At 45.9% G+C, this 536561-nt stretch overlaps 15 protein-coding genes, 5 long non-coding RNA genes and 2 other non-coding genes across 42 annotated transcripts; 10 read left to right on the top strand and 12 right to left on the bottom strand.

Moving 5' to 3' along the window:
- The first annotated feature begins 1468 nt into the window (after positions 1 to 1468).
- LOC135394189 (N(4)-(Beta-N-acetylglucosaminyl)-L-asparaginase-like) lies at positions 1469 to 7027 on the top strand. The gene is made up of 8 exons (XM_064624791.1): positions 1469 to 2047; positions 3354 to 3510; positions 3757 to 3869; positions 3934 to 4046; positions 4791 to 4972; positions 5025 to 5132; positions 6324 to 6457; positions 6608 to 7027. Exons 1-8 carry the CDS (start codon positions 1924 to 1926, stop codon positions 6700 to 6702), a joined length of 1026 nt encoding a protein of 341 aa, XP_064480861.1. The 5' UTR covers positions 1469 to 1923; the 3' UTR covers positions 6703 to 7027.
- On the bottom strand, positions 6864 to 8251 carry LOC135394190 (putative transferase CAF17 homolog, mitochondrial). The gene has a single exon (XM_064624792.1). It carries the CDS (start codon positions 8055 to 8057, stop codon positions 7050 to 7052), a length of 1008 nt encoding a protein of 335 aa, XP_064480862.1. The 5' UTR covers positions 8058 to 8251; the 3' UTR covers positions 6864 to 7049.
- Positions 8075 to 14743, top strand: LOC135394191 (uncharacterized). Its single transcript, XM_064624793.1, has 9 exons — positions 8075 to 8278; positions 8771 to 8857; positions 8919 to 9024; positions 9078 to 9234; positions 9318 to 9402; positions 9467 to 9663; positions 13929 to 13959; positions 14353 to 14448; positions 14532 to 14743. Exons 2-9 carry the CDS (start codon positions 8773 to 8775, stop codon positions 14561 to 14563), a joined length of 789 nt encoding a protein of 262 aa, XP_064480863.1. The 5' UTR covers positions 8075 to 8278; positions 8771 to 8772; the 3' UTR covers positions 14564 to 14743.
- A 906-nt stretch (positions 14744 to 15649) lies between these two features.
- Positions 15650 to 17370, top strand: LOC135395629 (histone-lysine N-methyltransferase SETMAR-like). Its single transcript, XM_064626727.1, has 4 exons — positions 15650 to 15664; positions 15837 to 16010; positions 16113 to 16307; positions 17341 to 17370. The coding sequence occupies exons 1-4, from the start codon at positions 15650 to 15652 to the stop codon at positions 17368 to 17370; spliced, it is 414 nt and encodes a 137-aa protein (XP_064482797.1).
- A 462-nt stretch (positions 17371 to 17832) lies between these two features.
- On the top strand, positions 17833 to 34693 carry LOC135394188 (tudor domain-containing protein 7-like). Of its 3 annotated transcripts, none has more exons than XM_064624790.1 (20): positions 17833 to 17988; positions 18292 to 18384; positions 18447 to 18552; positions 18604 to 18709; positions 21752 to 21937; positions 22663 to 23296; positions 28339 to 28566; positions 28626 to 28702; positions 28761 to 28891; positions 28955 to 29006; positions 29071 to 29184; positions 29245 to 29400; positions 29465 to 29560; positions 29618 to 29730; positions 29878 to 30100; positions 32425 to 32544; positions 32596 to 32700; positions 32760 to 32867; positions 34314 to 34417; positions 34471 to 34693. In XM_064624790.1, the coding sequence occupies exons 2-20, from the start codon at positions 18294 to 18296 to the stop codon at positions 34487 to 34489; spliced, it is 2769 nt and encodes a 922-aa protein (XP_064480860.1). In that variant the 5' UTR covers positions 17833 to 17988; positions 18292 to 18293; the 3' UTR covers positions 34490 to 34693. The 3 variants fall into 3 exon arrangements, with proteins under 3 accessions (XP_064480860.1, XP_064480859.1, XP_064480858.1); XM_064624789.1 differs by having other exon boundaries at positions 17834 to 17988; positions 18288 to 18384; positions 28955 to 29015; XM_064624788.1 differs by having other exon boundaries at positions 17835 to 17988; positions 28955 to 29015.
- Positions 34694 to 57869: 23176 nt separating this feature from the next.
- Positions 57870 to 92249, top strand: LOC135394187 (tudor domain-containing protein 7-like). 5 transcript variants are annotated; one of them, XM_064624787.1, is made up of 23 exons: positions 57871 to 58212; positions 58901 to 58996; positions 68909 to 69014; positions 73627 to 73735; positions 73788 to 73994; positions 74078 to 74234; positions 76110 to 76355; positions 76581 to 76657; positions 76851 to 76981; positions 82389 to 82449; positions 82498 to 82641; positions 82703 to 82852; positions 82906 to 83001; positions 83060 to 83172; positions 83314 to 83542; positions 86073 to 86192; positions 86249 to 86353; positions 86407 to 86514; positions 86575 to 86675; positions 87556 to 87642; positions 90631 to 90856; positions 91172 to 91436; positions 91489 to 92249. In XM_064624787.1, the coding sequence occupies exons 2-23, from the start codon at positions 58909 to 58911 to the stop codon at positions 91719 to 91721; spliced, it is 3159 nt and encodes a 1052-aa protein (XP_064480857.1). In that variant the 5' UTR covers positions 57871 to 58212; positions 58901 to 58908; the 3' UTR covers positions 91722 to 92249. The 5 variants fall into 5 exon arrangements, with proteins under 5 accessions (XP_064480855.1, XP_064480853.1, XP_064480857.1 ...); XM_064624785.1 differs by having other exon boundaries at positions 57870 to 58198; positions 82389 to 82641; XM_064624783.1 differs by having other exon boundaries at positions 57870 to 58212; positions 82389 to 82641.
- Trnaa-ggc (transfer RNA alanine (anticodon GGC)) lies at positions 70984 to 71056 on the bottom strand. The gene has a single exon. It is a non-coding gene; the product is annotated as a tRNA-Ala (tRNA).
- A 3840-nt stretch (positions 92250 to 96089) lies between the features above and the next one.
- Positions 96090 to 100702, bottom strand: LOC135394186 (uncharacterized). 2 transcript variants are annotated; one of them, XR_010422780.1, is made up of 5 exons: positions 97896 to 100689; positions 97753 to 97816; positions 97212 to 97676; positions 96324 to 96410; positions 96090 to 96220 (listed from the first exon to the last, which is right to left on the bottom strand). It is a non-coding gene; the product is annotated as an uncharacterized LOC135394186 (long non-coding RNA). The 2 variants fall into 2 exon arrangements; XR_010422779.1 differs by having other exon boundaries at positions 96324 to 97676; positions 97896 to 100702.
- A 4917-nt stretch (positions 100703 to 105619) lies between these two features.
- LOC135394185 (sorting nexin-17-like) lies at positions 105620 to 118278 on the top strand. The gene is made up of 12 exons (XM_064624782.1): positions 105620 to 105929; positions 106379 to 106453; positions 106747 to 106864; positions 107213 to 107388; positions 107450 to 107537; positions 108261 to 108345; positions 108404 to 108566; positions 108624 to 108764; positions 108820 to 108882; positions 108958 to 109062; positions 113824 to 114018; positions 114084 to 118278. The coding sequence occupies exons 1-12, from the start codon at positions 105870 to 105872 to the stop codon at positions 114219 to 114221; spliced, it is 1407 nt and encodes a 468-aa protein (XP_064480852.1). The 5' UTR covers positions 105620 to 105869; the 3' UTR covers positions 114222 to 118278.
- LOC135394184 (MFS-type transporter SLC18B1-like) lies at positions 118113 to 124625 on the bottom strand. Of its 2 annotated transcripts, none has more exons than XM_064624780.1 (14): positions 124400 to 124625; positions 122422 to 122843; positions 121789 to 121884; positions 121598 to 121671; positions 121392 to 121539; positions 121198 to 121266; positions 121041 to 121131; positions 120826 to 120965; positions 119744 to 119845; positions 119590 to 119681; positions 119283 to 119378; positions 119138 to 119212; positions 118991 to 119084; positions 118113 to 118916 (listed from the first exon to the last, which is right to left on the bottom strand). In XM_064624780.1, exons 2-14 carry the CDS (start codon positions 122824 to 122826, stop codon positions 118734 to 118736), a joined length of 1665 nt encoding a protein of 554 aa, XP_064480850.1. In that variant the 5' UTR covers positions 122827 to 122843; positions 124400 to 124625; the 3' UTR covers positions 118113 to 118733. The 2 variants fall into 2 exon arrangements, with proteins under 2 accessions (XP_064480850.1, XP_064480851.1); XM_064624781.1 differs by lacking the exon at positions 124400 to 124625 and adding an exon at positions 123640 to 123814.
- On the top strand, positions 123972 to 152062 carry LOC135394183 (formin-binding protein 4-like). Of its 3 annotated transcripts, none has more exons than XM_064624777.1 (16): positions 123972 to 124049; positions 125109 to 125178; positions 125501 to 125575; positions 125627 to 125697; positions 125763 to 125886; positions 127733 to 127970; positions 128276 to 128586; positions 130801 to 131030; positions 132924 to 133331; positions 139745 to 139829; positions 139888 to 139952; positions 140013 to 140117; positions 140181 to 140317; positions 145730 to 145887; positions 146841 to 147016; positions 151786 to 152062. In XM_064624777.1, the coding sequence occupies exons 1-16, from the start codon at positions 123993 to 123995 to the stop codon at positions 151897 to 151899; spliced, it is 2424 nt and encodes an 807-aa protein (XP_064480847.1). In that variant the 5' UTR covers positions 123972 to 123992; the 3' UTR covers positions 151900 to 152062. The 3 variants fall into 3 exon arrangements, with proteins under 3 accessions (XP_064480847.1, XP_064480848.1, XP_064480849.1); XM_064624778.1 differs by lacking the exon at positions 123972 to 124049 and adding an exon at positions 124695 to 124945; XM_064624779.1 differs by lacking the exon at positions 123972 to 124049 and adding an exon at positions 124934 to 125014.
- A 1790-nt stretch (positions 152063 to 153852) lies between these two features.
- LOC135394180 (uncharacterized) lies at positions 153853 to 156966 on the bottom strand. Of its 2 annotated transcripts, XM_064624772.1 has the most exons (5): positions 156532 to 156966; positions 156392 to 156478; positions 155893 to 155976; positions 155707 to 155835; positions 153853 to 154138 (listed from the first exon to the last, which is right to left on the bottom strand). In XM_064624772.1, exons 1-5 carry the CDS (start codon positions 156655 to 156657, stop codon positions 153941 to 153943), a joined length of 624 nt encoding a protein of 207 aa, XP_064480842.1. In that variant the 5' UTR covers positions 156658 to 156966; the 3' UTR covers positions 153853 to 153940. The 2 variants fall into 2 exon arrangements, with proteins under 2 accessions (XP_064480842.1, XP_064480843.1); XM_064624773.1 differs by lacking the exon at positions 155893 to 155976.
- LOC135394182 (uncharacterized) lies at positions 156945 to 440220 on the top strand. The gene is made up of 4 exons (XM_064624776.1): positions 156945 to 157048; positions 428080 to 428174; positions 428733 to 428816; positions 439000 to 440220. Exons 2-4 carry the CDS (start codon positions 428095 to 428097, stop codon positions 439133 to 439135), a joined length of 300 nt encoding a protein of 99 aa, XP_064480846.1. The 5' UTR covers positions 156945 to 157048; positions 428080 to 428094; the 3' UTR covers positions 439136 to 440220.
- Positions 183390 to 184726, bottom strand: LOC135395375 (uncharacterized). Its single transcript, XR_010423046.1, has 3 exons — positions 184438 to 184726; positions 183875 to 183962; positions 183390 to 183457 (listed from the first exon to the last, which is right to left on the bottom strand). It is a non-coding gene; the product is annotated as an uncharacterized LOC135395375 (long non-coding RNA).
- LOC135395374 (uncharacterized) lies at positions 184887 to 186437 on the top strand. The gene is made up of 3 exons (XR_010423045.1): positions 184887 to 184980; positions 185273 to 185388; positions 185975 to 186437. It is a non-coding gene; the product is annotated as an uncharacterized LOC135395374 (long non-coding RNA).
- LOC135394181 (uncharacterized) lies at positions 187113 to 233838 on the bottom strand. Of its 3 annotated transcripts, none has more exons than XR_010422778.1 (5): positions 233763 to 233838; positions 214193 to 214301; positions 193890 to 193976; positions 187433 to 187726; positions 187113 to 187202 (listed from the first exon to the last, which is right to left on the bottom strand). XR_010422778.1 is itself a non-coding variant. In XM_064624775.1 (5 exons), the coding sequence occupies exons 1-5, from the start codon at positions 233788 to 233790 to the stop codon at positions 189991 to 189993; spliced, it is 360 nt and encodes a 119-aa protein (XP_064480845.1). In that variant the 5' UTR covers positions 233791 to 233826; the 3' UTR covers positions 189917 to 189990. The 3 variants fall into 3 exon arrangements, 2 of the variants coding, with proteins under 2 accessions (XP_064480844.1, XP_064480845.1); XM_064624775.1 differs by lacking the exons at positions 187113 to 187202; positions 187433 to 187726 and adding exons at positions 189917 to 190001; positions 192126 to 192250 and having other exon boundaries at positions 233763 to 233826; XM_064624774.1 differs by having other exon boundaries at positions 187113 to 187726.
- Trnat-ggu (transfer RNA threonine (anticodon GGU)) lies at positions 271594 to 271666 on the bottom strand. The gene has a single exon. It is a non-coding gene; the product is annotated as a tRNA-Thr (tRNA).
- On the bottom strand, positions 277242 to 278884 carry LOC135395373 (uncharacterized). Its single transcript, XR_010423044.1, has 3 exons — positions 278247 to 278884; positions 277681 to 277771; positions 277242 to 277311 (listed from the first exon to the last, which is right to left on the bottom strand). It is a non-coding gene; the product is annotated as an uncharacterized LOC135395373 (long non-coding RNA).
- Positions 362853 to 364703, top strand: LOC135395149 (uncharacterized protein K02A2.6-like). The gene has a single exon (XM_064626395.1). It carries the CDS (start codon positions 362853 to 362855, stop codon positions 364701 to 364703), a length of 1851 nt encoding a protein of 616 aa, XP_064482465.1.
- A 29700-nt stretch (positions 440221 to 469920) lies between the features above and the next one.
- On the bottom strand, positions 469921 to 498732 carry LOC135394178 (acid phosphatase type 7-like). The gene is made up of 12 exons (XM_064624771.1): positions 498551 to 498732; positions 481573 to 481758; positions 481076 to 481255; positions 479219 to 479244; positions 477613 to 477710; positions 474183 to 474254; positions 474015 to 474129; positions 473165 to 473278; positions 471876 to 472004; positions 471673 to 471744; positions 470223 to 470360; positions 469921 to 470094 (listed from the first exon to the last, which is right to left on the bottom strand). Exons 1-12 carry the CDS (start codon positions 498657 to 498659, stop codon positions 469972 to 469974), a joined length of 1362 nt encoding a protein of 453 aa, XP_064480841.1. The 5' UTR covers positions 498660 to 498732; the 3' UTR covers positions 469921 to 469971.
- On the bottom strand, positions 481768 to 496703 carry LOC135394179 (uncharacterized). Its single transcript, XR_010422777.1, has 3 exons — positions 495324 to 496703; positions 487554 to 487685; positions 481768 to 487473 (listed from the first exon to the last, which is right to left on the bottom strand). It is a non-coding gene; the product is annotated as an uncharacterized LOC135394179 (long non-coding RNA).
- A 6488-nt stretch (positions 498733 to 505220) lies between the features above and the next one.
- LOC135394177 (uncharacterized) lies at positions 505221 to 535954 on the bottom strand. Of its 8 annotated transcripts, none has more exons than XM_064624763.1 (11): positions 535812 to 535954; positions 534265 to 534405; positions 533190 to 533351; positions 533051 to 533126; positions 532306 to 532533; positions 530580 to 530678; positions 530461 to 530502; positions 529747 to 529896; positions 514002 to 514315; positions 506533 to 506722; positions 505221 to 505614 (listed from the first exon to the last, which is right to left on the bottom strand). In XM_064624763.1, exons 2-11 carry the CDS (start codon positions 534387 to 534389, stop codon positions 505573 to 505575), a joined length of 1428 nt encoding a protein of 475 aa, XP_064480833.1. In that variant the 5' UTR covers positions 534390 to 534405; positions 535812 to 535954; the 3' UTR covers positions 505221 to 505572. The 8 variants fall into 8 exon arrangements, with proteins under 8 accessions (XP_064480833.1, XP_064480835.1, XP_064480837.1 ...); XM_064624765.1 differs by having other exon boundaries at positions 505221 to 505602; XM_064624767.1 differs by having other exon boundaries at positions 506581 to 506722; positions 535812 to 535953.
- Positions 535955 to 536561: the final 607 nt, after the last annotated feature.

Here is a 536561-nt window from a genome sequence, read left to right as displayed (position 1 = left end):
AATGACTGGCTACTTCCCAGGCTTGGTTCTACACAGGCCCTGTGTTGGCTCCATGTCTTATAGGTCGCTCTGCTACATTGGCCCAAGGTTGGTGGTATTGAGTCGGGCCGTGCAAGGCCAATGTCACTCCCCAAGCTTGGCCCAACCTATTTTTGCACGCAGTTTTTAGGTTGGAAGCATACGTCAGCCCGACATTTTGCTGACGTTGTGTTTCGCCTTGTAGTTTTCAACATGGACTCCGACCAACGTTCAAGTTTCTTGACTATGTCCCCGCTCGCGTTAGGCGGTGCATTAGACAATTAGACTTTCAGATTTGTCCGATGAATGGGGAGAGAAACACACACGAAATGTGGACAAGATGGACTCGTCTAACAAGGCAGTCGTCGAAAAAGCCAGACTGTGGCGGGATTTGAACCACATATCTCTATCTCGATTACCGGTTGAGCGCCTTGACCAATTCGACACCAATCGCTCGACCGGCAATCGAGAGCCACGTGGTTCAAATCCAGCCGCTGTCTGACTTTTTCCTGCTCTCTGTGCATGCTCTGCGCCGCCCTGGGCCAACACCACCTAGATAAAGAAAGCCTATGCGCTCGTCGACTTGACGTAACAATTAAAAGAGACAGCCAATCAGGATCATGTTTTCAACGGCCATACAGCCAATCACAAACGTGCTTTCAGCGGTCGTGGCCATTAAGAATAACCACCGTCGTCAGCGAGTTGTGATTGAACGTCCCCGCGTACTAAATGGGAAAACTTGGAAATAAAGCGCAAAGCGGCCTCTTTCTTAAAACTGATTTTCTGGAAAGTATCTTGGACTTTTGTCTAAATATTTAGGTCTGCAGGTTCCTGGTGAGCTGCAATCATTTGTGGGATCTTGAATTCGCAGAACGATGAATTGCAGTAGCAGGCGAATTCTGACTATACGTGTCCACGTAGCGAAGGAGGGAAAGGAGGCAATACGCAGGCTTTCGCTATCTAGGTGGTGTTGCCTGGACCCTGCGGCCCCTGCCCTACCCACGTCCATCGCTCTCTTTCTTACTTCGCTTTCAAGGAGAGGAGGTGGCGATTGGGCCTGCCTGCTCATTGCCTCCTCTCCCTCCTTCGATTAAGAGTCAGAATTCGTCTGCTGCTGCGATTCACCGTTCTGCGAATTCAAGAACCCGCAAATGACTGCAGCTCACCTGGAACTGCAGACCTAAATATTCAGACAAAAAGTGCAAGACGCTTTCCAGAAAATAAGAAAGATTGAGACCTTTTTGCGCTTTATTTCCAAGATTTTCTATGTAGTACGAGGGGACGTTCAATCACAACTCGCAGACGACCCAGGTGATGGTGGCTTCGTCTTCATGGCCGCGACCGCTGAAAGCACGTTCGTGATTGGCTACGGCCGTTGAAAACACGATCCTCATTGGCTGACCCTTAAACACAGGCTTGGCTTGGTTAGCTTGGGGCGGCTTCTACGTCACTACCACGGGTTTACTGTTCAGTGGCAACGTCAGTAAGCGCATTCTTTTCACTTGCACTGGACTGCACTACCTTGGATTCCACGCAAGACGGGTTTTCGGGAGGTGCACTTTCCAGCTGAAGGGAACTTTATTAGTAATGCCTTTCTTTTCAACAGGAAAGCGCAGCACGCAAATAACCCAGTTCAGATCTGGTGCAGGAGGTGCAAGCGAAGAGAATGCACCTAGTGATCACTACGATCCGGCGCAATAAATAAATTGAATAATTTTCCATCGCGGCATATTATTTACCCAAAATATTTTATAGCCGTTGTATCCTTCATTCCATGGCACACGACAACTATCAGAGCTGGCACTTTATCTCGTCAGAAGAATGCCAGATAAGATCGATAAGATAGGACATAGATAAGCGAACGAGCGAACATCCAAAGTATACGGAACATCTTTCAGCGTGAGAATGAACGCTCGTTTACTAACGTTGTCAACAGTAGCAGTTTTCTGCTTCGTCAACGCCTGGGCATCACCACGCAACTGGCCTGTAGTCGTAAACACATGGGACTTTATCAACGCAACTAGGAGAGGTATAAAGAACGTCTCACACCATTAATATTTGTAACTGTTTTCCGTTCAGCAGTCACATATCTCTAATGTTGCTGCAGGGCTCTACACTTGTTGTTTGTTTGTTGGTTTGTTTGGTATGCCTCTTAACCTTTAAGAAATGTAGTTTCCTTTTAGTTGAAAACCACCTGTCTCCTTTTGCTTCCTCTCTGTGCCCTTTCCAAGGTTGAATCATATAAATACCTCAGTGCTTTCCTGTCTGATGGTTTAGCTTGGAATCAGCATGTTGATTTCATCGTATAGGTAATGCAAAACACCCTCTTTGCTATATTGAGCATAACCTTTTTGTTTGATAATTGACATATTTATTTTCCAAGTGCCCATGGACGATGTGAGTCTGGGTAACACTGGGTAATAATAATACTGTTGGTCCTTGGCGGGACCATAACAGAAGTAGGTATATACACAAACGAGCTAGCAAAAAGCACTGAAACAAACGCAAGCAAGCTGGTGATCATTTCCTTGAGCTTGAGGTCTGTCCACCTCTAAGCTCAAGGAAATGATACCATCAACATTGTCGATAAAAGATGATACCGTAGTAAAAGGGGAAAACAGTGCAGTCACGGAACCTGATCTTAATTATTCTTTCGCACTACCTTGTAAGAACAGGAGACATAACGATTGATGCATCATTCAACTAGAGCTTCAAAATAACTCCACAAAACATCTGGCCCATTCTTAGCTTCTTGAACATATGACTGAAATTGATCAAATGAGTTAGATAATTGTTCGATAATACTGCTATCATCTGCTCTGTCAAAAATCCACATTTTATTTCAAGATAGCAATTTAGGATGGGATAATGCAAAGTTTACTTTTACTGCACAATGGTCAGATACTATTCACTATGTCGACTTCTTAACCACATTGAAAAACGGGATTCACCTTCCTGGCCTCGACAAATGCCACCTTTTTTCACGTGTTTCCGCAAACGATCATTCTTGGACACCCAATTTGATCATCGTTTTAAAGTTTTCATTGCTGTACCGATGCTCTTTCAAAAACCTTTTTTTCTTGAAGACGGTCGTTGATTAGAATGGTCTTTCTTCACAGATAGCAGATATCGTGGATCATCATACATTCACCAGATAGGTGCTGATAACAAATAAAGAGCTTCTAGAAGTGTTCCTGCTGAATTGTGCATTTTATATGTCATTTGCTCGTGTCTTGTCTTTGACGTGCTACCTAATATCTCCAGTTTCTTGACCGTATATCCCCTGTGCAAGGACCTCTGGGGTACATAGAGAACGAGACTTGTTTTCTTTCTAGCCTGGTCTGTTGTAACAACTGAAAATGGTACTGCACTCGACGCAGTGGAGCAGGGATGCTCACTGTGCGAGGTTGACCAGTGCGACGGTACTGTTGGATACGGAGGTAGCCCCGATGAGTCCGGAGAGACTACGCTCGATGCACTTATTATTGATGGGCAAGTACACAATTTCTGTTGACAAGTTTACGAGTCTTGATGGGACCAGGCAACCCACACACCCAATGAACAACCTCATGCGTCTGTTCCACTATGTTCCACTTACTGAGCTGCTCTTTCGAGACCTAGTTTGGGCCATCAAATTAGAGTTCCAGCAAGCATGAGAACACCTTGCACACTGGAGCTAAAATTCAATCTATGATGATGATGATGGGATGCTCTTTGTCTATGCCGTTTTATCTGCAGGACGAGTTACTCGATGGGAGCCGTGGGGGACCTTCGCAGAGTAAAGCAGGCAATTTCAGTCGCGAGAAAGGTTATGGAACACACAAGACACACATTTTTAGTCGGAGACCAAGGTAAAAGGCCTGCTTGGCATGAAAGTCTGGTGAAAGAGCCTAGCTCTTTGTTTTACACTTTCAGCTACAGCATTTGCTGTGAGTATGGGCTTCAAGGAAGTGTCTCTCTCCACCAATCATTCGAAGCAAATGTGGACCGACTGGAGGAGAGGCCACTGCCAGCCTAATTACTGGAAGGTCTTACAGGTTTTCTTTTCATCGTGTAACACACCTTTTGAACGTGCCAAAATGACATAGATAATGCACACATACCACGCTTGATCAATTCTCAAAGGAACAGAACGTAGTCCTTCTGTTACCTTCAAAAAGTGGTGGGACTCTTTGAAGCACCAGTGTATGCACATACCATGATGTGTTTCCGCTGCGGAGTGCGACGTGTTGAGCACATCCTGCATGTTTGACAAAGAGCGATGATCACACATTGCTTAGGACGCAACAACCTTAAATAGAAGGCACGGGAATTGGAAGCGACCTGTCAAATAAGAGTTTCTCAGAACACTCTGAGGAACATCCATTCTTTCCTTCTTATTTCACTTTGTCGAGTATTCACAAAAAGTGCGGTAAATTTTTTCACACCACCCAGCACAAGTTTAGTATTTGCTTTTGAGGATATTGAGTAACTCTGTTCATAAAGGTGGAATGCAATGTAATTCCACTACATCACAATTCATATTTTATAAAAGTGTCGAGAAAAATAAGCAGCGCACAAGTGTAGATGATGCACTAACGTCTTGGGGAATTTATGTGACCAAAATGGTGGAGCCGGTGGTCTGATTGGAACTGGCAATGTCGTCACCTGTCCTAAGGTGTGCAACAGGTTCTCTGGCACAGCAAAGGTGCTGCTTATGTGTAGAAATGCAGAATATCGTTTGAGCCATTTAGTACTTTCCACGTGCACTGCATACAAAGAAATTGTTCCAGAACGTGCTTCCAGACCCGAAAACGTCCTGTGGGCCGTACAAACCAATACCTCCAAAACGAACAACACGGTCGACGTCTGCAAGTGCAGACAACCACGACACTATAGGAATGATTGTCATTGACACTGAAGGTCGTTTGGCAGCTGGAACGTCCACCAATGGCATGAATCACAAGATCCCTGGGTAGGTTTCTTATTATTGGCAGTTTTTAAAATAATTGCTAAATATATTGCAGCAGGGTAGGGGATTCTCCTATTCCCGGAGCAGGTGCTTATGCAGACAGGGATGTGGGAGGTGCGGCAGGCACTGGAGATGGAGACATTCTCATGAGGTTTCTACCCAGGTGAAATGCACCATTATTCTCAATTATTAATTTCTCAATGCATTTTTAGTCTCGCATATACTGTATTTTACCGCATATAATAAGGTCATTTTCACTGTCCCACGGGAGAATAGCTACTGCCAAACTGCGAATAATACGGCGCAGGATTTTTGCATTCCCCTACAAGAATAGTTACACAAGTGGATCGGATGCCAACATTTTACGGATGTTTTACTGAGCAAAGACGTCATGCTCTGCACAGCTTACATGTTCTCAACATCGCTATTGCTTGTCTGATGAGGAAAGCCGTGGCAAGGCGAGTTTGTGCCCAGGGCAGGGTAAACGCCAAGTGCCCCCTCTCGCTGCCGCCAAGACCACTGTAAACAAAGTAAAAAAAATAATACTAATTCGCGCTGCTGAGATCGTAAATTCAAATTTTCTTCATTCCTGCTTTATTCTGTACAAACATCCTGCCAGGGCCTCGCTCCTCCCATCGCTACGCCTCTGCTGACAAGCATCGTCAAGTATCTGATGAAGATTGATCTTTGGATAAACTTCATACTTGGGACCGTGAAAGGCGTTCCACGTAGACACACGGAAGTACAGCTACGTCCGTACTTAACGCCAACGACGAACTCGTTCACGACAAATTTGCACGATGTCGACATACTTATTATTGGATGCCAGCTCGAAATACAGTTTGCCTTTCGAATTTCGTAGTGTAGACAGCATCTTCAAGTCACTTTCAGTTTTGTGAATGCACATGTCCAAAGCAGCAGAGCACCCACGCACGTGATAGAGCTTTCCTTTCGCCCTCCTTGAGTACTTGCGTTATCACATGACGCCACTGTAGACGAGTCACAGTGGTGGAGGGCAAGAGGCTTGTGATAGGTAGTGCAGCGCCTAGGAGTACCTCATATGATGCGGGCCCACTTTTAAGGGCTCATTTTCGAGGTAAAAAACCTCGCATTATACGCGGTCAGATACCGAAAGTACAATAATTATTGCACTAGATGACAGGCATATTTTGGAACGGTCCAAAATATTGACTAACACTGTAGGTTTCAGCTTGGGTAGTTGCTAAGATAATATAACTACATCTTGGACATGGCTGAAAGAAGGCTTCATTCACTACACCCATGAAGTGATTGTGGCCTGCAAATGATGCTGAGTAGGCCTTGCCTTAGAGATGCCTTCCTTATCTAATTACAGCTACCAGGCAGTAGAATGCATGCGAAGAGGCCTGTCTCCCACAGATGCGTGCAGAGAGGCTCTTTCTCGTATCGTACGCCACCATCCCAACTTTGTGGGTGCCCTCGTGGCCGTCAACATCAATGGGACATACGGTAAGCCGTCCCATTGTTGTCTTTTGAAAAGCCAACGGAGATTGAGTTTTGTTGCATTCCCGGCCAACTGGCTGTGTGTGCCGGTGATGACAAAAAAATGGATCCACGCCGCATGTTTTGTACGTATATTCTGAGCAAGCTGTCTTTCAGGTGCCGCCTGCCATGGCATAGAAGAGTTCCCATTTTCCGTGGCTGACTCGCATCATGGAACTGCTGTCACCAAGAAAATCTGCCGTGTCGACTGAGCACTCCAAATGCACGAGATAACGTTTTGCATATTTTGTGGTACATTTTGAGGCACATTTAATTGCTGACTAGTATCATGCTTCAAACTGGGTATTTAACATGTGGGAGCTCCATACACCATTTCTGCATCTCCAGAGGAAAGAGATTTCAGACAACCATAAGGGGGAGCAGAACTGTTTGTATTTAAGGTTTCATGAAATGTCAATAAAATTGCAAACAAGCGGGTTTCATTGAAAATTTGCAGATGTAAGGACAGTGGAAATACTGTTTGTGAATGCTGGATTTGATTCTTGTGCAAAATGAAATACATTTGACCATTGTGGAGCGTCGTACATACACAACTATATTAGCCTTGGTGTTGCTTCCTCGGCCACCAACCTGGTCTTGCCGTACTCACCCGGACAGAATTTACGGTCAACACTTGGGCCTTTACGGATTCTTCCACCCTGAGTAATCCGAGCCCACACTGGCCCAGTCCTGCTCTGTATTTCCCGACTGTGTGTCCTCCTTGATCCTTGACGGGTGCATCACAAGGCACGTCACTCAATACGTAGTCCAAGGAAACGATGGGCATTATCCGTTTTCGAACTACACCCGTGTGATGAGTGCGCGCTGTGAGCTCTTGTCCGACGTAACAACCTTTGTGGAAGCTGACACCACTCATGTAGTCTGCATTGCACTCGAGCGGAAAACAGTTTCCAGGTGGGTGTTCTTCTACTCCTTCGCTTACTCCAAGCCGGTACCTGAGTTGTGTGTACTCTTTTGTGCTACTATGCCTCAAGTGTGTGTTTTCCTTTGCAATGTCGCACTTGGAATGAGCAAGAACACGTTGCCCCAAGAGATCGAGTCTCGGGTCTCGATGGTTCACCCTAATGTCTCCTTCAACTGGGATAACGGCCGGCGAATGGTTGGGATGAAAGACGGCCCACACGTTGGTGTCGTCGCAAAGGTGGATTTTCACGTCTTTGCGAAGTTTGTAAATGCTTAAAAGCTTCATTATTTCGGATCTTGCCTTTTCATCGCATTCCAGAAGCAGTTTATTTTCATTTGTGGGATCGACCTTGTACAAGATCAAATCGTATAACACGCGACCGAGATTGTTCAACATCATTGAATACATACAAGTCATTCTCACACTGGCGGCTGGGTCGTTCGCAAGATGCCTCGTGTCGTTGGTTAGTATGCCTTGTAGAAAGGGAAGCGTGTCTTTGCCTTCAAGAAGGATCAGCTTTCTGTGTGCGAGTCTTTCGCAGTACACGGTCGCTTTGCTACAGAACCATCGTGGAAGAAATCGTCGTCCTAAGAACTTTTGCATCTTTACATTTACTGGAAAATGACGATAACCGTGAATCATGCTGGCAAAACAGTTTCATTCACGTCGAGCAGACGACTTGCGTCCCGAGGAAATCGAGAAAGCCTTCGAAACTTGGAAAGCAGCTAGAGGCTGCAAAAGGCAAAGCCAAAGCCATTGCCCATCGGGAACGAGATTGGCAGGATTAGCAGGAAGTGACGTCACAAAGAGGTCCTCGGTTCCTGGTGCTCCTCGGTGCCTCGGGCCTCGGTCATCAGATTTTTGTTGGTACCCTTTCATACGGGTGAACACAGGGTGAACCATTTTCGGCTTGTTTGCCCGGCAGTTTCAAACAGTTGCAGAGGTAACTAATTCCAGAATAATGGCGCTTACCGTGGTCTGCCGTTCTAAAATTCATAGCTGCAGAGGCAGGCAAGCTGGTGGACGAAATTCATTGAAGATGAAGCCAGCGGTTTGAACATGGGTTTGAGCACAAGGGGTGTCGCAAAAAGAAATAAAAAAAGAAAAGGGAGGTCATTTTTGCTGTTATGTTGCGACACCTTTGCATATCATTGTCAGCACACGTCTAAATGACTTCGGGGGGTGTGAAGGGGGTGTGAAGGGGGTGCGGAGGTCTGGATAAATCACAGACCCTGACTTTGCGCGGGCATGGAGGAACAAAAGACAAACACTGAGCAGTGGAATGAAGCTCAGGTGACATCTCTAACGGGTTCCACGATTATTGCCTTCAAAGACAACGATCACTTTTTTCGCAGCTATGACTGATACAGAGGAAGTTGAAACTGTTCTACGGTCAGTGCTCTCAACTGTGCAAAATGGAATGCAGCTTCCCCAACTTGACAGTGAGTTCATGGAGGACCACCGATTATATGCTTTAACATCCTAGATGTTTTTATGCAACAGTGGAGTATCAAGACATGGTTGGTCACACAATTCCCTTCAGGAGGTTAGGATTCGGCTCACTGCAAGCATACATCAGAAGCATTCCACATGTAGTCCAAGTAAAAGTGTGAGTATCTAATATTTCATTTACCCGCAAGTTGCAGGGGGCATGTCTTGCAGAAATCGCAACGGACAGCTGACGGCTTCCGCAGTGAGCAATGCTTCGACGGCGCATATCACCAAAATGGTCTCTAAGCAGAAGCGAGGCCCACAGAAAAAATATCGTTACTCTCCCTATGAAGTATCACGAAAGTGGCAGACGTCGCCTCGGAGTGTGGTAAGTCTGTTTTCTCGTAATGTTGTGTCGTAATCGTTTGTGCAATCTAAGGAATTATTTCGTTTATTTTAACTGCTTACCAGAAGCGTGATGAATGGAAGACACCATACAGGCGATATCCTAGTGGACCAAAGCTGAACCAAGAAGTTGGTGATGGTGATGTAGACAGTACGTTGACTTCTTAACAACCAGAAAACTCTACTGATGACTATACTTAGATGTTTGTGTCCAGGTGTGTGGCACAATTTCCTCAGAGAAGCTGGCCTCATGAACAGTTTTGTTGAAAAGTACTCGTCATTGTTCTACAACCTGAACCTGACGCCCGAAGACTTAAGGGTCTGCACAGCATTCGATCTCGAGAAGCTGGGTGTCAAGGAATATTTGAACGTCGATCTTATCCTTGATCATGCTTTCCGACCAAACAGGGTGGTAAGTTTGGCTTTGAGCAAACCTTTGTGGTAAGCACGGTTTGTCTCTATGTATTATGTATGTTTCAAGAGTCGACTCTATAGGTGGGCAAAAATGCTCTCGTGACATCGTCCACGTGACAGTGACTCCCGTTCTACAGGGTTAGTCTGGCAAACGTTGCATAGTATTTCAATCGCATCGTAAAAATAGAAGACGGGCTTAGCCTTCCCCAAACTTTGAAGACTGATAGTCATTTGTCTGAAGTTTTATTGGAATTTTTTTGTAAGCACTATGGCCATGTAGAAAGAAAATTAAAAATCGAGCAAAATTTTGCCCCATGCATTTTTAATGGCCTATCTCATGCAAACACTGCTATTTTTTCTTGTGCCTGCTTCACTTTCACATCACCTCACACAAGCGGCGCTGCCTACAACGATGTCACATGTCCATTCTGATGTTATGCAGCAATCCTCTTCTTCAGTATATGTTGGCGCCACCTGTGTGTGATGAAATGAAATTGAAGCGCGCACAGGAGAAAGTGGCGGCTTTTGAGTGAGATAGGCCATAGAAAATGCATAACGTGAGATTTTTCTTGCTTTTAAATTTTTCTTCTACAGGACTATAACGCTCACAAAAAATTGCAACAGATCTTCCGACAAATGGTTATCAGTCTGCAAAGTTTGGGGTTGGTTAAACCCCGTCTTCTATTTTTACGATGCAGCGGAAATGTGTAATGTTTGCTAGACTAACCCTGTGAAATACGAGAATTCAACACTAGAGATGCTCGAGCACTGGGAGTTGGCTACTGTGCTCTGCCTTGTCGGGGATGGAGGAATATAGTCACATGAGGTTAACTCATAAAAAAAAAAAAAAAGAAACTGGAGAAAATCACAGGGGACAGCCCTGCCTGAATTTGAATGCCTTGGTTTTCCAAAGAATTGAGGTATTATTTGCACAAAAATTGCATTATTATTTAATTTATAAACTGCATGGGAGTGACTATTATTAACCGTGTTATGCACTGTGCAGAGCTCTTGTCAAGAAATTACTTTGTGCTGAGAAACAATCGCATACAAGGTATGTTGAATTCGGTCTGACAAACGGGCCAAGGAAGTATTGGTTATTTGTGAAATCCCGTCGTGACAATAATCATTGTGGTTCACAAGAGTGGTGTAATGTACACCTCTCAGAAGACATGTATGTTCAATTTTCAAAACATTTTGCCTCTTCATTTTCTTCAATTGGCAACTTGACAGGTAGTGCCAGGATTTTTAGGCACGAAAAATCCTTGTTTCAGGCCTGTCCTGGCAATATCCTGATTTCGGCACTAACGAAGGCATTATAGGCACTATAAATTGTTTATTTTTTTCACCTGAAGCTCTGAAAGTGCAAAAACAAGGTGAATAAATGAGTTCCATCTGCATGAACAACACCTTAAACAGGCAAAATGACTGTTTTTCTGATCTTTTTGCTGCATGAAATGCAGGCCGGTAGCGAGCTGGGTTGTCCTTACCCAGTGTCACAACGATGTGGGCTGTGCAGCATGATGAGAACATAGTCTCAGATCTGACAATGGGCATAGGAAATTCATAGTCTCTGATAATGCAAATACCTGACTGAACTGGACCTAATGTAGCGTAACTTAACAAAATTATTTGGCACAGCATGATCCTTGTTATCCTTGCGCCAGTAAGGTCAAATCAAATCAAGCATGAAATGCAAAAATTATCCATCCTGGTACGCTCACAAGGCTTCTAGCTTCAATGCCACCGGTTCCATGACACTTCTCAGAAGGGACAGTTGAAATACGGCAGTCGGCAACTGTTCATGTCCCCATGCAACTTGAGGCTTGTGTTGTGTTTGTCCCTTTGTATGTTCGAGCAACAGACAGTTACTCCCCATGTGTTCTCAGAAGGACTTGTCGCGAGCAGCGTACTGGAGACATGCGAGATGGGCTTCGAGCATAGGAGGCTGTAGTCTTACGAGCAAATTTTTGGTCCTCGAATGTTTTAAGCTTCGCCTTCTGGGTTGAGTTTTCGGCATTACTACAAGGCTCGCAATCATAGGCGAATACTGGGGGATCATCTCTGCTCACACTGTACGGTGAAGACGGCAGCTTCCTAAGGTTGCAAAACTAAGGATTTGACCGGAATCTCGTCCTCAGAATTTTACCATGTGTCAAATTTGTTGTAAAAAACAAAAGATGAAATGAAAAAGATGATAAACCTTTGGGGACTCTTTTAGATGTAAACAGGCAATAGTGCTGTGAGTTATAGATTGCGACAAAACCATTACAAAACTCCCTGTATTTTAAAATAACAACCCACAAAACATCAAATTGTTGGAAAGGAGAGAAAGGACAAGACAGGCGCATGCAACTGAAACGCTGTCTCGTGAGCACAGTTTCAATCGCACACTGGTGGCACATCGCGGGCAACAGGAGGAGTTGGCATCATTCCGCAACATAGCACTGCTATTCCGGCAGCCTATCTTAAACTGGCCTTCCCTGGCAGTGACGGTGGGAGGTTACGGTCACCTGACTGAACAACGGAGCATTGCTCGAAGCCAAACAATGGGAATGTGGGACAGAGGGGCTACAGCAAAGCTTTGTCAAATCCATACTATTCTGTTACGTATTAAAGGGGATTGCTAGTCATTCTTCTGTTATCATGGGCAGGCGGCAATAAATAGTCTAGAGATAGGTTTTTTTCATGCAAGGCGGATTTGATAAATGCCTACTTATGCAGTTGATGCACCTGTACATTTATACATCGCTATCTAAGAATCAAGCATTATGTAAATTGAAAACATGAGGACCAGGCACATTGTTTTCACAATTACTATTCCCACCATAATTATTCTCGTTATTGTTTTCTATAAACCTCCAGTCTGTGCCGTCATGCGTTCCAGAAAGAGTGGTGCCAGCTGGCGTGGGAGTAAAAAATAGTCGTGTGCACGCCGATGATACCTCTAGGCTGTGCTTGTCAATACGGTTAAATGAAGTATAAGTAATTATGAAAGATGAATTTGGTAGGCTAGGCAGTGAATCAGGTAGCTCACAGGGCATCTTCCCCCCCCCCCCCCCCCTTCTAGCAGGGGCAAATTTAGGGGAGGAGGGCCTCCCCCCCCCCCCCCCCCCCCCCTACCCTCTCTACCTCTAGACATACCTCTACCCCCCATTCCGGCAGATTTTCCTGCCGCACAGCAAATTTTCCTGCTACATGGCGACCCCCCCCCCCGAGGATCTTCCCTGGATCCGCCCCTGCCTTCTAGCCTCTTACTGGAATACCACAAGGGACTAATCTGGGTCCCCTCTTGCTTTTGGTGTTTGTTAGTGACAACTCCTGTTATGAAGCATTCACAAGTGCTGCAGCTTGCTGATGACCTGAAGCTGTTCTGATGTATTCCTTCTGCCGATGGTAGCAAACTTCTCCAGAGAGACATTAGAGAGACATTGATGCTGTCTGTGACTGGTGTTCTGTCAACTGTTAATGCCAGAAAGACCTGAATTATGTCACTTTGTAGAAACCTGTTTGTTACTAATTTTCACTATATTGTTTCTTGGGTAGATTTTGAACATGTGAATTATGGGCTTATCCATTTCTAATTGATGTATTATGTGTTGTTCATTTCAAGTGTACCACAGTTTAGGCTGCTAGCTGTTAATGGGCACTGGAAAATAAATATTAGTATTATTATATCATTATCATTAAAACAGCTGCTAGTGGCACTTGTTCTGTCTCAGTTTTGTTGGCCCTGTTTTGTGACTCCACTGCAGTGCCTACGTTTTGAATTATGAGGAGAAAAGAATTATATTTCTACGTGTTCTAGTTGTCGAGCAGCAAGAGCAAGGGCTACGTATCTTCCCGTTGGTACTTGTGACACTCACTGGCGGATGCTGTGATGTCAGAGCCGGATTTCTTCCTGTCTATTGCCCCTTTTGCTGTAAAACGTTGAGTACAGGTTCCCCTTGATGCAAATAAGTACGTTTTATAGCTGTCCAGTGTAACTCTGGGCTCGAAAACTAGCTCGAAAATGCCACGATTGCAAAATCTCCCTGTCATGATTGTGAGTCCATTAATTTAAGAATAAGAGGGGTGCCTCACTTTCTTGCTCAAGAAAGTTTATGTGAGGGATGTCTAAAAATTTTGAGCTCTCTAATCTGCTGTATGTGGTGGATATTACAAAGACGGTTGTGCTGCATGCTGCTCCTTGAAATTGACGACTAGGACTTTTATATGCTCGACTCTTGTGGGCTTTACATAGAACTTTAATTTCTGTTTCAGGAAAGTACGAGTGGCAACTTTCAGGTTTCAGGTGTGTACACTTTTCATCCTCTAATAGGGGGTCGTTAATGTGACTTGCTTCAAATTTCCTAGACAAGCATTTAGTGCATTTCGTACACAGGAAACCCAAGAATGAACCATGTTTCTAGTAATCTATGACACCTTGTCAGCGCTTGTGACATTTATTCAGAGCTGTGCGTTGGAGTCAGTGTGATTCATTGTGTGCTACGCTAACCGGTGATTTGGCCTTTGACGGATAGTTATCGCAAAGGCGGGGTGTTTCTCTTTTATATTTTTCCCCCCTTTGGGGGGAGGGGGGGTCTGTTTATGGGAGTAGCCGAATATGTAGTGTGACGAATTCAATCTCTTCCTATTTTTTTTTTTTCATCAACATCAACTATTGAGTACATTCTTCTTATTACAGGGTACAAACCTCACCTTCCAGAGAAAACTGTGTCGTGGAAAGTGGGAAGGCTACAAGTGACAATCACCAACGACATGTACTATGGCCACTCTGCAGGTATCTTTCTCTTTGATCCTTCTCAAACAGAATGTGGAAATTAATGTGGGAAGATTTACGTTGTTATTTTTATCTACTTTTAGGTACTCTGCAGGAGGATGAAATGGACTATTAGTCCTATTAGTGCCTTTTTAGACTCATCTGACCTATGCATGTTTCCTGAAGCCACAACACCTGCAATCGTTGCAGGTACTTCATTGGCATGCCTCTGGTTTTGTATTTACGTCGTGCCCATGACTGTAAAGTCACTGAAGTTTTAGAAGAGAAACCTATATAATAAATATGTTTGTGAAAACGCTTGTCCTTTGATATACAGCAGCCTACGGGGACTTTTTTTTTTTTTTGTTCTTCTTTTTATTTCAGTGGCAGATAAAATGGGGAGGACATTCACTTCCAAAGTATTGGTTTAAACATTAGGTTTCTTCCTTCCCTTCACTATGCACTTTGAGAACGAAACTTCTCCACAAAATTAGGGTCTCGATCATTCCGTTTTATTTCGCCAATAACACATTGCACTCCTCAAATGTCCAACAGATGTCTGGGGGACTCAAACACACTGGCTGCATGTGTGGAAGAAAGCTGCCCTCTTAAAAAATTTAAACAAATTAGGAATCGAAACATTGCAGGCATTTTTTTTTACCCTTGCTTGGCTTGATTTTACCCTTGCTGTCGCTGTCCATGTAGGCAGCACATACGCATGTGAGAGCTTGCTGTGATTCACGAACCCCAGCAGGTTCCAATCGTGGCATCTTAGCCTTTGTACGCGCTTTGGTAAACTAACGCTCTAACTAATGTGAGGATAGGCTCATCTAAATTGTTACACTATACTTACAAGTTGTAGAAGCAGTAGAGTTCTCTCCGGACGTCAGGGGAGCAGAGAGAAAAAAAAAATGGATGGGCCATTGTAGTCGATTTTTTTAAGTTTTTGATGTTTCTCACTTTTCTATTTCTTTTTTGAAGTTGAAAATGGTGGCAATGGCAACAATGCAGCATGTAAACTGGATACAATTTCAGTGCTCCTCAACATTGTCATAATTGTTTGTGAGCTACGAGGGGTGTTCAAGTCAAACTGGGACTTTCTGTCTCCTGAGTGTGCAAATGGCTCGCACTACTACTTTTTCGTCATTTTCACGTGCTACAGGCCTCCGCGTTCACCACGTGGTGGTCCAAACTTTGTGCAAAAAGACACGTGCTGGACAAGATGGCCGACAACGAGGTGAGCGCGCACGTCACCGAATTGTCATGAAGTTTTTCGTGAATAAATGCGTAAACTCATCTGAAATTCACAGAAGACTTCAGGTTCAGTATGGCCACGATACACTTAGCCGCAGCAGAGCGTTTGAGTGGTGCACCATTTCACTCCTGAGTCTAAACGCGCATCAAAACAGTGGAAGCATCCGGACTCGCCAGCTCCAAAGAAGTTCCGAAGCACCCTGTCTGCGGGTAAGGTCATGGCCACGGTTTTCTGGTACAAGGCTGGCGCTGTTCATGTTGACTTTCTGCCCAGTGGTACTGCCATCGATAGTGCATATTACTGCCAGGTTCTCAGGGATCTGCATAAGGCACTGAAGCAAAAGTGACCGGTCCTCTTCACCAAAGGAGTCCTCCTCCTACAGGACAATGCACGCCTGCATACCGCGCATCTCACGACACGCACCTTACAGGAACTTGGCTGGGAGTTGCTGCCACATCCCCCTTACAGTCCAGACCTCGCCCCCAGCAGGTTCCATCTCTTTGAGCCACTGAAGGCGTTCCTTGGGGGCCGCCACTTCAGCTGCGACGACGAGGTCAAGAATGCGATCCGATCATGGCTGCTATGCGTCGGTCAGGATTTCTACGCTGCTGGCATCGAAGCCCTCGTGAAACGCTGGGACAAGTGCATTAGTGCAGCTGGAGATTACGTCGAAAAATAAAACTAATTTCTCGCCTGTAAGTTCATTTTACTTTTGCGAAAAATGAAAAGTCCCGGTTTGACTTGAACGCCCCTCGTATATCAAAAGTACATATTTGTCTTGAATCGTCTTTCATTTTTTGATAACACGATTTGGAAAGGTAGCTTGAGAAAGAAGAAGAGTAATTGTTAATGAACGTGAAAGCATCCCTTGTGATTAGTAGAGCCTGAAGTTTTGGGGAAATATATTTTTTCTAAATTCGGGGGGGGGGGGGGGGGGGGGTAAAAATCGGGTAAATAAACTTGCTCTAAATTCATGTGAATTCGGGCAAAAAAAATTTCCAGTATGCTAAATTGAAATCAGGCTCAGTTACTCAAACTAACTGTACTGGTTTTGTACAAACAGTGATGTAACTGCATTTGCTGCCAAACAAGTTAGACTGCATTCCTACAGATGTCTCAACGACATATGTCTCAGTGACAGCAATTTGCTGGGTAAAAATTGGGTTTCACCCTAAAGGGGAACCTTCAATTTGGAGTGCAAATTTGGGGAAGAACCGGGATAAACCCCAAAAACTTCAGGATCTATAGTGATTAGGCGTGTGTGGGGAAATTTGCTTGCAGCCACCGTTGTAGGTAGGGGATGTATGTCATGTAACACTAACATGTTTATGGAGAAGGCCTCGTTAGAAACTTTCGTGCACTGTGAGTCACAAATGTTGATTTAGTTCTGTACTTTGGGCTTTATTAATAGCAAAATTTGCTGGGATTAGTTGTAATAGTGCGGACGAGTTGTGTCGAAAAGAACTCTTTGCATGATGCCAGTGCACACCTGTATTGTGTGGTGTGTAGGTTTGTCCAATCATTAGTATTGTTTGATAGTCTGAATTTCCGAAACAGACATTTCTTTCGTTTATGAGTGTTTTAAGCCTTCGATTAAACAAAGGGGCATTGTCGTTAGTTCTGATTTGGACAGTTGGAATAAAATAATCTATTTGCAGGAGTTTGTCCTTGAAGAACAGAATGACTAGCAGAATACTTCAAGATTGTGCAGTCTCAAAGTCGACACTTTTGTAAAGCTTAACGGCCTTCGATTAAAGGGACGGTCAATCCGTTCTAGTCGATTTCGAAACTATAGTCAGTATAGCCAGTTTTCGGACAGTTTTTCGTGCCATGCGGTTCACCCTTAATTCCTCGGGGACCACCGACCACGGTATCTAAAATTCCACTCGGAATACTGGTGTAGTTTCACCACCGCCACATATACGCCAGTGAATTTGAAAAGGGCGTCGGTTCGAGATTTTGACGCAGGCATGCGCATGTGCCGTCTGCTATCGTGCTGTATGGTAAACTTGTCACGCGTATGTCCCCTGTCACCTCCAATTCCTTTGAAACCTACACGATTTATGGCCTACCGCAAAACAAAGAGTGCACTATGGTTCACAAGATTGTTTATTCGTAATTTTTCATAAGCGAATAAAAAAAGTTCTGGTCTATAATGTCGCCAGTGCTGTACTGTTGTCACGTGACGCCATGTTTAAAACCTGCCCATTTTTTCACGTAGAGCGGGTTGTCCCGCGCACATTGCTCACGAGGCAGCATACGATGTGAAAAAAATTACCTCGTCAATAGGTCACAAAGAATTGAAGGTAAATATTTTCAATAAATTGCTTTCTCCTTCAAACAGTGCAATGTTTTTGTAGCATTTGCTTTCAACCGTAGCGTTCCGAAAGTTTTCCCGCGTTTGTGTCAATGTCGGTCTCGTCTTCGAAGCTTTGCACTGTATCTGAGTTGGTCAGTGTTCCACTGTACTAGCAAGATAAGGCTCGGGTTAAACGCAGAATGATCGGTTCATTGCCTTGTCGATCGAATTTTATATTTGAAGAATTTGGAAACAGTTAGGGTAGCATATTTGTGTGTACCTCATTACGTTACTTTCGAAACCGAGAAAGGTATGGCGAGCACATTGAGAGAAGAAGTCGCAACTATGCTGCGTTCTGTGCTGAGCAGTGAAAAGAATGGAGTGCCTGTTGTATCACTGGAAAGTAAGTGGACATCGTGCAATCAAGTTGTTCTGCTAATAAAAGTAACCATTAATTTTTTGCAGAGGAATATAGGCTTCTTATAGGACACCGAATTCCCTATCGCAACCTAGGATTTAATTCTCTCCAGTCATTTCTTGAGAGCCTCCCTGATGTAGTCAGGCTCTGCAGGTGAGCAAAGTGCTGAATTGAGGCAAGCTGACTAAATACTTCCACTTCCAGGGGCCCCACAGGGGATATGATAGCCAAAGCTGTAGTCACAGAGTCAACCCTACATGTAGCACAAATGGTTGCTGGGCAAAAGTCCACAAAGTCAAAACCCATAATGGTAAGATTGCTCTTAACTGGATTAGTTATTGATCATTTGGGGGCTAAAAGTCGCATTGTTTTTAATAATCCGTAGTTTTATCTATGTTGTACGTTTAATGGCAAATTCTGCTGGACGTTGTAGTGCAGGAAAGGTTGCACTGGCTCAAGTGTGCATGCCACACAGCAGCGTCAATCCAATGTGTGTCTCGTTTCGTTGGCCCTTCCATTTGCCCTTTGCTCGTTTCTAGGCTGAACTCACACCGGCACACAAAGTGCTGCACAAAAACTACCAGTGGAATAGGCCAGCATTGCATCAGGCTTTTCCTACAACGAGCGTATATATGTGTATATATATATATATATAAACGCTGTGTTTAGAGGCCCGTTGGACAGACCCCATTTTTTATGTGGCAGGGTCCGTCAGATGGTCCATGGTACGAGGAACGCGGCAGGGCATGAAGGCGGCACCATCCAGAAGGTGTGCATGGAGGCGAATTAAAAAATCAGGTCGTCCGACGGACCTTTCCTTGTCTCTAGGGGTCCGTCGGATAGACCTGGTTATTTATGCAGCTGGGTCAGTCGGATGAGGACTCTGTTTCCTAAACTAACCAGACTAAACTTAAACTACTAGTTAAATTAACCCTAGAGTTGCATAAAGCTAACTTGCACCTGGAAAGCACTATTGCTAATAGGGATTATCAGTTGCTCTTCTGCTGGGTACCCAGTCATGTTGGGGCAATGAAGGAGCTGATCATGCTTCTATGGCTGAGTTAATAAGTGAAATAACCCCTTTCGAAATACCATATCAAGACATCAAATTATGTATAAAAAGATGCATCAGTATTGACTGGCAGACATCTTGGGACAGGCAAATCGATAATAAATTACATAGTATCAAGCCCTACGTTGGCACCAGTTAACCAGTCCAATCGACTACATAAAGTGTTATACTCCCGCCTTCGTCTGGGACACACTTGTCACATGCCTGCAGGCAGGTCTCGATATGGAAGGCCCTACAAACCTAGAAGACCCTTGGGTCTGTAATTCAGTAGGTAGGGATGTAGTGGCACCCGATACTGCATGTAGAGGGTTGGGTTGGTAACAGGATAGAGGAGCGCCACAAAAGATTCTCAATGGTGCCGTGGCAGAGTTTGCTTTCCCTCTCCTCCGTGGCTGCACACCAAGCTGTCACGGCAACTCCGCAATCAACTCAGGAGAGATCTCAAACTGATTTCACCTTTGCAGCTTTACACAATCAAAGCGCACTGCATTGGGGGATACTACTGTACGTGACTGTACAGTTATCTCTGCGTGCTGAATCTGCATTTGTAGATTCCATGTGCTAGCAATTAAGGAAGTTTGTTATTTTCTGAGGTACCTTGGCTTCGCTTGTTCTGTGATTTAAAAAGAGTGCATCTTTGCTGTCGTCAACATTTCAACAGTCTGAAATTAATGTGTGTTGTATAGTTCACCGTAGTTGTTGTCCTCGAGATCTGTAATGTCGATGTTGATTCGGTATTCTTCTGACCACACGTCACAAGTCATATCACAGGAGGTGACATTCCTTGAGATTGAGGGGAAATGACGAAGAACAAGAAGCTTCTTGGTCGTCATTGTCTTCCCTCAATCTCAAGGAACGTCATCTCCAGATTATCACCAGCTCGCTTGCATCTTAATTTTATGTTCAGCTGTAACAGTTTTAATGGACATATGAAAAAAAAAAAAAAAACTAAATATAATGAGGTGTTTCTTGCATATTTAATTGCTATTCTTATGAAGTAGTCAGGTCATTTGTGAAAAATATTTCTTTGACTCTTCTACTTGAAAATGGATAAATTACTCTTTTTCTACATCTCGGACACAGCACCTGGTAATTGCAAAAGCCTTCTACCGTTACTGTTGCAAGGAAGCATTGATTTTAGAGAGCAGCTTTTTCACCCAAGTTGTTTGCTAACATTAGAGTTGAACTGCAGCTGCAGCAGGCTACCATGGGACAGCTGTTGTTATGGTCAGATGGAACAACATTGAATGGTGGTAGTTTGAATATTCGAATTCTCGAAGTCGCCAATCGCTCTAACTTCGTGCATACGGCAAGCGACTGCGAACACATGAAAGTATGAAAGGAAGGAAAAAGGAAAACAAAACAAAGATCGTGAAACATACTGCGATAAGAGCCCATCTTGCGTTGAACTGCAACATCCAGATATCACCATAGACGATGATGTGCCAGTCATTGGAACTCGGTTATTGGGTTTGATATGGTGTATCTTTGTGCTTGTGATAACAGACAGGGGCCGTCTTCGAAAAAAAAAAAAAATCTTAAATTGAGGGTCGACGTCGGCAGGTCTTGGATTTCGAAGTTGGAGCGGTGTGATGTGCTTTGAAGTCGTGTGATCAATTTTTAGGTCGAGTAACGAGTTTGATTTCGAGTGACGGATATTGGAATGAAGTGATGGGGGTTATGTTTATTCAAAAAAAAAAAAGGAAAAGAAATGCGTAATGGGTTTTGAATTCGAAGGACTGAATTTAAAGGCAAGCTTGAGTGTAGTCCATCTTGCGTTGAAATGCAGCATCCAGATATCACCATAGACAATGATGTGCGAGCTGTGGCTAATTAGCAATAAGTGCTAAGCGAATAGTGTAGATAAACTGAAGCCGGGAAATACCCGATTGTTGTGTTGCGTGGAATAAGAGACAGGTTGGCAACATCTCGAGTGCATCGAGGCGTAGCCATGGGGAAATCTTGTTAACCTGACTAGAATAAACTAACCTAACACTAACCTAAACTAACTTGATCTAACACGACATGATGTTGAAAAGTGAGTGTGCCCGACTCACACCGATGTATAAACAACCTGGTCCGTCCGACGAACCTCTAGACACTCCCTATGAAAAATGTTTTGTACACAGAATAAATGATGGTATGGTAGGATGATCAATTTAGTTGGAGAAGCAATTTTTCCCCATTTTTTGGTTCTTTGGCTCTCTTCTCAGCAATGGATTTATCCGTAATTTTTTCCAGACGCTACTCTTAATACTTTGTGTCTGAACCCATTTTCAGAGGTCAACCTACAGGCATCCGACATCCAAGCGACGTCCAGGTTACCGTCCCATAAACTTTGGCCATAGAGCTTACAAGTACGAAGAACCTTTGGAATCTTACTCTTCACGCAGCTCTGGTTCCAGAGGAGTGCACCAGCCTCGTCGGTCATCCTTCGCTCGCCAAGATTCTCCTGTAGTCAACAAGGCAAGAGAACAATTTCTGACGTACTAGATTATAGCGACCATACCATAACCGAGGAGCCTGTCCGCACGATCTGCTAGGGGGAGCTACTCGTCGGCCTGCGAGATCTGCATCATGATTGGACGATGTAAATTTGAATTTTGAACGCGCAGAAGTGGACGCACGATTACCGTAGCAGACGACAGCAACAGTTTCAACAGTAAAGGAGAAAAATTGCTCGTTTAAAATTTTTGTTTTGGATATTTAAGGGCAATATCAGATTAGACTCCGGATCGTTTCTTCTTGCCTTGCAAGCGCGTTCCTCATGTCATCATCATCGTTACTCCTTTAAGCCGTTATTTGCTCGTACGAATATTTTTAAAATCTTGTTTTTTGTGAAAACGATACTTGAATGGAACTCGTTGTCTTTTGATGTTGCGAACTGTACAATTAACCAATTTGAGGACGCTGTTTCCGTGTTGTGTGATTAACAACAGTAGTTTTGTATATTCTTGTTATTCCCTTCCTGCTTGGGCAATGCCCGCAGTATCATGAAATAAATAAATAAAGTACAAAGTACTGTAGAAATTGAGGGAGCAATAACCGGGCGGACGAGTACTGCCACCGCTACCCTCCAAATGCGGCGCTGGTAAGGGGTTCGTATGACATGGTCGCTATAATCTAGTAGGTCGTGTTCTCGCTCGTGTGATCATATTGTAGATTTTTGAGAATTTGACGTTTCCGAACAGCCAGCTGAGAGCAGCGCCACCGTCCGCCGTTCCTCGTTTGAAGTCCCACCACGTTTCCGCAAGTCTTTGCACGACGACAGGTCTTCGCCCGATTGGACAACCAAGGGGAGCACAGCCGGTCGCGACGCTGGCCGGAGGCCCTCCCCAAAGGTTGCTAGCGAAGATGCCGAGTGGGGGACAGATCAAGATGACACCTGGGGCGCCCTTAAAGAAGACGGGGATGCGAATGGTTGGGGATCGTCAAACAGTGAAGGTGGTGAAAATAGAACTGCGACAAATGATGTATCTCATTGGGCTGGGTGGGACTCTGAGAAGCCCCCGTGTGACATTAGACCGACGGTCACCTCGAGCGGTGGTCGCGACGGAGGTGTAGAGAAGGTTATTTCTATAGAGCCCAGCCAGCCGAGGTTTGATCCTTTCAGGGAAGGTATTAGGCTTCCAAAGAAGCTCCAAAAAACAAGCTCTGAATCCCAACATGTCTCTCCACGTGTGCTTTCGGAGCCTCCCATAGAGACAGACGTGACGTCACCCTGTGATATTGCTTCAACACCAGTACAGACTAAAGACTCAGCACCCTGTGATATCGTTTCAACACCAGCACAGACTCAAGGCACGGCACCGGCTGTAGTCTCAGGTTAGTGAGTGTGTGAAAACCAGTGATGGCCAGTAGTTAAACTACTATTTTGAGTGGTTAACTACAGTAGTTAGGTTACTGAAGGAGCCAACTACTTCAGATTTTGCCACAAGCTTTATGACACGATTGTGCTTCCGATTTTTATGTTGAGCTACTTGTTAGATGAGAATGGAGGTGCAGAGCAATTGTGCCGTGCATGTGTACTAAATCTTCACTTTTAATGGTTGCATAGTGAAGCCTCATTTACATGAATTTGCATTGAAACTGCATAGGATGGTTACATGATCGATCATCATGGCTAAGCGAAAATATTTTACGGTCCACAGTGGCGCAATCAGCACCCACCACAATATTTGTGCGTGGTACACTGATCTCTGACGAAGGAGCCGGAGTGTAAATCTCGTACGTGGTCTGTCTTACGTACCTTCATAGTGGAAGCTTTCACTCCATAGAAAATATTTCTGCAGCAAGCTCTTTTGTCAGCCCATAATATACAAGAGACAGGCAGTGGATTTTACGACAGCATGTGAATTAAGCGACGTAGGCACAAGAGTATATTTGAAATATCATTATCACTGCTTGTGATACTACAAGGGATTGGTGTTGATGGACAACGTTATGTAGTTATATAGATGTAGTTAAAATGCATCGCAGTAGGGTAGTTTCATTTCAAATCGAACAAGCCATGACACTTTGCATTTCCGATAACGGCGAAAAAAATTGATGTTGTAGCTATTGGCGAGCAAAGAAGAAAGAAGGCATTTCGGAGTTTCTATGTCGCGCGGTTCGTCAATGAGGAGCGACGGAAGATTGAGCCTTCGAAATTGAACGTTCGTTTGGCGCGAGTTTGAACGCCGCTACCGTTGGCGTACTGTGACCTACCACGGTCAAACTTTTTTTACTCGTTCTCTGGGTCGTCCGCAACTAACGTTCATACTGTCATTGCCATGTAAAATTTAGTTCATGCGTGAAAAATTGGCAAAGTTGGCTCTTTGCGCGAAAATCACTTAAGTTCAGCGCTAGATCAAAAATCATCCGCGACAGCGAGAAAGGCGAGCTGCACACCATTTTATTGCTCGTTATAAGACCTTTCTAATGGTACCAAGCTCTTTATTGTATCGTTCGCAGAACGGAAAGGGCCGGGGGGGACAATTAAACCATACCCCTGAAAAATGGAGCATTTCGCACCCCTGTAGTCAAAAAACCCCACCCGAAACATGCCCTCATATTTTTATAGTTTGCAAGTGTATCCTCGGACAGTCCGCAGAAAAAAAATTGGGATTCGACTTTCAGGTGGAGAGCCGCTGGGAATTTTTACGTGGGGTGTGTTATCTCACCAACTGCTGACAACCACACTCGTTACAAAAGAGTCTTTAACGTCTCAACGCTTCATCCCCGGCTTCCGAATGCCACTTCCTTCTGTTTGTTCCAAACCTTGCCCAGGCTACATGTCTGGCGCCTAGCCGAGGTGTCCTTCGCTCTCGGCTAAAACAACGGAGTCAAAGGTGGGGGCTCAAATCGGATTACAGCACGTCATGTTTCCTTGGTTCCCGCCGTCTCCCACCCAGCTTGCTGTTCATTCTGAAGCTTCGACTTCCGCCGACGACTTCGAAGCCGACAGGCGATTTTCATTCTGCCATTGCTTGACCTAGAGAACTTTTCGTTGGTATGCAGCAGTGAGTTGTGCACCATGGCATCTTTGTTATACAGCAAAGATCGTGTTTACTGTCCAGACTATCGTGTCCACAAGAAGCAAATTCTCCGCACGAAGGATTTCCGCTGTGTTACAGACATCGGCGTCGAAGCTGTAAAGGCTCTTCTTCCCTCCGAAAACGCCAGGAAAGTGAAAGAGACTGATTACATCTGCAGAGCTTGTTTTAGGTACTTTAGTGAGAAAGTGAGCGACCCTGGACCAGTGGATTTGTCGCCGACAACCGAAAGAAGCTCGGAAAATGACCAGTACGTTCCTCAACCGGATGCTGTCGATGACATCAATGAGTACTTAATGTCGGTAGGAATTGATGTGACTCCAGTGAGATCGAAAAGACGGTCGGTCCAAGCATATGCGAAGCGAAAATGCGTGGAAATACAGGAAGCTCTCGGCAAAAAGGCCAGCCGCAAAACTGAAACCGCCTTCGGTGTCCCAGTTCCCGGGACCTCCAAGAGTGAAGGGTGTCAGTCGTGCAGCGAATGGATCGCTAATATGAGAACCGCGTACAACATGAGTGCGTCGTTACATGAACGTTGTCGACTGCTCACCTTGATTCCTGCGTCGTGGCCAGAAAGCAAGATCTTGGAAGCAATTCCGGAGGCTACCCGTTATATGATACGGAAGTCGAGACAGATATGCAAAGACAAGGATGTGTGGGCTGCCCCTGATCCATATCAGGGCCATCCGCTGAGCGAGGAACATGTAAACGCTGCTCTTCAATTCTTCACCAGCGACAAACTTGACTGCTCAGTGCAAAGCCCTCGGCCCAGAGACGTGATTCAAGTCCAGGAAGGAGGGGTAAAAGTAAGCCGAAGTGGTACATGACCCGTTCCATCCGTGAAACTTATCAACTGTTTAGTACTGCTCATCCCAACATCAAACTGAACCTGACGAAATTCTACAGCGTGAGGCCGAAATGGGTCAGTATCAGCCCATGTAGGGAAGAATGCGTTTGTGTCTATTGTGCAAACTTTGAACTCTGTGCTATCGCGATTAACAATGCTACCGCAACTAATAAACCGTTGCTTGTGTCCGAAGCGTCAGGAAGCTTGTTTTCTTGGCGAGTGTCGCGCATGTCCTGGCAGAGAGGCTTTAACCCCAGAAAGCCTACAGATTTCGGAGGATGTTGAGGCATTGGACATGGCCCTTTGGGAGCACGGAGGTCTTGTGAAAAAAATATTGCCTCTTCAGAGCTTCCTCGATGTCATCAGGCACTGGGTAGTCAGCTACATCAGCCACGATTACACAAGAAATGCACAACGCCAGGCCATTCGACAGGAAAAGCAGAATGTGGTGCCAGGAACTGTAGTGTTCCACTTTGATTTTGCAGAGAACTGGACGGTCATTCTACCTAATGAGATCCAGAGTTATCACTGGAAGAAAACGCAGATTTCTATATTTACATGAGCGGTCACGACAGCAAAAGGTGGCACGCGCAGCTACGCCGTGGTCGGCGATGACACGCGACACGACACCGCCGCAGCGCTCCTTGCCATTCAGAAAATCGACGACGACATCGATGAAAACGGTCCTATTTATGGCACCGCTATCTACATCTCCGACGGAGCAAGCGCACATTTTAAAAATCTGTTTCAGTTCTACGAAATGAGGAAAATAGTGCACTGAAGAAATGGGTTTTTTCAGCTCCTGGCCACGGAAAGAACGCCTGTGATGGCATTGGAGGCGTTGTGAAGCACGCAGCTACAGTTCACAACCTTCGCTCCCCAGCAGTTCATGCCATTCAAAACGCCAGTGAGCTTGTCCGTGCCCTGTCAGGAAAGCTGCAAAAAGTGACCGTTGTTCGCCTGCCACGAGAGGAGCTACAAAGTTTCCGGCAGTTGAAACAGGAGACGTGGAAGTCTATACCTTCCGTGCAAGGCCTTCGCTCAAAATTAGTGTGGGAGAAATGCCAACAGGACCAGCCATCAGAGATCACATTGCGCAAAATCGTTCGCGACGACCCAGGAAATGTGTGAGCGCTGAGATAGGGCTGTGCCAGTGCATTCAGGACTCATGGGGGACATTGCAGGGCGTTAAAGTATAGGTACCTACCAGAACGCACAATATTCAGCTGTTTTAAGTGGCATAATAAAATGTTATAGGCATGTGAAAATGCGCTCGTACGCTGTTCCAGCTTACTGACTGGTGGGCAGATAGCAGCAATGGGTAGCTATGAATGTTTTCTTAACCAAAATTTGTATTATGCATAATTAAATATTGTTCATAGGCGGTCCCTGAAGGGAACCGCGGTAAGGCGGACCCTGCCTTGGGGCCATTGGTGGCATGCTGTACCGAGGGCGACAAAAAAATTCCGAGCGGCTCTCCGCCTGAAAGTCGAATCCCAATTTTTTTTCTGCGGACTGTCCGAGGATACACTTGCAAAATATAAAAATATGAGGGCATGTTTCGGGTGGGGTTTTTTGACTACAGGGGTGCGAAATGCTCCATTTTTCAGGGGTATGGTTTAGAGCACTGCACGGGCCCCCGACCCGGCCCGACCCGGCCCGCGGGCCGGGCTGGGCTTGTTATTGGCTGTGTGCTCCGGGCCGGGCCGAGCCCGGGCCGACAAAATACGCCAGCACCGCGGGCCGGGCCGGGCCCGGGCCGTTAAAATACGCCACCACCGCGGGCCGGGCCGGGCCCGGGCCCGGGAACGATACAATAAAGAGCTTGGTACCATTAGAAAGGTCTTATAACGAGCAATAAAATGGTGTGCAGCTCGCCTTTCTCGCTGTCGCGGATGATTTTTGATCTAGCGCTGAACTTAAGTGATTTTCGCGCAAAGAGCCAACTTTGCCAATTTTTCACGTATGAACTAAATTTTGCATGGCAATGACAGTATGAACGTTAGTTGCGGACGACCCAGAGAACGAGTAAAAAAAGTTTGACCGTGGTAGGTCACAGTATGCCAACGGTAGCGGCGTTCAAACTCGCGCCAAACGAACGTTCAATTTCGAAGGCTCAATCTTCCGTCGCTCCTCATTGACGAACCGCGCGACATAGAAACTCCGAAATGCCTTCTTTCTTCTTTGCTCGGCAATAGCTACAACATCAATTTTTTTCGCCGTTATCGGAAATGCAAAGTGTCACGGCTTGTTTGATTTGAAATGAAACTACCCAGTAGTTAAAATACTCCCCTGAAAAGTTGTTGAACTAATAGTTAAACTACTCCATCGCGAAGTAGTTATAGTTAGACTACTGTAGAAGTAGTTAGTAATTTAATGATTGGTGGTTTACGTCGCGAGACAACTGAGAGAAGTAGTTAGTGGCCGTCACTGGTAAAAACTACCGCCTTGCGTCTACTTGGGGCTTTTTTCTTTTTCTTTTTCAGACTGCCCCTTCATGCAACTGGTTGCCAATCATGCCTATAGACATGGTCTGACGGCTGTGTACACAACCTGCAGTAGCCGTAGCTGTAAACGAGGGCCTCTTGTGTGGCTGGCAACGCTGAAATTGGATGGCCGTACCTACAACTCATATCCCAATGAGAGGGAGACCGAGGTTGCAGCGAAAGAAGAGGCTGCTAAGAAGGCTGTGGTCACGCTCAGGCTAAGCAAAGGCAAATAACTTTTATCATTCGCTCGAATGAATTGACCGGGCGTACCGTTATTGTGGCAGGTACGGACACTGCCTTTCCTGTGACAGCAGCTGGCACGGCTCAGGAAATCCTTGCTCTGGAGAAAAGAATAGCAGAGGTGGGAATGAAGTTAATGAGCGTCTCCCATTAGGTGCTTTGAAAACTGTGAATTTCAGCTGGTAGCAGCCAAACCCTGTGGCCTGCTCAACACTTCAGTGCCTGACCTGTACAAAGAACGTTTCTGCGAGAGCCTGCCAGAAAATTGGCTGGACCATATGGTTGTCTCTAGTCACGTCAGCCTTTCTGGGTAAGTCGAGGGCAGTTTTTGTTTAGAAAGAGAGACGATGATGATGGTGCTCCATTCATGTAGGGTTGACGGAAACAGGTGCATCCTGTACGCTCGGGGAACATTACCGCCACGGGTGAATATGGTATACGTGAATGGCCAGCGAAAATTTTCTTGCAATGAGAAATTTGTTTCTGTAGAATGGACAAACTCCTGCTGAAGCAGAAGGTTCCCAAGTGGACGACTACATAGACGTGTTCATCACGTGTGTCACGGGTACCGATAACGTTTGCTTTCGCTTCATCGAATATGCGGTGAGCATTTCCAGTACTGTTCCGCGGGGATGTGGGTAAAAGCGGGTTGGGGTTTTTCAGGATGAATATGATGAGCTCATGGAAAAGATGAACTGCTTGTACAGCAGTGGGAACAGACGTCCCGCACAAAACGTTGCGGAGGAAGAGTTGTATGCCATTTGTGCAGGTGGAGAGTGGCTCAGGGTTCAGACAGTATGTCCGGTGAAAAATGGCCAGGTGCGCACTTGTGGAGACCTTGTCCAACATTTTCACGTGTCCTTTTCTTTTTTTTTTCTTTCAGGTGCAAGTGACTTTTGTTGACCGTGGGGACACTGTGACTGTAAAGGCTGCAGATCTGTACAACCTCGAACCAGAGTTTGCAGTGTTCCCATTGCAGGTTAGACAACTGCCCGCGGTAGAGCCCTGTTGATAAAATGCCTTTTATGCCCGGCAGGCTATCAGGTGCCAGTTGGGTGGGCTTGTGGAGTACTCCTTGTGTGACAATGCCAGTGACATCCTGGTTGAAATGTTGCTCGGCAAAACACTCGTCGCTGAGATTGTCCAGAAGTAAGTTAATTTTGGGAATGTATTATCGAGCACATTTCATTAATGGATCAGACTTGTTGTGTGCATGTGTGGTCCTCTGATTTGGATCAAAGAGCATTATTTTTGTGAAACTGTCTCCGCTACAAAATGAGTGTTGTGCCATTGAAGGGAGGAGCCTGTCATAGTGGTACTGTATGACACCTGGTCGGACGAGGACCTGAATCTCAACTTGGAAATGGCCATCCGGCTGGCAGAACCCCGACTGCCCGGATGCATTGGCCGGGCACAGCTCACTCATGTGGATACTTCTGGTGACATTTACCTTCAAGTCTTGGGTCCAGGATTGGAGTCTCTGGTTCATGCCATGGATATTATAAACCTGTGTTACGAGGTGCGCAGCTTGACTCGTAAGACATCTCCTTTAACCAGTGATGGCCAGTAGTTAACTACATGTAGTTAAACTACTTGATTGTAGTTAAAAAGTAGTTATCAACTACTTTCAGAAATGTAGTGGCAACTACAAGTTAAACTATTATCACGGTCCCTTGATAGCTTCCTGGTCACGCAGCTTCTCCGTAACTCTATGGGGAAGTTTTGCCCAGGGACCGGAGCGCCCGCGTGGTGGCGCTGCCATAGGAACCCGGGAGGGAAACGCCTGGCGTCTCTCATTGCAGTGCACGTGTTTCGGCTGTTATCGCGTGATAACTGTGTGCTAGCAGCATGCCAGAAACACGCTGTGTTACGAAATGTCGCTCTGGGTATCAGGGAGGTGGCAAGGTATCCATGTTCGCATTTCCTGGGGATCCTGACAAAGCGTGAGAAGTGGAAACGTGCCATTCCTCGCATTGAAGGTGGCCGCTTCAGTTTTGACTCTCGTCACACACGTGTCTGCGAGAAGCACTTAGACCACAGCGACGTCGTGTGGCACGAGGAACTCGTCATCAACGGTGATAAAGTGCTGCACAAGCGTGGAAAGCAGGCTTCGAGAAGATGCAGTGCCGCGCATATGACGGCTGCCGCCCTATCTGACCACGCCGAAACTGCGAAGCAGTTCCGTGAGACGAGCCCAGGGAAACTGCCTCGTAAAAAGAAAGCGTGCGCCATTGACACCACCAACAATCTCAGTGCTTTTATGGATGGAATCTTTGCTCAGAAAAATTGCTCAGGCAACTGGGGCTTTTGAGCTGATTTGGCTCCCAGGGATGTTAACTGGTGCAATAATCCTGTAATCGCGACCGACCGATCGCGTCAAATACTAAGCGGTCATGCAACTGTCTGCGATTAACTGTAGAAAGTCCTCTACGCACTAAATAAAGTACGCATTATTAAAGTTGTTTTGCATGGCAGGATAAAAATGCTGCTCGAGATTGATTCACGGAAGCATGTCGAACACATGGCGGTTCCTTTCAGTATCGGAAAAGAAATAAGGTAGACACGAGATGACTAAAACAAGAGATGAACGACAAGGACACAGCGGCTAAATTTCGTGACATGTCTGAGTCAGTCGAGATCTTTTTATAAACCATACTTTTGTCTTCATTAGCTTCGCGGCAACAACTGAGAGTAAGTCATCTGGTACCACGTAAAAGAGACTGGTGTGATTGCGATCTGCCGATCGCGTCAATTAGTACGCCGTCATGGGTGCAGCAACTGTCTGCGATTAACTGCAGAAGGTCCTCTACGCGCTAAATAAAGTACGGATCATCTTACCACCGTGCCCTATGCACAAAAACGGCGCTTGAATCTCCGGTTGAGGGTTTGAAGATATGAGACTCGCGACAATACATCCGTGCGAGTCAGAGTGATCGGCAGCAGCTTTCCGCATAAAACAAAGCTGAACAGAAAACGATTATTAATAATAATGACTTTCACATGCTTTTTTTTCACATGATTTTTTCACATGATTTCACTTTTTCACATGATTCACATTACAGCTGCTGCAATGGTAGCAGAAAGCCATCGCAACAAATAATTTTCTTGTAGGATGTTTGGAAAAGCGCAAAAACAACACTGCGTCTGCCGTTCCCATGGCTGGCCCGAGCGGAAGATTCTACCGGGTTCCGATCGCGGCGCCGCCACGCGGCTCCCGTTGTCCCTAGGCCAACTTTTTGACGGAGCTGCATGACCAGAAAGCTATCAAGGGACTGTGCTATTATTTTGAGTAGTTAACTACAGTAGTTAGGTTACTGCAGGCGCCAACTACTTCTGATTTTGCCGCAAGCTTTACGGCACGATTGTGCTTCCGACTTTTACCTTGAGCTACTTGTTTGATGAGAACGGAGGTGCAGAGCAATTGTGTTGTGCATGTGCGCTAAATCTTCACTTTTAATGCTTGCGTAGTGAAGCCTCATTTGCTTCGAAATAATTCTGCAACTTAGTTTATCGCGTAGGCACAGAAAGAATCCCGCCGCAAGCTTTGTATTTGACAATCGTAGCAATGGCTTGAGCCAAAGTTTATCATTGCTTGTGATTCATATTTAGGTGTCCAAGAACACAAGGGATTGGGGTTGATGGACAGCGTTAAGTAGTTATAGATGTAGTTAAACTACATTGCAGTAGTTAAAGAAGTAGTTTTAACTACTCCCTTGAAAAGTAGTTGAACTACTAGTTAAACTACTCAATCTCAAAGTAGTTAGTAGTTATAGTTAAACTACTCTAGGAGTAGTTAGTGGCCATCACTGCCTATGCATCAACTATGCGGCCCGTGTGTTCCAGAACAACAACGACCTGGTGACAACTTTGGTGGCAGGCAAGCTCTACGCGTGTAGATTTGGCAACGACCGGACTTTCTACAGGGCAACACTTCTGTCCTCTGAGCCAGAGCTGTCTGGGAAGGTACGTTCGCATAGACAGCGTCTTCCAGATAATGGTGACGCCAAATTTCAGTTCCCAGTCCAGTACGTGGACTTTGGCAACAAAGACTCGACTTTTGTGGCGGACCTGCGTGAGCTGGATGTCTTTGGAAGCTTTGTCGTGAGACTGCCACACCAAGTAATTAATCGAGTAAGTAATTGGAAGCTTCGATGGTGACACCCTTGGTGGCGGTGCAGGCGGTACGTTGTCGACTGGACGGACTCCCAGAGGACCAACCGTGGACGGAGCTTTGCACTAACAAGCTGTGGGAGGCAGTTGTTGGGAGTACGGAGCTGCTGGTCAAAGTATGTTGCATTTTGGTTGGGTTACTCCACTGTTAGGTACCATATTTATTCGATGCTAGGCCCATACTTTTTTCAAAATTTCTGGGTACAAAACTACGAGTTCAGCTCAGATTCGAGGACGCGGTCAGCGCGACTCCGTTCGGTTCTATCCGGCTCTGCCATCTCCACGTGCAGCACACGTCGCCAGGCACTATGCAACGTGCAACGTGTTCGCGATGGAATGGCGCCAGTCACGCGAGGCCACAACACTGCGGCGTTCAAACGCAAAGTCATTCTCACTGCCGAGCAAACGTCATACCTCCAGCCGCAGCGAGAATTCGTCATCGGTGAAAAGACCATGTGGCGCTGGAGGAAACAACGCACTGCTTAGCTAACGTGCAAACTGGATAGCGGCAGCTTGGCATCGGACTCCCGCAGTGCATTTTTGAAGTGTTCAATTTACAACGCGTTGGACAGATCCCAAGACAGTGCGCTGTGCGAGGAGGACAGCAATAAGGAGTCTAGTGACTATAACAGTGATGACAATGATGAGTGACATGCTGAGTATCGATAATTAAGGCCCCTGGTATTCTGCTGTGGCAAATTCAAAATTCTGTGGAGCCGACTCGTAAATTCCGCAGTATTCCAAAGCAAGGAGTCAACTGCTGCTTGGTTTTCAGCTGTGTGCCCCTGCGATTTCAGCTTTAGAAACGTGTGTCTAATGATATGTTAATGTATAATGACGTAACTATAATAATGACACCCCCCCACACACGCACACACACACAAATTTTTTCCAACACCTTGCTTGGGATTCTGGATAAACCACTGGTATCTTGTGTTCTCCTTTGGCAAAGAATGAAAATCCCCCAGTGTTGCCGCCGCTAAACTGCCCAAGGCAGGGACACTGCCCCTTTGTCAGGTGAAGTATGCACAATAAACTTGGGCTAACATTATCTTCAGCTAAACTACGATTTGTCTGTGTTGATCCTTGATCGTGCAGCTTGGGCAATTTTGTAAAGCTGGCTTCGTCAGTTGAAGCCCACTTTCGGGAGGTGTCGTTTATATTCGCCGCGTAGTGAAATATTCGCAAACCTGAATATTGGGAATTCAATTCGAGAATTGCGTATCGATTCACGAATCGAATAGTTCGAGTGATTGATATTCGATTCGAATTCGTGAACTCGAATATCCTCTCGCTCCCTAAAAATAAGGGATTCCGTGCCAAAGTAACGATTCCGCGATGAATACCGGATTCCGCAAAATTCCACGGAATCACGGAAAACCTGGTGCCTTATCAATAATAAATGTTTGTTTGCGTTTGTTCGTGACTTTGTGCGGATCGATTCGCATTTGAGGGAGTTTTTTTTCTTTCTTTTGGCGGATTTTCCGGGGCTCAGCCTAGAATTGGGACCAGCCTAGATTCGAGTAAATACTCTAACTGGGGTGTATACCACCGTGGAACAGGTGATGCGGCCAGCAAGTGGAAAGGAACCAGCATCTGTGGCTCTCTTTCGCCGAATGGAGTCCAACAAGGAGCTAGTTTCAATAAATGTGGCCCTGCACACCAGGTGAGTGGCAAAAGATATTTCTGTGCAGTTGTAATATACTACTGCTTTCATAGTTCCAGGGAAGACAGCTGAGTGCACCTTCCAACATCTAGAGGACATTTTATGCGTTTGTGGCACAGTGCGCCATTCCTCTTGTTTCTATGGCATGTGGCCACTCGATAGACGTTGTTAATAGTAAATATTTGGGGATTTTAGTGCAGAACGATGGCACCAGAGCAGTTTGAAATTTGAATGTTTGGATGACATACGCAAGCTAATAAAAATGTAATAGTTGTAGCCATTTTTTGCAGCAAGTTAGTTGCACTGCACAGTTCATTAGTGCTAGTTAGTACGTTACTTGTCTCACTGCCCCCTGATAATGTAGTGACTGCTAGACACAGTGACGGAAAAGCTGCAATTCTGCAGCTTTTCTGAGCCTCCAGGATGGTCCATCTGCAAACATTCTATTAGGATTCACATATTCTGTCTGTAGCAGGTGTATCGTCAAAATCCCCCCATGAATAATTCAGCAGTGGCTGAAGCTATCGAATAAACTTTAAAATTCAGTTTGGATGCTTTTGGTAATAGTGCCATAGCAGTCGGGACATTCAGCGAAAAATGTTCCATAAAAAAAGCCTGCTTCGACACTTGTGGCAAATACAGGATACAGCGTGTATGTGAAAAAGGTCCATTGACGTCATTTCCTGGCAGCTCCCTTTGCCAGATTTTGAGCCATTTTCTCTGTCGCAACATGGCAATCGAGTGTGTTCGTGCCTCATCCCGATACAACCCAACAGAGCCGGCCCAAGGCGAACATCTGCGTGGTGCAGGACAAGCGAGAAGCGCCCCTGCCTTGCCCCCGCTTTCCAGGGCCATGGCCTAAAAAATGTTAAAATAATAGTCCTGAATTTTTTTTTTTTTTTTTTCTTCAGCAGCTCTAAAGATACCTTGGGGCTTGCTTTATTGCCCTACTTAGCTCCTGGGATCTGGCGCCCACTTTGGGGAAGGGCGCCCTCCCCTGGAACGGCTCTGCAGCCCAACTATATCCGGTGTTGTCACATCCACATTGCGAGGGCCCCGGGGCAATCAAAGGGGCTGTGACACTCTGTCTCGAGATATGCCGGATAAATGTAAAATGCATTTATTTGTGAAGCTGCATTCCAAGCTTCAGAGCGAAGGAGGCAATAGACATAGCGTAGAAACCGAAACTCATGAAGACCAATGGGAATGGCCATGACGTCTAAGCTTGACTGGTATATGTGTTTATATCTCGCCGACTATTGCACATTCTACAAACGTCACAGAGATGGCTCGAAGGCTGTGTTTGGATATTCGCTCAGGGGGTGAATGCCAATAGTGATGGGTCATACGTGTCAGCACAGTGTGCGTCTGATGTGGGGTGGTTCCACTTAAAATTTAAGCAGGCCGGTGCGGGCGTGGTCTCAAATTTTGCTTGAAAAATTGTTGTTGGCTGATATCTCTGTGACGTAGCCGTTCGTTTCAAGTCTCGAGTGCCTTTGAGCCACAGTATTCCAGTGAGCACTCTGAGCCAGAGTTTGGTTACTGGGAGGAGCTTAATATGCATGACGCAAAATGTGTCACTCTGCTCTCTCCTCCTCCTGTGCGCGCTGCCGTCTTTACACGGTTGCCTGAGGGCTGTCGGTGACACCTGTGTTTACACACTAGCATGGGGCATCATTGGCTTACACCAACAGAAATAACCATATTATGCGATGCGAATAATCTAACACATTTCAGTGACAACAACAACAACTTTATGGTAAGATGATGGGCGACGATGACGACGTTCTTCATGACGACTCAAAACAACAAATTTTTCTTCAGAGATGGGCCATCTCGGAATCAGTTTTTTTATAATGTTGTTTTGACTCGTCATGAAGAATGTTTGTGAGTAATATGAAAGTTGTCGCGAGTGGGAATATATCCCAAGCAACAAAGAAAGGTTGGGTCAAGCTAGGCTATAGTTAGGCTGGCCTACCTGGCCTTGCTTGGTACATCATCGGCCAACAAGCTTGTTTCTTGATACGGATCTGTACCTTGGCCAATGATTTGCCAAGGATTGGCCAGCCTACGTTGTGCCAAGCTTGTGTCAAGATACAGACAAAAGCATACCTGCGGCGTCACTCATTTTCAGACTCAATTGTCGCGTGGCGTAAGGTAACGATATATCATTATTTGTTTGTTGCTCGTATTTCCTACAACGGACAGTTAGCACGACGCTTGAAAATGCAAAAAAGTGAGGTGTTTGAAGGTGTAAGAGACCACAATACGACCACACTCACAATGGCGTTTCCTGAGGAAAAACAGATACTACATACATAGCTTGTCTCGCGAGCTTCTGCAAATTCGAGAGTCCTGTTCGCGTGTGTGTCAAAATGAAGGGTGAGGTGTAGTTTAATTTGGCTCGTACACAAACGACACGGAAATGCATGTCGTAAACTCGCCATGAAGGTAATGCTTCTGTTTCTTACTGCTTTAGTCTTGAGAAATTCCTTTGGTCCATCGAAAGTCGAACTTACCCATTCTACGTTACCCTCTCCCCCCAGGCGAGATTGATCAAAGCTTTGGCAAGTGCTTGGCCAACGAGCTCTTTTCTTGATACGGATCTGTACCCTAGCCGATGGCTTTCCAATCCTCGCTCTGCCTATCACTATGCAATCGTTGCGCCAACGTTGGATGGCCGAAAGAGTCGTTGGCCAACTGTCATCCGACCGTGTGCCAATCGTCAGCCATCGGCCATTGCTTGCTTGGGATGGGATGAGCGCTGTTGAATTTACGCATTTTCGGTAGACACACCTCACAAAAAGACTGTTGGGTGCGTTACCCTAAGTCAAACTACGCTGTACTTGCTATGAGAAGAAAGGGCATTTCGAGAAGAACACAATGATGTAGATTACTTTTGGGTAGCAGAGTTGGGAGACTAGTGGGTTCCCAAAACGTGCCGTATTTTACAAATGAAGCAACTATGTGATTTTTTTTTCTGGACAAACGCAAACCTTCAAAACTTAGGATCCAATGCGACCCACTCCTGAGAATATCTCTGAAAAAATCAGCTGAATATGCTGAATAGTGGCAGGCATCAAACTACGTATGAAGCGCAGTGGTTGAAACGTCCACATCTGAATGATAATTAATTAAAAAAAATAACCAACTATTTTCACCACCAATATGCTTCCTAGGGACGAGACTTTGATATATATTTGAAAGAGGAGATGGAGATAGGAAAGTTCGACCGGACTACCGTGCCCGATTCACCTGCCAGCGTGAAATCACCCGTTCATCCCACGAACGAGTGGACCGAAATAACATTCCAGTATTCATTTTTAACATTGTATTATTCTTAAAAATATATTTTTTATATTTTTGTTTTCCTGTAATTTTTCTCTCATATTTTCCAATGCTCTTTAAAAAAATTAATATTAATTGGATTTGTTATTTCAGCAGATGGTAGCAAAGGTCACTCCGTTTATTTTAGTTACTCAGTAATTCAATTGTTTCCATTGAATTACTTGAAAAAAAAATCGACACGGTCGTACGGCACAGCGTCCGATGTAAAATTCAAAAGTTAGGACTTTTATGTAATTAGTGAACCTATGCAAATGAGCCACTTTATTGGTGAGCTCGATGTCTCGAGTACGTTCACCAGTTGTTAGATAACTTCAGCCGTTTCCGAATTATTCAGCTGAGGGGTATCCGTGAGACACCCAGTAGAGCTGTTCAAATGAAGCAATTGGATGAATGCTGTGGTAATTAAAGGCGCTATCTCCTCTGGAAACGTATGTATGAGATTGATACAACAATGTTTGGCGCACCAATAGGAGCGCACCGCAGGCGATTATCTCCGAGCTCTTCTGCATCACGTTCGCATCGTAAAGAACTACGTGAAAGTTCCGTTGTAAATACGCCAATTTTCGCTCATAAGTGCGAGCTGCCGCGACCACGTCGTATGGAACACGATATTACCTTCCTGGCTGTACGAACACGTCCCTGCGTTAACCCAGAAACGACATTCCACAGGGTAACTTGTTGGCTTGTTGAGCTCAAGATCGCGGGTTCAAACTCGGCCGAGGACGGTGGCAATGTGGGCAGGGGCGCATCCAGGATTTTTTCCGAGGAAAGGGGGTCCAGCCAGGGACATATGCTAGACACGCGATCTAGTGTCAACCAAACGGTATGTGAAGATAGAAATTGAGGGGGTCAGGACATTCGGACCCCCTTCTCTCTCTCTAGATCCGCCCCTGAATGGGGGGGGGGGGGGAGATAAACATTGCTTCCAGCACCGTGTGTCTGAGATTTTCGACGCACGTCAAAAGAACCCCCCAGGTGGTCGAAATTACACGCAGGCCTACGGCACGTGCAACATGTCTCCATACTATAGGCAGACAACCCCTTACGTGTAACATCGCGGTACCATTATTATTCCACAAGCCACCATCCCGCGCCCGCCAAAGGGCGCTCCCTTATTGGACTTGTCCGTGTGACGTCACAATCCGGAGTCTGCTCTTGCCGTGCATTGCACCGGGAGAGCGGCTGACCTGCTTTTTCGTACACAACGGTACAGGGGCGGTTGGGCGATCGCCCCCCACCTTCCTCCCCGACAAAAAAAAAAAAGCATTAGTTTGTACATTGGGTTTTCCCCCTCCCCAGCAATCACCAACCAACCAAAATTTGATTATACAATCCAGATCTTCCTTCTTCTTTTCTTGGGACCACAGCCAACATCACCTGGTGTTTTCAACGGTCGTAGCCAAGCACGAACGTGCTTTCAGCGGTCGTGCTCATGAAGATGAACCACCGTCGTCTGCGAGTTGCGTCCCCGCGCGTACTAAGTGGGAAAACTTGCAAATAAAGCGCAAAAAAGGTCTGAATCTTTCTCAAAACTGATTTTCTGGAAAGCGTCTTGCGCTTTTTGTCTAAATATTTAGGTCTGCAGGTTCCCGGTGAGCTGCAATGATTTGTGGGTTCTTGAATTCGCTGAACGGTGAATTCATATTTTCGAGTAAATATAGTATAGGTGGAGCAGAATTTTGAGCTGATTTTGCAGATAGTTACAAGATGATATACACAGGGCGATTTGTATTCGTTACCGAATTTTTATTTAAAAAACAGCAGAGCGAAATAGATACCTTTTTTGCAACTGAGCTATATGGCCAGGCGAATTTTCTCTTTGAGAAAGTATAACTACAAGATTACTAATTACCTAAAATTCATGAATTAACTCTTTAATCAGGGGATTTGGCGCAAAAGCGAGATAACAGAACTGGAGATATTCCTCGTCCGAAAGCCATTCCATGTTTAAAAAACCCGCGCGGACGTGTGTTGAAATATCCGTCTCAGCGATGGGCATTTACACACTTGTGCGCTGTGCAAATGAGTCGAAACAAGAACGACGCACTTTCGGGCGCAGAAAGAGAGAGTGGTAATCCACGGGAGAAGGCCACGTGCTTTGGAGCGATGGAGCTGATTGGTGTAGGAGCTAATCTGTTTGCTAGATATGGCTCTTTCCGACCCAGATGAGGCGAAGGTTGCGTCATTTCTGCGCATCGGAAAGTGCGTAGTTCTCCTTTCGGCTCATTTGCATAGCGAAATTCAGCGATGGATATCTTGAGCAAGGAATATTTCCCGTTCTACTATGTCGCTGTTGCTCGAAATCCCCTAACTATTGAGTTAATTAACTTTAGGTAATTAGTGATCTTGTAGTCACATACTTTCTTCGAGAGAATGTTCGCCTGCCCATATAGCTCAACTGCAAAAGCGGCATCTATTTTGCTCGCTAGTTTCTTAATTAAAAATTCTGTAAAACAAAGCACCCACTATACTCACAGAATGAAATTAAATTAGTTTATGAAAAGTTCCTCGCTTCGCTGTTCCAAGCTGGGCATAGAAGTCATAATCACCTCTCCTTACGATTTCTATGAAGCTGGGGTTCCAAACAACACCTGCAACAACAATACCTCCATGGAGAAATTTTGGTGTCACTTGGTGCCAGGAATGGTTGGACGCTCCTACTGGTTCGTGAGTGTGGCGTTACTTTGCGTCAATCCCGGGGTTGGACTTGGACCGTCGCGCGATAAATACAGTGTGCTCGTCCCCGTTCGCAGTGCTCTTGACATGACGTTTGGAGTGAAATGAACAGTGGTTTTCATTCATTATGCCATTACTTGGTCCTGTTCAGTATCTTCATTCACCAACAGGCATCCCAACAAATTTAAACTAAAAATTGAGTGTAAACTTATGCTGGAAATGGGGATTGACACACCTGTTTGTAAACAAATGACGTCATAATGTTCGACAGCGCCATGAGTTTGGTAGAGTTGAACTACGTTCAACTGGCGAACATGGTCGCGCCCGAAAGCCACAGTCTTGAGGGGATTACGACGGTCTCTGAAAAACGACGCGACCTTCGGTCCTACTTTTCTTTCAATACGAGGCAAGAACAATCGCCCATTCGTGGAACCCAGCTCTCCCCTTCCTATGTGTTTTGGTTTCGGTGTGTCTACCAACGTCATGATGACGTTTCTCTGGCAGATGTTTATTGAGTCAAACTTATTTCTGGAAAAGGGAATTGATACACTTCTTTTCTGTTCACTTTGTCCTACATTTTCCTTCACTCTTCCTGATCTCTGTCACCGTGTTCGTTGTACATGCCCTTGCCCTGATCAGGGGCGGATCCAGACCCTCAGTTTGGGGGGGGGGGGGGCGGTTCCTTTGTCAAAGCTCGTAGTGAGGGAAGGGAGAGGGGGAACAATGTATAAACTGACGTTTTGGGGGCGATCGCCCCCCCCCCCCGGGTCCGCCACTGGCCCTGATGTGCCTTGTCTATAACGGTGTTCCCAGCGTCCGTACAGCGCTAACGAATGCGACGCGTCCACGGAGCGCACGGAGCCGGTAGTGCCCCGTGCGCTTTACGAAAATTCTAACACGATGTAAACATGAGTGTCAAGCTTCCTCACACATTTACTGTCCACGTTTCTTGTAAAATTGCAGCCGAACTATTGAAGAAGACGTGTTTACAAGTGGGGCGATTGATATGGGATTGATATATTAACGTGTGGACGTATACAACGCTTGGGAGTTCTCACATCCGTGTTTCCAGAGGCTTAGTCTTCTCGCGTAGCGTTGCAAAGCGGTAATCTCTCAAGCCCATGTGCCAATTTTGATAAATTCCGAAAATCCTTTTTGTGCTCTACTTGCACGGCTCACGCACTACGCCAGAAACAGCAAACAACCTCCTACGGCTTCACCGTGACGTCACACTCACGAACCAATAGGAGCATCTAACCATTCCTGGCGCCAAGTCCTCGTGTCATAGCAGCCTCAATAGAAAACAGCAACCAATGAAATGCGCTCAAGATTGATTGACAGGTCGAGCCTCTTCTTCTTTTTAGACTTCTCGTAATGGCCAGACTCCATTCCCTCCTTTTCTGTGTCCCTTTTCCTCAATGGGCCTGTAGCTCTCGGCCAGGCGGCGTTGCGATCAGCGGAAGACAGCGCCGCATGTGGATCCAAATCGAAACAATGGTCCGCACTCAAGAGAGTTTCGGTTTCGCGGGTTTCGCTCTGGCGCAAGCAAGTAATGTATCGCATCCTGCGTGGGTTTGAAAAGCTGGAGGCTATTGACGATTTTTTCAGAGAATCACACCTTTCGAAGGGCCAGTTACTAGCTAATGTTTTCGGCGTCGACGAGGCATCGGACGGTAACGAAATCGTCGTTAAAGCGAAGTGCATTTCGGAATAAGTGAAGGACAGCGTGGTTTATAACGTACGTCCGGTTCGAGGTGAGTCGGCGTGATCGTACGTAATATTTGTTCACTCTACATCAAAATGATATACCTGATCAGAAAAACATTGAATGCACATTTTACCCGCACTGAAAGTTGATTTAACTCGATTTCGGTACCTCTCCATCACAGGTGTCCAAGTGCCCGTGAATAGTTTGTTGCGTCGTGTACCTGTAAAGCGGGAATTGCGGGAAAATGTAAGCACGCGGCAGCAGTCTGCTGCTACCTGAACAAGGAAGAAGACGCGACATGTACGGGGCAGCCACAAAAGAGGGGCAAGCCAAGCTCAAAGCCGCAGGCGTGACTTGACAAAGGGTATCGCCGACTTATTTCCGAGTACGTATGTATAATGTGGAGAGTGTGCTTTCCTTTAGACAGGAGCTCGGGTGCAGACCTTTCATATTGTATTTTTAGAGCTGATGAGGCTACAGTCATCTCTGCTGCATCGTTGATCATTTGCCAATGATCTTTCTGTAGTGAATGCTGCTGCTGTACCCTGCTGCATCGTTGATCGTTGGCTGTTCTGTTAATGGTAATTCTTCAGCATTTTATATGTTTCATCAACCAGTATTGTACCGTGTACCTAGTACGGTGCCTCAAAACAATGCTTTATTGCTCTTCGGGTAATAAACAGCTTGCATCTGATATATTTCTCCTTGTTTGTGTAGTGTTTACCTGTACAGGTATATCAACCAAATGTCTCCCCTCTGCAAAAAGAAAACCGCCTGGAGTCTGAACAGAGGGGGACTGTAAAGAGGTTCTGAACGGCATTTTCGACAATGTAGTAACGGGAGAGCAAGCGGAGAATCTATTTGATCTCCTAAAGGTCATGAGAGGGACACGCACGGTGTTCCATTATAGCATTCTGTAGATAATTTCACTCACGATTGTCTAGATCGAAACCGCACGTCTGGTCGGGAGCATCTTTATTGTCAGACTGCTTCTCCTCTTTCGAGGATGTACATGGTATTGGCTTACATAAACATCTATCGGGGTTGGGGGGCCTCTGGCCTCGTCTGAACCACGTGGCGGATTAGAGCCGTGCTTTTGTCTTGTCTTCGACTCGAAGTGCTCGAGTTTCGCACGTTTACACTCGGCCATCCTGCCATGCTCTCGTCCCGAGAGCACAATACAGAACGCAACACAAAACTCAACTACATTACAGTTCATGAGTATCACAGAACGCAAAATCAATCAGAATCAAACAGAAAATCAAACAAACTTCGCAAAATATGCAACAAAATCAAATCAATCAGTCACAAAATACGATATATGAAACTAAACTTCACTGTCGCTGAGGACGTCGTCGCAGTCCTCCTTAGTGAGCTTAAACAATTTCATTTGACTTGCATGAGCAGTCGTGTTTAAGTCGGACGTGTCGACTTTGCCGGAACACGAAGATTGGTTACACGGTAGGTGTCTGCTGAGAGGACTTCTATAACAATGAATGGTCCGCGGTATTTTGGTTGTGTCTTTGTCGGTTGTCCCGTGTGTGTTGGGAGTCGCTTTATTACTACGACGTCACCGACCTTATAGCTCGGTGCAGTGATGCGATGTTTGTCGTACCCCTCCTTACTCTTTTCCTTCTGCGCCTTCATGGCTTCGATGGCCTCTGCTCTTAGTTCAGCTGGTCTAACCATCGTGCTACTTGTGGGCCACAGCGGTACAGTCTGTCACGATTGTGAAATTAATTCCAAGGAGGAACGGGCGCAGTCTCCCTACGGACCACACAACGGCCAAGAGTTCCAGATGAGTAGAGTGGTATTTCTCCTCTGCCACGTTGGTGCGCCGGCTGACGCAGTACACGAGATGCCATTTACCTTCCGTATCCCTTTGTAGAAGGAGGCCCGCGAGGCCTTGTTGGCTGGCGTCTGTGTGCAATTCTGTCTCTGCTGTTGGGTCATACAGCCGTAAGACCGGCTTTTGCACCAGGAGTTCTCGGAGCTTCTCAAAGGCCTCGTTGGCTGTCGATGTCCACTCAAAGTCGCTACCAGAGTTCTGAAGTCTGTGTAGCGGAGCTGCAATGCTTGCATAACGCGGTATGAACTTTCTGAAGAATCCCGTCAGTCCAAGGAATCGCCTCACCTCCAAGGCTGTCTCTGGCGTCTTGAACTTTGAAATCGCAGATAACTTGTTTGTACCAGGACGTATCCCTTCTGGTGTCAGCACAAATCCCAGGTACTCCACGCGGTCAGCCGCAAAAACGCACTTTTGCAGGCGCAACGTCAGGTTTGCTTTTCTTGTGGCTTCAAGAACCTTCTCTAGCTTTTGAAGCATCTCCGTCCAGTCGCGCGCGGCCACAATAATATCATCCAAGTAGCAAGACGCAGTGGTCCAGATTAATTGGCCCAAGTGCTTGCGTGATCATTCTCTGATACACTGGTGGTCCGTTGGCCAGACCGAAAACCATGCGCGTTGGTTCGAAATGGCCATCTGGTGTGGTGAATGCTGCCTTTCCCCGCGATTCTTCTGCCAAAGGAATCTGGAAATACCCGTTTGCCATGTCGAGCACAGTGAACATGGTGTGTCCGGAAAGGCGGTCCAATATGTCATCTATAACTGGGAGTGGAAATCGATCTTTCACTGTCTGCTTATTCAAACGGCGATAGTCAATGACCATTCGGTTCCATTCTTTTTCTTCACAAGCAGTACAGGGTTACTGTACTCGGACTTACTATCACGCACAAGGCCACATGCCTTCAATTCTCAACGATATCGCGTATAATTGCTCGCTCATGATGGGAGGCGCGGTAGGGAGGACGAGAAACAGCCTTACTTCCAGGTATCTCCGTTATGGTCCTCTCCGCTACAGTGGTACACCCAAGCTCTTGCATGTTCAAAGCAAAGCAGTCTCGGTAGTGATTGAGAAGGTTGCAGAGTTCTTTCCTCTCGCCGGGATTAACGTTTGGTCCCACGCTAACGTCTTTTGCGTAGATGGGTTCTTTGTGAGCACCTTCGTTGACGATGCACACATCAGCATGGGGAGACACTTCTTCCACTTCCGGTTTACGCAAAAGTACCTGTCCCGCTTTTAGGGCTAGCGTTGCGTGCCCGTGGTTTGCCACTGGTATAAGCTGTTCTTCCGTATGTCCAGTAGATACAGCTGACACGAACTGCACCGTCAGGGGCGGTATCTCAACTGATTCTTGAGCACATATGGTGCCTCGACGTATGGTCAAGTCTTCCAAAACCCTCTCAAATTCTGGGGACTGTGTCTTGTTGATTAGGAGCGAGTGTCCTCCGTCTCGGATTAGCACTAGATTTGGGGAGTCGATAACGTCTGTGCCCACGATCACATCAGGGCCAGGCAAGCAGCTGTCTTCCACGATGAAGAAGCGAACTTCAGGAATGTCTATATGTTGTCTACGCAAAGATCCGCAATGATCTCACCGAGGGAAGTCTGGCTTCCACCCACACCACGTATGGGGGCGCCTGGTTGAGCAATGAGCTGTTTGTTCAACTTGGCAGCGAAACTAAGCTTTATGAGACTGATGTCAGCCCCGGTATCCAAGAGTGCGATGACTTCTCGGCCGCACACTATGGCGTTCTTGTATATCATTTTGCACCTCTCGTTCTCTGTTGCCCGTATAACTGTCTTGGGGGCTGTCTGGGAAGTGCAGTTCCTCGATCCGTGACCCTCTTGGTTACGTTTCGAGCAGCGTTGTGGTCTCTTAGGTTCAGGACAAGCGCTCGCATAATGCCCATATCCTTGACAGTTGTAGCACTTCGTCTTGGACTGATCGTTGCCCTTTTTGCTTGTACTGGGTGCAGAGTCGTTCGACGCCGTTTTCACCATAGTCCCAGCAGTTCCAGTCGTTTTCGCTGGCGTACTTGTACGGCGAGTTGTGCTCGCTGGAAACTGACTTTCTCGTGCCTTTCGGAAAGCTTCATACCCTCTGATGGCGCGAAGCAGATCATCGACAGTTCCATATTCCTTGTCTCGCAAGGAGTAGCTCATTTTTGTCGAGTGGAGAGTTCGAATTATCTCACTAATTGTGTCACTCACACTCAGCTTCAACTTGACGCAAAGACTCTCTTTCTCACGGACATATTTTAGTATGTCCTCGCATTCCTGTTGCACTCGTTGCGACATTCGGCGCCAAAGATACGATTGACTCACGGTGTGCGCAAACGCAGATTCTAAGGCAGTCTCAAGCGCATCCCACGTTGTGCATCTACTGGCAATTGAGCCTAACCAGGTTCTCGCAATGCCCTTCATTTTCAATCGAGCCACATTCAGCTTCTGCTCTTCGCTCCATCCCGCAAATCCCGCCGTTTGTTGGAATTCGGTTAACCATTCCTTTGCTCCAATAACATCGTCCGTACCGCAAAAATCTTGAATGGCACTAGATGGATCGGGGTGAGCACACATCGCTCGAGGTACCCCGTCGGACGGTGTCTGTGCAGGAAAGCGTTGTAGCAATTGCGCGAAGGTGTCCATCATACGCAGCAGAGTAACTTCAGTGACATTTGAAGTAGAAGTGGTCCCACCTGTGTTGACAAATCCTTCTTGAGTCTCAGTTGAACGCGATGCAGGAGGCACTGCAGCAGCACCCTCAGTGATGCCTGGTTGTCCATTCAGTTGGTCAATCCCTCGTTGCAGTTGTTGCCGTTGGTCCAACCTTTCCCTCAAGTGCTCGGGTGACTGGTCCTCGTGACCACCCACGTCCTGATTCTCGTCGACCCAGTCATCCGGGGTGATGGACGGGGTGATGTCAGAATCGGTGCTGAGCGCTGGCACGGCACTCTTCTTGTTCTCGACGGATGTGCTTGACGGTACTGACGTCTTCGATGCAACCCGCTTTCGAAGCATTGTACACCGTTGTCAAGTCCCGCCACAAACTCACAATAAAATTCAAAGCCCAAGAATCCGTCGTATCCCACTTCTGAGTGTAGACAATTTCACTCACGATTGTCTAGATCGAAACCGCACGTCTGGTCGGGAGCATCTTTATTGTCCGACTGCTTCTCCTCTTTCGAGGATGTGCATGGTATTGGCTTACATAAACATCTATCGGGGTTGGGGGGCCTCTGGCCTCGTCTGAATCACGTGGCGGATTGGAGCCGTGCTTTTGTCTTGTCTTCGACTCGAAGTGCTCGAGTTTCGCACGTTTACAATTCCAACAAAAATACCAGGGGGTAGCTTCATAGTGGGTCTCTTGGATAACATAAGTAATAAGTAAGTAAGGTCACTGCTTTTTTCGAAGTAAACATCACACTGCACGAAGACCCTCGAACATAGCAGTAGAACAACCGGCGCGAGTCGATGCCCACAGTAAGCCTTTCATATTTCCCTCTAATCTGCATGCGGTATGTTAGAAAGTAATAGCGGTTTGGCAGAATTTGTGATATATCCAAGTAAATTTCTACCGCAAGTTGTTCAGGTATAACTCTACATTATCTCCAGGTGGAATGCAGAGCGGGAACTTCGCGGCGTTTTTACGGTGTACAGACTCAATTAACGCATCCGCCTTTCTGTCTCCCAAAGTTTTTCGAGGAAGCGATAAAACGCTAGTTTTTGACGTTTTGGAATCTGTTATGGTAGCCAACAACGCAACAGTACTGTGTTCCCGATTTGTGTTGTGGTTTGCCGTGCGTTGGCAATCTGAAAGGCGGCAACCACGATACCATACATGCTTGGCTGCCTGGCTGTGCGGACCAGTCACTGCTCCCGCTTGGGTCCCGATACCCAGTGACGATACCCAGCGAGATTCCCGGCGACGCTCGCGTCGCCGGGCAAACTTGAGCGCATCAGGCCTATGGGGCGAAGGCTCGTTGCCCTCGCCTTGTTGTTGGAGATGTTGGATGTTGGTTGAAGATGGCTTGGGGATGAGCTGGGATGAGGCAACAGATGACAGCATCCGTGAAGGGTTCTTGTACTTTTGGTTTCCCTTGCACCCTGTCCGCATGCAGAAGTCGTTTAATTTGGTCGTCTGGTCAAAAGGTGCAAGCGGCAGTGCAAAGGAATTCAAACGAAGTACACGGCAGCTACTGCCCTCAGACCAATAAATCTCAATCTAATAGAAAAGTGTAAGCATCAGATCATTTCTCACAGCCGTCCGCACTGCATCGCAACCTTTCCGCGATTGTTCCGTATTATTCGATTCGAGGAGTAAAAGCAGGGCTCATCTAATAAAATAAATAAATAAAAAAGGTCAAGTCAACACGAGCTATGATGGAAGTTGATGTTCTGAGGCTGGAACACAGAAGAAAGGACGAATACACAAAGCCTCAAGTGCCTAAGAACAGTGAATGAAGAAGGAAGGAAGTCACTGAAAAGGTTAGCCAGCTGTAGGGCTCGAACCCACATCTTACCGCGTCCTCGGTAACTCAAGATCGCGGGTTCGATCCCGGCCGAGTGCGGTAGCAATGTGGGGGAGGTGAACATTGCTTTGACAGAATGGCGTAAATGCAGGCTAGCTGGTGGATAAATTCCATGATAGGCAAGCCTGAGCGATGGGCAGGACACGTAAACAGACACAAACACGAAGGCCTTCGTGTTTGTGTCTGTTTACGTGTCCTGCCCATCACTCAGGCTTGCTTATCATGGTAAACATTGCATCAAGCACCGTGTATCGGACATTTCCGGCGCACGTCAAAAGAACCCCAGATGGTCCAAATTATCCGCAGTACCCTGCGGCACGTGCAACATGTCGCCACACTGCGCAGACAAACCGACAAACCTTACGTGTATCACGGTACCATTACCATTTTACCCACATCATCTCGATTGTAGTGATTCTACAGGTTTTCCCACTCATTTTAATCCATTGGTCACTCAATTTAATCCAAGCGCTACCCAATTTAATCCAGTGGTGAACCAAATTAATCCAGACACCAACCAATTTAATCCAAGCGCTGCCCAATTTAATCCAACCAACACTTGTAAATGTATTCCGTATGTATTCAGTCATGTCATGACTGAGACTTTCATGATTTCGCCAATGTGTCATGAGTTTATGAGTACCGCTTCAGCAACCCCTGGATTTCGCAGTGTCATGGGGTGTTTTATGACTTCTTTTTGTCATTATGATATTTCATGACTATTTTCAGGTTGTGCGCGATTAATCAATTTTATGGGACTGCCACTGCTTCAAACAGTGCCATACAGTGTTTTATAACTACCGATGGTCATTATGACATTCCATGACTATTTTCATGACTTGTGCCATGAATAGCTTTTATGGGACTACTGCTGCTTGAAGCAGTGTCGTGCAGTGTTTTATGACCACCTACGGTCATTATGATATTCCATGACTATTTTCATGACAAGTACCATGAATCGATTTCATGGGACTACTGCTGCTTCAAACAGTATCATACAATGTTTTATAACTACCGATGGTCATTATGACATGCCATGACTATTTTCATGATATGTGCCATAATCGATTTTACGGGACTACTGCTGCTTCAAACAGCATCATACAACGTTTTATAACTACCGATGGTCATTATGACATTCCATGACTATTTTCATGACATGTGCCATGAATCGATTTTATGGGACTACTGCTGCTTCAAACAGTATCATACAACGTTTTATAACTGCCGATGGTCATTATGACATGCCATGACTATTTTCATGATATGCGCCATGAATCGATTTTATGGGACTACTGCTGCTTCAAACAGCATCGTACAACGTTTTATAACTACCGATGGTCATTATGACATGCCATGACTATTTTCATGATATGTGCCATCAATCGATTTTATGGGACTACCGCTGCTTCAAACAGTGTCATGCAGTGTTTTATGACCACCAACGGTCATTAGGACATTCCATGACTATTTTCACGATATGTGCCATGAATCAGCTTCAAGGAACTACCACTGCTTCAAACAGTGTCACACAGTCTTTTATGACTACCGGCGGTCATTATGACATTCCATGGCTATTTTTATGATATGTGCCATGAGCTTCAAACATTGTCATGCAATGTTTTATATCCACCGATGGTCATTATGACCTTTCATGAGTATCCTCATGATATGTGACATGAACCGATTTTATGGGACTACTGCTGCTTGAAACAATGTCCTACAATGCATTACGACTACCGCGGTCATTATGACATTCCACGACTGTTTTTATATTACGTGCCATGAACCGATTTTAGCAACTATTCCACAGACCGACCGCTGTGGCGTCGCTCATGATCTCAGCTATCACGCGATGTAAACCCCCAGTTATTATTATTAATATGATCATTATTAATGCTGCTAGAAAGGGTGCCATATAATGCCTCTAACTACCGAGGGCCGTTACGATATTCTATGACTATTTTCATGATATGTGCTATGAATCGATGTTATCTGACTAAGGTTGCTTCAAACAGTATCATATGGTATTTTATGACATTATGGCATTCCATCTGCTATTGCTAGTGCAATTTTCTACAAAGTATTCGTGGCTGCTGCTTGTCATTGTGACATTTCATGACTATTTTGCATATACGAGTCAAACTTTCAGCTACTGCAGCTGGTTCAAACGGTGCCAGGTGATGATTCATGACTACTGCTTAGTTATGTCTTTGATGTACGTACTCAAGTTCATGAAACGTTCATTCTGTAGGCGCAGCCAAGTCATTTTCAACTTTATAACATGAGATACCAGCAGCTGAACCTACAGGAAGTATGACAATACCGCTAAGTTTTCTTGAAGCGGTGTTCTATGAACAAAGAGAACAAAAGCGGAATCCTTGCACTTTTTCTTAATTCCTACATGTCAGCGCCTTGGAGAACTTGCTCAATATAGCTGAAGTGATTTCTGTTATGCGATGCACAATCCATGCGGTGTTTGCACTGCATGGCGTGCTGCGCCGCATCGAGCAAAATAGCGCGGCGGTGCTCAGGAAAACACGAATTTCAAGCTTTAATTCGGATAAGATTTCCTCAATCTGACTGAAAAAGGTGCTATACGGTGGCAGAAATTTCACGCAATGTTCATCACAGTGTGTTGCTTGATGTGCTTGCTTGTGCAGAGGGGCATTATTCATTGCCAATACTGCCACGACCAGCTCCCGTGGCGTAGTGGTGCCTTCTACGCCGGGATTAGGAAGTGACACGGGTTCGAATCCTGTCACCGGCTGTGCTGTCTGAGGTTTTCCCTTGCTTTTCCGCAGACTTTCCAGACGAATGTCGGCACAGTTCCCCCAGAAGTCGGCCCAGGACGCACACTAACCGCCCCTGTCCCCCACTTCTTCCTGCTGTCCTCTCTCAATCTGTCCACGTTGTACGCCGCTCATAGCCACAGTTGCTTCGCGGCGCTAACACGAAATTTAAAAAAATACGGCCACGAGACCATATACTAGGTATTGCACTAGGTGAGTCCTCCATTTTAGCAAATTTGTGAAGAAAACGCTGCATCAGTTCTATAGCCGTGTCTCTTTCACGGAGTGTCGTCTGCTGCTCTTTTGTCGGCTTTGGGCGGAGCTTCAAAACACCACCAAACAACTTAGCAGACCACGGCGTCGCACGCCATGTAGTCTGCTAGGCTGTCGTCTGCTAAGTTGTTCGGTGGTGTTCTGACGCTCAGCTAAAATGGAACTCGTGGAGAGCTCACCTGGCGCGAGAAGAGAAAATCAAGTGGAATGCGAGCGGCGGCGACCAGGGCGTCCACGAAAAGAACCCGGCGAACCTCTGCGGCGATACGCAAGATTATCGCAACAAGATGTTGAGAAAACAAGTGCAGATGGCCAAAAGGCCATGCATGTTGAGTGGACGCTCCCTTTCAAGGAACCCCACTGTGAGCTACGGCGACGGTCGTCCTCGGCTGTAACCTGAGCCGACCCAGAGCAATGTCTTTTCTCCTCTCACGCTTTCCCGCTTTTTCCCGGTTTCTCTGTAAATAAAGTTAGTTGCATTTTTGTTCTCGAACTGACTGCCTCGTCGCCTTCTTTCTTCGAGTTTTCAGCCGAACCCATCGAACGTTTAACTTGTAGAGAGGGAGATCTTCAGTTTGTGCTACTTTCTCCTAATTTCTACTACATTTTGGTGCCGAAACCCGGGAAGCTGGAACTCTAACTGTGAACTGCGTCGACAGTCCTACGTGAATGCAACGAACATGGATCGCCTGAAAGTGAAACGTGCCAGCCGTCGTACACAAACAACGAAACTCATCAACGACGCCACGGCTGCGCTGAACGATGGATCTTCCAGATTGGATGTGATCAACAGCATACTGGAACGACTCACAGTAAGTCACAGTGACTTGACTACTCTCAACAAAGAGATAGAACCGCATGTGCGAGAGGAGGAACTCGAAAGCGAGTACGTCACTGTGATGGACTATGAAGACAGAGCGACGGAAACGATTGCCAACCTGCGTTGGAGACTGTCGCAATCTCAGACGTCGCCGTCTCCACCGCAGCTTTTGAACGTACAGACAGACGTATCAAGAACGCCGCATGCCCCACGTCCTGGAGTGAAACTTCCTAAGCTTAGCCTTCAGCAATTTCGTGGAGACCTCTCCGATTGGCAAGGGTTCTGGGAACAGTTCAGAACAACGATTCACGACAACGAGGGGCTAAGCAAGATCGAAAAGTTTCATTATCTCCGTTCTCTACTCCATGGTCCAGCCGCTGGAGCTATCGCCGGCTTGCAGACGTCGGAGGCATCTTACGACGACGCTGTGGAAATCCTTTCTCAGCGTTTTGGTGACCGCGGGCGGATAGAAAAACAATACCTCGCTAAACTCCGCAACCTACCGGCCGTCACATCATCGGATGATATACATGGACTTCGTAAACTATACGACAACGTACAGATGAACATCCGTGGTCTCCGGTCCCTGGGAGTTTCCAGCGCAAACTATTCTGCTATGCTGTCTGAAATCCTATTGTCGTCACTCCCTACGGATATTGTAGTGGAATACCATCGCTCTACAAATCGTAAACCACAGCAAGACGAGGACGGCTCTGAATCGACCTCAACGCACGGTGCTTCGGACACATCGAAGGACGCCACATCCGACGCAACGAAAGAACTAAGCAACATACTTCGATTCTTTCGTATCGAGGTAGAAAGTCGAGAACGCAGCGAACTGATTCAAGACAGAAAGAAACCTTCCGTGGCGCCTGAGCTACGGCATGCCTTCAACCAATGCAGTACACCCTCGGCCGCGGTACTCTACAGCGCGTCAGTTCCTAAGTGCGGCTGCCTCTTTTGTTCGGATACTGCGCACACAACGGACAACTGTGCTGGACCACTTCCATTGGATCGGCGGAAGAAGAGGTTGGCTGATGATCGACGCTGTTTCCGGTGTACTAAGCGAGGTCACAATGCCAAAGAATGCCGAGGAAAAATGCGTTGTCCGAAATGCGGTGGGAGGCATGCCGTGGCGATGTGCGACCCGTCCTGGACGCCCCCGAAGAAAAACGCTGACGGTGCAACAGCTACTATGCTGGCAGCTGAAGACACCCCTGCGGAGAGTAACACTGTGCTGCTGCAAACTTTCCGCAGTTGGGTCATGGGCGACCATAAATGCACGTATATACAGGGCGTAATTGATGGAGGCAGTCAGCAGACCTTTATCCGAAAAGATGTGGCCGACAAACTTCGCCTCAATGTGCTAGGCAACATCACGATGAGCCTTAACACTTTTGGCAGTACTACCACCACCCAACGACGACAACGATGCAATGTAGTGGAAGTCCGGTTGCGGAGTCAGTTCGCACCAACGGAATTTACTGTGCAAGCTGTCACCGTACCCTTCATCTGCCGTGACATTTGCAAAACTACAGTGGAAGACGAACTCGCTCGGGCCATACGTGCGGATGGTGGCTACATAGCTGACGAACTGCTGTTCCCTGACATACCTGCTGAGTCCGGTGTTTCTCTGCTGTTGGGTTGCGATCAACTCTGGAATCTCACTACCGGAAAAATTAAACGCAGCGCATTCACCCGAGGACTGGTTGCCATCGAGACAAGGCTGGGCTGGACTTTCCAGGGTCCCATGTCTACATATAGCTGCACATCAGACTCGAACGCTATGATTTGTGTGTTGAAGGCAGGAGTCCACCTACAAGAGGAAACAGCCACTTCGCTTCGCACCTTGTGGGAGGTGAAGAGCATCGTCGATTCGACGAACAGGATAATGAACGCATCTGGAATGGAACTTAGAAAATTGGCCTCGAACTTGACCGAACTACAAAACTGCTTCCATGACGATTTTTCGGAGGTCTCAGAAACACATCGGGCCATGACAACAGAAGAGGTAACGAGAGTGCTGGGAATTACCTGGGATAGAACGGGCGACATGCTCAGCACCCTTACCCCATTGAAACAGACTTTGAAGGGGGATAAACAATTATCTCCTTTCGGGGGGGAGGATGTTGAGAAAACAAGTGCAGATGGCCAAAAGGCCATGCATGTTGAGTGGACGCTCCCTTTCAAGGAACCCCACTGTGAGCTACGGCGACGGTCGTCCTCGGCTGTAACCTGAGCCGACCCAGAGCAATGTCTTTTCTCCTCTCACGCTTTCCCGCTTTTTCCCGGTTTCTCTGTAAATAAAGTTAGTTGCATTTTTGTTCTCGAACTGACTGCCTCGTCGCCTTCTTTCTTCGAGTTTTCAGCCGAACCCATCGAACGTTTAACTTGTAGAGAGGGAGATCTTCAGTTTGTGCTACTTTCTCCTAATTTCTACTACAAAGATAGAGATCGCTTGCTGGATTGTCACAGGCGCGGTGGCGATCTCGTTTCGCTGTCTGCCACCTTGGGGATCAACATTAAAACTGCACGTTCTATAGTGCGTAGCGACAGAGACGTGCCTAAGCGAAGAGGAGGGTCATCAAAAACAATGGCAAATGGCACGGACGTCGTCCAAATATTGACCTCGCTGGTTGACGCTCATCCCGACTATACCTTAACTCAACTGAAGTGCGTGCTCACCGAGCGTGTGCCAAATATCCAAATTAGCTTGTCGTCGATCGACCGCTTGCTGGATGGGCACTGCTACAGCTTGAAACAGCTGACTTTACAGCCTGCGGACCGCAACAGGGAAGACGTCAAGTCAGTGCGAAGGAATTATGCATTGTGGCTGCAGTCTGAAGGACCACAAACATTGCGGTATTACATAGACGAAACCAATTTCAATATCTGGTGCAGCCGTAGATATGACGAGCAAAAAAGGGCACTGCAGCCGTTAGGAAGACTAAAGCAGCAAAGGCCCCAACATCAACGTAGTGGCGTGCATATCGGGAAACGGCCTCCAGCGCTGAAGTACATTGGAAAGGGTGACACACCTCACCTTTAATGAATTTGTGGAGGAGGTATCGCGCTCCATTGCGGTCTCAGAGCCGGACCAAGAGGCCGTATTGATAATGGATAACGCCCCTGAACACAAGCGAGCACATCAAGCAACCCTCTGTGAGGGACACACTATTAAATTTCTGCCGCCGTATAGCCCTTTTTTCAATCCTATCGAGGAGATATTCTCCAAATTTAAGCTTGAAGTTCGTGCTTTCCTGAGGGAAAAAGGAGACGAAATATTAGGACACCCAAATGGCCTAACGATCCGGGAGCACCGCCGTGCTATTTTGCTTGACGCGGCGCAGCACGCCATGAAGAGAATCCACCGCGTGGATTGCTCGTCATATGATAGAAATCACTACCGCTATATTGAGCAAGCTCTCCAAGGCGCTGACATGTAGGAATTGAGCAAAAGTGTAGCGCCGGCCGCGCTTGTTGTTCTCATTTCCCATCAATGTTTCGCGACATTGTCATATTTTCTGCAGTTTCCGCTGTATCTGATGTAATAAAGTTGACAAGGACGTGGTTCCACTTCGACTCACTTTCTTATCAAGTTCATTACAGTATAACACATGTACATGAAACACATAATGGAATGTACGGTTGATCGATCAAAGCATAGGGCTACTGAAACTTCATGTCATGAATAAAGAGAGGTAGGAAGGGGAGCTATACTTATAAATTGGTGGATGACATAGTTTGAACCAGGTGCAGTCGGGCAAAGTCTAGTTATGACCCCTATACCAAAAATAGTCATGAAATGCCAAAATGACAAGCAGTAGTCATGAATCATCGCTAGACACCGTTAGAAACAGTGATAGCCCCACAAAATCAATTCATGGCACATATCATGAAAATAGTCATGGAATGTCATAATGACCGTTATTTGTCATAAAACACTGCATGACACTGTTTGAAGCAGCGGTAGTCCCATAAAATTGCTTCATGTCACATATCATGAAAATAGTCATGGCATGTCATAATGACCATCGGTAGTTATAAAACTTTATATGATGCTGTTTGTAGCAGCAGTAGTCCCATAAAATCGATTCATGACACATGTTGAAAAAATAGTCATGGAATGTCATAATGACCGTAGGTAGTCATAAAACACTGCATGACACTGTTTGAAGCAGAGATATCTCAGAAAATTCATTCATATCACATATCATGAAAATTGTCATGGAACGTCATAATGACCATCGGTAGTTATAAAATATTGTATGATCTGTTTGAAGCAGCAGTAGTCCCATAAAATCGCTTCACGGCACATATCGTGAAAATAGTCAAGGCATGTCATAATGACCTTCGGTAGTTAGAAAACGTTTGTTTGAAGCAGCAGTAGTCCCATAAATCCATTCATGGCACATGTCATGAAAATAGTCATGGAATGCCATATTGACCGTAGGTGGTCATAAAATACTGCATGACACTGTTTGAAGCAGCAGTAGTCCCATAAAATTGCTTCACGGCACATATCATGAAAATAGTCATGGCATGTCATAATGACCATCGGTAGTTATAAAACGTTGTATGATGCTGTTTGAAGCAGCAGTAGTCCCATAAAATTGATTCATAGCACATATCATGAAAATAGTCATGGCATGTCATAATGACCATCGGCAGTTATAAAACGTTGATGATACTGTTTGAAGCAGCAGTAGTCTCATAAAATCGATTCATGGCACATGTCATGAAAATAGTCATGGAATGTCATTATGAGCGTAGATGATCATAAAACACTGCATGACAGTTTGAAGCAGCGGTAATCCCAGAAAATTCATTCATGTCACATATCATGAAAATAGTCACGGAATGTCATAATGACCATCGGCAGTTATAAAACACTGTATGACACTGTTTGAGGCAGTGACAGTCCCATAAAATTGATTCATGGCACACAGCATGAAAATAGTCATGAAATATCATAATGACAAAAAGGAGTCATAAAACACCCTATGACACTGCAAAATCCAGGGGTTGTTGAATCAGAACTCATAAACTCATGACACATTGGCGAAATCATGAAAGTCTCAGTCATGACATGACTGAATATGTACGGAATACATTTACAAGTGTTGCTTGGATTAAATTGGGTAGCGCTTGGATTAAATTGAGTGACCAATGGATTAAAATGAGCGGGAAAACCTGTAGATCACCAGCTAGCTTGCCTACTCCTACTATGTTCTTCACATTCTTGACTGTTGAATCCTAGGAGGGGTGTCATGAATTGTGGCTTACAAGGCTGCATGGTTTGGAGCACGACCTGCTAGTTTGGAGGTTGCGTTTTCCAGTCCGAATATTTGATGCATGATTCATAATTCGATGTAGCCGCTAGCCGCTTCCTAGTCAGGAGGGATGGATCCGACTAAGACTTTCCGACTAAAGAGGTCGCTTGTGTCGCACGGTCACAGTTGGTCACAGTTGTCTTCTTCCGGCACCTCCCGGCGTATGCAGTCTATATGTCATACGTATGTAAGATCTGTGCAAAAAAAGAACAGTGTTCACTTTTCTGGCGGTGTGGACTTCAGCCACTTGATACTAAATGGCATGTGCTCTATGTATTTCGGTGATGTGCTGAGAAAGGTGCTTCGGAGCTGGTAACTGTAACGAAATGTCGTCTGCTACGAACATTAATGTGTTTTTACCATTGTGAAATGCCATACATTTCAATTGCAATGTGTTTTATGAACACATCTGACAATACCCAAGAAGTGCACAGTATGTCTGTGCAGTAGCGATCTGAGTAAGTCTTCTGGGGTAAGCTATTTTCTGCCCATTTGGGAATTCACTTTTCTAGTTGTATTTCCGTTATAACAGTTGTACTAAAACGCTTTCATGCAAACCTTGTAACTTGTAACATTTTGTATACTTTCGGAATGCGGTCTTGGACGTTGTTCCTAACTGAATATGTGTGTCTTGTTGTTCCTTGTCGTTGTGCGCTTTGCAGATTGATTTGAACCAGTACCTATAAGCAAAATTTATGTTGTTTTCTTACTGTCTGTGTTCCATTACTTTCGGTTTGTGTCTTGTGCAGAGCGATTTCGCACTGGCTTCACCCGTGTTCGAAATTTATTGGACGCGTCGTGTTGACATACGGATTGAAACGACGACGAAGCAGTTGTGGTAAAACACCTTGTAAGCCTAAGGAAGCACTTTTGAGTTATGTTTCGCAGGAACTTGGTCCGTAAGTGACAAAGTATGCACATTTCTGCTACTGTACGGTGTCAAATTTTGTACCTTAAAGCGTTCGCCGCGCGGAATCGCGACGTATTTCTTCGACCTTTTCACGCGGGATGCACGTTCATTCCGTTTGATATGTCCAAGAATATGCACGCCGCTCAGCACAATCGACAGCCTATTTAGGAATATTCCCTGGGTTAGGTGTGGAATTGCAACTTGAAGGATTGTTTCTCAACATTTGCTGTTTGTCTGCATGGTTGATCAGGGGTGAACATGACTGAAACGGTGCAAGATGTTGCCAGCATGCTGCACTCGGTGGTCAGCTGCGAAAAAGACGGTATCCCCCTGCAACGCCTCGAACGTGAGTTCCTGCAGTGCTGACGCAATAGTGAAATTGGCAGTTATTTGCCACAAAATCTGCATTCAGTGTCGGATAAGCTGCTTGGCAGTTACTCAGTTACTTGTGGCAGTGAAAGAGTATGCATTGCCAATTTAAATTTTTCCAGAATAGCCTGTCAATTAGGCATTCTGTAGCATCATTAATGTCCCAACTAATGTATATGGGGTTTCCAGTGGACAACTTCTCATAGAATTGGTCCCATGACTGACTATAAAATCTGTGTGGTTGATTGCTTCTCATCTGTCACATGGCCATCCCAACGATTGTTAAAACCAATGGCCATTGAACGTCTCGAGCACCATTGCACAACATGCCACACGGCCCAATCCAGTGGTCCTTGAGATGTTATCAGGTTGTATGCCATTTTTAAATACCCTGCTCAAGTTACTCTATTTTAAATATTTTGGGGAGAATTGCCTTTTTTTTTTCAGGAGACAGGGGCGCTATAACAAGTGCAAGCAAGTTTTGTCCCAGATATCGCAGGATTCACCGGCGTAGCCTGCAAAAGCGTGCAGTCCCTTACTGTTTCATTCATTTGTGAAATACTACAGATCCAGATATGGGTCCAAGTTGGAGGGGCACTGAAAGCTGTCATTAAATCTACACTGAACAAGAAACACACAGCACAGAACACAATGTCTATCATTAGCGGGACAGTAAAATTGGCATTCAGATTCAGATCTACATTGAATGAGAGGCAACAGGCAAAACATGTCCTTGAGACTGTTCGTAAATGCTGTTAGAAACTGGTAGGGGACACGGATCAACATGCAATTTTTCATAATTCTTTGAAAAAATGAGTATTTCAAGCAATCAGTCATGCACTGGAGTTTCCTGTACAGTGATGGCTTGAACGCGAGGACCTAGGTATGTGTGAAGTAGAGTCCTGCACGGATGAGATTTTTTGCATCCGCCTCCTACCTGCCTCCGCGCACACGTTATCCGCGTCCGATCTGCATCCGCAGCATACACAACAGTTTACATTCACATCCGATCCGCTGAGCAAAACGCACCATCCACATCCGATCTGCAAAATCCGCACGTTTCGTAGGGCGCATAAAGACCGCAGGAACCATATGTTGGTATAATTTTGGATGCCTCCATGCTGTCACGGAAGGACTCACGGCGACAAGCAAAGGTACACCTTTCAACAAACGCGATATGGAGGGACTTCTACAACGCGTGGAGCGCTACCTCGCCGGTGCTCGCATGGTTCGAGATGCCAGAATGCCTCATCTCCCGTCTTGGCTGTGCATGGTCAAAGGTGAACCCGAGCATGCGCTTGCTGTTGGCGCGTAATACAAATAAATTGCTGGTGGAAAAATGACAGCACGCGGTATATCCGCATCCGATCCGCTACCGCTCCGCTGCTTTCACATCCGCGTCCGATCCGCATCTGACCTCGAGTCGTCCGCATCCGACCGCACACCGCAGGAAGTGCTAAATTTTCATCTGAATCCGCAAATATCTTGCGGATATCCGCGGATGGTGCAGGGCTCTAGTGTGAAGTAATATAGCTTAGGTTTATACAGAGTTTAATTAAATTCCTTTCTTTGGTAAGTTGTAACTCGTTACTTTTGTGCCGTGTTAACTTTCAGAGGAACTCGTTTCTTTTTCATGAACTTTACCAAAGTAACTTAAGCTGAGTTCCAAGTTACTTTTAATGCTCTTTTCACTCATGTCCGCATATTTTCTTGATTTTCTTGCTTTCTCTCCGGTGATGCTTAATCAAAACGTGATATTCAATCAATGACAGTATTCGATTCAGGAAGTAAGAACCGCTGCAATTGAAGTGAAGCTGAACCATTGTGTGCCCACAGGGAGTAAGGTGTAAAGCGTTTGCATTGTTGGACATAAATGAAATTTATCGAAGTGTGTTGCACTCCTCTGCAGACAACTAACCCTGTATTCACACGAGTCAGTTTTCTGCCGGCTGACGCTCAGGCGGCAGGAAATGTCATCGCTCTCTGGTGCCACGTGACCGGCGCTCTTCCCCACGTCACCACTTTCTGATCTCCGGAGCGGCAGTCGGAGGCAGCCGGATATCTTGTCCTCCCGGCACAGATTCTGACGACCGACGGCGTCTGCTGCCGGCAGAAGGAGAAGGTGACTCAACGGATAGTTATCGCGCTTGCTTTATATTTCATCAGGAATGCTCTGCGTGTGTCCCATACAACGGCGCTCACTGTACTATGGCCAATTCTGAATTGGAACGCCAACAATAGTTGGCTTTACCGCGAAAGTGGTGCAACGACACACCGGCGCAGCAGAGTCGGAACAATTATGCAATGCATAGATGAATGCCTACAATGTAGTGTACACAAAGGAAGCTTTTTCTCTACATGAGGCGAAACAGACACGGAATACAAAGCATGAATTTTATAAACGCGGGTATTTCTTTCGCTGGACAAATGTTGACTACACATAATATTTTGCTTGCACATTTCCAATACATGTACAAAAACGTAATAATTGGAAGCTACCTGTCCTACCGAAAGGAAAATAAAATTTTATTTTATTTTATTTCATTTAATTAATTATTGACTACCTGTAGCTCGACATCACAGCGTCATCGCCAGTCGATCACTTGTTAGGGACGCTATGGCGCGTATATTGGTGCTCAGCATCGAGATACGCTTCATTTGTGGAAAATAAAATCGAATGTGACAACGTCTCTTCTCAAAATACTCCGACAGGCGTTTGGGTCGTCCACACGGAGATTTGGGTTAATACTGTACATTCCATAGTGCTTTTTCGGAACCTATTCTTTGGCACATATCTCTGTGCCGTTTCTCATGTGAATGCACTCTGCATCATCCACAAGGAGCGCAAGTGCAATGAGTTTTTTCTTTCATTGGTCAATCCTACGCTAGACACAGACGAAATGCAAGCGCGAATACAGAAGGGATCGGAAAACTGACAGCCGCCGGGAAACTGACTCGTGTGAATGCTAGAGAATGAGCGGGCGTCTTCAGACGCGTAGTGACCTTGTTTATCTCGGATATCCTCTCACTCCTTCCCAACTTGCTGCCGGCAGAAAACTGACTCGTGTGAATACAGGGTAAAGGTCGGTCGGTTATGCTCACGCGCGCACCTCTGTAGTGCTATTTTGTATCCGAATTAACTTTAAAGTAACTTGTTCTTTTTTTCAGTAACTCCGTAACTGCAAGTTATATTTCAGGCTGATGAACTTTGTTATGAACTTACTTACATTTTTCACAGGGTAACTTAGCTCGTAACGAGTTCTTTTTGACATGTAACTTCTCAATCTATGGGTTTATATGGTTAACCTGACGGATGTAGTGGATATGATGTTGGCCTGAAGGACATGTTAGTGAACGATCTGTTGAAGCCAGGGAAGACTAAGAGTGTTTCATAGAGTAATAGCAAGCAAGGAAGGCTATAAATGTTAATACTTGAAATTAACATTTCATGCAAAACAATAGGTGTAGTTTTAAGGTGACATTTGCTTCTGTGGCTCTTCCTTCTCTGAGCACAGCATTGGGTGTCCATAGTAACGTTTATCGGAACGTATATGAAGATGATGTATTGCAGGAAAACGAGAGCATCTGTTTTTGTCTTCACTTTGTTTGTATATGTTTGGCAGCAAATTTCACAAATTGTAACTTGTAATACTATCTTGAAAGTAAAGAGCTACTTTTGTGATATTTAGTATTCTGCTCCAATACTTTTCAAATATTTAATGCACCATTCGGTGACATTTTTGCATGGTACTCAGTAAATTAACTTAGAATACTTTTTTTTGTATGTAACATATGTTCATTATATGTAAATACTTATTTTGTATACATTTTTGTGCATGGTGACAAAAGTAGAAAGTAGATTTTGCGAATGAAGCCACATGTAATAACTCTTTCATTTCCTTGAAGGCCCATTATAGGGCATTACATAAGGGGGGAACAAAGTTATGAACACTTGCATAAACTTTGATAACAAAAACAGTCAAACCAGGTTCACAGGCAAGTTCGATCAGCTTGTGTGGCAACGACAGACTGAATACTATTCCATAAAGAAATGCCTTGCTGAAGGGGAGAAAACTTAAAGGGGTTGCAACAGGTCATCCCACGTTAACCTTCGTTGAAAGTTTCACAGTGAATTAAGAGTGTAATAGAAGCGAAGAAAATGTTCTCATGCGTCTCTGACATCACAACCCTCAAAATCATGTATGTAGAATAAAAAGAAGAGAGGACTCAGAATGGAGCCCTGTAGAACACCGGTTACTTTTGACAGTGTGCCTACCGAATTACCCCACTTCACAAATTGGATTCTGGATTGGGATACCCATACAACGACCAGAATGCAATTTACTAAGCAGGCAATGATGAGTTATGAGTTATCAAATGTATTTTTAAAATCAGCATCCACGGCATCCACTTGAGAACCGTAATTTCTTATCTTGAAGAAATCAGTTATCAATACAAAAAGCTGCGTTTCACAAGAAAAGTTTTTCTGAACCCGTGCTGTTGACTAAATAAAAATGCCATACTTATCAAGATGTTCCATGATATGAGCATGCAAGATACGCTACAATATCTTGCTGCAAACACACGTTAGAGGGATTGGCATATAATGATATGCTTCAATAGGCTTTTCAGGATAGACCTGATTATAGCACGTTTCTAATCAGCTGGGACTACTCCATCATCAAGGGATTGCTGAAATATGATTGCTAGGATTTTACTGGACACATCTTTTGTCAATTTTGGTAATTTAGGAGTGATATCAGAATATCAGAAACAAGGGAAAGGCCAGCTGGTATAGATCGATGAAGAAGACTGAGGGACACAGAAGATGACAGACGTGTCTTCTGAGACGAAGACGACTCAGTCTGAGAACTTGCTTGTGTCGTCTTCTGTGTCCGTGTCTCTCAGTCTTCTTCATGGATATTGTTAGAGCCTGGTGATGAAATAGATATTGGCTCACTATCAGAAGCATTTGGGTAGGACTGGGACTCTGGGTAGGGCAAGACCTCTTGTGTGAACACTGTTGATGAAAGGAATTCATGGCGTTCTTATGGCGGCAAGCTTGGCGGTAGGCTCTTTTCTTTTTATTACGGAGTCGTTTCAACTGAACGGTGTGCCGTGGACTTTTTGGGTCCGTTTGAATTTTTAACACACAGTTTGTGTTATCCTCAGGTTTCACGACCCTTCATTAAATTTGTTTGTTTTCTTTTGCACTTTTGTTCAGTGCTTAGCTGCTCACTGGGAACGAGGCTACCAGCGGCACTTTTCTAGGACCCGGGCCTGCCACAATGGCATTTCGCGAACGTCCATTGAGTCATTTGTGTCAGTTGGCAGTTGAAAATGGCAGTATAGCAGTTGCGACTTATCATTCAGTTCAATCATAATTCATTTCAATGGCCATTGAGATGTCCGTGTGACAGCAGTATAAAGAAGGGTAACGTAGGGTGCTATTTGAGGTGAAATGGACCATTTCCACATTCGCGTCGCCCCTGTAGCGGAATGTCGAACGTCGTGTTTTTCCCCAGTAATCATGGCAGCGCTCATCGGGGCTGGCATGTCGCATTGGAAGGCAGCTAGAGAAGAATGCATTTTAGTGATTAAGAGTACAAAGCGACGTCTAGTCTAGGCCTCAAGCATCCACATAACCTTGAAGCCAATGATCTCCTCCACCAACCAACATGGTGGCTGTGCATGTGCTTACTTGTATTCGGAAAAGGTCCATTTAACCCTCATTCGTGTGCTATAGGACAAAAATAAGAAAATAGATTGTTCAATGTGGTGCCGGGCCACAATAAGCCCACGTTAGAGTGTACTAGAAGAGGGAGAGTGAGCCGACCCGCTGGCTCACCCCATGCATTCCGGTGACCATCACCATGGGATGACCATGACCATGACCATTATAGGACCATTACATTGTCCGCGATTATGTGCCCCTAATAAATGGCAATGAAGTGAGAATACTACTCGGAGTGCTGTGTGCAAAAAAAATATAAAGAAATGAAACATTATTAATCAAGTAAATTAATTAACCTATTAAACTAAAACTAATTAATCTATTAAACTAAGTAACTAATTAATTGAACTAAATAATCTAACTGTATTAGTTTAACCAATTAATTAAATAATGCAATTAGATTGATTTTGTTAATTAATTAAAGTGTAATTAATTATAAACGTAAACTAAGTGTGTAATTATGTATATAAATTAACGTTTTGAGTCCCCATCTCTTGCTTTGTAGTGGCAGTGATAGTGGTAGCATGTTGTAGATGTGGTGTAAAATACTTTGTAGTGTAAAATACACTACAAAGAAACTGGTTTGCGGACGTTACGGTACAGGACCTTTCGGAACAGGACGTTTCAGTGCGGACATTTTGGTGCACGGACATTTTGGTGCACGGACATATCGGTACAAGGACGTTTCGCTAAGGCTGTCTACACGTTGTCATGTCGCTTCCATGGTAGTGATAAATTGATGAGATGCTATCCCCTCTTCGGACGCTTCGGTACAAGTCGCTGGCAACATTTAGACCCACTACGCTTGTCGATGTTTTTGTACCACTGTTACAGTTCGCGTTTTCTTGGAGGAATTGCTGCATGCTGTGGTCACGGACTGGCGAAAGTGTGCTGGTTCATGAGGGCAGATAAGTTCAATGACATAAAGAAAAGAAAAAGAGAAGGTGGAAATATCGGCCACTAAAAACGGCTTGCTGTTCCCAAGAAAAGGAAAGAAACGAGAGGAAAATGTAGCAAAAGAGAAAAAAATACAAATAAGCAGAAAGAAATGCAGCAAGACAGACGAGTTTATTCAATCAATACACCACACTTTTTCTATCATTACACAGCAATTTACTTTGCGAGAACATTCATCCGCAAAATGTTTTAGTGTGAGAACTCCGAGACAAAGAAAAATCAGCAGGTAAATATACGTGTAATGTGCCACCATTCTACCCAGGCAGACAGCTCATCTACCCAACGTAGAGCAGACAATTCATAAACAATGGACATTCAAGTGGACAATCTCATTATTTATCTTCCGCACTATATCACATGGTTCAAATCAGCCGCCGGCATTGAAGATTTTGAGGAAAGGGTGTGGACATCAAAAAAGGATCGCCTGCTTCCTGAAATTTTATTTTTTGTCATCAAAAGCTTTGATGAAAAAGTCGACTGATAAATTATAATCAATTAGTGTTCGAATTAGAACAAAAAAAAAATCGTGGGGGAAATATGTGTATTAAAAAAAAGAAAGGAAAGGTCAGCCAGATGGAGGTCTGCTTGCTATTAAGAAAAAAGGAAAATGGGGGAAGAAAAGAAAAGGAAAGAAAAAGAAGAAAAGAAAAGGGGAGGACAAAGAAGAAGAAAAACAAAAAGGAAAAGAAGAAAAGAAAAGGGGAAGACAAAGAAGAGAAGAAAAGAAAAGGAAAAGACAAAGAAAAGAAAACTAAAACTGAAAAGTCACACACAACGGTCACGCAATCACAAGGCGTGGGATTTCCACCAGGGCATGCGAAAACCGCATCCAAGTACAGCTCGTGTAGCTTTATCATTAAGGGGGCCATAAACAGGCCACCAAACATTTCTGAAATAATGATACCCCATGAAAGCATGCAGATCATAATACCCAAATATATATTTCGTTTGGCTCGTGCCAGCTCATTGACCCATATAACTGCTTTCAAAGATGAGTAACCAGCGAGACACTCTCCACCACGCATACGTCACATGGCTTCGTAGCGTTTTGCCGTCCAATCGGGGGGCCGAGCTGCGCACATGACGTTTCAAATTACCAGCCAATAAACATACTTCGTTATCAGCTGTGAGTCGGAGCGCTCAGCTTGTTTGTGTGAAACGACGTTTTACGCTCCGTGGTTGCGAAATTCAACGCCATGACATCTTCAACATCTCCAGCTGGCGCAAACGTCAACAGGGCTGCTATCACATGACACGATTCGAACCCGGGTTCCTCCCAGTCACGACGTGACATGGCCAGCACGCTATCCACTGTACCACGCGAGCTGGTGATGCGATGCTGCGTGGCTCAAACCAAAGTACGGCAGCCCAGTTGTCGGAACCATTCAAAGATGACGAAGATGTTCCATCGCGCACCTACCTAAGATTCCGGAACTGTAGTCCCGGATATTCATTCGCGCTCGTGGTATGCTGCATGCTACTGCCCAGAAAAATGTAGTGCGCGTATATGATACCTAAATTAAACGCATTTCTTTTTCAGTTTGAGGCTGTAACTGTTCAGATTTTGAATAGAAGAGGATTCACATTCTTCTAGTACAATTCCGAATTTGAAATAAAATCATACGTGGAACACTCTATCGTAATTGGTGAGGAAAACGCTACGTCAAAATGACGTAAAGTTAGAGCGCAGGGCGGAGCTAAAATGCGAAAGAGTGCAGTGAATATTTCATCTGTATCCAAGCGCCTTTTGTTTTTGAGCGTTAGTAATTGCAAGGAGTTTTCACTTTCTAAGTTTTGAAATGTGCACCTTTTGTACCTGTTTACGGCCCCTTTAATTCACGATGATATACGAATGCATTATTCATCAATATCCCACTAACTGGCAACAACAACAACAAATAAGTTAATGATAATGAATGGGGAAATTCGCCACGTAAGGTGCGGCCCCCAACCTCAAGGCACAATGGGGCAGGATGAGATGTGTCCTGATGATGAGGTGATGAACGATGCTAAATAGGGTCGATAGTCACTGGAGTCAGTAAGACATCAGAATGGTCGGCAAAACCACAGCACACAAAAACACACTCTGGCAATATTGTTGAGTATATATATAAAATATAGGCTCCGAAGAGGCGATAGCAGATCAATTTATCACTACGTGACAACATATGTACAGCCCTAGCGAAACGTCCTTTTACCGAAATGTCCGTGCACTGAAATGTCCGTACCGAAACGTCCTGTACCGGAATTCCTAGAGCCAAAGAAACTAGCTGGTGTAAACGGAATATTAAGCAGATATCGTTATATCTTACCAGAAAAACAAACAAGTTGTGGTACAACTACTACTGGATATATAAATGAAATGTAAGCTGTACAAAAGAGAGCCTTGAGAGAGGTTGCTGGCATCGGTTCTTTACGTAATAATAACGCAAGCTTCCTAAAATTGCGTAATTTCAATAAACGAGTGTCTGCTTATTCGTTTTGTAGTGAGCAGTGGTGTGCACCTGTATGTAGAACTAACTACGACAAACAATTAGTACAATACATGTTCGCTTCAATCTCTAACAAACATGTTAGAATTACACCGGATCCTTTATTAATGACCAAAAAGAACCTCACTAGCTTCATCCTACATATGGACTAATCACTTTATTCTCACTGTGCATTTAAGTTCGTTACTTTTCCATTTTGCAATTTGTTACTTTGTCATTTTGTAGTGCTGCTGCACGGTGTACATTGGGAGAGGAGCCTTCATCAAGCCTCCTAGGCTTTTTGCTTCCCCTCCAAACGGAAAGGAAAATAAATATTGAATTGAGTTGAGTGTTTCCCACGGCAGCTTCCAGCACAAAAGCCGAAATCCGTGGGGTTTCCACGTGCGCAACCGCCCGAGCATGCGGCTGGCCCAAGCCAGTTCGCTCGCAGCGCCCTCGATGCTTTCCACACGCGGCGCTTCAGGGAGAACGCTTCGGTCGGCTCACTCTCCTCCTTCTTGTACACTCTACCCACGTAGGAAAACGATTGTTTCGTGCTAAGGCTGCGGATGCAGAAGGTGCTGCAGCTGTTTATTCTTTTCTTGTACTTGGGGTTGCATCCTACGCAAATACTGCGAAAAATTTTGACCAAAGAGGTACAGAGTGGGGGGAACGTCATGAACACACAGTGGAAGGAAGAAAAGTACAGTAATTTTTGCCCTTTCAGAAGAATACCAGACCCTGGTTGGAGCCTCCATTCCATTTCGCAATTTGGGTCACAGTACTCTGGAAGGTTTCATCAGGAGCATCTCTGATGTTGTTGCCATTGAAAAGTGGGTATCTCCCGTTCAGTGTCACTACTTGTGCACAAGGCTTCTACACAAGCATTTGAGCAAGTTGCATTTATGTACACGTGTCACTTGTTCACAGACTAACCAGACCAGAAGCCAGGAATCGTGTTTAATAGAAGGAGAACACTGGCTTACATAACAGAGAGTAACAAAATCGGTGCATTCAAACCTACTCATACTTTGCACACGTTGCTTTCCCGCCCTAAAGGACTATGTGCCCCATTTGTATCAATCGGGTGTTGTTTACCGGATAGATTGTAACGATTGTGGTACACCATACGTGAGTGAAACGGGAAGAAAGCTGGCCACACGGTTGAAAGAACACGAATCTCTGATAAAGAAGCCGCCAGCTGACAATCGTCGCACAGAGCTCGTGGAGCATGCAATAAAAAAACAGCATACTGTCAACTTTGACAGTGCCACTACAATGTTACGTGAGCAGAGATGGGGAGTGAGAAGATTCCTTGAGTCATGGCACATACATCATGAAAAGAATTCCTGCAACAACCACAAGGGGCCACTGCAAGACTGTTATAAGACCTAAGGAGTCGCACGCAGTGCTTTCTTTTGCTGATGATGACGCGTCCATGTAGACGTCAAAACATCCAAAACTTTTGTTACTCTTTGTTATGTAAGCCAGTGTTCTCCTTCTATTAAACATGTTCACTACTGATTTGTGTCATTTTTGCGAGCCTGTAAGTGTATAAGGTGTACATGTTTTATGGCCATTCTTGACCAAGATTTACTGACAGTCTGGAGCTGATTTTGAGATTAAAGTTGCATTTGACCGCACGTTATGTGCAGATGGCAAAATTTCATAGAGCAGTGTGTTCTGCTTTCTTGGTGAGATAAGAGTGAGCTGGCGCACCTTTTACAGCCGACCACAAGGGTGGGATAACAGTGATGGAGGGCTGTTTTGGGATAAAATTAAATGTAACTGGCAAGTTTTGTGTGGAGTCAGTTGGCTTTGATGCTCGGCAGAACAGAAACTGCTGAAAAGCTACTGCCAGCGATGTGACAGTAGCGAAAGCGCTGGCTGTGGAATTGAATGTTATTGGAAATAGTTTGCATTCTGGTGACGTGAGCATAAGAAAGCATCATCTGGTTAGGTAATTCATTCCGTATTGTTGCTTTAAAGGAGCAGGAACAAAAAGAGTGTATTCTTGGAATGCTTCATCAACTCCTTTGCACAGCGGACAAAATGTAATTTCTCATGTTGCTGGTCATAGTTACCCACGTGCCAGAACATCTCATTTCATGGAGATTGCTTCGTGCAGAACGTTACACCAGGCTGAATGTTGTGAGTGAGTTAACTGCTCTTTTGAACTGCTGAGCCCATAGGACTGCTCGCTTCATGCGTACATAGCGTACTCCATGAGCACATAGGGATAAGGTATTGCTGCAAATTTCACTTCAGAACTGCGATTTTTTTTATTCAGGTGTGCGCATATTGCACCATAGAGGCAGTTTTGTGGATGGGGGTAAAAAGATTTTGGCCACTTGCGTACCAATGCCAAAATTTGCTTGCCTTCTTTTTCTAGACTTAATTCCAGAACTGCCTTTCTAAAGTGACAAAATTCACTCGCAGGAGATGCTAGCTTTCTCCCAGCGTTGTTGTCCAGTCGCTCAAGAAGCATCTCGGGGTTGGTTGTTCCTTACTAGGAGAGCTACAATTAGCTTCATGAATACCATTCTTTCCTGGCAGGTAGGAAGAGAAGCAAGATTTGAACCTAGTTTAAGTTTGATTTCTCTGGTGTGCCGAAAGAAAAGGTGCCGTATGGTGTTTACAACTGCCGGTTTCTAGTGAGAAAGCATGTCATGTTGTAGAAAGGAAGAAGGTGGTGCAACTCCTGGCCGGACACTCAACAGCAAAGGAGTCCAAAGGACTTTGCAAAGCAGATATACTGCTCTGGAACCTAACACCTGAAAGATGAAAGTCACTGAAAAGGTTAGCTAGCTGTAGGACTTGAACCCACATCTTCTGGATTGCCGGTCCAGGGCTCTACCAATTGAGCTAAGCTAACACGCCTTCTCAGCGACTTCCAGGGTGCGTCATCTGAAGGGACAAACCAGCCACTCTCTCTCACTCATTCTCCTTTCACTCTTACATTTTTGCTCACTCATACACACATTCATACGACAGGATCGACGCAGGCGGCAACTGTTGAACATGAAAGAACTGATGTTCTGAGGCTGGAACAACATAGAAGGGACAAATACATACAACGCCTCAATTTGCCTAAGAAATTAACGATGAAAGATGAAAGTCACTGAATAGGTTAGCCAGCTGTAGGAGTCGAACCCACATCTTCTGGATTGCCCCTTCAGATGACGCACCCTGGAAGTCGCTGAGAAGGCGTGTTAGCTTAGCTCAATTGGTAGAGCCCTGGACCGGCAATCCAGAAGATGTGGGTTTGAGCCCTGCAGCTAGCTAACCTTTTCAGTGACTTTCATCTTTCATCGTTAATTTCTTAGGCAACTTGAGGCGTTGTATGTATTTGTCCCTTCTATGTTGTTCCAGCCTGAGAACATCAGTTCTTTCATGTTCAACCTGATGGAACTTTTTGCCGAAAAAGGACGAGCAAGTAGATGTCAGTGAGACGAAAAATATATTAAGGGTGCTAGGAGGAGGCTAAAAATGAGATCAGTGTCCATCGATGAAGTAACCGATGCAAGCAAATGATGGTAAATTTCGTCACCGTAACAGTGAAAACGATGATGATTGGAGTTTTTATGGCGCACAAGCAACTGAGGCCATAGTGCACAAAGACAGTGGCAGTTAATGAGTAGCTAAAGCAACGGTGGAAGTTGAAAAGTTGGGAAACTGATGTCTTTGAGAAAGTAACCTTTGTGGTCTGGTAATATTCAGTACGAGAAGGTTCTGTTGTTCCTAACAGATGGAGCACTTTCCATGTGCAAAATGGTTCACGTGACACTCTACTCTTGCCATGCACCTCGTTGCTCAAGAAAATCGTCTGGCTTTCAAAATTTGTTGGGGTAAAGAATGTCTGCTTTCTGAGGGGCTACACCTGACGTCCTTTTGTGTGCCTTTTCTGACACGACGCGGAAGAGGGATAAGTGCAGCAATAGATTATTTTCAGCAATTTAGCATAATGAAATCAGTCCTGAGATGTGTGATTATGATTCCATGTTTCTTTAGGAACTGACAGACGGTGCTGCAGTCATGAAGGTAGCAAACGAGTCGTTCAACAAAACAGATGTAATAATAAGACATCTTGCAAACATCAGAGCTAATTTCTGTGCGCCAACTACAAGCACGAGAAAGTTAGACAGAATTCTGTTCAAAAAAAGAGACAGTGCATGGGGAAACACTTGGAGAGCACTTGGAAAAGGAAAAGGTTTCATGAAGATGGAGGGACTGTTAGAAAAAAATTGAGGGCTTTCAATTCTCTTGAAGATGAGAGATGTGCTAAATGGAGAAGAGTTGCATCTTCCAGAAGGAGCACGTTTGATGCTATGAATTTAAGGCTCCGCTTAAGGACGCCCTGGGCTAAGGCGTTCGCTCGTTGGTGGTAACCAAGGTCGTGCTGTAGACTGGGAGGTGGTGGGTTTGAATCCTACCACCGACTGGGCTGTCTGATGTTTTCCCTAGGTTTTCTGAGTACTTTCCAGACGAATGTCTGCGCAGTTCCCCCTGAAGCCTGCCCAGGACGCATACTAATCCCTCTGTCCCCCACTCCTTCCTGGTGTCCTCTCTCCATCTGTCCACATCTGTACGCCGCTCATAGACACAGTTGCTTCACGGCGCTAACACGCAGTAAAAAAAAAAAAAAAAAATCCCCCCCCCCCCCCCCCCCGTTACATCGTGTGACATCATACAAAGTGCTTCAAAACACAAAGCAATCTTCATGGAATAAAGAAGAAACTACAAGTTCGAAACCTCCAAAACGTTGTTCATTATGGCCTGTGGGTAAAGTATTGTTCCCCAAACTCTGCCCCCTGCATTTATTGTGGCACAAGTTTTAGTTTGTGTGGTTCCATCGTTTTTAAATGAGCATAGGTATTCCAGCATCTGATATTGCAAAAGCACTTTTCAAAGAGGTCATTAATGTTGAATTCAATTTGTAAAAATGTGGGAATACCGCCTAACCTGGCACCTGCGCCAGGTCACGTGACAGTTGTCACCTGAACATGGGTGCCCAGAAGTTAGCTGCTTTAGTCGCTTGGGTCATGGTAGAGACATCATGATTGTTTGTTTTGTGGTTCTGTCGCCTGTCAGCCCATGTGTAGGCCCGTGTTCAGCTTGACGTATGGGCCGGTGTGGGCCCTCGCAGTGCAGATGTCACAACATCGGATATAGTTGGGCATCCTGCTGTATCGATAGGCTTGGTGAAAAATGTGCTAACTGGAGAATTCCTGATGCTAGGAAAGTGTACATGTTTCGACCATGAGAATGCTCAGAATCTGGCAAAGAAAGCTGCCATGAACAGTCCATGCGAATTAATCTATAAAAGTGAGATTTATTGAATGACTTTCTTTGGCCTAGAGATAACACCCCCTGGGATCTTGCTTACCCTGTGCCATCGTAGGGACCAGACAAAGCTTGCCTCAGTAATGTACCCTTCGCTTTTAGGTCTCCGGATGGCCAAGTCATCGTCCATGCCGTCGTGAAGCCCTCGACGGCGCACGTTGCTCGACTGGTAGGGGAGCAGAAGACTGCAACAAGGCCTAGAACGGCTTTGGTAAGTTGCCATGGAAACGAGGACATGATCTAATCTGGTCCCATTTTTACAGCGTCCTAGCAGACACCCGAGGACTGGCCCTAGCATTCGCTTTGCCTCTTGTCAGGCCATAGTGAACAATGGAGGGATCCCTTCAATGGTCCATTCAATGGTTCAGCCAACAGTCCCCATGAAGCAAACGCTGCTTCAGCTGAACCCATTGACTGCAGCTCGCAGGGCCATGAGACCACGCACTGGGCTTGGCATTCTTCCTCAGCTGGTGCGGGATTCTTCTGTGTCTGTGTTGCCCCCTGCAGTGAATTGGTTTCCTAACTTCCTACAATATTCTGCTAAATGTTGCAGAGAAAAGTGGGACAACAAGAGCTGAGGGGCCACAACGAAATGCCTCCTGTACCCAACAACAGTCTAACGGGCATAGACACCGCAGAGCCCGTTGCTCCCTCCTATTGGAACCCTCCTCGCCACTATCCAGTCTCGCCTGCACCAGTCACTCCACAAGGTACAACCAGTTCATTTGGTTCATTATTAGGGCCCGGAAATTTAGGCACTAAAAGCGATGGAAATAGGTAGGCCATTAGGCCCTAAAAAACAGCAAAATAGGCAATCAAATAAAAAAGTAGGCACGTTAATCAGGTACACTCTTTGGCTTTGTTGGTGCTTCAGAATGCTCCATCCGGGAAAAATGGTTACAGTACCGTGCAAAGCTTTGCTGAGGCGGCCTAGACCATGCGATACTGACTCCTACTTCATTTCTCCGTCCTCGAAGACCTTGAAAGGCCAAGAAAGGCCAAATCGTTTGATCAAATATACATGAACACCTCCTACCAAACCAAGGTAATGAGTAGGGGTGTGCGAATATTCGAATTCTCGAATCGAATCGAATATCAAACGCTCGAACTATTCGATTCGCGAATCGAATATTCAATATTCGATTTTTCGAATATTCGACTATTCCACGAATATGAACGACACAACCCGAAAGTGGGCTTCACCTGATGCTTCTGTGCATGAGGTGAAGCCTCCTTTACAAAATTGCCCTTGCTGCAGGACCAACACAGGCTGGACGGCGTTTAGTTTAAGATAACGTTATCCAAAGTTAGTTTTGAAGACATCGTCTGTGAAAGGGGCGGCGCCCCTCCCACATGCAGTTTAGCGGTGCCGAGGAGGGACTTTGATTTGATGTCTGTGAGGTTGCCTTTAAAAAGTTAGTACTCTCGAATAATGACTACAGCCCATGAACAAGAAGGGTGTCTTAAAGATGTCCTTTACATCTAAAATTTCAGTAGTGCAACTTCCTAGGACGAGTGCAAAGAAACTAAAGGGTGTTCACGGCAAAGCTGAGGCAGGATGCCAATTCATTTGTTTCACAAATGGTCTGTGGTTGTCTGAAACAATTACAGCCTCATCCATATAACATGCTACTGCCTGACATAAAATTTTGAAATGAAGGTAAGCACTCCAGTACTCCAGTAAGTGTAGGCTCATCTGAAAAGCAGGAAGCACTCTCATGTAAAATCAAAGAGTAGGGGCTTTAAACAGAAGAATTGCATGTCTCTCTGATAGTGACAGTTAATGCCGGAAAAATTACACTAAAGCCATGGGCTACAAAATGAAAACTCTTAGTGCGAAAGTCGCATATTGTAAATTTTGCACAAATATTCTATATTCGATTCGGTATTCGGAATTTTGTTCCCCCATTTGATTCGATATTCGATTCGACTTAAAATATTCGGATTCGCACACCCCTAGTACTGAGGGAAATCAAACGCGAAAAAGAAAAAGAACAAAAGGTGGAAACATGCACAAACGAAAAGCAAAATGCAGCACCCAGCATGAGCCTCAAAGCCGCACTCGCGCCTCTAAAAAAAGACTGTTATGGCATCTGAAAATGTTCAAAGAAGGCCTAGAGTTCAGTAGAGTCCATAAATAGGCAGGCAATCACCAAAATGTTGCAGTTAGGCGTTCACAGATATTTATAGGCAAATGCCTAAAATTCCGGGCTCTTTTCATTATCCATGTTTTGCGTTTCACTGTAATTCAACAATTCATGTAATTCACAATTAATGAGTGGATGGCGTTGTTCCTCGCGCTTCCTTTGAGTCCCTTCCTCGCCCTTTTCTATTGGGCCGTCATCAGAAAGACAGCTTAATCACATCCACTGCAAGGGTTTCTTCCCTAAACATCACTCTGCCTTATCACTCTGTCATTGTCTAGAGTGGGATCGTCAATCATCGCTGTCATCACCCAAGAGCTGTCCTTACACTCATACAAAAAAGGGTCCCCCAAAATACGCGAGGAGCCTCTATGGTGGCACCATGTGGGAATGGGTTGAAACTAAATGTGTTGAACTTGTCTTGGATCTTGTTGTGTGCAGTTGCGGAGGAGTACAAAGGAAAGAGTTACAGAGACCTGGTTGAAGAGTATGCAGTCCAGTGTAACCAGCAACTATCCTACAATACTCTCTCGAGCAGAAGCAGCAAACGGGGTCCCCTCATGTGGCTTTCCACCCTGAAGCTCAACAACCGCACCTTCAATTCTTACCCCATTGAGAAACCGACCAGGATGGAGGCTGAAGAGGAGGCTGCTCGCAGGGCCGTTGAAGCTCTTAAAATACAGGGAGGTATATAGGACTCTTTTTAAAAGACAACTTTGACGAGCTCAATTTGCATTTGCTTCAGTTTGGAAATTTTGCGATGTAGAAATGAAAAATGCTTAAAGTGGTAAACAGTGTTCAAATGTCCCACCATAGTTTGTATGTGACCCAGTAAGGCCCAGCAAAATTGGGTAAATTGGCTGCATGCAATACGGTTCCTTTCTTGGGGGTAAAAATAAGTATTTGACACAGGTATCTCCGCTGAGTTGGCTGTGACCCCGGTTTCAACACTGCAGGAAGTACAGGCATTTGTTGAAAGGATCAATGAGGTAAAGTCTCTTATCATTTGGTACTTTTGTCGGGAACACCTAGTCTCGATCGAACAGTCTGAGAAAAGATCCCTGACCATTGACTAGTTTACTTCTAAATGACAGTCCCGTAAAATACCTTTTTAAATAGTAATTGACCAATTTGTTGATGACATGATAACCATAGCTGCACCCAAACAATTTTGCTCATCAGCTGGTGTCTGGTAAACCAAATGGGCTGTGGAACACAGTGATTCCGGATGTGTACCGGGACGAGTACAGGGAGAGAATTCCGGAAGGATGGTTGGATGTGGTGCGTCGAGCGAGTGCCATTTGCATCTCTGAGTAAGTTGATAAACTTTAGTCTCATGATGTAAGTTGCAGATGTTGCTCACCAACGCACAATCAAAGGAACTAAAAGATGGCAGTTGGCAAAAGAAGTTTGTGATAAGCTCCATGATAAACCATGGGGGGGCATCATTTTCTTTTGTATTGTGTCAAGTAGGCCATTTGAAAAAGATGGAAGGGCATGCCAGGAAATGCTGTGTAAAACGACTGCGATGGTGCATACAGCAGTACGACGACGACGATCGGAGATGATAGCAAATCGCTGTCGTTTTCCACAGCATTTCCCAGCACGCCCTGCCAGGGCGCGCTGCTCCCTGGAACTTTTGCAAATGGCCTGTTGCATTTCTCTGAAACAGGAAATCCTCAGTTGTGACACCCATGTGGCCACATGGGCGACTACCCAGCTCATACCAAGACAACTCGTACCTGGACAACATATTCAAAGATAACTCATAGCACACTCAACTCAACACCACACTCATACCGGGACAACTCATGCTGGGACAGCTCATAAAAAGACAACCCATACCAGCTCATATCACACTCAACTCATACCGGGACAGCCCATACCAAGACAACCCATACCACACTCAACTCATACCACCCTCAAATGATACCAGGACAGCTAATACTGGGCCAACTCATACCAGGACAACTCATACCAGACAAGTCATAGCAAGACAACTGATACCGGGACAGCTCATACCAGGACAACTAATTCTACGAGAACTCATACCATACTCAACTGATACCAGGACAGCTCATACCAGGACAACTCATACCAAGACAACTCATACCACACTCAACTGATATTGGGCCAGCTCATACCAGGACAACTCATACCACATACTCTGATACCACATTCAACTCATACCGGGACAGCTCATACCAAGACATCCCATACCAGACAACTCATTCCAGCAGAACTCATAGCAAGACAACTCATACCACAGTCAACTGATACTGGGAAAGCTCACAGTGGGACAACTCATACCAGACAACTCATTCCACAAGAACTCATACTACACTCAACTGATACCAGGACAGCTCATACCGGGACAACACATACCAGACAACACATACCAGACAACACATACCAGACAACACATACCAGACAACACATACCAGACAACCCATACCAGACAATTCACACCAGACAACCCATACCAGACAACCCATACCAGACAATTCATACCAGACAATTCATACCAGACAACTCATACCAGACAACTCATACCAGACAACTCATACCTGGACAACTCATTCCAACACAACTGATACCACATTCAACTGATACCATACTCAACTCATACCGGGACAACCCATACCAAGACAACCTATACCAGACAACTCATTCCAACAGAGCTCATAGTAAGAGAACTCATACCACACTCAACTCATACCGGGGCAGCTCGTACCAGACAACTAACTCCACACCCAACCACTCAATGGATACCGGGACAGCTCCAGACAACTCATTCCGAGAGCATAGCAAGACATCTGATACCACACTCAGCTGATATCAGGACAGCTCATACCAGACAACTCATTCCAAGAGAACTCGTAGCAAGACAACTGATACCACATTCAACTGATACCGGGACAGCTCATGCCGGGACAACTCGTACCAAGTGAACTCATACCACACTCAGTATTTTTTTAGGATGGGGTGTTGTTTTTGGGAGTAGGTTTTAAAACTCAAGACTCAAGTCATGCCTGGAAAGGCCATATCAGGAAAAAATGTCAAAGAATTTCTCGTACACTGAAGGAAATGTAAGTGTTCTGCAAATGACATTTACGGAAGTGCACTCAAGGATAGTTAAACCACACTACAACGGTTATTAGAAATAGGGAATTTTGAAAAGAAATCAAATCAAGTCTCACATTTTCGTCGTCGTGCCAAACTCATGAGTTTTTCAGAGTACGGCTAGCTGCTTGCAAGAATAGGAGGCTTTATGCGTCAATGACCTTAAAGGGGCAATAAACAGGTATACGAGGTGCACTTTTTAAAAATACATTTTGATACGTTGCCGACGGTGAACGTTTTAAAAAAAATGTCGCGAAAAAGTAAATAATGGCTCATAATAATAATAAGTAATGACTCATCACCCCTTCACCCACAACCCCTTACGATCAGCTGAAGAAAGCGCTGCTCCAGCGAACCACGGCTTCTGACCGATCTCGCATCCAGCAACTTCTATCTGCTGAGGAGCTGGGGGATCGTCGTCCAACACAGCTTTTAAGGCGCATGCGTCAGCTGTTGGGTTCCCAGCCGACAGCGACCGACGACACCTTCTTCCGTGAACTATTTTTGCAGCGCTTGCCGCAGAATGTGCAGATGGTTCTAGCCACTGCCTCTGACATGTCCCTGGACAAACTTGCCACCCTGGCTGACGCTGTGTTTGAGGTCGCCAACCCCGCGGTTTCTGCAGTCATCCCCGCCACCTCTGCACAGCCGTCGCCATTACCACCGACGCGGCCGCCGCATTCCTCTGACGTTGCGGAACTTTGCCGCGAGGTCAAGAACTTAACCGCACTTATTGTGCCGTCCCACGAATTCGTCCAGTAGTGCACGTCATCCACGGCCGCTCTCGCTCTCTCCCTCCGGTATAGACGTGATTCTTCCATCTTTCTTATCGCCGCTCCGCGTCTGAGGGGGGAGCCCTGTAGCGGGCCGTGGACAACGACGAAGATGGCCACGCGCCTGGAGCACCTGCCTCAGTTCCACCGGCGCGGCCATGGAGATAGGCCACCGTCATCGCCTCTCCGTGGCATACCATCAATGGCTCCAAACCGACTGAATCTTCACTGCACTCTTTCGCCCTCATGCCCCGCCCTGCGATGTCCTGGCGACAATAGCGACACGTCATTTTGACGTTGCGCATCATCAGCCATTTAGAATGCGGGACGCTTATACATTAATTTTGTTGTCATATCGAGAAGTGAGGTCAACTCTAAACATATTCTTACTTGTCCAATCCAAGGTAGCCAGTTCAAACTGTACCAAAAACCCTCAATATTCTATTTCACATGCGCACTATGTTTTGTGTGCTGTATTGCTCCGCGAGGTCACCACGATGTTCCGGCAAACCAGTGCCCCAGCGAGCTGCAGCTAGTCTCAGTGGGGTCCGTCATTCGCTAGGAGAGCGAAATCTCCCCCACCTCCAGCGCCTAGAATTCGGTGTTGCTATATGCTGGAATATAGTGACGTGACCCGGTTCCAAGGATAAGGAGAGGCTCGCGCGGATTATGCTCTTTGAATGGCATTGTTTCGTGTTAAAGACGCTCGCTAGAAGCAAAAGAATTTCATATTTGGATATAGTAAGCTACGTTCTTTCATTGGACGAAATAATTGGAAAATGTTCGTCGACCTGTTTTGTGCCCCTTTAATTGTGGCCAGGCTGAGAAACCGTTCAGGAGAATCGGACCAATCCACTCGACGTAGAGGCTGTTGTTTAGTTCTTCCCGCCATTCTACTAAAGTTCTACTAAGTCTGTCTGGCCGTCATGAAGTATGGGTTGCTAGTCCCTTGCTGGCACCTGCCTTACTAAAGCATCATGAAAACAATGCCTGGAGAAGCGTGCCAATGAACACCCTGTGAATATTATTGTAATGGGCTGGAATACGGATTGATCCCATTGATCACCTATTCGAAGGATTAGTGTTTCTGTTCCATTTGACGATGAAAATGTGGGACATTTTCGATTAGTTTCTTTAAACATTTCCCCATTTCCCATTACAATTGCAGTGCGCTTTAACTGTCCTTCAGAATAAATCGACAAAAGTCATCTGTGGGATTTGTACATTTCCTTCGTATAAGTCATGTGGCGACGTACAGATGCCAGTCATCGTCAGCGCGTCAGCATCGCGCCGTCATCGTCAGCATCGATGCGCGGCTTATCGCGACAGAGATATCATGTGGCGCGCCAGGTGCAGTGGGCGTGTACCGAGTTGTGGTGGAACGCTGTATTTTGAAAATTGTTGTCAGTAAAGGTTCACGTCTCAACAGAGCTGTTTGAATGAGCCTCACTCCTACTTACCTACCTACAGTCACATTCTGTGACATTTTTTTCCTGATATAGCCTTTCCCAGTGTGACTTGAATTTGAATGGTACAAAGAAAGTAAAAAGCCTAGTGTGGTATGAGTAGGGTTCTTCGTTTTCATGTTAAACCCGATTTTTCACAATAGTTCCCCCCCCCCGAACACGTTTTCAAGAATTTGGGTAAAAACCGCTATCTACCTGAAATCTTTGCGGTCCTTCAACTTGCCGTTCTAGGTAAACCATGGGAAAAGTGAATCATATTATCGGCAAGGATAGTTATTTGTGATAACGGTCAAACGTCCCAATGGCGTGGCTCGACCATCACAGATTTTCGTGAAAAAAATGTGTCCTTCTCACTGACGTACATACGTTCTGTGTGAAAGATTTCTTTTGGGATCCGCACGGAATCGCCGCTAGGGGGCTTCAAACTCTGAATCCAAAACCGTAATGCGTTTGAGCAGGCACAGAGGGTGAACGGCTTTGCGTATCTGAAAAATTAAAATGGGACGTGCTTCCGAAAAGTTCAAACTAGTTATCATCGGATTTGCAGTCGCCTTGAGTGGAGAAATAGCAAGCTACGCTTCCGCGAAAGAGGCGCAAAATTGAATGAATTTAACATTAAAAAAAAAATCATGAGCAGAAATTGCTAAGTTATATTTTTTATTTGTAGGGGCCTACTAGTAAATTTACCAAAAAAGTTTGACGGCAGAAAATTAAACTGTTAGGCTGTAACAAAATGCGAAAGTCGGTAGTTTTAGGAAAAATTGAAAACTTCGCCGAAGAAAAAGTGGTATTGGCGGATCTGCTAAATGAACGAAATTTCCGCACAAATGTAGCATAGTTTCCCGGTTATAAGTACAAAAAATTTCTCCAGGGTGTTTTTTGTTATACGACCACGACGAATGGTTCACCCGCGAGTTCACCCTGGTGGTCCAAAAAGGACCCTAGGTACGAGTTGTTTTGGTATAAGCTGGGGTAGAGCCGCCACATGGATATTCCTTCATGGATTGCTGGGCATAGTGAGGGGAGAGAAATATAATAGAAGGAAATTCCTGTAGATTGAATTACACGAATTATGCAAAGTCCCAGAGACTGCAAGCTGAACAGGCCAAGAGTGTGAATTCAGCATTATCCCCTCCCTTCACTACCTTCTTTGCCCGCCCGTGCATGAAATTAAATTTTCTCGCATTTTCTTCCACGCACGCTCATATGGACACACAGATAGCAACATAAATTGCTGATGCTGAAAAAATCAATTAATGCAAACACAACATTGCTTGTGCATTGGCGCACACCTGAAACGGCAATCAGAGAGGTTTGAATCCCGCCACGAGCACTCCCTTAGTATCTTTTTGTTCTAGCTGGAAGGAGGGCAGGTGTATCTTGTACCCGCAACCTGCAGGAATAGGTGTATCATCTCAGGTAAGCGATTTTATTTCCAATTTCTCTCTCTTGAAATGGAATTTGCAGGGTGATGCCGCAAGCTCCGACAGCGAAACTGGTTCAGTCGTTTTCCCCGAACCTATAGCCCTACCCGAAAGGGATTATTGGGACGTGTTTGTAACCTCGGCCCCGAGCACGGATTTGGTGTCCTTCCGCCTTGTCGACTACTCAGTAAGTGCTGCGGATCACGTGTCCTATTGACCCACAGCATCTATGCTTCGTTGCCCATCAGGAGCAGTACGAGGAGTTGGCGAATGAAATGGACCAATATTACTCTGAGGCCATGCCAATGGTGATAGACCCGACAGAAGGCGGTTTGTATGCCCTGCGTTCTGAAGACAGCTGGCTGAGGGTACAGCTGGTGGAACTGATGGGCTCACAGGTATGCAAGAGAACAACTTGGAAAAAGTCTGTTATATGGAGTCCATTATCCAGGCTGAATGCTACTTCGTAGACCATGGTGACATGGACGCCGTCGATTCGTCCAAGCTCAGAGAGTTGGAGGGCAGGTTTCTCAACCTGCCATTTCAGGTGTGGATTTTCAAAATAATTTTTGCAGAATGGGGATTTAGTGTGTGGCTTTGTGTAGGCTGTGCAGTGTCAGCTGGAGGGCCTTGCAGAGTTTGCGGAAGAAAAGCTCGCCGCCCAACTCCTGGCCAAAATGGTATTTGGGAAGGTGTTGGTAGCCGAGGTGTGCAGCAGGTAGGTGACGGCAGGCAGGTTAGTTAATCGGACATCCGCGTGTCCCTGATGAAAAACGGTAGCATAGCATCTTGGCAGTGCACCAGGGTTAGAGAGCTATTTCTTTTGAGACACCAAAAATTGTACCCATAAAAATTTCAGGGAGGACCCCATAAGAGCTGTATTGTACGACACGGCGACAGCAGAGGATGTGAACCTCAACTCGACAATACTGAAGGAAATGCTGACCCCTCGATTTCCTGGCTGTGGAGAGATAGTGAAAGCTAACTTGTGTCACGTGACTCCCACGGGCGACCTGAGCGTTCGACTTGAAGGCCCCAGCACTCGCACCCTGTACCGTTACATGGAGGCCCTTGGGAAGCACCTTGAGGTGAGGCGCTGCTCAAGCATAGAACAACCCATCTTTTAAAGGAGCATTAAAGTGGTACTAACATGGCCAAAAACTGCGGTCATCTTGTAAAGCAATATGTGAAAAGCATTCCCACAAAATATTTGTCCAAAGTTGTTTCACCACGGTGCAATTGATTTGGAAAATCGCTGCCGCAGTGACAGGCCGGAGCGCTCCAACTGCCGACCACACCCTGTGACGTCTTACTGTGACGTTGGTTGTAGAGAGCCCCTCATTCGTTCGTAGGAAAAACCGTCTGCCACGAACATTGCGAGCTGTTTCTTGTTGACTTCTATTCTTTATATGATTTATATCACGTTTTCTAAAAAAAACAAAGCATATATGCAGCCTGAGAAAATAAGATTACGATCACAATATATCCGCGGCTTCTCTGCAATCTCATAATTCACAGTAGCAGAAAGTAAGCGATGGCGGCGGTATTGTGGCGCCACCTGTTAGCCACTGAACCAACTGCGCGGTGAAAACTGTCGGACAGGCTGCACACTGTCGGGGAGCACGGGGTTTTCGCTGTACAAGCGCAGTTAATTTCGGGCTGCACCACTCGTTCTTCCCGTGGTGTCTGCGGTCCCAAAAAATCGTGGTTGTGTCGTGGACAGCCTTCAAGCCTTCCATTTCGGACATCACGTAGCCGGAGAACGCATGGCGTCTCCGAAGCGGTAGCAGACGCTCCAGCCTGTGCGAGGTTGCTCACCTCGATCATGTGATCCCAGGTCCAATGAGGAGCGTCCTCACCACTTGCGTCACACGCGCGTGGTGGCACTCATCACGTGCCTATCGTGAAGGCGAAGGAGGGTGTTTCGCGCACGGGAGGTTCGGGGAGCCATTGCAGGCGTCCCAATTTCGCTCTGGTTGCACTAATTGTGGGAAAACTGTTTTCGGCTGCCCAACATTCCATACTGACCAAAAACAGAAACAAAGTTGTGGCCTCTAGACTGCTCCTTTAAAGATCTGTGTACTTTGCACATGCATTACAGAAATGTGAATAGTAACAGCTATGTGAATTGTAAAATGTAATTACAATGTTACAAATTACAACATATATTGTATACCAGATGCTGCTTGAACCTGTGTTTTTGTAATACTATCTGTTAAAAAAATCCATCCTTTGTGCCCATAGTCCATCCTGCATCTAGGGACAAAAAACCATTGTTCTGTGCATAAACTATAAGTAGAGCTTGAAGTCTTAGGGTTTAACCAGATTATTCCCTGAATTTGCACCCCGAATTGAATTTGCCTCTTTTGCGTGAAACCCGATTTTTACCCGGCAAATTACTATCACTGAGATGTCTTCAGGAATGCACATTAACCTGTTTGGCAGCAAATGCTGTTACATCACATTTTGTACCAAACCAGTACAGTTCGAGTAGCCGAGTTTGATTTCTCTCCGAATTTAGCATACTGGAAGTTCGCATGAATTTAGAGCACATGTGTATTTACACGATTTTCACCCCCTGAACTTAGAAAAAAATATTTCCCGAGAGCTTATTGCTTATAAGCTTATAAGGTGTACGATGATCCGCAATGCGAAAATCTGTGGTAAAAGTTTCTGGGTGATTACCTAGTATCATGAAGAAATATCTTTTTAAGCAGCTTTAGCTTGAAGAAAATACTATTTGCCTCTCCAACTAGCTATAGAGGCGCTCATGTTATCCTCAAGATGGCGGAGGAAAGAATGATTGCCGATGAACAAATCGCTCTACTTCATGCCTTCTTCCACGAGACATGCTTCAATACTTTCTGGTTTCCTGCTGTCTTCATTGTTTTCGTTCATGCCACTGCTGTTGTAGTATCTTTTTCTTCATCCCCTCCTCGACATTGAATATTCTTCTCCGCAGTAGTTTTGCACTGCAGAATTGAGCAGTGCTGTTACTGTTTGAGTTCTGTAAGCCGGGAAACTGCATCGCACATGAAGGGAAGTTGCGGCAGTCTCAGGTCAACACGAAATATACCTGTCATCTGCTGTTACTATCATTCATTGAGTGCTTCTGCAGGGGTCCGCTAGGTGGTGAGCAGCCAGCTGGAGAGGCGAATAGTACTTATATTTTGCATTTGTTGGACTGGAGAATCAAAGCTGTACTCAGGCGCCTCTTTTTGCATGCGGTGAATAACAAAGATTACTAGATAGATGTGGGGGTCCACACCAGGGTGCAGTAGTGTACACTACACATGGTGTCTTATGGACCAGCCTGATCATTGTCTGTCACCACTGAATTACATGTCATTTGTCTGTTGCTCATACTTATTCAGGAAGCTTTTTCTGCCATGGACCAGCCTGATCATTGTCTGTCACCACTGAATTACATGTCATTTGTCTGTTGCTCATACTTATTCAGCAAGCTTTTTCTGGCATGGACCAGCCTGATCATTGTCTGTCACCACTGAATTACATGTCATTTGTCTGTTGCTCATACTTATTCAGCAAGCTTTTTCTGCTAAGGGCAGAAATTTTGTGGCACCTCATCCCTCCTTCATTGATTAACTGTATTGACAGACAAATCGACAGCCAGTAAAGAACCTTTCACTGCAGAAGATATATGCCTGCAGAGACAGTGTCACAGGCAAATTTGAAAGGGTAGTCGTGGTCTCCACCGGCGATGAGATAACTGGCAAGGTGCGTCTGCATGTTGTGCACATTATTTCAAGGGCTAACACGGTGTTGTTCCGCAGGTTCAAGTGCGCTTCGTAGATTGTGGCAGGAGCGCGTTTATTCTGCAATCTGAGCTTAACGAGCTGGATAGCTTTGAAGAACCTTTAATACGTCTGCCTTACCAGGTGGGGGCACACATCAACGTTGATGGTGAATTTATGTGAGGGGCACATTTCAGGCCCTCGGGTGTCGCCTCAGTGGTGTGCTCGACGGTGAATCTTGGAACGAGAAGGCCGCTGCACGCCTGCAGGAGCTGGCACCGCAGAACCTAGAGCTCCTCCTCAAGGTAGGTTCAGGCAAGGCGACGAGACGCAATTACTACAATTTATTATTCTCATTGTCATAGGTCACAGACAGCAGCAGCCAGACTGTTGAACTCTTCAAGAGAATAGAACCCAATAATGAACTTGTTTCGATCAATGCCTCGCTGGCTGTGGCATTCTCCAGGTATGAAATTTTGCTTCCTATATACAGGGTGTCCTACCGAAAAAAAGCCAGGGACTAAAAAAACTGAGTGCTCTACACAAATGGAACCAACTGTACATGCTTGGCAGTTGTGTGGTCTATCCAAAAATATTTTTCCATCGCCCCTTGTCAATTAATTAGCGGTAATTAATTTCCTAACTTTTTAATTATCGGCTTTAGCTCTCAGATGTCAATGATGAAGTTGTAGTACATGTCGAAAAGACTCAAGTGAAGTGGTTCGAGGTTGCTATGACTTGTGGTTTCATTTTTTCCCTGGTTTAAAAGTTGGTTTCAGAAGCCGCGCGCACCACAGAGTGCTCCCCATAATTCGGCGCCTGCACGCGACGACTGCATTGCACTCTGATAAGTGAGCCGTGAAACAGGTGAAATATCTTCCTCTTGTGTGACATGGCCCAAGGATGGTCTCCAAGCGCTAATCTTAAGGTCACTGTACGCTGGAGGGCGCTGGAATCGTCACGCGCGGGTGCCGGATTGTGGGCAGCAATCTGCGGTCCACCCGGCATCTGAAACCAACTTTTAAACCCGGGAAAAAATGACACCACAAGCCATAGCGACCTCGAACCACTTCAGTTGTGTCATTTTTGACATGTACTACAACATCCTCATTGACATCTGAGAGCTAAAACTGATAATTAAAAAGTTTGAAAATTAATTACCGCTAATTAATTGACAAGGGGCAATGAAAAATATTTTTGGATAGGCCACACAACTGCCAAGCATGTACAGTTGGTTCTATTTGTGTAGCGCACTCAGTTTTTTTCCGTTTTCCGGTGGGACACCCTGTATTGTCCTAGCTGGAGGGGAATGAGATTGAATGCTGGATTCTACTTGGATGCTTTAGACTGGAGGACAAGTTGGAGAAACAGACAAAGACAAGGAAGGTTCCCAGAATGGCCTCCTTTGAAAGAAGAATCAGCGACCCGGGACGGTTTGTAACATTTTCAGTTACATTCTTTGTGCTGTCCTATTTGATACGATACCATTAATTTGGAATCACTTAATTCCAACTGGTACTCTGGTCCTGTCAAAGCCGTCTGTAGTCCAATGGGGGGAAATGCCCAGTAACCTGAACACATGAATGTGCACAACAGTTTATTCAGACGAAATTGCCTAGCTGTGCTAGACTATACACATCGGCTCAGAAGCACTGCTGCCGTGTGAAGTGTTGAGGCGAGTACCCTCGTAGTACCCTCGTGGGAATTGGGGAGCCCACTCCTGTAGATTGAAAACTCTGTCTATGCACAATGGACAAACGTGCAAGCTGCTCGTGAAAATAGAAGCTGACTGCTACCAAGCATGCAGAGGATGATGGAAATCGTGAATCAATCAACAAACTGTTCAGAGAGATCCTCCGACAGCTGGGTGAATGGGGGCGACCGGTGGTACAAAACAGTTGTAGGAATCACCTTCCATAACCGCGCAGGCATTTCCTGCCAGCCCGTCCAGTGGGCCCCATGAACACGGGTACAACAAAGATATAGCGATATATGACGCTTTATTGCTTACATGGAAAAAGACTGGTGACAATTCGTAATTTCCTGCGTTCTCCCTGCGTCTTGTAATGAACGACTCGCGGAAAGCCAGGAGGACAAGGGACCCCTGTGCCTTCCTCTGCATAAACTTAAATAGCACTCGGTGAAAGAGACAGCCAACTCTCCCTCTGCCAGCAAGACAGCGGTGCTGTCTTATTGGTGGTGGCACCGCGCCACAGAGTGGATTGCTCAGACGTGGAACATGATAGTACCTCCTGACATCATAATGAAAAGTTCCAGAGTAACTGGTATTTTGTCAATGCTTGATGGAACGGAAGGCAATTTGGTGTGGGACAATCTCGATGTTGGATTCCGTGGAGATCGACGAGGATATCTCGGAATAAAACAGTTTAAGTGTACTTTAAAAGGCAAAGGCTTCGCAAGGATTCGAAAAAAATTAGGTGAGTGAGCATCATACCGAACACGAACCACCCCATCGATACTGAATACAACATGCGCATTCATTTTGCACGAGTAATTATTTTGTGAATCATGACAATAGCAAACCAAAACCGAAATGCGAAATGCGAAGAGCAGAAAACAGCTCCATGCTATACCATGATGTCACCCAGCATTGTTGTCTGCTTCGCAATTCATTCTGCAATCCATTCTCTCTTACCGGATGATGTCTGCAGTGTGTTGCTTTCAGAGCCCTCTCGCTTCACAGAGGCGAAGTGCTCGCTTCGTAGTAAATTCGTTTTGTCACATGTTCCTGACATCTTAAAGGTTATGAGTATACCGCCTTTGTGGTGATTTTGTTGTGGATGGCATGTGCCATGTGATGCTGTTGCTGCAGGGGGATTGCTTTCAGGCTTCCTGCAGCTCTGAATCAAAATAGCAAAGAAACTCGATGTAGAGCAGTACTTCTAAGTAATGCATCAACTGACACGTGTCGTCATGAATGTTCAGTTGCTTTTTGATGTAGGAAAATGTGCTGTGCTATTTGTTTGCTATTAACTCTTTCCTTGGCGTGGCAAAAATGACCATTTTGGGGTGGCTTGACAAATATATTTTTTGTGGCTGACTGTATCACTTCAAAGTATGTTGCTATATAGGAAAATGTAGCCAAATGAATGCCCTATCAAATGATGTAAGTTTCAGAAACAAAGCTATCCATGTATTTCCAATTTTGGAACACAGATATGCCTATATTTTGAACAAAAATATCAATCTACAAGTTCCAAAATATACCGCAATTTCACGCGTATAAGCCGCACCGCAGATAAGCCGCACGACCGGTTTTTAGGAATGCTTTGAAAATTTTCGGGCAGATAAGCCGCTCTCGCAGACAAGCCGCAGGAAATACGACGAGACTGATTTGTGTGACAAAGGAGGCCATAGAGAAGGCCATAAACCGCTGTGGTCTATGCTCGCCGGTCGGCATCGTGTAGAACAACCACCTTTTGCTAATTCACCACTTTTCTATTCCTCCCGGTCAGTTTTGAGATAAGAACAGCAATAACATGTCAGTTATACATATCCGCACAGTCGGGACAAAAATCTGATTACCTAACACCTTCAGAGTTGTTAATTTGGGTTCTAAGAAACAAAATTGGATCCTAAAATATGCAAGCATCGCGCATTCACGAAAGAGGTCCGTCGCAGGAACGCGACACTGCGACCAAGATAAAATCTCCACACTGTCTTCTTCGAGAAGAGCCAGCTTCTTAAATCACCACTCGGCACCACTAGGAAAAGCTAAAAGTGAAAACGAAACTCATTCTGTAGTGTTTATAGTATCCACCAAATGTCACCACTTGTCCATATCTGCTTTTTTTTTGGGTTCGAGTAGCGCGGCTCTGAAACCGTCAATCACCGGTGGTTGACTCCCTATGGGGCACAATCAGGAACTTGACTTCTGAAAGGAATTTTTATTTGTTATATCTACTCACAAAGTATTTTGCAAAAATTTCACAACATTGTAAATACGACGACGGCTGTAGCGCACTGCTACGACATGCATAAATTACTATTACTTTTTTTTAATTTAGTGATTATTGCGATCACATACAGTTGTTAGTTGATGTTTACTTAGTTGCTGTAAGCTTTTTCTCAGCTAGAGGACTCATGCCATGTTGGTACATCAGGCATTGACCAAAGATATGACATCCATATTTCTTCACCCCCACCATCTACACGTATCATAAATCTGTTAGTGGTAGCAGGAGAGTAACATTGTCATCTGCTGGGATGAATGTTTTCGTGCCTCAGGGAGGAATTCTGTCTCGTCATAGCCTGCGTTCTTTGGTTGTCCTGCACAGTTGTTTAATGTCTGGACAGATGTGGCCAGCACTTTTGATGGTGCCAGTGTTTGTCGGTCAGAATTTATGAAAGCAAATTGTGTTGTCCCAGAACATGTTGTGATCCATTCACTGATATAGCAGGTCAATGAGCACAAGCTGCTCAACTCCGAGTCCTCGGAATTCTGTGACAACACCGGAAGCAACGGATGAAGAATCGAGTCGTCTGCCACCACTGCCGGCACCCGAGCTCCCTGGTGTTGGGCAGTACCTGGACATCAATGTGACAGTAGCTGCCAATCCACTCAACTTTGTCTGTCAGCCCTGGAGTAACGGAGCTCTACTCAGTGAATTGATGACGGATATGCAGGCTAGTGATGTGACCTCTTTTGCAAAGCTGCTTATCTTTGAATGTCCTATCCCAAGCACCACAACATCTTGGCCTAATATTGGATCAATATTGCCAATGCCGGCCCAATACTGAACCAAGATTGGGCCAGTATTACCAATATCGATCCAATATTGGGCCAAGATGTTGTGCTGCTTGGGATGCGAGATTGACATATTTGATCAACACTACTGTTATATTCCAAAGCATTCGAGCAGGCGTTATTTATGCGAGTAAATAGGCCTTGGGTGGGAGAGGACAAAGAGATTCCTATAAAAAAAAAAACGTTTCTTGCAGGCATTCTACAAGAGTACGGAAGGAAGGAGTGCATTTCCCGAGGGACTGCCCGACGAGTTGCTGAGAGAGGGCGAGTTCTACGCAGGCCACCACTCTGATGACCTCTGGTACCGAGTACTGGTGCGCCAAGTGCAACACGAGCAGTTGGCAAGTGTGTACTTTGTCGACTACGGGGACTACGGCATGCTGTCTTCGACCGAGCTGCAGCCCCTGTGGAGACGATATCGCAGGTTGCCAGTGCAAGCGGTGCACGCCCAGCTTTCGAGTAAGGCTTCGGGAATCGCACAAACACTTTGGTAACTGTTGAAATCTTGCAGATGTTGCTCCTATTGGTGGAGATTGGAACCCCGTTGACTGCCTCAGCTTCCGAAACATAGTTGAGAACAAACAGTTTGTCGCTGTCATCACATCAAAAGAGGTTGACAGTACAACTGGAATTGCCGGCGCACAACGACTGCGGCTAAGGTTAATTGACACTTCGACGGACGTCGACATTCAGATCGACCGGCTACTTGCAAAAAAGGGGGTAGTGAGGCTTGTTATTGAATGATGCAACATTTGTAAGGGGAATTTGAGCAAGCTTTAATGTGTTCCTAAACCAGAAGTGTGGGCTTAGTGGGTTTTTGTCGCAACTAGGTGTGCAAGTGTTTTATTGAAACATCTAATACTCTTGTGTTTTTTTCGGTGAGTAATTTTTTTCCCTAGACTATTCACTGACTATGTGGATACGGGCGTGCATGAATCTTAATATTGTTCTATGCCATAACTTATTTTAATTAAACTTTGGTTTGTTGCTGTTCGTGTCGAACCTTGGTTGAATGTGCACCCGAGTGGAGTTGATGGTACCGGTAGCAAGAATGTCAAGTGAGATGGCCCAGTTTCCTTGCTATTGAACCAGTTATGTAATGCTCACTGATAGAAATTACTTCAACCTGCTAAAATATTGTAGAGTGGCTCCTCTAGCCAGAGGGGTTGCTGCAGAGATACAGCACAGCTGCTTATTTTATGTTCTGGAGACCGTAAGTGTGTTTATAACCAAGTGTCATTCCAACTCGAAATAAAATGTGATTTGCAGTCATTGCATGTTCACCAGTATCCTTTTAAACAATATTTAACTCATTTTTGTCAAATAGACAACAGAGGACTTTCATGAAGTGAAGTGAATATAGCAACCTCGTGAAGCACTGAAGATATGAGGGGGGCGGGGGCATGAAATCACATAAACGTGCAAACAGCAGACATTTGCATTTCGCTCGACCGTTCTATTAGAAAAAGTGAAGCAAAAGTTAATGACGAAAATGGTGCACTTCCGTAGTCATTTCGTGGAACAGACTCAGGTAATCCATTCTTCAAAAGTATACAATCGTCTGCCTTTGCTCCTCGACACCTGTGTAGAAGGGCGCAGACTAGCCTGTCTCGGGTCTTCTTAGGGCTGAAACGCATGGGACCAATGGTTTATCCAGAATCGCTAGCACGGAGGGGTGTTGGGAAAAATTGGGGTGGGGGTGGGGTGTTATTATAGTTACGTCATTGCAGCTTAACATATCATTGCTGACATCTGTCTAAAGCTGAAATTGCAAAGGCACCCCCTGTAAGGGGTCCACACGCGAAAAAGTTACGGGGGGTGTCACCTGAACATTTGGAGGGATGTAGGGGAGGGGGGGGGGGGGGTCTGGATAAATCACTGCATGGGACGTTTTCCCAGCCTGAAAACGTTGCGCGCACGCCGTGGCCTTCTACGCGCGACGAATAACCACAAAAAAGAGGAAGCATTTCTATTTTAAAACATTTGTCAGAACTGGTAATTGGTCGTGGGCACAGCTTTTTCTTGGGAAGTCTAGGGACCTAGGGACCACCACCACCTAGGGAAATCTGGGGAAACTGATCGTCCAATCCGGGGAAAAATTGCGAATGTAGGTTGGCAACACCAACACCAACACCAACATCGGTATGGCGGGCTAGAATGAATGGTGTGCTGAGCGAAGGATGAAGTCGGGTCGGGACGACGGGCCTGCCGACAGGTGGCTACCACGGGCTGCTTGCGCTGTCGTTTCCGGCGCCCTCTCTCTCACGTGATAGGGTATGTGAACAGCATCTGAGCGCGCTCCGGAGTGCAGCGTATGAGAAAAATAGATGGAATCTACCGAAAATACAAAATAAATAAAAGCGAAGCGTGCGCGTGCTCATAGCTGTCTTATACGCACGTGCTGTCGGTCTCGGCAGCTGCAACAAATGCACTCTCAAAGACAAATCGTGTTTCCTTCAACATGTATATGGCAAACATAAACAGAAACGGTAATGTGCGAACATCATTTGCACGACCGGTGAAGCACACAAATAGAAACCTTAGACTGCCGCACGGCTTTTTACACATAAAAAATTATGCGGCGTATCAATTAAGTGAGTTAGTATCGATGTGTACTGTGATGGGCGGTCTTGCATTTGCAGCTGAGGCAAAGGTGCGTATCCCAAATAAAAAGTCATCATGAGGCATATTGTTGCCTGTTTCGAACACAGTTTTGGTAGAGCATATTGGTGGATGACGAAACCAACGCGAGCTGCCAAACTACTGGGCATAGCTGGGCGTCCTCACTCATGAGGACCCTCATGAAGATGCCTCACCCTCACCTCACGACAATGAGGTGAGGGTGAGCGAGGCCAGACTACGCTGAACGTTCCTCACGAGGACAGTCGTGAGGCATTGTCCTTCATGAGGTCCACCGTGAGGGCCCTCATGAGGCCAGTCGTCGTGAGGCCATCAATACGTGAGGGTACAATGTATTCCGTGAGGAGCCTCACGGATGAGGCTGCGAGGCCTTTCGTGATGAACCACACGGATGCGGCCGTATAAGGCCTTTCGTGAGGGATCTCACGAATGAGGCCATGAGGCCTTTCGTGAGGGGCTTCACGGATGAGGTGATGGGTTCGGGCTCCTCTTTGCTGATGCCAAACACTAACGCTAAACCTCACTGTGACAATAACAACTGTTACCAAATTTATCCAAGCACAGCACGAAACCCTATAAACAGTTTAATGCTGGGCAGTATCATTAGTACCAACTACCGACGCAGTAGTTCAACGCCGACGTGTCATGTGAAGATGACGGAAAGTTCTTTGGAGGAAAGTTCTTTTGAGGCTCATGTGCCTCCTAGTGACTTGAAGAAACGTCAGGCCATGAGGGCTCGTGAGGATGAGGGGTCGTGAGGCCATGAAGGTTCTCATGAGAAGAAGGTATGTGAGGCCATGAGGACCCTCATGAGGTGAGGACACGTGAGGATGATGATGGTGAGGCCCCTCGGGATCCCGATGCCCTGAGGTGAGGTTTGTGAGGGCAAAATTTAAAATGGAATGTGAGGGTGAGGACGACTGAGGTTTAGTTACTGGTGAAGAAAATTTGGTGAGGGTGAGTGAGTCAAATGAAGTATGTGCTTCGTGAGGTGAGGATGAGTGAGGCCGCAGGAAAATGCCCACCGATGCTACTGTGTAATGAAATGTGTCCCATGCAGTACATCTCAAAGCGTACGAAAGGAAACGGTTCGTGTAGAGCTGTCACAAAAAAGCACGATTTGATTTCTCCATCAAAGGAGATTGAGGGTGACGAAAAATAACAATGTCTTGGCCTAATGCGCCCAGTGACAGTACAGATCGTGTGTGTGTTACTCATACAGGTTACTGCACTATTTCAGATATTGTTTTAGTATATTCAGTAGCATATTCAAAGTTGCGGAAGAGAGCTTCTTCTCTCCGCACTCTGAGAAAAAAGGGAGTCAAAAACACTCCTTTGTCGGGGCAAAAAGCTGTAACTCCCAGGTGCAAAATTTTAGGCTTCTGAGGAGTTACCTTAACTCCAGGACAAGAGGGAGTAAGGTTAAAAACCCACAGCGGAGTTCCGTTAACCCCCTGTTGCGGAGTATATTAAGCACCTCTGAGGGAGTTGAGCTAAACCCTGTCACAGAGTATAATAAACACCCCCCATGGTGTAGGGTTCAACCTGTGACAGAGTATACTGAACACCTCTGACAGAGTTGGGTTAATCCATATGCTGGAGTATGATGGACCCCTCCAATGGTGTTGGGTTAACCCTTGTCACAGAGTATATTAAACACCTCTGATGGACTCAGGTTAAACCATGTGATGGAGTACACTAAACACCTTCAATGGAGTTAGGCTAACTCCCATGGAAGAGCATACTAAAAGCCTGTGAGGGAGCTTATCAAACACTTGTGGGGGAGTATATGAAATGCCAGTGAGGGAGTATAGTAAGCTCTGATGATGGAGTTATGTTAACCCCGATAGTGGAGTCCAACTAACCCCCAATAGACGATATGCATAAATCCCAGGCGCCAGTGCGATGCAGTGTCTTGGGAGCCTGTTCATTCCCTGGCGCTTCCTTCTCCTTCCTGATGGCATCAGGTTCGGAATGAGGGAGAGAAGGATGGTGCCAAAGGAACGAACAGGCTCACAAGATGTACCGCATTGCACTGGCATCTGGGATTTATGCATATCGTCTATTACAGGGTGAAAATAAACCTCTAATGACGACTAGCTTCCTCAAATTCTTCCAGGACGCACAGCATGACCCTACAGTGCACTCAAAAGCACCACCGCAGTCTTTAATTTTGAAAGAACGTTCCCAAGCAGCACAAAGGACCGGGGCGAAGCCGGTCCAGCATCGGGAAAGAATCCTACAAAGTCGGGGGCATGCCACCAGCCGATACCGGTCCTTCCTCCAGTTTGCAACACCGGGATGATTAAGGACCGACATCGGCAGCAAGTATTCGGTCCCAGCAGGTCCCCGGCGGATCCCCGATAATGCTGGCAGGGGCTCCCCCCATGCATATTTACCCCCCCCATGCATATTTTGGCATTAATATGCTTATTTTTAATAATTACAATAATTTTGAGTGTAAACAGTGTGTGTAGAGCCCAACATTTTATTTTCGGAGAGGAAATAGACTGACACAACACTTGGAGCACCTCAATAGACTAAACGACGAGTGGTGTACACTAAGCAGTCTGCCTGCATCATCCAATGCATGCCAATTGTGTCTGAAATGAAAAACAAAAAAAGAGGGGTATACAGAAATATGCAGCATGTCCGCATAACTACTGTCATTGCCAATGTAGCCTGAAAAGGGTGGAAATGGTCTACCGTAATATCCAGCCTGCCTGCGTAACCACTGGCCCTTCAATGGTGTCTCAAAAGGGGGGGGGGAACGTACACAGTAAGAGGTGGTCTCTGAAAGGAAACAAAAAAGGTATGCAGTAGTAGGCAGTCTGCCTAACCACTTGCACTTCGGCAATGGCCCTGGAAGAAATGAACGGCTTGTAGCATTAATATTAGACGTAACGGTAAAATTGCTGCATGGTGGGAAATGGTATACAGTAATATGCAGCCTGCCTGCGTAACCACTCGCACGTCAACATTGTCTCAAAAGAAAGAAAAAGTATACAGCAAGAGGCGGTCTGCCTGTCCAAGTGGTGGTGCCTCAAAGAAAACGAAGTTATGCAGTAATAGGCAGTCTGCCTATCTGCTCACGCTTCAGTACTGCCCAGACACAAAAATGAATGGCATGTAACATTAGACGTAACGAAACAATTGCTGCACTTCAGCACAAAATAGTATGTGCACGGTACGTGGAATGAGCTTTATCAAAAATGGTAAAATGCACAGCGTAGGGATTACGAAACTCAAGAGTTACCAAGAGAAAATTTAAATTATGAAAAAATGACAAAGCCAACGACTGGGAGAAATGCAAGTCCAGGAAAGAGAAAATAGTTCACATCCAGCGCCTTTGGTGCAAATGACTAGCAATTACTACAACGAAAACTGTAAAAAATGACAGCTGACCGGGACTAGAGCTGACAGTCAATGGTGTGCGCATATTCAGCGTTCCTTCACAAAAACGTCAATAAGCAAAAAAAAAACATGGTCAAGGAGAAGCATCCCTATTGAAAAAAAAAGCGACATCAGGTCTGATGTTAACATCACAGCTGCTCTGATGATGTTAACATCAGAGCTGCGCTGGCTGATGCTCACATCAGAGCTGTCTTGATGCTGATGTTGACATGAGAGCTGCATTGATGCTGGTTATGGCAATCTTGAAAATGCTGCAGTCTTGGTTTACTGAAATGTTCTGCAAAGAAAGCCCCTCATGCCTGCGGTATATGAGTACCGACAAGAACCCTCACGAAACAGGAGATAGCAGCAACGAATCACTTCACCAGAACAATTCACCACTCCGGAGTACGTACCTTTTAACGCATATCCATTTATCATCAACATACCTAAGCGTTGAACTCACGGGGGCACAAAAACTGGTAATGATCGAACGGTGAACAACAGCGCAAAAGAGCACACCTAGGTCCTCATTTCCGGTCCAACTTGTCCTTCTTCCGAAAAAGCACTTCTAAGCGTTATCATGGCCAGCAAGAGTCCCCACTGCATTTGAACACGGTGCTTGAGTTTCTCTTGCTGAAGGCCGCTGCGTCATACACGCTGAACCTGCAAGAAATATCGTTCCAGAAAATACGATGGCAGGACACCTATATGTAGAGCAGTGTAGAGACATATGACATACCGTCTGCACAAAGTACACAGTCGACTTCACTTGGCGTTCTATCTCCCTGTCGTTGCGCAGATCCCTGCAAATAGAGTAAAACGAACAATGAGAATGCATGGCGCAGTCGAACATATTACTTCAGAGTTATATTAATTACACACCTGAAACGGCAATAATCCTGAAGGCGAAGAACGATTTGGCTTCACATGCAAGGTAGCGTCTTCACTCTTTGACATGTCAAACGAGACCGACTGGTTTGCTCGCGGTTAGAAGAAACGCTTCCACTTACAGACAGTTGCAATATCAGACGGGTTGCAAGAACGACAGCACCAGGTGAGAACAACAATACAAAGCCTCTAAAACGCTTTAGACTTGCTGGAACGCTCGCAATTACGCGAACTACACGCGGCGACGAGAAACGACCGTTACAGCAGCCAAAGCGAAGCCAACAAGAACAGCGCATGCGCGACAGGCAGCGCGCAGCGCTGGCTGGTGGCATGGAAGACAAGCGACGACGCGCGAGCGAGCGCGGGTGAGCCTGTGTTGAAATGGGCATGGAGCCAACATCTCCGCGCAATGGCTTGGCGGACGAAATATGACGACGGGTAGAATCGTACTACCTCTTGAGATTGTGGCCGTTCCAGGATCTTTCAGAAATGCTGCTGTTTTCATAAGAATCCCTGAATGTTGTGTTTGAAGCAAAATTGCAACATGAGATTGGCCAAAGCTAAGGTATTAGTTAGTTATGATTGTGAACAGATCGGCAGTGCAACCTGACAGTGAGAGATCAATAGAATCAAAAACAACAAAACACTCACTGTTTTGCCGACCCTTTCTCTAGTGTTCTTTCTTTCTTTCTTTTTTTTTGTTTGTTATAATGAAGGAAAGCAAGGTTAAATGCTACATTTTTCTTGACTGTGTGCGATGGTGTACATCGCAGGTTCCTCATGTGCCATGAATCTACTTAAAAGCTGCTGATGGTGGCAGGGATTCACATTTATAACAGTGACCAGAATGCGGCAGGAGTACTTTTGAGGCACTCTGGCCACGTTGACCACAAAACGGCGTTCCATACTCCCTCCGAACCAAACTTTGCAAAACTTGTTGCTCAGAAACATTAAGAACACACACGCCGGCCATTTGCACCCAGCAATGACAACCAAAACAAAGATGATGGCGATGGCAGTCGCGGTAGCCCAAATGCAGGGAGCTCCAGCGTAGTCTTTGCGGGTTTCGGTGCAGCGGTTTTCGTCCGATCAGTTCGACTTGCTAAAGCTCTCTTCGTTTCGTTTCACGTGAGTTTTTCGATTCGGGAGATTCGGTCGTTTCGTTCGGGCGTGGCCGACTCTTCCCGAGTATCTTGTACTTGCGTGCTTTGCAGTGAGGCTCCATTAATACTTCTGTTCAGGGTGCTGCGTGTGCATGTTTTCCGTCATACAACACAACACAACACAACACATGAAGTGAACTGCAGCCCAATGTTTGAAAGAGTTACCTCATACCAGACAGCCAAATTCCTTCCTGAAGGGATGCTTCACTGTCTCGTACAGCTTGGGACAAAAGTTTCTGAAACACGGGTGTTTTGTATTTCACTTCTCTACGCCTCCCCTGCGGCCTAAGGGGAACACTTGTTGAACAGAATCCCCAAGGATTCTGCTCAACAAGCATTTCCCAAAGGTGGCTGGGAAAAGTCCAATACAGAAAACCCGTGTTTCAGAAACTTTGTCTCGAGCTGTACCATCCGATCACGTGTTACCGAATCTGCATAAACATCGGGAGACGAGCGGGAAGAAATACTTAGCCAGTACACCACAGCAGATCGGGACGTTAACGGGGATCCATCGGGAAAGAATCCTGGCCGGGACGCAAACGGGAATCTATCGGGAAAGAATTCTGACCGGGACACGAACGGGGATCTATCGGGAAATAATTTTATGTAGTTTCCCTCTCCCTCAATTCTTCCCCCTCACATAGTCGGGAAGCAGTCGGGCTCGTGACGGCGATATCGGCCACCTCGAACCCATCATCCCCGTTACGTTCCCAGCCGAATCCCAGTCCTTTGTGCTGCTTGGGTTTATTTAGTAGCCTCACCGTGAGGAAAATATCACAAGACAGCAGATACAGGTCTCAAACTCACTCGTATGGTATACATATCAAATGACCTACTTTCCTTCCACTTGGTTCATGCATGCTACAGATGCACAGAACAGACAAGAGGTCACATTTTGGGAAAATTGTTTGAAGTACGAGACAAACACGAAATGCTGCTATTATGTTGAGCCAAGGAATTTTCTTTTCGTCTACTCTCCTTTGCACACTTCCCATTTGAATTTTTTCAATTTGAACCCTGTCCCAGGGAAAGTAATAAGCTTCACATTGAACAGCCAGAGCAGAGGTACTTGCAGTAAGTCAAACCTGGTTCGCGCCATTCTCGTCCATTCTCAGGATTGGCGGCAACCCGAATTCTGGGAACGGGGACAAAATCTCGTCGGCGTAATATCGAAACCTTTATGTCATATGCAAGACAGCGACACAGTAATCGTGAAACAGGTTGCGCACCTTGCTAAAAGGCACTGCACTGAAAATCACGACAGAGCACAGTTTCGGTTTCTTTCTCATAGGCTACCATGTATAATTTTTTATTCGCCAGGGGAACAACAGAGATTAGAGGTAGGTGTGTGCTCCGTATTTTATTAAGTAAGTTACACGTCGAGGTAACCGAATCTGCTTGCGCACTTGCAAAAATTCTAACCGCTTTTCGCGAAAACGCGTTGTTAAGGAGCATTGCAGGGGAAGCACGCTTCCAGGCGAAATTGGCCGCCGATCCTGCTCGTTTATTATACTCTCATGACGGAGTACAGAAAGGGTCGAAGGAGTTACGATAACAGCAAGACGGAGTAACCGCGAGCGTGGGACTTTTCAATGGAGTTATCTTGACCCGGTGGGAGTAAAATAAACTTTTACTCCTGCTTAACTCCAGCTTGACTCCCTTTTTTCTCAGAGTGCGCGACGAACACTTTTAATAGCAATTGACTGCGAAAAGCTACACGAACTGCCTGTGGCCTTTAACCACAGCGCAATGAAATAAGCTGCGCCTCTACGATTTCACGGCTAAGCAGCATGGTTAGGCTGTATATGCCCTGACAAGTGCGGTTTCGGAAACGATATTGTCAAACGCAACCTCTTCGAGTGCAACAGGGGAAAGTGGTACGGGGCTGAAACCCTGTGATCATTTTACATATACATACTTGAGGCATTTTTTATATCATTTTGATATCAGTGACGTAGCATGAACTCATCAACGTACACCAGCGTTTGGGAGTCATGGTTGAGTGGCAATTCAAAGTTGAGGAACCTTTAAAGTATTAAGCGACGCTTACGAAAGACCATTCACGAGGACCGAAAAAATGATCGCACATAGCACCTCTATGGGCCGTATTCCCAAACCACCCGCAACTTTGAGAGCAGAAGCCCGAAAGTCGCAAAGCATAGTTTTCATGTGCTCCCACAGGACCTTCGGAGCCGTGCAAGAGCGAAAGCACAACTCAGCGGGCATAAAGCTTGCATCTCAAACGCTGTGCATTACGCGCGCCGTAGTAGATTTCCTAGCATTCGACCTCTGAGGGGGGTTGGGAGGGCGTCAGGGGGGAAGCAAGCCCCCCCCCCCCTGGCCCTAGGCTTCCTGGCCCATCTAACATGGTCGTTTGAACACAATCACGTTTTCTCTCTTTTCTTTTTTTTTACGTGGTTAGCTTGGTGCAGTGCGTAACGAACTTTCTGTTCATCGTTAATGTGACTGGCTTTTCATGTAAGCAGTTACAGGTGACTGGCATGGCCTGCTGTACATTATGCTGACTGAGGATATTTATTTTCCTGAATACGCCTTATCCAGTATTCCTATCCAATTAGTAAAAGGTTTAGCCTCCTTGTCTATTGTCTCTTCAGACGCTATGTTCGTCTCGGATTGTTATTACGATTCCGGCCTCCAAGGACACACCAGATAAATCCTGTCGTGGGAACGCCGATTTCTAATTTGCCAGACAGCGTAAACACGGGTCAGCACATTGCAAACAAAGCATTTTAGCCCTTATTCCCCAACAGATTTAACGACGATGAACAATGTCCATCTGGGGTCAGCTCGTATTGGGAGCAGCACACTTTTCTTTCATGGTGTTTGCCTGCTACAAGATGTATCGTGGAACAGTTTTTCAGCACCCTGCACTGTGAAAAAAAAAGGTGGCGTCACGGCTCCCTTCAGGGAGTAAATGGCTTGTCCCAAGGAACACTCCCTTTTGTAGTAAAAGTTACACCTCATAAGGGGAGTAACATGCTGCTCCATTCGTGGGGTGTAACCGTGACACCCATTGCAGTAGCTGTACCAACACCACCAGGGGGGTCAGGCCAGCACCTGCAGGTGTTGTCCTGACGACCTCCTTCGATATGGTCCAAAGGGAGTGAGCACACTCTGAGAAACAATGGTGTCGTCTCAACTCCTCTATGGGAGTAAATGGTTTGTCCCGTAGAACACTCCCTTTTCGAGTAAAACTTAAAGGTACTGTAAAGCAGCACCGATCAAATGTCATTTAGTGTGGCTATTCGATAGTCCAAGCCACCAGGACAAAAACTGTGCAAGTTTCATTCCAATCGACAGTGCAGTTAATTAGAAAATTACGATTAAAGATTACGGGCAACACTGTACAAGGTATTCGAAATGAATCCGTACTTCTGACACATATGGCGGCAACCACATTGCATGCGTATAACACTGGGCCCGACATAACAATCCACCACAATCCAACATAAAATCCGCCCCTGCAATCCACACAACGATCCACATCTGAGGATAAACGGATAACTGAAAACTGAAATGAAATGCTGAGCCGTTGAAAAAAATGTGTCAGACGTTCAAGAAGCCAGACAGCGTCGAGACTTCTTTGTTCACAGAGGTTCACAGAGAGAGTTTGTTCGTTCGAAAGAGGCCGCGAACAAAAGGAGCGCGCAGGCGCAGAAGAGAAGTAGGGAGAGCCCCCATCGAACAGCGGCCAGCACTGGGTTACTTCGCAAAAACAGGGGTTAACAGGTTAAACTGTTAACAGGTATTTCGGAATGCATAGGTAAACAGGAAAACTAATAATATGGTTACTAAAATAACGAAGTTCCGATGTCATAGTGTGTAATACCAATTTTCAGTGTTGCCCGCTGTACAGGGGGTTGTTTGACACCAGGCGTCGCACCGCTCCACTACGCCGCATCTTTCATGGCAAATTAAAAATATTTATAGCGCGTTGTCGGTCGTATGGTTCCGCATATGGTATTTAGAAGCAACAAAGTCTCTAGTCACATCACCGGCATATCATGCTTGTCTACTGCTTTACAGTACCTTTAAACCCTCCATCTGCTTTGGAATCATCTGTGAAATTTCTTATTTCAGAATTTATTTTTGTGCATCAGCTTATAAGCAACTCGCCATAGTACATACTCGATGGGGATGGGAAAAGTTGTGCATAAAAGAGGAAGGGAAGGGTTATGACAGTGTACAAAACGTAGGGGGGAGGGGGTGATATCTCCATCTAAATTCGGTAGTCCCACGGAGTAACTTACTAGAAAAAACATCCAAGCTTCCCTCAGTAACTTTCATTGGGAAATACTCTCGAATGCCGTCAACTCCGGGATAAGTATTCGACGTAATTAGTGTGTCAGAAGGTCACATTTCACGATGGGCTCTCACTTAACGGTGAGAACTTCACCAACTGAGAACCTTAGTGCAAAACCATGGAATATATAACAAAAATGATGCGATTATATGGATGGTTGCGCTGTAGTACACAAGTTTATAACTCGAAAGTCACTGTACGAGGAGGAGGGTGGTGTCACACATCACTTATCCATTAAACTTTGGCCGGCAAGAGGGAGTACCTATTTGCAGCGATGGAGTTACATGGTAAACGCAGGAAGAAAGAGGGAGTAAGCGACTGACAGGTGCAGTGGAAATTGAGTAATTTTTTATAATTTTTTATGTGTGTATGTATTTGTATGTAAATTTATTATTATTTATAAATGTGGGAAGTTACTCCCTCGTTACTCCTTTTTTTCTGAGAGTGCAGCAGTGACACTACCCTGCACTCGCATTACATCTGTGTTCGTTTAGAAATTAAACTGATATCAGGCCAAAGGACTAATAATTGCTCGTAATGGAATTTGCTGCCTACAGGGACTGTTTTCTTTCGACACCAGTCGACAGGGTGCCAACTACACATTTTGCCCTGCAGGTTATCTCACGTAATGTCCATAGCAAATATTATTCACGATTGCGAGATGACACACTTCAGGATGAAGAACAAATACCCGTCCAGCCTCTGGCTTACGTTTCGGCAATGTTTGTAGACTGGTTTCTGCTATTTCCCTCATTACACTGGCCCCACTCTCACCCCAGACAGGGCTTGTTGCCCCTGAAAAAAATCCTTGCGGATCCCATGGAAAACTTGAAGCAAAGTGTCTCCGCAACCACAGGCATTGTTAAGCATTGTCTGGACGGAGTAAGCAGTTTACAATCGGAGTACAGGGGAGTGGGAATATAGTGCATGGGAGTGACTTTCAAGTGGGGAGGGTAACAGGAACCAAATGGAGTAGCCAACTTATAGGGGGAGTAAGAATTCTAGGCAAAGGAGTAAGTTCTAAGTGTGGAGAGTAACATAGCAAAATGGAGTAAGAGGTGGGAGTAAGAATTCTGGGCGACGGAGTAAATTTCAAATGTTGGGAGTAACAGAAATTAAATGGAGTAACTTATAGGGAAGGGGAAGTAAAAGTGAGCAGTTGCTCCCCCGTTACTCCCTTTCTTCTTCTTTTTTTTCAGAGTGTGCGGAGGGTAAGAACCTGGCTTCGTTCCACAATGACTGAGGACCGGCTAAACGCGCTGTGTATGATGAACGGTTCATCGCGAAAAAGTGGGTGGCGACAACACATTTGTGGAAAGAGCTGTCAACTCTTTTGCGCGAGAAAAGCAAAGGCGCCTACAGTTTCTGTTTAAAGAGTGAGGGACTTAAGGAGTGAGGATAGGGAATTATTGTCTATACTGATACTGATGTCCATATCTGCTGAAAATAAACCACCACTTGATATTGTCAACTTGTCACAAGTAGACACTGCTGTTTCACCGTGTGTTCTCGTTTTTGCGAAATCAACAGAAATGAGATAATCGCTGACGGAAAGGGCAGCAGGAGTGGCGACGGCAAACGTAGTATGAAACAGAAAATCAGGAGCGAGCCTTTGCACGGACAAGGGATTGCGTTGCCGAGAAACGGCAAAACGTAAAAATTCCGAACCATAGGGTTACTGAGCCAAAACAACATAGTTGCGGGCGCATTCGACACCCAGAACTAAAGGAATATCCCGTACCTTGAGCACCAGCCCGAACACCTCCGCTCCTGCCCTGCACTCGCGGCACCCATAACGACCCCCCCCCCCCACCCACCACCTCGGTCGGCATTGGTTTGCCCTCCCCCTTCCCCCATCTGGAGAAAATCCTAGCGGCGCCCATACCAGGGGGTGTTTATTAATTATGTCTGTGGGTGTATGCATTGGTAGCTAGCCGACCCGTATTGGGCATTCCCAAAAATTTCACGTTTCACAGTGTTGCTACTGCGGCAAACGAATATTTGCTTTAATGCGTCTCATCTCACAGAATGCCTTACGCAGCAATCGTTCAACGTCCCGGACTAGCTATATTTGCACATGAAAACTAAATAAACAACCACAGAGAAGACCTTGCGCGAGCGCTCGCGACTTTTGGCGCAGATGGGCTGTACAACTTTTCAGCCGGCGCGAACCTGTGCTGCAGGAACAGCACGTGGTCGCCTCGCAACAGAAGAGCGTTTGTGAGCCCCACAAAAATGTGTCGTTCCGCGTGGCGCGCTGCGAGCGACAGCGCAAAAGCTCGTGCAATTCGCCGCCATCTTGTCCACGGCCGTGACCACGCGCTCCCCATGCATTAGATTAGGCGCTCGGCACACCAGTCCTTCTAGCCCGCCATAACATCGGCTCATCTGTTGTTAGTCGTGGATGGCTCGATGATGTGACGATATTTTCTGTTCTACGATTTTTCCGTGTCGTGCGTGTTTAACGCTTATGCACAAAGCATGCATTTCTCAATCCCGGACACGCAAGATATGAAAGATGACAGCGGATCGTCCTACGTTGTAAGCTACAATAATTTTGAGTAAACTTGTCGTGAACAGCCGAGTGACTCGTACAGATACACAGCAGGTGCGGACCAGCCGTGTATGCCAATGATTTGACAAATACTTTCGTTTCTAAATTGAATTTCGCGAGCAGGCATGTGTCATTCGCTCCATAAAGGTGTAACCGACCCGGAAATAGCTGAGAAAATTTGCTCCTAATTTCTTACAGTGGCAACGAGGTGCACAAAGGTGAACCAACATATAAAAAAAATAAAAGTTTTAAATATACGTACATTAGGGTCACCAAATAAGCTAGGTGTGACAGAAACATAGTTTCTGTCTGTGACAAGGCTCTAGACGAGGAGCCATATGAGTCGATAATGTTTTTTAAGTGGTGCCAATTTCTTATCGTCGAAAGGAGAATTATTCATTGAACAAAGTAAGTGTAAAATGTTTCATTTTACCAGGCATACAATATCCACATCAATGGGTGCTTCCATTGCACAGTTCGTTACAAGCAGCTCCACAACTTGCACGATCAGGTATGACGTTCCTGTATACAAAATGACAACCACTTTTGAACATGAAAGAACTGATGTTCTCTCGTTCATCTTTCAACCACTTTTATTCCATTGCCTACCAGTAGTAGATATTTGGGCATTTATAAAACTCCCGTACTGTTCCTGGGCTTTAGTACAGGTCAAAGCAACCTGTAAATTACAGTTTATGCCCACATTTATGGCACTCATTCGTGTTTTAAGCAATTGAGGAAAGAGTCTAGTTTTGAGTTTAATCTGTCGAGTTACTGCAACTGAGGAAGATAAGCCCTTTTCAGCTGAAAAAAGCGTATGGATCCACTGCCTTGCCTCTATTTCCTCCCAAGAAGCTGTTACCATTAACATCCACACAGACGGAAGAACGAAGGAGTGTTTTGGAGAAATACATTCAACGTGGTAAGCATTGTTGTTGTGTTGTGCTTCTGCTGAGAATTATGTTCGATGTATGCACACAAAATTATGTTTGAGTGAATATAAATGAAAATATTACAGCCGACGTAAAGTAATATGAAATATAATATAAAAGTGGTACTTGCGTACAGTGTGCAACAGAAGGGACGACTTTCAGCAAAATGAATGTGACATGCCCAAAATTAGATGCACAAAATCTGTGGTGAGGGGGTGATTTTCTCCACATTTATTTCCTCGTTTTGTAATATTTTGGGATTTTGGCATCATTTTTGGTGCAAATCAGAAGTCTGATTACTAATGAGCGTGTAATTCACTGTGCCAAATGTTTTTCAGTAAGCCAAGATGCACGAATCCTGTCAGACGACATCTTCACGGGGTTTCTGCTTTCCGCACAACAGGAGTCCCAGAATGTATCTTCGCAGGAGGTGGACTTTGATGTTTTTCTCGTGAATTGGCAGAAGGTGATGATCCGCATTGTGTCAACGGATCCAACGGATGTTGTCCTAGACGTGAGTCTTCTGCACCTCCATTTGGTGCGATCTGCTCAGTTTGTGCGTCTACTCTTTGCAGGCGGTAGCAAGGGCCATCGGTCTGCCCGCAGATCTTGTCTGCTATTTCACGTTGTTTCTCGTTAAGAAGGTTGGAACGGATATCATTAGTGAGTGTTGCAGCCCATGATCTGCAAAATCACTTGAATATATAACTAGCAGAATTGCTTGCTTCGTCAAAGGAACACACACCATTCCTTATTTATTGTATATAGCTATTGAATAATTGTTTTCATGTGCTTAGGGTTCTTCGTTTTTGGGTTTTACGATTTTTCAAATTCTGGAGGGAAAAGTCGGGTGCTATTTACGCACGAGAATACGGGGAGAAATCGGGCGCTACGATCTCTGTTTGATATGGCATCGGGGAATTTTCGGGTGAAACGTAAAGCATATGAAACAAGCCACTGCTGTGACACTGGGACGAGAAACAAGAATCTCTATATTTCGGCTCGGAACTGGAGCAGTGAATGACAGCGCTATTGAAACACTTGCCCGAGTTCCATAAAAGCTCGTCTTTGACTCTTGCAGGAGGGGATTATACAAGGAGGACAAATAGGTTGTCACAAATAGCTGTCTTCGCTGATATTATGATTCACTTTTCCAACGGTTTACCTAGAACGGCAATTTGAAGGACCTCAGGGATTTCAGGTAGAAGGTTTTTACCCGAATTCTTGAAAACTTATTCGGGGGAAGGGGGACAATCGTGAAAAATCGGGTTTAACCCGAAAACGAAGAACCCTACACATGCTGTCTGTAATATTGCACCCAGTATGCATGCAGCCGTGACAAGAAAAGGTGATAAAATGCATAACATGGCAGAAAAATGTTTGCAGTTAAAAAACGGATGGAAAACTTCGAGGCGCCGTATCTCTCGCAGGTGGTGGCAGGTCCCAACCACTGTGTCATCATCCGCAAGAGGTCCGTACACAGTGTAATAACACTCAGCTTTTTACCGTCTGCCACGCTTCCCTCGCAGTTACTGGGACAGTGGCTTTGACCAGGACCTGTTGGAAGACGCGGTTTCGTTGAACCTGCTCTACGTGCAGGCACTGAGTGATCTGGAACGTGGCTGGGTCGTTGCTGCCAAGGAAACTCATCGACAGCTTTCGAGTCTTCAGGCAAAAGGCTCCAAGAAAGAGGTTCAAAATTGACGACTAGTGGCATTGCGTCGATTATAATATTTACTCGAATTTCAGTACCTGCACCTGGCACGAACACTCAAGTATTACGGGTACATTCAGTTTTCCCCCTGCGTGTGCGACTACCCTCGTCCCAACACAAGGGCCCTGATTAGCGCCGGTGGGAGGGAACTCAACTTTCGGCTCCAAGTGTCCCAGGTGTGTTTTTAGCATCCGGAAATTCTCTGCATTAATTTTCTCTGCATTTCATCAGGGTGAAGTAAAAGAAGTCAGTTTTCGTGTAACAAGGATACGCTGCTGGAGGATTATAACGTCGGTAAGACACCCTTAAGTGGAAAAAAAAAAAAACTTGTGTGATTCGTGAACAACTAACGTTAGTGTATGTTTTTAGGTTGGTGAAGAAGAAGAGCCAAAGGCAGACAAACGTCTAGAATTATCGTTTGAATACCTTGTAAGCAAGACTGCACTTCAGTGGATTACGGTGGTCAGCGACCAGGTGAGACCCAACTTATTTGATCAGCGTTGATATCCTTTGTTTATTGTGACACATTCACCTATGTAACATCCACAGAAGGTAAATAATTAATTTGTCTATTAACCTTTTGGGAGAAATCATGTTCAAAGATGTGGGCATCCTGAACATGCCAGTACTATTCTGCAAACAATGCGACCATGAGAGGGCTCATAATAGCTTTGACTTTTATTACAAGGACAGCATGGACAAGTCAGGATTCATGTATCGAATACAGTTGCAGACCGATGTTTGGACGCTGATTTTTCCAACGTGCTCTATTATTCAAACGCTATCACGGGATAGTCACTCACTCCATAGAGCTAATTTATAACAGTGCATGAAATTTTGGATGCCGCTTTATTTTTTGGACTTTATGTTTCGATCCTTCAATGGTATCCTCAATACCATCTCAAAGTGCATCCTGCACTATAGAACTGCTGGCTTGACGGTATCCATAGGCTGCGCGTTCAGTCCTGCTGCCGCAGCAGGAAAGCAGGACTGACCGAGGACAATGTGCTGTTGGAAGTGGTGCTTTCAACTTTTTTAGTGATAACTTTCGTCAGTGTAACGAAATGTCCCTTGGTGAAGTACAAGCGGTCGTTATCGCATGGAAATGGAGAGCATTTAACAACAAAACATATAGACAAGATTTTCCAGCCACTGAGCTGAATAATGTAGTTCTTTCTGTCGTTTTTATGTACTGGTCGATTACTTTGACTTTTGTGCGATCCCTTTCAAAGCGAAAAAATCAGGTGGCAACTGTATATGGACGACAAACAATGCGTTTAAATAACCACGTTACAGATCGAAATTTCTGACTCCTAGTTGTCATTATATGGGAGTTGCCCTAGAGGAATGTGATTCCTTACATTGTTACTGCACTATTTATTGATAGTGAGACGCACATATTAACAGCACCCGAAGTTGTCATAGACCAGGTATAGGTAAAAGGGCCGTGAGAATACTAGTGAAATTTCCAGATCAAATATATGAATATCTCACAGACACTGCAAATTGAATTTGAATTGCTTATTTCAATTTTGAATCAAATTTTAATGTTCCCAAGAAGCCCAATTTGAATATTTTGAACATCTAGCTTTGGAAAATTTTGTAGCTTTGTGCCTATTTGGAGAACTGTTGCTCGTAATGAGGGAGCCTACGATTTTTGAGTCTGAATAAAATATCATAAAAAGAAGCCCATTTACTTGGCATATTGGAACACACATTACACTGTTGAGATTTGCATCCTGTAGTTTAGTTTATTTTTTTTTGCATCTGTACTCTCTGTACTTTTTACCAACTGCAAATATTTCCAAATTATTTACAAATATTTACTGTATGCAACTCTGCATTTTGTGGATACATTTATTAGTACCTATAATACACATTGTACAGTAGGAGCTATAGTTTAGGATAATGTAGGTTGTAGAAAAGCACATGTGGGAGAGTTCCCTGGGTGGACCTGTACGGGAACGTATTATGTGCACGACTACACGTTGTCACGCAGAAAATTGGCTGATTGAAGCGCAAATGAACAGTATTTCCCGATAAGGAGTCGACACTTGACATTGACGTGTGTGACGTGAAAGAGATGCTTTCCATCTCGTGATTTCTTCCTTCGCCTCGGTATACCAACCCAGGTGAGGGCTGTTCTTGAGGGTAGGTTGAAATCCGGGACGGCCATTAGTTGATGAAATTCGCGACCTTCATGTTTGATAGCAATCATTTTTTCAACCACCTCGACTGTGGCGCCAACTGCGGTGGCCTTTCTGCACATAGGAGTCAACCTTGGCACAGTTTTGGTTATTTCAGGCGGACTTCTGTGCACTTGGAAGTAGCCCATGCAATGTCCTGTACCAACAGCGCATTGGGTGCGCTATATAGGCGCCTGCCTTTTTGGTGCACTCACACCGGGAGACACCCGCAGTGGTCACTAAACAGATTTGTCACTTTATCAGAGCAGCGTCGGAGTGTGGCTTCGCCCTCGTCAGCTGGCGCCTATATAACTACCGTATTTACTTGCATAATTTGTGCACTTTTTCTCCCGAAAAATGTCGGAAATGTTGGCAGTGCACAAGCTGCGCGGGAACGTTGGTTACGATATTCAAACGACGCAAAATTTCAAAATTTTAGTATGCGGGTCATATAGGCTCTTGGTAGATCAGATATTGACGTCATCACTGCATTGTTCAAGTGCGAACGAAGTATCCAGATACCGCTCAAACGCTGATGGTCGGGAGGCAAAATGCCGGCCCACTACCGCTTGTATATTGATGAAATACGTCTAGACGCTGCTGGAAAATGCCGCTAGTCGCACTTGACATCCGAAAGCACGCTATGCTCACCAGCTTTGTCATGTTGTGTTGTAAGGTTTGTCATAGCGTATTTGTGTTTCTTTCTGCACGTCGTAGTTCGAGTGACAGTACTGTCAATCGCATCAGTGGACCATCACCCGAAAGTGTGCGCAATCAAACAAAAGCACAGCAATAACTTCGGTAGCACAGACGGCGTTGGGAAAAGCAATCGCCACAGTCGCTGAGACGCGCGTGCCAGATATTCGGGCTTGGAAACGCGGGTGCGCAAATTTCGCGATTTTTTTGTTGTCATGTCATTTGTAGTGAAAAACTAGGGATGCGCAAATTATGAGATGGCACAATGCAAATAAATATGGTATGTGGTACGACATCGTGGCTGCTGGATTTAGTTGACATTAAAGGGACCATGAAATGATTTTTGCGAATTACGAGTACTCTGCCAGAAATGGTTCTCGTGATTCCTCACTATCATACACACGTCGACTTTTAACTGCATTGAGTGCGCCGGGGTGCAGGTACCACACAAAAATAGCAGGGCGTGACCGCCAGATACATCCCTTCGAAACGGACTTAGTACGTCGTCCACGTCCAGTCCTCTCAGCCAGTTGTGGACGACCGGGAGCGCACACCCCGCGGGACCAGGTGTTTGCATGGTTTTGGTTTGCACAGCAACAACGTCGTATATCTGCCGTCGAAATCAGTAGAAGTATTGTCAGTGATGAAGGCAGCGTCTAGGTTGCACATGCAGCAGCTCCCAAAAGGCCACTGACAGACATTTTCTGACTAAGAAGAGCAGCCGCTCAGAGAGGAAAACATGCTCCGGTAACCATGCTGACAATCGATGGCTGCATTACACTTCTGGTCGGCTGTGTCAACGATTAGATATGATCTTAGCTCCAGGTGAAATTAAAACAAAGTGACATCGGAGCAACACTGCTTGATGGGTTGTTCACCGCATGGAGCTGGTGCCAGTGAACAACTGCCATCAAAACGCACATGGCTGCGTGAACTGCGTCTCGCAGTTCGATAAACTCGCAGGCCGATGAGTAGCGCACATACCGGATCGTGCGGACTGGCTCCTCATAGGGGTTGCCGATTATGACATGGTCGTTATAATCTAGTAGGTCGTGGTTTAATGATAAAATGTTGCGACAAAAGCTTCGTATTGCATCATGAAATCATTGTCTGTGTACAGAACTGTGCCCTAAAGCATAAACAAATGTTTGCCATGGAAGATTCAGGTACGCATTACCGGATTGGATTAGTCGAAGCATGGCACACATTAGGTGCATTTTTTTTACTAAACCCGAGTAATGCGGGAGTAGCTTTCGCTGGGTAAAAAAATAGAGGTTGTCGGGAAATGATGTCATAACCCGCAGTCGAAAATTCAACTCCCCATCGTCCGAGGGTTGCAGGAGTACCCACTCTCCGCAACCCAGCTCTGCAGGTGGGTAGGCGAGGGCTTTGACTTTGTTGTGGCAAGCAGAGTTCGCTGTGGCGCATACCGAGGGTACTCAAACATTGCCCTGTGGTCTGTAAATTTATTGTATGTCGTAATGCATCTATTTGATACTTATTTGCAGAAACATACACAAATTAGTTCAGGTAACTGTTTGTAAATAATGCTGCGCATATTAAGGCATACTGTACTATGCAGGTCATAGTTACGTCATGTCACCATTGTTATTTCTTACCAGAGAGTTAAACCTATAAAAAAACAAGCGTTTGTATGCACTATTGCAGAAACATTTGTCGTCCACTGCAGCTGATGCAGCAACCATGTTGAAAACCGGTCGGGGGGTCTCACTGGCCAAAAATTCCTGTTGGGGGTAGCTACTCTCAAATGACGAGATGTCATTCCCCAACCCAAGGGTTAACCAGATAGGAAACAAAAAAGACAAAAAGGCATTGAAATTGAAAATCTGCCAAATTTAACCTGTAGAAACCGGAACTGCTAGATGTGCATTAAAGTAGGAGAGTGATGATTTGAGTATATTCTAGGTATTGGATCAAAGCTTGTTGGATTGGAATATGCAGTACATTGAATATTTGCACAGCCCTAATAGGGCCAATAAGGCCATATAGGGCCCTGTGTTTTAGGGTAAAATCCGTTTCTACCCCTTTCCACCCCCCACCCCCCCCCAAAAAAGAAAAAAAAAAGCTAGACGCACTGTTCTTTTATATTTTCCACCCGAAAATCTGCTTTTCCACTCGATGTTGCCTGATTTTACCCTGTTTTACGGCCGCCAAAATAGCACTCGATCTTTACCCCCGATTTTCAAAAAAACATAAAACCCGAAAACATGGGGCCAGAGGTATAGAGTATGTCCACATTGGACCAGTAGGAACCCGAAATGACCATCTGGTGATACCACGAACACAGCCATGAATTTGTAAGCGAATGAGCAAAAAGCATGTGCTGTCACAGGCCATCCTACTAAGCATGTGTCTGCAAGGGATGGTTGGAGAGCTGCTGCTGAAGAAAAATGGATCCACTAAACCCGCTGAGATGCAGCGAAGCAAAGGAAGACGCGGCTCTTGGAGTTTCATGAAACGGGATGGGAGTAGCTACCAGATTTCTGTGAGCCGTTCAGCCTCCAGTGACGGCATTCTTCAAGACACGGTATGCAGCATTTCTGAAACCTATGTAGGTACAGCCTTGCAATGTAGCGTGACTTTGTTTTGCAGAGAGAAGACACAAAGAAGGAAAGAAGTGTTCAGGATAAGACTTGTTCAATGAGTCTGCCAAGAGATGCCAAGAGGCCTTCACCCAAGGCCACGGTGGAAAACGACGCCTTTGAAGGCATCGGTGACGACGACCTCTGAGATGACACGAAAGACACTTTTTGATAACCATTTTAGTACTCGATTGTGATTTTAAAGATGCATGTCTTTGTAATTGTGTGCTTGGAGCTAAATGTAATTCCCGAAGCATAATATCGAAAGCTACGCTGATGACTGGCCACAAAATACCTGATGTGTGAGTGCAGACTCCTTTAAATTTCAGGCAGACTTTTTGTTGCACTTAAAAATCTTACATTGCAAATTTTGTTGTGCCCTTGGCAAATATTTGTTTGGAATCCCCTTTTTTGCCAGGTTGTTGCACACTGTCCACTGGTTTTCTTCGAAGGGACGGTCGCATCAGTTCCAGTCAATTTCAAAACTACAGTGTCATTTTATTCCTCGTGGACCATTGACCACGGTGTCGAAAATCCCACGCAAAAGTGTGCCGTAGTTGGACTGTTATTCGATGGAAAACGCAACAGGAGCATATGCCGGAAATCCCTCTCTGAGAAAATGAGAAAACGTCACTCCCTAAGGACCAATGAGGGCGCGTCGTTGGGGAAAGGAATGCCGCGGCTGTGCGGGTGTCTGAGAGCTACGGGGCTTCTGGACGGCGCCTTTCTCCTCTGAGAACCACCAACACCATCTAGATAGAGAAAGCCTGTGCATTGGCTCCTCTCCCTCTTTCAATTAAGAGTGAGAATTTGTCTGCTACCGCGATTCACCGTTCTGCAAATTCAAGGACCCGCAAATGATTGCAGCTCACCCGGAACCTGCAGACCTAAATATTTAGACAAAAAGTGCAAGATGCTTTCCAGAAAATCAGTTCTGAGAAAAATTGCGACCGTTTTGGTGAAAGCAAGTTTGTGATTGGCTACGGCCATTGAAAACACGATCCTCATTCGCTGGCTCTTCATTGTTACGTCACGTCGACGAGCGCGCAGGCTTTCTGTATCTAGGTGGTGTGGGCACCACCCTCTCTCTCCTCTGCTGTGCGGGTGACAACACGCCGCCGGAGCCTCTGCAGCTGCGGGAGCGGCGCGCATCTTTAAAATTAGTTCATTTAATATCTAAGCTCTTCTCGGACAAAAAAACTTAGCCAAGTAGATTGTCGGCTGATGCTGAGCGTAGTGGTATCGGTTTCATAGATCGGTTTCCGGAAGCGATCGTCCCTTTAAGCAGACAATAGAGAGTGAAGCCATATCCAGGTGTATTCTACATTGTTTGGGGGAGTTTTTCCCTAGAAACTGCCAGTACCCTGTGCCCCATATATCATTGCTGGGGGCACTTAAGATCACTTAGTTGGGCAACTCGAATCATGAAACAGCACATTCAGAAAGGAATGTCAACGGTGGACTTTCATCAAAGGGACACTAAAGTGCAAAAAAAAAAAAAGTTCGCTTCAAATTACGTTACACGTTATGTTAATTTCACACTTGTTGTCATAATTCAAAACTTTGATTCCGTTACGAAGCTGCAATCTGTGAATCAATGCGCATGTATGGAACGCTACGACCGGCCCCCGTTCCAAATCCACGACTCACACGATAGGCATGCGCGCGCTTCTCCTGCTGTCTCATTGAATGCCTCCAACCTTTGCTTCTGAGGATCCCATTGGTTGCTGGCACAGATGGCTCTGTTTTCATTGAACTTTTCTTCTAAACGGTAGCGCTGTGTGAACTAATTTTGCTTGCACTATACTAATTGAAACACACACTTTCATTTGAAAACAAGTTCTTTTTGCATTTTAGCGACCCTTTAATACATACCCGCTTTTGGAATTATCTGAATCATGCCTGTTTCCTTTGATGATGCTCAACTGTGCGAGTGGTGGCATCAAGAGATTAGGGGATAGAGCAGTTTTTTCGTCTTCTCACTAAAATGGAGTGCTCTTGGTTGACGCGACACTGTGGGATATTCCCTTGGTCACTTTCGGTGAGTGGACCTGTAGTTCCGTGCATTTCGATGCTCCTGGTGATAATTACGTTCTGCTTTTAATGCTCTTTTTTTATGATCCAAGCAGCGACGAAGGTGAAAATAGCGAACGAAAAATGAGAAGCTGTGTTTTGGACGCCTCCATCTCATTGGCTGAGAGAATATCGGTCTCTCGGCCACTCTCGTGAACGTCGCGAAGAAAACTTGGCATGTCAAATCTTTTGGCTTTCCCTGCCCGACATCATCAAGTAGGACGTTAGAGAAAGAAAACGGTCAAGCTTGACGTGGTCTTTATGAGTCCAAGTTTGCTTGTGTCTCATCAGGGATCCAGAGGGAGTGACAAGACTCCTGATCTGTAGACATTTCTTCTGCAATGTATGTGTTTGCACAGGACCAATTGTCCAACTACGTCTGCAGAAATGTATTGGTGCTAGCCTTCAAGCTCGAAGCGAAAAATCGAATCAACGGAAGTCTACGGGAAACATTGGCAATTTTAAGAAATTTCCATTCCATGCTCATAAGATGCCCCAAATGGTGTTACACATTTTGTGTGGTGTAATGTTCAATATTCCACTGTACATGCATATATAGCGTCAAAGATATGTATCTCTCTCTTTTTTAACATTCCCTCCGTCCACAAATTCTTTTTTTGGTGTCTTACTTCTGGTAAAATACTGTACTGCATACTTAAACAAATGCCAAACTGTGTTCGATGGAAATACTCCTTCACAGGGTGCAGAGAAAATGTATGACCATTAAATGTGTACATAGGGCCTCACATCCCGTGGAAAACCCAATTTGTTGCCTCCAAGGGACTTGCGGTTTCAAACCTATTTTTTACCCCACCTAACACTTTTAGTTTTGTAGCTTATAAAATTGACGACTTTTTACCATTTAAATCCAGGATACACGCATCACATTTCGTGAGACAATATTAAAGGCCCTGTGTGTGCACATAGATAGTGGAACCCATAGTTGAAGACGATGGCATTGCGGTAGATGTTTGTGTTAAATGTGGGCGGCATGTTGTAATATATATATACATGTACAAATTTGCATATATTTTTTGTACGGACAGAACTACGTGTGTGGATGTGAAAATGTTGAGGACATTGGAAAAGGTTTTGCAAAATAGCTTTGTGGATGTAAGAGCTGTTTAAAAGTTTTTTATGTGGTGTGATTTTTATAGTGGGAAACAATTTATCAGCATTAAATGCTTTTACCTTTTTACTCAACTGTTTGAAATAACCAGAAAGGTGATATATTATGCTTTGATGGCTCTGTCAGCTCTATCTGTAATTATGTGACTCTTAAGTTGTTATTAACCTGTCAGTAATTTCTGCATGGCAGTGCGTTCCAGTTAAATTGTTTCAACGTTCGTCATGCCTAACTTCTACACTACTTGGCTAATGCCACATAATCCTGTATACGTGCACGCATTTTTATGTGTGACAAGAAATACATTAAGGACCTGACTGCCACGAAGGAGAATGTCTTTTGGATGAGCCCATTAGCAGTGAGAGCCGTTCCGACGGGGGGCAAGGGGGGCAAGAGGGGCAGGTTCCAGGAACTAGGTTGGACAACAAGACGAGAATCAAGAGAATTTTGAGCTCAGAACTACCTATGAGCTTCTTCTTTTTCTTTCACGTAATCGTGCCTCAGGCGGAAGGGGGACGGCTCTGGAGTTACATCATGACTAAACATGTCAAACTTTTTCTCCTTTAAGTGTCTTACAGAAAGCAATGCGAGAGAAATTGCTGTAGCACATTTAATGTGCTCAGCAGAGGCCAGTACGCAGTTGCTCTATGAAGCAGAAATAGTCTGTAAATTGTTACCTTTTACACTGGTGGCAAAATTTCTGGCACATAAGGCGCAGCTACTACACCGGAGATACATAGAGAGATAGAGGGGTGCCTCAAGTTGGACAGGGTATGTGTTGCATCGCAGTACTTTGCATTACTTATTATTTGCTGATGAAGAGCGAGACATTATTTCTCATCAAGATGTACTTTTTTTTTTAATACAACTTCTGACAACAGTGTAAAGGAGATGTTAACAAAAATAAGGAATGTATACATGAAACATCATGTAACATTCCATCAGCTGGTTGTTTTGTGTGGCAACTAACATTTTATCAAGTTTATAAAACATGCTTTAACTAGGACTATGTCATGATTGCATTTCTGAGACAAATACTTTGACTGCTTTCTCTGTCACTTGCTGATAGAAATGCTGGCTATGAAGGTTTATCAATGAAAACGTACTATCAACTTAAGTATGTACAATGTTTCTATAGAAAATACAATGAGCAGAAAGAATCAGACAAATGAAAAGCACTCAACCCAAGATGTCTGAATGGAATCAAATTAGTTTCCTCATCCGATAGTCTGTATCATCAGAAGTAGTCTTCTTTGTAATTTATAGCAAACACCACACATGCCATAAAAAAGCCCATCAGTTATTAAAAAACAGCTAAAACTTTGAATTTAAACTAATCCGCATAAAGTATGGAGTTTTGTTCACCGACTATGAAATTTTTGTTCCAAGTAATTTCGTGTGGTGCACCTAAATTTAAAAACAGTTTGGAACTGTGTAATCCAGTGCATAAACTTCCTAATTTCACAGCGAGTTGTACTTGACCTGTTGCTCAGAGCTTGCCAGAAGTGCTGTAGTTTCTCCAGCTGGTTCAGATTCAATGCTGGCGTCGTCACCAATGCCACTGTCAGAAATGCCATTGGTGTACCAGAAGGATTCCGTATCTGTCTTCTTTGCACAGAACCAGTAAATGATTCCCATCATTGCCTACAAACAAACATTTCTGTTAAGTCACCTTCTAATTAAAAGGAGTTCTATGAGGTTTCAAAATGGTGGCATACTGTGCACAGGGATACGCCTGATATGATGGTGCTGGCCCAAGGAAAGCCGACCACGTCTAAGAACACTCCACCAATAGAAGGTCCCAGGACTTCTCTGAAGAGATATTCAACAACTAGATGAAAGCTGATTAATTTTGAGCAACTCACCCTAAGGAGTACATCGACGACCACAAGCCGGACACGAGGCCATAGGTTGCCACGTCGTCTTGCATTCCACCAGCACTGCCACACAAAGTTTCAGTTTAGAATGATGATGCTATGTAGCTTGTAGGGAAGCTAGTTTTCAACTCACACAGCAGCATGAATTATGCTCTCCATGGTTGGCACGTACGCAATGGCAAAGGAAGACCCCAAGAGTGCCACTGTGACCAGGGTCATCCACATATTGCTGGAAAAGGGGATCTTGACAGGCATTGAGCAATATGTGCGGCTCACTTGTGTTCGAAGTGCAATTTTGTAATTATGCACCAATTTAGGATTACAATGGCTAGCTTCGTTAGGCAGTGGATTTTTTTTTTTTTTTTTACATTGTACCATGAGAAAAGTACTCTTCAATTAGAGGGCGGGAACGCTTGCAACAATGTGTACGGAAAACATACCTCGGTATACCCAAGAAAGGTGCTGGTCCCATGAAAAGCTGAGTCCCAGACATCAAAACTAGCCCTACAACCATCATTGGTATTCGCTGCTCCTATCGATACAAGTGAATTCAGTGTGAGAGAAATTTGTTGAAAGGAATAGTGAGAAACGTACGGTTTTCATACAAATCCACCCAACAATTGGTGAACTGATAGAGAATGTTGCAGCCAGGATGAGAAAAAAGACGCCCACAATATCAGCTTCGGCGCCAAATTCCTAAACGAGAGAAAGCAAGCTTAGATGTATTTCACAAAAATTTGTTGGGCGTAAAAAAAATTGGTTTGAAAAAACAAAAAAATTTCAATCTATACAAAATGGACATTGCTTAGAGCGGTCATTAGATTTCACCCATTCTCGTATTTCCAAATACCGTTAGGCCCTAAAGCATATGTGCCCGTGCGGAAAAATGTTTTTCATTCAGATACAGTTCTGCAACTCGCAGCTTTGTACGGTGATAGTAGGACCTGCCTAAAATATAGTCAATGTACATGTGTTGAAGGAGGGAAGGTTTTAGGCATGCTGCAGTTGCAATGGTGTAAAAATCTGTGTTTTTACCCTGTCAGGTCCTACTTATCAGAAATAGGAAGAGCAGCTTAGTATTGGCCCACAAAACCTGTATGTCCTGGAAAAATATGAAAGTGATTGGACTGATGTGTGTTTGTGTGGTGAGCGAGTGTGCAAACAAGCGTGCGTGTGTGTGCGCGCGCATGCATGTGTTTATGTCACAGTTGGTTTTGTGCAACGGGCACAGCATCCTCCTGACAGCTACCGCTGTAAAAAATATATTTTGTTTTTCTCGTTAACAACAGCCATGCAATCAAAGCAACCATGTGAAATCAATGGTAAAACCTGGAGCATAGCGTGTTGCTTGAACTCTATGTGAAAAAAAAAAAAAAAACAACTGAAAGGGTACAAATATACTGCATGTTCGTTTTGTACTTATAGTGTTGGCGAGAAAGCACAGGCAGAGATTTTTCAATCTTCCTCCTGGCACTGATGATACAAGCAACCCCCCCCCCCCCCAAAAAACAAAACAAAACAAAAAAAAACAACACACATCCATCTGTAGTGTCAGTAGGGTAGACTTCTCCGAGGGGCCCCTCTGCAGACGGCACCTATGCACGCAAGTCTGTCGCAGGCACACAAAAAGTTCTAAAGGTGCATTTTGCAGGCTGCTATTGGCTTGGGTTGTTTACCTTGCGCATGTGCGGCTCTAATGTAGGTTCCACAAAACCCTGTGACTGTGAACCCACAACAAGAATGATGCAGACAACAATGACTTGAGGCACTCTGAGCAAAGTCAAGTAGGATTCCTGCCTAGTTGCGGTAGACTGCACTGAAATTGATTGGGCATAGCAACGGGATAAAAGCACGTTACACACGTGAGTCTGGTCCCGTGTCATATTATTACCTGTGATATGTCTCATTAACATCCAGCTGACTGGAAGCGTTGTGAGGACACAGCTGCCAAGGATGTAGAACGGAAGCCCAAATCCACCAGCCTACGTGAGTGAAAAAGAACATGAAGAGTAACATTTCCTCTGAGCAAGCTGGTTTCCATCACTCACACTGTAGAGCACTCCGCCGATAGCAGGGCCCAGGCTCATCCCTATGCCCACACATGTTTCAATAATACCCTGGAAATGAATTCACACGATTTTTTTTTCTCATTGGATTTTTCTCTACTTGTACTCTATTTCTATCACATTCTATCGTAAAGACAGATTTTGCTTATCAGATATTAACACATTAGAAACCTTACAAAAACTGTACTGATGTGGTCTGGATATAAATTAAGAACAATGGTGTACGATGCAGTTCCAAATGCTGCTGCTCCGACGGCTTCGAAAATCCGAACAACAAACGAAAGAACCGTAAACAACAATGTGTCGTCCACCATATTAAGAAGCCTGCAAGAAAAGAACGATTTTAGTGTGCCACAATGTTGACAGCTACCTACAAACCTACCCAAACATAGTGTTAGCGGCTCCGGCAAAAAATATTCCACCATAGAATATGGTTTTGGTTCCAACCAGAGGCACCTAAATCACGGTAATGGAGTCGTCTCAGGTCATTCACATACAATATGGAAAAAGTTTTCTTGTAACTTTAGTTATATAACAATATTATGAGAGAACAGTTTTAATGAGGCTACCTACCAACTTGCCAAAGATGGGTGAAAAAGCCATCATCGTCAGAGCATAGACGCTGAAAACAAACCCAGATGTAGCTTCTCTCATACCTTTTAATGATGCCTAGATAAAAATAAAAAAAAGCTTTGTTTACAACAAAGCACCCAAAAAGTGTACTTTCTCGAAATTGAAGATTTGAAACGCTCTTTCTTCTGCTCAACGTTTTATTAAAGGCTTTCGAGGATGCTCTACAAGACTGTGGCATGTCCCGCACGTGTTTTCCCACTTGCAACTCCAATAGATTGGCTAAAATTTCCCCTTGGTAAATGTCTCACTGCTATAGAGTTGATGCGAAAATCTTCGAGGAGCGTCGAAATGCCCCTTCATAAGCTTTTAGTGTTTGACCATGTCAGGGTTCCTGCTGCTCCCCATGCAAGTCAGCTCATGTCATGCTCCCCACGGACGTTTTTGTAAATTCCATCGCGCGGTCACAATACACTACATTATCGTAATGTACATTGTGGAGGCTGAATGAACAACAATTAGGGCAACACAACATTAGAGCCTCACCAATAGCAAAACACTTGGGTAGAATATCCCCGATAAGACTGCCCAATGAAGGGCAGGTTAAACGTCACTTCCTTCTGAACGCACACTGACCTCTTGCGGATAAAATGGTGCAATCACAGAGTAACTGAGGTAGCTCGTAAAGTTGACCAAGCAAAGACAGAAGAGCGTAGTCTTTTGAAGCTTCGTCCACCTTATTTTCTCCGTCCCACGATTCGATATTAACGACACCACAGAGAGAGTTCTCGACATCATCACTGGGCCATGTTTCTTATTGGACATCTGGACTGCGGCGGAGTACATTGGAGGCGGACCGTCCGTGATGTCTTCCGAAAAGCATGCTTCTAAGTCCATCCCCTTAATGGGCGTGGAACTCCTCGAATTGGCGGCGCTTGTCGACCTTGGTGATGTGACATCAGACGAGATAGGTTGAAACGTGACGTCTCTGTTGCCCTGAGGTTTCCTAGGAGGGTCTTCTGAGGGCGATTGTTTCTCCATTCTCGAGAACTGTTCATCTGCAAAATAACGTAAAACAATTATTACGATGCCACACTTTTTTTCAGTGTTAGCAACTGTGGCGACTTGAGGAGCTGTCTGGAAAGTCTCCTCCTTCAGCATGGCCTGCAATTGGAGTAACCACACAGAAAATACTATTACCCAGATAAGTTGTAAGAAATTGTTTCTAATATCTGGGTATGTTACTGGTATTCTGTGTGTAATTAATACAGTGGTCGGTCTGTGCATATTGAGGGCTGGAACCAGAGACACGTAAGAGAGAGATAAATTTCTTCTGTCTCCGTTTCGAGCCCTCTTTAACGTGCACGTGACACATTGCGAAAGAGGGCGTATTTAAGCAACTTGTTTGATGCTACTTTGGGATAAGTAAGCGGACCAATTGATTCAGGCTTTTAATACACGTACAAAGCGATTTTTAATTTTTATTGAATTTCCAAGCTCTTCTTCCTCGGCCTACAAGTTAACTGACAGTCTGGCGTTGTTCCTGTGTCCAGGAAAGACAAACCTTGTGAAAACACACACAAAGGGCTTGGTTTTGCAATCTTATCAGTTACTGGAGAACCCTACAGAGTTATCTTTTCCAGGCCTGTGACTATATAGGTGCATGTGTACCTATCCCGTTTGCTGACTAAATAACGGATGAGATTAGGGCGTACTCCATTCAGAATTTTCTGTGAGACGATATACTTTCTGTTACACAGTTAGACTATATATGATTACAAAGTTCAGTAGTTAGGTATACACTATAAACACTTGAAACTATTCAATATTTCCTGACAAAGTCTGCCAACTTACCTTTACCTTACCTCATGCTGCATTTAGGTCAAGTGGGATGCACTATTCAACATTACTGTAACTATAACTATAACTATACGAGCACAGAAAAACTTAACGAATAGCAGTGATTGGTGCACCTCCAGTGCATACGAACCACGGTAATATAGGTTGTTCTCTGACGGGACTGTTTGTGCAGATAACGGTGGCGCATAGTGTATTGTGTCAATTCTGACGCATTTCACTTCATGATATGGTTTCTATTGTTACACAGGGGTCCGACAAATATGATAATGAGCTGATGTGGGCTAATTTATACCACTTGAATAAATTTGTCACGTTTGTTGTGCTGCGCTTGCTCTGTAAAAATTAAAATGCTGAGAAAGACGAGGAAATGGGACGTTTGTCTGTTGCGGCTCGAATGTCTACAGGTAGGTTGCAGGTACATTGCAGGATTTGCGCAAGAAAAATACTTTTCTTTCATCCTTCATATCCATTTTGCAGACATTATGTGTTTTATGAGAATGGTCGGCGGCGTTACAAATAACTACGTGTTTTCATGTATTTCCTCAAGATTTTTGTCTCGGTGCTGGGGGTCCCGTAGCATCCGTAGGTCGATCGGGTGTGTGGCTTTTCTGGCAGGTATTTTGGCGGGGGTGCTGCAAGAGTGTTTGGGTAGCATTAGGGCAGGGGTGTGGGGAAAAATCCCTGGGTGCTCGGATGTCAGCAGAACAAACGTCCATCTATGGAAGTAGGATATCGATGTTGTGGAAGCACTCACCTCAAACAGAGACCGTTTTTGTGTGTCCTCCGTGAGTGGTCGCCCACTCGTTTATGAACATTACTCAGTAAGGTGCGGATGATGCGGATAGCATAGCCTTGTAGCGGTGCCGAGAGATGCAATTGTTGCTTTTCGTCCTTTCACGTGTGCGCAATGTAACTCCAAAACGAAACTGTATGAGCCTCCTCCGTATGTATAGACAAATATAACACGCTGCCGCAGTTGCCATGGCAGCGGATACGAGGTATACTGTGGCGCCCTCTTGACCGTGAAAATGAGGACTGCGTGAAATAATAATACTTAGGAGTAGAGTCAGTAGAGTTTCGCGAAAGTTGTGCATTCCCGTGATTGTTTCAGTGTGTAAGAACTCAACGCTCTATTATCTGTGACATAAGAGACAGTGTGTGGCTCATACAAGAGGGGTAAAGTGGCGTTTCCGACGTTGAGTGCATCCACGGAGTTGTGTTGTGTCCTGCATGAAGTCGAATCTCAAGTCGAAGTCGTCTTCATGCCCTAATGAAATGCTGCCGTCAACTTGGAATCGAAGTATGTTCCTAGGCACATGACGACTTATGTTGATTTCACATACATAAGTCGTACTGTGCAGCTGCATCGGTATAATCATTGCTCTCATTGGAATGTTTGCTGCAGCAGCCCTCTTTGGCAAAGCAGATACGGACCCTAAAGTTGTGCGTTGTTGATATTGTAGGTCTCTAAAATGGTAAAGCGTAAGGAACGAGGAGGTCGGAGGCAGGTATTGCAACTTGAGGAGGAACAGAGTGAGTAGCCACAATTGCTCTCAGGGGTTACAGCCATGTATAATTTTCCACAGGGCAGGTTTTTGTTCCATTAGGTAATCAGTAAAGTCAGTTAATCAGTTAAATTAGTATACTTGGGCTGCCCTACCCATCGTTGCACTAGCAGTGGTTTTACTACTCACTAAAGAGAGAATAATCCTTAAAAAAACGGAAATGAATGGCTCACAAAGCGGAAAACTGCCGGTTTTCTTTTTAGCGGGGATTTTTGAAGTGAACTGTAAGCTGATCTTATCTGTTAGAACAGTTGAGTGGTCATTACAGCAAATTTTATTTGTTTTTACAGAACCAAGCAATGTGCAACAGCATTGTTTGACACAAATTACTTACAGCGATAGCAGCGAAGAATCTGACGAAGAAGGTTCGTTAGAACTCGTCTTCGGTAGCGACTGCTAAACGATTTCAGTTTCAGGTACTTGCAGTCAGGACATCACCAATAAAGGGAAAGATGTCATAGATGAACAAGTGGCAGATTTTCTAAAAGTGAGTACATTTGGTTGTTCTGTTGTTTTGTTGTGCATGGTTCATGCACTGGTCTTCTATTGAAGGAAATTGATGCCATATCAACACCCATTGAAGCAGAGGTGACAAATGACATTGCTGAAGCTTCTACTGCTGCAACCTCTGTTGAGGTTGATGCTGTTGACAAAGAGGACCAAGAGACAAATGGAGGCATGTAGCTTATTTAACTGTGTCCTACAAATTCTCAGACTTTGTTCGCTTTGTGTGCATAGCAAGGAGGAAACCATATTCACCCTGAGAGTGCTAAAAACTGAACAACATGGATTAAGCTAACACTTCACATTGGGGGGTCTTTTCATGATGCAAGAATCCATACTTGAGGGAACACTGAGGGATAGTTTTCGACTGCTGCGTGCTGTACAACCAATAAAAATAATATTGTGCGAAAGAACGGTTTTGCACAAATTAAAAAAAAAACACCCGAAAGGGGCATGTCAGATAACGAGGGGAAGAGGAGAGTATATAGTGATATTAACTGTCCCTCTAGCAGGCCCAGTCCATGTCACTTGTGATGTAGATCAGCGAAGCAGAAGCAGGTATAAGAACATGAGCTGAGAAGGAAGCCAACATCACGGGAGAGGATTCATCCAAGGCTGCTCTCTCGGAGTATTTTCATAAACTTAACTGTGCCTTAACAACACAGCACCCAGCAAAAATATTTTGCATGATGGGTGCTGATGGAAGCCTTGACAAATGCTCCATGTTACATGTCACTTCATTGCTCCTTTAATGTATTCTTCACAGTATAAATGATAAAGCCTGCATATAATGACATGTCACTTTACAATACATAGATCTTACAATGATCATTTTTTATTTCTATGTTAGCTATCAAAGAGGTTACCAATAACGACATTGCTTGCGAAGATCGCAAAATTGGCAGGAACATGATAACGCCATCTTGCGAAAGTTTCACCACCCACGTTCACACGCTGATTCTTTTTGCGCAGTTGATGCTCTGAAGGACATCGTAGCGGATGGTGTTGCATCTTCTCAGTGTAGGGTCTGAATGTTGTCACCCTTATGAGCAATCCAGGCCAGTCTAAATACATGCATTGCCTGGAAACACTGTGCAGTTTTACCTGAACCGGCTGATAATGATATTACCGATTACATTTGTGATAACCATCAATGTTGTCATACAATGGGGATTCTGCGAGCATCCTCCCTGTTCTGATCAGAAAGGGAACAATCAATGAAATCAGACCATGCACGAGAAGGGGTTATGAACAGCATGTGACAGGAAGCATTACTCTTCCACTGGTTCGTAACTGATCTTAAACTCTGGCCGGTGGTAGCTGTGCTCGTTACAGCTTACGTGCAAAGGTGCATTGTACGGATATCATTATGCACACTCTGTAACGCTAGACGCGCTTGTACGCCTTGCCCATTGCGATCAGCTTCTTTGGTACTTGTTCCACGGTGCAGAATGGCGTATGGGCGGCGAACTTGGGCGTATGTAACTGCCGCGTAGTTAAATTGTCATTACTGAATGTGCTTCCGTCCATGATTTTAAGCAGAGGTGAACAAAGTACTTGTTCTAAACTTGTTTCTAAAAATTACTGCGTGTTTGATTTTAGTGTGTTTGGTTGTTGTATTGATTGATGTTGCAAATTTTGTGCCTGCGACATGTCGGGGGATTCAGTCCCTTTTGTTGAGGCGCAAGAATAAATAACTCGAAATAGATTACCTTCTGCGGAACCTCTCACGAGACATCCCTGGAAACCATGGCAACCCTGTCCTGCAGGATAAGTTACACGAAGCTGTGTCACCTACGTGTATTTTATGATACTGTCTTCCCAGACAGGAAACAATGCCTAGGCATCCCATGGAAAGCAAAGTAAAATGTAGGACAAGCAGCTTTGTGGTGTGTCCTCTTGTCCTTCATTTTGCTTCACTCGAATGTTTCTTTGGATCATCACCAACTACCCCCCTTAGATTTCGTAGATGGGTGCCATTTGGAGGTTCTTTAGCACTTTCTTTTTTTCCCTTGCAGACAACTTGTGTGACGATGACATTACTTGTCCTTGGCAGCAATGCCAGGACGAGTCAACGGGCTATGCCTACTACTGGAACGTGGAAACCAACCAAGTGACTTGGGAATGTCCTGCGGAATACTTGGCCTACTGGACCAAACTCAATGCTAGCACACAGCAGCCTCAAGCGGTAACGTCAGAGGCGGCTGCAAGCAGTACAACACCAACAGTACAGCCTAAGGAAGAGTCATGCGAAGGGTGTGCAGTTCATTCCATGTCAACTTTTTCTGCTGAATACTTGTTAAAAATAATTGAAACTTGCTAATGAAAGTAATAACGATAAAACAAGGAGAGCGTGTTGGTGATGACTGGACATGATGACGAACGCGTGGAGACACGGACAAAACAACAGACGCGGCCCAGCGCTTGACTGTGTCTGTCGTTTTTTCCGTCTCTCCCCGCATTCATCATCATGTTCATGAAAGTAATGTTCCAGGAAGACATCTGTATCGTACAACTAACCTATTCATCTGCCTCTGAAGCTACAAAACTTGCATTTTCAGAAAAATTATACCTATTACATCGTACGGCTCCTCTGAGGAAAGCTCTGGCGAAGATGATCCACCCAGACCGACCTCCAAGCAGTCGATTGGCACCAGTAGTTTGTGCGAGTACGGTCCGCAGCTTCCTGCGGAGCAGTCTTCTCCCAAAAGTACATCAGTCGAAGGTTGCCAACCCGTAGATGAAAGGCCTAGAGAGGGCCTTCTGCTTGAAGCCGAGACCATCAGACTACCAGTCGAGGACAGCTGTTCTGTGGAAGAGGGGATGCCACAACCTTGTTCCCTTCCCTCTGACTTGGGTCTGCCAAACGAAGGTAAGACTGCCTCGTAATTGCAGCAATCCTTGTTGAAGATTGGGCCTGCAGTGCTACTTGGCTGTTAAACTGGCTTGCACAGCCAGTGGTACAAACAGCAGCCTTTAATGCCAGTATGAGAGCTTCCAAAGAACCTCTTGGTCATAGAACAAACTGACTAGTAAAAATGGAATGACATGTGTCTGTATGCATCAGTATGTATCAGCACTTCACATCAGCTTAAACGTGGCACATTAGTTGTCCATGTCTTTTGGTGGACACTTAATAGACCTCTTCCTGTTCGCAAACAGATAAAGTCGAATGGTACAGCAGCATCGCCAACTTGGTACACTGGAGCTACTACAGTAAAACTCGCAGATAGCGATATTGCTTATAACGATATCCCTCGTAAAACGATGGTTCATGATTTTACCGTCAAAATATACATTGTTTCTGTGGGGAAATGACCCACGTATAGCGATGGACACCGCAGTTCCGAGTACTCGTATAACGATGTTGGGCGCTGTCCCGTGCGCGTAACCTCGCAGCGAAAATCGCCGCGATAAGAGACAGTAGAAATCAGATTATACGAATCTCACTGGGTAGCGGAAAAAATTCGTATCATCCGAAATTCCCATCAAAAGAATTAAACCGAAATAAAAATTGAGGCAAGAAAAATGACAGCGACTGTTCATTTTCCAATACTGTCAGTGAAAGAGGTAGGTGGTAACGCTTTTGTGTCTCCGTATTTGACCAATGCTGCTCAAATTCGCGAGATGATTCAAAAAGCCTAGCACGTGCTCTCCGCCCGCGAGTCGCGCGACAGTGTTCTAAAGCGAGCTTCTCCTAAAGCACGCAGACGTTAGGTGAAGCCGACTTGCGGAATGGTGGCGTGTAGTGTTGCCAGAAGTTGCCCTGCTATGTTCCTTGTTTCCCTCCACGAGTTCTGTTCCCAAGCCAGTGCGATGTCACACAGCTTCGCATTTTTTTTAGCATCTGTTTCTTCTTTTTTTTTTTTTGGCTACGCGCGGTGGATGTCCCACGAGAGATGCTTCCTTTTAAAGTTGATTATCCTCATCATTCCACACGTTTTCATAGAATCTGTTGCTGTCGTCTGGTACGTTAATCGTGTGTCTGCTTCTGCGCGTTCAAAATTCAAATTTCCATCGTCCAATCATGATGCAGATCTCGCAGGCCGATGAGTAACGCCTCTAGGGGATCGTGCGGACGGGCTCCTCATCGAGTTTGCCGATTACGACATGGCCGCTATAATCTAGCAGGTCGTGGTAAAAACTCCACTAGTGGCAAGAAAGCCACAACAAACATATCAGTTGCATGACCTTGTTCTGCTGGAGGATTAAGAAGATTGCACCTTCTGCACACTTAGGGCCTTGTGTTCTCAGATTTTATGTTTTTTGAAAATCGGGGGGGGGGGGGGGCGGTAAAAATCGGGTATTATTTCAGAAGCTATAAAACAGGGTAAAATCGGGCAATATCGGGTGGAAAGTAGATTTTCAGGTGGAAAACAAAAAGAGTGCTTCTTGCACTCTAGGTGTACAGGAAGTGCGGAACAGCCGTACTGACTGTGCAGTGCTTAGTGTTCCCCAGTGCTCATGTTGGTGGCTGAGTTGGCCAGGCTAATTTTCAGGGTTTTTAATGCAAATTGGGAAGGGGGGGTAAAAATGTTTTTTTCCTGGTTTAACCGCAACACACAAGGCCCTATACATGCCTTATGGTAAATTTGTGTGGTCATTTTGTGGCAACATTTTTTTGCCAGATCACGAGCAGTGATGTTCGCTTGATCAAAGCACAGCAATGTCGCATGTTCGCGTGGCGCTTTCTGAGCGGCAGGAGTTTGCCAGCTAGCACTTTTTTTGTCTGTCCTCGATACAACCAGCGGGAGCGGGTTGCACAACTATATCCGGTGTCGTCACATCCCCACTGTGAGGATGGCCGCACGTCCAAGTTCACATGGGTTAGCAGATGAAGAAACGTGAAAGTGAGCATTCACAATGCCCCAAGCATGATCCAAGTATTTAAAAGCACTAGATCCTTGGCACTGATGTTCGGGTGGCGACATGAACGACATGGCAACTTCACATGATCCAGCGCAAGCTCCGGACTAGCAATTTCCTAACGCTATGCTGTGTTGCTACGAAACGATCACCCGAATTTGCCATTTGATCCCACTTATTTCCGTGCTTTCGGAAGATTGATGAAGCCAATATTTTTAAGGAGAAGGGGTCACAAAGGCACCTGGAGCATTACTAGACTACCCAAGCTCCCCAGCCAGTGAAGATGTTGAAGATGACCACACAACAGGTTCGACGAGTAGTGCATCTTCGGTGGGGAATCTCACGATGGTGAGGGCGCAGTTTGCACCCCCAGTTGAATTGAGCGGGACAGAAGGAACAGAACGAGATAGGACCTCCCAAGGAGCATCCGATGCTGCAAGCAGAACTCAGGTAGGTAGCATGTATGCCCTGCATGAGACAGATGAGTGTGAAATATGGTTGTGGCCATGGTAGTAACATGCTGGCCTCGTTATGGTTGCATAATGACAGTTAAGGCCCCAGGTTTTCCACGATTCAACGAAATTTCGCAGAATCCGGAATTGATCGCGGAATCCTCCGTTTGGCACGGAATATCGCAGAATCCCTTATTTTACTCTGGTGGCTTTTTGTGCGGAATCTCGCGGAAATCCGATTGGGTCAAAGGACGCGATTGGCGCGATGTAGACTGTTACAATGACGTGCAGCATTTCAGGCGAAGTATTGCACGCTTGTGCAAAAGATTGTCTGATAAAAGTGCGTACTGCGCATGCTCCCAACTGCTCCAAGGTATATGTGAACCTTCGACCGTATTTATTCGCATATTTTGTGCCATCGCATCATTTTTGAGCACCCCTAGTTTAGCGCTAAAAATGACAAGAAAACAAAAAAATTGTGTAATTTGAACACACGTGTTTTCGCACGTGGATATCTGGCACGCGTGTCTCAGCGACTGTGGCAATGGCTTTTCGCAACGCCATCAGTACTACCGAAGTTATTGCTATGCTTTTGTCTGATTTGCGGAGACTTGGTGGTGGTCCACTGTCGCGATGGACGATAGTGTCACTGGAACTAATGCTGGCGAACGCTGGACAAACACGCTGTGGCAAGTCTTACAGCACAACATAACAAAGTTGGCGAACATAGCATGCGTTCGGTTGTCCAGTGCGACTATAGCGGCGTCTTCCAGCAACGTCTTTATGAGTTTCACCGGTATATGAGCGGTAGTGGGCCGGCATTTTGCCTCCCGACTGTCTGCAGCTGCGCAGCATTTGGGGTACTTCTTTTGCCACTCGCACAGTGCAGTGATAACGTCAATATCGACTCTACTGAGAGCCTATATGACCGGCGTACTAAAATTTTGAAATTCTGCGTCGTTTGAATATAGGAAGTTCCCGTGCAATTTGCGCACCCCCAAATTTTCAGACCTTTTTTGGAGAACAAGTAACAAAATTTTGTGAGTAAAAACAATTGGGTCTTGGAACGGAATGAGGGTGCTTGCTCCAAACTTAACGTCTGTTGCAATCAAGTATTTGTCAATTCCTATAAGCTTTTTGTATCTTGAAAGATCCTTCAGCAGGTATAAAATTATTGTAGGCGATGGACAGCATTCGCTGTCAGAGGAGAACGCAAGATATCATGTAATGCTGAGTCACAACAGTGCTTTGAATCTAGGTTTATGAAATATTTTTTGTTCCCACATTATTCGAGAAAATAAAGTGTTTCCCGTTTCAAGCAGCCATTGACTCCTTGCCGCGGAATATTGCAGAATTTACAAGTCGGTGCTGCAGAATTTTGAATTGCCGCAGCAGAAAACCAGGGACTTTAGTCGAATCGTTAGTCCTTGCCGCACGTATGCGGTCACGCGATGGAGGAAATATAAAAGGCTCGCTCTTTCCAGAATATTTACTTGCAGGCGAGCACACGCATAAAAGGCTTGCTTCACGGTGCTAACGCAGAATTTTAAAACCGAGCGTCAATTGGAATTTTCTGGAATTTCGAATTAACGGGATTACACTGTATGGGATTTGGATACTTAGCTTGAAGTTATCCTGGGTCAAAAAGCAGTTATTAACAGCAACGTGAGCCTGCACCCGTCAAGTTTTACCACAAAATGGGGAAAGAGAATACTGAAAGTCACAAAGAAATGCAGCGAGCGGTCAAATGGCTATGTCAGAGTTCGACGTGGAAGTTTGTATCTCGATGACACGTAGAAGGGGGCGTAGTTATTTTTCTTTCAATACCTGTGGTGCGGCGAGAATTTGAGAATCCAGTCTTCTCAAGATGTCGCATGTGATGCCTTTGCAGGCCTCGCTCCTAGTGGCGTACGGAGAATCCGACAGCGAAGACGATTCAGACACAAGCGAGCCAGTCACATCGTTGAGCCATGACGTAGATTCCAACGGTGCCAAGCAGCCACAGGTGGAGGCGGGAAAATGCTTTGTCGACGCAATCACGTCGGCTGACACGCCCAGCGACGAACGTCGAGGTTTCGACTTTTGCGAGGCCAAAGATTCCGAGCCCACCAATAAAATTGTGGCACGGAAAAAGCGTCTGATGAGCGTCAGGTTTGTTAAGTCAGACGAGGTGTTGTACCCGAGTGGAACTACGGACAATGACAGCGACAAAGAGGTGTCAGAACGAATTGAGGGCCCAGAGGAAGACAGTGATTTTGATGATGTTCTTCAGGCACTGGATGATGCTCTTATGGAATCGGTAAGGAATGGAATTGCTGTGGGTGTGTGTATTGCTTTTGCGAAAAAAGAGAAACTTGTAATGTGCTCATCAGAAATCCGCCGTGTGGCAATCCTTAACAGGTGACATTAAACCCGGTTCACACTGTTACATTTAGAGCCTGAAGTTTTTGGGAAATATTTATTTCTAAATTCGGGGGGTAAGAATAGGGTAAATAAACATGAGCACTAAATTCATGCGAATTCGGGTGAAAAAAAACTTCCAGTACACTAAATTTGGGGACAAAATCGGGCTCTATTACAAACGAACTGTACTGGTTTGGTACAAACGGTGATGTAACTGCATTTGCTGCCAAACAAGTAAGTTATTTATTTATGTTACTCTCAAGGTATACACTACAGAGGGGAGTGGGTTATAATACAATAGGAGCGCACTACTTGTACACGTACATAAGCAAAACAAATCGAAATAGAACTAAAGATGATTATGCAAGGTAAGCGAGATGATCCGTTTGTGCGACATGGAACTGCGTGATGGAAGTAATGTTACAGACTGTTGAGGGAAGGTGATTCCAAGCAGCTGATGAGCGGGGGATAAATGAATTGGCGAACGTGTTCGTCACAGCAGACGGGACAAGGACTTTATGCAGATGAATCTAATCTAGCTGATGTGTGATGCGGGGGAGTTATTAATTCACGTTTAAGTGCAAGGTTGTGAAAGTAGATCTTGTGAAACATTGCGAAAGTGGCGATTTTTCGTCGTGTTTCAAGCTTCAATAGCGATAAATTTTGTTTCATTAATGCAACACTCGACGTGCGATGGAAGGTACTTAGTATGAAACGTGCAGCCCTGTTCTGTATTTGTTCCAGTGATTTGGTGAGCGAGGAAAAATGAGGGTGCCACAGTACAGAGGCATATTCAAGTTGGGGTCTAACTAGAGACGTATAGAGAGTTAGTTTAAGGTGGCTAGGGACGCGGGCAAAGTTATGCTTCAAGTAGCCAAGTGTCCAATTAGCTTCGTTAGTAATGTATACTCGACATGCGTTTTCCATGATAAGTTGCCTGTTAAAATTACTCCAAGGTATTTATAAGATGTTACTTGCTCTAACGGTATGATGTTAAGATAATATGGTGTGGACAACCGCTGAGTGCGTGTAAATCTCAAGTGTTTAAATTTGTTAATATTGAGAGCCATTGACCACTTCTGACACCATTGCAATTGCATTCCTACAGACGTCCCAGTGAAGGCAATTTGCCGGGTAAAAATAGGATTTTCACCCTAAAGTGTCAACCTTCAATTCGGGGAAGAATCGGGTAAAACCCTAAAACTTCAGGCTCTAGTTACATTGAATGCGTGCCGGTTGCCAGGCTGTGGTAGAAGAAGAATGTCAACGCATACGCACACGTTGGAACGCAATAGAGTGAACCAGACTTTATTTTTCAACATCAAATTATGCATGGTACTCTCTTAAAATGACAGTATTCACCTTATTTCAAAAAGATGTTACCTATAATGGTAATGGTAAAATATATGGTAATGGTTACCTATAATGGTAAATTGTAGACATGACCCTGAGTTTGGGGTAGGACGACACAGGGACAGCACAAGTTAACAGGACTAGATTCAAACCAGGAATGAGTTTATTCACAACCACAACATTTGCTGTGTTCTTCTGTCCTCCTTGGGACTACCCGGTCTTGAAAGTTCTATGTAGTACTCTCTTCCTCTGCCTTCGATAACAAGGTGTTAGACGCAGTATCAACTGTCCTCCACCCTTTCGAGGGCAACCTTGCAGCCTCAAAGGGAGCTGTACTTGCCCTATTGTATTCAAGTTATTTCCGTCCACCTACCATTAGTGCTGTTTATCGCACAAAACTGGGCACCTTTTCAGTCAAATTCATTGTTAAGGAACACAAGCCCTTGCACCCCCTGAGAGTTATAGTCAATGAGAATGGCACGTGGCAAAGAATCGTTCCTAGCTACATCCAGTGCTTCATTGCATGCATTTTTCTCCCTTCATCCCTTGCCCTCACCAACTTCTTGACAACTTCTTGACATTATTTCACCTTTCCATGGACATGACATAAACTGTTTCTCATTGGACATCAAGGTCTCGTATTTCACCCTGGATATCAAGACACTCCTCTGCATATTTTAAGCACACCACTGAGAGGGATCTAACAACCTTCCAAACCAATGCAGGTATTCCCTCTTCCACGTTTCTTGGCTTGTTTCATTCTACCCTGCTTCCACAGTCGTTACTTTCAATGGCAGTCATTATACCCAGAAAAATGGCATACGTATTGGTTCGTCCGTTGCCCTCAAGCTTTGCGAAATCTGTCTTGAAACTCTAGATGAATCGCTTCCCTCTTTCGTGGCCCAGTCCATTGGTAGCACAATTGTTAGTAGGTATGGTGACGATATTTTCGTCCTGAGTTCCGACCCCTCCCATTTTCAGCAGTTTCACTTGGTCGCCCAATCAACTGCTCCTGAACTTCTTTTCACTACCGACTTACACTTACTGACTGCTTGGATCTTACCTTCCATATTGACAATGGGTTCTGTTGGCAATATGGATGCTCCGACCTGAAACCCTGCTCTTCTGTAATAGTTGTCAGCCTAAATCTGTTATATATCTCCTCATAGTCAAATCATATTATAGTCAAGTCAAGCCTCACATATATGCTTTGAAACGGTCTTCCCAAATAGAACGACTTCTCCATGCTGGTTACCATCTCTACACTATCCACAGGTACATCTGGTATTTCCTTGCCCTGCAGAATTGCCTTCCCTCCCCTAACCATCATGGGTGGTCCCTCATAATTCCCTTTTTCCTCTCATTTCATGGGCAAGCTTGCGGCCCCTCGTGGCATCAAGGAATTGTCTTCAACGTTCCGCTCAAACTCTCAGTTCTTACACCATTTTTTGCGTCCCAAATCTCTGCACCACTGGCCATGTCCACTCATACGTGCCTTGCCTGAAAAACTCAGTGTATCATATACCTCTCAGTTGTGGTGTCTCTTATATAGGCCAAACTAAAAGGTGTCTCAACCATACCCTCAGAGAGCATGCAAATAATGCAAAACACAAGTCCGTTGTCCGTGCACAAACACATTGCTCAATGTAGTTGCTACACCCTCCTTGACAGATCATCTTCAATTATCTCTGCCTATTGACGCACAACCCGAAACAGTTTTGTAACATAGTCAACAAACAAGTTTGCATGCCCATGTCACTAGTTAATAGTGAACGCAGGCCAATTCCACGCAATCACTTTGCTGACATTTTCAAAGAATTTTTGCCAGTGTCTTTTCGCCTGTCAGCAGGAGCTACACATTCTCTCCATCTCCATGTTCGAGTACCTAGGTGTCCACACATCATCTAACCTGTCATGAAAAACCCACATAACCCATATATGCGGTCAGGCAACTCATCTCTTTGTTTCATTCGCCTCTTGTTTCATCAGGCTCCTACCTACGTTTCCCTGAATCTTCATTTGTATGGATCACTCGTTCGGCCCAAACTCGAATGGGGCATCAGTGTGGGACCTGGCTACTGATAACCTACTGAAAATGACCGAATCAGTATAGAATCGAGCTGTGTGCTTTATCCTATCAAATTACAGCCGCACATCAAGTGTAACACACGTGAAATAATGTTTACACTTATCACCTCTCACACATCGCCGAAAAGTGGCCTGTCTCATCTTATTCCAAAAAATATACTACCACGATGGTCCCGTTCTTTCGTCTTACCTATCTTCTCCACTGCACTTTTCACGACGAGTCGATTACGCACGTAAAGCCCTCGTACACCTTTGCCACACTAATTCTTTCTCTGACTCGTTTTTCATCCGCACATCTTGTGAATGGAATTGTCTACCGTGGAACGTTGCTGATATCCGCGACACATCCACCTTCAAGGACACACTCTAAGATTTACCTCACCACCAACCCCTTAACATTGCGCAGTGTCAGTGTCCATATTACTTTTAACTGTATTACTTGTATTGCTATTGTTTTCTGTTACGTTTGTATTTGCAGAGCTTTATCTTTTGTTATATGCTTGTCTGTTTGCACCTTCCCTCTGCAATGCCTCACGACCCTGAGGATACGTACTATAAATAAATAAAATATCCTGTAATGACTAACTCTCCCATACCCATCTTCCATATGCCAGGCTGTGTGAGCAAGCCCTCCATTGTCATCAGTTCATCCATCGCTGACCTCATTAACTCGATGTATTAGGTTCCTCCATATTCTCGTTCCTAGCTTCTTTTGTATCTCTGTAAGTGCCTGGTTGTTGTCCTATGTGCTCTCGTGTCTGGTGGTGAGTAAACCCATTGCTAGTTTGAGTCTCACCCTGTTAACTTGTGCTGTCTCCATGTCATGCTACCTCAAACTGAGCTGATTGTCTACAATAACTAAAGTACACCAAATCAGTAAAATTCAAAGCCTATTGTTAGATGTTTTGGTTCATTGGAATTTATTTTTACAGAAATGTGGCTGGTGTTTATCGGCATCCATTTGATACAGAAAAATCAGTTGTTTAGACTAAAAACAAGCACTCAAATTCAGGTCGTCACACTAATTATTAGAAAAATTAATGAGTTGGCCTTTTTAGGTGAACCGCAGAACATAAATGAACAAAAAATAACGGAGTATATGTGCACTGCGGAATATGTGCACTTGTGCATGTCCTCTTGCACCGTAAAGGGAATGCACCATCTAGTTGTAGTTTAAGCAAGGCTTGCCAAGTGAGAGAAGATCTCTATGCTGAGATTGTTGCAAGGTGTTGCAGGTGGTCGCCTGGTATGTGAACATGGATACGACTATTCGTATGAAGCTGCGCTGAATGTGTTGTGTACCATCTCGTGTGGTGTTTTAGCCCTATGTGTACAGATACGAAAATATTTGAATATATTCAGTTTAAAAGATGTACATATGATTCAATCCGAATATAGGATTCCAATTTCGATTTGGAATTTGAATGGAATACACAGTCATTCCCTTTGGTAGTAGAAAAATTATAAATATTTGCGCAGCCCTCCCATATTTGAAACAGCAAATGCGTAGAACTCGCTGTGGTACGCACAGCTATTGACCATGATGGCAGTACGCGCTTTCTAGTTGACAGCATGCAGCTTGGAGAATGAGCACTCTACATTTGCAGTAGAATTGTCCCCCTCCCAAAAAAACAACAATAACATTCGATTAACCATTAATTTTCCCCCTCCCATACCCAGTTACATGCTTCGATAGCTACACCAAGTGAGGGTCTGTATCTGCCCCTGCTCCTGATGAATTTCCTATGCGAAGAGAGAAGACAACCGAAGTGCCAGTGCCATCTACTCAAGAAATTGCCAAACTATCTTAGAGATGAAGGTAGTCACTCTCAAAGCAGACAAGGTAGAGCACGCCCTAGCCGCTGCAGACGATGTTCATGACGCACGCGTTGTAAAGAGGGGGAATGATGTTTGGGGAAGGTGCTGCTCAGCCTGCTCAGGGGTGGTGTCTCGGTGCACCCAGGGGAGGGGAAGAGGGAAAGATGATGGTGGTACAGGAGAGGAAACGATGTGTAGTCCCTCTTGCTCTGGGAATTGGGAAGTCGCGGACAACTACCCAGCACAGAAAACACACGAGCATCCCTCAGTAGCCTTTATTGGGATGCTTTCTGTACCACGATAACCGCCACGATAATTGATACTCCACCCGTTCGTTGTGGTGGAACGACAAAAAGAAGTGGACTACAAGGATGTCCACACCTTCACCGTTCTGCTATAGAATAGGCTGAGATCCTCTAACGGCAAGATCAAGAGGTTCCTTTTAGCCAAACTCTCCAATTACTCTGCGAGCATCACCTTTGTAGAAAACTTCAAGCAACGCAAAATGTTCACGATTGTCATGGGAGACTTCAATATGAGCATAAGAAGGTCCCAGAGCAGCTGGTTCGCGGACTTTATGAAGGAAGCCTACGATTTGCATCTAGCCAGTGACGATGAAATTCCCACAACCCGTACGGGAAGTGCTATAGATTGCTAGTGGTTGTGAAGTACGTCAGCTACTTCAATTTCCACAGGCCCCTACTGTCCATCGTCGGAGAATGCCCGTGATTAGCTCTTAAATGCTATCACATTTCAATGACAATCTGCACAGCGATTGCAGCTGCAGTTTTTGTTGTTGCATAGTGCTTTTTTTTACCTGTTTGTGCTTTTCTGACCTGTATCGCAGGTCATGTACAATTCGAGATAGTGCTGGTAGGTGTACTACTTCGTGGTAAGGCATTAACGTGTGCAGTTTTCTATCCCTCAAGGTAACTAAGCAATTGGTAGAGTTCGGTTAATTTCTAATAGCATCTCTTATGCCATCTTGGAAGCTTTCCTTTGCAGCCAATAGTTCAAATTTTTATGTGTGACTGCAATCTTTTTACGTAGAAAAACAAAGCTGTGAAAGAGAACAACAAAGATCTCCAGGGAATGTCACAGGACAATGTCGACAGTGTCACTCAAGAGTCTTCAGGTACACCTATTTTTTGCATCATACACAAATAATGATGCATTGAAAACATCAATTACAGATGGCTCACCCAGATCTGATCAGGACATGATGGTGGACTCTCCTGCAGTCGTCCGGGACTATTCCGTAAGTGAAGGTTGATGCATTTAGGAAGATTGGACTGACCATGTATTTCATGTTCTTCAGGATGAGATTGAAGCCTCCCTGGTTACCATAATGGCAAAGCTGGCACACTTTATTGCTGCAAGCAGCATGAGTGACACTATCCACGACCTTGCAGTTCAAGTCCAGGTATAACACTTTGTTTGAGGTCAAGTTTGTTTGATCACCTAATTACTTGGTGCATGATTTCAGACCCGACTGCAGGACTGGCGTGCTGGAGCCCTGGATCCCAAATACTTTTGGACAAAGCTGCAGGAAGTACACGATGCCTTGCAACTGAGAGAAGCAAGCATGAGCCTGCCTTGTGACTGGAGCTGTCATTGGGACAGGTATGACATCAACGACCTCTACTCCCATTCTGCTCGGATGTTCTGGAGTGTCTGTCTTTTGGAGACACTGGGGACACTGTGTTTGCTCATACCATCTGGATTAGATCAAGAGTCATCACTTGTTGTACTCGTTGCTTTAAAAAAAAATTGGTCATCGTGCTTCCCTCCTGGCATCGCAAGGTGTTTCAAGTATGGATGACAACCTTCACTGGTGAGTTAGGTTTTTATTGTTTCAAAATATTGGTGGTAATCAGCACTGAATAGATAAGTGCTGTCAGAAAAGAACGGTTTTTATCCACCCCTAATGATGTCTGCCACTTCACTGAGAAGGGGTGCATTTTGCGAACGAAAACAAACTCGAGTAGCAGTAAATTGGTTAGGCAGTTGACGTGATGTCACAAGATCCCTTTTGCAAATTGTCCATGCTCTGCCATGGTGTGCTCGAACGTAAAATAAATTGTTGCGTTATTAGTAGGGTTCCGGGTTTTCGGATTTATAAAAAAAAAATCTGAAAAACACACACCGGCGAAATTTGAAGCAATTCGGATTTATCCGAAAAGCTCCGCATTTGTGGATTCCGGTAATTGAGAACGGAGCACGAAAAGCCAGGCCTTGATGACTGGATGGTGTCCTTTGGTGTCAAGACAAGGAAGAGTGGCTCCAAATCCACTGTGCGACTGTCTTTCACGAAGCATCCGTGTAATGCGCTGAACTCCTTCCTTGCCTAGAAGTAATTTGCCATTGGAGTCACTGAGTAGGGTACCTTATTTAGTTACAATATTGGACATGAGGGCATTTTGAGTCCATTTCAGCCACTTCCCAGGGCTGCTTGGAAAACATCCACTAACTAGGTTTTTCTTTCCTTTTTTTCTGTCAATCGTGCTTTCCCCACAAAGTAGACCAGAAAACACATTTTGTCTTCATGAAAGGGCAGCTTGATGTTGCAACACTAACAGCATGATCGGACGCAAGCGAAGGCTGTCTAACGATTACGTAGAGGTATACCAGGATTCTGAGGTGTTCACGTCGCCAGGTGATCGTGGCATAGGTGTCGTCGTCTGCAGGCTCTCCGGCATGACAGTGAGGGCTCTGGGGAGGCAGCATCTCATCCTTTTTGTGAACATGTCGTTTCACAGCTGTAGCTTTTTTGCCGTGCTTCGGAGAGTAATGTAGATACGATAAATAAGAGACGAAAAACTCTGAATCCCCTGAACGTAACAAACTCAAAAAAAAAAAAAAAATCCTCCAAAATAAACTGAGAAAAATAAACTAAGAAAACCCGGAACCCTAGTTATTAGTGACGTTGAAGTAAGCAAACAGTTGTCTTCCCCCTTGGCAATAATACTGTATGTAATGGGCTAAATTAACATTGAATGGTGACGATCCTTCGTTAGGTCCCTCAAGCCGCTCTTCGTATCTCAACTAGTGGCTTCCAGTGGGCTTCCATCAGTATCTGGATTGCAAGTAGGTGGGATTTCCATCCTTCTCCATCCTTTGTGTATAAGCGTAGAAGAGACTTAAAGGAGCACTGAGATGAACCCCCTCCCCCCTTTTTTTTTTTCTTTCTGCAGCATGTTTTGCAATAAATAAAATAAACGCGCGAGACCCGTGTTCCGCGCACCTTTAAAAAATCACCCACTCTTGGTCTGTGCGAATTGAAGATTGGGGGAAGGAGGAGTGTAAAGTCGTGTCCTTGCAGCCTATTCCCCTGGCATGTGACTCCTGACATGCAGCTCAAGTGGGTATAAGCAGCTCAGACATGAGAATATCGTATCCTGTCTGTTTTCGTATATTTGATTGTGCGGTGACATACCATGAAAATAATTTTTGCATGGTGACTCCTGATGGATGACATGACACATGAGACAGGGTTTTGAGCCCAGGTTTTTAAATGTCACCTCATTGCTCCTTTAACAATGAGCACCAAGATTGAGTATGCAAATATTCTAGGCTGAATTTTGTCTCATCTAGAGGGGTTGTGACAGTTTGATATGCCTCGTACCTGTAGCTCGTTACTATGGACAGAAAAAACGGACCATAAAGCGATTCGTCCGTATTACCGAGTATTAGAGAACAACTGAAAAAATGAATTTGTTGAAGAAGGAAAGCAGTAACGAAAGGGTTTGTTCGCACGCATAACGATGTGCAACGTGGAGGGTGTGGTGCTGGTCGTCATTGTCCTTAGAAAAATTAAGCACCTCATGAGCCATGACAGCTGTGAGCCTGTGCACTCACTGTAGGTCATTTAATAGTCAGTTCTTCAGACAAATTGAGTGGCCATCTCTGTGACTGGAACATCCCGTTCAGAGCGTGCCTTTTTGTTTTGTTCTCACAAGTTGTTCCTGTGGTGTTGCATGCACGTGGTTCCCACTGATCCTTGAAGCCCTCAAATACCCTGGAATTTGAAAATGCCATTTTCAAGGTCTGGAAAATACTGGAATTTTTCGGTCCTTGAAAGCCCTCAATTTTGCAACATTTTCTCGTTCTCGTGGAGCTGCTGGTGCAAATGCCGCTTACCCCAACGCAGAACTACAGGTTTGAAACCACAAGGGTTAGCACTCTTTGCAGTGGGAATCAGCATCAAGAAAATAGCATCGACATCTGTTATATTAATAAGTATTCCTTTCTGTCCTATGACATTCAGAAGTCGTCAGTCACATTTGTGAACAGATCACTATTGTGCAGTCCCCACGTATTTATTGTCTCACGTGATACCTGTAGCTTCTAAATATTTTGTGAAACCCTGGCTATAAACTGAGTTTTACATCTCAGACATTTTTATTCCGATTGAGTAGGAACCACAGCGCAGCAAAACCAATGCTGTTCGTGATAACGAGACATTAGATACGTAACAACTTTATAGGTTTGCACGTCCACTGTCTGAAAAGCAGGGAAGGGTAACGAACGTATTTTCGTTACTGCTATATTTTTGTTTCCATTATCCGTTTCTGATACCAGCCTTTCAATTTCGGCTCCGTTATCGTTACCATCTCCCATTTCGGTAATATACCGTTTCTGTTTTCGTTACCATTACCGTTACCTTTCCCTACTGAAAAGTGAGCTTCCACTCAGTGAGCGAGGGGATAAATCCACTGAAAAAGTCTGGTCCGCATAAAAATGGTCTACATTTTGAGTTGCCACAGTACGTATTGCGGAAAAAATTATTCTCCTACATGTGGTAGTCTAGCCTTGATGTTAGAGGAGTCATTCCTATTGGTGGCCTCACTGGGTTCGGTCTCCTCTGGTGTCAAACATGAATACTAATATCGGACTTTGTTAACTAACATAACTTGTTGTGTCACAACCCCTTTAAGGCTGTCTTGGTTTAGCAGCCTTTGGTGCTAGGATAAGGTTAGTGTAATATGTTGTGATGTATTTTACTCGCATAATCACCAGACTTCAGCCCTTGCAGCAGGTGCCAACATCGACCGCCAGCCAAGTGGACCAGCCAAGCATTACGTGGTGTCCTTCTTTGCAGCTGTCATAAAAAGCTGCAAGGCGTTCATGCCTTGAGGGATTTGTATTCAGCTGTTCTTGCAGGTGCTGACGGTCATGGGCGATCGCAGGATTTTTTCCAGGGGAGGGCGAAGAGCTTTCATACGGGGGTGGGGTGGAGGGTGGCAAAGCATGCAACCAATGGGCAATAGAATGACGACGATCGAAACCTGATATACAGATGACTCAGTGGATACGATTCAGATTATAGTGACGACATTGAGTATGAATCATGACGCCGTGTGAGTGAAGAGCGCATAATTTCCAGGGTGTCCCACCCCACCCCTCCTTGGAACACCCATGCTAATGGTGCTTCCATGTATCGCATTATGAGGCTGTAAAGAATAGAAATCCTGCTATGACTTGATAGCGCATGAGTTGCATTTTTGTTGGTGGTTTTGCCTGGTAGAGATTTTAGAAGACAGGTGCCATTGTGTGAGGCGTTCTCTACAGCATTTTGCTTCAAAAGTACTGGGTAAAGTGGCAGCTTCAAAAATTTTCTCGCTAATTTTCGAACATATATAATATATATATATATATATAATAAACTTGGTTGCTGCATTATTTTTGCGAGCCATGAATATGAATAACCACAGTTACTGTATATTAACATCCTGTTTAGAAAATAGGGCTACACTGGGGTTGCCACTCCGGGCTGATGCCATCTCCGTAGCTTGTTATAGGATGCTATAGCAGCTGCATTGTAGTGTAAGAACAGTTTTTCTAATTGAAAAGTTTTCTCAAACTACAATGTAAAAAGTATGGTATAAAATTTTGACAGCAATCATTGTGTCACACTACTTAATGGTAACGCACATACTTCCAAGTTGCAAAGCTTAAAAATAAATGCAAAAAGTAGTGAAATGAAAAGATCGGCATACAAAAAGTACTGCATCTAAATGAAGAAAATGTAGTCGATTGTGAAGTCATTGTTAGAGATGAGTGTGGGTATGAAAATTCGTACCCTTACCCACACCGCACCCGCGGGCGCACGGCCCGCACCCGCAGCAGTGTCATTGGTGCAACCCGCACATCCCAACGTGTGCCCGCATACCCGCAGCCCACTGCTTACGCAGCTTTCAGTTAGGCCACGTGATCGTCACAGCACGAAATGATTTATTGATGCTGTCGACATTGTCCGGTAGCAAGGTACTTTTCCAACGCACCAGACGCTGTGGCCACTGCTGACATGGTTTCCAGCTGTGGCGGATCTAGAGGGGGAGGGGGTGGATGTCCTGATCCCCTCCTCAATCTTTAATTGACCCTAGATTGTGTGTCTAGCATGCTGTCTGTGGCTGGACCCCCATCAGAAAAATCCTGGATTCCACCCCTGGTTGCCAGCTTAATAACACACAGCGTGCCAGTTGCGATTCTGAAAGCCAAAATTAGCCCCATTCGTCAAACATAGTCTGAGAGTAAACATAGAACGCGGTGCCAGTAAATGACAGAGCTGTCATCATCTCACACACTACGGAAGGTCTGGATATGGGGAGAAAGCGAAGAACGTCTTGGGAGGTATTTTGGACCGAATAATCACGATGAATTGGGTCGTGCACAAAAAGCCGACAGGGGCTGGTTTTGCGCCTGCGGGTGTCGCAGGTACATCCACGGGTGATCCGCGGAGGCAGTACAGGTCTACCTGTGCCTTACGCACCCCCTGCGATGACACCCTGCAAATAACAAACTTGCGTGGGTATCCGCTGGTATGTATACCCGCACTCATCTTTGGTCATTGCTGAGAGCCACAAATATTGCTCTTGCAGTGGTACATCACAAAACATGCACACTTCCATGTAAGCTACCATGTCCTAACACAATGTACATCCCTAATGATTCCACACCAATAAATGTTCACATTAAGCTCTATTTGTTTCGCTACTTGAGCTGCTCCTCTCTGGTTTGTTTTTGCTGTTGTAGTGGAACGATGCGGTACTTCTACACGGATAACGCTACGGGGCACTCTCATTGGGAACTTCCGTGCAACACCCAAAGTCCCAAAGAGACGTCCGAGGAAAATTTGGGACAGGCATCCTCTACGGTGGAAAACTCTGCAGAACCATCTGGCATCTCATCTGGTATGTAACGTATTGCAGTGTCCATCACATGCTGTTGGCGTTGAACAACCTTCTGTGGGTTGTGTTGGTACTGAACTCTGCACTCTTACATAGCATGATCCTAGCAAACTGTCATCCTCAATAACATGGCCTGCTCCCATGATTTACTGAAGACAAGGGGTGTATGCCTTTTTGTGACACTTATGCAGTTGTAATAATTGTCATAAACAGGTGTACGCTTTCCACAAATCATTCTGCGCAATGGTTGGCCTTCAGTGTGCTATGTGGTCAAGTTCTGCTTTAAGAGTGTCTAATATCCTGCTATCTAGGGCATATCGATGCAAATGCAAACGTTTTGTTGCACTTTTTGATGTGGCACAAAAAACTTTTAGTGTCAGAAATTCAAAGTAGCATACATTTTTACTCTGGACTAACTTGACTGAGCCAGCAAGACTAGAGCAGTGGGCTTAAACCCTGACCGTCCTTTATTTTCGTGAAAAGGGTTTGTCCCGCCCACGAACTTCCACCACAGTGTGCAGTGCCAGAACCAGACAGGCCTGTTCATTTCACGAGTCTGCTTAAGTAGAAAAGAAGCTATGTGCCCCACAGCTGTCACCAGACGAAGACCGTTGGCGCGGAAAAACAAACCCTAATCTCTAACAAGATTCGTCTTGCACAAGTTTAATCTCCAGCCACGAAAATATGATCGCAGTAGAAAAGTCTCAGTCTTCGGAAGGAGACAATACCGCAAATAACAATTTACAACAGACAGTAACAGTCTCTTGAATACAAGTTAGAGACAAAATTTAACTAAATTAAATTTTGGCTTACTTGACAGCTCTTAGAGCTGCACAGAACACGGATGACGTGACTTTTAAATTTTCCTCTCTCTTTTTGGCGCACCAAAAATCTGTACCTCTGGTCTCGGTTTCTTTCCGGGGGTTCTACTCAGGAGTTGATTGATTAAAATGCAGTTGCCTCACTGAGCCCTTCAGTTAGCAGAGGTGAAGAGAGTGTGGAGGAGTTCCCCAGTGGAGAGCCAGTGACCGCTCCTGTAACGGACACGCAACCACCACAACCGGCTGACTCCAAACGGGAACTTAGCAGGTGTTCCGACGAACTGGTGGTGGGCCCCTCAAAGCGAAGAAAGGTACGTACGTCTAACTGTGGAGAAAAACATATGTCGTTATTTTACTGTCCCTCTTTTACTAGTAGTCATTGAGCATTTGGTGTGACATTTGCACCAGCAAACTGTACACTCTTAAAAATGAACTTCACCACATAGCCCACTTCTCACCAATCATCATCCCAAATGACAACGTTCTTGCCCCTGATTTGTTGAAAACGGGAGGCGGAGCCTATTTTGTGCCATTATGCACGGCACAAAATAGGCTCCGCCTCTCGTTTTCAACAAATCAGGGTCGAGAACGTTGTCATTCGGGATGATGGTTGGCGAGGAGCGTGCTGTGTGGTGAAGTTCATTTCTTAGAGTGTATAATACTAGGTCCAGAGTTTTTCGCGATTCCGCGAAATTTAACGGAATCCGGAATCCATCGCAGAATCCTTCGTTTGGTACGGAATTTTGCGGAATCCCTTATTTTGCTAGAAATTTCGCGCCATTTTGTATGGAAATTCGCGGGAATCCGATTGGGAGGTTGAAGGACTCGACTGGTGCGATGTGGACAGTTACAACGACTTGCAGCGTCGCAGGAGAAGTATTCACGTTCCTGAGAAATAGTGTCACGTAAGAGCACGTGCTGCGCACACTTCCAACTGCTCCAAGGTACACGGACTCTTCGACATATACTTACTCGCGTATTTTGTGCCTTGCATATTCTTTTTAGTCTAGCTCGAAAAATGACAAGAATACAAAAAATCGCAAAATATGCACGCTCACGTTTTCGTGCGCGGATACCTGGCACGTGCGTCTCAGCGACCGTGGTGATTGCTTTTCGAAACTCCATCAGTGCTGCGGAAGTTATATTGCGGGCTCTTGTTTGATTTGCGCGCACTTTCGAGTGATGATCCACTTACGCAGTGGACGAAACTGTCACAGCTACGAAACGTGGAAAGAAACGCTGGACAAACCATACAGCACAACATGACAATGTTGGCGAACATAGAGCGTGCTTTCGGTTATCAAGTGCGGACTAGTGGCTTCTTCCATCAGCGTATCGACATATTTCACCGAAACATGAGCAGTACTGGGCCACTGTTTTGCCTCCTGACCGTCGGTGGTTGCGCAGTATTTGGGTGCCTCTTTCACGCTTGCGCAATGCAGTGATAATGTAGATATCGGTTCAGCCGAGAGCCTATATGATTTTGCATATCACGACGCAAAATTTTGAAATTTTGCGTCGTTTGAATATCGTAACATATCGTTCCTGTGCAATTTGTGCACCCCTAAATTTTCCGACTTTTTTAGGGAGAAAAACTGCGCACATTATGCGAGCAAATACAGTAATTGGGTTTTTGACCGGAATTAGGGTGAATTTAGGGGTGAGTTTAGCGTCTATTTTGGTCAAGTATTTGTTCATTCCTATACACTTGGCAGATGCTGAAATACCTTTCAGCAGGTATAAAATTATTGTAACCGACAACGGCATTCGCTGTCAGAGAAGAACTCAAGATATCATGTAATGCTGAGGTGTATAAAATATTTTTTGTACCCACATTACCCACGAAAATAGTGTTTCCCGCTTCAAGCAACCGTTGGCTCCTTGCCGTGGAAAATCGCGGAATTTACAAGTCGATGCCACGGAATTTTGAATTTGCCGCAGCAGCAGACAACCAGGGGCCTTAGTAGTGTGTGGGGCATGCTGTAATCATATGAAGACAGAGAAAAAAACAGGTTCCTCTTGTGCAGCCTTGACTGATAATGTTGTCAGTAAAACAAGATTCCTCCAGATGGCGTCGCAGTAGAGCAGCCATCTTGCCACTGAGAAAAAGCTCGCAAAAAGTGGTCGAATGAGGGTTTAACTTTATTTGTGTGTGCAAACGTCAAGTACAGCTTCCGTACATCATATTACGCCTTTTGTCTCTTGACACCATTGTAGGGGGAGGATAGAGAGGTAGCAAGCGAGCTGGTGGTATAGATCCATAACTTGAAAACCCGAGACTAGGGGACAAAAAAACAACCTTGTCTGTGTTGTCGTTTTTTTGTCCCCTAGTCTCGGGTTTTTAAGTTATGGACCATTGTAGTAGCCACACTACTTTGCCCGGAGTACTGTCGCATCCTCATTAACACATAATAGTAGTGTAAAATACTCAGTATAAAGCACACCACAAAAGCCCATTTAGCGAATTGGGAGTTCTAGCAAAAACATTCTTCTGCCAAGCGCAGAATTTGACAAAGGTGCCATGTGGAGTCCACCCTCTGCTTTTTATATTTGTTAGAACTGCCACCGGACTGTCGTTCAAATTTAAATGCAAAAAGTTAAATTAAAGGCTCAAATTTATGCTTAAATAACTTCCTAGCAACGAAGCCGGCAACAAAATAAAGTTACTCCAGCACTATGGTCATGAACTGGGAAGCAATGCTTACACTGTCCTATTCGGTGAGAGATTCTTGATGGTGACTGTTCTTTTGGAGCAAGTATGGCCTTAAAGCTGTTGAGACCACAGTAGGGTTACTCTGGTTACTTCCTAACCTAGGAGGCTTCACAAGTTTGTACATTGACAACACACAATAGAGTTGAAGGGCATGGATGGGTGGCCATTTTGGCGGCCAGCTTGTCGTGTCAAACGAAAGAAGCTTTCAATCGAATCTTGGAACTGCGTAAAAGTATCAGCAAATTTGTCAAAAGGTCGATGGTGGAGATCATACGAGTTTGATTGATTGAAAAAATAAAGTGGTGATGTGAGTGAACATATCTTACCGGCCTTCCTTGTTTTTGTTTGTTTGTCTTCCTCGTGACATTAAAGCCTAGGTGAAGATAACAGGCAGTCACTTAATGACGCTACATGCTGCATGTAGAACTTCAAGCCATGCACAAATGTGTGGCGCCTTCATTTTTCCTGCGTTGCTCTAATATTCTTAAGATTACCTTCTCGTCAACAAATCCAAATTTGGTCCCCAGGCTTGAGCATGTGGTGGAACTTTTCGTCCCCATCAGTGAAGCTGGGTCGGATGGCACTTTAAAAAGATTCATCTTCTCTCTGCATAATTGTTATTCATGCCTTCAGGAACGTAAGTGAATACCGTACGTGTAAGCAAACCTTGGCGAGCCGTAATGATGTCTCTCTGCAGAGGCATTCGTTTTCACTATGACAGTTTTTGATTCAATTGAAAAGACCTTGCTGGGAACAGTGAAAACATGTATATGGGTCGTTTTTAAATATTGTGTGACCATAGGTTCCAGTTGGCAGTCAAGAAAATGCAAAAGTGGTGTTTTCCGCAAAAAGGGAACAAGTCGAAGGGGCTCATTATTTCATTCCCCACATCACCACCAGCAATGGGGTAGAGTATCGCCCTTGGCGATGAAACTTCCCATTCACCATCTCATAATAAAGTTGTTGTTGTTGTTGAACAAGTCAAAGCAGAAGGCTATGCTCTTTGCGAGCGCCACTGGTGAGAACATTATCAGTCAAGCGAACGGGAAGCTTTCTCCTTCAAACGAACCAGCGGGAGATGCAGCGGTAGATTCATTGCCCTTTGTCATCTGTCCACAGACGAGAGGACACAAGGAAAACATGTTTGAACCCACGGCACTGGTGGGTTCAAGCCCACCAGCTTGGTTGCATGTAGTCCCTCTGTCTTAAAGGAGCATTAAAGTGGTATCTAACATGGCCAAAAACTGCTGTCATCTTGTAAAGCAGTATGTGAAAAGTATTCCCACAAAATATTTCTGTCCAAAGTTGTTTCACCACGGTGCAATTAATTTGGAAAATCGCTGCCATGGTGACAGGCCGGAGCGCTCCAACTGCAGACCACACCCACTCTACTGTGACGTTGGTGGTAGAGAGCCCCTCATTCGTTCGTAGGAAAACCGTCTGCTACGAACATTGTCAGCTGTTTCTTGTTGACTTCTATTCTTTATATGATTTATATCACGTTTTCTGAAAAAAACAAAGCATATATGCAGCCTGAGAAAATAAGATTACGATCACAAGAGTAATATATCCGTGGCTTCCGTGCAATCTCAGAATTCACAGTAGCAGAAAGCAAGCGATAACGGCGGTATTGTGGCGCCACCTGTTAGCCACTGAACCAACTGCGCGTTGAAAACGGTCGGACAGGCTGCACACTGTCGGGAAGCACGGGGTTTTCGCTGTACAAGTGCAGTTAATTTCGGGCTGCACCACTCGTTCTTCCCGTGATGTCTGCGGTCCCAAAAAATCGTGGTTGTGTCGTGGACAGCCTTTCAAACCCTCCATTTCGGACATCACGTAGCCGGAGAACGCATGGCGTCTCCGAAGCGGTAGCAGACGCTCCGGCCTGCGTGATGTTGCTCACCTCGATCATGTGATCCCAGGTCCAATGAGGAGCGTCCTCACCACTTGCGTCACATAGTGATGCACATGGTGGCTCTCATCACATGCCTATCATGAAGGCGAAGCAGGGTGTTTCGCGCACGGAAGTTCGGGGAGCTATTGCAGGCGTCCCAATTTCGCTACGGTTGCACTAATTGTGGGAAAACTGTTTTCGGCGGCCTAACATTCCATACTGACCAAAAACAGAAACAATGTTGTGGGCCTCTAGACTGCTCATTTAAGAAATTTTACTCATAGTCCGATTGTGACGTAAAATCCTATTAATGCTTAATCGCAACGTTTTAAATTCATATTATAGAGCTGAATGTGACACTTGTGAGCAAATAGAGCATTTCCTGTACAGCGTATGGAGGGAACGCTAGTGGATGTCACGTTACCCTGTTATGCTGTTGTTGTCAATAATCGATTGTGTGGCGTTCTTTGTAGACAAAGCTGTCATCAGGATTAGCACTCCGCAAGAAAAACATCCCATCATTACTTGAGAAGTGGGAGAAAATCAAGAAAGAGCAGCAACGAGAAAATTCGAAACAAAATATATAGAAATGCAATCACCCATCATAAGGCTGCATCCGTGGTGACCTTCACAGTAGGAAGTCATAATGTGAGACTGCATTGCCTTCTGTTTGGTCCTCATATTGCAGCGCACATCGTCATTTTAGTACATGTTTTGCAGTGAATTGTGAATAAAAGACTTAAGGCCGAATTGTTTTTCAATGAGCCCTTTACAACTACAGTTGAACCTCTATATAACGAATTTGTAAATGCTGGCTCTTTATTTCGTTAAATCGAGATATTCGTTAAATGGAACACGCCAAGTTAAACAAAGATGGCCGCCGCACTACCAGCGCCGCGCGTACCGCAAAACGTCATTTGTCATAAAACAGGTACTAAGGTAAGAAGGGCACAAAATATCAAGCTTTATTCATTACATAACGCTAGGTAACGCGTAATTTGTGCACAATATCGTTCTGAGCATTCATAACCTTCGTAACTCCGGATGACCTCGACTGCTTTCTCCTACGCGATCGCGTATCGAAGTTTCTTGGTTGGTTCACTTGCACTCGTGACGTCCGGAAAGAACAACCGTACACCGCCGAAAAGAACGAGAAACGGGTACATGTCACGTAGACGTCTGCGCAGATGGAACCTTGAACGGCAGCGGCATCATGCCCATTTTACCACCGTCAGCATCAGCGGCGCGAACAAAAACAAGTAATGAAAAGGCACAAAACCGCAACGTACTGTCGTCTTCATCAACACAAGCAAATTAGACTTCGCGAGATGTCAGCAACGCGTGTTTTCTTGTCCGAAAACAGGTGCGAAGAGACCCTCGCGCCGGTTTCGAAACAGCGTCGGCGCAACCATTACCGGCGGCGGAGACGCATATGTCGGCACGCTCGTGCCTACAGCACGTGACAACCGAAGTAACCAACGAAAACTCGCGTAAGGACAACAGAGAGGGAAGGTTTCTCCTCCTTTTCTTCGTGGTGAAGGGGAAAGACACGCGCAGAAGAGCCCAGAGATTTCGTTAAATAGAGGTGACCAAACGAATGTATTTCGTTAAATCGAACGCAAAAATACATTGGCGTCTATAGGGATGCGTTCGTGCAACGGAAATTTTTCGTTAAACAGAGGATTTCGTTAAATCGACGTTCGTTATTGAGAGGTTCAACTGTACTCTCAAAATGTCGAAGCAAACTCCATTTTCTGCAATCAGTTGAAGGTGTGACGTCTTCCGGTAAAGAGATTCCCTAAAATAATGGGTTGTCATCTCTTAGCGCGAACGTGCTGAGGCAATGCGGCAATTGTCAGAACTCGAAAGATCAAGTTTCTTTTTGTGATAGTGATTCATTGTACACTGTTAGCTAGAATTTACAGAAGACTACATGAAGTGGCTCCAACAAAATGCAGCCTCTACCTGGTAGTGTATGACAAGTAGTGTTCACCATAATTTCATGCGTATAAGCCGCAGGACCTGTTTTTAGGAACGTTTTTGAAAAATTTCGGGCAGATAAACCACAGGCAATACGGCACGACTGATTTGTGTGACAAATGAGACCATAGAGAGGGCCATACACACTGTGGTTCATACACCAGGGTCGGCATAGTGTGCAACAGAGGAGGTCAGTTCTAGTGTTCTACCATGATCTGTCTGTGCCCTTGTTGTGTGGTTTTCATGGTTCGACGGGTCAGTGGCCTTCCAGAAGATATGAATCACCAGGAACGCCAGTCTACTCCAAGTTGGACGCACCCCTGTTATGCTCTGTTCGTGCACTGGCAGGGCGGTGCTTTTCCAGATACACTGTTGGCCCCTTCGTTAAATCCGAGGTATGGGCAAAATACCTGGGCAAAATAGTCATCAGATGAGCCGCACCGGTGGATAAGCCGCAGAGTGACCATGAGAAAAAAAAAAATTGCGCATAAGCCACAGCTAATACGCGTGAAATTGCGGTAGTTTCAGAAATAAGCATCATTACAGCTGCACATTTATTACACAGTTTCAGGTAACTCTGACCATAATGTAGGTTACACTAAGATGCTTCATCTTGAAGAGATGTACTGAAATATTGTGCGTCGAGATTTAACTTGGCTGTTGTGAGGCTGAATCATTGAGAACTGTATCCATGGCCTTTCCAACTTGAGCGACAAACTGAGAAAACATCGGGTCTTGGAGGCAGAGTCTGACAAATTCCTCTAATGTCTCCTGCATTTCAAAAGATTGGGCGTACATCTGGTCGTAAATGTTGTTTTTGCTCATGGATGGCTGGGTCGTCAGCACCTGGATTGCATTGGGAAAATTGTAGATTCATTCAAAAATATATTTCACATTTCAGTGTAGAGCGTGTCCCAGAAAATGTGTCGTTGAATTACAATTAGGCCTCCGACTTTTCGGATTTATCTGACAAACTCCAATAAGCTCCTTCCGATTTTTTTGTGTGCAAAAAATCAGATTTATTCGAGAAACTCGAATTTTTCCAAGGCCCACGTGGCGACCTTACGGTTTTTCCCGTTTCCTTCTTCCTTTGTCCCCCTTCTTACACACCTACTTTTTGACTTCAAACTGATACACAACCACACACAAAAAAACAAAAGGGGACAGAAATGGTTGGTAGCCTCCTTGAGGGTCGCCTGATGCATGAATGCCCAACAAAGGAGGATAGTGCGCACACTTGTCCCATCTGTTCTATGCATCTTCAACCCTCGTGACTTTACTTGACCCTGGCCACTGGGTTAGTTCGGCACAGAACAGTTCTGTGTTTGTCACAGCTGCTACTCATTTTAGCCTGGGCACCATTCACAATTTGTGCAAATACGCTTGTGTGTACTTCAATAGCCCTGGGTAGAAAAACATCCGTGCGCTATATCGTGTGGTCTCAGTCACTCTTGCACTTAATTCCTTGCATTGTCTCTGCGATGACTACACCGAAATCGGCGCCGTTCATTTTTCAGACTTTTTATTTCTCCGAGAAACTCCGAACTTTGGAAAAGCTAACTCCGATAAACAGCCTCCGAATTTTCAAAAATGAAAACTTCAAAAACTTTACACCCTAATTATAATAAACCTAAAACCATGAGGTCAACAGTATTTATTCTTACCTAGTTTTTGCCTATATCTACCTATACCTCTGCTCGTTCATCTTTACTCAAGTTCACAATAACTGACAGGGATATTGAGGAGCTATCTCATTGAAAAAAAAAAAAAACACAAGCTGAACATCATGCTCTACGGAGCACTAAAAGCCAGGCGGTCAACGTCTTTTTGAGTGCCCTTGTTGTCGGTTTGACGAAAGGTGGTTGCTAAACCCAGCCCACAGAGGGATAGTAGAAAAAGTGACAGTTCTTGAAATTGGGAGAGGGAAGGCATGATCCCAGCAGAAGCTGGATGCAATAAGCCATGCCTGTCTTATCCGCTACTACTATCCCTGGGTGGGCTGAGTTTTGCAGCCTCCTTTTGTTGGACTGACAACGAGAGCGCGCAGAAAGTTGTCGAGCGCTAGACTGTTTGCGCTCCGAAATGCATGACGTTCGTCTATTTTTTTTCCAATGGGATAGCTCCTCAATATCCGTGTCAGTTATCATGAACTTGAGTAAATTCAGCATGCGCTTCACATTGGTGGGGTACAAAGACGACCTTTACTTCGCAAATTTTCGACATCAGTTCGTAAAAATTGACATAATAAAACTTAAGTTAGATGGCAATCATATCAGGAGGCAGAAAAGAACAAATGCCTTTGAGCGCATTTTTCTCGTGGTGTGTATATGTATAAAATTTATAATTCAGTCACAGGTTTTTGGGTATTAGTGGAAATATAACATTTACAGAACGCATGGGGCATATATACTTGCCGTCATCTCTGATGGATCCCGGAAAGGAAAATGCTCACACAACATGTTGACGCATCGTTGGCACTGCTCTGAGGCAGACTTGTCGCCAAACTTTTCAAACTGTATCCTAAACCTCCTCTCCTTATCTTCCTGTAAATGGAACCATGAGATTGTGGACAGTGTAACTGAAGACTACGCTGTACTCACATTGAATCTGCAGACAATTAGGAAGCTATCACCTTTGTGAAAGCCTCGTATCCACTCCTTAGAGTTGATCAAGAATATGCATTCCTGCCAAATTTAGATTAAGCATGTGGTAATTATACACGTGGTGATGGCGGGATTAGGAGACACAAGATTTTGCTCAGAGTAGGCTCAGAGTAGGCTCAAATGGGTTGACCTCTGACCAGGGGATGATGCAGACCCTCACTTTGGAGGGGGCAGTTTCTTTGTCCAAGTGCGTAGTAAAGGAGGGGGAAGTTGAACCTAGTGATTTCGGGTGGCCTTCGGGGATTCAACCCCCTCGAAATTTGGATAGGGAAAACGAGGGTGAAGTCCTGTGCCCCATGTAAAGATCACGTAGAAACCCTCCCAAAATAATTTTCGGGTTCTTGCCAGTGTGTCATGCATGTTTACATTGGTCAACCAACTTCCTTTTCTTTTCCCACCTAGCTCCCACCACAGATTGGAGGCATTTAGCACTTACGTATGTCTCATTTCCTTGATGAATGAGCACCATGTCGTTCTCTGCGAGGGACAAGCACAGTGGATTGTCATCCGTGCTGGTTATGACCTATAAATAATATTATCGGGGAATAAATTGCTTAAAAAATTATTCAGTCGTACTTTCCAGTCTCCAGTGCATGGTGCAGAGGCTGTAGCGTTGTTCTCCGTTTGGACGAGTTGGGCGTATCTTTTGAGTGGGAATTTTCGAGCAATATGTATTCCACGCATTGCCATTTCAGTGAACATGTGTCATTAATCCTTATACAGCACTGGCAATGCACGGTAACTACCGCTGAATTTTCGCAAAAAGTTAATGTTAGCGCCTGTTTGCGGAGTTTGTGTCGTGTCAGGCGAATGTGTGGTATTCAGCATTGCGCGGATCGTCTGCAAAGGTTCCTTGTCGTCTGCGTCTCCCAAAGTTGCTTGACCTGCTGCTGTGCCTAGTAGCGCGTGTTCGTGTGGCCACCTTTATTCATATAAAGGCTAGTCGAGACCAGTCGAGACCGTGCACCGATGCCATCTACAAGAAGATATGTACCGTACCTACACATGTACCAATGAAGGAATCGTCGTCATTCTTTGGTGTTCAAGACCCGCGCAAGCAGCTTCAGCTAACAGTATTTTCGTCTTTCGTGAGGTGAGTTCCTTTTAGTCTTTGTTTTTAATTCTTGCTATTTCAGCTGTAATGACATGTCGGTAGGCAACAATGCCCCCATCCACCTGCCTGCTCTTCGTTTTGAGGGCGAGAGCACTACTATTTTCATGGAGGAGAGCACTACTATTTCCTTCCTCCATGACTATTTTGAAGCGTGGTGTGGGCAAGCATTGCGCTTGTCGCCTAGTACAGTTTGCAGAACAAACATTGCTTGACACCAAGACTTTGCCAATAAACGATACGATATAGCATGGAGGAAGGAAACACAGGAGCGGCCGTTTCGAGCAGATTTCCGTGGGACCCCTCTGGCGGTCGCCCCTGTCAAAACCGCCATTACTTCCTGTCCACCACGTGATCCTCTCTAAAGTTTCGGTTTGGCAACGCTTTGTTGCTCGCGCTGCATTTCGTGCCTTTATGCTTTTCCAAAGTCACTTATTCTTAAAATGTGAGCACCACTGCGGAAACAACGTTTTGTTAACGTGTTCTTACCGCGGTTGCGGCTGTCGTTCAACAGAAAACAGCTCTGTCACGGGAATAACGTTTTCTTCGTAAGCACGTACTTGACCGGTTGTTTCGTACCCCTGTCTGTGAGAGAGTCATCTTGAATCGTTCCTTTGTAAGCTGGCGCTGTGCTACAGCTGCAGATTCAATTGATTCCCTCCATCGTTGTACAAATTTGACTACAGGCATGCTTTACCACTTCAGCAACAAACACACAAAACGCGGCCACGTCGTCACACAAACATCGCTGCCGCGAATGATGTTTCTAGTCCTGCGTGGTTGTCCTGCAGACCCTGACCGGTCTCGTAGAAGAAGGGTAAACCAAGAGTAAACCTCCGAACACACACAAATAAAGCTGGACGCGCGGCGTTCATCACAATGCAGATATCTGAACTGCAAGACAATCACGGCTCCCGTCGTCTGCTTTGGGAGCTGGCCTGCGCATGCACTTCGGGTCACGTGAGCGGTCACATGGTAGACAGGAGCATCCCAGAATGCAGTGCGAAGCTGGCACGCCCGTCCCAATGGCAGAAAGTTGGAAGGGCCGCTCCTGTGTTTCCTTCCTCCATGGCTTAAAGGTACTGTAAAGCAGCACCGATCAAATGTCATTTAGTATGGCTATTCGATAGTCTAAGCCACCAGGACAAAAACTGCGCAAGTTTCATTCCAATCGACGATGCAGTTAATTAGAAAATTACAATTAAAGATTACGGGCAACACTGTACTAGGTATTCGAAATTAATTAACCGTGCTCTTCTAGTAACATTAGGCGATCTGTTGTTTTTTTGGCTAGGAAGCGCGTGGTCAAACGCGCTATCCGCCCGATACAAAGGGTATAGCGTATAGCCCCCACTATCATCATCATCAATGATTCCGTACTCCTGCCACATACGGTGGAACCACATTGCATGCGTGTAACACTGGACCCGACATAACAATGCACCATAAAATCCATCCCTGCAATTCACACAACGGTCCACATCTGAGGATAAACGGATAAGCGAACTGAAATGAAATACTGAGACGTTGAAAAAAAAATGTGTCAGACGTTCAAGAAGCCAGACAGCGTCGAGACTTGTTTGTTCACAGAGAGAGTTTGTTCGTTCGAAAGAGAGGGGTTCGTTCGAAGGGAAGGAGCGCGCAGGCGCAGTAGAGAAGTAGGGAGAGCCTCGAGCCTCCTTCGAACAGTGGCCAGCGCTGGGTTACTTCGCAAAAAACACTGTTAACAGGGGTTTCAGAATGCATAGGTAAACAGGGAAACTAATAATATGGTTACTAAAATAACGAAGCTCCGATGTAATAGTGTGTAATACAAATTTTCAGTGTTGCTCGCTGTACAGGGGGTTGTTTGACACCAGGCGTCGCACCGCTCCACTACGCCGCAGAGCCGTATATCTGCTACGCCGCATTTTTCATGGCAAATTAAAAATACTTATAGCGCGTTGTCGGTCGTATGGTTACGCATATGGTATTTAGAAGCAACAGAGTCTCTAGTCACATCACCGGCATATCATGCTTGTCTAGTGCTTTACAGTTTAAAGATGGCATATGAAGTTTATTTTTTCATTTGTATGGCCACGTTCAGAACACGCGTTTCACTTACTGGCAATACTAAAGTACTTTAAAGAGTACCTTAACTACCACTTAGAGGATTTAGTACTCTACTCAAATTACTTTCAGTTCTGAGCAGGGTGTCGAATCGAACTCGAACCGAAAACCGTACCCGATCCGTAATGTTTGCACGAACCGAGCCCGAACCGAAATTTACATGACACTGTTGAACCCGTACCGGAGCAGAACTGGAAAAAAATAATAGCGGTAACCGGTTCGCAACAATGCGGCGGACATAAAAGAAGTCAGCATTAGGGTTGCCACCTTTTCCGTCAGCCAATACCGAACACGGGGAGGGGGGGAGGGGGGGGCTGCAAGCGCAACGCAGTGGGCTCTGTGTGCATAGACGTTTGAACCAATACGATATATGATTTTTTTAAAACCAAACGTTTCTTTATTTATCTCAGGCTACAAATAACTGGGCGTCAGGCGGAAAACCACTGGTAGATAATAACTTGAGGTCCCGGAACTAGCATTAACTATGGGACCTTTTTCTGTACAAACTGACCCAAACTTTGTACCCCTGAACGAGTAAATAAATAGCCTGGTCGCGCTGAAAGGAGAGACAAGCAGGAAGGCCCCTAATAGAACTCTACCCGAGAAACGTCATCATGACGTTGGTAGTCAGACTGAAACCGAAACAACTCGGATGGGGAGGGCTGGGTTCCACGAATGGGCACTTGTTCGCTGTCTCCTACTGAAAGAAAAGTAGGACCGAATGTCGCGTCCCTTTCAGGGACCATCGTAATCCCCTCAAGACCGTGGCTTTCGGGCGCGACCTTGTTCGCCACTAGCATCGAGCGTAGTTCAACTCTACCAAATTGGTGGCGCTGTGGAACACTATGACGTCATTTGTTTGCAAACATGGAGAGGTCTATTGGCCGGCTGGAATGCATAACGTTGCATTTTTATTGGTGCAGTCAATTTCATTTGCATTGTGCCCAGTGCTGTGTGAACTGTCTCAAACTGCGCATTCCGTGGGGAGCTGTTACTGCCACACCGTCCTCCACTTTTTGCCCCGTCTTGGATTGGACGAAGTGGGTTGTAAAGGACCGTATCAAATTCTCGAATCTTGAAAGCTGAGCACTGGGCACAGAGGGTTCTAATGATAAGTTCTCTACATTATCTTCGTGTGGATCAACGTAGCTTTGATTGCTCATTTCAGCTATCCCTCAACCCCTGGTGACGATGACGCAAACGAGTCGTAAGGTTTTTACTATGAAAAGTCGTAGTCGTAGATGACGCAAAAGTCGTAAGGTTTTTACTATGACCTGGTCAATTCCCGAACATTTTATGTCCGGATTACACCTTCACCCGGAAATCGAACGCAAGCCTTGAATTTCCGAACTGTTCGGGAATTCGGGTGAAATCGGGACAGGAGGCAACCCTAGTCAGCATAAAAGTTCATATGCCTCTCAGTCCTCGAATGAGGACACATTGGACTCGCAAATTGTCACCTAGCAGTCAAACGAGGACGTATAGTAAGTACGCTTTCAGCGTCTTTTTAACACGTTGAAGCGCAGTTGTGCCTGTGAGCGCCGCGGCTAGCGCCCCACCCACGCCCTGCCACGCGGACGAATGAAGCAGGAATGGAGTAGGCGAGTTGTGTAGCTCTTTTGGACGAATATGCGATGAAGCAAGCGCCCAACATTTCCCTTTACACGTGAGCAGTAAAAATTAAACAAGTCAGAAACATGAGAAGTGGAGAAGGAGTACACGCAGAACGGTGCTTGTATTAAAAGTAAATGTAGTCCTGCTTGCTTGTAATACAGTTGTGCCGTGACGCATTGCTTTGTGTTGTGGAAGCTGTGAGCTCGGACAGAGCAAGGCTGCCAGACTTATTTCAGTACGGTTTTTGGATCGATTCATGCTGCGAACGCAGTGTGCCGGCAATTACAGTCGTCTATGTAAAATGCTGTCCATCTTATTAGACTTCCTTTAAGTGTATCCTTTAAGTGTACTGTAACAAACAAACAAATACACAAACAAACAAAGACATTTTTGGAATAGGAAGTAGCAGGGCTACTTGCTACTAGAGAACGAAAAACCAAAAGGGCTGCCAGGCACACGTACACACAGAGAAAAAAAAAAATTCACATTCCGTCCTTCTAGTCTGAAGAAGAGCCTTCGCCCGAAACGTCACCCCCCCATTTCTTTGCTCCCCTCTTCGGTACACCAGTTCCCCACTTTTTTTTCTCTCTACTTGCTACTACACAGCTACACTACACTATACTGCTGCTTACTACACTGCTTCATCACCATGGACGCTTATTTGCAAGTGTTCATCCCTTTCTCCTTCCTTTCGCTCAAGAGAGAACCTGGCAGCTAAAAACGTGAATGCAGACAACAGCAGTAAGCTATTAGTCGCGAATTTCCTGATAAAAGCAGTTTGATGAGATGTATAAAAATGGAAGCTTTGAACCGGTACGGGAACCGGTTCGATTTCTGGCATGACCGAATCGGAACTGAACCCGAACGAAATCCCAGCAACGCGAACCCGAACCGAACTCGTATTTTTTTGCGGTTCGACACCTTGGTTTTAAGTATTTCGTAGTCTATTTTGAATGTTTTTTACATGGAGTATTTAGTATCTTATTTTAAATACTTTTGCGCATTATTTTGGAACTGTCCTTGCGTCATAAGTAACGTTATTGAAAAAAAAAAAAAAAAAAAAAAAGGTGCAACACCCTCCTGGCCCAATGGCATTCGTCATGCATTTTTCAGACCGCATAACTCCGCAAGGAATTGCTCAATTTGCATAAAATAGGTCTTGAATTGAAGATCTCAATGGGTTCTAGTACTTAATGGTGCCAGAAATTAATCTTTATGTTGGACATTTTTTCGCAGACGTCAGAAATTGCATTTCGCGCTTCCTTCAAATTTTTGGCTGGTCACAAAATAAATAGACCTAAAGTGAGAATTTTAATCCCATTAAGTACTAGAAAAATATGTCTAAAACCAATCTGTCCCGAAAGAATTTGTGTATGTCGAAGCATAGAGTTGCTACACGGATTCTTGTGAGCAGTGGTTAGCGACTGCTGACCCGCTGGGATTTTGGCTGTGCGCAGTGGTGCCATCTATCTGCATGCCACAGAAATCTGCAGAAGTGGGAAAAACCGGATGAATTGTCACACTCTGTCTTTTCGCATGTGATAATAAATGGAGTGTGGACGCGCAGCTGTCGCTCATTATCTCGAAATACTTCGTTCTGTGCACTCTTAGAAATGAACTTCACCACATAGCACGCTCCTAGCCAACCGTCATCCCGAATGACAACGTTCTCGCCCCTGATTTGTTGAAAACGGGAGGAGGAGCCTATTTTGTGTCCATTATGCACGACACAAAATAGGCTCCTCCTCCCGTTCTCAACAAATCTAGAGCGAGAACGTTGTCATTCGGGGTGATGGTTGGCTAGGAGCATGCTATGTGGTGAAGTTCATTTTTCAGAGTGTGGTTGTACTGTGCCTGCCAGTCACGGTTTTTCGCATAGCAGGAAACCTGTCTGCGGAAAACGGAAGAGACGCAAAGAACAAGCCCTGAAATTCTACAAGAGAAGGCATCTGGATAATCTTTAAGTAGTACCAGACTCTCACGAATCAAGCAATCTTTCATCGAGAGCTAGCGGAAGCGACAGTACGCAAGACGTGTCGGCAGGAACGTCCGGAAACGGACCCTGTGTTGAAGGGCGAAGCAGGACAACATGCACTTGTTCAACTAGTTTCAAGCTCCGAGAATCCACAGCCCATTCAACTGCACACTTGCTGTCATGAAGATAACGTCAGAGAACAGAAATGGATTGCGGAGCAAAATTACGCTGCAATGCAAAATGTGCTTGCTGAAGGCCGTTACAGCTACTGAGGGCCTACCAGATAGCATGTCAGATCGTATGGACGTGAATAGAGTAGCTATACCCAATGTGCTATCCACTGGGGCTGGGTATACTGTGAGCGGCCGTATAATGATTAGCAGTGATGGCCACTAACTACTTCTACAGTAGTTTAACTATAACTACTAACTACTTTGGGATTGAGTAGTTTAACTAGTAGTTCAACTACTTTTCAGGGGAGTAGTGAAAACTACTTTTTTAACTACTGCAATGTAGTTTAACTACATCTATAACTACTTAACGTTGTCCACCAACACCAATCCCTTGTGGTGTTCTTGGGTACCTAAATATGAATCACAAGCGATAATAAACTTTGGCTCAAGCCATTGCTACGATCGTCAAATACAAAGCTTGCGGCGGGATTCTTTCTGTGCCTACGCGATAAACTAAGTTGCAGAATTATTTCACAGCATATGAGACTTCACTAGACAAGCATTAAAAGTAGAGTTGTGCCAATAATCAAAATTTTGAATACGAATCGAATATTTGCGATATTCGATTCGTATTCGTATTCGAAAATTTAATATTCGAAGTTTTCGAATATTCGATTTCTTTTCGCATTTCACAGCAGCTTATTCCGAAGCTGTTGCGGGCTGCGCACTGGAATTTGTACGTTGTGGCGACGAACATGCATAGTAGAACAGCTGCAAAGCTACGCGTGGAGCTTCCGAGGTACGCTCGTTTGCGAATGCGTCGCTATACGTTCGGTAACCGAAACCGAAACTAGTACGCAATTGTGTGCGTCCGCCACTTTAGAGTCCGCCCCAGCGAAACCCGTGACCGCGGTACGTTTAATACATCGTCAGCACTGTCGTGGCTTTAGTGGATTGCTAGCGAACTTTGAACATTCGTATGAGGCCTACAGTTCGGTGAAATTACGGTTAAATATCGAAATTTTGTTGACGTTGAGCTGAACACCGCTGTTCAGCGTCCCATCGAATGCACAGCCAGAACTTGCGTCTCGAATGCGTCTTTTTCGGTTTCGATTTGTGGTTGTCAGCGATATATGATACAATTATGGTCGCGTTCGATGACGGCGATAATCAACGAGTGCGACGTGTTGATATTTCGACATAGTTTCTCCAACTCCGGCGCTCTGCGACCGTATGAAAGCGCCAACTAGGACAACAGTAATGCTGCAGTAATTTGAAACTGCGCTAACTGTTGTTACAGATGATAGCAAGACGCATATATAGCCTTAAGCCCAACCTTCATGGATCGATTTTGCTCGCGACTCACGCGCGTCGCCGCCGGCGCGACAAAGTTTGAGGTCCGCGCGCTGATTTCCGCTGTGAAATGAAACGAGCGCTGAACACGAACGTCGCGGAAACAATCACGCGTGATAGAGTCATACAACATCGTCGAGGATCGCAGTTTTACCACGCTATAATGCATGAGGCCGTTCCAAACTATGCATTACCATCAGTAACGATGGTCTCACGCGTGACGTCACGCGTGAGAACAGTGAAACCGTGCAGTTTCTAGCCTTCACGACAAATGCGGAAGGCATTGTCAATGCAAGAAGAGACCACTTGCCACCATCATTTTCATTCTGAGGTGCTGATCACTAAATCATCCCACACTCTGAATATGTCATTGCTCTTTACTTCCATTCTATCTGTTTCACCAGCACTTTACAATGCCAACACAAGTGTTCACTGTTCATGAAAGATTTTTGAAATGAAAGTTTTTGCTTGCGGTTTTCAGCTTGCCTCATGAGAACAGCACACTGTTTCATTGTAAAAATAATTTTACTGTACATGTGCATATAAGCATGTATGCTCTATGCTAAGCCAATACATTAATACATATTCCTCCTTAGCACTTGGGACATTTTTCTAAGGATCAGCAGAACACAACTGTGACGACGCTTTTTTCCAGGGCTTAATTAACTTAATTAACTCTTAGAAGCCGTTATCCTGTGACGTGATATTCGACATTCGAAGGACAATTTTGTCGATATTCGTATTCGATTCGTATTCGAAAATTTCAATATTCGCACACCTCTAATTAAAAGTGAAGATTTAGTACACGTGCACCACACAATTGCTCTGCACCTCCGTTCTCATCAAACAAGTAGCTCAAGGCAAAAGTCGGAAGCACAATCGTGCCGTAAAGCTTGCGGCAAAATTGGAAGTAGTTGACGCCTTCAGTAACTTAACTACTGTAGTTAACTACTTAAAATAGTAGTTTAACTAGTAGTTGCCACTACATTTCTACAAGTAGTTGATAACTACTTTTTAACTACAATGAGGTAGTTTAACTAGTAGTTTAACTACATGTAGTTAACTACTGGCCATCACTGATGATTAGCTCCACTCGGAGCTTGTTGACCCACGCATACCACGCAGTAGGCCGATCAGGGACCCTGACTACAAGAAGAAATACAACACGCAGGAGAGGTCTTCGTAGTGCAACCATTTCGTCAGACTGTGTATATTCATACTGTTGTGCATGGTATATGCTCTACAATTTCCTTTCCGTCACACAGCTCTGCATTGCTGTGCTTGCAGTTGACCCCAATGTGGCCTTCATCTAATCCAAGTTATCGGACCAAAGCCTCTGCTCCGCCTGCGGTGTCATGGCGAACATCAGCGCATTCCCGTGGAGCGTGGACAGCGTCACAGAGGGACACTGTACCATAGCTGACTTATCATTATCACAGGAAGCTTAATTCATGTATGTTTGTGTGTCCGTGGTGCTCCTGGTGTCCATTGGGTACTGTTTATTGTGGAAGCTTATCTCTTGTATTCATCTTTTAGACTGCCCTCAGAACCCTTGTGCGAACAAACTCAGTTCAGCCACAGGTGTCTCCGATTCTCATAATCAGCTGTTCGTTTTCTATCTACACATATTTGAGCTATTCTTAGTCGGTATGCCGCTTAACTGAAATATGCGCATCCTGCACAACACTGTAGTTGGTCAGGTTACTTGCCCAATCCCATTTGTGTGCGGCAGTCGCATCCTATTATAGACAACACTCAAACGTTACGTTGTCTTGAACTGTCCTTGTGGATTAGGACGTGCTGTATGAATGACGCGTGAGTTTCAGTGGAATAACACAGCGTTCACGTGCCTGCTTAGTTTTCATTTCATGTGGTAGAATACTACAGGCAACGGTAACACTAATGTGCCACATGTGACAGTTCTACAATTTCGATGTTATGCATTCTGTGTACTAAAACATCTGGCAGCGAACAGTTTGGCTGACATCTGACAGTTAAAACATTGGTGTAGAACGTGGCCTAAAACTTGGTATAGAACTTCGCGTACGCCAGATCGCCCTTCTCCAGGTGAGGGACTTGTTGCAAGCACGATGGCCGATGGTCAGCGTCCGCATCTCATTGGTCACAATTTGTGCACTGAGCTCGCCTTAGAAATTCCAGTGCACAACTGTTGATGCATGCTACCTCGTTACAAAAGCATCTGGCTATCAAGTCATCCGAGTTTTACAGCCTACCCTTGATGCTCACCAATGGCGACCAGCAACCTGCCCAACGCCCCCGCACGCTGTACAATCCACCACAAGCACTGTACCGCTGGCACTGTGCTCGTGAAGATAACTGCCGCCGCTGTCATATGCAGCTTCATTCCCTTCTTTTTAGACTTTGTGTACAAATATGAGTGTCGAACTTGTGGCGTCGGCGTAAATGAGTCGACAACAGCACTGTCAACTACACTGAGACACCCATCACTGTTCAGGTGATCAGATGCCGTCAAAGCTGAGAATGAACGCCATGCAAGACCGCACTGCTGACTACACAACTTGGTTCGTCTTTACCGATCACACTGAACCAAAAATACAGCATTTTATGTGCCAGTGTCAAAGCACCGTGATATCGCAGAACAGTCCACAATAATTTTACAGGACAGTGCACTGATAATCTGGGGCTGGCGATGGTGCGGTAATTTTGCTGTTCACGAAATTGATCCCGACGATTCCGAATACACAGAAGCACATGTGAGCTTGCCATGAAGTCATTGGAGCACCCTCAAGCCATACCACTCCATTGCTTTCTCAATAGGCCAGCAACTGTTTTTCAAATTAATGTAGAAGGTCTGGGCAATCAGCTACTGTTCTTTCTCCTTCTTCTCTTTTTCTTGTTTCTCCGCGGTTCCACAACGAGTGTTGGAAACATTTGGTGTGTTCGCGAGGTTCTGTTGTATGAAATTGTCGATCCGTCTGCTATCACACGCACAAATAACAGATAACACGCGGACGCTGTTCTCAAGGTGATAAAGGCAAGCTAGAGGTAGAAGATAAAAGAAGACAAAGCAAGACGAAGAGAGTGCCTTGTAATCCTTTCCGCTGATATGGTGGATCAGTCGCGTAATGTAACATGTAACCATCTGGCGCCGTAGTACCAGGAGCCTCCGCAGTGAACGCTAGAATTAGATCGTCCTGTGCTCCATCTATTGAGCGGAATTGACGAAACGCGGAGGGCGTTGCACCCCCTTAAGGTACACTTGATCTCAGTGGTTTAAAGCTAATCGGCGTTGGTTAAACCGGGCCTCATGCGAAGTAAGGCGTGTCTGTCTGTTTTTTGCGTGTGTGCCTCAGGTTTTCAATGTCCACATGTAATACACTTCTCCAAGGATCGTTCAAGGTTGCCCGACACTTTTGCTTCAGAAAAATCAATGAGTAAATGTAATAGACCTCTCCATGTTTGTAAACAAATGACATCGTAGTGTTCGACAGCGCCACCAATTTGGTAGAGTTGAACAACGCTAGAAGTTAGGGTGAACAAGATCGCGCCAGAAGCCACGGTCTTGAAGGGATTACGATGGTCCCTGAAAGGGAGGTGACCTTCGGTCCTATTTTTCTTTCAGTAGTCCTTTACCCGAGAAACGTCATCATGACGTTGGTAGACAGACTGAAATCGAAACAAATCGGAAGGGGAGGGCTGTGTTCCACAAATGGGCACTTGTTCGCTGCCTGCTATCGAAAGACCAGCTCCGGTGGCGCAGCGGTAACGCGTGCGCTTGGAGACTGGGAGGTCCGCGGTTCGAATCCGCGGGCCGGCTGTGCCGTCTGGGGTTTTACCTGGGTTCCCTCAGATGTGTAATAGGCGTATGCCGGCACAGTTCCCCCGAAGTCGGCCCATGGACGCAGCTATCCTCCCCCCGAGCGGATTCCGCTCGGTCTTCCACTTCACCCTTTCCTCTCCTCCTCTCCACCACCTTTCCCTTCCCGAGAAACATGCCGCCTAATCAGGCAGGCAGACCTCTCGGGTTCCTTCCAACGACACTCCTCCTCCTCCTCCTCCTGCTATCGAAAGAAAAGTAGGACCGAAGGTCGCGTCCCTTTCACGGACCATCGTAAACCCATCAAGAACGTGGCTTTCGGCCACAACCTTGTTCGCCCCTAGCTTCCAGCGTAGATCAACTATACCAAATTGGTGGCGCTGTCGAACACTATGACGTCATTTGTTTACAAACAGGGAGACCTCTATAGGAGGCAGTGAACAAGTGCCCATTCGTAGAACCCAGCCCTCCCCTTCCGATGTGTTTCGCTCTCAGTCTGTTTACCAACTGTAGAGGACGATGGTCTTCCTCTACATGAGCCCCGACCGGCGATGATGGTATGCCACGGAGAGGCGATGACGGTGGCCTGTCTCCATGGCCGCGCCGGTGGAACTGAAGCCGGTGCTCCACGCGCGTGGCCATCGTTGTCGTCGTCGTCGTCGCCCGCTACACCAACGTCATTATGACGTTGGTAAACAGACTGAGACCGACTGAAACCGACCTGACCGACAGACTGAAACCGAAACAAATCATGACAAACAAACCGAAACATACACTCGCTTTCCGCATGCTGCGAAATACCTCTCGTTAATTAATTCATTAATTAGCATTAATTCATCGAATGTGACTCGGTGTGGCTCTTAATTACAGCTCAGTGGCGTTACCGCTTGAGGCTTGAGAAAAGTTGACTCTCCCAGGTGCTGTCACTGCGGTGCCGTAGAAGATCTAGAGCACATTCTTCTTCAATGCCCACACTACCAACCTTCCCGACCCGCACGCTCCGGGTCTCTTAAGAAGCTGGGCTCCCCCCCCCCCTTTCTCAAAATTGCGTGGTCCCTGGCCACATCCAGCCCACCAACGCTCTGCTCTCAAAGCTCTTTTGACATTTTTGGACACCACTGGACTTCGAACTGTATTGTGAAGGGGCTCATTATTTCATTCCCCGCAGCACCATCAGCGATGGGGTATAGAGTGTCGCCCCTGGCGATGAAACTCCCCATTCATCAGCTTAAAAATAAAGTTACTGTCGTTTTTCAATTAACAAATAATGTAATAAAAAAAACACGAACTTCAATACAGTAGCATTTTAGGTAGCAGGGCGAGTGAATTATGGTAGCGTATTATCTGTACAAAAGTTAAAGTTAACTGTAAATCTGTAAACTGTTAATCTGTGAAAGTTAACTAAATCTAGGGATAATAGGTAGCAAACGAATTGGTGGTATATAGATCCATAACTTAAAAACCCCAGACATTGTCTGTGTTGTCATTTTTTTTTTGTCCCCCAGCCTCGGGTTTTTAAGTTATGGATAAATCTAGGTGTCATCACTCGTAAAGCCGCTTCTCTTAAAAAAAAAAAGAAATAAGAAATAAAAGAAAAAGACAAATTCTTCATTGTGACTATCACGTCGGCACTCAAATTCTAGAAAAGGTAGATAGTTGTATGTACCTCGGCCTTACTATTGCAAAAACTTTCAGTTGGCATCCGCACGTTGATAGCATTGTCCGTAAGGCTTCAAACAAACTATGGTTTTTAGAGCGAAATTTGAAGAATGCTACTTGGCAAACTCAACTCGCAGCTTTTAAGACGTATGTGAGACCAATATGAGAATACGCGAATGTCGTTTGGGATGTATCCTCCCGCACGAACATAGATAAACCTGAATCCGTGCAGAAAAAGTCTCTCCGTTTTATATAAAGAAAATTTATTACATTAACCTGATGATATGTACAGTGCAAGCAGTGAATAACAGTGGTATATACAGTGAAATCGGTTAATAACATACAACGAATGACAGTGGTATATACAGAGAAACCAGTTGATAACATAGAATGAATAACAGTGGTATATACAGAGAAACCAGTTAATAACATACAATGAATAACAGTGGTAGATAAAAAGAGACAGCGAAGAACAGTGCATACAATGAAACAGTGAAGAACATTACATACAATGAACCAGTGAAACTATGAGGAAGAAAACCTATACAGTGCTAAAATGGTAAAGAGAGAGAACTAAGAAGGAAAGATAAGACCAGCTTTCATTTGATGTTCTAACACTGTATGGAGGTGTCTGGTAAGACGACTCAACAGTGCGTGAAAACTATTAAGGAATTTTTCACGGTGAAAACGTTCGTAGCTAGCCACGTCAATGAGAAAGCAGAGAGGTCCAAGTGGTACAACTCACGGGTCAAGAAGTTTCGCACCTCACCACGAAGGGATGCTATACTGCTGCCAGGACCGGAAGGAGCCTCGCACGTCTCACCACCGCCCTGTTACGGGCCCTCCAGAGAACATGAAGCCCTAAAAACGTAATCAAGCGGCATAGCCGATGCGTTACCGATCGCGGTGCGACACCGAGGGCACCCCACTCTAACAGGCACCGCAACGAGAAACAACGCGCAGTTCGCGACCAGAGACATTTTGAAACCCGGCATTCGTAAAATATGTGGTGTAAGGTTTCTTCTTCATTACAGAAGCAACAAGAGGAGTTTCTTGTTACACCCATCCGAGAGAGGCGCCCGAGGGTAGGCAGGGCATCCCACCAGGTTTGCCACATAAAGTCACGTGACGGACCTGGGAGGTCCTTAAACATGCGACTTCGGAAGGGAAGAGCAGGTTACGAAGGCGGGCACGAGCCTCGTCCGCCGTCAGTGCTAGGCGCTCAGAAATCCGGACAGCAGGCACTTCCAAGACATCCCTGTCCCGCAAGTGCTGCTGTATCCGACAGTAGTAGTCCACCAACGAGCCATGCAGCTGAAGAGGTGCTTCAGCGCTTACTTGACTGTCCAGTGGAGGAAGACCTGGCAGAAAGCGCGTCTGTTGAGAACAAAAGTACACTGCCAGTGGGTGTGCTGCACACATGACATCTCGAAGTACCCTTAACAGAACCTTAAGCGCCAGACATTGACAGATAACCGAGATGTTTGGTATATTCGAGCTGCCCAAAGAAACTGGAAGCATCAACGTTGGGCGGTTAACCATTGCTTGCCTTCCAGACCAAAAGAACGAAAACAAGATGACATTCAAGGGAATGACAATCCGAGGAGGAGGAGGCAAAATCTGCCCCAAGTGCCACAAACGAGCGCAAAGGAGAGAGCGAATGAAATAACTCCGCTCAGCGAAGTTGAAAGAGAAGCATTGCGCCGATCGCACTTTCGCATTGACAGCGGTAATAGCCGGGTCCCAGTTTGCAGCTTGGATCCCTCGCCTGTCAAAAAGGATCCCCAGAACCCTCAGCACCGTACACTGACCGAACGGAACCACGGCTGGCACAGAGAAAGAACCCAATACCATGATCTTGCTCTTTGATGTAGTAGTAGTACTAATTAACTGAAAAAAAAGAAAACTAAAAAAAAAATGGGGGAAAGACTTGGAGCAGGGTGGACGCCATAAGGGCGCCTGCAGCTCCATCTCATTTAGATGGTTTTGAGGTTTATGATATGTGGCTGCTAGTAGCGGCCCCACCGCCGGGTATCGGGAGACCCCGAATGCTTGGATGGGCGAGAACGTGTCGGACAAAAATGTCCAACGTGAGAACAAAAAACAAGGGTGACATAGGGCACCCTTGTCGGACGCCGCAGGCTACTCTGAAAGGAGGGCCTTCTCGTCCATTGAAGAACAGGCTGCTGGTGTGGGACTCATAAATATTTTGTATTACAGAGCAAAACTCACGGGGAAAACCATATTTGTGAAGGACGCAAAATAAGAACTAATGCAGGACCCTGTCGAAAGCCTTACTCTGGTCTAACGAGAGGACACAACCGCTGCCATTGCTCCGACCAGTATACTCCCAGCAAATCGCGAATGCCTGACAAGGCTGGATACATTCCCCGGCCTTGGACTGCACAGCCTTGAGCTTCATGAATAATGCTCGTGGAAACGGCACAAAGGCGCCGGCTCAACACCGACATGAAGAGCTTGTAGTCAGTGTTCAGCAAGGTGATCGGACGCCACGAGCCCGGGTTCGACACATCAACGCCTTTCTTGGGAACAAGGATAACACGACCGAACGTGAAGAACGTCGGAATTCTCGTACTAGTCATCATGGATGTGAATAACTCATAGAGAAAAGGTCGCAAATCTCTCCAGAAGGTTCGATAAGACTCGACTGGCAAACCGTCAGGACCTGGGGCTGTACCGCGACGCATATGGTTTAGAGCTTCAAGTTCCTCAGCTGATAGAGGAGCGCGAAGCATCTCTTGGTCCACGCTGTCTAACCGAGGAAGTATGTCACAAAAGGGATCGTCACTATTGAATTGAGGACAGCCTGCAGAAAGGTCACGTGAGTAGAAGTCGTTAAATGTCTGGAAGACCGTTGAAGGATCAGTGGTCACAGAACCGTTCGGTAACAGGCAAGAGGTAAGAATACTCGTCTTATGCATTTTCCGTTCCTGCAGGAAGCGGTACATCTGAACTCCTGACACTGAGCGGCTGCGTACCCGTTCCATCTGAGCGGCAGTCGAAGTGGATCTCAACAGAAGATCGCGTTTAGCGATCAGGCCGTCGAGATAATCCTGAGACTGCATGGTGAGAGGAACACCCCTCCGAACGACCCGTATTTTGTCGCACACACGGTTAAACTCCCGCGTTCGCTCTCTTGAACGGCGCTTTACCCACTCAGTAAAAAGGGTACGCAGATGGCGTTTACGTCTTTGCCAGTGACGCAAAAGGGGTGAGACAGGAACAGACAGCAATGTGCGGACCGCACTCACTGCATCACTATCAGACAGCAGTGTTCGATCTAAACGCCAAAAAGGACGATGCAGAGCAGGAGGATGGTCCAGATCAAGGGCAGGAGGACTGCCGAGTGGTCAAACTTGTATCTAGCAATCGAAGGAATGCTATGATGGTCACAAGATATTATCTTGTCGCGTAAACTATCGGGAATATAAATGCGGTCTAAGCGCGAGCCAGACATGCCACGCCGCCAAGTGGCGCTGACAAGTTGTGGCCCATTAACCACTCTCCAGGTGTCAACAAGTTGAAACTGTTCCACAAGCCGAACTAATTCCCGAGCATTCCATACAGGTCGCCCCTGACCTTGGCCTATGACATCTACCTTCGAGTCGATAACACAATTAAAGTCGCCCGCAAGAATGACGTTTCTTGTGGACAATAAGGTCGCGTCGAGCGAAGAAAAAAAACTGTTTATGTGAGTAGCCCGTGCAGGGGCATACAGGTTAACAATCCGATACTTTACTTATAAAAGATATACGCGTCTTAGTTCTGTCTCTGGTGTTTATGAAAAAGCAGGTCAACATTGGAGAAAAGGTGCCGAGTAACAAGATAAAAAACATTGTACAAGGTGTTAAATGGCGAATTCAACATAGACACAAGCCCAGTGGCGTCGCTGGGGTACGCGTCAACCGGTGCGGGAGCTCTTTGCGTCACCCCTACCCCACACCACCCCACCCCATTCCCCCATTAACGGATACCTTTCCGTACCAGGCGATTCGCAATAAATAAACGTATTACACCACACTTAGAAAAAAAAAAGTGCCTCGCAGAAGGCTCCTTATGTTGTTTTTTGCATCATCGTGCCGCAGAGAACGGCAGGAAACGGCAGTATTGGCGCGACGAGTCACCCCTTCCGTCGCATCAACCGGTGCGGCCCACACCCGCCGCACCCCCCTAGTGACGCCACTGCACAAGCCGTTACATTTCTACGTGTGACAGACGTCCCACACGTAATATTAATAAGTTCTATATTGGCCGGTTTCACGTCACTTCAGGCAGAAAGGTCCCATCGACCTCCTGGATTTTCATTATTTTTTAATATTTCGAACCTCATCGTACATGATGACCAACAGCGGTAAAATGAATAATTTCTACGGAATAGTCTTCGTGCAAAAAAAATCGAGAAAATCCGGACCTGAATTCTAGTGTTTCAGTTTTGCCGTGCTTGCACGCGTATATCTCCGGAGTCTTAAAAGTTACTGAAGTGAAATTTTTTTATGTTTTCGTATGCCTACAGGCGTGCAGTCCGAGCGCAAATTTTGGCGCGCAGGAGCAGCGCTGTGTGATACAAAAAATGGCGAACATGCTCTCTCGCGCAGTTTTGTTCCAAATTCGACGCGTGCTTCTCTGGCTGTAGATATTCCTCACTACCATATTTGGTATCACTGCACTCAGCTTTTAATGCTCTTTCATCTGATATCGGACGTATACCCGGGTATCTCCTGAAGCAGGCAAATGTTAAGCAGGGTGTCGAACCGAACCCGAACCGAAAACCGCACCCGAACCGTTATTTTTGCCGGAACCGAACCCGAACCCGAACCGAAATTTTCATGACACTGTTGAACCCGAACCGGAGCAGAACCGTAAAAAATAATAGCGGTAACCGGTTCGCAACAAAACGGTTCGGACATAAAAGAAGTCAGCATAAGAGTACCTCTCTATCCCCGAACGAAGACACATTCGTATCATCATCACGCGCCTATATCATGGATTTCAGAAATTTTCACCTAGCAGTGAGACGACGACGTATAGTAAGTATACTTTCAGCGTCTTTTTAACATGTTGAAGCGCAGTTGTCCTTGTGAGCGCCGCGGCTAGCGCCCCACGCACGCGGTGCGGCATCTACTCTTCAGAGACGAGCTGCCACGCGGACGAAGGAAACAGGATTGGAGTAGGCCAGTTATGTAGCTCTACAGGACGAATATGCGCTCAAATAAGCGCCCAAGATTTCCCTTTACACGTGAGCAGTACAAATTAAACAAGTCAGAAACATGAGAAGTGGAGAAGGAGCGTACGCAGAACGGTGCCTGTTTGATTGGTCGTTGGTTGAAAAGTAAATGTAGTTCTGCTTATTGGTAGTGCAGTTGTGTCGTGACATATTGCCTTTGTGTTGTGGATTAACTAGTACACTGCTGTGAGCTCGGACAGAGTAAGGCTGGCAGGCTTATTTTCGACATGCTTCAGTACGGTTTCAGATCGATTCACGTTGCGAAGGCAGTGTGACGGCTAGTACTGTCGTCTATATTACGCTGTCCATCTTATTAGGCTTCCTTTAAGTGTATCTTGCTGGCACTGTGCGTGTGAAAAAAGAGATTTTGGGAACAGAAAGTAGCAGGACTACACCGCTTCAACAGCGTGGACTCTATTTGCAATAAGTGTTCATCCATTCCTCATTTCTCTCGCTAAAGGGCTACCTCACCGCTAGAGATGTCAATGCAGACAACAGCAGTAAGCTATTAGCCACGCATTTCCTGATAAAAGCAGTTTTATGGAACATATAAAACGGAAGCGTTGAACCGGTTCGCGAACCGGTTCGGGGCTGCGAACCGGTTTGCGAACCGGTTCGATTCTTGGTGTGGCCGAACCGGAACCAAACCGGAACGAAATCAAAACAACGCGAACCCGAACCGAACCCGTATTTTTTGCGGTTCGACACCCTGATGTTAAGGTATATTTCGAAAATACAAGGATTTTGAGCGTCTGTTTCTCGAAAAGGCCCCTTTTTATTTCATTTATATTTTGCCAGGACATGCCCCGATGTTAGACCTTTCATCTTACTTAAAAAAATTCTGCTTCAAAAGGCGTACACTGGCGATTAGCGCGTTAAAACGTGGGCCTATAGTCTGCGTGCGTATACGTGTCGGAGTCCGGCTGCCGGTACCGCGGGATGGCGGGCCTCGTGTTGATGCTCCCTTTGTTTGGGCAAGCTGAGCTATTCGTCGGCAAAACTTTTGACGTCCTGCTGAAGAAACAATTCACGCCTGGAAGTTAGTTGTTTCCAACAAAGCATGTGAATGAAATCCTACGTTGCCGTAAAGCCGTATTTCAACTGCTCGGTCAAACTCAATGGTCAGCGAAGGTAAAACCTCACTCTTGCAAGCTCCGTATATGGTGATACCAATACTGTACAAATAAATATCGAGTTAGGAATTGCTTTTTCCAGGGTTCCCGCAAGATCCTGCGAAGCTTGCTTTACTTCATTTTACGATATTTTTAAGTTATGCAGAGGGCTTTTAGCACAAAACGCGTGTTCTGTGCTGCAGCAGTACATTTCTTCTCAGAGCTAGGGAAGTGGGCAGGTTCTCGCATTTGTCATAGTTACATTAGAGACGTCGAGAGCAGAGCCATACGGGAGACGCACGTAATGCACTCCGATTTCGCTCACAACTGGACAGTAGCCATGCCTAGCGAAATACAAGCGTGCCACTGGGGAAAACAGATTTCCATATTCACATGTGCGGTAACAGCTGGCACGGAAACGCACAGTTTTGGTGTGGTGAGCGAAGACTGGTGTCACGATTCAGCACAGTCACTGTTAGCTTCCATAGCTATTGAAGAATGGCTTGACGAGAACGCTCCTCTTGCAGCTAATGATTTACGTGTCAGATGGAGCGGCGAGACATTTTAAAAATTGGCATAGACTCTGTGAGCTCTCCAAATCTACTTGTGCGAGCGCGACATGGCTGTTCAGGAACAGGCCACGACAAAATTGCGTGTGACAGGATCGGTGGAATAATCAAGCACCATGCTACGACAGCCAACTTGCGTTCACTCGAGCAAGACGTCATCTTAGAGTCGCAAGATATGATAACGTGCTTGCCAAAATACCTAACGCGCGTCCATTTACTGCATGTATACGTGCTGAGGACGTGGCTTCTTTTAGCATGCAAACGAAAAAGGAATGGGTAAACGTATACCGCATCAAAGTGGCATACAAGGTTCGAATGCGTGGCAAAGCAAGACATCTGAAAGTCGTGGCCGAGAAACATTCATAGCAAGTACCGTGGACAGTGAATATAGAAGAGTGATGGTTTCATAGAAAGTGAGTGAAATCATTTGTTGCTGTCATTGCAAAATACTGCTTCTTCGCAGTCTTGTAAATATATCGACATAAGCTACCACTTTTGATTACACAAAGTTGTCACTTTCTTGTACGACATCGACAGGAGGCCCGCCATCCCGCGGTACCGGCAGCCGGGCTCCGACACGCAGACTAGGGCCTTGTTTTAACACGCTAATCGCCAGTGTACGCCTTTTGAAGCTGAATTTTTTTTACGTAAGATGAAAGGCCTAACATCGGGTCATGTCCTGGCAAAATATAGATGAAATAAAAAGGGGCCTTTTCGAGAAACAGACGCTCAAAATCCTTGTTTTTTTTCGAAGTATACCTTAACATTTGCGCGTTTCAGCAGATACCTGTAGGGGGTATACGCGCCATATATATACCGGGTGTTTCAGTTAAATCCCCGGGCTAAATAATTCGCGAACGGGTGCACCAATCCACGAACTTTCTTTTTTACAAGCATCTGTCCGATACCACCTCCAAGCTGCACACTGTGTGAATGAGTGGGAGGCGCTCATTATTAAAATAAAAATGCAAATGAGTTTCGTCAAAAAGCGTATCTTCTAAAGCAGGGCGCTGTCGGCATTAAAATGGGTACTACCCCTTTTGGGACCTTCAGTGGACACCTTTTAGAGAAAAATCTGCCACCGAAGCGGGTCATTTGTTGCAGTAATTAATTGGTTTCGGTTTACGTATTTTTGTCGCGGCTGGTCGCGGCGAAGCGCAAAAGGGCGTATTTCATTGGTGTAATTCATTGGTGTAATTCATTAATGTAAGGACGTAATTTATTGATGGATAAGGGAGTGAAAGAGCGTCCTTTTGCGCTGCGCCGCGACCAGCCGCGACAAAAATACGTAAACCGAAACCAATTAATTACTGCAACAAATGACCCGCTTCGGTGGCAGATTTTTCTCTAAAAGGTGGCCATTGAAGGTCTCAAAAGGGGTAGTACCCATTTTAATGCCGACAGCGCCCTGCTTCAGAAGTTACGCTTTTTTACGAAACTCATTTGCATTTTTATTTTAATAATGAGCGCCTCCCACTCATTCAAACGGTGTGCAGCTTGTAGGTGGTATCGGACAGATGCTTGTAAAAAAGAAAGTTCGTGGATTGGTGCACCCGTTCGCGAATTATTGAGCCCGGGGATTTAACTGAAACACCCGGTACATATATATATATATATAGATATATATATATATATATATATGAGATGAAAGAACATTAAAAGCTGAGTGAAGTGATACCAAATATGGCAGTGAGGAATATTTACAGTCAGAGAAATCATGCGTCGAAGTTTGAACAAAGCTGCACGAGAGAGCATGTTCACCATTTTTTATACCACAGGGCGTTGCACCTGTGCGCCAAAATTTGCGCTCGGACTGCTGGCCTGTAGACATACTAAAACGTAAAAAAAATTCACTGCAGTATCTTTTAAGACTCGGGAGATATACGCGTGCAAACACGGCTAAACTGAAACACTCGAATTCAGGGCCGGATTTTCTCGATTTTTTTTTTTGCGCGAAAACTATTCCATAGAAATTATTCATTTTACCGCTGTTGGTCATCATGTACGATGGGCTTCTAAATACAAAAAAAAAAGAAAGAAAATTCAGGAGGTCGATGGGACCTCCCTGCATGAACTGACGTGAAACCGGCCTATTATGCCTTACAGGTGCAGGGTATACTCGTTTAGTTTTTCTTTTTTTCCACGTACAATCAGGGATTGGAATAGCCTACCGGACAATGTCGTGTCGGCTAAAAGCTTTGACGCATTTGTTTCAAGGGTTCAGGACCACCTAGCATCATTGTGAGTCCGGTTATGTCATTGTATATTTCGTTATTATCTTGCTTGCTACACGTGTGCATTGTGTCCTTTGTCATGATTGTATATAATTACTGCATTCTCATCATTTGCCATTTGTATCTACTGTGTCACCTGCTATGTTCCAATAATTATCCTCCATTGTTTCATGTTTGTATTATTTTTCTTTCTTTTCTTGTATCGATGTACCGCCACTCCTACTTGAGCCTCCAGAAGGAGGCCAGTAATATCAATAAATAACAATAATAATTCTGAGGTGAAGACTCCTCCTGAATTTGCGCTGTTTATTATATCAGTACGTGTCTCCAAGCAAAACCCTCCTACGTGGCGACTAACGTGCACGAGCTTTCCTCTCTGGATGACATACATGTTTTTGTGAATATGAGCTTTGAGTATACGTACATGTATGTGCAATTAAGGGACTTTGGCGAGAGTATAAAATTAATTAGAATATCAGCAATGTATTGCAAATTAATGGCGTTATCAGTTACACGTACAATGCGCATTGTATAACTAACAATTCCCTTTCATCGCAATTCCTCGTTATCCTTAATTGTGGATTTTTTTTACATGACGTATATGACTTTTGAGAATATGTACGCAAGCAGGGCAAGGTGAGGCAAGATGAGACAGAAATTTGCCATTGAGTATGAAATTTGATTTTCCGTGTTTTTCACAAAAGAAAAAAAGAAAGAAAAAGCTAGCCATAGGCACATTCTCAGGGGTTTAGATCTTCTCACCTGTAAATGCAGAACGGACGTAGCCGGCCTAAGATAAGCACAGAACAAAAAATTCAAAAACACAGATTGTCCCATCTTGCCCCAACCCTCGGGGCATAGGCGCCGACTGCGGGCGTGCTTGGAGGCCAAGCGGGACGAATTTTTACAATCAACGGTCACATGTAATGAAACCCGAATGCATCATTTTACCCCAGAGACAAAAAGAAGTAGCATGAAATAGCGACATACAAGGCTTCCCCGCCGCCAAAGAAAAGCAAGATGGAGCAGTCCGCTGGGAAGTCCATGGGAATTGTCTTCTGGGGCATGCGGGGCGTCAGCCATGTGGACCCCTCGGCGGAGCAAGGGGTTACGATTCATTGCCATTGATATGCCCTACACGTTGATAACGGGTGCCGTGCGAAAACACAATTCGCAAGAAAAGGCCCGGGATGTTGTCCCGAAGGGACATTCTCCTTTATGACAATGCCCCGCCTCATACGGCGAATTTGACGGTATAGCAATCCTGGCCGAAATGTGCTGGGAGGTTTTGCACCACGCCCTTTAGAGCCTAAAATTTAGCCCCAAGCGATTACCATTCGTTTGGGACCCTTAAAGGGTACCTTGGAGGAAAGACGTTCCACACAGACGAAGCCCTCCAGAAGCCCTTCGACGCCAAAGGCATCAAAGAGTTGACGCAGCGATGGCGGCCGTGTCTGGATGCGCACAGTGTATACCTTGCAAAGTTTGGTGCAACGCTGTAGTGGATGAGGCAGTTGACAAAGACGGACAAACACAGCACAAGCCTCACAACACCTCAGTTTCATACTTCAGTTCAGCTGCCAGCATTCAACTGTAGCTTGGTGCTTCCAGCATTTTTCATTGTATATAAAGAAACAAAAGTATCGGTCCACCTTGAACAATCCCTTGTACGTTAAAGTTTGCTTTATTGTACTAGTGTATTACTACAGCTAATTTCAAAATGGACTTTGAAGAAAAAAGGAGGATCGGATGTGTCTTCTTCGCCCCGGCCCTCAACACCTTGTGGTGGGCGTCCCACGAGAGATTGCAGCACTTAACCACAGACTCGTGCCCAGCGAGAACCAATGGGGACGATTTTGTGCTTTGTTTCCAGTGTTGCCAACTCTAGTGAAATGTCCCTAGATCTAGGGGATTTGAAGTCTGTCTAGGCAAAAAGAATTCCTTCGAAATGTAGGGAATTTTACTGCCGTGACACTTGTTCCGAAAATTTCGTGACATACAATTTTCCCTGGCTCAAGCAAAGGAAAAAACGCAATCAGAGAAGGACTTGGGCTGTTCGCTGATCTCACTCCGTACCGTAATTTTCTCAAGCACCGACGGCAGGTACTTCAAGACTGACGCGCCCATGTGCTCCGCACATCCACTCTCGGAGAGGGAACCGCGGTTTTGTTTTCCTTTCCACTTGCCGCCGCCCACCAAGTCGCCCTTGGCATCTCATATTTGTTTGTTATGGGAGAGAAACTCTTATGAAATGTCGAGTGTACTGCTTGCGACACGGCTGTCTGAAATCGGCACCCTGTGGTTTATCCCATCTCAAAGTTCGAGGTGTTGCAAGATCATCTATTTCGTGTAAGAAACACGTGCAACATGTAATCTCTCTTTGAATACAATATTCGAACAACATTTTCGAGGGCACTCAAGGAAATATGAGCTGCAGAACAACTGACAGGCGATTTCAGACAACCGTGTCGCGAGCAGTACCGTGAAATCATGACGCAAATACAACTTTCTCACTCATTTATTCGTGTTCTCCTACTGGCTTGTTACCACAGGTCAAGGTTGCGTAGTTCAATGAGTATATATGAGCTGCCGCCGGACAAACTCGCAGTCTATATGGAAATCTGGGGACGAAGGAAGTAAGGACTCCTATCTGCAAGTATTTAGATACGGGTGTAATGGACTTTTTTCCGATACGCGTCATATCCTAGCGGCACTCCAGCGAACCACGCTCGGAGCGCGTCAAAACAAATCCAGGTGGATAGCACAAAGGACCAAAACCGGTCCGGAGTGGGACTGACGAGCTCGCCCCGTTCGTGCGATCTCCCCGCTGGTCCCCGCTTCTGTCGTCCCTATACTGCGCCATCTAATGAAGACGGAGATAACCCTCTCCGGCGCCTAAAGGTCCCGCGCATGCGCAGAAGACGCCGTGAAAAAGTCCATAGGTGTAATACTGTTCTTTTACGTTTTATTGTTGAATATTTCTCCATGACGTTTGCAGGGTTAATACAAAAACGCTTTTTCTTTTTTCGGATACGGGCGAGTAGACGTATCACGCCTCGTGCAGACAGAGCCGTTTAAATGGCTCTGCGTGCAGAGCGCTTCTCGCGCCGCTCTGCGTCAAGCAGGGAAAGTTCTTCCGGGGCTCCGTAACGCGCGACGCCCAGCGTGTTGATGTTTTGTGTTTGCTGCACGCCGTATGGCGGCAAAGAAGACGGAAAACAATTGTTGCGTGGTGAAATGTGCACTCACCTATAAAAGTGCACCGCCTGGAACGAAAGTTTATTCGTTTCCTGCGAAGCCTTGTGGAAAGGAGAGAAGATGAAGTGGTTCGCTGGCAGTAAAACGGACAGTAAAACGCTCCACTGAAACATGTTCGCTTTGAGTGATGTTAACCACTGTCGGGAAGCTAAGCAAACTTCGTTCATTGCTTGTTTTAGTAAAGACAGCTTGTCGTGCATGCCCACCAATAACACTGTCATATATGTTATCGCCATATTGCCGACGCGGTGCTAAGTCAAATGATCCAAGAAGTACTTCGTATGTTCAGCCTATTTTTCCTTCCGCTTACAAGGGAAGCACTCCCCTTCAAAATCAAGCTCCCCGCAAAAGCCAATAATTAAGAACAACCATTCACTCACTACACTTACTCACTAAGAGCAAGATACCGTGTGGCTGAGGTGTCAGAATTTGACGCAACCTGTCGTACATTCCCAACATAAGCGTGCTCTTCATTTGATGTACCATCAGGGTTGCGGGATCTATATCATCTTGATTTTAATTGCTGGTGGTAATATTGATTTAAAGGATTTTATTGTTTTTACCAAATAATTTTCCTTGGAAAGAGGATTGCTTCGTGACATTCAACGGGGTTCCACAAGTAAAATCTCAGCTTGTATTCATCATCGAGGAAACCTACGTGTCGTGGGGAGTAAATTTAATGCTATGTACGAATTACTTATTACCACGTCGTCGCACTGCACGATTATGAGGAAAATGGTCAGTTAAGATTGTATCTCATTACGGCCGAAGTCTCATTACGGCCGATGTCTCAATACGGCCGAAAGTCTCAATACGGCCGATAATCCTTTAATCCCCAAGTGTCTCATTACGGCCAAAGTCTCAATACGGCCGAAGGCAGTCTCATTACGGCAAAATGTGAAAATGTGTATTGTAACCTGCATTGATATGCAATGTCACAGCCAGGTATGGATATATATTCAGCAGGGTATAAGGCATGCACTGTGCCCTTAGGGCCCTTATCACATTTATATACACATATTGCGAGACAAACGATATGTTATCATACCACAGCACAATGCAACATATTGTGTAATGTGTACTCCCACAAGGTAGTGTTGATGTTGCTGTGAAGCAGGCTACTATGTGGAGTTAGCTACTTGTAGAGAGCTAGATGAATATTGGCTTTGTTGTGACGCTTTTGGAGCCATCCTACAGTCACTGGCCAAGACGGAACACCTATCTCAGTCGATGTCAGTTTATTTCCATTCGCCTTACAATTGTACAATTCTTGCTTCTGGAATGAATAAACCTGCAAGAAGCAAAGAGCAACCATGAATAGGCTAGAATATATAAAAAAAACAAGCATTTGTCTCTACATGGCTGGTTTTAATGTGCACAAGCTGCACATGTGTTGATACGTGTCTGTTATTTCATACAAGGTTAACATAAATCTTCATCTAGACAAAAGAATGACAAGCCTTAAAAATGTGACTTCCAGGTAAACACAGAGCATGACCATTATATGAATATAGGTTCAGTAGTTCATTCCCTTAATGGAAACATGTGAATATCAAATAGTGATACATTACAATTCATGAAATGATGCATGCATAACTTTCCATTTCTGGTTTCTTTTTTATAAAGGTAGTGCTCGAATTAACATTCGTGCACTACTACAAAATTTCTCACTTCACAACAGAACCTTATGATGATTTTAACAGCTCACCTCTTCGGCCAGGACTCCCTGGGCAGCAACATCCTATTAGCCATGTTGTTTTCCTTTTCGGAATCCTCCGTGCAGCCACATACCATGCCTGGAATGGAAAACCAGCTATAAATAACAATGTATTTGAATGACTTCCTCTTGAAGTATTTATTCTAATCAGATATGCTTTTGTGCCTAGTATGGTGCGCGAAGGCACATAAGTACAATATTTGCAGACGTTCGACGTAAGCAGTTCAAGGAGATCAATTCAAGTACGCCAACTTGCGCTTTTATTTTTGAAGAAATACGACGACAAATTTTAACAAATTAAATATGGCTCACAATGATACGAGTAAATGCTGCTGTACGGTGATGCACTGTCGGTATCTTATCGTCTTCGAATAAATTTGTTGTTCCTAAACGCGCAACCAACTAGAAACAACGCAATCCTACGAACAGATACCGAGTTACATCTATTACAGGCACTTCGGCTGTTTTGATTCATTTAAATTACTCGTATGAGAATCCAACGATGTGTGGACAGCACACTACTAATCCAGACAATCTACGAAAGCATTACTCACCAGAATTCCTGCTGGACTTGGTCAACACTGCGCGATATACGTACGTTGGGGCTGTGGCGATTCATTCAACTCGATTTGTACCGGAACAACAGGCGCTGCTCGAAAGACAACGACGGAAAATAGAGAGCCGCTATAAAGTCCGCTAATTTGCACATTACAGCACTACAAATCGATATATGAACACGTCGTAAACAGCAACCACTCGCTCACACAAGAAACGAGGTACCCAACGTTGCTAGACACCATCCGAACTCCAAAGTGAGAGTAGCAAAACAACAAGATATCAAAACACGAAAGAAAGAGTATTGATCCCCCCTCCCTTCTATAGCATGCAAAACGTGATTTGCGCTGAGATGAACATATATGTTCATGACGCAAGTAATTTTCACTCTGCACTGATCCAAAGGAGGTCACGTGGGATTGCTTGACGGTTACGAAATTAACAGCAATGAAAATGGCGAAACGAAACTTGTGAATCGTGCATTTGCTCTTCATGGTAGCTGCCAGAAAATCGAATCAAACTTATGGGACACTGGATTACAGGTATGTTGGCATCTTTTTCACTCCTGCATATCATTTCACATTACACTATACGTGAATACATGGTGTCATGTCTCAGGATGCTGGGGAAGTAGTTGCATGGGGAAGTGTGCATGGTTGTAGACTTTTAATTTTTGATCGCGTAATCGAAATATGGGCACCTTTCGCATTGTGACTTGCATGTGACCAACCAAGTGCTGTTCCCTTATTAGCGCTTCCTGCAAACGACAAAACGAAACATGTGGGAATGTATATTTTTGATTACTCATAAAGCAAGAAAATGTATCGTTTTCAGGTTGCTGCCACTACTCCATGTGCCCGCAATTGTCTTGCGTGTATGATTACACTAACGACGTCGCCCACCACGGCGGAAGTGTTTTGCGTACACGCGTTTCAGCATGAAGCCTGCAGGTAACATCTGATGCTTACCCTTCGGGTATTCTGAATTTACATATTGTAGCTTAGAGGAATTCCGAATGCCCAGAGTGACACACACTTATAACATTGTGACATCAGTGCAGTGGCATAAGCCCTAATGTAGTGCCCCACGAAAATGAACGAGGGGCAGTGGTTTATTCAGAATCCCAAGCACGAGAGGGGTGTTGGAAAAAATTGTGGGGGGAGGTCATCATTATAGTTACGTCATTACAGCTTAACATATCATTACAGACGTATCTGAAGCTGAAATCACAAGGGCACCCCCTGTAGGGGGTGCACAGGCAAAAAAGTTAGGGGGGTGTAGGGGGGGTCTGGGTAAAGCACTGACGAGGGGGACTCCTCCACCCCATGTCAAGCCTCATAAAGCACCTCCTGAAATATTTTCCTGGCTATGCAGCTGCATCATTATGACGTAATTGTCATTGTTGTCCATAATTCTTGAATATGTTTCGAATATATGGAAAAAAAGTCTGCTTGACAGCATATGTCTCATGGTCATCATCAAAGGAAAGCATATGTCATTTTGTTCTGTGCCTTATGTACTTTTTTTAAATTTCAGGTGGACGTAAATTGTAGAAGGCAGCTAGTGGGGGAGAAGATCATGGTCATAGGTCATGTGGCTCCTGGAGCTCCCAGTGGGCTCCCTTGTGGAGTACTTTTCAGAACACGCACACAGTTCGCTCACAGAACCAACGAGTAGGATGTTGCTTGAATACTGAGAGAAAATGGCGTAACACATACAAATATCGTGTGACACATATGACAATAAAACCATTTTTCACGAGGGATGCATGAAACACTGTCGCAATATTGTGTGCATGAACCATTGTGTGTGACACAAGCCGTGGGGGCACACCGCCTCGGACACATTTTGGGAAGCATAAAACACAGTATATACACAGCTAATATGGTGGATGCTTCTTTTTTCTTTTTGGCCGTTATGAGACATCTTCGGCCGTAATGAGACTACCTTCGGCCGTATTGAGACTTTGGCCGTAACGAGACACTTGGGGATTAAAGGATTTTCGGCCGTAATGAGACTTTCGGCCGTAATGAGACTTCGGCCGTAATGAGACTCGGGCCGTAATGAGATGTTACCGTCAGTTAAGAGGGAGACTTAAAGGAATTGATTAAATGAAATGAATCCCATTTATTTTTTTATCGCGATTTTTTGCAACCCTGCGTATACCATGCAGTCATGTTACACTCTCGAATAAAGTTAGGAACCTCGCATCATATTTTTAATTCCTACAATATAAAATAAATACTAAACACGTAATTATTAATTACAAAACCTTCGCAGCAGTTTCCACGGTCTTCAGATCACTGCAATATATCACAAAGCAACACTGCACTGTGTATATAAAATGCAACAGGCACTTTTAAAAACACAGCAGTAGTCTTAGTTTCATAGCGGATTCGCTAAGGACGTGGCATTAGGTAGTTATGCACCAACATCCCAGGCACTTGTTTAACTTTAGTCGTTGATGCAAAAGCTGTCTTTTATTTCTTTGTAAGACAGATGTAGTAGCAGTGTCTGTTCCCTGCCTCTGGAGACAGCGGTCACCTCCACTGGGAAGGTCACGTGATGGGTCCGCGGGATATTTTCGCTGCTCTCTGTTTTTTGATTTCGTTTTATTAATTTTTTTTGCAAACAGTTATCAACGACTAGGAGGAAGAACACGAGAGTCGAGACGTGAAAACGAAAAATAGGCTTTATTGCGCAGACGACAAGGGAAGGAAGAAGCCGGAGTGGAGTGGACGGGAGTTGAGGAAGTTGACAGATACTGGAAAAGTACAAATTCTCGCCATACTCCATTTAGAAATTGCCATTCCCAACACATTCTAGAATAGCAGACCTTAGCCATTAACATATTGCGAAGTTGCTTTTTGTTAGTAGACGACCAACGGACATTTGGTGCGCGATGTCATCTTGGAGACGACAGTCGTTTGGCAGCGATCAAAGAGGTGTGTATTCTAGAGTGTTGGGACCATGGTTGCGTAATCGTCAGCTTACCGTGCAGCTATGGCGACCGCGCATATAATATACTTTGTACATCGCCGGTGGCTGTTGTGGCTACGAGAAAGCTTCTAGAAAGAGACGACTCATTTGGCCTTTTGTTGCTGGAGAGATGCGTGCATTCTGCGAGCGACAGGGACAGCCGTCGGGCCCTGGGAGTCCAGAGACGACCTTTTCCTGCGTCCGGGTGAGTCCTTGGACTTCCAGAACTTGTTCTCTTCCACGGCGTCCAGGATGTCCTTGTAGTCGCAGCCCCGATTCAAACCAGCATCGATGTGGCAAGAACGTTTACTGAAAAAAATAAATTGTGTTTCCGATTACACCGTGTTTGTGCCGGAAAAAATCTGCCATGAATCGTGATCAAGAAATCTCTACAAGACAGCAGACGGTACACATTTTACTGAAAGCATGAAGCACACGGAAACCAGCTTTGGAGTGTGTAAATACAACGAATGTATTAGCTCAGAGTATTTCCACGGAACGTTTTTATCGAAGAAAGGCTGAGCTCACAAAGAGCTTTTTGTTTCGCATTCATTACTACTTCGGTCAAGTGATTTTCCAAGGCTACGAAACCGCGCCTCACAACTCAATTAAAACTGGTCGCGTCGGTGAACACTGAAGTTCTCGGGTGATATCGGTCAGTTTGTTTAGGCATGTAAGTGTTATGGTTGTTACACGGCCCTTGCCAATAATAATAACCGATTATCCGGGTCTCCATTTGTACGAAGGAATAAGGACCTACATATGGAAGAATGGTTTTCAGTTATTTGTATGTTGATGTTGGCTGCAGTACTAAGTTGTAAAGTTAAAAGGACGAAAAATGGGTGTTAGAAATTGGGTTTGTACCCGGTCAGACCCTATTTGCATGTTTATCTATCGTAACAAAAATGAGGTTAATACAAAATATGACTGAATGATCGGTGGGCAACATTGCGTCGACAAAGACAACATGGAAGTCAACACAGAAGTGGACATGAAAGACGGAAAGACTCATTGGAAGCGAGACATGGGACAACAGTTTGCGTGTCACTGTGTCTACGTACGTCCTTCAGGGTCTTGTCTTTCGTTGTCTCCGTCACGTGATCGTCGTTCTTCTCATGTTCTGTTCATGTTCTGTACTGTTCAAATGGCCTGCAAAATATTGTTTCTCCTGGTGGAATTTTGACCCTCCCATCAATTGGCCACTTATTTCCAATAGCATTGATAGCACGCGAATCGGCAATTAGCATCGTTTTAGAATGCTAACCAATAGAAAAATTACGGCAGAAGTCGCTGTGCGGATTGTCATTGAGATGCGGTAGCATTTATGAGCTCATTGCGGGCATTTTCCGACGATGAACAGTAGAGGCATGTGGAGACTGAAGTAGCTGACGTACATTGGCAGTCACTTGCTTGTCTATGCTCCTGACGAAGACACGATCTATAACGTTTCCCGTACGGGTTGTGGGAATTTTAGCATCACTGGCTAGATGCAAATCCAAGACTTCCTCCATAAAGACCGCGAACCAGTTGTTCTGAGCCTTCTTAATGTCCGTATCGAAGTCTCCCATGACAATCATAGACTGGTTGTGTTCCTTCAAGTTTTCTACGAAGATAATTGAAGAGCTTGGCTAGCAGGAGCCTCTTGATCTTGCCTTTCGAAGATCTCGGTGTAATGTACAGCAGCGCGACGAGGGTGGCGGCCTCCTTGTAGTCCACTTCTACGACGCATGGTTGCTGGGGTACGACGCTGGGGTAACTTCGAGTAACTTCAGTGCTACGACGTACTAACTACGTGCTAACTAACAGTGCTAGCCATGGGTACGACGCTGGGTAACTCCGCCCAATCACCCTGGCGGTTACTGTGGTACAGAGAGCATCCACTACTAGGGGATGCTCGTGTATTTTTTTGTGTGTGTGTGTGTGGTGGGTATTTTCTGTCCGACTCCCTCTGCTGTACCATCATCGCCTTTCCCCTCTTTCTTTCACCCTTCCCTCGCTGTCGACCTGATACGTCGTACTCTGCGAGCAAAATGAATGGGCGATTTTCCAAGGAAAATAGGCTACGTCCACAGTTCTATCAGGTTTTCCTGCTAACACGGAAAAAATGTGCTGCGCCACCTAGGTGTGGTGGTACAAAGACAAAGAAAAACGTCGTTTGACTTCAATTTCCGCGCCACGATGGGCGAACGCGACGATCAAGAGCAAAATAAAGACGGACAGGATGTGAAGAGAAAACCACAATCAGGTCTTATCGACAGGAACGGCAACAGAACTTTCTCCAGTGTACACGATTTAGAAGACACCGGCTTTTTATCCGACACTTGGTAAGGAAATTTCGGAGTCATTCACCTGAAATGGTTTTCTCTTGACATCTAGTTTAAACTGGGCTGCTTTGTTCATCCACGATTCACTCCATGTTGTTACCGGGATATTGTACAGATAATGAAAAACACAGTGAACAAGTGTGACCAATTTGAATATCGTCTGACACGACAAAAATCCTTTCTTTATGGCTCGTTTATTGAAGGCCGTCACCATCGTACATTGGAAGTGGGAAGCGGTGCTTGCATTACCTACGGCGATCCTGAAAAATAACCGAAAAACCGTGATTCTGATACCCTCGAGCGACGACAGATAATCAGAAACGGCCTTGCGGTCGTGTTTTAGAGGTCTCTTTATTCTGTGTCGTAGGAAGATAAGGGCTAAAAACACCAACACATAAAGGTATGGATAGAATCCATTAGCAAGGTCGCCAGAGAAGCCCACCACCTGAGTTGCAATCCGCTCCTCTCCCCTTTTTCCAAGTGAACACTCTCCCATCTTGGACGATAATTTGAGGGGAAGAGTAAAAAACGGAACCAAATTTTAGAGCAAAATAGAAAATGGCTGTGACACGTGTGGGATTCGGTTTTGTGGGGTTGCTGATAGATGCCGCGTTTTGCTTGCCGGTAGATTAGGGGGTCGATTAGTGTAGATACTGGAAGAGCGGGGTATTTAAGGTGTGTTGGCGGGCCTGAGAACACGCTCTTTTCCTTGGGGAAAGTCTGCGACCTACGGCCGTTGGAAGGTATGAAATAACCATTCTGTTGATTGTTCGAACTTGTGTCTGCGTTCCTTGCGCGGGTCGGATGGACGGGCCTGGTCCCGGTGGTGGGTAAACAGGAAGGTTCTCACAGCTGGCGCCCAACGTGTGGCCCGAACCCACGACCCTGAGATTAAGAGTCTCGTGCTCTACCGACTGCGCTAGCCGGGCACGCGGGCGGGACCCAGAACGAGCGGTACCGTACGCCCCTTATTGGCACGGGAGGAACCATGAGGCCATTGCGTACAAAACACCATGGGTTTCCTGTTATGCTGTCCTCACGACAGCCATACCGACCGCCCCGTCCCGGGACAACAGCACGAGACTCTTAATCTCGGGGTCGTGGGCTCGGGCCCCACGTTGGGCGCCAGCTGTGGGAACCCTCCCTGTTTACCCACATGTAACCTTTAAGACATGTACCACCTTCCGCGTATTGTCCAGTTTTGGGAGGGTGGAAGTGTGGGGTTTGGTTTTGTGGGATTGCTGATAGATGGCGCGTTTTGCTTGCCGGTATATTAGAGGGCGGATACTGGAAGAACGGGGTATTTGAAGGGACTATGACATCCAGATAGGTGTATATGAGACACGGTAGATATACGGTAATGTTCGGCACGGTTTCACCAGTCTACTTGGCCAAGTTTCTCTTTCGAATACCAGCTTACTTATTAAATAAAGGAGTTTTAAAGATTCGCACTCCCTCTGCAGCTAAGTCAGAACGACGTAAGCCGGGCACACGAATGGGAGCGCAGCGCAGGTGATTGTCCCCGAGGTCGTCTGCTTCGCGTTCGCACGGCAATATAATAAGTGAAAAGACATAGGTAAATACGCCGGCTTTCGTTTATCAGTGTGAGCGCTGACTGACGTAACCATATGTTCCGCGAGACACGGTGTTACAATCTTGACTGTACAAACACGTACGCTAACCAGAAACAGCATTCAACGAGCCGACCTCAGACTTGTCCGCGACCTACAGACGCCAGCCATCACTTCCGCTCGGCGATCGGACGCGAAGGTCTCTTTCTCTGCCGCTCCCTGATTGGCGTTGTCCGCGCCAAAGGGTACTTACTGATTGGCCTTGTCCAAGTGACGTTTTCAGAGAGGAATTCCGGAATGCCCTCAAGATCCGTCGTCTGCTGTTGCCATGCGTTACATCAAATTGCACAGAAACAGCTCTACTAATTTGCGACGTCACTATGGGTGACCGGTAAAATGGCAGTGTAGTTTTGGAACCGACCTCGATGGATGCCATAGTCCCTTTAAGGTATGATGGCGGGCCGGGTGACACGCTCTTTTCCTTGCGGAAAGTCTGAGACCTAAACGACCGTTGGAAGGTATGATCTAAACATTTTGTTGATTGTTCGAACTTGCGTTTGCGTTCCTGGCGCGCTGCTAGAGATGCTGTTTTATTTTGTCACCGCGCGATTAAAAAAAAAAAAAAGGAGTCTCTGTTTCATGCGTTCACCATCGAAACTATAAATACAGACTGATTACCGTGGTTGCTATTGAACGTTTTGCTCGCCACAAGATTTTTTGGATCGTACAAGAAACGGGTTTTGAGCTAAGTCACCCCCCCCCCTTTTTTTTAGAGAGAGAGAGAGGAGCGGATTGTAGGGATGTAGAACATACGTCGTTTTCTGCCGGGCAGAATCCCACTCTCAATGAAACTGGAATCTTCGTTGCCGCCAGCTATGTGTCCGACGGCGCAGTCCTGACCAGGGAGCAAGCCAGGAGGACAAAACGAGGAACGCTTGCTGAAATGCATGCATGCCACTTTAAACTCATGGAGAGAATCTAAAACACATGCTATAATATCATATATTCTCAGATGCGGACCGCACGAGCGATGCCTTTTCATCGTCTGGGCCAACAAAAGAAGGACGTCTTTCAACTCGAGATTTAATTTGAGCTTCGTCTTAGAGTACCGGCTCTCCAGGAACAGGCAAACCGAGCATTAAAGGGACCCCCGGTTTCATGGATAGTGGTATTTCTTTGGGAAATGAACGTAAATTTCGAGGACTGTTTCCTGTCTGCGCCGTCGCGAAGGTAACTCGTGAACGAGAATGTCGGATGGCCTTTTTTAAGCACTCGGTCGGTTCAATTGACTGGAAATTCTGAAGAGCGTACTCTACGCAATTTGACCAAGTACCGGAGGCCCAATGATGATGATAATAATAGTGGTACAAACCAGACCTTTGAATGCACAACATCATTATGGAGGGAATCAATATTTGGTATCGTCAATAACAGGTTGCATTGAAATGGAGGAAGAGCACAGCATAGTTATTAAGAAGCAGTTGTCGAAGCTGTCGCGAAGGGTCACACATAGAGCTTTGTGCACCGTCGTTTGCGTAACGTGGACATATACGGTATAGAGGCTGAGAATACTAAAAGGAAAGGCCTTGTGTAATCTCAATCGGGATAGCTTTCGTCGTGGGTACGTTGTTATCAGCTTTCATTTGGCCGCCGCAGTCATAGTCATGTTAGGCGTGGAAACATATCCGTTCGTAAACAACGAGAATTAGCAGAGGCGCGCCACGAATAAACACGTAAGCCTCCAACGCCCAGGATAAACGAAATCCTAAGGAAAAAGGTGCTGACGTCAGGATTCGAACCCGTACGTCCTAATTTCCGGTCAGATATGTTACCGTTACACCACGACCCTGACGACTTTCTCCTGAGGCACTCGAACTCAGGAGAAAGTCCTGCTGGCTGTCGCGGTAGCATATCTGACAGGAAATCAGGAGATACAGATTCGAGTTCTGGTGTCAGCACCTTTTTTCTGAATTGTTTGATTTCATATCCGTTCTTTCTCAAAAACGTGCCGCGTATGTTGGCAGTTGAATTAGAAAGCCCCTTACACGTTACAGCACAAACTTTCTCAGGGCCAAGTTTCTTTCTTCTTGAACGTATCCTCAGCGAACCACTCGATAGCCATTGGATAGCGTCCCTCGCGACTCTGTGGGCCATAGAAGGGGACACTTTTCCGGAGTGCAGATGCGGGACAAGGCTCTTCTTTTCTTTTTTTTTTTCTTTCTGACAAATATGCTTCCCTACATATGAAAGAAGTGAACAATAGGCGGTGGGGCAAATGTCTGGAGGGATGTATTGATTCGGGTGCTTTGTCGTAGCTACGTCCAGTGGATGGATAGGTATAAAAAATGGGGGTCGTATCTATGAAAAACGCGCTCCTTTTTGCAGGTTCCTGCTGGCTGCAAAATGTCTATCAAGTGCGTTTGCCTGAGTTCTTTGAAGCTCTCCTAGTAACCTCACCGTTGATCAAATTTATGTTGCAATTATTCGTCGCATGGTAGAATGCGACCCGCTGAACGTATTCCGTAAGCAAGTGTACATGAAAGACGTATTGAAACGTGATCATTCCACGGAACTTACTGCAGGGAAGTAAGTTGTCGGTGCAGATCGTCGACGATTTCTCGTACCAGTTCAAGATTTCTTCGTCTGTTCGTGATCTTCTGAATGCTGCAAAGAAAATACTGGAGTCACTCACAATGTATCGTACCTTAATTAAGTAACCGGGGGGGGGGGTATATATAAGTTTAATGAACAGAAGGTGGCGTCCAGGCAGGGAGAGGTCAGCCAGACCTATGTCGGCTTGCTACGCCCTGGTGGAGCAAAAAAGAAAAAGATAAAACCCGGCCGGCTTCGTCGCAGTGGAGGCGAGCGCCCAAGGCCGCGGTTCTCAGTTTACAACGTAACACTCAGCTGGGTGTCCTGTAGGTATTGCAGGAGACCCCTAGTAACGGCTCCCTGCTGTTGGCGTGCGATGGGGCCGAGAAGCACGGCCAGTGAGAGCGAACCGTAAGTAACCGGCAGTTTTTACTATAGGGTCTCTTTTTCTATTGGCGACCGACAATGTTCTTCTTCGTTGCTCAGAGCTCCAGTGTTGGCCTCGTAACGTCCGGAAGAAGACTGGGACCCTTCGTATGTTCAATAAGTGAATCACCTCATCCCGTCGTCATTTATGTATAATTGTTGTTCAATCAATGCGGATAAAATGTGTCCTCCTACACTGCATTCTTGTTTACGTCCTTCACTTAATATACCATAGGCTCAACGAAGACACTCACAAAAAGTATTTAAGTTAAGTTACTGAGTAGCGGGCAAAGAAGTAACTGAGTACATGCGAAATACCTAATCTTGTAAAGTATTTAAGATAGAGTATAAAATACTCTTGAAACTAACTCGTTATTTTCAAGATACTTTGATGTCACAGTTTGAATGCGCTATCAAAGACATACGAAGAGCATCATGTTCAAAAAGCATAACCAAATAGCTGACAAAAAGTATTTAAAGAACGTCACTTAAATACCGTACTGAAGTTACTGTACAAGTTTGCTTTACCGTAACTTTTCTCCGAGAGGAAGCTGTTGTTTAAATTCTCGGAGTGAACCTGCAGCGTTTGTTAAAGTTGAAGTTGTGTGTTGTGTTGTTTGTTAAGGCGTAAGCCGGCAAAGTATTCCTACGCCGGCCTTATATTTCGCGTCTCCATTCTGATACGTTGGGTTTCAGCCAACTAACTGGCGTAATTACAAATTAATGCTTACGAATCACATCACGACGGAATGGCAAAGAACGGCGGTGACGCTACTGAAAGACACCGCTCAATGCAGTGCGGGAATTGTTTTCAAAGGTACATGATAGCAACGCGCAAGGCGATCGACATAGAGCATGAAACGGCTGGAGTCTCAAAATGGCCGACATGTAAGCAGAAGTCAATGTTGCCTTCTTAGTTCACAATTGTAAAGGCCTCGCCTTTTGTGATATGTGTGTATGCGACTTCTTCGTTCCAAATATTTTCCACGTTGCATTGTGTAATAGAGGGAAAACATCCAATACATTTTGTTATTTTAATGGATACTTTACAATACCACCGTATACCGTATACGTTTCGCAGCATTAACCCGCACGAGGCGCTTATCCAAAGTGTAGCCAACTGTGAAAGTGTACCCCCAGGAGAGTTTGGTAATGATTAATAACACGGACTCGCTGGAGCCTTTATGAATAGTACAGTCCGACGTCGTTAAAGATGTATCTCAGCTGTTAGGAAGGACTCCTCGGGAACAGTCATCGGGAAGATGCAGTACAAATAAGCCTATATAGCCTTCACACTGTAGGTACACGAAGGTGAAATATACACGCGTTTGTTGACATTCTTGCGCTTTCTGGCAACTGTGTCTCGATCCTTTCACGAAAGAGGAAGCACTCTGAAACGGACGCTCGCTATAATCCTTGCCTTCTAATAGAGCGTTACGAGGTGAACGCCATGAATGACGCCGGTATCATATCTACATAAAGACTTCTGGCGAGATTTCATGCCCATAAATCTGGCGCCATATTATGCGGAAAGACGTTATGCGATCCCATTTCAATTTTCTTTGCCTCCCTTAGTTTAGCCGTCACAGTCTCTTGGCGTGCGAATGGCAACCATGGCCGCAACCTTAAAACTGGCGCTCTTTGGAGCCGTTAATTTAGATGACGTCATGACGGAGGATTCGAGATGGATAGTCGGTTACAACCATTCGGAATTTTCAGTTTGGTTCTTCATGCATTCAAAGTGCCCACCGAGTGCTATTGATTCACTCCTGCTGCTGCTGACAAACCTGTCATCAGCTTTTACGATGACGACACTCACAACGCGATCCAAATGTATTGCAATCTGGTCCCAGCGCCTTCGATAACGAATCCACAGTGGAGGCGGGGGGGGGGGGGGGGGGGGGCGTATGTTGGCATCGAAGCCACCCTCGGCTCTTTGGTGATTTCAGACTGGTGTTATGTAAAAGTCGCGTTATGAACGACTCTGTTGACGTTAACACGCCTTGAACAGCTCGCCGCGCGAAATGAAAGCAGGAGAAGCAACTCCTTCATCCATAGGGCCAATGAGGAGAAGAAAAAGGACGTGCATTCCATTTACTCCCATCTGCTCCAATTTCTCTGCACTTAACCAAAACGTGTCTTCGTAAAAGAACGGACCCGTTATGATGTCAACATGGATTTCCTCAAGGTATGTCTCCTTTGCTGTCGTCTGAGCTACGATGGCTTCTAACAATCTGACGGCCGTTAAGAGGGAATATCAGCTCCCTCTTCCACGTCCATTTTCTATGGTGCGCGATTTGATGCTTTTTCTCGGCAATCAAAAGGTCAAATTTTGATACCTGCGGTATCGTTGGAAAGAGGACGACGAGATCTGGGGCGTGTAAGGCCCCGAATTTTAGAATTTGTCTTAGGCTTCTTTTGGATGCCCTTCAAACTTTGATCGTAAGATAACTGAGAACAATTTCAAAATTCCGAGCCCCACATGTTACGGATCTTGTCGTCCTCTTTCCAGTAAGACCACTCGCACTAAAATCTGACCGCTGGTTACGGAGAAAATGCTTCAAATAAGCGCCATACAGAATGCACGTGGGGAGAGGGAGCTGGGTTGCCCTCTTAAAGGAGTACAAGGGCCATCCAAAAAAATTTTAGATTAAGACGTCTGATGAAAGTGTGTGTGTCATTTTACCGAATAGCCCGAACGGTTTTGATGTGTGCAATTTGTTTCCAAGAAAAAAACTCCCATAAACATGGCTCTGCGGTATGATGTGATGCCACGTCACCCATGACGTTACAGGGAAAACTCGTTCTGGTTCGCCGGTCAGTGGGGGACCAGCTCCGGTGGCGCAGCGGTAACGCGTGCGCTTGGAGACTGGGAGGTCCGCGGTTCGAATCCGCGGGCCGGCTGTGCCGTCTGGGGTTTTTCCTGGGTTTCCCTCAGATGTGTAATAGGCGTATGCCGGCACAGTTCCCCTGAAGTCGGCCCATGGACGCAGCTATCCTCCCCCCGAGCGGATTCCGCTCGGTCTTCCACTTCACCCTTTCCTCTCCCCCTCTCCACCACCTTTCCCTTCCCGAGAAACATGCCGCCTAATCAGGCAGGCAGACCTCTCGGGTTCCTCCCAACGACACTCCTCCTCCTCCTCCTCCTCGTCAGTGGGGGTCAGCGCCTTGTCCCTTTGCCGCGGTAAACCAGTTTTGCCAGTTACCACGGAGAGTTGGGGATAGAAGGAGCGGCCGAATCATGACCGAGCCAGGAGCAGTGCTTTTTCAGAACCCCGAACAGCCGAGTAGCAGAGAACATTTCTCTGGACCAATCAGCGAGCGTGATTCCTGTAGCGTCAGCGCGAGGTCACAGGCTGGTTCTGCTCTCCACCACCGTTGCGCACGGTCGTTTTTTGTGCCGTACTTTAAATTCAATTTCTGCGATAATTATGACTCTGTGGTGTGAATTACTTCGCATGGTGCATCTTTCTGGCATACTTAACAGTTTTATAGGAAGAAAACGGTGTAAAAAATGACTTCTGTGCTGCTTTAAGACTTGGATAGTGGAAAAGACAACTTTATTTTATGATGATGATTGGGAATTAGAAAAATACATTGCAAACCACGTATTCCGCTTCACTGCTGCAATTTGTAGTCTTATATATAATATAGTCTTATATTGGCGTTCAAGTCAAACCTGGACTTTTCATTTTTCGCAAAAGTAAAATGAACTTACAGGAGAAATTAGTTTTATTTTTCAACGTGATCTCCAGTTGCACTAATGCACTTGTCCCAGCGTTTCACGAGGGCTTGGATGCCAGCAGCGTAGAAATCCTTACCGGCGCGTAGCAGCCATGATCGGACCGCATTTTTGACCTCGTCGTCGCAGCTGAAGTGGCGGCTCCCAAGGAACGCATGAGGCCCGGCCGCTTTTGCTTCAGCGCCTCATGCACATCCCTTAGAACCTGGCAGTAATATGCACTATTGATCGCACTATATGCACAATTGATATCGAGACATGGTATCCGTCGGTCCTTGAGGATCAGGCGCTCCACAAGTTGGATGTTCTCAAGAACTCTGAGCCTGGCTATGGCTCAGGCTCTGAGCCACCCCGGCCGGGATCGCCCAGCACTGATGTACGGCCGTCTCGGAACCGTTTGCACCACTCATACGCTTCGCTGCGGCTAAGTGTATCGTGGCCATACCGAGCCTGAAGTCTTCTACGAATTTCAGAAGATTTTACGCCTTCATTCACTAGAAACTTCATGACAATTCGCTGTTCGATGTGCGCGCTCACCTCGTTGTCGGCCATCTTGTCCAGCACGTGTCTTCTGTTTTGCACAAACTTTGGACTACCACGTGGTGAACGCGGAGGCCTGTCGCGTGTGAAAATGACGAAAAAGAAATAGCGCGAGCCATTTCTACACTCAGGAGACAGAAAGTCCCGGTTTGACATGAACACCTTTCGTAACTAATAATAATAATAAAAAAAACATATCTTTTCGGGTGACCAGTCTTTGTGTCTCATTTTGTATCGTGTTCGCCTGTTCCCAAAGTTGCAGGTTCGAGCCTGGCCGAGGACGCGAGCAGCTTGGTGGCAGTGTACAAGTTGCTTTGATACGCCGTCTTCCGCGAGGGAAGTTAAATACCGTGTGTCGCGACGTTAAAGAACTCCCAGGTGGGCAAAATTAATCCGCAGTTGTCTCGCGACGTAAATCCACGTGAGTGTACGGAATGATTTAACGTTTGGAAATTCGTTACACCAGCAGAGTTATAACGAAAGCACGATAAATTATCCGCAACTTATTCATAATGCACATTCGTAGTTGAGTAGATAGGATTTCTAGGGGTGCCTTTCATGAGTGTTCTGCTTTGCGTGAACGCTTTTGTCAATTATTAAACGGCTTATTTGCTGTAACGTTTTTCTCCATGTGCCGGTTTATACAGGGGAGAACGAAGCCTCCAAAGGTACGACATACTGTTGACCTGGGTCCTGAATGAAACGGGGCCGTCGCAGTTGCTAATGGTTATCCTTGAACGACAGGACGTGTAATTGGATTCTGTACGGAAGAAATAGATTCTGCCGCCTTTATCTGTATAAAAATTGCAAATGTAAATTTGTCCACGCTTTCGTTCGGAAGGTGATGGTGATGTGATAAAGAGAGAGAAAAAAAGGAGGGGATATGTTTATTAAGAAGAAAAGAAAGGAAAGGTCAGCCAAACATAAGTCGGCTTCAGAAGAAAAGAAAATGGAAAGAAAAAGAATGGGAACGTCCGGAAGGCTTGTGAGCAAACACGGCCCTTCTTAAGAGTTTTCTCAAAAGACCTTTAGAATGAATTTGTAGTTGGACATGAAACATGGATTGTGAGTCACATCACTGATGACGTCAAACCTTCATGCGAGGGTCGTTAAACGTGCATCTGGCAAGGCCTATCTGACATATACGGGCCTCACAAACGTCATAATCGGTCGCACGCAAAATTCCATGTCAAATCCGTACGAAACCAGCTGCTGTAATTGCGCGTTATCAGATGCTCGTTTCGTAATCTATATTTTATTTCACAAATAACGCGAGCGGATTCAGTATTCCTGATAGCTTCAGTGATAGGCAGTGGAGGCTCTCTGGCTTTTAGGGGGGATATTTCTGTCATATATATCTAGTACAGTTCCTTTTAATAGCGGTGATAACACGGCATTCTTCTTCTGCATCGCACCTTAGGTGTTTTGCGAGGCGGCTCGTAATAACAGTGTTATCGAGTGAACAAGATACTAGCACGGACATCCGCTTAGTTGTCCCCCTTGCAGAGCAGTATAAGTGTAATGAGATGCCTAAAAGGGAAAAGCTGGCGTTTTTACAACAGCCGAATTGTATGATGGGGATTAATTACTCTCTTATAAAAACCCTTAATTATGCGAGCAATTTTAACGCTGAGTAGTCAGGATCTAATGAAGTCATTTAAGAAGCGAAGGGACTCAGCGATAAAATAGTGTTCGCTGTGCACCTTGTCTTGACCATGTCTAGTGGATATTTTTTTTCAAGAAAGGTGAAATCATTATGCCAATTAAATGGAGAATAAAAAGGAAATGAGCCAACTCCACTTTAAATATTGCTGTAGTTGCAGTGTGTGACAAATCTTGTTTTACGGCTCTGTGATCGTATAAACATTTTTTATATGAATGTATCGAGCTACGTGACTTGGACATTACCATGAGTGTCTTCACCACAGACTCAGGGTAATGTCGCAGTCACATAGCTTATACCTAGGGCCCTGTGTTTCTGGGTTCTATATTTTCTCAAAATCGGGGGTAAACATCGGGTTTTATCCTGGAAGCTATACAGCGGGTGAAATCGGGCCATATCGGGTGAAAACCCAGGATTTTGGGTGATAAAAAAGAAAGACATATTAAATGCCGCATTTTGCATGAACACGAGATGCCCAGCGACTGTGCTGAGTGGGAAATGAAATGAAATTTTGAAATGAAATGAAATTTATTTTATCTTTCGAATGGAAAAGGAACAAAAAGCCTAGTGGCCTCGTGGCCAAGTATTGTATGTATGGGTACCGTAATTGAATCTTCAGCGATTCTCGTTTTCGGGGGTTTTCGGGTTTCACGCTAATTGACGATGGTGCCAATCGGGGGGTAAAAACGGGTTTTACCGGGTTTAACTCTAAAACACGAGGCCCTACTTATACCTGCTCTCTTGCATTCCTTCCCGTTCAGAGATAAAAGCACACATTCTGCGAAAGTGGTAGGCAAATGTTGCAATCTCTCTCCGGGTATCGACGACTTGTTATTTCTGTCATAGCGGATGGTTGTGAAACGGTTCACCTTCTTTTTGTTTGACGGTAACCGTTTCGAATTCGGGGAACTTGTACGAAAACAACGCTCACTTTTCAAACGCGGCCCCATGCGGTGAGCGAGTGTTTCAGCTCCCTATGTAGAAGAAAAGAAAAAACAATCAGTAACATAGGCTGCGCTCAGAAGCCGATTGTTGCCCTCATTTGTAACGCAACGGGGTTACGACGTCGAGAAGTTTACGAAACTAGTTGTAGCACAACCTACACGAAGAACGAGCTAAAAACGAGGGGAAGATGCGCCTAAATATGGCAGTCTTTGCTACAAGTTGGTCTTCCCCGCTGAATGTCTCTTTCTGCGGTGAAGCACGCTTTCCGTAATTTAGACGCTCTGCTAAGCACACTCTTAAAAATGAACTTCACCGCATAGCACGCTCTTAGCCAACCATCATCTCGAATGATATCGTTATCAGCCCTGATTTGTTGATCAAACCATGATATTTGATATCATTTAAGACAATGATATCATTTGATATCATTCAAGATAATGGTTGATTGGAGGTGCTATGCGGTGAAGTTCATTTTTAAGAGTGCAGGGGCTGGTTGCTACTCGAACACCATCCGTACACGCTTAAAAATGGGCTTCACCGCATAGTGCGCTCCTAGCCAAACATAATCTCGAATAATATCGTTATCTGCCCTGATTGGTTGAACACTGGAGGCGTACGCCTTTTTTGTGACACTTATGCTGTTCATATATAATTGTCGCAAAAAAGGCGTACGCCTCCCGTTTTCAGACGGGCAGACAACGATATCGTTCGAGATTATGGTTGGCTAGGAGCGTGCTATACGGTGAAGCTCATTTTTAAGAGTGTAGCTTCTGTTGATGACACCGTGACCGACCTTCTTGTCGTGTAAGCAACGATTTCAATTTGAACCTTTCCCCCCTTTTGGAAAACACGTATTCTTCTTCTATTCGAGTGAACGTGGCGCTAAATACGCTAATCGGTGTGACGAAAAAAAAAATAACTTTCTTCATTTCCATGCACTTTAGCAGCAGGTACACAGTGAGGGCCATTGAAGACTCCAGTAAACTGGCTTCGGTTGTCCTGTATCCCACCTTAGATGTTTTGCGAAGCGGCTCGTAATAACAGCGTTATCGAGTGAACAAGATACTAGCACGGACATGTGCTTATAGTTGTCCCCCTCACAATGATGATAGCCTAAAGCCAATAAGACGTCGTTATCCTCAACTGACGGGGATGGCCCGCAGTAATGACGCCTAAAATAGGATAAACAAGATGTGTCGCGAGAAGCAGCTGAATAAACACTATTCACACCACGTCGGAGGCAATAATTAGCTGACCTTCGTCGACTAAAAATACGCCATATTAGAGGCTACATTACTTCCCGGTGAACTCGTTGGGGCGCCATGTTTTCGTAGTTTGTATTTTTATGGTTAGCAAGGTTAGGAAGGATATGCAAATAGAAATGTTTGCTTGGTTCCTTGCACCGAGGTTTCGCGCCCCACCACACTCTTGAAAAGAAAAAAAAAGAAGAAGAAAGAAAGGAAGAAGATATCAAAAGGTGGTAACCGGCTCTCTTACCACCACGGCTGCAGCGTCCCGTTGCAGAAAAGTATAACGGGACTGTTTACTTCCTCGATTGCGGCGCCATCTTTCGGTCGACAACATACGCACTAACTAACTAACGCAGGGTGGTAAACCCAGCTCATTTACCACCCAGGCTACGCAAGTGTGTTACATGTCACAACGATGATTTCTCGAAGAAACGGTATTGTCGTATTTGAGGAGTGATTTAAGTAAAAAAAAAGAAAAAAGAAGTTCAGCAACACGGTTGTATTTTAGTCCGAAATGTTGTCTCTTGTGGCGACAGACTTTCCGTTACTACAATGAGGACATCTCCGAACCCTCACTTGCAAAGTCGCATGTCAAACGAAGAGGGTCTCAGAATTTGCGAAGTCGCGTCCTATTAATGGTATCTATTCTCCGGCAAATTGCTCCCACATTTGTGATTATATGGCGGGAACCTGCACGACGTCTCAGCCTAACCCGTGCTTTGCGCGTGTGGCCTTGCGTGCGAAGTTTGCGTGTTTGTAGGCGCGTTTAATTTTTGTTTGCGTCTTTCCCTTGGTGATCCGTCGATGAAGATAACTTTATGATTTCCCGTTTTATGATCCGTAATAACCTGTAAACCAAATTTCATTCAGAAGTTACGACAGCTATAGAGATCGAAATAAAAAAAGAAGAAGAAAAATCGTGAATTTGGTATGCATGTATCACGCTAAAAACGTAAGAACAAACAAGCAAATAAGACAACAGCAACAAAACATACTCGATTATAATATTTCGAGGAAGTCGTACTGTTCACAGCTCAAACGCTATAGGCCCTTGCACAATCCATTTGTATACTTGATGGGTGTAAATTTTACACCCATGCCGGTAAATTTGGGACCCACGTCCAGGGTTGAACAGTACCACCCTGCCAAAGGGATTAATCTTGACACATTTGTGGTCTAACATTTGTGACAAGCCATTGGCACCCTAAAAGGTATAACGTTGACCACCTTTTTTTTTTAGAGCGACAAAACTGTCAACTGTCCCGTTCTCTGTCCCGTTCTCTGTCCCTTGATTATTATTATTATTATCTCTTTCTCTCTTTCCCGTCCCCGCGAAGATTTGAGAGAAAAGTATGTTTGGCCGCCGTTACTTCCCGGGTTACTTACGTCACTCAAAAACTGCGGACCGTCGTACGAGGCATTTCGATCCTTTTCCTCTCCACTGAAACGGACAACGCTGTTGTATATTTCACTAGTCGGCACGGGGGGAGGGATATATTTATTAGAACGAAGGAAAAAAAAAAGGGTTCATATATCTAGTCGGCTATTCCCAAAGTTTGCTTCGCGCAGCCACGTAGAGAAGACAGCCGCTCGAAATCACTCGCTCCAAAGTTAGGGCTCATCTATCTTTTCCACGTAGCGTGAACACTGTCGGCCGCCGTTTGACATGGAAGTGGAAGGAATAACCATGAGAGATAAATGAGTCACCAAAAGTTGCTCTACATGAAAGTGATCTTTTGCAGTTGAGTGCGCCCAACTTGCTGGTATTCTCGACTGGAATAGAACGATTTGTTGTAGTACCACGGGTGCTTGTTGCCTGGAAAGAACCCTCGTGTGGGCAGAATTACGAGCCGAACAAGTTGTTACATACTGCAAAAAAAGTTTTTGTCATCATCGTTTCGCTGGCTGGTTGGCCAGGTCAAGTCTATGCTTTCACGGAGAACGTCTGGGGTAAAGCGATGGCGTTAAAGGGGCTATGAACTCTACACTGTTAAAATAGAGGGGGGGGGGTCGAGGTAGCTTGCCGTTGGATTGCTTGGTACACTGTTAAAACAGATGGTGGTGGTGGGTGGTGGTGATGGTGAAAGGGCTTGCTGTTAAAACAGAACTTCACCACATAGCACGCTCCTAGCCAACCATCATTCCGAATGATACCATCCTGTGTCCTGATTTGTTCAAAACAGGGGGGAGGCGCCTACCTGGGACAAGCACAATGTGTCTCAGATAGGCGCCTCCTCCCATTTTCAACAAATCAATGCACAGAATGATATCATTCGGAATGTTCGGAATGATGGTTGACTACACTGTTAAAACAGATGGTGGTGGTGGGTGGTTGATGATGGTGAAAGGGCTTGCTGTTAAAACAGAACTTCACAACATAGCACGCTCCTAACCAACCATCATACCGAATGATATCATTCTGTGTCATGATTTGTTCAAAACAGGGGGGGGGGGGAGGCGCCTATCTGGGACAAGATAATCTGTCCCAGATAGGCGCCTCCCGCCTGTTTTGAACAAATCATGACACAGAATGATATCATTCGGTATGATGGTTGGTTAGGAGCGTGCGATGTGGTGAAGTTCTGTTTTAACAGTGTAGGAGCATGCTATGTGGTGAAGTTCCGTTTTAATAGTGCACCAAGCTATAGCCCGCCGACTATGTCGACTCCGAACGGCGAATTTAACTTGTTGGCTGTGACACCTTTGTATAGATGACATTCTCAGGTAAACATAAACAAGCCCTGTCACAACTTCCGTTGTCACAAAGACTTCCGGTCCTTCCGCGACGAAGGGCGCTCGGAACCAGCCACTGTGCAGAATGATATCTTTCACTTTCCTGATATGTTGAAGATGGGAGGCGTACGCCTCTTTGTGGCAATTTGAACTGACATAAAAAGGCGTATAATGCCCTCTCTCTCCCCAAATCAGAAGCGATAACTGCATCAATCGGCACAGTGGTTGGCGCAGAGCGTGTTCGCTGCGAAACCGGATGTCATTTTGGCAACAAACCGGAAGCGGTGTAGAAAGGCATGTATAGATGAATCTGCTAGGTCCGTATCTTCACCACATATAACAGGCTGCTAGCCAACCATCATCCCCAATGATAACGTTCTCGCTCCTTATTTGTTGATACCGGGAGGTGGGGCTTATTATCTAACTATTATGATACGGCATTATGGCTACAAAATAGGCTCCGCCTCCCCTTTTCAACAAATCAGGGATGAGAACGTTGTCATTCGGGATGATAGTTGGTTACACTCTTAAGAATGAACTTCACCACATAGCACGCTCCTAGCCAACCATCACCCCGAATGACAACGTTCTCGCTCTAGATTTGTTGAAAACGGGAGGAGGAGCCTATTTTGTGCCATGCATAATGACACAAAATAGGCTCCTCCTCCCGTTTTCAACAAATCAGGGGCGAGAACGTTGTCATTCGGGATGATGGTTGGCTAGGAGCGTGCTATGTGGTGAAGTTCATTTCTAAGAGTGTAGGAGCGTGCTATGTCGTGAAGTTAATTTTTAAGAGTGTAGAGCAGAATGTTATGTGTACCTCCGCGTTGGCGTCTGATTGGGTGCTACAATTCTTCAAATGACGTAACGATGGATAGAGGTATTTGGATGGCGCTACACGTTTACTCGCCCATATCCGAAAAAAAAAGTGCGTTTTTGTACGCTGCACACGTTATGAAGGAGAAGTATTGAGCAATAAATTGTAAATAGAACACTTATATTAAAATAATATTACACCTATTACACCCGTCACTGCAGATAGGAGTTTTTACCCCCTTTAAAAGTTCCGCCAGTTATAAACACTATCCGGTAACGTAGTTTAGGATCGATACTCAAAGAAAGGATGCAAACCCTGTTGGTGTCTCCAATTGTGAGCCATTAGAACCCCCAAAGTGTAGGTGTAAAGTAGGCTCGACTGTGATTGGTCTGCCGGCGTCTACCACTTTGCTATACGACACCGAGGGGGATTAAGGCACATCTTGATGCTCCCTAAATCCCCTATCTGCTTTGCAAATCAGCCGGAATGGAGGGACGGGACGGAAAGAATATTATTTCACTTACTTTCAAGGTTGTCTCACCGTGGTTATGATGGTATCACCACATGTGTACATTCGCATGTTTTCAACTTGGCTCGTCAAGATGGGAATGCAAAACACTCGGTGACAGCTGTAGGCGACCCTCTGTTTAAAAACATGCGACGTCACGATAAGATTGGTTTGAGGTTATATCTTGCTGTGGTTGGCAAGAAGCGGGAAAAACGCGTCTGCTGATAGGTCGAAAAGGCTGATAAGGTTGATAGTAGGTGCCCACTAGCATATGCTTTGCGCGGCGGCGAAACGTAAGCGATGACGTAGGGGTGCAGGACGTCTATATCCGAGGGCTCAACTGCACACCGTCCAAGTTGCTTGCAATTTGCTTGCAGGAGTGTTGGGAATCTCGTGTCATTTTTTTGACTCCCTGGATTTCGGGATCTGAGATAAAACAGCGCGGCATACGCAACATTTGTGCATTAGCTCTGATGGAAAATTGGAACCCGAGAAAGGGACAGAGGAGGGATGAAAACGGGAGGCGTACGCCTTTTTTGTGACACTTATGCTGTTCATAAGTGTCACAAAAAAGGCGTACGCCTCCCGTTTTCAACAAATCAGGACAGATAACGATATCATTTCAGATGATGGTTGGCTAGGAGCGTGCTATGCGGTGAAGTTCATTTTTAAGAGTGCTTTCTCGGGTTCCAATTTTTCACCATGTACCAGCTGGCCTGCACCCTTTCGCTTTTGCCATTAGCTCTGACGTTTCCTGTATATGTGTGTGTCTCCTCAACGTTCTGTCAATCAAAATATTCGTCATAACTCATAACCTAATGCTTTCCATTGCATTTCAGTATGTGATTTATAAAAAAAAAAAGAAAAAAACCTGGCCTTTGTTATGCGTACACTCTTAAAAATGAACTTCATCGCATAGCACGCTCCTAGCCAACCATCATCTCGACTGATATCGTTATCTGCCCTGATTTGTTGGAAACGGGGGGCGTATGCCTTTTTTGTGACACTTATGCTGTTCATAATTGCCACAAAAAAGGCGTACGCTGTCAAGTTCATTTTTAAGAGTGTACTCCTCAAATAAGAGGCTCAGTAGTTTCATGCGCAGTCCTCACGTGTATACACTCGATGTATTTGATACTGGGCGAAACCATCTTACAAAAATATATAATCTGAGAAGCAATGGGAAACAGACTGGTTAATGTTGAAGAAACTTCACACTCTTAAAAATGAACTTCACCGCATAGCACGCTCTTAGCCAACCGTCATGTCGATTGATATCGTTATCTGCCCTGATTTGTTGGAAACGGGGGGCGTATGCTTTTTTTGTGACACTTATGCTGTTCATAATTGCCACAAAAAAGGCGTACGCTGTCAAGTTCATTTTTAAGAGTGTACTCCTCAAATAAGAGGCTCAGTAGTTTCATGCGCAGTCCTCACGTGTATACACTCGATGTATTTGATACTGGGCGAAACCATCTTACAAAAATATATAATCTGAGAAGCAATGGGAAACAGACTGGTTAATGTTGAAGAAACTTCACACTCTTAAAAATGAACTTCACCGCATAGCACGCTCTTAGCCAACCGTCATGTCGATTGATATCGTTATCTGCCCTGATTTGTTGAAAACGGGAGGCGTACGCCTTTTTTGTGACACTTATGCTGTTCATAATTCTCACAAAAAAGGCGTACGCCTCCCGTTTTCAACAAACCAAGCCAGATAACGATATCATTCGAGATGATGGTTGGCTAGGAACGTGCTATGAGATGAAGTTCATTTTTAAGAGTGCAGTTCTTGGGTTTCTTGTATCGTAGGCGTCTATTCCGCCTCAGAAAAGCTACTTTCTATCCGGATGGTACATTTGCGAAGTGAGTGCTTCATGTTACGTTTAGGAGACATGTTTGTTAACACCTTTCGCAGGGGCTCCAAAAAGTACTTTGCATCTTCTGCACTTGCAAGTAATGAAATAAGTAAAAGCACACGCTGGTTGAATCGTCTGACTTCTGCGGGAAGTCGCTGTTCTTCATTTCCGTGCTCATCATACACGTTCAACCCACATGCGATCACCAGACTGTCTTTTTTTATTTTCTTTTTTCTGTTCAGGAGCGCGGCGCCACGCACGCCATCCCCAAGAGCGCAGCAATGCGCGAAGTTCCGGCGCGTGTGTCACAGGCGTGAACTATCGAAGCCCCCTCACCTCACCGCGCAACGATGAAAATATGCGTACGCTATGGACATCGGAGGCAGGTAAGGACGAAAGTACTGTCGATCATCCAAACCTGTGCTAGCTATTAAACAACTCGTAAATATTTCACAGTTCTGCACCGCGATTCCACCCACTTTGCGTAGCTTTGCAGTATTCCACACGATGAGTCCTGAGATGCCGGAATTAAACCGTATCGGATGACACGAGTATTGCAAATATGTAATGAAAAAAAAAATAAAAAAGAAAAGAGAAGAAAAAAATATCTCGAAATCAGAGGATTTCAACACTACCTTGGGACCAGAAAGAACGAACACGCTTTGGGAGCCTCACATTATACATATATAAGCGAGAAACAAAAGTGAATGCAATAACTTGACTCTTTTGATGCCATATTATAAAGCTTTAATTGTAGCACATGCAATCGCCTTAGGTAATAAGACGTAACGCGGGCGAGGACACCGCCATTGGAAGATAGAGACACTGCGCAGGCTTTGTACGCAAAGTGACGGATGAGGAGGTGTCCATCCGCTATTTCCTCGCAACGCTTTCGCCAGTACTAAAAGTCTCGTGTACATGCATTTGCGTGAAAATTATTTCAAGAATGAAGAGCTCGCATTCCAAATATTACGCAGTGGGAATGTGAAATTTCTTTTATTTTTTTTTATTTTTTGCTTTTTGGAACCTGCATCTGTTTCTTTCTCTCACCTGCACGTGATCTCGCATATGTTACGCTGGACGGATGTTTTATTATTATTATATTTAGAAAGGTTGAGTGCGCATATTGTTTAGGAATAAGGTAGGCTCTTAATGCGATGCAAGGCCACAAAACAGTCTCTTTGCCTAATGACCGCGCAGTTTGGTACACTCTTAGAAATGAACTTCACCGCATAGCACGCTTTTAGCCAACCATCGTCCCCGTTGATATCGTTATCTGCCCTGATTTATCGAAAACGGGGGCGTACGCCTTTTTTGTGAAACTGATGCTGTTCATAACTGTCACAAAAAAGGCGTACGCCTCCCGTTTTGAACAAATCAGGGCAGATAGCGATATCATTCAAGATAATGGTTGGCTAGGAGCATCCTATGCGGTGAAGTTCATTTTTAAGAGTGCAGTTCTTGGGTTTCTTGTATCGTAGGCGTCTATTCCGCCTCAGAATTCCGCCTCCTGATTTGTTCAAAGCAGGGGGGAGGCGCCTATCTGGGACAAGATAATCTGTCCCAGATAGGCGCCTCCTGCCTGTTTTGAACAAATCAATGCACATAATGATATAATTCGGAATGATGGTTGGCTAGGAGCGTGCTATGCGGTGAAGTTCTCTTTTAACAGTGTACGAGAGATGTGATCATTTCCTTGAGTATGAAGAGGACAGAGACAGAGCAACTTGTACGTTATGGTGAAATATATCGTTGAATGTCGTGCATTGGTGGCCAACTGACTTCGCCTCCCGTTCCCGCAGTATAATGGCACCGGCAGTCACTTTGGGTCATTGCACAGCGCAAAAGACGTGTCATCGGTCGATAATATATCAATTTCGTGAAAAGCGAGACTTTTGAGATTTTTTTTCCCCTCTGAAATTCGACAACTAAACTGGCTCGACGTGCGAACGTGGTATCCGTCAAAGATGAGTGGAAAAACACAAAGGTGGGGAGACGGTCAACATCGAGATTGCACGAAAGACGGAAATCGATGGGTTCCGGAGTTTTCGCTACCGGAGGTCAAGCATCAAATGTCGTAGAGCAATTCGTCCTCAGAAGAGAAACCGCTTTATTGCGCACCATTTTCGAGCTTTTCTCTGTACCTCAATTTCTGCGCTGAAATTTTCGTAAATGGCTTAAGGAGAAATCTCCGATTTCGGCACTCCAACGTTGCACAACCGAAGACATATACTGACGTTGTCAACATATGTATCCTGGTACTAGGCTGGTACAGTCAAACTCCTTTACAACGAAACTCAGGGGACAGCAAAAAAAGTTTGCAGTAAAGGTATTTTCGTTAAAAAAGATGTTCATTATTGGTACTGTAGGGCTCCAGCGGGATCGCAAAAAAATTTGCTGTAGTGGTATTTTCGTTAAAACGATGTTCGCTATAAAGGAGTTTGACTGTACTGGCACTAGGCATCTCCGTAGGACACTTTGTTACTTTTGGCGCAAAATATCTAGACATGCGGGGGGAAAAAATGCGGCAATCACGTTGGAGCTGAACAAGACACTGTAGGTTCATCTTACTCGATACTTTCTTTCGATGAACGCAATGAAAAAAAGTTTCTGCTTATTCTGGCACCACATTGAGCGTGGCATTAATTCACCTAATTTCAGTAATCGAAAATTAGCAATTGGACCTGGTAACTCTTTTCCCGAGGAAACCTTTAAACCAGACTTTCCCCACGAATGAATTTGCACGAAAACCAAAAGCATAACTAGCAGTTGCTTATGCGCCATTAAAATTGTATCATCATCATTATCAGCTCCTCACAAAGATGCGCCGTCTTGATGACAGCTTCATGATGCGGGGTAGTGCCCCGCACGTTTCTTTTTTGCATGCGCGAATAGTTATTTTCAACCGAAGCGAATGCACATGCAGCACATGTGCTGATATCAACATGGGTATACACGATGTATTCAATTCATACGGATCACAATATGGAGCAGAGCCCACTTTGTTTTATGCCCTTTTCGGAACCATTTCAATGTATTCCGTTTGAAAGAAACATCGATTCGGTACGATATTCGAATACTATACAACGAATACTATTACAATATACAATAAATACTATTCGATTCGGAAATGGACTCGGGTACAGAATTAGTCGTCTCGGTATTGGAAAAATCGGAATGTTCGCAAAGGCTTATTATTTTACGAGTCAGTGTTTCCTCCCCAATCACCACCATTAAAATTAAGCTTTTCTTTTTTCTTTTCCAAAATATATAATGTTGGGGCTTTGTTCAATGAATAGTAGACTGGGCCATCGCGCAGGTTTTCTTTTTAATCCTCGTTAGTTCCGCGAAGCAACTGTGGCTGTGAGTAGTGTAGTACAGACAGACAGATTGTCTCATAAGAAGCTGCCAGTCTTTGAGCGGCATATCCCTGATTCGTCTCAATTTTTTTCCGGGACTCCTGATTAGTGATGAATGGCCGCTCAGGACGTCATTGATTTGTTGGAAGACTTTTATACCCTAGTCAGATGGCAAACTTAAGGCCGTTAGCGGAACGGCCGTCACTTGACCTGGAGTCCAACCATAAATTCGTATGACATGGTTCTCTGCCTCGATTTGTTGAAAATGGGAGGCGTACGCCTTTTTTGTGGCAATTATGAATTGCATAATTGTCACAAAAAAAGGTGTATACGCCTTCTATTTTCAAGAAATCGGGGCAGAGAACGATATCATTGGAAACGATGGTTGGACTACAGGTGAAGTAACGGCCGTTCCGCTAACGGCTTAGTTTGCCTTGTGACTATAGGGTATTAGAAACACTTTGCTGCCCACGACTGCAGAATGATGTCTAAGAACGGTTTGTCCGCTTCCTGGGGAGGGGAGATATGTTTAATGATAACAAAGAAGAGGAACGAGTGAAAGGTCATCCGCTTCCTGGATATCTTCAAGTGTTTGTCCTTAAGCAGTTTCACTTGATACACGGCGATGTATAGTTACGCTGAGCGCTGCGTGGAAAACATGTATCGGGCTCCGTCAGCTGTTTTAATTTGATGAATTTTTTATTCGGTAGAAGGTCTTCGCGTTGCGGAGCGCATGAAGGAGCTCAGCGACCGCTTGTGAGTGCGAGTTTTTGGGAAACTCAGAATAAAGCAAATTGCTTCAATAGAAGAATGGAAATCTGTTGTGACTGCAGAGCATCGGTAGGGACATTCCTCCACGGTTCTTACGCGAAGTAGCGAACCATATATTCCTCCCTTCTGTGGAAAATTAAAGGACGGTGACGGTGATGTTTATTATTATTATTATTATTTATTATTTATTGGTCCATCAAGGGGCCTTTAGGCCATTACATGAGGGAGTGAGCACGTATGCAACACACTGGCACTGTACATCAAACAATAAACATAGAAAAAAAAAACAAGGAAACAGAAACAAAAATACAGCAGACAGAAAAAGATTATAAAAAGATGAAAAGCAAATAATATATCTACATTAGAGAGCAATGATGTGCGTGTACATGGAGCGACAATGGTCAAGTGAACTCGGCGATTAATGCGTTGGTAAATTGGATATGATCCGTGAGTTCTGCTATATGCCGTGGGAGTTTATTCCAATCTGATGATGTTCGTTGAAAGAAGGATGCCCCGAATGATGTTGCACGTGACCGAGTTAGTGGTACCTTATGTTGATGGTCAACGCGGCAGGAAAGGTAAGAAGGGGAGCGGATGTAAGTACTGCGGAGCGCGGGAGAGTGATAGAACTTGTGAAATAATGACAGCCGTTGAATCATGCGACGTGTTTTAAGGTCGGTGAGCTCAGCTTGGACCTTGAGTGAGGTTACGCTGGTGTAAGGTGAGTATTGTTTGAAAAAGAACCGGGCAGCCCGATTCTGCAAGGCTTCGATATTATTCGAAAGATAAGTTTGGTGGGGATCCCATATGGCACTGGCATATTCGATCTTCGGGCGGACAAACGTGAGGTATGCCAGCCGTTTGAGGTGTGGAGGTGCGTGAGTAATGTGTCGCCGAAGATACCCAAGACTACGATTTGCATTAGAAAGAATGTTCGAGATGTGTATGTTCCATGTTAGATCAGATGAGAAGTACACTCCAAGATATTTGTAATTAGTAACGGTTTCTACAGGTGATCCACTTATGTAGTGGGACACGATCGTTGTTTGATGATGTGATAAAGAAAGAAATGGGGAAGACAGGAAGTTCTGGTCCTGGGGAAAGTCAATTAAACAGAAGGATTGGTTATCTCTTAGAGTGGGAATTAAAATGATGTTTACCAGATTGAGAAACCCCCTTCTGTAAGCATGGTATTTCTCACTGAGAACATTTCATCGCTACTGTCCCGTCCTTCCTTTTATTTACGTCCCCCAATGGCTCCATACCCAGTGTAACGGCTGTAAAAGTTGACAGTGGCTAACTAACGTCTGGGTGACGCAGGCTCGAGCCCGACCTAGGAGCGGCAACGTACGGGCCCACGATGTCAAAACCGAGCCCGGCCCATGCCCGCAAAAAGAATTCTTTACGGGCTTTCGGATAAGCCCCGCAGTGCACCATAAGGTAGGCCTCTTGATTTCCGCAGTGATTTTGCTCGCGATATTTTGCCCTGCGTCCATTATAATGCGTTGTGTTGCCATAAGGATGGTCATCATGACTCTGACCCTTCACACATATATTGTCCAATCCTCTTTGACTATTTCGAGACAATGAATATTTTGAATAGCAACCTCGCTGTTGAGGTGGATAGATCTTTTGTTGGAAGCACTTGAATAAAGGATGAAAGAAAGCTTACTCTTCGGTTAAGTCGGCGTCCACCCAGAACGAGGCGATGCACGTGATGGCGATGAAGCCCAAGACAGCAACAGTGGACGACGACATGAGTGCTTGCGTTCGATTATCACCTGCGCGGAGAACGTATTGAAAAACTCTGCTCCACCACTCCCCATAAATATCCCACTTTCCTTCTTTCCCCGCGTTCAACAAGACGCCGGATTCGTTCACGCCGCGAGACGTCACAGCGAACGGGCCAATCACGTTTCGAGTCGGGGTTGACTGGACCGCTTCGATTGCTCCAGAGGATAGAGGGGAAATAAAGGCAACTTTCTGCAAGTTTTCTCCCGTCGGAGTTTGGGACGATATTTTGCCGCCTAACATTCGTCGGCGCCTGTCCTGGGCCGGCTTCATTCCGATTGACATACCACGATTTGGTGAAACCTATTTTTCCTCACGCTTTACTCGTTATATATATATATATATATATATAAAGAAACTGCTCCAACCAGGAATGGATGGAGAGGACCCATTTCAGCTAGTAACGTATTTCAATCATTGATCGATTGAAAAAAAGAAAATTATCGAGCGTCCTAGTTGTACTGGATGAGTGGATAGGATATTTATATGTACGCAAATGAAACATGAGTTGCGAGGACAAAGCTACTACGCAACTAAGCATCCGAATACATTTCACATAACAGATAATAAATCTTAAAACCTGCAAGTTTATTATATCGTCGCAGACACTGTTTATGTTTTCGCAAACAAAAAATAAATTTCTCAAAACATGGATCACTTTTGACACCGTCACCTCCTTTTGTATATATCATCTGAAATTCTGTTACAATTACTTTTGTACGTTGTTGTCTTGTTGCGGAATTATACACGTATGCAGTGTTGCACAAATAAATGAATACAAGCACGCGCCATGATACTATATTTACGGTAATAAGTCCAAGGAGCAAAAACACTCACCTATACAGGAATAGTGAGTTTTACTCCTATTTCGTTGCACAACTACGAAGCTTCCATTCATGTTAGTCGCATGCTAAGAACGTTCCCGATTCTTCAAAATGATTGCGTCAACAAAAATGGGATAACTTAATTATTCGGGGCAGTGGTTGAGGTTCTGTAGGATTATCGCCACTCAATGTCCCTGAGTGTGTTCTCAGGTTGCGCCCTAAAAACAATTTTCGTGACTCTTTATATTCGTGCTTTACAGCCTTCGTTCGGTCTCTCGGAGATAATGAAAAAGTTTGAAATATTGTCACAAAAAAGTACATTCATGTCGTTATCCACCGAAACTCGTTCTGTGAGTCAGTGTTGTGGACTTCGTTTGGATTTGCCTTCGCGACTAACTATGGGTACAGGATGGGTAGCAAAGGGATTTTCACATAGATTGATGATGATGGTGACAGCAGGAGAAAAAATATGAAGATGTGAGCCCGATCGCTGCGAGACAAGCTACTCCAGACCTAGTAGAGGAGAAAAAAAAAACTTTAAAAAGCCGAGAGATCTGCTATGCTTTTAACGAGGGTGATGATTGAGCGCTGCGCAACTCTGATGATGAATTGCGTGCCATTTGCCCAGCACATTCACGGCGTCAAAGAGTCGGCTATCAAGACGGTCCAGGGATCTTTGAAGTTGCAAACGTGCAGTTCGAAACCACGTACATTCGAGAAGAATATGTTCCGAATCTTGACACTCACCACACGTTGAACACAGCGACGAAGGTTGCGAGCGCCTACCTTCAAGAGAAATGCGTTGGCCAATGGGACATTGAGTCGAAGTCTGTGAAGCAAAATTTCGAGCGACCAGGACGTCCGCCGAGGGATTCAGTAAGAATGGTTCGGGTCAATTCTGCGCAGCCGACGTTGGCTCTGCGGAACTCAACCACTGGCTCCGAACTGAACCACACTGGATGATGCACAACATACGTTTAGCTTCCTCAGAAGTGAAATATATCCTTACGCGCGACCGCGTTGGTGAGCATCACGTACTCTGTCAGCAGCATCATTCCCAGCAATGCCGATATGACCGGAGATCCACTGGAGCTCGATTGTGTGCTCTTTTGCGACAGCGGCATTGTACGATAGTATGGTGATGTCGTACACAAGACCACTGAAGGCCACAAGTGCGCATAGTACTTCAAGGCCGCTCTTGGAATCAGAAGGATTGACCAGTCACTGGGTGTTGCTTGGTTGGCAATGTACTGGACGGCAATGAGAACAGCGTACAGCTCTGAAGCTATAGAAGACGCCTGGTACAATAACCGCAGACCATGATGGACACTGGAACTCTGGATAACGAACGCACAAGAGAGAGAGATATATATACATGATGGCGATGATATGGGGATGACTTCCGCTCACTGAGCAGAATGCTATGTACGAGAAGCCAGTATGTACGAGAAGCCAATAGGAGAACGTTTCCTGGTAAAAGACGTAAAAGGAACGATGCTAAAGAGCATAGGACTCAATGCTCCACCCTGAGGCACTGCAGAAGTAAGGCTGTTATAGTTGCTTGGGCGCTACCGCTAGTCCGCATAAATACCAACCTGCCCGTTAAATAATCCACGACCCATGGTAGTATGCGACCGCGAATTCCCTTATGGTATAGAGAGCGTATGTGACATGAATATGACTTACGCTCTCATATCCCTATCCCCTTCTGGTATCTAGAAATACAGCCACTGTCAACAGTCCGTATGCCTTCTGCACTTCGATCAACAACAGCAACAAAAAACGATGGAAAAGTGTTGATGACATGGGATGGAGCGGTACCAAGTCCAGGATAGAGTCCATTGTATTTTAGGTTCTTCTCAACACTGTCATGACTGGAGGAAGGATATTTCTTGTTTCCAAAGACCACTGCAGCCGGTTTAAAACAAGCCGTTCGATAATTTTGCACAAACAGCTGCTAAGACTTACGGGACGAGAGAAATCAATTGAACGAGGGGATTTCCCGGGCTTCAGAACGGGACAACCACGGACACTTTTCACGAAGAGGGGACCACACAGTTGGTCCAGGGCCTGTTAATGAGGCCCAGCAAGGTAGCAGTGGCATTTGGGCCTAGGTTCTGAAAAGTCCTGTAGGATATGCCGCCAACGCCTTGGGCTGAGAGATGCCGATAGCTATGGAGGGTCGAACGCCGTTCTTGTAGTGTGAAGTCCACGTTCATCTTTTCATTTTCGGCTGGGACACTGAGATCTATGGCTGGAGTAGCCGGATCAACGGAACGTTTGTATATTTCCGTGGAAGATGCGTCAGACAGGTTACGGAGCAGCAAGCAAAAGTCATCCCCTAACATATCTGCCTGAACCCCAGAGTAAAGGGCCAGCCCCGAAAGGGGCTCTGCTGGATGACCGGGGAGCTGCAGAGGCTCTTGACAGTCTTCCAGATATGCTCAGTACGGCGAAAGAGATGCCCAGAAAGTTTGTGTTCCGGCGGGCGCAAATCGATGCTGGTCTCACCTAGGCACTGGTGTCTGCTTAGGGATTTTGGTTTGAAATTAAAACCTTTTCAGCAGACACACGGTCTGAGTTTAGTTACTTTTCACACGTGAATTTGAATTGCATGCCTTCTATCCGTATTATTCAAAGTCCATTGTTCGCCCTAGTTCGCCCCTCGACCCCGGCAGCCGCATATGGGATGTACAGCTGTGTGTCACGAACAGAGCTCTGAAATAATTAGTTACAGCTACTCTAATTAATTACTTCTAGAGTATAATTACTGCACTTAACTGTAGCTGTAATTTAACTACATTTTGCCTGTAACTTGTACTCGAGGCAAAAGAACTTCCTGCAGTATTTAAACAAGTTAGTTTTAAGTTTGTCCAATATTGTCTGTTCGCTTTGAAAAGCTGTGGATTTTTCTACCGCCGTTTCCCAGTTTTCTTCTGGCTACTAGTCTGCGCGGGTTTTCGAGTTCAAAAACACTGAAACAGGTTTGTAACTATCCGTTCGCGCACATCTCAGCTAGTTAACAATATATACTCATATATTTACTTTCTGTTTTCAAAAATTTAATTTATCGTGTGTGTATAGTGATAGATTGAGACAAATTTACGTGGTCTAAATATTGGACTTCCTGCAAGACATGGGGCTTTTCCCACTACCCGTGTCCAGTCGTATTTCGTGACCCTATGGGGAAAAGCAAAGAAGGTCCGCCTGCCGTATAACCCGCGCGAAAAAGCGCCATTTGTGCTGCAATAAAAACAAACACCCTGCATACCACATTTTCCGGAGCACTTAAGAGCTTCCGCGTTGTTCGTTCCACATTTTAAATAACATCTCAGGCTATACAACACCTTTAGATATTCGTAAGATACCGGTTATGTTCAAAGGGTGGGCGCGGATAACATTAGTGAGTTTTAGCATATCGTACGCTGTCACCTTTGCGTATACGTAAAGGATAGCGTGGTGTTTCTGTGCAATGCGCAAAGCTCTGTTAATGCCTCGCGCGTGCGCAGAATCACCAATGCTACGTACGCAAAGGCGACCGTGTACGATATACTAAATCTCACTATTGACAGTATCGCTATCCATACAACCGCGGTCGTGGTATTTGGAAGAAAAAACCCACATGATTCCAAACGTTTTCACTTTTCAGCATACAGACAAGAATTATTCAACAAAATGCAGCTAAAGGCATATTTTGAATTCATTGCAATTATGAGTCCTGCACTTCGATGACGTTGGCAGAGATGCTTATTTGCAGATAAAATGCCGGGCATATCCGCAAGCCAGGATGTATCTCTCCGTGTTGACCATTCTCTGAGCTCTGAGTGCGAGTTATATCGCCGCTATTATCCGATAATAGTGGCGGATCCTATTAACAACAACAACAAATAAGTTAATGATAATGAATGGGGAAATTCGCCATGTAAGGTGCGGCCCACTACCCCAAGGCACAATGGGGCAGGATGAGATGTGTGCTGATGATGAGGTGATGAACGATGCTAAATAGGGTCGATAGTCAGTGGAGTCAGTAAGACATCAGAACGGTAGGCAAACCCACAGCACACAAAAACACACACACAGCACACAGGTACGCAGGCAGATCATAGGGTAGAGAGGAGACCACTGTCCCGGAGAAAAATCTTGAAATACTCAAGAGCTTGGCGATGGTCAATCTGGTTAGACCAAGGGCCGAGAATGGTTGCCAATGTGAATGGTGCGGCCGTGATCGACTGCAGGCGACACTGTAGAGCTGCTCTTTGGGAGGTGTAAGGATGGCAGTCGAGGAGCACATGCTTGGTATCCGCCAAAACAGCACAGCGAGAGCAGAGCATCGAGTCGGAGCGGCCGATCAGATGCTTGAAATGGGGGGTGAATGCAACCCCAAGACGAAACCTGTGTATCAGCGACGCAAAATTGCGAGGCACACGAGAAGGCATGATGAAGCCAAAGTCAGGGTCCACTTCACGCACCAGAACTCTTGATGGAACGTCCCGAGACCATTGCGCATGTGCGAGAGGCCTCACCACATCATTTAGGAAGGGTCGCCTGTCGCCTTTGGGGAGGGTAATCCGCACGCTTGATCGGGAATGATACGCAGCTGCTGCTGCCTCGTCAGCCTCTTCATTGCCGCGGATGCCGCAGTGTGCAGGAACCCACTGGAAGTAGATAGAGTGCCCGCTGGTCTCGAGACGGCTTAGTTCCTCCAGTATGTCCACCACCACAGGCGCAAGTGATCCACGAATACCCATGTTCGCTATTCACTGGAGAGCTGCCTTGGAGTCGCCGTATATCACCCAGCTGCTGATAGCGGCGGATGCAATGTGCTTGAGGAAGAACAAAATGGCATGCAACTCTGCAGACGTGGATGAGGTGCGGGGCGAGAGACGGTATGCGTGGCACGAGACATAGTCGGGATTGTAAAGGCAGCAGTGGAACAGTGTAAGTTGGTCTACCCATCTGTGAATACTGCAGTGTGCGAAGGGTAGCGGCACTGCGTCATATCTAGCGCAAGTTGTTTCAACACGGGTGCTGCCACGTGATCCCTCTTGCTTTCGAGTCCAGGAATGGTAGAGGAGATCGAAGGTATTGAAAAGACCCACGGAGGGGACCTGGGGACGATTGATCTTCCAACAAAAGCCGGTAGCAAGGGCTTTACAGCAGCGATGCAGTGAGAAATGTTGCTCTGCCTCCGCCTTTTGAGCTTCGAAACCAAGGGGTGACGACGGTGTTCCGCAACGAGGCGTAGATAATGGCGCACAGTTTCTCTGAGACGTAAGACCTCTACTGGCAGCTCGCGGGCCTCTGCCACCACCATGCGCGTTTCAGCGGCGCTGGGTACACCGAGGCAGATCCTCAAGCTTCTGGCCAACATACACCGAAGTCTCTGTTCAGGTGTTCTTGAGATGCCGTGAAAGACCGGGAGGCTGTAGAGAATGGTTCCCCGAACCAATGCCCCATGAATCGATAAGAGCGCTTCCTGATCAATCCCCCATGCAGCGCCAGCGAAGTGAGAAATGACATTGGTCCAGCGTTGAACTTTCGCTTCCAGGTACCTGATATGGGCGCTCCACGAGAGATTGGCATCCAAGATAACACCCAGGAATTTGTGGCACTTCACTTGGCTGAGTGTATTATTGCCTAGCGAAAGAGGGAAGGCGCTCATGCGTTTCCGCGTGAACGGGAGCACAACTGTCTTCTCAGCCGAGATGTCCATGCCAGCCTTGGTGAAGTAATGCTGAACAGCATCCAACGAGTTTTGAAGGCGGCGTTGAATCGCTGGCCTTGATTTACCGGTGGTCCAAACGCACACATCGTCTGCATATACAGAGAGCTGAACTTTGCGATGAACGCAACGCTTGATATCCGCCATAACCAAATTGAAGAGGATGGGGCTTAATACACTTCCTTGAGGAGCGCCTTGGGTCAAAACTTTTTTGCGTGTCACCGTCCCGAGTGCGGACGAAAATGGTTCTGTTGGACAAGAAGTCAGCCACCCAGACAAAAAGCCTGCGAGACACTCTAGCCCGGAGGAGGGTGCGCAATACGTAAGTGTGACTGACCGTATCATAGGCACGTTTGACATCAAGGAAAACAGCCTCGACAATCCTCTTGCAGCTCTTGGCGACTTCAACAGCAGTCACAAGGTCCATAAGGGAGTCAACTGAGCTACGGTGCCGACGGAAGCCTGCCATCTCATCAGGGAAAACGTGATTCCTTTCCAACCACCATTCCAGCCTTACCAACACAACTGGTAAGGCTAACTGGACGGAAAGAGGACAGGTGCGACGGATGCTTGCCAGGCTTCAGCAATGGGACCACCATGGCTTCCTTCCAGCTTGCGGGTAGAGCCCTGCGCGGATGAGATTTTTGGCATCCGCATCCGACCCGCATCCGCGCACACGTTATCCGCATCCGATCCGCATCCGCACCGTACACAACAGTTTACATCCGCATCCGATCCGCTGAGCAAAAAGCACCATCCGCATCCGATCTGCAAAATCCGCACGTTTCGAAAGACGCGTAAAGACCGCCGGAAGCATGTTGGTATAATTTCGGATGCCTCCATGCTGTCACGGAAGGACTCAGTCATGACGACAAGCAAAGGTAAACCTTTCAACAAACGCGATATGGAGAGACTTCTGGAACGCGTGGAACGCTACCTCGTCGGTGCTCGCGCGGTTCGAGACGCCAGAATGCCTCCTCTCCCGTCTTGCCGCCGTGCATGGTCAAAGGTGAACCCGAGCATGCGCTCGCTGTCGGCTGTCGGCGAGCAATACAAATAAATTGCTGGTGGAAAAATGACAGCACGCGGTATATCCGCATCCGATCCGCTACCGATCCGCTGCCTTCGTATCCGCATCCGAACCGCATCCGACCTTGCGCCATCCGCATCCGATCCGCACACCGCAGAAAGTGCTAAATTTTCATCCGAATCCTCAAGTATCTTGCGGATATCCGCGGATATCCGCTTCCATCCGCGGATGGTGCAGGGCTCTACTTGCGGGTACCTGGCCCGATCTCCATGAGCTGTTGCAACAGCAAGGTACGAAGGCCCTCAACGCCAAGATTTCGAAGAGCTGAATAGGTGATCCCGTATGCACCAGGGGACAATTTGGGTCGGGACAAACGAAGGGCAGTTTTAAGCTCTGGCAGAGAAAAATCCGCATCCAGCTGTGCGTTCGACGGGAGCGTTATACGGTCAAGATCCTCGCGAAGTTCAACCATGTAGGTATGAAACGTTGCAGTTCCCGCAGCTTCCGCAGCCGCCGCCACAGTTCCGCAGAAGTCCAGAGCTACGTCTACCTCAGACTTGTTGAGGATCAGAGCAAGTGACCCCAGTGGATTGGTGCGTGGAAGGCCATCGCGCAGGCTACGCGCAACTTGCCAAATTCCTATTGCCTATTAAACTCATTGACGCTATTCCTATAAGTTGATGTGTTTCAGGCAGGCTGGCACAATATACTCGAAACTAGTATTTAAGCTAAGTTACTGAATACCAGGCACGAAAGTAACTGAGTAGAGTAGTAAATACTCAATCTTGAAAATATTGATTGATTTTGAAGATTTTTGAGATGTAAATCTTTGTAGATCTTTGTAAATCTTTGATGTAGAACTTTGTAAAAGATAAAATTTAGAAGATCTTTAAAAGATTTAGTGTTAGAACACTAAATACTCGCAAAGTAACACGTTACTTCAATATACTATCGAGTTACAAATTGAGGACTTTACTGTCAAAGGAATACGAACAAAGTGAGTATAAAAACGGAATCGTTCGGATACTCTGGTTTTCCCACGATAGCTTCTTGGTACATGCTCTCCTCCTGGACGCCCGATAAACCGCGAACATACCCGATAGAGGAGGGGGAGGAGGAAGAGCCACGTAAAACGAAGGGAAGCGAGGACCCACTGTTTTACTAAGCTGTTTATTTCAAGTATTAACATTTATAACCGTCCTTGCATCAAATACCGTTCCTCTTCCCTGGATATACGAACCCCGAACATTGTTCACTAAACCTCTTGCGCCGCAGAGTGACCCCGGAATATCTGAGATGCCCAAACAAAACAGAGGACATTCCTGTTTAATGAAACATTAAGCGAAAGGGAGTAACTTAAAAAGAATGAGTACAAGTCAATGCCAAAATGTATTGAAGTTAAGTTACTAAATACTGACTGTTATAAGTATTTGGAAGATACTAAGTTGTTTTTAAAGGTATTTGAGATGTAAGTTACGTACAAGTCTGGTTTCAGGAAGTGCATCAATTTGGTAGCGAATTTGATAAATCCAGCTTTAAATCCGTACTCGAGTTTGAAAATGTAAATATGGGTTTAAAATGATTTGAGTTGTCGACACAAGTTTAAATCCAGACTTTGAATTGGATTTATGGGTCTCGGTAAAATGGCGATATGATTTGTATCCTATTTGTGTCGTCAGGTCCATATTTGGCGAAAAAAAAAAAAGTCCCTGTAAAGGCCGGTTGGTATCTGAGAAGGCCATTTTTACAGACACATCCATTCAGAAACTGCCATTTTATGAGGTCTGGTGGCGCATAATTGACGCTGAGTCATCCTCACGGGAAGTTATATACTGTATGTGACTGCGTTATATATCGATCCCTATCGGTGGACCCATTTTGAAGGGTTGCCCACAAAAAGCTTTCACGTGTTTCCACATGAGACCGACTGGATAGTCACTTACTTGCTTTCAATATAGGTATACATCTGGTGCAGATAAACTAATTACGTAAAAGAATTTTCGAGCGGTGCAGGGGGCACGTAGCGTTCCCTTTACGTCACCTCCTAAAATCACCATTTCATTGGACTTTCGTTTAACACACTGTAAAAGTAACGGTTTCGAAAACCGTGTAAACAGTTTTTACGATCCAGATTTAAAAAAAAGAAAAAGGAAACAGTGTGAATAGGAAGGCCCTTGGGAATGAAAATGGGCGGGGACCTCCTCAATCGGTGAACGACCCAAACAGCTTGACTCGTTTTCTCAATACCATTTTCATTTCGCCGCAGTAATGAAGTCTTGCTCTTCAAGACAGAAACGCAGAAAGCATAAAAGTACATGTTACGCGTCAAAATTGGGAAACAACAAGAAAATGTACGGTGACATTGTGTTGGCGATGCTATGGTACTAACCCGCATGCACACTAAGCTTAACCGGTGGTATATTCTCAACGCTGTTTTGTTTCCCTGTGTTTATATAATTTTTCGAGGGACAACTTAGCCAAGTGGAAAATTTCTTAAAGGTTGTAATCGTCCTCCGAAGCACGATACGTCGTTTCGTAAGATGAGTGGGACACCCTGTATAGATCCACAGTAGATTACATTTGTCTGAGAAATTTCTTCGATTGGGCTTTAACCACCCGTGATGTTTTCATTTCTCTATCTCGCTTTTCTGTAATTGGTTTTGCCTCCATTTGTTGCGAGATCATTAGGGAGGTCTGGAAAAGACTTTCACCTGGGTCACAATGCCGCTAAATTAGCGCGGTAGTTTTGGAAACCAGATAATGCGTTTGAGAAAAGTACACTTTTCCAAGAGAGAAACTGATGTTCTGAGGCTGCAACAACATAGAAGGGACAGATACAAACAATGCCTTTTACTTTGAGCGGCGAAGTCAGGTGACTTGGCCACCTGAAATAAAAGTAAGTTTTCTTCTAGCGCAATATTTCTCCCTACAACTTGGACATCACCTGCGTGATGCTGTCGCACTGTTGATGTTTGCTTCACAAGTAGGAATACAGCCTCGTACGTGGAATCATTCACATGGGGGGCAGGGGGGAATACACAATAAATACGGAAATAGAGTTTCCGTCGATTGCGTCGTTGTTTAAAAGAAAGCCACACATCTGAACTCAATGTCATTGAACTCCTTTCCCCATTCATCACCATTAAATAATCTGTTGTCGTTGTTGCCATTGATCACCACGGAAACCGTTGTCCCTAAGAGGTCCTACACTCTTAGAAATGAACTTCACCGCACAGCACGCTCCTAGCCAACCATAATCTCGAATGATATCATTATCTGCCCTGATTTGTTGAAAGCGGGAAGCGTACGACTTTTTCATGACAATTGTAAGCAGCATAAGTGTCACAAAAGAGGCGTACGCCTCCCGTTTTCAATAAATCCGGGCAGATAACGACATCATTCGAGATGATGGTTGGCTAGGAGCGCACTGTGCGGTGAAGTTCATTTCTAAGGGTGTCTGCAGAGTTTCTTGCATTGGGGTCTTCCTCTTAATACCATGAAAAAGTTTTGTCTCGCGTCGCAGATTAACTACAAACTACGAGCAAATTGAGTTTCCACCAACCTAATTATTGGGTGCGGCCCACAAAAAGGATAAACTCCCAACCGTCGCCCGAAATTCCAACGCGAAGCGAAACGAACGGAGATTTTCAAGTGTGTATCAACATTTCGCTTTATGAAAAGTAGCCTTCTGACAAGAAGTCGTCACACGCAACGATAGCAAGCACATATGCTCCGTATACCTTAGCGGCCGCGAAGTTAACACGTTTTCCTTCGCATGGAGGGATTCCAAGTGCAATTGGATTGGGAAGCGAGCCCTGTTGCATGTTAATGGCGTTTATTAGGAAGGGCGCCGGCGGGACCAGGGCTCCTGACGCCAGCCAACCCCCTGGTGGACACTCTCAAGAGATGAGCTTTCCTTAGGAGGCTCGTCTTGGCATGGCTTTTGTCACGCCTCCTTCTCGTCGATAGTCAGCTAAACTTAAAATCGCCAAAAGTCTGCCATATCTGGGCAAGCTAAAGAGTCTCACGCTCGTATGACTAAAGAATCGACACAGCTGCCATAGAGACGACTCGTATAATAAATGGCATACGGATGATGTATGTATGTATTGAGTTGGAAGGGCCTTTTCATAAAAGTTTCACACAACTAAAATATGTTGACAAACATTATGCTCCTATGCGTTTGGTAAATCACTTGTTTCCTGGAGGAATCCGTATTTAAGTAACCCCGCGCAATATGTTGACGTTATGTAAGTCCCTCTTCTCTAGTGTTCACCCTATTTCTCACGGTCTATTTTGGATCCATTGTAATTGTTATTGTACGTAATTGATATACGTAAATGAGAGTAGTATTCCAGATTCTGCCAAACTTAAACAGTTTGCTGACGACTTTTTAGTTTACGTGTGTAATAAGTGCCACATGAATATTAATTATAGTAAGAGTTGAGTATGGCAGATTACATTAAACGAACGAATAAAAATGATTCCATTTCGTTACGGTACCTAATCATATTGCTTTAAACAATGTCCTAACTTTCAAGTGCTTGGGGATAACGATTAATTGGGTTGGGTTGTGATATCAGTAATGTCTGTTCATCAGCAGTGCGTAAACCATGCATGCGAAAACTTAACAATGCCCCAGTTAATGCCAAATTATTAGCTTACAAATCCATAATAAAGCCAACCCTGGAATATGAATGTGATGTACGGGATCCCCACAAAAACGTCCACATTGGTAAAACTGAAAGGGCACAAAATTGGGTTCTAAGATTAATATGTTATGCGTACAATAAGAAAGTATCAGTTACTGAATTAAGGTAGAAACGAAATTATATACATTAGAAAAACGCAGGACGATGGATCGGTGAAAACGTTTCACAAAATTTATAATGGTCAGTTGGGCATCGACGCAGAATTTGCATGACTGGTACTTTTCCAGAACACTATACATGCAATACACCAAGCTTCCATTTTTTGTAAAACACTAGAGAAATGGAACGGCTCATTTATTTCTTAATCTTCCTTCTTTTCCAAAGGCGCTTGAAGACCGGATTTGAACTTATACGCAGTAAATCAGTTTACATATTTTTTGAAGCACACGCTTGTCCCGTGGCACGCTACACTCTAAAAACAGAACTTCACCGCATAGCACGCCGTGCTCCAACCGTTGCCAAGAATGATAGTGTTATCGCTTCTGATTCGAAGGGAGGGGGGGGGGGGCGTACACCTTTTCGTGGCAATTGTCATATAACCAAATTGCCACAAAAAGGCGTACGCCCACCTCTCTCTTCGAATCAGAAGCGATAACCGTATCATTCGCGGCAGTGGTTGGCGCACAGCGTGCGATGTGGTGAAGTTCTGTTTCTAGGGTGTACTCTTTTTACTGTTGAACATAACAGTAGAATGCAAGCGAGCTGGTGATAATATGAAGCTGATGACATTCTTTGAGAGTGAGGGAAGACACAGGGACGAAGTAGAAGTAACACACTCTAAGAAAAAAGGGTGTGATAGGTCAACATAGCGTCTGATTAAGGGTGTGAAAGGGTGGTAAAAGCAATTATCATATACCGAAATTGCCACAAAAAGGCGTACGCCCCCCCTCGCTCACTGAATCAGAAGGGGTAACTCTATTATTTGTGGCAGAGAGTGTGGTAGTAGGTAGAACTTTGCAACCTTTTAGGCACAACATGTGCGACAACTATTACTTCCTAAAAGGTGTAACTACACTGTTAAAACAGAACTTCACCACATAGCACGCTCCTAACCAACCAGCATACCAAATGATATCATTCTGTGTCATGATTTGTTCAAAACAGGGGGGAGGCGCCTATCTGGGACAAGATAATCTGTCCCAGATAGGCGCCTCCTCTCATTTTCAACAAATCAATGCACAGAATGATATCATTCGGAATGATGGTTGGCTAGGAGCGTGCTATGTGGTGAAGTTCTGTTTTAACAGTGTACACTCTTAAAAATGAACTTCACCGCATAGCACGTTCCTAGCCAACCATCATCTCGAATGATATCGTTATCTGCCCTGGTTTGTTGAAAACGGGAGGCGTACGCCTTTTTTGTGACACCTATGCTGTTCATAATTGCCACAAAAATGGCGTACGCCCCCTTTTTCATCAAATCAAGGGAGAGAATCTTGTCATTCGGTATGATGATTGGCTAGGAGCGTGGTATGCGGTGAAGCTCTGTTTTTAGAGTGTACTTCACCCTTTTTTCCAAGAGTGCAGGACAAGGTCATATGAGATTTGTCCTGTTACTTCTCCTGCCCTGTTACTTCTCATTCGTTATAATTGAGAGTAGATTCACACGTAGTGTGAGTCGGCCTGTTTGCGTGGCGACATGTTGCACGTGCCGCAGGTACCCACTTAGAAATGAACTTCACCGCATAGCACGCTCCTAGCCAACCATAATCTCGAATGATATCGTTATCTGCCCTGATTTGTTGAAAACTTCTTGGCGTACGGCTCTTTTGTGACAATTATGAAGTGTCACAAAAAAGGCGTACGCCAACCGTTTTCAACAAATCAGGGCAGATAACGATATCATTCGAGACGATGGTTGGCTAGGAGCGTGCTATGTGGTGAAGTTCATTTTTAAGCGTGTAGGACTGCGGATAATTTGGACCAGCTGAGGTTCTGCTTACGTGCGCAGGAAATCTCCGACACACGGTGCTGGAAGCAACGTTTATCTCCCACACATCGCAACACGATTTGCTGTGTATGCCACGCGAGCTGTTTTTTTTCCTTCTATTGTATCATTCCAAGGTGTATAGTATCGAACCTACCTTTGCTGGTGGCTTGAGGAACGACCCGAAAAAATGTCGCTTCCGGACACTTTTTACCAAGTGTCCGTATGCATGACACATTATGAACAATGACAGAAACTTTCTAACGGCTAAGAAATGTATTTTTCTCGTACAAAGAATGTCTTGCATGTGGCTACTATCGCAACCAAGCTTTGTGTGGGGCTTCCCCGCTCCGTAGTTTTTGATTTTCAGCATTTAACTGGGTCACAGTTCGATAGTTCCCTTTATATGCATGTACCGTCGGTATTCAATGTTCTTTTTCCTTAGCCCGTTTACAGCGAGAAAAATTTCCCTCGGGTGAATCTGTAGGAGACGCTTCGGAAAGGCTTCACTTCTTGGGTCCCCTGTACCAAGTCAGCATTCGAGGCAGGTCGGAGAAAATGATATCATCCACAGTGTTATTTTCTTTTCTTCGACGAGAGCAAAAATTTGCGCGGGAAGATCTGCATAATCTCCCTCATTTCCACTTTGTGCACTTTTTTTCCCCATTTTCTGGCATTTCCGATGAGGTTCTTCAATATTCCGTTCGCATCAACTGTATAGGGAGAGAATTGGGAAATGCGACTCCCTCTGTAGGTGATTCCACATCCTTCCAACGTGAAACAGGGAAAGTGTAACCACATCTCGTCGAGAAATTTTCTTCCCGTGGCGGCCATACTATAGTGGTTAGGATAATCGCCTTCCTCGACGAGACTGGGATTGGGCAGGGATAGGAATCCCGACACCGGCTGTGCTGTCTCAGGTTTTCCCTGGGCTTTCCCGCAGATTGCCAGACGAATGTCGGCACAGAAGTCGGCCCTGGATGCATACTAACCCCCCGGAACACCCGCTTCTTCCTGCTGTCCTGTCTTAAAGGGAAACTAAAACGCAAAAACAAGTTAACTCCAAATTACGTTGAACGCTATGTTAGTTTCGTAATTGTTATCATGATTCAAAACTTCGATTCCGTTACGGAGCTGCAATCGAAATTTTGCCGGATTCTTTCGTGCTTCGGCGCTAAGCAGTGCACGTCGTTTCAGCTCGTGCATCGGTGTTCTTAGTCCACACTGCGCGTGCAGGCCCGCATTTTTTTCCTGTATTTTTTTCATAATTTTCTGTGTCTCTGCTGCTTTTATCTTCTTTTGTTTGTTTGTTAGCTTTTGGGAATAGCAAGCCGACATCATGGCTAACCTTTCCCTTCTCTTATTTTTATTTGCATTAAACATACCCCCCCCCCCACCCCCCTGTGCTTTCCGACACAGTCAAATATTTCAGCGTACATTACGACAGCAACTGAAATTGGAAAACCCATATGAATTATTTGTTTAAAAAATTACGAACCATAACTGCTTACATTTATAAGCTTGGTCGCTATGCAGGTTCGCCTATCAAATATCGTGTCTATCAATTACTTGGAGAGAGTATTTTGACTTTTGGTATTACACTTTTTGGTAACTGTTCAATGTACCAAACCAGATGGACTGACAGAGTTATTAAAAACATATGTAAGCAAATAAATAAGTAACGTTATAATATGTTTTCTTTCAAGAGCCTTCGTGACTATACTGTTATTGCTAAATATCACTTCAGTGGGGACTTTGAGGAAACACAGGATTGCTCGCGATCGGCACGTACATCACCTTCCAACCTATATGGTAAAGAGAATAAGAACAGAGTACGACAGATATCAAAGATATAGTACTACGTACCAAAATTTTTTAATGCGCTACCTATACGTACTTGCAAAAAAAAAAAGAAAAAAAAAGAACACAACAAAACGTGGTGCGAAGAAACTAATCAGAAAATGGTTGTTTCTGAAAGGTTGATCAGTAGTACTGACATGCATTAATAATATACTATGTACAGTGCTGGCCAAAAGTTTTACGGAACACGCTCCCGCGCATACCTTCCTCAGAGTGACGCGCTAGCAGCGAATGGTACCGTACGGACTTCCAAACAGGTGACTGGGTTAGTTATAGGCACTTGTCTGTAAGCTCGTACGGTTCCATTATTTGCTGGCGTTTCACTCTAAGGAAGGAATGCGCCGGAGCGCGCTCCGTAAAACTTTTGGCCAGCACTGTACGTTGCATTTCTATCTTGTATTGTTTTGTTATGACTGTGTATTTGCACTAATTGTATCGTTCTTTGGTACACATATCACCGTAAAGGGTTCTTTTTTGTTCCTTACTTGTTATTTTTTCTCTCGCTTTTTCTTTTCTTTTCAAAGCTACGTATATAAATACTGGTATTAGTGACTGTCTACCATCTAGCAAGACGGCCCACATGCCAAATGTCATATGCCGTCCTTTTTTTTTAATGTGTAACACCAGTCAAATGAAGTTATTACTATTATGATGATGATGATGGGGTAGTTAAAGAACGGGGCCCATTTTGACATACCCGATAATAACAGCCACACGATGATGGGAATAAACCACATCAACAAGGACGTCACACCACGTCAACATTACCAGGCCCTCGTCACGTGACTCACGAACAATGTGCTGGAAGGGCGGAATCTAGAATCTAGACGTTTTATTAGCCGTTTTATCTGCTCCGTCACTGACGGTCTCTTTTTGAAATGTAACTATACTTCCAGCTATAGCTAGATCGCGTTAAAATGGTCATTTCTGGCAGCTTTCTTTGCGGCTTGGTCAAAACGTCTTCTCGTGGCGCTTTCCTATAGCGAGAAGAATTCAATTCGCCATCTAGCACTTTTTTTTCGCCCTGCATGCCTCGATATATCTCGCAGCCCAACTATATGCGGTGTCGTCCAAGCTACACAAGCTGTCCAAGCGACACACATGTTCGGATCATAACTGTCACGTGGCCTGGCGCGGTCGAGCAATTCACTCTAAAAACAGAACTTCAACGCATAGCACGCTGTGCGCCAACCATTGCACGATTGACGTGTCACGATTGTCACGACGTGTTGCCACATTTCCACCGTTACTTTCCCCATTCCCCATTAGTTACTTTACAGTTACCTTTACGCTCTAACAAGCTGTATACGCTCTCACCTCTCAGAAACTTTATCTTATCTAATGTTCCACACGGAAGACCCCTTGCCTCCAGCCCAGACTTGTACGTATTTGGAGTATTGTATTTTAAATTATTAAAATATTAAAATATTGTATTAAAATACTGTATTTTAAATACAATTTGCGGTATTTCGGTACTCTACTCAATACATTTTGTTTTGTGTATTTGTACCTCATTTAAAATACATTTTACGGTATTTTCTACTCAATACTCTAATTACATATTTTGGATCTGCCTCTCAAACTACGCTGTGTCTCGTCTTTCCATGATCTTGCTTGTTCAGTGAACATTCCTTGAGTCCCTCGGACTTGACCCGGACATTGGCCCTTCTTGAAAGACTCCATTTAGAGATCTTGCCCGGTGTGTAGACTAATTCTTGGCGAGTGAGGGTTCTACGTATTATATGTGCCCTGACCCGGTGACGCAGAATTCTGACCTCGCCGAGCAGGGACCTGCTAGAAGTTTGCTTTGTTCTGGGTTTTCTCTTGCTTTGTTATGTAGTATCTCTTTGTCGTCAATTTGAGAATTGTGTTCAGATGGGAAAGGTGTCAGGCGACCATTTTGAAATGCAATTGCTACTGCGGGCAAAAAAAGTGTACGCTTACAACGCAAGACTGCCTTATTTGCGACAGGTACTCTAGTATCTTCATTATATTTCAAATACTTTTTGAAGTATTTAGTACTCTATCTTAATTACATTCTAGCGTTAGTATTTATTATCTTATCTTAAATACATTTTTGAGTATCTTGTACATGTCTGCTCCAGCCTAGAACACTGGAACGTAACTCTATTGTTCCTTCGCAACCTCTTCCTCTTCCTCTTCTGCCCGCTACATCTTATAGCAACGTTATAGTGGATGAGGCAATTAAACACAAGCCTCACAACGCGAATTGAATAATGGCAGCAGCAGGGTGGGTGACTTGATATAGGTTGAAGAGGGGGTAGCTATATAGCATGGTGCCATCAAAGGGTGTGGGTTCGAGAGACAGAGAGAGAGAGAGAGATACATGATGACAATGATATGGGTATGTGTGTGTTCGAATCCCACTGCTGGTGCCTTTTCCTGAACTGCCATCATTCCATTTGTTTTACCAGTTGTACTATACAAACATAGTTATGTTCGCTAACTTCTGGAATGACACTTTCGTTAATGGATTATGAATATTGGATAACTTAGTTTTGAAATTCTCAATAAGGCTCTTTTATGAGGGGGGGAATATATTTATTAGACGAAAGGAAAAAAAAAACAAAACAAAAACAGGGGAACTTTATGAGGGTTTAGTCAACAAAGCACTGTTGTCAAAGCCACCAACACGCTGTCCCGCGTATCCGCACTAAACCTCCCGCGTCTGCAAGCTACCCCTTTCCACAAAAGGAGGGGGGGACCATCACGTGCAAGTAACATAGCGCCCAGCGCAGACGTTCATCTTTTTCTCGACCTTCCCGAAAAAAAAAAAATCAATGATAGCAAGTATTTTAACGAGTGTGATGATGTGATGTGATGTGATAAAGAAAAAAAATGGGGATGTGAGTCCCGACGAAGTCGAACTGGCTACCTCAGTACGCTTCCACACATAAAGTACAAACAGATGAGCGAGTTGAAATGATGGAGTTCAACATGTAGATCAAAAGTTTCAAAAAAGTGAGAGTAAAATGTCGGAATCACTGGGGGCATACACAGCACACATTCAGCGAGTCATAGAATGTGCATAAATTTTAAGGAGTAAACTAGGATATTGGCATTCAAGTTGGATAGGAAATACTGACCCTTAAAAATATCTGTAAGTTATCAAGTTACTCTCAAAGCATTTAAGGTAGGGTAAATTGAGTTCGAGTCTGCTTTGACTGTGTCCAACAGCGGGATAAATGACGTTGTTCAGTCGTGCCTGAATCATCATCATCAGGCCCATATTGCAGCTACAACAGCTGCTAATACGCGCAGAAATACACACAGTGTAACTCCCTATAATTGTCGTGGCTTTAAAAAGAAGTGGAAATAATGGCTGCAAAGGAGCGGAAACCAGGATAGTACTCACCCAAGTAATGAGTCAGTTGTGTGGACATGAAGCGAGGCAACGTTATTATATATACAACTAGTAGCGCCAGGTGGGTTTAATAAACTCCCCAGCACTTTATCCATGATAATGCTACGAATGCGGATGTGTGAGAAGAGCACGCACTTGACCTTCTTAATAACTCCAGCTAATGTGGGATCTTTGCTCATATGATATGACGTCACGCTGCATGCAAATAATTTCCTTTTCTGGATGCTTTTGAAATGTGTGGACCCTTCTACCTAAACGAGACTTTTTTTCTTTTCAATTAGCACCTTCTAGCTAGCAGTCGAGACACTTCTTTGTTTGGAGGAATCCTCTCTTCATCACCCTTTTTTCTTAGAGTGTGGTCCTCTACAAGAGTCACAGCGATTTTGACAACAATGGTTCACAGAACATACATTTTCCCACAATTTTAACGCGGTAGTGATCAATGCGAGCAGTGCCTTTTAACATCAATAGAACATTAGTATAATGATTCCAATAGTTTTCTCTTAATTGATTAAGCAACAGAGGGCAAGGTATCTACATACTGTAACTCTTCCGCCAGCTAGTGTTCTTTTGTATACAGGAAATGTTAGAAAGGATGTAAACAAGGGGCTTATAGTATTGCAAAAATTTGGTAACAAATAGTCAGTCGCCTGCATGACATATCATGCAGTCGCCTCATCTCAGTCTCCTGCATGGATTACGCAGGGCAAACATAGAATAAAAAAAAAAATGAAAAGAATTACAACATTTCCGGTTCTGCATACTAGGAAATGCAGACCAGGCCGGAAAAACGTTCTCAGTGACCGCAGAAAATATTTCAATAACGCCAGTTATTGATAGGGTGAAATTTGATAGCCAGCATTTTGGTTGCTGTGACATCACTGTGAGCAACTTGTGGTTTTATGCTCCGCAAAACGCTCTGAGATAAAGCTCTGAGCCACCTAGTAAATAACTGCCTCCTCTCTGTCGCCCTGGATATGGAAGCCAGGGAATGCGTTTTTATGGATCAGAGCTTGAGAGGTCATTTCGCTCGTTCGGTTTCTCTCGTATTTTGTTGTCCCTGGTTCGCTTTGCTGAGTTCGCATCATTTCAACCTCAGTTTTTCTTCCTCTATACCGTTGTAGCGTGGAAGGAACTAAAAAAATATATATTAGGAGGAAATAGAAATTAGGACAAGGAGGGGGATATAAAGGGTGCGCTGCGTGTAGTATAGATAGTGGGACATAGCGGAAAAATCCTATTTGCGTCTTGTTGGTGGAGTCATCATCACCCACACTCTACAAACAGAACTTCACCGCATAGCACACTGTGCGCCAACCATTGCCACGAATGGTAGGGTTATCGTTCCTGACTCGAGGAGAGAGCAGGGCGTACGCCTTTTTGTGACAATTCGGATATATGATAATTGCCACAAAAAGGCGTACGCCCTCCTCTCTCCTGGTATCATGAGCGATAACGCTATCATTCGTGGCGATGGTTGGCGCACAGCGTGCTATGCAGTGAAATTCTGTTTTTAGAGTGCATGCGGAATCTTCGTCGAGCACAGTCTTAGAAATGAACTTCACCGCATAGCACGCTCCCTGCCAACCATCATCTCGAGTGATATCGTTATCTTCCCCGATTTGTTGAAAACTGGAGGCGTACGCCTTTTTTGTGACTATTATCACAAAAAAAGGCGTTTGCGGCTATTTTGTCTATTTTGTCATAAAAAAGGCGTGCGCCCCGTTTTCAACAAATCAGGGCAAATAACGATATCATTCGAGATTATGCTTGGCTAGGAGCGCGCTATATGCGGCGAAGTTCATTTTTAAGAGTGCAGGACTATAGGCGTGTGGACGAAATTTCATGCCGGTGCACGGAGGTGTTGGATATTACTAAGTAAATAACGTTTTTCACTGCTGTCACTAAAATGGGGCATAATCACATAAAATCTGCACGTCATGAAACAAATCATAGTTGCGCCGAATTATGACTTGGTAACTTGAAGCATTGGCTACGCTGGAAAGATATAACGGCAGGAATTCTCACTTTCGCAGTTGTATCGAACATGGAGTACTTTTTATTGATAGACAACAAGGGAGGGGCAAAGTGAAAAGGGGCAAAGTGGAAAGTCATCACTGTTTTTGTTCCCGCTAACTCTGGCTAGATATCTAAACTAAAATGACTATTTATTCCTGACGTGCCCCTGTATATGAGAAATGGCTTCGAACCTGGACGGTGGCGTCCAAGACAACAACATTTTATGGCTTATCATTATGCGGTGCTTTTCAAATAAAGTGTTCGTTCTCTCTGTAAGAGAGTACACACAATTTTAACTTTGCCCCTCAATGTTTTCCGCTTTGCCCTCCTCATGGGGCAAACTGCGAAATTTTTGTTACTTTGCCAACATATTATTTTAAACAAAATATATCTCTCATAACCGGCACTATTGACACTAATGGCTGATGGCATCATTTCCTTGTGCTTGAGGCGGTGGTAGGGGCAGGAACACAGAACTCAATGAAGAGGGCTTTGGGCTGGATGGATGAAAAACGGAATGAAGGTGCTTGCATAGCTTCGTTACACCAACCTGCTTTGCGTTTTAATGCTTTTTTTCACACTAATGGTGTTTTTCCAAACGACCAAAGTACCTTTTAAGTGCAGAAATTTGCATGCATATGCCATTAACACGCTCAAAAAAATTATTGAACGTCAGTATAACCGCTTTGCCCCACCTTCAACTACCTACTGGCGGTATGGCCTACTTCGACGTCATATCGTTTTACCAGCCAGCGTCGGCCTTTCATAATTAATTTCGTTAACGAATATAAATGGGTCGGTTGTTTAACTTGGAATGTTGTAGAGTAGAGCCCTGACGGCTCCAACCCGCAAAACGGGAAACCGCATATGGTGCACTGTGGGAGATGGGAAAAATGCAAAACATTCCTGCGTCAGACTGCAAAGTTTCATATTAGGCGCGGCCGCTTTGTGTCTCTGTCTCAGCTGTGTTCAGTTCCTGTCGTTCCGCGATGCGTTATGTTACCCTCGCTTTGCGACGTAATAAATGAAAAGTAATCTTCGTTGTGGTACACAGAACTTCCAGTCTATAAACTAGGCTGGAAGAAAGTAAGCTTGCAAATTTAGGGCGAATTCCATAGAGATGGTGCGGGTGGTCGCCCAGCTCTTGAGTACTTCAAGATTTTTCTTCGGGACACTGGTCTCCTCTCTATCCTATGATGTGCCTGCGTATTTGTGTGATGTGTGTGAGTTTTTGTGTGCTGTGGTTTTGCCTACCGTTCTGATGTCTCACTGACTCCACTGACTATCGACCCCTATTTAGCATCGTTCATCACCTAATCATCAGGACACATATCATCCTGCCCATTGTGCCTTGGGGTAGTGGGCCGCACCTTATGTGGCGAATTTCCCCATTCATTATCATTAATTTATTTTTTGTTGTTGTTGTTGGTGTGCGTGTGAAACAGATTTGCCATATAAGTGGAATGCCCACCCCAGGATTCCTTCTTTACATTGTAGTTCTTGGAGTTGGAGTTGGACGGACTAAAAATAATACGGAGAGGTTGAACTTGTCACCTGAGTTGTTCACCATTGTAGTTCTTGTTTGTTAGTGCAGCGATAAGAAACGTTGAAAAAAGTGTCCGACACATCCCGTTCCGCTCTTCTTGCCCCATGTGAGTTTTGCCTCGGTTCCCGCCACCCCTGATTCTGCCAAAAGCACACTTTTTCACCTTCCAAAATTCGAACCCAGCTCTACCAATGGCTATACGTAATATATGTAATTAATTTTCTCAGTGAAGTCGCACTCGACAGAGAAACTTTCCGACGGTTCATATGGCGTTGTACAGAATATATGCCGTGTATGCTCCTTTAAATGCCCAACAGGGGTGTCGTTTTATTTTGAAATTGTTTTGTTCCTAACAAGTGGGTGGATTTCCCCTTTAAAGTGTTTTTCTTTGCCGTCCCCAAGCATATGGGCGACGAGTTATGAGTTGGCCTATTGTTTGAGCAGCACTCGACGGAAGCTGTTTACCTCGACACTTCCTGCTTTCAATAGCCCCACTCGGTGGCCTCTCACGCACTTATGCAAATGCGAAATAGCGCAAGGAACGAGCACTGTCTTAAATCATTCCTTAATTTCCTACTCTGAATATCGCTCTTCCTGTGGTAGGAACTTTATTGGAGGTGAAATAGAGTCTTAACATCTATCCAGAGACGATCGAAACAAAAGCTCCTGTTGCAGGCCCCGTGTCTTTCATTATACACTCTAAAACCTGAACTTTACCGCATAGCACGCTTTGCGCCAACCATTGCCACGAATGATACGGCTGTCGCTTCTGATTCGAAGAGAGAGAGAGAGAGAGGGGGGGAGGCGTACGCCTTTTGGTGTCAAGTTGGATGTATGATAATTGCTACAAAAAGGCGTACGCCTCCCTCTCTCCTCGAATCAGAAGCGATAGCCCTAGTTTCATTTTAAATCGAACAACGTGTGAAAGTCATATTTTTTAATTCGCCTGGAAAAAATGTATGTTAGATGACAGCTCAAACGACGCAAATCGCGCCACATGCGACGCTCGTGCGTGGAGTAGTTTCCGCGTGGGAGAGGAGGAAAGTCTGAGCCTGCTTGAGCGCGCTTTCTTCTGGACCGACTTTGACGGGATCTAGCACCGCTGATTTTTTGCCTAGGAACTGGAGTTTTTTTGTGATTGTAGGCTGCACCATAGACACTGTCGACAGCCACCCACATAATTCTGAGGGCCACAGATTTTCTGTTAAAAAATGTCAAACTTGGCGTAAACGTTCAAAAAGGCCAAACTTTGTTACCAATTTGCTTCATGGCGGAACGTCTGAGAACATCGAGCTTAGTGCCATTCGATAGGACGTTGAAAGAACTTTCGTGCTGTGTAAAGTTCATTTTTCTCAGTCCAGTGCTTTCTATGTTATTAGCTTGAGAATCGCACCTGGTAGGCGAAAATTGCCAATGTTGCATCTAAATTTTCTCAAAAATGCCATCTTCGATTTCCATCATTATTTTTGAAAAGGTGGCGTCATGTCTCTACTTTAGACCCCAAGTGAGACAATCTTTTATTTTTACCTGAGAGACGCGTAGCGATTTTTTTCGTCAGGCATGGTCCACGAGACTGCAGCCTTGCGTGCCCCATCCACGAGCACGCGACCCTCAACCTCTTCTTTGCTACAGGTCTCCCGCTGACGGAGTAATCAATGACCGCAGTTCGTGAGCTTGTTGTAGTACCCTCAGAGCATTACTTTACGTTTACCCAATGGTCTCCCAATTCCGTCAAGCTCATTCAAACAGTGGGAGAGTACATGAGTTGCCTGTGCGCCCTTGACGAGAAGCCCCAGTCCGCGAACATACCGACAAAGTAGTGAGAAGAAACGAACCGCTTCGTAAAGATCTTTATCCAGTGGTAATATAGTAGCTTTTGTTTCAGGTTGCCGCCAGTCCCCCAGGCAGTGTGAAATTCACATCCTTTCCATTGGTAAAAGAACGTTGTGGAAGTTTCGAAAAACGTAAAATATGCCCATTGCGAGACCCCTGCAGATGATGGCTGCCACCATTGGATTAGTATCATCCGAAAGCTTTACAGGATCTTTCACATGATATAAAGTGACTGGGTTCAAGCGCATTTTTCGTCCGGTTAGTGTCGCAAAACCATGAGTGGTACGCGAAAATGTTGCATGTTCGATCTTAATTATTTCTAAATCGCCAGAATATTTTCACGATTTATTCCACAGAGGCAGAATTATGCCTGTACTTTGCGCTGCTGGTAAGGTAGGTGGCTTTTCTCTTTTTGATTGAGACGCTGGGCTACCTTTCCGTGGAGCGATTTTTCCACACACAGGCGCTCCGCGTATGTTTACCAGCGCGCTTTGCTTTGTATTCTTTGCTTTGTAATTTATTGCCCAACAACTACAACAACTTTATTTTGTCTTTGGGGAGTGGGGAGGTTCATCGCCACAGGCGATGCACTACCCCATTGCTGGTGGGAATATGGGGAATAAAATAACGAGCCCCTTCACAATAACGATCGAAGGTGGTGTGCAGACCAATGGTGTGCAGAAGCGTCAGAAGAGCTTTGAGCGCAGAGCGTTGCTGGGCTGGATTAGGCCAGGGACCATGCAATTTCGATAGGGAGAAAGGGCGAGAGTCCAGCTGACGAAGAGACTCGGAGAGTGTGGTTCGGGAAGGTTGGTAGTGGGAGCAATGAAGAAGAATATGCTCCAGATCCTCAAGCACACCACAGTGGCAGCAGATGGGATAGTCAACTTGTCTCAAGCGGTAATGCCACTGAGCTGTAAAGGCCACATCGCGGCGCATTTGGTGGATTACTGCAGCATCTTGACGAGATTTGTTTCGTGGCATACGGAAAGCGTGCGTTGGATCAACTCTGCTCAACATAGAGGGGGGAAGAATGTCGGTTGTCCATTGGCGGGAAGCCAGGGGTGTCAATGTTGCATTCTGTACTTATTTTGCAGTTATGGTACGTATGTTTATGTTTTCCTTTGGAGACGCAAGGCAATACTTTCGTGGGCGCCTTGAACTTGCTATTACGCACTTTCATGGGAGTCGCACGCACGACGTGTGCGAATGCACGTGCGCATACTCACTATTCTCCCGCACACGTGCTTGAGGCAATGCACATACGCACGCTATGAGGCTGTCGTGCGAGTTAATATTAGGAAGGCAGAACTACGGCCACAGGGGACAGAAAGTTACAACATGTGAGAATACAAATTTGTGGCCGCCTGGGTTGCATCCGTCTCTTAGCTTGGGCGCAATAAGTGATAGTTCCGAAGCTGTGTATGCTACCTTTGATTAGTTTTATGCCCCGTAGCATTATTTCGGAACCACGACGAGTACTATATACAAAGCCCGCAAGACCGCTGTGATGACAGTATGTTGCTGCTATCAAGTATAACACGTTCGCCCTCCAGGAGCTGTGTCAGTGCCACCGTGGGAATCAAAATTTCCGACAAAACAACGCACAACTAAAATCACTCGTTTCCGGTAGCCGTAGGTACCATAAACCCTCGGTGAGGTCTTCAGTAATCCTTTTGGCATCCGTGCGCTTAAACCCAGTCACTTATACTATGTGAAAGGTCATATCTAAACCTATCGGATGATGCTAATCCAATGGTTGCATCCATCACCTACAGGGGTCTCGCAATGGACACATTTTACGTTTTGCGAAACTTCCACAACGTTCTGTTACCAATGAAACGGATGTGACTTTCACACTGCTTGGGGGACTGGTGGCAACCTGAAACAAAAGCTACGATGTTACCACTGGATAAAGATCTTTACGAAGCTCTTCGTTTCTTCTCACTACTTTGCCGGTATGTTCGAGGACTGGGGCTTCTCGTCAAGGGCGCACTGGCAACTCATGCGTACTCTCCCACGGTTTGAATGAGCCTGACGGAACTGGGAGACCATTGGGTAAACGTAAAGTGATGCTCTGCGGACACTACAACGAGCTCACTCAGTGTGGCCATTCATTTCTCCGTCAGCGGGAGACCTGTAGCAAAGAAGAGGTTGAAGGTCGCGTGCTCGTAGGTGGGACGCGCAAGGCCGCAGCATCGTGGACCCTGCCTGACAAAAAAAATCGCTGTGCGTCTCTCGAGTAAAAATAAAAGATTGTCTCACTTGGCGTCTAAAATAGAGGCATGACGCCATCTTTTCAAAAATAATCAAGGAAATCGAAGATGGCATTTTTGAGAAAATTGAGATGCAACATTGGCAATTTTCGCCTACAATGTGCGATTCTCAAGCTAATAACACAGAAAGCTCTGGACTGAGAAAAATGAACTTTATACAGCACGAAAGGTCTTTCAACGTCCTATCGAAGGGCACTAAACTTGATGTCCTCAGACGTTCCGTGATGAAGCAAATTGGTAACAAGGTTTGGCCTTTTTGAACGTTTACGCAAAGTTTGCCATTTTTTAACAGAAAATCTGTGGCCCTCAGGATTCTGTGGGTGGCTATCGACAGTGTCTATGGTGCAGCCTATAATCACAAAAAACCTCCAGTTCCTAGGCATAAAATCAGCGGTGCTAGATCCCGTCAAAGTCGGTCCAGAAGAAAGCGCGCTCAAGCAGCCTCAGACTTTCCTCCTCTTCCTCGCGGAAACTACCCCACGTACGAGCCTCGCACGTGCTGCGATTTGCTTCGTTTGAGCTGTCCTCTAACATATATTTTTTCTGGGCGAATTAAAAAACACGACTTTCATCCGTTGTTCGATTTAAAATGAAACTACCCTCGTGTCAATGGTTGGCACAGAGCGTGCTACCCGGTGAAGTTCTGTGTTCAGAGTGTAACAACATTTTTATCATCCCACCTTGATGAGGTAATTTCGCCAATAATCCTCGCGGTTACCGCGGTACGGGGAGCATCCCAATGAAGAATATTGAGGGATGCTTGCACGTTTTCTGTGGTGAGTGGTCCTCTCATGGACTACCCAAATCCCAGAGCAAGATGGTTAGCACACAATCCCCCCTCACCAATGTGACACCATCATCTCTCCCCTCCCTCTTTCACCCTTCCCTCTTCCCCTCACCTGGGTGCTCCGAGTAGCCACTTCAGAGCAGGCTGACCGCACCTCCCCCCTCCTCCCACACACACACTCTCATTGTGGTTGGCTAGGAGCGTGCTGTGTGGTGTAGTTAATTTCGGCTGTCATCATTCCTTCATCTGTTATCACACCATCTCATCTCATCCTGGCTACAGTCGTGACGCAGCTCACATACGTGAGGCCAACAACGGCAAGCCGGCCACCACCACCCTAATTTTTAAGAGGACAGCGGCGAGCCCTTTCACCACCACCACCATCACCACCGCCATTTTTAAGAGTGTGCCCCACTAGTTCACAGCGCTCGCGGCGCATTCATCATCATCCATGATAAGAGCACGCTATCTCACCTACGGAACAACAGAACCGCCAGCGCTGTTTACCAGTCGCTTTAAGAAGGAATACCAAAGCGTCTCTAGCGGCTGTTCCTAATCTTCCGTCGCCCCCGTGCGTGAAACAGACGGACGAACACGAAATTGACATCCGGATACTTGATCCATACTTGATCCAAAGAGCGCATTGGTACACTGCTCCGCGTAAGAAATATGTAAACCGAAACCGATTAATTACTTGGAAAAATCACTAAGTGTCGACGCGGCTTTTTCTTGCAATATTTATCGCTGAAGGTCCCGATGCGTAAAACAGAGATCCCGTAAGCGTGCGAAGTCAAATTTAAAAGTTAGGATGATTATTTAATTAACGAGCGTATGTAAATGAGCCCAAACTCACATCTCAGACAATCAAGTTTTGCTCTGTTCAAAATTTTAAAAATCTCACCGTTTGACCAACTTTATTGGGAAAGATGTGTTTTTCTTGTAAGAAAGTGCGTTTTCAACAATGAACTTCCCAGGCAGCACACTGTCCTGGTCCATTATTGCCGAGACACTGTAACTACCGGTCCACGTTTACCATTATGCTTCCAATAATCGTTGCTGCATGGGAACGTTAGTCCAAGGTTGCCATCAACCGGTCAATATTCGCTGGTCACTGGAAATATATGGTCGCCATATAGCCATGAAACCGGCGATATTCGCTGAATACGGGCAATGTGGTCTATATATTGCCGAGGAGCAAGCCATGTCGGATGGAAGCGGGCAATGCGGTTCGAATATAGCTGGTGACCAAACGACATTGGCTCAAAGTGGCCAATGTTGTCTGCATATAGCCATCAGTCAAACAATATCCCGTGAAAGTTGGAAATATGGTCAACATATTGCCGGCGACCGAACAGTATTGGATGAAAATGGGCAATATGGTCTACATATAACCATCGGCCTAGGAATATTGCCCGAAAGCTGACAATATTGTTTACATATAGCCGTCGGCCAAACAATATTCCACAAAATTTGGAAATATCGTGTACATATTGCCGTCGACCTACGAATTTTGGCTGAAAACTGCTAATATGGTCTATAACTTAAAAACCCGAGACTAGGGGACAAAAAAACGACAAACACAGACAAGGTCTAGGTCTAGTTACCGACCAAATAATATTGGATGTAACTGAGCAATATAGTCTTCATTTTGCCGTAGAACAAATAATACTGGACGAAAGTGGGCAATATGGTCTACATATATAGACGTCGACCAACGAATATTGACCGAAAACTGCTAACAGTGTTTACATATAGCCGTCGACCAAATAATATTCCAGGCAGCACACAAATTGGGCTCATATTTGCTGAGCATTGGTGATACGCGTCCAATATGGGACCGTTTTGCCATGACCTTCCCCATATTGGCTCAAACTTGGCAATATGGGTCCATATAGCAAGTTTGAGCCAATATGAGGATAATGACGGCAATATGGGCCCCATATTGCCCATGTGCACCCCATATTGGCTGGAAATGCGGAAAATGGGACGAATCCGTATTGGGTACATGTACCAAATGCCAAGGAGCTCGGCAATATTGGACGTCGAAGCGTGTGAAATGCCCTACTCAATACGTCATTACATCCAAGAACTTCCCGCAGACGATACACATTCTTCGAAACAGTCAACGTCTAGCAATCCCACTGTTACATGCACTATAACTCAGCTGGTATAGCTAGCACGGCTGATACAAATAGCCGTCATCTCGCTTCGCGATACCAATCGGGCGTAGCTGTGGAATAAAGGGAAACGACTCAGAGCGTGTGGTCGCCTCAGCGAAATCGCACGTCCTACAACTCGTAATGCGCATGCGCGATACTCGGATCGGTCTTTCATTTGAGCGGAAATGTCGGTGGTTATAGTCTCTAATTACAATGGAAGCTGCAGGTTAAGCAAAAAACTGAATGTCTGATAGAAAGGGATATCCGTTCTGTAACGCTATAGGTGCCTTGAAGTTACTGCAGACACGATGCGAGATGCTGAGCCGTATGTCCGTCACCGCCACGAAAGTGTTTCGCTCCTTTGTACTCTAGGAGCGGGTTGGGGAACTACTTGACATCTACAATAACGTATGGGAAAAAGGATACTTGCCCAAGGGATGGAAAATGGCTCAGGTCGTACCAATCCTCAAACCAAACACCCACAGATATTCAATCCTATCGACCTATCAGCCTCACCAGCTGTATAGGCAAGGTGATGGAACGTATGGTACTTTGCAGGCCACACTGGTGGCTGGAGAAGCACAATGTCTTTCCGGGCGAGCTCACAGGTTTCAGAAAAGGCCGCTGCTCAACGGACTCCGTTATGGATCTCGTCTCGGAGGTTGAACACAGCATGGGCTTGTCTTATATAACAGTGGCAGTTTTCCTGGATCTCAAACGAGCCGTTGATACGATCAGCCATCCACATATGCGTCAGGGACTCTTAAACGCTGACATCGGAGGCCGTGAATACGACTGGATATCTGACTACCTCACTGAATGGACTATAGAAATGGTTACAACAGAAGGAAAAACAAGTGCGGTTACAATAAGTCATGGAGTACCACAAGGAGGTGTCATCAGCCCCATTCTCTTCAACCTCGTCACGTATGAGTGGGTAAAGCTTCTTCCTAAACGTGTTAAAATCACCATGTATGCAGATGATCTATATGGGTCTCAGGACGGTACATCAGTTATATCAAGACAACCCTCGAACATGCTTTGGAAACCATCGCTTGTTTCCTAGAAGAAAGTGCAATGGACCTCTGTCCAGAAAAGACAGTTCATATTGCCTTCACCCGTAAGAAACTAAGGGACTTCAGTCTGGAAATAAGACGCGAACAAATCAAGAGGACACGTAGTCACAGATTTCTGAGAATAGCCCTACATCAAAACCTTTCTTGGACCCCAGAAATAAATAAACTACAACGAAATACTAAGGCATAACTCAAATGTCATGAGGATGCTGGCAGGCATGAAACCAGGAAACCGAAAAGCCATCCGAAACGTTCATCAGGCCGTGATAAAACAAACACTCCCGCATCCCGCATCTTCATGGCATAACTCCTAAGCAAGAAACTAAGCTTAACAACTTACTGGGAAAAAGCCTCAGGATTTGTCTCGGGCTACCAAGAACAGCCAAAACGACAATAGTCCTAGTAGAAGCACGCGAAACTCCAGTTGAAGCACTACGGCATCAAGAGACACGACGGCACATTATCCGGCTACTTACCAGGCACACGGATCATCAACTACCTAAAAAAATACAAGCCCGTTACAAAAGCCGAGCAGCAAAGACACTTCTCGAGTTAAACACAACCCTTCCCAAGAAGAGAGTCCACACTCTGCGACAAGAACACCCACCATGGCTCCTCCTGCAACCGAAAATCTGCACACAGATCCCAGGAATAACTACAAAGGCAGAAACAGATGCCTCTGTGTTAAGAACACTTTCGCTCACCCACCTGCAAGACAACTTCCCTATGGAGACAGTGATCTACACTGATGGCTCAGTTGCTGCAGGAAAATCAGCAAGTGCCTTCGTCGCTGAAAACACAGTCAAAGGATACAGGCTCTCACACGACACATCCTCCACCACAGCGAAGCTTCACAGTATACTGAAGGCACTCCGTTTTATCAAGAGATCCGTACACAAAAGTTAGCTAATATGCACCGACTCCAAATCAGCCCTACAGGCAATCACCAAACAGTGTGACAACAACTTTTTGGTTTATAAAATTCTTGTCATCTTCTAAGAGGTCATACAAAATGGACACGATCTAACTCTACAGTGGATCCCCTCCCACTGCGGAATTCCAGGCAACGAAGTTGCCGACAAGGCAGCAAAAGCAGCATTGCAGAAAACCAAGCTTAGTGCCATACCCTTCTCAAAGGCCGACAGCAAAATCCACCTGAAGAACACAATTCAACAACTCACTAGAAACCTCTGGAAGGCATCTCTACGGCCCGCAGATTACCTCTCTACAATAGATCCAGGTCTGACAACAAATATCCCTGTCAGCCTAGACAGAACTATTCAAACAGCTATTCACAGGACCCGACTGGGACAATTATATACAAGAAAAACCCTTCACAAAATGAAGCTAGCAAACTCTCCCCACTCTGCAGAACTTGCAACGTCCCTGAAGATACGCACCACGAAACGTAGAAGAACACTTCAAACGACACTGGAAAAACTTGACAACCGTCCATTCAGCTTCTACAAGATTCTAGGACCTTGGTCCCGTCCTCAACAACAAGACAAGGCGATGAAAGCATTATGTGCATTCTTGAAGAATAGCGACATATCGAACCGCTACTAAAGAACAAGTGTAAACAAAATACAATAGTACATGTGATGCTCACCACAGAGTGTCACGTATGATAGTCACTGCCATATTGGCGAAACTCACAAGAAATGGAGCTGCAGGCGCCCTTTTGGACAGCCACCAAGTTCCAACTCCCGCTCAGTTAGTGAAGAAGAGTTTTTGGGTCATATAGTACTGAGATCCCAATGAAGTTTCCTGAGGGATGTGTCGTATGGATAAGAAGCGGGCTTAATGTTTAGGGAACGTTTAGGAATATGAGTACACAATCTTCTGTGGCTCATCTCATAGAGTCAACAATACAATGTTTCGTATAGGTGGTTCTCTGGGACTACCTGGACAGGCACTGCACCTGTTCTTCGTTTTTACGATGATGTTTGTAACGCGACGCAACGTGGATCAGTTAGACATGCATAAAAAAAGTCAACGAAGTAATATCACTTGTAGTGCTAGATACTATACCAGATAATGCATTATTATTGCACGGACGCATCATCGGCATTATCACGGAAGAATTCTCACAATTCGGGGGACCAATATTGGCAGCCCATATGTTCCCGATATTGGCGAACTCGGCAGCCCACATTGGGTCTGTATTGGTGTGCTGCCTGGGATATGTTCCACTTTTAAATGCAATATCGGCACTACACTTTCAGGCGCGACGAAAGTATAAATATGGGCTGCGGAACTGCTGACAAGCGATTCGAGACAACCGTGCCATGAGCAGGGCCTTGATTGGGCATATATTGAACTCTGCATTTACCCAATATGGGACCAATGTGAGGCCAATATTCAGATGATACCTGGGCAATATGGGGTGTACATTGGCAATACTGGAGCTGAATATCGGCTGCCCATATTAAGCCTTGCTTGGGCAGGGTTCCAATTGTAAAATTGGGCCAACATTGAGAGTCCGAGATAACCTTGCCCAGACAGGGACCCACATTGGGGTGCTGCCTGGGTTGATGGCGTACAATTCGCGACGGACCGGCGTGCAGCACAAGACTCGCCGATAACAAGGCGGGTGACATTCCACCATACGTTGATAACCGGCAAACAAAAATGATTCCGCCTCTTTTTTTCCCGCCCTGTTTTTTTTCTCGACCTTCTATCTTTCATGGGGGCAGGAGCATGTCCTCCTCTCCACGAATCTTTGCGTCTGATTTGGTGCGCCGTTTAATACCCGAAACTTTGAAGCCTCCATTTCGGGTCTTTTTTTTGGGCAGTTCCATTTGCAATATCGAGCGGATTTCTTGGTGGATCTGACTAAGTTCGCTACGGGCTCTCTAATTCTGTAAAAAAAAAAACAAAAAAAAAACACGTTAGGTTGACTCGGGAAATTTTGAAGTTCAATTAAAGAAATTCAATTTATTTTAATTAAAATCAAATGAAAATATTTTCGCAAGATGGCAAATTCAGTTGCCACACAAGTGCCGTTTACCCCGTATTTTTCCGTCGGCCCGTTTTTTTTATAAAGCCCGAATGACACGTTTTTTGAAATACCTGTGAAAACACCTTTGAAACACAACCTGTGTAAGCTTAGGAAATTCTATTTCGTCCGCAATGCGTCACCCCAGGCACAAAGCCTTAAAGAAAAGTTGACTGTACGTTTGGAGTGCAACAAATTGTTAGGGGTATCTTATTGTGTTTCCGATATATTTTACATTCCTGTTCCAACAGAGACGACGCTTTGTTTATCTGCTCCGAACAATGAAGCTGCAAAACACATTTTTAGATGTGCTATCAACACGCTCACATAGTTTTGGAACTGATTGTATGACGGAAACTAGCTGCGTAGCCAATATTATGCAGTATGTTATACATTCCTCTGTGTGTTTCGCAAATATGACCTAAAGCGTTAGAAAATGCACAGAATAACACAAATTATATTACTGACTATTCAATTGTGCTTAGATATAAAAGTTAGCAATCCAGGAATGAAGAAGCTTTTCCCTCTACTTTTCTTTTTTGTTGTCCCCGCCTCTCTATTTTCACGTGACCACTTCACATCGCATACAGAGATGTCAGCTCAATATCAATTTTGTACCTGACGAAATGGAGACTACTGCAAGAAAGCTTGTACGTTATTAAGCAGTAGTTTCAGATTGATTGATTGATTTTTAAAAGAAAAAATGGAGATGTTAGTCTCGAGTCACTCGGGACTGACTACTCCAGGACGCGTTATTAAGAAAGGGAAAGAAAGGGGAATTACACAAAACTCGACGCTTTGCAACGGAATGGAAACAGAATAAATGAGAACATCACCACCTGTGCATAATGTAAAAACCCCCGAGACTAGGGAACACGAAGGGACAGACACAACACGAAGTCTAAACCTAGTCCCGGGGTCTTTACATTATGCATCATCTTCACCAGCTCGCTTGCTTCCTAGCCATTTTTTCATCACCACCTAGCTTGGCACCAAAAGCGAAATCTCAATGCACAAAAACAAAGAGCGTCACAATCTGTCAGAGAGGTCCGTCGAGACGAGAAATTGCACAAGGGCGCGCATGGCAGGTATGAGCTGATTTGCTGGCCAGCATCCAAGAACCTTTTCGGTGGAGTATGGCCGATTATCCAGGCGGGACAGGGATGACACAAGGGTACAACGGTGTGCACTGTACCTCGGGCAGTCTTGGAGTATATGATCCACGTCCTCAACTAGATCACACAGACCGCAGTTGGGGGACGGGACCATGCCAAGCTTAAACAAAAGTCGTCCACTGTATGGCACGTTGAGGCGAAGCCTGTAGATGAGCGACGTGATGGGTCGAGGAAGCGCTGACGGCATATAAAAACGGAGATCTGGGTCCACCTTGCGCAGGAACGACGTAGAAGGGACACTGCTGCGCCAGTGTTCGCTGGTACACCACGGTACACCACGTGCCACATGAGCCCGTCTCGCAAGTAATTCGGCAGCCTCATTCCCAGGGACGCCACAATGACCTGGGATCCACTGCAAGGTGATGTTATGTGTCTGTGTGACAGCACACGAATACTCCCTGAGGACGTCACACACCAGTGGAGCGAGGGAGCTCGAGCTCATCGAGTTTCAGAGTTTATCTTTTTATGACTTATACAAGTGAACTTGAGGAAGATCGTCGCACCGCTCTGTCTGATTAACAAGTAACTAAAATAAACGGCAAGAAGAAATTCTTGTTAATCGTTATCTCACGTTTTCTCTCTTGTTGCACGTCTTCCATATTATGAAAAGTAGCGGAGAAAGAGTTCGCCGCTACTCGTATTTGTAGCGGAAATGCGTTTTCCGTTACCAATTTAAAATGTAGGGCGATCGCTAGTCCGGTAGTGAAAAAGTAGCGAATACGGTTGTATGTACGGTAGTATGTTGTATATAGCGGCGCTACTAGTAGCGCCGCTATATACAACACTGGGAATACGTAAAAGGCTCTCCTAACTTAACCTCGGAGGGTGCATATTGTACATGAACTGACACACTCCACAACGTGTGAAATACGTAAAAGGTTCTCCCGACCTAACCTTGGTCAGTCTCGACAGGTGCCGAAAGTCCATTATCCTCCTCAGCCAACTCAAAGAATGAATTGATTGACCTGTCCTACTGATTTTTGTTAGTGCCCGAGAATGCAAGAAATAAAGCAGTTGCAAAAGAAGAGGCAAGTAAAGCGGTGAACTTTCGTCCGCGTCCCCACTAGCACGTGGTATTATCCGTATGGAATTTTTACAGTGTTTATGTTGCATATGTTGGCAACAGAAAAATTAAAAAAAAAATAAGTACATGGAGCCCTATACGTAGTTTTGCGAGGAATGAATTGCTTTAAATATTTATTTATTTGAGTACCCTGCAACGCCGCTATAGGCAACGTTCAGTTGGTAATCAGGAGCACCCTTACAGAATTTATTTGGAGAAAATACAGCGAAGCAGCGAGTGAAGACGAGAGCTGCCGATATTCTTCTGGGTACCGTCCTCATCATTGGCATCCTTGGATGCATTGGTATTATAGGTCAATAGCATGCCGCAAGGTAATAATAATGGTACCGTAATGTTCCACGTAAGGTTTGCCTGCGCAGTGTGGCGACATGTTGCACGTGCCGCAAGGAATGCATGCTGTTCACCTCAGTTGTAGAAGCCTAGTTGGATTTTCCCATCCACGCATGCTGTTGACGTTCACTCCGAGCCCTCTCAATGACTTCCTCGCGGATCGTTCCCTCTTTGTCCGCACTGCTGACGGAGATACCGCATTGTATCCCGTTCACCGAGGCGTCTCGCAGGGAAGCGTACTCAACCCCCTCTTGCGGAGCCGTAGCGAGGCAAGTTCGCGCCCACGGCAGGCCGCACCCCTCCCCACTCCGTCAGAAGCCCTGTAAACAAAGAATTAATGAAAACGCTTATTTGCACTGCCGAGATCGTAAATTCGAATTTTCTTCGTTTCTGCTTTATCCTGTCCAACCAACCGGCCAGGGCCTGCCATTCGGCGCCCGGGCCGGCTGCCCCTCTCGCATCCCCCCCCCCCCCTTTGTCGCTACGGCTCTGCCCTCTTGTTCAACATCATTATGGCCTCCCTCCCTGCACAGCTGCCAAGCCACACCCACATCACAATCTGTGCAGATGTCATTTGTATTTGGATCGCTGCTCTTCGTCGTGATGCGATCCAACGTCGTCTACAACGCTCCTTGGACACAATCACCCGCTATCTTGCCGACTGTGGCCTAGCCATCTCACCCGCCAAGACTGTAGGCGTGGCCTTTTCACGGAGATCATTCCACAAATATGCATTCTCATGGACGGTTCGCCCCTAATTTTTGTCAAAACCTGCCGTTACCTGAGCCTCACAGTTGACCGAGGCCTCACATGGTCCTCTCACGTGAAGACGCTTGTTACGAAAGCCTCCAACCAGGTCAATGTTCCCAAACGTATCGCATGTGCGTCCTTGGCCCGTGCTGCCATGACCTCCACCGGGATCATACGGCTCTTCTTTTGGGCGCACTGCGATACAGCCGCCCGATCCTTCATGCCCTCAGCTGCACCCAAGAACGGGAGCTACTGAACCTCCAAGCCCGCAGTCTCCGTGTCTGTCTAGGAGTCCCTCAGACAACTGAGGCATATTCCGTACTCGCCTAAGCTCGGGAGCCTCCTATCCCCATTCTGTGGGACTCAGCCACCCTCCGCGTCTACGCCCACTGTCGCAACCTTCTCATCCCCTTCGCCGTATCGCCGTGAGCTGCTCTGCGCCCGCTTTTACCAATGCAGTTGCCCGCTTACGAGACCATCTCCCGTCCTCCACATCTGCCCTTCCCTTTGTGCCAGCAATGTGGACCTTAGAACGGGCTCGCGTTCAGGCTACCATATCGGACCTTCCCCGAAAACAGGCAATCAGCCCTTTGGTAGCCCAACAACTCGCTTTGGCCCACCTTACTTCTACTCGTCCCCATTGCCGACAAATCTCACCGACGCCTCCGTAATGCCTCACACATCGAGCGCGGCCTTTTACGTCACCGATACAAACCATGAACAGGCCTACAAACTGCCCTAACATATGTCGTCCGCCGTGGCTGAACTCTTCGGCATCCTTTCCGCCCTGGAATACATTTCTGACTTGCCACCTAGGAAATGGGTGGTCCTCACCGACAGCAAGGCGTCCCTTCTCCGCTTAGTGTCGTCCGCAGGATATACCCAGCGTGATCATGCAGACGTACAACAGGCTCCGCGCTAATGGTCATGTTTTGTCCCTTCATTGGGCGCCCGGTCACATGGGCCTGACGGTAAAGCACGCGCAAACCCGGCTGCAAGACGAGCTGCTACAGTTGCGACTCCTGCCACTGCACGTGTGCCCGTTACATTTTTCGGCATGCCGTTTATCTATTCGCGGCCGGTGTGCTTCCCGTGCTCAAGCATTTAGCTGAGGCCGCCGCCTACAGCAGTCACATGCAATCCATCGACCCCTGTTTGCCTTCTTCGTTGCGTGTCGCTGCAGTCGTCAGGAGGAATCACTGCTGCACCACCTCCGTCTCAACGTTGCCCGCACCCATTGCTTCTTTACAAAATGGGTCAATCCAGCGTCCCCTTGTGTTCCAGCTGTGACGAGGTGGCCGACATTCCTTATCTTCTGCACTGCCAGCAGCACGTTCCCCAACGGCAAGCCCTCCGTCGCCGTGTAATGTACCTTGGGTGCAACGCAATGTCCATGGCCACCCTCCTCGGTCCCGTCCCTCGGCCTACCCAGTGGGCCAACCACAGCCCTGATCCGCTTCCTGAAAGACTCGGGCCCTGCGCCTGCCCTCTGACTGGGCTTTCTTGTGCCATGTCGTGCGTTGCTGCACTAACTGTTTTTCTTTCTTTTATTTCCTTACTTTTTCCTTTCTTTTTCTATTTTGTTTATTTTGAGTTCCTTTCTTTTTTGGAATAGCAAGCCGGCATTAGCCTTGCTGACTTTTTCATTTTGCCTTTCTCTTCATTCTATTAAACATATTCCCCATCTCAATGACGAGGAGCATGATGACGTCGGCGGCTCTCGTCCTCAAGTTCTTCCTGTAACATCAATTTACTTTCTTTTAAGTCTTTCCGTGTTGCATTCACGTATACGAATTGTCCTTCGATATGTTCTACACGTTGGTACTCGTAATGCAATATTATTCTCAGCTTTCGTGTTTACTCTTACTGAGGCATGGAAAATGAATCTATGCATAATTTACGACCTTGCAATCTACCCGATCTCGTCGTGGGCGGGCCACGAATAAATACCACAAAAATTTCTGCCTATACCAATGATAAACTTGTCATGTGTGGTGGGTTGGTCAAGGGCTGCTCAGAGTCGGGCTCTTCTGGAATCACATCTTACACGCAGAATGAATGGAGCGACAGTAGTAGTGAGTGGAGGAGCATATCCTGCTCACTCAATCTGGAGGAGCGTATGCAGCTCCCTTTAATCTGGAGAAGCATATCCTACTGCCTTTAATCTGGAGGAACACATCTTGCCTCCTCAAACCGGAGGAGTATATCCTGCTCCCTTTAATCTGGAGGAGCATATCCTGCTTCCTTTAATCTGGAGAACTATATTATTCTTCCCAAACTAGAGGAGCATATCTTGCCCCCTCGATCTGGAGGAGCATATCCTCTCTCCTCAGTCTGGAGGATGGAGGAGCTCACCCTACACCTCTCAAGCTGGAGGGGTATATATCCAGCTCCCTCAGTCTGAGGGAGGAACATCCTGCTCCATCAATCTGGAGGAGCACATCCTGCTCCCTTCAATATGGAAGGGCATATCTTGCTCATTTTAATCTGGATAAGCATATCCTTCCCCCCAATTGAAGTAGCATATCCTGCTCCCCTCGTTCTGGAAGAGCATATCCTGCCCCCTAAATCTGGAGGATGGAGGAGCATATCCTACCCCCTCAATCTAGGGAACCCTATCTTATTCTTTCAACCGGAGGAGTATATCCTGCGTTCCTTCCCACCTGGATGAGCATGTCCTGCCGCCCTCTTTTGCGCGGACCTCTTTTATCTGGAGGACCATATCCTACTTCCTCAGTCTTGAGAAGCGTATCCTTTACCCCACAATTTAAAGGAGCATATCCTGCCACTCAATCTGGAGGCTGGAAGAAGGCATATCCTGCCCTCTCAATCTCTTTTTTATTATTCCGTGTTAGTGCCGCGAAGCAACTGTGGCTATGAGTGGCATACAGGTGTGGACAGATGGAGAGAGGACAGGTGAAAGGAGTGGGGGACAGGGGTGCCAGTATGCATCCTGGGCCGACTTCAGGGGGAGCTGTACCGACATTCGTCTGGAAAGTCTTCGGGAAAACCCAAGGAAAACCTCAGACGGCACAGCCGGTGGTAGGATTTGAGCCCACCACCTCCCAGTCTTCAGCACGACCTCGTCTAGCACGCCTTAACCCGCTCTGCCATGCCGCTGGTGCCTCTCAATGTGGGGGAACATATCCGGCATCCGTTCATATGGAGTAGCATACCCTGCCCTCCTCAATCTGGAGAAGCGAATCCTACCCTGTGGAGAGATGCCCTATATACCCCAGGTCAACTCTCACGTTCCCCTCTCTTGTGCACCCAGGCATGCATCGACCTGAGCAGAAGAGACATACGCAGAAGATACACTTAAAAAATATTTTTTGTTGAACTGATTATCAACAACAATTTTATTTTGTGATTATTATTGACGCATTTCATTGCCGGGGGCAATACTCTACCCCATTGTTGGTAGTAATGTGGTGAAATGGAAGAATGGGTCATTTCACAGTGAGGACCAAAAATTATATTGCCAATGGACCTTTTTCGTGTGGTATCCTTGCCACTCTCCAACGCTCCACGCTCGGCGCGAGCCAAAACAAATCCACGTGTGTAGCACAAAGGATCAAAACCGGTTAGGAGTGGGGTCGATGACATTGCGCCGTTCGTGAGGTCTCCCCACTGGTCCCCACTTCCGTCTTCCCCATACTGCTCCATCAAGTGAAGACGGAGATAACCCTCTCCGGCGCCTCAAGGTCATGCGCATGCGCATAGATCGTTGTGAAAAAGGTCCATTGTGGTGCTGAAAAGAGGACCAATTACGGTTGCGTTTTTTATAGACAACATGAAGCATCTGGGTCATTCCATGCCAAACGTACCAGAAGTGACGCTCGACCATCGTTGATTTAGTTGTAAAAAATCGCACGAATTTATTACTTGTAGAAAACCGCTAAAACAAAGGTTCGCCAAATAGTTGTTCCTAAGTGTCTGTTTAAAGTTATGGGTTTAGCGACTGACCACCCCTGCAGTCTACGCATGCGGCCGCCAAAATTATGCAGATTCGGCAACTGTTTTCGTGCCGCGGTAAGGGAGAAGTGTTCGTCTACCTATATGAGTGTCGCAAATATGCTGGCTACTGTTATGACTTGGCGACTGGCGCCATACCGGACGACCCCAGATCAGCTGCATACGCGAAAACACGCTGCAGCGAAACCAGAGATCCACTTGAGATCCACCAGTACCTTCGCCGTCAAAGATCAATTGTCTGCCGCCAGTTGAAGATGAAAGGAACCGAACTGTGCGGTGCGTCAGAACCACGTCGACCTTGCGCGCCAAATACTTTATATAGCATTCGGCACTACAGCCCATTTCTCTCTTTTTCTACTCTGACATCATGTGAATAAACTGCTACGTCTCTATCTTCCCTCGCTGAGTCTCCTTCGGCCTGCTACCACACCCGGAGTCGTAACACTACTCGCCATATGTGTCCTGAACGTGCGCAGATTGCTTCGAGATGCAAAGTTTTCAATTTTTTTCAGGGCTACATCGCTGGAAGTAAAGAAAAACAAAACTATTTTTAACATTCAGCTAGGAATGGGAACTGTGAGCCCAAAACGTCTTGTTGAGAGGCTAAACAAAATGATAGCAGAACAGAATACGCAAAGATGTGACTCTGGCGAAAATACGGCAACTTTAACCGTAATTAACAACAGAGGTGGAGCGCCGAAAGAAGTACAGTGAAAGTTAGTATCATGCCCCAGGAATACAAGGAGTGTGTTTAAAAAAGTATATTTTTAAAGTGGATAAAAAATTCTTCAAGTCGCCCCCCCCCCCCCCCCCCCCCCGGTAAAGACAGCGCGCGCGGCTGTCACTATAGGCTCTCATGCTTTCCGCTGTAGCCCATCCAAACTGCACCAGGTGCACACCTTCTGACCTGATTGATTTGACCTTATTGACCTGATCTCAGATATAACTTCTGTGACTTGGCACTTTTTTGTAACCTTTCTTGGTAAAGAACCCTGTGATGGCATCGGGGTCGGACGCAGAAGGCTATGCTACACATATTAGAGGTCCGAAGATTAACATAACACACACAAGACACAGTATACTCTCCAAGGCAACGCAGTAAGACGCAGCCCATTCATCCGCAAGTCTTGGTGCACTGTCACGCACCCCATCTGCCCCAGACGGTATCATTCCCAGCATTTGTTACTCAAATGCGAACCCTTCTCTTTTTTGTAGTGTACGTGGTAACGCTGCAATGCTGAAGTCCAACGAATTAGCTTCGAATGATGAGGTACACTTTCCGTTAAACAACAAAGCGGATTGTGATCAGAGACTGCAAAGACCTCGGAATCAAACAACCGGTTACTGAAACGTTTGAGTCAACTAATTATTCCGTAAGCGTCTTGTTCGATGGTCAAGTGGCAAATAAGATTGGCGACTCTAGCTTGCCAATACCCACGGCGAAGCTCTAAAAGCGTTATAAAATTCACATACCCTACTTATGTGAATTTAACTCTCTAGTAGTAACTCCTTAGGGAGAGGGAGGGTGTCTTCTTTGGCTACTTCATTCATGGTATATGATAATCTACACGCATGCGTATCCCTACGTCTTTCTTTGCGACGGACACGATAGGATGTGCTCCCTAACTTGCTACTGGGTATACCAGTTCTTGAGCCAAAAGTTCGTCCACTTGTCGAGAAACTTGGTCCTTTAAGGTTTGTGGTACGTGATAGCAGCTCGGGCGCTAAGGTGCCTGTCAATGTGACGCTCGTTGTGGTGCGCCCATTCCACCCCTTTGCCCGAGGAAAAGTTGTGTGAGAAATTTTGTGCGTGTGTGTTGCATCTTTTTCCCTGTCACAGGTTTCGTCTTCTTCGTAGGAAAAGTGGTCCAGCTTTTCTTGCATCGGGTCACTGGTTCCTTTGTGCTCTTCGGAAACCGTCGATGCACATCTGATTTCGCCAAACTTTTTTTCGCCCTCAAAGACCACACCAACGCCCCTTACCCGACTGTGGTATGGTCGTAGCCTGTTCGGCGCTTGCCCAATGTACCTTCTATAATCTAATTGCTGCCGTTCTCGTGACAAAAATGTGGGCGGGCCACTCCAGCGCGGGTGCATCTTGGTTAGTGGGACTCAAGACGTGGGTTGGCATCGTGGAGGAGCACCAGCTGGCCTTCTGAGAACTGTTTATCTTTAGCGACCCGGTTATGCTGTACTGCATAACGACTTTGATGTGTGTCTCACGTGGCACGATAGAATGAAAAGTCCGGCACGCTGTGGCAACCAGACCACAAGCGCGGTTTCTAACCAAATACAAAGCCAAGCCAGATCACGCGGAGAATGTACACCTGCAATATGACAGTGCCCCGCATTATCAGAATGCATAACTACATAAACCTGCACACATTACCCTTAGATATCACTAGCATTCACTATACCCTCCTTTCTCAGGGGATCTTTACGGTACAAGATCAGTCTAGTCGAAGGCTTGACACGTTGGTCTGACCGAGGCACTTGAACGGTCAAATCTTTTGCCATCCTTACTCTTTATGACGCGGACTTTGATGTTGACGCCGGCTCCGTCCAAGTCAGTTCTTGTGGAGTCCCTGCGCGATGACTCAGTGATGAATCAATTGATGTGGCTCCACCCCATTCATATTCTATCCTAAAGGCCACAGGGCTCGACGACATAGTACACTCCCAGGTCGATCCCTCTGGCCCTGGGCAGTCCTGGCCAAGTCCTGCGAGGGACTAAACGGTACGAGGTGTCGACAATTGCGCTGGGAGACCCCATTTGGGGTCTCAGTCATGTATGGGCACGGTTGTTTTGCCGGGCTTGAGACTTTTGCCTTACACGGGATATCTTGTACCGACACGTCTTTTCCTCGAGTGGAGATTACCTGAGGCGTGTCGCTGTTAACTGCGGAGTGTGCAGTCCTTTTTCCTGAAGTCATCCATCTACCGCTATTGCCCAGCTTGGTCACTCGGGGCGCTGCCATAGCGATTTTTTCAATAGCGATTTTTTTCGCCGCATAACATCTTCGCGATCTTGGTCACCCCCACCGGCCACCTGCGAGCCCCCGCGCGTCCCCGCGAGACGTCAATCACCCCGGGACCTGTCGTATTTCCCCGAAACGATCATATTTATTAAAGAACTACAAGTTCACACATGCAAAGAATAGACATACACAGTTTTACATTTCGATATTTTTTATTATCCTAAATCAATATGCAACCAACACAGAAACTTGCACCAGTTTTCGCCTCACTGGTATTGAAGGAGTGCTCGCAAAAGCGCTGATGGGGGGGAGAGGGGATATGTTTATTGAGAAAAAAAAAAGAACAAGGAAAGGCGCTGATGCTTATCTCCATCTCTACTGTCACCCTGAAGTCACTGTGAGTTACTCGTAACAAGGGTACTGGTTACAGCTTTCACCGGGCTGAGACCCGCGTGTTTTTGTGGCGCCACCTACATGCTTAAAGTCGCGAGTCGGAGATACCGCTTCACTGATATCTCCTCTTAACGATGTATGACATGAACATAGCGTGTGATTATGACGTTGCTTGCCTATCCCTGTGATACATGGAGGAAGGAAACACAGGAGCTACCCGTGCTCGCAGCCGGCGCGTAGGATTGTGGGGTAGTCCTGTCTACCATGTGATCGCACACGTGACCCAAATAACATAGCGGCATCCATGGATGAAATAGGATCTAAGCATCGATACGGGTGAATCAGGTGTTTTTCGAAAGTCAACATAGGATAATACGCGTGTAAAAGGGTGGCATAGAATTAATTATGACGACACCGATGCACATAACAAGGCGATACAAGTCGCGTGGTGGACAGGAAGTTTTTGACTCGAACGACCGCTAGAGGGATCCTATACACACAGCTGTTGGAAACGGGTATAAAATTTGTAATGTTGACCCTAAACCCTATAAGAGTTTATTCACATGACGTCATTTGCAGGAGTGCGCCACTGTGTTTGCAGACTTGCCACCATAATGTAGGCCCTCAAGTTTTGACTGTCCACGACTTCACCTACATCGCATTCACCGTGAATATTATTTGTCCCATATCCCAGTAATTTCCATGTCTTCAAAGTTAATAATCCTCTAAATAGCATATGGCGGCGAAGGAAAACTGGAACCAAACTTGGAGGCACCTACATCATGGCGGCGATTTCCCCTTTTCGAAGCTAGTGCCCTCTGGAGGGGTGACGTCAGTGAATAAACTCTATTGTTAGTTTTATTTATCGCTATGAATGGCAGATAGTTTGCGCCTGAATATCGCTGGCTTTGATTCTGCTCCTCTATTCAGCTGTGCTTTGTCCCTCTCTTAGTGTAAGACTTGGTGAGTGCAGTGTTCACTCTGATCCTGTCTTCAGTTGATAGAATCGTATTGTTAGCTTTAAATGATTTCAATTAATATGAACATATAATAATTAATGGTCGCTCGTCGCTACACCGATCTGTAGTGACTGGAAACCGTTCGCTACTACTTATTCTTTACATCTATCTGTGTTGATTGCATAAGTTGGTTGAGTTAGGATAATAAAAACATATCGAATGTTTGTTTGTTTGTAAGGAGAAAAACTGTGTAAAACTGTAAAACTGTGTGCGAATGTAAAACTGTGTATGTCTATTCTTTGCACGTGTTGGCTTGAAGTTATTTAATAAATATAACTTTTTGGGGGAAATGCGATGGGTCTCGGGTGACTGATGCCTAGCGGGGTCGCGTGGGGTTAGATAACGGCGCGCGGGAAATCGCAAGTGGCCGTTGGGGGTGACATAGATCCCGCGGCTGTTATGCGGTAAAAATCGCTATGGTATCGCCCCTAGCGGCAATCTGTGAAACTCTCATATGTCCTATACTACTCACATGAGATGACTGTTTGCGAAAATTTGTTCCCCTCAGATTGAAACAGGTTCAGCAGTTGCTCAGAGGCAGAGCCCTATACACGGCTCGGCTCAGAGGCTGCCATGCGCGCTCCCTTCTGGTCACAAGTGAGGTGTCGGGGAACCTCTGTTGCACAGACTTGTAGCGCGTCACTAGGGGTGCGGTCCGTACCGGGTTGCGCGACAGAAGGGTGTGACACTTCCTCCCTTTCTCTGCTGCGCAGTGACGCAAAAAACAACGTCAGGAGCCCTCTGCGAGCCCGTGATTTATTTACTTTTTTTTTCTGTAGGAGGTGTAATATTGTTATTCGTCGTGTATCGGCCTGGTACGGAAATGAATCCGTTAATGGGGGATGACGTGTAGTTGACAGAGGGCAGGTTGGTACAGTTTCCTAAATGAAACGACACCCCCAAACAACACAGATACCACTTTCAACTACTGCTTAACGCATACGTCAAATAGAACACTGATACCGTATTCCCGACCTAGTTTCTTCCTCTCCCCTTCAGCTAAACCACGTACTGGCACTATCTAGTAGTTTTTCCTTTTTTTTAACAACTTGGTTGTACAGATTTTGCGGAGCAGTATATAAGTGCGCGTGAGTGATTCTCTCCACACTGCCGACAGTAATATTACGCTCGCTTAGAGTAGGAAAGAAAGTTTTTTTCCTCGTCTCCGGTAAAACATCCCAAAATTTCCTGGGACAAGATTCAAAAATGTAAATTTTCGTGGCTTTGATGCGTTCCAACCCGCCAACAGTGCTTTATGTGTCTCTAATCCGCCAACAACATAGTGCTCCGTCTGGCCGCTCCAAGCGATGTCATCGCATTCGCATAATGTCGGAGTTCTGGTCGGAGTGGACGGGTTGTTTTAATTACCTATCGCTGAGTTGACAGCACTCTCATGGGATGCTCTGCTCTGCATTTATGCCTCGAGGATGAACACTACGAAAGCTTCTAGCTCATTGTATGCTGTGGTTTGTCCGGCAATGCTTCGACTCAGCGGTAACCACATTTGTTTCCATTGTTTCCAATTTTTCGGGAAAAAACCCGAAAGAAACGTTTTTTTTTTTTTTTGAGCGATTCAAAATTTCCGGAAATTTTGCATCTCTACGCTCGCTACAGTGCCCACGACTGTTACTCGCCGGTTCTCGAGGATGGCTTACTCAACGCCTGCGATGTTCACTGCCGTGAACCAACGTGCAATCGGACGAATGTGTCCATGTGGTTCATTCGTCACCATATCCTGTCCTTCACCAAACTGTCTGCACCATTCGTACACTCTTCCCCTTCACATCGTTTGTTCCCCATACTGTGCCTTTAACCTTCGCAAAATCTCAGCTGGTTTGACGTTCTCCTTCATAAGGAACTTGATTATGCATCGCTGTTCCACAGCTACAGGCACACTGCTCGCCGCCAAGGTATAGCTGCCGCTGCTGCACGTGCCGCTGACCCGAGATTGATTGCACTTGGTCCTCCGAAAGTTTTATGCAATTACATTTACTGTTTTTTCTCGATCAACCGTCTGTGTCAACCTTGAACGACCCCTCTACTTTAGCCGGCACAATGCGTCCCAGGATATATTTTCAATAGAATGTAGAATGTGGCGTTCACTCCTCATCATTTGGTTGATTCGGGTGAAATGTACGCACCTCCATGCGCGCACACCAATTGGTGGGACGAATGACACCGCTGGACTAATCTATTTCCCTCTTCACGGATGACGAGGAATCAGGACTCTCCTTGGTACACTACGCGAGAACGGCTTAAGCTCCAGGTGGAAGCCGGATCACGTATCATTTCACTTGTCCCAAACCATCGAACAGCATTTTCCTCAAAGTTTCCGTGGATTCTGACAGGTTGTCCACGAAATGCATCACGCCAAGCCGAGGTAAGGAGGGTCCTGTGACAGGCTTGCATACCTTGGCAAAAGCCACTCATGAGCATGGTCATTCATGCTCACTGTGGCGAAGGAGCTGAGTATGGGTGATCAAACAGAGAGCTGAGCAGACAGTGAGTGAGCACGAGTGAGCTAATGAGGGGCTGAGCAGGAGATAAGTGAGAAAACGAGAATATGAGCTTGAGCAACACTCACTCATGAGAATGGTCATTCAGGCTCAGTGTGGCGAATGAGCTAAGCATGAACTAGCTGAAATGCTCAAATTGGGTGAGTTGAGCATGAACGAACTTGAGTAACCCTCACGCCCCGTACTTGCGATTCCAGGTAAACCACTGCATTACACATTACATCACAAAAACCTACATGGATTCACTTTCACTTTATCTTGCTCCCCTCTCATAACCCCATTTGACCCGCACCGTAATCCCCTCTCATGAGCTCAACTCTCCCGATATCATCCTCTTCACCCTGTTGACAACCTAGGGATCGAGGATCGGAGGCAACTCTGCGCGCGCGTGCGTGAGCACCCAAATATAGCTCAGCCAGAGACAGGAAGCCGAGTTGAGGATGAGTGAGCAAACAGTGAAATGAGCGCGAGTGAGCAAACAGAGCTGAGTGGAGATGAGTGAGCAAACCGAAGAGCTGAGCATGGCGTGAGTGCGCAAGCGGAGAGCTGAACCCGAAGTGGGTGAGCATGAGTGAGCGAGTGGCGACCTCTGGTCCAGGATCTGTTTGTAGGACTGGCCAGGGAAGGAAACGAGAATGAGTATGCCACAGCTGGAGGGCCACATCTGGTGGTTCAAAAGACGTGGTCCTTCATCTCTGGCATTCTCTGCTTGTTTCCTTCCGAACGAAATAAAAAAAGGCTATTCGATAAGATGGCTGTCACTGATTCGTTGAAACGGGGTTCGATGAAATGTCCCGGAACCGGGACATTTCCGGGACATTCCGGGACGGCATTCTGTGAGGCCGACAACGGCGAGCTCTTTCGTTAGCACCACCACCACTACTAGACGGCATGTTTCTGCCCTGTTATAGTTGCATTAAGTCTATGATCCATGTGACAGTACGTATATATCGAGTTGTGCGACAGAAAGGATTTTTGAGTTGCAATACCCGTGTCAACACCACACTTGGTGGTTCATAATAATCCGCCAGGAGATTACCGCCTTTGGAAAGCCTTTGGCCAACACGAAGGGATTAGAACTTTGAGAGAACCTTCGGCTCCCGAAATGCTAAAGATCCTGCGTGACCTCATTGTATATAGGAATGTGGGTTTCGTGTCCACTCGATATTAAACCTCGTTATTTACCGCCACCAAAAAAGCGAAACAGTGCCGTAGCTCTTTTGTAAAAATTCGTCAATTTAGCTTTGTGACGTTATTCCTCTCATCATGATGTATAGGTCCGGCCAAGTTTTGTTTCCTTCGCTGTTAGAAGACTGTCAACGTGGAAAAGACATATGTTGAAGAAAGGACCGAGAGACACTTTCTCATAACTTTATCCTCGTCAGTGTAGCAACGGATGCCCCAGAACATGACCTACTACTACACTGGAATAGAAGTAGGTCATGCCCCAGAAAGCCTTACCCAACAGTGGCGTTCCGCGCGTTATAAAGGACACATCTTTTTCGCTTGCTTGTGCTCGTCTTCTACGAATATGATAGATGTAAAAAGAGACTAAGTCAATCCCAACAACATGAACGGTGAATGCGATTAGGGTGGCATCAAATCCCACTGCGAGGGAGAATTTATTGATTGTGGATTGCTACCGAGTAGGATATAGCGAGGCTAAATAAATAGGAAATATCGCAAGTGTCACACCGTCTATCAATTTCCTCAGAGGGGTCAGTTGTTTCTTGTGCTTCCGAGATACCGAATTTGTAATAACTGGAAATGAATGAAACACCACAACCGAGAATAAAGAAACGGCTACTCTAGCCCCAGAGAGCCTGCGTCTGCGGCTGAATCCGTGTAGGTGGGTTCAACCACAAGATAGAGAACCTCACACCTCTTATTCTGGTCCCCAACATTGGTCACCTTCGTTGTCAACTTTCTTATGACATTTATTTTGCTGGTGTGTTACAACTTTCGAGTATAACCTTTCTTTGTATCACGTGCATATACCCAACTGTGTGCCAATAAGTTAATGTCAAAGTAATTTCCCGAAAGGTACCAACGGTGGAGAAGAGTTCTTTTTTTTTCTTTTCATTTACGGCAAGAAATCTGTAAGATGAAAAACTTGTCTCGTACTGTTGCTTACACCACTGACGTGATATTATGTTTACTTTACTTATGTCTGTTACTTATCTTTGCAACGAGAGTTTCCATCTGAACGGATTTTCTCGGAAAATGTAGTTCATCTGAGATATTTCCAAGAAGTTTATAACCATTGATTTGCCAATGAGGTCCCGAGTATTTGGATTCATCCCAAAATGGCTTTCGAGATGTTTGTGCCATCTGTCGGCCGTACACGGAAGTGAGGTGCGCAATCGATAAACTAGCTTCCTTGGCATTACATTGATGTCGCTGCGAGCTTCGAGATGCAAATTGTCCGGAGATTTTGAAAAGAACAAGGTTTTTTTTTTCATGTTCTTTTGGGAAAAACTAAAAAACTAAATTTTCTGTCTGACACGGCTTAGATTGATTAGCATACATATGAGAAAGAATTGTAGAGAAACTACACGTTCACTGAAAAGGTTAGCCAGCTGTAGGACTCGAACCCACATCTTCTGGATTACCGGTCCAGGGCTCTCAGAACATCAATTGTCTTATGGCTTATACTTGCGATGGAATTGATGTTCTGAGGTTGGTTGTCTTGCTTATCCGGACGCCTCTGTACCCTGAAAGAAGGAAATTACGGAAAAGGCCCCCATGGTCCATATCACGACCGGATACGCGAACTAAGTGCGGTGATGCGTGCAGTTCTTTGTTCCAGCACTAGACTTGTACATGTTACCAGAGCGTCGAACCGAAACGTTTTTCGGTTTCTTTCGGGTTCGGGTTCGGCCATAAAGCTTCGGTTCCGGTTCAACTCCGGAGTTCACATATATCGGTTCGATTAGCCGGTTCAGAGGCTGTAAACCGGTTCGGAAGCGGTTCGTGGTTCTAATATATATATAACGGATTGCAAATCAGAATAATATATAACGGAAGGACTAAACTGCTGTGACAGGCGTATCGCGGTACACTTGCAGCAGCAGTGCAGTGCAGTGCGGCCTTATTATACACATAGTGGTTCTTTGGCTGCGTTTTTAATGTTGCACATGATGCTGTTACAATGCATTGCTGCTGCAAACTTTCGGAGGTACGAATGACAAAACATTTTTCTATAAGCTGCGGCAAGGGCATAACTTCCTTCACCCTTAGCCATGTATGTTCCACGCTACCGAATGAACCGCCAGATCTCGACTAATGTATCTCACATAGAACGGATGTCGCCACCAGACGATGGGATAGATAAGAGACGGCACACACCAACCCGAACCGAACCGGTAACCGAAATTTTTAGATCGGTTCGGTTCCGGTTCAGCACCAGGGTGGCAGCTAGTAATTACGGTTCAGGTCCGGTTCAGTTCCAGCTAAAAATTACGGTTAATGCCGTGTTTGTCTTGTTCCGGTTCAGTTCAGTTCGGTTCGAGGCACCGCACGTTACAAAAAAAAAAAAAAAAAAGAACAGGAACTAAATACGTTTCCAAAGTACCAAAAGGAACGCGTTTCCGTATTACCCGGCAGTAACGAGTTACTCTTACGTTACCATGGTATTACAGAGCCAGGATTGACACCTGCTTTATTTGGACCGACGAGGAATTCGCTTTCAACGCTAGCCGGAACTCGACATGAGCATCGATTATTTTTGGTGCGTTTTCTCGCGAGAGCCTCTGTGGCAGGACTCAACAATTGCTTGGAAATATACGGCTGCGTCAAATACAGCCATCTTTGTTGGATGCATGGACGGCAAATAGGATGTGCCTGATTAATAAGGAGGTTGCTTTTCCCTTTTTTCTCTAAATTCGAAGTCAACAGCTGCTTTTAGTTCTTTTTATTTTTGCACCACTGGCGGAAAGACACGACATCATCGGGAGCGCTCTTAATTCAACTGATAGACGCTAGACAAACATCCACAAGCAGTCTTAAGCCATAGAATCGGCCAAAACATTTCCGGCTACCGCCTCACAATCCGGCACTCGCTCCACAATGTCTTCGAGTGATTAGTGAAAAGCAGCGCCCCTAACTCGTATGGTCATCGACACGTTAACTGCCACAGCCAACAAAAATATTTATTACGCTTATTTGAACATGCTTCTTCAAATTCGAGTACGCCGTCTCGGCCGGATAAAGACATTTTGTTTTGGGAAGGCAAAGAACGAAAATAACATTTCCGTCACTTTTGTCGTATTTACTTTGAACATCTCGTCCAACGCGGGTCACGCTGACGCGGTTGTCATCTGCGATATCTTACTAACCCACAAGGAGTGATTCTCACTGGATCCTGCTACACTCTAAGAAAAACAGATAGAAATTCCTACCCAAAGTTGCAGCAGGACGGTACTTCTACCATTTCGTGCCAATCCACACGTGACTTCTCCCCCTCGGGTATAAGCGGCGGCGTCCCTTTCCCTTGCTCCTCTCTCTCACGTTTGCTCTAAGAGAAAATGGTAGAATTTCCTACCCAAGCTGGTAGAACGACAGATTCTACTCTGTAGTTTGTTTCTACACTCCATTTATACCCAAAAGGTAAAACTGGTTGGAGTAGAAATGTGGTTGCAATGCAGCTCTACCGAAATGGGTAGAAAATCACACCTTCTTTTCGTAGAGGGTACGAGCTCTTCAAGCCCTCATCATCTTTTTAGCAGCAACAGGGCTCCTGCGTGAACTCTGAACATTCATCGTCATTCACCATCTTTTCCTCCTCAAGCAATGGGATAGGGTGTGCCGCCTTAGCGGCTAAACATCCCACACTCTACGAAAAAAAAAAAAAAAAAAGGCGTGAAAAGGTGGCAACTTCTATAGTTACCACCTAGGTCAATATGGCGTCTGTTAAAGGTGTAAAAGTGCGGTAAAAGCAATTATGATCTATCCAAATTGCTACAAAAAAGCGTACACCCCCCTCGCTCACCGAATCAGAAGCGGTAACCCTATCATTCATGGCAATGGTTGGCGGTCAACGTGGTATGTGGTGAAGTTCTGTGGTGCAAGCCGGTTTTCGTCACCACCACCACCACCACCTATATTGAGGAGAGTGAGGTAGCAGGTAGAACTTTGCAACCTTTTAGGCACAACATATGCGACAACTATTGCCTCCAAAAAGGTGTAACTGCTCCACCCTCTTTTCTAAGAGTGCAGTACACCATCATTACTTATTTGTTGTTGTTGTTGTTGTTGTTGGAGCAGACAAGTGTGCAGATGGGAGGGAAAATAGACGGACTAAGGCTTTTTCCGGGGACACACTGCGCGGTGAATGACATGTACACTCTTAAAAATGAACTTCACCGCATAGCATGCTCCTAGCCAACCATCAACTCGAATGATATCGCTATGTGCCCTGATTTGTTCAAAACGGTAGGCGTACGCCTTTTTTGTGACACTTATGCTGTTCATAATTGTCACAAAAATGGCGTACGCCCCCAGTTTTCAGCAAATCAGGGCAGATAACGATATCATTCGAGATGATAGTTGGCTAGGAGCGTGCTATGTGGTGAAGTTCATTTTTAAGAGTGTACGGGCTGCATATGATGAACCCAGGACCTCGTCATTAAGGTCAAGTGAACACATTTTACAACATCACGGCGAATGACATTTTCATCCCAGGATCCGATCGAGTTTCGTGACTCTAGTTTACTCACTGGCAGAAGATGCCAGATAAAAAAGAAAAAAAGGTCCCCAGGGTCTTTTCCAAGAATGCTTTACACGGCCAATGACACGACCTGATAGCGTAGCGGTGCCGGTCACGTTAGGACGCAAGATAAGAATGACTATCGACCACAGGCTCCCAGGTGCTGAACGTTCAGTCAGGTCACCACGTCTTAGAGAGCCTACGGGAATTCCACTAATAGACCTCTACTCGAGAAACGTCATCATGACGTTGGTAGACAGACTGAAACCGAAACAAATCGGAATGGGAGGGCTGTGTTCCACGAATGGACACTTGTTCGCTGTCTCCTATGAAAGAAAAGTAGGGCCGAATGTCGCGTCCCTTTCAGGGACCATCGTAACACCCCCCCCCCCCCTCCCCCGAGTCCGTGCCTTTCGAACGCGACCTTGTTGGCCCTTCCAGCGTTGTTTAACTGTATCACAAATTGGTGGCGCTGTCGAACACTATGACGTCATTTGTTTACAAACAGGGAGAGGTCTATTGCCAATGTCGTCCATGTTGAGGCCAATTGTAAGTGAACGAAAAAAACGAAAGAGAAACGTAGGTGACCACTGATTTTTGTAACTGAATGCGTTATTAGTCCCAATTTTTTGCAAAGTAACTAAGTCGTTACTTCGTTACCAAGTAAGTAAGTGTTTATTGGGTAACAAGTGCCGTACAGCTCTACAGCTACAGTACATCTTAGATCGCAGATGTTTTCAACGTGAACGCCTGGTGGTCCACCAGCCTACATGCCTGAAGCATAGAGTTAATATAGGAAGACTCTAGAGAACGTACTTGGCGCGGGCGCGCCGTCAATGGGATTCTCCTACCCCCGAGCGTGACCGCCCGGGCGCAGCCATCCGTTGGTCATGGACAGTGTTAGTGGACGAATTTCAGCCCCCTAACTACAGCGGAGCTGCTCTGCTTGTTGCCGACCCTGTGCAGTCACGTGGGATGACAAACGGGGGAACGAGCCGATGGAGGCAACGGCGTCCACCGTAAGAAGCGAGGCCAGCCGTGTACTTGCCTTGAGTTCGCACGAATCTTCGGGATATGTGCAGAATTGAGTAGTGCCATCGGAATCGCAAGGTAAACGTTGCCATATCAAACGTGAATCATATCTTATCTATGACATTACCTGCGACACCGCCAACATTTTGCTTTCCGCCGACACGGATGAAGATGTTCACCGCCTATGATGACTTGTTGAAGTGGCGTTTGTATGCTTTGCGAGTTGCGAGCGAAATCAATAAATCGTTACCCATCTAACAAATTTAGGCATGTATTTCCGAAGGCAACAGAATTCCAAAGATGAATACACACAGTAAACCGCCCCCCCCTGTCCCCCACTCCTTCCTGCTATCCTCTCTCCACCTGTCCACGTCTGTACGCCGCTCATAGCCACAGTTGCTTCGCGGCGCTATCACGGAATTAAAAAAAAAAAAAACAGTAAACCGCCATTTTTATGCTGCTCTCCGAACCAACGGGAACCGGAAATGGCGAAAACGAAACCACGCGCCATTCCATGCTCTGGTCTGTCGAGTTTCGTGATAATAGTGGCGAACGAACGGCAGCACACGAGCAAGTGATGTAGTGGGAAAATATTCACTGCTTATTTGTTGAACGAATACATATGAGGTACGCCCATAGTACGCCGAATTTAGATAGCAAGTGATGAATTTAGGAAAGCGAGCACGTCAAGTTTAGCGGAATGAAGCAGCCAACGGAAGGCAACACCTTCCATGACCAACGGATGGCACCTCCCGTGTGGTCACGCTCTTTTGAGCGAGTCCGACCCCCCTGGCCTGAAGACTTTTCGCAGGGTTTGGAAAGCCGACGCCCGCACATGAACTTTTTGTGGCTCTTGCACTTCTTGGGAGCCGTCACTGATGTCTGTTCATGCAGTGGTTTATCCAGAATCCCATAAAATTCGGGGAGCGGGTTATTATTACAGTTACATCATAATAGCTTAACCTAGAATTACCGACATGCGTCTAAAGCTGAAAGAGCAAGGACCCTCCTGTAGGGGATGCATGCACAGGTAAGAAAGCTAAGGGGGTGTTGCCGAACATTTGAGAGTGGGGTGTTGGGGGCCTGGATAAATCATGGTGTCTATATCAGCCTCAAGTGAGTGTCCTTTGACCGAAAAAGTGCGAACAGAAAGAGACGTTCCTCGGGGTCAAGAGACCAATGCCAGGAATGGAAACCGCGTTTCCGAATGGCAGTCAGAACGACACTGCTTCGAGAACTTTCGGACAAGGATAACGAATTTCGGATAAGGCAGTGGATCGCAAGCGTTGCTACCCTGTGACTCATCAGAACAACAAGATATCGCGTCGCGACACCCCCTGATTTCGCGAAGCTGTTCGATTTTCGCGCGTGAATAGTAATACACAAAACCGACGCTGAAATTTAATTTGACGGTTGATATCGTCACACGCAGTAAGTAGGGCTAGAAGCCATCGCAGACACAAAAATAAACGCATCGCAGCAGGGATGACTGTTCCTGTACACTATACACTAAGGCCTGGTTCAAACTGCTGCTTCTCTCCGTTGCGGTTACGGTACGGATCCAGTGTGGAGGCGGTTTCGTACGACACGCTGTTCAGACACCCCATGGAGAAAAACAACGTCGGCAAAATGCCGGGCCGACGTGTGCTTCCGACCTAAAAGTCGTTGGGCCGTCCTTGCAGAAAAAGGTTGGGCCAAGCTTGGGGATTGACATTGGCCTTACTCGGCCCGACTTAATACTGCCAACGTTGGGCCAATGTAGCAGACAGACCTATAAGACATGGGGCCAACACAGGGCCAGTGTAGAGCCAAGTCTGGGCAATAGCCGGCTAGATAGCGGCCCACCAATTAACAGCAACGATGGGCCAACTATGCCCAAGCAACAAAGGTTGGGCCAAGCTTGGCAATAGCTAGGCTAGCCTACCCGACTTTGGTTGGTGTATTATCGGCCAACGAGCTTGTTTCTTGATACAGATCTGTACCCTGGCCAATGACTTGCTAAGCATTGGCCAGCCTGCATTGTGCCAAAGCAGTCCTGAGGCATCGCTCGTATTCATACTCAATTGTCTCGCGGCGTAGGGGAGAGTCATAAAAGCTCGCAATATGCCCGAGACCACTAGAATCAAACAGCTCTTTGTTTCCTGAGGAAGAATCGATGCTATGAAAGGTTGCCAGCTGTAGGACTCGAACCCACGTCTTCTGGATTACCGGTCCAGGGCTCTACCAATTGAGCTAAGCTAACAGACCTCCCCAGCGATTTCGCTGTTGGATCTTGGCATTTCTTCAGGAGGTACGCTACATCATTCTGTAAGTTCACCCTCTCAAGCACGGAATGCGACGTAGAATCTCCTTGGTATCGTGTTCTTGAACTGTTAATTATTAGTCCAACTGACTATTGAGCGCAGTCAGTACAGTTGTTGGCAGTAAGTGACAATTGGAATGTAGTTTTATTCCAAACGTAACATCACAGTGATTTTTTTTACTCCCTTCCCCGTGTGGAAAGGGTGTACTATGGGGACACACCCGAATTACACTTATACTACACTCCCCTAAGCACCAGTGTTTATGTAAAAGGGCTTTGTATGTATTTGCCCTTTCTATGTTGTTCCAGCCTCAGAACCTCAGTTCTTTCATGTTCAACAGATAATATACAGTAATGACATTAGAAGATCAGTACTGCGAGCTGAATCTTAACGATACTGCAAGTGTTTATTTGCAAGTGTGTGGAAATTCATTATATGACAACACTATGTTGTAACAACGAGATATATTTTATTCTGTGCCGATTGAGTGCGTCACCGTTCATAGTGGGCGTTAGAATTTGAACTCGTCAGTCGCCATCGCCAACTCTGCTTCTGCCAAGTGCCAACACAGAACATACACTCGATTCTTTTGTAAAAAGTAATGAGTAATGTCATTAAAATTACTGCCCAAATGTAATTAAATTCCATTATAAATTACATAGTGTCAAAAGTAATGCATTACATTACAAATTACCCGAAAAAGTAGTTCATTACTGTAATTTCATTACAGTAAAGACATTACTCCCCAGGTATGGTTGCGACCCACAGTTTGGGAAACACTGGTCTACGCTGTAACTCCGCGGCTCTCCACGGCGTTTACGTTGCCAGATGACGTGGACGACATCAAGTGAGACGCGTTGTGTCACTAAGCGACTATCGGCATGGCCGAGTGGGTAAGGGCGTTGCTGATAGCAAAAGGTCGTGCATAGGATTATGAGGTACTGGTACGTTTAAATCCTATCACCAACGGTCTATGGCTTCCCCTGGTTTGGGGGGGGGGGGGGGGGCAGAATTTGTCGCGTCTGCGGCTTTTTCTCACAGCCTCCATGACAGTCTGTCCATCTGTGGAAAACAATAAATAAAAAAAAATCGATCGAATATTGGCACAGTTCTCCCTGAAATCATTCTAGGGCCCACACCCACCCTCTATGCCCCAATCCATCCAGCTTTTTCTTGCTTTCATTCATGTTATTCTTCTTTCTTCATCTTCATTCTTCTTCTTTTCTTTTTTATTTATTTTATTCTTCTTTCTTCAGCTTCATTCCTCTTCTTTTCTTTTTTATTTATTTCATTCTTGTTTCTTCAGCTTCATTAATTTTCGTTTTGTTGCGGAATAGCAAGCCGACGTCCCGTTTGGCTGACCTTTTTTTTTCCTTTCGTCTAATAAATATATCCCCCCCCCCCCCCCGTTCCAGCTGTCCTCTCTCCATCTGTCCAAAATTGTACGCCGCTCACATCCACGGCGTGGCGCTAATACGCAATCACAAAGAAACATTACGGAGCTTTGCACATCGGGGGGGGGGGGGGGGGGATATGTAGTTATTGAATGCACATCGGACTCGCTTTAGGAAAAGGCAAACTGGAATCTGTCATTCTCAACATCAGCGCAACTTCATGCAATCCTCTACAAAAGAATCAGGTGCTTATATTTTCCGCTGCTGAGGTGTTCAGGTGTGTTGAGGTGTCATATTTTCGGAACCGTTATCGCAAAAACCTTCCGATCTGCCCCCTAAATCTCTTCTAGTCCTTCAAAATCTCCCCACTGAACCGGTACCGCGATAAAGAAACGAACGACGAGGAGATAGCGCATCACGAGAATGAAAGGTCCCCTCTCGACTGACGCTACACTTACCAAGTTCGTTCCCGATCACGGATATGGGCACGGTTTTCCGGTTTAATTGAGTTCTGAGTGAGGTTATAGGAGGTAAGAACTCCTATCTGCAGGTATTTAGTTACGGTGTAATAGGTGTAATATTTTTCTTCTACGCTTCTAACTCTATTTACAATTTATTGTTCAATGCTTCTCCTTCGTAACGCGTGCAGCGTTGATACAAAAACGCACTTTTTTTTTCCGATACTGGCGAGTAGACGTACCGGCATCCAGATATCTCTATCGATTGTCATCTGAAGAAATGTAGTACCTGATCAAACGCCAACGCGGAGGTACACATAACGTTCTGCTCTACACTCTTAAAAATGAACTTCGCACCATTGCACGCTCCTGGCCAACCATCATCCCGAATGACAACGTTCTCGTCCCTGGTTTGTTGAAAACTGGAGGCGGTGCCCATTTTGTAGCCACAGTGCCGTACATAATGGTTGCATAATAGGCTCCGCCTCCCGTTATCAACAAATCAGGAGCGAGAACGTAGTCACTGGCGACGATGACTATCTAACAGCCTGCTATATGTGGTGAAGATACGGACCTATCAGATTCATCTATACAAAAAGTGTCACAACAAACAAACCGCCGTTTGGAGCCGGCACAGTCGGCGGGCTAGCTTCGTAGAGTTCATAGCCCCTTTAGGTGCCCTGTACACATCGCCTTTGCGTATACGTAAGGGACAGCGTTGGTGCTTCTGCTCACGGACAAAACATGAAGAAAGCTTCGCGCAGTGCGCACAACCACCATGCTATCCCTTATGTACGCAAGGACGATAGCGTACGATGCACTAACGTTGAAGTTTCATGATAATTAACGTTTCCAAAAACATGATAAGCCGGTTGCCCGATTCCTTTGGACGTTGCTGATATCTGATTGACTCACAGCGATACGGGGTCGGAATCGAAAGGCCGCTTCCGTTTCTCTAAAACTCCCTCAGCACACAAGAAACCTATCGAGTTTAGGTCGATGTCGACTAGCCAACGCATGTAGTTGCTATTTCCAGTAATTTTTAAATTTTATTTTATTTATGTGTTTGTTGATGGCAGTAAACATCAGGTTTCAGGAGGGACTGCAAGGCGAAGCCAGAGACGCAGTTCCTTCTTACACAAAATTTACATAGAATAGAACAAAATAGAAATAGAAAAAAAAAGATATGGAAACGAAGGTCGCACTAGTGCGACCAGCTGTTCCATGACGCTTGATGTGTGTAAGCATTGAGTGATTTAAAAGATAATTTACATAGATAACATGGTAGATAGTCCTGCGGGTAATGAACAAGTGCAGTTAATAAGCTTACTAACACACACAGCAGCAAACAACTCAATGTCTTGAACATGTTGTAGCTAAGTACAACACTGATAACTTATATTACAACTGTGGATTACTGTAGTATAAATAGCGCTCTAGCAAACACTGGTACGTACAATAATGAACAGCCCAGCAACTTCTAGACACTCACTTATTACGTGATAAGCCAGCACTATTGCAAAAGTGGAGTGTATGGAAGAAACATACAAAGGAACAACAACAACAACAAAAAAAAAAAAAAAAAACTCACAGTACAAAGCTACAAAAAATGATACATAACAAAATCATATCAAAACATACCGAAAGTGGTTTGTGATATCTATCAATTCTACGTACCTCACAGTACATTCCCTGCAGATGTTGTGAGCCATAAAAGACTTTTACTGAACAAATGGAATGAAGGCCGTTCTGCATAGGGGTATAATTATAAAGAGTGTTCCATCCTCCCATCCTCCCGAGTGTTATGAGGATGATATCGTTCTTAAGTGAGACAAAACGTAATGTGATGTATGAATATTATAACTCGTGAATCAGGATTGCTACCTGAGGGCCGTATTCCCAACCAACCCTGAGGACTCCCTATGTAAGCGCCAGCTCTGAGGGAGGTGAATTTCGTTAGAGCGCCTGTATACAGAAGGGGCGCCCTAAGGGCGCGCGCTGCCAAGTGAGCTAGGCAGCTCCCTGTACGCTCCCTGAGGGCCGCTCGACGCTCCTTTCTTTGAGTGTGACCTGAGCCTGACATCCCTCTCCCCACATGGATTCTGCATGGCGCATATTTGTAGTTTGTCTCCGTAACCAGCGGTGAGATTTTAATGCGAGTGGTCTTACTGGACAAGATCTGTAACTTGGGGGCGATTATTTTGTGATCAAAGTTTGGAGGGTATCTACAAGAAGCCTAAGAGAAATTCTAAAATTCCGGGGCCTCCACGCCCCAGATCTTGACCTCCTCTTTCCACCGATACCACAGGTATCAAAATTTGACCGCTGATTGTTGAGAAACACATGAAATCCCGCGCCGTACAAAATGCACGTGGAAGATGGAGCTGGTATTCCCGGCCGTCACATTGTTAGAAGCCATCGTAGCTCATAATCCAACCGCGCGCCATAATGCACGTCTCCAATGGATTTCGCGAATTCAAGTTCCCTCGAACCACTTTTCGGGGCAATCATGAACGGCTGCGCACGATTTAAGCCAGCCACAGGTGACGTAAAAGAACACCCCTAGAAGGCAGGCTCGGTCGGTTCCGGACTGCAACGGATATTTTTCACTGAGGTCGGTAGGATATCTGCTTTCCACATATTCCACCGGCCATTCGTTGTGAAGGAGGAGGAAATTTATCTCGAAGCCCCGGGATTTGGCGACATGAAAATATCCGAACCCTAGCTCGGACTTGATGGGATGAGGGTTGTCAGGTATTTGCTAAAATCATCGACGGACCTAAGAAATTGCCGCGTCTTCTTTCTTTATTTCCATTACGCATTCAAAAGAGAGACCGAGAAAATTAAACTATATAAATCAAATGAAATACTTGATCCGCTCGAAAAGCGATGATAACAAAACACAAAATTGAACTATTTCTCATCTTATTTACTGCGTAATTACCATGCTGTTCGCGCGGTTAACTCGAGCGACAAAAACATTTTGAGCGTCGTTAAATGAACGTTCCCAGGCTTCTTTCTAAATGAACAACCATCCATTGGGACGTTAGATAACCTTCAGTTGTGTGCTGCTATATTTCCTGTAAAACTGGAGCTAACATCAAGATTGGTTAAGAAAGAAAATTCTAGTGTAAGCACCACGAAGCAACTGTGGCTATTAACAGAGAGGACTCCCAGTCTTGTATCTCATTACGGCCGAAGTCTCATTACGGCCGATGTCTCAATACGGCCGAAAGTCTCAATACGGCCGATAATCCTTTAATCCCCAAGTGTCTCATTACGGCCAAAGTCTCAATACGGCCGAAGGCAGTCTCATTACGGCCGAAGATGTCTCATAACGGCCAAATGTGAAAATGTGTATTGTAACCTGCATTGATATGCAATGTCGCAGCCAGGTATGGATATATATTCAGCAGGTTATAAGCTATGCACTGTGCCCTTATCATATTTATATATACATATTGCGCGACAAATGGTATGTTATCATACCACAGCAAAATGCAACATATTATGTAATGTGTACTCCCACAAGGTAGTGTTGATGTTGCTATGAAGCAGGCTACTATGTGGAGTTAGCTACTTGTAGAGAGCTAGATGAATATCGGCTTTGTTGTGACACTTTTGGAGCCATCCCACAGTCACTGGCCATGACAGAACACCTATCTCAGTCGATGTCAGTTTATTTCCATTCGCCTTACAATGATACAATTCTTGCTTCTGGAATGAGTAAACCTGCAAGAAGTGAAGAGCAACCATGAATAGGCTAGAATATTTAAAAAAAAACAAGCATTTGTCTCTACATGGCTGGTTTTAATATGCTGCAAGCAGATGAATGAACAAAAGAATGACAAGCCTTAAAAATGTGACTTCCAGGTAAACACAGAGCATGACCATGATATGAATATAGGTTCAGTAGTTCATTCCCTTAATGGAAACATGTGAATATCAAATAGTAATACATTACAATTCATGAAATGATGCATGCATAACTTTCCATTTCTGGTTTCTTTGTTATAAAAGTAGTGCACGAATTAACATTCGTGCACTACTACAAAATTTCTCACTTCACAACAGAACCTTATGATGATCTTAACAGCTCACCTCTTCGCCAGGACTCCCTGGGCAGCAACATCCTATTAGCCATGTTGTTGTTTTTCTTTTTCGGAATCCTCCGTGCAGCCACATATCATGCCTGGAATGGAAAACCAGCTATAAATAACAGTGTATTTGAATGACTTCCTCTTGAAGTATCTATTCTAATCAGATATGCTTTTGTGCCTAGTATTGTGCGCGAAAGCACATAAGTACAACATTTGCAGACGTTCGACGTAAGCAGTTCAAGGAGATCAATTAGAGTACGCCGACTTGCGCTTTTATTTTTGAAGAAATACGACGACGAATTTTAACAAATTAAATATGGCTCACAATGATACGAGTAAATGCTGCTGTACGGTGATGCATTATCGGTATCTTATCGTCTTCGAATAAATTTGTTGTTCCTAAACGCGCAACAAACTAGAAACGGCGCAAACCTACGAACGAATACCGAGTTCCATCTATTACAGGCACTTCGGCTGTTTTGATTAATTTAAATTACTCGTATGAGAATCCAACTATGTGTGGACAGCACACTACTAAGACAGACAATCTACGAAAGCATTACTCACCAGAATTCCTGCTTGACTTGGTCTTGGTCAACACTGCGCGATATACGTTGGGGCTGTGGCGATTCATTCAACTCGATTTTTACCGCAACAACAGGCGCTGCTCGAAAGACAACGACGGAAAATAGAGAGCCGCTATAAAGTCCGCTAATTTGCACATTACAGCGCTACAAATCGAGATATGAACACGTCGTAAACAGCAACCACTTGCTCACACAAGAAACGAGGTACCCAACGTTGCTAGACACCATCCGAACTCCGAAGTGAGAGTAGCAAAACAACAAGATATCAAAACACGAAAGGAAGAGTATTGATCCCCCTTCCTGCTATAGCATGCAAAACGTGATTTGCGCTGAGATGAACATATATGTTCACGACGCGAGTAATTTTCACTTTTCACTGATCCAAAGGAGGTCACGTGGGATCTTGCGAAATTAACAGCAATGAAAATGGCGAAACGAAACTTGTGAATCGTGCATTTGCTCTTCATGGTAGCTGCCAGAAAATCGAATCAAACTTACGGGACACTGGATTACAGGTATGTTGGCATCTTTTTCATTCCTGCATATCATTTCACATTACACTATACGTGAATACGTGGTGTCATGACTCACGATGCTGGGGAAGTAGTTGCATGGGGAAGTGTGCATGGTTCTAGACTTTTAATTTTTGATCGCGTAATCGAAATATCGGCACCTCTCGCATTGTGGCTTGCATGTGACCAACCAAATGCTGTTCCCTTACTAGCGCTTCCTACAAACGACAAAACGAAACATGTGAGAATGTATATTTTTGATTACTCATATATAACAAGAAAATGTATCGTTTTCAGGTTGCTGCCACTACTCCATGTGCCCGCAATTGTCTTGCGTGTATGATTACACTTATGTCGTCGCCCACCACGGTGGAAGTGTTTTGCGTACACGCGTTTCAGCATGAAGGTAACATCTGATGTTTACCCTTCGGATATTCTGAATTTACATATTGTAGCTTAGAGGAATTCCGAATGCATAGAGTGACACACACTTTTAACATTGTGACATCAGTGCCGTGGCATAAGTTCTAATGTAGTGCCCCAGGAAAATGAACAAGGGGCAGTGGTTTATCCAGAATCCCAAGCACGAGAAGGGTGTTGGAAAAAATTGTTGGAATAGTTACGTCATTACAGCTTAACATATCATTAAAGACGTATCTGAAGCTGAAATCGCGAAATTGCAAAAAATTTAGGGGGGTCTGGATAAAGCACTGACGAGGGGGACTCCTCCACCCCATGTCAAGCCTCATAAAACACCTCCTGAAATAGTTTCCTGGCTATGCAGCTGCATTATTATGACGTAATTGTCATTGTTGTCCATAATTCTTGAATATGTTTTGAATATATGAAAAAAAAAAGTCTGCTTGACAGCATATGTCATTTTGTTCAGTGGCTTATGTACTTTTTTGTAAATTTCAGGTGGACGTAAATTGTAGAAGGCAGCTAGTGGGGGAGAAGATCATGGTCATAGGTCATGTGACTCCTGGAGCTCCCAGTGGGCTCCCTTGTGGAGTACTTTTCAGAACACACACACACACACAGTTTGCTCACAGAACCAACGAGTAGGATGTTGCTCGAATACTGAGAGAAAATGGCGTAACACATACAAATATCGTGTGACACATATGACAATAAAAACATTTTTCACGAGGGATGCATGAAACACTGTCGCAATATTGTGTGCATGAACCATTGTGTGTGACACAAGCCGTGGGGGCACACCGCCTCGGACACATTTTGGGAAGCATAAAACACAGTATATACAGAGCTACTATGGTGGATGCTTCTTTTTTCTTTTTGGCCGTTATGAGACATCTTCGGCCGTAATGAGACTACCTTCGGCCGTATTGAGACTTTGGCCGTAACGAGACACTTGGGGATTAAAGGATTTTCGGCCGTAATGAGACTTTCGGCCGTAATGAGACTTCGGCCGTAATGAGACTCGGGCCGTAATGAGATGTTACCGAACCCGGAAGTGGCAATCTAGCAACTAGAAAGTATTCACTGGCGACAGCTATACTAAAGGTTATTTCAGTTAGGGAAGTTGCCTTCAATGAACAATGCTAAGAAGGTGAATCTCTCTGTAGCTCAAAAAGCCAACGTTCGCTTTTCTTTATTTCAAGTTTTCGTACGAACATTTCAAGGTCTCGGACAACACAACGCCAATCGCGATACAAAATTTACGTCTATTTGTGTTCGATGAAGGTGTTCCTGCGAACAGTTTTGGGATCCACCCTAAGAATTATTTTACCATATGTTCCTAATAAGTCTTCTTCGTGACCACAGCAACGAGCACTTGGTATAATGTAAGCTATAGATAAGGTAATCGCTTACCGGACGTTCAGCTCCCGTGTTTGGACCATGCCGGAAACCTATCTCTTGACGGCTCCGTTTTGAAGTTACGTCATAAAGAGCTTTCCTTTCGGCTTCCGTGCTTCCATGGCTGCTATATTTACCAACAAGCTGGTGGTTTATTTCTCTTTTCAACACCGCAGGCGACAGTATTTCATATCCTGTTTGCGCTCTCCTGTTTGACTGCGGTGCCGGTGCCTATAAGAAAATAACATTTGGTAATAAAAAGGAGGCGGCTAATAACGGTGAAAGTCGAAGCGGGTCCGCACGCCGGCGTCAGTGACCCCCAGGGAGGTTTCTTGGCCACGCGTATATACCGTGATCGGCAGTTGCGCACTCGTGCGCCAAATGACCAATGAGGCCAACAGAAATATGTTGTGTTGTCTTCCCGAGTTGGGAAGAAGCGTAGAGGGCGCCGCGGAGACAGTGACCGGCGGGGGACAGTGACCGCGGACAACAGTGTTGCGGCGCGCGGGAAGTCCTGTCTACTGATGAACCCTGTCTGTCGGGAATTGCAGAAGCCAAGATAGTGGACATGGGTTGGACGTCCGTAACGTTCGGGAGCTGTGACTTGTCGAGGACATCGGAGATGATTGCTGCTGCTTGATGGTTGCAACCATATGGGCACGGCAACCTCCATGATTTTGTCAGCATGGGCACCAAGTTGAGTGATGGAGAGGCTCGAAGCGGGAACAAACAGAATCCGTGGGAGCACGAGTCCTTTCAATAGAAGTTCGTCGACTGATACCGCGCGGTCTCCCAAAAAGTGTTTGCATTTGCGACGGTCATCCGTTGCCGAGGTCTTCCGCAGACAGCAGCTGCTGAAGGGGTTTGAGTACAGGAACCATTGTTCTTTCGACAATCGCTGCTTTCAGCAGATCGTAGCGCGGAAGGGGCCGGCGCACAGATAATGACAGCATGTTCTGCTGCAATCTCCGGTGACAAAACGGAGAGGACGTGGTAATATCGGGTGAATGGCGAAGTGAGCAGGAGCCTGGCGAGCAGGAGCCGACATTCGACTTGGGAAAACCGCGCTCTTGGATTTGCATGCCAGAACGGCTGGAGCGCCAATCCGCGCTGTCTCCTCGCGATGCGTTCGGGTCACGAGTTGTGCGGTCCTCGCGTAAACTTGTTGGTCAGAAAGGAGGTGTGACAGAGAAACGCGCTGCAAACTTTATCGGCGGCGGCTGCCACCGCTAAAGACAGTGGGGAGCTGTCGAACCAGGAGACGCGTTTTGAAGGGCCGATGGTAGTGGGACGTGTACGTGGCTCACTGCAGGCTGCAATGGAGTCTGTGTATGCAGTAACGGCGGGGTTCTCGATGTAAGCGGGCTTGAGTCGGTCGACGATGTCCTCCTACCGTTGATGGAGATACTGTAGTTTTTTCCTGAGCGGCCGAGGACGGGATGAGGGCCTGAGTAGGGGAAACTGAGTGACTTCTTGGCGCCGCCGGGTCGGAGGAATACGAAGGTGGCCGATGGAAGGTCTTGTTGAATATGACATGGGCGGGAAGAGGAAACACGTGTGAGAATGGTACGGAGACGGTCGAAAAAGATGTGCAAGTGCTCCAAGTAGTCAGAGGGCGCCGTATGCGACAAGGAGTAAGGAGATCGGCGGGAAGGCGGAGTGTGAAGCCGTACACGAGTTCGGCGGAGCTGTAACCTCAGTTGAGTTTAAAGGAGCTATGAACTGTACCAAGCAGCGCGCCGACTGTGTCGGTTCCAAACGGCGATTTCAACGTTTTGTCTGTGACACCTTTTGTATAGGTGAACTTGATCGGTGCGTATCTTCATCACATAGCATGCTCCTAGCCAACCATCTTCCCGAATGACAACGTTCTCGCCCATGATTTGTTGATAACGAGAGGCGAAGCCTATTTTGGATCTATTATGCGCGGCCACAACATGGGCTACGCCACCCGTTTTCAACAAATCAGAGGCTAAAACGTTGTCATTGGGGATGATGGTTGGCTAGGCACGTGCCATGTAGTGAAGTTCATCTTGAAGAGGGTAAAGCAGAACGTTATGTGTACCTCCGCGTTGGTGTCTGATTTGGTGCTACAATTCTTCAGATGACGTAAAGATGGATAGAGGTATCTGGACGGCGGTGCGTGTACTCGCCCGAATGCGAAAGAGAGTGCGTTTTTGTTTTAACGCTGCACAAGTTATGAAGGAGAAGAATTGAACAACAGATTGTAAATAGAATTACGAAGCGTAGAATAACAATATTATATCTATTAAACCCGTAACTAAATACATGCAGATAGGAGTTCTTACCTCCTTTAAGAGCTGCACGGATGCCGAGGAGCACGAGTGGAAGATGGTCGATCCAATGAATGCGATCTTCGTGGGCGATGAGACTGGTCTTTAGGTGCCTGTGGAGTCGCTGAACGAGGCCATTGGACGCAGATAGTGCGAAGACGGGAATGTCCAAGGAGGTCAGTAAAGGTGGATCTCAAACTGGTGTCCCCGATCAGTAGGACTCCAAAAGCGGGAGATGCATGACGCCAGGAAGGCGGAAGCAACGGTCTCGGCGGACAGCTTTTGGCCAAAGCAGACGACCAGAAGAAGAGATGTGCTCTACTTGTTGGACGACGGCTGGCGCAGTCGTGCGCCGTCGTCCCGCCACGTTTCGTTCCATACTGCCGAACTATACAAACCGAACGACAGCCGCTGGCGTTGCGCAGCGCCCGCCGCGCGCGCGGTTCCGCCCAGATCCGTCGGACTGTATACCAGCCTTTATTTATTAAGATACACCCTACTGTTCCGCGGAAGTGGCAGTGCGTAGGGGGGAGGAAAATTACGTTGCAGTCAACAGTCCAACCAAGGAGATAGAGATGGGTTGGAGTTCTTTGTGAGTGACTTTGATGTTTCTTTCTTTTCTTTTTTCATATCTTTCATGTTGATGAGTCTCCTGTCTTGATGTGTCTTCATCAAAGTCACTCACAAAGAAGCGTACACAACCTGTTTGAAAAGATAACACTGGAAGAAGAGAGTACAAGGTGATTTGTTGAAAACTGGAGGCGTAACGCCTTTTTTGTGACACTTATGCTCTTCATAATTGTCACAAAAAAGGCGTACGCCTCCTGTTTTCAACAAATCGGGGCAGATAACGATATCATTCGAGATCATGGTTGGCTAGGAGCGTGCCATGCGGTGAAGTTCATTTCTAAGAGTGTACCTGCATCCTTTCACTCGGAGAACTACGCTCTTAAAAATGAACTTCACCGCATCGCACACTCCTAGCCAACCATCACCTCTAACGATATCGTTATCTGCCATGATTTGTTGAAAGCGGGAGGCGTACGCCTTTTTTGTGACACTCATGTTGTTCATAATTGTCACAAAGAAGATGTACGCCTCCCGTTTCCAAGAAATCAGGGCAGACAACGATATCATTAGAGATGACTTAGGGCCCGGATTTTTAGGCACTAACAGGGGGCGCTCTTGACCGCATAGCACGCAGTACGCCAATCATCATCGCGGATGATATCGCTCTGTCTCCCGATGAGCTGAAAAAGGGGTGCGCACCGTTCTATGTATCAACATTCACTCCAATCGGAAGATAAAACAATACGGTTCTGAAGGTTTGTTGGCCTAGAATGATCTATCCAACGAAGACAACAACAACAACAACATAGATGAATGGATGATGATGATGTGGGATGTTTCCCTGCGTTGAGTGCAGGACCCTACCCCATTCCAAAAAGGTTCACATGAAAGGATGACGAGGGAAGGAAATCCCTACAGTTCGTGAAGGAGGCCGGTGGCCCTCAGAAAGGAAAGCAGAGCGCCAAGTGCACGGCACTGGTGTCCAGGGTTACTCCATGGGCCGAGAACTTTGCAGATCTTGAATGGCCTCTGATCCAGCATTTCAAGTTGAGATTTAAAGGCCCGTCGCTCGCGTACGTACTGGCTGCAGTCTTCGAGAATGTGTCGGATTGTTGCCGGTAAACCACAAGTTGTACACAGCGCCGTGGTGCTGTGGCCCAGCCTATACCGGAGTGCAGGGGTGAATGCGACGCTAAGTCGTAGACGACGCACTAGAGACGTAAAGAGGCGAGGGAAACCGCTTGGCATGTCAAATGAAAGCGTTGGGTCAACAGCATACAGAAGCGACCACCGGGTGATGTCATGACACCATTCCTGATGGGCCCAGGGCGACGTCAAAGCGGACAAGACGGAGCGCCTATCTCCATTCGAAAGTATGATGGAGACTGCTGAGCGGCGATGGTGAGCTGCAGCAGCTGCCCGATCCGCTACCTCATTGCCTCTTATTCCAATGTGGCTAGGGACCCATTGGAGGGTGAGCCGGTGGCCCCTGTCTTCTAAAACCTTGAGTGTCGTTAAGATGTTCACTACCACCGGAGCCAAGGAGCCACGGATGCCCATGCTGTCTATGCACTGCAGCGCTGCCCGCGAATCTGTGTAAACCACCCAGAGGCGGGGGTGGTGATCCAAAATAGACCTTAGGAATAGCAGGATGGCATACAACTCCGCAGAGGTGGCCGAGGTGCGGTGCGATAGGCGGAACCCACGTGAAATTGACTCGTCTGGGATTACAAATGCCGCAGATGAGCCGCCGGTAGTGGAGGAACCGTCCGTATATACAGCGGTTTGGTTTCCGTATGCAGCGTCCATCCACTCCAGAGTAGCCTGCTTTGAGGACTGGAGCAGGGGTTTGGCTCTTCGGCCCCTTGATCCCCGGGATGTGAGACAAGATGGATGGTTTCGGCAGTGTCCATGGCGCTACTGAAGAAGCGGATGGGGCAACAGTGAAGGCAGGTATATATGGTCCGTTAGTTCTTGCGCACACTGCGCGATTTTGCTGCGGTTTCGCTTACGAAGCTTCTGTACCAGTGGGTGACGGCGATGGTGAGCGCGCAATCGCAAGTAGTGGCGGAAAGTTTCTCTCTTGCGGAGGACGCCAATTGGGAGTTCCCTGGCCTCGGCTACCACCATCCTCGTCTCAGCGCAACGCGGAACGCCAAGACAGGTCCGCAAGCTGCGCGCCAAGACGCAACGGAGCTTGTGTTCGGACGTCCGTGATAGTCCGTGCAACACAGGAAGGCTGTAGACTACTGAGCCACGAACAAGCGCTTTGTGGAGTGCAAGAAGGTCCCGCTCAGTACATCCCCAGCGCAAGCCGGCAAAGTGACGTATCACATTTCCCCAACGTTGCGCCTTTGAAGAGAGATAGTCAATGTGTCTTGCCCACGACAGGTTGCGGTCCAACACAACACCGAGGAACCTGTGGTGCCTGACCAGCCTTAACGGGGACCCCCCGGTGTGTACTTGGAACCGGCGCATCTCTTTCCGGGTAAACGGAAGGGTAGCACTTTTCTCAGTGGAGATGGCCATCCCTGCGTTCAGGAAGTAGGCATGTATGGCATCAAGTGAGCTCTGGAGCCGACACTGAATTGCAGGGCGGGACTTGCCAACAGTCCAGACGCAAATATCATCAGCATAGATGGACAGATGCACCCTCCGAGGAAGGCACTCCTTGAGGCCCATCAAGACAATGTTGAATAACAGGGGGCTAAGGACACTTCCCTGAGGAACTCCCTGTGGCACAGTGATCTTTTCCGTGTCCCCTCGCCTGTAGTGACGAAAATCTTCCGTTGACGGAGGAAGTCGGGCCTGCAACAACCCATGAATAACACAGGGATGGCTTACGGAATCGTACGCCTGTTTGATGTCCAGGAAGACAGCCATCGCTATTTTCCTTCGCGCCTTCGCTTCTTCGACCGAAGAGTCTAAATCGAGCACCGAATCCATGGAGTTACGGTGTCTGCGGAAACCCGCCATTCCCTGAGGAAAAACAGGTCTTCACTCCAGCCACCACTCGAGCCTGTGCAGTATCATACGTTCAAGGACCTTGCCTAAGCAGCTGGTGAGGCTCACGGGTCGGAAAGACGCCAGATCGGAGGGTTGTTTCCCCGGTTTCAGGATGGGGACTACCAGTGCCTCCTTCCACGCGGCAGGGACCTGCCCATCCCTCCATGACGTGTTGTGCATCTGCAAGTTGGCCGGATCGCCGAGCCTTCCGCTCTGCCCGTCTTCGAATGGCACGCAAACGCTCCACCTCCGGATCCGTACCTGCGTGACCAACGCTGATCTTTGCAGTCGTGGTGGCAGACGTCAGAGAGTTCACAATATGGCCGGTAAATTCGCCTGCGGTCATTCCCACGCGCACGTCCTTTTTGCACAGTTCACGAAAGGACTGCCAATTTGTTAGACGTACGGTTCTGCGGTCTGCCCCGGATGCGTACTTGGAGCAGGACACCAATATAGGAACGTGGTCACTACCTCTTCCGCCCAGGTCTGTGGACCACGTCAGGTAGGAAAAACGTCCCTCGAACACAGCGAAATGTCTAATACGTCTGTTGAGTAGTCCCGACGGAGGAATGTTGGAGACCCGTCATTTAGGACACAAAGATCCAGGTCCAACGAAGAGCGCTACCTGTTAGTGCCTAAAAATGCGGGCCCTACTGACTCTTAAAAATGGTGGTGGTGGTGGTGGTGATAGGGCTTGCCGTTCTCACTTAAAAATGAACTTCACCGCATAGCACGCTCCTAGCCAACCATCAACCGAAATGTCATCGTTCTCCCCCCTGATTTGCTGAAAACGGGAGGCGTACGCCTTTTTGTGACACTTATGCAGAAATGTTAATTGGCACAAAAAGGAGTACGCCCCGCGTTATCCACAAATCAAGAGTGATAGACGTATCACTCTGTACAGTGGTTGGCCTTTAGTGTGCTATGTGGCGAAGTTCATTTTCAAGAATGCACGCGTCGAACGCACCCAACTACTGAGTGCTAAAACTGACTGTTTTAAATTTAAGTGTTAATGTTAAATTTAATGTTAAAAATTAAATTTCCATTTTTCCCGCGAAAAATAGCGGAATGGAATGCGCTCTCTTCATATGTAGTTAATGCTGGTACAGTAGAGTAATTTGTGTCGAAACTGTCAGCTCATGTATAGACATACAACAACAACAACAACAACAATAAATGATATTTTATTGTTGTTCTCTCTCACATTGTACTCCCACTCCTACTTAGGCATCCTTAGGCAAGTGGCAAGTGTAAAATAAAATAAATAAATGTCTTCTCATACACACACATATGTATACAACACAAGTACGAGGCAGCGACATTTGATTAACACAGTCGAAAGAAAAACAGACAAACATAACACAACAATATGAACAGTAGAAACATGGCCTTCGTCGAAAAACACAGACAGCGTCGAGATTTAGACCCAAGCAGCTCTAATTGATTGCCGGTCAAGTGCCCTACCAATTGCACTCGTCACGAGGAATTGCTCCTTCACCGCCTCCGTCTAAACGTCTCCTGCACACCACTGCATCTGTTCAAAATGGGTCAATCTATCACTCCCCCTCCACTCTGCACTACCTGTGGCGTGGTGGGTGGCATTCCCCACTGCATCCTACACTGCAGGCAACACCTTCTGCACCGTGACGCCCTCTGTCGTCGTGTATCCCAACTTTGCTACGGTACTGTATAACACTGGATACCTTACTGGGTCCCGTTCTTGAGCCGACCCAGTGTGCAGTCACCACTGCGCTCCTCCGCGTTCTCCACGCTTCGAACCTTGCCAACGCCTCGTGATTGTGTGACCGTGTATGTGATTTCTCAGTTTTAGTTTTGTGTGTTTTTGTTTTTCTTTTCTTTCCTTTCTTCTTTTTATTTTCCTCTCTCCTCTTCCTATTCTTCTTCTGCTTTTCCTTTTTTGAATAGCAAGCCAACCTCGGTCTGGCTGACCTTTCCTTTCTTATTTTCTTAATAAACATATCCCCCCCCCACCGCCACCAATTACAGGTCTCGTTGGAATCCTACAGGTCCACCTCGTTGGATCCTACAGGTCTCGTTGGAAATAAATAAGCATCTGCTTATTTATTTATTTTTTAAGACCTTTAATGAACAGAATTGGGGCATGCAGACATGCTTTCAGACGACTTGCAATGTGATGTTTTTCTGTTTCACTTCTAAAGTGAAAAGGTATTTCGAGAAGAAGCTTCACTCGCACCGAAATTGGGGACTACACGCTGATTTTTACTTCTTTAAATGTACAATACAATGAGGATGAAAAGTGACGTCTCTGCAGTTTGGCCGTGTTTGAGTGTTGCTGCTACAATACCTGGATCATGAACTAATTGGCTGTAAAATCTGTGCAAATGACAGCTAGTGATTGGCCACACTTTTGACAGTGATGCAACGTGAGAGGCACCATTTATTTATTTTGTGTGATGGCTGAATCCTTGGAGTCGCTGTTATGTAACATAATACAAATCCAATTGAGAACGTATAAATATCGCGGACTAAGTTAGTAGCCTAAAGGGACGTTTCCACCATGTCTTCTCAGCAGAGTTGTGCCTAACTCGTTACAAGTAACTCGTTACTTGGTAACGGTTACTTTTTTTGGTAACGAAGTAACGATTCAGTTACTTTTTAAGAAATGGTAATAGTAACGGAATCAGTTACAAAAATTGGTAACTCGTTACTGACGTTACTCGTTCCTTTTCTTCAGCGCGGGGGAGCACATTTCGGCACTCCGTGTGGCGCAATGCGAGGACCTGCGTGACCCACGACCACGTGTGACTCAAAGTGTTATTGCAGTCCCTCGTTGGATGTGTTGTTGACGTGCTGAATCGCCAGGCCCTTGTCCTTTCTCTTGTTTCCGTACTCTCCAACTATCACTCCTTCCCAAGGATGGGTACCAATTGTGCTATGGCTACAAAAAACGCGTTTCGACTTCTAGCCTTTTCTTGTCTTCGCTAAGCTTCTCAGCGCCCTAAATTATGACGCAGTCCCTCGTCTGTTTTTGGGAACCGTTGGTGATCGGTGGCACGAAAACCGGTGTCTTTTCTTGTGTTTTCATAACCTCCGATCACCCCCACTTCGGCAGCAGATGTCATCACACGAAAGAGAACGAAGATCACTGATGTAAATTTCCAGTATCAGCTTCTTGTGAAGTGCAATTTCTCATTAATAATGAGTTGAAGGCAAGTGACGGCATGTTTGTTGGTTCCTTTAACTATGCGGCGGTAACGAAAAAGTAACTCGTTACCTGTGAGTAACGAGAACTCGTTACTTTTGTATGTTGGTAACGAGTAACGTATTTAGTTACTTTTTTCTGAAGTAACGGGTAACGGTATTTAGTTCCTATTTTTTGGTAACGGGCACAAGTCTGCTTCTCAGACACTCATTTGAGGAACGAAATCTAGTAAGCATACAAAGAAGCATCGTCCAGAGACAGATTTATTTAGATCGAGCACGTGACCTGCATCTTGCGACCAGTTGCGGATACATTACGGGAACGGCGATTCTTCTTACAGCTGTAGCTGTTAATGCAACACTTCGCCTTCACGTGTCCGCATCGACGTTGACGCAAAACCCTCCCCCGTCCTCTCTGCGTTCGTGCGTATAGTGTGGTCTTTCTCTTCTTCTGCTTGTGGAATGTGTTGTCTTGCGCCAAAATTATTTAGTCAGGATGGGACGTCCCAAGGCGTCACCTGCACAACAAGGTACCTCCAAAGAACGGCGCCGAGCCAAGCAACGAGAATGGATGCAACGAACTCTGTTGTATGCTACGCATCACACGGCCCAAGTACGTACAAGTGAAGCGAACACAACGTACTCACCCCGAAGCAATACATCGATACAAACCAATTATTCTGCTGGGTGATTTCAATTATTGTATGGCACCGTAAGGTTTGTCTGCGCAGCGTGGCGACATGTTGCACGTGCCGCAGGGTAGGACTGCAGATAATTTGGACCACCTGGGGTTCTTTCGACGTGCGCCGGAAATCTCCGATAGGCGGTGCTGGAAGCTATGTTTACCTCACTGATCTCTATGTATAAAGGCTGGATCGCGCATAGGCGAGGGGCGCGTGGGAGAGATGTGCGGCAACCGGCCGCCATGTTGGAGGGCCCACTGGCGCCGCACTCTTAAAAATGAACTTCACCACATAGCACGCTCCTAGCCAACCATCACCCCGAATCATAGGCGCCGACTACGGGGGGGCGCGAGGGCCCTTGCCCCCCCGGAATATGAACTAGGGGGGGCGCCGCCTCCCCCGGGAAGTCCCGCTAAGAGACTGACACCAACCTTTGGGGCTCGGCGCGCCAGGGTCAAAAGAGCGAAGAGGCACCAACCCCAAAAATGCATCTTGCAATTTGTAAAATATGTATTCGCCCACCATACTCATTATCACAGTAGAAGGTGAGGCGAAGAAACACAGAGGATGACACAACACATAGACTGAATTTCGCCCAAAGCAAACAGGTCAATGAAACGAAGCAGTCGAAAAGGTACGTACCAGCAGCTGCGAGGTGTAACGGTAGGATCTTGGGAACGCATATCCGTTGGGAGCGGGTTCAACTCCCGCTGCTCCATTTCGTTGACCATATTCATTATATTGCGCGCATTTCGGGTCAAACACCGAGGATTCAATGCATTTTGTTCCTTTTGCACTCAGTTTTCAAAGGCGTAATGCCTTCAGTTGTGCACATGTTCACTGTTTACGTTCTCTCTGTTTTTCGTTTTGTTTTGTTTTTTCTGTTCTTCCTTCCTCTTATTTCTATACCAGTTCTGCATACATCATAGGATCCCGCCGGAGTGTGTGATTCTTCAACATTAGTTTTGTGTTCATTTTTCTTTTCCTTTTCTTTCCTTCTTTTTGTTTTCTTTTGCTTTCTTCTTTTCTTTGCCTTTTTCTTCCCCCTTTCACTTTTTTGTTGGAATAACAAGCCGACATCCATCTGGCTTTCTTTTCCTTCCTTTTTTTTTGCTTAATAAACATATCCCCCCCCCCCCCCCGCCCGAGTACGTACTTCGCGCCCTTGCCCCCCCTGGGAAAATGAAAACTCTCCGCCTCTGCCCCGAATGACAACGTTCTCGCCCCTGATTTGTTGAAAACGGGAGGAGGAGCCTATTTTGTGGCCATTATGCACGGCACAAAATAGGCTCCTCCTCCCGTTTTCAACAAATCAGGGGCGAGAACGTTGTCATTCGGGATAGTGGTTGGCTAGGAGCGTGCTATGTGGTGAAGTTCATTTTTAAGAGTGCGGCTGCCCCCATTGGAAACAATGGGAAGCGATTTGATTTGGATTACTTATTGCGCTCTAACCGCTCCTCATTGCTGATTAGCACGGATCTTTCTTAGGAATCAGTGTGCTGATGTATTCCAAACTTGCTTCAGCCGTGTTCATGTACTTTTTAATGGTAATTGCCATCTTTTTCTTCTCCGCTGCCTGTATTCCGAATAGGGGGGTCGTAAGTGTCGTGCACAGGGAACGTATGCATGAAGGTGAATTCGGTGAGTGTCAACCTGTAAAATAAATTCGTTTTGCTCAGAAAGGTTTCACACTGTTTGTTATTGTAAGGAACTTCCGTTTTTATATTTTTTGTTTGTTTTCGTTTGTTGTTCGATTTTCGTGCGGTGTTCGACGGTTCTCGTTCGTTATTGTGTGGTTTGGTGTTGTATGGTTCTCTTTTGACTTTTTCCATTATCGTATTATGTTCTACGAGTGTCTGTGTGTGTTCTACAATAAGACCTCGATCCTTATTGTGAAGGGGCTCATTATTTTAATCACCACCAGACCACCAGCGATGGGGCGGAGTATAGCCCCTGGCGATGAAACTCCCCATTCCTCATCCTAAAATAACGTTATTGTCACGAGTGCGTTGCATTTGTTCAGCTGTCAGCGTATTTCATTACAGAAATTCGGAGCGCTGTGCGCACGAAGAGCACGCATGTGAATGTCTTATCACACACGCTGTAGGAGCGACTGCACATACGAGGTTAACACAGCAGTTTATTTACTTCCACCGTAGCTCACAAATTAAAAGAACAGTGGAACAAATGGGCATATTGGCGCATGTTCTGCATCCGCTTCTTCGGCGCAGCTGAGCGACTGTGAGGGGAACCTGCAAGCACAAGCGCATTGTTTATAGAAAATACATGGTTTTGAGATTGATAGGAGCAGCCACACATACTTTCTTAGTACGTAACGGCACCAGCGAAGTAGCAATGCAAGCAAGTCGATCCAAGTTGTCAGATGCATGCGATACGAAAACAGATTTTTCCTCAAATAAAGAGCTTACCTGTGAAAAATTACCCATCTTTCTCTGTCCGTGTGAAGTGTACTCATCACGAAAGCTGCAACAAACTGGCGTGACATGCCCTTTAATTTAAAGGAAATTTAAAAAAATACGGGCAGCCCCGCATCAACTAAATGCTGACGACAGGATGCGTTGGGCCCACCAATATGGCGGCCGGTGACCACGCTGTGGAGCACCCTATGCGCGATCCAGCCTATACTATTGAGATCAGTGGTTCACCTCCCCCCACATTGCTTCCGCCCTCGGCCGGGAACGAACCCGCGATTTCAACGTATGATTTCATCGTGATTGATGATTTCATGCGTCCTGCATGATGATTTCATCGTGATTTCAACGTGAATGCACCAGCGGTCCCGCTCGTTGGTGGCAGCCAAGGTTTTGCTGAAGACGGGGAGACGGTGGGTTCGAATCCTACCATTGGCTGTGCTGTCCGAGGTTTCCCCTGGGTTTTCCGAAGGTTTTCCAGACGGATGTCGGCACAGTTCCCCCTGAAGTCGGCCCAGGAAGTATACTAACCTCCTCCTGTCCCCCACTCCTTCCTGCTGTCCCGTCTCCACCTGTCCACATCTGTACGCCGCTCACACGGAAACACGGAATAAAAAATATTCAACGTGGATACTAATAAGACCACCATTCCCAACCGAGCTCGCCAACCAGATGGCGTTATATCTGTGCAACAAACTGACAGAACCCGGCACCAACTACAATTCGTGCATCGACCTGGTATTCGAGAATCGAACATTGGTGCAAGGACTGTCAACTCTCACGGCGCATTTCTCAGATCATAAAGCTCTCATCGTCACGCTACGCGAGGGACAATGAAATAAGATACACTCAATAGAAGCTCTGTTGCAAAATTCCTTTAGTCACCATTTGTGAACAATGTAACGACGAAAGTGTCTATACACCACCGTCTGCAGATGCCGCTGCTAATTCGTGTTAAATCCAAGCGTTAACCGTTCCTCAATTTTTACCTCGTGTTAGTAAAGTATCGCTGCATAAACACGTCGCGTACACCAACGTACTATTTTTTACTATGTGGCCAACACGAAACTGTACGGGAAGTGTTCCGGAAAACCGGGTTGTGGCGTTGTCTGCATAATAAACGTGCTACGAGCATACAGACGGGACAGGGAGAGGAGGCACACACACCAAGCACAATCTCAAGCAGCATAATGTACGTCGGGTGCAATAGGGGTGGACGGTATGTTTTATCAATGTTCTTTAGCTTCATGAGTCTGTTCAAGGCCTTCCACCTACCCGTCCACCTGTATTGCACTCGACTTTAGTACATTTATTAAAATACGTAGGCCACACCGGCAGCACAACAGGATAAAAACAACTTAAAATATGCACTAAGTGTTAACGTTTCGTGGCCTATTCAGGCCCCATCTTCAGAATGAGGTCTGTCCGTCACGCGTCAGCTATTTAAACAGGGGGGCGTACCTATCTGGAAGCGGACCCGGATGTTTGTTAATGCAATTTGGACTGGTTTTGATGTACCAGGATTCTAATTTTTTTCTTACTCCCCAGCGACCTTCACGAGCTAGAATATCGGGGGTATCTAGGTTAACCGCATGGCCGGTCTTTTCAACATGCTCGCATAGCTCTGTTCGTTTGTTCGCGTTTCTTTCTATGTCATATTTATGCTCCTTCATTCTTGTTTTTACCTTTCGACCTGTTTCCCCTATATACGTTGCGGTGCAATCCCGGCATGCAATACGGTAAACAACGCCGCGCTTATCGGGCAAGTCCACACTATCTTTTGGGTGACTTAACAAACTCTTAAGAGTAATCTTGGGTTTGAATGCTGTTTTTATGTTTACCGCAGCAAGTATCCGTCTTATTGGCTCTGAAACGCCCTTTATGTACGGGAGGGTAACAAACGGATTTCCACTTTCCTCTTTTTCTTCCTTTAGCGTTTTCTTTTTTATCTGGTTGTGCACGTCATTCAAGAATGGTTCGGGGTATGACCTGTGCTTCAGATTCTCCATTACCACTTCCATCTCGGCCCGCATTGCAGTCGGGTTCGAGGGGATATTACATGACCTCGAAATTAACGAACGGGCAGTTGCCCTTTTATGTTCTAGTGGGTGCGCAGACTCAAAGTGCAATGCCAAACCGGTATCACATTTTTTCCTGTAAACTGTAGTGATTGCCTGACCCGAATCTCCCCTCCTGACGAGCACGTCCAGAAAAGGCAGCTTGCCGTCACACTCCTTCTCACAAGTAAATTGAATGTTCGGATGAACGTCATTCAGATTTCCCAAGAAAGCATCCACATGGCCTGAATCTACAACGGCAAAGGTGTCGTCTACAAAACGTTTGTAAAAAGTCACATGCGAGCCCATCTTACTGAGGGCGATATTCTCCACATGCTCCATTACTATATTGGCAACCGCCATAGACACGGGGCTGCCCATCGGGCAACCATCAACCTGCTTAAAAATCTGTTTCTTAAATTGAAAAAACGACTGGTCTAAGCACATCTTCAGCAAGGTTATGACATTTTCAACAGATAATGCGGTCCGTTCATCAAAGGAAGCGTCGTGTTCTAACATATCCCGTGCAACTGTTATAGCCAAGTCGAGGGGGACGTTCGTGAACAATGCAATCACATCAAATGATACCATAACCTTATCTTTCCCTACGACACACTTCCGAACCAAATCACAGAATTCATACGAGTTCCTAACCGAACACTTGTTCTTATACATAGCAGGTGTAATCAAGTCGGCGAGAAACTTCGATAAATTATACGACGGTGCATCAATGAACGAGACAATAGGTCGTAGTGGAACGCCAGGCTTATGGATCTTTGGAAGGCCATAGATCCTAGGTGTTGCCCCATCGGAGGAAAATAACAGTACATTCCCGCGTTCCTTTTATTTCTTAGTAACGAGTAATGGACTTAGTTACTTTTTTTCTGAAGGAACGAGTAACGTATTCAGTTACTTTTTTGGGGTAACGTGTACAGCTCTGCGCATATTACAGCACAGCATTAGTTGCTTTACGGTAACATGCCACTCTATCGCGTGCACTTCGGTGACAGTTGCTGATCAAAAAAATATGCTCGTATTATAAATTCTGATGTTATTGTTCCGTGGCACTGCAAAGATTCCACAGAGCCAGCGAGAGGAATAAGGAGAAAAATATTATGGAGATTTTGACGTCCACAAAACAAAACCGCACTGACGGCATGGCGATGTTCATTTTGGTATCGAACTCAAAGCACCGTACACGCATGTTCTTATTGAAAGCGTGAAGGCAGTAGAAAACAAGCACCATTTCAGCGCGTTCCGGGGTGAAATTCTGTCGCCTGTCACTACCAATCGTCCTGCGTAGCGAAAACGACCTCCACGCAAACGACGTCCACCGATTTGACGATGCATGCCGGTGCCAACACAGGTACTCGTGAGCGATACCGTCGGAAGCAGAGGAGGATAATCTATTTTTTATAATAACATTTTTGACAGTAACAACACACAACATACGACGCACCCGAGACACTACCATACAACATGCAGTTACAAACATAGAGACAATATTATGTACATTCGTTTCAGAAAATATTTACACCCAACAACATCACACGACACACCCTAAGAAACTTGGCGTCAACTTGGAGTCAGGCAGTGACGATAGTTACAATATGTACAGGTTATATATCTACAGTCAGAATTATGTACATTCATTCCGGTAAGTTTTTACATATGAAAGGATGAAGAAAGATGACGAAGGTGGTGGTGGGATGACGCTAATGAAATCCATGGAGGGAAACCGACGATGCTCATGCACAGTTCCTCGCCTCACAATAAGGGAAGGATGATCTCGCCACCTGCGCGAGAACTCGGCCTCTCCAATAGTGAAAAGTTCTCGTTGGAGTTCGCTCGCCAGAAGAACGCGCACGTTCCTCACCAATAATAATCTACTTTCTGACACAGGGGGAGATATTTGCATGACGTAGCACGGGGAAGCGTGTCCTCGTTTTTTTTTTATGCAAAAACTATGAAATGAACATGAACCAGCCAGTACAGTGCCCATTTAGGCACTTATCTGCACCTATTTTTGTAAAGAAAAGCACTAATCGCAAAAAAAAAGAAAGAAAGAAGAGAGGCAGGAAACGCATTAACATTAGGGTACCACTGGGACCCCTTCGACGTAATTTGTGCTTAGAACATCACGAGGCATCACCTTTTTGCCAGGACTCCCACCTAAAATGCATATGCCTGGAAATCCGCTGTCTAGAGATAACATACTCCAATGGAAAACATAAGTGATGACACAGGCGGAAAAATTTCTATGATTGGAATGAAAATTCAAGTTCCTTGTCCGTCAGAAAAATGGAAGCTTCAGTAACACAACTAGGTCCATTTCTTCTTATCTCAGCCACTTCGACCATCTCTCTTTCGAGTTGACATTTGGCTTTTTCTATTACACGAATTCCGTCAAAAGCCGGGTTGCACTGACAGCTCCTATAGTGCATAAGAAAAGTTTGAAGTTTCATTCATTTCAAGTTTCATTTCAAAAGTTTTATTCATTCATTCATTTGTTCGTTCATTCATTGAAGTTAGTTGTAAGTAGCGCTTGATGTGTGTGCCTCCTCTCCCTGTACTGTCTGTATGCGCGTATTCCTTTTGTAGTATGTGCCAGCTAGCCAAAATCTCCGCAATTCACAATCAAGATGATTCTGTTGTTGTTGTTGTTGTGGTTGGTTAAATAACAAGGGGAGGTTGAATTCGAGCAAGCCAATTCTGCTACCCGCCCAAAAAACAGTAACAGAAAAACAGAAAACAAAAACAAACAAAAAGTAAAAGAATAAGAAAAAAAAGAAAAGAGAAGGTGCGAGCGCACCGCAAAAGTTCACCGGGGCGAGCGTCACGATCGCGACCACGCAGGACCGAGCGCGCCGTTCACATCAAAGGATCATAGTAATGTCCACGCACCGTCTAGTATAGGGTTTCTAGTCCAAGATGATTCTCTTTTCCGACGACTGCCGTACTTCGATGATTCCCTATGAATGGATAATATAATGTGCTCTTATGTTAACATAAGACGCTTGCATGAAATATAATTTTTTTTCTTTCCAGATAGATGTCCGTTGTGATGTCACACAAACCATCAGTGAGCTAAGCCATTCTGAGCTAAGCCAGTTCCTGGGCATAACATGAAAAGGGCGTCACGCTAAACCACTGACAAGCACTTTCTCGGTGACGGATCCATCTTGATTTCCTCTTTGACCAGTATCAGTTTCCCAGGGACAGAACACGGCGTCCATCCTATGGTGAAGTCCAGGGGTGAGCAGTAATACTTTTTTTTGTGTGTATTATGATACTAATATACATAATACTCCACAAAAGTACGTATTATAATACTAATACATAATACTCCACAAAAGCACGTATTATAATACTAATACCACCACCATCTCCATATTTTTCTTTTTATTCCAACCAACCAACCAACGAACTCCTTTTGAAAATGTGTATTATAATACATAATACTAATAAATGCATAACTTTTTTAGAAGCCTAGGGCGTACACAACATATATTTCACAATTTACAGTGCCTGTAGTATGACACAACACACGCGATACTGGCTATTTGGTTTCAGCAATAACATTTTCTCGAAAATTCAGTCTTCGAGTGCTCTCCTGCATGGTCGAAGCGAAGAACGTCTTGTGGCATATTTGGCATTACAAGTTCACGTGGAGTTACAGATAGGGTGATAGCCTTCCACGTCGAGACTAGTGGGTGGCGCTTGTTTGAATCCGGGTCTAAGGTTTTCCCTGGGTTTTCCGAAGACTTTTCAGACAAATGTCGGCAAACATCCACCTTACCTGGCCCACGACACGTACAAACCCTCTCTCCCCCCTCCCCCTCGCCTGCCACTCCTTCCCGCTGTCCTATCTCCATCTTTCCATGTCTGTACGCCGTTCATAGCCACAGTTGCTTCGCAACACTAACAGGAAGCTTGTCAGGAAAGAAACATGACAGTCGACGTCGCAAGCCGTGCCCCGGCTACTCGTGAACCACCACGAAAAATTTACCATTCAGAATGGTGCGACTTTCCATGGCAGAAGTGACGGCAAAATGAGGTATTCGACGAGCAGGTCACTCATGGCAAGTTTTGAGACGTTCACAAATGACATATGTGAGACCCCTGACGAGGTACTTATCTCCCTGTCAAATAGTGTGCCAATGTTCGAAAAGGCGGAGGGGGAAAATGTATAGTGCGAAGGTGCAATGACATGGACCCATTTTTCCAGAGCATGGTACGTTGTCATCAGCGCATACTATGGCTGGGTCATACAGGGGCATTGGCTAGTGTCCACTGGGAAGGCGGAAAAGTATTACTGTCTCAACAAGAAATACAATAATACGTGTGATGCAGATTTTGGCGTAGTATAATACTAATACAAATACTTTTCGAAAATGTGTATTATAATACATAATAATAATGCAGAATGTATTACACTATAATACTATTATGATACAATGTTATGTTTGAGTCCGTCATCCATGGCCAGCGACTCAACGTCCCGTTCGCAGCAGCATTCCTTCATAAGATAGGTGTCGTTGGATCGCCGAGCTGTTCAACCTGTGGGACCGTGGACCACGTAGCACCACGGAGCACGTGCTGGTCACCTGTCGATGCTTCGACTATAGTCGGCGAACACTGAAGAACGCCCTCGCGAAACTTGACAACCGACGTTTTAGTGCTGAGAAGGTACTGGGGAGCTGGCCAAGGCAGCACCAGCAACCTGCGCTGTGTGTACTGATGAACTACCTCAAGGATATACGTGCTGAAATCTTTTAAATCATTTAGTGCTTTCGCACGTCAAGCGTCCTGGAATAGCTGGTCCCACCAGTGTAGACCTACGTTTCCATTTTTTTCTTTCTATTTCTATTCTATTCTATTCTGATACAATATATTATAATACGTGCCAACCCCTGGTGAAGGCACCGTACACGCTGTCCAGGAAATTCCGACGTATAATTTACGCTTGTAATGCCGAAGGCTTAGTTTGCGTAATGTAATGTGGTTTTTAGACGCATCCGTAAAGCGTGCTTTGCCTGCCAAGCACAGTGTCTTAGATGGGAAGCCTGAAACTGAATGTAGACCTATATACTTCAAATGGGCGTCAAAGCGGCACACGCAGGGCTATCTTTGCAAAGAATGCGACCTCGATAATCATGCAAGTTTAGGTTTTTGTAAATGTAAAAATGCAAATTCTCTTATATGAGTGGATAACACAAGCCGCGAATTACCCGCCGGTCGTCTGGAAGTTTGTACCAGAACACGTGAAATCATGTGTTACAGTCTGTCTGCCAATGATAGACTTAATTCGCCAGGAAATCTTTACATTTTATATTGCACAAAAACAATGAACCCGAATGTCCGTTTAATCCGTTAATTGCTGTATCGGACCATCCCTCCCTTTTGTGTGTGACCCTCCATTTCTCACGTAAATGAAATGAATGCAAAATACGAATCTCAAACATTTCCAAATTAGATTGGAACAACTGTGCATACAGATACAAAGAACACGTAAAAAAAAAAAGAAAAAAAAAGAGCGAAAACTGGACTGGAGAAACCCGCGATAGTTCGCTCCTTTTAAACGAAAACCAATGTGTCAATTAGGCATAATGCTCGTGGGACAACATCCTTTTTCTGCGCCAAATGAGCATTTGTACGGATAGAAACTCGTTGAATTAATAGTTAACCATGAAAACGATACTTTTAAAAGAGACTAAGCAACCGGTCCCTAAGCCGGCAGTTCTTCTACAAACTAAGCCTAGACTAATGTCGGTCTTGTAATGAGCCTCCAAAACACGACGCATTACAAAGCAACTCTAATTAGGGAGGCATCTAATACGGTTTACGTGGAACGCGTCTACCGAATGAATCCCTTCTCAATTCGGGGCACAGAAGTTGTGAGCCAACCACTTTCTTCGACGTTATCGCACCAAACGGTCATTAGAGCTCTAATACCCTGCCTTCTAAGCAAAAGGAACCGTCGAGTGTCCTGCAAACATAATTCCCAACATGTGTTCTATAACTGCTACTTGGCCTTCCCTCCCTTTTTCTCTTTCTGCACTTGGTTCTCTCCCAAGGCTGACCCACGTGGTTTCGTGTCGTCATAGCGAGAGCGATTCGCAATTGGCGGGAAGCGGAGGAAAGCGCGCTTAAAAGGGGACTCGTCTGAGTTTTGCGGGAGTTTTCGGGAGCAAAAAAGTTGGGCACGCCAGCCAACTTTCCAGGAGTGCGGGTTTTAAGGTGAGTTTTCAGTGCTTTACGAGCGTATAGAAGTTCCCGTTGTATCTGCTCACGCTGACGCTGGATTGTTTGGTCAAGCACGGACCTGCCGTTTGAACACGGGGCAAATAACGGTCGTTCCACGTCGTTTCTGACTTTCCTAGTTGTGAAGTTCGTTCGGTTTTACTACCGATCGGCCCTCGGTTCACAGGACCAGCACAGTAAAACGGTCATAATTGACGTACTTTGTTATCAGACGCCGCACAATGAAAACTGATTAAAAACGGCTTGTGCAAAGTGTTTGAAAAGACGTATTGAACAACCGTGCCCCGTTAGCTTCGCTTTTCTCCGGCGGCTCTTTCCGCAGTTCTTTGTTAATGTACCTCGTTAAAGTTGTACTTTAGGCTGACGTCAGTGAGATTTCTCGTCGAAAGTCTTTCTAGTTCTTCTGGCGTTCTTATCACTGGAAAGGCGTTCGCTGTCATTCAGTGGTATGCAAGTAACTAATACACTTTGAATCATTCTGTGATTGCCCTTAAGCCTGTTTTGCGGTCAAGTGTATGGTGCTGATGCTGATGCCGATGATAGGGAAAAAAAAATGGAGACGTGAGCCCACTCACTGCAGGACAAGCTACTCCAGGGTAGTAAAAGCGTAGTCCCACCATTCCTCGTTACTGGAAATAAGTTAGCATACAATTTTTCAATGCAAAGCGGCCGCTTCTGGTTGGGCGAATTTCCATTTCACGCTCGGTTCGGAGACTTGATTCTTTTCGATTTGCAGCAGTGGACCTCAACCGGGATTGCGATAACCCTTGGCTGTTTCTAGAACCGCGTTGTTCCATCAGTGAAAGTTGTTACATCCAAGATGATGGCACTTTTTTTGGTCTTCTATATTGAAACAAAAAAGAAGACTCAGACAATCCCAAACGAACAAATTATGTAAAATTCGTTAGATGCAGGGCAGTTGCCAATGTAAAATTGGGTAACATACGCTGTGGAAATCCGACATTAGATTACGTACCTTGCGGCGCTCTTTTTCAAATTATCCGTTGTGATAGCTTACGAACGCGTTGTGTGTTCAAGCAAAATTGTAGTCATTTTTGTGGACTATGTGCGTTGCCATCTTTTCCGGACGAATTGGACTATGAAAGGTCTATGTGCAATGTTGGGGAGTAAATTACACGGTCAATGGACTAAAGCATGGAGTATCCAGAGGAATATAATCTGTAGTTTGCTCCCCAATTTGCTCGTTCTTTTTACTTTTTTTTTTCTTCTTAGAGTGCGGTAGCGACGCCCTATCCTTTGGAGGATACTAGACGAGTGTTGTCAGAGTAACAGCCTCACCAACTTGGCTAACTGTTCTTGCAAAATGGTTAGCGCTCGCCCTCTCGACTGTACCATTCTTAGGCTCATTTGCACTGAGTTTACCTCAGTCTCCTCAGGTTAAAAAAAAAGAAAGACATACAGTGTTTTGCTAGTCGCCAGTAATGGTCAGTCAATAGAATAACAACTTCGTGGGGAAATAGTAGAGGGCGAGCCAAAGACGCAGTCTGGTGGCATGTCACAAATTGGTCATGTACTCTGTTGTACGCGTACTTGACCAATTTGTGTCAGACGCCCAGACGAAAAATGATCCAAAGAGTGGGTGAGCAAATATGCAAACGCAGCTAGCGTTGAGGGCCAAGTTCATGATGCTGTGTCGTTCCTCGGACTACACCAGTTTGGTGTCCTTTAAAGGATCTCCACCCTTTAAAGGACATCCTTTAAAGTCGCTGCCGCAGTCTAAGAAAAACATAACTGGGAAGGAAATTACGGTTTCTAGTTCACGGGATTGCAAGTATACTGCCCATTTTAGTCCTTTGACCGTGAAGTTCCGTCTCCGGTATGTTGATAAACCTATACCGATGAGCAAAATAAATATGCGAACGGGTCATGCACTTTCACCGCTCCTTATACACTCACCTCCTTTTTCCTTTTTGTTTTAAGGAATAGCAAGTCGGCCTACGCCGGACTAACCTTTCTTCCTTTTCTTTTCTTTTTTCAATAAACATACCCCCCCCCCCCCCCTCGGGATTCGGAAACGTCATTGTCGTTTTTCCCGCTCGCGAAGTGGATTGAGTCGCGTCGTTTGAGTCGCGATTTTAGCCTGTGTCCACAAAAGGACAGATCTCCCACGAAGCTTTCGACGAAAGTTGACTCAAGAAAGCAAACGAGACATTGTCATTATAGTCACAAATTCCACATTCTTAGTCTCAGTCACGTTTTTATTATCTCCTCATTACGTTTACGAGCCCGTGAGCGACGGCGTTTTAGGGCATTGTACGGTATCGCCTTTGCGTACGTAAGGGATAGCGTGGTGGTTCTGCGCAATGCGAAGCGCTCTTTATGTTTTGCGCGTGCGCAGAACCACCTACCCTATCTCTTACGTGCGCGAAGGCGATACCGTGCGATGCACTAAAACTCACGACTACCGGGACGGCTACACTCTACGAAAAAGTGTGTGAAAAGGTGGCAACTCCTATAGTTACCACCTAGGTCAACATGGAGTCCGATAAAGGGTGTAAAAGGGTGGTAAAGGCAATCATATATCTAAATTTCTACAAAAAGGCGTACGCCCCCACGCTCACCGAATCAGAAGCGGTAACCCTATCATTCGTGGCAATGGTTTGCGGACAACGTGCTATGCGGTGAAGTTCTGCTTTCAGAGTGAAGTAGCAGGTAGAACTTTGCAACCTTTCAGGCACAACATATGCGACAACTATTGCCTCATAAAAGGTGTAACCGCTCCACCCTTTTTTCTAAGAGTGATACAGTAACAGTGAGTTTTAGTACGTACGTACGTACGTACGTTTAGTGCGTACGTAAGGAATAGCGTTGGTGGTTCTGCGCACGCGCAAGGCATAAACAGAGCTTTGAGCATTGCGTAGAACCGCAACACTATCCCTTACGTACGCAAAAGCGATAGCGTACGATATACTAAAACTCACAAATGTCTCGAAAAGCATGAAAAGTTTAAAGACCTCGATACACGCTGCACAAGAAAGCAACAGTGAAAATGAGGTCTAGACAATGCATAACGACGGCATCACAAGTAAAGTAAAGTATTATCTGAAAAAGAAAAGAAAACAGTCTTGGAGCAGGGTGGCTGCAACTACAGGGCCTGCAGCTCCGTGTCATTTGTTTATATTCTGTCTCAGAGACGCAACGAAGGAAGATGAAGAAGAAAATCCACCACCTTTAATGCATTCTGTGTTTGCACACCGAACTCTGTTACTGATTTTCAACCTCAGTTGCTGGGAGAATGTGTTGTCCGCTCACGGAAGATGAAGGCAGAAAGAGGGAGAGATGATTATCTCGTAAGTGGAACTGCACCAGCGACGTGGACGACAGCTTCAGAAGTGAGAGACTCCCCCTCCTCATTGGTTCGCGTACGACTTGCTTCACGGTGCAAAGAAATTGGGCTTGAATGACGCTTTCTTTGCCGAAAATGATTCCGAGAAGTCTGCCTTTCTTTCGTCGCAGTGACTTTTATGGTGATGATGTGGTGGTCGTCATGGAACTGTTTGCCAAAGTCGCCGCCACGCTCTGGCGCGGGCAACGTCACGACTATTGCAGTGGGGGATCGTGCCTCCTGGGCCGACTTCAAAGGGAACTGTGCAGACAGTTGTCGCAAAGCGTCCTAGGAAGATCCAGGGAAAACACCCAGAGAGTACAGCCGGAGTAGGGGTTCGAACCCGGCTCATCTATACCAGGTTTTGACGTCCATCGCTCCATACTACGAGCAAATGGCGTCAGAGCTGCCAGCGGCTGTTTTGACGTTACTCCTAGCGCGATTAAAGGTCGGGACAATTGATGGGAGCATTTTTCAAACCTTCGATCGGTACCTCACATATCGATGGAGCTTGTCTATATGGTGTTTTTGAGATAAACGAGAAACACAGGTTCACTTCTGAGAGGATGGCAGGACGTAGCTGGTGTATACGGTGGTGGTGAGCTCCATCATGACCCGAGTCTGGGCAACGCAGATAGGTATCCACTAACACCAAGAAAAAAGAGAGTGAAATGCCAATCAAGTCCTTCTGCTCGTGTTTTCGACACAACAACGTAGAAAGCATGCTTTGCCGTTTTAATCTTCTCGTTTCTCTTTCGGGCCAATTTATCCACAGTATTTTCCCACCGTGCGTAGCGATGTTTTGTTATTCTTAAGGCGAGACATTGTAACAATGTACATAAAGGATTCTTTATCTATTCATACTGATATAGGGTTCGGAATCTCGGGCCGTTTTTACAGTCCCGGGATTTCGGGAATTCTAAACGTGAATGCCGGGATTTTTTTGCAGCTATTCTCAGGATGCCGTATTAAAATGTATCCACCTGCACATCCATCATACTATCACAAATTGCGATACAGTACGCGCTTCCTGTTATCCCCGCGGAACATTCAGAAAACAATGCTCACCGGGCGAAAGTTTAGCCGCGTATTATATTGAGCTTTCGCACCGTGCAGAATATCTACTTTCCGTTGGAATGCGTCTCTTCTCGTCCGCTACGATATATCCTGCGGTTAGCAGCGCACGAGAAGACACGACGTTCAGCAGTTACGTATACTAAAGCGGGTGCTAAAAGCAATGACGTTTTTCGCATCTTCCTCCGGAATATTCTTGGGACTGGTGTGCTTTGCTCTTCTCCCCTTTTACACATCTCCTTTAATTGTTGTGTTCTGGTCTAAAGCATCGCAATCTAGTTTTGTCAAAAGGTTGTCTCAGTTTTTTCCTCTCACTTTCGGACATGCGTATTCATGGAGATTAAAAGAACAAAAACGAGAAATGCTGCAGAGAGAGGGATTATGCGATTGCACGATTTCGTAGGAGTTTCAATGCAAGTTGAGGGCTGTTCTTGGATATAGCTTGCGTGGTTCATTTAAGTCAGCAGGTAACGTCTTTGTCATGTGTCGTGGGAGGCGAGGTTGGTTCGGTTTGGGATCGAAAATGGTAATTTTAAGGGAGGGCCGCTTGAAACCAAAAGCCGGCAAGACATCGTTATTTTTCCCCATGCTCGTTGTCCAGAAAGCCGAAATTAATTATCCCGAAATCCCGGGATCTTGGTGTCGCGAAATCTCGGGATTTCGGGACACGAAATTATGCTAAAATCCCGGGATTTCGGGATCCGCACCCTACACTCTTGACAGTTGACGTGGACCCTCTTAGGGTACGCGCGGGAGCACGGCAATGAAATGAAATGCGAGAAAACCTGTGTTGAACCCGGCTAAGGAACGTCAGGAAACTTGAGCACTGGACGAAAAATGGCGTAGAATTGCCGCTTTTTGAATGAGTAATTACATCTAATAAATGGCACAAACCAACGTAACCGCATCCGCTCATTGGTTGCTTATCATTCAACCACCCGGACTAGGCCAGGATGGTGTCCAACGCAGTTGATTCGCGGTGCTAACAGCGGATAAATACGCAAGAGCGACCATAAAAGAACGGCGATTGATGTCTTTTTATCAACTACGCTTTTTCAGTGGCATCGTACAAGATGCGTAAATTCCATCAATCAGTCAAGGGCGTAGTTTATATCACGTTTATGGACATTCTTCACGCTACGTTATTCTAAGATAGGATACAACAAGTTACAATCGTGATACTATCGGATGCGTCAAGTGACATTCCAACCTGGAAAATCAACTTTTAGCGCTCGCGGCTCTAAAAGAAAAGCAAAAATCTGTCCGACAAATATTGTACGATAAATGCGTTAAAAGGAAAATGGCGATATTCCACCGTGTCGATTTCTGCCAGAGACAAGAAGAAATTATCGAATATATGCGACAGAAGAATCTATCGCGATGAAAATCCCCACCAATAACGTCCAACACCTTTTCTGCACATATGAGCCGCTCTCATATCGGTGCTTATACAATCGCAACATGTTCTAGTAGGATCATGTCCCTTTGATGTCCCTAATGTATTGGAGGCTGTATTCTAAGCCTGTTACATCACGCGTCCATTGCTTTTGACGCCAATATGGTTCAGCTCAAGTGAGATTCTCCCCACACAATGAAACAACCGTTGCTCATATTCTATAGCAACGCCTTGTGGCGATATCTGCTGTCTGCCGGTACAGATAGCCGTACCCACTATAGAGACCCACTATATAGTACCCACTCTCGTTAGAGAGGAGTATTTACTCTCAGAGGGAAACTAACAATGGGCCTAAGGTACAACAAATTCAATTCACTAGTACATGAGATTGATATCAAAACCGGGATGAAGTGAACTGAGGTGAAGAAGCACTCGCATCAGCCTGTAGTGCCGTTCCAGTATTTCAGTTCCCGATTAGAACCAGACGAATAAACATGTTTTGTTGACCACATTCGGTCAGTTCAGAGTCCAGAGTTCAGAAAATCCCAGTGCTCTTTGTGCACGCATTGCATCCTGGGCGCTTGCTGAGCGGTGGAACTAAGAATAATCCCTCACATTTCGCTTTCGCTGACCTTGACACGTCGTGGACAATAGACCGACCGGGGAGAAATCGGAAGAGTTTGGAGCCCCCCCCACCCGTTTCTTTCGGATTAGTAAACTCCCACAGTTCAAAGCGGCGCTAAGCACTCTGGGATTTTCTGAACTGGTCTATTGGCGACGAGGATTGCGGTTCGGTAGAGGGGGGAACCTTCATCCATCTCAGACCCACTACTCAGGGATTCCAAGGAAGATAAGAAATCGCCGTTAGTCGAGCAAAGTGAAATTGATACTTTTTGACAAAGACTACGCTTTTAAAACAAAACTTGACACGGTCCTATAGCCAACCATCATCCCGACTCACATCGTTCTTTTCCAGTATGGTTGAAAACGGGGGACTTTTTGTGACAATAATGCGGTCATAATGCGGTCATTGTCCCAAAAAGCCATACGTGATACCCTCAAAATCAGAAGTGATAACGTGATATCAATGGATGGTCTTCATGCAGTGCGTGTCGTCAATAATATCCCAGGATAAGGCTCTGTTTTGAATGGATTCAAGAAGTTGAACGAGCAGATCGAATCGCAGGCAAGCTGCTGGGCTGGGCAAGATTCATGACGACAACAAGGACTGGTAACAGATAAACAGAACTGTTGAGCTCGTGTTGCGCCCAAGCTTCGTCGCCTTGAACAAGCAGCATCACCATCACTCGAATATTTTCTCTAGTAGTCAGCAGTGATAGTTTTTTTTAAACATTTTATAATCTTCTTACTCGAAAATCAGAAAAGTTGCGTGCATCACTCGTTTTTTTTTGTGTGTTTTTTTTTTACGTGAAACGCCTTTCAGATCAGATCGAGACGTACGTGTACAAATCTGAACAGTAACGAAAACGTCTATATCCGGTCTCGCCTTAATAACTCCGTAACTACTAACCTCGGAGACGCAACCGCGGTGTCGTTCCATAGCGCACATAGTCAGCTCGCTAACACGTCCTTGAGTTCGCGTCGCGGCCGAGCGGGGGCGGCGGGTAGGGGTGGGGGTGCGTTAAATAATCAAAACCGGCGCTCACGGCACTTTCCATTCAGTGCAACTCGCGACCCAGATGTTGTAGCGCAGTGATTCGCTCATCCTGGTGTAGAGCTTGTCGAGAACAATCGACTTTGGGAGACAATTATTTGAAAAAAAAAAAAAAAACTTAAGATAAGTGTGCAAAAATTTAAATTTCAAATTGTTGGCCGCAGCCCGCGCAAGAGCCAGCCAGAAATACCGATTGCGATATCGTTGGAAAGAAGAGGCTCTGGGCTACACACCGGTACCCCAATGTCCGGCGCCGACGAAGCGAGCAAGACAGAGAAGAAGAGAAGACGGAGAAGTTACACTTGAGCGAATTACGTTTCAGCGAAAGGGAGTCTCGTTTTATCGAACACAGTTTTAGAGAATAGGTTTTCGTTCTGGTTTCAACATACAGTGATCGAACCAACAGCAAGTGTTCGACTATAGTATAAAAGTTGTCTGTTTGAGCGTTTGTCTTAAATTTGTCTTAGATTTAATTGCACTATAACTGGTACAAGTGTACCGATATTTCGTAGAGAATGCGTCCTTTATTTATGTTACAATGCCAAAGTTTTTGCGACAAGTTTCGTTGGAGAGCATTCATTTCAAATTATGCGCAACGGTGCGCAGATACTTTCTCGTATTCATTTCTCGTATTCTTTCATACTTTCTCGTATTCATACTTTCTCGTATTCGCAGATACTTCGTCGTTTCGTCTACTGAGTTAGAAGACGTAGCGCATATTTTCTTTTCCTCGTGGCACAACCTCTGACCCGACACTTCCACACCGCGCAGCAAGGACTCAGGTGCGCGACCACGAGGCCAGAAAAACTGGCTCGTCACCAGGACAAAACATTGCCTTTGAAATCCTTGCTTACAATGTGATTCAGTTTCATCGCTTCAGATTTTTAAAATAGACGCGTTAGTTTTTGCCATGCGCGACTAATGTATTTGTATTCCTAGCATACGGACCTACAACATGAGTCCAAAATTACGAATCAAGAATCCCATAAACAAGTATGCATTCTTGCGTATCTCAACAGATGAACGAAACAAAAACGAAACCGAAGCCATCGCGAAGTTTAGGTCACTTCACTAAAAACGTACTTCTCATAAACCGACTTTCGCTAAAACGTTACCGGTCGCCATCTTCCCCAAAACGTTATTCTCTAAAACGTGGCTCTCTACAAAGAAGGCTGTAAAACGAGTTTCGCTAAAACGAGGTTGGCTAAACGGATGGGCTCCGGAACATAGCTAGCGAAGACGACACCGATACGTCGTACACGTTCTACGTTAAACCGACGGCCGTGCTCCCCGACAGAGCCCCGCTCGATTTTTGAAAAAAAATTTCTCGATGACATCGAGGAAGTTTTTGATAATGTGTTTATTGTTAGGCAAAGCTCGAGGGCTGGAAGGCTTTGATGCTATACGATAAATGACGTGATCATTCGTTTCATTACGGAAGCTATTAGACGATGTTTTAATACGTCACCCACATTAGTCCACACTATGCTAAGAGGCCTCTGCACTCTTCTCTAATGGTCCAAGTTTGAAAATCCAGGACACATCGAGAGTCTATGAAGTTGGAGTTATGGAGATAGTGGCTCCTACAAAACACAGGAACCAGCTACTCCAAAACACTTGAAAATAAAAATCAGTAAGTGTTTAGAGGCGCTGCAATGTCTACATGGAATGTCATTAAAGTAGCTGTCGCACGCTGTCTAAGGTCCCTCGGCCATTTCCCGATGGGCTTCACTAAGTCTAGAGGACGGTGGTTCAGTCTATCAAAGGCGGCTCTGAGGTCATTACGTTGGGTTGGACACTGTATCTGGAGCAGTTATTTAATCGGTTCAGCAGTTCAGTTCAGTTTCATCAGTTCAGCAGTTCAGTGTTTAGAGTCGATATTTTTCTCGCACTTGGGGTGCTAGACTCGTCGTATCTTGAAACACGAAGAAAGCTCAAGAAATGGGAGGGAAGGCAACCATTGGATGCTTTCCGTGGCCCACGTGAGCGCTCCTGACTGTCAATCAAACCCCAGGTCAAGGTTACCGAGACGCGCGCACTTTGAAATATTTTCATGACGTCAAAATGACGTTTTGGTTGCCTGGGGGGACGGTGTCTTTGCAGATTTAACCAATGTAAACAATTCCGGAGATATGAGGAAAGACAGCCGTTGGACAGTTTCGCTGGCCCACGTGACGGCCCGTGTTGTCAATCGCACCAAAGTTCAAGGAAAGAGAAAATGCAGCTTTTGGCAGAAGTTCCGTGACGTCAAAATGACGTTGCACAACTTTTTTTTTTCCACCGAGAAAAGTTCAAGGAAAGATAGTGGCGAACTTTGAAGTTTGTTGGAAAGATTGCGGCCGCTTTTATTGCCGTGCCTTTACTACTGCGCCTCTGACTCCACATTTATCGGGAGTATCGTTTGAAATGCCAAACGAGGATTTTTGCCAGTGTTACCGACTGTCGAAGAACGCTGTTCGTTCGCTGTGTGACCATCTGCGCAGAGCCTACACTCTCAGAACAGAACTTCACCGCATAACATGCTGTGCGCCAACTACAGCCACGAATGATATGCTTATCGCTTCTGATTTAAAGAGAGAGGGGACATAGGCATCTTTATAGCAATTATCATATATCCAAATTTGCTATACGCCCCTCTCGCTCTTCGAATCAGCGGTAATCCTGTTATTCGTGTGAATGGTTCGCGGACAACGTGCAATGCGGTGAAATACTGTTCTGAGAGTGTACGATTCCCTCAAGATGCGCTTCTCGTCACGGCTAATGATATAATCGCGCACGAGATTGTTGTGTTCTCCACGTATGACAGTGCACCTCCCATGGCTGCAGGTTTCGTGATGTCCTCTTGTTTTCACGTGGTTTCCTTGCTGTACAAAAATGAAATTTTCCATTGAGACGCGGAGGAGGACAACAGCTTTCCTTCTGATTGAGAGATGCATCCTAAATATAAAATGCACACAACAGAGACATGAACACTGCATGTGCAGGGCGTTGGAAAGCGTCGGTGCTCTTTTATGCAGCGGGGCAGCACCTCGATATCTGCGCTTACAAGTGCACGGACCCAGGGTTTTTTGGACATGCTACTTTCCGGTGCCTTTTACCATGAAGTGCGGGCACTAGTCTGTTTACATGTGCTCAAACCTACACAGTGTCATTTTGAAAAAGAAGCGAGCAGATACATAGAAAAAGGAAATACGAAACAAATAGTTTTTTTTTTTAACCGAAGCGTTGTTGTGTTCACTGATCCCGAATACACGTATAGCACACATGCCGATACAGCGGGTGTGTCATGTAATGTGTCACAAAACAGAGGCTTAAAATTCTACTTCGGGGTGTCACTGGCGCTTGTCATCACCAGACTTTTGGTGTGACTGGTGCGCGCACTTGATCGATTTTCAGTCGCGAGAAGTATTCTGAATAGAACTCTGAAATGTGCCAAGACAGCGCAACTTTTTTTATTTTGTTTGTGTGTTGTTGTTTTCCTTCGTGTTTTTTCTTGTCCGAAACAGAAAGGGCATTTCGTTTTCTCAACCAATTTCAACACAAAACACATTACCCTACTACAATAAAAATAGCTGGGGAAAGTTTTCTTTGCGCAAAATCTTGACCGCGTTAATTACTCTGTCACGTAATGTAGAATACTGTGGAAAGAAACGATGAGTCTCCCTTCAGTTCCCTCTTCCATGCTTCGGCTGATAGCATGCTTCCGCATGCTCTCTGAAGCAATAGTAAGGAGGTTACAAGAAAAGCCGTGTCACCGGTTGCTTCGTCTTTTCGACTTTTCTTCTTTTTGCGTTTGCATAACTTGACGGAGGACTGCACGGCCGGCAATTTCCGTGAATCGTACAACAGTTTTCCGTTTCCCTTTTACCATTAGCCGGTAGCGTGGATGTTTTGTGATGCCATGGGATCAGGCCTCGCGAGTCATGCTGTTTCCGTATATGTGTTCAGTTTGAAAGAAATATTGATTCGATTCAAAATTGAACATATAATTCCGTATTCGATTCGGAACACAGTTACGCGACTCGAGGTTCGAAATATTCTAATGTTCGCGCAGCCCACATATATTTGACAATGTATGATTTGACCTTAAGTCCTCCAAGGATGTATTGCTCTGCATTTCACTCTTCACCGGAGCGGACAGAAGCGGTGCGCTTTCTCGTTCTTCATTATATCTCGCTCGTGCCAGTGGGCGGGTCCCGCACACACTGATTTTGATCGGCACTGACGTAGACCCAACTTCAGTTGCCGGGAAAGGAAAACATTTTACTTGAACTTCGGAAGTTCAAAAAACTCCTCCCCGCGCGACGTCATCTTTTGAACTTAGTTCTGCTTTCACGAGTCTAGCACCCCTGGTGATTTTACCGACTTCGTTGAAAAAAAAAAAAAAAAACGAAAAAAGAAAAACAATTTGTTGGAAGCCATTCACTTACAAACCCGAATGTAAATGTTGTGTAGACGGTGCACGTGACCAACTCATTTTGCACTGTTTTTTTTTCCTTTGTTATCTTCAGTAGCGTGTGTTATCGTTTATAGTTGACTCCATGCTACGGGCCGCTTTACCCAGCATGTACACAATAAAAGAAAAGCTTTGAAAGAGCACTGTTTCAGCATCCAAAAGCGTCCCAGCCGATAAGAGGACAATTGAGCTTTTTGCGTCTTCTTTCGGCAGTTACTTGGTATAAGCGAGCTACAAACGGAACTAGATTAAAAATCTTTTTAACGTAAAGTCCATTAGCCACGTATTATTCGCATTCTCTCCGTCTGTCGAGGCTCTGCCGTGTGAATGAAAACAAGGCGCCTCCATGCATGCGCAAAGAAAAGCTCTAATTTTGCGAAAACAAAAACAAAGGTGTGATAACTTCCCTGTTGGGTTTGTCGATCCTTAATAGCGCCCATCCAGCTTGGGGGCGTCACGACAGCTATCGTTGCCTGCTGCAGTACTTGTAACGTACCGTATTTTCCGGTGTATAACGCGCACCCCTAAAAACGGGCCGAATTTGAAAAAAATGTTCGATGTATAACGCGCACCGCAATGGTGCTACAAGCTTCTGCACTGCATACACAATAAATCAAAGCGGCGTATCATACATGCATATGCTATATTTGAAACACATTTAGTCAAATCCGTTAAGCTCCAATGCAACAGCGTCGCTGTCACAGTATACTTCAGTCTCTTCTCAGCTTTTCGTTTCGTGTTCCCTCTCAATCACGCCATTCTTCTGAAATGAATTCAAGGTTATTGACTGCTGAATAGCATCCTTATGCAGCATCATTAACCTTTTATCAAGTTCAGTGCCGTTTCGCCGGTTTTGTCAACTGACCCTAAGAGTCATGGGAGAAAGCCACAGCACACTCTGGAAGAGGCTAGACTTTGTACGTCACCGTCCTGATAAGGAACTCTGCAGCAAAACATTTCCGTGTATAACGCCCACCGTCAGATAACGGGCAGGACCTCTTCAGAACACTTTTTTACTGTATAACGCGCGCGTTATGCACCGGAAAATGCGTTACTTCCAACCACAGTTGGTGTAGTGTGTTCGTATCTGTTGGTACAAGGTTCGAGAAATTTTATAGACGAAACATTTTACTGATCAACATCGCTCGTGACGGCGCATCCCCAGCAATTCGGGACAAAACGTAAAGCGGGCTTCACCTGATATTGATCCCATAGAAGCCATGTATTAGGAATAGAAAAGCGCGTGCAACACGTTCATTTGTTGCCGCTTTGCATTCGTTATCTAGTGGGACGTTGTCTGTGTCATAGCGAAACATATGGTGCAAGTTTCGTTAACGAATATTGGGGTTTTCGAGGTTCCATTTTGGTTCCAAATTTCTGACCTGTAAAGTAGGCTTCACGAGATGCACTGAAGCGGTGGTTGAAGCCCTCTACCTGGTGAGTTGGCGCAAATACACCGTGTGCTTTGCAAGAAACGCGTGAGCTGTTGAATGCTCTGTACGGCGTCTCAAACACGCTACAAGACAGATAATTTCGCATAATTTGTTGCGCATGCAAACAAGAAAAAAAAAATCTCTTGCTGTCACGAGACTCTTGCTTCGATGCACGGAGCTGGAGGAGATCTGAGGCCAATGGCGTGCATGCAATGAATATCGTGGTATGAGCGGTGGTAAACGAGCACAGAAGCCGATATTAGAGCACTAAGGTGATTCCTTTCGCCTGGTACAGCAGGCATCCTACCTACCGCCGCGGGATGCGCGTATTGAAAATCAAAGAGCGCGTGTAGTGCGTTGTTTTTCTTATGGTGATGCTCGTAAATGCATATTTGTGGGTGAATATTGTCAGGTTCCTTTGGGGTCTCTCCTGCGTGGACTCCTCCTCAATGTAGCTTTCACCCCACAATTCAAGTGCATGATCAGATTCTGGAACACAAGCCTCTGCTCAACCTGCGGTGTCGTTGTGAACTCTGAGCACATTCTTATGGAATATGTATTCTACTGCCCGCAAAGGCGGATTCTGTGTGATGAGCTTGCCCCTATCAGCAAGAAACCACACAATTTAGCTGCATTCATTGTCCTCATGAAGATCCTGTGCTCCATCTCGGGTTCTTCACCTGTTCATAGACTTCCTGTCGTCCACTGGATTGCTCCAGACGCTGTAATTCTTTCTCGTATTTTCATCCTTCCTTCATCATCATCAAATGATGTTCCACGTGCAATGGGTTAGGGTACTAAACCACCGCGGTGAAACACCTCATCCCATCGTCACCATCTATTGTTGTTGTTGTCCTGAGAGGTTCCAAACTGTTCCGCTCGGTTTGTTGAGGGAGCTACACTTGGGGGCACTTGGTTGGTAACATGTGTCATGGTAACATCTATTTGTGTCATTTGTCATCCATTGGCCATTCTCCCGTCTCATTTTGTACAAGCCTGACATTCTGCTGCACGAAAAAGAAAAGAAAAAGGAAAGCTTTTCAGACATAGTATGTGCAAGCGGAATTCGTACAAGCGGAAGACCAGCTGTCCAGCACCGGATCAGAATCCGTAAAAGTGAAGCACAATTCCCTTTGTTGAGTATGCGGTCATCGTAGTGCAGCGCACAGTTCAAGCAATTTCAAACAGTTCCAGCAATTCGTCGTAACATTCATCTACATAGAGTGCTCAGGCACAGCATACATCAGGTGCTTTTACAGCACCCTGCTGTGTGTGATCAAGAAACTCCAAGAGCGTATACAACGTGTTGTGATAGAACCGCGTGTCATCTTTAGTTCACCAGTAAAATATAAATGAGAAAACGTACAACGCCCTCGTACAGTTATCGCTTATCGGTGCTTCAGAGACATGTAAGAGGGAAGCAACACTGCCTCTGAGACCCCCCAAAGCGCATAATATCTTCTCTTTTTATCTTCAGATTGATCGAACCACAGTTAAAGCACACGGGTATCAAGCAATGGAAGCTATGTGAGCACCTGCTGTACAACGCCTGCGGTCTGTGCATCAGCATCGTGATAATACAATGTAAAGGTTTATTTAAGCTCTGTACGAAGAGCGGCTGGAACTTCCGAGCATATTGCATGATAAGCCAATCGCCCTGTTTCTTTGAAGCGGGTGACATCACACTGCTAAGCTTGGATATGATAACTTCCTTTATAGTATCGTTTTCGTAGAGATCTTCTGATGTACTAAAACTCGCTATTAGCGAGTTTTAGCGAGAATTCTTCCGGTATCATCGTCATCATGTATTTCTCTCTCTCTCCCGGTGTACTAAAACACACGATAACACGAGTTTTAGTGCATCGTACGCTATCGCCCTTGCGTACGTGAGGGATAGCGTGGTGGTCCTGCGCAATGCGCGAAGCTCTCTATGTTTTGCTCGTGCGCAGAACCAACAACGCTCTCCTTTACGTGCGCAAAGGAGATACCGTACGATGCACTAAAGCTCACTATCAGAGAGTCTTAGTGCATCGTACGCTATCGTCTTTGCGTATGTAAGTGATAGCGTTGTTGGTTCTGTGCACGCGTAAAACATAAAGCGAACTACAGAAGGTAGCAGCCAGAGCCAAGGGACGACATACACGCAACAACTCCATGCTTACATAATTTAATGCAACAGAAAACAAGGAAAACACTAGCGGAAGTGATAGGAAAAACTGGCTTGTTAGTCACTATCTTCCTCTTCGGTGGTCTAACAGGGCGTGTCGTACGGGTAGCTAATCTCTTGTGGCGATAAGTCAATTGACCACCGAACAGGAAGATAATGATTAACATCAGCTCTTGTCACTTCTCTTTGTGTTTTACTTGTTTTCTGTTGCATTAAATTCTGTTAGTAAGCAGTTGTTGCGTGAAGTCTGTCTCCCTTGTCTCTGGCTGCGTATCTTCTGCAGCGGATATGTACCAACTACCCCACATGAACTCATTAATAAAGAGAGCTTCGCGCAGTGCGCAGTGCATTTCAACAAGAAATGCAACGGCAGCTCAAGGGCTGTTGCTCAACGCACATCGCAACATTTGCCTGAGCTTCCTTATGTCCTTCGACGTCACTATGACGTTTGCGTCGAGCTCCGCGCGCAGTTCAGCGTGCGTCATTGAGCCTACGGATATGTGGTTATGTAGTTCCATCAACCTGAAGATAAAAAAAAAACGATATTGTGCGATTTGGGGGCGTCAGAGGCAGCGTTGCTTCCCTCTTAGGTGTCTCTGAAGTATCGATAAGCGATAACTCTTCCAGGGCGTTGTATGTTTTGCGAAAATTGCTGGAACTGTGCGCTGCAGTACGATGACCAACAAAGGGAATTGTGCTTCAACAAAGGGAATACTCAACAAAGGGAATTGTGCTTCATTTTTACGAATTCTGCTCCGCTGCTGGACAGTTGGTTTTCCGCTTGATGTACAGCTTGGCACAAAAGTTCACGACACACCGTGGTGTTGCATTTCTCTATTGGAGCGACAGCCCAGCAACAAACCAGAGCGGACGCACACACATACTCAGAGATTAGCTGGTCACCCGTTTCTTATTCGATCTCTTCCTGATAGTTAGTAGAGGGCCGCTCCGATGAAGAAATACGTCAGCGCCGTGTTCCGTAAACGTTTATCCCAAGCTGTACCAATAGACCACCCGCAGCGGCACGTCATATCAAGATATCATGAAATTGGGATGAGTGGATCTTTGGCAAAACAAGCGCACGTGGTTGGCGCCGTCGTGTAACTTCATGGTTTTCGCGTTTTTGGGGAGGGGGGGGGGGGGGTGAGGTGAGGTCAGGGTAGTTCTGCCTCGCACATGAAGCATTCCTTGGTATCTCCTTCGTGCAATGGCATCCATCATCGGAAACAACTCATGTGGTCGGCGGCTGCCAACCCACGTCGCTTTATTTTGCCAACCGGGTCGCGACATTTGGCAGTGTGACGTAGACTGTTCGCCAACAGCGGGTAGTCTATTGCGCACATTCTATGTACGAAATGCTTTGCTTCTTTCTTTTCTTTTGCGGGCAGCAGCAGAATGTCCGCCTTGTACAAAGTGAGACGCGATGATAAACACTGGACGACAAAAGACACATAAACAATTGCTTTTTTTTCAGTTCAGTGTTAGCGCCGCGAAGCAAATGTAGCTATGAGCGGCGTGCAGACGTGGACAGATGGAGAGAGGACAGCAGGAAGGACAGGGGGGTTAGTATGCGTCCTCGGCAGATTTCAGCGGGAACTGTGCCGACATTCGTCTGGAAAGTCTGCCCGAAAAGCCAGGGGAACCTCAGACAACACAGCCGGTGCGAGGACTCGAACCCGCGTCACCTCCCAGTCTGGGCGTGGAAATAAGTAATTCTAAGTCGAAAGACTATGCCACGGTAGTTAGCATAGAAATAAATATTGGGTACTATGATAAGGTGGGGCAAGATGAGACAGAAATTTGCAATTGAACGCAAAATTTTTATTTTTCGTGTTTTTCAAGAAAACTAGCCATAGACACATTCTCAGGGTGCTACAACTTCTGACCTGTAAATGCAGAACGAATGTAGCCGGTCTGATATAATTAGAGAACAAGAAATTCAAAAATGCAGATTGTGTCATCTTGCCACAACCCTCGGGGCAAGATGAGACACGCCGTGGTAATGTTGTACACAAATTAGTTTTTGCACTCCAAGCTGACAAAGTGAAGCCCGTAGACCCCTACACAACCCCCTGAGCCCACCGCACACATAATGCCCAATAAAACCACACACAACCCGGTGCTATTTTGCTCCACCGTCCTTCACAAATACGGCACATCTGACATGTCGCTGGTCGCTCGCTTTTATGTGCGCGTCTGCTTTGCTGGAAATATCCTAGGAAACAGGAAAATTTGCTGAAAAATACTACACAATATGCAAAAAAGAAATTTCTGAGCAACAAGCATAAAGCCACCTAATAGTTGACTTATCAGTTTTTAAATCACATTAAATTTAAATTGCATCGAAATAAAATTACATCAAATTGTCGCGTCTTGCCCTGTGCATGTCATCGGACGCATTATTTTCTGTTCAACAGTGAATAACCAAGAGTACCCATATTTTGCATATATCTAGAAGAATGAATAAAAAAACAGGATGTGAGCTTACATTGACAGAAAAGCCTGCGAAACGCTGCTGCACGGATTACAAGAAAACGGACTACAGAAAATCGCGCCTTTTTGTCGGGTCTTTACATTCCAGGCAGAAGTAAGCGATATTTTTCTCCTAAACGCATACACCAGTACGTACAATTCTCACGTGCAATAAAGCGGACATGTAGAGCCGCCCATGAGTAAAGTTTCAAGAGCATGGAACAACGCGTCTCTGAGACAGGCGGCGTCGAGTAAAGAATGTCGCGTCTTGGCCCGTGTCTCATCTTGCCCCACCTTACCCTACATGTTACCAAGCAAAGAGAGGAAAAACGATCCGCAACGCGCGTAGTCAAGTAGCGCAAACAAAAAATCATCTACGCAAATATGGCTGCATAAATCAGCTGTTTCAAGGACGAATCATAAAGAATAAAGATAGCCGATTCTGTACTTTCGAGACCTTGGAATCGGATGTTCGTAACTGGGATGTTACCGCCTACCAGTCTTGCACGGAATTTCACAGACGCAAGAACAACGACTGCGGTGTATTCTAGCACGGAGCTTAAGGGTATGTCTTGGCGTCCCGAGAGCTGCGGAAACGCGGATGGTGATAGCTGAAGCCCGCGAAATACCCATTGAAGTCTTACGGCAGAGGGAGACCATTCGCCATTACTTGCGCCTCAGAGCACACCACCGCCGCCATCCGCTAATAGCAAAAGTTTGTCGCCGGAAGCAATGTAACGCATACAACTGTTTCATGGAAGTGAAACCTAAGGTTCCCCCGTTTTCTGCAAGATCAGTGGTGTCCACGACGCCTCCGTGGTCGCTTCCAGTACCATCGATCGCATTGTCAACTCCTGGTCTTAATGTCAAACGAAACCAAGTGCCTACATCAGTTCTGAAACAGTTTGCAGCGGATATGATGCACAGTCGATATTCTGACCACACTGCAGTTTTCACTGACGGATCCTCCAGTCATGAATGTTCATCGTCTGCATTTGTTATTCCAACTGACGGTGTGTCACATGGATACCGTCTCTCACTCCGCACATCATCAACGTCGGCTGAGTTATATGCTATCCTGTTGTTTCTACGTAAGACGTCCTGTGACGATCCGCGGGCCTGGGTCATCTACTCAGATTCAAAGGCTGCTCTTCAATGTATAGCCAACATGGGAATACGTGGATCGCTCGCCCCAGTTGTCACTGATATCCTCCATCAGGTTCAGCGTCTAAGCGATCACGGTCATCATATATCCCTGCAGTGGGTCCCGGGTCACTGTGGTTTGAGCGGAAACGAAGAAGCCGACAGAGCGGCAACGGCTGCCGAACAGTCTCGGACTGTTGTACCAACGGTGTTATCAAGAGGAGACAGGAGGTCACTTCTTAATGAGCTCATTCAGCCACTAGCTCGCCAGCAGTGGAGTCGGGACATCACTGACAGGTCTCTCATGTATTCGGTGGATCCCACTATGTCCTTCTCAGTTCCTGACCGTTTACCACGCTATTTTACGTCCCTCCTGCACAGGCTTCGTCTCAACGTAGCCTTCACTCCCCAATTCAAGTGCCGAATCGGATACTGTGATAGCTGCCTATGCTCCAAATGTGGCGTCGTAGCGAACATTGAGCACGTCCTAATAGAATGTAAGCTCTACGAAACGGAGAGGCGGCAACTCTGTGCTCAGCTGAGTGGTGCTAGCCGACAGACGTTCAACCTGGCTGCAATTCTTGGCCCATGTCAGAGCCATGTCCAACACCGTCGAGGACTTCTGATGTTCTTGGAGTTCCTCTTGACTACCGGCTTGCTCCAGACGCTGTAGGGTCCTCCCCTGCATCTCAAGGACCATTGGCACTTCTTTCATGTGCTTCTTCCTTTTGTGTGACGTAGCGTTGCGCAACCAGAGGACGGGAGTTCAAGAGTTGTACTTGCACATAACTTCATTTTCATATTTCACATCTCATGCTTCTCGTGTAATGGGGTAGTGTACTGCTCTCAAGCGGTGAATTTCCCCAGGCCATAGTCATGATTTAGTTGTTGTTGTTGTTGTTGATTTTCAATACGCGCATCCCGCGGCGGTAGGTACATGATGCCTGTTGTACCAGGCGAAAGGAATCACCTTAGTGCTCTAATATCGGCTTCTGTGCTCGTTTACCACCGCTCATACCAGGATATTCCTTGCCTGCGCGCCATTGGCCTCAGATCTCCTCAAGCTCCGTGCATCGAAGCAAGAGTCTCGTGACAGCAAGAGATTTTTTTTTCTTGTTTGCATGCGCAACAAATTATGCGAACTTATATGTCCTCTAGCGTGTTTGAGATGCCGTACAGAGCATTCAACTGCTCACGCGTTTCTTGCAAAGTACACGGTGTGTTTGCGCCAACTCACCAGGTAGAGGGCTTCAACCAGCGCTTCACCTTATCAAGTGAAGACAAGTGTCTGGGTGTCCTCTTGTGTCTTTGTCCCTGTTTTGATTGCTCCTTGTTCTCCGAGTATCAAGTGAAGCCTACTTTACAGGTCCGAAATTTGGAACCAAAATGGAATCTCGAAGACTCCAATATTCGTTAACGAAACTTGCACCGTATGTTTCGCTATGACACAGACAACGTCCCACTAGAGAACGAATGCAAAGCGGTAACAAATGAACGTGCTGCAAGCGCTTTTCTATTCGTAATACACGGCTTCTACGACAGCAGTATCAGGTGAAGCCTGCTTTACGTTTTGTCCCGAATTGCTGGGCATGTCTACGTGCACATAGGTAACAAGAAAAGGTTCACGTCGCTTCTTACGAAACCCATTTCAATGTTGTACCCAATAAACTTGATCCACCAGAGGCGACACCCTCGGGAACACATTGGATGACACGGATAAAACACCCAGTGTAATTAAAAGCTATCATACTCGAGATCGTCTTGGCAAAAGACAATTCTTAAAGTCCACGTTTCATTCCCGCATTGCGATGGAATTGGCTGCTTTTTTTTTTTTTTTTTCAATTTCGTTTTTGAGTCATGTCGCGCGGAGACCATTAAATATTAAATCCACTCTGGTTCCTGTCTTTATTAGTGATGACAGAAGACGACGAAATTGTGTCGGATGGAGCCGAGATTGGTGCTTCGGCAACGTGTTTCATTTCTCTTTTCTAATTTTATTTATTGATTTCTTGGCGTGTGGTTGAGTTGAGAAGATGCATTAATGGCTCGTTAGGAGACTGCAATGGATATAAGACCGTTTTTCTTTCTCACGCACTCGACGTGTCATTTACAATTAAAAACTCATCCCTGTTGCTAGAACCACTCCAATCACGCAGTTTATTTATGCTCGGTAATTCTCCCCCTTCTTTAATGTAGAATACGTTTTTACTCTAACCTATAAAGTGACTGGACCAGGAGGCCTAAACGTAAATGAACAACCGAAGGGTGCATACAGTGAGAGCGCATACCTTCCTCCCATCACCTCCCCTGAAGATAAATCACGTCATCCATTTCCTATATCCAAACGAATTTCGAAGTACCAGTTGTGCCCTTTTACCTCGAAAGTATTTCCTTCCCTGCCGTTTCACCACATAGCACGCTGAAGGCCAATCATTGTACGGAGTGATACCTCTATCACTCTTGATTTGTGGAAAGCGCGGGGCGTACGCCTTTTTGTGACCCTTAACATTTCCGCGTAAGTGTCACAAAAAGGCGTATACGCCTCCCGTTTTCAACGAATCTGGGGAGAGACCGTTGTCATTCGGCATGATGGTTGGCTACGAGCGTGGTAGCAATGCTTGCAATGCTTCCATTCCTGCTGCAGAGGAAAGTGTCAAGACCACGAGCTACTATACTGTTAAAAAAGAACTTCACCACATAGCACCCTCCTAGCCATCCACCATTCCGAATGATACCATTCGGTGTAATGATTCGTCCAAAACAGGTGGAGGCGCCTATCTGGGACAAGATAATCTGTCCCAGGTAGGCGCCTCCTCTCATTTTCAGCAAAACAGGACACAGAATGATGTCACTCGGAATGATGGTTGGCTAGGAGCGTGACATGTGGTGAAGTTCTGTTTTAAGAGTGTACTGAGATTATATAGAGACCGTGTAATATGGACCCCTTCCCAGCGCCGCATTTGGAGGCTAACGGTGGCGCTACTCATCGGCGCGGTTATTGCTTCCTCAATTGTACTTTGTACTTCAGCTTACCTTAGTGGTTTTGTACAAGCGGGAGGATATCCCACGAGGGATGCTTCTTTCTATAGTTGATTATCATCGTCGTTCTACGCGTTTTCATAGGAGCTGTTGCTGTCGTCTGCTGCGGTAGTCGTACGTCCGCTTCGTTCAGAATTTAAATTTTCATTATCACGGCACTTATCCAATCATGATGTACATCTCGCGGGACGACGAATAGCGCCCCTAGCGGATCGTGTGCAGGGGCTCCTCATATAGGGTTTGCCGATTATGCCGTGGTCGCTATAATCTAGTAGGTCGTGGTCAAGACATGTCGGTCGAGTACTTGGGCACGGCACTTCCAACAAGCATTCTGTGAGATATTAAGACGTCGTCGAGGTATGGGGAAAAAAAAAGAAAGAAAAACAAGACTCATTTATTGGAGACGTTTATCTCCCCCCCTCCCCCGTTTGCCTCTTCGTAATTTCTTGGGGTGCAGTTGGGTACAACAGCGGTACCCAGGGAGCGTTGCTCAGGGAGGCAGGAGGGGGAACGCGACCAGTGCTCCGTCCATATTGTACCTATAATCCGAGTGAGCGGTAGGAGGCAGCCCCAGGAGGCGAACCATTATGTGTTTCATTATGAGTTTCATGCAGTGTCGTACCCGTTACCGAAATGTGGTATCGCGGTACCGATACTCGTTACTTGAGTAAAAAGTATAGAAATACCGATATCGATACTTCTTTCTTAAAGTAACGGAGTACCGCTACCGTTAGTAAAAAAAGTAACGCGATACTTTGGACGGTACTTTTATTTGAAATACGGATATGACGCAACATAGAAATATCGCTTATGTGAACAGTTTTGCAGCGAAAAGACAGCATATTTCATATGTAGCTCGGAAACGTTATGCTTGACTTTTATCAATAGCTCGTTCTCGAAATCGTCTTCTGCCATCCTTGCAAGCCGTGGTCTCTCCGGCAGCTGACAGAGGCCACTGTGACAATTACGTCAGTGTCAGGCCCACACATACCATGGAGTCCAATGTCCAAGGAATCCTATCCGAAGGTAACAATGCCACAGCACACAGTATATGTGAGCGTGACTCAGTGTGACACGGCAGCTTAGTAGTGGAATCCAGAGGGCACTCTCAAAGTCTTGATCTCTGTTCGTTGATCTCAACTCTTTTGTTGAGCGCAGCTTGGTTATTTCCTTCAGTTTCAAAGAAAAACGGTGAACACGTGTTTGGTATAATTCCAGAATTCTGGTTACGGAGTACGTAAGCGTGTCCACAAGCTCCTTGTTGAGGGCTAGGTGGACCATTGTCAATAAGAGTGAGAAATATGGTCGGTGAAGAAAGGATGGGGCACTAAAAAGTATCGGTATCGGTAACGATCAGGGATGGGCATAAATACATTTTTTGAGTATTTAAATATAAATACAAGATACTTTGTTGAAAGGGGTATTTAAATACTCTTCGTAAATACTTTTCAACATGAGTATTTAAATACAAAATATAAATACAGTATTTAAATACCGCAACTACTACCATAAATACTGTGAGGAAAATGTCATCTGGAATTACAGAAATAACGATGATCATAACGACAAATCAGCAACGAACAATAGCATTTATTTGTTAGACTTTCATGGTGATTTTAATGTTAGAAGTTTCTCGAAGACAGCATCTTTTAGGCATATTCTGTTCGGCCGTACAATCAAAATCGAAAAGGAAAACAGCATCTCCACAAGTGCCGATGAAAAAATGCTTGAATTAAATTTGACGAAGATGCTTCGTACAACACGGTAATTGGGTAGCCGCGACCGTCTGTCCGCTACAACAGTGAAAAACTTTCCATCTAAAATGGTTTGTCGCATGCGCATGCTAGCGCAAACACGGCATAACTGCGCCCCAAACATGCTCTTCTTCCCGAAAGGTCAAAAGCAAGGCGACTTTAAGATATGAGTCAGTATACAGGGTGTTTGCTCTAACGTGTCCAGAAATTATATTTAAAACAAGCGATACAAGAAAAGCAAGTGGTACTTTTCTGCTACTTGAGTAAGAAACAGGTACTGCCTCACTAGTAGCTCGTGTTTATTAATCAAGTAGCTGAAAAGTAGCGCTGGTTTCTCTTTTATCGCTCGCTTTAAATAAAATATCTGGACACGTTAGAGCAAACACCCTGTGTACTGTATTTAGGAGTATTTATAAAGTATTTACAAGAACAAATACCAAAAAATTGGTAGTTAAATATTGATACTATATTACTATTGATACTATTGATAATATAAATACTATAAATACATTTTTCGAGTCTGTATTTAAATACAAAATATAAATACATGTATTTATATTTTAAATAGTATTTTAATTACAATGTATCTAAATACTGCCCATCCCTGGTAACGATACATAAATTTGTAACGGAAATACCTTTCCGATACCGACTTAAGAGAGTATCGCATGTATAGATGTCCGATACCGAAAAAGTATCGATTACTGTAACGGCGTTACTTGTAACGGCGATACGTACAACACTGGTTTCATGTCACCCTTTCTACGATAAATCCGTTTAATGGAACTACATTTCACGCGCACAATACGTTGTGTATGCATATCTCTCAAATATCCTCTCCAAGCCTGCCTTTACATTGTGCTCTATTTGCTTCCTGGTGGGTCTGGGTTATATTCAAGGTTAGAACAAGGCTTTTCAGATTTATCGGGAAACGTCCGAAAAACAGAGGGCGTACCGGAGAGCCCTGCAAGAAGAGCTATTCCCTGCTTTCGTGTCGAGAGTGACAACGAAGCACTTAACCAATCGCCGAAAAGGCACTGTTACGCGGGTCAACTCCGTCCACCTGACTTGAGGCTATTTCGATCATTTCCCATGTTTGTCAGCAGGTTTTTCCTTTCTCCTCAAAGTGGGAGCACAGGTGACATACAAATTGTCTTCTGGAAAGGGCAGCTGGTTGTTGAGCTACGAATTGTTATTATATCGAGCAATATCCACATTTCGATATATTCGCTTCGCCAGGTGATTGTGATACGGATGTTGTCGTCTAACAGTACGCGTTTTTCTCATTCTTTTGTGCCTTTTTCTCCCAATTTTGGATAATACCTCAGTTGTCGAAAATAAACTCCCAACACCCGGAACCATAGTTTTTTTGGTTTATGACATGGTGCTAGAGTGTTGAGGACAAAATAATTTTTTTTGTGGTTGTCGTATAGTTGACGACATAGAACACATGTCCGTCCAACAGTAAGTGAGAGATGCCATTCCTGTTCGTTCACGTAAGCACGTGACCTCTCCCATGACTGGAGCAGATGGCGTCTCCCTTTAGCGTAAGTTCGCTGTTGACATTGCAAGTGTGACGTAACAAACAAGCACTGATCAACAAACTGATTGTGATTTGTGCTGTAGAGACTAATTTGTACCCATTATGCACAGGCATAATGGTACAAAATACGCCTCCGGTTTTCAACAAATCAGGGGTGAGAACGTTGTCATTCGGGATGATGGTTGGATAGGAGTTTGCTATGTGGTGAAACTCATTTTTAACGGGACATCATGCACCATCATCGCCCCCTTCCTCCCATGAAAAACCTTCCTCGAGGCATACAGACCATGCTCCATAGGCTACGCACTGGATTTGCGTTCACAAACTCTCAACTATTCAAGATCAACTCTACAGGAAACGCCGGTTGTGGCCACTATCAGTAACCTGAAACAATCGGACGGTGGTGGTGGTGGTGACGAACCGGCTTGCCGTTGTTGGCCTCACTTATGTGGGCTGCGTCACGACTGTAGCCAGGATGAGATGATATGGTGTGATAACAGATGAAGGAATGATGACGGCCGAAATTTAAGATTTAGGGCTGTCACTGCAGAGTTGCCGAGAAGTCCGAGCAGTACTTAGAGCCTTTGAGCGAGGCCAGATTCCTGGAGAAAGAAGACGAGGCTGCGAATTTTGGAGTGTCTTTCCGTGAAAGAGCCTTTGGGATGTAGGACATCATCCACATGTACAGTCCCTGCAATGGCAATCGAACAGATCCTGCGAGAATACCGAGCATACCAATCTGTGCGCGAAGCCCACCTTCCTTACTCCCCCCCAGCTCTGTCACGCTAGCAGACATCTTCTACCTCGGTGGTTCTTATGCCGAACGTTTCGCTAAAGTAAGACGCCTTGTTGTCGTTCTGCAGGAGGCGGGTCTTGCCCAACGACCCCTCTAGCCCATTGCATTCCCCAACGGACTCACGCACACCCTATGCGTCTCCCCCCTTCATCAGCAACGACGAGCCGATTCAGTCATTAACCCCACCCTTATATTTATGCGTGAATTTATGTTATTGACACAAAAAGGTGTACGCCCCACGTTTTCGACAATCAGGAATGGTCATTCTGCGCATTCAGCGGTAAAGTTGCGTTTTTCAGGTGTAAGTTTCCACTTTTAAAACGTGAGCCACCGGTTTATACACGGCCATCCTCGAGTTTCGAACCTGGGGCTCTATCCCGAGGTGCCTCGCTCGCGCAATCGAGTCGTTTGCAAGCGACGGCACGTGTTGTGTGTTGTCATCGAACGACAGCGCCGAGAATTTGGTATTCCTGTGCTTCCAGACGAGCCGCGCGTGAACGATCCTGTCGTTTGACCGATGCGCACGCTTGTTCAGCGGGGAGAGCTCAGCAGAAGGGAACGTGAAAAGAGCAACTTTCAACACGAACCACCAGAAGACGACTGCCGCCTGGTTCCGACCCTCATAAGCTAGCAACGTGTTTAATGCTTTTTTTTTTTTTTTGCTACATTCTATAGCGGCTTCCCGCTCTAGCAAATTTTTCCACGGCTGACAGTGAATAGATGCAGTGAAAAGCAGTCGAAGGTGCGAAAGGCAAAGGCAAAGGAACCACTGACAACTTCCCTATCCGTTGAGCAGCTACCACATGTAGTTCCGGACCACCGACGGTGTCGGTAGGCGAAGCGATCGAGGCGTCGGGAACGATACATGCCACTTTTGGTATTTCGGGTTACGTCTAACGATCGCGCGCTTGGGTTATTTACCATCGTTCAGCCTGTCGACTTGTTCAACGTCACTGTCACACGCATCCCAGACGACGACGACAGAGCGATTGCACGAGCGCACTCGCAAATATCACTTTGTGCATTTGAGATAAAAGCAAACACAGGCAATAAAAGAACAAACACAAAAAAAGAAGAAAAGAAACAAGCTGTGCTCCTTCTTTTTTTTTTTTTTTCGTAGAACTTCCTCTATCTGCGATGGATTCACCGGTACGCGCTTCACGTCCCACCTCGGAGCTGTTTCACATTGTGCTCGAGTTGAGTTTCAGTTTGATTATAGAAAAAAAAATGTGGGGGAGCACCGTAATCTCTTTACGGGTGGGCTGTCCTCTGGCTACACATCGCAAGAGAGAAATAGGGAGTAGTGCGAGCTGGCTACACGTTTGAACGCCAGCGGTGGTGCAGTGAAACCCGATGAGAGGTGCAGAAAGGTGCGTGAATTAGTATCAGATACGAAACACCAACAAAAATATCAAAATTCGCGGCAGCAGTGACGACTGCAATTTCCCCATCCTCGGCCCTTGGGACACCGCGGCCCACTCCAGGGCGGCCTGACGTCATGTAGTTGGCTCTTTTGAGGCGACAGGCCTAAAGAACTCATTATGACCCCAGCAGCGCTCTCGGACATTACCACCATCACGATCACGTTCATCATTGCCATCGCCGCTCCGATCAATCCCGTCATCTCTCACCGTCATCACCCATCATTGTCACCACTCATATTAGCCCCCCTAGCTATGGGGTAGCGTCCCACTCCTACAGTGGAAAACCTCCCCCCCCCTTCATCATCAGAATATATATGCTATTGCAATATCCCACTGCTTGATTGAAGTTGTGTTCAATGGGAACTTTTAGACGTGGACCGACTGGAAAAGCGCCACCAAAGCCAAGGCAGCTCGCATCTCACACCACACGCGGGGGACGGGAGGAGGTCCTCCGAAAGAATCGCTCTCTGAGCTGGAGGAGCGGCTCGCCTCTGTGATAGGGCAAGTGGCGACGACCGGGATGCAGGAGACTCGGGATACGGGCACTGCCGGCCTCGGAGTCCGCATCAACAGTCATTTATATGGCACCGCCCGAGGCCGCTTCTGCCTCACAGAGCGATGAAGGCAGGTCAACGTGTACATAGGTTCCGACCACGTTGGCCTCGATAGCAGCCACGTGAAGTAACTTGCAGCCATCTCCATTGAATGCTCAGGCTAATCGACAGGCCAAACAACTGAGTCTGAGCAGTCGCTCGTGCACCGACACTCAGCCGATAGCGTCGTTCACAAGCGACACGTTTAGAAGGCAAGGAAATACCAAATGCCCGGTGCCGTCGTTACGTGACATCACGCATCACGTTGCAAACAACTCGCTAGCTCGTGCGGTGCACCTCGCGATTCAAGCATGCCGCGGCGTCGGAATATGAAAAGTTGCATGTGTCGTTCCCGCAATGTCGATCGAGAGCGAGCGATCCTTGCCTTCCGACAGTGTCGGTCACGCGCAATCGGTAGCTCGGAATAGGGCCCCTGTATAGAAGTGTCTTTTTCCTCTTCAGAAGATCGGCTCCTATATGGGAGAGGAAATCAGTGACGTGCACGAAACGAACTTCTTCGAGCCGCGGTTATCTATCTACGAAATGGCAAAAACGGCTCGTTTCTGCTTTGGTCACGGATGATTAGACCCAGTCCATGAAATTTCTTCCTTCCTGAGCAGTCAGGCGCCGGTTGGTCATACTTTCGGAGTCCTCTTTCATTGTGCGTCGCTACAACGACCTAACGCGAACGCTTGATGATGTGTGCTTAATCGCCCCTTTGTCTACACCCCACACTCAGGGCCGAGATTCTCTTAGCAATGGAAAGTCACTCGTCAAAACTAAACGAGTATGATTCACATTATCACTCCGTATTGATATGTGCAACGGAGAAATGATATACAAACTCATTGATGTGCATCAGTTTATTCAATGCCTCGCATATCAACTCTACAAACTTTGCGCGTCTGCTTCTAATGGGTTCCCTTTGGGTCATTATGATGGATACAAACAATGCTCGTTAAGAGCATTTGGTGCCATTTACTCGTCTTATTATTATTATTATTATTTCAGTTTTTTACTCTACCAATCTCAAAAGAGATCTGCACTGAATGACCCTCAGTAATAGTCCCTTGGCGATCAGCGCGTGTAAAGCGCAGGTGTCTTGAAAGAAACAACTACGGGACATGCAAATGTATGCGAGACACCAAAGTGTGTCACTCGCTCATGCCGTCAATGAGGACTATGAGGCAAAACATACGAGAGCCGCTTTTTCAAGAACCGTTATTATTGGCTAGAGTTAGGGAAATCACCAGCGGAATGTATGCGCTGGTTAATGAGGTGGTTAAATCCTACCACCGGCCGTAACGTCTGATGTTTTCCTTGGGTTTTCCGAAGACTTTCCAGACGAATGTCGGCACAGTTCCCCCTGAAGTCGGCCCAGGACGCATACTAACTTCCCTGTCCCCAACTCCTTCCTGTTGTCATCTCTCCATCCGTCCACATCTGTACGCCGCTCATAGCCACAGTTGCTCCGCGGTGCTAACACGGAATAATAAAAAAAGGAAAGGTTAGCGAAAATCGACAATATTCACTTTGTAGACCAGAGTACCCGGTAGCTAAAAACCCAGAATAATAATGTCCAAGATTACTCAATGTCTATATCGTATAACCATACGCGAAATTGCACTCGGCGGATCAGTTCGAGTTCGTTCGTTGCCCATTCAAAATCCCCATTGTTACCACTATGTTGCGGGATTTTAATTTCCCGGAAAAGTGACTTTGCGAAATTCATAGTGCTCCCAAAGTGTGTTCTTATTGACCTTCGCTTTCGAGGCTCTCGAATGCCCTTCTTTCCTCATTGGGGTGCGGCAAGCTAGGCACAGCGCCGTGTTACTGTAACCCAGCTTAGCACGGAACGCAGGGGTGAAGGCGACGTTGAGTCGTAGACGCCGCAGGAGTGTCGTAAAGCTGCGAGGGAAGCCACCTGGCATCCTAAATGATAATGACGATCCCCCATATCATCGAGGACTGTGAGCGGTACACGTGTGAACGCCGGGTACTTCGACGCCAACTTGAACTTCTCGACCATAGACCATTCAGCTTGTCCAAAGTACTTGGCCCATGGAGCTCCCCTGAACATCAGTGCCGGGCTCTTCGCTCCCTTTTCGTTTTCATGCAGGCCACTGGACTCCTTGAAGAGCTCTAAACAGAACTCCGACCTGTCGTTGCTTCATTCTCACCATAATTCATCCTCTCATATTAACCACTGTGAAATGGGGTAGTGTCCTGTGGCTACCACGGGGAAACATCCCATGTCATCATCACTTCTTCATTTATTGTTGTTGTTGTTGTTGTTTCCTCATTGGTCACGCATACTGGCGCCTGCTAAAAAATAATGCTTTCTGTGGGTTCTTGAAGTAAATAACGAAAGATATTTCACACGCTGAGTACATAGTGCTTTGGCCTAGCACCGGTATCTTCCGAGAACTTAATTGTTCAAGAACACAAGGAGAGCTTCCTCCGAAGAGGAGTCAGAAAAGAAGCTTATGGTGGTAAAAGGTCGAGGTAGTACACGCTTGTAATCCGAGTTTGTTATGCAGTCCTGCTAGACGGAGCAACTGGCATGATGGGAAGCGTGGGCCAAGTAGTGTTTCACAGTTGTGCCGATGAGCTAGAGCAATTACTCCCTCTGGGCAGTGCAAGGGAAAGCTGTGGTTAACTGGCTCGCACTTATACGAGGGTTCTCGGCCTAACAAGCAAGAACGCCGCTAGAGTCACAAACCTTCATCCACGTTCAGGGCACTTGGCACATCGTTCCTGAAGCATCTTCAACCGACATTTTATTCTCACTTGGTCGAAACTTTTGAACTACATGTTGAACTCCATTATCATCTCTGTTGTTCTTTGGACACCATCTCTTTGTTTTTCATCATCTCATCATCTGTTTGTACTTTCTGTGTGTAAGTGTACTGGGGTAGCCAGTTCGACTTCGTCGAAACTCACATCCCCATTTTTTTTCTTTATCACATCACATCAACCATGGAAAGGAGAAATCCGACGCTTGCTCTCCGAAATATGCCTCGGCTGCTTCGATCACCTCCGAGTTGGTTGGTTGGTTGGTTTTAAGAAAAAATAAAAACCAACCTTCGAGTATCTCTTTTCTTTCAAACTGTTTTTTAAGGTTTGAAAAAAAAAAAAAAAAACAGTCCGATGGTGGCAAGATCCGGCGAGTTCGGCGGATATTCAATGAATCCAAATCGCAAGTCCTTGCATTGCCTTGCCTGCCTTGTGTGCCGGTGCATTGTCCTGCAGAAGGGGAACGCCTTTCCGTAGCTTCCCGCACCGTTCTTGTTTCAAAACATCCTTCAACGGGCACAGCAAGCAATAGTATGCTGTATTAACTGTTTCACCCTCCTGAAAACAGTCAGTCATCAAAACACCTCCCTTGTCACAGAAAACCGTGACCATGACTTTTCCCACTGCTTGTTAAGTCTTGCCCCTGAACCGGAGTGCATGGACTGTTGTTTTGTCTCAGGATCATAGTGATGCAATCAAGTTTCATCAACTGTAACAAGTCGCTCAAGAAAAGTGTCACTAGAACGCTCACACGTGCAAAACCAACTTGGAAGCATGCATTCGGCGTCCTTTCTCACCGGCATTCAAACATTTCGGCACCTACCTGGCTGACAGCTTCCGCATGCCCAACTGTTCATGAATTACAAACTCAATGCGTTCTCCAGGTATGCCAAAGGTATCCGCAATTGTTTTAGCCGAAATTTGCAGATCTGCTAAAATGAGGTCATGGACACAACCAACAATTTCGGTTGTTGACACCGTTGGAGATCTTCCTGATCTTCCGGCGTCTTCGCTGTCAAAATCCCCACGTTGAAAGTTGGCACACCGCTTCTTCACGGTTGAGTATGATGGGTAGTCCGTAGTCGTGCCCTCTACATTTCCGTAGAGTTTTCTTCTGCTGGAACAGGGGGGGCTGGTGCCGAAATAGCTTGCCGTTGTTGGCCGCACACGAGTGGACATCATCACGACTATAGCAAAAAAGAAGAAGAAGAAGAAAGGTGAAGGGTCCAAGGTGAGGTATATGGGCAGGATGAATGGCGTGGATGAGACTGAAATCCTGGAGGAAACGCACGAGGTTGGTAGTTCGTTCTGCATAAGAAGCTTCGGGAATAGTATGCCCGCCACTATGCCAGACCTTGGAGTGTGCAAGGTGGGTTTCCCGCATAGTGTGGTATGCGCGGCATTCTGTCAAGACATGTTCGATGGTTTCCGGGTGATGACAGTGGGTGCACAGCTGGCATCCTCCCTAGAGCCAATCTTGAACAGTTGCGAGTTGGTGAACGCAGATCCCGCACGTAGCCTATGGAACATCGAACTCAAACTACTCAGGAAAAATACAGCATTGTCTGTATGACTGGGGGAAGGCCTTTCATGGGAAGAGAGGGTTGGTGATTTTTCATGATATCCTGTATACCAGGATCGCACTTCAAATAACTGTCTAACGGCCATGTGCCTATCGGCGTCGGACGGAATTGGTAAGCAAGGGCTGCAGCTTAGGTGTATTGAGGATGCTAGCTGATCCACTCGTTCGTTGCCTCTGATGCCGACATAAGACGGGATCCATTGGAAAGTAAGATCTCCTCCGATTAGCTTACGCTGGGCATACGACCTTCTTGCCTTCTTGTACAGCGGGCTAGGATGCTACCGCACATGGGTTCATCGCGTTACAGAGGGCACTTCTCGAGTCCGTAAGTAAAACGGCCTTAATTATTCCTGTCACTTGCACCGCAGCAGCTGCGTGTAGAAGAGTTGGGCAGCTGTAGAAGATATCGAGTGTAACGAGCTGATTTCCCTCGTCAGGTCACGTACATTGATGGGATGTAGTACACGCTGGTAGCGCTTCTGGCACGGTCTTCAATGGAGCCATCTGTAAACCAGGGTGTCGAACCGAAAGGTCTTTCGTTCCGGTTTTCGTTTCGGTACAAAGAAAGTGGTTCAGTTCCGGAGTAAAAAAAAAATAGCGAAACCGGTTCCAATCGGTTCAGTTTCACATGGTGTAAGGAGAATTGATTGCAGCGAAAATAATCCCTTTTATTCTTTCCAACACAGAGAGAAATAGAGAGGTTACAAGGGTCCTATACCATGTAAGTTATAGACAAAAACAACGAGCCCGTCTTGGGGGCTACACTCACTCTTCTTCCGTAAACCTGGGATGTGAAGCATTGTACCTGGCACGAACTCACGCCATGGCGGCGTAGGTAGACTATCTGGGAGTCGCCCCACTGTTGGCCAGAGAGCTGGTGGAGAACATACTATAGCCTGAGGATGTGTGTGTCCTTTGAAGAGGGAATGCTTGCTGCTAGATGTTGCCGCGTTATCCAAGAACCGGATCCCTTTGAGCTCTGAATGAACACTGACGGACTCTTCCTTAGCTTCAAGGTACGTTTGGGTGTAGCTAGAGAAGGCAGGTAGACCAAGCGCAGTTCTTATTTCGGCGCGATAAAGACGCTCAATGACCTGCCATTGTGTAGGTGCAAGGTCTACGTATGGCGTCACGTAGAAGACGCGTGACAAAATGAGGCTCTGTGCAGGGTGAGCAATGATCGCGCATTGCAGCCCCATGATTTACCGCTGTATACCTGCGAAGTAAGTTAAGCGTTTTCTTTCCTTTACAGATGGTCTGGTTCACTTGCTTATAGACCAGCGTAATGTGCATCAAGATATTTACATGACGCGCATCTGGGATGGGAGTGTTATTAATACTGAGACTAGGAGGAACTTTACCCACGTACTTCCCACGGGGAATGCAAACTATGCATTGTGACTTTTTCTGGCGACGCTTCGAGCCCTCTCGCGAGCAGTGAGTCCGTTCAAGGCAATATCAGCTCTGTCACGAATTTTCTCCTTGTCAGTTCCCAAGATGTGATGACAGATGTCGTCCGCGTAGATGGTTAAATGCAGGGCATATGGTGTATGGCGGATCCCTCGGTGGGTCCCAGCCATGATTAGGTTGAATAGTGTATGGGATAGAACGCTGCCTTGTGGAACCCCTCGTTCAAACTTCTTCTTGGGACTAATGCCTCCGCGGACGGACCAACAACTTATTATCCGGATTATTGTTACATTAAATTACATTTACATTACATTACATTAACTTATTACAACAACAGTCTTATCCGGACCAACAACTAGGCTGTCTTCCTTCGGGGTCGCTGATTAGGTGAAAGAGACTAGAACACTTTCTTCTCCTATACAATAGAGTCTGTCGCAACCCACCACACAGTTGACGCAGACGCAAGATGAAATGAAAGCCCACAGTAATGGGGACATGGCGTTTCCTGTGGACGTTGTCGTGGGAGGTCAATGTGGGCTGATCAGAATGATGGAAAGGATGACCATGTTAAAAATACCAGAACATGGGTGTGTTACGACAGCGTTCAACTTGGGTCCTTCCATGAGGCAACTGTTTAAAGCTGGCTGATCCGAGTACGATGCGAAGCTTCGTAAGTTAAAGCTTCTTTCCGAATAACACCATACTCTTAGACATGTGACACTTAATAAGATGCTTTTTTTTTTGCAAAAATTTGCCGCCTAGAACAGGCGGCACCGCGTGCTCTCCACACGTGTACTCGCGTGGGATACCCCTTACATTGTGCTTCCTATAGGGCATGCAGTACCAAAATCCGCCTACAGCAAGCGGTCCAACGTGTCGCGTCGCGCGCCCGTTATTTTGTACCGCATGACATAGGCAACATGACTGAGTCTCAGGACAACGACAAGGCAGGACGGATAGAGAACATAAACAAAGGATTCAATAATTAGTCCGCTGTGTGATCTCCGCTCCGTATAGATTCGTCGGTGTCCTCCGGCCCAAGGCCATGCTGTCGCTGTCATGACAACTAAAGGGTAAGCGCAATAAGTAAAACTATGCAATTACAAATTCAGGGGCGAGTACAGACGCGCATTTTGAAAGCGTACAGCTAGGATAAAGATAGATAAAACCCTTTTATTTCCCGAGCTCTTAATTTTCGCGAATCGAGAAAATTCGAGAACTTTAAGGGCACGCGAACAGAGACGGAGAAGCTCGAGGAGCTCGCGGAACTCGCGAAATTTAGTCGCCCCGAATATATCCCTGTTACTCGATTCGCGAAAACTTAGTGCCACGAAATTAACGGGTTTTACCCTAGAAGGACCATTCTTCCTGATGTGGAAAACCTGAGCGTGGGTAACCATTAGAAAGACAGGACAACACACCGTACGTGTGTTTGTTACACTCAAACCATTATTTCACCAGAAGCATCAGCTCGACACTGATATGTGATGTTTCATTTTGCAAAGTCTCAATTGCTTGTTTTACAGTAGCCGGTAATGCATTTTCAAAACGTCTCCGGTCAATTAGGGATAAACAAACGAAAAATATATTTATTCATGTCAAGACTCCTAGATTCAGGCAACAAAGCAAGCACTATACAAAAGCTGAAGCATTTATCACACAGCAATACCACAGAACAGTAAATATCACAGGACAGGGAGTTGCTGCCGCAGGAAGCTGTGGTGTCCGTGCTTCACATACTGACGTGCCGGCTGGGTTGTTTAAAGGAGACACCATCGTTTTCCAAATTTTCTAGAGGCTGGGACGATGAGAGATCTTGCTGACTTATTGAAACTTCTTCATTTTGTTGAATGATTTGGCACACCATCAAAACTCAACACGCTGCTTGTGGAGTAGGTAGCTGCTCGAGGTAACTGCAGAATGCAGAGGTGCGTGCAGCTGCACGCAGGCAAGGGAAGGCGGTTTAAATGTGAAGCACAGTGGTGTTGGCACTCCTCGAGAGTATACGATGGGATGCTGCACTTCAGTGCGATAGCAATGTGGCAATGTTTTAGAACTTGTCTCAGTTGTTGACTCAAGGATAGAAATAGGCGAGATACGAGTAACAAGTGGGGTAACAAGCGGGATAAATGGTTAGGGAAAGCTTAGGAAGATGAGTACACAATCTTCTGTGGCTCATCTCATAGAGTCAACAATACAAAAAAAAAAAAAAAAAAAAGATGAAAAACGAATATCAGTTTTGCGCCTGCACTTTAGCAACATAACCGTCCAACGCAAAACAAAAAGTATGATAAGATCACTCAAGATAATTTTCTTGCTATTTCGCTCGCCGCTTTGACAGAACTTACTGCTCCGGGGGCTGCACTTTGCGAAACTTCATTTGAAGCGTGGCTTGTGTGTGGTGCGCTACTGCTGTAATCTGGCGCATCTGTATGAAACAAAGAGAGACATATGTGAACCTATTTGCACACACACAAATTCATTTCATGGTGCAACAACCAATTTTAGTTCTTTCACAGAATAGCATGAACTATCTGAGGGTGTATAGAGTAGGTACACCACCCCCTTCATGAGATAGCTCTCCTGTTCAGAGTTGTACACGTTACTCGAAAAAAGTAATTGATTACAATTACTGTTACTACTGCGCGAAAATTAATGATTTACCGTTACAAATTACTTCATCAAAGGTGTAATACGTTGCCGATTAATAATGTAACGCGTTACTTTTCCCGTTACTTTTAAATTGTGGGCCATAGCAAAGCCAACAAGCTTGCAGTGAACGCAACCGTGCAGCTCTTGTTGCAAATTCTAATATGAGACACCAACATACATGATAAGTGAAATTCACAAATACATTTGAAAGCCACATACAAAACATATACACGCGTTTATTACAGATTTATATACACATTTAAAACAACATCGAAACATCCGCTTCGTTTTGTTACTATTGCTATATTTGTGGTGTTCATGGAACACATTTGGGCTAGAGACAGCCGTCACAGTGACCTCTGCGTCATTGCTTCAGTCGAACTCGTGACGGAAAAGAAGAACAGATTGTCTTGCTGAAAGGGTTGCCGTTGTTGACAGAAGGTTAGAAAGTAATCGATTACTCAGTAATCGATTACCGAAAATTGTAATCAGATTACTTGAAAAATTACTTGCTCACAAAACTAGTTGACTACGTTAAAAGATTACTGGAAAAAGTAATCGATTACTAGTAACGCAATTACTAGTAACGCGTTACGTACAACTCTGCTCCTGTTTGATGACAATACGACAATACATGTGTGGGCCTTCGATGTAGTTCGGATCGAACTCTCTGCAATCGTCGCTAACTGCATATCCCCCCCACGGAACTCCCCGAGCTTCTTTGTTACATGACATTTGGGAATCAAAATTGGCACAGTCACTGCTACATCCCGTTCATTCCCTAATCGCCATGCATGCCACGCACATTTGGTTCAGCCATATCACGAGTTACTGACTCATGTCGCAGTAAGCCCTCCCGATTTACTTGACCGCATCGATAAACAAGAGCCTGGGCCAGCGCATACTCCACGTCTAGTACTCATCAAATCATAACGCTCTGAGGGTCACCGCCTACATAATCAGTGCCTCTAGTACAAGTGTTATTAGGAATAATCACAGTGTACACAAAGAGAATTCGACAATGAAGCTTCTCTTCGCTTCTCTGTTACATGCACAAGCGTTCATAAAAAGCACTAACTTTAGGCTTCTACATGTAATCCTTTCTCATGGCTCATCCCTGTGTGAACATTCACTTCTTTTCGGTACACCTCTAAAATATGAACATAAACACTTACTTACCTTGAGTGTATCAGCGACGTACTTGACGCAATTCACCGTAAATTGAAACTGACAATTCCGTAAATTCCGTCAGCAATACTATGGTGCATTTGATTTTCCACTCGCAAGCGTAGACAAACAGTTAACCGCGCGTCCTCGCGCTCTGGGGTTATGGTCGTTATGGTGGTTATCGCTTATCAACTGCCAGGCGAGAGGGAGACGGTTGGCGACGCAGGTAAGAGCGAGAGCAAGCATACACAAGAAAGAAAAAAAGAACAGGGACGTTTTGGCTTACCCGGCACAAATAGGCGGCACATTACTTTCGGTGGACAAATTTCCTTTCGTGAATCGTTAGACCTTGATTTGTGCCGCGTATTAGCAGTAAAATGACACATACAGATATCGCCTACAAATTGACGGGAAAAACGCTTGAAATAGGCGTTTTTCCATCGTAAGCGGCACAGTAAACGTATTTGGATTTAGAGTATGGAACAACGTATCGGACGGTTTTTCATTTGGCTGGAAAAGCAGGCAGCGGCGAAACTGCCTTCCTCGTCGCAGACTTGGTCAACAATACTGATGGCATCCAGGCGCCACATCTCTGAAGGGTCGATGCTGTCGAAATGGTCCTGGTCTTCGCAGGAGGGGAAGAATACGGACACCACAGACGAAAGCGATTCTCTGAGATCATTGAGGTAACCTATCCGAAGACAGTTTCCACCGCTATAATGTTGCCAGGAAGACGCTCCACGTGGCCAGTAATAATCGACTCCCACCAGAAGGTCGTTATCAGTAGAACCCTTTAGCGGCGTTTTGCGGATGAATCCGAATGGCCTTTCTTTTTACAGGCGCATGTTTACTTACCCTTGCAGAATTGGTTGTCATCCTAAGATATCAATTTAACTTCCGTCTTTTCGTAAGCATTGTGAAACTACCTTTCCTGTTCGTGCACGATATGAGACCACGAAAATTAGACGGAACACTTCTGAAAGAGCCTGTCATCGCTGAGAAGGCCTCTCTCATTCTGAAAACACATCACGCCTTTTCCGCTCATCCTGAGTCTGGCAACTGTGACAGCGTGCGAAATTGAAAAGCTTAATCGTCCGCGAAAGCTAAACAAAAGTTACGCGGAAGGAAAATGTTTCCGTTGGCAGCGTTGTCGTACTTCCCACAAGAAACAGTTTGCTTATTTCTTTGTAGATTTCTGCGCATTCTTTTGCAGACGTATTTCTGCAATCGGCAGAAATTGAGCAGACGTTGTAACGCGACGTCCTGTGTTTGCTTTCGAGAACATGAGTCGTAAATCTGTCCTCGTAACGCTCTGGGATATCATTGGCCCAGAGCGAGAAAGGCAGCGTTTTCCCAACGCATCAAGGGATGATGCTGCGCAGCTGCTGCATTCCTTAGGTAGCACACTTTTCAAGAGGAATTATTTCAACTATACACAGACTTTCTTTTCTTTCAGCATCTTATTCTCCAAGTTTGATGTAAGGAACATCATAAATACTGAGTTGCCTGAGGTAAGGTGAGGGCTTTGTATTGAAGATACGAGTGTGTTTGGGAGTTAAATGATAGCTTTAAGAGATTTAAGATAGATGGCGGTGATAGCTACACCCTTTTCACATCTCCATTCCTTTAGGGCTACGGGCAGTTGTGTGAGCCACGAATAACATGCGGTACCGCGGGTCGTGAAAGAAAATGCGAATGCGTTCCGAAATTCTTGCGAAAACTTACGATTCTTAAACGTAACAGCTGAAACTTACGTGTGCTTGCTTGGGAAGAGTAATTAGTTACAGTTAGCTTTAACTAAGTTACTTCTCAGGACTGCATTCCGTTTCGTATTATTCAAGTAGTCGCAGTTGCACTTAATTTTCCCATAGATATCGTTCCGCTTCTATTATTATTTACAATTTGCTTTTCACTTTGAGTTCCCTCCGCATCCGCTAGATGGACTCAAGACTGCGAGTTTTTTTCTCTTGATTTACCGAAAGACCGTTTCAGTACTGTACGTTTGTACACTGTACGTATCAACTGTTACACGAAATACACTGGCGAATATATACCCCCGTGCCGGGGGTTATCGCTTTATCGCTTTATACTTTATCGCTTTTAAAGTATGAAATACCGAACAGCCCAATTTTTAACCATTTTCGAATATTATTGCCTCAGGGCGCCATTGTTCGGGACCGCCCTTATCATCCGAGAGTACGGCAGTAAAGTCTGGAAAACCTTGAAAATTGCATTTTGAAATTCCTTCTGGAAAACCTTTAAATTTTCCACGGTCCTTGAAAGCCCTTGACTTTGCATCTTTCTTATTCTCGTGGAGCTGTTAGCTATTGTCTTTAACATTCAGGAGTTGTCATTCGGTTGTGAACGGATGACTAGCAGTCCTCAGATACTTTCTCATGTGATACCTATAGCTTTCCCCCCCCCCCTTTTTTTTTTGAAATGTTGAAGCCCCGGTCATAAACTGTGTTTTACGTCTCAGGAAAAACGACAGCTGAGCCAAAAAAGGTCCTCGAAAGACCCTCGAATTTTGGTTTCAAAAACATTCATTCAAACTTTCAAATTCAAAAACACCCTTTTGGGTATAAACCGCTTACACCTTTTTGTCCTATGGCTGGCACCCTTTTTTACACCGTATAAACTGTAACACCCTCCTAAAAAGGTGTATTGTGCCATGTTTTACACCTTTCAAAAAGGTGTAATTGAATGCTGCAGCGCATCCCTGCGGCTGCATAGCATTCCGGTGGGACTTGCACTTCCACGAGGTGCAATGCTTCTGTAACGTCCTAACGGTCCGGGGTTCGAGTCCCCATTCGGGCGCCAAGTTGTAACGTGGCTGGACGTTACAGGAAACAACAAGCGACCAGGCCGAGATCAGGCTGAAGAAGAGAGAGCATCGCTCTAGTCTTCCTTTTATTTTTACCGACGAGGCGTTTCTTCGTCTTCGTCACAGCTTCTTAACCAGTCCTTTACGACAGCTGTTTGGTGTGCAGATGTGACAACTCGAACCTTTTATGCCACACTGCTACTTTCACTTAATATACGCCCGACTGTAGGTGGCATTTCTGACCTGTCTTTGTATTATACTTCGTGTACCACCTTACGCCGTTAGATTGCTCTGCTTCTTATGCCACTAAGTCAACCAATGTCACTAATCACACATACGTGTACCACATGATAGTTTTGAAGTACTAGTATATTTTGACCCGTGCTTAAGATTTAGTTTAGTGTTACATTTATTTTGTCCATTGTATTTCTGCCAGCACATAAACTCAACTCGAATTTCCTGTTGAATTGAGAGTACCAGTGCAGACAGTACGACATCAGAGATGAATTATACCGGTTTTTATCCTGCCACCTTAAAGCACCCTTTGTTACCCTTATGCATTTGTTTTTTTGCGTTTACGCCATGATAGGTGTAAACGTGTGATAAATGGGTATTGGAGTTGGAGTTGGACGAACTAAAAATAATACGGAGAGGTTGAACTTGTCACCTGACAAGTTCTGCTACTCCAAGAAAAAGCTACGAAAAACAACAACAACAAGGAAAGAGAGATGACTAGGCTAGGCTGTACGGCGCACTGTTCACGGGCACATGGCCGTCAGAGGATCGCGTCACACAGGAACCAGGGCGTCACGTACAGATGCATTAGTATTGAGCATCAAGAGACAACTTGCGATGAAGCCTACGAGAGCCTTGAATGCGGCGTCTCTCTGGTTGGCGTCCCACGTCTAGAGCCCTGCGCGGATGAGGTTTTTGGCATCCGCATCCGACCCGCATCCGCGCACACGTTATCCGCATCCGATCCGCATCCATACCATACACAACAGTTTACATCCGCATCCGATCCGCTGAGCAAAACGCACCATCCGCATCCGATCCGCAAAAATCCGCACGTTTCGAAAGACGCGTAAAGACCGCCGAAAGCATGTTGGTATAATTTCGGATGCCTCCATGCTGTCACGGAAGGACTCAGTCATGACGACAAGCAAAGGTAAACCTTTCAACAAACGCGATATGGAGAGACTTCTGGAACGCGTGGAACGCTACCTCGTCGGCGCTCGCGCGGTTCGAGACGCCTGAATGCCTCCTCTCCCGTCTTGGCGCCGTGCATGGTCAAAGGTGAACCAGAGCATGCGCTCGCTGTCGGCTGTCGGCGCGCAATACAAATAAATTGCGGGTGGAAAAATGACAGCACGCGGTATATCCGCATCCGATCCGCTACCGATCCGCTGCCTTCGTATCCGCATCCGATCCGCATCCGACCTCGAGCCATCCGCATCCGATCCGCACGCCGCAGAAAGTGCTAAATTTTCATCCGAATCCGCAACTATATTGCGGATATCCGCGGATATCCGCTTCCATCCGAGGATGGTGCAGGGCTCTACCCACGTCCCCAAGACCTTCTCTATGAAGAAAGCTCTGTTGTCCAGACGAGTTAGTGCGGCCCGCAATGTCTTGCGTTGGGACTGATGTCTTCTGCACTCCATAAAAATATCTTCAGTATTTTCTTCCATCCCACACACTGGGCAATCCGGGGAATCCGCCTTGCCCACCAATAGCAGGAAATGCCGGCCATACGGGACATTCAGGCGTGCACGATGTAGAAATGTTTCGATATTTCTGGCAGTCGAGGGAGGGATGCAGAATTTTAGTTCCGGGTCTATTCTTCTGAGAAGAGATGACCCACCATCATCTTGTAGCCATTTGCGTTTGCACACGTCGTCTGCCATCGACCTTAGTAGAGTTTAATGTCCGACCCTGTGGACATCACGACGTATTTGGTGGAAGCCAGGTGTGCAATTCCGGCTAGCTCGTCTGCAGTTTCGTTACCGCGGATGCCAATGTGCCCCGGGATTCATTGGAAGATAACGTCATGTCCCAGGTCCGTACATCTCTTGTATTCCGTTAGGATCTCCTTCACCGTTGAAGCTGTCCAACTGTTCTCCAAGAAAGCCAACATGGCCTCCAGACCAGCTTTTGAGTCGCTGTAGACAATCCAGTGCGCAGGTCGCGCGTGCGTGGATATGTATCTCACGGCAAGGTGTATAGCTACCAGTTCCGCTGTCGTGGAAGAGGTCCTATGGGATAACCGCACTATGCCCTCCTTGGAGTGCTGCGGTACCACGTATGCCGCTGCAGATCCGGATTTCGTCGTGGAGCCATCGGTGAACATAGCAATTCTTGGTTGGGTGTTCTCCAACATGGACAGGCAGTATTGTTTCAGGGCCGAAGGCGGCGGAATTGACTTTTGATGATGGACACCTGGCACCGTGGTGTAGATGCGAGGACAGCCAAGCGACCATGGAGGAAATGAGTGTAATGATGTAATAACACCCTATTTCAGTTTCAGTTTGTTTTATTTTGGAAGAAAGTACAAGATACATGGTTTCAAGAGGACTGCGAGGGCAAGCCTGTAAAGCAGTCCCTGTAAGCTAGACAGCATTAGCATTATATAAGAAATTTAACACTGGCTTGTGGTGCAATAGTAGGTGTATTTTGTCTACCGTTTCTAGAACGCCTTTTTTTACACCTTTCAATTATTGTTTTGGGATGAAAACGGGTGTTTTCCCTTCAAAGCACCCTATTTTACCAGAAAAGGGTGTTTTCGAGTTTACTGTGTGGGCACGGGTGATCTGATCACCGAGACTGGATCAGTGAGTCTGGAGGGGGTACATGTTTATTAAGAAACAAAAAAGAAAGGAATGGTTAGACAAGCAAAGAGCCGGCTTGCCATTCCAAAAGAAGAAAAAGAAGAAACGGAAAAGAAAAAGAAGGAAAAGGACAAAGGAAAGGAAGAAAGAAGAAAAGAGGCACTAGGACAACGTCCCATGCAGTTCATATGCAGTTCACGAGTCCTGAGACTCGGAGAAAACCGAGGAGAGCGGCAGTGACAGCCCACTGATTGGGGTGCCAGACGGGGCCAAGGAGAGCGGCCAACGAAAAGTCGTTACAGCCAATCTGGAGCAGACGGCAACGGAGGATGTTCCTATGGTGAAGGGGCTGCTGACAATGTAGGAGCTGGTGTGGGATGTCAGCTTCCACGCCACTGACCTTGCAGTTTGGTAAATTTAGTCGACCCATTTTGAAGAGAAGTGAGGGTGTATGGGCAACATTAGGTCGTAGACGGTAGAGAAGGGATTCTTCTTTGCGACTGCGGTGGCAAGTGATGACAAACTCTATCGATGGGTCGATAGACCGTAGGAATGGGTTGTAAGTCGTAGTTTCGGCACGGAACTGCTGAGCACATGTGGGGCACTGACGGCGAATATGTAGACTGCATGTGGAGGCTGTAAGCGGCAGAGGTGCCAGGGCCGAGGTGACATCAGACCCTGCGCGTCTCGCTATTGCGTCTGCTCGGGTCTGCTGGGTATAGAGGGTCTCGTACTCTCTCAAGGGAAACAGTCTTTCAAAAACAAACAACGATAATTAGCCGCGCTGCAGGCTAAAAACATGGACACAAGGCCGCCAACGCCCAAGAATAAATTAAATTCAATTACGCTGTTCGCATCCCTGACGGCAAATCAGGAAGGTCTAGGTTCGAGTCCTGGCGTCAGCACCTTTTTCCTTAGTTAGCCTATCAAAATTTCATGTTTTTAAAAGCACACCTGAACTTTTCAAAGCGTTGCTTTGAAAAACTGCACTGATCCGCTTTTAATTTATAAATTGTCAACCAAGAATTCGTGACGTTTTTTAGCCGCCACCAGCTAGCTTCCAAATGCGCGAGAGAAAAAAAACGCTCGTTTTCCCCTTATTTCTTCCATACAGACGATGTTAAAAAGGAGTAATCTTCTATTGAAGGCTGGGTTGCGTTTCAACCCAGTTTCAACCCTAAAACACGGGCTCAGTGCGCTTGTGAAAGATCCAACGAACATTCAAAGAACATTTAACGGGGTCACATATGACGGAACGAAAAAAAAGATCCAAAGGTAAAGAACGAGAAACAAGATATTGTTTCTCGTTCTTACGCAGCTTCTCGTGTGAACGTGTGACGCACCAGTGCTGCGTCCCATCGCTACAGTCATCACGCTTAATGATCCATCAAAGGGGATACAAAGGGGATAGCCTCCAGGATCATCATCATCAGTAGCAGCAGCATCATTAAATCGAGCGGCACGGATGGTTACTTCAGTTGCCATACACCTGGCCCACGCGTTCCTTTTGCCTGGTCCAGTCAACAGAACACGTTCCCACATTTGGCGACCCGAACGTTCCAGTCACTGTTCTGATGGACGTCACTTCGCTTCCTGCTACGGGAGCGGGGGCTTCTACCCAGCTCATGACACCGAGGACAACCAGACCGACAAAGACCAGTCGGTTCTTCAGGCTGTCGGGGCAGAGACTCGCCTTCTTCCGTTTTGGGCCAAGAACCCTCGAGCCTGGTTTTCACAGGTCGAAGCACGACGCAGGACTACGTCACCTCTGCCGAGGTACTTAAACATCGTCTCCGCCATTCCGATGGAAGTTGTCTATCAGGTAGACTGCCTTCTAGCATCCCCGCCCCCTGACAATCCATACGAATGTCACAAAAGGCCTTCCTGACTCGCACTGAGTGCACTGAGCAGTAACTCTCCGAAGACCTTCGCAATTGCTCCACCGCATGAACCAACTCCTTGGTGATTCTGCAGATACCCAGCCTTGCGTGAACTCTTCCAACAGCGATTGCCTCAGCAAGGTCGTTTAGTCTTTGCCGGTATAGATGAGTACCCCTTGACCGCAGGCCCAGTTGGCCGACAGGACTGTTTACTCAGCGCCCACCGTCGCCCCTCTGTCACGGCCGGATTTCGTGTCCGCCGTTCGCTGCACTGATGCTGCCGTTGCGGACCTGCACAGGAAATCGCCGAGGCTGTCACCGCCCTCCGTTCAGATTTCTCTCGACGGCCAAGGCTTAGTCGCCCCGATTCTCGCCGCCATCGTCCTACTCCTGCTCCATCTCGCAGCACACCGCCTGGTACAACTTGCCGCTACCACAGACACTACGGCAACAACGCCATCAGGTGCGAGCAGCCTTGCTCGTGGTCGGAAAATGCGGAGCGCGGTCGATAGCGGCGGCCTACGACCTTGCCCAGCAACCAGCCGTCTCTTCTTCGTCTCCGACCGGATCGCGTTTCACAGGTTCTTGGTGGGCACTATAGTTGAGGTCAGCATTATACCTCCTACCCGCCCCGATCGTGCAGACTGCCTGTCGCCCACTACCATTCAGGCTGTGAACCGTTTGTCTATTCCCACCTTTGGACTATGGTCACCCGCCATAGACATCGGTCTCAGACGCCTCTTCCGCTCGGTTTTCGTGATCGCAGATGTTCCTCACGACATCCTTGGGGCGGATTTTTTGCAACGCTTCAGCCTTGACATCAGCCTTTCCCGGAAGAAGCTTGCCGACGCTACAACCGCACTCACGGTTTCTGGCACGCCCGCGCGGCAGATGAGTACTGGAATTCGGACTGTGCTTCCTGCATCCCCGTACGCTGCCGTCCTAGCTGACTTTCCTGTCGTCACTAAGCCGTGCACCTTGCCAGTCTCCCCTAAGCACGGTGTGATGCACCACATTGAAACCACCGGACCGCCTGTAGCATCACGACCGCGGCGACTTTTTGGCGACCGTCTCCAGATTGCCCGCAGGGAGCTCGACCAGCTTGGTCTCATTCGGCCTTCATCAAGGCAATGGTCTTCGCCCTTACTCATGGTCTTCAAGAAGTATTCCGGCGACTACAGAGCCCTTAGTGCCCACACCGTTCCGGACCGTTACCCCACATCTCTACACCCACATTCACGACTTTACCGCTACCCTTGCTGGTACTACCCCGTTTAGCAAACTTGACCTTGTTAAGATACGTACCATCAGATCCCTATAGCGCCCAAAGACCCACCGAAGTCCGCCATTACAACACCCTTTGGCTTGTTTGAATTTGTACGCATGCCCTTCGACCTCCGGAACGCAGCGCAGACCTTCCAGCGATTTATTAATGAAGTCATACGGGGTATCCGCTTCGTCTTTGCTTACTTGGAGACCTGCTTATTGCCAGCAAGGGTCCCCAAGAGCACGAGTCCCACCTCCGCCAGCTCTAGCATCTCGCCGAGCACGACCTCGAGATCAACCCAGGCAAATGCATGTTTGGCGTTACCTCGTTGGAGTTTCTCGGCCACAAAGTCACTCCAAGCGGGTATCGCCCCTTCCCTCCAAGGTTCAGACTGTGCAAGGCTTTCCCGGGCTATCTTCGCTGCGCAAGCTCAGGGACTTCTTAGGACTGATAAACTTTCATCGCCGATTCATTCCACGCTGCACTGCGGTGGTCAGACCTCACGGATTTATTTTCAGTTTCTTTCTTTTTCTTTCTTTTGTTTATTTTTGAGTTTCTTTTTCGGAATAGCAAGCTGGCACGAGCCTAGCTGACATTTCCTTTTTTTTTTTCACTCCATTAAACATATCCCCCCCCCTTCACCCTTAGCTCCGAGGCTATATGGACGCTTTCCTCAACGCCAAGTCTGCTCTCGCTGAAGCTGCCATGCTCCCGCCTTATGGTTGATGCCTCCTGTTACGGCTTGGGAGCCGTGCTCCAGCAACACTCAGTCATCGGATGGGCACTGCTTGCTTTCTTATCCCAGCGGCTTAAGCCATCCGAAGAGAAGTACAGCACTTCAGCCTGGAGCTCTTGCCATTTACGCTGCCATCAAGGATTTCCAGCCTTACCTCGAGGGCAGGCAATTCCATGTTCTTACCGATCATAAGCCTTTGACCTTCGCCTTTGCTTCTAACCGAAGCAGCTACTCCGCCGTTTATCATTTGTCTCTGAGTACACGACGAGCATTCGCTTTGTCCATTGGCCACGACAACGCCGCAGCGGATGCTCTGTCACGCATCGGACCTGCCACTTGGACTTGCCATCGGACGGCCATCCTAACATTCGACACACTCCCCCAAGAGCAGACCGACAACGACGGGCTCCGTCAGCTCCTTTCCGACCAACCGCCGAAACATTCTCTTTGCCTGCGGAAGATTCGTTTCCGTTTTCGTTTGCTGGCATCGTCCGCGACGTCACCGGTCCGTCCCTGCGCCCTGCCTGCCGCGCGCACAACGTTTCGCAGCATTCCAAGCGCTGCACAACTTTAGCCACCCTGCCATACGAGCCACGCAACAGCTTTTCTCCTCATCCCGCTATGTATGGCCAGGCATGCACGCAGATGTGCGGCGCTGGGCGCGAGCCTGCTGCTCCGGTCAACGGGCGAGGATCAGCCGCCACACGAAGACCCCCGTACACCACTTTCCGCTGCCTGATGCCCGCTTCCAACATTTGCATGTCGACCTTGTTGATCCGCTACCTCCTTCCCGGGGCCAGCGCTACCTCGTCACCTCGTCGACCGCTGTACACGCTGGCATGAAGCGGTCCCCCTGCCGACAACCGCCGGTCAGCTGCCGGTCAACTGCCGACACTGTGGCTCACGCTCTGGCCGCGACCTGGATCGCGCGCTTTGGCTGCCCTGCCCGTCTCACCTCCGACCAAGGCCGACAATTCTAAAGTACCCTTTTCCGGCGACTTACACATCTAACGGGCGTTCACCATATCAGTACGTCAGCGTACCACTCAACATCCAATGCCCTCGTTAAGCGCCTTAACCGGCAGCTGAAGGCAGCCCTCATCGCTCGCGACGCCGTAAGCTCCTGGGCCGACCACCTTCCCCTGGTTCTGTTGGGCATCCGCTCGGCCCTCAAGCAGGGCATGACCTGTTCCGCTGATGAGCTGGTCTTCGGCGCCACGCTGCGTCTTCCCGGTGATTTCGGGCTTCCCACGGAGCCTTCCGCCACTTCCGCCTGCCGACTACGTTCAAGAGCTGCGCCTGTACTTCAGGACGCTCACCCCATCCCCCCGCATCTGCCGCCTTCCGGCAACATCTTCGTCCACCAGGATCTTGCCACCTGCACGCATGCCTTCCTGCGCCAGGACGCTGTCCGTAAGTCTCTCTCCCCGCACTATCTTGGCCCCTACCCCGTTTTGTCCCACACTGACAAGACGATCACCATCGATGTCGCCGATAGAAAGAACGTCGTCTCCTTGGATCGGGTGAAGCCTGCTTTCTTGGACGTCTACGCTCCCTCTCTGTCGACGTCGAGCCTCCCGCCTATTGTCGGCGAGCCATCCCGCACTGACGCCCCTCTTGGGCCAAACCGCTTGTCTCCCGTCCGCTCCGCTCCCGACAGTCTCCTGGGGGGGGGGGGGGGGGGAGGCACTGTAGCAGCACTGGTGCGTCCCATCGCTACGGTCATCATGCTTAATGATCAATAAAACCGAGCGGCACGGGCGGTTAGTTCAGCTGCTGTGCACCTGCCCACACGCGTTCCTCTTGTTGATGTTGATGAAGAAAAATACTAGAAGAAAATACTGGTCCGGTCGACAGAGTACGTTCCCACATTCTCACACGGAAGAAACATCCATAGGGAAAGAAGATCCAAACGAGCACTTGCGTGCGTGTGTTATCCGGCCGAAAAGGCTATCGGGTCCAACTGTTGACAGGGCCTGTCAGCCACGGAGATTTCTACCTCGTCTAATACACGTTCGTAAACAAGAGTCGCAAAAATGCCCGCAAAGAATGGCAAAGAGGGAAAACCAACTTTCTACCGTCTTTTTAATAGTGAAATATGGAAACTGTATTGCAATTTGCGCCCAACATACACTGCTGGAAGACAGACCAAAAGCCAGGGGACGTCATGGCTATTCACATGCACACACTGGCTTGACGTAACATGGGAGAACAAAATTTAAAGGGGCGCAAAACAGGTCGACGAACATTCTCCAATTATTATGCTCAATGAAAGAACGTAGCTCACGATCTCCAAATATGAAATTATTCTGCTTCTAGCGAGCGTCTTTAACACGAAACAATGCCATTCAAAGAGCATAATCCGTGCGAGTCTCTCCTTATCCTTGGAACCGGGGCACGTCACCATGTTGTTCCAACGTATAGCAACACCGAAGTGTGGGCGCTGGAGGTGGGGGAGATCTCGCTGTCCTAGCCAATGACGGACCCCAGTGAGACAAGCTGCAGCTCACGAGGGAACCGGTTGCGGGAACATCGCGGTGACCTCGCGGAGCAATACACCACTGAAAACATAGTGCGCACGTGAAATAAAATATTGAGGGTCTTTGGTACGGTTTGAACTGACTGTCTTGGATTTGACAAGTGGGAATATGTTTAGAATTGACCTCACTTCTCGATATTACAACCAGGCTGTCGAACCGCAAAAAATACGGGTTCGGTTCGGGTTCGGGTTCGCGTTGTTTTGATTTCGTTCCGGTTCAGTTCCGGTTCGGCCACACCAGAAATCGAACCGGTTCGCAAACCGGTTCGCGAACCGGTTCAACGCTTCCGTTTTATATTTTCCATAAAACTGCTTTTATCAGGAAATGCGTGGCTAATAGCTTACTGCTGTTGTCTGCATTGACGTCTCTAGCGGTGAGGTAGCCCTTTAGCGAGAGAAATGAGAAATGGATGAACACTTATTGCAACTAGAGTTCACGCTGTTGAAGCGGTGTAGTCCTGCTACTTTCTGTTCCCAAAATCTCTTTTTTCACACGCACAGTGCCAGCAAGATACACTTGAAGGAAGCCTGATAAGATGGACAGCGTAACATAGACGACAGTACATGCCGCCACACTGCCTTCGCAATCGCCTTCGTGAATCGATCTAAAACCGTACTGAAGCATGTCGAAAATAAGCCTGCCAGCCTTACTCTGTCCGAGCTCACAGCAGTATACTAGTTAATCCACAACACAACGGCAATGTGTCACGACACAACTGCGCTACCAATAAGCAGAACCACATTTACTTTTCAAACCACGACCAATCAAACAGGCACCGTTCTGCGTACGCTCCTTCTCCACTTCTCATGTTTCTGACTTGTTTAATTTGTACTGCTCACTTGTAAAGGGAAATCTTGGGCGCTTATTTGATCACATATTCGTCCTGTAGAGCTATATAACTGGCCTACTCCATTCGTGTTTCATTCGTCCGCGTAGCACCTCGTCTCTGAAGAGTAGACGCCACACCGCGTGCGTGGGGCGCTAGCCGCGGCGCTCACAAGGACAACTGCGCTTCAACATGTTAAAAAGACGCTGAAAGTATACTTACTATACGTCGTCGTCTGACTGCTAGGTGAACATTTCTGAAATCCATAGGCGCGTGATGATGATACCAATGTGTCTTCGTTCGGGGATAGAGAGGAACTCCTATGCTGACTTCTTTTATGTCAGAACCGTTTTGTTGCGAACCGGTTACCGCTATTATTTTTTACGGTTCTGCTCCGGTTCGGGTTCAACAGTGTCATGAAAATTTCGGTTCGGGTTCGGTTCCGGCAAAAATAACGGTTCGGGTACGGTTTTCGGTTCGGGTTCGGTTCGACACCCTGATTACAACAAAATTAATGTATAAGCGTCCCACATACTAAATGGCTGATGATGCGCGACGTGAAAATGACGTTGTCGCTATGACACCGCAGGGCGGGGCATGAGGGCGAAAGAGTGCAGTGAATATTCAGTCGGTTTGGAGCCACTATTTACTCTTTTGCGACAATTTTTTGAAGACGTTCGCCGTCGGCAAGGTATCACAATGCATTAAACAAAAGTGCGCCTCGTATACCTGTTTATTATCCCCTTAATATGACGGTTCGACGCCTATTCGAGCATCTGGCGTTGAGCCTCGTCTTGTCTACTTCTTCGTGTGTTATCGTTCCCTCAAGCTCAAGGTATCCCATCGTCGAACCTTCACCAGCTCGCTTGCCTGCTCACCCTTATTTCGTCATATTAAATTTCCCCGTTACGTCAGGCCAGTGTGTGCATGGGAATACTCATACACGGCTGGGCAGGAGTGAGCTGAGAAATGTATGTGTGTAGTGTTGGGGATATGAACTATAGGATTTGATTTAAATCCGGATTTAAACCCACAAAATAGGCTGATAGATTCGCTCTGGATTTGATTGTCGGCTTCATTATTAGCAGAATGTGGATTTGGGTTCAATGACACTTTTGCTCAAGGGATTTGGATTCATATTGAATCACAATCACGTTTAAATCAGAATCCGGTGGAACAGACAAATATTAGTGGTATACATTTCTGTCATCTTGTCTGCTGCAGGACAAGTGAGTTGTGTGTTCTTTCGGACAATGAATATCTTATCTTCTAACTTCCCTGCTTTTATTTCCGTCTGTCGGTAATGTATGTGACCAAAAATACGTTATCGCAAGTTTGCATGCCACCACTATGAATGGTAATACAATTTACTATTTCGCCATGTACATGAAAATTCCTCTTGCGAGATGGGACTTCCAATTACCTCGGCCATGATTTGCCATGGAACTCAACCTATATATGCATGAGCGACGTCCATGCTTTCGCGACTGTGGCACAGCACTTGTTCCGGCTCTGGCTGGTGGCGGTGGTGGTGGTGGTGGTGAAAGTGCTCGCCGTTGTCGGTCTCGCGGATGTGGGCAACGTCACGATTGACGCCTCGGGGAATGTGCGTCCTGGGCCGACTTCTAAGGCAGTTTCTTTAGAAGTCGGCCCGGCTCTGGCTGCCTCTGCTATACGCTCCGACAGTACGTTGGTTGATTGGAGGAAGCACGTGACAAAGCGTCTGTCCACTCAGAAAGCAGCAATAAGGGGGTATTCGCAGACGGGCCACAACACTATGGTGATAAATATGAAGAAACGTGAGCACCTCGTGCAGTTGTTGTGGTGCCTTATTTGAGAGCGATCCAATGGGCCCGTTAAGTAGCTGCTCTCTTACTCCTTCTCGGGCGCTCCGACTTTCGTGCTCCTTGAGTAGCTATTTTACGACACTTGGACGCTTGAACACGCTCCCTGCGCTGCCGTTTCTCCCTTTCTCTTTTTCTACTCTCCCTCTCTGTCCGCTCTGCTGCCACCCCACGTCCTGCGTTCTGTTTCTTCGCTTCCATGGAGAGGAGGGAAGAGGTGACGTGACGGAGCATGATACGCCCTTTTCGTGCACGTTCCAAAAGCAGGAGCGGGGAGAGCGCGCTCGCGAACGAAACTTGGAGTACAGCGTAAGAGTGCCAAACACTCACGCTCCGGAGCAGCCACTTAACGCGCCCAATGAGACCGTTCTACGTGCACGATGGGAAAGGGAAAAGCTGAGGGACTGCGCGAAAGACTGACTAGCTTTCATAGCGTATACCGTATAATGTAATGCTGACAGGAAATCCATACTTCAATATTCTGATAAATAAGCCACTGAGAAAACCTCGGCGGCTTATCATAGGATAAAAGGTTGTTCTTCGTTGGTACTGCGCGAACACTGCAACAACGGTTGTGCACTCTGCTTACGTCAATTTACGGCCGATACTTCATGCACGAAAAAAAAGAAGAAGCGCTCGGCCCCATCTTCTCGTTCCAACTCTCCACCAATTCTTGCAGTGCTCTATCATTATGCTGCCCTCCCATCTCTTTATTTCACATAGTTCTTTGCACTCGTTCGTACATACTGCACACCGAGAAATGTATCACGTAGCAGGTGTACCGTACCAAGACCAACGACAAGGGGGTAATAAGCACAGCGTTTCCCGCAGCACAATATTCGTCCTGCAATCAAGTTCTCATTTCTTTTTGCCGCAGTATATACTCATGGAGCAGAGCTCCACTGAAGTAGATGTCTTCCATGTTTCTCCTCTGTTTCTTAGTTATGCAACTGTTAGGATTTCGGTATTCTGTCTAAAAATCCGAGCTTCGAAAACCGTGGTCGATTCTGAAACAATTCCACAGCTGTTCAGCAGCGTTAGTTCCTCTTCCGGATTTGTGACGGATATGAAGAATCCAGATTTAAAAAGGGATTTGATTTTGGGGATTAAAAGAAGGAAGAAAAAGAAACGGAATTCATGTGATTTGATTTACTCGAATAAATTTAAATCGGGACTTGCTTTTGGATTTCATTTAGCGTCTTCTGATTTAAACCCGATTTGTTTCCTCAAATCCCCAACACTGGAGGCAGTATCAATGATGCCTCAGGTGAGGGGTATTGTGTTGAGATAAAGTCAGTCCACGATATATATTATCCGTAAAATAAGGCTGTGCCTTCCATTATTCCATTTCTTTTGACCAATTAAATACGCGTTTCAAGTAAACGAAAAATGTTCTACTACTGCGTTCGTATTGCCAACTGTAAGATGGGACAAGCGAAAGCGACAAGCGACAAGCCTACATCAAATTTCATAATTATTGACTTGAGATACGAGTACTAAAAAATGTGAACTCCTCTTCCTTAACGTTTGGTCCACGACCACCGATATCTTATGCAACAACGATATTGTATTGACGTCCGTATTGTATTGTTATGATCAATCACGTAGAACCACAGTGTGTAAAAAAATAAGACGAAAAAGTTTTCACACACGCACACACACAAAGCTCTCAGTGAATTTTCAACTCCAGCCAACATTCAGCTTCGCTGGTGTCGTTGTGTGACGTAGAGATATGAATCGCTTAGACTGACGTGAAGGACTTCGGACGTGAATAGGGTTGGGATCCGGGATATCCCGAAATCCCGGGATTTCGTTGAAAAAATTCCGTATTTCTGACCTAAGGAGAATACTACAAACCAACTGTTCATGCAGTCGCTACGTAGAACTGTGGAACAATAACGCACTCGTTTTGAATGATAATTCCTGACCTTAAGTGCCTCTGAAACACCCGAATAGCGAAAACGCCATCTTTCCTTTTGGTTAGCTGTCTTAGCGCCGCGAAGCAACTGTGGCTATGAACGGCGTACAGATGTGAACAGATGGCAGAGAGGGCATAAGGAAGGAGTTGGGAACAGAAGGGTTAGTATGCGTCCTGGGCCGACTTCAGGGGGAATAGTGCCGACATTCTTCCTTTCTTTCTTTCTTTATTTACCCTCAAGTCACATGGAATTACAGAGGGGAGTGGAAATAACAAGGAAGCCAATGAAAAAGTACAAAGTTACACATCAAATACGTCGTGGAGTAAATAACGGAACCTTGTTGAGTCCCGGGCCACTGCGATGGTCGCAGGTAAGTCATTCCAGTCACTAGCTGTCTTGGGAACGAATGAGTTCTGGAAGTGATTAGTTCGACTAAAGGGAATGAGGACTTTTTCAGGATGACCCAAGTATCTAGATATATGGTGAGGAGAAGAAAAAAGAGAATACCTGGAAAGAGTGTCATTATAATAGATTTTATGAAATAGCAACAGACGAGAGATTTTACGGCGTAGAGAAAGAGGTGGTAGAGAGGGGCGACATTTGAGCTCGCTGACGCTGGAATGACGTAATCTGAAAAAATGAAGCGAACGGCCCTGTTCTGTACCGATTCTAATTTCCGAACGAGGTGATCCTGGTAAGGATCCTAAATAGATGCCGCGTATTCAATTTTAGAGCGAACTAGTGTGGTATACAGTTGAAGCTTTAGTTCGATAGGCGCTTTGGAGTAGTTACGTTTGATGAAGTCTATCCGGTTAGATTTCGAGTATGCATGATTAATGTGAAGATCCCATGTGAGGTTGTTAGTTATATGAACACCCAAATATTTATATGAACTTACAGTGTCAAGTATGATCTTATCTAGATAATAAGTGTTGAGCGTATGATTAGTGCGACATAGTGACATGTGTTTGCACTTGTTAGTGTTCAATGGCATAAGCCAAGCGTTACACCAGGAAGAAATGGCATGGAGATCACTTTGCAAGGCAGATTTATCAGAGGAGGTTGTAACTATACGATAGATCACGCAGTCGTCTGCAAAGAGTCTAATGGTTGATGAAATGCCATGCGGTAGGCCATTAATGTAAATTAAGAACAAAAGTGGGCCGAGAACAGAACCTTGTGGAACTCCAGATAAGACAGATGTAATGGAGGAAATTGTGTTCTTTGCATAGACAAATTGATTTCTGTTGTGACGAAAGTCCCCAATCCATGCTAGTAAATTTGGATCAATTCTTAGGAGAGACAGTTTATGAAGGAGAAGGTGATGAGGAACTTTATCGAAGGCTTTGCGGAAGTCAATGAATATGGAGCCTATTTGGGAACCAGCGTGGATAGATGAAAATAAGTCATAGGTGAAGTAAGCTAGTTGCGTTTCGCACGAGAGACAACGGCGAAAACCGTGCTGTACGTTAGAGAAGAATGAATTGGATTCAAGGAATTTAATGAGATTAGAGTTACTACATGCTTGAGTAACTTGCAATGAACCGATGCTAATGAAATGGGCCTGTAGTTACCTGGGTCGTGTTTGCTATCCTGACTTGTGAACTGGAATGACCTTCGCAACCCTCCAGTCGTCCGGGACTCTACAAGAGAGCAAGCTTTGCGAAAATAGTTTAAACAGTAAAACACTAGTTATATCCTTTTCAAGAACTTGGTTGTAATATTATCGATCCAGCAACTGGACGAGAGTTTTGAATTGTCGATCAGTTTATGAATACCCATTACATCAAGGGCCAGAGGATCCTTAGGAAATTTTATACCAAGGGATGTAAGGTTAGCAAGTGGTGTCCCTAGATAGTCGGAAACAGTAAACGATTTTGTGAACTCGTCGTTCAGAACAACTGAACACAAGGTAGGAGGTACACTTACTCCGTCAAGAACTAAATATACTGTTCGGTCTTCATGCGGCTTAACAGCATGCCAGAATCGTTTGGGGTTTGAACGAAGGAGGCTAGGCAAGGTTGAACTGAAAAAAGCGGTGTCTGCCGATAGCAAGGACAGCTTGAACTGATTAGCAACAGAATAGGTAAGAAGCCCAATGTATGGGGTTACTGGTCCTACGGGCTCTGCGAAATAGGCGCGTTTTCTTATTACGGAGACGCCTAAGTTCACGATTGAACCATGGCGTATTACTAGAGACAGGGATGGAAATGCGTGGTATATACAGATCGATAAGACGATTGAACTCATTCTTCAGAAGAGACCAGTTCTCCTCTAAGGACCTCGAAGAAAATTCGGGAAAGCAGCTTTCCGAAAAGGTGTGGAGGTCTGCGTTAATGGCCTCAAAGTTGGCTCTTGCATAGCAAGTGGTGGTTTTGGTAGTCGTGTGCTATTTAACAAAGGGTGTATGAATTGTCGCAACAATAGTGGAGCGGTCGCTAATGCCAGGTAAGACCTGGAAAGTCGTTTGAAAAGTCTTCGGAAAACCCAGGGAAAACCTCAGACAGCACAGCCGGTGGTAGGATTCGAACCCACTATCTCCCAATCTTCAGCACGACCTTTGCTGCCACAAAACGAGCTCGGCCATGCCGCTGGTCATATTTCCTTCCTTGCATGGTGTCGGCGAGCGGACTCCGATTGTGAACGCCGTAGCTGCGTGCATTGCTTTGCTCTTTTGAGCACAAAGAAGAAAAAAGAAAACACACACACAAATAATTGCTGGTGATTGGAGGTGTCGCTTTAGTTTCTAGGATGAGCAGACAAACGAAGTGTGTAGCGACCTCTCACACATTTTTCCCATGCAAGTTTCTGGAAGCTGCTCGGGCCTCTATGTCTCCACAAACCCCTTTAAAACAATGTGGACAACTCGCTTGCAAATAAACCACCTGGAGTGTCAAAAGCCAGTTTGGATGCATTCTCTTGTTGTTTAGTAGGTTTTGATACTTCATCCATTCAGTTTTGGAAGTCAGAGCTTGGTTTGGTCTTTGGTGCCAGCCTGAACTAAATCCTGTACAGACTGCGAAGAAAATCTGTCCCGATATTTGAGGTTAAAAAGCGTAGATAGGGCGTAGAAACAGGATAGAAAACATTAAGTCATCAGTAATGCTTTTATTGACATGTATAGTGGCAAAGTGCCGAGGGGAGAGGCACGAAACGCTAACTAATCAAAGACTGCGTATGGGTACTGTCTCGGTTTTATATCAGGAAAAATCCCGAAATCCCGGGACTGCAAAAATGGCCCGGAGTTCCCAGCACTAGCCAGCAGATGACTTGTTGACGGTATTAGAGACAGGCGATCCTCATAAAATGTTCATTGCAGTTTACATATCAATAATATTATTACTTATTATCATTATTTACTTATTTAAGAATATTGATCGTCAGAATCCATGAAATAAGCACGGGGAAGTGCAAACCATGTAGGGGATTATAGGTGCTACATTGCTTTTTAGCATCACCATCATCGCTTAATTTTTAGCAGGAAAAAAAGTTACGCAAGGAGCGCATTGCTGTGAAAACGCTGGAATGGATGTCTCAAGTCTCCAATGCGAACTCAACCTCTCCCTATTATTTTTTTTTCGCCAACATCAACATCAACATCAGCGAACTACAACTGTACAACGCAAAGAAGTTACAACGGGGTCACGTGATGCAGGGAAAACGATCCAAGCGAGAAAGAAGAGCCATACGAAAAAGAAAAAACACCCATGGGGAAAGAAGGTCTAACCGAGAAAGAAGATCCATGCGGCGAAAAGATCCATAGGGTAAGAAGATCCATCAGTGGATCACTTTTCCCTTTCGATCTTTTTTTCGTGAACGATCCAAGCGAGAAAGAAGAGCCATACGAAAAAAGAAAAAAAATCCATGGTGAAAGAAGGCCTAACAGAGAAAGAAGATCCATGCGGCAAAAAGATCCATAGGGTAAGAAGATCCACCAGTGGATCTTTTTTCCCTTTTGATCTTTTTTTCCTGAACTCGGCTCACTGTATTGTTTGGAACGCGCATTTAAAGGAAGACCATTCGTCTTCGTATTGAGTGAATTGGAAAAACTGAATGTTGAAATGAAGTGCTGTAAGTCTGATCAATCTCCCTGAAAACGACTGCTCCCAAACGTTGCCATGGTAAACCTGATATGGTTCTTGGGCTATGAAAGCGACACCGAGGCGCGTTCACCATGTTATGCTCCAGGTGTGCCGTGCTAGCAGATATGCATCACGTGATCGTGGACTGTGTCCTTTTCGGGGGGTGGGGGGCGTGATATATTTATTAGAACAAAGCAAAAAAAAAGGAGGAAATGTCAGCCAAACGGTATGTCACCTTGCTATTCCGCAAAAAAAAAATATAAAAAATAAAGAAATAATAAAAATAAAAAAGTAGGAAATAAAGGATAAACTAACAAAAAGCGAAAGAAGGGTGAGATAGATTAAAGACAACTAAAATTTTAAAAAATAAGATGAGGGCAATGTGTATGAGGAGAGCTCTTCAGGGTTCAAGGAGAAAGGTTGCGAAACCGACTGAAGCCAATGACTGGCGCTCCGTTCACTTTGGCGACAGCCTGACATCCTGCAACACCGTTGTGTCCTGCAGATTTTCCCGGATTTTCTGCGAGACACCGGTCTCCTTTATGTCCTTTGATCCTGATGTACCGCCTTGCTACCGTCGCTCTCCCCTCGTCCCCTCATTATCATTGTACATCTCACGCAGTCCCGTCGGCATTGGGGGGCCCACAACCCAGGTGGCGAATTTTCCCAATTCGTCGTGATCAGTGTATTTGTCGCTGCTGTTGGGATATGAAAGAATCAACACGCTGTGAGAATAGGTTATTGCTTTGCTGAACGAGGGGAGTAACTGTGGTAACGTTCTAAAAACTATACTCCTATTCTTTTTACTCTTTTTTGTTTAACTAGAAGGGGGTACGATTCCTGTCTAGCTAATATTCTTAGTGAACGAAAAAATAAATAAATGAAAGGTTCAGTAGCTTTGCTGCTGTGTGCCAGACGTGCGGTGACTGATGCGGTGGGATACTGGTGACGCAGCGGCAGTACGCTACCACACGTCAGTCACCGCACGTCTGAAAACATCTCATCCGACGAGACTGCATTTCCCTTTGTTCTCCGGAGCGAGGAAGCAAGATGGCTACTTTCGGAACCGCCCCCACCTTCGACGCATACGTGGAACCATTGAGTCAGTACGTTGAAAGGTTAGAACAGTACTTCGTCGGAAACAAGATTACAGACGGGAATCAGCGCACCGGTATTTTGCTCCCGGTTGTGGGACCGAAAACCTACGGGCTACTTCGGAGTCTCCTGGCCCCGGCCAAGCCGAGCACAAAGACCTTCGTGGAACTAGTAGCAACACTCAGCGGTCACTTCGCCCCGAAGCCGTCTGAAATTGTGGAACGTTTCCGTTTCAACTCTCGTGTCCAGCAGGAAAACGAAACTGTGTCTACATTTATCGCTGAATTGAGAAAACCATCTGAGTTCTGCGAATTCGGAACCACTCTGGATACGATGATACGGGACAGGCTAGTATGTGGTGTCAGGGACATTAGCATACAAAAGCGATTGTTTGCTGAGCGGGAATTGACCCTGGAGAAAGCTACTACACTTGCGTGCGCCGTAGAAATGGCAACCAAGAATGCCATGGAACTGAGTCAGCCTCCGGACAACTCAGTGAACCGGATCATCAACCGAAAGGGTCGACAGCGTCCAGTTGGTCAAGAGCCTAAAGGAACCCCACCAAGACAGGCAAGTCAGAAATTTAAGTGCATACGTTGCGGAAGAAGCGATCACGGAGCACCAGCATGCCCATTTAAGACTACTGAGTGCCCCCGCTGTAAAAAGAAGGGACACCTTGCAAAGATGTGCTTGTCAGACTCACGACAACCAAGACCACGAGCACATGGTCGGACGAATGCTATTTCAACAGAAGGGGCGACCTCAGGGGCAAGCCTTAACCTGCATGGAATCCATAGTGTCGGCACCCAGGCAACGCCGCGTCCGTGGATCATCACCACTCGTTGGATGGGCATCCCGGTCGACATGGAAGTTGACACAGGTTCGTCTGTTACGTTGATACCTGCTAGCACGTACAGGAAACATCAAGCCTCCTGGCCAACGTTATTGCCATGCCAACGCAAGTTATCATGCTACATGGGCTACCAGTGCTAGGCGTTCTGAAAATGGAAGTCATTTACGGACACCGGACGGCAACAGCTTCGCTTTACGTCGTTGACCGTGAGGGCCCAAGCCTATGTGGTCGTGATGTAATTGCAGCGCTGGATCTGCTTACCGTCAACGTGAATGCCGTTAACAGCGAAGGCAAGGTAACCAATCTGAAGCAGGAATTCAAATCCTTGTTTGAGCCAGGCATCGGACTCATGGTAGGTCCACCTGCTCATCTACATTTGAAGTAAGGCATAACGCCCAAGTTCTGCAAAGCAAGATCTCTTCCGTATGTAATGCGCGACAAAGTGTCCGCGGAACTTGATCGGCTGTGTGAAGCGGGAGTGCTCACACCGGTGACCCATTCCGAAAGGGCGACACCTATCGTGCCCGTCATGAAGAAAGATGGCACAGTAAGAATATGCGGCGATTTCAAGGTTACGCTGAACCAAGTCTGTGACGTTGAACAATATCCTCTTCCGAAAATTGAAGACATGTTTGCGTCGCTTAGTTGTTGTTGTTGTTGTTAGTGGAGCGGAGTGCTTTTCGAAATTGGACTTACGCGACATATATAAGCAGATTCCACTTGATGAAGACTCACAGAAGGTCGCGGTAATAAACACCCATCGAGGCCTGTACAGCTACAAGCGTCTACCCTATGGCATCGCTTCTGCGCCAGCGATCTTCCAGCGTCGGATGGAATCCTTGCTGAGAGAAATTCCTGGAACGCAAGTCTTTCTCGATGACATCCTGATTGGAGAACGGGAAGCGAACTTCGGAGAAACCCTGCGCAAGGTACTCCGGCGTCTACAGGACAACGGTGTTCGCCTGAGGGAGGGCAAATGTGAGTTTCGCAAGTCGGAAATTTCGTACTTGGGACATCGCATTGACAAAAGTGGATTTCACCCCGAAGAAAAGAAGCTGATGGCAATAGTAGAAGCGCCAGCGCAGAAAGACGTGCAAGAATTGAGATCTTTCTTGGGACTGCTTACTTACTTACTACCGCAGCTTCATTCGTAAGATGTCCTCCTTGCTCACACCCTTGTACGACCTACTGAAAAATGATTCTGTCTGGAAATGGGATACTGCCCAAGAGGTAGCATTCAAAAAGGCTAAAGATGTGTTGGTAAATTCTGGATTTCTAACACATTTTGATCCGTCCCGAGAACTTCAGCTTGAGTGCGACGCATCACCGTACGGAATAGCAGCAGTTCTATCACACCGCATCGAGGGGCAAGACAGACCAATTGCGTTCAGGTCGAGAACTCTCACGGCGGCAGAACAGAACTACTCCCACCTGGAGAAGGAAGCATTGGCACTTGTTTTCGGAGTCACGCGATTAAGAGACTACCTGTGGGGACGACAGTTCATTCTCCGGACAGACCACAAACCGTTGGTAGGACTCTTCAAAGAAAGCAAGGCTATATCATCCACGGCAGCCAGCAGAATTCAGCGATGGGCGTTGACACTGAGCGCCTACAATTACCAAATTGAATATAAACCTGGACGTCAAAACGGCAATGCGGATGCACCAAGCCGCCTTCCCATAGAAGGAACTGCAACTAAGGGAGAACTCGCAAATTCAGAAGCAGTATGTTCTATCCAAATCCTGGAGGAGGGGCCACTGTCAGCAAAGCAGCTAGCCGACTTGACAAACCAAGATGCTACCTTGTCAGCACTCAGGGATGCCATACAGCGGGGATGGCCACATAAGCTGCAAGACAAGGCATTGCAACCGTATTGGTCTCGAAGAGATGAGCTCTCGACGGACCAAGGACTGATTATGTGGGGAAGGAGGATAATCATCCCAGCAAAAGCACGCCATGCGATGCTACTGGAACTCCACTCTACACACTCTGGAATGGTGACAATGAAAGCAGTAGCAAGATCACTATTCTGGTGGCCTGGAATAGAGGGAGACATCGAAAACACGGCACGGCACTGCTTGGAATGTCAACAGGCACAGCCAATGCCACCAGCAAAGGAACCTCTGTCCTGGCCATCGACAACTATAAGATGGTCACGCGTGCATATTGATTATGCCGGGCCAGTCGAGGGAATGGTGCTACTCATCGTAGTGGACAGCTTCTCACGTTGGATTGAAGCAATTCCGGTTAAGAATGCTTCGTCTGAGCAAACGGTGAATGAACTCCGCGGTGTATTCGCATGGTTTGGAATTCCACACTGCGTAGTGTCAGACAACGGCACGCCATTCATAGGAAAACCATTCCAGGATTTTGTGAAAGCTAATGGGATACGACATATTCGTACAGCCCCATACCACCCGCAGTCAAACGGACTAGCAGAAAGGGCGGTACGCACGGTGAAGGATGCGTTGAAGAAAATGAAGACTGAGGATTTGCGCACAAGTGTGGACCGCTGGTTGCATTCATACCGTCGATCACCAAACACTGTGTCCGGTAAATCGCCCTCGGAAATGCTACTTGGGTACAACATCAGGTCAAGATTGGACCTCATCAGCGTCCGAGAACTGCACAATGAGGCTATCTCAAAACCTGACCAGGCACGACCAAGCCCAGAAAAAGGTTCAAGTTCGCAAACAGGTGTCCTCCAGCAAGGGGCGCACGTGTTCGCTCGAAATTACGGGCGAGGACAAAAATGGATTCCTGGAGTGGTACAGACCCAAAAAAGATCCCGGATGGCTGTGGTGAAAACGGCGGTCGGAGATATGACGCGTCACGCCGACCAACTGCGCCGACGACCTGCGTCGCGGATCGCCACAGAGGATGACACCTGGACGTCTGACGTGGAAGTTCACAACCCAAGCCTCCTGACTCCGGTTCGTCCACCTAGAAGATCAGGACGATGCAGGAGGTCACCACTACGCTACGGACAACCGGTGACATACTAAAGGGGGAGGAGTGCTGTGTGGCAGACATGACGGTTTAAAAGACGATAGTCGCACCCACGCCAATGGTGCATTCCACATGGAGAGGCCCACATTCGGGGCGCCCATAACATTGAGTCAGAGTGCACCTCCGCTGTCGGGATGGACTCTCACCTCGCAAGGCAGTCGGTTTCCTTCGAGCATCGGAGCCACTCGCTCGTACTCGACATGTAGCTTTATTGATCAGTATTAAATGTGTTATGTTGCTATAACCCACTCGGATACACCTCACAGTAGCTTTGCAATAGCGCGCGTGTTTTTTTTACCTCCCGAACAGGACTTGCTTCTGCTCGCACAGAAACCGATTGCTGAATTTTCGCTGATTCTGACACGAGATGTGCGCTCCATTCAAATCAATGACTCAAGTTCGTTTTAGACAAATGACTCTTTCCTTAGGGGGTACTGCGAGCGGACAATTTTTCGCCCTGGGGTGGGGGGGGCGGAACACATGCATATTCGACCTGCAAGTGATAGCGTCTGTTTATGAAAGTTGGATCTCTTTTATCTTTCTTTATCACCCACGGTTTTCTTGCATATATCCTTCTTTCTGTTTCTTTTTTGCTTTCCACGCGTAGTATAGCAGAAGGAGTTGATAATAACCGGCTGAGAGGGTATACATTTTGTCATCTTTACGATGGGATTACAAGCCGGATGAATAATGCGAACGTGTAGAGGGAGCCTTCATGGACCGGCCAATAACCCCGATACGATATTCATGCATTCGTCCTCTGTCGGTGGAGAATTAATATTCGGCGCCGCGTTGCTTTCCTCGAAAAACTAAAAACGTTAATTCTTTCGGAATGGCATTTGCAAAATGTCTAGCAAGCCGAGAAGTAGGATGGGAACTGCCTCACTGACGACACTATTGACGACCGTATTGATAGCTTCTTTGTCTCTACAAAACAATTGACAGTTATTATTATTATTATTATTACTTCTATTATTATTGTTACTATTATTGACAATCGATGGTTTTAACACGCGAGGGGTGCTTTGCAATGAGCCTTTGCGTTTCTTTTTTGGCTAATCTTGGCCATGCAGCCTTAATTCACGACTTGGTTGCCGTCAGTCGGATTAATTCGTTCAAAATGAAAAAAAAAAAAAAAACCTACCTATCAATCGTCTCTTCGTATGCTGTGACGTAGGTTTCTTTGCTAAAGTTGAGTAATTCAATGGGTGTTAACCTTGTGATGATTTGAAAATTTCTGATGAAAACAGATATATGAAATGGCATCGGCCTTTTAGTGCATAATGTAAAACCCCGAGACTAGGGAACACGAAAGGACAGACACAAACACGAAGTCTGAATTGAGACTTCGTGTTTGTGTCTGTCCTTTCGTGTTCCCTAGTCTCGGGGTTTTACATTATGCATCATCTTCACCAGCTCGCTTGCTTCCTAGCCGTTTTTTTCATTGGCATTTTACTGTTCGCATCGGGCGTTAGGCTCCGTCCGGGACAGGGAAGCGGACCGTATAGACCCCTTTGAAGATTATTTCACGATTAGGGTTCGGATCCCGATATCGGCTAAATTTGATGTCCCGAAATCCCGGGATTTCGCGAGGCCAAGTCCCGGGATTTCGAAATACTGAATTTCGGCTGTCTGGACAACGAATATGCGGTCGTACGAGTGAAAAAGAACGAACGATGTCTTACAGACTTTTGGTTTCAAGCGGCCCTCTCCTAAAAATATCAATCAAAGACGTCCCCCGCACCACGCAGCACGTGAACCACGCTAGCTATGACCGATAACCGCACTCAAGTTATATTCTGTCTCCTACTAAATCTTTACTGATGGCTCATCGACACAGACCGGCTCTACCTGTGCATTCGTAATCCCTGAGCTGTCAATTGAGTGAAGCGCTAGGCTCTCGCACCCGACGCCGGCTGCTGCGGCCGAGCTGCATTCCATTCTTATGGCGCTTTCCATCATTGTGTCCCGTCAACCACACATGCACTGGACCATATACAGTGACTCCAAAACCGCCCTCCAAGCTCTGCAGTGCACATTGGCTCGAGCTCCCTCGCTCCACTGGTGTGTGACGTCCTCAGGGAGTATTCGTATGCTGTCACACAGACACATAACATCACCTTGTAGTGGATCCCAGGTCGTTGTGGCGTCCCTGAGAATGAGGCTGCCGACCTACTTGCGAGACGGGCTCATGTGGCACGTGGCGTACCGACGCACCCTACGTATTTCACCCAAGTGGACGCGAAGCAAGCAATTGGTACTCTTATGAGACGTCTGTGCAGTGGACACTGGCGCAGAAGTGTCCATTCTACGTCGTTACTGCGCAAGGTGGACCCAGATCTCCGTTTTTATATGCCGTCAGCGCTTCCTCGACCCATCACGTCGCTCATCTACAGGCTTCGCCTCAACGTGCCATACAGTGGACGACTTTTGTTTAAGCTCGGCATGGTCCCGTCCCCCAACTGCGGTCTGTGTGATGTCGTTGAGGATGTGGATCATATACTCCAAGACTGCCCGAGGTACAGTGCACACCGTTGTACCCTTGTGTCGTCCCTGTCCCGCCTGGATAATCGGCCATACTCCACAGAAAAGGTTCTTGGGTGCTGGCCAGCAAATCAGCTCATACCTGCCATGCGCGCCCTTGTGCAATTTTTCGTCTCGACGGACCTCCTGACACATTGTGACGCTCTTTGTTTTTGTGCATTGAGATTTCGCTTTTGGTGCCAAGCTAGGTGGTGATGTTCTCATTTATTCTGTTTCCATTCCGTCTCAAAGCGTCGATTGATTGATTGATTGATTTTAAAAGAAAAAAATGGAGATGGTAGTCTCGAGCCACTCGGGACTGGCTACTCCAGGACGCGTTATTAATAAAAGAAAGGGAAACTACACTAACCTCGACGCTTTGAAACGCTTTGAAAGAATAAATGAGAACATCATCACCGAGCTTGTCACCAAAAGCGAAGTCTCAAGGCACTAAAAACAAAGAGTGTCACAATGTGTCAAACAGGTCCGTCGAGACGAGAAATTGCACAAGGGCGCGCATGGCAGGTATGAGCTGATTTGCTGGCCAGCACCCAAGAACCTTTTCGGTGGAGTATGGCCGATTATCCAGGCGAGACAGGGACGACACAAGGGTACATCGGTGTGCACTGTACCTCGGGCAGTCTTGGAGTATATGATCCACGTCCTCAACTACATCACACAGACTGCAGTTGGGGGACGGGACCATGCCGAGCTTAAACAAAAGTCGTCCACTGTATGGCACGTTGAGGCGAAGCCTGTAGATGAGCGACGTGATGGGTCGAGGAAGCGCTGACGGCATATAAAAACGGAGATCTGGGTCCACCCTGCGCAGGAACGACGTAGAAGGGACACTTCTGCGCCAGTGTTCACTGCACAGACGTCCCATGAGAGCACCAATTGCTTGCTTCGCGTCCGCTTGGGTGAAATACGTACGGTGCGTCGGTACACTCTTAAAAATGAACTTCACTGCATAGCACGCTCTTAACCAACCATAATCTGGAATGATATCGTTATCTGCCCTGATTTGTTGAAAACGGGAGGCGTATGCCTTTTTTGTGACAATTATGAACAGCATAAGTGTCACAAAAAAGGCGTACGCCTTCCGTTTTCAACGAATCGGGGCAGATAACGATATCATTCCAGATTATGGTTGGCTAAGAGCGTGCTATGCGGTGAAGTTCATTTTTAAGAGTGTACGCCTCGTGCCACATGAGCCCGTCTCGCAAGTAGGTCGGCAGCCTCATTCCCAGGGACGCCACAATGACCTGGGATCCACTGCAAGGTGATGTTATGTGTCTGTGTGACAGCACATGAATACTCCCTGAGGACGTCACACACCAGTGGAGCGAGGGAGCTCGAGCCCAGGGTGCACTGCAGAGCTTGGAGGGCGGTTTTGGAGTCACTGTATATGGTCCAGTGCATCGGTGGTTGACGGGACACAATGAAGGAAAGCGCCATAAGAATGGAATGCAGCTCGGCCACAGCAGCCGACGTCGGGTGCGACAGCTTAGCGCTTCGTTCAATCGACAGCTCAGAGATTACGAATGCACAGGTAGAGCCGGTCTGTGTCGATGAGCCATCAGTAAAGATTTTAATTCTGCCTTCATCGCGATGAAGCAGACTCAGGGTGAGTTGGCGAAGAACAATTGTTGTAGCCGATTTTCTGGAAGTCAAGCCAGGGACATTGACATGCACAGATGGTGCCTGAAGGGCCCATGGCGGGACTGCGGGTAGAACCAGTTTTTTATGCTTTGGAATGAGGCTGCGGTGAGCTAAAACGGCTTGGCAGTACCCGGATGCTGGTCGCCGAAGAATGTCGCGCACTAATGTGTGACGGTAGTGGCGAGTGGAGAGCCTCATGTAGTGCCCAAGAGATTGTGCCGTCCGCATAAAGATCAGCGAAGGCTCCTTTGCTTCAGCCATGACAGGGGCAGTTGACGTTGATTTGTGGACACCAAGGCACTGTTTCATGCTCTTTGCAAGGACGGTTTCCAACACTTGTTCAGACGAAGGACAAAGACTATGCAACACTGGAAGATGGTACATTAACATTTGTCGTATGAGGGACCGGTGCAGACCAAGCAATGCCCTTGTAGAAAGCCCCCAGCGGGCACCACAGAGGTATCGCAGGACACTCAGTCGAGACTCAGCTCTACCTCTCAGACAACGAACGTCCGCTCTCCAGGACAGACAGCGGTCAAGAACCACACCAAGAAACTTATGGTGTGTAACACGCCGCACGACATTCCCACCTATATGAAGCTGAAAGTTCTTCAAATGACGGCGAGTAAAAGGCAAAAAAAACAGTCTTCTCATGAGAGAGGTCCATGCCTCTGTTTTCCAGGAAAGCAGCTACAACATCAAGGGCACACTGTAAGCGGCGCTGTAGCGCTGGCCACTGCTTGTCGGATGTCCATATGCATATATATATATATGCAAAGCGTCGAGTTTTGTGTAGTTTCCCTTTCTTTTCTTAATAACGCGTCCTGGAGTAGCCATTCCAGAGTGGCTCGAGACTAACATCTCAATTTTTTTTTAAAAAATCAATCAATCAATCAATCAATCAATCAATCTCTCCTACGAAATCATGAGCCTCCATAAGGCCAAAGCATTGCAGAATCTCTCTCTCTCTCTCTCAGCAGAATTCTCTCTGCTTCTTCTTCTTCTTTTTTCTTTTTTTTTCTTTCAATCTCCGTGAGTGCGTATGTTTGAAGGTTAAAGCTGGGACAACCGTTTGAGAAAACTAGATTGGGATGTTCCAGACTAGTACACAACAATTACTGTGGATGAGTAAAACGGCAGAAGAGCAAAACGCACCACTCCCCAGAATACTCCAGCGGAAGATGCGAAAAACGACCTTGCTTTTAGCAGCCACATTAGAATATATATAAGTGCTGAGCGTCATGTCTTCTCGTGCACTGCTGACCGTGGCTGCTCCCCCGCCCCCTCCCTTCTCTCATTCGAGATGATGGTTGGCCAGGAGCATGTGAGGCGGTGAAGTTCATTTCTAAGAGTGTACAACGCTTATGTCGACTCATCTGCTCGCCTTAAAGCGAATACACGAAGGATTTGGGATATGTTTATTAAGAAAAAAGAAAGGAAAGTTCAGCCAGACAGAGGTTGGCTTGGTATAGCTATCGCATCCAAAGGGAACGCTTAGTGCACTCCGGATGAATTATCATATGGGTACTTTCAAGTTGATGCGGATCCTAGAAAATAGAAACAGTCGGAAAGTCACCGTCTCGACAACCACTTTAACGTACGCCGAACCAAGTGATCTCGGGGATCTGCTCCATATTTGCACGCCCTCATCTTTAAAAGGTCGAGTTTGAATATGCTAATTGGATCGATAATGCGGCAGAATGAAGATCAATCGGGCCCCTTTAGTCTGATGAATAGCTGCTGCTGTTGCATTTCACCGTGTTTTCTGTCATGTCCAGTTGAGTTTTGCTTTCAGAGGGAGCTCCGCATGCAGGTTTATGTACAATAATAATAATATTAATAATAATAATTGTTTTTATTAATTATTATATAATAATTAATATATACAATTATACTATAGTAATACACTATTATTATTATTTCGTTACAAGAAACCAAAGACAATGCAAAACAGGCCAGCCTAAGCCGAAAGGCTTGTGACATATAATAATAATGATAATTTATTCAACGACAATAAGTGATTAGGACCAGTGACAACAAGCCTGACTTGTAAAAGTTACTTGATGAAGTCACTGGTCCAATACAGGAGCATCAACATCATCTATATACATGCGACATATAATTAGGGTTCCGTGTTTTCGGTTTTTATTTTTGGGGGGATTCGGCGTATGTTTTTCGGTGTTTATTGATTTCCCCGAAATCGGGGCTTTTCGATGTTTTTCTGGGCGTGTACGTGGTTTACCCGACTGTTATCGGCGAATAGAAGTCACAATGTAATTTCCGCATGATGCTCATTCACCATGGCGTTGTCCGCTGCGGTGCCCTTTTTACGGCTAACAAAACAGTAAGCGGACATTTTTCACGACCATCGTATTTCGGTGTGGTTTTCTGACCTGCATGAACAACTTGCTGGACACGTGCAGCAATTTATCACTGTCATCGTTCCTGGAATGTCCCTCTGTATTCGGTGTTTTCCGATTAATACCGAAAGAGGACAAATTTATCCGGCGTATGTTTTTCGGTGTTTTTCGATTGAAACCGAAAATGCGGAACCCTACATATAATGTAACCCAATACGATTTCAGTTTTCGAGGTAACGGGAAAGTGTACATGTATTTATCCAAGGAAATATTTTACAGTGTTTAGAACATATCGAAAGATGAAGATTAATCGCATGTATAGGTGACACCCATATTACCTGGCTATGATGTGGAGCAGCACAACAAGCCACAGCACAAAGAACAACCGGTACAACTGCTGACAAGTTTTACTTGAAACGCAGCTTAAATACAGGGTCAAGGAAAAGAAAACTGTAGGGCACGAGATAAGTTATACGATGCGTAGGTGGCGGAGTATTTTTTATTATAATTAGATTACACGTTTTCTGGGACACCCTGTATATAAGCCTCTGTGTGTCACTGAATGTTCTCTTCTGGTTGAGACGTCTTCCAATCCGGCAGCCTTAAAAAAGATTAATTAAGGTGGATCCAACCGGAGAGGCGGGTTGCGAGCACACCGAGAAGTGGGTATACAGGGTGTTTCACCTAAAGTGATAAAAAATTCTAACTGGCGACGTACTCGCCGGGTGATTGTGGGGCTTTCGGCAATTACCTTCTGGAAACTTTTGCCACGATTGAGGAATGCTTTGGACAATTTTTAATTGCGGGAAATTTATTTTTGCCAATTTAACATTGAAAATTGCCAAGCGAACCTCACTTTTTTTACAGAAATATGAAGTCCTCCACGGATAATCGCAGAAACAGCAAAAACGATGCACAGTATCGCAACAGAAATAATCGAAAAAAAAAAAAAAAAGTAGGAAAATGTGCGCTTTAGCCACGACTGCATGATTTTCGCAAAGAAGCGCGCGCGGATAGGAGCGCCGGTACCCCACACCACACGAACGGTGATGCCCCGTTTAGTATAGAAAGGAGCGCGCTCCATCTGCTCCGGAGCCGCTAAAGTGTTACGTCCCGTTTCCAACAATCGGAAGAAGAAGTGAGTTTTAGTGCGTCATACACTATCGCATTTCCGTACGTAAGGGATAGCGTTGGTGGTTCTGCGCACACGCAGAAAATAAAGAGAGCCACCACGCTATCCGTACGCAGAGGCGATAGCGTACGATGCACTAAAGCTCATTGAATATCACCCGATTGAACCTTAAAACAGATGGTGGTGGTGGCGGTTAAAGGGCTCGCCGTTGTCGGCCTCACAGAGGTGGGCAACGTCACGACTAACGCCCTGGGGGAATGTACGTCCTGGGCCGACTTCTAAGGGAACTGTGCCGACAGATGTCTGAAAGCGTTTTAAAGGAGTGCAGAGGGCCATCAAAAAAAAAAAAAAAAATCAGGTTAAGACGTCTGATGAAAGTGTGTGTGTCACTTTACCGAATAGCGCGAAAGGTTTTGATGTGTGCAATTTGTTCCCCAGAAAAAAACTCACATAAGCATGGCTCTGCGTGGAAGAGGAGGTACGACGCCACGTCACCGATTACGTTACAGGGAGAACTCGTTCTGCTTCGCCGGTCAGTGAGGGTCAGCGCCTTGTCTCTTTGCCGCCGTAAACCAGTTTTGCCAGTAGTCCCGGAGAATTGGGGATAGGTGGAGCGGCCGAATCACGACCGAGCCAATAGCAATGCTTTTTCAGAACACCGAACAGTCGAGTAACAGACGACAGCGGAGTAGCAGACAACATTTTTCTGGACCAATCAGAGAGCGTGATCCTTGTAGCGTCAGCGCGAGCTCCGTGGCGGATCATAGACTGGTATACTGCTCTCCACCGCCGTTGCGCACGGTCGCTTCTTGCGGCGTGCTTTAAATTCAATATCTGCGATAATTATGACTCTGTGGTGTGAATTGCTTCGCATGGTTCATCTTACTGGCCTACTTAACAGTTTTATCGAAAGAAAACAGGGTGTTAAAAATGACTTCTGTGCTACTTTAAAACAGACCTTGACCACGTAAGACTCTACTAGCAAAAATTATCCCGAATGACTTCCCATGATTTGTTTAAAACGGGATTCTTGTTGTGACGCTTATGCAGTTACGTTAAATGTCACAAAAATGTATACGCCCCGCGCTTTGCGCAAACCAGGGAGTGATCATTCTGTGCAATGGTTGGCCTTCAGCGTCTTATACACAGTGAAGATCTGTTTTCGAGAGTGTTCAGTATATAGTTGTGCTCCTCTCCGGGTTTTAAAGCTCGAAAGGTAATACTTGGGCACAATCACCAGATTAAGGGGACCAATATATTTGATTCTGTATTAGCACCGTCGGGAACAACTGTGATAAAGGAATCTCAGGGAAACCTCCAACGAGACACGCTGTTTGATATACTCGATGCAAGGAAAAGCTTATATACACACGTATTTTCTCACACGTGAAACGTAACTTTCCTGTAATCGAGCAAAACACAAGCCATTCGCACAAGAAGACCTAAATACAATTACCCGTTTGAAAGCACTTTCATGACTAATACTCCGCCAAGACTATTGCATCCTGCAGAAAAATAGAGAGCGCAAACAGGATGGAGGCTATATTTTTGCGTTCGCAGCGAAAGTATATTTGCGCAGCACTTTATCTGTGTCAACGGTTCGTGTCTAATGTAGACACACATGATCGGGAGAGGTCTTCCAATCTCCCGGGATCAAAAAGAAAAAAAGAGAAAGAAGAACAACAAGAAGAAGAAGCTTCGACGCTCTCTGTATCTAAAGGAAACTTTTTGGGTTGCTACCAAGCCTTTCCCTATACCGTGACGTTGGGAGTACTTACATGTATCGTGTAGGGAATATGCATTTCCACTCACTAGACAACAGTTGTCGCAACACCCCATTGAGTACACTGTCTTTCAAATGCATACCTTTTTTTCCCACTGCAAACACCATCAACTTCAGGAAGCCGCTAGAACGCCAGCACAGGTTAGCTCCTTTTTGATGGTGTTCAGCTTCCCAAGAGAGAACCTCCCCCTCCCCCCCCCCTCCAGTAACAGTAGTCGTTATATAAAGCTAAGCCACAATCTTGCACGTGAACCTTCCGCAGGTACATCAACTGATGATAAAGAAGGTAGCTTATGTTGATGACTTCCCTGTGTTGCCTACGGAACCCCCCTTTTAAACATATTCGCTCCCTTTTTTAAGTTTTTTTTTTTTTAAGTTTTCGACTGTAAGTAAAGACACCAAGCGACGTCGCTCGGAGAGGACGCGATGTGCATGAATAATTTATGCTAGCGGAATGACGTTCAATTTCAAGCTGTTTGTAGAGCGCGTCTCTCTATCCCGTCCTGTGGGTGACACCGTCTGCTAGATTTGTCGTCTGCGAAAGAAGAATGCGTCGCGATGGTCTGATGTTTATTTAGTGACATCTAGGCGTGAGGGGTTGAATTTAGCATTCCGGCTCTGTGGCAGTCGTCCGCATGCATCGTTTAATTCTTGTTGGTTCGAAACAGTTGCTCAGTAGAGGCAACTAATTATAGTTACAGTTACTCATGAAATGTACTTTGAGTTACTTCAGGCGGTGTCCATTTTAAGTGGCGAGACATTATAACCTCTCCTGCAACATATTTAAAAATAAAATTCTTTGTCCAGGAGCTGGTTGCGCAACGAACCCGAACCTCATTTTTCGCTTTTTCTTTTTGGAATAGCAAGCCTCTAGTACGGCTAAACTTCCCCATTTTCATTTTTGTTTTTATTTGTTATTTTGTTTAGCCATTAAATATATGACAGAAATGTTTATGAAACTTACTATATGCAGAACGCCTGAACCTGTGTCGTGAAAGACCGATACCGAGACCAGGAAAGAAAAGACCGAGCTGTTGATGTACAATATACCCATGACACGGCATTCCCAACCCTTTAAATACCGTGCCAATGATGAGGACAGGGCCCAGAAGAAGAATGTTCAGTCTCTGTCCGAAATATCGGCGACTCTCAGTCTCATCCTGAGGCAATTCCCTTGGCGTTTCCTTATCGCTTCGCTGGATTTTCTACCCATCTACTTGATAATATATAACTGTCACATCGTGATCTAAACAAACGTGGTTATTCAGAAAAAGAAACGGACATCGAGAAGGTACTGTTGTTGGGCGAAATCCTGCCTGAGCTATCTTGTTTAGAGAGAAGGTTTTCAGAATGATGGGGGTTTCGCTGCTTATGCTGCCCGCGCACCCTAAGGAGGTTCTGTCTTTTCGAAAGTATCCGCTGTCGTTTTTGACGACTTCTGTGCATCTAGATGCCCAAGTTTCCGTGCCATGACTGGAAAGAGAAATACGGCAGCGAAAATGAGGAACTGAAAGACATTTCATTAAGGACAGGCATGACCAGCCCAAATGAGCGTCCCCGAACCATATTGCTGTATTTTTCAAACAGAGAGAGTGTCGTTCATTTGTAACGAAAGTTGGCAACCGTGGTGGTTTAAAGGTGCCAGTACGATATACAACATCAAGTAATAGGGTTTAGCTCTTCGAGATCGTTAACCCGTTTACAATGTTTCAAATCTTCATATTAATATACAGGGTGTTTGCTCTAAAGTGTCCAGAAATTATAGCGAGCGATAAAAGAAAAGCAAGTGGCACTGTTCTGCTACTTCAGCAAGGAAGTTCTGCTTCACTAGTAGCACCTGTTTTTTAGTCAAGTAGCTGAAAAGGAGCGCTCGTTTCTCTTTTATCGCTCGCTCTAAGTAAAATTTCTGGACGCGTTAGAGCAAACACCCTGTAGAGCTATATTGCTGACCAGTGTTCTTTGAGCGACAGTTTTGTTTGAACTATACAAAATTTCTATACCAAAAATAAGTGACAGCTGAGCACAAGAAAGGGAAGAGGAGAGTTGTTCGTATTATAGGTATTGAAACGACGAAACCCGTTCCTGGACGCGTGGACGAAATTCATCGGCGAATGAGACAAACATGCTGAAGTTTATCGATTAATCCCAGTATCTTTCACTATTTCAATACTGAGGAAAGCGAAGAACGCTTCGTTCGCTTCGTTGCAAGTTGGTCTGCCATCTTTACTCCGATATAATGGGTTATCAAATATCTCGGAGAAATAGGCCTTTGAAATCCATGGATGCCAGATATGGTGCAAGTCTTGGCGATCCCTCCGATTGCGAGACATCTCCAAAATGAATTTTTCCGTTTCGAGAGCTTCCCTCCAATTGCTTCTTCGTTTGGCGCGCAAAGATAATCGATATATGCAAACTGTCACGTCTAAGAAAGGGCCTCCTATGGATGCCTGGAGGGCTAGAGGGTGAGTCGACTTTGAAGAGGACTTGATTACGTTATACGAGTCGATTTCAACATTATTCATCATTTTTTGAACAGTTTCTCACCGTCCAAACGCTCCTTTTTGTCCAAAGGTTCAATCTATGACGCGCGAATCTATTGCTTGTTATTGTTGACATCCGAAGCCTCCAGGAGCCTCACCTTCGTCTTCTTTCTTCTTTTTTTTTCTCTTTCTTCTATCTTCGTTGCTTTTTTTTTTCCTTTTCCCTTCTTTCTTTTCGTTTTTGTTTTTCCTCCTTTTTACGGAGACTCACCTTTTCCTATTCGTCCTTTCCTTTCTATTTATTCTTCGTTTTCTTTTGATTTTTTTTTAAATGGAATAGCATGCCGACCTTGGTCTGGCAGACCTTTCCATTCAATAAATATATATCCCCCCCCCCGAAGAAAATTGGAGTGTGGGTCGGGACTAACCTCTCCATATCTTTCGTTCAGATCCAATCCAATCCGTAATTGGGGGGGATATGTTTAATGCAAAGTAAAAAAAAGGGAGGGAAAGGTTAGCCACTGTGTAGGCTTGCTATTCCCAAAAGCTATAAAACAAACAAAAGAAGATACAAGCAGTGGAGACACAGAAAATTATGGAAAAATACAGAAAAAACAGCTCCTTCACTAATCCTTGCGCAGAAGTCATAGGCCGTATCAGAGAGTGCCCAGGAGTTTACATTCCCGAAGGAATCGTGTCAGCGCAGACGTGACTTCAGCGTGCTGAGTAGGGCCAAGTAGCACCGCGAGGGAAAGCTCTCGGTAGCCTAGATGAGCGAAACGACGCCGGAGACTGGATCTTCGTACCGCTGGCAGGCAAGGAGTACGTGTGGCACATCAGCTTCTATACCTGACACGTGGGGCAAAGAGGTGATGGATGCTGACTGCCACATTCAGCCGCAGCCGATGAAGCAACGATTCCTCGATGCGCGGGATGCGGCCAGGCACATCATATGTCATTAATGGGTCAATGGATTTAAGCAAGGCATTGGTTCGTATAGCTTCTTGCTGAAAGAGCTGTGTGCGGTTGGCAATGAAGCGGCGGATTTTCAGCTGGCACATAGAGTGCGCAAGGGGAAAGACAGTTGGTTGCTCAGTGTCGTGGGCTTGCCGAGCAAGAGCGTCAGCACGATCATTGCCTGAAATTCCGACATGGCTCGGAATCCATTGGAACACCACGCCGTGTCCCAGGGATACAAGTTCAGAGTGCAGGGCGATGATCGTGGTGTAGGCGTCACTGATGACTGCAGCAGAGTAAGAGGCCAGCGCCTCCAGAGCCACTTTACTGTTGGTGAGGATCGTCCAGGCCCTGGGCGCCAACGAGGAGACGTGTCTCAAAGCGGCCAGTAATGCGAATGCCTCGGCCTCTGCAGATGACCCATAATTGGGGTGATTGGAAGTGTGTGCGCTTTCGTGCACCTTGGGCCTCGACAGTCTTTTACGGAATTTCTCAACTTGAGCGCCTCTCGTGCCACCGCTTTAAAGGGACCGTAAAACAGACAGGTTACGTTCCTTGTAAACCCAGCACAGGGAAAGCTAAATATTTTTCATTTGCGGTAAAACGGCTCGTCTGGTGGGAAGCAATCTCCAACTTGTCAAGCAACAGTGATCTATGTTCCCGACTGGCTTGCTGCTCATCATGACTACGTAGCCGACACGTAACCGACTTCTTTTGTATCAGACTCATTGTTGTGCGCCTGCAATGTAGTTTTCCCGCCGTACTCGACGATCAAAGCGCAGTTGATGGCGACTTGGACACAGTGTTGCTCGTAATTTTCCATTTTAATTTTGTTAAAAACCTGTGGGTATAATTGGGACGAAAATTGTGACGTTAGAGTACTGAGGTTATCGAAGAGATAAATTTTCTGAGATTGCAGCTACAGTACGTTTAAAGGAATTTATTTAGGGGAATTTGATTTATTTAAAGAGAATCAGAAAATTTCGTTCTTTGTCCCCGCCGTGATCACTTCTATAGTCACGTCTAGCTCTTTTCGTTAACTCCCCCGATGGCACCCGATCGATGCACTGTAGACCCAAAACTTTCTGTAATACAACTGCCAGAGCATATTCAAAAAATTTTCTGCTTCGGGTATTTCAACGTATAGGCAAAACGCACCAATAAAAAAGGGGGCGTAGTTTGACCCCCTTTTCGCCATCAACTCCCTCGCCATGTTTCTCTCGTCTTCCTCTCTGTCTGACTCCGCCGTCGCTCGTTCCCCGTTCGGAAGAGCAATGTGCCTACAAGGCGCATTTCCTACTCCACGCGTACACTCTAAAAACAGAACTTCACCGCATAGCACGCTGTGCGCCAACCATTGCCTTGAATGATATGGTTATCGTTTCTGATTCGAAGAGAGAGGGGGGGGGGCGTACGCCTTTTTGTGGCAATTTGAATATATGAAAATTGCCACAAAAAGGCGGACGCCCCCCTCTCTCTTCGAATCTGGGGCCCTATTCCGAGCTACCGATTGCGCGTGACCGACACTGTCGGTAGGCGAGGATCGCTCGCTCTCGATCGACCTTGTGGGAACGACCCATGCAACTTTTCATATTCCGACGGCGCGTCTAACGATAGCGTGCTTGAATCGCGGGGTGCACCGCACGAGCAATCGAGCTGTTTGCAACCGATGGCACGTGATGCGTGATGTCACGTATCGACGGCACCGAGCATTTGGTATTTCATTGCCTTCTAAACGTGTCGCTTGTGAACGATGCTATCGGCTGAGTGTCGGTGCACGAGCGATTTCTCGGACCCAGTCGTTTGGCCTGTCGAGTAGCCAGAGCATTCAACGGAGATGGCCGCAAGTTACTTCGCGTGGCTGCTATCGAGGCCAACGCGGTCGGAACCTATGTGCACGTCGACCTGCCTTCATCGCTCTGTGAGGCAGAAGCTGCCTCGGGCGGTGCCATATAAATGATCGTTGATGCGGACTCCGAGGCCAGCAGTGCCCGTATCCCGAGTCTCCTGCATCCCGGTCGTCGCCACTTGCCCAATCACAGAGGCGAGCCGCTCCTCCAGCTCAGAGAGCGATTCTTTCGGTGGGGGACCTCTTCCCGTCTCCCGCGTGTGATGTGAGATGCGAGCTGCCTTGGCTTTGGTGGCGCTTTTCCAGTTGGTCCACGTCTAAAAGTTCCCATTGAACACAACTTCAATCAAGTAGTGGGATATTGCAACACAAACAACACGTATATTCTGATGATGCAGGGGGGCGGGGGGGCGGTTTTTCACTCTATGAGTGGAAAACTACCCCATAGCTAGGGGTTCTAATGTGAATGGTGACAATGAGAGATGACGGGAATGATCGGAGCGGCGATGGCGATGATGAACGTGATCGTGCTGGTGGAAATGTCCGAGAGCGCTGGTGGGGTCATAATGAGTTCCTTAGGCCTGTCGTTTCAAAAGAGCCAACTACATGACGTAAGGTCGCCCTGGAGTGGGCCGCGGTGTCCCAAGGGCCGATGACGGGGATATTGCAGTCGTCACTGCTGCCGCGAATTTTGAGATTTTTGTTGGTGTTTCGTATCTGATACTAATTTACGCACCTTTCTCCACCTCTCAACGGGTTTCACTGCACCACCGCTGGCGTTCAAACGTGTAGCCAGCTCGCACCGCTCCCTATTTCTGTCTTGCGATGTGTAGCCAGCGGACAGCCCACCCGTAAAGGGATTACGGTGCTCCCCCACATAGTCGAGCACAATGTGAAACTGCTCCGAGGTGGGACGGGAAGCGCGTACCGGTGAAACAAGCAACAGCTTGTTTCTTTTTGTCTTTTTTTTTTTGCGTCGTCTTTTATTGCGTATGTTTGCTTTTATCTCAAATGCACAAAGTTATATTTGCGAACGCGCTCGTGCAATCGCTTTGTCGTCGTCATCTGGGATGCGCGTGACAGTGACGTTGAACACGTCGACAGGCTGAACGATAGTAAATAACCCAAGCGCGCGATCGTTAGACGTAACCCGAAATACCAAAAGTGGCAGGTATCGTTCCCGCCGCCTCGATCGCTTCGCCTACCGACACCATCGGTGGTTCGGAACTACATGTTGTAGCTGCTCAACGGATTGGGAAGTTGTCAGTGGTTCATTTACCTTTGCCTTTCGCACCGCCGACTGCTTTTCACTGCATGTATCCACTGTCAGCCGTGGAAAAATTTGCTAGAGCGGGAAGCCGCTATAGAATGTAGCAAAAAAAAAAAAAAAAATCATTACACACGTTGCTAGCTTATGAGGGTCAGAACCAGGCGGCAGTCGTCTTCTGGTGGTTCGTGTTGAAAGTTGCTCTTTTTCACGTTCCCTTCTGCTGAGCTCTCCCCGCTGAACAAGCGTGCGCATCGGTCAAACGACAGGATCGTTCACGCGCGGCTCGTCTGGAAGCACTGGAATACCAAATTTTCGGCGCTGTCGTTCGATGACATCACACACCACGTGCCGTCGCTTGCAAACTACTCGATTGCGCGAGCGAGGCACCTCGGAATAGGGCCCCTAAGCGATAACCCTATCATTCTTCGCTATGGTTGGCGCACAGCGTGCTACGCGGTGAAGTTCTGTCGTGACGATGTCCACTTGAGTGCGACCAACAACGGCAAGCTACCTCGAACCCCCCCCCCCCCCCTCTGTTTTTAGAGTGTAGAACAGAGAACCACGTCATCTCTGACGCAACGCCATCGCTACCGTTGTATTAAGAGTTTGAAATTAACCGTTGGTTGATATAAGAAATAAATGTATGGAGATGTTGGCCCAACCCTGAAGATTGGGCCGGCTACTTCAGAACGCTTATGGTAGCAAGGTCTGGCTATACCAAGGAGTCTAAGAGGGTGTTTGTTCCACAAAAATCCTGAGGAAGGAGATGACAGAGTGTGAAACGTATCGATGTGCTGCTGGCCAGTCACCGAGCACCTTCTTGAGGTCAAGAGGGCCGTTGTCGTGTCTGGTTAACCGTAACTGTCCTCACTACGCTCAATCAATCAATCAAAATATTTTATTTAATATAGCGAACACACAAAGTCAAATGTCGGACTGCGAGGGCAGGCCTCAGGCCTACGAGGCAGGTAACTGTGTGAGGCAGGCCGCTGCTGGGATTGACAAGGAGGACAGCAACTCTGATTTCTTAGAGTACTGCGGTAACTTCTAACGGGAGCAGCACAGCCTAAAGCTTGTGAAGCATTCAATGAGTGTGCCTCTTAGGTAATGGATACACCACTGGCGTCCAAAATGAATCGCGTTGACGGCCACAGTGATACGGCCGTCGTGCCTTCATTTGATAGCCTCTACTGTTCTCGCAGTCCGCACTGAGTCGATGGAAATGAAGATAATCTCTCCACAATCGACCCAGCATCCCTCTCGGACATTTATGGTACCTAAAATATGTGTAACCAAAGTAATATGTGTAACCGGTGTGCACCGGAGGTCGGCTCTGCCATCCGCTGCGCTGTAACAGCGCATCCATGATGGAAAATAACCACAACAGGACAGCTGTTTTCACCGATGGATCGACGACTGCAGCTGTGTCTGCGTCTTGCTTTTTGTCCCCGAACACAACAGGGAAGGAATGACACGTCTATCCCGCAGTTCATCCTCAACAACGCCAGGACTAGTCGCCATATACTACTCGTTCTTCAATAGGCGGTTGCATACACGTCTGCAGCGCAATGGATCATATATAGCGATTCAAAGGCTGGACTGCTAGCAATAACATCATTCCTGCGTAATGGGCGAATGGTACCCGTAGTCCACGACATTCTCACAGTGTACATGACATCACACTTCAGTGGATTCCTCTACATACAGGCACACGGCTGATGAAGTAGCGGATCTAGCACATCAAAACATCTAGTGCCGTACGCCAAGGCCGATGTGCAAGGCATATTGAGGTCTTGTAGTGCTACTGAAGACTAACGAGACCAGACAACAACATGGCGGTGGAATTGCCAGGTCAGAGCGAGAGCTCGGGCTGAGCGAGGCAAGGCTATTTATTATTCGCGCCTTGATGTGATGGCGCTGGCAATGCCGCCACAGGGCCTCCCCCCTAGCCAAGCGCTGGAAGCTGGCGAATAGAAACGAGCTTGGGAGCCCAAGTGACTTGTCGGGGAAGAGTAGTTGGAGTAGTGAGCGGACAGCTTGCCGTGGAGGGTGAGTCGTAGAGTAGCTCCACGGAGAAGGAGGGCGGCAACGGTGGTACGGCGTCGACGTATGCCGGTTTAAGCCGTTCTAAGGCAACAGTGTCCTCGCGGCCGTTCAGCTGAATGGTGTAAAAGTTGGGTGAACGGCGCAGCACGAGGTGAGGGCCTGTGTAGGGCGGTTGTAGGGCTGGTGGGCCACGGGTGGAAACGTGGTGAACAACGTCGTGTTGTACGGGTTTCGTCCAGTCGGGTGGTTGAGTCAACGCAGGGAAATCCTTCAGGATAGAGGCGAAGGGGACGTCCGGCGCAGCGCAAGATAGTACTCGGGATGGTGGTGCAGGGAGGTTAAGGCCGCAGACTGACAGGGACGTTGAGCGATCAATGAGGCGCCTGCCGTTGACGTCAACGAGCAGCTTGAAACTGTTGAGAAAGTCTGCTCCGAGGATTGCTTGGGTGACGTCGGCGACAAGAAAAAGCCACTTAAAATCTCTTCGGAGCCCGATGTTGAGGGTTAGAGACCGTTGGCCGTAAACGGGTATGGTAGAGGCGTTGGCGGCTCTTAGGCTGAAGCATTGCTGTCGGGGTCGGCGTGAAAATTTGTCGGCGGGTATGACGCTTACTTCCGCGCCCGTATCAACGAGGAAGCGCATCCCGGTGGTACGGTCAATGATGTGGAAAAGGCGGCTGCTGGTGGACTCAGGCGCGCTTGTCGTGGAAAAGGTTTTCGGCTGTCGCGACCACGAGCAAGGTAGGAGGCAGCGTCGTGCATCGGCGCCGAAACGGTGGTGGTATAGTGACAAAGTCTGCTGGAGGTTCGGGAGCAGGAACGCGCAGGAACCGATGGGGAGTCTGCGCGATGGTCAGCGCGGCAGGAAGTTGATGATCTCGGTCGGCATAAAAGGTTTGCGACCAGCTGGGTAAGGTGACGAACCTGCTGAGACAAGGCGTGGGCGGAGCTTTCGAAGCTGAACTGCGAAACAGGCAGAGCGGGCAGTTCCGAGAAGCCGGAGGAATTGACGACTGCCATGTCCAGGTCCGTCAGGTATTGTCCAAGGTATTGTCCGGGTCACCACTGTAGTGCTACTGAAGACTAACGAGACCAGACAACAACATGGCGGTGGAATTGCCAGGTCAGAGCGAGAGCTCGGGCTGAGCGAGGCAAGGCTATTTATTATTCGCGCCTTGATGTGATGGCGCTGGCAATGCCGCCACAGTCTCTTACACAGGCTATGACTAGGCAGCAATGGCTACAAGGTGACGGGAATTCCTCGTTGCTCTATATAGTTGACCCGGATCTGAAATTAAGAGTTCCGTTCACGTTCCCTCGGTCTATCCAGACGCTCTTGCACAGGTTCCGTCTGAACGTGCCATACGGGCGCCAATTCCTCCAGAAAATTGGGAAGGCTGATTCAGCGAACTGTACACTTTGTGCAACCGAGGAGGACACTGAGCACGTTTTCGAGCACAGTTCTCGATACACACCTCAAAGGGCTACCATGAAATCTGCTCTCAACCGACTGGACAACCGCAACTTTGACCTCGTAAAAGTGCTGGGTCCTTGGTCACCTGACAAGAGGAATGTTGCCTTGTCAGCGCTTGTGACATCCATTCAGAGGTGTGCGCTGGTGTCAGTCTGTTGGGACTCTTGATTCATTGTGCGCTATACCTTAACCGGTGATTTTGCCTTTGGCCGATAGTTATCGCGAAAACGAGGGATTTCTCTGTTTTCCTTTTTTTCAGGGGGGGGGGGGGGTCTGTTTATGGGAGTAGCCGAATTTGTCGTCTGACAAACAACAACTTTATTTTGGCTTTGGAGAGTGGGGAGCTTCATCGCCACAGGCGATACTCTACCCCATTCTGACGTCGTCTGACGAATTCAATCTCTTCCTATTATTTTTTATTCGTGAACATCAACATCAAGACAATCCTGAACATGCTGATAGTATAGCCTATAGGGACCGTGCGACACCTAAAGGGGGCGCGCTGCTCCGTCGCGACAGCGCCGCCAGTGGCGGTCTTGGACGTATCCGACGTGATACCACGCCGCCCGTTCTATGCATTCTCAAGTGGAACCGTAGCTTTCGTGGCGACCGCCGTAACTAGATGGGCTAATTTTCGAAGTGCAAATAATGTGGGACCTTTCTGGGGCGCGAACGAAGAGAATGGAGACAAACTGCACAGAAGCAACCACTTTATTTATAATGCATCTAACAGTACGGAAGGAGAACAGCCACTCGCGTCTGTCCGGTCAAAACACCTATAAGTGATACGTCGAGAGGATGGTTATTTGACTCACAAAATCCTGGCTTGCTAGCGAGGGCTATATACGTGTATTCCTCTGATTCCAGCCATTTGTAATATCATGTTTTTGACTGAGTCTTGTATTCCTTTCGTCGTCTTTGCATACACATATCTTCGTCACTGAAATTTACATAGTGCGTCCGTTTTATCCATACAAATAAATACGTGGGGTCACAACTTATTGCCTGAACTTGTACTGCAGTTTTTCCAGTATCTTAGGATACAATAACGCTAAAGAGATCCTCAAAATGTATGAGTTTTTACCTCGGCTACCGCCGTAGGCTTGCGGGACGACAGCTGTGAAATGGTCGGTGAGTAAATACTAAACCTTTTGGACAACGTAGAACTTCTGTTCTCACTGTGATACTCGTCATACCGGGAGCAATATCGGCTCTGGGCACTGGCGATGAAACACCTCAATCATTATCTCGAAATAGGTTGCCGTTTGGTCGGTGCATTTGACGGTGATACAGTATTCAGCGGCGTTTCAACGTCACGAAAGTGGCAACTGTAAATCATTGATCATTTTGCAGGTCCTCATTCAGTTTCATTGAAACTAGAGCAAAAGAAATAGAATCTACTCGCTCAGGTTGTGAACACCTCATGCAATGGCCGAACGCGCGTCACAAACGCTATTCGCTGCGAGTCTAGTGACCTCGGTGGTATTGGAAGCGTAGAAATCACGAGAAATGACGCATCTGGACCCAAATGAAGAGTTCTTTTAGGTGCTGGCACAGTTAGCGATGCTGTGGCAAAAAAAGATGCCCACACTTCACATGTAAACAAAGCTGGCTACCCGGCGGCTATCACGCAAGGTACTTTCTCCGGAGGCCGCATCGTGGCGCCACCAGTTTGTCGCACAGTCCCTATAGGCCATTTGAAAAAGTTTCGGGTTGCAGCGCGCGCCCTGACAGGGCGTGCCGGGAAATGCTGTGCAAAAGGACAGCGATTTTCTACCGTTGTACTATCGTCTCCGATCGTCGTCGTCGTCGCACTGATGTATGCACCGTCACTGTCGTTTTGCACAGCATTTCCCGGCATGCCCTCCCAGGGCGCGCGATCATCCTAACCACTATGCCACGGGAGCTGGTCCATGCACGTATGTGATTTAAACAAATCAGGACACAGAATGATATCATTCGGAATGGTGGTTGGCTAGGAGTGTGCTATGCAGTGAAGTTGTGCGGCAAGCCCTTTTACCGCCACCAGCTGTTTTAACAGCCTTCAGGAATCTGGACTCGCCCAAAGACTATGAGATCTATGAGTTTCTTTTTGTTTATGGGACCCCTGGCATGGCCAAGCCTGACCGGCCTACATCTTAACTTTCGACCGTCACCATCTGGTATCATTGGACGCCATCTTCCTCGATTTTTCAAAAACTTTGGACACTGTTCCACATTCCCGTCTCTTGGTTAAAGTCTCATCTTTACATATCGACCCTTTAGTCTTAACCTGGATCAGAGCCTTCCTTTCTTACCGTAAACAGGCGGTTTTCACTAACAACAGCCTATCGAGCTTCCCTCCAGTACACCCAAGTGTTCTTCAGGGGCCCGTTCTTGGCCCTCTTTTATTTCTTGTTTATATAAATGATCGACCCCAGTCTGTTAGTAGTGCCGTTCTACTTTTCGCGGACGACTGTGTCTTATATAGGAAGATTGCGTCCTGTGCTGACCATGATCTTCTCCAGGAGGACTTACACGCTGTATCGAGATGGTGTAACACTTGGCTCATGTCTCTCAATGCCACCAAATGTAAGGTCATGACTTTTTCACTTTCTTCAACTCACATTTCTCCTTACTCTCTTCTCCCTCTCTCTTACTTACTGAATGGTTCCCTCACTTGCTCTTCCTCAACTGCTTGGGCCTTCGGTCAATCCTGCGCATCAGCGATGAGCTCTTCAAGCCCTCATCTACTTCTTAGCAGCAACAGGGCTCCTACGTGAACTCTGAACATTCATAATCGTTCACCACTTTCTCCCTCTCAAGCAATGGGATAGGGTGCCAATTTTCTCCATTTTTTTTTTCATTCTCACTCATTCACTCACTCTGCAGCAAGCATCCCACTACATCATGATCGCTTATTTGTTGTAGTTTGGCTCCCAACTACTTTGTGTCCCTACGTACAAATATATTGGCCTGCATTTGGAATCTACCGTGCATTGGTCTTATCATATTGATAAAATTGTCTCGGAAGCCAACAGGACCCTTGACTATTTTCGTCGTCATCTAGCACCCGCTCCGTCTCATATTAAGCTTCTATCATATCGCGCTTTCGTATTACCTAAGCTAGAACACGCCTCCACTGTTTTGGGACCAACATCAGTAATATCTATACTTAGTGACAACTCAAGAACTGCAGCACAGCGGTACACATCCGCCAGCGAAGAACGTAGTCCGTCAAAAGGAAAGGCGGACCGTATACTAAAGACGCCGGCCGCCGATGAATGGCACCACGCGTATCTTTGGTTTCTGCCACAGGTGTCTGGGAGACGGGAGGGAGGGACGGGACGGGAGACGGTGTCCATTATCAGTTAGCTTCGTCTCTTTTTCTTCGTTTCCGGCCCACGTGTTTCTCCAACGCATTTATTTCATGTTTGTCTGGGCGCAAGCATGTGAGTTTAGTTAAAGTGTAGCACCATTCATAGGTATTTTCATCAAACGGTCAAGAATTAATGAGTGGCTGTAAACACGCGTGCGAACTATTTCTCAGCTCGGGAGTCGTGAATAGCGCGCGTAAGCCAATCGCAGCGGCCGTGTGATTTCTGGGCGGAGTTGACCTGCGCTTCTTGACTTGTCACTGAGTATATGCTCTGGAATCAGTTCAGAACAGGGCCACACGTTTCCTCACTTCCAATTATTCACACGTACGTGTAGTGTTTCACAATCGCAACCGGACCTTGGCATTGAAATTCTCTCCTGCAGACGAGCAGTTTTTTGCGAGTGTGTTTTTTTTTTTCACAAATTATTTTATAGCACAAGTACACCGACCGTTTTTTCCTCCCTGCTGAATACATTTCTTCGCGCCATGACCATGCCCGCAAGGTCAAAATTCCACACTGTCGCACAAATTTCTTCATGCACTCCTTCTTTCCTATGACGATTCGCGACTAAACCCACCTGCCGGAATCTCTTTGTGCGTGAATATATTCATGATGCTGCTCGTTTCAAGGCTGCCATTACTCAACTTTGCATAGCATAATGCTCTGGTTCAAGCGGTCACACCCATATCATTACAATTTTCTATCGTTCCTTCTGTCACTCCAGCCACCGACATCATTGCTTTTCTTTCCGTTTGACATATAATTTGTGATTATTGTAGCTTATTCTTATTCCTGATGTTATTCCTGTCTGTGTTAGTCCTGTTATTACCGCTGTTGTTTACTGTCTGTAACGCGAAGTGTTCATGGCAACGGCAAAAAGTGCAAAGTTTTTACGCTTCGTTATGTAAAACCCCCAACGGGGGTCCTTAACGTAAATAAATAAATAAATAAAATAAATAAATATCATCTCATCTCGGCTAAAGTCTTGACGCTGTCAACATGAGTGAGCCCAACAATGGCAAACCGATCTCACTACCACCTCTTTTTTAACAGTGTGTACACGAGAAGTACCTGAGTGTACCTGAGCTACAGTTGCATCGGTTACATTCTGAATACGAACTGATTACACCGATGAGTTTCTCCCATTTACGAACAACATTAGGGTGATGATATTGTGATCGCGATTCTGTATAAACGGACGCTGCGAGCGGTTTGGAAACATAAATCAACCACAAAATGACGTTACTAAAACGGTGAGCAGCGCACAAATAAGGAGAAGCCTCTACTCAACCACCAGACAATGTTGCAGAAGATAAAACAGCGGTGGGGCATGTAGGCGTGTCAGGAAACTATGCAATAAACACTTGGAAGGCAGTACCCACTTGCTTTACTTCAAGTATGCATGCACATGTTCTTGTTATTGTATTATGGAGTTGAGCTGCACAGATGTAGAGAATAATTTGTTGTATACGAGTAATTAGAGCTAGGTGGGAAAGTCATGCACCTCCAGTTATAATCCAACCTAACCGCTCCAATATCAAAAGAGACAAAAACGGTAAAAAGAAGGAAAAAAAACATGGTCGATCCATTGGTGGATCCGACGGAAATGCGTTAGCATTAAAACTTGAAAATCCTTTGGGAGCTCCCCTTCACAACGGTACGCAACCCTTCACATAACTCTACACAACACTTTCGTCGCGTTTCAGCAGCATCCGCAGCCAAACGAGAATTTAGGGCTTCCTCAGCTTGGCGGCGCCAACTGGCAGCCTCAGCCTTCTTTCGCCGACGCTCCTCCGCACAGCTCTTATAACCCATGGTGCGCCCACGCAGACACGTCTGAACCTGTCGACCACCACAGCTGCACTGCCGGCACGCCATTAAAACAGAACTATACCGCGTAGCACGCAGCTAGCAAAACATCCCCCCGAATGGCATCGTTCTCTCCTCTGATTGGTTGAAAGCGAGTGGCGTACGCCTTTTTGTGACAGTTGTGTAGAAATGTCAATTGTCACAAAAAGGCGTACGACCCATCCTTTCCACAAATCAGGAGGGAAGATCATTCATCTGAAATCATTCTGTGCAATGGTTGGCCTTCAACGCGCTATGTGATGAAGTTTGTTTTAAGAGTGCAGAATGGAGTTGTGGGGGAGTGAGGATTTGGCTTCTTTTTTCCCCCCGTTTTTTAGTGAACCCTCCGTGAAAAAATCCATCACGAATACAGTGTTATACCGGTGACATCACCTGTGTGGCTGAAGCACCGCGTGTGAGGATTCACGCTGTCCTCAACAATCTTCCCACTATCGGTGAAAAGCGCTTCTCTTGCATCCTTTCGACAACTTGGGGCTCGAGATGCTTCCTATGATTTGGGTTGCCGTTTCGTATATGGGATCCACCTGGGAAGCACCCAATAACTGCGCCATTCAAGAAATAGCGAAGGTTTTCTTTTTGACACCCAGTTCAACATAAGTGCGTCTAGGAAATACAGCATTTTTAACGTCATTTTTGCACATTTAATTTAGATCATGGTTTCATCTTCGATTCAACACTCTAAGAAAACAAGGTTTGAAAAGGTGGTAACTTCTATAGTTACCACCCAGGGGCGGATTACTGGCCATTGCATCGGTGCGTCGGCCTAACGTGGCAACGCCCACCGTCGGGCAAGCGCGCGCTGCCGACGCACGATCTGAAGTGGTCAGTAAGGCCACCGTCGTCCGCTGGATAGGCGAGCCTCGCCGGCGCGAGGAGTAATGACGCTACTCTCGGTGGCAGACTCAAGTCTGTCAAGCAAAAAGCCTAAATTTGACGACATTAACTTACTTTGTATTTACCTCTAACAAATATAAATTTTGTTACCGCGTGGAAAGAAACCTTCTTGCACATACTTCGCTAGATGAGCACGTAATACACGAATCAGCCAATGCGAATGCAGTGCGGTATCGTCTGCTGCCGTCGCTGGCTCGAAGGGAATCCTTCGGCGCTCGGAGGTGTCTCTTTTTCTTTTCACTCTACACATGTGTTGAGAATTAGTTTCGTATTTTATTTTAGCATCACATTCGGTAGAAGACGAGGACGGTGATCTGTGCACTATACGGCGCGTGGAAGATTGCTATACTGACGAGGATAAAGTTATTTGGTGGACTTACGGTGTGCTTGCTGAGCTTGTCGAGTGATCTCGTCCTCCTTTTTAGTTCTACAACTAAACTAAGCAGTGATTCGGGTAACAGCTCACGACTACACAGCCTGCTGGGGCTTCCAGAGAGTTGCCGGCTACAACAAGCAGCCAAGCTCAAAATGTGCGGAGCGGAGGCAGATGTCGACGGAGGAGGAGGCAGGTGCCACCATCAATGTCCACCAACACCTTGAAGAACGAAGGAGAATCGTGGAACAACAACGGTGGACCGCAGGAAGCATTGATCGCCTATGCCAAGTATGCCCAATGAAAGAGTTACTAACAATACGGATAATAAAATATGTGCTGGCTCATTCCCGCAGGCACTGGCTCCAATATCACAATATTTTGCGCACAAGCTTCTGCAGAAAAGGCATACAAATGAATGGCGCTAGTATTGCTAGTTTTTTTTTTTACTGCTGTGTAAAGAAATGTCATGCTTGTGCAAGACAGGGTTAATTTCACAATGGTGGGTTACATACACACGAACTCAGCTAATGCGGGTATATAACATTCCCTATATGGGGAACACTCGATGTCATGTCAATGTTTCCATATACATCCTGTATGTGTATACACGAGGCTTTGGACAGTCGGAAGAAGGAAACAAACTGCTCTTCCGACAACGACGTGAAGACATCCTTGTGAGCACGAAATGTCCTCGTTGACTGCACTGAAGTGGCTGGTTGGTCTTCTAGAAACCCGTACACAAGCGCCATTTTCAACGACGAACATCGCAGCGTTTTGCGTCGGCTGACCTCCTCGCCCAATGGCTACGAACGCCACACACCCGGCGATGGTGGCAGGCTGCGAGTAAGGTCACTTCTTCCTTCTCACGACGAAGCGGGTCACGTGCAGCACGCGTTACTATGGAGACGACGCTACGCTACGCACCGACAAGTGGCCAGTAATCCGCCCCAGGTCAACCCTATCATTCGTAGATAGCGCACTCTTAAAACTGAACTTCACCTCATAGCCAGCTCCTAGCTAACCATAATCTCGAATGATATCGTTACCTGCCCTGCAGGGGGCTTAATCACTTGCACGCGTTAGGAGCTAACGAGAGGCGGGGCACTCGTCGAGAAGGGCACGCGATAAAACACGTGCACGGCGCTCTTCGCGCGATACGTGAAGGGCGTGGGATACGTCACGCGCAATGTGTCACGTGCCCATCTTTTTGAATTTCCCGCCCGCCTTTTTGAATTTCCCGCCGCTCGTTAGCTCATAACGACCGTAACGCCTTTTTGTGACACCTATGTTGTTCATAATTGTCACAAAAAAGGCGTACGCCTCCTGTTTTCAATAAATCAGGGTAGTTAACGATATCATTCGAGATGATGGTTGCCGATGAGCGTGCTATGCAGTGAAGTTCATTTCTAAGAGTGCAGGTAAAACCTTGCAACTTTTATGCACAACATATGCGACAACTATACCTCCTAAAAAGTGTAACTGCTCCACCCTTTTTCTAAGAGTGAATGGTGTAACGTTTGGTTCCTGGAAATGGTTCTTAACCTATTATTCTTGTACACTCTAAAAACAGAGCTTCACCACATAGCACGCTGCGCGCCAACTATTGCCACGAATGGATTGGTGACAGAGGGGGACTGGTCGGGGGACTGGGGGGGGGGGGAGAGGGACGAATGGACTGGTGATTGGAAGACAGGGGGGGGCGTACGCGTTTTTGTGGCAATTTTTCTACTATATCCAAATTGTCACAAAATGGCGTACGATCCCCTCTGTTTTCGAATCAGAAGCGATAACCCTATCATTCGTGGCAGTGGTTGGCGCACAGCGTGCTATGCGGTGAAGTTCTGTTTTTAGAGTGTATATCGTTTAAACGGACAGTTCAGCTATAGGATTAAAATCCGCCGTTCGTGTTAATGCTGTATCAAAAATTTCTGTCAGCAAAGCTTGGTAAGGTTGCTTAGAGTAACGTCAGTATCACGTATAGACGAGACAACTGTACAAGGAGGAGAGGAGGAATGTACGTGCTCCAAGTGCTGTACGTGTTTACGTCTTTGTTATATGGACGTGTTAATTAATGTACGCGTTAAGTGTGTATAAGCGCGTGTTCTAAGTTAAAATGATTTTTTGTTAACCAGAATCTGTGGCTCTGACAAAAGCTGCCGCAGGTGACAGCAGAGACATTCCGGACAATAAAAATAGGTGGTAGACCGCGGTATTTATTGAAACATTTTGCGTGATGATTCTAGACGCAGCTGTTTAGAGTCTTAATTCGGGTACTTGCTGTTGCGTTAATCAGTTGGATTCCGGTCCGTAGCCAAGTTGGAGACCTATCTTCCAAGCTGCCGTCGCTAGATTGGATATAAATCGAATATTGGCGTCCTCACAGTTGAGTGCTGTTCCATGTAAGGCTCCAAACCACTTTTTGGTAGCGAAGTTGAACTACTCTTTTCGTGCACCAGCAAACCTATTCTTTCTTTGCCCGTTACTTATAGCACGAGGGTAAAAGGCGAGTTTTAGATCTCTCTCAGTTTTCGGGAACGAGGGGTAGCGATGTGTGTCGTCAATACTACAGCGCAGAACGAAAAACACCGTCACAGGGTGTCGAACCGAAACGTTTTTCGTTCCGGTTTTCGTTCCGGTTACATCATAAACGATCCGGTACCGGTTCTGCTCCGGAGCAAAAAAATAACGGTTCAAACCGGTTATTAACCGGTTTCGCTTCTGCTGGGAATATTCATCCCCACAACAAAAAAATCAACGTTACAAAATGTAAACCCGTTTATTCCGCATACATGGTATTTAATATTAATAGACAGCAGTGAAATTGGTAGCTCCTGGTTCCTGTAGGTTACTGTCTGTTCAAATGGGCTTTCTCCTTTCTTGAAGCGCATGCTACAAACGGACTTGTTTGTCGTGATGTCATACGTAAAGTACAGGGTGTGTGCAGAAAAACGTGACCCGCATTTAGGCCCATAGCTTGTTGCCTATCTAACTAACGAACTTCCGGTGGCGCATGATGGCGCATTTATGCGTTCGAAATCTGCAGAAAAATTGTGGAAGCCATACTCAGCTTAAAAAATAAACGGAACAGCGGAAACGTCGGCTTCCGTGCATCAGAATAGGGCAACATGGTGGACAACAGGGTGTATGTGAAAGGGCACATGGTGGACAACAGGGTGTATGTGAAAGGGCAACATGGTGGACGTAGGAGTGATGTGTTCAAGTACCGCTAAGGGAGCTATCGGTGCATAAATCGAAACGATGTCCCACATTGGACGCTCATCGGCAGTACTCCTAGCGGTGCCTACACATAACTCTCCTGAGACCGAAATGCACTACCATGCACTGTCATGACCGCCCTATTCTAATGCATGGAAGCCCATGTTTTCGCGCTCTGTTTATTTTTTTACACTGAGTATGGCTTCCAGGATTTTTTTGTAGCTTTCGCACGCATAGATACACCGTCGTGCGCCACCGGAAGTTCCTCGGCTAAGTAGACAACGAGTTACATGTAAAAATGCGGGTCACGTTTTTCTCCACACACCCTGTACTTTCTTGCTGGGTTGGAGCGATCGCGTCCCATCCGAATGTCTGTTGCTACTGTCTAGCCAGCAAGCACCACCGCACGAGTACGACGCAAATCGAGGAACACCTTCACTCACAAACGCGTTCGACGGCTCCGTATTTTCTTCGTGTCCTGTCCACAAAAGAGTTGCCACTTCGCACGGGCTTGCCCTCGCGTATACGTAAATGTATTCAACTTAGCTGCTCTCAAACAAGGGACGCATTGCGCGACATTACCGATAAAGAAGCCGTTATGCAGCCCTCTTGGGTCGCTGTTTAGTTGAGGAGAGTTTGGGGAGATCAAATTAAAACGAACACTACGGCACATTGCTAGAGAGTATGTACCTCTAAGTCTGTGTGAGTGCGCGAACGATAAACCATTACAAAGGGAGCCTAAGGGTCATAGTATACCGACATACATTCCACCGTAACCGTAACCCTCGTATAGTATCCGTGACATGACTTCAGAGCACACGACGTCTGTTTCATTCGCCTATCCGTAGTCCAAACCGGCGAAGTTTTTTCTTGGACCGAAAACCGTTAAATATATTTTTCGGTTTCCCTCCTGAGCGAAAAAAACGTATACGGTTTCGATTCCGTTCCGGTTCGCACCAAAATAGTGTTTTTTTTTTCGGTTTTCGGTTCCGGTTTTCGGTTCGCTCCGACACCCTGAACGACGATGCATCTGGGTGTGGATCGAGTGTCATAACTGATGTCAATCAACTTTTTTTTTTTTCGCGGTCGAGTCAGCTAGTTCGCGAACTTTCGCAAATGCTATGAACAGCTTCCACGCGCAGAAAGTATAAATATTTGTACGCTAGGAGAACTGTGTATTTTCTCATCCAGCTCTCTCAAGTAAACACGTAGTCATAAAAAGGGCGCTTGTGAGAAGATAATTTCGAACCTCTGCGAACTTGGCATTGCGTTTTGGTCCCTCCTTACGCGTTTCACCATGCCCTAATCAAGTACGATTCTTGGCTATAAATCGGCGTCTCTCATTCACGAGATGCGTTTTTCTTTTGGGTGAGCCTCCGTGTATTGGCCACATTGAACCAGAGCTTCCGTCCTGCACACTCTCCAAGCTCAGCGGTGTACATTTTACGAGAGACGTCACCGTCACCAAATAAATTTCCTGTGTGTATAAATTATCTATATACAGGGTGTCCCAGAAAACGTGTCATTGAATTATAATAAAAAAAAAACTACGCCACCTAGAATCGTGCGGTCAACAGCATTTGCTCTTATTAGGTTTTTGCCACCTCCTAATGTGAATGTCATGTACTCGAAGTTTAATTACGTAAATATTTGCGAACTGAACTCGGAAATTTGCCAAGTAAAGGTCACTTTTTTACCCCACCAATACGAAGAGCATGCCGAATTCACTCAAATTCATGATAATTCACAGTGATATTCACGAGCTATCCCATCGAAAAAAATAGCCGAATATCATGCTTTTCGGAGCACCGGACCATAGCGCGCGATGACTTTTTGAGCGCAATCGCTCTCAGTGCGACGAAAGGAGGTTCCGAAGCCAGCCCACAGAGTGATAGTAGAAAAAGTAACCGTTCCTAAAATTGGGAGAGGGCAAGCATTATCCCAGCGAAAGTCGGACGTGATAAGCCGTGCTTATTTTATCTCTTTCTGCGATGTCGGGGAGGGCTGGGTTTCCAACCTCCTTTCGTCGGACTGACAAAGATTGCGCTGAAAAATTCATCGCGCGCTATTCTGTGCGACCTCCATAGAGTATGATGTTCGGCTATTTTTTCCGATGGGATAGCTTCTGAATATCCCTGTCAATTAACATTAATTTGACTAAATTAGACACGCTCTTCACATTGGTGGGGTAAAAAAGTGACCTTTACTAGGCAAATTTCCGACTTAAGCTCGCAAAAATTTACATAATTAAACTCACGTTACACGACATTCACATGAGGAGGTGGCAAAAAGCCAGTAAGAACAAATGTCATTTACCGCATGACTCTAGGTGGTGTAGTTTTTTTATTATAATTCAATGACACGTTTTCTGGGACACCCTGTAGAGTATAATGTAACGTCTCAAGATTGGTTGAGCTGCACTTTCAGCTGACATAACAGTCTTTGATGTCCCTGTTCAAGACCTCAGGTTATTTTTGATGAATGCTATCAACATAAAATGGCAGCAGTTTTGGAGCACACAAGAGCAGAATAAGCTACACCTGGTGAAGCCTCAAACAGGAAATCGCTCACAAAGTCTTGAAAACAGGCTACAAGATGTCTTAAGATGCAGGTTAAGGGTAGGACACACATACATGACTCACGGGTTTTTGCTGCGTGGGGAGGACCCACCTGAGTGTGTGCGCTGCAGAGAGCCCCTTTCGGTCCAACACATTCTAATTACATGCCCATTACATGAAAGTTATCGTCAGCGTCACTTCACTGAATTTTATCGTTACTCTTTACCTCTTCATCCAGCTCTTTTGCTGGGTGATGAGGCTATTGTTCCTTTTACTGCAGTACATAAATTTTTAAAAAACATTGGATATATTAACAAACTGTGAATTTTACAGTGAGCTCTTTTCTTACCCTTTCATGTGTTTTTAAGCCACCACTAGCCAAGTTGTTTTAATATGAGCATCTCAATTCTTAACTGGGTTCGTCACATTACCTTGTTGTTTGGCGCATTATAGCCCTAGTAGCTTTTGCGCCAAAAAAACCCAAATCATCATCATCATCATCAAGATTGGTTGGGCGGATGCTGTTGAGTATACTTTCATTACTTCTGTCTCTGGGCTAACTATAACATTTCTATCCCGTGCCTTCGAAATACCGCTTTCGTTTATTTCGATATCCTCTCGTACATCCTGTCGCAGGCAGCTGAGACCCCCAAAGTGCAAGAAGAAAAGCTTTCGTTCCCAGCCCTAAGCGAATGCAATTAACAGTTGTGACCCGACGTGAGCAACATTATTCGTTAGCCGTTCTCATTAAGACTCTGTTTCACGTGCAGTGATGCTCATAAAGCACACCTATGACGACACAGTGCTCATTAATACATGCCGTGTTGTGCCAAGAGGACTGATGCGGGCGAACAAAGTATAGCTGAAGGCGAAGAAACTTGTCGGAAGATAAGTGTTGCCCAACTCCGGCGACCTGTAATCCCATCTTGTCTGGTTGAAACCCCGGCCCATCATAATCTTTAGCCTCACTCAGAGAGCCATCAAGTTGCGAGGCCTTCGCATAGAGAGGGAAACGACATATTCTGTTCCTTCTCGCATGCGTTGCTTTGCTATATGGAGTCACATGACGGACGGTACAGGCGATTAAATCACGACACTAACTGTTAACACCGCGAAGCTACTGAGAGGCGCAGAAGCTACGGGAGAGAGGCAAATATTACGCCGTAGTTTTAAAAGACAACTCAGATGACCCTGATTTTTTTTTTTTTTCCTTTTTCGCTGCGGAGTGTTCTGTAACGAATGAAATGAGCTCCTGCGAAAGAACGATGAGCGCATGCCTCTGTTCTGCACACCTTTCAAGAAATGCGTTAGTATTAAGCGCCTTTTCGGTTCATACTTGACTTCCGGGTGCCAACTTCCGGTCTAAACCCAACTTCTGGTTCCCACTTCCGGCCTAAACCCGGCTTCCGGTTGTCCACTTGCCGTCTATACTTGACTTCCGGTATCCACTTCCGGTCCAACTAGACTTCCGGTCCTCCACTTCCGGTCTAACCTGACTTCCGGTTGTCCACCTCCGGCCTATACTTGACTTCCGGTTCGACACTTTAAATTTCTTTATGTAAGTTCATTTAATTAATCTTTAATTAGCCTCAGTTTGTTTCAATTGTCCTTTAACTACCGCATAAGGTAGCAGGTTACGTGTGGTAATCTCGAATTTTATTTAATTCCATTTCATTATGTTTAGTTGCCTTAATCACTTTCAGTTGCCCTTCAATTGGGGTTAATTACCTTTCATTACATTTCATTACCGCCGGTAACCTTCGGTAATCTTTAATTTCATTTAATATTTCTCTTAATTACATGTATCTTACATTCATTACCTGAAAACTCAACTTTCTTGCTTTGCCTTTTATTACCTCTAATTACCTTCAATTACTGTTCCCTCTTACTCTTAATTATCTTCGACTGCTCGAATTTCAAATCACATTCCCATAATTGCAGGACACCGCCTCTTAAAGTTGGCTTGACCGGTATGCTCGATTCCCTCCATTGAAACAATGCATTCTACCTGGTTTTGTTAGAATATCTGTTTACCCTGAGCCTTAGAAAGAAATGCCCACACATAGTTGTTGCTATGAGAGGCCCCTCGGTGGTGTACAAGTGGAATGGAAGCGCAAGGGCGAATTTTTGTTCCTGGAGGACTTCATGGCAGAATGCACTGGTGTGCTATTTTTCTTGCACTTGGCAAACAATAGGTTCCCCAGAAAATGCCCATTGTGAGACATGAAAGGTGCAGTTGTCTTTTACGCTTTGCAACTTTGTGCGCAACTGTGGGATGGTCCAGTTTTATTCCCACGACAAAAGAAGTGACGACGAGCTCTGTGTGGCTTGTGAAGCGTTTGTATCTTGATCCCTCAAGAGATTAGCAAGGGGCGGTGTTGGCTTAGTGGTGTAGATGCTGGTCATACAATTCAACTACCATGGTTCGATCCGCAGACTGCTTAGGTGTGTTTCTTTTTTCTTTTTTTGCTTTCTTGTTTTGTAAAGGGAGTAATGATTGTAACGGCAGGGTTAAGGCGTTGAAATTTTGGCTTAATAATGTCGTACTGGCGCTTTGTCATACTCCACGGCTGGTCGGGTTTACTTACTCTGCGATCGCCTGAGACGACTTTCCATTGCACTCCGACTTACTTCACCATTACAAGAATCCCGTTTTGCACAGTGCCACGCGTGTTTGTTGTAGTGTTGATACCCGTCGATCATTTACCATAGATTCCAGACCTGTGGCTTAAACGTCTTTTGTTCCCTGTGAAGGCGAAACTCATCAAATTTTCATCCATCGATATCGATGTGACGACGGAAGCAATTATGCGAGAAAACTTTGTCGAGCGCATGTTTCTTGGAGTGTAGATACATGTCAATCATTTAATATAAATTTCGGACCTGCTGCTTAAACTTCTTTATTCCCTAATTCGTAAAATTTTCCGTTTTCAGCATTGTGCAAGGCCGTAATCGTCTTACAGGTTAACACGTTCTATTTACCAAAATAATGAATATGTTTAAAATACCGGGCGTGCTTATTGTCATGTATACAGGGTGCGTGACGTAAGACTGACCAAAATTTTATAAAATCGGCGATTGATTTTTTCGCAAATGCCGTTGAATATATCTATCCCGATGGGACCAACTCAAAGGTGTTGGTGTATCAGTGAATAGCGCAGCCGTTAATTAACTTTCATAATTAATCTTCATAGTTAGTGGAAACAGGTTGACTGCGTAATTGCAAAGTCGTAGAGCACAACCCTGAGGAGTCTACCTCGCACGAATTGAAACCACAACGCCTTTCTTTGCTCTAGTAAAAAATGTGCAAAATGCAAAATAATTGAGCGCTCCGCGTGTTTTGCGTACACTTTCTCCTCTCCCCATTTCGGTGTCACCCCTTTCTCAACTGACATCAGGCTGTGTCTCATATCATGGAACAGTCCGCTTTGTCCCCAGGAGTGAGTGTGAGAGGAAACATGCCGTTTCTCAGTCTACACTGTTAAAACAGAACTTCACCACGTAGCACGATGTACTGCTCCACATATCGTCGCACCAGTGCGACCTTCGTTTCCATTTTTTTTTTTCTATTTCTATTCTATTTCATTCACTACTCCTTCAAGTTTTCGGGGCTGGAACTTCGACATCTCTCTGTAAGCATAAGCTTGTATGCTGAAAAGCTCCTCTCAACAACATTGCTTTGGTGACCAAGGAGATAAATGCTGGAATTCTCTTGTACCTAATCCCCTGGGGATTTATCTGGCAATATGAATAAGAATCGTTTTTTGACGAAGGGGTCGGGCTATTGACAAGCGAGGACAAGCGTGGGACCAGCCTGTTGAACCAGACGAACGGATGCGCGAATTCCCCAAAAAATAAAGAAGAAAGGAGTTAAGTTCCACTGAGCTGAAAATCTGGACACGACGGGGGAGTGTGCTGAATACGGCTTGACGAGGAAGAAAAGTATTTTTAGTACTGAGTAGCAAATACTGGAAAAAGTATTTTAAATGCTTTAAAAATACTTGTCGCAAAAAGTATTGAGTAGAGTACCAAAATACCGAAAAAGTATTTATAATACTGTATTTTGAGTACGTACTCAAGATACGTACAAGTCTGAGTCGGCTCCAATGCTGATTTTGCACGCGTCTGTAGCGAACGCAACCTTCCGCGCGTCTTCACGTGCCCGGCATCCGAGAAGGTCGCGCCAGCCCGACGCGCGCCGTTGAACAACACTTTTACGCATAAACATGCAGTATTCCTACAAACATGCACTAACGTCCGAAACATGCCTTTTCATGCATTTTAAAACGTTCACTAATGCATTCATATGGCCTCAAAACATGCAAATATATTGCGTTCGAAGCTCTCCATGCCCCGAAAAGAAACATGCAAAACATGCAAATCCGCGGTCTGATTATGAATATTAATTAAAAAAGTAGTCAACGGCTGCACTAATTATTGATACACTACCGCCTTTGAGTAGGCCCCGTCGGGAATTGATATATTCAACGACTTTTAGGAAAGAAAAACAAAACGCGAATAAAATTCTTGTCAGTCCCATGTGACGCACCCTGTATATCTATACTAGTATGTCACTCACTTTAGTTTCAGACCTGTGGCTTGAACACCCTTTGTTCGCTGCGGATGCGGAATTCATCAAATTGTCCGTCCTTAAGCTTTGTGCAAGGGTGTAATCGCAATACAGGTCGTCATTTTCAATCGGATGTGCTGCGGATTACACTAGCCATTGGAACTGATTTTTATGTGCTGTATTTTTAATGGTTATTCAGATTTATTCCCAAAATTGCAGGACACACACTCCTCAAGTTTGCTTGACCAGCGTATACACGCTGCCCTCCATAGAAGCTATGCATTTCACCTGGAATATCCTTTGGCCCTGAGCTTTAGAAAGACGTGTCAACACTTGGGTACTTCTATGAGAGGCCCCACGATTGTGTACATCTGGAATGGAAGCGCAAGTGCGTCAGAATTCTTTTTTTTTTTTTTCCTGAGGTACTTATTTTCACCGTTTCATGGAGAAATGCATTGACGTGCCTTTTTGCTCGTATTTCGCGAAGGCAATGTGTACCCCGGAAAGTGTCGTCCTCTTTGAAAGTGTCCATGTCAGGCATGGAAGGCGAACCTGTCTTTTGCGCTTCGTTTCGCGCAACTGTAGTATGCCCCGTTTCTTTTTATTTTTTATTTTTTTCCCGACGACAGAAGTAACGGTTGGCTCAGTGTGCCTTCCGAACCGGTTGCGTCTTGATCGCTCACGATGACAAGATTCTGGGCTGTTGGTTAATTCAGTGGTGCAGATGTCGGTTCTAGCTTTCACGTTCCCTGGTCCGACCTGGGGGTCATGCTTCCCTTCTTCTTTTTTATGAAGCGAGTTTTCAGATTACGGCAGGGCAGGAGCATCACAATTTGCTTCCTGGATGGCTTATTAGTGGGCACTATGATGTAACATAACAATTTGAGCACAACCCTGAGAAGACTATTCAGCAAGAATCGAAACAGTAGCACTTTTCTGTCAGTGACAACTTAAGTCCTACAATTGGGACCGCCCACTCATCCGTGGAAGGCTTCTGCGATTGGCTACCAGCCTTTCCACGACGACGCCCCCGATTCGCGATGTAGTGCCGGCCTCCTGTCGCTCTCCCCCCCCCCCCCCCCCTGTCTCCACTTGGCCGAGCCGCACTACATTCACGCGCGCGAAGCGATTCTTGTGTGGGGGCGGGGTCAAGTGTATGACGTATGTTGTCACTGACTAAGGTAGACCACTTTCCATTGCATCCAGACCTACTTCATCGTTACAGGAAGTCCCCGCTTTGCAGAATGCCAAGGTGTTAACATTAGAGAACAACAGCAGTAACTGTAGATGGGTAGAAATCCAGCGAACTTGAGGCAACTCCCTTCCAACAGCAGAAAACTGGGTATGCGAACGCTTCGGTATAACTTATTTCGGTACAGGACATTCTGGTACAGGCATCTCCGTACACGGATATTTCGGTACGGACGTTTCGGTGCACGGACAACTTGGTACATAGACATTTCGGTACACAGACATCGTGGTACATGGACATCTCGGTACACGGCTATATCGGCATAAGTCACGCGCGGGACGGGACACATATGTTGCGCCCGTCGACTTTGTAAACGAGGATTAAAACTTGCGCGGGATAAATGATCTTACTGAGGTCTTTTTGTAACAAACACCAATGTTACTTGACGGGTCGAAAACACTGCTCACTTCTACTTACAACGTACCAAATGCTGTGCATATATCCACTACATCATCATCCCATTTATGTGTGTGTGCGTGTGTGTGTGCTGTGCATATGAAGAAATACTACGCGGATAATTCAGCGAGCATTAAGTCTCTGCTTCGAAATTTCTTTTTGGCACGACCATTTCCCTGGAGGAAACAAACAAATGGACTGTTCAATCAATCATGTAACAGACTCATATTTATGAACCAATATGGCTAATTTTCTAGAAGGTTCGCCGTCTTTTTGAAGTACTCTGCGCATCATGCAGTAACTGTGCCTAATAGGGCTGTGCCAATACTGAATAAGCAAATACTTGTGTATTCAATTCTAATTCTCCTTCTTCCTGTTTACATTTTTTTTCTTCAAAAATGTCCAGGTGTGGAATGCTCTTCCTCCAGTTGTTGTGTCCATCTGATCTCTTCCAAGCTTTGTCAACGGGGTAAAGACTTTGTTAGCATAGGGTCTTTCTGCTTATTCTTTTTTTTTCTGTTTATTCTTAATGTCTGTCATGTGTGTGATTTATGGTAGTTAAAGGGGTTACATCCCATTTCGCCTATTCCCACTTCGCCTAATCCGGATTATCGGATTAGAGAGGCAGGAGGGGTGACAGGCGTTAGGCGAAATGGGACTGCCGTGCAATCTCATTAGGCGAAACGGGACTGTCGGCAAGTGGGCGTTACTTACACGCCCCGCCTCGACGGTGACGTCTGCAAGAAATGAATGCGCTCGTCCGACAACAACCTTACGTCGTCCGAAACAAGGTCCCTTTACATTTGCAAATGAAGGTGTGTGCGATGGGAGGCGGACAATTCCTCACCGAACATTTGCTCACCAATCCAGAGCTGAGACCGCACATTTGCTGCAATTTGATGTTTCCCGGGTCCCACCAATCAACCCTCCTCCTCCTCAATCCACAACAAGGTATGTCCTCCTGTGAGAAACTACCACTCTATTATACTGTGCCACCACCCACCAAACACGACACCTACGGTAACTTACGAAAAAAAAAGAAAAGAAAAGAAATAGGCACATATAAAACTTGGTGAGCATTGGTCCACCTTGAGCGTTCGCACAAATGTCCGGTGAGCAAATGTCCTGGATCCGTGCGCGATACCACTAATCCTGGATGCTGGGCACGGAAATGGATCAACTACAACTCACAGGTCTTTCGTGCGGCTCAGAGGATTTGACTTTGAATGAAAAAAGAAAAAAGGGGGAGGGCAGATTTTTGCTCAGTTGAAAGAAAAGAAGGGTACGCCGCAATGTTGTACGTAACGCCGTTACAGTAATCGATACTCTATTTCGGTACCGGAGTGCAGATCGCGATATTTTGCTTGATAAAATATATATGCTTGAATAAAACCAACAAGGTTTTAAAGTTTTGTGAAGATGCGAAAGTGACTTTTGGCAGCATGACAGGGGACCGCCCTCTCTCCTCACGTGACACGGATCACTAGGCGAAGCGGGACTGTCTGCAACCTACATTAGGCCAAATGGGACCCCCTGCGGTTCGAAGTCGGTGAACCTGCTAAGGAATTGCGAGATAATCCGCTAAAAAGCATTAGGCGAAATGGGAATAGGCGAAATGGGAAGACACGGTTAAGGTTTGTCTTCTTGTGAGTCAGGTTGCGGTGTTTGTTAGCTTTATATCAGTTTGAATGTATGTTACCATGTAGTTGCTTGGACCCGAAAGACATCCGAATCGAATGTGGAACACTACTTTGGAATTTCGAATCGAAGCGATCGCTATTCGAAACCAATTGTATTGGAATAGTTAGGAAGTAGCGCTCATAAACTCAAAAACGAAAAAAAGAATGAAAGAAATTTGTGCTCCTAATATCAGAAAAGAACGTCCGTGTACCGAGATGTCCGTGTACCGGAACGCAAGTGTACCCAGATGTTCGTGCCAGAATGCCCTGTAAAAAATGTCCTAGAGCCCTTTAACCGCTACCTCTACAAGAGCAAGGAGTGGGGTCGAAATTTCTGTTTCTCTTTTTAAATTTTATTTGTTCATCCTTAACAATGTGCTCTTGTTCGCACTCACAAGGTTCCCCATGCATTTTAATCAAAATGTCGTAGCAAGTAATGCACGTCCCACGGAGACTGCGGATTAAGCACTACAGTGCTTTTGACGGGTGGGAAAACTTGTACTTACATCCGTGTTTTTTTTACCGCTTCTCGCATATTACAAAGTGCCTTCCCATGGGACTGCGAGGACTGTCGTTGCGAACTAGTTGAAATCTCTTATTTCACGTTGTCAATAGCAAGCGCATAAAAGCAGTTTTTGCAGACCCTTTGTAAGGTTATCATGCCTGTCGGCGCCAATTTACAGTTGTGTGTGGCTGTGAATCTTATTAACTGATTGATTCAGGCTGTTACGGTTCGACGCAAGCCACGTTATGAACTGTCTGCTAAAATTCTCGATCATGTTCACCTCATTTCACAATAAAGCGAATGCCCGCAAAAATTCCAGAAGAATGGCGATTACTGCGAGAAACATCACGGACGTTTGCGCAACTTTACTCTTGGTGCGATGAAAGGAAACTTTGATATGACGTCCGTTGGTCCCTACCATCTTATCACCACAGTTTGGGATTGCCTCTTTCTTCCCTTTTCTCGGTTTCTCGGGCTTATTTGAGCAGAGCTTACTCAAGACCTCCAACATAAGGAGAAGGCCTGCGCCCTACGTCACACAGGAAGGATTGCTGTTATGCTGCTGTGAAGTAAATGAAAGTGCGGACGAGAAGAAAGCTCGAAGCAGATCGCAAAGCCAGGCCTCCATACGTGACGTAAGCGAGCAGGCCTGATGCTATCTATGGGAGGTGTTGGTTTACTAACCGCCCTTTGTGTTGAAGGTCACTCTGCTGCCACCACATAGATGTTTTGAAAATAACAACTCTTCCGATTTCTGCTTGCTTGTTTATTTATTTATGAATTTGTTTTATTTATTTATTTATGTTTGAGGGATGGGGTGTTGGTAATCGACAAAGCTTCTTGATGGTGGCGGGAAGAGACTGTAACAGGCAAAATTTTGAATTAAGCATTGGAATGTCCTAATGATGAGGCAAACAAACAAACTGAAGTGTATCATACAGTGATAACGGAGTAACAAGGTATACAAGTAACAAAGCGAAGTGCTGTCACCCAATTCGTTTTCGTAGCTTATATAGAGTATAATTTCTCTTCATCATAATCTAGGATAGTTTCTGGGGATTTCCTCAGACGCAGTCGCGCATACGCCGGCACAGTTCCGTTAGAAGTCGCCCCAGGACGCACATTTCCCCAGCATCGTCACTGCGGTGACGTTGCCGACCTTTGTGACGCCGACAACGACGAGCTTTTTCAACACAGCCGCCACCACCACCGGGGTAACTTCTGCAGAATACACTGTAGAGGCGAAAACTCTGGAGACGTGTGGACTCCGTCGCTGTTTATTATTTTTCTTTCTCGTACGAATTTCTGACACAGTGAAGCCCAACTACGCTTCTGCAAAAATGTAATGTTGGTGCAGTCTCACTAACGCACCTTAATATCTGAACTGAGACCAAAAGTCTTTGCACGCATTTATCGACTCTTTCTTGCCAACGCTAGCTAACATTATACAACCCACGTTACGTCCCTAACAGTCAACCAGCTCCCGCGGCATAGTGATTAGGGTGCCGAGACTGGGAGGTGACACGGGTTTGAATCCTGTCCGACTGACTGTGCTGTCTGAGGGTTTCCCTGGGTTTTCCGAAGACTTCCCAGAATAATGTCGGCACAGTTCCCCATGAGGTCGGCCCAGGGCGCATACTAACCGGCAAGTTCAGGAGACCTTTAATGTAACCGGACCACACTTTGTCGTCGTCGACGGCATCCACATTCTCCACAGAGAGAACAAAAAATTGGTAAGGACCAGCTTTAGGAGTGCCAGTCACCTCGTTCTACACGCTACGAGTAGCAGCCCAGAATTCTGAGCAGCGGTACAGCAAAGAAAAGCTTGGTAAAAGTTATCAGAGCTGATTCATCACCTTTTCATTCTGCGTTGGGCAATTGCTGCTGACAGCCGGGCTCCGCGCGTGATATCTGATGTACAAATTCCCTTTCTCGTCTGCCCACGCCTCATTCCATCTTCCTTCCTCCTCACCTCATACTTTTCTTTCAAGTTTTAGTTTCTTACATGTTCTCCTGCTATCAGGCAGAACCTGCATCAGAGGAGGTGTCCCTGAATTCTGGTCATTACAGTCTCCATTTACATTTACCCTGTTATATCCCCTTTAGATGTCCACCTATACCGCTGCCCCGGTGGAGATCCGGAAAACTCGTCCCCGGAGAAAACGTCCCCGAAAAAAACGTCCCCCGGACGATTTCTCCGGCGACGATTTTTCCTACACCCGCCTCGGTGATGCTTCACCATCTCATACATGGACACACACACGTATAGCTTTTCCATTTTGACACTCCTAATGCTGACGCATTAAAAAAAATCAGTGGCGATTTCGCGGCAAATGCGAGAGAAATGCTCTAGCATTAATCGCCTTTTCCGGTCCATACTTGACTTCCGAGTATCCACTTCCGGTTGTCCACTTCTGGTATAAACCCAACTTCCGGTTGTCCTCCTCCGCTCTATACTTGACTTCCGGTTCGACACTTTGAATTACTACATGCAGGTCCATTTAATTAATCTTTAACTACCCTCAGTTACTTTCAATTAGCCTGTAATTACCGAATCTTATCTCTTGTATTCTTGAATTTCGTATAATTCTATTTAATTATGTTTATACTTGCTTTAATTACTCTCAATGCCCCTTTAATTGACGTTGATTACCTTCCATTACATTTAATTACCACCGGTGACCTTTAATTTTCTTTAATCTTTCTCTTAATAACATATATCTTACATTCATTACCTTCAAACTCAACTTTCTCGATTTAATTGCCTTTAATTACCGCTCATTACCTTCAATTACTCTTACCTCTTACTCTTAATTACCTTCGACTACTTCAATTACAAATTATTTACCTCCATTTACATTTCCCCTCGTATATCTCCTTTACATGTCCACTTATACCTCTGCCTCGGTGAGACTTCACCATCCCATACACGGACACACACACACACACACACACACACACATACATACAGCTTTTCCATTTTGACACTCCTAATGCTAGGGCATTAAAAATCCTCTCCTCGTGAAAAGAGCACATCGCAGACACGTGATCCGGGACGTGCAGCGGCACATCTCAAACATGTATAAGGGGCACGTGAGCTGAGAAGAAAAAAAAGGCACACGGGGCCTTTTCCACGTCACGCGAGGATCGTGTCGCCCGTCCACGGCTGCTTTCTCCGGCTGTTTTTGTAAGCTCGATTGCGCAGCTGTAATACACAACAAAGCGGAAATATTTTGCATGGTGACTCCGGGTGGACAGCTTCACAAATGGTTTCGAGCCACTTTTAACGTCACATCATTTCTCGTTATAGGGATTTTTTAGTTTCGATTGTGGATGAATTCAAGTAAGTTTCTACCTATAGACGCTGAAACCAAATGAGCGCCAGAAGCAACCTGAAATAGCTTCACATAACGCGCTAAGGTGTCTGCGATCGAACATTACTGGCATTATCCACGAGGTATAATGAAGTGGGGTCCGCATTTTAAGCCTCCACTCGGCCGGTCAGAAGTTGACGGTGCATGAAATTGAGTCGGTGGCTGTTTTCCCACCACAAGACCAGTGAAATATGAGATGGTTTCTTCATCGTTGGGGACGCAGGACTAAACCGCTTTCACTTTATACGGGTTATTTGGCGGAGTTTGCAATTAATCTGTACGCCGCGTCCAGTTATCCTGACCGGCATCACATTGTGTTCACCGGGGCAGAGTGTTTAAATGGCCTTCTTATCACCTTGAAAGATAACGATGAATCTCACAGGATCGTATGCTCTTAATAAAAAAAAAAAAAAAGAGTGTGCTGTATTAGGAGAATCGGATTCACAAATCGTATCCTCCCAGGTGTCACAGAAATGCCTGCGCGCGTTCGATGGCTTCGCGAACGGGATTCATGAAGCCATCATATAGCTAGAGAGTCTGAAGAAGGGCGTATTTCCTCTTGCATGAATTTCGGAGCCACGATGTGCGAGAGTATGCGATTGTTATTGCAGTGAATGCTCTTCCACACGTGTTTTGTTGCACACGCAGCTTTACGTAACCAATTGTGACGATGGAAGTTGCACAAGAAGCCACAAAACAGCACGTTGGACGGCCGCATTTTACGCAATGGAAGCCCTCGTGGCCAAGCAAATGCGCAAGGGCCTGTCCTTGGAGGACGGTATCACTTGACATATTCGTTCAGAAGGTGCATCACGTGACTTAATGGACATTTTCCACATACGCGTCGTATCCTAGCGGCTGTCCAACGAACCATGCTCGGCGCGCGTTAAAACAAATCCACGTGGGTAGCACAAAGGACCAAAACCGATCCGGAGTGGGGCAAAGAAGCTCGCACCATTCGCGCGACTTCCCACTGGTCCCCACTTCTGTCGTCCCCATACTGCGCCATCTAGTGAAGACGGAGATAATCCTTCCCGGCACCTCAAGGTCATACGCGTGCGCATAGGCCATTGTGAAAAAGGTACATTGTGTCGTGCCTTCCCACTTCGCCTATTCCCATTTCGCCTAATGCTTTTTAGCGGATTATCTAGAAATCCCTTAGGGGGTTCACCAACTTCCAACTCAGGGGGGTCCCATTTAGCCTAATGTATGCTGCAGACAGTCCCACTTCGCCTACTGATCCGTGTCACCTGATGGAAGAAGGCGGTCCACTAGAGTGCTGCCAAAAGTCACTTTCGCATCTTCACATAACTTTACAACCTCGTTGGTTTTATTCAAGCATAGCATTGAGTTAAATGCATTTTTTAGTACTTCCTGAAAAGTAAATGCGAGAAATTTGTTATTCTTTGTCGGGAAGTCAAAGTTAGTTACGCATCTCCACATAACAACTTTATCCCTTTGCTAGTTCTACTCAAGCGTGCTGCCAAAAGTCACTTTACCTGTTATATTTCGTATCTGTGTGCTAAACTAATCAGGTCTGTCACAGGTCACGTGCACAGGGACCATGTCACGACCATCTGGTTGGTCACGGCGTACTCTTCGGCATGCCTTCGTGTTCCCTCCGCTCTATTCACGGGTGGAGTTTTCTTTCTTTCTTTTTTTTTTAAGTGAGCAAAAATTCAAAAATCTGCCTCTTATTTTTGTTTATTTCAAGTCGAATTCCCTGAGTCGCACGAAAAACCTGTGCCCCTGCTAGTGATTTTGCAAAGTGGTACACTCTAAAAACTGAACTTCACTGCGTAGCACTCCTGCGCCGACCGTTGCGACGAATGATAGGATTATCGTCTCTGATTCGAGGAGAGAGGGAGGCGTACGCTTTTTTGTGTCAATTATCATATATCCAAATTGAAACAAAAAGGCGTACGCCCCCCTCTGTCTTCGAATCAGGAGCGAAAACCCTATCATACGTGTCAATGGTTGGCGCAGAGCGTGCTATGCGGTGAAGTTCAGTTTTTACAGTGCAGCGGGTCCATTTCCGTGTCCCAAATATGCGAACGGCGATCTCGTCGTCGCACACACAAAGAGCGAGAAGAAGAGACGTGACGTGAAGTTGGGAAATAAAAGGGAGAGATTGAATTCATCACACGACGAATTCGGTCATGATTCTGTGCAACGGCAGGCGCAGAGCATATCATGTGCTTTAGCTTTATTTTAAGGGTGTATGCACGGAGACGATAAAACGAACAGAAGACCAAACAATGAAGTTGTTAGCATAGCGCGCAATGAAGCTCACGGACCTATAGTAGACTGTCTCGAATGCACTACTCTGTATAAAATTCGCAAGCGCTGACAAGGCAGCGTCCCTCTTGTCAGTACTTTTACGAATTCAAACTTTGACTTGTCCAAACGGTCGAGCGCAGATTTCATAGTGGCCCCTTGAGATGCATATCTTAGATTTCTTTGGGTTTTCCTCATACCCGCTTCAAGACAAATGTCGACACAGTTCCCTGTGAAGCTGGCCCAGGAGGCACGATTCCCCCTGCAATAGTCGTGACGTTGCCCGCTTGAGCGTCACCGGCTATACGGCCAGCAGTTCCATCAGCACCAGCACCATTACTTAGAACAGTGCAGAGAATATACTCAGCGCCTTCCACGGTTGCAGCGCCCGTATACGGAGCAAGACGTTCGAATGGAACCTGTGCATGCAGATGCGTCTGAACCGTTTGAGGTCATCTGGACGAGGTTGAATTTCAGCTCCGGTATACTAGATGTATCAGTGAGAAATGCCCGTCGCCTTGCCGCCAGTGTCTAGACATAGTAAGAGATCTCAATAGGTCTCCAATAGGTCTCTCTATAGACCTCTCAATAGGTGTCCAATGGGCCTCTCTATAGACCTCTCAATAGGTCTTCAAAAACCACGTTTTACCTCGGAGATTGGCGACACTCCCGTCTCGTCGTCTGCTCACGCCGATGCACTGCGCGCGCAAAAGCAAACGATTTCTGTATCCTATCACGGACTTGCCCGCAGGGCGACGTGGCCGTTCTTATTGTTGCCAACACAGATCGTGGCATGCTCTGCAATCTTTATCAATTTAATTCGGTTACTTAATAGCTGTGGCGTGTTTTGTCGGGTAAATTAGCAGTATTTCATTTTCAACAAAGGGCAATCGAATGGTGCACTTTATGAAAGGGGCAGGGGGTACGAGACCGTCCCTTTAAGCGACCCTTTGCCACCACATTTGTGTCGCGGCTGAGATGAGATTAAAGACAGGCGACTTATGTTTCTTGCTTGTAAACCGAGCCCACCAAGATTTGCATCGTGACATTCTCAATATTTTTAAATTGCTAGCAAAATTGCGGTAAAAGGGCGACGTCTGGTGGGAAATAATCCCCAATTCGTCAGACAACAGTGGTCTATGTGCAAGACGGGGGACTTTTCCGGCTGTAGTTCCAGTCGCACGATCCCCGCATCACAGAAAACAATATGTGTCACGTGTGTGCGGCCGTGAAGAGGCGAAGATGGCGTCAGTGGCTTCCTTAGTGATGGACTCTGAAGTGAACTTGCTTGAAAGAGTGGACAAAGCGAAATGTCACGTGCAAATTTACCTAACGAGCACGACTTGCGAAAAAGCCTTTTTCATGTTGATGCGATTCATATGTCTTTTCACCGTCAAAGTGCATTATACTTTGTGAACCATTATAAAGTGAACTTTCAAGAATCATATAAGCATGAATCAGGAACTCACTGCGCAGTGATACATTATTGCGGGAATGTTAGGGATAAATCGAATCAAACGGAAACGGAAGATTTAGGAAGCACCGGAAACGGAAGTAGCTTGAGGAAAGGCAAGAGCCAATAGCCAAACGAAAAAGAAAGCCCGCAATCTAGCAGCGATAAAGGAATAGAAAGATGCAATGTACATGAGGCATACGAGATGTGCTTGCAGCCTAACGCCTCTTCGTTAATTGCGCATAAGAATGGCTCAGAACGCAAAAAAAATATGGAACAGCGATATTTTTTTCAGCTGCAATTCAAGTTAGCTCGTGTGCTTCAGACTTCCTCGGGAATAAAAATAAAGAAATAAAAACGGAGATGAGTACAATCTCACGGTGGGTTGGGTCTCGAATGCGTAAAGCCTCGGACTTGAGACTGAGACGATTGCATAAACCATTTTATTAAACCAAATATAAAGAAACCAAACAAAACCAAAACAACCAAACAACCAAAACAAAAAGTAAATTTCATGTTGACTATTTATTTATTTATTTTTCTCAAATGATAAACTTGTTTTCCGACACTGGGCAACTTCGGGCAACAATGGGAACGCGCCTGCTGCATGCGGAAGCATCTTCGTTGGCGCGCGCAAAAGACGCTCCATAGTGCTTGTCATGAAGCTTTCAGAAGTTCACGCGTGGTGGAGCTGCGCGCATGTTCAATGCAGAGCTCTGGTTCAATGATCATTGAAGACTGACAGGGGTAGGTAATACTCACGTGAAATCTAACTTGAGACCGGCAACTGGCGAACAGAAATTACGTCACGCGCTCAACCGTCCAATGCCATGGAGGATAAAGGTGCTCCGTGCAGCTCGGATGTCGGAGCGGGCTGCCTCTGCTTCTAGAACCGTTCTCACAGGTATAGTCGTAACGCAATCGTCCTGTCAATGTCAGACACGGCGAAGTTCACTGTGTCGCTAACCTGTACTGTGCAATATGTTCGTGTAGCATTGCTTCATCTGCGGTATGCATACACAGTTCCGCTATATAAAATGGTCATAGATTATATCGTCTGCTTCTTATTCAGTGTGCCAGCTGATATAACAGCCTGAAGGCTCGCACATGGATATTTATGTAACTGGACTAGATTGTAAAGTAATGCCGTTCCACAAAATGAACACCAAGCTTTGTGTGCTCTGTTGTTTAGCATGATGAAGACGGCTACATATCGCTGTATCTCATCGTGGGAACCCAAATCGGACAGAAGGAAGTTACAAATGGCACGCGAACTTGAGAAACGAATGGATGTGGTTAGATGAAATTTTCTCCAATTTCACAACATAAGCAGCGAAACGCAATGAACAAATTCATTACAGAGCAACTCGCGGGCGACAGATCAAGAACTGAGCAGAGCAGTCATTCTCAAGCTGAGAAAGCATTTGAGTGTGGTAGTTACCTGTCTGAAAATCTGAGAACGCTACAAGAGAACGATCTCAACGTTGCTCTCGAAGTTCGCTTTATGCAGCCGGCTCAGAGCGTGAGCACGAGCTTGAGATGGAGTGTGTCTCAAATAATAATTGTATTGAAACGGGCGCCCTGTAGTGAATGCAAGATGTGGCCATCGAGCCACATAAAGTAAGCCATGAGAACGGCTCTGCCCCCCCGTGAGTGTTCTAAGCTCTCCCCAAGCTCCCCATGGCCGCGCCGGTGGAACTGAGGCCGGTGCTCCAGGCGTGTGGCCATCTTCGTCGTTGTCCACGGCCCGCTACAGTGCTCCCCCATCAGACGCGGAGCGACGAGAAACCAGAACGAAGAACCATGCCACGAAGAACCGTCATGTTACAGGGTCCACGCGTTCTGGTTCGCTGGTCAGTGGGGATCAGCGCTTTGTCCCTTTGTCACGTCGAGATTGGGAGGTACCTGGGTTCGAATCCCGGTGCCGGCTGTGCTGTCTGGGGTTTTTCCTGGGTTTTCCTCAGACGCTTTCAGACATATGTCGGCACAGTTCCCTTAGAAGTCGGCCCAGGACGCACATTCCCCCAGGGCGTCAGTCGTGACGTTGCCCACATACGTGAGGCCGACAACGGCAAGCCCTATCACCACCACCACCACCACCACCTTGCCACCCTAAACCAGTTTTGCCAGAGCGTCCGAGCGTCCGAATCATGACCGAGCCAGGAACAATGCTTTTTCAGAGCCCCGGACAGCCTAGTAGCAGACGACAGCTAAGTAGCAGACAACGTTTCTCTGAACCAATCAAAGAGCGCGGACCCTGTAGTGTCATCGCGAGGTCGCAGGCAGATCACAGGCTAGTACTGCTCGCCACCACCGTTGCGCACGGTCGCTTTTAGCGGCGTACTTTAAATCCAATTTCTGCGATAATTATGACTCTGTGGTGTAAGTTACTTCTCATGGTACATCTTACTAGCACGTCGCCCACCTACGCATTGCTGATGAAGGCCCAATAAGGCCGAAACAGCTGTCCAATGCTGGTGTGGAGACGTTTGGGACTTATAAACATAGCCTACTTAACAGTTCTATAGGAAGAAAACAAGGTGTGTGTGTGTGTGTGTTTGTTTGTTTGTTTTTTTGTTCTGTTTTTTTGTTTTTTGTTTTGTTTTTGTTTTTTGTTTGTTTGTTTGTTTGTTTGTCAGAAAAAAAAGAAAAAAAGGAGAAATTGAACTCGTCTCCCGACTTGTTCTGCTACTCCTAACATAAATTCAGGTGTTAAAAATGACTTCTGTGCTACTTCAAAGGAGGTGAGAACTCCTATCTGCAGCTATTGAGTTACGGATATAATAGGTGTAATATTGTTCTTCTACATATTGTATGTAGAATTGTAATTTAATTTTCTTCTTCTATTGTAATTCTGTTTACAAGTTCTTGTTCAATACTTCTCCTTCGCAACGGGCGCAGCGTTAATACAAAAACGTACCTTTTTCGGATATGGGCGACTAGACGTACACTCTTAAAAATGAACTTCACCGCATAGCACGCTCCTAGCCAACCATTATCTCGAATGATATCGTTATCTGCCCTGATTTGTTGAAAACAGGGGGCGTACGCCTTTTCTGTGACAATTATGAACAGCATAAGTGTCACAGAAATGGCGTACGCCCCCCGTTTCCAACAAATCAGGGCAGATAACGATATCATTCGAGATAATGGTTGGCTAGGAGCGTGCTATGCGGTGAAGTTCATTTTTAAGAGTGTACCGCCATCCAGGTGCCTCCCTCCATTGTTACATCATTTACGTCACCCAATCAGACACCAACGCGGAGGTACACATAAAGTCGTCTGCTCTATGTCGGAGAGCAGTGTAGAGAAGCAATGAGAAAAAGTAACGGACTTACGCGAGTTGGTAGGATACGGGCTAAAATGTTGGACAGAAAATGTGGGACCGTGCAATATACCTCTGCGCGTCATTCGTCTCACGCACCTTGTTTTCTACGATGTGGTGCAATTCACTTTCTTTCTGCCTCTGATAACGACGACGACGACGACAGCACACAGCGCAGGCATTTCGTCCACGAAGCACGCGGGCACCTTTCTTTCTTTCTTTCTGCACATGCTTTCTGCGATAGAGCCTCAAATATGAAGAAATGAAGATAAGAAGAAATGCATGCCCACGTTGAAAAACACTGGCTTCTCCTTCTTATTCTCTTAACTGGGTGTTTGCTGGCGGACCGACCGACCGCGGGACTGAGCCGAGGTAACCGTGATCGCATTGGTTGGACACGGACCTATCGGATTCATCTACACAAAAGGTGCCACAGCAAACAAGTTAAAATCGCCGTTTGGTGCCGACTCAGTCGGCGGGCTAGTTTGGTAGAGTCCATAGCCGTTTTAACAGTTGATCAGTAGATGTGATCAAGTCCTTCGTTCAATGAGTCAGTAATGTCCTTCCAGGTGCGTCTAAGGTTGTGCAATCCCCAAGGTATTTCTCCCTCATTGCATGCACTCCTAGGACGGTTTCCACCAGGCAGCCAATCTCGTATAGCCATAGTTTACTGAATGCTGATCCTGGTCGCAGCCCCTGGATGTTCCTTTCATGCGTGGGAAGATGGCAACTGTTGGGTCGTTCCTACCCCCAGAGTCCGAGGAAGACACGGTTGAAAATGCGTTGTATAACCCTCTCCTTTTACTGCGCTAATAATGAGTCTCCGGGTCCCTGTGCGTAGAATCCGCAACATCCCCTTTGTGCGTGCTTGACGGGTCACGCGAGGTTTCTCTACAGATGTAATTTCTAGCCCACCTTGTGTGCGAAAAAAAGAAACGAAAATGTGGGCGCATAAAGGTTCGCGCATGACATATTCTGTAACTATGTCGTCAGCCGCAGAATGGTCGTACGCACATGGGCGTGGCTTGTGCTGTCACTGTAAGAGGAGTCGCCCTCTCTCAGCATAGAGGAGGCACGAAAGACTAATCGAGTAATAGGAAAGTTGGACTCCGTTGTGGTCTGTGGAATTGGAATTGGAAAAGAAAGGAAAATATGAAGAGGCTAGTCCCGACCCCGTCAGAACTGGCTACTCCAAAACGCGTTTGTGGGTGAAACAATAGAGACAGGGTGAAAAAAAAAAAAAAAACAGGAAAGAGGTAGAGGGGGTGAAGCAGGAGAAAGCTGTTCCCGCGTTGCTTTCCATGCGTTAATAAGGAAGTTAATGTCGTTAAGAACCGTACATCTGTGTACTTTTCTTACTGATGACATTCCATTGTATAGGCGAATAGTTATTTTAGAACCGAAGTGAATATTGTTGTAAAACCGAATGGAATACGAAGCGAATAGTAACCGGAGTAAAGTAGAAGTATAAGCGGATCGGATGCGGAACATGTACGGATATAAACATGTATGCGCGATATATTCATAGACATGATCAGAATATGAAGTGGCGCTCACTTTGTCTTTCTTTTGACGGCCTTAGAGACGTGTGCAGTTTCGGAAATATTCCAATACTTTAGGCAGGGGCGCCGCTAGGCAATTTTTCAGGGAGGGTGCAAGATCTCGGACCCGGGCGCCATTGCACAGTCCCCCCCTGGGGAGTGTGTCGTTCTACTGCTCACTCTTGCGCAATAACTCCGAGTACCATATCAGTGACGTCTGTCATTCGAACGCTCCCGCTATGCTGTCTGCTTCTCACATACTTTACATCCATTTACCAGTCGCTTTAGCTACGACTGCGATATATGACTGACAATAATAATCATATTAGAAAATAAAAATGAATGGAGATGGCTGTGAGATCATGATAAGTTGATAAGTAAATTTTAAAAAATATGGAGAAATTGAATTCAGCACCAGACCAATTCTGCAACTAAAAAAAAAAGAAGAAGAGGAGGAAAAGTAAAAATAAAATATTAAAAAAATAGATAGAACAGAAACGCGTCGTAAGACGCGCACCTACCAAAAACGTAGTCCCGAGGCCACAATTATATACAAAGCGATAACACGTGCGCAACATCAACGACAGCGCAATTGCAACAACAAGGATACGGTACAGCGGCAACAATCACAACATCACACATCGAAACAGATCATGTTCAGGAGCGCTCTCGCATTTCTTCTTTTTTGTGGAGAAGCGCGCAAGAATAGAAATCCTTCGGACACCAAATGATGACAACGGGACTCCGCTGACTTTTATTTCACGTTCCACGCTTTTATGGTTCGCAATATATTTTTGATGCACCACTGAAATCGCGACACCAGTTTTGTCCAATTTTAACGTTCCTGTTCAATTCCTGTTCAACATTCAATGTTCATTCCTGACATTCGGCATTACTCGACTCCTCGTCTTTTTGTTTGTCTCCTTCTCGTCTTCGTTTGTGTGCCGCCCACACTGCGGCACATTATTTAGGACAGGTCGTGTGCTGTTTGCGGGCCGCGGAACGAAGAAGAAAAGTACAAGACATACGGCGGGAACTTTCAGAGATGTGCAGCCTTGACTTAACGGCGCCCATGGCTTTCGGCTTGAAAGAAACATCGATTCGATATGAAATTCGAATATATAGAACTCCGTATTCGATTCGCAAATCGAATCGAACACAGAATTATTCGCTTCGGTGTTCGAAACATCCGAATATGCGCACAGGCCTATGTTCCAAGATTGGTATTTTGCCAGCCTCAAATAATCTCCAAGCGTCCGTCGAGAAAAGCATACAGAAGAAGGGAGTTCAGCGTCGTCAGCATCATCCTCATCACCATCCTCTCATTTTTCCCCAATAGCAATGGGGTAGCATTCTGCTCAACGAGCGGAAGTCATCCCCATATCATCGTCATCATGTATCTCGGTCTCTCTCTCTCATGCGAAATGCACATTTTTAGAATGCGTCATAACGGATTCCTAACGCTTATCAACGCATTACCAAGCTCAACGACACAAATTAAACAGCGAAAGAAGGAAGTCGCTGAAATGTCTAGTGTGCCATATAATGCATATGTCGGCATATTTCCTTCTGTTGTCATTAATATGACGGTTGCATATTATGTCATACTTCGGCGCTGTTTGAATCATATTTTTGGGTTTGCCGTGGCCCAAATTCCGTGGTTCTCTGCAGCACGTGAACGCTACTGCGCAGGCTGGCTCTTCCTTTGCAGTCAGTGGATTCTACTAGCACAGCTAGCACCCAAAACGGACTTCTCAGCAGATAGGTGCGAGAAGTAGTGAGCCAGTTGCAGAAACGAGATGCTACAAGAATCCGTATGTCGCAACTCCGTTGGCGTGAAAAATGACTTAGCGACCATTCATGTTAGTTCCACATTTCTTGCTACTTGCATGGAATAGCTGCAGTCTGGAAACTTGTCTCTCGGACTTGCTTTGTACGTCGTCCTTGAGGACACCGCGAAAGGCACAAGGTAGACCTGCGTCTATCATGCATGCGAAACTTGAAGTTGTGCTTAATAAAAATCGGGGAAGTATTGCAGCCGGTGAGCGCCGTTCCTGCAATGCATGCAATGAACAGCTCAACGATATAGCTGTAGACGAGCTATGCTAGCTAATTCGCCGAAATAATACCTTGCGATGTAGAATGAACGTTTTCGTGGTACAATCTGTCGCACCTGCTCGCGTTGCTCAGTGGCATACCTGGGTAAATTACTTCTAAAATGTAATTATATTACATTACTCATTACCACAGCTAGTAATTAAATTACATTACTCATTACTGCAATTGAAATGTAATGAAATTATATTACAATTACTACGGAAAAGTAATGACATTACAAGGTCATTACTGCGAGCTTAATCGTAACGATGTTGGGGATGTGGAAATTCATTGTAGGAGTTGGAATTCTTTTAACTCGCCAGTTGGCCAACTCTCTTTCTGCCAAGTGAAAACACAGAACACAGACTCGATTCTTTTGTAAGGAGTAACGAGCAATGTCATTAAAATTACTGCCCAAATGTAGTTAAATTACATTACAAATTACATAATGTCAAAAGTAATGCATTACATTAATTACAAATTACCAGAACAAGTAATTTATTACTATAATTTCATTACAGTAATGACATTACTACCCAGGTATGCTCAGTGGTTAGCGTGCTGGCCATGTCACACCGAGACTGGGGAGTACCCGGGTTCGAATCCCGGTGCCGGCTGTGCTGTCTGGGTTTTTTCCTGGGTTTTCCTCAGACGCTTTCAGACATATGTCAGTACATAGCAGATCGCTTAGAAGTCGGCCCAGGACGCACATTCCCCCAGGGCGTAAGTCGTGACGTTGCCCACCTCTGTGAGGCCGACAACCGCGAGCCCTTTCGCCACCACAATCTGTCGCCACACTAGGCTGACACACCTTACCTGCAGATCTACTCGAATTACCATTATTATTTACCGCGGTACAACGTTTTCCAACAGAAAGTTCATCATCATCTCACGTCAAAATGTCTATGTACGTGTGTTCACTTTTGAAAACCTGAGTATGACTATGGTGGGGGAGAGGGGGAATATGTTTATTGAAAAAAGAAAGGGAGGAAAGGTTAGTCAGGCGTAGGCCGACTTGGTATCAACAAGTGACATCACAACACATCACGCATTTTTTAGACTATTTACGCATTGTGAGGGAGAACCATAGCCACGCTCATCGCCATCAGCCCTTTAGCGCGAGTTTTCAGATCACCCGCATTCTTTCGCTTGGCTGCGATTAAAACCACACCCTAAGCTTCCTCTCTCTCCCGTCTTATTCGCCTCTTAACATTTGGTGGAGGTGCGACTTCGTCATCCCCATTTCGTTACCTGACTGTCACAAACCCCCGCTTTGATCTCCCGACTTCGTACTGGAGTTGCGTTCTGGGCGTTCACTTCGCACGATGGCTTCCCACAATGCCTCAACCGGCGACGCTCCGACAACGCCCGCTGGACAACGCCATGCTCCCGCAGCGCGTCAGCGTGATCCGCCCGTATTCTCCGCCACGGGCACTGAGGACATTGATGATTGGTTGGCCGCCTGCGAACGAGTAAGCAAGTTCAATGCCTGGGACGACTCATCGAAGCTAAATAATGTGGCGTTCTATCTGGTGGACCTCGCAAGAACATGGTTTCTGAACCATGAAAGCGAAATCAGCTCTTGGTCTGTGTTCGGCTCCCGTCTCGCTGATCTCTTTGGACGACCGGCGCTGAGGAAAGCCGACGCAGAACATAAGCTGTCACAGAGGCTTCAACTGGCGAGCGAGACGTTTACGTCATACATTGAGGAGATTCTGTCTTTGTGCAATCGCGTCGACTCCAGCATGTCCGATCCCGCGAAGATCAAGCACATTCTAAAGGGGATGCGCCTGATGCGTTTAATCTTCTCGTTCTGAAGTCCCCTTCCACTGTCCAAGATGTCGTAGCCCTCTGCAAGGAACTCCAAGAAGCGAAAAATCTTCGGCTCTCTTCCTCTTTCTCATCAGCCGCACTCATGGACTCTTCAAACCGAGAGGCTCTTCGCGCCTTCATTCGCCAGGTTGTCCAAGAAGAAATCGCTAGGACGTACCCGGGGGCCCATTGCTCTCCGCTGCCTCCGGAACCACCCACGCACAGCGTGCTCGCACTTGTGCGACAGGAAGTATCCGCGGCCTTGGGTGCCAGTGCACCAGCTCAGACGAATGCCGATACCTTCGCAGACGTTGTCCGTTCACACGCAATGGCCCAACCTCCGCCACCTCTACCTGAGCCGCCATACCGCACCTACGCCGATGTCGTCCGCATGCCTACGAGGCTGTTGCCCCTATCGCGCCTCTACAGGGTGTCCCAGAAAACGTGTCATTGAATTATAATAAAAAAACTACACCACCTACACTCTTAAAAATGAACTTCACCGCATAGCACGCTCCTAGCCAACCATGACCTCGAATGATATCGTTATCTGCCCTGATGTGTTGAAAACGGGAGGCGTACGCCTTTTTTGTGACAATTATGAACAGCATAAGTGTCACAAAAAAGGCGTACGCCTCCCGTTTTCAACAAATCAGGGCAGATAACGATATCATTCGAGGTTATGGTTGGCTAGGAGCGTGCTATGCGGTGAAGTTCATTTTTAAGAGTGTAGAGCCATGCGGTCAACGGCATTTGTTCTTACTGGGTTTTTGCCACCTCCTCATGTGAATGTCGTGTAACGTAAGTTTAATTATGTAAATTTTTGCGAACTGAACTCGGAAATTTGCCTAGTAAATGTCACTTTTTTACCCCACCAATGTGAAGAACGTGTCTAATTTACTCAAATTAAGGATAATTGACAGGGATATTCAGGAGCTATCCCATCGGAAAAAATAGCCGAACATCATGCTCCACGGAGGTCGCACAGAATAGCGCACGATGAATTTTTCAGCGCAATCTTTGGCAGTCCGACGAAAGGAGGTTGGAAACCCAGCCCTCCCCGACATCGCAGAAAGAGATAAAACAGGCACGGCTTATCACGTCCGACTTTCGCTGGGATAATGCTTTCCCTCTCCCAATTTTAGGAAATGTTACATTTTCTACTATCACTCTGTGGGCTGGCTTCGGAACCTCCTTTCGTCGCACTGCGAGCGAATGCGCTCAAAAAGACATCGCGCGTTATGGTCCGGTGCTCCGAAAAGCATGATATTCGGCTATTTTTTCCGATGGGATAGCTCGTGAATATCACTGTCAACTATCATGAATTGGAGTGAATTCGGCACGCTCTTCATATTGGTGGGGTAAAAAAGTGACCTTCCCTTGGCAAATTTCTGAGTTCAGTTCGCAAATATTTGCATAATTAAACTTGGGGTACATGACATTAACTTTACAAGGTGGCAAAAACCTAATAAGAACAAATGCCGTTGACCGCATGATTCTAGTTGGCGTAGTTTTTTTATTATAATTCAATGATACGTTTTCTGGGACACCCTGTATATTCTCAAGCAGGCACATACTTCACTCGTCGGCGTCCGACCACCCTTTCCCCTCGACGAGAAATGCGAACGTGCTTTTACTGCGGTATCCGAGGGCATATTTTGCGCGACTGTTGCCGCCAGAGCAGAGACCTCGAATATGGGTCGCATTCCACCCGATGCCCGCCGCTCTCGCTCACCGTCCCAACGGTTTCGGGACCCACGTCCGTCACCTACACACAATCGCGTGTTAAAGAGGGAAACCAATAGCCGCAGTCCGAGGAGGGCGGGCTGAGACAAGGATAGCTACTCACAAACCTCCCCGTAATCTCATCGCCATCGTTGTTGAAGGTATCAGGATGTCTGCTCTCATTGATACAGGTGCGGCCACATCGGTAATAAGTGCGGACATTTGTAAAAAGCTACGTAAAGTTAGACGCCATATGACGGTCCTGTACTCAAAAGTGCAGCAAGTGCCACTCTTCTGCCAGCCGCGAGATGTACGGCACGCGTAGCGATTCGAGACTCCTGGTACCCAGTTCAGTTCGTCGTGCTCACTTGCTGCCCACATGACGCCATATTAAGTTGGGACTTTCTGAGGACCACGGGACGTTCATCGACTGTTCTGCCGACAAAATCTTTCTCTCTGATATGCCCTCCTATAAGGTTGAGCACGCCACAATCTCCTCCTGCAAATTACATGGCCTCCACGATGTACTAATCCCATCTCGCTCTACCGTCTTCGCCAGCATGAAGCCAGTCTTGGGCACGTTCCACTCACCGCACATTATTGTAAACCCGCAAAACGCATCACTTTCTACTAAAGGCCTCATCGCTCCTGTGTGCTTGTGCACTCCAGCAAACGGCGAAGTGGCTATACCAATAGCTAATCTACTAGATGGCCCCGTCCTACTCCCCACAGGATCTCTCATCGCGATGTATGAACCGCACTACACGCCCGGTGTTATCGCTGTCCTAGGTCCTCCTGATCCCAAATGCCCTACCGGTCGTCCTCCTGCTCGCCAGCCTGATTCCATATTTCATTCTATGATGTCACAGTGTCTGCTTTCCCTTGAAAAGCACCGGCTCCTTGCTCTTCTGCGACAGTAGGTACTCCTCCCTGTTCGATATCGGCGCCTCTCCCCTAGGTGTTGCACGCCATACCGAGCACCGTATCGACACCAGGGACTCCGCACCCCTGCGTCAACGACCGTACCGAGTTTCGGGATCGGAACGAGAGGTTATTGAAAATGAAGTGGAACAAATGCTCTCCAAAGACATAATTCGACCCTCCTCAAGTCCCTGGGCCTCTCCAGTCGTGCTTGTACCAAAGAAAGACTGAAGCATACGACTTTGCATAGATTACCGTCGCCTCAACCACATTACCTGCAAGGATGTCTATCCTATGCCGAGGATTGACGACGCCCTTGACACCCTCCGCGGCGCAAGTCACTTTTCGTCCCTGGACCTGCGATCTGGTTACTGGCAGATACCCCTGGCCGAAACCGACAAGGAAAAGACTGCCTTCAACACACCAGACGGCCTATTTGAATTCAACGTAATGCCGTTCGGTCTGTGTAACGTTCCAGCAACGTTCGAACGCATGATGGACTCTCTGCTCCGTGGCCTTCGGTGGAAAACTTCTCTCTGCTATCTAGACGACATCGTCGTGTTTGCATCCAGTTTTGACCAACATGTCCAACGGCTCGAAACAATATTCAGCTGTCTCTCTCACGCCGGCCTGCAGCTCAATAGCAAGAAGTGCAAGCTTGGATATGACACAGTCAAAGTACTTGGTCACGTCGTTTCTAGGGACGGTGTCGCACCGGACCCCGACAAAATCAAGGCGGTATCCTTATTTCCCCTTCCTACTACACTCAAAGATCTGCGCAGCTTTATCGGCCTCTGCTCTTATTTTCGACGGTTTATCAGGGGTTTCGCCGATATCGCCGCTCCTCTTACGTCCCTCTTCAAGCAAATTTGCCTGGGCCACGGAACACATCGATGCTTTCGTGCGCCTGAAGACAGCCTTAACGTCTGCTCCAATTCTGTCGCACTTCGACCCATCCGCGTTAACTGAATTACATACTGACGCAAGTGGAGTGGGCATCGGACATGTTCTTGCCCAGCGTTTACCCAATGCGCCGATGGGGTCAGCTGTCGCATTTGCCAGTCGCACGCTTTCGCACCCCGAGCAGAACTATTCGACAACGGAGAAGGAGTGCCTCGCTGTTGTCTGGGCCGTTAAAAAGTTCCGTCCTTACCTCTATGGGCGCCACTTCATCGTCATCACCGACCACCATGCATTATGCTGGCTGACCACTCTGAAAGACCCTTCTGGTCGCTTAGGCCGTTGGGTCTTGAGCCTCCTGCCATTCGACTATGCCATCAAGTACAAGTCCGGCCGGAAACATCGTGATGCCGACGCGCTATCGCGCTGCCCATTGCCTGCCATACCACCTTCCGAAGGAGAAACAGATGGCACGATCAGCGTTCTATCTCCACCTCCTATCGATCTGCCCATCCTCCAAGAACACCAAATTCTCGACCCCGACTTCTCGAAGATTGTCCGCCATCTCAACGGCTCCTCTCCTTCCCCTGACCGCAAATTCCAGCGGCGGTGCAAAAACTTCATACTACTGGACGGAACACTCTACAAGCGCAATTACGATCACGAAGGCCAGCGTTTGCTGCTCGCCGTACCACGAAACCTCCGTCAGCTAATCCTAAAGGGCCTGCATGATGACCCTACGGCCGGGCACTTGGGGTTCTTCAAAACATACGAACGCATTCGGAAACGGTATTTCTGGCCCAGGATGTACATACTACGGTCCACAAATACAGTTTCTGCAGCGGTGGCGGTTCCACCGTTCGCTTTTGGTGCAAAGGGGCTCCGTATCTGTCCGAGGTGTCCCTCCGTGAGGTGTCCGTGAACAGTACCCCTCCCATCACTCATCTCTCCCATCACTCGTCTCATGCTCCGTCGAATGTAAATAGTGCATATCCCTTTTGTATCATGAAGCGTAGCAATGTGTATATCGCCCTTCGTAGCCTCATGGCTCATAAATTGTAAATATTGTTTTGAGGCGCTGTCCATGTACTGACCGTTCCACGTCGTATTAAATTTTCCTACAACAAATACGTTTCATCGTGCCTCTCCTGTCAACGTCGGAAGCCGTCCCCTTCACACTCGGCTGGCTTCCTACAGCCATTGCACCCGCCCCATGCACCATTTGGTCGTGTTGGCGTCGACTTACTCGGTCCCTTGCCTGTCTCGCCAGCTGGAAATAAGTGTCCCAAGTCGTCGCCATCGACCAACTTACACGTTACGTTGAGACCGCCCCGCTCCATAGCGGTTCTTCAGGAGAAATCTCAAACTTCTTCATCCACAGCCTTCTCCTCCGCCATGGTGCACCTCGTGTGCTGCTCAGCGACCGAGGCCGCCCGTTCCTTGCCCGTCTGCTTCAGGATATTCTCCGTGCGTGCTCCGTCGCGTATCACTTCACTTCTGCATAGCATCCGCAAACAAACGGCCTTACAGAGAGGTTCAACCATACTCTTGTGATATGTTGTCCCTCTACGTGTCTTCCGACCAAACGAACTGGGACACCCTCTTGCCCTATGTCACATATGCCTATAACACCGCCATTCAATCCATGACAAATTTCAGTCCATTCCATCTCGTATACTGCAGAGATCCAGTCTCCAACGTTGACACCATCTTTCCATATCATCCTTCCACCGACCACAACCTCACATTGGCCGAAGCAACATCCCGAACTGAGGAGTGCCGCCAGCTCGCACGGTGCCGCGCATTCGTCCAGCAGGCCGGCGCCAAGCTGCGCTACGACGAGCGTCAGAGACATGTATCCTACGACGTCGGCGACCTCGTCTGGCTCTGGGTACCCGTTCGTAAACCCGGCCTCTGCGAGAAGCTCATTTGCCGCTACCTTAGTCCCTACCGTGTCCTCTCCAAAAACTATAACGTTAATTACTCCGTGGAACCTGTCGATTTACCATCCGACCGCCGTTGCCGTTTCCCGAGAAAATGCTCACGTATCCCGCCTCAAGCCCTACAAACACCCTTCATCCTCTGAGGACATCTCAGCCAGGATGGCTTCGTCTTTCGGCCGGGGGGAAGATGTGAGGGAGAACCATAGCCACGCTCATCGCCATCAGCCCTTTAGCGCGAGTTTTCAGATCACCCGCATTCTTTCGCTTGGCTGCTATTAAAACCACACGCCAATCTCCCTCTCTCTCCCGTATTATTCGCCTCTTAACAGTATTTATGCAATTCCAAGCTATGCTAAAGCTTAATGAGGAACATCCCAGGCATCATAATATTTCAGCATATTTTGTGCATATTTCGACGTTTCGTGCTGCATATTTGCTTGCATATTTTAGAAGATTTTTTTTTTGCATAAAGTCCCGGGCCTTAATGTATTACGTGATGCATTCCAAGCAGATTATTAATTACCATAGCGCTTTTTTAGCATGACGACAATTATTTGTAGTTTACTTGATATAGTGAGCCAGTAAGAACATCTGCGTCCTCTGCTTCCGTCCTCTGCTGTTAGCAAAATTTCAATTCGGATGCTTGGACTATACGTTGTTGTGTTCCTGGATGCGCCCAACCGTGCATGTTCCGCGACGGGCGTTTTGTATCACAAAATTCCAAAGGACAATATGACAAAAACGAAAGCAGTCCTCAGTGTTGTTCCTCAATGGACGGCCGGCCCATTGCCTTCCGGCTATGTTGCTAGACGTCCTTAATGCCCGCTTGGCGGAACAATCTTTGAAGTTCGGTTGGCAAGAACTATTATGTGCCTGAAGAATCCTAAGATTTTGGAAGAACGTACCAGTTTCTGATTGGGTTTTTTGTCCCCTTAATATCTAAAAGGTGTCACGCGAAACGTGCGGGAGATATTCGAAATATATTTCTCATTACTGCTATGGGGAACGAATAATGTAATTCATTTAATTCTAGTTCGTTAAAGATCCGGAGGCGTTCATAAGGGAGAACACAAGAAAAAAATGTCAGGTACAAAAATCTACACAAGCACGGATTAGATTAGAGTAGAAGTAGAAAGAAAAAAAAAAATGGAAACGTAGGTCGGGGGGCACTAGTGTCTTTAATTGTTTATTGTTTCGACGCAAGACGTCTCCTGAGGTTTACCGGATTCTTTCAACTGTTTCACAATACTTCCCCGCAGATAACGCATTGTGGGTTGCCATTGATGATTGTAAATCCAAAGCAGGCAGGAAAGCGTTGTGAGGCGAAATTGTCTGATTGAGTTGCGGTGGAGCCAACCGATGAAGGCGACAGCTGCTGGCTCTATACTCCTTGCAATAACGGTCAGCCGCGGCCACCTGATCCTGCGATCTCGATGTCCATCCCAATGACAACGACCAAACGTCGTGCACGAGAGCGATCCTTGGTAGGCGGTAAAGTTAGACTCGCTGGTGCTGAACAATATCTTCGGAACCTCACGGAACCCCGGTTGAGAAACACTGCCCTATATCCCATTGCTCAAATTAGATATACATCGTGTCTAAGAGGGCATTCTACAGACGCGCGCGGTGCCATCTTTAACTCACCTTCCGAGAACAAAAAAGATTGTTTCACAAATGAACGGTTCACTCCTAATATATTTCCTATAGAGTTGGTATAAGAAGTACAATTTCGTATTGCGATACTGTGATTTATGTGCTGCCTTTCGTTAGTTTTTGTTTGCATTTCCATGACAGCGAGAAGATCCAGTCATGGTGTTTCCAGCCAACGCAGCCCTGGTGGCTTTCCTGAGCGTCATCGTCGTGGTAGCATCTTATGACATGGAGTCCTGGTAAGAGACATTTCCGTTCATCCTGGGAAAATCCCTCTTTGCGAACATCGTGTTGGAAAAATGTCCTCCCGTCTATAGGAAGAAAGAATATGCAGATAGCTCGCCAGCCAACTCAGCTATAGGACATTTCCGCCCTACGTTAGAAGGATGTGCTGGGTTTGAGTCAACAGTAAAAATATTTTCCGTCTGAAATCTTAAAAGTGGTTCCTGCGTTCCAGTGACGGTACACTCTAAGAAAAAAGGGTGTGAAAAGGTAACTTCTATAGTTACCACCTAGGTCTACATAGCGTCTGATAAAGGGTGGGGTGCAACAGGGTGGCAAAAGCCATTATCATACACCCAAATTGGTACAAAAAGGCGTACGCCCCCCTCGCTCACCGAATCAGAAGCAGTAACCCTATCATTCGTGGCAGAGAGTGAGGTAGCAGGTAGAACTTTGCAACGTTTTAGGCACAACATATGCGACAACTATTACCTCCTAAAAGGTGTAACTGCTCCACCCTTTCTTCTGAGAGTGATAAGAAGATAACTTTTGTGGAAACTATATTTCTTCTTCAGGGACAGGCCTAACCCCACACTCTACGATTCCTCGCTCAGTCCTGATGAAGACTTCCTTCTCAACTATCTCAGGAGCAGAAGCAGGTGATCCTCTTCAAACTTTGTGTGTGACGCTTTAAACATATTAGAAACGGATTTCGTCTTCCTCATTGGTTGCAGTATGGGAGATGATGAAACGAAATGAAAATAAAGAATCTTCGAGAGGTGCTCCGTCTCATATACTTGGAGTCGATCGATTCTAAACTTCCGCCTATAGAGGTAACGCAATTGCAAGACCAACAAAGGCACGCCTGTCACATCATAACTCCGCATTTATCTTTTTATTTTCATTTCGTTTACCTCCTTTAGACGAAATCCGCGCTTTATGGGGATTCATCGAATGATGGAACAGACAGTGCTTTCTTTCGTTTCCCCTTTGTCATAATTACTGCAATCCTGGTTCTTTTCAAACGGTTATTTCCTATGCGACTTCCGAATGTCAAGTGAATAACCGAACAGTTATTGTCAGTATTAACCTGCCTTCCTTATAAATGTCCCCACAGAAACATGTTGCTATGACGATCCCTAACGAAGAAACAGATTGGCTGGTAATTCGGCAAGGCATTCGCCACGAAAGACGAGTTTAGCCAACCTATTAGCACCACGACCAACGCGAATGACCAACTTCTATGAATATTTCGAGAGCCGATATGAGCCATGACGTACATAATTGGGAAACCTCTCTGCAGAATTATCATTACGAATTATCAGAAAAACGCAGTCTATTAGTGAGGTTCTGACAATCGCACTCTACCGCTTTCTAAAGATGTTTCTAGAGCCAGGCATATCCACCTCCAGCACCCGGCCATAGCGTGCGTCTTCTGCTATAGCGTAGACACGGAAGTCGACCCTTTTTCCCATGACTCTTAGCAAGTACCGGTCACCTATTTGCGCGCCTCGTAACGACGGTTATCGCATTTTCATTTTTCATTTTGTTTATGTCAGCTATTACCAAAGTAGTAGTTGGGAACGTATTTTGCAATGCAATGGGGTGAATACGACGTGCGCTTTCTGCCCCCCCCCCCAAAAAAAAAAGAAAGGGGAGGGAACGTGAGGTTGACTTGGAAAATGTCAGAGATCAATTGGAAACATTAAATTTCTCGTGAATTGAATTTGATAAAAGTGGTCAAAAGTAATAGAACAATCACGTTAGGTGCAACATCTTGTATATCACTCTTATTACAACATCGAAGGCAGTCTTTGTATGCCTCGTTCCTTGTTATTGTTAAAAAGGTAACAAAAACACTGCCATTTGTATTACACTAGTGTTTTTTTTTATATATCCCCAACAGATGTTTTATTTAAAAAACGCCGCAGCATGGATGTTGTTGTTGAAGTTGTGTTATTCGGCTGGGCGGGCATCGTCTCGAAGAGAGCAACTACTAAAGATGGCTATAATTACCTTCATTATTATTATTAACAATTAATTAATTAATTAATTAACTCTTTAACTCGGGGCTTTCTAGAAAAAATGAGATAGCAGAATCGGAGACAATCCTCTTTGAAAGCCACTCTATTTTGGCAAAATCCTTAAACGAGCATGTACGTTGAAATATCCAAAGCTGAACCTTGCTGCGCAAATGCTGAAACCGCCTGGATCAGGAGCCAGGGAGTACAGCCCTCGTTCTACGTCATAGGACTACGTGCTTTGGAGCAATTGGAGTAGGTGATTGCTAAATTATCCGCTTTGCGGCCCTGATAAGCCTGCGACAGGTATCGGTTTCGACTCATTTGCATAGCGAAATTGGGCGATGGATATTTGAACGTACGTGCTCGTTTCAGAATACTTGGTTCCCTTTCCTACTACAGTTCTATTATATCGTAAGCGATGAGTGAGGAAGCCTGTTGATCAGTGTTGGGGTAACGTGTAGCTTTAGAAGAAGAAGCGAACCAAGTAGTTTATTAAACGCTTTCGAGAAATCTAGGAAAGTGCCTGAGACCGAATTAGTTGCGTTGCAGAGGAAAATCACGAAAACGCATGGGCTTCCAGATGCTCTGCTAGCCATTTAAAGATTATTTTATTTCAGCCTTGTTTCTCCAGGATCCCGATTATCCTCTGTTCGTACCACAGCTTTAGGTATTGATAATATTAACCCCGTTACATGTAGTTAATGATTCTGTCCCCTTGTCTTATCAGCCTGTCTTTCAAGTTCCCGACCGCACTAACCCAAGCAGCACAATGTACTGAAAGTCGAGTGCAATAGGGGTGGACGGGTAGGTGGAAGACCTTGAACAGACTCGTGATACTCAAGAACATTGATAAGACACATACCGTCCACCCCTATTGCACTCGACTTTCAGTACATTTTGCTGCTTGGGAAGGGGATCTCGCTGATCCGGGAAATTACCGTCTTATCTCTCTGATACCATTCTGTAGTAAAAGTTTTCAACACTTACTAGCAAAGCGCCTGAACCCCTGTTACCAGACTAAACAATTCGACCTTCGAATGAGTTAGTAACAGATCGTCATTGTTGTCATTAGTCACAGGTCAGCGTTGATTCTGGAAAAATAACTTCCGCTCTGCTCATCGACATCACTCATCCAAGTCAATTGACTCTAGTAACCGCGACATCCTAATAGCCACATAGACGGCGTTTGCAAGCACTTATTTCTGGTAGACAATAAACGAGTGCAATTTCCAAACAATTCCTCCGACGTAGCAACTGCTAACCACGGTGTCCCCAGAGTATCTACACCATCGGGCACCCATTATTCGTCACGAATGTACCGTATTCTATGCGCAGACTATCCCTGTCGAACTAACGTCTCATCTTGTAGTGTTATTTAAGTATCAATGGTTCTAAAACGAGTACCATTGTGCTCCATGCATGACAAAAAACAAAATCACCTGTATGACGTACATACTGGCAAACTATATAAAATGTAATAATCGACAGCCGTGCCGCGTCTCACCTATACACGTCCTAAGCAAAATTCGTAGAATTCTTCCTACTCATATCTAATCATCCACTCTCATCTTTCCTCCCACGCTATAGGGTTTTTCTCACAACTGTCATCTATTCCCCACCCATCCTTTACTCCGTCCTTACCGTTATTTCCTGCTCTGTTCTTCTCATGTTGTTCTGTGCTCTTCTCATTTTATTGTCTTCCTCTCCATCATCGCATTTTCGGCTCAAAGCGGTATTCATCTCCCGAAGCCAAAATACAGTCACTAAATAGGGGTACAGAGTATTGCATTCCTTTTCTGCGCTGGAGCTCCCGTTCGGTGTCCGCGATTGGGCCGATCGTATCACGTGGTTTCTCCTTCCAAGAACTCGCCGTCCATGTTGAGTCACCTTCATGCTATGCAAAACCGGTTTCCTTGATTGAGAGCAGGAATGGGCATAAGTACATTTTTTGAGTATTTAAATACAAAATACTTCCCTGAAAGAGGTATTTAAATACTCTGCATAAATACTTTTCAGTATATGTATTTAAATACAAAGTAGAAATACAATATTTAAGTACCGTAAATACTGTGAGGAAGATGTCATCTGGAATTACAGAAATAGTAATGATCATAACAACAAATCAGAAAGTAACAATAGCATTTATTTGTTATTTATTGTGGTGATTTTAATATTAGAAGTTTCTCGAAGACTGCATATTCTAGGTACCGTAATTTCACGCGTATTAGCCGCGGCTTATGCGCGATTTTGTTTTCTCACGGCCGCTCTGCGGCTTATCCACCGGTGCGGCTTATCTGATAACTATTTTGCCCTGGTACTTTCCTCATACCCAGGTTTTAACCGAAAGGGCGACAGTGTCTCTCGAACAGCGCCGCCCTGCCAATGCACGAACAATGCATAACAGGGGCACGTCCACATTCGAGTAGATTGACCTTCCTGGTGTCTTCTCTCAAACAGCTCTAACTCAAGTTGTTACTGATTCGTTCCTTCTTGAAGGCCAATGACCTGTCGATCCATGAAAAGACTTCGTAGAACACTAGAACTGATTTCCTTTGTTGTACCACATCCCGACCACGGAGTATGGACCACAGGGTTTATGGCCTTCTCTGTGGTCTCCTTTGTTGCACAAATCAGTCACCTGGTATTGCCCGCGGCTTATCTGCGAGTGCGGCTTATCGGCCCGAAATTTTTCAAAACGTTCGTAAAAACAGGTCCTGCGGCTTATCTGCGATGCGGCTAATACGCGTGAAATTTCGGTATCTTCTGTTCGGCCGTAGAATCATTGATTCGCAAAGGAGAACACCTCTCCACAGGAGCCGACGAAGAAATGCTCGTATTAAATTTGACGAAGATACTTTGTATAACAAGGTAGTCCAGAAACGTTCGCAATCAACACTGAAACACTGGACGTCTAAAATGGTTTCTCGCATGTGCGTGCTCGCGAAAACGGGGTATAACTGCGCGGCTCTCCAAACTCTGCTTGGCCCTTCTTACCGCAAGTGCAGGGTAACTTTAAGATATGAACCAGTATCTTGCGTATTTAGAAGCATTTACAAAAATAAATAAAAATAAATTTGTATTTAAATGTAATTATAAATACATTTTTCAAGACTCTATTTAAACACACTAAAAATAAATACGTGTATTTATATTTGAAATACTGTTTTAATTACAATGCATTTAAATATTGCCTGGTGCAGAGCTGGCTCAACTGCGTGTTGTTCTCCTCCGGAGAAAGGGGAGATTGTCGTCCCGTTGCTAGGCGACGAAACCGCGCCTGACTCAAGTGTGGGCTCGCTCGCCGGCGTGGCTCAATGTCGCTACTCTGCTTCCTATTTAGTGACTCTAAGCCAAAGAAGGCAAAGAAACATTGATTTAGAACGGAACTGAGAAAAACATTACGATGATTATAGCGCTCGAGGTATCCTGTGGAATTTTGAGAATAGTTGGGTTGGTTGGTGGTTGGTAAAATAACAAAGGGAGGTTGAATTCGCGCAAGCGAATTCTGCTACCCCAATAGTTATTTTTCATTCCCTCATTGTTTTCCATCGTTTGTGTTATCGATGTTGAGACTAATCTCATTTGAATAGTTCATTCATATCACCTTGATATCCCCTTGATATCCGTCACATAAACCAAAACACCACATATTTAATCGTTTCCATTCTGTGGTCGATGCTCTGGAAAAACATGGCACGATACACGACTTCGAAACCAAAACGTGCTGCACACTCATGTTGTGGGGACGAAACAGTGAGGACGAAAAAGTGTTTTAGCCAATTGAGTTGAGCCCCGCTTTGAAAACACGAGCGGCGGGTCGTCTCCTTGTCTGTGATTGGCGGAGTCTTAAACAGTCATGACGGATAAATGGAAAAGGTTGTACAGCGAAAGGCGTCTCCGGAACCAGCTCGGGAGTGACCTCGCTCTTTCGACACATATTCCCTACTACGACCACGACCTACTAGATTATAACGACCATGTCACAATCAGCAACCCCTATGAAGAGCCCGTCCGCACGATCCGCCAGGGGCGCTACTCATCGGCACGCCACGATTGGACGATGGAAATTTGAATTCTGAAGGCGCAGAAGCGTATGTACGACTACCGTAGCAGACGACAGCGATAGCTCCTATGAAAACGCGTAGAATGATGACGACAATCAACCTCAGAATAAAACATCTGTGGAACGTCCACCGCTTGTACGGAAATACTAAGGTAAGCTGAAGTACAAAGTATTGTAGAAGTTGAGGAAGCAATAACTGGGAAGATGAGAAGCGCCACCGCTAGCTTCCAAAAATGCGGCGCTAGGAAGGGGTGCCCACGACATGGTCGTTATAGTCTAGTGGTCGTGACTACGGCACGTAGAAAAAAAATAACTCTGGCGTGCATGTTGCAATGGAAAGTGTTGGTTAAGCTGTTCTCACTGTATACATGGTCCAGACTGGATTCAAAGAAACACCAAAGTGAAGAATGGTCAACAAGATGGAACCAAGCTGAGGCCGTCACACGAACACGCCAACGCCTAAGGACATTCAAATAAGGCGCCAGACAGTATAACGTGATGAGAGGCCGGTCACGTGGTGTCAGAAACCTGCTTTTATCACATACACACACATAACGTAAAGTTTTGCTATCAAAGCACGTAGGTGGCACTCAAAAATCACTGGAGTACTGAATCGACTCAAGGCTAAATTTAACCTCTCTCTTGCGCCCGTTCAGTGAGAGCGGTTTTTAATATTGCCACGATGTCATTCAAGACGTCGTGTCAAGGTATAGGAGGGCGACACCGATTATTAAAAGTCCTTCCCTCTTTGTTTCGCTGGAGCCAGCGAGAGGGATTGCTGGAGAACTTGATATGTGTGTGAAATTTACCATGTTACGGTTGGCTCATTATTTGGAGTATGTTTCCTACTGTGTCGTCGAATGACATCCCTTTGTATTGCACTGGAAGAAAGAACGACACTCTGTCCAAGTCCCTCTCCGCAAGAGTCCGCACCGAAGTTAAATATTTTGACTAAATTCCCGTCAGCTACTTGCAATTGAATATTATAGCCAGTGGCTTCGCTGCTCTTACCTGCAATTTTTTGCCCTGCCACGCATCGAATTCGCCGGCGATTCGAGACAAAACATTTCGATTACGCTTGATCGCATCTAAAAACAGACCTCAATGAGCGTAAAACCTGATGTGATACGTGTGGTTCTCGTTTTATCTCCAAAACTGCGAGGTTCTGTGTTCCATGTACCGTCTACACGTAGCTCACAATAAAACACAAGTGTAATCGAGTTACCCTTAAGAACGAGTCATTTTCTTTATTGGGTTTCAAAAAATAATATGGAGATACTCTTTCCTCAGGATGTTCTAGCCTTTCGCAAAAAAAAGAAAGAAAGTAAAAAACGCCGTCTCCCTGCTGGCGCAGCGAGGAGTAAAGCGATATAGCAATCGTTGAACCGCTAAGAAAATGCGCGAATAATTTTAAATTGCGCGTAATGGTCTGCAGATATGGATCAAATGAAGGAGCACAACTGCAATGAGTTATGATGTAATGCTACAAAGGTAACGCGCAGTGGGGTATGGCGTGAAGAAATAAGATCCGCTGAACCGAATTTGAGGACAACTTTTTTACTTTTTTATTCGTGCCGATATTATTTATTTCTTCTTCGTTGTGTACACGGGTTTAGCATACGCATAGTAACTGCTTATGAGTCTGAAATGCGTTATATAACCCGTGCACTTCAGCACTTCAGCGTGTTCAGTCCTCTTGCAAACAGAATCAGGCACCTCGAGTGAATGATGCATAAGTCACGCTATGTTTTTTTTTTCTTCCTGTGTATTTCGAGAGCCATTGATTTAATGATCTGAAGCATTCACGTGAAACCTGTGGGGATGACGACAGGCCTAACTGAATTTATTGCAACGCGTCGATAACGGCCACCAACATAGGAAGTCCGAGAACGACCGTTTGTTTATGTCGGCAGGCCCACGGCACGACGAAGCAAGACCTCTCCCGCCATGGCAGTCTCACTTGCAAGATGTAATATAACGTGGCATTCCAATGCCCACAGTCTCGCAGTCGCATGGTCTGAAACTATACGGGTTCTCAAGCGAACCCCCGCAGGCAGAGCTGTATAAGCGAGAAGGGGAAGAGTCACGTTGAATACCCTGAGATAAACGCTTCTGCGCCCACGTTTCCCGCTGCGCCATCTATTGTCGGAGCTGAGTTTTCGGCGCAGACCACAGGAATTTCAGAGGGAGTCGTCCAATAATGCTACCGCATTAAAAGAGAACTAGGAAGTAACAAACGATCTGGCAAGGAATCAGTTGAATGACATAAAGGATACAAACGCGTTTTGGAGTAGCCAGTTCTGACTGGGTCGGGACTAACCTCTCCATATTTTTCTTTTTTTCAATCCAATAACTGTCCCAGAGGAGGTCGTGTCGACACCCGTAACATATCCGACATCGTTTGTGCTGTGACCAATCTATTCTGCCGTCCTACACTCTTAAAAATGAGTTTCCACCACATGGGAGGACAGTCTGAAACTCCTCCCAGTCCTGCGACCGAAACTGACCCCTTTCTTATCAATTTTTTTTTTTGCCCCCAGCCCAGAGACGCGCTCGGCCTCTCCTAAACGGGGGAGATTTTTCGTTTGGCTATGTGGCCACGAACATGGCGCAGTGTTTTAAAGTGTGCAGCACAGAAGCACTTTGTCGTCGACGGTAGGGACATTACCAGTGTGGCGCAACGAACATTATGTCGTGTTTTGTCTGTGTTCTTTCCAATAATTTTGCTTGTATGAAAGCTGTTTCTGGAACTAAACGCTATGTTTTACACAGGATAATGATTGCTGCAATTATGAACGGGAAAGAGCGGCCACAAACATCTGCTTTTAATGTTCCTAAAATGAGGATCAGTGAAAAGCAAAATTTCCATATGCGATTTTCAATGGGCTTAGGACCGAAATTGCTCCAACATACGATCAAAATTAGCCACATAAATGTGGCGGTAAAACCAAGACTTGAAACAAAGGAGGAGTTGTGTGTGACCTTTGGCTTGACGTCTTGGTTTTTATGACTCCCCTTATCATGGCCTACCAACAGGCCCAGCGGGGCGTTTTACTTAAACCCGGCTTAAATTATCGGCTTAATGTGTATTTCTGTGGGACCCCCAAAGACATCCTATACAGGGTGTCCAAGCTAACGTGCACCGGGCTCTAAAAGAAAACACGGTGCGTCATAAGCGAATGACAACTAGAATATTGGGAGGAGTCGCGTGTTCTAATCGCCTGTATTTTTTCATGGTGGCTGATTAATTAATTAGACGCAATAAATTAGCTAACTTTTTAAATTATTCGTCTTGGGGCCGAGATGTGAATTGGAAATTTGTAGGGCGTGTCGAGAAACACTCATCACAATTGTTTCCTACAGCGTACGCCTTGCATGGAGTTCTTTTTTTTTTCCTTGCAAGAAAGAACGCGCGCGACATCCGAAAGTGTACCACGTGACACGAGGCGAGCGCACCTACGCACGTACCTCGATTACAGAGCTCTCAAGCGTACAGAAGAATCGAAGAACTACTACATCCTTTATCTGCCGAGAAGCGACGTTCAGGTGAGCTCTGAACTGGATGCCGCTTCTCGGGGGGATGACGTTCAATAATAATAGTAATAAAAAAAGAAGTGAGGTCTGCCAGCTCAGCCAAGGCGCCAAGTTTTACTCCTGAAAAAAAAGAAAGAAAAGGAAAAGAACACTGCAACTTTATATCTTTATATTGATGATGATGAATGGGGAGTTTCATCGCCAGGGGCGATGCTCTACCCCATTGCTGTTGGTGATGCAGAGAATGAAATAATGAGCCCCTTCACAATAAGGTTCGAAGTCATATGGTATCCAAAACTGTCAAGAGGGCTTTGAGGGGAGAGCGTTGGTGGGCTGGATTTGTCCAGGGACCAAGCAATGTTGAGAGAGAGAGTCCAGCTGGTTAAGAGACCCGGAGAGTGCGGTTCGGGGAGGTTGGTAGTGTGGGCAATGAAGAAGAATGTGCTCTAGATCTTCTAGAGCACCGCAGTGACAGCATCTGGGAGAGTCAACCTGTCTCAAGAGGTAACGTCACTGAGCTGTAAAAGCCACACCGAGTCGCATTCGATGAAGGAAAATAAATTAAAGACAGTTCTCGGCAGGTAACGGATGTAGTAGTTCTTCTGAACGCTTCAGAGCTCTGAAATCGAGGCGCGCGCGTAGGTGCGCACGCCTCATGTCACGTGGTACACTTTCGGATGTCGCCCGCGTTCTTTCTTACCAGAAAACTTCTTACCAGAATGTTACGTGTGCAGAAAAAAAAAACTCCTCGCAAGGCGTACGCTGTAGGAAACAATTGCGAAGGGCGTTTGTCGACACGCTCTACAACTTTCGAATTCGCATCTCAGCCATCAGACGAATAATTAAAACGTTACCTAATTAATTGCGCCTAATGAATTAATCAGCCACCATGAAAAAATAGAAGCGATTAGAACACGCGACTCCTCACAATATTCTGCAGTTTTCATTCGCTTATGATGCACCTTGTTTGTTTGTCTGTTTTATTTTTTGTTTTGTTTTTTCAGTCCCTGGTGCTCCTTAGCTTGAACACCCTGCATACAGGTTACGTCTCGCAACGTGAATTTTCGTTTTTGGGGTGCGAAAAGTCGACCGTTGTGTGGTGAATCACCCATGGTCATAGTGACGATTTATTTGTTGTTGTTGTTGTACGCTCTAGTCCCAGTCTATACTAGTACGTGAGAATGTGTGTTTTAACAGTGCATTCCATGTTGTTGTTTGTAGTGGTTCCGACCTTGTTCGAAAGAGGTCCCGGGGTATGTTGGACTTTGGTATGACCCGAGGTGCATCGGGAGCCAAGGCAGCAAAGGCCAGGCTGGGACTGAAGCTGGCGAACGACCCCTACGGACCGGGCCGCTGAACTTCTCTTCGTCTATAAACACAACATAGCGGAAATCTCATTTCTACACAGAACATAATCGATAGCACGAAAATGATAAGTGTAGAATTTGAGACATCACTGCTTCCTTTGTTTCGTTAGTCGTTGTACCCCACTTTAGAAAGTACCATATACAGAGCAGCTTCTTCACGGGTAAGTCGCAACCAGAGGACGTCGGCCTCTCATGGCAGAAAGATTTTTTTCAAGATGGAGAACAGGACAACAAGGAGGGTACGCTTTAGAGCTGACAAACAATATGGATTCTACGTTACAACTTACGACCAAGTACCGCATATAAGCATAATGTGGTAACAGTGCTGGTGCGGATCCGGCCCTGGGTACCCCATCCATATCCACCAAGTGCAAAACGCACTCTCGAACCTTCCGCATTATGTTTCCTGAAAAACTTCTTTCGAGACGTAGTTACCACGAAACGCTTCTATCTCCTTCTATCTACAAACTGTGATACACATTGCACTCTCGGTTGGTATCTGTCGTGGTAGGCGTTATGCATTATCTAATCAAATAGGAGAACAGGAAAAGCGATGGCGAATCTCTTCCTCAACTTGAACACCGTTTTGATTATTTCATGTTCACTCTTACAACATGGCACACATAAACGTCGTTACTTCATACCACACAGCGTTACTGTAATGTAGAATTCTGCTGGTCATTTTCGAGATGTCCTGTGTGAGTTGAGTGTATAAACGGACGGAATGTAGTGCGTTGCTGCACTCAAACGTGCAATCTAAGTTTCTCTGCACTATACAAGGACAAGCGGAATTCGCCAATAAAAAAAGTAAACTAACGTACTTGTCACCCATGTGTACATACAAGAATGATATGTCTTGGTCCGATTTGATCTCGCTTACTTTTGTTCCATGGCAAGTACCGTTTGTACACGCGCTGTTTAACAGCGTTACATATTGAGAGTCGTCGAACGAGTTTATGAAATGTTGCTGAGATACCGGTATTTTCATATGGTTAAGTTACTGTCCAGATACGTGTCTCTCTAGCTGTCCCTCCTGTACGAAAAATATTCAGTTCAATAAAGCTGGGCATATCTACCGGATTGTCTTGATCATCCAAATAACTGGTGCATTGTCTGTTTAGACAGTATACCCGCACAGCGTATCGAATACACGAGTGCGACGAATGATGCTTTGAGCATATACATTCTCCCCCTCTCCAGCTAAATTGAAGATTAAAGTACCTGCCGCCCGCTTACGTATGTACTAGCATTTTCAGTACACTGTCACTTTCAGACGGAAATGCCCCCCGTCTTTATACATGCCCTTCTGCACCGCTTCCGGTTTGTTGCCGAAACGACATCCGGTTTCGCAGCAAACACGGTCTGCGCCAACCGCTACGGCGACTGATACTGTTATCGCTTCTGATTTGAGGAGAGAGAGGACCGTATACGCCTTCTTATGGCAATTCAAATTGCCACAAAGAGGCGTACGCCTCCTATTTTCAACAAATCAGGAAAGTGAAAGCTATCATTCTGCATGGTGACTGGCTCCGAGCGTCCTTAGTTGCAGAAGGACCGGAAGTCTTCGCGGCACCGAAAGTTGTGATGCGCCCTTGTTTATGTTTACACGAGAATGTCATGTATAAGGTACACTCTTAAAAATGAACTTCACCTCATAGCACGCTCCTAGCCAACCATCATCTCGAGTGATATCATTATCTGCCCTGATTTGTTGAAAACGGGAGGCGTACGCCTTTTCTGTGACAATTATGAACAGCATAAGTGTCACAAAAAGGCGTACGCCTCCCGTTTTCAACAAATCAGGACAGATAACGATATCATTCGAGATGATGGTTGGCTAGGAGCGTGCTATGAGGTGAAGTTCATTTTTAAGACTGTAGATTCTTCGCATCCATTCCACGTGTGATCCGGACCCTTCGTCAGCCGAAGTAGAAAAGATGTACTCGAGGTTTTCTTAAACCTGCAATTTCAATCTTGGTGCTCCCATGCCTTCCACGATCTTCGAAGCTAGTGACAAATTAAAAAAAAAAGACGATTTCTTCTGATTACAACGTAAAGATTCCCCTATAAAATTTAGTAATCATACCGCTGTGTAACAGAGACGCTTCACTATCGATGCGGTGCCACTTTCCACAATTGAAATACAGGGAAAATTCGAGAATACCGACAGGCAGGTTGCTGTGCCGATAGTCGACTCCCTCGCCGGTCCGTAACGGCTTCCCTGCATCGGTGTGAATATGCATTCCACACACACACACACAAATAGAGATACGATGATGAGATGGGGCTGATGCCGACCAGCAGGCTGGGCGCTGCCCCAGTGCCACTTGTACGTGATGAGAGCATTCCAACTTTTAAAGCGGAGGCAGGAAGAAGACTCATCTGGCGTGAGGGGGTCGCGTGCTTTTGCGAACCAACAACAACAACAATTACATTTTTGCGATGATGTGGGGAGGTTTTGCGAACCAGTCGCTTTTTTTCAAGAATGAGCGCTCGAGCTCTTCTCCCATCGACACAGGCAAGGGGCACACTGCGAACTCGCTAAACGTAGGCGTGTGCGCTGTGTACACCCACTATGTCTTTGCATATACCCAGTACTAAGGCTTTCTAATGACTAAACCGTATCGTCGGATATAAGCCGGGTTCTTTTAATCGCCCAACCCAACCTATCCAGACCAGAGCTCGAAGTAACTCGTTCATGTAACTAAGTTCCGTTATTTTTTTTTATTTTTTTTGTTAACTGGTAACTTAGCTCGGTACTTTCGCGCCGTGGCAACTTTCAGAGGAACTCGTCTCTTTTTCAGTAACTTAAGCTAAGTTCCAAGTTACTTTTAATTCGCTTTTCGCTCACGTCCACATATTTTCTTGCTTTCTTTCTGGTTCTTTCATAGCATTATGCCATAAAACGTGATATTCATTCAATGACAGTGTTCTATTCAGGAAGTGCGACGTGGAAGATGCAAATCGTTCGAATTGTTGGACATACATGAAAACGATCTAACCGTGTTGCACTCCTCCGCAGGCAACTCAAGGTCTAACTCAACTGCTCACGCGCGCTGCACCTGTGTAGAGCTATTTTGTATCCGAAGTAACTTGGAAGTAACTTTTTTTTTAAAGTAACTCCTTGACTGCGAGTTACATTTCAGGCTGAAGAACTTCGTTTCTTCTTCAGAAGAAACTTCAGGCTGAAGAACTTCTTCATTTTGCACACGGTAACTTAACTCCTAGCGAGTTCTTTTTGACGAGTAACTTCTTGATCTATGATCCAGACAGATAAAACGGGCGCTGATAGGTGACCTCAGTTAGACCGGTGGGTGTATTGACACTTGGCCTATATGTTCAGCGTAGGTCGAGCTTAGCAGACCAGGTTATTTACAGACTGTGACGACCACGCTGATGAAAGTATACGAACCTATTTCTGACGCGTACTGGATAGAAAGTTGCCCTGTAAGACGCACGCGTTGTCGCGAGCGTGTGGTTGGTGAGAATGAGTCAGTAACTTTAGCAGGGCGCACTATTGGTGATTGCCGACTTCCACTGCCTCCAGGACATCGTGTTCCGTTTTCAGCCTAACTTAGCTGTTTGCCCCCTCCCCCCGATGTAGCCTCTTGAAATTGGAATTAGCCGCTGTTCCAACCAATTACATTTTTAATTTAATTTAATTTAACGGGACTCGCGTCAGTATTACAATGGTTGAAGAAAAGTGTTGCAACAAGATGCGCGAGGCAAAAGTGAGCAATTCTGCAAGAAAAGGCGACCAACCTTTGTGGATCTTATTGGACTCAGTCGCAACATTATTTATGTACGAGCGCTGGGTAATTCCGGAACGCGAATTAAATTTTCACCTTCGGCTGCCCGGTTACCTATTCATAGTGGCCACTTGCTCCCTTTCGGATGAATTTTCCATGGGACTTTTTCAAGTGTCAAGGAGTCATTTTGCAGTTTAAACTCTAATGAAGGGTGTGTTTCGAAATAGTTCCCTCCCAGCACATCCTCCTTAGGTGCTCCAAGTATGTCGGTAGCCGCAGGACACTAGAAGCAAGTCCTGCTCGCCTGGACGCCAGGCCATTTGACCTTGTAAAATCTCCTGGGTCCTCAGCCATTCAATCAAGCGGCTGCATTGAAAGCGCTCCTGCGTTTCCTTGAAGAAACACATCTGGTTGGTATTTTATGACACTTTCTGGTCCCTCGTTCGTGACAAGTGTTTCCACTAGTTCGGGTTGTTTGTCTCCCGCTACTAGGTTTTCTCCTTTCTTTTTTTTTTCTTTTCATCTAACTGCGGCTAAGTGGTCCGGGGTAGCGAGTCTGACTTTGTCATGACTTAAATTCCCATTTTTTGCTTCTTCTATCACACCACATCACATCACTTCCCTCCTAGCTTTTTGTAACGTAACCCTTGTAACGTCTAGCCTTTCCTTACGTAACCCGTATCTCCTTTAGCTGAGAGGTATACCGCACCATAGTGGCGAAATGTCACCGTCCCTCTGTTTTTGTTGAGACGACTCTCTCGTTGATGGTATAGCCTCAATATATCATTCTCTTCAGGATATTAAATATAAGCAAGTAAACTTGTGAAGTACAAGTTCGATACAATTTCAATAGAATCTAGCACAAACTGAGTACACAAAATGCTTACGCTACACAAGTCACACCATACTAGCCAGACAAGTTCATATCATTCTGTACGCCGCTCATAGGCACGGTTGCTCCGCGGTCCTAACACGTCTGGGAATGCCATGACATTACGAGCTACACTATGATGTCGGTTATATCTCCAGGAAGAAAGGACTGCTCGCACAAACGCTTTGTGCAGTATGGTTGCGTCTTTGAAAAGCGCGTTGCCCTTCTTCGTTTATCAGACACATGATGCGCTGCACCACTCAAGCTTAGCATCTCGTGAATTTTCCGACACCCAATATTTGCACAGGTTACTACAAAACTAAATTGTAGGAGCGAACTTTGTTTTCACCACAGCCACTAAGCCCTAATCAGATCACGATGCCATCTTCTGTGTTCCAAACGCTTCTTTTTTTTTTTTTTTTTGCTTCTCGGTAAATCCAGTGCGAAGAGGTAAAACTTAATATTTTAAAAAATCTGGGCTGAAAGAATTACTGCTTCCATATTCGTTCGTACAGCCTATCTAGTACGGGAAATAGTAACTCGGGCAACTTGACCACATGAGGTGAAACATCCTCACGTCCAATAATTGTTTCCTTCTCCTCTCTTATTGTTTTTTTCTGTACGTGGCGATCCTTCGAAACTTGACTGTGTGCCATCTAATAATGCCTTCCCTCTGTATTTCGAAGCTTAGTCGTCCGTTATAGAGCCGGGCTGTTCGTAATGAGTTCGTTTTAACGACACGAAAATTCTGGGGGTACTGCCCAATATAGACCGATTATGTACAACACGAAGCAAAGTTCACTTGAACGCCGCTTCGACTGGCGGAGCGCCACCGAGGCAGCGCTCAGCAGAAATAAAGTGGGCGGGTGTTAGAGGGGTGTCTGTCGTCATGTGCCGGAGGGTGCGCAAGTGAGTTGCCGTTATCAACACAGTGCTTGTTTGTGTTTTTGACGATTGTGCCTGATGCATGTGCGGGGAATCCACGGCGTTGTCCCGGTGGCACGCACCTGTAAATAAGTTTCTGCACCCGAACCGGTCATCAGCAACGCTTTGTTTGTTTGAGTGAATGAGCCTAACTCAATTTTATAGCAAATTCATTCGGCTCAGAATAACGCAGGATGCAAATACACTGGCAATGACTATGAGCAGTGCTGGCAAAACTGTCTTGATGAATATTCAAACAACAAAGGGGGGGGAAAAACGACGCACGGTGTCACATCTCACGTTATGTTTCCTCGGGAGTTTTCCGAAGTCCAGCGGGTTTAGCATACAAATATTTGTGTACATGTCGACACACTTTTCAGGCAACATCAATATGTAAACACAGTCACTTGAAACAGATGACTGGAAACGGAAACACAGTGGAAGAGTTGGTGCTTCTGGTCGGCGCAAGGTATACTATTCTTGGCTTGGCGAATGCCAAGGACCTCTGAAGTCGTGGACCCGCTCCGGGACAGGGACGTGGTAGTTAGACAGGGACATAGACTAGTAGGGCCGCTATAGTAAGCCCTGCTGACTAGCGCTCACAGTCGTGACTACGGTTGGGCGTGTTCATACAAAATACATTTGTATGAGAAAATTGGTGGAGGAGTGATTTTTGGGTGGGTGGGGAACAGGGATAATAATAATAAAAATAATAAAAATAATAATAATAATAATAATAACTTTATTGAGCACAGTGGTGCGGGAAACAAGTTCAAGTTTCTGGGTGAACTTGAAATGGTCATGTACTATATCTGGTCTCAAAGGTATAACGCAGTTATACTTGGTGACTTTAACATTGACCTACTGAATGATGGTACAAGTACGGCCGCATACCAGGAGATTTGTAGTAACTATGGGTTTCAACAGGTAATAGGCACACCCACAAGATTTGGAACACTCAATGGCACACTGATAGATCATATCCTTACGAACTTGAAGGAAGATAATTTGAATCATGGCGTAGCTGCCTGGCGATATTAGTGATCACGAGCTCATCGTGTCCGTTAAATCATATGACGACACTAATCCTCCAATTATTGAACGATCTAACGTTGATTTCTCGCTCGTTGAGCGGTATATGGCCGAGGAGGCGTGGTCTATGCCTAATGATAGCAATGTGGAAGAGAAATTTAGAATTTTTATGTCTATCTTGCAAACTATTATCGCAAAGTCCACACGTCAGATACTGGTTTCGAAGCGAAGTACGATAAAGAAGCCGTGGATTACCCCAGCTATATTACGATCCATAAAACATAAGAATAATTTGTATAAGAAACATCGATGTAACCCAGGAAATCTTGTTTTGTGTGATCGCTACAAAAAATATAATAATATGCTCGGAAAAGTGCTCAAGAGAGCAAAAGAGCAATACTTCTCTCGATCTGTAGCTGATTGTAAGGGCGACCAACAGAAAATTTGGAATCTGATTAATACAGCACTAAATCAGGCAGCTCAGGTTAATGATATTTCCTCCGTGGTAGATGCTGATGGTAACGCAGTTAACGATACAGTGCATATTTGTAGTATGTTTAACAGCTGTTTCTCTAACATTAACGATCAAGTACAATACATACCTCCCCCAAGGGACATCCAACTGATGCTACCTGAGAGGTACCCTAAGACATTTTATCTTGAACCAACCTGTGAGGCAGAGGTTGAAGCGGTCATCATAAGCCTTAAAAGCAAAAAATCAACAGGCCATGATAAAATATCAGTTGCGCTTGTAAAAGAATTTCGCCACTATCTTTCTAGGGTTCTCTCTGATATTATAAACGATATCTTCCAACAAGGCATCTTTCCAAGAGAACTGAAAAAAAGCTAAAATAATACCAATATACAAGAAGGGTGACAGGCGTTCTGTTCTGAACTATAGGCCCGTGGCAGTGCTTTCAGTATTGAGCAAAATAGTTGAAACGCTAATCTCGCGCAGACTGACATCTTATCTTGAAAATAATAATATTTTGTCCCACTCACAATTTGGATTTAGGAAGGGTAGATCCACAGAATTAGCCATAGGCAATGTAATTGAGAGGATTAGAGAAAGCATTGATTCAAAAAGATTAACGATGGGTATCTTTGTGGACTTAACACGAGCGTTTGACCTTATTAATCATGATATCTTGTTACAGAAACTTGAAAGATATGGGATAAGAGGTTTACCACTTCAATTAATGAGCAGCTATTTGAAAGGTAGAAAACAATATGTCACGATTGGAAAAGTCCAGTCAAGTTTTGTCGAGTGCACAATGGGTGTTCCTCAGGGGTCGATCTTGGGCCCACTTCTGTTCTCGATATACGTAAATGATCTCCCTGAGTTTCTATCAACAGACTGCACCCTTTACGCAGATGACACTAATCTATTCGTTGACGCAGATACACCAGAAACTCTATATCGAGAAGCGAATAGAATTCTATCCAAACTATCACTATGGTTGTCCTTGAACCGGTTAGTACCTAATTTCACTAAATCAAATTATGTGGTCTTCCACCCAGCTCAGAGGTTAGTAGATTTAGAAAACCTACAAGTCCACTTTGATTCCCATGTACTTTCTCGCGTCCACTCAGTTAAGTTTCTAGGGGTGACACTAAATGAACACCTCACATGGCAACACCATGTAAATGCCGTGAAACGAAAAATGCTGGCAGGCCTTCGGGCGCTCTCGAAAGTGGCGTCACTATTTCCTGTTAATATTCTTCTTAAAATTTATTATGCACTAGTTCATTCACATCTGCATTAAGCATTGGAAATTTATGGCTTAACTTATCGGAGTGTTCTCCAACCTCTTTTCGTATTGCAGAAACGCGCCTTGAGAGTAATACTGAGAATAGAACCGGGACAATCGATTTCCTTTGCATTCTCCGTATTATCCGTCATGAACATTTTTACGTTACTCAAATACAAGGTGCTACTATTCATGCACCGTACGGTTTATTCAAAGCATACTTCCTCCGTGGTTCAGTTGGAGTATTTTACCTGCTCTTACAGTTTAAGAAGAGATGATATGTATCTCAGAGTGCCACAACAAAGGACTAACGTTGGACTACAAAAAATGGGGTACAAAGGTCCAAAGCTATGGAACGCACTCCCATTACAATATAGACAAATGAATAATTTCCCAGCTTTTAAAGAACACTTGAAGGTCTTCATTTTGTCGGAGATGTGATAGGATCGACGCTAGCCTTGTTCTATCCTTTTGTGTATTAATCGATATAGATATATATAGATATATAGTGTCTCCCCTTTTTTGTGGTATCTCAAAGCTATTTTTGCGTGTAATTGATGCAGATATCACTTTTTTTTTTTCTCTCTCTTTTTTTTCTTTTTTGTTATGATAGTTTATGTTTACAAACTGGTTATAACCCGGTAGGCCCACAAGACGTGCGTTTATTGCTGTGTACTATCATGTTCGGGACAGCAGCACAGGCTTTGTCCTCGCTGTCCCACACCTATCATGTGTACCTAAAGCTCAAAATAAAAATATTTTGATTTGATTTGATTTGAAACAAGGGCAAAAAAGCCGCGAGGCTTGACGGGGCCCAAGCTCCCCAACTTTTCACACGGCAATGACAAAAAGCTCACAACATCATAAACATGAATAATCGCATGAACACATACTTTACAGCACAAATTGAAATGCAACAAGGTAACTAGTACTCAATTTAAAATATATTCTTGATGCTCCGAATGTTTAAATTATTAACCTCAATTTTTCTGGATGCTAACTGGATGCTAAGTCGTTCAATAACCTTGCTAGTCTATGGCTAATTAACTGACAGCCGTAACCTGTTCGAGATAACGGTACCATCCAAGGAGACGGATTTCTCAACGGATACGTGCTAACTCTTTCTTCTAGAAAACATACACTCAGAAAAGGGCTACATGTCTTGATCAATTTCAAATAAAATTGTAACAAACGGTATTCATAAACGTCGCCAGCTCGCAAAATTGCCAGCTTATTAAAAAAGTATTCCACGTGATCTCTGAACTTAAGCCCCATAATAATGCGCAACACTCGTTTTTGTATCATTCGAATTTTTCTTATGTTCGTTTCTGATGTCGTACCCCAGATTAAAACACAGTAACAAAGTTGCGGAAAAAACAGAGAATTGTATAACACTAGCTTGACCTTTCTCGGAAGTATAAACTGGCATTTGCATAAAATGCCAGAAACTTTAGACAGTTTTGTTAAGAGATATTCACAGTGATTATTCCAAGACATTATTCCTGGGAAAAGAAGATACCAAGTGATTTTACACTATTTACGACTTCAACCACTGACCCCTGCAGGTTCAATAAAGGAGCCGTTGATGTTGGCTTATTTTTCGGCCTGAAAACAACTGCCTTACTTTTAGTTGGATTTAGTCGCAAAATATTTTCTTCTGACCAAATCCCTATTTTAGAAAGAACGATGTTGCCTTTTGCTAGTAGGGTAGGTTCATCATGTGCAGTTATTAATACAGTCGTATCGTCCGCATACACAATAAACTGAGCTTCTTTATCTGTAGAAACTATATCGTTAATATACAATATAAAAAGCAGCGGTCCGAGGATGCTCCCTTGGGGCACTCCTGTTTTAATATCAAGCATTGCAGAATTTGCTGACTTTAGTGAAACAAACTGCTTCCTATGGCCAAGATATGAACTAATCAGCTGGGATACTATCCCTCTAAACCAGTAATAATGCAATTTTTTAATAAGAACGTCATGATTTAGACAGTCGAAGGCCTTGCTAAAATCTAAAAATAAGCCCAAAGTCAGAAGACGAGCCTCGAAATTTCTTAAGATATAATCATTTTGCGTAAGAAGTGCATGTTCAGTGGACAAACCCTTCCTAAAGCCGAACTGCTCAGTGGCAATCAATTTATGCTTATCAATAAATTTGGAGAATCGGGTGTGGATGATTTTTTTCCAAGATTTTTGAAAATACCGGTAAGATCGATATTGGACAATAATGTGAAAAATCATTCCTGGTGCCCCCTTTATGCAATAGAATTACCCTGGCAACCTGCATCAGGTGGGAAATTCTCCGCTGCTTGGAGACAAGTTGCAAATAAAAGCAAGTGGGCAGGGCAAGTAATCACAAGCGCATTTGAGAGGTATGATTTGCATATTATCTGCATCAATACTTTTAGAGTTTTTAAGACTCATCATTACTTTCGAACTTCGTTTGCATCTGTCGGGTCTAAAAACAACGAGTGGGCGTTTGAATCTATATTGTGCACAACTCTTTGAGCGGGGGTACCTACACCAACATTAATACAATAATTATTAAAAGCATTTGCAAGCTCATTTCCGGAGATTACCTTGTCATCAATAAGAATGTTCTCAATATCGTTTGAATGTAACGCTAGACCCGTAAGTAGTAGGGACCTATTACGCACAACGACATCCTTTTTCTAATCCAAGATGGCTGATTCTAATCCAATTCTAAGCCAAAATCCAATTCTAAGCCAAAATCCAATTCTAAGCCAAAATCCAGTTCTAAGCCAACACAATCCGCTTGTAATCCAACACAAGCCAAATCCAGAGCCAATCTGATTAGCCGCCATTAGCTCCGCCCACTTCACGTTGATTGGCCCATGCTAAGCCTACTGATCTTTGATTGGCTGACCGTAGCTCCGCTCCTTTATGCTAATTAGTTGGCTGGGCTCCGCCCAGTTCACGCTGAATGGCCCGTGCTAAGCCTTGACTGATCATTGATTGGTTGACTGTAGCTCCGCCCCTTTATGCTAATTACTCGGCTCTCTATTACACGCAACGACGTCCTTTTTTCTAATCCAATTCTAGGAATTCCTGTTCTAATCCAATTCTAAGCCAAAATCCACTTTTAAGCCAACAAATCCAGTTCTAAGCCAATACAATCCAGTTGGAATCCAACACAAGCCAAATCCAAAGCCATCTGATTGGTCGCCATTAGCTCCGCCCACTTCACGTTGATTGGCCACCACGCTAAGCCCACAGATCACTGATTGGTTGACCATAGCTCTGCTCCTTTATACTAATTAGCCGGCTCGGCTCCACCCACTTCACGTTGATTGGCCACCACGCCACTGATTGGCTGACCGTAGCTCCGCTCCATTATGCTAATTAGTTGGCTGGGCTCCGCCCAGTTCACGTTGAATGGCCCATGCTAAGCCCACTGATCATTGATTGGTTGACTGTAGCTCCGCCCCCCTTATGCTAATTACTCGGCTCTTCACGCTGATTGGTGCACGCGTATGGCTGAGCACGCCCCCTTTATGCTAATTAACCGGCTCCGCTGATTGGTCCATTCTAAGCCTACTGATCACTCTCCCAGCCCCCCCATCTGATTGGCCGCCGCCGCCCGCCGCTGAAACACACCGCTGCGGCCTCAAACTTACCCGGGCTGGCCCGCCGCCGCCAGATGGTGCGCGGGTCGCTCGCCGGCGGCTTCAGATGGTTCTAACCCAACGTCTCTATCTCATACATCCAAACTTACCTCGTGCCACCAGATGGCGCGACTCAGGTGCATCAACTCCGCGCTGTTCCGCTTCGAGGCGTCACACGAGCGAGAGAACTTCGTTGAGATGTGCTGCCACATATTGCGCTCCCGTATCACCGCAAACAAGTTGCGGGAAATCATACGCGAAATCTTGGACGAGTACCTGTCGGCTTACAGGGAGCAATCACTGCGCGAGCTTCAGGAACTATGTCAGGAAGAAATAAGAGTCCTGGAGGCGATCATCAATCGCGCTAGGAGCTATGGATGAAAATAAAGATGCATCACACGTCGCTACACAGTCTGCTCGAGTTATTCCACAATGCGCATGCAGTTCCAGCACCCTGCTCGAATTCTCATCTCCGGCGCGCCCATGTGTGGGAAGACGGTGCTCACGCAGAATATAATGAGACATCCCGAATTATTTAGCATTCCACCGCAGAAGATACTCTACGTACGAAAGTATGCAGCCGGCTGGGAAAAGGATTTCGACGGTGTGGAGTTTATGGACAGGATACCCGCAGATTGGGATGAGCGATATCCCACTCTCATAGTTATTGACGATCAAATCACGGAAAAGGGGGTTCTATCGGAGGTAGAGTCGCTGTTTGTACGTGGTAGCCACCATAAGAATGCGTCCGTGATCCTGATCACACAAGCCTTGTTCTATCACAATGCCGCTTTTCGAACGATATCGCTGAACGCCAGTTATATCGTATTGTTCCGGAACGCGCGGTCCGTACAACAGATCGAAACCTTCGGACGTCAGGTATTCGGGAAACAGGGGCTCTCCTATTTTCTCGACGCATATAACCAGGCGACGGAGAAGGCGCACGGTTATTTAGTTGTGGATCTGCACGCGCAAACACCTCCCTCTCGTAGCCTGCGAACGGGTATTTTACCGCACGACCGGCAGTTCCTGTTTACGTCCGCGAAATGACGGCCGATCTTAGAAGACATCTCACGCTCCTCAAAGTATTGGCCGCCAGCAAACCGACGCACCGCGCAGAGTTACTTAAAGAGCTCAGCTGCGACGACATTCGAATCCTTTCGGAAATCTGTCTGAATATTCTACGCGGAAATATCCCACTTTCGACGGAACTTCATAAAAACCTGAAGAAACACAAAAAAATCCTCCGCTTCCTCGCCTACAAGTCACTTCATAAGTGCCCCCGGCAGTTGAAGAAATATAGTAGGGGACAACGAGGTGGTCTCATTCCCATACTTCCACTGCTCCTCTCAGGGCTATCAAGTCTCGTGGCGGGAGTCGCCGGGCGAGCGATATCCAAAGCCATCGGTCATGGCTCATAGAATAGAAATAGGTGAAGTTCTGAAGTCTAACGATTCGGACGATGTAAAAGTGGGCAAAATACTGGAAGCCCTCTATTACTTGCTGAAGCGAGCTCACTATCATCCTCCTCCTCCTCCTCCTCTGGAACCTGTCCATTCGGAGCCCGAACCGGAACCCAATCCATTCGATTTTAATCTTCTACCCTCCGGCGTTGATAAAGCACGCGCGAAATCTGTGCTAAAAGAATTGAAGAAAGTTTTCACCTGGCAGGCGGATAATGTGCTAGTATATAGAGGGAAGCGAATCAATCGCTCAAACATTGTGGCTCTCGTGAGCTACTTAGCACGTCGTAGCGCGCTCATCAAGAAACCCCGCTGGTACAAAAAAGTATCGAAAATTATAAGCGCTCTGAAAATACACCGCATTGCTCGCTGGAGCAAATATGGGGCCCTATAGAAAGATCAGGGAGAAAGGGTTAGGTGGAGTGGATCGGTACCGACGGTATCACAAGCTCACGCGCGCAGAAGCCGTGGAACAGCTGAAAAAAGAAGATGCTTACACCCTTCACAAGCCAGTGAAGAAAAAATTTAAGCGGCGCTCCATCTTCGCAACTCACGTGCGGGATTTATATCAGGCAGACCTTCTGGATATGCGCAAATATCAGAAATTTAACAAGGGCTTCAGGTACATCCTAACGGTCATAGATACGCTATCGAGGTACCTGTACATGGTCCCCATTCGCACAAAGCGCCCGCAAGACGTAAAGAAAGCCTTCCAACGAGTTTTCCGTCACGGAATTCCAAAGAATTTGCTCACTGATCGCGGGAGCGAATTTTGGGGTTCCCCCGTTCGTCAGTACCTTCAGTCGCTACTAAATCACTATAGCACACAAAGCGGAATGAAAGCGGCCTCCTGTGAACGCGTGCAGAGAACAATTAGAGAAAGAATAGCCAGGCATTTCACTAGTACGGGGAAGTTTAATTATATCAACGCGCTGCCGAAGATAGTGGCCGACTATAACGACTCGGTACACTCCGTCACGGGCGAAAAGCCGAAAAACGTGAACGCCGGAAATGAAGTAGCTCTGTTCAACAGATTGAATCGTAAGACGACCCCGCGCGAGAGCAAGTATATATCAGGGGACCAGGTGAGGCTCGCGTTAGATCGCGGTGTGTTCGCCAAAGGCTACGATCAAAGGTGGACGGCCGAAGTGTTCGAGGTGTCGCGAACGAGAAAGACCGATCCGCCCGTAGTGTACGTGAAAGATTCGACGGGAAAAGAAATACTGGGATCATTCTACGAGCAGGAGCTGCAGCCCGTCCACCATCTTTCCTCGTACGATAAGCGACTCATATCCGCGGTGATTAGAAAGAAGAAAATTAACGGGGTATTGCACTACTTGGTTCGTTGGTTTGGATACGCCAAAGATCACGATTCTTGGGTGCCCGCCAGCGATGTCAGAAAATGAATTTTACGTGTATCTGCTCTCGAACGCTAGCATGGACCTGTACCCGTCCAACACGCTGAATGACTTCACGATCGCGTTAGATAAGCCACTACACCTGGATGATTCGTACGTCGTCGGTCTAGAGGGATTTTCCATTCCCAACAGCTTCCTGAACGTGAACCAAGCGCCTGATAACCTGATAACGCTATCAACGGAGAAGTGGCAAACAAAACAGCTCACGTTCGAAGACACGGACACGCTATTGAATAAAATATTCCCCGAATATGGGATAGAGTGGACTTACGAGGAAGATCACTACGTATTTAAGCTACCGTCGCGCGTGCGCTCGGCGAAACTAATCGACAGACCGCTGCATCTCGCCTTTGGAATCGTCGACATCGATGGAGATCACCGGGAGGCCGGTAAAGTACGCGCCGTCCCAAACGTGTTACCGCTCGCGGAGGAAAGAGCCGTTATGATGCGAGTTCGCCGGGTGATAGTGATCAATAACGATCTAATTTTAGAACCCCGATCGCTCATTACCGACACATTCAACGAATTCTTCAGAGCGACGAACGATACAGAATCACGGGTGGAATACAAAGACAACACTTACTCGCTTTCTCTCCCGACGAATTTCAACTTGTCGACCGAGTTCCTGGACCTCATTCAGGTGAAGCACATCCATGTTGAAGGATCCCGAAAGCGCATCACGTGTAATCCCATAGTGAAGACGTACCGCGTCCACATAAACACTCAAGAGACGGAAAGTCGGCGCATTTCACTTCCACCGAATTACTACGAAACACCCGAAGCTCTCGTGAGCGCCATCCATGAGCGTCTGCAGCCGGAGGCTTCCCTCACGTACGATGCGTGGGCGAGGAAGTGTTCGTTGAGCTTGCGGGAAAACGTGTCGCTTACATTATCTGATTACTTTGCGTACCTACTGGGTTTCGGCGCGAAAACCGTATTTACGGAAAACGATACGGGCGTCGACGAAGTGACCATAGATCTTCCCATTAACTGTATTATGATATACACGGATCTCGTCACGCCCTCCGTAGTGGGAAACGGGCGGCATCCGATACTGAAATTAATTCCATTCGTATACGATAGAACGAAAGAACAACTGAGTTTCAGCTTTCTTCCCGTTCAGTATTTTAAGTTAGTGCAGCGCGAAATTTCCTCAATCACCGTCTCCATACGCGACGACACGGGTCGCAAGCTACCGCTACAAAATCGCGGTAGATCGACGCTGACGCTGCACTTTAAGCATGTACACTAAAGCGGTACCAATCTACGGATTTGGCGTTCCAACGGTATACAGGTCGCACCTGTACCAGAGGGGAGGCAATTTCTTTTCTCAGCTCGGGCGTTTCGCTATTCCACTCTTTAAACGCGTATCGCCCTACTTAAAAAAGACGGCTGTTGCGGCCGCTAAGCGCGTGGCCAAAAATCTGTCGGAGGGAGACTCTTTCCGAAGTGCGCTTAAAAGATCGGCGAAAGATACGGGCCGTGAAATTCTCCGCGACCTCGGAGGGGCTGGCGGGCGAAGAAAGAGGAGAAAACCGGACGTCTTCGACGGCATAAATCACGCTGGTTGCGCGGCCACAATTTAGTTGCGAGATGGACACGATTAACGTCGTACATCCCGACACTCCTCTGTTGGATAAGTCGGAAACACAGTTATTTTCCGTGCCGGGAACGCAGTGGCATATACTGAAGGGGGAATATGAGGTATTCTACCCGGTCGCTGACATATCCTCCGTCATAGAGTTCCAGCTTTCGAATTTGGGGCACCACTATCTCGATTTGAACTCCGCGTACATAGTGACGAAAGTCCGCATCGTACGTGACGATGGTTCGCTACCGGAAACACAGGCTGGCGATCGGACGACCTACGACGAGGTCTACCCCGTCAACGCGTTCGCCAGCTCGCTTTTCAAGAACGTAGCCGTCTTCTTGAATCAGACCATGATTACGAATAATGATTTGTATAGCTATAGAAGCTACTTGGATATTTTGCTTCACGCCAGCACCACGGAGCAAAATACCGTGCATAAAGCAGGTCTGTACACGCAAGAAGAAGCGCGTCAAACGGAAAACAACATTCGCGCTCATGGACCGACCGAACGATACAACCTCACACGTGGCGGCAAGACCATCGACCTGGTTTCCAAGATCAACTCGGACATTTTCCTGCAGCCTAAGTTACTCATATCGGGAGTGGAAATTAGGCTTGTTTTTTATCAAGGCTCTGACGCGTTCCGCATTATGAAGACCGATCAGGAGCAGCACACGCATAAAGTGGAAATCATGAGTGCCACCTTGTACATAAAGAAAATCACCGTGTCTCCCAGCCTATTCCTCGGACACGAAACGGAATTGCAGAAGCGCAAGGCTCTCTACACACTGGCCGGAAGTGAATCGCGTATTCGTTCGCTACCAGTTGGCAACCTGGATGCATGCCTGGAAGATTTATTTCCTGAGAAGATACCGTCTAAGGTGGTGGTCGCATTCGTGCCCACCCTAGCCTACCAGGGAGCATTCAATCGGGACCCGTACCGATTCGTGAACTGCGACATTGAGTCGGCGACGCTCACCGTGAATGGGACGCAGCGAATAGACACGTTCGACTTCAACAATAACCTGAACCACCGAAGCTACTTCAACCTCCTGGAGCAGCTGTGTGAGAAGCACGTCTCCTACGAATACGACCACTACGTCGGAAACAAGTTCCTACTGTACTACGACCTGGATCCGGATCAATCCTCCGTCCACCTGTCACCGATCAGGCGTGGAAACGTTCGTCTGCAACTCAAGTTCCGACGTGCCTTGGCCGAACCCACGACCGTATTGATACTGTCCGAGAGTGTGCGAATTATGTCCATCGATAAGAACAGGAACGTCACACTGGATTAGCGATGTTCGAGCAAGATATCGAGAGACTCCTGAAGTACAACGATTACACTTCGGCACTCTTCCGCGGTGTATACGCTCGAGACGATCGTCTGCCCGCACTGGATAGACCGGGTATGATCGTGGTGAACACCGATCGGCGACAGCAAGCTGGGGAGCACTGGATTTTGTACGCGAAAATGAAGGATGACCTCATCTACTTTGATTCCTTCGGATTGCCGCCCATCGAATCCGAGTTGAAACGCCTCGCCGTTAACGAATATAATGATGTCTGTATCCAAAGCCTGTATTCTCCAATGTGTGGTGTGTACTGTTGTATCGCGGCGACATTGTTGGCGAAAGGGAAATCACTGAAGAGCATTGTATCCCTGTTTTCCGATAATCTCGCCGCTAATGACCTAAAATCAATAAAGCTGCTAGAAAAGTTGTTTGTCGCTTAAAAACGCCCGGTGTCCTTTATTCTCCCCCCACGCGAACGCATAGAACACACTGTTTTTACCGTCGTGTTTTATTAACTTTTTGTTTACAAGGCGCGTCGCTGGCCTCGACCAGCGACGGCAAATGGTTGCTGTTGGTCGTTCGTTTGCGGCGTGACAGACAGCAAACCGCGTCCGCGACCCCTTCCGCGCTGCTCTTCAAAATAGCTAGGTGGAGGCGGTTGTGGTTCACTATAGGGAGGTGGTAATGGAGCCTCCTGGCCTCCCACCACGAGAACGCGGATATGCTACCCTTCCGGCAAACGGTGACCACAGGTTGGGCATTGCATCTGAAATATGCGCGCAAGTCTATAGCTATTGGAGTGAAAATAAGTTGGTACTCACGGTTGCTCTTTCGATGGTGAGACTGCGGCGGGTAACGCAAACCACCCCCACCGAGTATAAAGATTTACAACTTCGCGAGGGGAATTTTCTTTTTTCTTCTTTTTCTTCCGGATAAAGCGCGTCGTTTCACTTAGCGTGAACCCCTCCTCAACAGACAACTACGATTTATAGGCATTGGCTGGAAACGTTTATTAAGCGGTAGATGATAGCGCGAAAGAAAAAAAAAAACATACATGGCTTAGAAGCGGGCGACGTGAGCTCAGCTGTTGGCTGTGATGGCACTCAGTAGAACAAAGAGGAAGGCGTAGAAGCGATGTTATGACCGGTCTATAGTCCAGCTATGGTTGAGCACAGAAGAAGAAGGTAGCACGTGCACTTGATGGCTCAGCTGTCGGGCGGTGTTGGTGGCAGCATCGGCGAGAGCGCATTCAAATCAATGCATATATATTCCGGCTCCGGCGAGGGCTGCAGTGGTGGCGGTGGTGGTGATGTTGTGTCCCGTACCTTAGGTCCGATGACCAAAACGCGGAAGTGCGATCCTTCCGGTAATGGCCGAGAGCAGGTTGGACAGTTCATCTGAAACACGTGAAAAAAAGCTATACCCACTGAATGACGTGTAATCTATTCAGTACTTACGATTTCAGTCTGGGGTGGTTGCAATCGGGTGAGCAGTGGATGAGGTCTGGGCTCACGAGATCGTTTTTGTAGGCAACCCCTCCTTTCCACGCTCGCGCAACCTTGTTTCGTCTGAATGCGCAAACTTGTTTTGAACACGCTGAACGCACAAAGTTCGTGATGGTTGTTTATGTGGTGCCGTGATATAAAAATGTGGATCGTCTGCCGGCCTTCTAGGTTTTGAAACCGAAATCTGTTTACACCGTCTTGACAACATTTTCTGCGACTGAGCTCGCCACAGAGTTTGGTCGTGAAGTGCGTTTTGATATTGGACAGGTGGCCCCATGGCGACCCAGTTCCTCGGAGAAACCTTGAAATATTTTTTTTTCGCTTGGGTCCGATGCGCGCGCGCGAAGGACATTTGGAAACTGCATAAGCGAACCCTTTGTTTTTGGTGCTTGTTTCGGCAATGAGCGGGTGGGCTCATAGGGATATTTTCCTTCAGATAGACTTGTCTCATCAAGCATAACAGTTTACTTTTGGTTTTAATACGTGTGGCCTCGGAAAACATGATTTACGAGGTGACCCAGTTTCTCGCCTATTTACATCACCTTGACGCAACATTTTTTTCGCTAGGGCCCGCCAGGATGGGTGGAAGTGCGTATTTGATATTAAACAGATGGCACCGTCGTGTTGGGGCTTGTCTCAAGGTGACCCAATTTCTCGTTACATTACCTTGACGCAACTTCCCCGAGAATAAAACAAAGCTCACCGTTCTATAGTATAAACTCATTTCGGCCATGAAGCGCATTTTGATATAAAACAGGCAGCCCCAACGTGTTGGAACATGCAACCGACTCAAGGTGACGCAATTTCTCGGAGAAGACCTATTTACATTACCTTGACGCAACATTTTCTTCGACGGTGAAAGCTCACCAATGCGGTTGCGCGCGTTCTGATATTAAACAGATGGCCCAACGCGGCCTCATCCTCGAGGTGCCACATGATTTACGACCGCGTGGAAACAAGCGAGCCCCGACGAGTTGGCGCATGTAGCGTGGATGCCGGTTTATAAGCCGCGCGATCGCCTCAGGGGGGGAACAGTCTGCTTTCACTCGCTTCACAAGTAAGTTATTCCCTCCTTTACTTGTTGCACGTTTCTTACTGATGCGCGTTTATTTTCAGTGCCTCGGTGTGTGTTCTGCTTTTTTGATCCTCACGATATCGAGGATGAATCGGACGACGACGACGATTCTCGGGACGGCGCACCTCCTACACTGTCTGCTCACGTGATGCGATCGCACCCCGACGTGGATACATCCTTCCTGCCCTTCTTCCAGACTGACGCCGCATTTAGAGGTATCGTCAAAAGATTCACGCTATTGGCATCTGTTCACGATCAGGGAGTAGAGGATTTGCGACAATATTTAATGAGTCACTTTCACGATATGCTCGCCATATTGAGAGCGCAAAGAATACCCTTTAGGTTTTGCATTTGTTCCGATGTTTTAATGGTAAAGGAAACTCGGGGGGAGATAACCGCGCACATAGCCCACTTTATGGCGTTTGCTCGCGAAGTCCACAGCGACGGAGCCGTCGCGAATACCCTGATGGACGCGATTCAGGAGTCCACGGGGCGCGTCGAAAATTATCAGCGGGAAGGGAGTGGGTTCGTGTCCGCCGACGTCCAAAACGTTCAAATATGTACTTCCGCGGTGAAAACGAAAACATTCGGATGCAATGGGACACTTCCCGATCATTTGGCTAAGCGCAGGAACGTGCTAACGAATATTCATTTACCAGCACGTAAGGAGGGTGAGTGTTTTAAATACAATACGCTTGCCCTCCTGCACCCGCAGGAAAGGAATTCGTGGAAAAAATGTGAAAACTACGCAGCGGAGTACTGGTGGCCTAGTCGCTTCCCCGTTTCCTACTCCGATCTGGACGAATTCGAAGACAAAAACAGGATATCCGTGTACGTATACGAGTACGTCGATCAGGGAGTGCACGTGTCGCGACCTCCAAAACTCGAGTATGAAAAGAAAATTCACTTATTGGCTGTAGATGAACATCTTTTTTTAATCAAGTCCCTCGAACGCTTGTTGACGACCAGAAGTAACCGTTTCGTGTGCGAGCGTTGCACGCGCTCTTTCCTGAAGGAAGAGAGCATGGCGAAACATCGTCGCCTGTGCGCGGACGTAAACGAAATCATATTGGAATTTTGCGAACCAGGCAAAAACTTTGTAGAATTTACTAAAATACAGTACAAGCAGCAGTACAACTACGTCGTCGCGTTGGACACGGAGAGCGTACTCGCGCCCAGTGGTGTTGGCATGCAGCGTCACGTTACCTCGAGCTTCTGCGCTGTGCTCGTGCGCACTCACGACTCCAAGGTGATGCGCATCAGGACGCACCACGGTGAAGATTCCGAGAGGCAGTGCGTCAGAGCTTTGATGGAAATGCGGGACGAGATGATCACCCTGAACGCCTGCCCCGCGGAAATGGTGCTGAATGATGAGCAACGAGCACGGCACAGAGCCGCCACCCACTGCGCGTACTGCGGGCGGGAGTTCGCGCAAGATCTACCCCGTGTCCGGCACCACGACCATTCCAAGCGTTGTACTGCCGGCGAGACAAATTACATCGCGACGCTGTGCAACCCCTGTAACGTGACGTGCACGACGCGGGAAAAACTGCCCATCATGGTGCACAATCTGGCCTACGATTTGGCCGGGCTGCTGCGGGAATTTCACCTTCTCAGGTGGAAGCGAGCTCCCTTCATCGTGGCCAGTTCTATGGAAAAAATCCGATCGTTCGAAATTGGCACCTTCCTATTCAGAGACACCATGCAGTACCTAAATTCGTCGTTGGGAGAGCTCGTGGAAACCGTCAAATCCATGGGGGGCGCAGAGGCGTTCCAATGCCTGAAGCAGGTATTTGGAGACGACTACGAAATTTTGCTTCGTAAAGGTGTATTCCCGTACAGCCACGTTAGCTCGTTCGCGGTCTACGACGAATTGGCTCTGCCGGCAAAATCCGCCTTCCGAAACGATCTGACAGGGGAGGATATAAGCGACGAAGACTATCAGTACGCGCTGCACGTATTTGAACGTTTTGGATGCTCGAATCTGAGGGATTATAATGCATTGTACCTGAAAACGGATGCCCTGTTACATGCTGACGTAATGCAGCACTTCCGACGCCTGTGCTACGACGCGCGCGGTTTGGAATTGCTTCATTGCGTTTCTCTGGCATCCTATTCGTGGCAGTGCGCTCTAAATTACACGCGGGCAAAATTGGAACTGATCATCGACGAGGACATGTACCGGACCATCGAATCGGGTGTTAGAGGCGGGCTCTGTCAGGCGAGCAGACGTCATTTACGGGCTAACAATCCGCTGTGCAGTGGCTACGATCCCGATAAAGAGGAGGTGTACATATCGTACATAGATTGCAACAATCTTTACGGATTCAGTATGATAAAGCACCTCCCCATCGGCGATTTCGAATGGGTCGAAGATTTTAGCTCCGTGGATTTTATGCGTCACCCCACGGACTCGGACGTGGGATACGTGTACGTGTGCGACTTGGAGTATCCAAAATCTATCCACGCGCTGACGCGGTACTTCCCCCTGGCTCCCGAGAAGGCGGTCGTCCCGAAGGAATGGCTCTCACCATTTCAGCGGGGGCTCCTCGAAGAGTTAATGTATGAGCCGGCGAACAGCAAAAAGCTGCTTCTCACGTGCAAGGACAAGGTCGAGTACGTTGTTCATTACGCGCTACTCGCGCTCTATTGTAGACTGGGCATGCGGGTGACAAAAATTCACAGAATTCTAAAATTTCGTCAGGCACCATTCCTGCGTCCCTACATCGAGGACAATGTTGCCAGACGCGTCGCCTCGAGCACGACGTTCGAGAAAAATTTCTATAAAATCTCAAATAATGCGGTCTTCGGGCGTACGTTGCTAAATAAATTTAATATGCGGGACATTCGAGTAGCCTTCGATGAGGAGACGGCGAGTCGCCTCGGGAGTCGGGCGGAATGCGCGCGAATGGAAATTTTGTCCCCTGATTGTGTCATGTACGAAATGCGCAAGAGAAAAGTGCGATGCGATTTCCCCCTGCAGATTGGCTTCACGATTTTAGAACTGAGTAAGTTAACCATGTACTCGTTCTATTATGAAACCCTGCTGAGCAAGCTCACTTGTCCGGTGATTACCTGCTACTTTGACACGGATTCTCTGATCCTCGGCCTATTCTGCAAGGACTACGAAGATCAGTTACGTGCGATCGCCGACGACCATTTAGACTTGTCTTCCTTCGATCGTGATCATCCACTGTACAGCGAGAGGAATCGCGGTAGGCTTGGCGCGTTCAAAAGTGAAACGGGTAGCGTACCCATCGAGGAAGTAATATGCCTGAAAGCCAAAATGTATTCCATCAAATTAGCCGGGGGAAAACAAATTGCAAGAGCTAAAGGGGTCAAAAAGAACATTGTGCGCAAACACCTCCTCCATGATACGTACCGCGATACCCTATTCAAGCACGCTAGCGTATCGAACGAACAGGTGTCAATAGTGGGAAAGAAACAGTGCATGTACACCATCAGAAATGTAAAAAGAAGTCTGATGGCGTACGACGACAAACGATACCTCTACAATGACGTAGACTCCTACCCGTATGGAAGCTGCGAATATGGTAAGCTCGAGTGGATGACGTAGATAGCGGGATTTCACCCGGCATTCTCTCCCCCACCGCACAGATAATGCAGAGGATGAGTAGGAGTAGCGTCATTCGACCTGCGTCACTGGAAGGATGTGGCACCTTGTTCTCTTCTCGCTCGTCTCGTGCGCACTTGCGCTGGACGCTGGCAACTGTACGGCGAGCATCAAGCTGGAGAAGGATAAGCACACGTACGCGCACGAAGGCCCCGGCGACATCTTGGCCATCAGGGAGTGGCACGTGGTACCTATTTGGTCCGGCATTAACCTGGACAGGAACGCTACTGGATCGTTGCGTACGTGCGTTCACTCGCTGGACGTGAGCGACAGCTACGAAGATATCCAGTGCATGCGGAAGTGCCAACTCACGGAGGACGAAATTTTTCTCAGCCGCTGTCCCGGAGACGTCTACATGATCCGTCACTTCCGTGGAACCATGCCCAGCATCAAGGGAATCAACCTCTCCAAGACTGCCATGCTTTTCCTCAAACATGTACTCAATAAACGTTGAAAGGTATTTTTCCCCTGTCTGTTTGTTCTCGTAGAGCTATCTGAGATAGGTTAGAACCATCTGAAGCCGCCGGCGAGCGACCCGCGCACCATCTGGCGGCGGCCGGCCAGCCCGGGTAAGTTTGAGGCCGCAGCGGTGTGTTTCAGCGGCGGGCGGCGGCGGCCAATCAGATGGGGGGGCTGGGAGAGTGATCAGTAGGCTTAGAATGGACCAATCAGCGGAGCCGGTTAATTAGCATAAAGGGGGCGTGCTCAGCCATACGCGTGCACCAATCAGCGTGAAGAGCCGAGTAATTAGCATAAGGGGGGCGGAGCTACAGTCAACCAATCAATGATCAGTGGGCTTAGCATGGGCCATTCAACGTGAACTGGGCGGAGCCCAGCCAACTAATTAGCATAAAGGAGCGGAGCTACGGTCAGCCAATCAGTGGCGTGGTGGCCAATCAACGTGAAGTGGGTGGAGCCGAGCCGGCTAATTAGCATAAAGGAGCAGAGCTATGGTCAACCAATCAGTGATCTGTGGGCTTAGCGTGGTGGCCAATCAACGTGAAGTGGGCGGAGCTAATGGCGACCAATCAGATGGCTTTGGATTTGGCTTGTGTTGGATTCCAACTGGATTGGATTGGCTTAGAACTGGATTTGTTGGCTTAAAAGTGGATTTTGGCTTAGAATTGGATTAGAACAGGAATTCCTAGAATTGGATTAGAAAAAAGGACGTCGTTGCGTGTAATAGAGAGCCGAGTAATTAGCATAAAGGGGCGGAGCTACAGTCAACCAATCAATGATCAGTCAAGGCTTAGCACGGGCCATTCAGCGTGAACTGGGCGGAGCCCAGCCAACTAATTAGCATAAAGGAGCGGAGCTACGGTCAGCCAATCAAAGATCAGTAGGCTTAGCATGGGCCAATCAACGTGAAGTGGGCGGAGCTAATGGCGGCTAATCAGATTGGCTCTGGATTTGGCTTGTGTTGGATTACAAGCGGATTGTGTTGGCTTAGAACTGGATTTTGGCTTAGAATTGGATTTTGGCTTAGAATTGGATTAGAATCAGCCATCTTGGATTAGAAAAAGGATGTCGTTGTGCGTAATAGGTCCCTACTACTCCCGTAATAGTCTTTAAGCGGTTCCACACCAACTCCGAGCTTCTACAAGAAGTAGCGTCGAACAGGTTACTGTAGTAGGCTTGTTTAGCCTTCTTTAATGCGGCGTTCACATGATTTCGAAACTTTTTAAATTCGTTTAGTTTCGTTAAATCTTTGGTTTTTAAAAAGGCATTATACAAGGCATATTTCTTTCGGATTAGCATTAATAAGTCATGAGTAACCCATGCTTTTTTCGCGCGCTTTGTTTCTCTAATCTTTTTAACGGCAAAACATTTTTGGTAGGTTTCCTTCACAACAGCGAGGAAACTAGAATATGCGTCATTTACATTTGCATGATGGTACAAAAACTGCCAGTCAACTGCAGAGAGATACGAATAAAAAAGGTCTAGAGTTGCAGGCGTAACGTCCTGAATATAAATGGCATTTGTACAAGTAATTTGTAATAAATAAATCTAACACGGTGCTGGTATAGACTCTGTAATTCGAGTGGCCGTCTCAATGTGGTTAGAAGTGAGCAAGGAAACAAAATCATTGCGAGGACGAGAATCACAGAGAAGATCGATATTCATATCACCTCCTAAGAAAAGTTTATACTTATTCTCACAAGCATTCGAAAGAATTTTCTCGATGAAGTCCAAAAACCAAGGAATATTGCCTTGCGGAGGGCGGTAAACCACAGCTAGCATTTGATTATTTTGCTTAACGCATAACACTTCATAATCTGCAGTACATATACAGTAATCACTGTAAAGAGAGAAATTTTCTGAACGAATTAACGTAGCAACACCCCCACCAGATCCGTCAGACCGATTTAAGGAAAAATGTGCATAGTTAGGCAAAGTAAAACAGTCAGTTTCAGTTTGGTACCAAGTTTCCGTCAACATGAGCACATCAAATTCTATTTGCATATCATCAAGCAAAAGAGACAGACTATCATGTTTCGATCTCAGTGATCGTGCATTCAAATGAAAAAAAAAAGTGTACAAAGGAGCATCACACAACAATGTACTTTTAACGGTATGAGGCAAATATATCATAAAAAAAGAACTTACAAATAAACAAACAAAGACAAAAGGTCGGGTAGGTAGCAACCACTCCACTTTCATAACAATATGCGTAACATTTGCTTCTTTCACGATATTCTCTCAACATCAGTTTCACAACGAATGTGAATCACAGGTGACCCGTCAGACTTCCTAGCGAAAATTTTGCCGCCTCGGACCCATCTCCATTCGTACGTTTTCCTTCTGGCGGATGCCATACCAAACATACGCTTCAATTCCGGGCACAATTCCGGGATTTTCCCAGCATCCCCTATGCCCCTCCAAAGTACGAGCCAGAAAGGCTAAAAACGGCAGAAGGTGAAAATCTCTGGGTTGGTGGAGGGACAGAAATACCTGGTTCTGTTGGCTCACGTGATTCATTTTGCGTTTTGCTGGTACCGTGTCAAATATTTCGTTACGCTGGAGAGATCATTGTGAAAAAGAAGCGCGGGTTTAAACCGGTTCACACTCGTGTGTGGAATCGAAAAAATATATGTATTCGATTCCACCCACGAGTCTGAACTGGTATGTGGCATATAGGTGCGCTAAAAGGTATGCGCCGTGTATATATATATATATATATATATATATATATATATATGGCCTTTTATGACCTTATGACCTTATGGCCTTCTATATATGACCTTTTATCGCACTCCCCAATAAGTTCCTGGCACTATACCACCGAGCAATTTCTCATCTCTTCTTTTTTTTTGTTACAAACAAACAAACAAACCACCGAGTACGGGATTGCTCAAAATTGCGTGGCTTCCTGCATATGTTCCCGGATTGAACAATGGTCGGTCGGCAAATGATAGGCCCTCAGCGACGGCTGACCCAAACACTCTGTATTTATTTGGCTGTGTGGAAAGAGTTTTTCTTATTTACTGTGACGAAAACGCGTTTTAAATCCTCGCCAGTAAGTATTTCGCGTGCAGACGGGTAGAATTTTTAGCCATGGAAATCTTGCTCCGCTAAAGAGTGGTGATTCGATTGTGGCGACTATAAACCCATTCTACTTTGGCGCAAATAACTAGTACCAGAGAGCACACAAGCGCTTTAGAATCATCCAAATATGGCGTCACGGTAGCTGTCCCTTGTAACTCTAATTGTTATGTATATCGTAATCGGCCACATTCGGTTTATATGCCAAATTCGGAGATTTTTTAATCGTCGACTGATGTAGGTTGAAACGTGCCACCGAAAGGTAAAACTGAATTTTTGCTCAATAAACATGGTGAAATGCGTTTCGTCTAAACATTGCTAGGTGCGCGTATGTTGCCGAATTTTCCGGCTTTTTTGTGGTGCTCTTGAAATGAATTCGAGAAAAATACGGGAAAATCTGCAGACTGGTTTCACCGGAAAGTGTCGTCACAGAGGTACCCACTCGGGGAAAATCTCAAGACCTTAATTCTTTTAAAGGATTTACCGCAAACTTCGTAAAGCACTTGGAGCTTTTATCAACCCTCTGGGATTCTCAGGTTGTTCGACGAACAAAGGCTGGACAGATTGGTAGTGACATCAATCCAAGCACGTCGTAGAGAGAAAATGGGGACCGCTGGGATCTTAAAGTCTCTCGGACTCGGGTTTTATGAGGGCGCTTGAAAACTCTGATGGGAGAGTTTGTGCTCGTGCAACCAGGGAAATTTAAAGGCGGTTCTTCACGCTGCTACGTTTGTTTATGGTCGTTCCGTAATTGAAAACACGAAGCCGACAAGACTATAGATGTCCGGTTAGCAATAGGACAATAAGAAGAGGTCGAGAATGGCACGTCTGAAGCGAATGAAGAGGACAGTAAGTGACGAAAGCGTCTCGCCAAGATGAATGCAATTTCCGCCAAGACAGAGCAGTCCTAACGAGTCGCCTTGCGTGGAAAGCGACACTTTGTGCTCAGGGATTTCCCCAGCACCCCCCTTCCGCACTCCTAACCCCCCCCCCCCCCCAACAACAACAACAAATAGTATTGATGATGTAGACCCCCCCCCCCCCCCCAAATCTTGTAACACCTCCCCGAAATACGGGTCAGAAAGTCCAAAAACGCAAAAGCGGAGCTATGCGGTATATGTGCTCTATATGTGTCTCGAGGCCCGGAGGCGTATTTAGATTTACTAAAGGGCACAGCGCAGCGAGGAAAAGGACGCAGCTAATTGGTGGATAATAAGGAGGTACGCTCGAAAGAGGTGGCTCTGTGTGTCTCTGCCGGCAAGCCGCTCTGTGCTTTGTGCTTGCTTGATTGGGAAGGCAAGGTGCAGCGGCGTGTGGGCGATATGTATGTACCTTGCGGTTCCCTAAGGTTAGGTCCCCTGCGGTTACCTAACACCGGTGCGCATGCACAGGTGTTAGTTCACCTTTCTCGAACTCTGACGCGAACGAAACATGTCCCAACACCTAACCTAACTGACCCTCAGCGCGCCCGCAACATCAATCGTCCCCAAATGTATGTGAGTGCACGTGTGAATTCCAGACCCATTACACGAAATAAGTATGATTGCATATAAAAAGTGATAGTTCTCACATGATAATACCATGATACCCCATACCCAATGGGACAAAAAAAAAGTGACATGAAAATTCAGCTGTCCAGTCTCGCGAAATATGTTCCCGTACATGCAGGACCATGGCCGGTGTTGTTAAACCCGTACCCGGCCCGGGCCCGGTGGCTGAAATCCGAGCCCGGCCCAGGCCCGCATAAAGAACGCAAAGCCCGGGCCGGGCTCGGGCTTTCGGGTAAGCCCGGGCCCATGCAGTGCTCTAGTATACATTTCCTTTTTTGGGTAACGTGTATAGCCCTGCGCATAAGCAGCAGATATGGGCGTCAACACCTCCCTCCCATCACCCCGAGGTAACAATCCTAGGAATATCACTGATTGTACTGGTACTTGGGTGTGGCCCATTTTGAATTCGGGATAGCAGCGCTAGAAAAAAGAAGAAAATATGATGGCCGTCTTCGTAGCCTACAGTTGTCTTTCGCCTGCTCATGAAGTTACTTCGCTAAGGCAGCAGCTTCTGTAGGAAGGAAGACGCAAGACTCAGATTCTGTGTTCTCGTGCGGAACGGACAAGTACCCCCCCCCCACCCCCACCCGCTTGCGTGAAATTCAGTTCAAATCCACGTTAAACTGGCACGTTTTAAAACGCTATTGATAGTCTGTGCGTTCCTCCGGATGGCATAAGCTTAGAGCATATATTCCATAGACGGGTTCAGAAAATCCCAGTGCTCTTCTTCTTTGTCTTTTCCTTTTCTTCTCTTTTCTTCTTTTTCTTCCCCATTTACCTTTTTTTTAATAGCAAGCCGACCTCCGTCTGGCTCACCTTTCCTTTCTCTTTTTCTTAATAAACATATCCCCCCTCCCCCCAATGCTCTTTGCGCACGCATTGCATCCTGGGTGCTTGCTGAGCGGGGGAACAAAATATAACCCTTCACGTTTCGCTTTCACTGACCTTGACACGTCGTGGACAATGGTCCGGTAGGGAAGAAATCGGAACAGTTTGGAGGCCGTCCGTTTCTTTCATATTAGTAAACTCCCCAAGTACATCAGCTACTTCAGTCTCCACAGTCCTATGGACAGACTACTATGGACAGACGAGCGCGGCAAGGGCCCCGTCTCCAAGTAGGGTAGTAGGTCAACCGCCGTTGTCCACCGTTGCCGCTACCGCTGGACTCGGGTCGTGGACAAGGAGCTGAGACCGGGCTCAAGGAATATCAACGGAACCGGCAACCGAAAGCCTGAGCGAGGAGAGCCGGAATGTACGTCACCTCTGGAGTTATCTTCCAAGTCTATCCTCTACAACCTCGTCTGCGGCCCGGGGAATGAGCACTAAAAACGTTTGAACAGGGTCGGACCAACAGGGTGTGGGACAGGGTGTGTTGTCCGTACCTGTTCAGAAGTTTTTAATTGTGAATTCAGCCACTCACCAACAGGGCCAAATGGCAGTTTTGAATGGCGTCATGGTCAGTCATTTCTTCTCAGAGCTGGGACAGTTCGGACGCCGAGCGCTTCGCTCATACTAGAGTGCTCAACCGTGTTAATTTTGTTTGTTTCTACTATTGCTACCATCACTTTAGCGTCTACATATTAAATTATATTTGTTATCGCTACTTCATTCCGTCGGTGTGATTCCTCCTCGCCTCCGGGGGTGCCCATTCGCCCAGTGTATCCCTTGTTCGTGGATTTTGTTTTCGTGACCGTTAACGCAGCGACAAAGGGTGACGTCACATTATCATTATTAAAGACTGCCACATAGCTGATACAAAATTTATTTTCTTTGTCTCACTGAGCTTTTCTCTTTTCTTCAACTGCTTCTCCAATAATTTTGCTTAGTAGGGATGTTGACTTGATTGCCGTCCTCACGTTGATACCAAGCTGGATAAGGGCCGTCTTTGACGAGTGTGACAGCGTCGACCACTTGACCAGGCTGAAATACGAATAGAACGTGCGTCGAGAACTGTTCAAATTAAGCAACGGCTATTTTTGGCTCAGGTCAAAATAAGCAGACTTTGGTGACTTCGCAGTTGAAACACATCAGAGTTAGGTGAAACTTACGTTGCTCGTTGATATTTGCTCGAGCGCAACGTGTGTGCCATTCAATAGTGTCATGGACATGTAGCCGTAGTCCAGGATTCGCTTAGCACTCCACGCTTGAGGTATCTCCATGAAGGGGGACAAGCCTTCATCACATCCCTGCGAAAGAGGAATTTTTTTTCCTTCGAGATACACAAAATGTAACGCGCTGTGGAATGTTAGCACTCTAATGCCCATTTCACACTACCGCGTTTGCTGTCTGTTCGCTTCAAAAATGCAACCTAAAGGCAATCGAGCTCCGTATATTCCAATGGGTCCCTTTTGGCTCCGTTAGAAACACGGACGACAATAAGGTCAGTGTGAAACTGATGCTTTACTTTTCGCACGCCCAAAATCAATGCGCTAAAATATGACAGTGCTTATGCCGAACCCTTCAAGATTTCATAGCTATTCGTCACCGACAAAAAAGAAAGAAAGAAAAAGAAACCCTGCCTATGCAAGGTTATGGGCGCTTTTCTTTAACTAACAGCTTTTCCTGCCCTGTGACAAAAACAACATTCTAATGGTGTCTTCCACTTGGTGCTTGCTTCCGACCGCTCTGGAGCGACGTTTCATCTTCGACTACTCGAAACAGGGCGTTCTAACTGCACTCGAGTGGTTCATTTGAAGTTATTTCCTCCAACTCCTGGCGCTCTAGAGTGCTCTCACCAACGCCGTCGGAGCGGTTGGCAAATCTGGTTGGCTTCCGGCCACGTGACTGCGCCTGCTTCCGCTGAGTAGTGCTTCTGTTCCGCCATGCATGTCATGTTCCGCGTTTTGCGTCTCGTCGTTTTGACTTGAAGGGCAACACCGCAAGTCACGTCTCCTCTGCTGTGTTAGAACTTGCCGCGTTCGGCTCGACTCCTCCGGCTCGGAGTATCGGAGCGACCAGTCGAAGACACCATCCGTGTACTCACACGAGCGACATCCTCACGAAAAATTCTAGTGAAAGAAAAAGCGAAAACACTGCTCACAGAGCCGATGTTCCGTCCCGTGTTATGTTGAGCATTCACACGGCGCGGAATATCAGGAGTAGCGTACTGCGCATTTAGCAGACGACACCGTCAGCGTGTTTTCCTGTCGTCTGCCACGGAATATCTTGCGGCTGTGTCGCAGGATACTCCCCACGGTTAGCAGTGTACGTGAAGACACACGCGCTCACGTGACAGCGGAACGCTATGACGCTTTTCGCATCTTCCGCTTTCGGGGGAATGTCTCTCGTGTGAATACACGACATATAAGATCTGTTCATGTTCGTGTTCTACGATCTCCGCTTGGCGGACGTTTATCCCCTCCCCCCCCCCCATGCCCCAAGTAACATTTCCCACAGGTCATGGGACCGAGCTCATAATTGATTATGCGCGTGCCGACCAGTGCGTCAAACACGAAAGTCGTAGGTATATTTCATCCGATGTGGCAAGGAAATACTGACGGCTGCTCCTGTGACGACGTGAACGGTTGCCCTCGGATTGACGTAGGGCTGTTCGTAACTTCCGTTGTACACCTACAGAAAAAAAGACGAAGGATATAGACAGTCAACGAGGTATTGAAAGAAAATTAACAATTTGATTGAGCGGCTGATCTACTTGCGCTTTCGAAATGTTGCTCTCTCTTTGGAAAACAAAAGTGGTTCACCTTGTTATTGTACGTTGGCCAAAGTCTCTCGTAGGAATGTTGGTGCCCGGCAAAGTAGAGATCCACGCCGTTTTCGTACAGCAAGTCTTCCAAGCCAAATGCGTGAGACAGTGGGAACCCCTTGCGCATCTACAAATGTCACCAAAAATGTTGGTGTGGTGTTGTGTTCGAGTTGAAGCCGACCACTCACTCGGGCACTATGCCAGATGCTGCCCGTATTGGTCCTATTTACGTTACATGCGTTCGCTAACTACATACATAATTGCTGCCCGTACGACCTTGAGCAAAATCAACAGAATAAGGGCCGAGCTGTGCTTTAAAATTCACCCCTGATTATCGCATTTATTCCTTCCGTGAAATAAGCGTGGTTGCCTTCCGGAATTTGCATAGAGAACTGACCCGTTGTGAATACATTGGGTTCGTTGCATTTGGCGCTATCTTTCATCGAGCCGGTTGGAACATTGTTTTAGGCTAGAAATGTTTCTAAAAGACCCCAGGGGTGCCTGCTGGAAAATATACTAACATAAGGTCTTCACCGTATTACTTATCGTCAAAGAATTTGACGTCCACCGGCCTCGGCGTATCATGATCGCAATGTTGCGGGATCAATTCCGTCCTAGGATAAGTTGTTCAGGCACGCCGTCTTCACTCTTAGAAAAAAGGGTGGAGCAGTTACACCTTTCAAGAGGTAATAGTTGTCGCATATGTTGCGCCTAAAAGGTTGCAAAGTTCTAACTGTTACCTATGAATGATAGGGTTACAGCTTCTGATTGGGTGAGCGAAGGGGGGGGGGGGGGGCGTACGGCTTTTTGTAGCAATTTGGATATATGATAATTGCTTTTACCACCCTTTTACACCCTCTATCAGACGCCATGTTGACCTAGGTGGTAACTATAGAAGTTACCACCTTTTCACACCCTTTTTTCATAGAGTGTTCCGCGATGGACGTTAATTATGGTGTGCCGCGTGCTGAAATTTGAGCGCGCGTTAAAGGATCCTCAGGTGGGCAACATGAATCCACCGACCATGGCGTCGCTCATGATCATGGCTGTCTCGCGACGTCCAACCACGGCATGAGCATTTTACGCCCTCTGCAATCTCGGTATAGTTTGGACGTCTAAAGCCACGGATTTAAAGAATCGACGGATTTAAAGAAACGAAGAAACTATGGACCGGACTAATAAGTTGTGTAAGTAGTTCTGAAACCTGAAGCTCTAGTGCAACTCGTTCTCCAATCGCTTTCTTTTTCTATATAGTTCTCCTCGTTGAGTGGACAAGCAATAACTTACCACACTGTTGCTGTTACTGCAATCTCTGTCGAAAAAGCCGGTGCAATACATGGGCCGATGAGCCGCCACGATGATCCACGGCCTCTGTTTCCTATTCTCTGGAAGGTTCGCTTTCTGCGCACAGTTCATGTTCATTTTCACTTGTTTGAGCGAGATCTCTTTCTGCCCTATTATTCGCTTCATAGCTTGATCGCTTAAAGAACAAAAGCTTTCGCGTGAACAACAACAACTACTACAAGAATGAAGATGGGATGAGGTGATTCACCGCAACAATTGCTGTACCATACCTCAGTGCATGTGGGTTAATATATGAGTGGGATGGCGATGAAAAAGATGAGGCATACACACTCGCACACACACACATGACACACGCAAATGAGATACTATCACACGCACGCGAGTGCGTCGTAACTGATGGGGATACTAGTTCATCCGGTTGGCCACCGGAGATGTAGTGCTGTGAAGCTCACATCTCCGCATTCATGGCAAAAGCTCTGAGGTCAGAGGAGTTCAACCAGGCTAGTAGACGTCAAGAACAGATAGAATGACTGCGTGTGACATCTGGTATTCCTTATGATATGCCAAGTAATACTATTTGTAAGTGAATTTTAGTGCTTCTATCACGTGACTTCGACGTCAGTAACCTGCGTTATATTTTTTCGGAAGAGCTATACATTCGAAGCAACTCTTTTTTCGGCAATTCCTGAGACGTCCCCAGTGTATGGAATGCGTCTTATCAGAAATGTCACTTTTTTTTAAAACAACAATTAGGTTATGAATGATGATGATGATATATAAAATATGTTGTTCGGCAAATGGGTATCATACACAAGTTTCTTGATGCGGATACCTTGAGATCTTTGACGAGCCAGTCGTACTGCGACGCTGCCTGTCTCCATCCGTATTCCAAGAAGAAGTAGAACTCGCTGGATAGCTCGATGATGTGGGCGGGTCCCACATCAAAGCTGCGCAAAAAGAAGTCCGTCTGTGTTGTTGACGTTAGGCGTTGCCTTCTCACCTGTAGAAGAAGTTGTTGGCGTTCCCGTCCTGGTCCATCATCGAGAAACGCTTGTCATAGTGGGTGAAATTTCTGACAGAGAAGGGCATACCAATTACAAATTGCCAAGGACGCTTCTCTCAAGCTCACTGGTATACTATAAAGCCCTAAATAAGCGAAAACTATGCGATGGATAACCAGGCATACCCTTCGCTCCAGGGAACAGCCACCTATAGCACAATGCTTAGTATGTAGCGAAGGTGTAGCATCACGCCCTCGCCGTATTAAAAGACGACGCTATTCCCACCACTTGGTATACAGGGTGTCCCAGAAAACGTGTCACTGAATTATAATAAAAAAACTACACCACCTAGATTCATGCGGTCAACGCCATTTGTTCGTACTAGGTTTTTGCCACCTTCTGATGTGAATGTCGTGTAACGTAAGTTTAATTATGTAAATTTTTGCGAGCTTAAGTCGGAAATTTGCCTAGTAAAGGTCACCTTTTTACCCCACCAATGTGAAGAGCGTGTCTAATTTAGTCAAATTAATGATAATTGACAGGGATATTCAGGAGCTATCCCTTCGGAAAAAATAGCCGAACATCATGCTCTACGGAGGTTCTCACAGAATAGCGCACGATGAATTTTTCAGCGCAATCTTTGTCAGTCCGACGAAAGGAGGTTGGAAACCCAGCCCTCCCCGACATCGCAGAAAGAGATAAAACAGGCACGGTTTATCACGTTCGACTTTCGCTGGGATAATGCTTTCCCTCTCCCAATTTTAGGAACTGTTACTTTTTCTACTATCACTCTGTGGGCTGGCTTCGGAACCTCCTTTCGTCGTACTGAGGGCGATTGCGCTCAAAAAGTCATCGCGCGCTATGGTCCGGTGCTCCGAAAAGCATGATATTCGGCTATTTTTTCCGATGGGATAGCTCGTGAATATTACTGTGAATTATCATGGATTTGAGTGAATTCCGAACGCTCTTCATATTGGTGGGATAAAAAAGTGACCTTTACTTGGCAAATTTCCGAGTTCAGTTCGCAAATATTTACATAATTAAACTTGGAGTACATGACATTCACATTAGGAGGTGGCAAAAACCTAATAAGAACAAATGCTGTTGACCGCATGATTCTAGGTGGCGTAGTTTATTTTATTATAATTCAATGACACGTTTTCTGGGACACCCTGTATGTACACACTGACTCTAATCTAGTGAGATCCTCGTCTTTTGTTGTGCGTCATATTTTGTTACCCGCCTCGAAAGCGGATGAAAGGACGACTTCTGATTGCTTTTTTAATGACCGGAAGCCCGGATGTCACGAGTGCCTCATAAACGGATCCTAGGAGTCCGGATTTTGATTTCGGTCACGAAAAAAAAAAAAAAAACATTTTGCGCTTCTAAACGGAAAATCACTAACTTTAATATTTTTCGCGCTGAAAGATTCTGTTTCTCTTCGAGGAGGAAAATACTTGGCCGCAGGGTGTCGGAGCGAACCGAAAACCGGAACCGAAAACCGAAAACAACCGCTATTTTGGTGCGAACCGCAACGGAATCGAAACCGTATACGTTTTTTTCGCTCAGGAGGGAAACCGAAAAATATATTTAACGGTTTTCGGTCCAAGAAAAAACTTCGCCGGTTTGGACTACGGATAGGCGAATGAAATAGACGTCGTGTGCTCTGAAGTCATGTCATGGATACTATACGAGGGTTACGGTTACGGAGGAACGTATGTAGGTATACATGACCCCTAGGCTCCCTTTGTAATGGTTTATTGTTCGCGCACGCACACAGACTTCGAGGTACATGTGACTCTCTAGCAATGTGCCGTAGTGTTCGTTTTAATTTGATCCCCCCAAACTCTCCTCAACTAAACAGCGACCTAAGGGGGCTGCATAACGGCTTCTTTATCGGTAATGTCGCGCAACGCGTCCCTTGTTTGAGAACAGCTAAGTTGAATAGACTTACGTATACGCGAGGGCAAGCCCGTGCGATTTGGCAACTCTTTTGTGGACAGGACACGAAGGAAAAAAAAAAAAACAGAGCCGTCGTGCGCGTTTGTGAGTGAAGGTGTTCCTCGATTTGCGTCGTACTCGTGCGGTGGTTCTTGCTGGCTAGACGGTAGCAACAGACATTCGGATGGGACACGATCGCTCCAACCCAGCAAGGAAGTACTTTACGTACGACATCACGACAAACAAGTCCGTTTGTAGTATGCGCTTCAAGATAGGAGAAAGCCCATTTGAGCAGACAGTAACCTACAGGAACCAGGAGCTACCAATTTCACAGCTGTCTATTAATATTAAATACCATGTATGCGGAATAAACGGGTTTACATTTTATAACATTGATTTTTTTTTTTTTTTTGTGGGGATGAATATTCCCCGCAGAAGCGGAACCGGTTAAAAACCGGTATGAACCGTTATTTTTTTGCTCCGGAGCAGAACCGGCACCGGATCGTTTATGATGTAACCGGAACGAAAACCGGAACGAAAAACGTTTCGGTTCGACACCCTGCTTGGCCGTGACAATTTCTTCGCTATGGTCTGTAACGGATAGTAGCAGCCAATCGTAAACTCACAAGAGAACAACAGCATATTCTCAGTATGTGCGTAAGACTCCTCCATCAGCGAAGCGGAACACCCCGTGCTTTTGCGCGTTCTTCGTTCTTATTCGCGGTGCCCGTGCTGACATAGAGTGGAGCATCAGTACTTGAGGAATTTCGATGCGCTCCCAACGCCTGCAGCTCGAGGAGGAAAATATTGCCGGATCGCTACAGCTCTAGCTTGTCAATGTTGCACAATGTTGAAGTTACATTTTGATGGGCATGACGAGAACATTAGTGCGCAACATGTTTGTGCCATGCACTTCCGTGCAGTAACGCAAGTAGTAGGATATGAAAAGCCTGAAAATCTATCGAGGTTAAGTGAGATCGTACCGCAAGAAATGTCCTTGTAACGTTACAATACGATAGGCGAGATTACTATGACTGGGCCATTTTCCTAGAGGTAAAATGCGGTCTTTTAGCGCGGAATTCATTGCGCACACTACCAACCTTCCCGAACCGCACTCTCCGAGTCTCTTAGTCAGCTGGACTCTCGACCCCTTCTTCCTATCAAAATTGCTTGCTTGGTCCCTGGTCGAATCCAGCCCACCAACGCTCTGCGCCCAAAGCTCTTTTGACCTTCCTGGACACAATCGAACTTCGATCCTTATTGCGAGCTTATTATTTAATTCCCCACATCACCACCAGCAATGAGGTAGAGTATCGCCCCTGGCGATGAAACTCCCCATCCATCATCTCAAAATAAAGTTGTTGTTGTTTGAGATATTTTTAGCATGGAAAGCCAGGATTATGCCTAAAATAGGAAACAAGGGTCCGAGTTTTTCGGGTAAGATACACTCCCCAAACTCCTCGGGTTACAATAGAAAAGGAAGCTTACTCGGCCTCTTCGTGGTTTCCTACGCACGTCATGTAGGGTACGTACGCTGCGATGGTCTCAATCTGACGCATGAACTCGTCTCCAACTCTTCCTTCGTCCTGCGCAACACATGTGCTTTTATCACACACAACTTTGTCGGCGGTATACGAAAACTTAGTTTCGTAAGTACACGATAAAGTACTGACAGCTAACTACTTCACTGAATATGCTGCCTAAGAAGCTGTTAGAGATTGTTCGTATGTTGCTGTTCCTATTTAACAATTAAGTAAAAACAGAAGCTCACGGGAAAAGAACCTGTCCGACGAATCCAACAGTAATCACTTTTTTTCGTGTGATCCTAATAGTGCCTTTTCAATACAGGAGCACGAATTGGGTGTTGGGGAACCTCCTATGGGGTTTTGATAGTGCCTATAAATGCCTATTCCGACGTTGGTGCCTATTTTGTTGTAGGTGTCTAAAACTCCGATTAAACATCGAAAAATGCCTATAATGGCGTCCGTTTTGCAGGCGAAATTGACATCAGTCACCAAAACGACCTTTTGGAACCATCGATATCGCTAACAAAGAAGCGATTATCTCAAAGGTACTAGAATGTAAGCTGGGAATTGGAAATCGGTTACTCAGTACACTCGCTTACTCGTTCTTTCTCTCTCTTCCAAATTGCGTTTTTGTTCCTTGGGTCGGTATTATAAAATGTAGGCACGTTTCGTAACGGTTTTGTCGAAATCTAGGACTCTCAGCGCTGTTGCGTGCTTGTACATCTAAAAGAGCTTTTTAGTTTTCATGTTTCCTTTTTATTTTGTTTTTTTTTTACAACTAATATGACACACGGTAAAGTGCTGGGGAGGGGATGTGACTTGCGAAAGTAGGTACAATCCCTGCAGTTTGGCAACCTTTCGGGATGTTGCCCCCCTTTCCTGCAGTCAGTGCCAGCAAGGCACACGAGCGAAAATGACGTTCCGTCCAGTGTGAGGAGACTTGATCACCCATATTTGCTAGCGGTTGTGAGCCATGTGCCGAAAACGAAATCTAGAAGGCGGAGCTTAAAAAATTCAAACGAAGAAATTTGCGACTAAAGCTTTCGACGCTCGAAGTCCATCTCGCATATCGTCCGGATGCTGACCGCGACAAGTCCTTCTGAAGTGCCCTGGGATGGAGGCAGTGGCTGGAACCCTTGTGACCGTAGTAGGATGGACAAGTTTTCCATTTCGTGCAGCAAAAGGATTAGACAAACAGTCACAACTCCCATTTACGGTATTGTTCTTGCAGATGGAACTGATTTATTCACTTTGTTTTTGCACTTTCAGTACTCTAGATGAAAAAAAAATCGATAAATTGTAGTGCCTATAATGCCCTTTTTAGTGCCTAAATCAGAGTTTTTAGGGCCTTTTATAGACGCCTAAAACAAGGTTTTTTCATGCCTATAAAACCGGGCTCTAGTAATCACATAAGGCACGATACGACAGATAATGTATGATGTGAATAGTGATCGGTTAATTGATTAATGATGTTACATAATTTCCCCCTGCAGATAGAATAAAAATAACATTTGTGTATGGACTCCACGACGATATACTACTAGATAGTCAGGAAGCCAGCTACTTACGGAATCCATGTCGTAGGCAAAGTCACCTGAATGAAAAGGAATCTGTTATTGCAGCCGGTGCGGTGGCGCCACTCGAAACACAAACTCCTCCCATTACATGTGTTTTGTTCCACAAGAGCGGCATTCCTTCTGTTGTCTGCGACATTCTTCATGTCGGAATTTCTTTCTCAAAGCGAGCTTCACCCAACGCTTTCATGTGATATGTGCAGCATACGTGCTGTTGCATGCCAATTTTGTAATGCGTGCTTCACTTGCAGCTTTGAACGTTAGGTGACGCTAGAGTCCCTATTTAGTGACTCTAGGTGAAGCCAACTTGCTGTTATGACAGTCATGTAAAGCGGGTTTCACCTAATGCTTTCCAGTGTTAGGTGAAACCGACTTGGTGTTGTGTTGTCTGAGAATTTTGTAAAGTGGGCTACCTGAGGAAGCGTGGACCTCCACGCGAAAGCCTGTACAAATTAAACTTAAACAAAAATCTTCAGTGTCGGCTTCTGTATTTTGTTTATATGATCTACAGGACTTGACTCCCCTCTTCGTATACGCATCTAAAGTGGGCTTGCCAATATAACGTGAAGCTAACTTGCTGTACAAAAACACAAATACAAAAAACACTGAAGACGATCGTAGATTTATTATGGTGCAAAGCTTTCGGACGGAGTCCGTCCTTCATAAGGTGCGACGCATTTCACAGGTAGTTTTATGGCAATAAATTTGATATTAATGGTAAACACCAAACACCCATTGTAATTCACTTCAACCTGCCTGGACGCAATATAGAAAACAATCTTAGCATCGTAATATTAGAATCTGGGTACAATACGGACATAATACGCAAAAATCGAGAATCTTTTTTATAGCTAAGTTTGCATCACTGCGCCCAAAAGGGCTCAACATCAGTTCCGGTTCCTTACACCAATTCATCCAGTTTTAATTTCCTCAATTTTTTTTTGTTTTCTTCGAAACGGAAAAAAAAACGCGATTCATTCTACACACACACCAAAAAAGAAAATCTGCATCTTAAATCCTCATGTACTTAACATACATAGTGGCCCTCCCTGAATGTTTTCTTTCAAATTTTTTGAGGCGTATACGAAGAGGGGAATCAAGTCCTGTAAATCACATAAGCAAAAATCGTCAGTTTCTGCATTTTTCTAATTTTTTATAATGCTTCTCTTCTATTTAGCCCATTCGCCAGTCATTTTCTTTGCCTACTACTATTATTATTATCTTATCTTTTTACCCATTTTAAGAATCAACCTCTTTTGCAAAACTCCTAAAAACCGATAGCCTTTTTTTTCAGCTTCATTACGTTAAGATGCAGGCTAAACACGAGTGTTGCAATTGCGTATCATTTCTCGCGGACTAGGCGTGTAATATTTACTCAATCGGTCTTCCTTACCGTGTTCGCTCACCTGAGATCTCTCAACGGTTTTTTGTCTCCGGTAACACACTCACTGTACATCGCCCGCTTTGGTTTATTATTTTTTCGCGCCCTTAATCCTCTCCTACAAGAATTTGTATTTTCTCCTCACCACCTTCTTTGTCCCCTTTCTCTGATGTACATCAGTATAAATATCTCTACCACCTGTCAAATGTATCTCACCGGTTGGACGGACGGGCTCCGTCCGAAAGCTTGTACCATAATAAACCTACGATCTTTAAAGTGTTTTTTTGTCTTTGTATTCTTCAACTACGGTCTTGACTGTCCTTTACGTTTTTGTGCTCTTGTTTTACAAAACAATTTTTTTAAAGTAAACTTCACCTAGCGCTTCCAAGCGTGAGGTGAAGCCACCTTACAAAATTGCGACGTCAACCGAAAGAATGCATGAGGATTATATATTTATGACAGCTCCTCACCGATATGCAGAGCAACGTCAATGTCGCCTGCCTGCACCTGCTCCTGAAGGTAACCTAGCGAACGAGCATTGGCGTTTCCCATGTCCCCGAAGACGGCGACCTTCGGCGGCCTCGGTCCCAACGGCAATGTGTGGAACACATAGTGTGCGCTCCATCCGTCCGAACTACCACAATGATAGTCTGCAATAGTCAGTGATACTTTGAATCGGTCTGCGGTTCTAGACCACAGCACGCCCTCTCTCCTGGAGGGCCAGGACCACCCACCATTCTCCGACCCCCGATTCTCGACCCAAACTATTCCCACAACAGTTTCGAGTATTCAGGTGCCTCTGTGCTCTTGTTTCATGTTTTCTATCACTTCACAGTATTTTTCAACATACATATTTTTCAAAAAAAAGGACACAACTGTTTAAATACAGTCATCCACTAGTTATCCCTCAAGACGTGTTGTACGCAGTTTGCAATGAAAATAGCGCACTGTCGAATGGGACACTTACGATAATACGTTCCAGGAACCAGTTTAGTGAGCAGTACCCGATGAACGAAGAGGGTCCTCCTTGCTACCTTGAACTCGGTCACAGTTCCTCTAACCCTTTGCTCGAACACCCAGGGTCCGTATTCCACCGTAGATACATTCGTGGGACTGAAAGTTACCCACGTGACCATCACCTCGGCCGGTGATGCTGGAGAGAGAATGACGTACATTTGAGCCAGTGAATCATCCAGCCCCCCTTCCCCCCTTCAATGTTTGGCGACTCCCTACTAACTTTTTTTTACCTGTGCGCCCCCTACAAGCGAGGAGGGCTTGCTGTTTCAGCTGTAACGACATGTCGACAATGATGCGTTAAGTTGTTATGAGTCATAACAACTTATGACGTAAGTGTAGGAAGACCCCCCCCCCCCCCCCGCAAAATTTTTTTAAAACCCCTCCGTGCTTGTGATTCTGATAAAAACTACTGATTTGAGGTCGCAACTCCAGATCTTCGATTATGGAGGACGAAAACACGACTGTGGTGTCGGACGTAGTATGTTCATTGTGTGCGGTGCTACTGAGAGAAGAAAGCTTGTTAAGAAACGTCGGGCGGGAGCGGGGTGGGGCATCTCTATAAGACGGCGAGAAGAAAAGTAAGCGAGCTAACTGGTGTAATGACAAGGAGAACATTTCCCTGGGTTTGGGGAGCAACCTAAAAAAGTGTGTATGTGTCGTCCCTTTTTGGTTGCTCCACAAACTCAGGGAAATGTTCTCCTTACCTCTATTCAGGTGCTTCAGAAGGGACACTAGCCTACGTTCTCGAAAGTACCATTTCTGCGTGGGTTATTTCCCGGACGGACTTACACTAAAGCAAAGCTCCTGAAGTTTCAGAAAAAAACTTTGAGACGAAAGTAAGCAAGAGAGATTACCAAACACAAGTTGATTTGGTGTGGCGATGACAAGCCACGTTCATGCGACGTTAGTTACGCCCCAATGGTGTATGCATGATTCTGTGACGATGTGTCAAAGGTCTATGAAAAAATATACATTTTGAGAGCTGTTGACCCGCATGTGTATATTTTAGCCTGCCTTATTGCACCTGCTGGTACTGTCAACCGAAGCCATACTGCTGAGCCAGCGTCGTGTACTTTTAAAAGCTCGTTGGTGGGAGCCAAGGTCGTGCTGAAGACTGGGAGGTGGTGGATTCGAATCCTACCACCGGCTGTGCTGTCCGAGTTTTCTCCTGGGTTTTCCGAAGACTTTCCAGAACTGTCGGCACTCAGTTCCCCCTGAAGTCGGGCCAGGGCGCATACTAACCCCCTGTCCCCCACTCCTTCCTGCTGTCCTCTCCCCACCTGTCCACATCTGTATGCCGCTCGTAGCCACAGTTCCTTCGCGACGCTAACACGGAATAAAAAAAAAAAATATTTTAAATATTTAATGAGTAGTGCCGGCGTCTACGGGAGGGGAGCGGGGAGGCGTGGGGGGGGGGGGGCAATTGTCCTCCTGAAGAACGCCAGAAAGGTACCTTTCGCGCAAGAAGAATCTGCCTAAGGACTTTCACGCGTATGTGATAACTCGGGACTGTCAGATAAGCTATCTACTGCACATGGGAGCGCGTGCTGTAGAGCACGTGCTCTGCAGTACAGAGCACGTGCAGTATAGAGTATCAGTATACGAGCCAGCTTGCATGCTAGCGCCGCCTTGCGTCGGTGCTGGGGTGGAGACTCTAAGACCATGGTACACGAGCGCCCCCTCTCGATCGGTTGAGCTCAGGGTAATCGGCATGGTACGAATGGATCGCCTGCTGTATAGTATCACCTTACGTTATCTACCACGCTTTATCTAAATGCCGGTTTGCGGAAGGGCGAGCTTGAGGGGCACAATATTCTGAAATAAGTTTGAGACATATGCAAACAATGTAGGCTCACCCATGTTTGCTCTGAGCGTTCTGTTCACTATGATATGTGTTATCACCAGTGATGGCCAGTAGTTAACTACATGTAGTTAAACTACTAGTTAAACTACTTGATTGTAGTTAAAAAGTAGTTATCAACTACTTGCAGAAATCTAGTGACAACTACTAGTTAAACTACTATTTCGAGTAGTTAACTACAGTAGTTAGGCTACTGCAGGCGCCAACTACGACCGATTTTGCCGCAAGCTTTACGGCACGATTGTGCTTCGGACTTTTTCCTTGAGCTACTTGTTTGATGAGAACGGAGGTGCAGAGCAATTGTGCCGTGCATGTGTACTCAATCTTCATTTTTATCGCTGTTTGTGATTCATATTTAGGTGTCCAAGAACACTATAGAATGTGATTGGTGTGAATCGACATCGTTAAGTAGTTATAGATGTAGTTAAAATACATTGCAGCAGTTAAAGAAGTAGTTTTAACTACCTACCCTGAAAAGTAGTTGAACTACTAGTTAAACTACTTCATCGCGAAGTAGTTAGTAGTTATAGTTAAACTACTGTAGAAGTAGTTAGTGGCCATCACTGGTTATCACAGATTTTTTTTTTCATGGTGGTGAGGAAAGATTTGGTAACGTGTTTGTGTGGATACAAATATACCAAAGAAACACTGATATTTGTGCTCGAATACTGATTTTCTTATCGCTGAAGTGTCTGCAGATAGCTAACCGAGTAGGTGATCCGTGCGTGCTTGCCGTGCCCCTGTCGAGAGGGGGCGCTTGTGCACCAGGGCCCCAGAGTCTCCACCCCAGCACGCCCCATCATCGACACAAGGCGGCGCTGGCATGCAAGCAGGCCACGCGCTCCGACGCCTATACGCATGAAGCAGTATGGCTAATGTGACGGCCATTTTGTCGTGATCGCCGGAATCGTAGGAGAACTATTTTGGGGAACTTTCCCAGCAGTTGAAAGGGACAGTGAAGGTCTCTTTCCTGGAAGTCTCAAGGCCAGACGCGAAAGTGGACCACGGGACAAAGACACCACCTGCTATATAAGCGGACGCCCAACAAAAGACGGCATCTTCGGAATCCTCCTGTGAGACAGTCCGCAAGGCTCTGCGCCGGAAGACTGCCTCTGCCGTGACCCACATCGTCCTCAATAGGCTCGCCTGCCAGCTCCCGGGCTTTGACGTTCTCCTGCCGTGTGTAGCCATCCTCCACGAACGCTTCTGTCCCAGTCCCTGGACCCAGACCACCAACTTCGTCGCCAGTACGCTTCACATGAAGACAACGGACTTCAAGGCGGTGAGCTCCCACTAGCTGTGTGTTGGAATTCCGTGGCTTGACGCGAATAGATTGTATCTCATTTCCCCTCTGTAAATACGTGTTGTATATAGCTCGGGATATTAAACCCATATTTATTGGCACTGGTGCTGTTCGGAGTTTTCCCTTACCTTGTGCTGAGTCCATCGATTTGTTTTGGTCGTGTACCGTCAGCCCCGTAAACAGGGCTACGTCACACTTGGTGGCAGCGGTGGGATCTTTGCACAAGGATTAAACGTGGGACACGATTTGTAGCCCCCACGTTCAAGGGAAACCTCGCAGGATGGCAACAGCTCCGCAAACGGCCCAGGGAAGTGCGTTAGGCGCGGGGGTGCTCGCGTTAGGTTCCATGCTGCCTACATTCACGGGGGATGGAACCGGTATAACGATCAAAGAATTCTTCGCTGTCCTAGAACAGTTGGGGAAGATGGGCGGCTGGCAAGACAACCAGCTCGTAGGTATGGCGAGGTGCAAGATGATGGGCACCGCACATAGCTTTGCTTGGCAGGACGAGGAGTCGCTCGCTCTAGAGTCATTCAAAGACTTCAAAAAGCTAGCGATAACCCGCTTTGACACTGAACCAAAGAGTGTCAAAATGGAGAAATTTCTCTCCGCTAAACAGGAAAGAAACGAGGACGCGCGGTCCTTCGCAAATCGCGTGCGCTCGCTCGGAGAGGACACATTGGGCGATTTTACTGGGGAAGCAGAAAAGGCAAAGCTGGCAAGAGAGTTGTTAGACGAACAAATGCTGTCGGTATTTCTGAGCGGTATGCGCGACCCTGTACGGAGATTCGTCCTAACCAGAGAGCCGAAAACCATGAAAAACGCGGTCGAGGTAGCCGTAAAAGAGGAACGCAACGAGAAGCTTGTATCAGAGCGAGCTGCCGTACGGGCCACTTCGACAGGCGGCTTAGAAGAGGTCGATGAGATTAGGCGTAGACTTGACCGCCTTGAAGCACTACTCGAACAGAGTCTCCGACTATCGCAGGAGCATGCCGCAGAAAATGCGTCGAGACGTATAGATCGCCCTCGTGTAGAGTGTTATAACTGCGGGAAAGTCGGACATTTCGCGAGAGATTGTCGCACTCGACGTTTTAGTGCAAGGCGAAGGGAGAACAGGGAAGCTGGCGACCGCATGAGGCCCGGAAACCTCGAGCAGAACCAGGGAAACTAGAAACGCCCTCCTCCGTGGACTCCGCAGAGGAGGGAACAGAGCTTTTGGTTGTCAGGTTTTGCGGGGAAACCAGTCCCATTGTTCGGTGCAAAATTGGTGCCAAAGAGTGCGATTTCCTCATCGATACTGGGTCAAAAGTAAGCCTCGTCAAACAAAGTGTATTAGAGCAGTTGCATCCAAATTGGGCTGAATGCTTCGAGATCGCGGTTGGTAGGCACACGCAGTTGGTGGGCATAACAGGCAACCCATTGCACACAAAAGGGACGTACAAAATACCGCTTCAGCTAGGAGAGACGCGCTTTGAATACCCGTGTTTTGTTGTTACGGAAGACATAACGCTATCGGCCGCGGGTATTATTGGTCAGGACATGATTATAGCCCAAGGCATCGATATACTGTCAAGTAAAGGGGTCGTCACGATAAACGACGAATGTGTTGCAGTAGTAAACAGAAAAGTCTCAGGGGATGAGCGCGTTAGTAAAACGATTGAAACGACGCATCGGATGCAGTCCACAGCGATACGTCTTGTCGAGGAGTGTAAAATCCCGCCTGTGTCTGAAGTAATTGTAACTGGCCAACTGGAGAGTTGCGTACGCCCCGGAGAGATGGGTATTGTTGAGGGAAAAATTGAGGTTAACGGGCTTGCTGGCGTAAACTTATTGGTTTATGTTTCAAGGGAAGGTCAAGTGCCAATAAGAATGGCCAACTACAGTCTAGCTGAAGTCCGACTACCGAAAAATAAGGTGGTAGCCTCGTTTACCGGCGCAGAGTACGCGGACCGCACGGAAGTGTTGAGTTGCGACAGGGTGGACGCGGCGACTGCCGAAGATTTAATCGGGAAATTCGAACTGAGTCATATTCGCCCGGAAGAACGCGCGGAGGTCACAAAGTTAATAAAGAGTTATAGCGCTACATTCGCATTTAGTAGCCTTGATTTCGGTCGCTGCGACGCCTAGGTGGAGACAAACACTGTGTTGATGTTGCGAGGTTACGCGAGGAATTTTCATGTACATAGAAAATTCTCCTTCTGGTGGGAGCGGATGTGACGGCCATTTTGTCGTGATCGCCGGAATCGTAGGAGAACTATTTTGGGGAACTTTCCCAGCAGTTGAAAGGGACAGTGAAGGTCTCTTTCCTGGAAGTCTCAAGGCCAGACGCGAAAGTGGACCACGGGACAAAGACACCACCTGCTATATAAGCGGACGCCCAACAAAAGACGGCATCTTCGGAATCCTCCTGTGAGACAGTCCGCAAGGCTCTGCGCCGGAAGACTGCCTCTGCCGTGACCCACATCGTCCTCAATCGGCTCGCCTGCCAGCTCCCGGGCTTTGACGTTCTCCTGCCGTGTGTAGCCATCCTCCACGAACGCTTCTGTCCCAGTCCCTGGACCCAGACCACCAACTTCGTCGCCAGTACGCTTCACATGAAGACAACGGACTTCAAGGCGGTGAGCTCCCACTAGCTGTGTGTTGGAATTCCGTGGCTTGACGCGAATAGATTGTATCTCATTTCCCCTCTGTAAATACGTGTTGTATATAGCTCGGGATATTAAACCCATATTTATTGGCACTGTTGCTGTTCGGAGTTTTCCCTTACCTTGTGCTGAGTCCATCGATTTGTTTTGGTCGTGTACCGTCAGCCCCGTAAACAGGGCTACGTCACACTAACGCCGCAACTGAAGCAACACCCTCGAGGATGCTGTCAACGTTGCTTCTTCCTCCGAAGCCACTGGATGCGGTCGGAGACGAATGGACAAATGGGAAAACATGGAAAAGTAAGTTTAAATTCTTTTCTACGGCTCTATCGCTGTGCGCGCAACCGAATGAAGTACAGGCCGCGACGTTACTTGTGACTAGAGCACTCATTAATATGCACTAGAAGTTCTCGAAATATGCATGCAACTATGCACTGCAAGTCTTCGAAATATGTAGGAAAAATCCTCAATATATGCAATGTTTTACTTGGTACTCAAGCAATTCACCAAATGCCTAATTTGAAAAAAAAAAAGATAATTTTACTAGGGATAACACGATTAAATAAAGCCGTCGTTCCGCGGGACAAAACAAATAATACTTGCGCCACAGATATGAATCATGCAGCCGAAGGCTTTGCGTTCGCGACTGGTAAAATAGCGTACACGCAGGCTAGCTGGTGAACGTATCCCATGGCGAAACAAGCCTGAGCCCGGAAGTCATCCCCATATCATCGTCATCATGTATCTCTCTCTCTCTCTCTCTCTCTCGTGTTGCCCATGCTCGGGCTTTTTTCGTCATGGCTGAAGGTGAATGTGAGGGCATGGTGAAGGTGAAGCACGGCCCATCGGCCATGCACACAGTGGAGGATGGAGCAGCCAGGATACGGGCTGAACACCGCGCATCACCCCACCGAAACATGGAAAATATTCGATTCCAACCCCGAAAAACTACCCAGCACCGCCCTGAAACCAGCAAAACCATCCACGAAAAAGAAGGGAAGTAAGCTTTCGCACATGAAAATATTTCAAAATATGCAATTGTCATGGGAAGTATGCCAAAACGCGCAAAGCGTGCATTTATATGCACCACGGAACCCATCCGATCCGTTCCAAACCAAGACCAGTGTTTTTTTTCTTGGTCCAGATACGAAGTCATATCGGGGGAAAAAGAAAAAAAAACGTGCATTTGTATGAAAGTCCGCGCTCTACTTATGACTGTCGGTGAAGGTGCCGGGCATTCAGTGCTTTCCAATTTGACAACGAGGATGATAAAAAAGAACTAAATTGGCTCTACGACCCAAGATGTAATCTAACGTACCACGAACTCTGTGTTGGGCAACAGAAGGAAGAAGAAGGAGGAGGAAGGGAGTTGCCTCAGGACAGAAGCCGCCGATATTTCGAACAGAGACTGTCCTTCTTCTGGGCACCGTCCTCATCATTGGCATGGTATTTAAAGGGTTAGGTGTGACGTGTTTAAAGGTTCATGCGAATTGTGGGTCAACAGCCCGGAGGGAAGAAAGGTCCGTACGGGTTTTTACGGCGGGAGTGAATGGCTGCTTTGTTAGAGTGTGGAGGGGATTATGTGAACGTAGTGATCTAGGCTACAGACCGGTTGCAGAAAAATGGAAGGTTCACGAACACGTGGACGAAACGGGACAACAGGCAAGAATTCGCAAGCATAGCGAAAGATAAGGAGGTTAGTGGTTACGTGGGGAAAATTCCAGAACGAGCAATTTTTTTTAAAAATATATATTTGTAATACAAAGTTGTGGCATGCAATAAAGAGAGTAGAAAGCAGTGGCCATGCAGAACATAACAGATGATAATGGAGGTAGATGGGAAAAGCATATTTTATTTGTGAAGTGTTTCTAGGGTGCCTTGGGATTTGTTGATACCGGACGGGTGAAGAGCGTTGAACTTGTATATGAGATAAGACTCCCTATCACGTCTGTCACGTGTGGATCTAAACCCGGTTTCTAGAATATATAGTTTAATGTTGTCAAAATTGTGACCAGGAACGTTAAAGTGTTCGGCGACTGCTTTGGGGAGTTTGTTGGACGTGTCGGTTCTGTGTCCGGTAAGGCGGTTGTTCATTTGTTGGCCGGTTTCACCAATGTATTGCATAGAGCAATCGCCGCATTCAATGCAGTATATAACATTGGAGCTTGTGCATGTGAATGCGTGGTTAACGGGGTGGGTGTAATTGCTCGCAGTGCTTTTGATGGAGTTAGCGTGTTGAACGTGCTTGCATGTTTTGCAGCGCGGGAGGTTGCAGGGTCGTGTTCCCGTGTACGGGGCTCTCGTTTTGCTGATTTTGGCATTGACCAAGGAGTCTGCCAGGTTTCTTGCGCGTCGGTATGTCACCTGTATGGGATTTGTGAATATGTTGTTAAGTCGGTCACTGCTTTGGAGGAGGGGCTCGTGCTTCTGTAGAATGGCTTTGATGTTTGGAAGTGCGTTGGAATATCTTGTGATGAAGCTTATTTGGCACGCGTCGGGATTTTTTCGGTTTTCCAGAACCTCGTTTCGATCGAGTGTGAGTGCCTTGCGACGGAATTCGGTTAGGAGGGAGTCTGGATAGTCCCTTTGGGCAAGTGTACTGCAGAGTTCGTCAAGCTTCTCAGCGTAATCTGTGTCGTTTGAACAAATTCTGCGTAGTCTTACACTCTGCCCATTAGGAATTCCAACCTTACAGTGACGCGGGTGGTGACTCTTGAAGTGAAGGTATTGTTGTTTGTCAGTTGGCTTTTTGTACAGGGTTGTGACGAGGTTGCCGTTGTCTAGTGATATCGTGGTGTCGAGGAAGTTAATTAAGTGAGTTGACTGTTGTGATGTGAACTTTATGTTGCTATGCGCGGTGTTCAGTAGATCTACGAACTTTTGAAATTCATGTTCCCCGTGTTCCCATATTATCAGTATATCATCGATGTATCGAAGGTACACCGTGGGTTTTAATGAGAGGGCGCTGAGAACTTTGTTTTCTAGGAACCCCATGAAGATATTTGCGTATGTGGGTGCAACAGGTGTGCCCATACTTGTACCGTGTACTTGTAGGTAGTATTCACCATTGAACTCGAAGTAGTTCAGTTTAAGAACCAAGTCCATTAGAGCGAGTATGGTTTCCGTGTCTTTTCTGGTGTTTGTAGTAGAAAGGGTATTGCAGAGGGCTGTGATTCCGTCGTTGTGTGGGATGTTAGTATACAGTGATGTCACATCCAGCGTGGCTAGTATTGTGTCCCTACCAAATGTGCGAGTGTTGTTTATATCTCTGATTATTCTGAGGAGGTGGGGTGTGTCTTGTACATGCGATGGCAGTGTTGTCGGAATATGGTTTAAATAGTGGTCCAGGAATTTCGAGAGTCTTTCTGTTGGTGTGTTGTTATTAGTCAATGCCAAAATCAGCAAAACGAGAGCCCCGTACACGGGAACACGACCCTGCAACCTCCCGCGCTGCAAAACATGCAAGCACGTTCAACACGCTAACTCCATCAAAAGCACTGCGAGCAATTACACCCACCCCGTTAACCACGCATTCACATGCACAAGCTCCAATGTTATATACTGCATTGAATGCGGCGATTGCTCTATGCAATACATTGGTGAAACCGGCCAACAAATGAACAACCGCCTTACCGGACACAGAACCGACACGTCCAACAAACTCCCCAAAGCAGTCGCCGAACACTTTAACGTTCCTGGTCACAATTTTGACAACATTAAACTATATATTCTAGAAACCGGGTTTAGATCCACACGTGACAGACGTGATAGGGAGTCTTATCTCATATACAAGTTCAACGCTCTTCACCCGTCCGGTATCAACAAATCCCAAGGCACCCTAGAAACACTTCACAAATAAAATATGCTTTTCCCATCTACCTCCATTATCATCTGTTATGTTCTGCATGGCCACTGCTTTCTGCTCTCTTTATTGCATGCCACAACTTTGTATTACAAATATATATTTAAAAAAAAAATTGCTCGTTCTGGAATTTTCCCCACGTAACCACTAACCTCCTTATCTTTCGCTATGCTTGCGAATTCTTGCCTGTTGTCCCGTTTCGTCCACGTGTTCGTGAACCTTCCATTTTTCTGCAACCGGTCTGTAGCCTAGATCACTACGTTCACATAACCCCCTCCACACTCTAACAAAGCAGCCATTCACTCCCGCCGTAAAAACCCGTACGGACCTTTCTTCCCTCCGGGCTGTTGACCCACAATTCGCATGAACCTTTAAACACGTCACACCTAACCCTTTAAATACCATGCCAATGATGAGGACGGTGCCCAGAAGAAGAACAGTCTCTGTTCGAAATATCGGCGGCTTCTGTCCTGAGGCAACTCCCTTCCTACATCTCTACCGGTTCGCTGGATTTCTACCCATAGAAGGAAGAAGAGTCATTCAATGATTGGTTTTAGCGAAGAACTGTGAATTCAGTGAATTAGAAGAAAAAATGCTTAGGAGCCGCATAATCCTCGGTACAAGGGATAAGAAGCTTCAGCAGAAGTTCATTTCCAAAAACCTATCTTACTCAATAACCGTTCAAATGTGTAAAGCAAGGGTCGGAACAGTTTCATGCCATACGGGGCGCAGGGAAAAATGAACAAATGACTGCCAACTTTGTTAAAACAAAACAGTGTAACAAATGCGGGTTTAAGACACACCAAATAGATAACTGTCCCGCACTTGAAAAAAAAAAATCACAAAATGTGCAAAACCGAATCACTTCGCTCGCCAGTGCGAAACTATTGGTAGTTTTAACAAAGTAAAAGAAAGACCACGGAAGAAAGTCAATTGCATAAAGGCTGGTTTAGAGTCCGACGAAGCCGGGCGTATCAACGCGCAGCGCACCGCCACGCATCGCGAGCTGCCGCCGGTGAGTTCATAAAGGCTGGTTTAGAGTCCGACGTAGTCTTGGCCCATAGCCGCCCGCGTTGCGCGTCGACAGCCAGCGTTCGCTATGTCACGCGTCCTCATCCTACCGGGATCATAGCCTGACGCGATTCGGCGCAGCGCAATGAAAACAGCACCGGAGATTTTCACACTTCGTAGTGGGAAAGCAGTCATATCTGTACCCGCGTGCTGGAATCCGACTAAAGACAATCCATGTTCCCATCGTTGGCACTATTATGTTTGTATTACTGTAATACGTTTGGTACCCCCGAACATGAACACTGAATTAAATAAACTCGCACGTCTTCCCAGCTGTTCTTGTTCTTTTGTTTGTCTCTGTAGTCCATCCGTCGTTTATTATATAGGCACGGATGTTCCCTTCCAGTTTCGATCAGAAGGTCAATAGGCGACGCCATGTTAGAAAATGCTAGTCTACGGGAGCCCACGCCGTGCACAGCTCGATGGCCACCGCCAGATGCAGAGCATTGCTCTACTCCCCCGACGGCGGCTGACGTAGTCGCGCATTGCCGCCGCGCCGCGCATCGCCAAGTATAGTCGAACTGTGAACTCACCAGCGACGGCCCGCGATGCGCCGCGCGTAGTTACGCCCCGCTCCGTCGGACTCTAGCTTGACGACATCCGGCGAAGCGGCAACGCGCGACTACGCCAGCCGTCGTCGGGGGTGTATAGAACAATGCTCTACATCTGGCGGTGGCCAGCGAGCTGTGCACGGCGTGGGCTCCGGTGGACTCGCACTTCCCAACATGGCGTCGCCCATTGAGCTTTTGATCTGTGTCTATATAATATACGACGGATGGACTATAGAGACAAGCAAAAGAAGGAAAACAGCTGGGAGACGCGTGGCTTTCTTCTTCAATTCAATGTCAATGTCAATGTGTGGGGGTACCAACCGTATTGCAGTAGTGAAAACATAACAGTGCCAACGATGCGAACACTGATTGTCTTTAGTGGGATTCCAACACGTGTGTGCAGTTACCAAATATGACTGCTTTCCCACTACGAAGCAGCGCGAAAATCTCCGGCAGTGTTTTCGTTGCGCTGCGCCAAACCGCGTCACACTATGATCCCGGTAGGATAAGGAAGCGTGACGTAGCGAACGCTGGCTATCGGCGCGCAACGCGGGCGGCGATGGGCGAAGACTACGTCGGACTATTGCTCATGTTCCCACCACAGTGGCATTCCGTCGTCCAAAGCAGACTAAAAATCGGGAGGCGTGGCCCTTTTGTAATAATAATTGGGTGTTTATGTCGCGAGACAACTGAGATCATGAGCGACGCCACAGCGGTCGGTCTGTGGATTGCTTTTGCCCACCTGAGGGTTCTTTAACGTGCGACGAAAGCTCATCACACGGCACCCCGTATTTAACGTCCCTCGCGGAAGACTGCGTGTCTAAGCAACTTGTACCCTGCCACCAAGTTGCTGGCGTCCTCGGCCGGGTTCGAACCCGCGATCTCGGGATCAGAAGGCGAACACGCTACCGACTGAGCCACCGAGGCCGGTGTGGCCCTTTTGTGCCACCTTATTGGTCGCCAGTATATCGTTCTAGGCAGCTCTCACCGACCTCGCCGACGTCGTGAAAGAAGTTCGGCATGACATTTCTTTTTTTTTTTTGCTCGACGTCTTTCCTCTCTCAACCCGGAAATGCGCGTCTGTTTCCGCCGTCCGCTCACGACGTCGCGTTGGGCGTCGCCAAGTGAGAGCTGGCACAAAACCAGCCTTAAACGCTTACGACGACGGTCGGTTTCTTTCTGAATTCGCTAACATCAGAATGTGGCACTGTAGGAAGAACGAAGTCTGGATTTCCACAGTCAACGTAGAAGGCGTGGCAGGAATTGCAAGCTTGATACGGGAGAGCCGACTGCTCGATCAAATCTCTGTCTGCCCTACAGAAGATAACACAAAGAAAAGCAGTAGCCCAAGCAGCAAAATGCACTGAAAGTCGAGTGCAATAGAGGTGGACGGGTAGATGAATGGCCTTGAACAGATTCATGAAACTACAGAACATTGATAAGGCACATACCGTCCACCCCTATTGCACTCGACTTTCAGTACATTGTGCTGCTTGGGAGAGTGCAGTGTTATCTTGAGTACAGTTTTTGGGCATCAGGAAAGAGCGTCGCAGAAAATTCGTCTGGTGCTGGAAAGTAATGGCAAAAGTTTGAGAAGCGATTTCTTTGTTGTCAAAAAAGATGTGCCAATGACGTTGAGCAGAATAGTCGCGGAACGTTTGGGATTGATTCTCAGCACTGCCGCAGTGGAAGCTGCAGTGGAAGCTGAGCTGTACGAAGATATTTTCCATTGAGTTTGAGCACTGAATGATGTTGTCTAGCACGTGAAGATGAAAGCACACGCTAGAATCGGTCGTGAAGTCGTCGAGAAGGATCGCAATCCTATTGCAGGCCAAAGTGAAAGTCGAACTGGACCGTGTGGAAAAACAACATACCACTGCAAACGTGAGTGAACCAACGGGATGGTCAATAAAGAGGAAATACGGATACTCATTGACTACACTCGAGGACGTCGCACCACGCCTGCACGGAGCACAATTCTTTTCTATGTTAGACGCTTCGACGGGATTTTGGCAAATTGCACTCGACGATGAAGCCTCGTACAAATGCACCACGAGTATGCCGTACGGGAGGTACCGGTTCTTACGAATGTCATTCGGTATTTCACCAGCTCCAGAAGTTTTCCAACGAGCGGTGAACAAAGTAACAGAGGGACTTTCCCGTACAGCTCTGGTTATGGACGATATTCTTGTCTGGGGCCGCACCAAAGAGGAACACTATGTATAAGGTTGACCAAACTACTGGACCGATGTAAGAATTGTGGACTCAAACTCAACTTAGTGTCAATTTTTGCAGGGACAAGTGAGATACCTGGGACAAGTCCTTACGCCGGAGGGTCTGAGTCTGCCAGAAGGCATAACCGACATACTCTCACTGCCAGAACCAAGGAATTGTAAGCAGCTACAAACCTTCCTGAGTATGATGAATTTTATAGCAAGGTTGACTCCTAAGATATCTGAAATCACGGCTCCACTGCGGGAGTTTCTGAAAAAAAGATGGAGCTTGGTTATGGCGTCAAGAGCAAAGTCTCCAGGCCTTGCGGATGGCTCCAGTACTTGCATTTTATGAACAGGCTTGCCTGTTTTAAAAGCGATAAGACACCAGTGCAAGGGACACGAAAGGACGGAGGAGGTTCTTTCTGATTATGTCTGCCTTGGCTTTCACTAGGGGGCGTTGTGAGCAGTACTGTATGTAAGCGTGTGTCTGATGTATTAGTCTGTTTGTCAGCCAGTGCTTCGTTTCGTCTAGTCCAGTCCTTTCGTGTGCCCTGCACTGGGGTTTTATCGTTTTTAAAATGCACCACCAAACAGTCGGGCATTTATCGCTTTTTTGCCTGTTTCGTTGTCGGTAGATAGTCGGACCGGAGTTGGCGTCGTAGTACTTCAAAGAAGTTGTCCCATTTCACGCACTTCACGTTCTTTAACTGATACGCATAAGCAATATGCCCAAACCGAGAAGGAAACTTTGGCTATTGTGCATGGTTGTACGAAGTTCCATGATTACATTTTTGAGCAAACAGGGGTTTCGTTGACAGACCATCGACCTTTGGAGTACATTTTCAAGAAGCCTATGTGTAAATGTCCATTACGTTTGCAAAGAATACGGCTTAGTGCGACAGAGATATCCTATTGCTGTAAAGTATACCGTCTAAGGAAAGAACTTTTTTCTTGCCGACATGTTTTCAAGCCATTTTTAACACCATGTTTTCTTCCTATAAAACTATTTAGTAGGCCAGTAAAATGCACCATCAAAATTAATTCACTCCGTATAGAGCCATAATTATCGCAGAAATTGAATTTACGGTACGCCGCAGAAAGCAACCGTGCGCAACGGCGGTGGAGAGCAGTACCAGCCTATGATCTCCCTGAGACCTCGAGCTGACGCTACAAGGGCCACGCTTGCTGAGTGGTCCAGAGAAATGTCTGCTACTCGGCTGTTCGGGGTTCTGAAAAAGCATTGCTGCTGGCTCGGTCATGATTCGGCCGCTCCTATCTCTAATTCCCCTGGGGAAGTGGCAAAACTGGTTTACAGCGGCAAAGGGACAGGACGCTAACCCCCTACTGACCAGCGAACCAGAACGAGTTGCCTTTGTAACGTCATCAATGACGTGCATCCATGTTTATGTGAGTTATTTTCTGATAAACAAATTGCACACATCAAAACCTTTCGCGCTAATTGGGTAAGATGACACACACACACTTTCATCAGACGTCCTAATGTGATTTTTTTTAGATGGCCCTCTGTACTCATTTTAAGTGTGAAGTGAAACAAATGTGAAACGAATTCCGAATCAGTGTTCTAAACTGTCTGTGACAGAAGAGAGGAAGAAAATCAAAAATACGGGGGGGGGGGCAAATTTCTTACTTGTCCCCACGGAGACGAAAAGTAGACGCCGGCCCAGGGTCCAAGTAAAATCAGGCATGGCAAACTGTGTTCCCTCGAGTAGTGTGTCGAGAAATGTGTGAGAAAAATAATACTAATAATTGAGAGTAGTAAAAAAGAATCGAGAAAATTACTCTTTCCGTTTTGTTGCGGAATGTCCAAGGCACACTTCTTTCGTTGTACGATTCCTTGGCTAAGGTCAAAGTAATCTTATTTGTCATCACAACATCGTTGCCCGCCTGAGCGTGGCGGCAAGTAATTTTCCATCTCTCAGCGATATTCGGACGTATTTGCCGCTGCCATATTTTCGTTTCCGCGAAGTAAAAAGCAAGTTTCAATTCAGGATTTATAATTTTTTAAATTTTGTCAGCACGATATTCCCCCAAGTCAGGACTAACCAAGGATCAAGGCTACGATTATGTTGTCGCGTTTCCGGGGTTCAGTGATGGGCAGTACTTGAACTTGTACTTTACTTTAAGTACATTTTAAATCGTGTACTTCGTACTGTACTTGAAGTACTTTTTTCCGAGTACTTTTCCATCAAGTACTCAAATACCCAAACTTGGACTCCAGACAAAAAATCACAAAAGGGTACCAAAAATGCACCCCACTAAAAGCGCTAAAATGACAACAAGAAGACGAAAACACACAGATAGGGCTATCTCTGAGGTTTCGTCTTCTTGCCGTCATCTTAGCGCTTCTAATGGAGTGCAGTACCAAGATTCCGAGGTATGACATTTTACCAAAAGGAATTTTTGTGCTTTTAAAGAGCATATTTGTTGAAGCACATCTATTGTTGAGAGGCTTGAGATGTTGAAAAAGTATCAACGCTTCTATGATTATGTAAAACGAATGGAATGCAAAGACACGCACACATTATGACACTGCAACCGGCAGCACAATGACTTGGTCAATTGTCATTTCAGTTCTCCCAATGCAAGGTTCTATGCTTTTTTATATTGTTGCCTTCATTGGCAATTAATAACCAATTTATATCACAATGTGTGATTGCATTACACGATGAACACTCTGAAAGACACCCATGCTTTCATTTTTACATTTTATGTTTTTGTAATTGGCCACATGGATTACATTGCTGCATATCAGAGTCATATAAAAATGAAGGCTTACATCGTGTTTCGTCCTTTTTAATTTTCTTTATATTCTTTTTTAAACATGTTGTATTTCAAAAAGCAGCAAGGAATGCCCAGAAATGTATAATCTTTGTTGGCTTGTACTTTTCCCCTCTGAAATTATCAAACCTCTTATACCCGAAGATTAGTACCGGAACACCACACTAGGCGGGTGATCTTGGATGAGGCAGGGTATAATACGTAGTATTTTGCATAATCACGGCACAGCTGACTGATTACCTCTCTACATGTAACTGCAAATTACAACATCTGATTAAGTTCATATACACGGGTTAGCACTTCACCTAGGACTTTATGGTTTCAAAGCATTTGTCAAGAATGCTCGCAAAAGTTTTGCCAAAAAAGCAAGACAGATACTAAACAGTGAAAGGCAAAGTGATACAAATTAAATTGGCGATGTACTTGATGAGTACTTGAAGTACTTTGCCTAGTACTTTGTACTGTACTTGAAGTACTAATGACACCAGGTACTTGGTACTTTACTTTAAGTATAATTTTGAGGTACTTTGCCCATCACCGCCGGGGTTGATAGGCTAAGACGATATCTGACAGTCATCGTGGTACGTGGTGCAACGTGAATTAAAAGAGCGTGGACGTACCTCCATAGGAAAGGTGGACTTGTTGCGGCTGCGTGTAGGTGACATGTTTTCCTTGTGCAACAACGGAAAACGCAATAAAGACCAAGGAGAAAAGGCCTAAAGTGGACATATCCACCCGCTCTAAAGGGTCACCTTATGGGCATAGGGATACGTGCGATCTCAGTCTCTCGTCAAGTGTCAAGATAAGGGATATCTCGGAGTCTGAGAGGAGGTGCTGTCTCTTGGGGAATCTCTAGCCAAAACGAAACCGAAAGAATTACTTAAGCAATAAACAACAGAATAGTATACTGTAGCACGTTTGCTAGACGCTACATGTTGAGACCAGCTAATAACACCGGTGGTGTTTCCTTCCAGCTTGGACTGCATCCAAAACGATTGCGTCCTACGAGAAAATAGACGACTTGAGAAAATCCCAGGGAGCTTAGCGCCGTTGTGAACTATGGGAACTTGCTTATAACAGAGGAGGAGAAGGCCATCAAACTGTTCCGGTTTCTCCTCTCTCGGCCAATTGTCCACGAGGTGTCAAGGTCAGCGAAAACGAAACCTGAAGGACAGTTCTCCCAGGACGCAATGCGCACGCAAGGAGCACTGGGATTTCCTCAAATCATTGTGCTTGGAAGTTCAAGGGTGTCGAACTGAAACGTTTTTCGTTCGGGTTCTCGTACCGGTTCGATGATAATTCAGCTCCGAAATAGAGCAATAGAGTGACCGTGAAGCTACCGTAACTAATTGCAGAATCACATTTGTTGATTGGATGCGGTAGGTACGGTACTTCGGAAGCCACGTTATCAACGGTCTACTAACAGTAACTAATAGTCTACTAGGGGTGGACGGGTAGGTGGAAGTCCTTGAACAGACCCGTGAAACTAAAGAACATTGATAAGACACGTACCGTCCATTCCCATTGCAACTTTCAGTACATTGTGCTGTTTGGGGAAGGGCGCTTACGATTTCCTAAAACTCCCTCACGTTGCCAAAAACGCGTATTCTTTAGAATGACTACGAAAGCTGATACCGAAACCAAACTTTTTTAATATCTTTGAATCGCCAGAACACACCACACATTATCGACACAAAAGGCATTGCAAAGCGTCGTGGCGTCGTCCCGACTTTAAAAAACGTGTTTTGCATGAAGGTTTTGGAATTATGATCTTAGAGCATGCATGAGGTCCCTTGCTCATGCCGTAAGAAGACCCACGCGCAGTCGAGCCGAAACTATGTCCGAAACCGGACCACCAAATGAAAGCGTCAAATACCCTGCTTGGAATCAAAAATATGAAGCAGAAACTTCGGAAATGCTGACAGCGTAATCCCCCACACGGGCTACACGTAAAAACATTGGTATTAAAGGGGTACTAAAATGCAAAAGCAAGTTCACTTCAAATTACGTTACACGGTATGTTAATTTAGTACTTGTTATCATAATTCAAAACTTTGATTCCGTTTCGAAACTATACAATCAGAATTATACCGGTCTCTTTCTTTCCTCGGCGCTAAGCAGTGAACGATGCTTCAGCATCGGTGATTTTAGTCCAAGATGCGCGTGCACGCGCGTGCCACGCCATGGAGCACCGGGTTAAAAACACCACCACCTAGATAGAAAAGGCCTGCTTACTCGTCGACGTGACGTAGCAACTAATAGTCAGCCAATCAGGATCGTGATTTCAACGGCGGCAGCCAGTCACGATCGAGCTTTCAGCGGTAGCCATGGAGACTAACAACCGTCGTCTGTGAGCAGTAATGGAACGTCCCCGCGTACTAAACGGGAAAACTTTCAAATAAAGCTCAAAACGGTCCCATATTTTTCTCATGACTGATTTTTCTGGAAAGCGTGTTGCACTTTTTGTCTACAGATTCAGGTCAACAGGTTCCAAGTTAAGCGCAACCATTTCAGATGTCTCGAATTCGAAGAACGGTGAATCGCAATAGGAGACGAATTCTGACTATATACGAGTATGTCCACATAGCGAAGGAGGGAGAGGGTGTAATAAGCAGGCCTTTCCTCAGACGCTTTCAGACGTATGTCGGCACAGTTCCGTTAAAAGTCGGCCCAGGACGCACACATTCCCCAGGGCGTCAGTCGTGACGTTGCCCACATATGTGAGGCCGACAACGGCGAGCCCTTTAACCACCACCACCACCACAATTTTCGTTTTTCTTCTAAACTGTAGCGTTGTGTGAACTGATTTTGTTTGAATTGTACCAATTGAAACACGGACTTTCATTTGAGAGCAAGGTGCTATTGCATGTTGGTGCCCCTTTAAAAATGAGTTCGTAACAATTTTAAGTCTGAAGACCTTCTCGCCCTAGCGAACTTTCAGCCCATTTCAGGTCAGCTGGATACCCGGAATAGGAACGAGAGTACTTATTTGAAAAACATTTTTAAGCCCTCCTTCCTCCATGTCAAAAGTTATAAAATTTGTGATAAAATATTGGAGTACAACTTTTCATCAGTTATTAATTTACTCCTAACCGCTTATCGTTGTTGCTTTTGCTACGTCTCTATTGACGAGGGTATACGCTGTCGGTGCGAGAAGGAAAAGCGCGAAGTAGTCGCCATAGCGGGAACTTCAACTAGTCAGGGTTACCAGATTGGGCTATAAACCGCCAAATCGGGCTACTTTCTGGTGTGATTGGTGGGAAATATTTAAGCTTGGCTATTTGGCTATTTGTGGACTGCTTCGATTTTGGAAGGTTCGGGTCACGAGCTAGTGATATTTTACTCAATTTTCCTATTTGTACAATATTATTCGATGCTAAGAGTGCAGCAGCAATTACACATCTTCACAAGGGGGAAAGAATTGGTCATCGAAGATGCCATGGTAACCTCGCAGTAGGCAGTGGCGGACCCAAGGGAAGAAGGGGGGGGGGGCGATCGCCCCCACAAAACGTCAGTTTATACATTGGATTTCCCTCTTCCCCGTCCCCCACTACGCGCTCCGACAAAGAAACCGCCCCCCCCCCCCAAAAAAAAAAAAAAAAAAAAAAACGAGGGTCTGGATCCGCCCCTGGCAGTAGGCTAGGACTTTTGGAGGATACAGCAAGATTCACAATAACTCTGTCAATACTGTGACAACTGTTGAATACTGTTGCAGATTTCGTGCCCTCTTCAAAAGTTTAAAAGCGACTTTATGTGCGAGTAAGGCAATAAATGCGAAATTACACATGAGTAACGCAATAAAACTCCTTTTCCACCACAAAATTTAATTTGGCTATTCTTTTTTTTTTTCTTCTTCTTTTTGTAGTTGGCTATTTTTGGGCTACTTTTTCTCCTGACACTTTGGCGAGCTCAGGGTTTGACCGTTTGACATCTGGTAACCCTGGCGCGAATGGCGCGAACCACTCGAACTCATTCGGCCAGAAATCATAAGGCATTCACACGCAGTGTTGCCACATCTACAGATTTGTATGGAAACCTACAGATTTTCGGGAACATCTACAGATTATTTCCGAGATCTACAGATTTTCTGACTCCGTAAACATGCCTCAGCATAGGCTACAGAAAATTCACGAACATACACAACCATCGTTGTGTATGTTCCTGTATGTTGCCATGCTCAGGCTTGTTTCATTATGGATTTGATGCACCAGCTAGCCTGCAGTTACGCAATTTTGTCCGAGTTTGGACAATTGTTAAAAACTTGTGACGGGAAGTCCGTCTCACGATGCGCCACTCTCGGGTGAAACACACCCAATTTTTATTTCATAATTGCTTCGGGGTGCGCGTGTTAAAAAATGACTGTCACTATAATCTTTTATATTTCGTATCACTCGTGTGGCACGGAAGTTGTTCGGACTTAATCACACGATGTAAATATATTTTGCTGACTATAGATTCCTCTATTTACTAATCACTGTGATTTGATAGCGCTTATACATTGATTTGTTTGATGATGATGCTTGATTTTTCATTTATTCTTGCTGCGTCCACTGGAAGCAAATAGACCTCGCACAGTCGGCGGCGCATTGGCAACGACGTGCACGTGGCGTTGATGTGCTATTTCCGAGCGCTCTGCGTGCCGGCGCATAGACCTCTCTCCATGTTTGTTTAACAAATGACGTCATAGTGTTCGACCACGCCACCAGTTTGGTAGAGTTGAACTATGCTCGAAGCTAGGGGCGAACAAGGTCGCGCCCGAAAGCCTCGATCTTGAGGGGATTACGATGCTCCCTCAAAGGGACGCGACCTTCGGTCCTACTTTTCTTTCAATAGGAGGCAGCGAACAATTAAGTGCCCATTCCTGGAACCCAGCCCTCCCCTTCAGATTTGTTTCAGTCTGTCTACCAACGTCATGATGACGTTTCTCGGGTAGAGGTCTATTGCTCGCGGGGACCGTGAGCCCTGGACGAACTTCATAGGGAACTGTCGGCGCCCTGATTCGGACATGGGCCTCCTCCCTGGATCGCCGTGGAACACCGCCACCGTAGCCAGGAAGCACGCGTCGGTGTATTGAGTAGTCTACGCCACCCAAATATACTGAGCCCACAGGTGGTGGTGGTGGTGGTGGTGGTGACTAACTCCTTGCCGTAGTCGGCCACGCTTAGGACGGCAACGTCACGACTATCTCTGGTGGGGGGACCGTGTGTCCTGGGTCGACTTCACAAGAAGCTATGCCGACATTTGTCTGAAACCCAGGGGAAACACCCAAACAAAACAGCCGGCGCCTGGATTCGAACCCGGGAAAGCCAAGCCGAGCCATCATATATTTACGTTATTTCGGTGCAAGAAGCGAAATATAAAGTGTCAAACGATGAGATGCATAAAATCGTGGCTTAAAAACGATGTTCATTCGGAAAATTATATTTTACGGCGGTCTACAGATTTTTACGGAAATCTCCATACTTCTCCTCTGACTGCTGTGGCAACACTGTTCACACGTACTGCCATTTGGTGTTTTTGTTTACTGTGACAAGGAACGATTGTGATTCAGTGCGACTGCCATTCGCTGGGAATGTCATTAAATTTGCCGTGTGATAAGGGTATGAGCGGCAAGGTGTGTGCGGTCATTTGATTCGATATTCCGAGACAAATACACGAAATGCTTTGGAGGGGCGCCACAGAGATGATACGATAGAAGGGGGTTATGTGGGCTCGTTTCTCGTAGTCCATTTTAAGATCAGTAAAAGAAAACTGACAACTCAACGACACCAACGGCGGCATACGACGTGTGAATCTAAGTGCAGTTTCAAGATTATATTTCACATTGCTTCACGATACGTACCTTCGGGTTCCAGATGCCCAAACTTTCCACTTGAACCGGGAACCTTCAAATGGATTGTCTCATCCGAAAACCCATCTACGAAACCGATACGATAATGTCCTGCATCGGCCGACAATTTACCCGGCTGTTTTATTCGTCCGAAGTGCTTAGCATATCTGCAGGCGCAGAGGCTCTGTGCAGTGACGTTGATGTCTAAGCGAAGATTGGCTCTTAGGGAGTGAACCCAAGCAAGCAATGGCCGATGGCCAACAGTTGGCAAAAGGTCGGATGACAGTTGGCCAACGACTCTTTTGGCCATCCAACGTTGGCGCAGCGTTGCATATAGTGATAGGCAGAGCGAGGATTGGAAAGCCGTCGGCCAGGGTACAGATCCGTATCAAGAAACGAGCTCGTTGGCCAAGCACTTACCAAAGCTTTGATTAATCTCGCCTGGGCGAGAGGGAAACGTAGAATGGTCTAGCGCTGCATAAGTTCCACTTTCGATGGACCAAGGGAATTTCTCAAAACTAAAGCAGTAAGAAACAGAAGCATTACCTTCATGGCTAGTTAATACGACAAGCAATTCATAATTTCAGTGTCGTTTGTGTACGCGCCAAACTAAACTTAGACACGCCTCACCCTTCATTTTGACTCACACGCGTGCAGGTCTCTCGAATTTGCGGAAGCTCGCGAGACAAGTTATGTATAGTATCTGTTTTTCCTCCGGAAACGTTGTGGGAAATACGAGCAACAAACACCGCCGCCGCCGCCGCCGCCGTTACCTTACGCCGCGAGACAATTGAGTCTGAAAATGAGGGACGCCGCTGGAATGCTTTGGTCTGTATCTTGGCACAACGTAGGCTGGCCAATGCTTGGCAAATCGTTGGCCAAGGTACGGATCCGTATCAAGAAACAAGCTTGTTGGCCGATGATGTACCAAGCAAGGCCAGGTAGGCCAGCCTAACTATAGCCTAGCTTGGCCCAACCTTTGTCTGTTGCTTGGGAAGTTTTGTTTTTCCAGAGAGGGAATTCCGGAACACTCTCAACATCCGGAGTCTGCTCTTGTTACGTATTCAGACCGATAAACTAAGGTATTTCGCGTGAGATTTTCGATACCGGGATCTGTGGTCCACGAGGAATAAAATCACGCTAGTTTTAAAATCGACTGGAACGGACGCAGCAGACCCTCTAAGACTATTTTTCGGTTTTGCGCAAAATACAACGGCATGTTTTTCGGTTTTGCGTTCGACACCCCGCTACAGGTGCACTGTCTGCTCGGCTTTTAGTTTTGCATTCCTGCTGGGCACTGGCGACAAACAACCAGTCAACCCAAACCTGAGCTTAATCGTAACAAGAGGCTGCAGATTAGAAAATAGCTAAGCAGACGAGCAGCCACTTGTACTTACAAAATGCCTCTTCTTGGTGACAAATGTGTTGCGTGCAGGGGCAACGAGTAAGAAACACATACGAAGAATATGTACAAGTTTATTTGTAATGAAGTGCAAGGCTTGACAAACGAGAAGGCACTGGAGGTTACGTTTTCTTGGCGACTGGAACAGTGTAGTAAATGAACCCTCCAACATTGAAACATAATCTGCAAAATCTGGGTATAACTATCACAACTGCATGCAATAAAAAAAAAGAGACAGAAGCTAATGATACACGTAAAAAAGAAAAAGTGGGAAATAGTCGGGAACAGTTAAAAACCCACTAAAGTATACGTTACAGCAGAGATGTCCTTTTTGCATTGCACTTGTGAACTGCATCAGGTGTGGCACAGTATCTTCTTTGTACTTGAGGTTTTCAACCAACTGTCTTTGCTCAGTAAGGTGAGTACTTCTCCATGAACTCCTGTGAAAGAAACTGTAAACATGTTGGTAATACTGTCCCTGTGGGTCGAGCAAACTTTAATTCAGGCCAAGAACATACTATTTGCTCAGCTGTTCAACAATGGAACAATTCCACTTACAAAGACACTATGAAAAATCTACACCCACAATGAAATTGCCCATGGAGTCACTCATCCCCTGTTGAAAAAGCAGCATTTGGTTTCCCCCCTTGACAAAAATTGTGGGAGGGTTCACCCTGTCACACACCCCTGTCTTAAAAGCTACTCTCATATACTTAATGTCATTTTAAACGGGCAGCAGGTGTGGCAGCTAGTTTTTTTGTAATCCAAAACTGGGTCTTTTTTTTACTCCACACCTCAGGCAATTTTTTGGACACCACCTTTGATGTCATCCAAATTTCACAAGAACAAAGTTATTTTCACTTCTTCGAGGAGCAGCTAAATTTTTCCTTTCAACTCATGTAAGATTGCAGCACATCAACCAGAAAGCCACAACATTTCGGATCCCGATTTTTGAGGCTATTTAGTGTTGGCTATATGTGACAGCATTTGAGGCCTTTTTCATTATTTTGCATAAAAGCTCCAGAAAATTTGATCAGATGTTATGGCTCTCGGAAGCAAAAATCTGTCCAAAGGAGGAGTTGAGAACTACTGGCCGTCTTGCAACATAGCCTTTTTATGGCCATCAGTCATAAAATAACTTCATTCAGGGCATTGGTACATAACAGTCATTCACTTTTTACATTAATTTAACATCATTATAACACTGCATTTCACGTTGTCATTCCTTTCTGCATGCCATTCATTTGTTTGATTGTTAACAAGGAGCACTTTTTTCAAGTTTAGCCAGATCTTTGCAAAATTGTTGCCTTGGAAAAGGTGTAAGAAGAAAGGATTGACAAATGAATGACAGCCCAGAGGAAGTGACGTACCGCTGGCTTGCCGTACTCTGCATCTCTGGGGTGCTTTTTTTCTACTACCTTGTCGTGTTTGACGCCCAGATGTCTGCGTAGGTGGAGGAGGTATTGCACGGTGAACTCAAATACTGTCGCCTTGTCAGTCTTTTCACTGAGACCTGGCACCAGGGAGCGTAGGGTCTGGCAGGCGTTCTTGATACGCGTTCTGCAGCAAAAGAGAACACACTATGACCTACAATCCCGCTAATTAATCTTTTGGAATCAAGTGCAAGCTCATTAATTTCCATCAATTATGACCATCAACTAGTAGGAGTAAGATATCCCTAAAACTGAGTTGTTTCATGTTGAGCACAAAAGACAAAAAAAAATTACATATTTCTTTATTGATTTATTTCAATATACCTCCAAAGGCCCACTGAGGGACATACCACAAACAATACTAAGCTTGTGATGATCTATGTGTGTCGGACTAACTTGAGTTAAAGTACTGTCTCTACAATTTAGGGGCTTTTTCTGAATTTATTTGACAACCTTTGTTGGAGTAGACATGTTTCAGATACATACAGCTGTAAAAAAATCTTTCATGCACAAACTCATCCAAGGAAAAGCTGGGTGTCACTCATAATTCGGGTGAATGCGTGCTGCTCGTGGTTTGGGTGTTTTCAGGTTTAAAAAGCATACAGGTCAGCACATGTATACTGGTCACGATATACAAGCGTACCTGCCAACTTAGGAACATCCGAATTAGGGAGATTTCAAAATTGGAGGTGGGGAGGGGCGGGTATGTTGTTGGCAAATGGTCTTGCTATTTTATATAGGAGAAAAACTGTTTGGAGGCTTTTATTTGCACACGTATCAGGAACACGCAAGTGTTGCAGCAGCAGAATTTGCCCTCTCCAAGAAATTATCTGGTTGTCTGGCTGTGACAAGGCCATGACACTTTCTCCAAAGAACGTGAAGACATGAAACTATGTCCCTGTTTTCTTCACAATGCTGAACTGCCCTCACACTCAGCACTGCCTCAGTAACGTGTGGCTGAACTTCAAAAGTCCATCTGGACTTTCCAGGAGAGTTTAAACATAGCAGTTGTTGAATAAGTTAGTTATCAAGTTATCAAAAAAGTAGTTTGCAATTTGCATAATACGTCAGAACCGTCGGCTACAGTTGTACATCGCTATCGTCAGTGCTGTCAACAGCGACTGCAAAGACTTTCTGTTCAGTGTGCGTATCTTGTTGTATGACCTAGCTCTTGAGTGCAGTTTCCCATTTCACTCAGTCAACTCAAGCTCGAGGACATGCGTACCGCTTTGCAATGCCGGGAGTTGGAACACGGAGGAGAAGGGGCCCGCGCGGATAACATCGTAGTCCTTGTCTTGCTTTCGGAAACACTGACCTAGCTAGTACCTTTTGTCTCGGCATTTAAGGTGGTCCTGGTGCTCCCTCAACGTAACGTGGGTAACAACGTTGGTCCACTCTCCACGCGGAATGCCGATGTCGCTGCCGTAAACATGCAGAGAACATGGTGCCCCTTCTTGGACGCGATCCCACGTCTTAATTCAGGTGTGTATTGCTTCGGAAACACGTGTAGGTACCTGTGTCGCTTACCCGGAGCCGTGATCTCCGGGAAGCGGCAGCGATGTGGATGACAATAGGGCTGGTATTGGATTGACGTTTACGTCTGTGAGGACAGACAAAAGCCAGGCGTTTGAGATATAGAGGGGGAAACTGCATTTTCCGGGAGTTTTGCTTCTCGTTTGTACAATCGTACAAAACTATCTAAATCCGGGAGTCTCCCGGATGAATCGGGAGTTTGCAGGTATGTACAAGTGTGTTGCGTGTTGTGTCATAGAAAACGGAAAGCTTTATGCTTGGAAGCACTTTGAGGAACCCAAGCCCATACCAACCTAAAACCTGCTGCTTCATCTTTTGTGAAGGCTGGATTTGCCTCGTGCTAGCACCAGCTACTGGGCAGAACTGGGCCAACGAGAGAAACTCTCATTACAAGCGAGGACCACTCAATGTATATGGGGCTCACACTGTTGAGGTTATCCCTGAAACGGCTCTACATACGGAGTCAAATCTCGCGCAGATGATACTACGAGAGATCCCGCACCTTTTTCAATTTACTGCGGCACTTGGGTAAACACAAAAATACTAATTTTTACATTTCTGTGGCAAATGGCCTGCTCGAAAATAGTCTCAAGCTGTTTGTCTCTTCTTAGTACTAATCACAATTCAAGCAAAATTTTACAGGTAGCCATTCATACCTTTGTGGTAACCTTGACAAAACAATAAACCGAGTTTTGGTGTCTGCTAGCCGAGAGTGCACAACGCTGCCATCACAACTAGTTTCGAGTTCGGGGTGCACGTATAGGGATAGGGAGGTTAGCAGCGTTGTTCGGAGCTAGTAATCCTATTCGGCGCTGATGTACCCTGATCTTGTTCGTCTTTTGCCGCATCGGCTATTCAGGGTTTTGTTGAGCGCGTACTCAGGTCAGGTCAGGTCGAGCACGTTGCGGGTCAGGATTTCTGGCAAGAAGTGTAAAACCATTCCGGTAGCTCCTCGTGAAGCATTACACGTTATGCTGTATATTTGTATGTAATTGACCAACCCAATACAATACCACTGTGGTCTCGTCGAGTTTCCAGTTTCCGACGAAATTAGGATTTTGCTGCGGAACTTCCCGACGACTTTTGTAAATCTTGTCCAGCAGACAGGCTCATGATTTTATGAATCGCTAAGTACATTGCAACTATTCATCTGTGCCCCAACATTTCATAGGGCATACTTCAAGAGCAACGAGGAGCAAAACGTAAATGAGAAATGGCGCACAAAGCAGACATGAAAATATTAGCTTGATTTCACTAGACCTTCCGGGAATGCCAACAGTATACAAGCACATAACTTTTGCTGTGCCCCCCGCCACTGTTCCAACTGTTTCCAGCCTTATGTATGAGGTCTTGTTTTCTGTTTTCTGTTTTCAGGGTTCTGATAAGAGCAGCCTTCCTCCGGCAACATTGAGATAAGGGTGGGCGAGGGCCATATCATACAGTTTGACGGCAAATGAAAATTTGTCTAATTTCACTGCAGCATCATTAAGGTAGGCCCTCGGTTTTCTGCGATTCCACGAAATTTCATGGAATTCAGAATTGTGGAATCCTTTGTTTTGCACAGAATTTCACAGAATCCCTTATTTTATATTATATATATATTCGATATTCAAGTTCTCTAATTCGAATCGAATATCAATCACTCAAACTGTTCGATTCACGAATAGAATACCCAATATTCAGGTTTCCGGATACTCGACCATTCGCCGAGTGCGAACGACACATCCAGAAAGTGAGCCTCACCTGACGCTTCCCTGCATAAGGTGAAGCCTGCTCTACAAAATTGAAGGCTGCTTTACAAAATTGTTCATGCTGCAGGACAAACACAGACAGATTGTAGTTTAGCTTAAGATAATGTTAGCCCAAGTTTATTGTGCATGCTTCGCTTGAGGAAGGGGCGGCGTCCCTCCAGTGTGCAGTTTAGTGGGGGGCAGTGGGGGATTTTGATTTGATGTCTGGGTGTCCTAAATATGTAACTTCCCCAGGGCATGTATTGTAAACTCCTTCCTATAGAGTTCCTATAAACTCTGTAGATGTTGAGAGATCTTTCAGCAGGTACAAAGTGATTGAAGGCGAAAGATTGCATCAGACGAGATATCATGTATGTAATGCTGAGCTGCAACAGTGCTCTGAATCTGTAGTTTTATAAAATGTTGTTTGTTCCCACATTATCCAAGAAAAAGTTTCCCGTTTCCCGCTGCGGAAAATCGTGGAATTTACAAGTCTGTGCCGTGGAATTTCAAATTTGCTGCAGTAGAAAACTGAGGGCCGTAAGCATCATTATTGATACATTACAATGCTATGCTGGTCTGCAGTACTCGTCCGCAATCCACAATCTTGACAAGTTGTAGTACAGTTCCAGCACCACCTGGCATTGTACATAGTGGGATATACAGGTCACAGTTAGCTATTGTATCATACATAGAACAGAAAAAGGAAGAAATTACGTGCACAAAAAGGCCAAAAATACCTGTACGTAATCAGGTGTCGTCACACCAGGAACAACGAAAGGCTAATTGCAGAGTACTCATTCTAGAATGTTCTTTACAAGAGCTAGGTCGTCAGGCTCGCTGTCACTTGTACTGGCTCGTCTCTCAGTTCCCTGTGTCTCACTAGCCAGGGATCAATTAAATCTGGAAACATGTATTCAATGCAAAATTACTTTAGTTGAGACACTGTCTTTCGAGAATGAATCGTCCTGCTTTATTGTGTCTGTCGCCGGCCAGATTGGAAGGTTGCAACAGTTACTTTTTGTAATGTTTCTTTGAGCTTGAATTTGATAAAAGTAAAGTAAATATAAAGTTGATAGTGTAAACAACAACTACAAATACAGCGCCAAAGTGCACCTACGGTATTTTATTCTTGCGTGAAATAGCCGGTTATACGCGTCTGCGTCGTGCCTAGAAGACGCGGTGTCACGCATTGTTCGTACGCCGCCGAAGACGCCGCAGCTTTTTCCATATCGTGTTGCGATCTCCCGCAAACCTTCTACATCTATGACAGTGCGTTTTCCGTAAGGCTCCCGTTGCTACGGCATGTTTGTCCCCGTCAAGAAAATCATCTAGGCTGATTTCGTCACTTCCGCCGCCACGCGAACGAAGCGTTTCCCACGCGAGCGATGGCGCCTTGCGTCTCGTGCTCTTTTTACTTGGATGCAACTAGAGTGGCTCTAGCTGCAACTGGACAGTTCAAAACAAGCGCGAAAAGGAGACGCCTCCGAAGAAAATCCCTAACCTTTCAGTGACTCAGACTTCCTTTTGTAGGCACCAGATTCCTCCCGACCCTAGTCGCGCGTGCCATCCACCGCGGGAACAGGACGCTCCTTGCGCCCTTTGTTTTCATGACCCTAAAGTCGGCTTTGGGGTCATAAAGCTTATCTCGTTCTTTCGCTGTATCGAGGCGGCGGCTAAAAAGTGTTTCGTTGTAGCGGGAGTTAAAATACATTGATCTCTATGGCCCTCTGCCGGGGAATTCAAATTATTTCGCTCTGTCGCGAATTTCGTTATATCGCGTTTCGTTCTAACGAGGTTTGACTGTATGTATACAGGGTGTGTGCAGAAAAATGTAACCCGCATTTTTACATGTAACTCGTCATCTACTTACCCGAGGAACTTCCGGTGGCGTACGATGGCGTATTTATGCGTGCGAAAGCTACAAAAAAATCCTGGAAGCCATACTCAGCGTAAAAAAATAAACAGAGCGCGAAAACATCGGCTTCCATGCATTAGAATAGGGCAGTCATGACAATGCATGGTAGTGCATGGCAGTCTCAGGGGAGTTATGTGCAGGCACCGCTAGGGGCACTACCGACGAGCATCCATGTGGGACATAGTTTCGATTTTTGCACCGATAGCTCCCCTAGCATTACCTGAACACAACTCTCCTGCTTCCGCCATGTTGCCCTATTCTGATGCACGGAGGCCAACGTTTTCGTTGCTCCGTTTATTTTTTAAGCTGAGTATGGCTTCCACAATTTTTCTGCAGATTTCGCACACATAAATGCACCATCGTGCGCCACCGGAAGTTTGTTAGTTAGGTAGACAACAAGCTAAATGTGGGTTACGTTTTTCTGCACACGCCCTGTATATGTAGTATGTATATGTAGTCTTCTTCTAGCGCAGACAAAAGTATACGTGAGCATTTATTTTTGTTTTAGCTTGTATAGACTTCTCAGCTTTGCAGGTAAACATAACTTAGATCTCACTTTCAATGTAATGTTCTTTGTACCTTCAAGCGTTATTTCGCAAACGTCTGACACAATCAGAGTACCATTCAAAGTAACGAGTAACTCCTCGCAACCTAACCTAAGCGGTAAGTTCGAAGTAACACCTTTTCAGGACCACCACCTCTTCATTCATTCACTTGATACAGGTTTTCACTTTTCCTGCTAAAATGTAACTATGTAACCTTTTCTGTTATGATAAGTTTTCCCTCCTTCCACATAAGGTACCCATTCTTTCCGGAACTTTTGTTTTGTTTTTGGCACCCTCTCCACTGTAGTGTATTTTTGCAAAAGATGTGTACCGCATGATTTTGTTCCTTCTGTTTCTGTTTTATACAAGGTGGTCCCCCATTTACGCGCCGCTACAAGGTTATGCTGGGAAACTCCCTGGCAGTGCCTTTTATAATTATCCAGAATCAAAATATTACTTTATGGCTATAAGGCTGATTTCTCTCCAACATGTGTTTGCACTATGAGACAAAATGTGTTACAAGCGTCCCCAGCTTTGAAACTGTGCATTTTGAGAAGTAATATCGAGGTAAGTTCGTACACACAAAGATGACTGGTGTTAACAGTGGCAATAAAACAGTGGGTTATCTGGTCGGGCACGTGAACTGTCACTCACCGTGTACAGGAGATCCTAGCAGTTACAGGGTAGCGGTAACAGTAGTGGGCCGGCATTTCGCCTCCCGATATTTTTTGGTATATATATTTGCCAGTATTTGAGTACTTCTTTTTGCACTTGTGCAATGGAGTGGTAACGTCAATATCGGCTCTACCCAGAGCGGGCATACTAAGATTTTGAAATTTAGCGTCGTTTGGATATCGTAACGAATGTTCCCGTGCAATTTGCGCATGAAAAAGTGCGCAAAATATGCTAGTAAATACAGCATTTTAACGCCTGCAAACAACGTGGGCCGCTAGAGGAGCCATCGCTTGAGAAAAGCTTACATGACCACTTCTGGACTTCTTCCGGCTACACCTGCATCAAAATATTGAAGGCGCCATTTGCATAACGCTCTCGCAAGCACTTTCGAAGTTGCGTGCTTTGCAACGTGCACATCTAATCCCAGTTAGTTACGTGTGGTGAAGCGAACCGCGGGCTCACTGTAAAGCTCATGGAGGCAAAGGCTGTTAAAAATGCCTCCTTAATTTGTTTTAAATAAAAAAATGGAATCTTGCTTCTCGGTTTTTGCACATTTTACCGGCTGCCAGGAGAATTCTGATCAATCTATGCGAGCACACGCTTTCGCAGCGATCGCTATATCCAAGTCTTGTTTACATGTACGTCAATGGGTGAGCTGATGGGAACCAGCAATTTGGTCATAATATTCACTGAACCAGACTCAAGTGGTACATGCACTACCATTGTGGTCTGAAATCTACAGGCATTTTATTTAAGGTTTTGATACTTTTCCAAACCTTAGGAACCTGTAAGGGTACCCAAATGATGTTCCCATTCTGGGGGTGTTGTATCCGTATACTCGGCACACATGCATTGACACGTTCACAGCACAGCCCTCATTTGTGCTGTAGCCCAAGGTTGGGAGGAAAAAGTAGCACCTTCTTAAAAAGGCCTCATCTCATCAGCCTGTGCCTTATTTACCATTGTGTTCATGTCCACCTCTGCTTTGTCACAGCATATACTGACCTCCTTTTCCGTTCCTTCTCATTGTGATTCTCTCGACCGTTGAAAGGCATGTAGTAGGGCATGTTGTCCAAGGGCCCAACCATCTGCTGGATCTGACCCATGTTGGCCACGCGGGCCACCCCGAGGAGGTCCGCTCCACTGGCTGTGCCGTCTCCTCGCCCGTAGTCAGGAGGGGAGGGCACATCATCGCCTCCCCCTAGAGTCATGCTTGTGTCTGGGGTCCCACTACTGGTACTGGCGGCACTCATGCTACTGCTACCGGGCGTGCCGGGGGTTGTCTGAGGCATCACTGGTGTCAGGTAAGCTTGGCCACCCTGAAAGAATAACAGAGATGGAAGCTCAGTAACAAAGTCAATAGCTGGCATCCAAACTCCGGCACTCCTTGCTCTTTTGCTAAATCTTGAGTCCCGTTTTTGCTTGTCTTCAGTATGTCGAGCAACAATGCAGCAAAATTTTTATGCAAGAAACGGAACAATGCATCATCAGGTGTCTGTAAAGTACTTTGTGAAACATGCTGGGCCAAGTACTATCTTTTTAAACGTTCCCAGACCTCAGCAGGTTATAGACAGCTACGTCTCTAAAGCTGAGAATATTCGTAACTTTCAAATAACTCCCACGGGTGCTATGAACCACATATAATGAGGGTCTGACATTTCTGGGTTAAACAGAATTTCGCTAGATTAGTCCCTCCTGAATCAGTTTGGGTACTAACTCTGACTAAACCCGTTTTATCCCCGAATTCTACTCTCGTCATGTCACGTATTATTTGCACTATTTGGTGGCAATTTGCATGTATGTCTGATATTATTTCAGTGCAACAGTAGACTATAAATGTATCAAACCAAATGTATAAACACCTAATTTCACCCAGAATTAGATTGATCACTGGAATCCGGGAAAGCATTAACCCAAAAAGGTCAGACCCTATGTAGTGACTAGTTTAGTGGTGCCACACAGGGTAGCCGGGAAAAAGGAGAAACTGAGAGAAGCCTGGAAGAGAAGAGCGGGTGGAACAGAGACATGCAGTGCAATCCTGATGTAACTTGCGTTTCATAAAAAGTTATAACTGAAGCAAAGCCACAACAAATGGTGACGAGGATGAACACCGCACGTTCCTATTGCCAACGAAAGAACTGGAACAACTGGTGAGAGCCCACCATACCAAGAATAGAAGAGTTCACCACGTTGGAAGAACAAAGGATAATGGCGACCAGCGTGCCTCAGGCAAGTCAGACAACGCTTGCTTTCAACCTACAAGCCCTTGAATGTCAACACTGAGGATTTACATACTGAATACAAGTTTTGGATGGATGAATTTCAACACTACAAAGTGGCAACGGGTCTCCGAAATGTGGCGGATGAAGTAAGGAAAGCGACGCTCTTACACGGCATCTGGCCTGAAGTCCGCAGACGCTTGACGAATATGCCAGGGGAAAGGAAAACCTACAACGAAACAGTCAAAGCGTTAGAAGAATACTACACCACCAAGAAAAACGTGGTGTTGGAACGGCACAAGTTCAGGAACCGAACGCAACTTCCCGACGAAACTGCGGCAGCTTTTGTGAACTCTTTACGAGAAATAGCGAGACCCTGTGACTTTGGGACATTGGAGGATGAAATGCTGAGAGACCAGTTGGTGGAGCAGTGCCATTCGAAGTCACTGAGAGACAAGCTACTGCAGGCAGAGAATCTGGCATTGAGCAGCGCCCTACTCATCGCCGAGAGGCATGAAGAAGCGTTGAAGAGCACGAACCTTCTGAACAGTGAAAACCTGCACAGAGTTTTCCACAAAGAAAAAGAAAGGAAATATCGTTACACAAAGGATCAAGGCAGCAAGCCAAGACCTAATTCTTCAAAAACTTCAGAAGAAAACGAGCCAGCGGAAGGATGCTAGAGATGTGGTCTAAAGACTCATCTACCTTCAGAATGTGGAGCCAACAAAATGTCGTGTAAGAAATGCAAAAAATTAGGACACTTGGCCCGCATGTGCATAGCTAAAAATGTGCAGAAATATCACAAAAGAATGAAAACTGAAACCTGAAGGCTCTTTCAGAATTAAAGGAGCAGTCTAGAGGCCCACAACTTTTTTTCTGTTTTTTTTTCAGTATGGAATGTTAGGCGGCCGAAAACAGTTTTCCCACAATTAGTGCAACCGTAGCTAAATTGGGACGCCTGCAATAGCTCCCCGAACCTCCCGCGCGCGAAACACCCTCCTTCGCCTTCACGATAGGCACGTGATGAGCGCCACCACACACGTCACTATGTGACGCAAGTGGTAAGGACGCTCCTCATTGGACTTGGGATCACATGATCGAGGTGAGCAACATCACCCAGGCTGGAGCGTCTGCTACCTCTTGGGAGACGCCATGCGTTCTCCGGCTTCGTGATGTCCGAAACGGAGGGTTTGAAGGCTGCCAACGACACAACCACGATTTTTTGGGACCGCAGGCACCACGGGAAGAACGAGTGGTGCAGCCCGAAATTAACTGCGTTTGTACAGCGAAAACCCCGTGCTTCTCGACAGTGTGCAGCCTGCCCGACAGTTTTCACCGCGCAGTTGGTTCAGTGGCTAACAGGTGGTGCCAAAATACCGCTTCCACAATACCGCTTCGCAATAGCTTTCTGCTGCTGTGAATTCTGAGATTGCACAGAAGCCACGGATATATTACTCTTGTCATCGTAATCTTATTTTCTCAGGCTGCGTATATGCTTCTTTTAAAGAAAACGTGATATAAATAATAGAAGTCAACAAGAAGCAGCTAGCAATGTTCATAGCAGACGGTTTTTCCTACGAACGAATGAGGGGCTCTCTACCACGAACGTCACACTAGAGTGGGTGTGGTCTGCAGTTGGAGCGCTCCGGCCTGTCACTGCGGCAGCGATTTTCCAAATTAATTGCACCGTGGTGATACAACTTTGGACAGAAATATTTTGTGGGAATGCTTTTCACATACTGCTTTACGAGATGACAGCAGTTTTGGGACATGTTAGATACCACTTTAATGCTCCTTTAAGTGACGAAGACTCGGATGATGACATTGAAGAGACATTTTACCTAAATAGAAAATGCAAAGAACGAGTCCAAATGCACGGTAAAGAGCTCCGTCACTGTGGACACAGGGTTACGACAGAATATCATGCCAGTGAAGGAACTTCAGCAACATTTTGGGACGAACCACCCCAAGATACACCCGACAAGAAAGAAGTTCTTCGCATATGGCCAGAAAACCCCCCTGAAGTGCATTGGGTATTTCAACACAGAAATCACGTGGCTGAAGAAGTTGCCTGGCTGCAGTGTACGTTCTTGACGAGCGAGGAGACACACTACTGGGATGCGGAACTGCATTCACCCTGGGGGTCATTCGTAACACAGATTCTATCCAACACCTGCAAAGTGACCCAGAGGAACACTGTAAATTGTTCCACAGTGTTGAGAATCCGAAGATACAAGATGTGCTGCACAAGTACCGGAGCATATTTGATGGCCTTGGAACAATTACAGGCTATAAACACAGCATAACTGATAAATGATACTGTTGCGCCTGTGGCTCAAAGACTAAGAAGGGTGCCTTATGCTGGAGAGTGGAATCATCGAGGAATGCCCAGAAGGTTCACCATGGATCTCCAATGTCTTGGTAGTGCCAAAGCCGGATTCCAAAGAAATAAGACTTTGCGTAGACCTCAGAGAAGTCAACAGAGCTGCAATACGTGACCGACACCCAGTGCCAACAATACAAGAAATTATTCACGAGCTAAATGGTGCGCAAGTTTTTGCTCGACTAGACCTCAAACGAGGTTTCTGGCAAATTGAACTTGCTCCTGCTTCAAGAAATATGACTACGTTCATAACCCACAAGGGTTGCTTCCGTTTCAAAAAGGTACCATTTGGTTTGTCGAGTGCTCCCGAAGCGTTTCAAAAAGTCATGGACCTAATGCTGCTGAGTGGTCTAGAAGGAGTAGCATGGTACCTCTACGACGTCATAGTGTAGGGAAAACACGAAGAAGAGTTGTCAAGAAGACTAGAAAAGATTTTTGAGAAATTTCAACAGCATGGAGCAGTACTGAATGCAAAGAAGTGCCTATGGTGTTCCTTCGATTCGTTTCCTCGGACACGTCATCTCCAAGACTGGCATCCAGCCTCACCCGTCAAAGACAAAGGCTATATTGAAGGCCAAACGACCTACAAACAAAGAAGAACTGAGATCTGTACTAGGGTCGTGCAACTGCCTCAGAAAGTTCGTGACGAACTACGCTTCAATTGCAGAACCCTTGCATGTGCTCACTAGGGAGGAAAAGAAATGGGACTGGACATCTGATGCAGACGGAGCCTTCTCAAAGCTGAAAGTTGAACTCAGCAAGGAACCATGCTTGGCCTATTTCGATGTTAATGCCGAAACCTTAGCCCCGTTGGACTAGGAGTGATACTTTGGCAGAAACAGCCAGACGGAACTACAAAACCTGTTGCCTATGCAAGCAGATCGCTAACAGATACTGAACGTCGGTATTCGCAAGTTGAGAGGGAAGCCCTAGCCTGTGTTTGGGCAGTTGAAAACTTCCACATATATTTGTGGGGACGTTCCTTTTATTTGCTGACTGACCATAAGCCATTGACCTATATGCTAACGCCAAAGAAATCTGTTGTGTTGACGCCAAGAATTCAGTGTCTGAGTTGGAGATTGCTCCCCTACAATTTCAACATTTCATATGTAAATGGAAAAGCGAATGCTGGCAATGCGAAGAAAAGTCTGGCAGAAGAATACGTAGCACACATCCTTGAAGTGTCTAAAGAGGGATTGAGTGCCGTTACCTTGGAGGATTTACGAAGTGCCTCAAGAGAAGACCAGATCATCCAGCAAGTCATCCAGGCAGTGACATCAAGGAAATGGTCTGTTGACTGTTTGAATGAAGCCAAAGAATTTGAAAGGTGTTTTGATGAGCTTTCTGTAGCCTGTGGTCTCCTTTTGCGAGGAACGCACATTGTAGTGCCGAAAAAGCTACAGAGAAGAGTAGTGACAGTGTCTCATGAGATTCATCAGGGTATCGAAAGAACGAAAGAAGTCATCAGAAGTCTTTTCTTCTGGCCAACGCTTAGTCAAGATGTGTCAAGGTTCATCAGAAATTGTGTGCCGTGCACATTGACACAACCACTACTACCAGATGACCTCTGGAGCCAACTGAGCTTCCTACCAAGCTCTGGATGAAACTTGGAATGGACATTGTAGGACCAATAAGAGAAGAGTATCTCCTAACAGTTATTGACTAGTACTCCAAATTTCCAAATGTCTTTGTTCTAGGGAACATCAAGTCTTCCTCTGTCATTACATGCCTTCGTGATCTTCTTGCGCGACATGGCTATCCCATGGAAGTCGTTACGGACAATGGGAGGCAATTTGTGAGCAGTGAAATGGACCAGTACTTGAAAATGTGCGGCATTAGGCACATTCGTACCTCACTTTACTACCCGAAAAGCAATGGCAAGATAGAACGCTTTCACCGATATTTAAAGAAGCAAATTACGTGTGTTGAAGCTGTGAATCTAAACTGGAAAAGGAAACTCCCTAACATTCTCACGGCGTACAGGTAAACTCCAACAAGATCAATGGACGAAACTCCTGCTGTCTTGTTGTACGGCCGAAACATACGAACCAAACTTTGTACTTTTGATGGAGAGGAAAAAAAGAACAAGGATGAAGAAAAGAGGGCGCAGACACCAGCTCTGAAGCACAATGAAAAGTACAGAAAGAAAATGAAGGAGTACTACGACCAAAAACACAAGGCAAAGGACAACATCTTCAAGGTAGGTGACGGGGTATACATAGCTATCCAGAGCAGGACGGGACTACAGCCAACCTACAACGCCTGTGTTCATGTGATAAAGAAGCAACTCTCACGGTCATCCTTTGTTGTGCGGAATTCTAACACTGGGGAGCTGTGTGTTCGTAACGCGAAACATCTTCGTTGCACTCCATTCAACATCACAACCACCAGATCACACGCGGAAACGAGAATGGACATTCTCCTGAACGATCCTTCGTGCTGTGTATCTACCAAACCATCGAGAGACTGTTTGGAACCGAGTGAATTAGAGCTGGGACGGAATTGTCAAGATGCTAGTTATGTTACCCGCCCGGGTAGAGTGGTAAAGCCTCTCACACGGTTGAATCTCTAAATGCATTAAGAAAAGCTGTATCAGTTATGTTCAGTGTAAACACTTCATTTAAAGATGGGAGGAACTCTAGTGACTGCTAGTGACTAGTTAGTGGCGCCACACAGGATAGCCAATGGCGCGCTTGCAGCAGCTCAGTGGAACTTTTCAAGCGCAATTTCTCTGTTATGGGTTTTTCCAAAAGTCATTAGTCCAAAGTTCCAAATGTCATTATTGGAGAAACATATTTAACTCCACTTATTTACCGAGAGCTATTGAGAGCTATTACACTATTTGTCATAGTGATGTTATTTCATTGTGGGATATCTAATCAAAAGGTACGGGGCACGCAGTGCCACGGCGACAGCAAGGGGGCGTGGCAGACAAACGTTGTATAAAAGCGGGGGTCTCGGTAGAACTAGGGTCATTTTTCGCTTGGCTTTTCTCGGCGGCTGAAGGTAAAATAAACCTGTATGTGTTCTGATTGAATCTGTTGTGCTGCTTGTTCCTTCGCGCACGGAACGGACGGGCTGACGCCCCGAGGTTGTGGGAACGTAGGTTTCCACAACTGGCGCCCAACGTGGGGCTCGGGCTCGTCTGTCCCGTGGCGGGGAACACGCGGCACTGTTCGTTTGCGTAGTTTGTTGTAGTTTGCGCAGTTTTCAGTTTTTTAGTTTGTAGTTTATTGCTGTTCTTTCTTTGTGTGTGTGCGTTTTTCGTGTTTTTTCTTCGAGTTTTTCAGCTCCCACCCGGTGGACGAGCCCTTGGAGCTGATGGCTGACAAGGCGAAGATACCCGCGCCGCAGTCAGACGCCATCGCAACGGCAGAACTCCTGTCACGCATGACGGAGTTGTGCTCGTTGGTGGTACAACGCCTGGATGCCGGGTCGGTTTCGCCGCCGCAGGCACAAGCGCCTCTACGACTCAACTTACCGGTGCCTACCTTCTCAGGTTACACCGATAAGAAGTCTGTTGCCGATTTCCTGGATGACCTCACCGCCTATCAGACGGGTATGGTAATTTCGGACGAAGTCCTAATCCAACGCATCCTGCAGGTTGCTTTGGTCGGAGACGCCGCCCGCTGGCTTCGGTTGCAATCGGAGTTTACGTCCTTTCAGGACTTCCAGGAGCGGTTTAAAAACGAATTTCTTCCCCCGGATTACGAATACCGTGTCCTAGAGGAATTGCATAAGCGTACTCAACATCCTGAGGAAAGCTTATCTGAATTCGTTCGGGCATTGCAGGATCTGTACAGCAGAGCGGATCCCACTGCTACGGAAGAGCAGCGCGTCGCACGGGCGATCCGTCAGTGCCACCCGCGCTTCCGGCCCTACTTAAGAGCCCATCGCTTTAAAACCCTTGAGGCGTTGGCCCAGGAGGCTCGTTCAATACAAGGCGACCTCCGCCCCCAGAGCAAGCCTTGGAACCGCGCTGCGCGTGGTCGGGAGGAGCCGCCTCGGTCGAACGCCTGCATGCAACAGGTTTGGGTGACAACCCCCGTAATTCAGACAATGCGGAGTCATCCCACCGAGCCCTAGATCCGTTCCTCTATGACCAGAGGACGATCCCCGCAGGAACGAGCCTTGACAGACCCGTTCCGCCCCGAAGTCGCGGTCAACCTGGCCTTTCAGCTAGCGAAACCCCACGGCAGCGGCACCATCCTGCGCCCCCGCAGCCACGAGCGCCCAACGGCTGTTGGAATTGCGGCAGCCCTGACCATTTTCGTCGGGAATGCCCGCGACAAAGACCGAACACCCGTAATGTGCCATCGGGAAACGGTCGCAGCCGGCGTCCATGAATGCTCGCTCAACGACGTCGGCAAGTTGCGAAGAAAGCGAGCAGACGGTTACTATCCGTGGCCTTGATCAGTCAAAAACTAGCTTTGCAAGCGGTAAGATAACGCAAAGAGATGCTTTGGCTCCTCTTGCTTTTTCTGTCCGAGATTACATCGAGGATAAGGAACCAAACATCGCCGTTCGAATTTTGGGTAAAGATTACATCGCCCTTATCGACACGGGAGCTACGCTTTCCCTTATCGGGGATAGTGTTTACGAGCATTGCGTATCGCGGCATGTGGAATTGCAATCCACAGATGTCACTCTTCGTCTTGCTTCCAATGACGCCGTTCCAGCACAGGCTGCAGTTGTGCTCTGGGTACGTTTGGATGGGAGACGACGAAAGCAGCGCTTCGTGCACCTTCCTGGCCTGGCAGTTCCTGTTATCCTGGGCAGAGACTTCATCATCCGGCAGAAGTTGGTGCTGGACCTGCCCAATGGAGGATACGTGTACCACGGCTCGTCGGGATTTTTCCGCTTCGCCGCAGCACGGGAACACTGCACAGCACAGCAAGCTGTGGCAGCGTCCGTTGAAACGTCTGGGCTGCCGACTGTCTTGGGGTCATTCCATGGTCCCGAGGAGCAACGCCGTCAGCTTGAACAAGTACTGCGGCAGTTTGACGGAAACTTTACCGAAAAACCGGGTAAGTCGTCTGTGTTACAGCATAGCATAGACACCGGTAACGCTAGACCCTGGCGTTGTAATCCGAGACCATTGAGTGTGCATAAGCGTGCTTTATTAGACGCTGCTCTTGACGAAATGCTCCAAACCGGTGCAGTTCAAAGGTCCCAGAGCCCTTGGGCATTTCCTGTTGTTCTGGCTCCGAAACGAGATGGTACGGCTAGGTTATGCGTCGACTACCGTCGTCTTAATGCAGTAACTGTAAGGGACTCTTATCCCTTCCCGTCCATTGAGTCAATCTTGTATTCCCTGGGCCTCCCGATCACGCTGGACTGCCCAGCCGCGACCTCTCCACGGGGACGACCTCAGCCGCACCCCAGCCCCCTTCCGGGGACTAACTCTCTCCGAGCGGCACCCGGCCGACCCCCTGCAGCCCCTGACTGCAGAGGAGAGAAGACTCCTGTGTCCGGTGTGTGAAGTCCCGGAGGTACATCGAACCACCCACCGCCGGGGACCCCTCCACCAGGCCCGTACTGAAGCTGCCCGCACGGCCACCGACGTCAATAGCGCACTGGCCACGCTGAGGCGCCTTCGGCCTGAATTGCTGAGAGAGGCCCACCCCCCTCAGGCTCCTCTGGTACCACAGGCACCACGACCACCGCCCAACGCGGAAGACATCCTCGACCTTCCGGAAGACTTAATGTCTGTATAATCTTCTGAGGGGGGGAGTGTGGGATATCTAATCAAAAGATACGGGGCACGCAGTGCCACGGCGACAGCAAGGGGGCGTGGCAGACAAACGTTGTATAAAAGCGGGGGTCTCGGTAGAACTAGGGTCATTTTTCGCTTGGCTTTTCTCGGCGGCTGAAGGTAAAATAAACCTGTATGTGTTCTGATTGAATCTGTTGTGCTGCTTGTTCCTTCGCGCACGGAACGGACGGGCTGACGCCCCGAGGTTGTGGGAACGTAGGTTTCCACAGGCTGTAACCATAATCCCATCGCAAAGCTATCCATACTTCACTCTGAAACAACAAACAAAAGCACCGCATGGAAGGTATTAACCTTGACGACACTCTGCCCCAGGAAAGATAGGTACTATTTGACAAAAATAGGGGGGAAAAAAAGTGGTACACATTAACTGACGGAACACTGATGGATGCTACACATACGCAGATCCGCTACGTCCAGTCATAGTCCAGACATTTGTCCGCAACATTGTGGGTGTATTTACATATATGTTATGTATTGATAACTATTATAGGTAGATGGTGCCACTGTAGGGATATTCTTGAGGAGTAGTTGCTGTTGGCAATACTGACGGTGAAGAACATGAGCGCCATAAACATTCTTCGCATTTCGTTGCATCTGGTCTAACCAACCGCGTAATTTGTGTGTGACATATAACACTGTGTCAGAAGTCAAGAAACTGTCTATGGAACTCTGAACAATGTAAGCACAGTTATGGCAACATTCCTGCAACAAATCCTGCCATTTGAAACAACATTCAACCCAGGAGAGGCACGGGCAAAATGGCACTAAAGTTTTGGAATGTACAAGAAGGTGTGCAATAACAATCGTGAAGACAACACCACCAGGATATCACTTTTTTTTGCATGTGGCTGGCAAGAAAATCAACTACATCTATCAAACGCTAATGTTCACAGCAACACAAGAAGGGAGTTCCCGAAGCAGGTGTTGATGGCATTCGACAACCATTTCAAGCCTTACAAGAATGTGACGTATGCAGAGTTTGTTTTGAACAATTTACGACAACGGCAAGGTCAGTCACTTAGTAAGTTTTGTTGGAGAGATAAAGTTGCAGGCAGACGAGTGCGAATTTGGTGACTCACACAAAGGAATGGCGAAGCATCATCTCATAATGGGGATCAGAGATTGCGTCCTCCACGAACACATGCTCCATGAAGCTAAAATAACATGTTAGAATCAAGCTCATTGAGCTGGTGGGGAAAGCAGCAGGATTGTCGAAAGGCCACACAGAGGCTATGAGAGTGAAGAGACTGAAGCGCTAATGTGTTGTGACAGAAGACAAAGATTGCAAACGGCACTACCAAAGACACCAAGAGTTGTAGCAACATGCAAAATGGAGTACAGTGAAGGAAGGAATAAGGGAGTCTTATTTTTGCAAATCTTAGATTCAAAGGTGCTTACTCTTTATGATGCACCACATGCATTTCACCATTTTGAACTCAATTAGGCAAATTCTAACTTGTGCATTTTCACGACACCTTTCAGAAGGTGCAGATTTCAGGTGATGCCCACCAGAGGAGTTTCAGCACAACATAGGTGACCTGTTTGAAAATGAGGACATCCATCGTTACTTTGATGATCTGCTACTGGCAGCTAGTGATCTTCAACAACATTGTGATCAGTTAAGATGTATTCTTGAGACAGCAAGAACAGCAAACTTAAAGGTGAACAATCAGATGATGCAGCTTACAGTACTTGAATCTCGTTACCTAGGATATCTCCTAATGCCTAACGGAATAGTAGCAGATTCTGACAAGGTTCAGGCAATAATGTCGTTCCCAGTACCGCAATCCAAACAATACTTGCATTGTTTCCTAGGAAAGGTTACGTATCTAACCAAGTGTGTTCCAAACCTATCAGAAGAGACTTCAGGGCTGTGACAGCTGAGACAAACAAAATGTATCGTGGATTTGGGATGCAAACATCCAGCAATGCTTTGATCACATCAAGTCACTTCTTTCAACAGTACCTGTACTAAGGTTCTTAGATGCTGCTGAGCCAGTAGTCCTTTCATTATAGACACCAGCTCTCATAGTCCGGGTGCTGTTTTGTTGCAAAAGGCCTGTAACATTTGCATCTCCAACTTTGAATGGCACACAATGCCAGTATGCACAAATACAGTGAAACCCGCGTATAATGATATTGGCGGTCATCGCTAGTTTAACTGGAAGTCGTGCGCTGTGCATTATCCCACGAGCGGCGCTAATGATGGACACTACGAAACAGGGTGGAAATACCAGTATTTTATTGAAAATAGCTAGTTTGCTTTGATTGTTTTTGGTTCCCGCTGTAGATACGCATGTCATGTTCAACTGCGCCGAGGTGGGTGACCAATGAGATTGCAGCACGCACTCCATGATCAAATTCTTGAGAATGTCGACAGCATGAAGCACGCTTACGCATGCGTCATCAACTTTTTCGTACGCACGCTCTCGGATAATTTTGCACTTCGTCCTTGTGCTGTCGACTGAGATATGCTGTTCTTTTACACGATGTACGCCACCCTTCCGCGGTGATGATCGCTAACTTGACATCCAAGTCTACTGCTTTCACAGCACGTTTCTTCGGCTGCGATGCAATCGTTGGCAGAGGTACCGATAATGCGTTAAAACAGGAAGCAGGAGCAGAAATGTTGTGAACAGCAGGTCACCAGAATACAACTAAAGAATAATCCTGAATTCCCGTGCGGGACTCTGTACTGAAAAAGGTGCGAAGGTGTGAAGCGCCAGAGAGGGCTACCTGTGTCTTCACAAGATGGCACAGTATGGGGACGACAGAAGTGGGGTCCAACTCCGGACCGGTTTTGGTCCTTTGTGCTACCGACATGGACTTGTTTTGGTGCGTGTCGAGCGTGGTTCCCTGGAGAGCCTCTAGGATACGACACACATGTGAAAAATATCAGCGGAAGGGTGCAACGCCGGACAATGCGCTGCCAAGGGTAGAGTGCGAGGGCATTAGGTACCGCTGTACGAGTACTCAGAATAACAAACTTAATCGTTATGTGCGGGTCCATTCTCCAGACAATGTATATTTTGACAGTAAAAGTAAAAACTATCGTTTTACGGGGTATATCGTTGTGCGCGGGTTTTACTGTAGAAGCGGAACTGTTAGCAGTGGTGTTTGGAGTGCAACCCTTTCACTATTATGTGTATGGAAGATCAACAGTACAGACACAGCATAAGCCTTCGATCGCACTGTCAGTGAAGCCCTTCAATGTTATCACACCACGACTGCAACATTTGCTACTGAAGCTTCAACATTATTACATGAAGCCGGTGTACGTTCCAGGAAAAGACCTTTCGGTGGCAGACGCATTATCCCAAGCTCCACTGAAGTCTGAAGAAATTGACACATCCAACATGGACGATCGAGCAGCATCCGGCATGAAGTGCTTCAGATGGTGATCGGATACATAAAAAATGGATGGCCAGAATTGCTAAAGGAAGTAGCCACAGAGGCAAAGTAGTACTGGAATAGCGGGGATGAGCTTCACTATGCTGATGAATTCCTATGCAGAGGGAAACGTTTAGTGCTCCCCAACACTCGTGTACCTGATATACATCAGAAACCCCACTTCTGACACCATGTTATATGTCACACACAAATGACTCTGTTGCAACCGGTTGGAATGAAAGACTAAAACGTTTATTGTGCTCATGTTCTTCACCATCAGTGTTGCCAACAGCAACTACTCATCGAGAATATCTACAGCCTTTAAATTCCCTGACTTTTCCAGGCTTTCACTGACTATTTCAAGCGAATGTCCTGACCAAAACAAAAGGGAACTTGGTGCCTGCTGCTATATGTTTTGAAACAGATCTCTCATAAAACAGATTATTTATTGAGTATTAGTCAGGCTACATTACTTTTCTGCCCCTGAGCTTGTCGTATTGGCGAACTGGTACTCGCGGCAACGTTGCTGCGGCATGGTCACTCAACCACTGATCGGCACTCGTGATTCGCTGCGCATCATCACGGCACTTGTCTTCCCCGACTTCAGCTGCTTTTTCGTAAATCTCCTGACCTTTGCAGTCGTATCAAAATCCACAGGCAATTCCCGGTTTCCCATGTTTTCCAGGTTGGTAGACACCCTGTCAAGCTACACTAATCACTTGAAGAAATCAATCTACAGCCAACTGTTGTATCATTCACACAGCTACCTGTACTGTCTCCTTGTTGCTTGTGTTTTTATTGTGTGTGTACACCACCATTAGAATAAGATGTAGCTTCTATGCATATAGTGAGCCCTGTATGCCCATAACATGTACACTTTAACATTAGTAACATTAGGACCTGACGTACCACACCCATCACGATGACTTCAACTTCAGAGCTGATCATAGCCTATTGTTCAACATCACGTCATATCATCAATTTTATTATCCAACTGCTCCCCTTTTAATCTATTTATAACTATGGTTAAGGCCCTTCTTTTTCTGCTGCGGCAAATCCTGAATTCCACAGCAGGGAACTATGAATTATGCATTTTTCTGCGGTAAAAGGCAAATTGCCCTAGTTCAGACAGAAAATACTCTTTGTTAGCTCTTAGCGTGAAGGAACACGGTTAAAACTCCAAAAACTTTTGTGACTTAGCATAACAAGGTACATTGTACTTTCTTCTGAGAGGGAGTGACGTCTGTCACTATCCAATTGTACTTGCTAAGTGACCTCTCTGCATGTACAGAGTTTACTGTCACACAGAGGTACTTGACAGCTATGGACACCAAAGCAGGGGTCAGCATTTGCATTCCACTCCAAAATCCAACAGAGTTGAGGGTTAGAGAGAGGAGTTAGAGGGTTGTTCACAGCCTGGTGGCCTTATCCGGTTGGCACATCTACGCTCTAACGCAAGCCAACCCGATGCGAGCAAAGTCCGTTCATCTCGCGCATAAACTGAGTTAAGCACGCGGTTTCTGCAAAATTCTGCGCAAAACCTCATTCTGCGGCAGACCCAAAATTCCGCAAATTCTTGCAGAATCTCTGAATCGCAGAAAAAGAAGGGCCTTAACTATGGTATATAAAAGATAGATGCACTCTTTTACTGCAAGCTTAGCCTATATTAAAGGTTCTGCCGGTTTTTATTTTAGGGCGTATTCAGCACACATTTTTCTGGCCTGTACATGGTTTACCCTGCAGTTATCGGCGAGTATAAATCACAACGTAATTTCAAAACAGTGTCTCAGCGGAGCCTTAAAACCAAAAACAAATATGTACAAAATTGGTCCCTGTGAGACGTCACAGGGACTAATGGACATTGTATTGCTCCACAGCAGAGTGGTGGTACCTAAATCATCAAAGAGCTCATTTAAGCTTATTGCAGCAATTAATCTCCCTAAACTGTCCTTGGACATTCATTTGCATGTGTTTTTTATCAGTTAAAACTGTATGATGGCCGAAGTTTACCGGCGTACGTTTTTCTGTTGAATCCTAAAATGCAGAACCCTACCTATATTTATGGAATATCTGTACTGAATAATATAGATCCATTACATATCATACAGTACAGCAGAGAAGACACACAAAAATTCAAACCCAGATAATTCATATTTTCAGTTCATTGAAACAAAATTCGAACAAATTTTTGGCTGGCCCGCTATGTTTTCAGTGCACTGGAAAACCGGTTCATTCAAACTTTTCATTCCTGCAGAAAGTGGCTTGTGTGGTCATGGAGCAGTCTTTGTTGGTTGCACCACCTTTTGACACTCCTTTATATTACACTACGTGCAAACGAGCTATCGCGTAATGGCTCCACATGTCACTAAGCTAAGTCACTTTCAATCTCGCAAAATGGAACTTTCAAACGACATGTACGTGCACCGTGCGAAAGCTGACAGCTTCTGCTGAATAAAACATTGAACTGGTTGAATCCTCGCATGTTTGGAGGGGGGAACTTTGCCGTGGCTCTATGCCATGGCACGGCTTCTGACTGTTCAGTTCATGGTCAATGAGCATTATTCAAGTTTGCTCATGCTCAGTGCACCTAATTTAGGAATCATCTAAGCTCACTATCATGCTCATGTGCCACATTGAGGAAGAATGAGAATTCTCATGATTGAGTTGGTACTCATGCTCATCTCCTCATTTGCTCACGCACTCCCTGCTCAGCTCATTCACCACCCTGAGCTTATGTCCAATAATTCTATTTTAGTTTATTGGAATGCACAGTAGCAGCTGATATCACTTGTGGTGCACTAAATGTTTCCAACCACGCTGAAGGAAAGTGCAGCACATGATAATAGTTGTCACTTTATGGTTCTTGTGAAATAATGCATACAGGATACATTTGGGGAGTAGAGTACGTACAGAAACTCTGGACATCCGTGTATGTACCTGGCACAAATTTCATCAAACAAGCACAAGACAACTGCCATTTACCTGAGGAGTGGCAGGGGATGGGTACGGAGCCCATGCGCCTCGCGAGTGCACCAGGTACGGTGTCTGGTGTTGCAGTCCGTGAGGTGGGGGAGCACCAAACATTGGCGGAGATGGGTGGCGGTACCGCAGAGCTTCGTAGCCAGCTGCATGCTGAGAGAACGGTTAAGTCAAGTTACTGTGCAGCAAGCAATACCATGTGGTTATGCTGGTACTTCAGTGTCAGTTGCACGCAGAGATCACATATCACATCACATGTGCGTGTCATAGTAGCAACAAAAGGAAACATGCTGATGCAAGGTAATGTTTTACTAACATAGCCTATTAACACTGTGATCAAATTTGCAAAACCTCTAGACCATGCAAGGCACATGTAGTACAGGCCTACACAGGGCAATTACCATTTGTACATTTCATGCTAGTACAATCAAAAACGAACACACACAACATGCAGTGATTTCACACCAGTATAATCAAAATCAAATAAAAATCAGTATCAAAATGTGTCATCAAGTGCAGAACCTCCCTATAGCTGGTGGTATTACTGAAGAATCTGGCAAAGATCACAAGTGAAAAATGCAGCATGCGAGAGTCCTTTGAGGGTTAGGAAAGGAGCACAAAAAGTGAGGCCACAACAAGCAGTAAGTCTGGTGCCAGCAGTAGAAAGATTGAGAAGCAGGGATGGTGTTATCGAAGGCAGAATAACGTCTGCCTTACCTTAGTCTTGTTTTCGCATGATATCTTGTGCTGTCTCAGGGGCTGCAATGATGTCCCAAACAGGAGTTGAAATTCCACCTTTGATACTTATTTATCTTGCACTTCCGAATCGCTTTTACCTGGTGCACTGGTGGTATCGAGAAAGCAGCATACAGATGCATCCCATCTTGGTTGTAACAGCAAGAAATTGCCTGCACAATCCTCTTTTGAAGGGGTACCTAAATGAGTGCTATCCTACAGCACAACTTTCAAGTGCACGAAGCCATCCAAAAGCAGTGCAGAAGAACACAGGAAAGTATAAATTTCCCCATTTACCAGTACATGCATACAACTTGTATTGTTAGTGTGATAATGATAATTCGTGGCATTACAACTACGACCGTGAGCACTTTGGTATCGGCATCTACTAATTCGCTGAGGCCAGTTTTACGATTTTTGTTCCCACGGGGGTGATGTGAGCTGCACAGGACACTTCACTGCCTGGAATGATTGCCTCATGTACAACCATGTTCATTTTATGAATTTTCTAGGGTATCCAATCGGCACTGTTTGTGACACCCCACCTGCACTACGACAATGTGGGAAAATGACCTTACAGTTCCTTTAAAGGAGCAGTGAAATTTCTCATTGCTAGCTGCAGCGTGCAACAAATAGCGTGCTCCTGCGAAGGAATGACGACCTGTAGCATGCTGGAAAAGGTCTTTTACGTGCACACCTTGCGAGTCCTTCAGTGAAACCACAAGTGAACGAATCACACTGTTCCCACAAGTGGTGCCACACCATGTGCGACAAATTTCATCGGAAAATGGCTCCCTGCGCCGATCAAGCCAGGAGATTGGGCCCGGTCTGCAATGTCCATTACTCATGAGCTGCAAGTGGCAAGACACACTGATTGTTCAATTAATTTGAGCAACGCACCACTTCCTTGCTCCCATAAGCTGGAATAGTCCTTGTTGTTTGTCATCGTTCTGTAGAGTCAGCCGAGAGGAAATTGTGCAAAACAAAGAATAAAACGAGACTTGCCACTTGAAGCTTCGTTTGGCCGTACTGGTCACCAACATGCACGAAGCATGCAAGTTTCCAACAGATGGATCGAAGAAATCTACTCTGGTGTAAGGTCGTTTCAAAGCTACTTGTACACGTCGACTGTTTGCACGACGCGCTGCACTGTCTGCACTATCGAGAGCCTTATCTTCACTCCTCAGCTGCACTTCGAACTCAGTTCCAAGCATCCAAGGGGAGCAGACCCAGAATATCCTTCTGTGGAGTCAACTTGATGCCGTCTTAATACGTGGGTTGCTCAGAAAATAATGCCTCCTAATTTACTGTGCGTGTCCATGGTCAGGTGGTGATCCCAGTGACATCGTCAGTTTTTGACAGCGTTTCGACACCATCCTCCAGATGGCAGACGAGTAGTGGTAAACCAAAGTGGCGGATGTCAAACATTTGTATCAAACAGAAGTGTGTGACTGAGTTCCTCAATGCTGAAAGGATGGCACCAGTCCGCATTCGTAAACAGTTGACGAACGCTTATGCAGACTGAGAAGTCATTGAGAGCACAGTTAGGAGGTGCGTGGCATATTTCCGTAGATCTGACAGCAGTGTGACAGAGAGGGTGGCCCTGCACAGCAGCCACTTGAGAAAAGGCTGCTCAACCAGCTCATCCGCGCGTGGATTATGAAGGCCCTCAAAAAAAAGAAAAACACCACTGTGTTTAACTGGAACTCTTCAGCTACAGATGGCAGCACCAACACCCAAGATCACCTTTAAACAAACATCCTTAATAAAAGTGTACATCAACAAATGTGAAGAATGGACACTGAACGAGCAGATGCTGACTCTTACCATATGAGAGGCCACAGCAGATGCGGTCGCATCCTGCTGGTGGTGCTGATGTTGCTGTTGAGCCACAGAAATGAGTGGAGCATACGTCATCTTTTCTGGCCCGTCCCCAGCACCTCCTTCGAAGTCTGCGTCCAGCACCGGAGGACTGTCCTGTGACTCGGCCTTGCTAGTGCCGAAGCCGTTCATTATGCTCTGGTCCAGACTGAATGTGTCGGCTGACAGCTCTTCCTGAATGGAAAAACGTTGAGAAGGTGAACGCTGTTTCATTTTCTACTCCAGTGGAGCCTGGACTTTCCAGAGGTCCAGGACAGGATGTGAGAGATGGCAGTGAAACTGCTGGCATGCGACACACACCTGATTTGGAAGTCAAACTCAGCACAGTGCTCCTTGCTATTGTATTGTTCACAACTTACCGGACACCCTGCCAGAACCCTTTCTGTATTGTCGCTACCACTTTTACATTTATTACGTAGACAATTTTATTAGAATCTTCTTTGACAATAGATTTTGGAGGCTTTCAAGATACGATGTAGCATAAGCAATTACTTGGAAACCAGAAAGGTTTCAGAGTGTGCCTGGATGCCTTAAAGCAGCGTTGTTCATCTTCAACAGCACATAGCGATAATTTCAACTTATTCTAGTTCATTTCAAAAGGCTTACCAAGTCATGCTTGAAAGCAGCAAACAAGGAACACTTTAGTTATTGCAACACTTTGTTCACAAATCCTAGGACAACTATGCAATACCTTTGTGACCCCTTCGACAGCACTGCCGTTGACATCGTCCTCTGGCAACCTTCCGTCCATTGGTTGACACCATGCCCTGGAACAGGGTATTAAATACATGCTGTGCTATGATCTTCCATAGTGCCAAGCATTCACTTACAACTGCTGCTGCTGGGTGTGGTCATTAGCAGCAGCTGCTGCAGCTCTTTGCTCTGCATCGACCGGTACAAGGGTGTACTGGGTTCCAGCCTTAAGATTTGCCATGGCGCTAGCGTCCACTTCAATGTAGAACTGAGGCTTTCCTCCTCCAGAGTTCTCCCCGCTGAAACACATCTTATGGATTACCTTGTCATCCTACCAGAAAATGTTTCTGCTGTGGAAGTGGGGACTCAACGTATCAGCTTATACCAAGGGACACCAGCAAAGAAATGTAACACGACAATATAAAGAGAATTCTCATACTGGCAGTACGCTTCCACCCACAAACATTTCCCAAGATACAGTACTGCACATTTCTGATGTATCGTACGTGATACGGAAGATTCCTAAACTTTCCTGAGTGATGTACAATGTGTTGAACCGTGTAAAAACTTTTGAGAGCAACCGGCTTCTTCCTATACACTGCCTATTCCACCATTTTCTTGAGCTGTCGGAGGATCACTGTCAAACACTAGAAGGCCTATTTACTGAAGGCGAAGCAACAGAGTTGCTGTGATGCTTGAATACTGTGAAAGCTCCGCACAATAACTACCCCAAAGAAAGCGGACGATACAGAACTGACAGAAGTCCCAAATGCCAGGCATTGGAAATATTAAGTGGGAAGAGTTTTGAAACTTGTTTTCAAGTTTTATCGAAGAGAGCTGAACCAAAAGCAACTCACGATCCTCTTATTTTCATCTTGTTCATTTCATTAACAATGTGTTACTGCAGTGGTTTATCCAGAACTGCATGCACAGGGGGGCATTGCATAATAATGGGGGTGGGGGTCATTATTACAGTTATGTCATAACAGCTTAACGTACCCCTACTAACATGTGTCTATAGCTAAAATAGCAAGATCCTCCCCGGTGGGGGGTGCACAGGAAAAAAAGTTTGGAGTAGGAGTGTTAATTTCTAAACATTTGGGGGACCTGGATAAATCACTGTGTTACTGTATCTTGGGAATCCCTTGGGGATGCGTCCATCATTGCAAGCTATATAGGGATGGGGGTTATCGAAGAGCAAGCATCACTTGCCTTTCGTTGCTACCCGGTGGCGTATCAAGGGCGTCAGGAAATGCGGACGTGACGCTAGTGTCTTGCTTTCTCTCCCCTTCGCAGGCGGATTCCTTCGCTGCCTGTTCTAGTGCCTTGTCGCACATGATACGGAACCTCACACTGCACAAAATAAGACTTCTTGGACAACGACTACTTGCAAGATCCTTGTGTTTAGATGCCTCGAGGTCAAAACCATGCTGGCAACCAGGTGCAAAGCCGTGCATATTAAAACATTGGTGATTTCATATGCCACATGGAGCGACATGGGCAATCCCAGAATGTTTTACAGGAGGGGGGTAAAGTGCGCAATCTCCACCCCCCTTTTTTTTTTTTCGGAGACGGACGCTACGGGCTGTGCAGGTGTTCAGAGGCTCATATTATGACATCGGAGAATAATCATGGCGGCCCATGACTATAGAGAGCGCACAATTTTCAAAAGTGACCTTGGAGCTCCTTGCCCCCCTCCCGGTACGCCCATATGAAGCGACGGACTGCGAGGCACATTCGCGAGCCATGCTGCCAAAATCCTACGGTAACTCGCATGAGAAACACATGATGGCGTCCATTGTTGGCCTTGCACGAGTTCACGCAGGCATGCGACATCACACACATTCCCGAGTCGCCAAAGGGTACGTGAGTTTTTGCGCCATTATCCTTTCGTGTAGCTACAGCTGTTTTTCACATGGCTCACTAGTGACGTCTACATGACATTTAATTCCCACGCTAAACGAATCATATATCATCAAGCGTTTAATGTCACAATGCACCAGCAACGAACCAAAAAGAGGACGGCTTTTCCCAAGCAAAAGCTTTTCCAAGATATCATATATCCGAACCCAACGCATGGTATCGACTAGAAATTGAAACACCAAAGAGAATGAATAGGCTTAGAGCGTGGTGTCAATCAAGTTCTGAGCTGGAGTACAGGCAAAGGCTAACTACGTGCTTCTGAGCAGGTCCAATTACCTCGAAAGATGAAAGAACCTCTCATATGATTATAAAATGGGCATCATCAATGGAGTTTTGCTGGCATTCAGAATCGTGGCCAGAATCTAGTACTTTGAGCAGGAAGAAAACAATATGGAACTACGCAACTGCAAAAATGAACCCGGACCTGCGTGACACCTCAAGATAGAAAGTGAAAAGGAATAGACAGTGACAGGGCATAGTATAAGTACCTCCTATTTACTGGCTCAAAACGGCAGGATGGAACACTCGGAGGTCATACATCGCAAGCGGTACTGGAGTAATCGTCACACCAATTCACAAACCATTTTACTGACAGACGACGCCGGCGCGGGCATTGCGATATTCACTGGTATTGCAACATTGGACATCACAGCTATGTGGGTAATAATATGATAGAACGATTGTGGAGTCCTAAAATGGTGGACCTCACACCACGTTGGTAGCTCAATCAGTAACTCAAATTCCGCACCGCAGTTCGCGGCTATCTGTCTCATCCAGCAAGGATCAGACGCAAAAAATGCGGTTAAAATCACGCATAGTAAGTCACGTTGTCTTACCTTGCCTGTCTCGTTCAAGTCGCTTGCTACTTCATACAAGCGTTCGGCTGACTCGCGTTCACTCAGTGCACGCGCAACCTCTTGTTGCGCTTTATTTGGTCTCTACCAAAATGCAATCCGAAACAAACCGAAGTGAAGTGTTTTCGTACTGTCTTGTGGCTCCCCCTCAACTTCTTCTTCGAAGTAGTAGAAGGCGCGTGCGATCTTGTTTTTGCGAGGGTCTTTTGCTGTTGCCACGCGCTCTTTCACCCTTTCCTTACTTTTGCGCAATCATGATGTGATGTGTGGGGTAACGAAACAACGAAATAGTTTGAGCTGTGGTTCGGTTGTTCATTTGATGGTTGTGGGTTCCTTGATGGGGTTGTCCAACGTTATCACATTTCTTGGAGACTTTCTCCAACCATGTCGTCTGCGTGCAAAGTGTCATTCATCGGATTAGCTGTCCGTACGGATTTCTGCCATGATAAAACTGCTGTTCCTTCTTTTCTTTTTTGTTGCTGATTGTGGTACTTCGTACTTATCATTGCATCACAGTGTCATATATGTTGTAAAGATAAAGATTAAACAACGCAGTGCTTAATGGTGTAGACAATGATGATAAATCACTTTGAACTTAGCGCGCCGCAGTAAAAAGATCTTGCTTCTTTGATTCGTAACCCCCGCGTCGCATGTAGATGCGATGTAAGTAAAGCGTACAGGAATTATGAGTACTACCAGTGCTAGACGTATCTGGAGCGTGGTTAAGGGAAT

Source organism: Ornithodoros turicata, chromosome 5, assembly GCF_037126465.1.
Source record: "Ornithodoros turicata isolate Travis chromosome 5, ASM3712646v1, whole genome shotgun sequence".
NCBI classification, from domain to species: Eukaryota; Metazoa; Arthropoda; class Arachnida; order Ixodida; family Argasidae; genus Ornithodoros; species Ornithodoros turicata.
The sequence above is the reverse complement of the archived record's forward strand: the minus strand, read 5'-3'. Positions and strand labels throughout refer to the sequence as shown.

Bases quoted from the DNA above. Each gene is read 5' to 3' on its own strand.
- LOC135394189 (XM_064624791.1), top strand. From the start codon at position 1,924: ATGAACGCTCGTTTACTAACGTTGTCAACAGTAGCAGTTTTCTGCTTC. The intron at 3,511-3,756 runs GCAAGTACACAA...TTTTATCTGCAG, and splicing joins GATGCACTTATTATTGATGG to GACGAGTTACTCGATGGGAG. The intron at 3,870-3,933 runs GTAAAAGGCCTG...TTACACTTTCAG, and splicing joins ATTTTTAGTCGGAGACCAAG to CTACAGCATTTGCTGTGAGT.
- LOC135394190 (XM_064624792.1), bottom strand. From the start codon at position 8,057: ATGATTCACGGTTATCGTCATTTTCCAGTAAATGTAAAGATGCAAAAG.
- LOC135394191 (XM_064624793.1), top strand. From the start codon at position 8,773: ATGACTGATACAGAGGAAGTTGAAACTGTTCTACGGTCAGTGCTCTCA. The intron at 8,858-8,918 runs GTGAGTTCATGG...TTTATGCAACAG, and splicing joins GCAGCTTCCCCAACTTGACA to TGGAGTATCAAGACATGGTT. The intron at 9,025-9,077 runs GTGAGTATCTAA...CATGTCTTGCAG, and splicing joins CATGTAGTCCAAGTAAAAGT to AAATCGCAACGGACAGCTGA.
- LOC135395629 (XM_064626727.1), top strand. The intron at 16,011-16,112 runs GCACTGAAGCAA...CGCACCTTACAG, and splicing joins TTCTCAGGGATCTGCATAAG to GAACTTGGCTGGGAGTTGCT. The intron at 16,308-17,340 runs GTGAAACGCTGG...ATCTATTTGCAG, and splicing joins CTGCTGGCATCGAAGCCCTC to GAGTTTGTCCTTGAAGAACA.
- LOC135394188 (XM_064624789.1), top strand. From the start codon at position 18,294: ATGGCGAGCACATTGAGAGAAGAAGTCGCAACTATGCTGCGTTCTGTG. The intron at 29,401-29,464 runs GTGCGCACTTGT...TTTTTCTTTCAG, and splicing joins GTCCGGTGAAAAATGGCCAG to GTGCAAGTGACTTTTGTTGA. The intron at 32,868-34,313 runs GTATGTTGCATT...ACCGTGGAACAG, and splicing joins GTACGGAGCTGCTGGTCAAA to GTGATGCGGCCAGCAAGTGG.
- LOC135394187 (XM_064624785.1), top strand. From the start codon at position 58,909: ATGACTGAAACGGTGCAAGATGTTGCCAGCATGCTGCACTCGGTGGTC. The intron at 73,736-73,787 runs GTAAGTTGCCAT...CCATTTTTACAG, and splicing joins CAAGGCCTAGAACGGCTTTG to CGTCCTAGCAGACACCCGAG. The intron at 82,853-82,905 runs GTATGCAAGAGA...TCCATTATCCAG, and splicing joins TGGAACTGATGGGCTCACAG to GCTGAATGCTACTTCGTAGA.
- LOC135394185 (XM_064624782.1), top strand. From the start codon at position 105,870: ATGCATTTCTCAATCCCGGACACGCAAGATATGAAAGATGACAGCGGA. The intron at 108,883-108,957 runs GTAAGACACCCT...GTATGTTTTTAG, and splicing joins GCTGGAGGATTATAACGTCG to GTTGGTGAAGAAGAAGAGCC. The intron at 114,019-114,083 runs GTATGCAGCATT...TTTGTTTTGCAG, and splicing joins ACGGCATTCTTCAAGACACG to AGAGAAGACACAAAGAAGGA.
- LOC135394184 (XM_064624780.1), bottom strand. From the start codon at position 122,826: ATGGAGAAACAATCGCCCTCAGAAGACCCTCCTAGGAAACCTCAGGGC. The intron at 121,540-121,597 runs GTAGGTTTGTAG...CTTTTCTTGCAG, and splicing joins GCCGCTAACACTATGTTTGG to GCTTCTTAATATGGTGGACG. The intron at 119,846-120,825 runs GTAAACAACCCA...TCTCTCGTTTAG, and splicing joins TAGAGCCGCACATGCGCAAG to GAATTTGGCGCCGAAGCTGA.
- LOC135394183 (XM_064624777.1), top strand. From the start codon at position 123,993: ATGCTGAGAAAGACGAGGAAATGGGACGTTTGTCTGTTGCGGCTCGAA. The intron at 125,887-127,732 runs GCATGTAGCTTA...TTTCCCTTGCAG, and splicing joins GGACCAAGAGACAAATGGAG to ACAACTTGTGTGACGATGAC. The intron at 128,587-130,800 runs GTAAGACTGCCT...AATATTTTTAAG, and splicing joins CTTGGGTCTGCCAAACGAAG to GAGAAGGGGTCACAAAGGCA.
- LOC135394180 (XM_064624772.1), bottom strand. From the start codon at position 156,657: ATGTTCACTGAAATGGCAATGCGTGGAATACATATTGCTCGAAAATTC. The intron at 156,479-156,531 runs GTACGACTGAAT...TATTATTTATAG, and splicing joins CATGCACTGGAGACTGGAAA to GTCATAACCAGCACGGATGA. The intron at 154,139-155,706 runs GCAAGTATATAT...AATGCAATCCAG, and splicing joins GGGATCCATCAGAGATGACG to GTGCTGACGACCCAGCCATC.
- LOC135394181 (XM_064624774.1), bottom strand. From the start codon at position 233,790: ATGTCCACACAACTGACTCATTACTTGG. The intron at 214,302-233,762 runs GTGAGTACTATC...TTCTCCGCGCAG, and splicing joins ACAACTGACTCATTACTTGG to GTGATAATCGAACGCAAGCA. The intron at 193,977-214,192 runs GTAAGCTTTCTT...TTTTCTTTGCAG, and splicing joins GACGCCGACTTAACCGAAGA to CATTCAGAAGATCACGAACA.
- LOC135395149 (XM_064626395.1), top strand. From the start codon at position 362,853: ATGTCCTCCTTGCTCACACCCTTGTACGACCTACTGAAAAATGATTCT.
- LOC135394182 (XM_064624776.1), top strand. From the start codon at position 428,095: ATGGTGTTTCCAGCCAACGCAGCCCTGGTGGCTTTCCTGAGCGTCATC. The intron at 428,175-428,732 runs GTAAGAGACATT...TTTCTTCTTCAG, and splicing joins TCTTATGACATGGAGTCCTG to GGACAGGCCTAACCCCACAC. The intron at 428,817-438,999 runs GTGATCCTCTTC...TGTTGTTTGTAG, and splicing joins TATCTCAGGAGCAGAAGCAG to TGGTTCCGACCTTGTTCGAA.
- LOC135394178 (XM_064624771.1), bottom strand. From the start codon at position 498,659: ATGTCCACTTTAGGCCTTTTCTCCTTGGTCTTTATTGCGTTTTCCGTT. The intron at 477,711-479,218 runs GTAAGTAGCTGG...TGTGTTGCGCAG, and splicing joins TTGCCTACGACATGGATTCC to GACGAAGGAAGAGTTGGAGA. The intron at 470,361-471,672 runs GTCAGTATTTCC...CCTCTTTCGCAG, and splicing joins ACGTCGTCACAGGAGCAGCC to GGATGTGATGAAGGCTTGTC.
- LOC135394177 (XM_064624763.1), bottom strand. From the start codon at position 534,389: ATGTGCGACAAGGCACTAGAACAGGCAGCGAAGGAATCCGCCTGCGAA. The intron at 533,127-533,189 runs GTAAGTGAATGC...ACCCTGTTCCAG, and splicing joins CACACCCAGCAGCAGCAGTT to GGCATGGTGTCAACCAATGG. The intron at 514,316-529,746 runs GTAAATGGCAGT...TTATTCTTTCAG, and splicing joins CATCCCCTGCCACTCCTCAG to GGTGGCCAAGCTTACCTGAC.